The following is a 570379-nucleotide window of genomic DNA, read 5'->3' on the forward strand; positions in this document are numbered from 1 at the left end:
GGACTTAATCTCTCGTGATAAAGGTATTCCCACAGCATTCCATTACATTTCCATATACAAGTAAGCAAATCTCTCGTCATTTATATGACGTGCACACAGCATATGCCATTTTGAATATATCTACTCATGCCATATGATTCGTGTTATTAACCCTTTGTTGTGCAGCTCCCATTTACACACGCATGGAAGAGTCACCAAAGATTCTCAATATTTGAAGAACTCGTGCGATGATGACCTATTAAGGCTGACAAAGTCCGCCAGACAGCATCTTCAGTACCACGCATTAACAGCGCCACGTGCAATGCATACATAAACTAAAATGTGATCTTATTTTTTTCACGTAGGCTTTCGCGACCAATATTATTCATAATAGGGGTTTTTTTGGGTTAGATCACGTGAATATATGAACGCGAGCTATCCCAATATATATTATGGACAAATTGTAATGCGTTCCACACATAGACATACTTACACAGTGGCGGTGCAAGTGGTAGCGTGTGCTAATTCCAGCATTGAGCTAATTCAAGAGGCCCATTGGATACTTGTATAGCATTCGTTTGGTGGAGAACAAATGAGTGAAGTGCTGGCTTCCATTAGAACCACGACATTGGCAACAGCCACTGCACCCAAAGGCTCAACAATCCCGGGGAAAAAAAAAACATTTACCACAAAATAAAATCCTCCGCTAAAATAAGAAATTGGTTATCGCAGTGTCCTTGAGGTGTTTTTCGTGATAAAAAAAGACGTATAAGATAGTGAACAGCCCATCTTTTATCATGGTTAAACAATGGTACGGTAAAGTTTTCATCTGCCCTGACTTGTCAGAACGCAATAAAAAGTTACATACAGTTTTTATTACAGCGTAATGCAACCTGATGGACACGTGACATTTTTTATAACTGCATCATCCCTTTTACGAAATATTTTCACGCTCCAGCTGATAAGCTTTAAGTTTACAGCAGGGGATTGACGTCGACGAAATACGACATCCCGTTACATGCGGCACGCATATCTTTCCCAGCGCAACAGCAAATTCATAATTTATCAGCGGCGGTGAAGTCTGCGGAGTTTCGCACGCAATCCCCTCTCCCCGCTCGCGGGCAAAGAAGGCCGCCTTTTGTTATGACTCGCACAAAGTGTTGTGTACAGTCGGATTCGTTGAGTCGTTAAATGTTTGTTTTCAGTAATGCCCCCCTCCACCACCACCACCCCCCACAGGGGAGCAATGTGCTCGCGGACGCTGGCAGTGCTGTGCCCCAAAGCCAACCCAGCGTGGTGTCCCCCATGAGCTCGTTGAGAGAGTAGCGGGGGTGGGGGAGGGTGCTCAGTGAGACGGCCGACACCACACGCTGTGAGGCTGGCTGCCACACAGCAGCAACAGACGTTGTTAGGAGGAGGAGGAGAAGAAGAAGAAGCGAGGGAAAGAAAGAGGCCGATTCATTTGGGCGGCTATTCGCTTCAATGTGTTGCCAAATTTTAGCTGCTACTGACAGTGGGACAGCACTGGGAAGTTTTACGCGTTTGGCCGGGATCACAGATTTCACACCACCAGCACCCCCCACCCTCCTTTGGAGCTCTTCACACCGACCCTTCTGCGAGATTGAGCAATCTCTTGATTTAAGAGCAGCAGTGTCAAACGGTGAACCTTCTGATTATCCTTTCGGACACCTTGATGCCTTCTCTGTTCAAGAGGAGATACAGTTTTCAATTGGGCGAGCAATATTAATGTCCCCCCCCTCCTCCTCCATTACCAAGCAAGTCATGTTGCTTTTCCTTTTTGTGTGTGAGGACCAAAACAGGAACGTGATTGCTTAAGCACAAATGAAGGGTTGCGGAATCGTATTGTTTGCACCACTTTGATTGTAATCAGTGTAACCAGTAACTGAGTTCAGGAATTGGCTTGAGGGGCATTTATTAATGCATTTCTTGCTTGGCTCAGTGTAAGTGATGGGTCATTAAATGTAAGTATAATCATGATAAATATACAATAGCGTACATTTTTGGAACGTATATATCCTTTTCATATTTATTTTTGGTGAACAGTTGACACATCCTGCTAATGTTAAACAAAAAAAAACTCATCGTAGCAGAATCATCATTGTGGAGGTCAACAGTACATGTTTTCTCTGATTATTAAAACAGGAAGGCAATTAAGAGTGCTGCCATTAACAGTGGAGAAGGGTGAATGTTTTAATTACTTCATGTGCTCCACAGCGCTGACATTTCCAAGGACCGACTCCAAGTGCCAGGCCACACTTGAACCTGTCCACTGCCTCACAAGACGGATATGAAACAAGTACTTATGGGTACCCTTTCACTTGTGGTCCTTGACAACCCTAATTATAATTTATACTGTAGTTTCTTGGGAAAATGTAAGCCTTGAAATTATCGGTTGCAATGATTGCCTCGTACCTTGAAAATTATATTACACAGCACGGTATATATGAAGTGTGTATGAGTAGTGGAAATATTTGGAAAAAAAATGTCATGCCAAAATTCCACCGAGCTAATCATGGGTATATGGTGACATGTTTGTGGTAATGAAGCATGAAATTAAATTAAACTTAACAAAACATATTTATTCAAATGAATGAATTTTCTCCCATTGACCATCCAAACTATATACACCACTTGTCCAAATTCAGCCTCAAGACTTTCCTCTTATGTCTATTGCTCACCATCTATCCTCTTATTATATACACGACATGTATAAGCCTCTTTATTCCTACGACACACATCCCCCACTTTGTACTGCATCTTGAGGTGCAGTTGTAATTATATACTTTATAATACATGCACGTCTTTGCGTCGTACTACATTTTGAATTGGGCGTTTTTCATTGTCATTGATGCACCTGTGCGCATGATGGAAAGGTTGCATTAATATGCTACTGATCAGACTCTCCTTAAGAAAGCCACTGTTGACTTCCCAAGAAATGGTGCTCACTTGGTGGTACCCAGTTACTGTAAATGACTCTTGAAGAATTATAGGATCGGTTGACCCTGCCTGTGATACAAACTCACAATCTGATCAAATCCAACACAATTTGAATTTGCAAAGTGAACTCAACGCAGCCCACATCTCAAACCACAAATGCGGTAGGAGAAATTTGAGCATCACGAGTTTGAAGAAGATGAAGAAGGTGGGGGGTTTGACTCGAGAAGACATTTTGGTAAATGTGTGAATGCAGACATTTTACACAGACAGGCAACATTGAAGTAGAAAGTATCGAGCCTGGGCTTGAATTGGCGAAGGGTCTCAGCAGGGTGCATGGCCAGAGGAAGGAAATTCCAGGTAATGTGAGCAAAGATTGACTGAGGGTTTTGACAGATTGGAAGCCTGCTGCTCCATCAAACTGATTTTTTTATTGACCGGTATTTTTTTTTCAAATATAGAAATATGAGTCCACGCATTTAATATAGCCATTATGAAGACTTTAAGACTGCCATGTCAACATGTGTAAATGTGAAGAACATTCGTATTGTTTTCTTTGACGATGAAAGGTCAAAAAGTGTTTCGAGACAATTGAAAGTTTGTCAAATAAAGTGAAACTCTTGAGCCAGGGAAGGCTTTTGCATCGCCCCCATTCACTGGAAGCCGACACATTTAACGTGCACTCTGGGAGAAATGTGATCGATTTTGTTTGACAATATAACTGCAACCATTGTTCCCGGATGACATAAACTCATTGCGCTAATTAAATTAACAGTTCTCGAATGTCATCATTTCTAACACATATACGTCAAGTGTGTTTATATAAGAATGTATTTTTTTTTCATAAAATGCATTTGCATAGTAAATGTTTCACCATCTCGCTTCCCCCCTACCCCAGTCCCTTCACCCTGACCAGCGTGGTGAAGTATGGTTAAACAACCCCCAAAACCGACACAGCATGGAGGGGAGCCTTCATCCAGCACTGGGTTGACAAAGGGCTGTAAAACGTGAAGAAAATCCAATGCTTTTATGGGAAGGATCAATGGCTCTGTAAGCCTTAATTCTCATTATTATAAGCCTGGGTAGTTGCAAAGGATAAGCATCTCCAAATGTTTAGGTCAGTGCTCACTTACTAATTGAGGAGACAAAGGTTATAAATTAATTTGAAAAACAATGTGGATTGGAACATGGAATTAAATTACGATTTTGTTGAAGTATTATTGTTATTCCGACATTTTCCACAAGCACTTTTTCCATTCTCTATTAATCAATAAATTATATGAGGCTTAATGTGCTTATAATCTTGTGATTAATCGAGTGAATACAACTTAATGATCATTACAGCAATAACCGTTTAATTATTTACTCATTACACACGATATCATGATTTATGTAGTAAATGCAGTCTAATGTCGTATTAAAATTTCATGATTGATACCGAAATTGCAACACAATTATAAAAAAGCACAATTCTTCAACTAATGTGTTTGCAGATCAATGCAATGAACACAACCACATTTAATAAAATTCTTCAACTAATATATTTGCAGATCAATGCAATGAACACAACCACATTCAACACAATTATTCAATGATGGGGCGAGGAAAGGAAACCATACACATTCCGAGCACAAGTCTCAAATTCACTGTTCAGACACCATAAGAGGCTTGATGTTTCAAGCAATAAACGTTTTGCACCTGTGGGAAATACAAGCACATGAGTCAAACATTGGCAAATTCCTTTGGTTATTACATTTGAGTGCATATCAATGGGGGGGGCCCTCTCAGCCAGATTCGGAACCCCCCTGTCGAACTCACTCCCCCCACGACATCCTGTAATCTAAATCGCATCCAGTAAGAGGCTGCATCACACTGATGCGCGTGTAAGAATTAATTGCCTTTCCAACAGTGCCTCCTAGCGGCCATCGCCTAAGTATGCATCCCAGCCTGACGTGGCTTACGTGTTCACTGTTTTTGCTCGCTGGCTGCTGATAATATCAGCCATGCCTTTATGTCAGTTAATTAGAGTGTATTAGAGTGAATACTTTTCTCAGAAGAGTTAATCAGAAGTGTCCAATCAGAGAAAGGCACGTACACTTTGTACCCGTCGTGATTCATTATCAGCTGATTCATGAGATGTGTTGGTCTGATAACAGGTCGAGCAGCACTTTTTCAAGCAGGACAAACCGACCCTTGCCATCCTCATGGACACTGAGTGGTCTAACAATAGCAGCGATCACCATCTGCTCCAAATCATAATATACTTGCACAAATGCAATACGTCTATGTGGAAGCAACATCGTTAGATTCTCGTTGCATCCGCTTGTAATGTTCTGCGCTCCGTGTAATGCATGTGTTGGATTGTAATTACATCGCTTGTGTCGTACTGCTCGATGATCGATGAGGTGCTGTAAAAGTAAAGTGAAGCCACGCGCTCACAAGCTACTGCGGTGGCCAGAGATCAGTAAACTTTGGGTGGCCTGAAACGATTGTCTGTGGGCACCTTGATGGCCTCAAGGTGGCACAAAAAGACACCAGATTGAGCCCCATCTCTATTATCCCATTAGCCCTTCTGCACACTTTTTCAAGCCCTTAGAAAAATTCCCAAATTCGCTTGCAGCCACACATTTACGGGCACATGCACACTATTGCACTTCTTCAGGCGCACGGCAAACAAGAGTTTAGTGGGTAATTTACATTTCTGATGTCTCCTACACTAATCCCGCCTTTGACGTCTTACTTTCTCAGCCTGGGAATGGGGAGGAAAGAGGCTGTTTATTTTTCTGCCTTAGAAAATCGTTTAATCCCCGCGATTCGCTGCGAGAGCATATCCCTGCCAAATCCATAGTCTTTCAGGCTCCCGGCTCTCCATGGGCTTGTAAAGTTCTCGTTGGAGATATTTTTTTAAATACATGGCTTGTTCATTGAATGCACTAACGTCATAAACATAAATATCCATTGGTGAGTATACTTTTCAGCATATATGAACTGCTTTGCTCACATTAAGTGAACTTTTTAAAACATCGCTGGTTATGTTTTTAATCATTGTGGGAATAAATCATGTAAGCGCTGCCGAACTCTCGTTTGTTTGACTTGAATCACACAAGATTATCCTGAGTAAAGCATATTGGCTGAAACATTGTACGCTCACTTCTTCATTAACGTCTCAGTCATCCTAGTTGTCCCTTATGCATAATACATTGCTTGTGTTGTCCTATCTGTTGTCACCACAATAATGTTATTATGCTTGTTAAGTACACTCACTCACTGCTTGGTACGAAGAGAATACCCTGGGCGATATTTGAATCGATGAGTACCAAACATATCTGGCCTGCGTGGTGCCTCAAAAGAGGAATGCCTACAGAGTATTGGAATTGACCTAAAGCCTTCCCGTATCCATTCAATACTAGTACAATACTAGTACTACAGCAAAAGAAAAATCCAAGTCTTTTTTTTTGTAAATAAGAGTGTGCTTTGAAATGCGATATATGCAAACGTAATCTATTTAATCTATGCAAAAGGTATTTTTTTGTTCAATGATTTATTTTGTTACATTTTTCGCCCAGCTCGCACTTATGCTGTGGCTATGGGCCATCTTCTCTGTACCAGAACACGACGGTGTCTGCCATAGTCATAAAACCTCTTCTTTTTAGGTCAATGTTTGCTCACTTCTTCAATAGTGTATGCAGTAATAAAAAAACCACACATATTTGTACAAAGCAATTGCTATAAAACAAACAGTGTTCTCTCCCAACTCTTACTTGCGGTGTAACTCCTATTGATTTTCGTGTAAAGATGAGATGTGCGTGCCGTCAGCACCGTTCTTATGTTTTCATGGTGTTTCAGCGGCCTTTCTTTAATCACATACGTGCAGTGGACGTGAGCATGGATGCATCGCTACACAACCTATGGTTTGTGAAATATAGCCGAGCGTGCAACGCGTAGCCATCAGACACCTTGGGCCATGTGCCGTTGCCTGTGATGTCGGAGTGTCAGTGATGGGTTGATTTGGAGGGGCATGATAACTGACCTTCCTAGCAGGGATGATGGTTGATTGACGAGACCAGTGACGGAATGACAGAGAAAGGAGTGGGTACCCCCCCCCCCCCCCCCCCCCCCAAGAGAATGACCAGCGTGGCGATTGAGCGATTAGATCGTATCATGTGCAGAAGTGAGATGGATTGTGGAATCGCAAGACCGTGAGAGACGGCGTTTTTGCAGGCTTTCATTCAACATTGGGATAGACCGTGGCTGATGATCATTATTGATGGATATGTAACAAAAAATACTTTTAATTTTCAACTCACCACATTCCTTATGCACACTTTATTACAGCAAGTACGTTGTGCACTGCAGAGTTCGGCTAACGTGTTGGGAAATTGCTCTACTTCAGAGTACAGTAGTGAAAGGGCAGATATTAAAACTCAAACTCAGTCCTATAGTTTTGAATACACTGAATTAATCACCAACATTAATGCTCTATTTATTTTGTGTATACAATCACGCTTCAAAATAATAAGGGTAAAGTGACATTCTGTATCGCCTCACTTATATGTAGTTTAGAAATGCAGTATACAAATACACAGTATTTATTAACATATAGTGCACACATTTATAAGTGTCCTCTTATTTAAGTGAAAGATCGTTGATATAACTACGATTTGCACGGTTGGATACGTACAGTGCGAAATAAGTTCAACATACACACATTTAACATAAAAAAGAGAGTTTGTTTCATCTTTACGTTAATGTATTCGCGAGGTTTCTTTATTTATCACACGATGGCCTGAATGGCAAACTTGAGCCATTTATGATCCATGCCTTTGACCAAAAACACCCTAAACGCACCAATTTCCGTCAGATCTTTAACGTAAGTTGGCTTGAGCCTGGTTCGTGCGTGCATGGCATACTGCTTGGGAATAAACATGTTGTGTAGACTTGTGCTGCAAGGTGACCAGGAATTCGCAGTACAGCAGTGAATTGAATTTATCAATGCTAAGCTTTGACTGTTATCCACCCCCCCCCCCCCCCCATATGTATGGGTTTTCTCATGGTATTCTGGTTTTCTTCCACATGCTAAACACTCATTCTCACGGAATTGGAATTGAATAAACATCCAAATACGGACCTGCCTGAAAAAAAAATAGTCCAGAGACTTAGAATTGCCTGGGTAAAAAAGAGGATTATTATAATGATGAATGAAGGGTATTATTTTTATTTGTATTCCCCATTATCGAAAAAAAATTTAGAGCACCAGTTTGCTCCCACAGAGATGTAAGTGTTGATTTGTTTTAAAGTTTAAATGTGAGTGGCTGTGGCCGCTTTGGAGAAGTATGTTGAATTCTAGTCTTGAGAAATAATAATATTATGCTTTATATAACATTTCATGATGGTATCTGCCCACAGGATTCGGTGCATCAATCTTAAGTCTCTGTAAAACCGACCGAGTGCCAATCATTAAGCCACAAGTGTGGAAGGGATCTATTTCTTCTCTTCATGAATTCTACCAATAATGCAAGCAGCCTGAGCTCTTAAGCAGCTGAAGCATAGGATCTTTGAAGCAGAAAATACGTATTCACTTTTCAGGGCTCCAGTGAATGGCATCCCATGCCTGCCCTCCAGTGGACTGGCAAGGAAGTTGCATTGCTTTCATGTTCTTCCTGGCAGATTTCCCATAGTTGGGAGCGTAACAAACAGGGATCACAGACAGAGATGCCTGAAATACATCACAACTGTAGGTAAAGACACATTTTGCAATGGTGCATATAACAATGTACTTTATTATTCTGTTTAACCTCTGTCACTTTGCATCAAAATATTATTATCATCAGTAACTTTATTTGACTGAGACATCAAGTCTCTTTTAAAAGGGTGGCCTGGCTCAAACATATGAGAACAGTGCAGCTTAATTCTAACGTGCAAACCAAATGCAGGTCCAAAGAGAGAAACTCAATTAAGTAAAATATTCACAAATTCCAAAGCATGCAAAGCATATGGCACAGTATCAAGTATCAGTGATGCTTATATAAAGATGTGTCATACTTGTTTAACTTACTTAGAATATAATGCACTATATAATGAGATGGGTGGGTCATGGCAAGACATCGTTGCACCAATTTTTTGGATCAAATAAATAGAGGAATGACATTTTCGGATTAGTTCCATGTCTCTGACGTGATGTTTGGCTGTTATCATGAACACATTCGTTAATTAAACTGTACAAAGAAGACATAGGCTGTATTTTTTTTCTTGAAGATTTACATATTCCAAATGCGTTAAGTTATTTAAATCCTTTAAGAGTTTAGGTAATTACTATGAAACCCTGATTAGGAATCCACTGCATAAGTCTCTGTTGTGTTTTCAGATTATACCAGAATATACGTTACAACCCAAAAACTCATAGGGAAGATGGTTAGGAATCTGTTCCTTATCAGGACACTTTGAAAATAAAGTCACGTTGACTGAAAGCTTTTGTGACTGCAGGAATTCATATTCTTTGAGTCTTTCGGTAAAGTCAACTACGACGTTTCGATCGCAACACGACTGCTTGAGTTGCGATCGAAACGTCGTAGTTTTTTGTTATTTTTGTTATTTATTTGAACCTATATACATGACTTTACCGAAAGACCCCAAGAATATTGAGTCATGTTATTAACCAAATTGTTAAAATTGCTATAAAAAACATGCAATTGTTTTTGAAAACCGCTTCACAATTTTCACATTACCCCTTTGTGTCTTACATTAACATTATCCATAAAACTAATATCGTAGTTTCATGCATACCCACACTTTTGACATGGGGAACTTTATTTAAACAAGAGTGTTGTCGTTTTTATGTGGCCATGGCAGTTTAGCAGGTATGCTCACTTTGTAAATAGCCGATTGTTTTGACTTCCTGTTGAACATGATCGAACGGGTAAAATACTGGGTCAACCCAGGCTGTGCTGCTCTGAAAGCATTCGTTTCTGAGACAATTGTGTATTGCCACACCATTATATTTGAAGGTAACACTGACTTTTAAAACCACACAAATCTATATCTATGGTCTCATATGGTAGAAATAGAAAAGCCCTTGTAAGCTGAGGAATTAAACAGTAAAATATAATCGAATACTCTATATGAACTGTACTAAACTTATGAATAGACCAGCCAGTGCAACACCATTTTATGGCAACAAAATATTACTTTTTTTAAGTTCATCATCACCAGCCATTATAAATCCACTGCTACATGAAAGCCTCCCCACGCCATAGACATGCCTCACAAAACGGCAATGCCACAATCCATCTCACTGCTGCACACTCTTTCTCTGCAGTGGTCATCCTCTCAGATACATTATTGTTTATTGACTGAAATTCCATGACCGGACTTTTATATTGCCCATCATCCCTTCGAGAGATGTGTTCTACACAAGCCCATTTACTTACCTGAAACGTCAATGTGTCTCTAATGTGCATGTTCTTATTTCTGTATCTCATTGTATTTCCAAGCATCTTATCTCGCCATGCTCTATTGGGCAACGTCCAGATTTTCATACATTTTCTCTTTCAACATCCATGTTTCTGATCAATGTCAGTGGGTAATATGCACTGATAGAAAACGTTCACCTTCAGGCACATTGGTACTTTTATTTTCATTATCAAATTCAGTTTTCCAAAAGCACGTTATCCTCTGCTTATTTGCCTTTTTATATCAACATTTGTATTATATTGACATTAGTATTATCGAGCTTTGATAATTATTTCTCTCGGAAAAGGCCTACATGTGTTTTCCAGTCGAGTCCCTTCAACAATTATTGTACAGTATTTAGTTTAGCAAACACGTGCAAAAGTCAGTAGTAACAAATAAGTAAAATTCTCGATTTAAAGCTTTCGTGACTGCAAGGATTCATCTTCTTTGGTTCTTTCGGTAAAGTCACATAGAATGAGAATAAAATAATACATTAATAAAATAAAATAACACAATAAAATTCTCACGACGTTTTGGACACAACATCGTGATAATTTTATTGTAATTTTATTTTATTAATTTATTATTTTATTCTCATTCTACGTGACTTTACCGAAAGAACCAAAGAAGAAGTAAAATTCTCTGAAAATAAAAAAAAATATTTTCCAGAGCTTTAATTTCACGTTGAATATGTTCCAGGTCACTGAGAGACTTGACTAGACACGTGACGAGTAGCCACACCAACAGCAAAAGTTATACTGAATGTGGTGTCTCGGTTATCCATTGGGGGAAGACCATTGGGTAATGGATCACTATAAGGTGTAGGCGACCAGAGTTTGATTGCTGTGCACGGCTAACATTGGTGACGAGGGATATATGAACCCCCCCCCCGCACCGCCCACTTTACCAACCCACACTGACCAGCATGGTGATATATAAAACTCCACAATCAATGTGATGTGGGTGGGCCTTCATCCAGCAGTGGATTGACGAGCTGTAAAAAAAAATAGGCCAGTGAGGCGTAAGTCCCTTTAAAATAAGACACGAGTCAAAATGAATAGAGCCAAGAGAAAACAATGAAATATATCTTTGAGGTTTCTGGGGCCTTGAATAATACTTTAAAAATTAAAGACAAACTATTCAAATGTGTATATATGGATGAAAATTAGAGCAATACAAATTGAGAACATGAAAACATGAATTAGAAAACACAATCAAATCAGTTTCCAAGTGAAAAAATACAGAATCCAACACGAATTTTAAGATCTAGTAAAGCAACGGCAGTTTTTTTACGCGGTGAACCGTGGGCAGATTTAAATTTTCTGAGTCTCATCGGCAGAGCATGCCTTGAAGGTTTCCCATCCCTGGTTTAAGCTTACAAGCCATTTAAACAGCAGTGCTCAATCCGTGCGTCGCACCTTTTCAGGGGGTGGGTGACAGGCTGCGGCATGGATACCGTGCAGGGTAATTTTGCAATGTCCGCATGAAACGTCAGCGGCAATGCGACGACAAAACACGAATACGCAACACAAAACAAATGCCTTACTAACACCACCGCATTGACTAGAGGCGTGGACATGTGACCTCTGTGTATTGTAGCTTCGGTGACCTGGTAGGAGGTGCGGGGACCAGTGGTCTTGATTAGGGCCCGCCATTCCAAAATTATTGAGAACCACTGATTATCACGGTTGCTGAACACAGGCTGCATGGTCAAAAAAGCCACGTGAAAAGCAACAAACAGCACCAAATAAAACGTTGGAAGACTATGGCAGAGAATTTCAAAGTCTCGCAGTGCGAGGGAAGGAGAGAGAGAGAGAGACGTGTTTTGGCCGGCAGTGTAATGATTGAACACAGTATGAATGAGATGACAGCCTAGTGAGTAGGTGAGGGGGGTGGGTGAGTATGGCTAGGAGAGTATCAAACAGTCATCCTGGCAGACCGAGTCCTCAACGTGGGTGGATCATAATCAGAATCTTTATTTAGACTGGAGGAATCCAATGAGATATGAAGTCTCTTTTAAAGCAGATGTTCAGTATGGGCGGGTCAGCAAAATTACAACAGCACAAATATTATAAAAAAACTATGGGGGTGCAAAATAGATCAAATGAAAAGCAAGTCACGAAATATACGTACATCATTCATTATTACTTGTGTATATTTCGCGACTTACTTTATTTATGTATATTTCGTGACGTGGCTTACATTTGATCTATTTTACACTCCTATAAATAGTACATTATTTTCTAGATTTGAAGCTTTCGTGACTGCACGGATCCATACTCTTTGGTTCTATTCGGTAAAGTCACGTAGGTAAAAATAAATCACGACGTTTCGGCCACAACACAAGTAGCCTTCATCAGGTGAAGGGACCGGACTGTCCAGAGGACAGCGTTGGAGCGAAATCAGCCAAGCCCAGGTCGCGTCCTTTTTTTACCTACGTGACTTTACCGAATAGAACCAAAGAGTATGAATACATTATTTATGCAAACAACGAAACAGTCCCTGATCAATTCTAGATTTAAAGCTTTCGTGACTGCAAAGAGTATGGATCGTCTGCGGATGTATATACTTTAACTTAGCTATTTCAATGCTAAATTCTATGCTAATTCCTTAGTCAAGGGGTGCCTTTGCGGATGTGTATGCTTTAACTTTAACATAGCCATTTCTGTGACCAGTCACAAGCTAATCACTCAGCCATTTCAATGCTAAATTATATGCTAATTCCTTTGTCAAGGCGCTTTGTTTCTTCTCACACAGCTTAAAGGTCGTGATCTGAGCGTGGCTTTTTTCACTCCAGCGCTGTCCTCCAGACAGTCTCGTCCCTTCACCTGATGAAGGCCGCTTGTGTTGTGGCCGAAACGTGATTTTTTGTTATTTTATTTTTTACCTACGTGACTTTACCCAATAGAACCAAAGGGTAAGTCTCTGACCACACCAAGAAAACAACCACGCAGCAGTGGTCCCCTCAATACAACGGACGCATAACGTATGAGTGGCGTTCACGCAAGCAGCTTTCGTTGCAGTAGCGACAGAGGAGTGACAAGGAGACGACCGGCCACGTGTCAGCGCACGGCCGCGCGGTTGAAGGATCGGTGAGTTTGGTGCATCGGTCACCAATGGAACCACCCCCCATCCTCTCCATCCTAAAGGCAAAGACAAAGACCCACCACCACCCTCCCCCCACCGTATAGCCTTAACAGATTGTCGTGGCAAGTGCTGTAGCACCTGTGAAGGCCGGTAAGGTACACGAGGGGGTGGGTGGCCAGCACCACGCCCGACCGCCTTTGTCTCCCCCCCTCCCCCGCACGAGTCGACCTAGGGTGAGGCCCAGGGACCTGTTCAAGTCAATCGTCGAACGGTGTTGGTGGTCGTGAGCGGTGAATCGTGGCGCGCAGCGGCGCGCTAACCGCTGCGCCACCGCTCCCCCACCACACGCACACACAACGCCCTCTGTCGGCGGAGCGTCCCGGAAAGGGCTTCATTAAACAAGGCAACGTCACGACCACCAACGCCAACAAACAACCACCCACGAACACAACCACCACCACCACCAACACGATCGGCCAAGCCCTACAACCACAAACAACATCATCATCAACAACAATCAACCAACCACCAAACCCATCCACACCATCGCCACCCACTCAACTGAACCGGGCCAGACAGCCCGCCTAGCCACATCACCGCAGCCAAAATTAAAGCCGCGGGGTTCCCTCCATGGGCGGCGAGAACTCGCGCCTGTGGAGGAGCAGCTCCCGGGGCCCCAAGAGGCGCTCCGATGGCGGTGGGGACGCGGCGCCCCCCAACGGCACTCGCAAGGCGCAGCGCTGCCCCGGGGCCCGGGGCTGCTCGGGCTGCTCGGCCTGCGGGGCCGAGGCGGCGCAGAGTCCCGGGAGGAGCGTGGCCCAGGCCGGGGTCCGATGCTCGGCTAGGCCGCGCTTGGTGCTTACGAGGCGAAGGTGAGTGGAGGAGGTTGCTCCGTCTGTCCTGTATCTTACGTGATTGGGGTGAGGGGGGGTATGTGTGTATGTAAATGTTTGACGTCCCCTTAAAGGTGTTAGCGGTGAGGAACCGTGGGCAATTTACGGGCTGGTCGCGGGCGTGATGATGCAGCGAAAGGGATCTTTTTTTGCCCCGTTTCAACGCCTTTGTTACAATACCACAATGCCGTGGGGTTTTAGAGTATAGTTGCGAACGCAGAGTGAATTCGGTGGAAGGATGGGATGCATATAAGCGCCTTGGAGGTCGTTAAATGTGTGTAGGTGATGGTGGATGGTGCGAGTCTGGGGTTGAAGGGAATGGTAAACGACTTTGGACGTTTCTGAATTAAATGGTTACCACATTCTTGGTTCTTTCGGTAAAGTCACGTTGAAGGGAAACATTAAAATTATAAAATATATATATAACTATCTTTTATTTTATTGTTTCCCTTCAACGTGACTTGACCGAAAGAACCAAGAATACGGATCCACTGCATTCACGAAAGCTTTAAATCAAAATGTGAATGGTTACCGTCATTAAGTACGGGACTCGAGCGAATGACGGCTATGAGGTCTTGTTAGATTCTCTCTTATCGAGTTGTTGGCCTGCGGGCGCTTGGTTTACACAGGTGGTAGTGGAAGGTTGATGTGAGTTTGATCGAAGGATGGGGGGGGGACAAGCAACTTGGAGGTTAGGGGAGAGACGTGAGAGAGACTGTGACATGAAATCCTCAATGATGCGTGTTGACAGCGAATGTGCGAATTGCTAACGAGGGGTTGATGGTTTGTCTCGAAGCCTTCGTGTGCAGCGCCTGTGTCAATTTTATGACCAAAAATTGAGTAAAACAAAACTTGGAGGTTCAGAAAATCAGAATGTGACAAGTCACTACAGCCATATACATTGTCTCATCAAAGTATAAGAATTGTTTTTACCCTTTCTTGCAATAAAAACAGGTGTTAAAACGCCAAACGAACCTTTTGCAAGGAATCATGTCTGCATTAGCCACACATACTTGTGGTGAACATGCAGGCAAAAAGATGCTCTGGTAATAATCTGTGCATTGTCTTTGAAAGAAAGCTGTCTATCGTGTGGACAAATCAGTTTCAAAGACAATGCAAATATATTACCAGAACATGTTTTTATTTGCATGTTCACTACAAGTACGTGTGGTTAATGCAGACATGATACCTTGCAAAAGGGTTCTGTTTGGTGTTTTAACGTCTTAACACAAACTGTTTTATTGCCAGAAAGGGTCAAAGCAATTCTTATACATTGTCTCTGTTCTGAGTCCACAATGGCTTTTAACATATGAGGACTCCCATCTCCGCTGTGTGGATGTAATCACGAGAGAGGAAATTAAGTTGGTTGGGCATGCATAGAATGGAGGAGGACATGTTACAGGGACATGAATGCCAGATGGGAACACAGCCACATGTAGAATACAGTAAGGGGAGATCTTGGAGGTCGTGTTAACAACTGCAGGTTCTGGCATAAGGAAGAAAGTGATGGCAAGGTGTGGTGCCTTCAGAGGCATTGGCAATGATGACCTCTTGACCTCAACCTTGTCAGCATTAAGACCACCAATAGTACCGAATACATGCTGCTTAAGACAATAACTCTTCGTGGAAATGGCCCTGCTAAAGACAGCGACACAGTACTACAATGTACACGTGTAGTAGTATCACTACCACAATTTTGCCATGTGAAAGTAATGGTTACGTAAACAATATGATTTTAAAGATCGTTCATTAAAATCCGAGTCGGGTTTGGATTTGGGCCATTGTCATCCCTCTGGAATCAAGAACTCTCCAAATACACTGTATGAAAGAATATAACTTGTTGACAAGGAAATTATGCCTCTAGCTACAGTATTCAAGTCTGCTGTTAACGTCATTTGTAGGCTCAACACGTGGTTACAGCACACCCTCCGCGCCTCCGATTAACACAGTTGGCTACGTACTATACTAAAGAAGTTCAACATACACACACACAGTTCACCTCAGCTGTCGTTGCTATGGCCCAGCAATACCAACCTTACATCAGCTTTTGTTGCATTGCTTTTCACTTCCTGCTGTTTACACTTTTTCTAAGGAGGTCCTGTGATTCACTGCTTTGGAACTTAATCATTCCAGCCTCAAGAACCTTGCGAGGATGCGATCTTCTGTGTTGTGTTACTTCCACCATAAAATTGGCCCCTGAAGTGACAAGGTAGTTACTCTGCTACGTGTACAGTAATATAGCAGGTTAACCTAAAAGTAAAACCCATTTTTATACATATTTGTTCACCCATGCTTCACAGACACTAATTTACTTACTCACGAACCGAGCCATAACCCTGTTTTGGACTGTCTTCATTACACTCTTGTTAAAATGTATATCAGCATTCAAAACTCACACCAGACAGCAATGTAATGGAGCTTTAATGCCCATCTTAAAATTGTACTCATTTACCATTGACCACCGGTGTGCTGTTGTGTAACCACTCAGCTCGATGTACTTTGATGAGGATGGAGACCTGGCACATGAGTTTTACGAGGAGAAGTTGGTGAACAGCAATGGGAAGCGCAGAGCCAAGTTGCTCCGGCTGTGCCAAAATCTCATCCCGCAGGTGAGCAGAATGGCTGGCCCATCAAGTCAAGCTTATGCCTATAAATTCCTCGCAGGTGGACCCGGTTACTCGGAGGTCAAATCGTTGAGCTGTTACCACTGAAATCTTGGCTTTGAATCCAGGCAGCCGCCTGTGATTAAACCAGGATCTCGAGCAATAGTATCGTGTTGATGATCTCAACTCGGTCACCAATGATTGCAAAACGCAAATACCCATCCCGTAATATTTTGTTCTGCAAATAATTTGGCTAAGTTCCAGCTCTAAGAAATAAAATATTGGTCTGGCATACAACTCTCATATGCAGAGTGGGTGGGAAAGAACTGTCCTCTACTGTGTGAACCAGAAGTCACTTGAGATCTTTAATACATCTCATGACATGGATAAAATTGATTTTAAAAATGACAAGACATTTAATCCCCCACAATCGGATCACTACTCCCAACACTCTTCAAGGACCTGGGTAACCTCGTACACAATGCAACAGCCACTGAGCCAGCGTTCATAAGTTGAGTAGTTCAATTCCAGAATCTGGATAGTACTTTCAGCTGGCCTTCAATAGAATGCTGTCTTGTTGAAGTTGGACATTAAAGAAACAGCCAAGTTAGTAACAGAGTTTCAATTAAAAAGTAAAAGAAATAATTTAACGTATTTGAATGACAATTGTGTACATTTTTATTTGGTGAGTTACTTCCTGTTTTCCCAAGCAAAATTATTTCTCAACAGCCCACTACCGACACTGTCCTGTGATTTGTTTTTCATATAAGCATCCTGATTTGAGCAGTCTGTGTCTGGATGGAATTTGTCACGTGTAACTTATATCTCGTCATTCACTGCATAGTAAATACATTTTGGCAAAACTATGAAGAGCTAACAACTATTATTCAGTTTGTGAGTGGAATACTTTTTTTGGATGGCTGTATACATTCTTAATTGTTCTATTTATTTTTCTATATGATGTTACTATCAAAGCGCGCATAATTGAAGTAAGTGCATTGAAAATCGAGTAGGTGATAATTTGCAAGAATAGATCATTGTTATTGTTGTAAGTCCAACCCTTGACTTGGAAACTGTCTCTACATACCCTACAAAAATATAATAACCTTTATTGTTAAATGAGATCAATGATGGTTCTTTTGGAGAGGGATGATGAATGGGCTCTTGCCTTGATTAAACAAATGTAATTGCTATTACTAGCTCTTTCGGTAAAGTCACGTTGAAGGGAAACAAAATAATAAAATATATATAAAACAATACAAATTCTCACGACGTTTCGACCATAACACAAACGACCGTTTGTGTTATGGTCGAAACGTCGTATTGTTTCCCTTCAACGTGACTTTACCGAAAGAGCTAAGAATATGAATTACTGCAGTCACGAAAGCTTTAAATCAAAATGTAATTGCGTTTGGCAAAGTACTCTATGTTGGTCAAGCCTTTTCATAATGCAAGCTTTGCTGTGTGTGTGTCTGTGTGTGTCTGTGTGTGTTTGTGTGAACCACGTGCACTCTCTAACAGGGCATGGTGCGGTTGGATCACCCACGCATCCATGTGGACTTCCCAGTGGTGATTTGTGACGCCCGCCCCGATTGTAACCAAAGAGGAGACTAAAGGACGTGGCATTACAACATAAGCCATTCATCTGAGGCCACCATGCCTGGGATTCAGTTAACATGACATTTTAGGATATTCTATTTACAAAACGTCTAACTTTAGATTAATTTTCCAGTCATAACCATTATCACAACTAAACAAATACACTGTCCGTGCGGTCAAGAGCATGGATAAGTGGTCTTCAATACTTTGTTGCAAGGCACGTATAATCTTACTGGAAATTGCAATGTGCCACTTTCATAAGTCACATAGCAAATGTTTTCACAACTTTAAGGGAGCATGCCAATGCGTCCTTTTAACTGAAACCTACGGCTGTGGAGTGGCTTTTGCATCACGTTCCACGTGATGCAGCCACCTTGATGCCCTGCCGCCATACATCAGGACGTGCAGGGCATTTCATCATCGCGGAGCGAGTAAAAGGAAGTGAGTCCCAGCCACTTGGGGACGCATATAGCCTACCCTTTGTATCCCTTTCAGAAATTGAGAGAGGTCTACCCCAAGCAAACGCAGATGAACCAGAGAGTAGACACAACTTGCAGGTGTGAAGGCGAACTAGTATGCATTCATATATATCTGCCAAACGCGAAAGAAGTTCAACATACAGACGTATGGCAGGGGGTAAAGGTACTGGCCGCACCCACCTGAATTCTGGCAGTCATCTACTCCAGGGTGGTACTCGTGCCAACTTCTCGTGCAGATTCCCCAGATGGATTACAGGGACATCGGTGTTACTGTGTCGTCTTGCTTTACTTTGCGTGCACAGGTGGTAGAAAACATGCATTCACAAATGCTGTCTGTGGTGAAGCATAGTCGTGGTATATGTTATGGAAATGCTATGAAAGATTGCCCATGCGCTCATGTGATCAGTGCAGAATAGTTAATGCATTAGATTATGATGGTCGTGGCGAGCGTTGATAATGCACTATTTAGTGTTCCCGCCACTCGAATGTGTACGCCTGTGATGTCGGTGTGACATGCAGGTGTTTTGCAGGCAGAGGGCGCTGTTGTACCATTGTTTAAGTTCATAACATCGCAAGGTTAATGCATATACGTAGTAAGTGTTGATAAGCAGTGAAAATTGTGTCCACTCTGCAATATGGTGTACACTTTCTTATACTTTAAGCAGAGCATAAGAGTGAAGTAAGATACCTGGCACTAAGGAGATATGTGAAATGGTTTTAGCAGGTCGGTTAGCTTCGTGGTCGACAACACTCACCACTTAGGCAATTCGCAAGACGTCAACAAATTGGTTAATTTCCCGTTGCCCTGGCGTTAATATCAGTGGAATATTATCAAATCATGCCGCTGTCTTTGCATTGCACGTGAAAGATCTTGACATTCAGAATATTAATACGGGTATTGTAACTAAAATCCCAATTGTTTTTAATTGCTTGCAACTAAATTCAAAGCAGTTAAAAACGTTTCTAAGCGGATGGAAACCTTGAGTGAAAAAACATTTATTTATTGTAGGTTTGGAAGTTGCACTTACTTTAGACATTGTCTAAATTATTTATTTTCTCCGATAACTCGAAGTGTGGAATTCTGCCACTTTAATGTGGCCTACATTAAAGTGAGCTGTTTATTCCTGAACTAAGTGATGTTACCAGCTATTGGCAAAGCTTCATGTTTGAAAGTTTATGGGAAGGACTTTTCAAGCAAAGTCCCCCTGTTGTATGAATCCAACACAATTTGTTTTGGAATCACATGCAACGAATTAACTTTGCTTTAACAACATCCGACGTGTCAACAATGTTGAGGTATCTGTTTTTTTAACTATTGCTATTGGATTAAAGGGAGCCGCTCTGTGTTTTTGTATCTGTGAAAAGCTTTTCCGCCTTGCAAAATGTAACACTTGCAGACGGTGGGGCACTGGTGAGCCTTGATCAGTTTGATCGCTGCAGCTCCGGCGTCGTGAATATTTGAAGTAATTAGTCCATATTTTCGTCATTTTAGTTCTGTCACTTATGAACGGCAAGACTGCGATATTGAGTCGAGCAGGTAAAATGACCAATGCCTATTACCATTTGGTCCGGAAATGCACCCCATGTTGTCGCATCTCAGAAACGAAGGAGGGTTGAACCTGGATTGTGCTGGAATGCGAGACGCAACAACAAATTTCACTGGCCGCGAGGCTACATTGTGGGCAGCAAAATGTTTCAACAAAATCAATTGCTCTACCGTACCTCTATGCTCCCACTTCTGCACTCCTCGCCTTCGCCAACCCCCAATTACGAACGCGCTGAAGTATGGTCATATAACCCCTACGACCCACACGATCAATCCGGGAGTGGATTGCCACAATAGGCTTACACATACAAACCGACCAATATTTCAACTGGATTCCAGTGACGCCGAAGTAAAAAATAATACCATTCTGCAATTGTATAATTGGCGTTTTACTTTTCCAGATAGCCAATTTTAGTTTCTAAAATTATTTTCTTTTTTGAGATTTGTTAACTGCCGTGAATGTTAATTCAACCGCACCCAAGTTTGTCAAGCCGCACACTTTAAAAAGTCTCCCATCGTCGGCCAGTTTCACGGGAGGGTGTTGTGGAGCAAATGGCTTCCGCATGCTGTAGAGACAACGAAGCCTTCACACCAACACTTCAGCCAGATGCATCTCTTTTGAGCCTAACTGCATAAGCCTTAAAGATAAAAGTACAGTACAGAGGTATTATCTAGAAAATGTATTTGAGTATACTTGCAGAGTACGTTAAACCATATTTCAATCTTCGTCAGATAAATTTAAATTCCTTTGGGCTGTTTTACATTTGGCACATTTTATCAGAACGCAACAGTTTAGTCTAATTTCCATACAGAAACACTGGATTGGATACAAAAGGTTTTTGTAAGCCGGTTAACATTCTTCCCTGGGTGGGCACTGTTGGGGCAAACAGGTTGCCTTTTGGTGATGTAATGCTCCCCTTTCCCACTTAAACACAATGTGTATTAAACTCTTATCACACCTTCATGAGTGCTCTTTGTTGCTGGCTGCTAAACGTTTTGGCCGTGTGCTCAGCGACAGTGATTTTAACAAAGGCTCCCACGAAAATTATGTCACCCAATGTATATATATTTTTTGTGAGATATTTATAATTCAAGAGTTGTCTGCCTGAGACCTGGGCTGAGAATCCTTTAAATTGTACGGTGTGCAGGTTATTGTGGTAATGTATTTTTAATCTAGTGGCAAATTATTCACAAGACAATCCAGTCAACTTCAGCTGTACTATGCCTACTTTGCTGTGCCATATGGTAAAGCTCAGTTTTGTTCGACCATCTTGATTTAACGTGCGTTCGCTAAATAAAATCGTGCATATTGACCAAGCTAGTTTTAAGGGTTTCATAAGCTGCTGCATTCAAAGGCTAGCCAGTCGGTCAATCCTTCTGTTTTTTTTACAGTGGAGGCAATCCTTTTAGATTTGAAGTTTTCGTGACTGCAAGGATCCATGCTCTTTGGTTTTATCGGTAAAGTCACGTCCGTAAAAAACAAAATAAAATTAATTAAAATGAAAACAACTAAATTCAATTTAGTTTTCATTTTAATTTAGTTTTAATTTTTTTTGTTTACCTACGTGACTTTACCGAGGCAATCCTTATTTTGGCAACTCGAGCACTTCTGCTCATCTCATCAAAGACATTTCTAAATTGCAAAATGATTTCTCTAGAACTACCTTTTGTGTCTTGTTTATTTCTCCTTCCCCCCCCCCCGCACCATTCGATTAACACGGTTGGCTGCTTACGGTGTGAAGGAAGTTCAACATAGAGTAACAAAGCTTGCACAATCTAGGCGCCTGCATTTGTGCGTTGTATTTGTGCACGCGCGTGTTCATGCGCGTGCGTTTACATGCGGTATATGTGTGAAGTTTGTAACGTAAGCTGTCCCCCAATTGCGAGGGACCTTAACTCCTTGAGTCATATGTTTTATGTATGAACAGGGTGACTTGATGTACTTATTAAATTATCTAAACTTTAATTGTAATGGTAATAGCCGCAAACTGAGAAATACAAATAAAATTGTGTTACACTGCTTTATTCTTTGTGCTGTAGGTGGGGTAATGTATTAATTTTAAGAATAAACTGTTTTGTGTTCATTCTGTTGTAAATGTGATCGTTTACAATGACTGTTTTAGATTAAATGTATAAATTTCACATTTAACTACACTCCAGTGTATATTGCTGCTGCTAAATCGTACAATTGGAGCCTTGTTACAACAAACTCAATTCATAGAAATGAACGTGTGTATATTTAACCACACCCAGTGGCCAATGAACAAAATAGATTACGTTGGAACATAGTGGAGACCATCTGTAACGAATTATAAGGTTACGTTTCATTTTTTTGAATGCTAGAGTAGACAACAAAGAAAGTGCTTTTCTGATTCTACAGTTTATTGTATTATACATGTACCTTGAACATTTGAGAGCCCTAGATTAGTATTTAACTCTTTATCCCCGAGTTACCATCCAATTGTATACATAATTCCCATGTCTGACATCACATAGGGAGGCCTTCATCTACCAGTGGAATTACAAAGAGCTGTAGGAACAACAGCATACGTTTGTTTCATCTAGCAATTAGTCTTTAGGTGGCTGGATATTCAGATCGCCAGAATGTTCACCATTGAGCCGGCTTATTTGGAGCTGATGGGTCACTTCAATATTCCTCTCCTAAGGTCAGCGTTGAACTATTCACGAGAAATCGCACATTGACAGGACAGAAGCACAGTTCACAGACACGCACTCGCTATCAAATACAACAATTCAAAGCTTGTAAACAATTGGGTCGTTCTTGAATTGTGCATACATTGTACAATGTTCGACGCATGTACAGCAATGACCTTATCACTGCTGTAGCGTGCAAGAAACCTGTAAACTTTGCCCAAAGTGTTTTTGTTTGTTGGCTGTTCTCACTGTGCCCCTTTGCTTACAGAACAAAACAAACTTATATTTATAGTGGCAGGCTGTGCCTAATGTACGTCTCATCCTGCATTCCCATGCAAATGAAAACAAGCAGCAATTAAATCTGCCCCGGGGAAATAAAAATATGACGCCGGCCAGACGATTTTTTTTGGCATTGCTGGTACACTGATGAACAAAATCAAAACCATCTTCTTTGATTTTCAGTAAATTAGGAAATCCTGCTTGCGCACAAAACATTCTGTGGTGGAGTTGGTGTGGGGAAGAAGTTTGTCAAAACAAAACTCGAATGCCGATTGTATTTTACCAGGAAATTGTAATTAGCAGGACAGTGCGTTGTAATTTCGCTTATGTGACTCACTGTGGACTGGGCTATGAGCGGGTATGTGAACATCGACACGGTGACCCAGATGTCTTGCGACCCCCATTTAATTCTCTAAAACCTCATACTTTTGATTTAAAGCTTTCGTGACTGCAGGGATTCATATTCTTGGTTCTTTCGGTAAAGTCACGTAGAAGGGAAATAATAAAAATATAAAACAATAAAATTATCACGAATGCTTTTGTATAGCAACGGGTGTGAAGACAAATTAATAAGCAAAAGTAGAAATGTCAGGGGTCAATTATTTGGAGGGGTCACAAGACATCTGGTTCAACCCTGCAGAGTAAATAAGTTACACCAGTTTATCCCGTAGGCTTTCGCGACCAATATCCATAATAGAGGTTCTTTTGGGTTAGATTCACGTAAATATAAATGTGTCGTTAAACCCGCCACCACCTGACACAGCCGGTTCGTAAGGCTTTCCACGTAAACAAAACATGCCAATTCGTTACTAATTCAGCACACCGGTGTGTTGGAGAATAAACCCACAACATTTACAATTCGATTCATAGTAAAGACGTTTCGCTGGTAGTTATACCACCATGCACAAATATGTTACGGGACCAAAAAAAAGTGTGCAGCCTGTTTTAAACCACGTGAACGCGCCTCACTGTGCTATAGAAAGGGAGCGTACATGATATTAATAACGCACGTAACTGTGAAATGTTAACATCTACTGCATAAACATTGACGGCTACATCGAGCACAAATACTGCGCTTGGTCTGGGCCAAGGGCTCCAGAGCCCTGCATGCGGCTCTTTAAAAGAACTGGCTTCGTGGCGTTTTTAATTCAGGTTAAGGAGCACCGTCTCGGATTCACGACGTGTATTGCGGCTCTTTCAATATAGAGTGGGGTTTTTTTTTACCGAATTCAAAAATAAAAATGCCTGCTCTTGTTATTTTGGTTGTCAACCGCGCTAATTTGGGCGGTTAATTGGTTCGGGTGGATTAATGACGTCCGGATATTCGACGTCATTTATATAGGAAAGGTAATAATGGGGAGCTTTTAATTTGACACATTAAACCTCAGAAGTTGCGAAAAGTCATCTTGAGGAATCAACGCACTCGCTTAAATTGATTCCATCAGGGGTAACCCCAGTTTGAATTGCCTATCAGGCGTCCGTGACGTTTAATTACACGTAATCTGAACGCGCATACCATTTGCTGGCTGCTTGCATCCTCGTGCTAAAGTAGACGCTCGCTAATTTCCTGAACACCCTGCAATTGCAATGTTAACAGACTTCGCATCGCACATGGCCTCTAAGTTTAAACACGTGTTAAAACGTGTGCTCTCGCCATAACATAATCCCTTCCAAAGGGCATTCCCTCTTTAGAACGTCTATTCCACGCTCACCCCTATACTCCTTTTACAAATGTGGATGCTTGTCATTCAAGCAGAGCCTCTATTTTTCTCCATTGTCTCCACGCCGTTTAATGTTGTCTCAAAGGCTGAAAGAGATCCGGACATGAAAGCCCTTGGATGCACTTGTTCCACATTCCACCAATGGAAGATACCACGAACACCCTTTTGGGAAAACAGGTCTCTCATTCTACATTACTGAATGCCACAAAACACGCCGAACTGTGTACATGTTGCCTAATTGTTACTGCACTATCGCATGTACAATCGTTTGGTTGGCATGTCGGTGAAAGTAAAGCTGTAGCCCTGCAGTTAATTATTTGCTCGTGCCATCAGCTGACAGATGTCTTTACCAGGTTGGCTTTAGTGCTCCTTCAGATGGTATTTGGCCTACTCTTCCACGCCGGTAGAATCCCATTACTTTACCCCACCGCACGCGACCTGCCAATGAACTGACAGGGGCCACGGTGGCGAGAAGTTAACGACCTCGCCTGGTATACAGGATGTCGTAAATTCGATCCCTGCCCTGCCGCCGGCTGTATATTTTAGAGTTTGCATGTTCTCTCCGGGTGGTGGTGTGGATTTTTATCCGGGTCCTCCGGTTTTTCACTTCACATTTAAAATCAACGTGCGTTTAAAGTATTTAGTTGCTATAAATTCCCAGGCGATAAACCACTTGGTTGAGCTTTCACTTGTGGCCAGGTCGTTTCTGAAAACGAGCTCCATAGCTCAGTGGGCCTTAGCTGGTAAAATAAAAAAGTATTCCGTTTGGTAAAACTGTGCTGTACTCACACTGATTGGTAGGCAGAGGCAGTGGGAGAGATTTAAGAAACGCGCCGCTGTTTCAACTTCCAGAGCGGGAAGTGGAACGGGCAACCTCTAAATAGCAAGTCCAGCGTGCTAACCATTGCAGCAGTGGTCACAATGAAAGCGGACGGCGACGGAATCACCGATCTTGCTGATATTAGCCAATCAAATGAAGGGGGGGGGGGAGGTTGGCACATCATTTCTTAAGCCACCGATCGATTGGCAATGAATCGACACAGCGATTAGCCCGCAAATTACGATCAACTCGGTATTTTTGATGTTTGTTTTATTATGTGTCGACTGGAGCGGAATCCATACAATTTAATCGCGATTAACAATCCACAGTACCATACATGAACAAATCTCTGATGGGCGATTTTGTCGGGCGTACGGTTTTATCGTATTCCAAGCGCGTTCAGGCACACGCTAAACAAATACCGCAACGCTCGTTTTTCTTTGCAAAACATTTTTATTGCGTTTTATTAGAAACAGTGCAAAGGCCTGCTGCACGCTTTATTTTCACAGGTGGCACCGTTAAAAGTTTGTCCTTTAGTGCGCGTGCCGTACACTTCTCAACAACGCAAGTTCAATACAAAAAAACCGCACTTCCTTCGTTATAAATAGGCTTTGGTCAAGGTGGGGGGTGGGGGAGTCGCATTTGTGAGCAACAGAAAGAACAAGGGACAAACATAAACAAATACAGTAACTCATTACAAAATAATACCAATATAGAATTCCTTAGAAACAGCAATAACATTGTTCCCCAATTGCCTCTACGTTTAAAGAATGTTTTTTTATACATCTAGTACCATTTATATATATACTGTTCAACAGTAAGCATTACCTACGGGTATTATTTTAATCGCTCTATATGTTGACTTGGGTGCAGCAATGACAGATTCAATTAAGGGCATCGTAAAAAGCAAACCCTTGCGAGTGTAAAAGCGAGCCCGACGTGAATGCCAAACGATTAATGGTTGCGAAGGGTCACCTCTATAGTCGTCATTTATAATCTCAATGTATTCATTTAAATAATTCCAATTTAATGAGCAACACTCGCATGTAATTGGCCACACGCTCCTCCAATACGGCCACCACTTTATTTTGAAGTGGCGCCAACTGCGGAGTCACTTAAAGCCACAGTTAAAACAGTGCAACTCTTATTTACTTTGTTTACAACAACAACAACAAAAAAACACCATTGCAATCAGGAAATTGTAACTGGCAACAGCTGCAAGAAGACTGTGGTAGCCAAAATGTCATTTCGTGTACAGTGCTACGTTCAATGTTAGAAGAATGATCGCCCACCCGCAGTTTCACTTGAGTCTAAATAACAACAAAAAATCGTATGGCAGCGTTTGCTGGAGTGGGCCAAAGCAGGCCGGCGTCACGGTCACATGCGGAGAATCACCAAAAATTCGTGAAACACCAAATGGGCCCCTCCACCCACTGCTCAATGGGACATGGGCCCAGGGACCTGGGACCCCCCCATATAACGGAAATGAGACGGAGCCTGATAGCCCAAACGTAACGCCGTGGCATGCAGCACTCAACGTCGGGGATGATAATATGGTCGATCTTGGGACACACAGCACGCGCTGATGGGATGGTCGCGTGTCATTGCGTCGCGGCCATCAAATGCCTGCCACGGGGCAGATAAGTGCATTGCGCGCGGCCAAGCTGCCCAACACTGACTTTGCCCAAATAAGCCTTTGCCTTCCACGCGGTGACTTATTGCATGTACATATAAGGCACTGGAGTGGGGCTTCTTGCATGGCATGCCCCCCCCACTCACCGCCGTGCATTGCTGCCCAGCTGTCAAACCCCCCCCCTGCCCCGCCTCCACGTGCCCGCTCTCACAAGGGCCCCAAGCCAAAAACGACGTGAAAGCCGCCTCTGTACGGCTTGGGCAGCAGTGCAGGCCGTGGGGCCTCTCTTTAAGAGAGAATGCATTGAAATAGGGCACGGCATGCTGCTCAGAGTCCACTCCCCCCCAACCAACTATGTCATAACCGCACTTGCCTCCTGCTTCCGAGAACTGCGAACTAATGGACGCAACTTCGTTTGCAGATCGAATGAAAGGGTGTTGGCTCTTGACAGTTTGATTTAATTGGCCCTGGAGCTTTTAAACACCCAAGTGAACCGAACGCAGGCATATTTTACCGAAACAACACTTACTGATTTGTCAGAAAAATGATAATTTTACACAACTGTACGAGTTTAAATCGCGTTCCTCAGCATTGCAAAATTCAGGCAATGTGTTACCACATTCTTCCCCCACTTATTTTTTTCTGACGAGCTACTCTTTTATAAGTCATTCAATAGTCGTAGCCCTTTGTTTTCTGACAAAGGGCTACGACTATTGTGGATGTGGGTCTTCGTAAAACATTCGTGTAAATGTTTTTTTCTTTAAATATAATATGTGCTTAGAGACGCGGTCAATAGGAGAGCCAGAGAATTAAGGCATCACTTTTGATTGCAATTCTTTCTACAGCGGGGATGCGCCCATTTGCTACAATGTAACAAAAATCATTCTACGTTACTATAAACCAACACCCTATAAATAATATTCACCTATGTAACGCATTGCATACATTACTGGATATTTATGTATAGACTGTGCCGAACACATTATTCACACCCTGCATGCTACCACCCCCGATAAAGTTTGATTGGTCTCCTTGCAAAAATGAATCTCGATAATTTTGCTAAATATTAGCGTGGGTTAGCTGTCGCGAATTAGGCTTATAAACAATTATCAATCTCGATATTTTTGTAGGAATCGGCTATCAGAATGCCTACACAGAGACCGCACCTCCAATTAGTATGGTTGGCTACATATGGTACAAAAGAAGTTCAACATACTTGCATGCCTATAAGATCAAACAGGATTTTTTTGTGTTATTGTAACATGACCATACATTATCATGGGTGTCTGCACCAATGTAATGCCTAATGAATAAAGAACCTAAGGACGTTAGATGCGGATAATGTAATTTCCAGGCCAATTAAACACCAAGATCACAATTACCCCAAGTGTCGACCCCTCATTAACCCTCACATTATCACCAGCCACGACTCGTTCCCACCGTTCGCGGCTAATGCTGATAAATACATGTGCAATTAATCATCTGTAACCCTCCCCCCATGGAAGAGTCTACGAGAGAGCCTTCAATGCATCGCAGTATTGCCGCCTCGAATGAACCAAACGTCCAGACGATAACAAACAAAACCGCGTCCATCCTTTGAGTCACTCAAGTTTGTGAGAGACGCAAAACGACACGCGGGCGGCCGTCGCCGCCCACGAATTTTGTTTCTGCGAATTTTTTGTTCACTCGATTTTCTTCATAGGTTCCGTTTGTTAGAGAAGGAGGTGGCAACTGCTCGTCGGATGGGTGATCTCCATGCACATGGAGAGCAGGTTTGTGTGGGCCACAGGAGGCAGTGCAGCAAACGTGCATTGCCGTTCTGTACTCTGCCCACCTTCACATAACTGCACTGTCCGGCGTGGTGAAGTATGGTCAAACGATCCACACCGGTATGTGGGGGAAGCCATCATCTAGTAGTGGATGGATCGTGACCGATGGTCATAAGCATGACGATGAACAACAGTGGCACTGCCGCAGATTTCTAATCCCCTAGATTAATGACAAAACTGCTGCCGGCAACAGCTTCAATGGTCGCGTTTAAAACCTCATTCGCCGCATTGCCACGTGTCGAGGTTGGTCAGCTTGCAACGGGGCTCCGACGTAACATTAACCGCGGCGGCTGTCAGCGTGACAGGTGAACGCCCACGCTGCGTGTTCGTAAAGTAAAAAAAACATTATTCCATTCCCCAGAGCCTTTAACAACTGTACGTACATGGGGGGGGGGGGGGGCATTTCAGACATTCACCAGGCCACTCCCCGACAGCCGCCCGTCCACTTGCTCACTCGCCAACCTCAACGTGAACATACAAACATTGCTGCTCTCAACCCTTGCCATACGATACGAGAGGAGCACGAGACAGACAGAAGAGGCATTGACATTCACCGTGCACAGAGTATGTTCCACCTGTTCAGATTTTGGCAACGTTTACTCAAATTTGGGCAATCGTTGTCACGCACCGGTTAAGATTTCTTAGCGAATAATTTTTCAACAATTATTGTTTAGCCACTCAAAAGCTGAAAATGTGGAACACCCAACTGCACGGTCCTTGCCATTTCACGTGTGCTTCACCCAACACGGACATGCACATTTTCAGAACATTCCAAAAACTCGGTTACATTTTCAATTGATTGCAAGGTGGCTTGGCACTTAAAGCAGAATTAAATTCACTAACAGCCCAACAGTTGCTGCTTATAAAACAGCCTATTACCAAAGCTACTCGTATTTACTTCTCATTTACAGTTGTATTCGTTTATTTACTGAACTGTATTATTTATTTAAATACAATATTAACTTATATCGGGGAAGAAGAATTCCCCTCGCGCATGCAACATTCAGGTGTATAAACCTCCCGCCTACCGTGTGTGTGTGTGTGCGCGCGCTCGCTCGCCTATGGCAGAGACAACACTTGTTCCAACCCCAGTAATGTCGTCAATAGCCCTTGTGATCGAGCAGGCAGGTCACCCTCCCCAAGCCCTTCCACTCCTCGCTTCGTAAGACCTCATTTTTTCCTACCGACTGAATTTAAATCTAAGCAGTCTCGAAACCTGCCACGTAAATTAGTTCATCAGAACCAGCGTAGAACACTTGCCGTATTGCACATCCCTAACATTCCTTTCGTTTATATAATCTGTTCATATTTTTCTACAATCCCACTTATACCCATTTTTAGCACAAAACTATCTGCCGCGTGTCCTGGCCCACCGGCAGGCAGGAGGAGACCCACGAGAAGTTGGGTATCAAGCCGCACGGGAGTAATCTCGGGTGCCGTCAACATCGCGTTTGCACCCCCATGGAGTTCCATGGCTCCAGGACAAACAAGGGCAAGGAAACATTCGACCGATTACCACCCACCGTCCTCCCCTACGCTGATGAGAGTCACTGTTCCTCCATATTGCACATCACTTGGAGGAAGCACTAAGAGCAGCAAGAGCACAGAATGTACTCTGGGTGGGGGGACTTCAATGTCCTCCACCACCACCACCACTGACCAAGTCTTGAAGGACACAACTGCCAGACCGGGACTTGCGGCAGGCGGTTTGAGAACCAGCACGAGGGGAGTGACTAACCTGACCTTTGTCCTCGCGAATCTACCTGTCGCAGATGCATCTGCCCATCAGCATCGGTAGGCGTGACCACCGCACAGACCTTGTGGTGGAGACCAGGTCACGTTGTTGCACCGAGGACACGCAGCATCGTGTCTCGTGCGGCACCACCACCGTGCGAAGCGGGGACAAATTTCGAGCAGATCTAGTAGCTCGAGAGACTGGGGCATCCATGAGGCGATGTGGACCATTATCAGCGACAGGATCATACACCACCAAGATATTTAACCTCATAACCCAACATATTCCTCACTCCTCCATGACCATCTTGCCAGGTGACCAACCCTGGTTCAACGAGGTGCGTAGAGAAAGGCATGCCAACAGCAGCAACATACCTAAACATGAGACACCAACCTGGAGAAGCTTCAACACAATTTTACTTGCTTGCTCGACAACAAAAACAACATGCTATAGACAGAGATACGGGATCCCACAACCAACAAAGTCAAAGCTCTGCAATCCTACCACACCCAACCAAGAATGGTGGTGAACAATTTAGCAAATGACAGGGCCAGGTTAACATCCAGGCTTGGGCAGAAAAGCGGCAAATAACATTTGTGCTACACAAGTGCCAGACAATTACCATCTCCGACAAGACAGCCCAAGCACCTTCCCCTGACATTCAACGGAATTACTATCGCAGAGTCCCACGCCATCAACATTTTGGCGGTCACCATTGACAACAAAAAACTCAATTGGACCAGCTACATAAACACCATGGCCACAACAGCAGGTCAGAGGGCTGGCTATCTTGAAGCAAGTGGCCCCATCTCCTTTCTCCCCAAAGCCTCTCCGCTACTCTATAAGGGACAAGGCAGGGGTGTCATGGAGTACGCTACGCTTGCCTGGATGAGCGCAGCTCCAATGACACGTAAGAAGCTCGCCACCATCCAGGACAACGATCTGCTCTATTGGCACCTCACCAGTGTAGATATCTACCCCTGCCATCCCTGGGGGGCATCCTCCAGCTGCAGTGCGCACGGTCTCCAGAATGCACTGCACCAAAGCTGCTCCAGCAGCACCTCCCAAACCTGCGCGACCTGCGTGGTGGGAATTCCACCAACTTCAAATTCCCCTACAAGTCACGTCGCCCCCGACCCAGGAGATTTATTGCCGCCGCCCGTTCATCAACACCGGACCTGAATCCTGAAACTCCTATTGAACAGCGTTGGGGGGGAAGAGGGCATCCCCGCTGCTACGACTGCAGCAGGACACGGACAAATCCACGGCACTACCACCACCTCCTTGCGTATTGACTCGGGATGGGCAGTAAATGCTGGTATACCAGCAACGCCCACATCCCATAGATAATTGTTTTTTAATAAAACGTGAAGTATTGAATTTGTCTTTTTTTCTGTTTCTTAATGGAGTATTTAAATGTAATTTTCTAGAGAATGGGAGAGGGGGGGGGAGTTCATAAAATAAACAGTACAGCACACAGTTCACAGACATTTAAACATAAACATTCCCTGCAATTATACATTGACCTTTTTGTTTTGCTTTAAAACTCACTCAACTCCACACTGATTCTTAAGGAATCCACTTTACAAACTTTTTTGCGCATGAAAAATTTCCCAGCCTTGGCAATTTCATAGAAATAACTTTCATTCAGCTCAGTTTCCACAGCGCAGACGACTAGTTTTGCACCTCGCATCACCCCTAACCTCGGCCACCTAACCCCATCCCTCGACCTTTTGTGCTTCTCTTGATCTCACTTGCGGAGAGAGCAAATAGGCAGGGCAGGGCCCACAAAGGGTGCACCTACTCAATCAAGCGCTGGCTTGCTCGCACTCGCACTCCCGCCCTTCAGTGCATACCCACGCCACCCGCGTCTCACACCGACACTATTTGCACCTCCCATTAGCACGGTTGGCTACGTGCGGCGCGAAATAAGCTCAACATACATACATATTCCAAACACCGCACACCATTGATCTTCCGCGCTTCCTACGCACGCGTTACATCACATGACCTTACAGACCACAACACCTCCCCCCCGATGTTATATACATTCTCTCAAACCCCGCACCCAATCCCCCCACACACCACTACGTCACGTTAAAATTCAGAATCGGGTGCAGGTCGTCGTCGTCGTCGTCGTCGTGACTTTTCTTCCCAGCGGGTTTTCTCTTCACCGACGTTTTCCACCACTTTCCCGTGGCGACGCTGGCGAGACACCTCGCGAGGCTCCGCTGCGGTAGGGCGGAGCTCAGCCGGGCTTACGTGTGGCCAGAGCCTCCACCAGCTTCTGGCGATAGCTGTCGTACTTTTCCTGGACCTTGAGCACGTACGCATCCTCTTCCCGTTTCAAAATCCGCAGGAAATTCTGCAGCTCTGGGACGGTGAAGGCTTCCCACTGTAACAGGAGAGACACGGCACAGCGGGTCAAAGAGCCACTCAATGGGAACACTAGGGCACAGGGCCATTAATAACAAACTATATCAACAGCGCGAGTACGTACGCGTGCACGCACAACTGCGACAGTGGTGGGCGTAGGCATTACTAAACGGCTCTACCATTCTGATTTGCACCCAAGTTCGATCGAGTACAATGCAGATGTCAAATGGGACATGAACCCGAATTGTGGCTCCCCTAGGTCAAATCAGTCTCAAATGGGTAAAAGTGGCACGTCGACATCAGCGTGAGAGATACAAAGGCGGCTAGGCGTGGTGCTCACTCCAACATCCCCCCATGCACCATGCTAGCCTAACAAGACCATTTACAAATAAAAGATACAAGAATACATTGGAGAACTTTGTGCGCGGATAGGTGCTCGCCAACAGCACTGGGCCCTAACAGTCTGCATGACTATAGGGTCTTTGTGCTGATTTTGTGTGTGAAATTTGGTCATGTAATGGTGAGTGCAATCTCCTGCAAACCCGGTGACCCAAGTTCAAATTCCTAGCCGCAGCAAAAATAAGCAATGCCTGGGCCTGTCCTGGCCTCCCCGAGATTTTAAATAAATACCTGATGAAGCGTGTAAATACCGGCACCAGGGAGACAAAGGTGGCCGGCTGGTTACAGCGGCGTGGTTGTGCACGAGACATCCCCGCGTCCCATGTAATTTTTTTATTTGACCAACTAGGGCCCACTGATCTATGTAGCTCGTTTTCAGAAGCGACCTGGCCACAAGTGATAGCTCAACGAAGTGGCTTATCACGTGGAAATTTACAGCAGCCAAATCCTCTAAACGCACGTTAATTCTAAATGTGCAGGGCAAAACTGGAGGATCCGGAGAAATATCCACGCGACCACGGGCAGAACAAACTCCAAATATACAGCAGGCGCCAGGGTCGGGATCATAATCCCATGACCTCCTGCATACCAGGCGAGGTAATTTACATCTCGCCACGGCGTCCGATGACTTACAATGACCTCGCCGGTCTCGTTCTCCTGCATGACGAAGCGCATTGCAGTCTGGTCGGGTCCGTTCAGCAGGCGCAGGTGCAGGGGGTTTTCCTCATCGGTCAGCTTGCGCTTGGACACTGTGGCGGCACGGACAATGGAGGAAGAGACCACGTGAGACTGCCGCGCGCGTAGCCCCTAGTCGAACCGCGTGCAATCGACCGGCTCCCCAAACCCAGTGCCCCCCCCCCGCCACGCTTCACATCACAATCGTACCTCTTCTGCAAGGCAACACTTGTGTACCAACAGATACGTCTCGCAATATCTATCGAGATGAATCACCTAATTTTCTGAGGCGCGCACGTGCATCAACAAAAGAAGTCCTGTTGTACCCATTAAAAAGCATTGCTGTGGGACGTGTGCGAATACGCGTCCGCATCTTGTAAAGGAGATTCCCGTATTTTATTGGGTGTTGCAAGACCCATTTATCAACACATCATCTCCTTTCCAAGACGGAGATTGTGTATTAACAGGTTTGTGCAGTGCCCAATGCAAGATGGATGTGCATTTCCAAATGCATCTTGCAATCCCTATTTGGATACATTATTGTCTCCTTTGCAAGACATGTATTTACAAAACAGATCTTGGATATTTTTCAAAACCAGGAGCATTTACGTCTGCGAGTTGGTTATATATTTATCCCGCTTTTAACGCAGTGTGGGTAATGAGGTGATTACCTAGGATGGTATATACGGGGAGGGTGCAACATATTAATAACATGTGACTGCATGGGAGTCGGGGCCAGTGGTGGCTATGCACGTGGCCTGTAATCCTGCACTGTGGAGGTGGATCACCACACACGTGACAAAATGTTGCGAGACTCCCTTCCCGTGGACATTAAGGTGCAATACCCGGACTTACTGCCAGAATTCAGTACAACGAAGAGTGGGCTGATATCATCTGTATGGGATTGACTTTTGCCCCCTCGCACGTGTGGGTTTTCTCTGGGTGCTTCGGTTTACTCCCAGAGTATAAAACACTCACTAATTGGCTGAAAGCATCCGAACAGAGAGTTGGTGCCCGGCTCACTTAAATTTTTCATGAAAGACGTAAAAGTAATTGTCGACAGAACAGTTAGACTCGAGAAAATATCTGCAGAAATACTCGAGAACAGCCACCGAGATAAGGAGTAAGCCAAGAACCAGGCAATGCTCTCACCCAAGCACAAACAACAATGGGGAAATGATCACCGAGTGATCCAGCACCACAGTTAGAAATGTGCTTGAGACACGATGAACTAATTTTAGAAGCCGACATGTACACTAATCGTGCCCTTGCAAAATTCCTCTCCATGGTGCTGATTCGGTAGTAAGCTCAACGTCAGCCCCCTCCTAGAGACGTTACACAACCTGGCTGCAGTCACATGATGTCAATAACGGGCTTGGCTTCAACAGTTTGTGAATATTTGCAGGTTCTGTAACATTCACTGGCTGTGTAGTTTACCCAATGAAATGTTTTAAGTATATATTAAAATATATATAAGTATATCAAATGTCCTTGCAGCCTGTAAAATATAATTGCTTTTATAGCGCCCATGTTATTACTTGAAACGCCATTAGTAAATCAACCTGGTGGTCAAACCTTAATGATTTCTAACCATTTGATTACACAGGCCTTAAACAATGTACAGTGTTTTGCAATGCTGTTGCCGCTAGGTGACCCCTACACATTGATGTTTGGTTTAACTATGTATGGGTGCAGTGTTAGCACATGACGCGATGAGCTCCATGACATAAGTATTATTCCTGACCACAGCTTTAACATTATTGGCTCGAGATATCTGAATCTAACCTGGTCTCCTCCCCCCCCCATCTTCACAAGCTAGCACTGACCATCGTGGTAAAGTATCGTCAAACAACCCCCATTGCAGACATGGCCTGAAATTACTTTGCAATTATTGTGTGTTGTTACAATGTGACATAAATGACAGCCACAAGAGAGATATCATGGAGAATGTGGTTTAGAATTAGTATCCATCATTAGAATGATGGTGCCACGAGATAAGTGACAGCTAACAGTGAAGGCTGTGAATGCTGTGCTGTTGCCAGCTTTGTGTGACCCATCGCAATCTGTGTCTTAATATTAACTTGTTCAACCAATTTACGTTCAATCAACATCTATTCAACCAATCTTTACTTATTTACACAACTGGGGGTAGCAAACAGCACATTGCAGACACCCTGTAAAACAAATTCCATAAACTTTTTTTATTTTACCAGCTAAGGCCCACCGAGCCCATGTAGTAGTTATTTTTCAGAAGCAACCTGGTCACAAACGACAGCTCAACCAAGTGGCTTATCACGTGGAAATTTTAATCAACCAAACACTCGTTTCTATTAAATTCCCCTCACTTTCGACAAAACAAAGTCTCCCGACCGACCGACCGACCGACCACTTACCCTGCCCGTCTGGCCCCGAGTGCTGGAAGAGGGCGAACTTGCGTGGGTTGTCCATCACCTGGAACTTGCGGAGCAGCGCCTCGATCACCTCGCGCGCCGTGTTGGTGCTGCTCAGGTGCACCTGCTTCTCGGTGCCGCGTGGCAGGTAGAAGGTCGTGCGTCTCGCCGTGCTCTCGCACGTGCCGCCGCCACCCCCCGCCGGGCCGGGCGTCGCCACGGGCTGCAGCAGTGCATTGTGGGCCCGCCCGTCGTCCGCCACGGAGACGGGCCTCTGCAGGTTGAGCTGCACCTTGATGAAGCCCGTGAACGTCCCGTTCTCCTGCTGCGGGCGGGCGCAACGTGCCAACGGAGAGAAGGTCGGTAAGGCGATGATGAAACTAATATCGTGTTACAACCTTTAAAAAAAACAGTCAATTTATTGATGAAATATTGCATTTGACTACTTTGTCTTAAAAATATACACTTTTATTGTGATACTAAACTATGTTTTTCCCAGGTAAGGCCTCCTGAAATATTGGCTCTTTTACATAAGCGACCTGGCCACAAACGATAGCTCAACTAAGTAACTTACCATGTGGAAATGTATAGTAGCCAATTACTCTAAACGCACATTTATGCTAAATGTGAAAGGAAAAACCAGAGGACTTGGAAAAAAATCCACGTGACCATGGGGAGAACACGCAAACTCTAAGTATACAGGTGTCAGGGTCTGTATTGGCATTGACAGTAGTGCACAAAAGTATCAATAACACAAAACTCAACATGCCAATAAAACTGCAAAAGGGCCATTGCCAAAAATGTTCCCTATCATATTTTTGTTTCTCTATAGGGTTACCGTTACTGACGAATGTGTCGAGTTGTTTTGTTTGTACTTGTGTGTGGTCAATTACTCAGCTCACTTTAAAAAAAATAACGGTTCCAATAATATCCCGCCTCACGAAGGCTGGAAACTCCCTTCAATCCACATCCAGCGAGGCCTTGACAAAGGGCTGTTGTTTAACTATTCGAATGATTAGAAAATAGTAATTAACTATTCCAATTTATAGGGAAAGCAATTTAACATTTCAAGCAAACACTCCGATGAGATCACGTAATTACGTGATTATTGTTGGTTGTAGCTTGTAATGATGGTGCCGTGACTTCAAACGACGTTCGATGATCTTTTGTTAAAACCTTGCGCCTTTCTGCTTTAGCGTGCGTGGCATAATGTCACTGGCGAACATTTATTATGGCAATTATGAGCAGAGTTGCCGCTGATAGGATAACTATGAATATTTAATAAGTGTTCACGAAGCTTAAATATATTATTGCGCATATGGTCTTTTTTTTCGCGTCAACTTCGAGCCAGAGAAAATAACATGGAAAAATCTCATGAAATTATACGGCTTTTTGTGTATGTTCACATTGATGACCGGGTTAAGATCATACGTTGATGACTGTACTTTATTTCATCTCGGGAATCATAGGAAGGGATTTTGGATGCCAACTTAAGTCCTCACTCTGGTTGTTACCCTGGGTACGAGCTCACAAGGGACCCAAGCCTTGTGCCTCAACGCCAGAGTTCCTAAGTTCGCAGGTCGATAAAATACGAGTGCCCGAACAGTGGTCGGGAGATTGCTTAGTGGCAGCGTGAGACTGACGGATAAGTGGAGGTGGTAATGATACGCTGTGTTAATGTTTTCCTTGTGGTTGTATGTGCGCATTGATTTGGAGGAATCTTTGTGTTTTCAAAAAAAACACAATTGTATGAGAGCAGTATCTGGGAGGTCTTGCTGTGTCCTATAAAAGAAACAATTCTCATCGGATTCCTCCAGTATAAAGATTCTGATTCTCATTCTGAATCAGTACTTCTGATGTGAAACACACGGTGGATGACGTGCGATGCTTGGGAGACGACCCACATGTGAGACATAAACATAAAAAAACCCCACGGTGAAGTTATCGCCTTGTAACCATGCACCATGGCCGCGGGCCGTTCGCAAATAAACGCGGCGTGGTGCTTGGATCGCACGCACGCGTGGATGGGGTGGGGGGCGTGTCGGGACAGGTGCAGGGCCTCGTCTCACCTGCACCATGCTGGTCTTGCTGCTGCTGCGCAGGTTGTACAGCTTGATCTTCTGCTCGATCTCCTCCCGCGACAGCACCTGGCTCTGCACCTGCTCCACCTTGCCATCCTGCAGGGGGGAGGAGACGTGGCACTGTCATTGGTGCCCACACGCTCGCTGGCCACACGCTCGCTGGCCACACGCTCGCTGGCCACACGCTCGCTGGCCACACGCTCGCTGGCCACACGCTCGCTGGCCACACGCTCGCTGGCAGCCTTGGACGGGCTGGCACAAGGGGGGGTGGCGGTGGGGGCCGGGGGGGGGTGGCACAGTGTGGGCTCGATTCGTGGCTCGATTCGTGGCTCGGGTTCCATTTGCAAGTTGGCTTTCATTAATTGCGTATTTCATCACCGATGTCAAGGCCGATCATTTAAATCACGCTAATCGTGCAATTAGCTTTGGCAGAAGGAATGCTGCCATGGTGTTACGGTTTGCACATGGAACTTGCAATCCAGAGGTCGCCGGTTCGAGATCCCGGCATGGGAAAGTTTCTTAAAATGCCCGCACCTCTGTCCACTCAGCAGTATAAATGGGCGTACCACGCTTAAGTCTATCTGCAGGTCGCATCGCGTGTAGGTACTTCCACCTGTTCCTGCGTGGAAGTATGACAGAAACTCTTCAAGAGGGGCTCTCTCTAGAGCTCCTTCTAGTGGAGCCCCTTCCCACCAGCAGTGCATGAGCAAGATATTACAAGGCAGCACGTTTATCATCTTTCAGCACTCATAAGATATTGATACGGCAATTGTAAGTCATAACAGCGACACCTGTAACGTTATTATTATGCTCAATATCTAGCAAAAGCGATTGTTTTTGTTAGTATAATCGTTATTTATTTACGTTACATATTCCGGGCCCAGCCAAAAGCCAAACCGGGGAACAAAAGCAGGGAGGTGACTTCTGAACATGGAAATCAACGGCAGCACGCGCCGAGATATAACGGCCACCTTGAGGCAACACCAAAATGGTCGGCTCCCATCTGTGAGCAGGTCCACACAGGTATAGAAATGTGTGTGGCATGACAACCGAGTTTGCGGTTTTCATAGTTGAACCATTTCTGTAATGTTTGCCAAACCCACTGGGGCTTTTCAAAGGTTTGCAAAATCCCTCCTGGAGCATGAACGAAGCTCGTTTTAAACGCTTGATGTTTTGCGCCGCCCAAAATATGCACTGCACAAAAGGCGACCGGGATCGTGACATTAAAATACCAACAAATTACTCGCCTGTTTAAGGTTGACCGATTTACCACATTAAATGCTTTGTGCACTGAGCTAAATGTTAAATGCCATAGAGTTTCTACAAAACCGATCGCCCACTGACCCAATTTCTTATTTTTATTTCCTCTCTTCCGCCATTGGCACTGTCGCTCTTAGCCGCGTGGCCTGGAGGACATCAGACTTGGGGAATAGAGGTGCATTGTGCCGTGACTGTGAACACCCGTTGTTGAAACTTTCCGGAGAAACCAACACGGCCCACATACACGCCCCCTCCCCCCAAACCCCCAGTGCAATTTTAAGCCGTCTTAAACAAGGCTGGGGTTTTGAAGCCAGAAAATAAATTACAGAGCCCTGAGAGATCTATCGCACACGGTTGAGGATTGGGTGAGGCTCTGCGAGGGGTGAGGCTCCGGAGCACGTTGTGTTCTGTAAATCTGCTGGGAGGGGGTTCAGAGCGGTGCGTGATTGGCGTCCGCTGGCGACTGCGCGCACGCGGAACCGGTGAGGGCGACGCTCGGGGGAGCCGTTGACGTCAGCGCCGTGGCGGTGACACGCGACCGGATATCGGCGGGGCGGTGGCGGGGCCCTCGTTTTGAGTGGCACCGGCGAGGGCTCCGGTAACTGCCCACGACCGGTGGGGAGCGAGCGAGCGAGCACGCGCCAAAAAAAAAATGTTCGTGTTTTACCTGGAGACAAGGCGGGTCCCTCTGAAGACCTGAGAGCATGTTGTTATTATTATTGTATTGCCAATTGTTTGCATGCAGCTCTGATGAGAAATACCGATGGGGTTCTTTTTTTAAGTAGGCTTTCAAATGCCAACGTACGTACATTATTATTATTGGATATCGTAAATAGGGGTTGGAATATTTTCAAATGAGAAACGATCAAAAGTTGAAACACCGATGTGAATGCACCAAGGCTGGCACGGCCCGGTTTTATTCATTCGGGTTTTAATCGTTTTTTATATAAAACCTGAGCACCTGGATCCTGCCCAAATCCGTTTTTACTCGGTGTTATTAAAGTTAAGTCGGGATTTCAGTCGCACGCACCCCATTAGCGGCGTCCGGGCCGGGGCCCGGGCTCAGCCGCCATGCGCGCGAGCCACGCGGTGCGTTCGGCCCTCGCCCAGGCCTTGGTCAGTTCGTCACTCGTCGGAGGCGACTATCCCGCAGCTCCAGAAGATCGCCATCAAACTGTTCAGCGTGGCCACGTCGACCGCCGCTGCGTCTGAGCGAAACTTCTCGACGATGGGATTTATCCATTCCAAGTTGAGGAACAGCCTGGCGCCCAGCACAGTCGAGAAGCTCGTCTTCGTCAAGTCGAACCTCAACGCGTTCCACGACTACCCGACGCCCGAAGACGGCGACAACAACACCGAGTCCAGCGGCGAGAGCGACGACGAAGACGACGCGGCGGACGACGACGAGGAGCAGGATTGAAGTGTGCACGAGACGCCGATAATAAAACCAGGTTTTAATCGGCAAAATCGGGTTTAATTCCATTAAAACCAATAACCCGATTTGTCGGGCAAAAAAATCGGGTTTTCCCACCCCTGGAATGCACTCGTTTTGAAGGCACGCAGCAATCACTCGGCATATTTTCTGCACGTTTAATATAATACAAATTACTGATGTTCGTCAGGATTGCTTAGTTGCTAAAAAAAAACTTTAATGAAGAACTCAAATACATCACAACACGTACAGCCCTTCATTACCCCACTACTGAATGAGTGTTATCCCTTGTCGTGTGGATCACGGGATCAAATAACACCCACTCTTATTTGGTGTAATAATAAAGACATACATTGGCCTCTAATGTTAGTCAATACCCACTCGTAATACCCCACTGTAGTGTCCAGCATGTACGTGCAATATGTATGGAAAATCAATAGTGTGTTAGGTATTGCCTTTCATCAGTTTGGCTCAAAAATGTACTCTCTCCCTGCTTGGAACAACTTGTGTTAACTCCTGGAATCGTACATGAGATGAGCACTTGTAATTAACCTGTCATTAATAATGCACACACACACATACAACTTTTCCACAAGTATTGACTGAAATAAAAAAATACTTATGAAATGTATCCGATACACCATCCGAAATAAAAGTTGTGCGACTTAACTTTGTACACAGAGGTGAGTGCGTGTGTATTTTTTTTATTTAGTATTGAGAGAAATGTTGGTCAAAAAAGGTATAAAGTTTCATTCATTAAATATTCCGAGTGCTGTACTTATTAACTGCTCTCTGGGAGAAGTTGTAGCACAGTGGTTAGCACAGGAAGTAACGAACCCGGCTGGCCACCTGAGTTCTATTCCGGTCTGTGGTCAGCAGTGGCAAGCGATATATGAACTGGTCTTAGGCTCCCCTTTTCCAACAACTTGCACCGACTAACACAGTGAAGTATAGTAAAAAAAAACACATTTGCCGAGCTTCACTTCCAGCTGGAGATCGACTGACCCCTTCTTCAGGGTCAAAAAAATGAGCACTACTTTGTGGGACGTCAATGATGGTTGTCCCGTGGGTTATCTCAGCCCTGTCATGGGAATGTGGAATTTGCATCACTGTAAGCAGGGCAGGAGCCAACACCCATAAATGGGAAGCCACTTCAAATTCATTGTTGCTTCTGAGCGACACGTAGGACAGAACTGCTAAACAGTCAGCTATTTAACCACGTGCCCTCTAGCCCGTACCCTTACATGAGCACTGTACACGCATGCACCACTGAGAACAGCTGCCCTGCCTCAAAGTATACTTAAAGTTTGTTTCAGCTCTTAGTTCCTGCTTATTGTAATGCCGCAGACCAGACACGAGACATAAACACAAGAGATACACTTTATTTTTTTTTATTCCCCCACCTTGTCATTATTTTAGTCATGTAATATTAATGTGATTCTGGCTCTCTCCCAGACGTGAGCCATATGGCTGCGAGCATCTGGTTTCGGAACCCAATAACCCAGCTCCCAGCAGCCTCATATTTCGCTCTCATATCCTCCTGGAAGCGGGAAACAGATGCTTCCGTATGCCAGGCCCATTTGACAAAAGGAGGGCCCTTGCTCTGAAAACAATGAAGCGATCACTTTGTAATATACACCGCGACCGGCGGAAGGCTGTTCACAATTACAAACAACATGCTCAGCTCACACAGCCACAAATAAATATGTTCACCCAAGCACACAGCACGCGCAAGGAAAAAGGCTTATTGAGTATAAATGTTTCAATTGAAGAAATTTACAAGATCAGGGTCCCCAGTTTAGATTGTCAGAGTTCATCTTCAAAGTCAGTTATCTGGTTTAATAATTATAAAACAGTAATTATCATTTGCAGGACTTGATAAATCTATTACTCCCCATGCCCTATTGGTAATAGGGATTGCGTGACTATACTTCGCCACGTTTGTCAGTGCAGATCGGTGAAGTGGTGTTGGTGAGGTGGGGGGGCATCCCAAATAATATCCATGGCAGCTCCGAGGTTATTATTTGGACCGGTAGTTTCACAGTGCGTACAAACGTACGTTTTGTCATTTTGGGCTCAGACGATGGAAAACAATGATCTGCTTTAGAAGATTATGAAGAGTCCTTGTCGTAATTTATCGTTCACGGCGGGCGCGTAGGCTTTTATGAGACTGCCCTGAGGCAATTTACTGGGCGGCCGTGAGAAAGATCTGTCACCGCCACGATTCCGCCCGTCTAAAGGACGCAACAACACGACTTAAGAAACCATATAAACTTATCAGCACTGGCAGAAGTTTCATTGGCTTTTTTTTTATAGATAAATTCACACACATTGGGAGAAAGGATAATAAAGCAATGGTTAATAAGGGAACTTACTACTTAACAAGAATACATTTAAGTGCATGGTATTAAAGCTGCCCGTGATCTGGAAAGACACTTTATTTAGCCTGGGTAGTTACTCCACTGTTGGGATAAAACCAAATACGATCGCATAACGTTTACGTAGGATATGAAAAAAGATAGCGTTCCCTTAAGATGCCACGAGGTGGTTGTTGTTTTTTTTTTGCAAAACAAACCTGTTTCTGTGAATACTTCAATGAAAATAATAACAAGGATGATAATGAATTACAGCCCATCGTGGGGGTTGTCTGACCATACATCACCACGCTGGTCAAGTGCATGTTATGTGCAGGGGGGGGGGGGGTACTGGTTCAAATATCACTCACCACTGATGTTAGCCGTGGCCCAGAATCAAACTCAAATTGCCGGGCCCACAGCCAAGTGCACTAACCACTACGCCACTGTTATTCATTTTAGAACTTCTCTTAATTACAGACAAATACACACGCGCGTCAATTCCATTACATCAGCAAAGACTGTAAAAGAACGCGGCCAAAGGTGAATTTACCATTCGTCGCAACAAACCCAGCCCCGTCTCCGCAAGCTGGAAAGAGGCACAACGCGCACCACATTAAAGTGACTGCCGTCGGTTGTGTCCCCTCGCTTCTATAAATAGTCGCCTGGAACTTCTTGAAAGCACTGCCTTCCAAACAAGGCCGAGAGGCATGAGGTGCGCTCGAGCGTGATTGCGGGCGTGTGGGCGCCTGGGACCGGAGCTGTTTTTGGGAAGGAGTGGGTTGGGGGGGTATCGGGTGGTGGTGGCTTTGACCAAGTGGTGACAGAATGTGTCCCGGGGATGATGGCGGTGGTGGGTGACGATGGTGGGCAGTGGCCGGATAATGTAAACTTGGAGCCATTCTCCTTGGGTCGGCCACTGCCACCGATGGGTTGGGCGAGTTTTGACTTTTGAAGTCTTTCCATTTGAATTATGGAGAGGTATTCACTAAATGGCCATTACATTAAGGATTATTAAAGAGAGCAGGATTTCGTAGGGGGGGGGGGGGGGGGCTTAACAATGAGTCTCTCTTTTTTTAAATGTTACCTTTTCACTCATTCATGCTCAAGACAAATGTATTTTTGTTTTTCTACGTCGTCCAAAAGGGCCCTGCTTGGGATTATATGTGGTCAGTTTTTTTAATTGAGTATTTGTACATATGCGAATACCCTGGAGCGAGCCTACAAAGATACAAAGGGAAACACACCCAAACTCTGCCCCGTCATAAACCTACTTGGGTATACTGCCAAATTCAGACACCACCACCTTGTTTGCACTGCAAGCAAGTGTCTGTCACAGGCTACGCCCCTTTGTGAGCCACAAACACCACCTCCGATTTCAAGAACAAGATTTCAGGCAAGCACCACCACCACACCCTGCCAAATATAATCTGGGGCCTTTTGAGCCAAGATTCCAACGATGATAAGATCAACACCCAAATTAACCTTAAACAAAAAAAGCACAACTAATCCCTTTATCTGCCAGAAGAAGAAAAACGCACGGCTCAACTGAAAAAAACAACTTAAAATGTAACAAATTACACGTTAAATTTTGATTTAAAGCTAATAATATAAATTACACGTTGTGACACCCGCGGCTGAGTATGTAGTGATGCACAGGCCACAAATAACAATAACAAACTCAACACATTCGTCAATAACCTTTCTTCACGTTGCCCAAAACGTCGACTTTATTTCTTTTTTAAGGCCGCCTACATAAACGCAAACTTGGCTAGTCGCGGGCTCTTAGAAACCGATCTGTCTGTGTTGGCGGCATATGGCGGCGCACGTGCTGGAGCCAACACCCGACTCGACGTTTTATGCGGTCAAAGAGAGCACATCGTGAAATAAACCATGTCCCCCCGCGTATTTTACGATGACTCCACATCCGGTTAGGTGGCTTGCAATGATGGGGAAAGTGGTGCAATGTGCTGCATCGTTACTGAGCACAACCACCACCCCTCCCGTAAAGTGTCCGCCTGATGCTCCCTAAGGGTCCCCCCGCCACCTGCCCTGGTTTTCCCCGAGGATCATACTCTTTTGGGATAAACCTTTTGACGTGATACTGGGGTGGCAAGTGATGCATGAACACAAGTAACAAAACAACTAACATTCATCAATAACGCTGCCCTAAGACGAAAGGCAATGGCCCTACATCATGAGGTTATTGTCCTGGGAAATCTGAAAACCGTCTTGGGACATTAAAAGTCCCGGTTGTTGCCAATTGCATTCATAACTGCACCACTCAAGACAATGCATTGACACGTGGTTCTCCCCTGTTCTAGTGTTGTGGTATTCTTCCCCTGATGTTTCTGAGGTGGCAACACTAGGCCCTCCCTTGAATCGTGACCAAAATCAATGATTTTGATGAAAGTGCTAATTCAAGGCAAATCGTAACATCTGCGAACGCGCGCAGCGGCACGTGTGCGCGTGTATATTTCAATCCGCTGCTTCCTGAAAGCAATAACGCCGGTAACGCTTTCTACTCGTACATCATCGTCTTGTTTATTCACTCCGAGCCAATGACGACCTCGGTAAATTCACACCAATGTAAACAGTGCACGGCGCGTGATCGTGGCCAATGCAAGCCTACACCCAAATATCTGCCAAACGTGCAAACATATTAGCGACACGGTTACTGGCCTCTGGGGGAAAATAGAAGTTCAATTATTGATGGCGCCACACTCAATACAGCAGGACACATTAAAACAAATGTAAAAAACTTTATTCTGTCTCCATATACCACAGGCACCCATAAATAAAATATATAGATTTTAATCCATCGGCCTATTGGTTTTCCAGACCATTATCAAACACCATTTGTTTAAGCAAAGCAAAATAAGGACTGGTGTGAGCCTCATTGTGGGTCTAATCAGTAGTCAGGCTTGTTAAACAAATGCTGCTGGATTATCAGATGTCCCTGGCAAGAGCACTCCACGTTAAAAATGAAATGCCCTTCAATGCAAAAAGCAACACTCGGATACCAAAAATACATTATTCGTTAGCCGTGAAGCATTGTGGGTAGATGGAAGTCATCAGAAGAGCTGCATTCTCTCTGCACAAACAAACTAAAAAAACTCTTGTTTTACTCCACGTGGGACATGGACTGTACATACGTCCGTTGCATATCCCCAACTCTGTTCACACCTGAGTCACAGCCAGTGGGCAGCCTTTTGTTCGTCAAACGAAGGAGACAACATCTGAGATCATCCGGATGTCAGCCAATAACAGTTTGCATTGTGTCGCAGCCTTTAATCACATCGTGAAAGGGATGTCGGCGTTTCATTTACAACTTAAAGCTGGCAAGGGCCTCCAGTCTCATCAGGATGTTAAGGGCATCCAGTCGTTTTCCCACGGAAGCTTGGGAGTAAGCCTTTTTAATTAATTTCATTGATTTGTGTGTTGTTCGCTGGTGGATTTGTTTGCCTCGAATTTAACTTGGGACAGATTTTATTATCGCTCATTTGTTAACGCATATTTAATTTGGAAGAGAAACTGATTAATTCCTGCACAATGGAAATTAACACCCATGGTAAATAGACATGTGTACTCGGTGCCGTTTTCACTAAGGACTTTGAAAACTTGTTTAACATAGAGTTTAATTATTATTCTACTTTGTACAGCTAACTGAGAATGGATAAATCTGGACAATTGATTCTGCCATCAGCATATTGTTCAGTTTAGTGAGGATCAAGCGTAGGAAATGATTAATATCTGAAAAAATGCTATTTAACCACAGTAATTCAGGAGTCGCTATTTAAAATCCACACTGTGTAGTCACACAAGTTGGCACCACTGTAATTCTGGGTTCAAATCTGTGTTTCAGCCACCCGTGCTGACACCGGATTCTCAAGCGCAGTGAGTTGACGGAGCTGAGCTTGGTCGCCAATGACCGCGCTTAATGTGGCTAAATTCCAGCTTTGAGAATGTTTAAACATCGCTTTGACCGTCATGTTTCAAACACTCATTTGCAGAACGTGTAGCCCCCTACTATGTAGAGGATAACAGGGCCAATTGAAGGATGTCTGGGGAGAAATTCTGTGGAATAGCCCCCCCCCCCACCCCTTCCATGCGCTGCTCTGAGAAATTTCCGAATGGATTCTTCGGTGACATGATTCCAACAGCACAATTACAACTGGAGAAAAAGACGAGAAGAAAGGGAATCGCACAGACTGCAGTTCTATGAGGGGTGCCTTTTGCAGCCATTATTTGGACACGTGGAAGGATGCCGTTTTGTGAGATTTTCAAAAGGATGTTTTCATCTCATGGCAAAACTCTAAAGTACAATTCGAGTAAATCTGAAAAAGACCCATCAGCTACAACAGGACACATCAGAATGTTTCAAACTTATTGAATGTAATATTTCACCGTTGGGATATGGAATGAGACAAAACCCAATCAACGATACATTTTCACAAACGAAGTCGCAATGTCCACTTTGCGAACGCAGCGTGTGCATTATCAATTTCTTACAGACGCGCCTGTGGGCATGAAGCCATCAACTCCTTGGTGAGCGGACGTGCCAACGGGCTACCATCGAGCCAGCCGCTCCACGTTTAAATAAATGTGCTTATGGAATGCGTGACTCAAAAAATAGAACCCGGCTCAAGTACACACTCACTTGGCCTCCTGGGATACGGCGAAAAAACAGGAACATTGTGCCGTTATCAAAGAGGGGACCGGCCGCTTTTTGGGCATCTTTCGTGGAAAAGTTCAATCGAATCGAAAAAGAGGCACCACCATGGGTTTGCTGGGCACGATTTGTAAATTGTTGGCCAAAAAAGCCTGGGATCCTCGGCTAGCTGGACTGTACATGCCACACTTACACAAAAAGGAAAGAGTACAGATCGGGGAAAACTTCGCACCTCCCCCCACCAACCGCAGAGGGGTCTCTCGCTCTTCATGGAATGCTGCGCATGATTTAGGGGGACATGGCTGCTGGGTGCAACGACTCCTGATTTAAAGCTAAAACGAAACTACTTGATTTATTGTAGCAGGTAAGGCCCCACTGAGCTATGTAGCTCTTTTTCAGAAGCGACTTGGCTATCACAAATGAGAGCTCAGCGAAGCAGATCATCACGTGGACATGCATAGCAGCCAAATGCTCTAAACGCATGTTGATTCAAAATGTGGTGGGGAAAAACCGTATGACCCAGAGAAAAATCCATGCGACCACGGGGAGAACATGCACAAACTCCTGCATACCAGGCGAGGTAGTTAACATTATTTGCACGCTCATTCCCCAACATGTGTCTCATGCTATAAGCATGCTCCGATTAGCACTGCTGGCTACGGCGTACAATGCGAAAGAAGCTCAACATACACACATCCCGATTAGGTTAACTCCCTTTGGAAGAGTCCACTCATCGTTGTCTTGTGCGGTGTCCACATTATCAGAGGGGCTGGGGTAGGTTTTTTTTTTAGTTTAGTTTTGATGCTACAGCGTAACACGTACATCGTTGTGTGTATAAATATTGCCAGTTGCAAAATAATTGTTTACAATTTCTAGAGCACTGAACAGCTTGTTACACAATAACATGTTTGAATTATAATTTTGATTTACAGCTTTCGTGACTGCAGTAATTCATATTGTTAGTTTTTTCGGTAAAGTCACGTTGAAGGGAAACAACAAAATAATAAAATATATTGCTTTATATATTTTATTATTTTGTTGTTTCCCTTCAACGTGACTTTACCGAAAAAAACTAAGAATATGTTTGAATTACTTGTGTACTATTGAACAGTTACCATTTGCCCTGATACTTGTGGTTTACATCTGATCCCATTAAAAAAAAACCTTGAAAATGTTCCAATGCTAAGCAGTAATGATTCAGTGGTGTACTTTAACCAGTTGTAATTAAACTGGATTTTGCAATGTAGTGTTCATTTGCACAAAATTATCTAAGTGTCACTGTAATAACATTCGTGACATTGGCTGAAAAACAAAACTCCGTTAGTGATGTAGAGAGACCCAGCCCACCCGGCAAAACGATCCAAACGTAACCAAAATGACTAATGAGCGCATTCACAAATATTCTGAAGAGATTCACAATCGAGTAGACATGTGGTCACGATCGTCGCGATTGTTACACTCAATGGAAGCCAGAAGCGAAACATGCTGACACACTCCAGTGTTACAAAAACTGCGGTCAATTTAATGACATTTGTTGTATTTAAGAATGGTCACTGGTCTCACCACGTGAATCATCACACCAGACATCATCTATGCTCCTCGTTTTCCTTGTTCTCATTCTAACGTCTCTTTCCCTCCGAACCACCCCTCCCCATCGCTTGTAAACTTCTCTCCTAAATGCTTAGATCACAGCTGGGGAATGCAGTGAAGCATGTCCATATGCCTACCAATGTTCCATTAGCCTGTGTAAGTTGGTTCTGCGTCGTTCTTGAAAAGCGTAACAAAAATTAAAGGATCACTGCCATAAGCGGTATTTTATTGATGTACATTACACGACAGTAAACAGCGTGCTTCTTTATTACGACGGAAGTTAAGTACTCTCGAGTATGATAATTGTTTTTTTACCCTTTTATCCGGCAACAAAACTGACACCTTAAAAAAGGTGTCAGTTTTGTTGCCGGATAAAAGGGTAAAAAACCAATTATCAAAAGGTGTCAGTTTTGTTGCCGGATAAAAGGGTACAAAAACAATTATCATATTTTGTTACTAGCAAATGAGGTTTCCAATAACCTAGAGTATTTTCAGTGCCAATTGTGTGCGGCGTTTCTCATCGCCACAACTGCGAATGAATGGACGCGCACGACGTTCCATGCATCTGGGTGGTTGTTTTTCATTCGCAGCTGCGGCAGCGTTAATACAACATTGCTTCATGTGCCCCAGTGATACTCGCGCGGTTGTACACGACTCAATCTGTAAGGCTTTGTGTTAAACGTGTCACATCGCGATGGAGTGGGCAGGCGGTGCAACTGCGGCCAGCCCCCCCCCCCCCCCCCTCACAATGGGTTGGAAGGACTCAAGCGCCGCCGGGCTAAGAAAAGGGGGGGGGGGGGTTGGGCTATTGTGGGGGGCCCAATCCACTCATTGCACCGGGCCCCACGCCTACCACGCTACGCCCCCGTTATAATTACAGTTGATGAGCTACGTCACTGCTGATATCCCCACCAAGCTATAAAAAAACGTAAACTATGTTTTATTTTACCAATTAAGGCCCACTGAGCTATATAGCTCTTTCTCATTTGTGGCCTGGCCACAAATGATAGTTCAATTAAGTGGCTTATCATGTGGCAATATATAACAGCCAAATACTCTAAATGCATGTTTCTAAAAGCATTTTCATTCAAGACTAAACCCATGCCCGTTTCCGGTCACTTGAATATCCCAAACTCATCCACAGTTTAACAAGCACACAGGTATTCTGCTGCGTAAGAACCTTCATTTAATTCCGAGAAGGAACAAGCACTAACTTTTCTTGAGTAATGGTTTTCATAAAATATTAGAAGCATTGTAATACCCCTTCTGTTTAACCTTTTCATCGACATACAGGTAATATTTTATTCCACCATTTAAGCTCTTAAATCACAGATAGGGACATGACCCCGACTCAAATCCTGGTAGTACATTTTTTTAACAAGAACCAGAATTCATTAATTTTTTTTCCACCTGTAAGTCAAATGCCAAGAGTCTTTTGGCGGAAAAAATACATTTCATGAGCAGGAGAAAATTAGTTTGCGACCAAATTTGGTTACAGCAAAAAAAGATGTCCAATGGAGCATACGTCTATTGTGCTGAGAGATGATTGATCGACTTTGTTTTACTAAGTGAGAGACTTAGACTTCAATTCTCTACCAAGGGTAACACGGTCAACAAGTGCAGGAGACAATGCAAACCGAATGTACAAAGTTATAACTAAATAACAGATACATGAATCCCAATCGCACACAGTTCACACGTCTTAAACTTTCAGAATTTTTTTTTTTAAACACAGCCAAAACATTTTCACAAAACGCAGGTTGACCCATTTAAAACATAACACACGAATTCTTCTAAACTATTTTTATTTTACCAGGTAAGGCTCACTGAGCTACACAGCTCTCTTTTTTTAGAAGCGACCTGGTCACAAATGAAAGCTCAATGAAGTGGCTTATCACGTGGAAATGTATAGCAGCCAAATACTCGAAACGCATGTTTCTAAATGTGCATGGAAAAACCGGAGGAGACGGAGAAAAATCCATGCGACCATGCGGAGAACGTGCAAACTCCAAACATACAACTGGCGTCAGGGTTGGGATTGAACCCACAACCTCCTGTATACCTGGCGAGGTCGTTGACGTATCGCCACCGTGTAGCGGAGCACACTGTTGACCCCTGTACATCGAAAAGATCGCCAGACGAAGGCATTAAAAAAAAAGTGTCCGTCACGTACGAACGATAACGTGCCAGCGATAAACCCCGTGAATGGGCACAACTTCGTCCGGGGTCCTCTCCGCCTGCTCCCGACTTGGCTCCTAGGTCGTGACCCTCTCACCTTGTGCGGGTGAGGCTTGCGCTTGGGTTTCCAGAGGAACGAGGTGCGTGCCGTATAGAACTGCTCGAACTCCGAGTCCTCGTCGAGGCTGGAGTAGCCACTGCTCATGGTGCTGCTCCAAGACATGCCGGCTTTTTTGATTTCCTCCTCCAGCTCACGTTTAATTGTATACCTAGACGTTTGTGGTTTAAAAAAAAGAACTCCCAACTGTGTGTATTCACTCCTGCGAGACCACTGATAAAAGCCGCCTGTTTAGAGAGCCCACCTTGTGTGTGTGTGTGTCCCTTGCAATAATTGACGTCAATGCTTGAAAGCACCGTATAGAATTCTCTAAAACCGGTTTTTTTTTGTGTGGCGTTAAGGCCAAAGACAAAAAACGCGCACACACTTAGATGACAACCAACAAACTTTAAAATGCCTCTCTCGCTCACAACAATTATTCACACTGCGTCCAAACTGAAAGAACCGCGGTGAAGACGAGAACAAACCCAAATCTCCGGGAGACCCTCCCAAAAAACAGCGAAAATCTGTTTAAACGTTGCCCCGAACTCCTCTTGTCGTTTTCTGAACTTCCTGCCACGACTGCCACGCGTTGACTCAAAAGCCGGTGGGGGTAGACAGAGGGAGGAGGGGAAGCGAACAAACTCGTGGCTCTGTGGCCCCACGCCCGGGCAGACCAGAAAATAAATGAATAAAATCCTCAATGAGGTCACCTCCTTCTCGCATTTCGCCGCGGCCAATGGGATTGAAGGGAAACGACCAATGACGTTCATCCGCCCCCACTTTTCCCACCCCATGGCCTCTCCCTACACCCACTCACTCGCACATCTCCCCCCCACCCCCCATGCCTAAGCGTTGGCTTCGTGAGCCCGTGTGGATTGACGGAGTCACTGGCAGTTGTTGTTGTATATCCTGGGCGTGCAACGAGTTAAATTGTAATTGTCGAGACGACAGCCAACCCGCTAACTGCAGTAGTGCCGATGACCAAACGAATTTCGTATCCGTTCCCCCATCCTTACCCCACCCATGGCAATGCGACAAGAGATTGGACGACTTGTAATCATGTTTTTGAAAAATAACACGAGTCTGTTGGCGTAGCTTTGGTGCAAGTGATGCGGTTAACGTGATGGGCTGAGGTCTTTTTTTTTAGTTTTCATGAAAAAGGTCACGACAGATGCTACTGTTTTTATTATTATTATTACTGTATAACCCAGGTCGCACTTGCTAAGAAATATGCAATGTTTCACGTGACCCGATTGGATGAATTCATCTTCCCCGTTTACATTGAGTGAAGCTTTCTGTAAATCCACTCCTCAATCATAAAGGTCGCCGGGACGTACGAATGCCGTGCCGGCAGTGCACTTTGGTGAAAGTGGAGGCCAACAACCGGTTGGGATTTCACTTCACCAATGTGAGCTGTGGCCAGGAATAGACCGCTGCTGAGCTCACTACTGCACAACCACCCGCCCTCATGTAATGCCCATGCATCGTGCACTGGGGTATACACAATATCATTGTTCATGCATTTAGTTACTTTGTATACTCCCAGACAACATTTGCATGTTTAAACATACGAGTTTGACGTACGTAAAATGAGCAATGAAATGCGGTGCAGACAAAAGGGATTATGCCTCCTATCCTGTACGTACACTTCTCCATGTAGGAGCAGACAATCGGTTCCGGTCTACAGGACAGTATATCGTTTTACACAAACACCCAACACCGATTATACAATCAGTATTACTAAACTCTCCTTGACAAACTTTTTAAAATATACTGTGTATAATCTGCTCAGGTAGTCTATGACTGCAATGTGATATTGTATTTCACAACCAGTTATTAATATAAAACTGCGCTACCCGTTATGCGAACATCAGCGGAGAGTGACGTGACCCAATGGACCTCCCAGTTCACCAAACACCACTTACCAACGTAGTGAAGTATGGTCAAACAACTCCCTGACCAACATTTATGGGGGAGGGGGCCTTCATCCAGCAGTGGATTGACAAAGGACTGTAAACATTCTTACACCACACAGCTAGGTCATGCTTCCCCATGCTCACACAAACGCCCACATCCAGAGCCTGCCCATCACTCTTTACCCTGGCCCAGCCTGGGGCCATGAAGCCAGATTGTAACGCTCTCCCTGTGGCCCCGAGTGAACATTTGTCACATGGGTCTGAGTTTTGAGCTCAGAGCACTAAGCAACAATACGCTGCTCTGTTTTACTCTCCAACTGAAGCTTCTCAACGTTTGAGATTTTTTTTCTTTCTTCAAATGGAAGCCGCACGCGTCTCCGGCCAAGGCAGGAGAACAACGTCGCCAAACTCAACCGTGCTGCTGTTATTCGCGTAACAATGAGCGCCTGCCAAAGGGTCGTTCGTCAGAAGTTGAGGTTAATGAAAGTTAATTTGGGTGCCTGGATCACGGAGCAGCAGACTGTCGCTCCGCATCGAGTCTGTTTGCTCAGGGTCAATAGGTTCTTTTGACAGAGGCACACAGTCATCTTGGCAGAGTTCATAGACGTATGTGACAATATAAACATAAAAGAGCTTAAATTTTGATTTAAAGTTTTCGTGACTGCAGTAATTCATATTCTTAGTTTTTTCGGTAAAGTCACGTTATTTTGTTGTTTCTCTTCAACGTGACATTACCGAAAAAACTAAGAATATAAAAGAGCTTCTCGACATGAAATTGCGGACAAAAGCCACTTGCGTACCAATGCCGTGGTCATAAATGCAAAGGATAACTATAATTTACAGTGCTTTGTCAATCCACTGCTGGATGAAGGCCTCCACAAGCCTATTTGACCATACCTCACGCTGATCAGTAAGTGTTGTTAGCAAAGGCGTGGACCAGAACGCTTGGTTCAGCTATCACCTGCCACTGATGTTAGCCGTGCAACTACACTTGGGTCGCCAGGTTCTAAGCGCAATGCATTAAACAACCCAGACCACCACTCGAACCACCGGTTTTAAATTTACTAGGAAACATGAGCAGATTTTGCTTCTCGATTGAGCAGTTAGGTAATAGGGCCCTGTACCAAACAGGTAGATGTTACACCTTGGACAAAATGCAACAAGGCCATACTGTACTGTACTCAGCAAATGTTATAATTAAGGTCAAAAAGTCATTGTGGCCTAAAGCCGGTGTTGCGACCACACCTCACCAACGCTTTCTGCCCTCCACCAGACCCCGAAGCTGCTGCACAATAGACACAGCAATCTCCACGATCTGTTAGAAGAAGATTCCCGCCAACTGCTCTTAGGTCCAACCCTCGGTTGCCAGTGTGCTTTTGTAACCGACCCTCCTTCGTCCTGCTCAATGTAATTCAATGCATGTATACAGTACGTCACATCAATATAACATAAAAACGTTTTGTGTCCACTTTTATCTCAGTACACCACTTTAGTTCCACACATGCAGAATTTCCGTATTTTCTGTTGTTTAAATTTTGATAAGAAAACCTTCCACCGAGCCCAAAAAAAACATCTGTTCATCATCGATTCCTATATTTCCATGAATTATTAAAACTGGAACACAAAGCTGATTGCAAGAAAAACAGGAAACCCACCCGTATATTAATTAATTAATAACCAATGCAAATGCACGCAGAATGTACAGCTCCAGGATAAGCCTGTGTTCTTCTGGGACAAAGAGAGAGCCCTCCCCCAAGGGCTATAGTTTCCGGGCAGTGATTAGGCACATTAATAATTAATCTCCCTATCCAGTGCACAAGGCCAATGCAATGTTCGGCACGCGGGGACATTAATTGGTCACTGTGTTTTTCTAGAATGTGTAACTGATTATTAGCATTGTAACCTATAAGAAAAAGCTCTACTTTTGCCACACGTGATGGGCCCTTTTTTGTCGGATCTGACTGGTCGGCTCATTGTTCAGTTCCTGAAGAATTCGATTTCGTAAAGAAGCGTCCAGCACGTGAAGCAAAACGTCGGACATCGTGCCAAATAGCACACAGTACATACCCGAAAACACTTATCAGAGAGCTACACAGTGCAACCGTGATAATTTCCACAGTGGCACTGTTTTGTAAGCAATGTTTAACAAGCGATTTGCCGTGTAAATACGTGAGGCTTTATCCAGCATTGTATAGATCATGGCTCATTAACAATCACGACTTTAAATTAAAATGTGATTAAAATAAGTCACGTTATTATTAAACAACTAAAACTTTTTTTTTATTGATTTGAAGGGGGGAAAAAAAGCTCTTGAACCTCATGTGACTCAATTCTCTATGGTTGACCCCTGCTCACGAGGCTCGCTGCTAGGGGGGGGGGGCCTGGTGGGTGCAGGAGGTCACAAATGATGACACCGTAGGCCTCCTGACTGCAGTCGAGTGACAACCAAACCAATTATATCAATGTCTGTAAATGTTTTTATTTTTAGACATTGTTGTTTTACCGTCCACAAATCACCAGCCGCTCATGTTATTAGTCGTACATTTATTTCCATCCAGAAAGCAGATGCGAGCCGTCCCCACCGTTCAACCAATACTTTGGTGACACTGCCGTTGACAGCAGTGCACAAAGCATAAACAACACAAACATCACATTCGTCAATAGGACTGCCTTCAAAGCAAGACGCATATTATATATAAATATATACTACATATAAATATATAATATCATGAAATATATAGTAGGTGACGTTTTGGGCAATGGTCCTTCTTAATAGCACATAAATCATAATGTATAAACAAAAGCCCCATTGCCTGAAAAGTTGGCGATTATATAGTTTCCATTTTAAAATGCAGTGTTGTTCAATAATATTTTGAGGTTTTTTTTCGTCCACACAGTGATCAGGGAGGGCTTGTCCCGATACACCGTACTGATGATTCCAAACAAAGATGAACACGGTGTGCAGTCGTCTTAACTTTCCAAGCGCTATCTACAATAACATGGCCAAGACCTTGAAACATGGTCACCTAACACAAGGTTATGCGCTTTTGTATTTAGTTTCTTGCCCCCTGCCACACCTCCCATGAGCACGGCTGGTTACGTACGGTGCAAAAGAAGTTCAACATACATGCATGCATTATACACGCGGAGTGGTGCTGTCGCGTGGGAGGACTGACGGTGATAGTTGCTTGCAAGTGTTACGTTTGGGAAGGGAGCTCACTTAACGGTATCAATATAAAAAGTGTATCAATGTGTCTCTTTCACATAGCTATACCTTCACATACATTTATTTTATATCCCATCAGCCACACGGCCTTCTTGGAATGCATATTTTCAGAAAGCATCGGTTCAACACAAGTAATCTCTGGACCGCTTTCGATATGCAGTGTATCATCAGCAGAACCAGGCGTGCTCGATCATTGTGAACAACTAGATATTATTATAGGCAAGGACCTGTTAGATATGGGTCCTAGTTCGACACGTAAATTATATTATACAAAACACGAAATAATCATGAGCATCGCTGTGGAGAATAAAAGTAACAAATACATAAGCCAAATGTTTCCTTGCACGTAAAATATGAAAGTATATTTTACACATCCCATCAGCAGTTAGGAGGCCAACCCTCTTGGGTTTATGTGTAGGGTAGCATGCTACGCACAGTGATGGGTGTGTATGTGTGAACATGAGATAAACTGCAGTAGTTATTAATGATTGCCAATGATCAAAGCCCAATCTTGTCAGATGTCGCCAACGAAGCAGGGTTGAGCCACTTACAGTGCTTGGATCGGCAAACACCAAGCCCAATGCAGTGCAGCAAACTTAATCGTCGTACTGTACTTCTATGCTCCCACGTCTATGATCCCCATTTCCACCTCATTGATTAATGTGGTGAAATACGGTCAAGTATCCACAATGACATTAAACGTGGCGTGGGTTCACCTTCATTCAGGCAGTGGATTGAAAGAAGGGCTATAAATCATTATTATTACTGTACTCGGATATCATTAAAGGTTGTTTCTGTATCTTTAATCCAACATAAATCAAAGAAATATACTTCTAAAAGTAACTCCAATAATGTATCTATTAACACATCGTCCAAAAGTCATTGTTTTCAACGTTTTTTATAAGGTTCAGAGCGCCGAGTCTTGCCCTTGTAAAGGTCAGGGAAATGACGCCTGTGAATGACTTCATGGGTGAGTGAATGGGCGAGTCAGTGCACAGGTTATCGCGTTGACTGACGTGGTCCCAAAAAGACTGGAAACAACAACAAAAAACCTGCCCCGTGTCGAATTAAGCGTCAAAGACTTGCCACAAAACATAAGCAGGCAAGTTCAACAAACATGTTTTAAAAAAAAAATTTAAAAACGAGGTTGCAGTAGCCTTGCCCGGTGCTTTCCCCGCGGTTGCATCATTCTCTTTGCACTCGACTCGCGACTGCTCCGTGGAATGTGGCGAGCGATGATGATCTCATGACCACAATGAGCTGCCAAGTGGCAGCCCAGGAATGCGACTTGCCACCAGCGCGCCGTTGACTTCTGCAGTCTGTAACCGATTTGTCCTGCGAAAGGGTTTTTTTTCCATTTGCAGTCCCAAAACTCGTGCTCATTGTAGCACTTGACATTCTTTGACTTGATAAAAAATAGATATATATGGGTGATGCGGTGTAATGGGCGGCACATGCTGGACTTGCATGCCTGTCACCGATTCGATTTCCCGGCGCGGCAGTCGTAACAGCGGTGCACGTTTCTTAAATCCCCCAGCCTCTTGTCCACTCAGCAGCCGGGCTGAACGAGTTGGGGAAAATATCTAAGTGCGATTTTTCTGACAGATATTGCGATTGCCATTTTATTTGCGATTACATTGTTTTTAAGTCAAGCTTCAGTTCAATATTCACTGTGTAATAGATACCACATGATCCCATAAGAATATGAACTGCTCTACATATTCTAATGCAAGGATGAGAACTTAAACATATTAATTGCTTCCAACATATTTATTAAAATGTTTTCATTCGAAATAGAACAATCAAACGTAGAACAATTAAGTTAAATAAATAAAGTTGTAATTAACAAAAATTCCAACAAGTAATCGGACTTTCCAAATCGCCTTTGCGATTTGCTAATCGCATTGATTTGAAATCGATTAATCGTTCAGCCCGACTCGGCAGTATAAAGGGGCTCGCCACACAGTTCGCCGATCAGCAGGACGCCTGCGGTGGGGTCACGTGTGGGGTCACGTGTGGGGTAACGTGTGGGGTAATGTGTGGGGTAAGTGTGGGGTCATGTGTGGGGTAAAGTGTGGGGTCACGTGTGGGGTAAAGTGTGGGGTCACGTGTGGGGTAATCCCTGGAGAGCGTAGAAGAGTAGGCCAAAAGATACCCCCCCCCCTCTCCAGAGCTCCCTCGAGTGGAGGTCCTTCCGCCGACAGTGGCGTAAGTAAGGCATTTCAGGGCTGCGCCTTTAGCTCTTACCCAACAATGATCACCTTATGGTGACAATGAAAATGATCACCCCACGCATAGTAAAATGGAAAAACAAATGTAAATGGTTGCAGTGATTACAGGAACTGCCTTTCAATTTTTGTCACAACAAAAATATGAATACGTGCTGTAGCAAGGCACGCTGGGTAGTACAATAAATAAGATGAATTAATCAATCTCAATTCTGTATCTCAACACGTATTAGTCCATTGGCCGTTTCGAGTTACTGTACGTTAACAAGCTTGTCATTTGCAGCATTAATCCTGATAAGTCTCACCGTGTCCCCATGGACTTTTTAGATTCCCACCCCCATCATAATCTGGCACTGACAGCATAGTGAAGTATGGCCAAATAAAACCCGCGATCGACAAAGGTTTGTAAAGCACTATAATCAGTCATCATATACGTAGTATATTATACAATTATATACATTATATACCATATGTGTATATATAGCATACGTCACCACACTCGTCAACAAAGGTTGGCAAAATCAAGGAGGGGCAGGACGAGTTCAGATATGGCCGCTGATGTTAGCCAAGGCCGGGAAATGAACTCAGGTCACTGGATTTATAGGGCAGTGCGTCAACCACTACACCACAACTACCCTTCATGTTGTGTACATGACCAGCCCAACCGCTGGCCAGGTGGATCAGCTACAGAGCAAGGGGCCGTCCATAAATGACGTCACGCACCTAGAGGGGGGGGGGTCAGACATTTGTGACGATGTGTGACGAGGGGGGGGGGTTGAGAAATGTGACGTCACATCAAAATGCGCAACTTTAAATAAATATAGACTTGTTATAACAACACTAATTGTTATAACAACAATCCTACAACATCAGAGTGCAGCGCCACATTAAATACGCACTACAATGACAATAGTTTCAAGGCGATTTGAAGCATGTTTTATTTTCAAAATGAGGGGGGGTCTGACTCTTTGTGACGCCGTGTGACGAGGGGGGGGGTCAAAAATTGTCCAAAATCGCGTGACGTCATTTATGGACGGCCCCATAAGCGCAGCTTCTATGCTCATTTGATAAGGAACTCGGGACTATTTTTTGATACAGTGTACTGCTGTAGCATATTTTTAAATGTGTCATTGTATCGCATACATTTACAGTTCGTGCAAAACAATACCGGTCTATCTGGTTACATGTGTGTATGTGCTAATAACTTCATTATAGATACTGTTAATGGTTTGGGTGGATTTTCACACGGTGATATTTTTGCCATGATTAGTTATGGTAAAATTAAGAAGTTAGCTATAGCTTCCTATCATCCATGCCAAAACTGTAGCTGTGCTAGCCAGCATGCAAAAGTACAGAATGGGGCTCAGTGTTCCTTTGTTAAATAAATGAAGCACACTTTTTTTTATTCTGGCAGTGGAATTTATTTTGCTTAAACTTATGGGGAACTCTTATCAAGGTTCCCGTGTCAAAAACACAACAATCAATCTAAGCCCTATGTTAATGCCACGATTCCCACATTTTGTGTTTATTCCCCATAGTTATAAATAAATCGTTAAATGGCTCTTCAGACTTATAAATATAAGTGAAAAGAGACTTATCGTATTTCATCAGTGACACTAATAGAATATAATCTCAAATCAATATCAGCAATGATCTATGGACTGCTGAATGAAGGCCCCTGAAAGCTTTTTGTCATCTGCCTTGGTCTCGCGTTACAAAAATCCATACAACCCCTGGAAATTATCTGAATTCATCACCCCCATCTCCATGGTTTACACCCTCTTGGATTCGTTCCCTCCTTTGCCTGCCACTCCATCATTAGACTTGACCACGAGCACCGGTCACCATCACTGAGAGAAGCGTGTTGCCCAAGCCCACTAACTTTGCTCAACAGTCAACGTGATGTCGTCTTCAAGTCGCGTACGTGTTTTCGAATTCAGTCGTAAAAAAAAATAACCCCAGCCTTAAAAACCTGAGCAAAGTCAATTGTGCAACGCAGTTGATGCAATCCACTTTCAGAATACGTCACCGCTGAGCGCTATATTTGGCAGTACATTATTACGCCATAGCGGATGACATCATGCACAACAGGTGGCATGACAGATGTGGATATCGGGAACTCCTACACAACACTGCAACCGCATCAGCCAATGTTCGTCTCTTTCATTCGCGCAGATCAACTCGGACTCTGGTGAGAAGTTCCAGTGCTCACGCGGACACCGCGGTGGTTTCGGAGCCGTGCACAGCTGAACGTTTAAGCACCGTAGCTGGTGCGTGCGTCGTGAATGGTCACACCACCTTGGGGTAAGGTGGACATCACAGGAATGAATGAAGTTTCACTTACCTTGACACAACAACTTAACCAAATGCTTTCTCGCACGAGTGTAAGTGTGATTTTTTTCCCACCCCTATTTTCAGAACCTACCCTTTTAACAGAAAATAAATTGTATTATGAACACAGAGGTCTTTGCTTAACGGCATGCGAGAAGTAAACTAAGCTCATCTTGTGAAAACAATCTCCAAATAAACAATGTTTGTTTGACTCCGTTGCTACTGCAACCCATGGCTTGAACACAACTCCTCAAAAGTCATGACCCAATAGCTATGCAACAAAGCATGAATTGACAAAGGTGCAAAAACACCGACATTGACAGGAACGCTGTGGTCAACTCCAAACACAAATAAATGCAGAAACTACAATAAACCGTGCTTCTGCATATTTTATATATACGGCAGAATGCCGTGTCTTGTACCGTCACGTATGAATAAAATATTCGTGTAGTTAAATCTGCACCTTGGCTTTCCAGACCAATATTTCACTTTGAATATGAATCCGAATTGAAGCTCGGCTCATACATGTTTCCATGGGTGAGGATTCCGGCACGCACGAGTTTCAAGTACGCGATGGATGGGCAACACAAACAGCGATGAGTTTAACAAAGGACCACTCCCTTAGATCGTACGGAGAGCTCCTTTGCTGGGAATTTTTTTTCCTACTCAAACAAAATCTGGTTGCAGTAGCCGGGCTTGGCTTGCCCTGGGAGGTTTGGGGAAGGAAATGGAAAAAAGAGAGGTGTTCACACTGCGCGTAAAAAACAACGTCCATCCCTGCCTGAGAGCCCCATCCCTTTTTATCGCCCAGTGCTGCCCCCCCCCCTTATGGCGAGCCAGCCCCCCCTGGGGGTGACAAGGACCAGGAGGCGGGGGTCTTGCAAACGTAGCAGAAGCCGCAGCCTTGGGACGTCAATGGCATGGCATTAACACAGGAAGAGCGGAAACCTGCAGGTAGGTGTAGCCTTGAGAAAATATCCTGAAAATGTTTCGGTGTCGGAACATTGCTCTAAGGTGTCGCACGCATCCATACATTTTTTTTTAGGCCCTGACATTTTTTTGGCCAGTCTATGTTCGTTTCTGTCTCGTCCTTTTTTTTACGTCTTTTTTACGAGTAAAGTCACCTTACTCAACGTCATTACATTTGCGTTATTGAACCAGGTGGCAGCCCCGTTGAGACAACCGATCGCTTTTACGAGAGACACCTGTGCGGTTTTGGTTGTTGATTGATCGATGGCATTTATTTCCTCAGACGAAAGCACACTGAGATTCATTATCTATTTTACAATGGACACTGTCACGATACAGAATGATGATGGCCGATGGGAAAGAATTGTAACAGTGGCAGACAAAGAATGGAAATGCGTCCACTGGGGAGATGGAGCCATGAAATCAGTTCGTGTGCAGGTGCCAGGTGGATTATTACATCGCAGAATCGCGACAGGTGGCGGCGGCGGCTTGGGAGGCCTTCATGCAGCAGTGGATGGACCATGGCTGATGATGATGATGGTTAATGAAGAGCCAGATAACATTTATTTATTTCAACTAATAAATTATCTGTTGACGATGCTGCTGCTGCTGCTACCGACAGTGACAATGATGGTGATGCCATGGCTGCTGCTGCTGCTGCCACTGGCATTGATGATGCAATGAGTTGGCTGTAACTAAGACACACCATCACTCGTGGGCCTCTTCCTCTGTCTATCGCCTGCTGTGAAATTTGGAGTTCCTTGCTGAACTGTGGAGGAGGCCTCCACCACTCAGCACCGAGGCCTCTCCTCATCTGAAGTGACAGAATCGGCAAATCTGCAGCCAAGCACCACAAGCTATCTGCATCCTGTCCCGTGGATGCAAAATTTCCCACAATTATAACGCTGCGGCAGGAAAGCTGCTGGATGTTTGTTTTGTTAAATGTTTCAGATTTTTTTTTTTGCCCCCCTTCTCCCTCTTGATATCCCTCGGAGACTGCGGCGACAATTTTCACCGACACGTAGCATTAAGCGGCCGCACAATTCCTCGCGTGTAGTTTTAGTTTACCGCAAAACACTGGGACTGTGCCATAACAAAAAAATATTTATACTGTACATAATTTGACAGACATTTCACAGAAAGCCGGGTGGGTTAAACAACGTATTGCATTTGTTACGGAACAATAATATATAAATGTAAAAACATTTATTTCTTGACAAAATAACCTTTCCATTTGGTCGTGCTTTCCCACAGCCAAGTTTTGCAACGACCTGGGAAGTCTCAGCCCATAAAATCACCATTAAAATGAAAACCTGGGGCTTTGGATGGCTCGCAGCACTTTGTAATGTAATCCTTCTAAGGAGACCTGACCCTCTGTGATTCAAACACTGGCGTGCCTGGCCAAAGGCCATTACAAGTACCGTGTAGCTGTAAAATCTATAAACTGGCGAGGTGCCTCTTAACACCAAGAGCCAGCGCAGTGATCAGAGCAAAACAATGAAACACACGGTGGGTGGTGTGCAGGGCACTGCCTTGACAGTTCCCCTGAATTATTCAGCTCCTCCTTCCCATCCTTTCACCACGTCACAGTCTCTGTGGCCCCTGCCCTTTACAAGCTGCCCCCTGCCCACACAGCCACCACTCCCAGTGTGCCCTGCCCTTTCCGCCTCCTTTAAAAGTCGTCGCCACGAAAGTTACATTTTCATTGTTGTCCTTAACGCCTGTGATTGCTTTTGGCTGACCCACCAATGTTTGTGGGTGTACATTTGTTCAACTTCTTTCGCACGGTACATAGCCAACCATGGCAATCGTGTGCACACTTGTTACTTTTCTCCAGATTGATGATCGCACCCGCCCTTCACTGCACGCACCGTGTAGCTGTAATCAGTTTGAGTACGCAAACTGTAAATGTTGTGGATTCACTCTTCAACACACCGGTGGGCTAAAGTAGTGAACTATTTGTCTTTTGTGAACGTGACACTTTTTTGCTGATTGGCTGTGTCGGGTGGTGGAGGGTTACGACGCATTTATAAATAACGCGATCTAACCCAAAAACCTTTATTATGAATGATATTGGTCGCGAAAGCCTACGTGTTAAACTGATTATGTGTTCTAGTGTACGTTCAGAATATTTGATTGAAAATGTTCGTATGGATACTGAACCAATATAAGGAAACTATTAAGTAACCAATAACCAGCAGGAAGCCTTCGTGAGTAGGACACCCCCACCCCAACCTCCAGAGCGTGGCTGTGCCCCCACCACCAGCCCACTCCAGTGATGTCTGCCTCGGCATTTCTCACCGACCGGTTCTCCTACCTCAGTGCTCTTCATTACACGGCCGGGCCACTGTCGGCCCTTGGTGGTGGCCTTTAATGGAGCCCCTGACGTGCAGCATCTGACAATGCACAACATGTGACAATACCCCTCCCCCTTGCAAGCGGTGTGGCGGCCCTCACATCGATATCTTATCGGCGAAAGTGGGCCACCAAACCCCCACCCCCCACCCCCCCTCTGAAAACGAGTGAAGAACAATGATTTAGCTTGTTTTGATATGTATTACAGTATTTTTTAAGTGTTGGGGAAAGTGCTGTTAGCAAGTAGCACCCGTGAAGGCCAACACAGCACACGACATCCACCACTCCCCAATCACGCTGCCGCTTATAACAAATTGCTTTGTCCACAGTTGCCAAGTCTCAAAAAAGTGCTAAAAACTCGCCCAGGAAAGGTCCCATATTGTAGCCGCTCACCCCAAGCTATAAATGCCCCGATAGTGCATTGTCTTTGTGCTGTTCGCCTTTTGGCGTCCTCTGGTCTAACACTTTGAGACTCGGCTCTAAAGAAAGCTGTCTCTGGTGTGGACCAATCAGTTTCAAAGACAATGCCATATATAATTATCAGAGCATGTGTTTTTTGTTTGCATGTTAACCACAAGTACGTGTGGTTAATGCGGACAGGATTCCTTGAATAAGGATTCTGTTTGGTGTTTTAACATCTTGACACCTGTTTTATTGCCAGAAAGGGTAAAACCTATTGTTATAGCCTGTAGAGAAAGGGCCGTCGCATTAAGAGGAAGGGGTGGCCGGGTAGAACCACCCCGCGTGACCTCCAACCACCCCCTTGCTCCGGCGATGGCTTCTCAGCATTTCCCCCCACCGCCGGCTTCTCTCACCTCGTCGAGCTCCTGCTCGGAGGTACTGCCCAGCTGGGAGCGCTGCCTCTGGCAGTCCAGTCGGATGAGCTCGCGGCAGCGGTGGTGGCACGTGAACTTGCAGACTGCACTCGCGAGCGAGGGCGACAGCGCGCGCATTCACATTTAGTATAAGATGGCAGGTGTAGTCTCCGCGCATCAAATGTGAAAGTATCCTTTACACCACCCACCGGACCTACGGCCTTCTGAGAGTCAATAATTGCAGCAGTATTGATGCGGTACAAGCACGCAGTGTCTCATCATCAGCAGTCAGGCTGCCAGCCGTTGCAGGCAAGCACCCTTTCTCCTTAAGGGCACTTGTTCAATACAAAATTATATCACAATAATAATTACTGTGTAACAAAAAAAATTGTGTTCCTTGGTTGGAAGTGTTATTTCCTAATTGCTTATGCCTCAAACGTACAGAAAATTGCTATTATTCCCCACTACTATTGCCATTACATTCAGTGATATACGGGCATTACGATTTACGAGTAACATTAGTACAAAAAACATGACTAAGGATTCTGTAATGTCTGGTACGGGAGGAGGTCCATGGGGGTTGACACCATGAGTTACCATACTGGGTGACATAAACCCGAGTGACGCCACTATGTTGAACTTCTTTTGCACCGTACGTAGCCAACCGTTCTAATCGTAATTGATTGAATAAAAAAACCAGGACATGATGAGAAGAAGAATATCTCACAACCCCTGAAGAGGGGAGATCTACATGTGAGCGCACTGCCTTGAGTGGACTATTATACAAATGAAGTATTATGCCACAGACGAAAAGTGGGGCTTTTATTTCAGATGTTCTAGGACAGATACCCTAAACAGGGGACAATCAATTAAAAAACCAAGACAGATGGGAAAGCGAGGACACGTGGCAACTCTGCTCAGCAATTGCTAGGTAATTTAGAATGCAGAGAGGTTCCAGCATCATTGTAATCACCACACCAGTTTGCCCCTGTTAATGCTTGGTCAGTCATTTGACTCCCTCTTGTGGCCAAATTGTTATTACTCTGGTCAATGTGGTGGTCCATTGCTCCCTCTTGCCCGATCAACAATCCGCCGTTCTCTGGCTCAGCCGCATCTTGATTAAACTGGAGTCAGTGCCGGATTATCCTAGTAGCAAAAGTAGCTACATATGCTACAGGTCCTGCACTTTCAAGGGCCCCGCGCTAAATGCTTTCAAGCTATCAATTCCGGTTCAGTGATTCTGCACTTGCTCTATTACTATAGCACTATACCACCTTAAACTTTTATGAACGACTGGGTGTTTACGGTTAGCGATTTGAAGAATTATCTGGATGTATAGCAAATGAAAAAATACAATTACTTTACTATGCAAATAAAACATTTATGTGTTTTAATATTTATGTTTTTTTTTTTATTTAGGGCCCCTTTATAACATAATGCTACAGGCCCCGCACTAGCTTAATCCGGCACTGACTGGAGTCATTGACCAACCAGCTGTCCAACTATCGCAGTACTGTATTTTTTATCAATTCACATTCGAATAATCGTTTACGCAATAACATTAAAACACGATGTTGTACTATGATGGTAGGGCTTTTATTTTTTCTATTTAGCGCGGCAAATGTAAATATTTGCCTAAACTGAAAAAGCCAGAACATAATTACGTATTTTTTTATGTAAGCTGTAAGATATGATACATTTGCAAATGTATAACAGTCTTCACTGTAAGACTGCCAGTACCTTAAGGGCACCACGGTGGCAAGATGTTAACTACCTCGCCTGGTATACAAGAGGTCGTGGGTTAAATCCCGACCCTGACGCCATGATATTTGGAGTTTTCGTGTCTCTCTTCCCGTGGTCGTGTGGATTTTTTGTCCGGGTCCTCCGGTTTTTCCCTCTACATTTAGAATCAACGTCACGCGTTTAGAGTATTTGGCTGCTATACATTTCTACATGATAAGCCACTTCGTTGAGCTATCATTTGTGGCCAGGTCGCTTCTGAAAAACAATTACACATCTCAGTGGGCCTTACCTGATAAAATAACAAGCAAAAAAACTTTAGTTTAATATCTTAAGTGAAGTGTGACACCAAGCGGTTCACTATCGGGGCAATGATGTTATTCCACTAGGGGGCAATAACGGCATGCAGTGTTTCGTGGAAGGTCTGACTCTTAAAGTCGATGCACGTTCCCATGCCTCAAGTTATATTTTGAAAGCCACTTTATTATCATGACTGTATTATTAAAAGTGGTAATATCGTCGTCGTCATTAGCAACAGTAGCAGCAGTATCAGCAGCAGTAGCAGCAGCATAAATAGCAGTGATATCAGTCGCAGCAACAGCAGCAGTCGGGATGTAAAGAATTGCCCCCGGTGATTTGATGAATTATGTATCCCAATTCAGAAAAGCCAACTCGATTCAAGAACTCAATGTTTTAACAATGCAATGGTCGTAGTCTCGTGGTTGCAGGAGTCACATGAATCCATTACTCATTTGAATTAATAAAAAAACACGTTAATTCTTACACTCGCTACTCAATGCAGGTGTCCCTAGGTAAAGAATCAATACTAATTTAATTAATTGATGCAGCCTTCCACCTATAAATAGCAGCATCGCAAGACGCAGCGATCATTGACATTGTGACATCTTCCCCATGTTCAATCTACCACCTCCAGCCGTGTAATCTCGACTCCATCATATTCTAATCTATCATATTCTAACTCAAACCTCGGTTTATGATTTAATCAATCCACCTAAAATGTGATAGCCCTCGCCATTAATTTTCATACAGCAGATGTTTCATTAATCTACCATCATCCCCTCTAAAAGTAAATTATCTTGCCAATACAATCATGAACACAATACATCAGTGTGCATTCGAGTGTAGTTAAACCTGGCTAATGTCAACTATTATTGTGGTGTGTGTTTACGTGCCCACTTGTCCTCAAGTAAGTTTAAACAAGGCAAAGGTGCAGGACTGTAATGTCTTGCTCACGCCACTGCTGGCGAACAGGCTGCCACGACAGGGAGCCCTCGAGAGCCCCTCTCGAGGGATATTTGGTCTACTCTTCCACGCAGGCCAAACGTCTTAGAATATGTAGGAGTGCCTACCTCTCCACTTTACCCCACCCCACGTGACATGACGGTTGCCTTGACCTGTGGCTATCCTGACCCATTCACACTTTTGGGTGGACAGAGGATGTGTGGGATTTTTTTTTTTAAACATGCACCAGTGTTTCAATTGCCGCAGCAGGAGAATGAACCGGCGATCTCCGGATTGCCGGGTCCGGTATCCTCACCAGCTCACCATTATGCAGCGTCATTCAGAGGTATACCGTGTGGCATTGTAAAAGGGGGCTTCGTGCTCACTTGGTGTGACAGGGCTACAATCGTTTCAACAAGAGCCTGCACGGGCAAGAATGATGCCGCTGTTATCCTTTTCTCTGTCGAGAAACTAGAGGACACAGCCATTCTGCAGAAGACAAGGGCAACGAGTCGGACATGTGCCAACACGATCGTGTCGACGATGATGTTGTTCACACAGCAATGGATTATGTTTGTACTGTCATCTTGATAAACTAAGACAGAGGCGGAGAGGTGGTGCGGTAGTTAGCGCACTGCGCCATCAACTCGGTGGTGACTTCATTTCATTTCCATCCCCACGGCTAACATCGATGGTGAGTGATATTTAAACCGATTGTGAGTGATATTTAAACCGATGGCGAGTGAAATTTAAACCGATGGCGAGTGAAATTTAAACCGATGGCGAGTGATATTTAAACCGATTGTGAGTGATATTTAAACCGATGGTGAGTGATATTTAAACCGATGGCGAGTGATATTTAAACCGATTGTGAGTGATATTTAAACCTATGGCGAGTGATATTTAAACCGATGGCGAGTGATATTTAAACCGATGGTGAGTAATATTTAAACTGATGGAGAGTGATATTTAAACCGATGGAGAGTGATATTTAAATCGATGGTGAGTGATATTTAAATCGATTGTGAGTGATATTTATTTAAACCGATGGTGAGTGATATTTATTTAAACCGATAGTGAGTGATAGTTAAACCAATGGTGGGTAATATCTATTTAAACCGATGGTGAATGATATTTAAACCAATGGTGAATGATATTTAAACCGATGGAGAGTGATATTTAAACCGATGGTGAATGATATTTAAACCGATGGAGAGTGATATTTAAACCGATGATGAATGATATTTAAACCGATGGAGAGTGATATTTAAACCGATGGAGAGTGATATTTAAACCGATGGAGAGTGATATTTAAACCGATGGAGAGTGATATTTAAACCGGTGGTGAGTAATATTTAAACTGGTGCTGGTCGTTCGTCCCCCATTCGCCAAACCGCACTAACCCCCACAATCTGACACGGTACGTGGAGGAGGCCTCATCTAGCAGTGGATTCAAAACGGGCTGTAGAAAATCGTTATCTTAAGCCAATACCAGAGGACATGTTAAATTATGAGAATAATCGTGTAGAGAATACTGTAAATCTAAGTTAAACTTTAAAACGATCTTATTCACGGAATAACATTAAAATGCACGTCAATGGAAGTTGTGATTGGTGTGGATCTCTAATGTTAAAACAACAAACATTTGCAGATTAAGTCACGACGAAAGTGCTTTTTAAAGTTTGAAGTGAAGGATGCTGCAATCGTGATTCAGAGGACGTTTCGAAAATAAGAGGAACTTTCGACCTCGACATAGAAACTGGGAATTTCTCTTTTGTTTTTGGAAGAGATTTTTATCACGGTATTTGCGTATTTCAATGAGGGGGGGGGGGGGGGGGAACCGGCCAAACCAGCCCAGTGGCGCGCGCGCGTACACACACACACAAAGACAAATATCCCCCGTGTAGCCTACGTAGGCTGTTGGGGCAAGTGCTGTTTTGTTCGGCCAGCATGGCACTCGAGGGGTTGGTGAGGCCAGTACCACAACAGGCCGCAATTGTCTCTGCAGTTTTTTTGTATATTTACACCCTACCAGGTACTCTGACCGAGTCGACCTAGGGGAGGCCAATGACAATCGCCTACTGACGTAAGCCGTGGCTGAGAATCTAAGTCAAAGAGCCCCGAGTTTATCTGCGCCACGAAGCTCACCACCACAACACCGCTCCCCACAACAAAGACACACACGAACAAACACACACGCACACGCAGGTGTAAGCTTGTATGGTACACCTGCTTTTCCACCACGAGGTATTTGGGGGGTAGGGGGGGGGGTGCTACGAGGTTGGCTGCCGGCCAGCCCCTGCCCTTCACCCGGGTGCACTGCCAGGCCACCACACGGTGGGCACCGCCGGCAGTCCCACGGTCGATATCCCCCGAGCCGGCAGCAGGAGGCTAAATGGCGTGGAACCGCAGCGAAATCGCCCGCAAACACACCGTGTCAATTTTTTTTTATTGTTATTTTGGATTCCGTCGTTATACGAGCGGCTAACCTCGTGGTAATAACTCGTCGAGACCGTCATGCGTAGTAAGGGCAGCGAGTGATGGGCTAACGCAGCAGTACTTGCAGCAGGAAGCCTGCGGGCTGACAGCAGTGAGCCTGCGAGCTGACAGCAGTAAGCAGTGAGCCTGCTGGCTGACAGCAGTGAGCCTGCGGGCTGACAGCAGTAAGCCTGCTGGCTGACAGCAGTGAGCCTGCGAACTGACAGCAGTAAGCCTGCTGGCTGACAACAGCAGTAAGCCTGCTGGCTGACAGCAGTGAGCCTGCGAACTGACAGCAGTGAGCCCGCGAGCTGACAGCAGTGAGCCTGCGAGCTGACAGCAGTGAGCCTGCGAGCTGACAGCCAAGCGCAGTCGTTGTGCTTTACTGGCGGCAGCTGCCACTGGACTGGAGTCGTCTGGGATGATGACAGAAGCAGCCTCTCCCTCTCTGTTGCATGGATGCGCCTCTGCATTGCGAGTTGGCTTAAAGGGGCGGGGCGGTGTGGGGGAGGGGGGGTCGTGACACAGTCAATGATGAACAACATTTAAACCCTGAACAGAATTACCTACTATAATGAGCCAAGAATGTCTGTGTGTCCCGCGCGTGACGTCACTCCACGTCGGCCAGCCCCCCTCATTAATAATCATGAGCAGGTGACATCCTCCACATGGACCCCCCTCCCCCTCGTTAATAATCATTATAAGGTGACGTCCTACAAATGGACACCCCCTTCCACATGGGGGGGGCGAGGCGCCTCCTCTCCCCTCCTGGGCGTCAACTTACAACCCTCACTACAAAGGCAGAACCCTCACGTCACGTGATCTCCGTAACGCTGTTGAGACATCAAAGTAAAAAGGACGTCATTATGAACAAGGGATTATAACCTTAAAATGAAATAGGTCTGCGTCACCGCGCCCTTACAAACTGCACACGAATTGATGCAATGAATATCACGTCGCGCGCTGCTTTTCGCTTGCAAGTTTCAGATTTTACTGCAATACACCCGTGCTTGGACGGGCAAAAGGCGAGTGAGTAATGACAGAGCCTTCATTCATCTATCGTGCGTTCGGCTCTGGCTCTCGCCCAGTGTGCATGCGAGGAACAGCCACGACCCCCATCCCATGAAGTGTAATTTGGGATTCAATATCCCACGCGATATTTTTAGGAACACTCAGAGGATGGCTTCGAGCAGGGATTGTCTGCATAAGGCACCGTCACTAGAATTCCAAGGTATGCCTAACTAGAATAATCCTGTAGAGTGTCATTGTACCCTACATTCCTACAATCCAATTAACGGAGATGTACAAATGAAATTATCATATAATACGGGTCCATCCATTTAGTACGGAACGCAAAAATCTGTCGAAACTTGACTCCTCCCCCCCTCCCTGTACGCACGCGGACTTTTTACCCCCCCCCCGAATCCTATAGAACGGCCGATATTTAATCCACGCAGAAACAATCAAGGATTAATAATATTAACGTGTTTAAGCAAACAGTCCACCGCCGGCCGCATTAAAGAATTAAGTTGCGTACCTTAAAAACAGGCTTGTGCTTTCGCTACGTTGTCCCCACCTGAAGAAGGCCGCTTGAGTTGCGCCCGAAACGTCGTGATTTAATTTAGTATTCATTTATTTTATTTATTTTTTTACTTACGTGACTTTACCGAAAAAAAACACAGAGTATGAATCCTTGCAGTCACGAAAGCTTCAAATCTAGAATTAATACTTTTTAAAACGTTTGTCTGGTGTCCGCTCGGTTCAAACGGCGACTGAACCCAGTGGAACAGGTGACGACGCATTATAGGGGTTTCGTCAACAGACGCAGTGTCATGCTGAAGCACAGCAGCGTGATAGCTGCAGTCTGCTGGGCCACCGTCTCAAGATCCACAGCGTCGCTGGCGTCGTCATCATCATCATCGTACAGCTTTTGATTGTTATCAGTTGTCAGAAGACTCCTTAGCGTGAATGCGCTGGTGTCGTTTGACACTGGCCTGCGGCAGCTAAAACCTTGAGCCAGGGGCAGTCTGCAGTGAGGAGTCCAGATTGCAGGATGTGTGACCCATGGGGCAGGCCGCCAGACTATTGAGCTGCGTGATAGCTGCAGTCAGGGGCACGGTGGCACACAAGTGACACCTCTCCCACAGTCCCACTTCTCCCGGCAGTACTTGCTGTCCGACAGCTGAAGAAACTGAACTGTGGCTCATTTGAAGGCCAATGTAGACAAATTATTATCGAGGCTTCAACCCCCCCCCCCCCCCCCGTTTCCTATGCATTTGGGTTGGGTTAACCCCCCCCCCCCTCCCCCCTCCATGCGTACGTACTAAATGGATGGCCCCTAAGGCGAGACGAGTGTGTATTGTAGCATTATATTCGGGAATGGTGTTCTGGACTGCTCCGGACATGTACACTATATATAAACATAAGAAGCACACATGTTCTAATAAAGCTAAAGGTGGCAAAGGATGCAGCTCTGAAATTACTCGTTCAAGCCACTACTGGCAGAAGGGCCTACTCTTCCACACTGATCAGGCATCTTGGAAGATGTGGGAAGACCCCACACCTTAACCCCACCATAAGCGACTTGCTGATCGACTAACTGTGGTGTGCCCAGAGGTATGGGGTTTGGGGGGTGGGGGTTTTAAAAAAAAAAAACGCTTGCATCGTTGTTTCAATTACCACGCCGCCGGAAGATGGAACCGGAGGGCCCACTGGATTGCAAGCCCGGTGCGTTGACGGTTACGCGCCACGGCAGCATACATACATTTCCATTTATTTGGTATAGCCCTGTGAGCCATTCGGCTCTTGAAAATGACCCTCGCATTACACCCGGAACGTATTAAAACCTTGTTGAATGTCATCCCATTTGCAAACGTAGCGGTTAATTTTGGCGGAATTAATTAATCGCTGCAATTCCTTCAAGGAGAGCAGTTTCGGTGGTTTCCCTTTGCTGGAACGCGTTTTAACTTTTTTTTTAATTTATATATACATCGGGAGCCCAATTTGCCGCCGTCCGTTGAGCAGCCGTGAAAGCGTCCACAACGGTGCCCTTCGTGGCTTCAGGCGAATCCGCTGATCGCATCAAAACACAGCGCCCGGCAAATCGGCTGCTGCTGGTGCAGCAGGCGTCAAGGTCACCTTTCCGGTAAATAGGATAAGTAATGACAATGTACTTTAATTCACATTTTTTTTTTACAGCCTTCACACTGCGGAGGCATCCCTGATAGAGGTGATTTCCTTTTTTTTTACAATTTATACAACCACTTTAAAGCAAGGTACACACACGCCTGTAAATCACAATGGCCCGCAATTTCCATTAGAGAACCCCGTTAAAGTATGAATATTCCATTACAAAAACAGACAGGACATTTGCAAATTGACGGTGAGAGAAGTGGTAAATTTGAATCTGGAAACTGTAACTGCCAACAACTTAGATAGGGAGGTGACTGACTGCTGCATTAAAAAAAAAACAACTCCATAGTGTGATAACTCTGCAGCAATTTGAATGCCGAAATTGTCATGCAAATGAATCCCGTAGATTTTTTTTTACACCCGTAAGATGAGACAACTCGCAAATGTGTACCTGGGATGTTCCTTTGGCTTCAGGTTATCAGATAATCTTTAAATTTCGCCACTGAAATGAAAGTTCAAGGGGAAGCTCTGCAAATGTTTGCTCACACCACTGCTGGTGGAAAGTCGCCTGGTAGAGGGTGGGTATACCCACACTTTACCCGACCATGCGCGATCTTCTAATCGACTTGCCGTGCTGTGCCCAGTTACACTGCTGGCTGGACAAGAGGGGAGGTGGAAATGAAGGAACGTGCACCATTGATTCAACTGCCACGGCGGGAGATCAAACAGAACCAGCGATCTCTGGATTGCAAGTCCACTGTGCTAACCATCACACCACTGTGGCAACATCCCTCTCCTGCCAAGATATGAGGTGTAAAAAATTAGGAGTTCGAGTGGGTATGTGCAATTAGTAAAAAAAAAATCAAAATATATTTTATGTTTAAAAATACAACAGTTATATCATCGGACCTTTTTTTGCCAGTATCAAAGTATTAAAAATAATAATAGGTTTTACCCTTTTGGCGTTCTCTGGTATGACACTGGTGACACTAGGCAATAAGAAGGCTGCTGTCTCTGGTGTAGGCCAATCCGTTTCAAAGACAATGCGTTTATTATTATTATCAGTGAACGTTTTCTTGCATGCTCACCGCAAGTACGCGTGGCAAATGTCGACTTGATCCCTCGCAAAAGGTATCAATTTGGTGTTTGAACATCTTAACACCTGTTTTATTGCCATAAAGGGTAAAACTTATTTTTATTTTTCATACAACAGTTCTTACGTGTTTTGCAAGGACCATTTTCAAATGTAAACAATGCTGTATCTTGGTATTCAGAGCTGCCCTCTAGGGAAAGTGTGAAGCTTCCGCTGCTGGTGAAGGCCCCAATTAGGAGTAATGATCCTCCCGCTCATTCTCTCCCAACACCCGATATTTTTTGTGTTGCTTCGCTTTGTAACATGTTTTCTTGGGTTTTAAGAAATGGTGTCTCTTTGAATCAGAAAGCAGCGGATGGTTAGCGAGCTCCCCGCTGAGTCAACCTGCACACAGTTCACAATTCTTATAGCTGCCTCCGATTATTATTTGTACACGCACGTGCACTTTCCATTGTCGGGAGCATGTGAAGCAAGCTCGTGGATAAATCACACAACATGATCATTAACATCGTTGTGGAGAATAAGAATTAAAAAAACATACATAAGCGTCCAAAATACGTCGTCTCCGCGTACCAGTCTCTCCACAAAAATGTTTTACAACCTGAATGGATTTTTTTTTTCTGCTGAGACAATATGATAAAACAAGTCCAGAATTTGCTTGTACAGCTGTATCTAAATGAAGAGACCTATTATATCTCGCAGTTCACCAGCATTCATTGGTTCAATTCTGTTGAAATTATGCACTCCCAGAAGGTTGTGGGGCTGCTAGGTTGTGTTAAAAAAATGTTTTATGTGGGGAGACAGATATGTGAAGGAGACATTGTCTGCTTGTCTACTTTTGCAGATATATATGGGTCGTTTGAAATCTGCTTCCAGGACCCATTCACTCTACCACACACAGGAAATGTACTGCTCTGCGAGAGTTTCAAATTAATATTTTATCTCCTGATCCCAGGAGCACAAATAGAATAACGTAGAATAAAAGAGACAAAGCAATTTTTTTTAAATATAAAAAAAATGACATAGAGAGTGAGGAGGCACGATGGAGAGTGAGGAGGCAACTATGACTACACGTCAAAAACTGCTATTGTGTTAAGATTGGCAAGTCTGTGTGGCACCAAACCAGTGGACGGTTGGAGAGTCTGCTTATCATCAGCCCTGTGCCTTAATGACTGGTATTCCCGTTTGAACTGTCACGTGCGCCTGCTTGTTATGACGGCAGATGGTGGGACATGTACCGCAACCCTCGTCATGCTTAGGATTCTTGGGCACAATTAACATTTTTAAATCTATGGGAGCACAAGGCCACTTATTCAGCATCACTAGGCTGAAGCCCTGTTCCATGGCAGCGAACTGCGAGCCACTCTTGTAGTCCGAATTTAGTTTGATTTTTGAAGACATCAGCAGAAGGCTTCGCATGGATGACAATCTAGAATTTAGTGCTTGTCAGGCCAGTTAAGTATATGCATCTGCAGGGACATTTGAATAATTCGGTATCACAGAGCTTTTAGATATGGAGATACATAAATATATCACAGTATTTTTTTCTGAATGGAGATAAAAGAGACGAAACATTTCCCGTCGACCAATCTGACACTGTGATGTGGTTACATTTCACCGTATGATCCACGAGGACATCACAGCATTAAAGCATAATTTATGCTTGTCTGACTCTGGTGCACAATTTTCACATACAATCTGGCAAACAAAAAGCCTTCAGCATCAAAATGGAAATGACTCAATACATTCATAAATTACACTGTGGCCTTAAAAGGAAAACAATATACACGAGGCAACATTTTGGGCAATGGCCCTTCTTAATAACAAATACATGCACATTAGACAATTAGTGTGCATTGTGTGGCTCGCTGATGGCAGAATGAAACGAGACGAATTGGAGGAGCCCACTGGATGGAGGTGGCAAGAGACCGTGAAGAGTGGAAGACATCGAGAGACATCGTTGCCCGGGAATGGGATGTTAACGGTGAAGAATGAGAAAGTCTCCCCTGTACTGTCCCACTTTAGTCCGTGTAGGTGACACGCAGTGGACATGACACATCTCTTGACACTGTTCATCACAGCACGACCACAGCATCCGACCCTCTTGACACTCGCCAGACAGATGAAATTGTATCGTTTATTTGATTACACTTAAATTTTGACTTTCAGCTTTAGCGACTGCAGGAAATCATTTTCTTTGGGTCTTTCGGTAAAGTCACATACGCAGGTGCAAAAAAAATAACAACAAAAATATTTTTTTAAAAACTACAACGTTTCGATCGCAACACAAGCTTTCGTCATCAGGAAGAAAAAAGAGAGGGAGGGGGGGGAAGCTGCTGAGGCAGACTGTTTTAAAGGTTTAAAATTGGTGTAGCCCTAGGGTCATAGACGAAGTGGGCGGGGCTAGTTATGTTAATGTGATAAATTAGCATGTTAATGGTAGATCGGAGGACGACGTCCACGACGAGGGCACGGAGGTGGCTTTGTTAATGTGAGATATTAGCATCTCGTCCGTGGCTGATCATTGTTTTAATGCGGTGGGCTCACACGAAATTGATTTCTCTAAGACGAAGGTACTTTGCAAACCCACTGGCTATCAACAAAGATTCGTTCATGAAGCCATCCACATATACAGACACAGACACAACTTCAATCGAGAAGATGGGTACAAACTGAGCAATCATTGGAAGGACGTTATCAACCAGTTTAAGTCATAACTGGCTGTGACGTTCCCATTCTAACACCTTCCGATGTTAGTTGTTATTTTCGGCTCTCTGATTTTAAATTAACAGGTTAAATTTCCCACACTAACACAGCCACCTCGCTCGCCATTAACATGCAAATCTCTCACATTAACATGCAAATATCTCACATTAACATAATCACTTCCGCGCCCTCGTCGTGGATGTCGTCCTCCGATCTACCATTAACATGCTAATTTATCACATTAACATAACTAGCTCCGCCCACCTCGTTTATGACCCTAGGGCTACACCCATTTTAAACCTTTAAAACAGTCTGCCTCAGCAGCTTTCCAGCTATTTTTTTCTTCCTGATGACGAACGCTTGTGTTGCGATCGAAACGTCGTCGTTTTTATTATAATTTTTTTTGTAATTTTCTTTGAACCTATCTACCGTGACTTTAATTGCGCTTGTTTACCCGGGAAAGCCTCACTGAATCTCAAGATATTTTTTTCAGGAGGGTCCTGCCGAGTTTTCACAGTAGGGGCAGTTGTCGCTGTGTGTTATCCCAATTAAATAATTTGGAGGTAATTTTCAGCATTGATTTGTTTGACCAAAACCAGTTACATCGTGTGTGTGTGTATAGATTGTTTGAGCTATGGACGGAATCGAGAGGACCCAGAAGAAACCCATGCGTAACAAGGACAGAATATACAAACTCCATACAGAAGTGCATCCGAGTCGGGAATCGAACCCAGGCCGCTCTTTGCTGCGAGGCCCGAGTGTTACTACTGCGTCCACCACCTTGCCGCCCCACAGATGATGATGATGATGACGACGATAATGATGGCAATGGCACAGCTCCCTGAGAGTTGCCCTATTTTGGCCACAGGGGAATCCAAGAATCCCGCATGCACGCCCGCTATCGCAGATCGAACCTCCCTCCAGGAGGAGGCCGCCCCTTGGCAGTCAAAACAGCGCGGGCAGCGCACGGGAATGCTGGAGGGGGTGGTGGTGTGGTGGGGGGCTGCGTCTCCCTAAATAGCCGCACAGCAGCCAGGCCGTCTGTGACAGAGGCGGGCGGCACGCACACTGCCGCCACGCTTTTTGGCGCAGGGACCACAGGGGAAGAGATGAATGCGGGGCTGCCGTGCCGAGGTCCGCAAAGTCAGAATTCCTTACGCTAAATATTGCATCGGGTTCACGTTCTGTTGGGGATTATGTCTGTACGTATGGTGAACTTATTTCGCACCGTACGAAGTCAACCGTGTTCATCGGAGGTGGGAAAGTTGGTAGATAACTGATACCATGATTAATATTTAATACTGATTGCTATTATATTTGTGATATTGTTGCATCAGGGCCGTTTTTCTTGGGTAGGAGATATTTTATCTAAATGGAAATAAAATTAATAAATCCACCTCCGTTCTGTATTTCAACATTAAAAATAAAACATTTGTTTAGTCTATCAGACTATTTGCCTTCTCGACTTATGCTGACTGGCAACATTTGCCAAAGCAAGCAAGATCTGGACTAGTTTTGACCTCCTGGACCTCATCAGCAGTCTGGCTTGCTAAACAAATAGTGCCGCTTTACCAGATGTTGTTGCCAAGAGCATTCCCTCTAAACGTCAAGGCCCATGTCAGGACAACAAACAATATTCCACTCTGTGGCTCATTGGGTTCTTACCTGCTTTCACAGCATACGCTGCGTAAACTGCAATGGTATTTAACATTCCGTCATTCCACGATACATTCAAACACCCATCGACGTTGCGTAGCATAATACTGTAATTTTCAGTTTTGTTCCACAAACCTATTTAATTAAACTCGCAGCACACAGCTGTGTTGTGGCATCGGCTTAATTACTTCCATATGCTTATCGGCGCGTACACGGGGTCAATTGTATTACACGAGTTGCATTAAACACGATGTGACACACGTTATGTGGAATTAAACATATCCTTTTGAATGATTTACGTAAGAATGTGCAGCAATTCGCGCAGTGATTATTGCCCTGTGCTGCAACCCCAAAAACCTGAGATGGATTCCTGGGCCTAGCCACTGCCAGGGGCAAGTGATATCTCAACTGGCCCTGCGTTCCCCTTTCACCAATCCTCACTGAGCAGTGTGGTGAAGTATGGTCAAACGAACCCCATGAATGGCGTGGCTTAGGAAGGCCTTCATCCAACAGTGTATTGACAAAGGGCTGCAATTAATAATAATTATTATCATTATTTTCCATCCTGTGTGCATATATGTGCTTTCAATTGTGAAATTTGTTACGTGAAATCTTTCATTTTGCTTATTGTCCTACTTTACACTGAGAAACACAATTAACTTCCTATTCACAGCCAGTCAGTCACTCGCCGAAAAAAAAACACATCCAAAACAGTTTAATGATCACATGACCAGCAAAGATTTTCAAGTCCGGCACCGCTGTGTGCATTTCATTGTTGGCATTCCTCGAGAGAGAGAAAAAATCCATCAACGCTGCAGAAAAATCATCAAACGTGTCGAGAACGCGTAAATAATGAAGCACGTCACCTCGGTAAAACTTGAAGGCTGAAGAAGAGAGAGAGGGTAGCAAAAAATAGTGTGCGTGTGTGTGTGTGCACTCCGAAAACCCCGGGAGATGACCGATTGCCCACAACACCTCATGAGGTCACTGTGTGGGTTTGTAGCCAGTCGTATGTACTGTAGGTATGTTGGAACTTAGTATGTATGTTCAACTTCTTTCACACTTTGCGTAGCCACCCGTGCTAATCTAAGGTGCGGGGGAAGGACAGTGGCTTCCTCATATTGGGAGGAAGAGCGCTCCAGACGGCCACCATATGAAAGCACACGATGCAGTGACCGTCTTTGTTCGATGGCTATCCAAAAGCCACTGCTGCGAAGATGACCGGGTGAGTTCGTGTGATGGGTTATGCTCCTTGACGAGGTCCACAAGGTATTGTGGTTCATTTGTGACAAGCACAGTTGCGTGTAGCAGAGAAATGCAGTTTCTGCACTTTTACCTTTGTCTCAACCTTACAATCTTGTATACTGGACACTGCAATTGTCCACATTCACCGGGTTTTACTATACAGTAAAGTACATGCACAAATACGTATTCGCTGTGCTACTGATTGTGTTGGCAGGATAAGTTGCTATTAGAATGCACATGAATATATTACATTTGTTTATTCAGGGAAGCCTCACTGAGTCTCAAGACTCTTTTTCAGAAGGGTCCTGCCAAGTCTTCACAGTTGGGGGTGATGTTGCTGTGTGTCATCCCAATTGAGTAATCTGTAAGTTGTTTTCCAGCATTACGATTATTTGCCAATACCGGTTATATTGAAAAAAAACATTCAGATATGGAAGAAAAATTGGAAAACCCTGAGCAAACCCATGCAGAACAGGCGTAGAACATACAGAATTCACACAGAAAGGCACCCGAGTTGGGAATCGAACCCAGATAATTCTTGCTGTGAGGAAATCGAAACGTTCTTGCTGTGAGGCACAGGCGTTACCACTGTGCCAGCCTCCCGCCCTGATCTATCGATGCCGAGTCCCCATAATCGATGCTTCTGAGACCTCTACAAAGCCGGGTCAATAACCGTGAAATGAAAAGATGCGGGACTCACACGACTCGATATTTATTTTTTGAAGGCTGTGACATCGTTTGCTGCGAGCATTGTTTGGGATGCTTCAGTGCCTCCACACAAATATAAACCGTGTGCGCAAGTGTGCGTGCGTGTGTCTGTGTGCACGTGCGTGGAACATCAATTTACGGGTGAGAAGAGTGCCGGGGGATGTGAACAGAGACCCCACAAGAGCACGGGATCGTATCCCACACGTAGGGCTGTCCTTTTAAGCTCGTAAAGACGCCGGGAGTCGGAAGGTCGTGCGCGTCTGGTGTTGTATTCCTGTATGTACGTGCGTGCATTCATGTGTTATACGACTATGAAATGTTGCACACATGATTATCGCTGGTGCCATTCTCCTGTACATGGTGGCCTACCGGCACGAGACGCAGGAGGGCTGGTTGATACACGAGCGACGATTATAAACATGCGTTTAGACTATTCAGATTAGTTTGCTGCTATAAATGTCCAAATGATGCTGGGCCACTTTGTTGAGCTATCTCGTGTGACCAGGTCGCTTCTGAAGAATAAGTTGATACCTCAGTGGGCTTTGCCTGGTAGGATGGGAATGGTTTAGTGTTGTATTTGTTTGTGTTTGCGTGATTTGTTTACCTTTTTTTATACTTTGCACTACTGTCGTGTTTTCATATTGTTTGTTGCTATAACGGTCTTACCACCGTGCCCCCCCCCCTACTGAACATCTGCGACAAAGAGCTTTATAGCTCATCGGATTCCACCCGCAGTATAAATAAATAATCTGATCCTGACGGAAAGGCAGGCAAAGGAGAGAGCCTTGCCCCCAGACGACGATCCGAGATGAACGACATTTGGCCATCGCAGCGCCGAGCGTGACGGATGGCTACCGCGTGGGGAGGGCCTTCGTCCAGCGGTGGACTGACAACGCCCCACGACGAGACAGCGGCAGTGTACATCACCATTGTGTCGGCGAGACCCCGTCGAATAAATACCTTCCTGACCGGGTGTGAAATGTTGTCTCGCAGCGTTCGATTCACGCGCGGGGCACGGCCGGCGCGAGTATTTTGCTTGGAACGGGCGGCGTTTGGGGCGCAGCGCGGGCTGCGTCACGTGAGGGTTACCTTGTCACTCCAATAACACGGGGAGATTAAGGAAATTATGCGGGCACGCCAAGGCAAAATATTGTCTGCTGCTGCCGCGCAACAGACCATTTTGCTGAGAGCCGAATAATTTGAGCGACTTTTAATGACATTTGAGACAGTTGTATTGGGTTTTTCGCAGACCAAAACAAAACGTCGTGTTGAATGTTGGTTTTGCGAAGGTCAAACGCATGATTCAAAAATCATACGTTAAAACATATTTATTTTTGCTATTATTAAAATTAGCTGATGCTCCTGTGGTGGAGGAGTGCTGGTGCAGTGAGTGGTTCATGCACTGTGTTATGAACCTGGCGACCTGAGTTCAATTCGTGGCCGTGGCTCAGGTCAACACTGAGTGAGTGACGTCTCAGCCGGCCGCTGCTACCATCACGAACCCACGCTGACCGACGTGGTGAGGTATGGTTCAACACACGACATGGGGAGGCCTTCATCCAGCAGTGGATTGACAAAGAGGCTGTAGATCACGATTCACGAATACCGGACAGTTTGAGAGACTGGTCTTTTTTTATACAAAGTTGTCTTACATCTTATCCAAGTCGATTCCAAAAGTAGGCGTACGAACCCATTTCACTCCGGGCAAATGGAGCTGTGCAACTTGGGCACTCCCTCGGCCACGGTTTCTATTAAAAAAGAAATTATCACAGCTCCTACGCTCACTCCTCCAAACATTCACACTCCACATCTTGGCTGTGTACAGTGTGTGTGGCATGCACTGTTGGGGGTCAACTTCGCATTGTGTACACGTAACCAGGGTTCAGCGAGACGGATTTCGTTGGAAGGGGGAATGTATTTATTTTTAATTGGGGCCGGCATGGAAAACTAGAGCATCGTAGTTCTGTTTTGTCAATCACACCTTTGCTGTAAAACATTTCTTTAAACAAATCTTTAAAGAACCCCCCCCCCTCCGTTACGATTGCGCTAACTTCGCTGCGCGACGCGGAATTTAACTCCGAATTTCAGTCGTAACTACGCCAAAAGCGATGCAGACTTTTGCGCGTTGGTTGATTTCAGGCTTCCGCAGATTTCTGGCTTCCGCAGATTTCTGAACAGGCGTGGGTTTACCTGCAGGAAGTGCCTGGTGGTTGCACCGCGCCCTGCTCCGTGTGCAGGCTCGTCCAGGCGAGAGGCGCGGGTTTGTCTCAAATCCATCATTTTTGGTGGCTTTCGAATTTGTCATTGTCTATAGATTTTAAACGACCGGCTCTTAGCCGCCATAAACTGGTCTGGCGAAGCTCTGAAGCTTTCTAAATGCTGTTACGGTGGTTGCCAAACATAGTAGGTCATACTCCAAGCATATTAAAACGCTCTTAACGTGCGTGTCTTTTTGCGTGCGAAAGTAATAATACTGTACTTTCCTTTGGATCGCAATTGCTGCATTGCTATCATGTTTAATTTAGTATCCTACAAAATATGTGAAGTATATGTAGACACACTGCATTACGTATGACAGTTTGCAAATGCCTTGCAGATATACATTGAAAAACATCTGGACATTAAATACATTTATAAATTACAAAGCCCTTTGTGAATCCACTGCTGGATGAAGGACTCCTCCCCATGCCAAATTGGCCATGGGGGTTGTCTGCCCTTCTGTCACCACACTGGTCAGTGGGGACCACCATTGGTTCAGATGTCACCTGCCACTCATGTTAACCATAGCTGGGAATCGAACTGAGGTTGCCTGCTTTATAGAGCAGTTTGCTAACCACTGCGTCACCACTCCACTCCCTATGCACATTTAAAAGTACGCAATTATGTCTTCACTGCGATACATCCATCTTCGTTATTGCGACAAGGAGGTATTTTAGCCATGGGACACCACCTGATCTATCAGACAGACACAACACCTTTAATGTGCACAGGACAGCTTAGCTTGACGTCTCATCTAAAAGACATCGCCTTCTACGGCACAATGCCCACGAGAACTGCCGTGAGTCGCCTGCTTATTGATGGATCAGAGGGGAACAGAATCCTCTGCTCAACATCCAATGCCACCACCATCCCACAGTGGAATATTTAATCAGTGTAAGGTCACGGTGCAGCGCTGCAATTATTTGCTCACGCCACTGCTCCAGCGAAGGGACTCCACCAGAGAAGAGCTATCGAGAGCCCCTCTTGAGGGGTATTTGGCCTACTCTTCCACGCTGGCCAAACATCATGGAAGGGCTGGGAGTACCCACTCTTTACCCCACCACACACAACCTTGCCAATCGACTGCGGTGCTGACACTCATACTGCTGGGTAGATAGAGACATGGAGGGGGAGGGGGGAATCTAAGAAACTTGCACCATTGTTTCAACTGCCACGCCAAGAGATCGAACCAGCGACCACTGGATTTTACCATTGGTCTCCCATAATATTCACAGCCTCTTTTCGAGTCACTGCAGCATGAAGTATTATCCTGCCTCTTTTGATCTTGCGGACTTTTGACCGTAATTTATATCGCTGCCTCGTGCGGGTTAGTAGTGAAGGGGAGGCACCCAGGATGGGTTCAGATATCAACAGACACGGATTTTAGCCATAGCCTGGACTCAAATACAGGTCACAAGCTTTTAAAGCGCAGCGTGCCAACCACCTTGGCACCGCTTCACAACTTCCATACGCGGTAAATACTCCCAGAACGGACTCAACCAAGCGACCTGGCCACAAATGATAGCTCCACAAAGTGGCTTATCATGTGGACATTTATATTGCAGCCAAATGCTTGAATGTTGATGATAAATGTGGAGAGAAAACTCAGAAGACCCGAAGAAAAATCCACGTGACCACGTTGAGAATATGCAATCTCCAAATATACATGCGTCAGGGTCGGGATCGAACCGTGGCGCCTATATGTACCTCCTACCAAACGTTTTGATTTGCCTGCATAATTGAAGGTGCAATGTTATTCCTGCCAACTGTGTACACGCTATACGCTATTGCGCAACCATTGGCTGTAATGCAACGTCTTATTTTATCATCACCATTTCACAATCTCATCATTCGAAATGAATGTTTAGGTATCAACCACAAAATTGTATTTGCACAAAATCATAATGAAGCAGCATTGCACACGTAGGTCACATATACAACGTGTGGACTCACGTGCACACGCACTGCTCATACCGTGCTGTTGATAGCGGAGTGACTATGCACACATTTATCGATGATTACGATCAAGTCTTACGCTCACAATAGGTACTCATATCCAAGTACAATGTGTAAGAATCAATATTTTCTAATCACATGTGTTTCGTATGACGGGTGTTTACATGACCCCTGCAGTTACCTTAATATTAAAGAATAAACACATCTTTCTTGGATCGAATGATGACCCCACGCCACATTAATTAATCGAATCACCAGTGATAAATCACTAACACCCATAATATGCACACTACGTACACAATCTCACACATTTTATTCCATCGATGATATGTTTTTAACTGGGGTGTCGTGGTGGCGCAGTGGTTAGCACGTTCCCACTTTGACCAACTCGTTTTACCGAGCGTAGTGAAGTATGGGCAAACAACTCCCACGGTTATATAAGCAAGTCATTGCAGGGCTGTGTCTTTAATTTTGCCACCTTGGTATTATGTGACCAGTAACTCATTTGCTCACAGTATATGTCAATTCCATCTGTTTGGGGGGCACAATGGAACTTATTTTAAACTCACTCTCTGCTTGCTTCAAGTAGCTACGCACCGACTTTTATTTCAGAGTGTACCTGCACGTGGGTTAGGGTTTTTCCTTGCATCTGGTCTATGACCCATGGGACCGCACCACAATGGCCCACTTTTGGGACGTGCATCGCACTATCATTTAGTGACCTTGAGCAAGCAGATGTGTGCCCATGTACACTCAAGATGAGGTTTCAAAACGAGAACGCTGATACTGGCTTGCCGAGAGCTCGCTGGCCCTGGACCATCCAACAGAGCTAACGGAAGATAAATGGCCAATATAAATGAAGAGAGAGAGAGAGAGAGAAAAAAAAACATCTTTAAATTTACGTAGAGAAGGGGAAAATATGGAATTAGTTGCTTGGAATTACGTAGAGAGACGGACAGATGAACGTGTGGACTAGACAAGATGTGCAGGTAAAAAACATAAATCTACAAAATTCTCCAGATTACAAGACGCACCCCAAACTTTGTGCCCAGCGTCTTACAAATCTCGTCACACAGACGACTATATGATGCACCTTTGCTGTAAGCTAGCCTCATAATCCGAAGAGTACACTAACCGTTAATAAATAAATAGATCAAAAAAGTAAGTGGGCTAAGGCAGGACACACGCCGCTAGAAGAGACGACGGTCTATGGTCAAGAATAACAACGGAGTGGCAGCCAAGGGGATAGGACACGTCCGGGAAGGACGTCCACCTAGGAAGGTGCCGGGTGGACGGTGACATCGCAGGATTATGAGAGATGACGGCAACGTGGAGGAGGCCTTCATCCAGCAGTGTATGTATGTGTTTTGAACTTTTTTTGCGCCGTACGTAGCCAAACGTCCTCATCGGAGGTGCGGGGGAAGGACAACAAACTAAACACAAAAGGCCGTTGAAAGCAAATTCGTTTTCAAACTAGATTTAAAATTACACAGCTCAGTGGCTTCACAATATCGGAAGGAAGAGCGTTCCAGACGGCCGCGGAAGCGCATCTGACAGCGCGCGATACAGTGACCATCTTTGTTCGATGGTTAGCCAAGAGCCGCTGCTTGCGTGATGGTTTATGATGCTCCTTCAGGATATCAGCAAGGTACTGTGGTTCATTTGTGGCAAGCACTTTGTGCGTAATGAGTGCGACCTTACAATGTATTCGTTCGGCATCCAGAAGCCAATGCAGCTCAGCGACCACTGGATAGACATTGTCGGATGTTGCAGTACCCCGTCACGACGCATGTCAAAGAATGTTGTACACGCCGCAGCTTGGTAATTGGATTGAACGTGGCTGATTATGATGATGATGAATGCAACGATTTCGAGCTAAACTCATGATGTGCTGTCGTGGTGGATTGTGGGCAATGTAACAAAATACAGACGGGAGTGTTTCACCTCGGGAAAACAAAATAAAGAAACATTTTAAGTCTTGCTCTTGGGTCTCTGAAGTGTTTCCCAGCAGCATTTGTCGAAGCAGAAACACACTGGATCGGTTTAAACTTACGTATCAGCATGGTGCCCACCGATGAGAGTTTAGCTTCTTCAACAATTGATAGTTCACCTGCTTCAACAATTGAGAGTTTAGCTGCTTCAACAATTGAGAGTTCACCTGCTTCAACAATTGATAGTTCACCTGCTTCAACAATTGAGAGTTTAGCTGCTTCAACAATTGAGGGTTCACCTGCTTCAACAATTGAGAGTTCACCTGCTTCAACAATTGAGAGTTCACCTGCTTCAACAATTGAGAGTTCACCTGCTTCAACAATTGAGAGTTCACCTGCTTCAACAATTGAGAGTTCACCTGCTTCAACAATTGAGAGTTCACCTGCTTCAACAATTGAGAGTTCACCTGCTTCAACAAGTGAGAGTCCACCTGCTTCAACAATTGAGAGTTCACCTGCTTCAACAATTGAGAGTTTAGCTTCTTCAACAATTGATAGTTCACCTGCTTCAACAATTGAGAGTTCACCTGCTTCAACAATTGAGAGTTCACCTGCTTCAACAGTTGAGAGTTCACCTGCTTCAACAATTGAGAGTTCACCTGCTTCAACAATTGAGAGTTCACCTGCTTCAACAATTGAGAGTTCACCTGCTTCAATAATTGAAAGTTCACCTGCTTCAACAATTGAGAGTTCACCTGCTTCAACAATTGAGAGTTCACCTGCTTCAACAATTGAGAGTTCACCTGCTTCAACAATTGAGAGTTCACCTGCTTCAACAATTGAGAGTTCACCTGCTTCAACAATTGAGAGTTCACCTGCTTCAACAATTGAGAGTTCACCTGCTTCAACAATTGAGAGTTCACCTGCTTCAACAATTGAGAGTTCACCTGCTTCAACAATTGAGAGTTCACCTGCTTCAACAAGTGAGAGTTCACCTGCTTCAACAATTGAGAGTTCACCTGCTTCAACAATTGAGAGTTTAGCTTCTTCAACAATTGAGAGTTCACCTGCTTCAACAATTGAGAGTTCACCTGCTTCAACAATTGAGAGTTCACCTGCTTCAACAATTGAGAGTTCACCTGCTTCAACAATTGAGAGTTCACCTGCTTCAACAATTGAAAGTTCACCTGCTTCCACAAATGTTGCTGGGAAACGCGGGTCAAAAAGAAATGATGCAGGGTCAATGGAATGTTTTTGTTATTATTCTTGTTGAAAAATAGGTATTGTCCTGTTTATGATTTAATGCATGAACGTTTTACAAGGATGCTTTTGAGGTGTGATTGGTCAACAAACAAAAAAAGTCGGAAATAATTAGTTGTTAATGGCTCACCGTACTTGGCTCAGCACTCGCACGCTTTGTGAATCCAAATTTAATTCACGGCACTCTCCCGGGCCTCTTGGGACCCCCTCGGGTCGTTTTAAGTTGAGTAAATGGAGACAAACTCTTGCGGGAGACCTCCTTAAAGTCTCTAGCGCCAAACACAGCCGCGAGCCGCGGCGGAGACGGTCGCACAGACGCGGTATCCATCCAAATGTAGTCAGTGGTGCAATATTCCTTGAAGGCACGACTCTACTCGTTCTCTGCAATATTGATGTTGTTGTTGTTGTTTTTGTTGTGCTCACGCACCACGGATTCTCACCCCCCCCCCCACCCCTTATGTGTGACAAATCAAATAAACTCAACGCTCAAACTGCATTGTCTCGTCGGTTGAATGAAGAGGGCATTGTGTGACGTGGCGATGCAAACCCCACAGCAGCTACAGTCATAAACGCATTCCTGCTCTCATTGTGTAAAGACGAAGTTATTTGCATTGCAGTGATAAGCAAAGACAAAGGAGCGTGCGCCTTACAGCTCAACGGAATGTTGGCGTAAGCAAGGCCGACATTATTTACATTATTAAGGCCGACAGTGCATGAGCGAATGGTGTGACCAGCACTGAGCCCGGCCGCCTTTGTAGGCCCCGTGTCAGTGTTCACAGACTTCACCAGGCACCCTTTTAAGGTTAAGTAAACATAGGGGAGGTCCTGTCGACTGGTTCAGACACCACTTTTCACCAAGGTCAGCCGTGATCAGAACTTCAACTGGATCCACAACCGAATGCACAAACCGCTGCAGTGATAGACGTGCTCCCACATACACTCACTAATGTACCATCTACAGATAAAAATAACTCCTGCTTACCTGTGAAAATTGTTGGTACAAGTGCTAGCAGTGAACACCTATGTAACACACAGATCCATAAGCGCACAGTCTTATTAACTTATTAATTGATATATAAGAGCTCACAAAAATGCACAGATAACACTAGAAAGCACAGACGCACTGATTCGCACACGCACAGACAGATTAGAGTATGTATGAAGAGACATGAAAACATCAATGCAATGAAACTGGATTCACAGACAACGCAGACAAAAAACACATGCTGAGTATAGCCACGGACCGAGGAACGCACACACCGACCCACTTCCTAGAATACGCACAGACACGTGCCCACTCATCCATTCATATCTCACTGAAATTGGAAAATAATTTACTGCTTCAGCAGGCGGCCAATCTCATGCGAGCAGTATTTTTAGCTTCCATTCGTGAATGTCGCAGGGATAGCGGGATCCCAGTCATTTAAAGCTGTCGGAATCTAAGCGAATGCTCGCTGGAGACCTCATTAAAGTATCAGGCCATTCCAAAGCCCAGAGGAGACCAAGGGACACTTTATAAGTGGATGAATGAGGGCAGGTGGTTATTTAGACAGAGAGGCCAGCTGATGGTGTTTTGGCTATTTAGGATTGATTTGTTTTTATTTTACCAGGCAAGGCCCATTGAGCTCTTAGCCTCTTTTTCAGATGCGACCTGGTCACAAATGACAGCTCAACGAAGTGGCTTATCACGTGGAAATGTATAGCAGCCAAATACTCCAAACGCATGAAAACCGGAGTACCGGGATAAAAATCCACGCGACTCCAAATATACAGACGTCAACGTCGGGCTCGAACCCACGACCTCCTGCATACCAGGCGAGATAGTTGACATCTCGCCACCGCGCTGCAACTCCACCCCTGTTTGCAAGTGGCAAGCACCCCACACCTGCGTAGTCATGCAGAGGGCGTGTGAATGGTTGTGGTACCCGCAGCTCAATCGCAGCTAAATGCCCCCCACCCCCCCCCCCCCCCGCAGCAATTCGGAGATTCTATTTTTATTTTAGGAAAGCACCGTGTATACGAGTGCTTTCCAAACACAAGTTGAAACGAGTCCGTGAAGCTGGTTTGCGATGTGCGGATTGGTTGGACGCGTCACGATGCATCCGTCGAGACTGAAAGTCGGCGCTCGTGGTGCGTGCGTCGGATTGCGTTGTGGAAGAATTCATTGCTTACGATTTTTGCTAATTTTATGTTGATGACTCGTTGAGGCAAATGGAACAAACACAACTGTACAAAAATACGACGGAAGATAAATTAAAAACAATGTAAGACGAGACAAATAAGAAACAATTTATGAATTAAACGATGACCGTGAATATTTCACGGATTCGATGGTGGGGGGAGAGTTACCAAATCAGAAATTGGTACCACCTCATGTATCAGAGAGCTTTAGTCGTACCAATTCATTTATTTAGTGAATAAGAGTTATTTTTTGAACAATCCACTCATTCTCAACGGTTACCACATACATCGCTATTGGTGGACACATCAAGAAATTGTAACCACGAAAGATATACCACCTCAAGCGGTAATGACATTTTAAACGTCCGTCCTGGGCTCACGAACTCCACGCCCAGCGTTATTGATTTAAACATAGTCACATATCGACCGATCTCGGAAGCTAAGCAGGGTGTGGGCCTGGAGGGTGATCACCGTGCACAAACGACAGGTGGAGTGTGCGTTGTAGGCAGCGGAGGGCAGTTCAGCAAACTGCAGTGCTGCTCTGCACTCCCGCAACATTCAACAACCCGCAATGAACACTTTGGTTAAATATAGTCAAATATCCCTTAATGGCCCGCAAGACATTCGGATGTCCTCAGCTAGGAGTGGACTGACAAATCTGGGTTGCGCATGTAGAGTATGCTGGTACAATTGCATAATGTGTTTGCAGCATATACAGAAGACGGAGAGCGGATTAGGGAGGGGTAAGAAGAGAGATTGAGATGGGAAATGGAGAGATGGGAATTTGGAGAGTGAGGGTGAGAAAAGGGAAGAGAGTAGCAGGGTGAGATATAGAAGGGGGGGGGGGAGTGGAAGAGATAAAGCGGAGGCAGGAGAGGAATACAGATGTAGGGAGAGGTATCAGAGGGGACAGAGGAATAGATACACAGATAGAAACGGACAACGCCAGAAATTGTGAACATTTTGGATGTACAGCACAGAGAAGGTGAGAGAAAGGTGGAGTAAGATTAAAAGGTTTGCTGGATGGGTTGCTAGTTTTATTTAAAATAAAATAATACAGCATGTAGATGTGGCATAATACCGGATTATATAGCGTGTTTTAATGTGTTGAGCATAAGGCTATTATTGTAAAAGCAGCCAATATTTTTTTTTTACGTTAGGGCACATAATGCTCTGGCCAAATATATGTCGTAAGACCCTGCACCACCCGACATTGCCAAACAAATTAAACTGTCATGTGGCGTACAAGCATTTAAGCGAATTTACCAATTATAAAGATGACATTCCGCTTGAGAGTATGCCAAGCATTTTCAGGACGAAGATGCAGGAAGTCAGAGTAACATCCACGAAATCTGAATTACTTCCTCTACTTTTTTTTGGTATTAAACGCTTGTCACACGTGATAATATAACTCAATGGGCTGTGTGTCTGGTGGCAGAGGGTCTTACGAAATATGATTGGCCACATCAGAACACGGGCTAACCCTGAATTGCACTGCGAATGACAACATTGCCTGTGAAAATCTAAGCGTTAAGATAGGCCTACATATGCGTGTTAGCCGTACGTCTACTGATGTGACTCCATCGGTGATTGTGTAGCATCAACTTCAAGGGAATTTCCCAAGTGTCATGTGATGCTCTGTCGCCAGAGGTAGCTCCAGAATAATGTTGTTTTTTTCACCTCCTTACATGGCTCTGATAAGATAATTGGATTTATATTTAATCGGTGAAGAAATAAAAACAAATCACAAAAAACCATGCCCCGGCACTGGCTCACTAAATGTTAGAAACGTATTATTTTCAAAAAAGATGCACACTTTAATGTATGAATAGCCACAATAGTCTTAGGACCACTGCTCCCAACAACATGTACCGTGCAAGTAGAAAGACACTCATTACAAGAATGCTCGTGCACAGTATGTGCGGTGCTGGTCGGCAGTGACCCGAATCCAACACGCGTGCCGGTGAGGAATGCTCACCTGCATTAAAGTATGCCATCATTCCGGCTATTGTGAGACTAAAGCATTGTGCAAGCTTATGTTGACGCCTGTAGCCCAGCCAGCTTCAAAACTGAACCCAACAAAGTGGCTCTAAGACATAACATTCATCACCATCTTGATTTGAAGCTTTCGTGACTGCAGCAATCCATACTCTTTGGTTCTTTCGGTAAAGAAACGTAGAAAAATAATAATAATAATAAAAACAATAATAATAGATCACGACGTTTCGATCGCTACACAAGCGGTCGTCATCCCACCTGACCGCTTGTGTGGCGATCCAAACGTCGTGATCTATTATTATTATTATTATTTTTCTACGTGACTTTACCGAAAGAACCAATGAGTATTCGTCACCATCTCAGTCAGCCTATGTTTAAGCAAACCTGCAACAAATACCCAGCCCTTGCAGTGTGTACATGTAAAGTTGATTCTTCTAGACCATTGAACTGGAAATCTCCGCTGAAAATTGCCAATGGTACCTGTCGTATACATAGCTATCAACCCATACGGTTTACCCGTATTCTTGTACAGGGAAATTTAGTTTTCAGGTCCATACGGCATGCAGCCGTTTCAAATGAAGCAAAACAGTGTTTTTTTGTCTATTTGTTTGTGTTTTTCCCTTGTGATGGGACTTTGTAGGATGAACGTTGATATTTATAAGGGCACGAGGTAACCAATAAGGTCTGAATTGGTCCGTAAAAAGGTCGGCGTATATAAACGTGGGATCCTCAAAAAGTATATTTACAGTGAAATCAAAATCTCGACCAAGTTATTCAGGTTTAAATCATATGATGCCAAAACAATGATGGAACATTATCTGGGACATAAAGCCACCCCCACACAACAACACTGCAGCAGGTATAAAGTGTTTGGAATCGGCAGTAGAGAAAATTACTTTTCAAACATTGTTAAAATTATTCATTTTGAGCCACCAATATTTGCATGCAGAGGGATACCACAACGTCGCAGGGAAAACATTCTAGTTACAAGTTGGCCATTGTGGATTAATTTAAAGGTATCACGTTTCGACTACGTATACTAAAGCTTTTTCAGCATTGTGCTGTACAACTCTCAGATGTGTTTTAAGATTGTTCCGTGTGTTTTACTGGCAGATAAACATCAGACAACGTGCCGAACAACAAAGTGGCACGTCCCGAAAACACCCCCCAGAGCGACATTTAAACCATGGCATTGCCGGTGTGGATATTGACTAATTTAATTTGATCTTTATTGGCCACAATAGAGGGTTATATAGTGTTAATCATCGGTACAACTATTTCACATGCACACACACACACATCGTCTGCTCCTTTTATCGCCTGAAATTGCTTTAAACCACGACAAGTAAATTAGGCTCTTAAAGAAAGCAGTTAAAGTGGCATTAAGCCTTACTAGATATTTTATGTGAGGCCCCATGTCAATAGAAACACCTTAACCAGCCAAACTGCACTACTAATATGTATCCACACATACGGCGAGAGGAGGCTCTATCATTATCCAAATTGTCGTTAACTGTTTATCACATGAGGTCTCTTCTGACGTGCACGGCAGTAATGGGAACGCGCCAGTGTTATTCATCGTCTCCGCGTGAGCAATTGGGGAGCAGGCTTACGTGTGTACGCGTCTGTGAGGTCTATACCGAGAGCCACATATGTTCGAGGGGCTACAGTACAGGAATAAATAGGTGAATTACCTTTACGTTTAAGCCTCGGACACATTCACATGCTTATTTCAAACGACAGCGGCAATTGTGACAACGAAGGACACGGCTCGTTTATCGCAACGACGAGCTCTGAATCAGTGTGGCTCTTCTCATCGTGCAGTTATGCAGGGATATTTGATCATTTAACTTTTAGTCATATCTGTCAACTGCTTATCAGTGCCAACCTTATTACAGACCAATCCAGACCTCATTGGTCACCCCGTGCCCCTTATTAAATCTCAAAGTGCCATCACAATAAAACCCTTTCTGATAAAACCCCTTTCTGATCACAAGGGAGAAACACAAACAAAAAAGCAAAACAATATTTTCATTCCCCGTACGCCGTATGGGCCTGAAAACTCAGTTTTCCCTGTACAAGAATACGGGTAAACCGTACGTGTTGACAGGTATGTTAAATGTGCAGTAAATAAGTTCAGTAGTATATATTGTTGACTTCCGGGGGAAGTTTGCGTGACACTCAACACCTACCGCTCCAATGGGAAACTGTTCAAATCTCAAATCAAAAACTGAATCTATCTTAGAATATCTACGTTTTTCTTCAAGCCAGAGTGGTGTAAATAGCAATCTCCATCCATAAGTCAGTTCATCTCTCTACCCTCTCTATCATTATCCTGAATAAGGGAGAGCAATTGGCCAAAACGTTACTCTATTAAAAAGTATTAATGGTTCGCCAGTGCTCTGGATGAGATGTGATGGGGGGGGGGTATGCTTGTGCACCACTGCGTATAGTCCATTTTTTTCTTTGGCACGTTAAGAACGCACCCAACAGTTAAGCCTGTTGTTTTGATTTGTTAAAACATTGCAGCCAGGTAACTATGGCACCAGTTCTGAAACTTTTTGAGGCACTGCTAATGCAAGAGTCAACCTTCCTTGAAAAACCATTGGCAATGTATATGAGCATAGCAGGTGAACTGTGACCAAGACATTATGACCCAGATTGAATTACCTTGCTGCAGCAATGTGGGCAGAAATGCATTGCATATCCAGGCGTTTGCTTATGCAAAGCAAAACCTTGAATGGATGTACGCACGCTATTAACAGTTGCCTAGTCAAGCAGGTTAGTGCAGATTGCTCTTGACAGCAAAGATCTATGGCTGCAGTAGACACGTGGTATTTATTTTTGGAAGTTGGAAATCATGTACGTATTGGCATAACTATGTTCTGTCTCCACATATAAATAAATAAAAGCTTTAGCCCGTAGGCCTATTGGGATTTTCAAACCAATATTATCCAGCAGTATTTAAGCAGGAAATCTATTGGACCAGTTTTAACGTTCTGGGTCTCATCAGCAGAGTAAGATTTGCTAAACAAATGTTGCTGGGTTACTAGATTTTACAGTACAGTATTGGCAAAAGTACTCCATTGAAGCTATGGGGTCATGTTTAATGTTAAAAGTAATATTGTATACAAACTCAGTACCCGCTACTTTGAGCATTATAGGGAATAGCAATTATTAGCAGAACTTCGTTCTGCATCTCCAAATATAAGTAAAATGCCGCTGGATAATATCAGTGTGGAAAACCCAATAGGCGATGGACTCAAGCATATTTGAATATATAAAGTATGCAGAGACAAATCAGAGTTCTGCTTATATATGTAGATATAAACTAAGCGCATTCATTAGTAACACTGTGCCCTTAAAATAAATAAGATATAACAGGTGACATTTTGGGCAATTGGCCCTTCATCATAATACATAACTGACATTGCGTGAAACGTCACCAATTATACATATTTTTGTTTATTTAAAGGTACTGTCGTGTTATTGATGAATAGGTTGATTTTTATTCGTGGTGCTTATGCACCACTGCCAACTTCACAGCAGCAGCATCACCCGATCATTTGTTCTCGGCGTGTATGTGCTATTACCTTGTAAAGCACCACAGTAACAAGTCCATGAGCCGTGTACAATATTGAATTTGAAAGGACAAAGCTGCCAGCAGAGCCAATTAAGTATCTTGAGAAGGGGGGGGGGGGGTAGCACTGCATATAACATGCCCCCAATGTTGCAAAAATGCATGAGGAACACCCCCTTGAGTCTTCGGACCAATGAGGCTGCAGCAATTCAGAATTGTCACTGCACGAGTGTTCCTCAAAGTCCAGTCCCACGGATTACAACTCGAGTCCGGGTTTGCATTTTCACCGGCCGACAAAACCATACAAATCATGTTGTGTGTTGTTTTTTTCGGAACGCAATTACGGTAACTGTCGGCGAACGTGAATAGCCGGACTCTGGGTGAGCAGAGGGGATAATGTCGACAAATAAACTGGCATCACGACGCTCACAAAAGGCGCATGCTTTCCAGCAGCGACTGCTTCACGTTCATAGGAAGTGGATAATAAACATTTTTTTTGTTTTGGTTTATTGTTTCCGCCAAATATATGCTATTCACAATGTGTGCTTGTTGTGGGTCATTAGAAGTAATAACGCAAATTTACTACAGACTTCCATTTGTTTCTCCACGTATAAATAGTGCTTTTCGCACTTAACAGGGCTCCATCGTGAAGGCGGAGTGCTCTTGCCAAGCACATCTGGTTTGGTAGAGGAGAATGACTCTCACGATGGGACCCCAAAGGTCAAATAAATCTCGCTCGATACTTTTGGTCTGTAAGTCCAATATGTGGAGAGTTGAAAGGTAGGCAATGCATGCATATTCATTACAATGGATACATCTACCAAACTATATCATAAATGTTGATTAAAATCCATTTCCCATTGGGGAAAGCAGTTCTATTTTATCAATCTCTATAGTAACTGAAGGTAATCGCAGGATCATGAGAGATGGTGGTGGCTTGGCGAGGTCTTCATCCAGCAGTGGTTGGATGATGGTGAGGATGATGAACTAAAGGCACCGCGAGCTGTTAGATGCGCTTCTGTGGCCATCTGGAAAGCTCTTCCTTCCGGTGTTATGAAGCCACTGGAGCATTGCACTTTTACATATAAATTTAAAACTCAATTTTAAAAACTGTTTTTTGTTTAATTGTGTTGCCCTTCCCCCGGAAATCCAATTAGCATGGTTGACTACGTACGGTGCGAAATAAATTCAACATATAAACATACATTTCTGAATTTCGGACCACAACCCAAGAATGTCAGGCCGTCTGCAACGTCTGCTTTACATCAGATTGCAATTCGCTGCAACATAATGGGGATGCCGGGAGAAGTGAAGCTATTGACTGCATTGAAACTGATTCAGCAGCAGCAGCAGCAGACGTGCTGACCGTTACCCATACAGCTGATAGAGATGAATGAGGAAAACTGGACCAGCTTGAATGAGTGTGTGCTGCAGAACTAATTGCTGAAGTAAAGTGCATTTGACCCAGTGGTTTGCACACTGAACTGCAAGCTTGCCAAACAGTTTCATTCCCAGACAAAGCCAGTCGACAGTTCCCCTTTGTCAAATAACAACTTCTGGGAAATGTTGCTCGATATAAGGCGCGTTGATCAATAGACTTTTTAATTATATTACACATTATGGGAGTGGAGCGGTGGTGCAGTGGCGCAGTGGTTAGCTCACTACACTATGAACCCAGTGACCTAAGTTCAATTGCCTGTCACGGCTAACATCAACGGTGAACCGATCCCACGTCCCCTGCTGCACCAACCCTCACTGACCAACGTGGTTAAGTATGATAAAAACAAAACCTCCATGACCATTCTGCAATGGATTGACAAAGGCCCTACATTATTTACCATTATTCATAACAACGGCAGTGTAGGTTTTGTTCAGTGATCTGTAGAACAAACACGTAACCACAAGCTATGGCACGTCGTGGCATTGTTGGCAATATTGTCGTGGGCAATTATTGTCAACAAGAAAAAAAACTTATTCGACAAGCTCTATCAAATGTGCAGCAAAAGAAAATTGCTCCATGGTAGCAGGCAAGTTGGTAAACCAAGAGCCCTTAATCGGACGTCCCAAACTGGGAATTTTGAAGCCACAAAACAGTTGATCTTATCTCCGATGTGATTTCGGATTGTACCGCATGTTGTCGTGCGTATGGCCCTGATGTTTTGCTCGACACGCCGGGAGCCATCAGACCTTGCAACAAGCTACCACCAGCACGAAGGGGGGCGAAAACATCGAACATCGTGCTTAATAAATCACGCGGTACGATCCGAAAACACATGTGTACAGCACAGACGCCCGCGAACATCTACGCAGTGGTCCATCCGATCGCTTTTCATTTCAACGCTTTGTATTTTGTTAGCAGGAACGCAATGGAGAAATGACGGCCAAACGCCCCCCTTCTCCTCCACCTGCATTAACACCCGCTCCAGTGTGCATGGCCGCCTCTAATCCCTTCAATATGAAAGCCGTGGAAGTCAAGTGGACAAAACAATGATTCTTATTGGAGATGCATGGGCAATTAAGGTCCACCACGTGCAGCCTGGCACACTCAACGAGCACAGTGTGCATTGTACACTCGGTAAGCAGATATTACGTTTCGGTTCTGAGGCACGGCAGGTTTGCACTGGCTTTAGTTTCACGTGGGGAACTTTACGCAATGTATCTGCTTATTCTCAGCTATGTGCTGTGGCTTTACTATCCTGCAGTGCAAAACATATTGGGTTTGAGACGAACTGTGCGCATATCTAGGTATCTTTGAATGCGGGCTCCGAAACGTAGTTCAGGCATTTATACAGAAAGGATTATCTCAACTACGCTTGTCTTTTATGGGCTCGTCGTCTATACATGTTCTCAGCTATCGCTCGTTGCCTATCTGTGAGAGATCGTTTTGCACTATGGTTGAGCAGCATCCGGCTATTTTAAACAACCCATTTTGGATATCTTAGTCCTCTGTGCTGCGGTAGCGAGATGTTAACGACCTCGCCTGGTATGCCGGAGGTCGTGAGTTTCGATCCCGACCCTGACGTCTGCTGCTGTATACATGAAGTTTGCATGTCTCTCCCCGCGGCCGTGTGGATCTTTTTTCTGTGGGTCCTCCGGTTTTTCATCCACATTTATGATCAACATGCGTTTAGAGTAGTTCGCTGCTCTAAATTTCCACATGATACGCTACTTCATTGAGCTATGATTTATGGCTGGGTCGTTTTTGAAAAATAGCTATACAGCTCGGTGGGCCTTACACGGTAAAATAAAAATATATATGTTTTAGAAGTTTTAGTTTACATTCGTGGGTTATGTTTAAATGGTTCTAGATTTGAAGCTTCCGTGACTGCAAGGATCCATACTCTTTCGTTCTATTCGGTAAAGTTTTATTTTTTTACCTACGTGACTTTACCGAATACAACCAAAGAGTATGTTTAAATGGGTCAAACTGCGTTATGTTCGTACGAAAATTAGTTTGTGCAAAAAATAAGCGACAGTATTTTTATCTGAATGGTGTAGAATTAAGCCACCTCTCTGTTTCTACTCACACGAATAAAACATCCGATGAAACTGCACGGCTTACTTTCGCGGCAGCAGAAGTGGCAGCTTGATGCCCCGTATCGCCACCACTTTTGTGTACACAAGGGGGCAATTTTCTTGCCCTACTTTTGTTTCGCGAGTTAAAGAGCGGAATCACGGACCAGAGTCGTTAATAGTATATATATGATGGTGATGATGAATGAATGGTCATTTAATGATTTGAAAGGTATTGTCATGTTTTAGGTATTCCATCAAATCACAAACAACCTCGCACTTCGTTGAACATTTATTTTGTGCTCTGCAGGTCAGGTCACACCTGAATTTTTTGTTTTGCTTTTTGAAAAATCAAAATTTTTGGTGATATTTCTCATCTGTGTACTACCATACTATTACGTTTCGAGTTATCCTTGTTCTGCCATACTTCTGGCTTGTCAGCGAGAAGCGGAATGACAAATATTTTTTCAATAAATCAACACAGTAACGTTATGCTACTATGTACGTAGGTTTTGGCAGTTGTGCTGTATAACTCGGTCACGTGTATGCCGGTTGTACCGCATGTTGTTTTGCACGATGTCCGACGTTTCACGCCAGGTGCCGAGAGCTTCTTCGTCAGCTGAAAGCTCCCAGCACGGAGCAAAAACGCCAGGTATCGTGCCCATCAACATGCAGTACAGCCAGTAACAATCAGAAGCATGATTTGGAGTCGAGCTAATGTAAAGCATTGTCTTCCTGGTCAAACAAGCATTAGGTTAGCATACATGTCCATTGGAGCCTCCGAGTCCGTGGTGGACATTCCACATTCATATGGTCAGGGAGAGTCGCGTTATACAATAACCATTGTTGACTTTCCGGAAAGTTCAGCTGTCATACTGAAATTGACATTTGGCCATGTGTGTGTCTCTGTACAGTGCATGCTGGCTCGCGAGAGACACAGCCGTCTTGCCTCCAAATCTGTTCAACATTAACTTGTAAGCAAGACAGAAGGCAGTGGTGTCAAACAAGCAAACGGCCAAGGCCTTGTTTTGTTCATCAACGGCTTAAGAACGCACTATTTAATTAAGCTGCACAATCTGGTCCAGTGTTGTAACCCCATGCAGTTTTTATTCATAAATAATCAGATTTTAACGTGAACAATAATCTAAAAATATGAAATGTCTGGATTATAGATTGAAATTATAATGAATTCCAGCCATTCTCAATTCAATGGTGGGGTGATACCCTACCATACTTCACCAAACTTGTCAGCGCGGGTTGGTCAAGGGATTTGGCAGAAAGACAGAACTGGTTCTGATATCTCTCATCACCAATGAAATCCAACTCGCGTTTCGTGCCTGCTCCATAGCGCAGTGTGCTAACCATTCCACACCAATGTACTTACACTGGTATAGATTTTACATTCTATATGAAATGAAAAAGAGCATTATTTAATTGACAATTTACAAACCTGCACTGCAGGTTCTTATTCAGATTTAGGCTTGTGTAGACCGATTCCTATATGAATTTATAGGACATGGGTGAAATTACTTACTGTGTTTTTTTATGGATTTATTGCTTTGATATTCAATGACTGCAATCTTCATACATTTGCCCATCTTCTATTTACTGCTCAGAGTAAAACACAAAGGAAGGTAATCTCCCAATGTCACTTTGCTGCTTCAGAGATGTATGTCCCTTGCTTTAAGCAGTATATATATCCCATAATAGAATTCATATTTACCGTGTCAGCATTTCGTAATTGTAAAATAACACACATGGTATGACCGCTAGAATAATGCTGAGACAGGAAAATTCAAGCAATTGGCAAGCCTTTTTAAAAGCCTGTTTATCTAAAGTGTATACAGTAATTGTAATTTACAGCCATCCAAATCAACTGTTGGATGACGGTCTCCACACGCTGGGGTTGTTTGACCATACTTCTCGGCACTGGTCACTACGATTTGGTAAAGTGGGGGACCCATGATTATTTCAGATATCCCTCGTCACTGATGTTAGCCGTGGTTGGGTCCGCGGGTTCATATGGTAGTCCACTAACCACTGCGCCACCTCTCAGCTACGACGTTGATTACATTTGGCAAGGTGGTTTTATCATCAATGACCTTGCTTGCATGAATGTAAACTCGTGTTAAATCCACCACATTATACAGACAATCGTGCAGTACAGGGACAATGTCAGTGACTTGCTGATACACCAAATAATTGCATTTACACACTAGACTGTACGTTGTAAAATATCCTGTATTAATAATAATCAATGTCATGGAGTTGAAATACGCTTCAGTAGTATCCTGCATATTGATATTTGACCAATTGCTTAATGAGTGTTTTCATTGCCATACCAATTTGTCTGTGACTGAGAAAGTATGTTGAGTATGACAATCACGCTGTATGTCTGTACTGTACGGTATTGGCAAACAGTAAACCTGGGGTCTGAAGATGAGGAAGTTAATGTTTCTCAGGTAAAATATTAACTTCCAAAGCACAGGGGTTTTTTTTGCCTTAAGGAAAATGAACAAATGAATTGAGCGAAAGTTTAATTTCAGTGGGGAAAAAAAATTATTTGGTGCATTGAGTTTTCCCGCCAAGCAGATCTCTGCCCCCAGTGAACTCTAAGTCGAAATAAAACAACTCAAAGCCTCTCTCCGTTCGGAGGAAGATGAAAACTGACACGGCATTAAATTATTAACCATACAGAGAGACCAGTCTACAGTGTATGTTCCCTGCATTGAAATAAACATGCCTACAAATACACGCTGCATCGGGTGGAGAATGGGTACACACTCATTGGTCACCAAGGATGTCCCTTTCAACTCAGACTGTCACGAAAAATGTACACGCATGCATTATTTTTTTTAAACAGGCGCATATCGTTAACCAAGCCCTGAATTAATCCCTTAGTCTCTTAAGCCCTGTACTGACCAATAAAACCTGCACTGATTACAGAAGCATGTCTGGCGTGTCAATGTCGCTACCCTTTGTGTCGACGAATGAATGCTAATACTGTACTATACTGCACTACACGTATTTAACAGATACAGCGAACATCCACATCATGATGATACCTGGTTCAATATATTAACGCGTACAACCTGGCCTCTACAGGCCATGAAAATTAATACCGTGTATCAATAATTGAGTTTACGTCAGTCAACACCGCGGGAATAATGACACAATTATGAAAATAAATGGTTGACCCTTTTATAATAGATTACATTTGAATGCAGAGTATAACCGTTGCATGTAATGTTATATGCATCACTGTCTGTTCCACTGGATGTGTGGATCCAAGTGTTGGATTTGCAGAAAGCGTATTGTTAAACAGGAAGGATGACCTATAATTGTTTGGGGAGATGGAGAGCGTTGTCGGAAGGGAGGACCCGTATGATGAACCTATGATCATGCTGTGTTTATTTGGGCCATGTTCGATGTACCCAGGGAAGAAATAGGGGGTAGGACAGTCCTACACATACCTTCTTAGTACCCTAATGAGATGTTATTTGCCTCGCCTGGTATACAGGAGGTCGTGGGTTTGATCGCAACCCTGACGCCTGAATATTCCGGTTTTTCCCTTCACACTTAGAATCAACATGTATAGTATTTGGCCGCTATAAATTTACACGTGATAAGCCACTTAATTGATCTATAATTTATGGCCAGGTCGCTTCTGAAAAATAAATATATAGCTTAGTGGGCCTTACCTGCTAAAATAAAAAAAATACAAAATAGTTTAAACACAATATTATCATATGCCATATACACGTGGAGGTAGTGGTGCAGTAGTGGCACACTGTGGTATAAACCTTGTAACCCACGATCAATTCCCAGCCGTGGCTAACATCAGGTGCAAGGGATATCTGAACCGGTCTTGGGCCCCCAGCCTTCACCAACCCTACACTGGCCATCGGGGCGGGGTATATTCAAACAACCCCATATCCACAATGGCAGGAGAAGCCTTCATCCAGCAGTGGATTGACAAGGGACTGCAAATTTTAAAAAAAATTAAACACACAGTAAAAATATGGATAAATGCATTAGCTAATGACTTTGATGGGCCTGGGTATAATTGATGTTGATGGGAGGGCTTTTGCGAATACAGCCGTGGCCTGTACTTTTGAAAAATGAATCATAATATAAAACTAAATCATTCAATGGCTTAATAGATTATTCATGATTTTCTGTATTAATTTTAATCAATGATTGTGCATTATACAAGGTGGGGGTCTCACTGGAGAATTGCATTGAGACTTCATTTTGGGTCATTTATTTTTGTGTTGACAATGGGGCTGTTACACTGGTTAAAAAATGGCCTAAAGCTGCGAACAATGAATCAGAGTATTTAATGTCCACTGCCTAACCCAGAGGGAATGGGGAGGCCCTCATCCAGCAGTGGATCAACAAAAGGGGTGTACATATACATGAGTATACAGAAGGCAGGGGAGAGTGATGTTCAATGCACTAGCCTATGAACCCGGAAACCTGGGTTTGATTCCCAGCCATGACTCTGAATAGTCGTGAGTGATATCTGCATCGATCTCGCACCTTCCCATCACCGATCTACGCTCACCAGCAGTATGATGAAGTACTGTATATTCAAACAGCCCCCATAACTGATATAGCATGCGAAGGCCTTCATCCAAATTGACATAGGCCAGTAACTACAGAAAGCAGTCCAAACTGGTAATAGCTGTAATGCACCAAACACAAATACCAGGTGACTGTGGGAATTGAGCCACTGAACCATGTACAACTCTGCATGCAAGGTGAAAAATAAGGACCCTTGGGTACCATGCCACCCATTCACCAGCACAAAGCCTCTCCAGTGTAGGAAGCCTTGCTTCCATTCAGCAGTGGATAGAGAACGGTTCATGATTACGATGGGCTACATGTGCACACTGCATTTGGCCAATGATCCAATCACCCGAGCATGCCCAATCTCATCATATTTCGGAAGCTAAACGGCTTTCAGGCCGGTTATTAATCATACAGTAATTAATTCAACTTCTCACGTGCACAGTATTCGCTCCCTCTCTATGAGAGAGAGAGAGGGAGAGCGACTGATGTGTGAGGCGGAGCCAGCTATATCGGTGGGAGCGAGCCTGACCATACCAGGTGTAATAGCTTTGGTTTTTAAGGTGGCCAGTAGGTGACAGTATAACAATGGATTCTTGAATCTATCTTCTCTCCAGGTACTTTGGTTTATTCCCTTGTGTCAAACACTCATTAATGGAGTTTAACACGTGGGCTTTCGCGACCAATATCATCCAAAGAGGTTTTTTTGGGTTAGATCGCGTAAATATATAAATATGTCGTTAAAACCCGCCACCACTCGAATTGGCCATACATTCCAATGCAGGATTCTCATGCATACTCCTAAGGACTCTACGAGGTTTTTTTTCTGGGCAAAGGGTATTATTATAAGTGAGGGATCACCCTCTTCAGAATCATACGGACTGCCTTCCACGTGGCTTAAAGATCGAATGAGTGTGCTTCAAAGCAATTCATTGGTAGGACCGACAAAACAAACAAAGGAATGAAAAATACTCGCCTGCGTGTATTGACTTCACTGTGACATAGCTACCCACTGACTTCTTGCAGCTCAGCATTAACACTTCTTGGCCTTTTCATTTTCAGAAATGCCATCTGCAACTGACAGCCTTAAATTAAAGGGTACACGGTAGTGTTGGAATCGCCCAAGCGCCCACGGGGATTGCAAAACACGCCTCGCAAGTGAAGGGCCAGGCGCTGTGTGATGTGCAATTGCAACGAGGTTGATACTCCTCATTTCCGATGCCCTCTTATACGAGCGTCCCTATTTATCCACAGAGCCCGAGTGATCCACGTTCCTTCTTCCCGTCACCTCTGCGTCACACGCTTCGTATTAGCCAAGCCATCGCACGGAAAACAGGAGCATGTGCAATCAGCTATCGAGTGTGCAGGTGGTGCAACTGCACTCAGGCCCACGGGCCAGGAGGACCCAGGTGCTGGGTTATACAGAAGGGGGAGGGGGGGTTGGATAATTTAATAGAGGGGGCCCCACTACTCTCCTTGCACCTGGTCCCACGCCAACCACTCTTCGCCACGGACAGGAGTGAGTGGAATGTGGTGGTAAATGTAACCTATTATCTGCGTTGAGGATAAGCACATAGAGTAGGATTCAGCCCCCCCCCCATCCCCTTCCTATCACATTGGATACAACGAGTTTCCCCGTAATATACGGCAGGTTTTTATTGTACCGTATCAGCCATGTGCCCGTTGGTTGATTGTGTTATTGATAAAAAAAAACACAAGCGCCGTTTGCAATAACGGATGGAGTTAAATGGTGCAAAGAGCAAAGATCCAAATGTGATTTTAATTGGACACTGTGTATCAGGGACGTGCGGTCAGGGGAGGCAGGGGAGACAGAGCCTCACCTCTCATACTCCAATTAAAATAGCCGTTACGAAAAGTAAAAAGAAAAGAATAAGCAAATTAAATAAATATTAAGACATTTACACTGATCTGTGTTATAAATGTCGTTTCTGTACGATTCCAATCATTTTTATAGTCAAAATCGACAAATTTGCGGAGGTCCGTTGCAAATACAGGAAGAGACGATAGGTGAGGCAGCGACGCGCTCAGCCTCCCCTCTGATTGCGCAACCCCTCAGTAACTGGATGGAGCGCGGGCAATAAGCACGTGCCTGTTACTATCTCAGTATGTCACCAATGTAATGTTTGTAGACCCCTTAATTTAATGTACTCGCGTTCCATACTCCAGGTAACTTATTTCACGTATGTGTATAAACAATATTTAGGCTCACTGGTCTCGTAATGAAACTGCAACGAAAAAGCACCAGGGGAGGCAGCTATCACATCTGCCTCACTGAGGGAGACGTGTCTAACACGCCCCCTTCCGTGAGGCCACGCCCCCTCCGTGAGGCCACGCCCCCCTCAGTGTGTGAATCTGGCTCTGACACTAGCCAGTGCCTCCCCAGCCATTGACCTCACCGCACGTCACTGCTCTGTATAATTACAGCGATGAAGCAAGCACACGAGCAAGGGACTGCGAATCAGCGCCCGTGTCTGAGCAGGCATAATTCCACACACCTGTATTATTTATTGTAAATATTAAGTCAACATGCATTTACATATGCAGTTGAACACTTTGAGACGCATTCACAGGTACACCCATACAACACAACATGCTGCACTGCATATGTATGTACAAATGTGTAACACATAAACTAGACACACGACAATAAAGATCCCCCGTATATTATTAACAGACGGTTAGGGTAAGTGCTGCTAGAAAGCAAATATGAATTCACTCACACATAACTCACGCACCCTCACATTTGCTCACACACACTGGCTGATACGGAGTCCCACACGGACACTCACATTAATTCACTCACACGTCTACTCATTCATACACCAACAGATGCGTACATTCAAACATAAATTCACTTATACAGTTACACACATTCTATCACTCACACTCTTGGTCATACATACATACACACACTCACACACCGTCATTCACTCACTCACTCTCTAATTTATACTCAATCACATGTACACATTCACACACACACCCTCTCATTCACTCACTCTCATTTATACTCAATCACATGTACACATTAACACACACACCATCTCATTCACTCACACTCTCTCTCATTTATACTCAATCACATGTACACATTCGCACACACACACACACCATCTCATTCACTCACCCTCTCATTTACAATCAATTACATATACACTTTCACACACACACCCTCTCATTCACTCACTCTCTCATTTATACTTAATCACATGTACACATTCACACACACACACCATCTAATTCACTCTCTCTCTCATGTATACTCAATCACATGTACACATTCACACACACACCCTCTCATTCACTCACTCTCTCATTTATACTTAATCACATGTACACATTCACACACACACACCATCTAATTCACTCTCTCTCTCATGTATACTCAATCACATGTACACATTCACACACACACCATCTCATTCACTCACTCTCTCATTTATACTCAACCACATGTACACATTCACACACCATCTCATTCACTCTCTCATTTATACTCAATCACATGTACACATTCACACACACACACCATCTCATTCACTCACTCTCTCATTTATACTCAATCACATGTACACATTCACACACGCACCCTCTCATTCACTCGCACTCTCGCTCACACAAAAATCAACGCACACACTTTCTCACACGTTCTCTCTCTCTCACACACAGACACACACACACTCAATCACTACTCACTCCGGCAGCGTAGGGACTGCTTGTAGACCCCCCATATGAACTCGCCGCAGAGGTCGCAGAACTGCGGGTTGGTGTAGGGTCGGAACTCGTGTCCCTCTCCCTTCTCCTCCCGCAGCCTCGGGTCGCTGCCGGTGCTGTCGAAGATGGTCCTCACGTGTCGGTGCACCACCTTCTTGCGGCGGAAGGGCGAGAAGGCTCCCTTCATCCTCATGGCCGGGTAGAGCAGAGTCAGCTCCTGGTGATGCTCAATGTTCATCGCTCGAGCCTTGAGAGACCAGTGTGGTGATGCCGCTGTTGTTGTTGATGATGATGATTCGGCTGCTGCAGGTTGTGCTGTTGAATAACGCTTCCGATTCTGCCCTTCCTGGGCGATGTTGATATTGCTGCTGCTGATTATGATTATGGAGGCTGCGGATATCCTCCCACACCTGGACACAGCTGGAATTCTCAATCTGATACAACTCCAACTGCTGACCGACGCGTGTCTCTCGGCTGCATGAGTCTATAGCCTATCATTCATACATAAGGAGAAAGAAATACAATTACGTTGACAGTATTGTTATAGGTTGTTCGCAATCTTATTACTTGCTTGTTGATTGCTACCTAATTGATAAACCACTGAATATCAGTGCCGCCTTCATAAGACCGATCGCAGCAGCACCCTAAGCCTCTTCGCAGATCAGCAACCATTCATTCACTGATCGATCAATTCCTGCGATCAATTCATCCGCACCTTACGTTGTTGAATCACGCCATTGCCACCATCGTCACGACACCTAGCTGCATCACACGAGAAGCCCGCTGGGTAGAACACAGACCGGGTGGGAGGGGGTGGCTTCACAGGTGAGCCTCATCTACCCTACTACACCTGTTCTGAGTTGCGGCCAGGGGTTTAAATGTTGGATTCTTTTTCGTTTTAAAGGAGCGGCGCGCAAGAATGACCCCCCCCCCCCACCCCCCCTGCTCAAACCGCCTCGATCCTCCCAACGCGCCAGCCACAACACAGCAGGCAGCCACGTGAGCCGGGCTACACTGGTGTGGCCGGCTGGCTGGCTGGCTTGAGCGAGTGTGCGTGTGTGCCTGCGCTGCTGCCCTGGTGGATGTAGCGAGCAAGGCGAGTCTGGTTGTCATGATCAGATCTCTCAACACGCCCCCCCTACCCCTACCCCCCATTGATGCGGGAGAAGGCACCGCCTCTCTCTGGGCGGAGTAGAGATTGCCTTTTGTGATGCAGTTGGCGGCACGTTCTTTCACTTGGTGTGGCCACGAAGATTCACTCCTCCTCCCACCACGCGCCCCGTATAGCCTGAAAACAGACTGTTGGGGCAAGTGCTTATGAAGGCCGGCAGGGCATACGAACGAGGTGGGTGTGTGGCCCAACAACGCGCCCGACCGCCTTTGTCTCACCCGGTATGGCGATATTTACTCCACAACGCACCGGACACTTATTTTAGGTTGAGTCGACCTCGGGGGAGTGAACCCAGGACCGGTTCAGATAATCCTCAGTGGGTTCGTAGCACAGCAGCGCCTTAACCGCTATATTACCGCTCCCCACACATAGACACGGGCAATCGGTAGCACTTAGACATACACGAGCGAAGCTAAACACTTTGGGTCTCAAATAGCTCAAGGGGATGATGGGATTGATACCTAAACAATGGTGCACCACCAAATATCAGCCCTTAACTCTGATTCTAAAAATAAGTTCACGTCCTGTATATGTCTCATTATTCCAACGACGCTATAACACACACATACGTGTTATGGTATTTGCTAATATGGTGCGTTGCCTTTAATTCGTTCAAACAACTCTCGTATCATGCAGGAAAACTTAGGGTGTTCAGAATAGAATCTGTGACGGGTGACGCAGCATCCCAAGGTAAGTTCTGCATTCGGGACCCAGTGGCCTGTGCACCACCACTGCATACACATAGGGTGCGGGAGCACGTGTTATTAACGTGCACTTATGCAGCGAACGCTGCTGTAAATACATAGAGACGCACGTTGCGTGCAGATGGATGTGATGTGGGGAAACCCAATCATTGCTGACCGACGCACATTGCGACTGGTCTGCTAAAGTGGTGTAGTCAAGTAAGCACCCGCGTTCTTTGGTTCTATTCGGTAAAGTCACGTAGGTAAAAAATAAAACAACAAAAATCACGACGTTTCGGCCACAACACAAGTGGCCGAAACGTAAAAAAATAAAACAACAAAAATCACGACGTTTCGGCCACAACACAAGTCGCCGAAACATAAAAAATAAAACAACAAAAATCACGACGTTTCGGCCACAACACAAGTCGCCGAAACATAAAAAATTAAACAACAAAAATCACGACGTTTCGGCCACAACACAAACGTCGTGAACCAAAGAGTATGGATCCTTGCAGTCACGAAAGCTTTAAATCTAGAATTAAGCACCCGCGATTCGCACGCCGCGGGGAGGCCTCCATCCAGCAGTGGATCGACAACAGGGCCGTTAACATGTGTGGGTTACAGCACTCTAGTTGAAGGTGTATTTGTGTTGTGAAACGCATTTGCATGCACGCGGGCATACAGGCATGTCAAGGCTTTTAATGATACAATCTCAGCACTGTGTTTATATATAATTGCCTATAGCTTACAAAACATATCATTTGCAAATACCGAGGGACAAATGCTTCACTCGGTTTTTCTCTCTCTCCGCAAATAACATGCACACACCAAGTAAAACGACTGCGCCGTGATTTGCATCATTGCGAATAGTTGACTTTTGGAATAGATGTAGTGATAGATTACACATGAGGTCTACTGTGCATCGCAACCTGCTATGTAAAGTCAAATTATCCTTCTGGCGGTACCCCGGGGTACCAAAGAATACAGAATTGCCGAGGCAATTATTAAATGGTTTATTTCTGGGACACTATTTTTTTTCCCAGGGGTGTACTTCACTCCGCGACTGGGATAACCAATCAATCCGAAATCTTTGCTACTCCGCGATGTCGAAACGCAGCGAGGACGATTACGCCGAAACCCTGAACGCCCGTGGTACACACCGTGGTGGTGGTGGTGCATCGTGAGTACAGCTCGTCGAGATGAGTCGATTGCCGCATCGCCGACCGTCAACAGACGAAAAATGACCGCATCACGGACATTATGCGAGAGCCATAAGGTTCATATATATATGTGTGTGTCAACCTTGACTTTCCTTAATACAGTGGCGTATAGGAGGGGAGCAGTGGCGTAGTGGCTAGCGCACTGACCTATGAACTCAGCCAACCTGCGTTCAATTCTCGACCACGGCTATAACATCGAATAGCGAGTGATATCTGAACTGGGCCTGGGGCTCCCATCAACAACCCGCACTGACCCCCGTGGTGAAGTATGGTCAAATCCCCCATATAACTGCCTCGGCGTGTAGAAGACTTCATCCAACAGTGGATTGACAACGAGCGATCCATTATAACTGTATTGCCATAATCGTGTTTTATATAATTTAAATAATATTGTAATCCGTTACGTATTTAAAACATTGCGTTGCACTGTGCTTCTATGTTCCCACGTCTATGTGCTCCCCGCCTTCACCAACCCGCACTGACCAGCGTGGTGAAGTATGGTGAAACAACCTCGGCGCCCCCCCCCCCCACGGCATAAGGAGGCCCTCATCCAGAAGTGGATTAACATGGCTTTCCGTTCTCTATATTTGTTTATTGACACCCATGAACCTTGGCCAGAACAGGCTCAAGTTAACCTTTTCGATGTACGTCATGCAGGACCAAATTGTACATACATGAGGGTCAGAGGGGGTTGTAATGGCTCCACAAAGTCCACCTCGGATTTTCTGGTCTCAGGCGTGTATGTTGAACTTCTTTAACACCGTACGTAGACCACCGAGCTGATCGGAGGTGATAATGCGTTCAGGTGGATTCGCTGATAAAATGGAAATATGCTGAGGAGTGGCTCCATCAAGCTTGCTCGCACGTAGACACAAAGTCTCAGACACTCATCGATTCGCATAATATAGACCAGGGGTCGGAAACCAAAAATAACAAGAAGGCACCAGACTCACATCGAGACCCACAGAGAAACTGGAATGCGCTGCCAGTGGCTTTCATCATCATCATCATCATCAGAGCTCTCTCAAATAGACACCCTTAGACTCACATAGACAACCGCACACTCACAGATTCACATAGAGACTCATTCGAATTATGCACTGGCAGTGGCTTTGCCCGCGCAGGTTCCCAGGAGAAAGCTGGCTGCTGGGATCCCAGCACCGGTGCCTTCATCATTATAACAACAACGTTGTCTTTGTGTTCCAGTGATCAATTTACAGTAAGTACACACGCACGCCGTTGTCTGTCACCTGCGACTGGAAACCCCGAGGTGGACTCTGTTGCCTTCTCAACCTGGAGCCACGGACCGACACAGCTGAAGGATGGACCGCTTTCACCTTCCCGTAGATTCAATGAACTGTTACGATTCATGGCCGCGATTAGATGAAAAAAATATTCGATCATTGTTATCTCGTGTTGCCATCTCGTTTGTGTCACCTATTGAAGACGCGCTTCTGAACTCTTACCCAAAATAAACTGACTCGTTTTTTCTGTCGAGTTTTTATTAGCACTATGGAATGGAAATATAACAACATATCATTGGCAATAATTTAAAAACATTTACTCACGTGAGCTTTGAACATCAATGAGTCGATGCATCGTCATGCACCTATAATAGTGCTGTACACATGAATATTGTCCAATAGACGTGCTAGACTGCGTCTCTGTTTAAAATCTGTTCTGAGTCTATATTCAAAATCATAATCTTTATCCCGAAGATAAATATACCCCCATTCTACCTCCATATGGACATTGCATCGCTGACTAAATTTTTGCCGATTCAAAGTGGTATTTCAATTGGGTTTATAGCCAGTGGTCAAATAAATCCCCACGGCCATCACGGCGTGGGAGGCTCTCATCCAGTAATGGGATTGACAAATGGGTTATTGGTATGTCCTTGCAAAACAAGGCGTTGTTTTCAACCGCATGCTCGATGTTGTAAGCCCAAAAGCGGAGCATCATAAAACAAGCAAATTCCCTCTGGTATGCGCTTAAATTGAGGGAAATGGCCATTGCTCGTTAATGATCTTGAAACATGACCTCTGCTTCCCAATTCAGCAGCGTAACAACTGGTTCCAGATCTAAGGGTGGCGCCCATACCTGATTAAAGATTAACTGCTTTATGATGTAGGTATTGGTCTTTAGGTCACCGAAGTCTCAATTTTTTTTTAAATCTCTGCATGTCAGGCGTGAGACTTTTAAAGAACACACACACAATTTGTCAAAAGCACACAGCACCCGTGCATATGCAAACACCATTAGCATTTCCTAAATATATGAATCGTGGTCCTCCTTGTCTTAGGTCACCATCAATAATAGATGTGAGCAAACACGACCGACTAACAGCATCAGCGGTGCAGTGTTGAAATAACTTTACCAGGTCGCAAATAGTCCCCTCTCGTGCGGCTACCGTGTCTGCCGTCAATACGTATACGGCATCGTGTTCCGACTTACGAACAATTCGGCCAATGAACGGATCTCAGGAACGGAACTAATTGCGGTCGTAAGTCGGGGACTGTGCTTGATTTAAGGTCGTTTTGAAGTGGTCTCATATGGCCACGGGTCGTATGAAATGAAGTCGCATGTTCTCCACCACTTGTATTGAGAGTTTGTCGAATCAGATGCACATCCCTGACTGGGCGCACAAAACCAGACCTGAGGTCAACTGTAATTACAATTCCAGCCGCGTTGTTAGCTGAAATTACACTTACATTCGTGATTGCAGTTCATTACGAATGACACAATTACAACCGTACATGACCCCGGTTTTGTACTTGACTGCCAGGAAAAGAGAACGAATTAATTTAGTGCAACAATTTACTATCAAGTTGACACAAGTCGTTCATACGTCTTAGACGTGTCCCGTGCGCCCTCTATTGGATACATTACATACTGCTGCTGTACAAGTTATGCTTTCCGAGTAAGTACTGGGACATGTCTTCAACCCTCCTGCCAAGTGTGAAGCGTGCATTTTGTGTTTAGCTTGTCCTTCCCCCCCCACCACCTCCGATTAGCACGGCTGAGTACGCACGGTGCGAAAGATGTTCATCTTACATACGTGTGCTGGTGCACGCCTATAATTATCCAGCACTGTGACGAGAGAGGGTTGGTAGATCACCCGCGTTGTGAAACTTCCCTTCCCCTGGGCGAGCTGCTATACCCTGGCTCGCCAGAATGCAGTTTAGCGAACACGTGCGGTCCGCGAGTTCATTCTGTTTGGGATAGAGTGCTTCCCCCTTGCACGAGTGGGGTTTCTCCAGTTCAGTCTGTATGGGATAGAGTGCTTCGCCCTTGCACGAGTGGGGTTTCTCCAGTTCAGTCTATATGGGATAGAGTGCTTCGCCCTTGCACGAGTGGGGTTTCTCCAGTTCAGTCTGTATGGGATAGAGTGCTTCCCCCTTGCACGAGTGGGGTTTCTCCAGGTGCTCCGGTTTCTTCTCGCATGTAAACACTCATTCATCGACCGACAACACCTGCATGTATATAAAGCGGACCGCAGAGCTTGTGTTATTGTTGTTGTAATTATTATAGCTCAAGGCTCGCGAAAATAAAAAAAATGCAATTGTTTATGTACGCGAGCTTTGAGCTCGTGTAGATATAGATGGATAGGGATTCAACGTGATTTACACGAGGCTTGAACAGATTTCAATATACTATCCAGATAGCAGTGTAGAGTAAGTAAATATTTGACTTTAGGTTTACACAACACAGAACGTGCTGCGTCTACAGCAGTGTTTCACAACCGGTTTGACATGGTAAAATCACAGGTAGTGCCGCAGTAATTTGGGGATAAAGGCCAAGGAAAGAACCTCTCACTGTTCGCAAGCTGGGGCAGACGAGAACTTCCCGTGCCGTTCAGTGGCCGATCCACCACCCTCCCCACCTCATCTCTCCATTGGTTGCGTATTCGCGGTTGGAATGATTTGGTTCATCATGCCACGGAATGAACAAACTCGCATTTCGCACAAAAGCCTCAACGCGTTTTACACGACGCCTAAAGCGGTGGATGAAGCCTGTTAAAAACAAGTGACAGCTTCGTCCCCGTTTCTACTAAACCCGACGTGAGCAGACAGCTAAATGGGGGATGCGATGGACTATTGACAACACACTTTCTCTGTAAACATATTGGGCACCGTTGCTCCTGGGGATCTGTAAAAATGATAAACACACAGTCGCCGCGTGTATGTTATTTTATTTTCGGTTCTGTTTGGTTACATTCTACTCTCCCCTCTCCCTTATATATATAAAAAAAATGTTTATCTCCGATTGTTGCCCCAACGGGAGTAGACGCGGGCAGCGAGGCCAGGCAACCTTCGCCCTGTCTGTCGCTCGCCATTGACTTGTTCTTCCCTCCCCGACGTTCGCGTTCTCTATTGGGCTCTTGTGAATACTTAAATAAAAACACAGGTGACTTTTAAGACACGTGTAACAAAAAAACAGTAATATTTAAAAAAATATATTTTTTTAGAAACACGCTTTAATGAAATGTACCCTACTAGTAATCAACAACTCCAGGAAGTGGCCATAACTTAAGGGGGCCGTGGGCAATTACAGCCAACGTTAGTTGAGCGTGGACAACTAGACCCAAGCCGAAACATAACATGTAAAAGAGAATGTTTAAAAAATATATATTTTTATTTTTAATGATAGAAGATAGTATTGTCATCAGTATGACATAAGTATACCAAGTTTGCAGTCGATATCACATTGGGAAGTGGGATAAACTTTAGTTACAAGAGTTGAGGATACGACAACAACAGAGTGAGTTAATAAAAATCGTGTAATAATAAAAGGCACAAGTGTCACAAGACTCGGATTTCCGAATGACCCGAGGAAGGTAATTCCACAATAGCGGAACCTGACTGCGAAAAGCTTCGTCTCGCATAGAACAAAGTCCGATCTTTGGAATCGCAACGAGCGTGCCAGGATCAGCACGGTCTAAGTTGTCGCAGTGGAGTTATAAGGCGACAGCAGATGGACGAGTTGCCCAAATCACGAGCTTGCTTTGAGAGTCGCGCCGTCGTGTACAGTCAGGTACAGTGAGGAGCTGCGGGCACGGGAAGTGACGCGCCGCGTGCAGGACCCGGATGTAGCGGGGCGGGGGGAGGTGGGGGTGGGAGGGGAGTGGTGGAGGGGGGGGTGAGGATGGGGGTGGTTGAGGGTGGGGGGGGTTTGAGGGTGGAGGGGGTTGAGGGTGGGGGGTTGGAGGGTGGTTGAGGGTGGGGGGTTGGAGGGTGGTTGGAGGGTGGGGGGGTTGGAGGGTGGGGGGGTTGGAGGGTGGGGGGGTTGGAGGGTGGGGGGGGTTGAGGGTGGGGGGGTTGGAGGGTGGTTGAGGGTGGGGGGTTGGAGGGTGGTTGAGGGTGGGGGGTTGGAGGGTGGTTGAGGGTGGGGGGGTTGGAGGGTGGTTGAGGGTGGGGGGTTGGAGGGTGGTTGAGGGTGGGGGGTTGGAGGGTGGTTGAGGGTGGGGGGTTGGAGGGTGGTTGAGGGTGGGGGGTTGGAGGGTGGTTGAGGGTGGGGGGTTGGAGGGTGGTTGAGGGTGGGGGGGTTGAGGGCGGCTGAGGGCGGGGGGGTAGCTGATGGCGGGGGGGGGTAGTTGAGGGCGGGGGGGGTAGCTGAGGGTGGGGGGTAGCTGAGCATGGGGGGGGGTAGCTGAGGGCGGGGGGGGGTAGCTGATGGCGGGGGGTGGTAGCTGAGGGCGGGGGGTGGTAGCTGAGGGCGGGGGGGGTAGCTGAGGGCGGGGGGTGGTAGCTGAGGGCGGGGCGGGGTTTCCGGCCCTGGCTACACCACGTGGTGTCACAGCGCGCGCCGTGCGAGTGACCCGGCAGCAGAGGCTGACCACTCTCCTCCCCTGCCGCCTTTTGTTTATTCACTCCGCGCCCGCCTCGGGTCTCGCCGCCGTCGCCCGTCCCTCCTCGTCCGCCGGGCGCTGCTTTACGTCGTGCGACACCCCGTGAGCTGCGGCGTAAGCTACCCCTCAACCCGTGTTTTGCGCGTTACAAACGCGATCCGTTTCCCTTACGCTGGCTGTGTGCGGCTGTTGTGAAGAACGTCGAGTGTGTTTTGTGTTAGCACCGCCCTCCTTTTATGGGATTACTCAGCCAAGCTCGTTAACGCCACGTGTTGTTGATGCTCGGCCATATCACAAGTGCACAATGTGACACCGTAAGCACGGTGCGTATTCTTCGATTATGCATTGTTTATTAATGACGGATTTCAGTTGGTTTAGCCCGGAGGGCTTTAGATGGCCTATTTGGCACGTATGTACTACAACACAGTGTGCTGCTAAGTCGAGTCATGGCTATACGCAATGTTTTGCAGGGTGGTCCAGATGTTTTGTGACCCCTAATTAATTGACCCTATCACCCCCCCCCCCCCACGTTTTCACATGTTAATTTCTGTTCTAAATAAAACCTTTTTGATCATTACATTGATGGGGGCTGGAGGGGGGGGGGGAGGAGGGTGAAGTCACAAGACATATGGACCACCCTGTCCTGTGCTGAAACATCATCGAGGCAGGCTAAGGCACCCTCTGTTACTAAGCCGCACCACCCTGATGTGTCACGTTGACGTGGAGGTGTTGACACCCCACGCTGGGCTCTCCTTACACTTGGGCAGCATATTTCGGCTTGTAGCCAGAGGCCAAGGTACAGCCCTCTCGCAATGGGTTTCTCACACCACCCTCGGCCCAAGGGTTCCTCCCCACTCAAGAGAAATATCTCTTGAGTGGGGAGGAGGGATTTTTGGCCTACTCGTCCACGCTGGTGCAGACGTCGTCTTGGTAAAAGGGTGGGAGTACCCACATTTTACCCCACTACACGAGACCTGCCCATCGCGACCTGCGGCACGATTGAAGAATTTAAGACGATCTTGATTTGAAGCTTTCGTGTCTGTGCAGGAATCCATACTCGTTGGTTCTTACTTACGTGACTTTACCGAAAGAACGATGGAGAAGAAGACGATTGCAGACACTTGGCCAGGGTTTCAAAAGCCCCGCACCGTGACACGAAATAATGATTTCCTGGTGAAGGGCAGTGGGCCGAAACGTCACGATGTTTACTTCACTCATTGACAGTAACAGTATTATTTGTTTGCACTTGTTAATTTACCTGTTAATTCATGTACGTTATTTCGTGTATAGGCACCTTTGTACATTTGCAATGCGTGACATTGTGTACTGTTTGGGCGTGCATTATTGCCTTTAACCACGGACCAGCTCGTGATAATGATAGGCGTAACCTCCCTCATCTTGTTTTAAAATTTAAACACTCAGAGGTGTGTTCAGGTACAACACTGCATATTTACGCCCTGATCAATGAACCTACTACACCCAATGCAGGATCTGTGTATGTTGGGTGTAACCCGTCTTTCCCGTAGATGTGGGCATGTGTTGATTATAGGAGTTGATTGCATCTGACAGGTGAAAATTTGTTTTTTCAGTGGCAAAAGTATTAGTTGGGCAAAGCTTTGATTGATGAATGTAAATACACGTATGTAACGATAATGAAACGGATGGAAAGTTCAAATATTATATGTATTTAACCACTGTCAAACCGTGTGCACATACATATATTTTGTAATACGATTTGTTGTTCTTTCAGCAGTTTGATTGGTATCGAATGCCAAAGAAAGCACAAAAGTCCAATGACATAAAATGCCAGTTACAGCTGAAACGCATTAGGGTATTCCTGCCAAATGCCACATTGACATTTTTCATGTTGACCAGTACACTGTAGAAGAGTTGCTTCACCAACTTTGCACAGGCCAGCACGGTGAAGTATAGTGAAATCATGACCCACGTGGTGTGTGGGCGGGGGCCATCATCCAGCAGTGGATTGACAAAAGAGGGATGTAGAATTAGATAACTTACCCCCATCAAAACCACGTTTGTATACCATGTTTACCTATGTCCTATATTGAGATACAGGACTTCCAATGTACCTGCTATTGATACAGTACAACTTTGCATATCTTCCCCGCTGGAAACCGAAGTTCAGGCAGATATTTCAAAAGGTGGGATATGAGAACATCTATGGAAAATTTCAGTTACGCCACGTACAAATAGGTTACTGTTACTGGTAGGAAACGTAGTGGACTGGAAGGCCAACCGGGATTAATTCACAGGAAGCAGGGGATTAATTGTGTATGTCTGTGGATGTCTGTCCACGTGGGAGGGGTGGGGCTGGGTGGAGAGGGGAGGGTAGGGAGGGGCTGGGTGGGGAGGGTGGGGAGGGGCTGGGTGGGGAGGGTGGGGGTGGGAGGGGTGGGGCTGGGTGGGGTGGGGCTGAGTGGGGAGGGGCTGGTCACCCCGTGGTGCCCTTATATGGACTGGAAGCCCAACTGGGATTAATTCACAGGAGGCAGGGGATTAATTGTGTATGTCTGTGGATGTCTGTCCACGTGTATTTGGACACCCGGATATATTACAAATGCGCTCCTAGTGGGCATTACTGGTAGGAAACGTAGTGGACTGGAAGCCCAACCGGGATTAATTCTCACAGGAGGCAGGGGATTAATTGTGTGTGGGTGTCTGTCCACGTCTATCCGGACATTCGGATATAAAAAATGGGAGGGGTGGGGCTGGGTGGAGAGGGGAAGGTAGGGAGGGGCTGGGTGGGGAGGGGAGGGGCTGGGTGGGGAGGGTGGGGCTGGGTGGGGAGGACGGGGCTGGGTGGGGAGGACGGGGCTGGGTGGGGAGGGTGGGGCTGGGTGGGGGGTGGGAGGGGTGGGGGCTGGGTGGGGGCTGGGTGGGGGCTGGGTGGGGGCTGGGTGGGGCTGGGTGGGGCTGGGTGTGGAGGGGCTGGTCACCCCGTGGTGCCTTATAAAACTCAACGTTTAACCTACTCACGCCGGCTTGTGCCCGCCCTCACAGTCGGGCATATTTGCGGAATACACCACGCCGCCGTTGACCCTGGTCACTGACCGAGCAACCAACGTTCCTACCAGCCCCCTCCACAGGAATGTGTACAATATTGCGAAAACTGCTTTAAACATGGGGCAGTGCTCTATGCTTTGGCAGTCAGCGAATGCTTGCGTGGTTAACAATCCATTACTGTTGGCTACGTATGGTGTGAAAGAGCAATTTGAAGCATACATACATTCAAACTTTCTGTGAAAATCTTGATTTGAAGCTTGTGAAAAGGTTGGATTTTGTGAACGTCTGCAGAAAATGACAGTTACCCCACCCACATACTGCGCGAAGTGTGGGTGGCTACTTGGTCAGGGTGTATATGCGACAGTCGGATACGCGGTGCACATTATTGTAATGGAAAACGTACGTGCATTGCAGTATTAAAGTAACCGTAGCAGGCCTTGCCTGTTTTCTGTCAGACATAGTGTCACATTCCATGGAAGTTGAATTACTTTGTTCACTGAAGATGACGATTTGCATACATTTACGTATTTAGTGTGAGACTTCATTCAAATCAGAATATTAGACAATCCCAGGCCAGCGAGTGAAACCAATCAACCTCTGGACCATAAATTTAGAGGGCCCAAATTGGAAAATGTGGCCCTTCTTGAATATTATTCAACTTTACATCAGTTGCTCAATGGCGATCACCTATGGTTATAAGATAACAATGACAACAGTATTTTTTTTAAATTGCAGTTGAAGGAAGAGAATGGAGAAAAAAGATGGCCCTCATGCTGCTAAGTCAAAGGTGGTTAAGGAAGAGGTGAGTCAGTTTCTGAGTCAGTAATTCCACCATCACAATGTTTAATTTCACAAAGGATTGCAATAATTTTGAATGGCATCCAGAAACACCTTCCTCTAATCTCATCGTAGGCTCTCTGGACTGGAAAATGGCTTAAAGTGGAACAGACAACATACTTGGATCCAAAAGGACAAATAAGGTCTTTTTTCAAAGTCTTGTTTTTTTGTTCTTTTAAATTTATATTTTAAGAATTCCTTTGCATTACTGTTAAACAATATGGTTAATGCTGGAGGAGTATCCCAGCGGCTCGCGCACGGCACTACGAACCCAGCTACCTCGAGTTGGATTCCTGCCCATGGCTAACATAGTTGCTGTCTAAACTGGGTCTCTTTACCAATACCGTACTGACGAACGTGGTGAAGTATGGTCAAGCAACCCCCATGACTGACACATGCATGGAGAGGACGTTCATCCAGCAGTGGATTGACAGTGGGCCGTAGATTAAAAAAATGCAACATGAATATGTATAATCGTGGTATTATGCTCAGCATCGGTTGCTATAGTAAAAATACTATTAACCTATACAGTATCTCTTCCAAGGTTATTTCCCTCTGTAGGGGGCCCATTTTGGGATGAATACTTTTCTCTCTGCCTTAATGCCTATGTCAGCACTATTTGTGTTTCGTAAATGTGTGAAGATCCATCGATTAAAATCGATTCTTACGTTCACGATACTTACGTAGAATTGTGTGCGTAAGAATCTCTTAATACCCATCCATATACGTTGTATGTGATTGGTTGACGAAGTTGCGATTGGTTCACGTAAGACCCAAGCAGCTACTAGAAGTGCTGCATTCTCCACGGTGGCCAGTCGAGAAATTATTGTTGCATCGAAACTTGACCCGGCAACATTGACAATTTCATAATATTTCAATGGGGGGAGAGTAATTTTAAATATATATATGTGCACCTATTTCAGAGTCAGATGTGAAATTGTGCGGTGAATCTCATGAACGGCTTTCTCTGCAGGACCTGGGAGACCGTGAAAAGGACAACGAGGACGGCGAGCTGCGGCACTGACGGTGAGGACCGCCACTGGCGTCTCCCGTAGCGCAAAGCGTCGCCTCGTAATTAATCGTCGGCAAAAATGGCATGGGGAAAACTGACGTAGGAAAAAAATGGCACAGGAGGATATAGTGCAGGAAAAAATGGCACAGGTGTAAACTGAAAAAAAATGGTACTATCAAACAGGACTACTTATAACTGTTAGTACAGTGCTCACAGTTATATACAGATCTGAATTAAAGAGATGGTTAACCCTAAACCTCGATGATTATTTGTTTTCACTTGTGCCGTTTTTACTTTGTCATTTTTACTGTGCCGTTTTTACCTGTGCCATTTTCATGTGGTGTCTTTACTGTGCCGCTTTTACTCGTGCCGTCTTTGCCGGCCACCCCTTGCAATTACATCTCACGGGGCCCTTCCATCTTCAGCTTAATGACCTTTTCAAAGAAGAGCTGTCTGGTAATTTTAATTAATTTTGAGCAATTACCCAAATTTGTCCATCTAGTGGTGTTTTGTTCACTTTCAGCTCACTAATATTTCGTAACATTGTGTTATCAGCACAGAGTTGTCCTCAAACACGAGATAGCAAATGCTTTGTGCGGTAAACACACCGTCAGATTGCTAAATACAAATACATCATATTCTGTGTCAAAACAAATCATGAAACACAAACACTCTGCATAGATGCACACTGACAGTCTAATGTATCTCAGTTGGCATTTTCAGGGATCCTAAAACATGAAAACTTTATTTTGTCAAGCAAAGATAGGATTGCTTTCCATTTTGGTTTGGTCACTTATTAGAGCAGTGCGTTTTCATTGCACTGTAGACAATGATTTTGTTGGCTTAAACGGATTATAACCCAACAATAAAGCCAAATCCCTTACAACTGTTGCTCAGTATGCAGGGCTGGCTGTCGTGGATGCTCATTTGCACTATGCATGTTGTCCGACAAAAACAACAAGTGGGCACACAGCAAAAAGTCAACACCAGCACGCCCCGGGGAATTTAACGGGTTTTTGTAAAATAGGCAACGGTGAGTGCAGTTGAGCCTAAGGAAATATATATGTTTAGCTGTTACGTTGCAGCTCATTCCACACCACCCCCACACGCCCCCCCCCCCCACGTACAGGTGTAGCCATCATGGCCATCCTCAAGCGAACGCTACACCACGACTGCCTGCTGCTGGTGAAGCAATTCCGGCCGCCCATGGGCTGTTACACGATAGAGCTGCCCGCCGGTGAGTTAGTCGTTTGACCAGGAACACCACTAATTCTAACATTGCTTCTTGCTAATTTTTTAACAATTACCTGTAAATGACTTAATTGGGAAGAAAAAAAACACAGCAATATTGCCCTCCTTCTGGACGACACATGGTTTGCACATAGTGCACATTCCCATGTGCGCGTCGGCTATGCATACACCTTGAGCAGCATAGGGACAGCTGCCACCGGTGGTCCCTTTGGCAAGACTCCAGCAGAGCCTTGGAATGGTTGAGATGAAATTGAGTTGCTTCGGTATTTAAGAGCCATATAATTGCAAATCCTAAAATTCTGATCATCACCCTTTCTGTAAATGACGAGAAACCTGTTGAACAGAAGAGTGCATGTGAGCTGGAACTAAATGGGTGATCTTGATCATTGGCCCAGTCCTCCCATCAAGCATTGCACATCTCATGACATCACTACACTGCATGTGTAAGGCACTCAGGCTTGTTTAAACCACTAGTCCTAAAGAATCAACATTGCCTGGGACAGGGGGTGCAGGGAAGAAAAATACCGATTTTATTTTAAGCCTTCCCTTCCCATCCAAAAGACCTTTCCCACCCTCTCCTGTGCCATCACGGGGGAGGTGCTAGGGAGATGTGTATCTAAAGGCGGGTCACACAGCCGAGCAGTAACGCGTTCTCCACTTGTTGCAATCGTTTACGGTTCTAATCCAGCGACCGCCCTGATTATTATTATTACTAACCATGATCAAACATGCCGTCTGTTTCACATTGGACATTAGAGATCCCCTGCCATCATATGCAATATTAGGCTATTGTGTACTGTTTTTGGAGTAAAAATATGCCAAATTATAAAATGACCGCAAATTCCACAATTGGTGTTATACATAGTAATCATCCCTCCCTACTGGCAGACATATGCCCCAAGTCACTCTTGCAAAAAAAACTATCCTGATCTCTTGAAAATAAACTTGAAACTTTCCATCCCTTGCACCCTAGCTCTCGTTGTGTCGATGTATATCTTAATGTTCTGGGGCTTCATGAGGGTGTGCGTACGAGTGCTGTGCTCGCTCACGCAGGAAAGGAGAGTTCTGTGTTAAGACGCTGACTTGGTGTGTGCGGTGTGTATGGGGTGTGCGGTGCAGGCCTAGTTGACAGCGGGGAGACAGTGCAGGCAGCTGCTCTACGGGAGCTGCAGGAGGAGACCGGCTATCACGCTGAGATCACCGGCGTGTCTCCAGGTCTGCATATCCAACTGGCAGCTACTTCTAAAAAGTGATTTCATTTGCCTCCGTAAATACAGCAAGACGTTTCAAGCATGGCTGCACATTTTACTGGTGCAGCACTTCCACCTACAGTGAGGGAAAAAAAATATTTGATCCCCTGCTGATTTTGTACGTTTGCCCACTGACATAGAAATGATCAGTCTATAATTTTAATGGTAGGTTTATTTGAACAGTGAGAGACAGAATAACAACAACAAAATGCAGAAAAACGCATGTCAAAAATGTGATACATTGATTTGCATTTTAATGAGGGAAATAAGTATTTGACCCCCTCTCAATCAGAAAGATATCTAGCTCCCAGGTGTCTTTTATACAGGTAACGAGCTGAGTTTAGGAGCACCCTCTTAAAGGGAGTGCTCCTAATCTCAGCTTGTTACCTGTATAAAAGACTCCTGTCCACAGAAGCAATCAATCAGATTCTAAACTCTCCACCATGGCCAAGACCAAAGAGCTCTCCAAGGATGTCAGGAACAAGATTGTAGACCTACACAAGGCTGGAATGGGCTACAAGACCATTGCCAATCAGCTTGGTGAGAAGGTGACAACAGTTGGTGCGAGTATTCGCAAATGGAAGAAACACAAAAGAACTGTCATTCTCCCTCAGCCTGGGGCTCCATGCAAGATCTCACCTCGTGGAGTTGCAATGATCATGAGAACGGTGAGGAATCAGCCCAGAACTACACGGGAGGATCTTGTCAATGATCTCAAGGCAGCTGGGACCATAGTCACCAAGAAAACAATTGGTAACACACTACGCCGTGAAGGACTGAAATCCTGCAGCGCCCGCAAGGTCCCCCTGCTCAAGAAAGCACATATACATGCCCGTCTGAAGTTTGCCAATGAACATCTGAATGATTCAGAGGACAGCTGGGTGAAAGTGTTGTGGTCAGATGAGACCAAAATGGAGCTCTTTGGCATCAACTCAACTCGCCGTGTTTGGAGGAGGAGAAATGCTGCCTATGACCCCAAGAACACCATCCCCATCGTCAAACATGGAGGTGGAAACATTATGCTTTGGGGGGGGGTTTGCTAAGGGGACAGGACAATTTCACCGCATCAAAGGGACGATGGACGGGGCCATGTACCGTCAATCTTGAGTGAGAACCTTCCCTCAGCCAGGGCATTGAAAATGGGTCGTGGATGGGTATTCCAGCATGACAATGACCCAAAACACACGGCCAAGGCAACAAAGGAGTGGCTCAAGAAGAAGCACATTAATCTCCTGGAGTGGCCTAGCCTGTCTCCAGACCTTAATCCCATAGAAAATCTGTGGAGGGAGCTGAAGGTTCGAGTTGCCAAACGTCAGCCTCGAAACCTTAATGACTTGGAGAAGATCTGCAAAGAGGAGTGGGACAAATCCCTCCTGAGATGTGTGCAAACCTGGTGGCCAACTACAAGAAACGTCTGACCTCTGTGATTGCCAACAAGGGTTTTGCCACCAAGTACTAAGTCATGTTTTGCAGAGGGGTCAAATACTTATTTCCCTCATTAAAATGCAAATCAATTTATAACATTTTTGACATGCGTTTTTCTGGATTTTTTGGGTATTATTCTGTCTCTCACTGTTCAAATAAAGCTACCATAAAATTATAGACTGATCATTTCTTTGTCAGTGGGCAAACGTACAAAATCAGCAGGGGATCAAATACTTTTTTCCCTCACTGTACTTGTTGTGTGCAGGATCAAGACACTTGCATGTCCAATATCATTTTCAGTGGGCGACTCTCTGCATTGCAGGTCTTCAATTGAACTACTACACTTGGCGAAGAAAATGCCAAAACCATATTAAGAAATATTTTTTTCTGGCCAAGGTGAAAACCTTCTGTAATTATGGAATAGGATTTCTTCAATCAACTTGCAACTGAACAGTCGGTCAATGAATGAGTAGCGAAGCCACTCAGGAGGTTATTGTGAATGAAGCATTGCCATTGTCTTGCAATGCAGTTCTGTGCCTCGACCCGGGCATTTCCAACTGCACGGAGCTGCTCGTCTCTGCCGTCATCAACGGGGACGACCCTGAAAACCGGAGGCCTCAACAGGAGCTTGGTGAGTCGTCCCCACCGCTCGCTCCTTCACACGTACAGATATTATTTTTTTCACAAGCACGGTTAATCCGCAAGCTGGATAATCCATCCATGGATGATCGGGAGTTAACTGTAACTTGTTGTTGATGAATGTTAAGGTATAAATAAATAAATCGTTATATTGATTTACTCGGGAAAACAGTAGTTAACTGTATCTGAAGACTCATTCTTAGGAGAGTTCTGCTACATTGGGTTGTTTGGAAAATATGTAGTTCAGAAGTGTATTTCTTGAGGAAATTGGAGTATATAGAGAAAATCCACCAATGAGAGAGGATAATATTCAACGATCCGGAAGTATGGGTTCATGAACCCACTTGCTACACTGCAATCTTTTGGCCACCTTGCAGCCCAGCACATTTCACAAACCTGTGTGATTCACCAACCCTTGCGTCCAAAGTTCCGGATCACAGGCGTGTCCCACCACTGCCTGGTTGATTATTTTAATGACTGTGGTAGTGATGACGATGTTAACATGGATTCTGGTGGAACGATAGTGATGGCAGTCAGGGCAGTCAGGGCTGTCCATAGGTTACTGGAGGCCTGGCAGCTAGAGACCAAGGGCAGAATGCCACTTGAAGCCCCCTTATTCCTTTGCAACGAAAATACAGGTTTGTTGTGGCACCCTCTTTTCTGTTAGGCTCAGGGCGAATTGTCACTTTTGCTTTACCCTCTGGGCATCCTGGAGATGCTCATCATAATGTATCTTGGTCCGAGTAATGATAATGTTGTATTTTAATTTGGTGCCTTACCCTACATTTTAGTGAGAGCTCAATGAAATTGTTAATTTCTCACAAGGGAGACTTTGCTGACTGGTCAAGTAGAGATACTATTTTGTAAGATACATGGGGAAAACATTTCTTCATTTTTTTTTGCCCTGCAATTGTATCCTGATTGTGCTCTTGGCATCATGCCACGAGACGAAGAATCAATTTGGAACGCTCAGAGGGCAGCGCATCACCCCATATGAGAACACGGTCATGAAGATCTCACAACACACCCGTTATAAAATGTTACCTCTAAGCCATGATAGGGGGCAGCACTTTGCTATTCGTGTGCTATAGACAGAGTTGTTCAACGCATTGCAATCAGACCGATACTCTTTTAATTCTCAGAGCTGAAATATCGGCAAATTCAGTGCAAATCTAAAGAATGTTTTCGTTGTGCAGTCATTTGTGACTGGGTTGAGACAATCTCACTATCCCCATACAACATGGGTTGAATCTTGGGCAGCCGTCCATATTCAAATCCACGATCTCATCGGTGCCAGCTCAACTCTGACCTGAGCCACCTGGCTAAGTTGGGGCAATTTTAAAAGTATTGCATTTGAGATGTGACTTAAGTACACATCTGTCCACTCCTAACAATGAGAATGTCACAGGGTATTTTACATACGCTTTAAAGCAGATGGTGCACTTTGTTAACGAATATAGCTGGTGGGCAGTGACATTTTGACACTGAAAACTTACTCATGTTCACGGACTCTTGAACTGTACATGTACAACCATTTTGTCAATCCACTCCTGGATGAGCCCCCCAACCCCATGCCAAGTGAGTCATGGGGGTTATTTGACTATACTTCACCATGCTGGTCAGTGGCGCTTTCTGAAGGCAGGGAGCATGTGCAAGGAAGCATAGTATAGTACATGAATGGACTTTGCTGTTTTGCCCTTTAAACATCCTTTGTAATTTAACTTTCTTTCCTTATTTTTCAGATGAAGGAGGTATGTGTCCTTCATTATCCAATACCTATTGCAAGCCAAGCATTTGTATATTTCCACTAATTATATTTAACAGAGCCTAATAAAACTACAAATCTACCAGGCACAGACTTAGAAGCGTCGGAAAAATGATACAATCGAGTGTTGATAAACTTCATTGTTGTATAAAGCCCCGATATACACGGAGGTTTGCCAGACAAAACATTCAAACCGGAGTTAAGTTGAAAAGCTTGTGGTCGTAGGCTTGTTTTTATGAGGCTCCATTTCATACTCTTCATTATTTAGTGAAAACATATATAAAATGCAATAGCTCACACTCTGTATTGTTCAGGTATAATAAGGCAGCAGCTTCATCACTGACACTAGTCACCTTTTCTCACCAATTCGTTTATGCTACTGACGGTTAATTGGTAACAGTGAAACAATGCTACTGGTGTGTTCTTTATCCGTTTGTCCTTTCTGTTTTCCCAGAATTTATTGAGGTTCTGTTGGTGCCAGTCAATGAACTTCTGCAAAAGCTGACAGGTGAGTGTGTGTTTATGCTGGGAGTAATTATATGCTCGGAGCCTCAAAATATGCTTCCTCCCCTTTTTCAACTCATGTGTCTATCTGCCAGTGCAATAATGCCCTGTCTGCCAGTGCGTTACAAAATGTACCGTCATTCAGGAAGGAAGTAGAGGCATTGGCTTGGAGTTTTTTGCTGCTGCTTTATTAATGGCAAGTGCATGAGTTACTGGAGATTTTCACTGGCAGAGAGTGAACTATCCAATTCAGACTGTTGCCGCTTACATTTTTGAAGTAGATGTTTAGAGTGCTTTTAACCCTTTTTACGCTGTTCATAATAGAGTGTACCTACCGCCCATTGTTTAATTGACTTTTAGGTGACAGCCTCCTCATGCCGTGTTGGTCTTGGGGGTTGTTTTACCATACTTAACCATGCCAGGCAGTGTGGCTTGGTGAAGTGGGGGAAGGTGATCAGGACCGGTCCAGATAACGCTCGTCTGGCGTTAGTCGTGGATGGAAGCTGACTCGGGTTGCCAAATTCAAAGTGCTGTGGGCCAACTACCTCTCCCACAACACATCTCTAACGTGCACTGTTCTGCGACATTTCTGAATGGATTAATCCCATAACACTAGCACAATTGGAATAAATTGTGAGGGGGGTGGGGAGGGAAGTCTGGCACTTACCCAAACCTAGACAACAGTTAACGATCACACTGACCCAGCCCCAACATTAATTATAGCAATCCTCCACAGCAAAACATAATCCTGGTCAGTGAGAGACTGCTAACAATGTTCCTAAAGGTACAATGCCTGCCTCGTTCCTGGTTCCTCCATGCAGAGATGTCCAACAAGGGGATGGTGGTCGATGCCCGGGTCCATATCTACGCAATGGCTCTCGTCCAAGCCACGGCCAAGCCCAACCTGCTGCCACTGCTCAAGGCATAGGACATCGAAAACGGGGAATCCCATCTGACCGACCAGATGGGGATACCAAAAATACCATGCGGCGAACACCTACCAGATCGCGTGGGATTTTTGCACAATGCGACGCCATGCCAAGGCTGTCGTGAAAGTAGAGTGGGTGGGTGTGTGCGTGTGTATGTGTCTTTGTTTCGGGAGCGGGAGTGCAGTGGTTAGCGTACTGCACTACGAAATCCGGCAAACTAGGGGCCCTCTTCTAGGTCGACTCAGCCTGAAATGGGTACCTGGTGCAGTGTGTAAACATCACTGCTAGGAAGACAATGGTAACCGGACGTGATGCTAGCCTTGTTTGCCATTTCTGCATTCATAGATAGTCGTTCGCAGCACTTGCCCCAACAGCCTGTGAAGGCTATAGGGGGAATAGTTTCTTATTATGTGGTAGTATAGTGATTTGCGCATTGCGCTATGAATCTGGTAACCTTAGTTTGGTTTCCGGCAGCGACTAACATCAGTGGTGATTATCTGAACCGGTCCTGAGCCTCCCCAAAGTGGACGCAACTGTAAATGAGTACCACGTGCGACGTGTAAACATCAGCACTGGGGAGACAAAGGCAGCTGGGTGTGGTGCTGGCCACGCAACCACCCTCTCCTGTGCTGTGCCAGCCTTTATTAGGTGATAGCTAACAGTACTTGCCCCAACAGCCTGTGTGGGCTCTATAGGGGACCTTTGTATGTGTGCTTTGGTTGGTTGGTTCCTTTTAAGTGTGGTGATTGCAAATTGGGCATTGTCCTTTGGTCACCTTTACCTCACCTCTCCTTTTCCAGTAGACTGAGGTTTAGCTACGAATTCCCATGGTGCTTGCTTTCTTGGCTACATGACCTGGTGATGTCCTATTTATTGATCTGATCAAGAGGCACCAGACTCATGGTTGGATATTTGAGATCTTGTATAGCAGAGCATAGCTTTTATTTGGACATCTTAATGATGCCTTTGCCAAAAATAGTCTCATCTTGTCTTGAGCTAATTAGCAATACCCAGAGTGCAAATCCTCTTTTAATTTTCTTACATTCCATTTTAATTTTGTTTATTCCCTTACTGATTCTCAAGGTTTTCAGGGGGGTCCTGCATTGGGATGTTTGGCCGATTTTTTTATTAATAATTAATCAGTCTCACGTGGGAGGAAACCAGAGTATCTGTTGAAAACCCAGGGATACCAGGAGGTTACACTCCCAGCTTCTCAGCAATGGATTCAAGAATCAATGGATTCAAGAATCCATTGCTGACCTCCCATATTAAGACCTCACCGTGATCCATAACTTGTGGTGAAAATGTCACCATTGCTGTTGTAGGAGCCCCAATATCTGATTAATGCGTCCACTGTTGACTTACAAATGGTTCATCGGCCTGTCTATCATTTTGACGATGACATCGGTAAATGCTTGGTGTGCCAGTGCAAGGCTTTCTCCAAATTCGGGGAATAGAAAGCCTCTTCTATAGATTGACAGGTCATGGTGGAATGGTGATCATTGTTAGGGCCCATTACAACAAAAAATGCCAGTGGAATAACAGTGGCTGAGCAACATTGCAGGAACCTTGAGTGGGATTTTACTGGTAGGAACGAAGTTGTAAACTGAGTGTACCAGCCTGCAATAGATTAATGTGTCCGTCCGTCCGTCCCCTTTCAATACTTTAACGAAGTGAAATCTCGTGCTGTTGGGTGTAATAAAATTGCGCAAAATTCCAATGTTCCTACCAGCCCACCCTACAGGGACCTGTTAACTCGTGACCTTGTCACCTTGAATATTTTGTCTTGAGGTGGATTTTTTAACAGGCAACATTCGTCACTAACGCTGCCATTAAAGAAGGGACATTGCTCAAAAACGTCACCTATTATAATGTTCTTGTGGTCCATGGCGGTGTTATTGACAGACGTGTTGAGATTTTAAGACCAGTGCACTGTATTGATGTTGTCTTAGCTTGCACATCAAAATAAATGTCATCGTCTTCACTGTTACGGAACACAAAGCAAAGTGGTGTAGAATCGATTTTAGATTGAAATTACAGAAAACAATTGTTGTATAACTTGTTTTTTATTTGTATCATATTTACATTAGATACAAGAAAAACATCTGAAAGCAGTGTTGGAAACAGATACTTACATTACCTGTAGCCTAATGTGTGAGGTCGTGAATGTTTTTTCATTTGCCTCCACCCGCACTTTAGCGACTGCCGTGTGTAATGCAGTGCGGCAGCAGTGATGCTCCGATGAGGGTCAATTCACACCTTCAAGCAGCCGGCATTGCAGCCGTAGAATTTATACACTACAGTATTACAATAACGACCACGGAAACGAGCGAACATTCTCATGTGTTTTTGCGAGCTTAACAGCCAAATTAGAGCAGTTTCGCCAACACGGCGACATTGTTCATTTCGTAGGAGCACATCGTTAGCCGTTAGTGCAATTGTTTCTTGCAAATTGGTTCGGCCTGGTGTCAAACAAGGTTTCATTAAAACGCAGTGCAAAGGCACTTAAAGTGACAGTGAAACCGGTGACGACAACGACTAGTTTTGTATCGATATGCGCCCTCAGTCATCTGGATGTTGATGAGAATTGCACACCGAACGATGGATCGAATCCATTTTTACATTCGTATGATACCTGTCAAATCACCCGCGCGATAACTGATTATGTAAGTCATGAAAACTGCGATCATAGGCACATGCGTTACACAAAATTGCAAATGAGTAGTGAACTTGTAACAATGAGATTAAACCAATCTTTTGTCTTTTATTGCAACTCGAATAAAAATCTTAACGGTGATTACGATCCATCAAATCACTGTCGGGGGGGGGGGGGGGGCAGGGAGTGCATTGTGTCATGCATAACAAAACTCACGTTAGAAATGTTCTGTCAAGCTTTTACAAGGGGTAAGCACATAGCACCTTCTTAACACAGCTTCTCCGTTCAGAGAATGGCTCAAATACCAAACGTATTTGCCCGTAATGTAAAGCAAAATATCCCCGTTGATTTTAATAGGTGCATCATTCTGCAACAGAAAAACGTTTCGTAGAAGCAAACCGGCACATTGTGACTCCAGTTGAAGAAGGCAACCAGCCCTGCTTTCGATTCACAGTTGGGCAAGTGGCAGGCAGGTGGGTGAACAACTGGAATTCATTCGAATCCTAATTAGGTTTTTTTTTTAATTCCGCACTGATGCGACCCCACTGCCCGTCTGGAAAACCAGTCACGCAGATAATCTGCACATGTTGCATTGATTGACTTGAGGTGCACTGATGGGAGTCAATTACATTGCATTCCAAGTATTCCATCGTACCACTGCGTAGGTTTTTTGTGGTTGTGCCTGTGTTGTTCGGCATATCTAATTAAAAGTGCTGGGGGCTCCTTCCCTATGCCGAATGGGGTTCCACACATCAGGGAGCTAGCCATTCTATCATCACGCACCTTAAAAGAAACTCAAACCCCGAGTAACCAGCTGTCACTGCACACCTTCCAGTTTAATTCCAATGTAGCAAATAAAAACATGATCTTTCTTACCTTTGTTATCTTTCTCTTCCGAGCTGTTGTGGTCTCGGCATTGCTACACATCACTAGCCATGATTAATCCGCTGCTGGATGTAGGCCTCAAGCCGTTGCCACCTCATGGTTTCTGTGATGTAACAATCCATCTCGCGAACAACTGCACACAAGTGGATTTCATTGCTCCATCTCCTTTGTGGGTGGCCTCTGGAACGTTCCATTTCTTGGCTGCCTCTCCACAAACTAGATAGCGAAACATTTTGATGCAAAAAATTATGTAATTCGATTTTAAATATATATTGGATTACTTTGCAGGATCATGTGAGATGGCAGCAGCTGGAAGGAGGTCTTCATTCCAGTGAAATGAAGGGATTCCAATGTAATTGAAAAAAATGCCAATACATTCTCATTTATTTCCAAACACGTGAAATTTACTTTGCAAAATATTTTCATGTAATGGCAAAAAATGTTGACGTAAGTTTAATCATAGATGAAACATCGCTGTGCTTGTGTATTTGAAAAAAAAAGTTTATTGCACCATTAATACATCAGTAAAAATTTATGTTGCGCTAATTGCTTTCAGACATTGCAAGTCCATGCATCCGAGATATGACCCATACAGCAGTACAACTCCAGCACTTGCTCACCAACCAACAGTGCCGCAACCAAACAGGATTATAAAAATGCACCCGGCTACGAGCATTCCAACGTTCAAGGTCCGGTTGTTGATGAATTTCACAATTCCCGGCACAATTACATCTACCATTGTTGGCAGACGTTCCCGTAAAGCTTCTAAACACATTGTGCCACGCACAGCATAACTTAAAATATGCATACAAAAAAGTGGTACATATGGCATTCTTGTATACATTGCACAACTATAACATCTCCAAACAGTTACCGAGTGGATTAAAATAGGCCGAGTCTCTTCTGGTGGGATAGTGTGCATATTTCCGCCTCCAATACAGCTGGTCAGCAAGGGAAGTGGGTGGCCGAATCCCTGCCTCCTAGGCCGCTGCGTTACACCAAAGCCACATCGAACGCAAGCTCGTTATAAAAATTAAAGGCGCAGCCCTGCAAAGTCTTGCTCATGCCACTGCTGGTGGAAGGGTCTACACAAGAGGGAGCTCTCCAGAGGGCCCCCTATAGACAGCAATTGGCAGTCTCCCACGCTGGCCAGACATCACACCATCCCATGTGAATAACCAATCGACAGGTGTATCCAATAACATTACTGAATGTTTGACCAAATGTTTTTAGTGGCTGCAGCGGTTTTATTAACCAGGTACACAGACACATACGCATTTAAAAGCATCCATTACACGCGCTAGTCGTTGGCGGTATCGCGAGCTTAACAATCGCTCGCAGTCAATGCATTGATATACCCATTGTGATTGCCTTAAGCTGAAACTGCCTTAAGAGAAGGCTGCATTATCCACGTTTGTGTTCAAAAACATTAAGTGTAATTTCAAGCCAGTATGGGGCCATCCATCTAGTACGTACGCATGGAGGGTGGAGGGGGTTAACCCAAATGCGTACGCTTGCGTATGAGGGGTCTACTGACAATGTACGCATAGGAAACGGAGGGGGTTGAAGCCTCGATAAATAATTTGTCTACATTGGCCTTCAAATGAGCCACAGTTCAGTTTCTTCAGCCGTCGGACAACAAGTACTGCCGGGAGAAGTGGGACTGTGGGAGAGGTGTCACTTGTGTGCCACCGTGCCCCTGACTGCAGCTATCACGCAGCTCAATATTCTGGCGGCCTGCCCCATGGGTCACACATCCTGCAATCTGGACTCCTCACTGCAGACTGCCCCTGGCTCAAGGTTTTAGCTGCCGCAGGCCAGTGTCAAACGACACCAGCGCATTCACGCTAAGGAGTCTTCTGACAGTGATAACAATCAAAAGCTGTACGATGATGATGATGACGACGCCAGCGACGCTGTGGATCTTGAGACGGTGGCCCAGCAGACTGCAGCTATCACGCTGCTGTGCTTCAGCATGACACTGCGCCTGTTGACGAAACCCCTATAATGCGTCGTCACCTGTTCCACTGGGTTCAGTCGGCGTTTGAACCTAGCGGACGGCATTTTTATTATTTAACACAGCCGGCGGTGGACTATATGTTTGCTTAAGCACGTTAATCTTGATTTGAAGCTTTCGTGGGCTGCAGGAATCCACTCTTTGGTTCTTTCGATAAAGTCACGTAGGTAGACAAAATAATGAATCACGACGTTTCGATCGCAACACAAGCGACTGTCTTCAGGTGAGAGGTCGCTTGTGTTGCGATCGGTCGCTTGTGTTGCGATCGAAACGTCGTGATCTATTATTTTTTATACCTAAGTGACTTTACCGAAAGAACACGTTAATATTATTAATCCTTGATCGTTTCTGCGTCGATTAAATATCGAACGTTCTATAGGGGGTGCGCGCCAGGCGTACGTACGCAGGTTGGGGGGGGGGGTAAAAAGTCCGCGTGCGTACAGGTGACGGAATTTTGCGTACCTACTAAATGGATGGCCCCTATGCAAGAAAATGCTTTACAACAATAAAGATTTGCGTTTCAACAGTTATATATTTGCTGGATGTAGCACCAGCCAATACGGGAAGGCAACCTGCTTATTGTGCGTATCAACGATGTAATATCCTGCCTATGTATGCCTAAAGCACTACACAATCACCTCTTCAAATGGGTTTCATCTTCATAATGTTCACAGGATTTGTTAGGTCTTTATTTGGAGTTGTGTTTCTCCCAAAATAAATGTCAAGGAAAAGGTTTTCATTAATTTGTCATCACGGATTTTTTTTTTGCCAATTGTGGCTGTTTATAAATAACGTTATATCCTACATTCAGCTGTTTTGGTAAGTGGTTTAAAATGAAAATTAAAGACGTGGTAAGTTATTACAATAAATGCTACACTTAAGTTAGATTGAAACATAAAATTCACCACTTCACAAGTTTCTTGCAAGCCCAAGCTTCAAGAATTAAAATCCAATGTACCATCACATTTCCCTTCTCCGATTTCCCAATACTTTTTACCAACCCCTTAGATAAAAAAACTAAACCTCATTTCTACCAATGTTGTAATCTTGCACATGGATACGACTTGTACAATGGACACACATCAATTGAATCAATTTAGGGAATTGGTTTTCTTCGTGTGTTACAGCTGTTGGGGCCTAACAATACAAACTTGACAGTTTGCGAGACTTTCCAACCTAAGAAGAAATGATCTTATCCTGCAGTGGCAGATGTCCGTTCCGATCAAGACTCCTAACACAATTGGCAAGTATTTATCTTCATGTTATTGCTTCTTAGATTACAGAAGAGGTAGTTCGATTAAAATTCAACAACCAACCTCGACTTCCAACCAAGATGCCCACTACCGTCCGGGGATGACTTTTTATCCCAAATATCCAAATAAGCATTTCGCAAATAACTTTAGCTAAACAAACGAATTGCATCTCGCATACGATCACAGTGTGGCCTCAAAACGCACACCCCAACCCTGCAAGAAACAGGTTTTGGTTGCGGATTACGATGACAACAAGCAAGTTATATGTGCGAATGCAGCAGGCACTGTGAAGCTGATAAAAAAAAACCCTCACAAATACGCATGGGCACAAAGGTTTTCTGAAGGTAGCCCATGTGTGCAGGCTTCAATGTAATGTTTGGTTTGCCTGCGTCATTCTTACACAGACCGTCTCAAAAAGATTTGTAATGCAGTCAAATCGAAAGTCTTATTTTCTATTAAATGTTTGAGACAATTTACACCACTTACACCACAATTTCCTTTCCCAGCACTAATGATACGCATATTAACAGCTGATTTAAAGTCAAATCACATCACTTACACTCAATTTACAGACTCAATTATCACATTTTGTACACCAAACAAAGGCTATGCAATAGACAACTACAAATAACCCGCTCTATACTAACCTTAGCTAATATATATAAAAAAACATTCTGTTGCACAGAAACCCTGAAATTCAAACGTCATACATTATTTTATGTATAACCTGAGCCTGCCTTGATCAGCGTTGGGGATAGCGGCGTTTTATCACAAAATCGTAAGGTACAACAGCAATGTCATGGCTCAACGCCACAGTGACACTGCCCTTGTGAAAATGCCAATGAAATCTGACAGACGTTCTGTGTATTTTCACATTAAAGGAAAGAGTGAATAGTAACTATCAACTGTACCGATGTCGCCGATTTTTGTAAAAGTCAACAGGCGTATTTCGCATCAGATAATGTTAACTGTGTTTGCGCAGTGGTTTAGCCGCACTGCGTTCTGAAGCTGGCGACGCGCGTTCCATTCCCGGCTGCTACTAATGTGAGTGGCGACCGACATCTGAACTGGTCCTGGACCCACCCCCCACACACACCAACCCACACTGACCAGCAGCGTGGTCAGTGTGCAGAAGTATGGTCAAACAAAACGGCAATGAACCGATACGGCATGGGGAGGCCTTTCTCCAGCAGGCGATTGAGAAAGTCCTGTAGATTATTACAATTAACAGTTTAAATCTAGCATTATGGGACAACTGTAGTGGATTGAGAATGTCCACAGGTGATAATGGCCGCTCATACTCATATACATACATCCGTATATGTACATTGAAAATAATTTGTATACTGTGCAGTATAGCTCATTCAGCACATTGTATAAACACTATTTCACGCAAATTTGCAGATGTGTTTTTTTAGGGCATTGGTCATTTAATGACTTGTGTGCATAGATTAGTAGTTTTCAAGCAGAAATGAAATCTTATCTGGCTTCTGCCTCTATCCCCTGTCACAGCATACACTTCAGTGCAGCCAGCAGCACCAGAACATAAACCGCAGGATCTTTAAAAAAACAAAATTCTCATCGCTGTCAAATCACCATGCATGCAAGTACTCGTAATATTAAAGTTTTTTTAGATAAACAGTTGCCAGATTTAGGACCAACTCATGAGGCATAAACTCATTTTTCTGGTACAAGACCTAACCAATCCAACAAACTCAAATCTACTTAATCCGGAAGCCCTTCGGCTAAACGCAGTCACTGGAATTTTGAAGGGCCACTTGCAAAATCCTACACAGAGATAGAGACGTCATGACTAGGGAGCGTGGGCACACCAATCATGCCGACATATAAGAGCATTCATAAGAAACCTGAGTTCAATTCCCAGCCATGGCTAATACCAGTGACGAGTGATATCTGAACCGATCCTGAACACCCATCTTGACCAAATCCGCACTGACCAGCGTGAAGTACAGTCATAAAACAACCCCCATTCCTGCCGAATTGCATGGGGAGGCTTTTATTCCCCAATGGATTGATACAAGACTATGCATTATAGTATGTGTGAGTATGTATTAAATCTGACACAAATTTAGACTTGGCAGGAGACCCTGTACCAGCTTCAAGAATTAATGTCGAGGAATACGGTTCTAAAATGTCTTTATCTTCAGCACTAGCAACCACAAAACCCCATGATCAATGAAATGTCACGGGAGCAACACTAGATGAAATCCACACACCTCTCACACTTTTACCCTGGAAATGGCACAATCACATGTTCAATTTGGCTGTGAACATGTGGCCACACGTACTGACAAAGTAGTCTAAGACAATAGAAATAATTACCCACATAGACCCTATATACACTCAAAACATCTAATTTAATCTGTGCCATATTTCAATGCGGACCAAAACAAAAATTTGTTCTTAATCATGTGCAAAAGTAATTTCCTTCCAGTGGTATAAAAGTATTAATAAAAACACATAAGTGGCGTTTTAATGAAGAATCAAGAACCCTTTGTGAACGTTGTAAATTAAGTCCTCGCACGACGTTCAAATCTGGCTGCGACGCCCCATGGCTGCGGTCCAGCTGGACAAAAGAGAACTGCACTTTTGAGAAGGCGAAAGAGACGGCGGGCGAGATGGACAGCAGGGTCCAGCTGGCGGGAGGGGCGGCTGCTGCTGGGGAAGGGAGGGGAAGGGGTGGTGGCACAGTCCCTGGTGGCCGGCAGTGGGCCGCTCCCTCATTCGTGCGCCGGCACCGTCTTGAGAGCCTCGGATGACTTGCGCGAGACGCTCACGTTCTGCGCAATCGGTCGGGTGGGAGTGAATAAAATTCATTAAAATCGTGGGACGTTAAACGCACGGTTGGTCAACCGCTATGGCCTCTGGTGGACATATGACATGAGATGAAGGTCACTAAAAGCCAGCAATGGAGCTCTTAGAAAATACATTTTACATCTATACAGAGTACCTGTTGATGGTATTCTGCGATGTCCTATGAAGGTGACTGGTCTCCGGCCCAGTTTTGGTCATCTATACATTAACTTAAGACATCTACAAATTAAGGGTAGTGACATGGCCCAGCGGTGGCACGTTTACCACCTATTGGAGGCAGAGGTTCATGGTTCGAATCCAGGTGGCTGCCCTGATTTTTTTTATGCAGGTGTCATAACCATAACAAAATGCCGTCTGCTTTACAGTGGATGTTGAAGAGGCCCTGATGCTCTGTCGGCGTCAGGGTTCAAATTTACCAAATTCAAAAAATTACCCGCACATTACTGAACTTGGATTATACATATCAATCATCGCCACCGACTGGCAAACTAATGCCAAAGATCACTCTTGCAAATTTGACCATCCTGGTCTCTTGAGTTCTCACCTGTTTAAAATAAACTTGAAACTGGACCAAACACCTGCAATTTATACAAAATGAAATGTTTTATCCTACCGTATTACACATCATAAGAGTCAGTGTGAGGTCTCGAATTAAGATTGTTGTTTGACCGACAAATTCCACTACCATCTCCCAATATAGTTCTAAGCTTCCACTCCCCAATGCTTCTTTGCAGCACCTTTCAGCTTTTGTTTTATTTTCGTTGCCGACGTCCAAGTAATAAGCACGGAACGCTTACTTTATCAAACATTCTAAGTTGGCCTGGGCAGAATGCGCTTCTGGAAGGGCCGACGGCCGACGGTCAAGACTAACGATGGAACGGCAGCCCAACGGTGCCTGAAAAAGAGCACTGTGATGATGGAGCAATACGATCGGCTCCTGTGTAGAGGGCCCAAGTGGATTGCTGCATCGTGAGATCACGAGGGATGGCAACGGTGGAAAGCCTCCCCCCAAGTCGTTGCCATCCAGTAGTGGATAAATCATGGCTGATGATAAATAATAATCGTTTTGGGATTTTTACCCAAGCGGTGCGAGTATGTTGGATGACGATGGCCGATTGGAGAGGCTAGACCCCGGGCTCGGCAGTGTGGAAGGTGGGGATCTCACCTCTGGTTTTTCCCTGTGCGTGTTCACAGCCTCCACGTTGAGAAAAAACGACTCCACTCGACAACCTGACAATAGGGGAAACGCGCCAATATGCAGGCACAGATTCAATAAACAATGCCCTGTCGTTGAATAATCAGTTTGAGTGTTTATCGGAGTTACACGTTTAGAAAGAAAAAAACTGACAATAGAAAAGATGCTGTGATGTTTGGACGATTGATAATTTTCACTCCCACCTACAATTCCTGTTACATTTTCACAATTCAATAAATGTATCGGATCTGCTCTTGCCAGTATATAGCATTATGGGGGTATTAAAAACCTGAACATCCAAAACTTAAAACGTTTGGAAGTCTGAACTTTTAAATACCGTGCTGAGAGTGACCAGCAGGGGGCGAGTTAAATCGCTTGTGGGAGCATATCTTAACCATATTCTTTGGTTATTTCGGTCAAGTCACGTAGATAGAAAAATGAGAATAAAAATAAAGTGAATTAAAAAATAATTTAATAAAAACTACAAATAAAACACTAATGTAGACTATACCTTGGTTCTTAATCAGAGTGAGTGTACTGGCAGTCTATAATGTAGACTGTACATTATAGACTGCCAGTACACTCACCCGGTTTAATAACCATTGCTACAGTCTACATTAGACTTCCAATACACTCCAATTAAGAACCAGGCTAGTCTACATTAGTGTTTTTGTTATTTTTATTCATTTTATTATTATGATTTTTCTATCTACGTGACTTTACTGAAAGAACCAAAGAATATGAATTCCTGCAGTCACGAAAGTTAAGTCAAAATATCTTAACCATTCAAGATAACCCAGGGACCTGCAGTCCAATTCAACAATTTTTTCAGTTTCTATTGCATTATGAACTTATAGAAACTGCAATATTATAGACATCAAAAGGACATATAGGTGACCTTAAAACCACAATTTAATGCATTTGGTGAGCACAACCAATGCAAACGTTAAGTTTGGTGTGACCTACCATAGGCTATTGGCGTCAGCTTGAGCACAGTGTGGAGTGGACACTCCAGGTAAGGAAGCTCAGCTGTGGAGAAAAAGCGTGAAGATGTACTATTAAAATAACAAATTCCAATGCATTTAACACGCAATTTGCATTTAACACACATTGGCATGTATTTTTGTTTTGATTTTCAGTATACGCATACTTATGGAAAGATTGAGATACCCATTGTAGTTAGCGAAGACAGTATTGTTGGCAACCGTTATCTTTGGGAGGGACAATCTCCATAGGACAGCCAGTCTGGACATAGGACAGCCAGTCCCGTAAGTATGTATGTTGAACTTCTTTCGCACCGTACGTAGCCAACCGTGTTAATCGGAGGTACACATAGGAGAGCTAGTTCATACACGAAGGTGATCAACTGGCTAGCATCTCATGGTGGTGACAGTTAAACAGACTAAAGTATAGAAAGGTATACTCTTTGGTTTTTTCGGTAAAGTCACGTAGGTAAAATAAAATAAAACAACTAAATTAAATCACGACGTTTCGGGGGCAACACAAGCTTCCGTCTTCAGGTGGAACAGACACAGCAAAATTCGCTGTATCCTCAAATGAACAGCTCTGGAATACCCGAGATTATATACAGATTAAGGGGGGGGGGGGAGGAGCCAGGAAGGGACATGGGTGGGGAGGGGAGGGCTAAGTTAAGCCGCCTTTTGTTATGCTGTAGGGGGTTCGGGGGGAGCGGTGGTGCACTGCAAGAAAGCGGGTAAAACCCACCTTTCGTTATGATGCAGGGGGTTCGGAGGGAGCGGTGGTGCACTGCAAGAAAGCGAGTACAACACCCTTTTTGCTGCAGGGGGTTCGGGTGGAGGGCGATGGCGTGCTGTACGAGCGCAGGCACCATCCTGGTATAAACGGAAACGGCTGTACAATTATAACCCAGCTAACGTTTAACTTGGTTGATGACATCTTTCCAAAAGTTGCTCAATTTGAAACCATCCTCTCGGTTGAAGTTGTGTCTATGTTTGTATATTTTGATAGCTTCATGGACAAATCTTTGGTAATAACCGGGAGGTTTGCATAGTACTTTGGTATCAGAGAAAATAATGTCATGATAACCTGCTGTGTTGAAACAATGATCAGCCACGGCCGAAGAATTCGTTCTGCCGTGTTTCAAATCTGATTTGTGCTCGCGAATTCGGTCAGAAATATGTCGTTTTGTCTCCCCGATATAGCAGTCACCGTAGGTACAACTCAATTTGTAAACACCGGGGTACTTTAAGTCAGGAATGATATCCTTTACGGACGGGATCAGATCACGGATTTTGTGTACTGTATTGAACCGGACCTGGATCTTGTGTTTGTTTAGAATTTTGGAAATCTTTTTGGTAACGCCTGCTATGTATGGCAGTGTGATGGTTTTGATCGGAGTTATCAGGTGGTTGTTTCTGTATGGTGGGAGAAACAGCTTGGCGGATGGTACGGTCAGAGTATCCGTTCCTCTTGAGGGCCAGATGTACGTGTTTTAATTCACTGGTCAGGTGGTGTTGGTCAGAAATGCAATGAGCCCTATGGTATAATGTTTTGATGAGAGAGTTATTTTGAGCCAGGTGGTGGTGGGAATCAGGCTTCAAGTATGAATCTGTGTGGGTGGACTTTCTGTAAAGAAAGTCCACCCACACAGATTCATACTTTCTGTAAAGAAAGTCCACCCACACAGATTCATACTTGAAGCCTGATTCCCACCACCACCCGGCTCAAATGAACTCTCTCATCAAAACATTATATCATAGGACTCATTGCATTTCTGACCAACACCACCTGACCAGTGAATTAAAACACGTACATCTGGCCCTCAAGAGGAACGCATACTCTGACCGTACCATCCAGATATACAAACAGACAACTTCAACCGAGAGGATGGTTTCAAATTGAGCAACCATTGGAAAGATGTTATAAATCAAGTCAAACGTTAGCTGCCTTATAATTGTACAGCCATTGCCATTGCTCTCAGTGGGTTGCGTGTACTTGTGCATCTCTCCCCCTGAACCCCCTGCAGCATAACAAAAGGGTGTTTTACCCGTTTTCGTGCAGTGCACCACCGCTACCCCCGAACCCCCTGCAGCATAACAAAAGGCGACTTACCTCAGCCCTCCCCCCCACCCACGTCCCTTCTTGGCTCCTCCCTCCCCCTTAACCTGTATATAATCCCGGCTGTCTCAGAGCTGTCCACTTGACACAGATATTCTGCTGTGACTGTTCCACCTGAAGACGGAAGCTTGTGTTGCCTCCAAAACGTCGTGATTTAATTTAGTTGTTTTATTTTATTTTACCTACGTGACTTTACCGAAAAAAAACAAAGAGAATGCATATATTATCATAGCATGTTTTTTTCTTCTGGGTTATTTCGGTAAAGTCACGCAGAATGGAGATAAAATAATAAAAATAAAGACAATAACATTCTCACGACGTTTCGGCCACAACACGAGTAGCCTTCTTCAGGTGAAGAAACAGGACTGTCCGGAAGACAGCACTGTCTTCCGGACAGTCCTGTTTCTTCCCTGAGGAAGGCTACTTGTGTTGTGGCCGAAACGTCGTGAGAATTTTATTCTGTTATTATTTTTATTATTTTATCTCCATTCTACGTGACTTTACCGAAAGAACCCAGAAGATGAATCCCTGCAGTCACGAAAGCTTTAAATCGAAAGTATGTTTTTTGTTTGCATTTCGACTGCAGGTATTGTGGTTCATGCAGACATGAATCCTTGTAAAAAAGGTTTCAGTTTTGTTGCCAGAAAAAAGGGGGAAAAACCCCATTATTACCGGAGGATTTGTCGAGGAAGTACGCGAGCAGGCAGCGCATCACGGCCTGGTGGCACACGACCAGCACGTTCTCCTGCCGCTCCAGCTCCATGATGACCGGCTCCAGCCGGTGGACCACATCCTGATACGACTGTGGCACGAGCCCACGCACACACACGCACGCACGCACACACACACACACGAGCCCACACACACACACACACGCACACACACGCACACACACGCACACACGCATGACTGGATAAGTAAACGTACGTAAGCGACCCTGTCAGGTTGTGGTCTTGTACACACTGCGTTCAACCACCACACTGCGGGTCGAAACAATTCTCCGTCTGCTTCGTCCCTCGCATTACTTCACAATTCCATCCTACAGCCTCTCTTTCCATGCTCTCTTAACCCAGTTCAATTCAAGAAACGGATTAACTCTTATCGATTACAACTTTTATAGTGCTGTGTGTTGCTGGCCACATGTTTTGGGTCTTTGGGCATGTGATCATCAACTGTGTTTAAAAAAAAAAAACTCTTTTATTTATGTTTTAATTTTTATCAGATTTTTTGTCTTTTTCCTCAACCTTATGGCTGAGATATATCACTCGCCACTGATGTTAGCCTAGGTTGGGAATCAAACTCTTGTTGATTCCTGACCACAAAAATGCAATGTGCTCACCACTTCTGACGCTACCGTCACCGCCCACGCAAATATACCCACCTCCCCCTTGGGGTAGCGGTAGTGGAACTTGTCTTGGTCACGCATGGCGAATTCGTCGGGATACGATGACTGAATCTCCTCGTATGTCATCTCCTCGCACACTCCCTGCCCCACAAACCGCGTGGGAGGGAAAAGAAACAACAGCTGCTGCTAAACGTGAAGCAAGCGCCGCTGCGTATTCACAATCAAGGTTTTTTTTGTAAGATTGCGTAAGAATGTGTTGTTAAAAAACTGAGCCAACAAAAGTGTTAAACTGGAAGAGAGAACAAGCAACACAAACAAAATGTAAAAAAAAAACACATTTTCCCCAAAAAACCTTTATTATTAATAATATTGGTCGCGAAAGCGTACAAGTCAAACCACTACGTAAGTTTTCGCAGTTGTGCTCCATGGCTGGCCGATGAGCGTGCCTTTCATATGCGCTTCTGCGGCAGTCTGGAAGGATCTTCCCTTTCGATATTAGGAAGCCACTGGAGCTATGCACTTTCAAATCTTAGACTAAAAACTAATTTCTTTACAACTGCTTTTTGAGCTTAGTTTGTTGTCCTGCCTCCGCATCTCCCATGAGCACGACTGGCGACGTACGGTGCGAAAGAACTTCAACATACATGGATATGTACGGCGGCGCGTGTTGTTCAGCACGATGTCCGACGTTTCATCCCACGTGCTGGGAGCTTCCGTTCCAGAAGTTTCATTTCCAGAAGCTCCCAGCACGTGTTGGACGTCACGCGGTACAACCTGGAAATGCAAACATGTCTCCCCACCCCCCATTTCCAAATGGTTTTATCCGTGGAGAGCTTACGGCGTCAATCTCATTGAGAGCTTTCCACTGCTCATAGGTAGTGTTCAGAGCCTCGGCTGTCTGGATGGTCCTCTTCATTTGGCTCGTCCACACCTTCAAGTCCTTGATGTTTTGTTCCGAAAGGAAGGAGCTCAGCGCGTTGGCGAACTGTGGAGATGAGGAGACCAAGAGAGACGGGAGATTGTTTTCTGTCATTGTTTTACTTACAGTGCAATGCAATAGCAAAGGGCGGATTATAAAAATCACGAGTATGATGGCACCCAGGAAGACAACTGTAATGAGACAGTGAAGCTGACGACGACGACGACGGTGCAGATGAAGGCAGTCAAAGTGATGAAAATGGTGACGAAGATGATGGTGAGAATGACCACAATGATGAGTGACAAGCACAATTACAGTGAAATTGAAGATATATGAATTGGGATATCAAGTCTGGTGGTGTTGAGAATGATGCCTTTGCCTATGATGATGACAATTGGCATGACAAAGATAGTTTTGATTGGGGTAATAACAATGGCTATGATGAGGCTGCGAGCCCAATCTCCCGCCTTCTCTAAACTCAGGTGCACAGCGTTTCGGACTTATGTCGGACTTATGTCCGTGGAGTTTCTGTACCCCGCGCCCTACGTCGCATTTTGTGCTCCGTACCGAGCTCCAACTGAAATGAAACAACGACAAAAACAATGGCTATGGTGATAATGGCGGTGACGGTAAGCATTCCCACCCCATTATCATGATAAAACGATAGCGATGATATTCTGAGTGGCGACGGTGACAAAGTGATCGTCGTCGACGACGGTGCCCACCTGCTTGCCGCGATCGGCCAGTCCCAGGTCGCCCCCGATGCGGCCCTTGAGGTTGAGCTCTGACTCCCCGTGCCGGCACAGGTAGATGGAGCGCGGCTGCACGTGGATGTTCATCAGGTAGTAGACGATGCGGCTCTGCACGTGGTCCTGCACGTGGTTCACCAGGAAGCCTCGGCCCACGTTGAAGATCTTGATGTACGACATCTCCCTGAGGACACACGGCAGGGGCAACGTCAAGGAAAGTTTAACATCGCTACGATGCACACCCGCCCCCCCCCCCCCAGCACTGTGTTGGGTTGTCCGACAGGCAGAATATTTTACGAGTTTGAACTTCAGCATCCGCCGTCCTTCCTCAAGTCCCTCTACAAAACGTGGTTTTAAACAGTCTCTGGGTTTTGCAAGTTTCCGGGTTAATAAGTAATTTAACTGTTGGGGCTGAAGAGGCATAAAGCGATGTAGGCACATTGCCAATTGTATTTGGCGTTAAGTCGCTCTCTGTTCTTGAATGCGAGTGCCCGAAAAATTAGCTTCAATATATTGTCAGCGAATACTCAAATTGGTCGTGAAATTTTAAGCCCATATAACGTTGAAGTCAAAAGAATATCAGCCTTTATTGTTCAGTCATATGAGAATCCACCGATTATTGTGTGTAACGTTTCTAAACGCCCCTCATCACTATCACAATAAAAAAATAAAATCACAAAACAACCTGAACATAACACCAATGACATAATGGCATTACTGCTATTACTCTCCACGAGTCGGGCGACCAAGGGGAAGGACCTAAGTGTAGATGGTGGGAGACTGTCAGCAGCGCACACCTGGGAGGTCACGCGTCTCCTGTGCAGCAGCTGCCGAGACCTGGCCAAGGGTAGAAAGCGTTGGGCGACGAGGTGTGGAGGCATCGACGGCTTAGGCCATGGTCCATGAAGGATGACATAATGATATTTTACTATTATTAGGAGAGATTATTTATCCAGCTGCTGCGACAGAAGGCCAGTGTCTGGGTCAAGTGAGCCGCAAATCGCTGCCTGGCCAGACGAGTGATGCAGGAAGCTAGAGAGGGCATGGGGAGGGGGGAAGCTTGGAGCAGTGATGACCTACCTATCCCAGGTATCGTCCAGAGGCTGGTACGTCTCCTTGTAGCACTCGATACGCTTCAGGAAGTCCACAGTGGCGTCGTCCTTGTTGCAGTCCTTGTAGTCGGGGCTGCTCACCTTCACCTCCTGCAAGGAGGGTCTCGAGTCACAGGAAATATGGACTTCATTCATCCCTTTGTCTGCAGGTCAGACGAGTGTAGAGATGCTTGTGTGCAAGTCATAAACTATTGTCAGACTGCGTTCAATTTACTTCACGTACGGTAATGCTGGTGGCAATGACGTCAGGGTCGTCACATAGGGACTCCACGAAGAACACCTGAAATGTACAATCATACATGACAAAGCTAAAAAAAAATATACGTTTTTATACATGCAATACCATGGGTAATAATTATTACTACAATTATACTTATTTACCCAAGATAGCCTTCAGGAGGGTCCTACCAAGATTTTGCAGGAGGGAGCAATGATTGCTATATATTATTCCAAGTGAATAATTGTGGGTATTTTTTTTCAAATTCGGACCACGATGCCAGCACATAATGGCCTACTCTGGCGAATTACATCACTGAATTGTTTAACGTCAACTGCAACACAGAAGACACATTTTTTTTTGCCATTACACCCACAGTATTAACCAGGGCGGCCTCTGAATTCGAAACCGTGAACCTCTGAAATGTGCGGAGAACGTGCTACCACGAGACCAATATTAGGGTTTATGAGATTAGTGACAAAAACATTATTCAGCAAAGGGTTTGATTTGTATTTGTCAACAATGACTATGAGAGGATGGACATCAACCGAGCATGAAGACAAAGACGCCTTCACACCAACACCCAAACACGAGTGACTATGACGAGACAAATTTAATGAGTTTGAATGAAGACACAGACTGAGATAATTTAGTGAAGTTATTAGAGACCGCTGTGCACAGAGGAAGACCAAACATGGTAATTGGCTATATTTGTTTATATGCAAAGTTTGAGTTCACTTACTGGTTGACTTGATAATATTTGGTGGGAGGGGTAATATTTGTTTCACCATCACCCCAGCATTTAGTAAGTAAACGTGGACTACATGCTTTATTGCTTTAGGTCGCGTAGACTGTGAGAATTACTATAATAACAAATGCTGACTGAACTAGCACCGATTAATGCTCAACGCTCAGAAATAAATATTTTTTGTTATAATGCAATCGTACTGTACAAATCAGAGGCCTACAGTCAAAGCAAATTCTCAATGAACTAATTCAGATTAGCAACAATGGACTAAAACCGTAGAGGAAGGATTACGTTTAATGCAACCCAGATTAACCAGCCATGCCTGCTTGGAGTTTACAATTACGTCGCCACAACAAAGATGAACAATAACAAAAAATCCAATTTCGTCACACGTATTGTATTTTTGTTATGCAAGTGAGGCAATTATTTGAAGGAAACCACGACTCGACCTCTTGGGCTGTGGCCCCTGGTGCAAATGCAAATCCACACCGTCCTTAAAAGGACGGGAACACTGAAATGCAGAGCCGGCCAATTTGATTTGCGTTTAAAGCGTTCATGACTTAATTTTCACATAGTTAGGATTCCTGTAGTTTTCCCCTAGCCCGGGGCGATTTACAAAATCCTGGGATTTCCAGCTTCGGGTGGCAGAGTTGTTTAATGGCGAATTCTTGTTATTTTATCTAATCTTAATTAATTATGCGCTTCCCTGCCCGATGTCCCCAAGGGCCGGATCCTGCCAATCAACCAAAAAAAAACACCACCCAATGCGGTTTTCGAGCGATAAGACAAGCCGGGCAGGATTCTTGGCTGATTTTATCTCTTAAAAGTGGTGGCTGTAAAGAGGTTTATTTCTACCGTCATTACAAAATAATCATCCGCATAATAGATAAGCATTCGGTGCATTAAATGCATTGACACGTGTGATAATTTCACGCGATTTATTTTGGCGTAAAAAACAATACAATGCAATTGTAATACCGTTTTATTATGGAGACCATTGATGAGTTCTGTAGCGGAACATTTTGGGACGTGAGGCTAAAAAACTGTCACTGCATCTCCATGTAAATACATAACGTATTTCAGCCATCGACCCACTGGTCACCCGAACTTAAAGTTAACCAGCCGCATGCATTTAAATCACGCAAAACCCTGCCAATGAGCCCTGCAAGAGGTGTATTTGCAGCCAAGTAAAGTACAAAAGCAAACTTAACACGATTGGTTTTGTTCAGTCATTGGTGACAAGGCTGAGACCATCGACGTGCTGCACTTAATCACGGGCGGCTGAAACCTGGATTTGGAGCCAAGATCTCAGCAGGCACCAGTTCAGTTGCTCCTCAGCTCTGAGCCAACCAGCCTGCCTCAGCAATGCATTTGTGAATCCAACAGCAGGTGTTTGAGTATTACCTCCCTCGCATGCATGAGATCACTCTGCATCGGGACTCCTCAGTGATCAAATTAATTGACCAAACAGTTCAAATATTGGACCATCCTGAACATGAACCTTGAGACTCAGAAAGGCTTTTTACGGTAAAACTAGCAACCCACACGTCATCTGGACATGGCCATCCACCCATTCCTCCCTCCAGCCAGCCAGCACACCTAGCTTTACTACCCGGCTTCGCCCGGGACTTGGATTCACCACGCCCGGCCGCCTTTGTACCCCCAGCGGCGATGTTCACACACCACACGAGTTAAATTTTGATTTAAAGCTTTCGTGACTGCAGTAATTCATATTCTTAGCTCTTTCGGTAAAGTCACGTTGAAGGGAAACAACAAAATAATAAAATAAATATATATATAAAAAATAGAAATTCTCACGACGTTTCGACCATAACACAAACGGTCGTCATCAGGTGTGTCGATTTGCATTTATATATATTTTATTATTTTGTTGTTTCCCTTCAACGTGACTTTACCGAAAGAGCTAAGAATACCACACGAGTTATTCGTTTGAGGACAAGTCGAGCTAGGGGAGGCCCAGGACCGGTTCAAATAATCGTCACCGGTGGTGGCCGTAAGCGGGAATCGAACTCGGGTCGCCGGGTTCGTAGCGCCGCTCCCCCCACACACACACACACAGGCGCGTGCGTCCATAGGTACACATATACCCGCTTGCTGCAGACACAACTTTCAGGGTGCGTACGGCAGTAAACGACTCAATAAAGCAATGCTGCGTGAAAAACGCCTTAGACCTGCAACACATTTGTATGGCACTTTACTCGCGGAGGGTTGGATGCCTGACCTCAGCAGGCACACTGCGTAACGCTTCCGCATGCGGGTGACACGACCCACATGGCAAATGTCAAGTTTGTTGCATGTCGGGAAGTACGCTAAACATTTTGAACAGACACACATATTCACAAATTTCCCTTTTATATATATAGATAGATAAAAGCGTGTTGTTATCATTATCGTTAGCTTCCGCATTGGCGTGAGAATCTTGCAAGCACTGCCGAAGGGGCTCCGCCGTCTGGCCGTACCTTGTAGGAGTTCTCGTTGCAAAAGTTGGTGATGAGCTCCCTGCGCTCGCGTGTCGTATTTGTGGCATCGAACACCTGCGGGGCCAGAACACAAGGGATGCACGCGAGGCTCGCAATGCTTTTGCACTTTCATTACCCTCGTGTCATTTCAGATATTCATTAAATATATATATATTTTATTTCGATTTAAAGCTTTCGTGACTGCAAGGATTCATCTTCTTTGGTTCTTTCGGTAAAGTCACGTAAGAATGAGAATAAAATAATAAATTGATAAAATAAAATAACACAATAAAATTCTCACGACGTTTCGGCCACAGCACAAGCGGCCTTCATCAGGTGAAGGGATGAGACTGTCTGGAGGACAGCGCTGTGACTTTACTGAAAGAACCAAAGAAGATATATATTTTATTATTTTATTGTTTCCCTTCAACGTGACTTTACCGAAAGAGCTAAGAATATGAATTACTGCAGTCACGAAAGCTTTAAATCATTTCAGATACTTCATACCCGCACATTTGCTTTCTGTGACCAAAGCAGATCTTGGAAGCAAAGCAAGGTTTGGGCCCTAGCTGGGATAACCCTGCAATGAAGGACCTCGTGTTTACATGCTATGGGATTGTGGGCAGCAGAGGGATGGGCATTTTTGCAATGTACTTCCACGAACAGACGTCTATGCATCCTGCCCGCTTCACGGAACCAGCAGACAGACCAAGATGGTGAAGTATGGTTAAATAACCCCCATGACCTGCACTGCATAGGGAGGGGCCCCTAATCCAGCAACTTGGAAGTTCAGAATAGAAAATGGCAAGAGGGTACTGTAGATGTGATTATGGGTGGGCACCCGTTATCAGGAAGGGAGGACAGGTGGTCGACACAGGCAGTAAAGCGGCACCCAGCAATATTTTGGGCCTATGGTTTCACAATACAAGGAATTAACTACGGATGAAAAATTTGACAAACGGACTACACCGAGAATGTCAAAGAGTTAATGTGCGCTGGCGAATGATCCTTTGGGTTTGGCCACGAGATTGCATGCACTCACCGCAACTTGCCCGCCTTCGTCCTTCAGGTACTTGTGGAGGTCTTCCAAGGCAACTAGGGCACAATGTCTGTGCGAAGAAACACAACACTTCACTCAGAGAGGCCTCGCCAATTTGATCCAACGTCCTGCCTGATAAGACTGCTGGACAGGTGCTGTTAGCGAGATCCCATTAATGAAGGCAAACCGGTTGACAAGCATGGGGGATTTAGTGGCACTGTTTTCTCGGCCACCTGTCTCACCAGTGCTGATTTTCAACGCACAGTGCACCGTGGGCACAATGTGATTTATATTTTCTTCATTGCTGTACATTATTTTGTTTTGCTTTTCTCATTTTGGTGACCCAGGTTGCTCTTGCACATATTACGAACCTGGGTCTCTCGAGTTGTCACCTGGTCAAAACAAAGTAAACTTGATTTCATAGGCAGTCCTGAAATGACGAATTGCCTCAATTCAACCTGCCTATTTTATTGAAGAACAATCAATTGGGGTAAATTTAGCATCTCTAGTGGCTGTAGGGGTCACATGAACCCATTACCTACACCAAATATAACCCCAAAAAGTTGCCAAATTATTACATACACACAATTCGATGCATACGTCATGAGCATAACAATCAATGTTAACAAACTGGCCTTTAGGGTCAGATATCAATAACAACCGTCACTCACAAACATGGCTAATGTTACAGACGTGGCAGGCAATCAAACTCAGGTGCAAGGCGCAGTGCGATAACCACAGACCACGTCGCTGCTCCACCCTCGTTCATATTATCCAATCAAAAGCCACGTCTGTCAACGTAGAAAAATCAGTTAATATAGACACATTAACAACTGATATATTCTAGTGAACCGCAATTTTTTTTATGTAATACTACATAGATTGCCTGTTGGATTTTGACAGGATGTATGTTGAACTTCTTTAGCACCGTACGTAGCCAACCGTGCTCATCGGATAAAGCCACCAATGATGTAGTGACCCAAAATGAAACCACTAAATGTGACATTTTATAATAAATACACATGCCGTGTTAACCAGAAAACCCCATTCTCAAGAGCACTTCTGTTAATTTAAAGCACCAATATCATGTGCTTTTCGTAATAACCTCTGCCTGCGCCACAGAGCCAACATTTTTCCCATAAGGTTAAGGCCAAAAGGGTCACTTCTCCACCGTGACTCATAGCGAACAGTCTAGTCACTTACCTCCTGATCTTCATGGCTTCCTCATTGTCTGGCCGGAAGAACTGGTACGATTTGTAGAGCTGCGTGGCTTCTCTACGGTACTGCCCAACATTGAACGCTAAAAAACAAAGACGCGCACACACGCACATACTTAATGCTGCGAGTGTATTAACCAAAAACATGCACCCCGTGGGCTTCACAGTGGACGTTAGAGATCATGTGATGTCAATGTGTGCCTGCGTTGTAGTGAAAATTAGAAAATGTACCCGCAAATTACGACATTGAAAAAGATTCATGAGAGTCAGCGAGGCTTGCTTGGGTAAACAAGCATCCTAATATGCCCTGAATTGTGCATACGACACATGTTTGCACCTACGAAAGGTTTATTGGGCAAGTCACAGTTGTTTTTATTTTACAAATATCCAGTTTTCATTGTATGCAAAAAAACAAGTCAACATTAAAAGTTAATGAAATCTAACTTATTCATATTCTTGGTTATTTCAGTAAAGTCACTGAGAAGGGAAAAAATAAAATAATAAAAATATAAAACAATAAAATTCTCACGACGTTTCGACTGCAACACAAGCAATCATCATCAGGTGTGAAAACCACGGCAAGAAAATATGAACTTATTGCACTTGGCAGTGTGAATTGTCCAAGTCCAAAACAAATGCACGTGTGTTTTACTCATCATTAGAAAACATAACGGCAAAACATTGAGAATGGATTAGTATGTGCACATATACCTACATCAATTCCACATTTAATTTCAGTGTGATTGACCTTTAACCTAAAACCTCAATCTACATATTCCAATGTGTACATGTACATTCCTTTTGTCAATCTACTGTTGGATGAGGGTCTCCCCATGCCGTACGTTTTGTGAGGAGGTTATTTGACCAGACTTCACCACGTTGGTCAGTGCAGGTTGCTGCTGTATGCACGGTGGTCGCTCATCCAGGCACTATCCAGGCTCAAATACCTGCTTAGCTTTGCAATATTCCACTAGAATATGGAAATTACAAAAAATGTAATGTCATAAGCTAAACCTTTAAATTGATAAAATTCATGCATTCATTTAAAATAATTACACAAAAAAAACACTTTTCTAAATGACAAATTTTATTATTTGGGAGCGGTAATTGAATCTAAGTTTTGTTATCTTGCCGAGTATGCCTTTTTATTTAATTACACAGCATACTATGTTTTAGCCACAAAGCCCCTGTGTAGCACAGCCCAATGTCAATGTTCCCACGGCCTGTGTGGCAGATCTCAAGCCAAGAGGGCCTCAATCATACCTTTAGTGGGAATGCCAACCCAGTTGAGGTAGCGCGACAGCTTCTTGGACATGTAGGTCTTGCCACGGGCAGGCAGCCCAACCATGACTATCACAGTCGGGGAGTTTGTGAGGCGTGGAACGCACGCTGCCAAGCAAAGAGAGACAAAAAACACCGATTCAAACGCAGGTTTTCATTGGACACAAAGGCAAAGAGACGATTTTACTTTTACAGCCTCGAATACAGGGCAATAATATTGATGATGACGACGATGGTGCTGGTAACGCTGACAGTGATGGTGATGCTGATGATGGTAGTGGTGGTGATGATGATGGTGCTGATGATGATGGTGCCAAGCAAAGAGAGACAGCAAAACACAAAAGATTCAAACGCAAGTTTTCAACAGACACGGAATGGCACAGAGACCATTTTACTTTCACACCCCCGAAAACGGGGCGCCGTCTATTCCAACAGCTCTCGCTTCTGTCCCGGAAACTGCCAAGAAAACTGAAGCGTGTCGAAGAAAATGCTTAACAAATGTATTTAACCCTAAGAATGCAGGCTGGGGTCAGAAAGACCCAGGCACAACATCTTTGGTTTACATGTTGCAGTGCTCTCACACGACCTCACGCAAGACATTTGATACCATGATACATCAGAATCTTTATTTAGGCTGGAGGAATCCGATGAGCTATGAAGCTCTTTTTTTCACAGATGTCCAGTATAGCAGGTCAGCAAGTTACAACAGCACAAAAATACAAAGAAAAGTTACCAATAAGTATTTTTTCACGAGCAAGTAAAGAAAACTGTACGTCACCGATTATACTTGACTTTCACACGACACGACTGAAACGGTGCACAGTATTTAAGGGCTGCACCTTAAGATTAATGGATAAAGGCTGTGTTCAAAGTGCTGTGTATCAAGTTTCTGCTTACACAAAGTTAATTGTTAATTAAAAAAACAATAAGTTTGGTTTTTGGCAACAGATCATTGAACGTTGACAGCATAAAACTATTCGTAGCTGTTGTTACTGTCATTGTTCAAATGCGTGTTGTTCAGCAAGTCACAAAACTCTGCCCCACCAAAATACTTGAACGGCTAGTGCGTAAAGGGTTGGCAATTATGAAGACAATGATGATTATTAAGGATAAAACGAGATCTCGGTGTGCAGGTGAAAAAATACGGCGCCGGGGGAGTTCACTTAAGTTTAGTTTGAGGCTGCCCGTCGCTCGCGCTTGTAAACAGCCTGCAGATAGGGGGCACCGCCTTACTCGTGTCAGAACCCTTCGGAGAAACCCACAGCATGTCCTGGCCTCGTGATAGATGAAGACCGGACTGGACAGGTTTGGAGCGCACCAGGGCAGTCTCTGGTTTCTTTATTTGAACCCCTGTTGACGCCACAGTACCCTCCTCGAGAGCCCCCCTCCACCCAAGCCCATGACAATAATATTCACCACTGTTACGTTCGATGACATCACAGGTGCCGTTGGGATGATGCAGACCTTTTGGGCTTCACAATTTCACAGCAGCAGATCCTTCCATTTATGAAGACGATAATACATATCTACAGTCGTTTGGGAGGCCTACCCTATGCCATGTTTCATTAAAACAATGTTCAGTTTTAATTGTATATTTTTAGTGATTTGTTTAACTTTCCTATAATTTGCACTCCTATCATATTTTTGTTTAGCGTTTGTTGTTGTAATATTCTGACCGGCCCCTAATGGACATCTGTGAAAAACAGCTTCATAGCTCATCGATTCCTCCAGAATAAATAAATATTATGATTCTGGTGTCTTTTTGGACCACACCTCACCATGCTGGCCAGTAAGGGTTGGCAAAATTGAGGGGCGTCCTTGAAATAAAAAACCTGATAACCCACAAAATCTCACTGTCCATAAAAAAACAGTTCACTTTTTACATTCATCGCGTGGCCACCAGTGGGGAGATGATGCGCTACAAATTAACGGAGGTGGATTATATTATTGTGTTCCGATGAAGTCAGCAGGGGTTATTTTAAAAAAGGTACCTCCGGTATGTTTGATTTATCAGCTTTTTTTGAGGACATGAATAAATGAAAACAGGACATAAATACATGTGCAGCTATGGGGGGATTAAAAGACAAGGATATTCAGCCCGGTGTAGGATGAAGAGGGGACTGCACACTCCAAAATACACACAGCGCTGTGAGAAGCAACAATTTATAACAGCACTGGGGCTACCATCATACACTCAAGGACTTACATTTTCCCTCTTTCAATCATTGGACAAATTGCGCAAACCAGGGTCATGCAAAATACAATTTCCCAAGTAGCCGATTCTCATCACAACCATTAGCAATAGCGTGGGGAAACCAGTGGCTAATGTTAACACACACGTGTTAAGTTGGTCTTTTTGTCATAATCAGTGTAAAGGACATACACACAGTAGCCTGCACTGTCACACAGATGACTTAAGCAAGAAACAGCTGTCTAGATTATATAAAACAATAGTGATGATCAGCAAGATCAGACTTTTGAAGATATCTTCAACTACGCTTGAATGAAAGTCAAGATGTCTTATCATTGCGTCTCTAATCTTGCTCAACTTACCTCGGTCGGCTACAAAACAAAAACTCGTTCCAACAGGTCTATCGGACATTCCATTCAGTTGCGATCTTGGCCAAATTGCTTTTGGGCGCATAGCGAGATGCCGGGACGTCATTGAGACATTGGGCCAACGTCAGATAACTAATTACAGTGAGGGAAAAAGTATTTGATCCCCTGCTGATTTTGTACGTTTGCCCACTGACAAAGAAATGATCAGTCTATAATTTTAATGGTAGGTTTATTTGAACAGTGAGAGACAGATTAACAATAAGAAAATCCAGAAAAACGCATGTCAAAAATGTTATAAATTGATTTGCATTTTAATGAGGGAAATAAGTATTTGACCCCCTCTCAATCAGAAAGATTTCTGGCTCCCAGGTGTCTTTCATACAGGTAACGAGCTGATTTTAGGAGCACACTCTTAAAGGGAGTGCTCCTAATCTCAGCTTGTTACCTGTATAAAAGACACCTGTCCACAGAAGCAATCAATCAATCAGATTCCAAACTCTCCACCATGGCCAAGACCAAAGAGCTCTCCAAGGATGTCAGGGACAAGATTGTAGACCTACACAAGGCTGGAATGGGCTACAAGACCATTGTGCCAAGCAGTTTGGTGAGAAGGTGACAACAGTTGGTGCGATTATTCGCAAATGGAAGAAACACAAAAAAACTGTCAATCTCCCTCGGCCTGGGGCTCCATGCAAGTTCTCACCTCGTGGAGTTGCAATGATCATAAGAACGGTGAGGAATCAGCCCAGAACTAAACGGGAGGATCTTGTCAATGATCTCAAGGCAGTTGGGACCATAGTCACCAAGAAAACAATTGGTAACACACTACGCCGTGAAGGACTGAAATCCTGCAGCGCCCGCAAGATCCCCCTGCTCAAGAAAGCACATATACATGCCCGTCTGAAGTTTGCCAATTAACATCTGAATGATTCAGAGGACAACTGGGTGAAAGTGTTGTGGTCAGATGAGACCAAAATGGAGCTCTTTGGCATCAACTTAACTCGCCGTGTTTGGAGGAGGAATGCTGCCTATGACCCCAAGAACACCATCCCCACCGTCAAACATGGAGGTGGAAACATTATGCTTTGGGGGTGTTTTTCTGCGAAGGGGACAGGACAACTTCACCGCATCAAAGGGACGATGGACAGGGCCATGTACCGTAAAATCTTGGTTGAGAACTTCCTTCCCTCAGCCAGGGCATTGAAAATGGGTCGTGGATGGGTATTCCAGCATGACAATGACCCAAAACACACGGCCAAGGCAACAAAGGAGTGGCTCAAGAAGAAGCACATTAAGGTCCTGGAGTGGCCCAGCCAGTCTCCAGACCTTAATCCCATAGAAAATCTGTGGAGGGAGCTGAAGGTTCGAGTTGCCAAATGTCAGCCTCGAAACCTTAATGACTTTGAGAAGATCTGCAAAGAGGAGTGGGACAAAATCCCTCGAGATGTGTGCAAACCTGGTGGCCACCTACAAGAAACGTCTGACCTCTGTGATTGCCAACAAGGGTTTTGCCACCAAGTACTAAGTCATGTTTTGCAGAGGGGTCAAATACTTATTTCCCTCATTAAAATGCAAATCAATTTATAACATTTTTGACATGCGTTTTTCTGGATTTTTGTTGTTATTCTGTCTCTCACTGTTCAAATAAACCTACCATTAAAATTATAGACTGATCATTTCTTTGTCAGTGGGCAAACGTACAAAATCAGCAGGGGATCAAATACTTTTTTCCCTCATTGTAGCTTCATGCCGTTTTAATCACGCGTAATAATAAGCAGTGTTTGCTTAATGTACTCAAACCTGGTGTACACAGTTCTGTATACTCTGGCACACATACAATTGGAAATAATAAAATGGGACGCAGACAACGTGCATGCATTATCATTTATGGCACCGATTGAACTTCATGCTCATTATGCCATTCAGATTACTGAAGAGTTGGCACATTCACGCTCAAGTTGCATAACATCTATTCATGCCAGCCACGTAGCCATCAGGTATACAGGTGGTGCAATTGCTCCAGGCCTCAAGGGTACAGCGGGGTCGAGGCACCAGACTACGAAGAGCAAGGGAAGGGGAGGTGGGTGGGGAAATTGGATACAGCCCCCCCCCCCACCCCCCCTGTATTCCTTGTACCCACCCACGTCCATGCCAACCAGACGTCCATGCCAACCAGACGATGCCGCTAATCTCCTGTACTGGCACTCATCACCGACCAATAGGACGCTGAATGACTCCTCACTGTTCAGCAGTTGGAAAAATAAAAGAAGATTTTTTTTATTTTATGCGTGAACGATGACGACAATGCAATACTGTGCCTGCTTAACCACCGTCCATACAAAAAACGAGTGTGCAAAGGAATCAATGTGGTCGCTCAGTTAAGAAAAAAAACTTTCCAGAGCGATTTAACCCATTTTATTAAGAAAGTCCGTGACCAAATCGCGCAGAATGCATCCGATTTTAGCATATCTCGTAAACTAATCAGCGCTGAGCCTGGATACTAACACCTACTATGCATTGCGGTGAGGTGTCCACTGTTGTGGGTAGCACAGGGCAGTGCAGCAATACCAATTGTTGTACTGTACTGCAATGCTCCCACGTGTCAGTCCCCGGCGTCCACCCACCCTCACTGACCAGCATGGTGAACTACGGTCAAAATAATCCACAAACCGCACGGCGTGGGATAGGCCCTCATTCTGCAGCGGATTGACAAAAGGCTTTACAGGCACATTCATGAAGAATTTCTGACACTCAAAACCACAGCAGGACAATTCATATTCCCGGCAGTGTCTGGTCTCAGCTATAAAGAAATGCTGCTGTTTGAATAATAAAAACACATTCACATGTTCACCGAGATGTGAAATCCGTCAAATATACTGCAGTTAATGAACAGTATAAACACATTGATATTATCTGGAAATCAGATGCAGTGAGCAATGTATAAAGGGAAGACACGTCTGCTTATCTATTTTGTTACTTAAAACAAATTACTTGGCGATACTGTTTGGCAGTGGTGCACAAGCACAGATAACAATAACAAACCAATTCGTCAATCACACTGCATTAAACAGAAAGAATAGGCAACGTTTTGAGCAGTGGTCCTTCTTCACAGCGCAGGTATCCATCTCTCTCTGCTGTGCGTTAATAAGGACCACTAGGCCATTGCCTAAAACGCTTGTCATTGACACTGTACTCATTTTATCAGCCCTGGAGAGAAGAAGGTGGAGTTGACCTCTGGTCAGGATTTGAACTTGCGACCTTCGGAATGCGAGCCACAGGCTGTAACTGGTAATGCCACCTAGCAAGACGGACGTTCCCTTCATTACCTAAGGGGACACTGCAACCCGATCACAGGCACATAGCAGGTCGTTTTACCAAAGGGCTGTTCTATAAACGCCCACTGGCCATGCGACGAACCCCCCAAGGGCACGGACGAGTCTGAGTAAAAACAGGAAACCAGAGAGGGGCTTGTAGAATCTGGATCCATCCGACCGTCTTCTGCTGGGGCCAGGCGCAGCTGAACGGCAAATTCAAGTGCGAGCGACGCAACGTCTAACGGAACAGTGCATATTGTCCTCCACAGCTGGGCATCTCAAACTCTGTACAAATTACGTGGTCCGATGAGCCTAATGGTTACTCAACATCCATAACAGGCGCTTTTGGTCGTAAATATGAATGTCATTACACCAGCCACCACCCGACACAGCCAATTAGTAAAGTTTGTTACGTAAACAAAACATGCCAATTCATTACTAGTGTAGTGGGTTCAAACGCACTCATGGAGGCAATACATTTATTAGTAGCAACACACACTAACACGAAGGGGTAACTGCCCCTTCACCAGATAACAACCTATGGTGGTGGTCCACCAGGCTAACTACACTAATTACACTCGGAGTAGCTACAATGGACGGGACCCCAGCTTGGGTCCAGGTCCACGTGTTGAGGACTCTTCTTGGACGTCGGGCGCGGAACGTCGATTCTTCAGGATGACAGCAGCAGCCGGTGCCGCTCAGGGCTCAGGGTTATAACCTGTGTGGCGGGGCTCACTCCGCCCCTAGCCACAACCACCTTCTCCAAACCCTCGAGAAGGATCTCCACCTGGACACGTGATCACCCCAGCCCCCCTTTGGGGGTCCCTGGGTAGATACCCCCGATCACATGTCCCCCAGGTTCAACCAGAGTGCCATGGCCCCCCTTCTAACCCCGTACCGTGCTGGGAACTCTCGCCCTCTGTCCTGTAAGGGCTGGCACCGCACGCAGAGCGTGGTGCCATCCATCACCGTCAGTCAGTACTCACCGAGCCCCGTTAGGGCCGGTACTGCATCCACCTTCAGTGGTGTCTGCGATGTCAATACATGGTGCGCCGTGCCTCTCCCAGGCCGGCTTCACACAGTGACATCCAACGATGTCACTACACTAGTACAGCACACCGGTGTGTTGGAGAGTAAACGCACAACATTTGCAATTCGAGTACGAGGTTTTCGCCGGTAATTACAACCAGCCTCATCAGGCGACAGCTAGAGACGCCTACATGTTAAATTGGTTAATAAACATGTCCCGTGCGACAGAGGATTGTTTAAATTAAGACAGAATGTGTGGTGTGTGTGTGTGTCCCATGGTAACAAAGGACACACACGTAGAAGAAGTGGCAGCGTAGTGGTTAGCGCACTGCACTACGAACCTGATGTCCAAAGTTGAATTGGTGATAATGGATAAAATCAGGACCGATTATCTGACCAGCCCTAGCCCCCCCACCCCCCGCCAAGGTCAATTCAACGATAAACTAGGAACATGGCACAGTGTGTAAACATCAGCACTGGGGAGACAAAGGAGGCCGGACGTGTTCCTGGTCACACCACGCCTTTGGAGGTGCTCACTAACAGCAGTTTGTGAAGCTCTGAAATGCCAAGTACTAAGTGCGTAAAATTTGACCCAGTTACTCCCTAATCGATCACACAAATCAATTGCTGCACACGTCAGTGGAGCAAGTGTCAATCGAGTTCAAGGCACTCAATTTGATCGTCTTCTGTACCCGCTGGCCGAGCTCAAACACAATCAATCTGCAGTGCACGTTGTAAGCGGAGACTGGAAACAAACGGAAGGGCTATACAAAGAGCTGAATCAGCTCAGTGGAGTCAACAGGCCCGGGGTGCTGGGAGGTTAGGTGGTGAGCTAATAAGAGTCCGATTGAATAATGCTGAGTTACACAAGGCTGTCCAAAAATAGGACACTTGGGAGAATGATACAGCACATGCTGAACTATGAACATATTGGTAATGTCATTTACTCGTAGTAATGTGCAGTATTTACTAAGGAAAGCCTTACCGAGTCAAAACTCATTTTACAGAGAGGACTGCGTAGTGCCGCTGTGGTTGGGCATTGCGACATGAACTCTGCAACCCAAGTTCGATTCCCGGCCATGGCTAACATCAGGGAAGAGTGAAATCTCAACCGATCTTGGGCCATCTCTTCAAGTTTATTTGTTTAACCAGCTAAGAACTCAAGAAAACAGGATCATATTAAATTTAGATTTAAAGCTTTCGTGACTGCAGTAATTATTATTTTATTGTTTCCCTTCAACGTGACTTTACCGAAAGAGCTAAGAATAGGATCATATTAATTGCAAGAGTGACCTGGGTCGCCAAATTGATAAAAAATGAATCAAATATAAATCAGCATTGTACAGCAATTTGACCAAACCGCAGCACACACTGTGAACCACTGCCAGCATTCAGTCTCACCTGGAGCCATCACGTGGATTTCAAACCGGGGATAGAGATCTTTGAGTTACTATTCACCAAGTCATACCCAAGAATAAGTACAGTATTACAATGATGCAAAGAGAAACTGAACCTGCACTGAACAGCATGGTGACCGACATGGCATGGGAAGGCCCTCATCCAGCAGTGGATTAACAGAGTGCTGTGCACTGAATGGGCACTCTGCGGACGTTGGCACCTTTCCAGTCACTCGTCAAGACCCTGTGACGTTGCACGAGCACTGGGGCATAGGCGACAGGGTACAGATAATACAGCGATCTCGGTCAATTTAGGACATTCCCCAAATCTTACCTGTCGCTATCTAAATCGGCCTTTGATAACACTGTATTGTATCATCTTGTGCCGATTATTTAAACGATGCGTTAATATTGTGGTGCCTAAGCCTGGTACTCTGAGCTCTTAAAAATCTACATATGCCGAAGGTCACAGTTAACCGATATCTTCGGTTTTTTTTTACATTTTTTATCATCTCAGTTGAACACAAACCGAAAGGCCCAAATGCCAAGTGGCCAGCAACAATAAAGCACATCTGAAGGTGTAAAAGTTAATGTTTTTGAGTTAAGAAACGTTGTTGCAAGAACTTGGGAAAAAATATGATGGGAAGGGAACTATAAAGTTGAGCAGTGTGAGAGAATAAGCAGAAAGAAGTGTTGTAACCAGGAGTGTGATAGTTATACACAATGTGTGCGGTGAAACATTCAGCCTGGAAGTATTATGCAGAACTTCTTGTGCACCGTTCGTAGCCAACTATGCCGACGCAGCTGCGTAGACCAAGTCCTCAACAGGGGGAAGAGGAATCAATAAATTAAGTTGATGTGAACTGTAACCATCTTCTTCAAAAACCCGTTTCCTTTCCTCGCTTAAAACCCACATCTTCTCCCGACCATGCTCCCGCTCCTCCTTGCCCCTGCCACCCAGCTATGACCAGGCCTACCACAAGACCTCCTTAACCTCTCCCCAACTATTCCCCATCACAATAACTACACCATCAGATTTGAATAACCTCCACTCTTTATTTTAACCACTATCATCTTACATACCATTTTATAATTGTTGTCAAGCGCCTTGGAATGAGGCGCTATGTAAATCTGTATTAAGAAGGTAGTAGCGATAGAAGAGTGATACAGAGACAACTAACCACCGGTGGGGCAAGCGAGTGCTGGCTCATCAATCCACTCGACGTTGAACGCTATCTTTATCGACGAAACCGACAAACACAGGCAAGAATTGGTGCCGAATTACAGGCGGGGAAACTTTGTAACAAGAGAGTCCCTCCCAGGTGAAATGTGGTGAGGAAGGAACGCCGTTATGGGGTACACAGTGTACAATGTAAAACATTTTAAACGGTCCACGAGGCATTAAATCAATGCCAAGGCAAGTGACCGAAACACACTGTGACGGGTTCCCAATTGGGCAATTGATATCGAGCAAACCTGCTCTAATTAGTAACATCGGAATATTACTAGCCCACCTATTAAAATAGATGTGTGCGCTTATAACACACCTATCACCTCGTGCCGACGATCGAATCCACCTTGAATGTGCCCGACTATGCTGAAACACAGAAGCTAAGGAAGGCTGGGCCCTGGTTCATGGTTAGTGCTTGGATGGGTGACCACCAATGCATACCCTGCATTGTAGGTGAATTTCTGAGGTTTGTCCATGTGCACAGGTTTGAGTGTTATGTTTTTGCACACACTGGCCTTCTCCATTTGCCCTGGGTTTTCTACCACATGCCAAACACTAGCAATGGAATTTGCCAAACATCCCTATGCTGGACACTCACAATAAATAATATAATCGTACGACTCCGTGAGGACTTGCTGTGAACATATAATTGGTATTTGTTGACATTATGAACTCATACGTGTTATGCTACCACACATTCTTCGTGCACCATAATGGCAAAGAGAGAATCAATCTGTGAATCCAACCCCGGTTAACGTCCCCAGTAAACACAATCACGCTCACACACGAAGAATATATTTGTGGACGGTGCTGCCATCCCTATACAGCACATTGGTGCCACGCGTATTCTTCTGCATTGTGGCTCGGCTCTATAAATACTGTACTGTAAACTCAATGGACTTGAGACTTCATATGGAGAGACTTCAGGATGACATTGATGAGTGGGGCACAGAAAGCGATCTCCAGAAACCGAGAGTTCAGCGTGGTGTTTAGTCACACAGCCCACGATGCGCGTTTTGTGTTGTTGTTTTTACTCTGAACGTCTCGGCGGATGCTCTTGCGTGCTACTTCAGGACACCGTACACCTCGAGACCTCAGCAGCACCAAGTAAAGACCTAAGGGACGCTCCGAGCAGAAACGCGCGCCTCTGGTCGTCCCCGAACACAAGTAGCTTGTTGGCATGATGAACCTCATTTATAGCCAGGTGAGAGTACATAGGTGTGTTACATATTTTTGTAACAATTTAACTGCGGACGAGCTCAAATACCGTAATAATATGGTAATGTATATAGTTTACAATGCTCAGCCCTTGTCAATGTACTGCTAGATGATGAAGGATTGCTTAACCGTTACTTCACCAAACTAGTCAGTGCAGCTTCAAGGGAGAGCACAACAAAGATTCCTGATATCACTCGCCACTGATGTTAGCCACGGCTGGGAATTTCACTCATGGCACAGCGTACCAACCGCTACACCACGCACTCTAGTGGGGGAGCAATACAAATTTAATCTCTGCGATTTCCCAGACAAAACTGGCTTGGGCATCTGGACAATGGTTCTTTCCAGCCTGTGTCACGGGATCTGTTACGTCCACAGACGTCAGCAGATGGACCACGAACCCCTATGAAGGATGGTGTGCATGTCTTATGTTGCTCTAGAGCATTGCCAGCTGGATTTTATAAAACTTGCGCATTTGTTTTGGCTGCCACGACGGGAGATCAAACCAGCAACTGGTGCATCGCGTGTTAAGCCCAGTGCAGAATTCCGAGCCAATTTAATTTGCCAAGGGCGATGAACGGCACCTGCGCAGAGACCAAATCATTTTCACGTCCAAATTCAATAAAATGAAAGTGCTCCCCGTTGGCAGTGATTCACAAGCACACACTAAAAATACATTGAGGATGGCAGTCAAGTATTTTAAAACTGTACTGAAACATTGAGGTATGGTAGGGGTGGTGTTAACCCAGCTTTTGAACACTCTGCACCAAACTTTGTGGAGGTCCTGCAATCATTGCGCTTCTCACATTTATGTAGTTACCCGCACCTCCGATTAGCACGGTTGGCTACGTACGCCGCAAAATAAGTTCAACACACATGCATAAATGTACAGCTCTTTTGCAATCCATTGCTAGACGAACACCTCCCAACACTCTGTCATTTATTGGACGTTTTTTGACAATACTTCAACCAAGCTGCGCTGGTCAGTGCGGTTTGATGGAAGCAGGCGCCCAGGAACGGTTCAGGTGACACTTCACCACTGATTCATCTTCTTTGGTTCTTTCGGTAAAGTCACGTAGAATGAGAATAAAATAAAAAATGAAATTCTCACGACGTTTCATTATTTTTATTCTCATTCTACGTGACTTTACCGAAAGAACCAAAGAAGATGAATCCTTGTAGTCACGAAAGCTTTAAATCGAAATTTAAATGGAAATTCACCACTGATGTTAGCCATGGCTAGGAATCTAACTTAGGCTGCCAGGTTCGTAACGCAGTGCGCGCTTACATCTGCACGCCGCCGCTTCTTCTTCCCGTAATTTCTGCGCCGTGGTGAGAATGAAAACATTCGCTCAGCCCACTGCAGACACATGGACGGCTTCACCCTGCGTCAAGGCTCATTGAAGGACACATCAAGAGAGCATTACTGTACATCCCGTTCTATCCAAAGCAGCAGGGCTGTGTTGCCCTCAAAGGTAGTGTCGCTTGCAGACCTGTAAAGCAGTACTAATGTACTGGCTAAAGAGAACCATGGTGGAAATTCATCAGCTACATCGCGAATGAGCTGATGGAAGGGGCAGATGCTGATTAAAAGTTCTGAAATAAGAGACAAGGGGCTGGATGGGTAATTAAAGGCATATGTCATAGGTGGGTGCAGAAGGCATGGGCAGTGATCATTTCTCAAACCTTGTTTTCAAAAGACTTTCCTCAATGGACTGTTCAAATAAACCTGGTACACGTGTACTGTATATATACACATACAGGAGATTGCACATGAATACACACTGCGGTATTGCTTACGGTATTAAGTGACGTGGCCTTAAGTTGATTTCAGCAGCACTGCGGGGAAGAGGTGGCTGGCTGGTGGTGGAGCATGGGATGACTTTTATCTGGCAGTGGATTAATGGCTAAAGATGATGCCATTTGTGACAAGGATGATGATATACAGCCACATTAGGCAAAGTATTCTCAATACTGTGATTAAAAGCCCATTGCCACGATGCCATTTTCCCGAAAGTGTGTCTGGATCAATGTAAACCCTTGCAGGGAAAACTGCGAATGATGAAATCATGGCCATTGTGTAAGCAGATGGGAGCCTAGTGATGTGGAACATACATGTTAAAATGCAGGTCTTGAAATCGCTCTCGAGTACAGATGGCCACTACATTTATTTTACAATTCATTGATGGTGGGTGAAGTGTGTAGCGTGTATGAAAGGAATCTTTTTCGAGCCAAATATACCACTTATCCCGTGCATAAAGTACTGTACGTTATCCTTTCGCCGATGATGGTCTGGGACGATTAACAAGTGGCGCATGTATAACGATAACATGCTTAATTGTGTCACGATGGATAAAATAACAATAATTCAGGATCCGATATACTGTCGGGCTTATGCATGATTAATCGGTAGGACAATATGGAATGGATCACATGACACGTGCATAACAATGATGACGATCATGATTGACGTCGCTTATTAATTCATCCACAAGAGAATAATCGTTGACTGGATCGTGGTGGCCACACGGGATGGGTGATCATGAGGACGAGACTCTACTTTGCGCATTCAGCATATCATTAATTGAATAATGCATGTATATAACATGTGGGGTTAAGACGGACACATAACTTTGGAACGAACACACGATCCGAGTTAGACGACGGATCGTTACGAGAACATGAACACGAGGGATACATTACGCGTTCTGAAGATGGCACACAGGGTGAACCGAGCTACGATACGCGTGGACAATGTTTATGACGCGCGACTTACGAACACGACTGCACGCTGGAAACGATCGCAATAGAACACACGGCCAGATCGAACCGTGGACGTGGACGCGGCACGCATCTACGAACGTACGGCAAACACCCACCGGAATATCACGGCGCGTTATACGATGGGCACACGGGCCTATTAATGAATCACGCGGCACATGGAACAAGTGGATCGTGATGGACACGTGGAACAGATGGTGGATGATACAAAGATCGCCCGCCCTATAGCCTTTTAACAGACTGCGAGGGAGCGCCTAATGACACGTGCGGGTAATGTGTGGGCTCGCTCGCCCCGCCTAACTCACCGCTCTTGCCTCGGCGTATGGGCTCCTTAGCCGGCGCGTCGCTGCCGCAAGGCACCCAAATCTTCTGTAGCCTCGTCTGCGTCAACTCGCGCGGCATTATCAAGGTAAGAGGGAAAACGCGCTCTCGAACCCTTCCGACAAAACAATATTGCCGTCTGTGTACGTCCTTCCTTACAGCCTCGACGACTCGAAATTAATTCAGTTCACACACCAAGCCCGGTTGTCAAGAGCGCACAAAAAGAGAGAGAGAGCCAGGCCTACGTGGCCACCACCACCCCCACCTCCCCGCAACAAAAAGAAATGCGTGCTCGCGTATTTAAGACGCACGCACGCGCGCGCTCAGTTTGCCGTTCGAGTTACGGTGGCATTGACCACTGCTGTCGCCCCTTGTGCTGGGTGGACAATTTATAGGGCGAGCGAACGAGCGACCCAATGATGTGGGAGTGGAAGGGGCATGGCCCAAGGCCCCTTTAGGTTGTGCGGACGCCCGGCCCCACGTGGAGGCGACGGGGTGGGGCTGGGCAACGTTGCACGTGCACGGCTCCTGCTCTCGGTACCGTAACGCACGGGCACGCGGCGCACACGTGTGCGCATTTACCGTACTCAACCCCGCCGCCTGCCGGTCACGTTGAACTGCGGTCAAACGCGACCGGCTTAAAGCAAACATAGGCAAAAAAATAAAGTTTAAAAAAAAATCGAACGCTAACTCATTTTGTTCGGATGAATTAGCAAAAAAAAACATTTGGAAGCACTTAAAAAAATATTATTTTGTGAGATATATTTAAAGTGGTACGCGCCGAACGCGAGCCGTTTTTGTTTGTTTGTTATTATCGCAACACCGCCACCAACCACCAACTCCCCCCCCCCTCTCGCGTGCTCGATGTGGTACGGTCCGCGTGCCGGGCGTGTGCTCGGGTGACGTCACGCATTGGGAGAAGCGGGAGGCCACGCCCACCGCGTGACGTCACGGCTCCTGCACGGGGTCTGCTCGACGACCTCCCGACTCCACGTGGCCACGTGGGCTGCTCGTGCTTTGCCTTGGCACCGCAGCGCACGATGTGTTTGCCGCCGTTCGTTGCGGCTTGAGTTGTTTGGCTCGCGTGTTGCTTTTACGGCTTTGTTGACGGTTAAAAATCATGACTCAGCACAGGTGTGTGTGTGTTTTGTATTTTGGTCATGTGCATAGCTTCAACTATTGAAACATAAGCCAATAAAGTGCCAGTTGAGACAAGGCTGTTTTGTAAAAAGACATTTGACAAAGAAATTGTATAAAATGTTCGATATTTTTTTATGTATCATTTAAACTGGCAGTATAACTGTAGTCTTAAGAGCCCAATGATGTATCATTGAGATGGTATTTGATTCACATTGGACGAATAATCCATTACCAGTTCATTGGTAAACAAGATGTAAAAACAATTACGATGCTCAATGAAAATGCATGGTCATTCAAATTTCGCTTGGCTTAGCATCTAAATGCAATCACATTTTAAGGCACTACAAAATCGTGAGCATATTTGATATTTGGCAGTCACAGGTTAAATTTACCAAAAAATAACAAACTGCCCTCTAATTGTCTTAGTGTGGTGGCAGTAATGCACAAATTACAAACATTTGTCAATAACACTGCCTTAAATATATAATAGGCGACGTTTCGGGCTATGGTCCTTCACAGCATATTGGTAAACAAGTGTAAGTGTTTGTTGTTTTCCTCCTAATGGGATCATATAGTAAACAACTCGTCTCCGCTCCTTGAGTGGAGGGATAGCTGAACTGCAAGAACTCTCGTGAAGCCCTCTCGTGGCGAGCAGACCACTCGACATTGGAATTTAACTCCTGAACATCTTTCATTACTCAAGAACAAAACTATATTCTTGGTTCTTTCGGTAAAGTCACGTAGATAGAAAACAGTATAATGCAATAAAAGTAATCAATTGAAAATAAAAAAACACGATAAATTGTAAAATAGTAAAATAAAATTAAAACTGCTGAAAGTAACACAACAAAATAGCTAAATTCTGTCCTCTAGCGGTCAAATTCTAATGCATTGCATAAAGCTCCAGCAAACAATACAATAAGAGCCTTTAAAATGCAATTAAGCAGGCTTGCCATCACCATTTGTTACTTTCACATCGCAAGACCGCGTGATGATGGCTTCATCCAGCAGTGGATAGACCACGGCCGATGACGAATAGCTATCAACAGGGAATTCCCACCCACTACTTAACAAAGGGGGTTATAGCATTTAAATGTGGGATATTTGCATCTAAAGCGTCTAGTATTTTATTACAGGGATGTTTTTATTCAAAGTGAACATACATCCATTGAATTAAACATGTCAACTGGTTTGTCTAAAACGTCAGAGAAACATCGGGTTAGTGTGTTGCTTTGGTCTATATTGAAACTTTTGATTCCTGTCGTTAGATAAAAAAAACAATACATTCATTCAAAATTATTCGCTAATTCGAATTATAAAAACGTGGCTTTGTGGAAAAAAACCCATCTCCAAGTGCCCAACCGCGCGTTGAGAATCGATTATATTATAAACCAAACATGAATCGATTCCACTACACAACTTGACACTCCATAGACCCTTCGTGGGCAGCATTGGTATCGATTCCATTGCCGTTCTAAATCGTGGAATCGATTCCTTCACCAACACGTCACCCTTAGCGGGGTCGGCGACAATGGCTGAGATGCGGCAAGAGGAGTCAGCGGCGGAGGTGGTGGAGGAGGTGGTGGAGGTGGGAAGAGACCAAGTGGCTACAGAGCAGCAGACGCGTCACCTGGACCTGGTGTCTGTCTCGGGCCTCACGATGCCCGCTCACGTCGCCGCGTTTGTGGAGAGCGAGTTCGGCGCCGACACCAAGCAGCTGAAGCGCCTGGGCGAGCTGCTGGGCGGCCTGAGCTCGCAGAGGGCCCGGCTCACGGAGCAGGTTGGCAGAACAACGACAAACCCCCAACACCACCATCATACCATCATCACCACACCCCCTTGCGTTTTCGGTGGCCCATCGTTATTAGTAACCCGCCGTAGTCTGCAGAACTACACCGACTCACTCTCGCTTGTCCCTGATGCCCTCACCGTCGCGGCTAGCAGCAGATCTCGACATTTGGCAACTTGTGCCACTGAACTTTATTTATTCGCCATCGTACCCCACGAATAGAATAGCGGGCCCAGAGTGCTTATTGTATCGTAATTCCAAAATACTGCCCTGTATTACACGGTGAGGTAAACAGGACAGTGTCCGGTGTGAGTTAGACGTTTTATTGATGATAGAAAAGACGGTAAAGTTAGGGTCACCTGTGACGTTATAGCGTTTTGGAGACTTCACTGTCGTACATTTAAATACATTGACACTGCTTAGACAGCACGAGTGCTTTGACGGCTGACCATGGCCTATTTTTTTTCTCTCAGTCCCAAAAAATTCAAATTCGGGTCAAACAGCCCAGGAAGCATTCATATCGATGAATGCTTCCCGGGCTGTTTGATGATCGGACACGTGTGAATGTATGTTGAACTTTCTTTCGCACCGTACGTAGCCAACCGTGCCATGTGGAGGCGCGGGGCATGGGTTGGGCAACTGTCGACCACAATAAGTGTTGTGTCCCACCCGTGGGATGCTTCTACAGGTGGCGGCTGCGGCGGCGGCGGCTTTTGGCAGGTCTTTACGCAGCAGTGACAAACGATCGTGGCTGATGATGATGACAATGACCACGACGACGACTGCACACGGTAGGCCCACCGTCGACCAATGAATAACGTGTGCGGGATGTTGGCGCAGGTGGCGACGGCGCGCTTGGAGGTGCCACGCCGTTTGGAGCGGGCCCTGCACGAGGCCGAGGCGGCGGTGGGAGAGTTGGAGGCCCTCCGGGAACGGAGGGAGCGGCTGGCCCATGAAGTGGAGCGACACGTGGAGGAGACTGCGCCGTGTGCCGAGCCAATCGCACGGCTCATCGGGCAGGTGGACGAGTTGGAGGGTTACCTGTCCTACCTCAAGTGGATCTCGCAGATCGAGGAGCTTAGGTGATGAGCCGCTGATGTGTTGTCACTCAATAAACCACACTAGATCACGTACTATAGTGATAAGAATGTTTCGATTTAAAGCTTTCATGACCGCAAGGATTCATCTTCTTGGTTCTTTCGGTGAAGTCACATAGAAGGGAACTAATAAAAAGAAAACAATACAATTTTATTTTATCTTTTATTTTTACTATATTATACCCTTCTACGTGACTTTACCGAAAGAACCAAGAAGATAAGAATATTGTTTTGTCTGGTCCTTGTCAATCCATTACTGGATGAATATTCTCCCCATGGCATCTTTGACATGGGTTTTGTAACCATACATATCGTACGACGTTCGTGTAGAGAGCCAACTATCAGTTCAATTATCCATTCACAACTGATGTTAGCCACAGTCATTGATTTTCATGAACTTTACCCCTTAATGCCTTTACCATTGTGCAGAACTTCTACCAGAATGACGGTTTCCTCTCATCCTTACTTTTCTCACAGTGCTTGAAATTGGACCCCTCTCCGATCATATTTTTCTGAGTTACTATAAGCTTGCTCGATTAAAAAAAGGTTAATATCTGATGTACAATCATATATGCTCTTAGTTGCTGGCTGCTCTGCTTGAATTGAACTATGAGGCCTCTGTTCAGGAACTATAGCTACAAAAATATCTTGCTAATACTGAAATCGTTCTATTAATGACTTGTTCATATGTGTGTGTGTGTGTGCTTGTGGATTTTTACACTGACTGTTGCCAATGGCATTGTGGCCAACACGCACAGTGACTCGATACAGCAGCACCTGATGACCAACAGCATTGGGGAGGCGCTGGAGAAGCTGGTGTCTATGTCTGAACTGGACCGGGTGCTGCAGCCTTCGTCCTGCACTCACCTGCGCCGCTTCGTGCGATCCACGCTCGTCTTTTGGCATAAGATCCTCCGCGAGAAGCTCACCAAGTGAGGGGCAGAGCTATTACATAATTGAATTAATGTCATGGTTCACTTGGCTGCATAATATAACCCACCAGCCTATGTATATAATGAAAACCTACATAGTCAATACCTGTGTAGGTCACTTCGACTGCCGTACATACATTCGACTATGTAGATGTTCTTTGGTATGATACTGTTCTCACTTTTTATCAGGATATCTTCTTCACCAAGGATCCTTGATTAGGATATTGTCATTTTTTGCAGTTCTGTATGTGTAATAAAGTCGTACCCAGATAATTGCCATGCATATGGAAAGGATAATTCTAAAATATTGACACAGATAAATACTTGCTGTCCTGCCATCTTTTGGGCACCTCGGGTTTGAGAAGTTCAGAAATCTGGGTGATCCATCAACGCTTACCTACAGAATGCTGGATCGCAGGCCTACGCCAAAATACCGTTTGCTAAAAGAGATGGTCAAATGACATTGTATTATATTATTTTTCCCTGAAATTGTATTGCACCAGCCCAGTGATTGTGAGACATGATACAACTAAGGGGTTTTAATGATAATGTATTCTAGGAGTGTAACAATATTACCTTCCTCACCCAGGAATTGTATCATTCAAGGCCTCGATTCCATACAAGCCTTAGTTTTGCATTTGGCTAATTTTATTGTCCCTCATTTCTTGGTTACCGCATTAGCCTAAATGTAACTACATATAATTTCCATAAATTATGTGTCGGTGTGTAATTCAGTGCAAGTATCGTGAGCCTTAATAGAGGATGTCAATCTGCATTGTTGTACCCATAACTTATACGAGCGTTTCTCAATGCGCTTTGCACAGTGACTTTGAGGAGGTGCTAAAGCAGCTGCAGTGGCCCTTCATAAGCACGCACCAAGGACTCGTGACCCCGCTCACGCCCGGCGCCAACACACAGGAGCTGCACACTAACCTCGAGACGTTCTTCTGTCACCTTCTGCAGCTGCACATCCCGTAATTATAGCGTCGCCACATTAAATTTCAAGTGTCCTGCATCACAGAAGAAAATTCCCTTGGCATATTATGTATACGTCTGTATGCCTTTCATATTCTCTTTTTATTTACATTTGCAATTGCTTATTTCTAAAAGTAAGGCTCCAATTTTATGTATACCAATGGCCATGACTGCATTCACACATGCCTTAACTTCTATGGGTGCATGATCTTATGCCTAACCAACTGGTTCGCTTTACTGCTTAAATATCTATGGGCGTAGATACCTGTTATTTTTTTGCCTTTTTGGTTTCTCCATGTCTGCCAGCTAATAAGTCTATGCCTGATTTTATGTTGACCTGCCAGCTGGTGTGATCACCAGTATAAGTAATACAAAAACTAAACACCTCTAATTTGTAGTTATGTACCTAGGTTATGGCCTGTACTGTCAGACATGGGTTTTAAGCTTCAGTAATAAGATATTACAGTTGCGGTTGGGTGAGCGACTCGAAAACCCTCGTGGCTTTATGCCTATAAATTGAATACGTCAATGCAGTATGTTATGGCAGCATGATTCAGAGTTATTTAAAAATCTTGTTTTCCCTCAACTTCGCTTCAAACTGGTCTTGGATAAACCAGGGATGCACGCGCTAGGTGAAGTCTCTTGTGGTTCGGATCGTATATTCATTCAATCGTTGTCGACCTTTCGACTGATACTACTGTGCATGTTCCTGACACAGGGACGAGGTTATATCGAGGCCAAGGCGCCTGCCAGAAGAGTACGCCCTCCCAGAGATACCACCCATCGCCCTGCCTTTCCAGCTCATGCTCACTCCCTTGGAGAAGCGTTTTCGATACCATTTCCAAGGCAACAAGCAGACCAATGACTTGAGCAAGGTAAATTACTTTGCACGCCTTCACACATATATATATGAACACGAATGAACAGACAAAATGTTTTTGAAAGGAAATGTTTTAGTTTGTATTATTGGAAGATAATCACACCATGCTGTTGCAATCGAAAGGTTTCATATTTTACCTTGTCAAAACATTTACGCGATTGTTTAGCTTTCGCAGAATGCATTGTAAACAACGCTTGTGCTTATGTCATACCAAATTGGTATGTGGAAACGTCTTAACAGTTGTCACCATTGCCACAGAAGAGGCGATTAATATGATTCAGAAATGTTGTCAACTGGTAAATGGTAATACAGCTTGGTGTTCTAAAAATATGCTGTTTGCTGTCATTTGAACATTTAAACCCAATCCTGTTCGTAAATTTTTTGTCATGTATTTGCCAGTGTTAAGGGCAGAATGGTGGTTTCCAGATGGCAGTGCAGCAAAATCCACTTGTACTGTATTTCTATGCTCCCACATCTATTCTCCCTGCCTTCAGCAACTTCCTCTGACGAGCAAGTTCACAGATAAGCAGACAATGACTTATTTATAGATGTCTGTTCACATAAAAAATATAGAAGTAATTTTAACACAACCCATCGGTCCCACGGCCTTCTTTGAGTGCATAATTTCAACAGTTAGTTTGGTTCGCTTTACTCTAGACTGATTTCAATATAACAATTCTAATGATTATTGTGTAAAGCATGGAGATATATGAAAAATAACTCCAATGACCCACACAGCATGGGGAGACCTTCATCCAGCAGCGGATTTATAATAGGGCTGTACATTTACATAGCATAAGTTGAATGTTACATAATTTAACTAAATTAAGACAGATTAATAGTATTTTTTTCTTTATCAAACTTTATTTAATATTGTACGCTTCACAAGTAAACATTACATCAATAAAGTTTGAGTTACACAAAACAATAAAATGTATACTCAGTTCAAAATATTCAACAGATTATAAAATACATATTTAGCCTGATTTAAAAAATCACAAAACACTTTCCTTATCAGATGCTGTTCATGGTCCACTCCACGTGAACACAACGTCGATCAGCACGCTGCACCATGAACCAGATTTGGGATCCTCTTGGACTAGAACCCACAAACCAAGGCTATGAACCAATAAACTGGGACTACGAACCCACAAACCTGAACTGGCAACCCAATAAAACCAGTGCATTGCATGTCACCAGACGGCCACAATACAATTAACATGTCTACAATTACAAGCTGAGACTGCATTACTTCATACCATATAATAATCAGGCAGTAATCAGAGAGTCATTATTTGATCCCAATGCCATTTTGTTTTCTTCCTGCGGTTGTCCTGTCTTTGTGGGCGACGTAGCCCGAGTGGTACCTCACTCAGGTGCTGACGTGGATATCGCACCACAGCGACTTCCTGGAGACCACCATCCAGGACATCCTCTTCAAGGCAAACTCCCCTCTCGATGCAAAGGTGCACATGCTCATGTGTTTGTATTTCAATGGTGGCCAGGTTAAACCAGCTACACTGATTAAATATCGTGCTGATGACATATTTCACATGGCGAGGCTTTCAAAGCATTTTAATTAAATCACGGCAATGTTATAAAAATCACCTCATTTGCTATTAACACTTATTAACAATTCGTTATCAACTCCTCATTTGAGACCAAAACATCGCTCCTTCTGGCTTTGACATTCCTTGGAGACACTGGTCTGCCATCAACTGCATCGGAACATCAATGAACAGACCAATGTGCCACATCCCCTTCATGAGACAAGCCACATTGTGGCCGTGCCCATGCAACTCGAATTATGGACCGTATAGTAAACCATTGTAGTCTGCGCTCCGTCAATGGAGGAATAGCAAAACTACACAAACTCTCTCCTGAAGCCCTCTTGTGGCTATCAGACCTCGACATTGGCATTTAGCTCCTGAACATATTACCACATTCAAGAATAGAATAGAACTTACTTGTAATGGAAATATATATAATAGGCTAACTTTTCTGGCAGTGACCCTTGAAAATGGTACTTAATTTTCTCATTGTCATCTCTCCATTAACTGCTATGGTCAGTGGGGAAACACTTGATGGCTCAGCTGTTAACTCCTTCCACTTTTTCCTGTCCTTTACAATATTTGTCACGCATTGTGCAGGCTTATTAGGCCACATCACATTTGTTATCACAATGTTCTGGGGTCGTACTCTCCTTTAAAAAAATATACTTATGTATGTGTTGTTGTTTACTCCTTTTGCTTAGTGCCTCTTTTAATGTGTATTGCACTGCCCTTATCCTGGTCACAGCACAGCCACTGCAGGTTTCACAGTGTTGTGTGATTCACTAACCCCTTTCCAAAGCACTAGATTAAAGATGTGCACCACCACGCCCTGAAATATGTATCTGCACCTCTCTTCTGCTAGGTTATGCTGTCAACAATTATGTTTTTGTAGTTTGCCGACCTGTTTTAATTTTCTTTTTTAAAAAAACATGGACCAGAAATTGATACCATTGAGCATATGTGTCTTCCACGTTGACCCCATGATGTCATGACTAGTTCCGGGGTCAGCCCTGCCAAAAACGTTTAGTTCCATTTGCAAAGCATGCCACATGTCTCGTTAAAAGTAGGTCACATGCCCCTGTTGTTGCTGGTTTAGCCCAGTCATGGGGCATGTAGGTCACATGCCCCTGTTGGTGCTGGTTTAGCCCAGTCATGTCGGTGAAGGAATCCATGCTGAACCTACTTACCTTGAGCATGATGTCATGACTAGTTCCGGGGTCAGCCCTGCCAAAAACGTTTAGTTCCATTTGCAAAGCATGCCACATGTCTCGTTAAAAGTAGGTCACATGCCCCTGTTGGTGCTGGTTTAGCCCAGTCATGGGGCATGTAGGTCACATGCCCCTGTTGGTTCTGGTTTAGCCCAGTCATGTCGCTGAAGGAATCCATGCCGAACCTACTTACCTAGTTTGTGAACCAGGTGGTTATGGGAACTCCACAACGTTCCTCATTTTTATACTTTAAAAAATGGTCCCATACACAAACTCCAGTGGCGAGGCTTTCAAAGTATTTTATTGCAATCACGCCAATGTTATAAAAAAATCACCTCATTTGCTATTAACACTTTGTTATCAACAGAGTCCTTGTTTATTCTCCATCCGACAACAGTGCAGTTTCTCTGAATAAAATATTTATCATTAATATACAGATGAAGCGGCTACACATTGTTTGCACCTGATGGCAATATTATAAAGCTACACTGTGCGTTGGGGCGCAACAACTCCAATTTAAGAAACGCCGTGCTAGAGAAAGCAAACGTTGGAAGTCGTCAGAATTGCATTCCAATCATTTAATCTATCGCGAGTTGCCTGAGGTTAGGGAAACCTGGCGCAGAGTTTGTAATTATCTCCAAACTGGAACCACGAGCCGTTCAATATCACCCTCCTCTCCCTTACGCAGCTGGAGTTCATCCGCGGGCTCATGCTGCTGGTAATGGAGAAGGCGGCGCACGACGTGCCTCGCCTGCTGTTCGACGACACCCTCTTCTGCCACCTGGTGGACGAGCTGCTGCTGTTTGAGCGGGAGGTGCGCGCCGCGCACGGCTACCCGGCCGCGCTGCCCGGCGTGCTGCACGTGCTCTCGCAGGAGGCCTGCTTCCAGAAGTGGCTCGCCGTTGAGCGCAAATGTAACGCAGACACGAACGTGCCATCGTCGCGTGGCAAACACCCGCATCGTTATTACATGCAGATAGCATTGCCGTGTGGTGTAGATGCACAATTTCAGCCAAACAATTGGAAATAATTATAATTTCGAACATTTGGTAATCACGCCATTCTTATATCGCAAGGCTATCGCGAAAGCGCTATGTTTCACAGACAGTCTGCAGTACTTTTTTGCAGTAGGGGTGATATTATTACATGGGTCATTCCAATTGAGTAATTTGTGGATGATTTAGAAACATTTTCAGATTTGGGCAATAATGCCAGCACACAATGGCCTACTCATTTTGAATGATATCGGATGATCTTTAATATTTACTGTGAAACAGATGGTGTGTTTTTATGGTTAACACACCCACAGTAATAACCAGGTCAGTCTGCCCGATTCGAACCGAGAACCTTTGCGTTTAAGTGGTGAACGTGCTCCCACTGGGCAATGTCACCGCCCCAGTAAGTTAATGATGGTGCCAAGATGTGGCATTGAAATGTTTGGGGGGGAGCGCACTGCACTGGAAATATCTCGGTGAGTTTTATATGTAGTGAGTTTCATACCGTGCATGTAATTTGTATTTGCGATTGTGTTACACCTAGCATTGATTTAGACTAGGGAAGTCTTCAAAATAATAATTCCTGGTTCTGTTTTATATCAATAAAAGTAAATTGTAGAATAGAATGATGAAAGTTAAGCTAATGTAAAAAGTCATCTTAATAATATACTCAAAGATAGTTTCAGTATTGCTTTTTTAACCATTGGTTAAATAGTTGAAATTGACGAGCAATGTAAGATAATACGAGTAATGTCCACAAAATGGTATACCCCAAATGAAACGCTGCTCACTACTCCCAACTACTTGTAGGATATGGAACGTACCACTTTAACATGGGTGATTGTTGTCCCGTGTGCCGGCAGTCTCGTTGGAGAAGGTGGACTCCATGCTGTCGTCGGAGGCGGCGTGGAGCTGCCAGTACCAGGACGTGGGGGAGCTGGAGGAGGCGCATGTGCCCGACTGTGCCGAGATGTTCATGACCTTGCTGCAGGTGATCACGGGTGAGTGCCAACCGGTGGGACGGGGCTCAGGGTCACCACCTGCAACGTTTCTCCTAGATCTCACTCCCGACTCACCCACTTGTATCGGTCGGAAAGACCTGAATTAAGGAGTTTTAGTTGTGTGAAACAGTGATTAACCCCCTTCCCCCAAATCCACTGCAATTCGATGAATCGTCACAATTCAGGGATGCACTCAGATTCAAGTATTGGTTCTTTAAACTTGATTTGGAGCTTTCGTGACTGCAGGAATTACTTTTTGGTTCTTTCGGTAAAGTCATGTAGAAAGAAAATAAATTAAATAATAGAATACGACATCAGGTACATGATGATGATTGCTTGTGTTGCAATCGAAAAGTCGTATTCTATTTAATTTTTTCTCTACGTTACTTTACCATGTACCTAAAGATGATTGCTTGTGTTGCAATCGAAACGTTGTATTCTATTATTTAATTTATTGGTTCTTTATCTAATTTTCCTGTCTCATTTCGTTTTTCTGTCTGCTTTTTTATCCCTTGTGCCATCTAAATTAAACCTGCGCATATTTTAGCTTATAATTTGCATGCAATGTAAATAATCGATCATAATTGCACAACTCTATCTGTGCACCTTGTTGAGTTCAATTCTAACTAATTGTTACACGCTTTGTTACATGCTTCATCAAATTTAATAGCATTTGCAGCACATTTTGGATTTTTCTATCAGAATCAGAGCCAGTAGGTGTAGCGAATTTCTAGATGGCAGCAAATGATAATCGCTACACCTGTTTTCCTAAACCACTGTGTCCTCTTCCACCCCATTGGGAACCATGTGGTGCACATTGTCCCCTGCAGACCGCTACAAGTGGCTGCCCCAGATGTGGCACAAGCTCAAGTTTCTCGAGCTGCAGATGGACCTCCTGGACGACTTCCGCATCCGCCTGACCCAGGTCATGAAGGAAGAAGCGCACTCTCCGCTGGGCACGCGCTACTGCGCCGTGCTAAACGCCGCCGCCTACGTCACCAGCGTGCTCTCCGACTGGTGCGACAACGTGGTGCGTCCCATCGTCTGCTCCTCTTTCAGCATTAACCATAATGCCACCGCCAGTACCGAGCCCAAGAGTGCCGTTTTTAGCGTCGGGATATACATTCACTAGTTGCTGCCACTCCTCCGAGCAATGAATGATGTGTTTCACAGCACTGAGCTAATGCCACTAAGATGTTGGGTTTATATCCCGGTGACCGCTTAGTGTGAAACGATGAAGTGACAGAAGGTTCGTTTCTCCACGTGAAATACTTTTTTTTGTTCCACCATAGCACTTACTGAGTTTACATATTAAGGTTCTGAAGTGTCGTTCAATGATCTCTGTCTGGTCACCAATGCCTAGATGAGTAAAAAAAATATATATTCTTTATTGAATATATTTTTTTCCTGACTTAATATGGCCATTCCCAACTAGGAGGGCTTTAATCGAGCGATAGATGCATAGAAACATTTCTATGCATCTATCACTCGATTAAAACATTACGTAAAGAGTGTTTTATGAGGTCTATTTTGTTTTATAAGGTCTATTTTGGAACAAGTTTGATTCTCTCAACTACTGTCATTCTACGGGATCATCTGTTTTTAAGATTTTGCTCTACTGCCAATAATATGTGGGGGGGGGGGGGGGGGGGTGGAATTCAATAAAATTAGGAAATAGCAGTAATTGCGATTTTAAGATCAAAACAACACTTTCAGTAGATTACATCTTACCGATAGACTGTCCCCGCTTCCCACCATGGGAATGTGGAATTTCTAGCACCGGCACAGGGGGGCTGCCTGTGAAGGTGGGTGCTGCACATTTGCGTGCTGAAGCAGGGAGAAGACACTTTGTCGTTGACCCTATGCCGCTTTTGCGTGTGTCCGTGGCTTTTTGGTTCTGGTTTCCCCCCGGGGATGCGGGGGGGGGGGGGCGTTCAGTTTTTCCTACAGATGCAGCAGGCCTACCTGGAGGAGGCAGACGACAGGGCGACGGTGGGGGGACGCATGTCGGAGCTGCAGCTGGGACAGCTGGCGTCGCTGGAGGCGTCCGTGTTCGACGACACGGTGCGCCTGCTGCACCGACTGCAGCAGGAGATGCTGTCCAAGGTGGGCGACTGCGTGTTCAAGGAAGTCAAGGAGAAAGCCCAGCTGTACAAGAGGGAGAGGTGAGTGCCGAAGGTTGGTTTAAACGTATTTTATTTAATGCTGCACTGGATTTAAACCGATTTGCCTCTTCAGTGTTGTTTTCACACTCGACTAACAATAAAAGCTGATTAAAATACAGAAAAGCATAAGAAAGTGCATTTAAATCCATCTGCTTAGTGATATTGCCATTGATTTTTATACACATTCTTCATCATGCACCGACACATTTGTTGACTAGTGTGTACATAAACACTTGGTCATTCACACTATTCACTGCTTATTGTACATGGAAACCTGTGTGTGCCTTCACCATATTGTCTCCTCGCATACATGCCTTGCTGTACACGAATTGTATTGGCCTCTCACTAAACGCACAACATATACCCTATCCAGTCTTTAATGATATTTTTTGCTTACTGTTTAATATACACACCCAATCATGCTCTCACGATTATGTTTGACATGCCATTGACCATGCATTTTCACCATGGTTCACTTTGTTTTATACATACACCTGGCCATATACAACCTATCATTCACTCACTCCTGTATAAATTAAATTGTCCATATGCCCTATTGTTCACTCACTGTTGTATAGATTAACTTGGCAATATACACTATCATTCAGTCATGGTTGAATCTGTTAACCTGGCCATATACCCTATCATTCCCTCAGTTGTATATATTAACCTGGGCATGCATACTATCATTCACTCACGGTTGTACAAGTCCCACTTGCTGTATCACCAATCCTGCAGGTGGCTGAGCCTACCGGCCCAGGTGGAGCAGGTGACCATGTCGCTGTCGAGCACAGCGTGCCCCTTTGTGGTCGCCCTGCGCGACCGCCTGCTGCAGATGGAGCGCCAGCTGTCTGCGGAACTCTTCTCCACCCTCTGGGTCACTGTGGCCGAAAAGCTCGACATCTTCTTGTACGAGGAGGTCCGCACAGCCCACGACGAACATCTTGCCTTGCTGTGCTCGTTTAAACGCCGGTCACTTGGTCTCAATAGAATAATAGTGCCTTAATATGAAGGGGACTGCAGAGCTTGGGAAATTGTTGGTGCTGGCTCACCGCCTGGCTGCCTTTTCCAGCTTGTCTGTTGTAGTTCCTCAACAAATGTGAGATACAGTTTGCATGAAGGACTTTATGTAAAGCAAAACCATAATAATTAATAATCATAAGGATAATGGGTTACTTAAAAAGTCTACTGTAATAGTGCATTTTAGAATGCTTGGCCTCTAAGGTGGCCAGGTGGCTCAGCACTAAGCTGGCACTACTGAGATTTTGGGATCACATCCAGGTTTCAACCACATTTGATTAATTTGGTTTCTTAAGTGTAGCCAGTTGGTTTCAGCCGGTCATTAATGACCACGCAAAAAAACCATGAAGTTTGGTTTTGGACTTAAGCTGGTTAAATAATTTAAACTATCGGTTTAGTTGTTATGCAACGGTCTTATAGGTAAACTAATGGTAAAGTGTGACCTCCAACTGTCTACAGGATACAGGGTCAAATGAAGTATATTTTAAGTAAAGTCTTGTGAAATATGTATTATGCACCTCTTTCACACATTGGGTGTCTCAGGACATGCCTATAAATAGCACAATTGGAATCAATCAGGAAAATACCGAAATAAATCAATGAAACATTCACATGGCCCCTTAATTTTCAAGAACATGAATGGCTGTCTTATACACAGGCTAATAGTGTAATTAGCCAACCTGTGGTAAAGCACTTGAAAACCATGATGGGTAGATCCTCATAAAATATGTTAAGCCTTCAGCCTGAAGGGAGAAACGATGGCTAGAATATGAGCATGGCAAGTAGGTTCCTGACCTTTTGTGGGATTTTAGTTTGGTCTTACATACAAATAAGTAAACAAACCTCTCACAAGGCAAGAGCCCTCCTGAAGGGGTCTCTCAAAATTCAGCGAAGCCTTGTGGGATTTTAGTTTGGTCTTACATACAGATAAGTAAACAAACCTCTCACAAGGCAAGAGCCCTCCTGAAGGGGTCTCAATTCAGCGAAGCCTGCCTTGAGGACTTCATTACTATTTATTTTTACGTAACATTTACCCGCAGGTGATTTTAGCGAACCATTTCAACGAAGGTGGAGCAGCCCAGCTGCAATTCGACATGATGCGGAACCTCTTCCCACTGTTCGCCCAGTACTGCAAGCGGCCAGAGAACTACTTCAAGCAGTGAGTGACACGTGAACCTTACTGGTTCCCATGGTTGTGACATACACGTGATTTTACACTAGATGTGACAATTCACCACCCTCACCGATTAAATTGTCACCATACCATTCAAACATGTGTTTTGACCATATTATTTGTACAGTTTTGTTCAGTTATCCTAAATGTAACATATCATTTGCATAAATTGCACATCAATTATAACATTCCCACTTTTGGATATGTATTATGAGCTGTAAGTATTGCTTATAGTCGAAGAATAAATGCCGTGTAACATGCTTAGCCATCACCCTTCTCCTCGGGCATCAGCTCACCTTACCGTCGTTCACAAGATCCCATAGAAATGTAAGCGAGGTAATAACATCTCTCATGCTTGTCACTTGAACATATATAAATACGTTATGGAGATGAGCATCAGAGCCTAACAGAGCACTCGACTCACAAATGGAAGGTTGAGTAGATCCACACTGTGCCAGCCAGCCCATCACAGAAAATCCGTCTGTGAGGAATCGTATCTATTCTGCCGTATGCCAACTTTGTTCCCCATCCGTGCTGCTTGGGGCCATCAGCGTGAAGGAGGCGTGCCTGGTGCTGACCCTGGGCGTGGGACCCGCGCTGCTGCTTCGCGAGGTGCTGAACTCGTGGGCGAACGAGTGCGGCAAGGACGACGACCCCAGCGACGGCGAGCAGACCCAGCACACGGCGTTCACGTCGCTCAACGAGATGGGCATCTACAAGCTGTCGCCCCGCACCGTCAAGATTCTGCTGGGCCTGAGGACAAACCTTCCCGCCAGCGCCTAGTGGCTCGCGAAGGATGGACTGCCTTGTGAGTGCACTGCCATGCAAGATACTGTGGCGCCTTGCTTTCGTGTTGTTTCGTTGGTGAACCCCGAGTGGTGAATGCTGAACAGGACTAATGTGTTGCACTCATTCTTAAGTGGAACATGTTTGTGTGAATTTCACACTACACCTAAGGGTAATTCATTTATTTAAATTATTTAAAGTTAGGACCCTGGTTATGGGATGAGTAATACATAATGGAAAGCAATGATTCCTCCGATGAGCCTTTTAATGCGTGTATGATCGACTATTATAGTTATGGCTTTTAAGCTCGATCATCATCAGTCATATCAAGCTGTTGTTGGATAAAGATCTCACAATCCAGCAATAATCTATTTAGAACCTGGACAAGCTGTACTCATTACTCCAGCTCCTTGGTAGATGTACTCTGATGCGTTCCATCCTTTTGCTACCACTCAGTCTTTATTAGTCATCTAAGTACAATTGTCTCAATGCTGTTGATACAACCTTGCAGTAAAGAGTATAATTTGTGAGAAATTAAAGTTAACTTGTATTTAATTACCTTAAAAGTCATATTTTAACTGACAAATCTGCACCATATTCCAGGAGGTTCCTATCAGCATCCTGGGAATGCACAAGTAATGAAGAATTACAGCAGGAATATTTCAATCTCAGCATTTCTATTTTTCGGATAAACTAAGGACCTCACAATACCTCTTAGCAGCAGGCATGTATCCTTAATTGCTTTCATTTAATTAGTTTACTCTATGGAAATTGTTTTAAACATTGGCATTGAGGTTCAACAATGTTAAGTGCTTAAAACTCTAGACCACTTGATACAATCTTCGAATGAAAGATGCAGATTTTGAAAAGCAGTAAAACATCACACGGTAACAATTTCAGAATTGCCGCAAAATGTGTTTATTGGACACTTTGGATTTGTGTGTTCACAAAGCTCATAAAACGTTTTTATTTATCTGGATCTATTCTCTCTGTACAAATCATTATATATAAAAACAAAACAATTTCTATTTACTTTAAATACAAAATATATGTACAAAAATATTTCGGAGATGAAAATGACTGCATTCAGCATTGCTAATAAACACCGTATGCAAAAGAAAAAAATAATGGAACTTAATATTGTTTATTATATTGGAAACATCCTGGTTTAAAAAAGAAAACATAAGGGACTCGCCAACATATTGCTAGCCTAGGCTTTCTTGCCTGAATAGGTATTCTTACCTGAATTTTGCGTAGGGAAAGGTTAACTTCGCTATAAATCCCTTTCTTGGTTTCTTCAACCAAGTTGGCGGCATAAATATAGGGAGACTGCAACACGTACACAAACCTAGTGCTTTAATTGGTCACTTAGGGCAGTACCACAGGGCTGTGTAAAGGGGCTGCTCATACGCAAGGTTACATCACCGTAGCCCTCCATTAACGCTTTAATATGAGAACCTGCATGTGTTTAATTTTCCGCACTAGCCCCCCTTTCCAAACAGTCTCCAGCCACCTCGGCAGTGGCACGGGTCGAGTGTACAGGACTGTACGTTGCGTACACCACAACACGGAAAAATAAACGTGAATATATGTATTGGAAGCAACGTTTTTACTTTAAGCTACAACACACCACAAGCTAGGGGTAATATTACGTTGGTACCCGATAGGCAGACAACGGATTGCGACTCGACGATCAGCGTGACCACAATCACATTCCCAGTGGGCCCCAACTCCAATGTGTGCTGCCCCCCCCCCACCCCTCTTCGGGTTTCACCGAAGGAAATGTGCTGATCCTGCCATGTAGTTTCCTTCAGGTCATCGTACACAGCAGTTGCAGGAAGACATCGCCGTGTTCCCGGCATTTTTCCTAAATAGTCGAGTCTAAAAGGGGGTAAATGTGAAAGGTGCAGCCCTGCAATTCTTTGCTCACACCACGACTTGCAGAAGGTCCTCCACCAGAGGATGCTCCAGAGCTCCACGCCAATGGGTAGTTTTGGCCGACTCTTATATACTCGACATGCATCTTGGAAGAGGTGGGGGTACCCACAACAGACTCCACCACATGCGGTCTGCTTATTTGACCAAACTGGCATATCCACTTCTACTGTTGGTTGGACAGGTAAACGCATGCAATTAATGCTCCAAGCAACGTGATTTTTTTTTCTCTCATGAAACTGACTATTGCAGAATTAACTTTGCCTAACCAGCCCTGAAAAAGAATCCACCAGCGAAGGCACTTGGATAAGTGGTAGTGTTTTACCAAAAGAAGAAAACAATTCCTGAAAACCCAATATTACCAATCTTTTTATAGAGTTTTGAGGTCTCAACGTTGCAGGGCTGAAATATGAATAATCTTTACCTGAATGCCCATTAAAATGTATCTTTTACACAGGAGACAGGGATACCACGGCATCATCTACAGGAGTGTTTGTAATTAAGATATCGGTAATTTTCAAATTTAACCTTTATGCTATGATAATCTTCTACGAATTAATGCTCAAGGTCTTTAAAGTTCTGTTTTAGGACAGAGTTTTTCCTGAAATCCCTTTAAAAATCACCAGGAGATGGCAAACACGTTGGCCAAATTTGCCCAGTCGCAAGCATGACCACTGGGCTAGAGATTCTCTTAAATGAATCAGAAAATTATCAAAATCGAGCCTAGATATAAAAGTTCTGATGATCTAAATTATTGTTTTTAAATCCAAAATGTAAAATTACATAATTTTCCACCAAAGTGGTGTTACGTAGCATTAGGTAACATCACCTTTGCATGAAGATACATTAAATTATTACTGAAATACAAATGATCAACTAGGAATACCATTTTGTTTAAATCCAAAACTTAACCCTATACTTGGCTATCTAAAATAAATGAGCTTTTGAGTTCTCATCTGTTTAGACAGAGTCCCTGTAAAGGGTTGTGCTTATTTTTTAAATTAGTCATTGCCAGCCGTTCCCATTTACTGCTGGGTGTTTAAACCTCCTTAAGTTCTGCACACCTACAATCCCCACTCCATTATAATTGCTTTCATAACTCGATACTGTCGTCCCACACTTTTAAACATTTATTAAATCCCATAAAAAGAAAATTAAAATCATACAACAAAAATAAGGCAATTTAGTCAGCATTGCATCTCCGTTTAGTTCCTCCCTGCAAGCTTTGATTTTGCTTTAAGATTCTTCATCGGTGCCTACAACTGCATTGCGCAATCAACACATGAGCAACAACACAAGCTCGGATTCTTGCGAGAAAGCATCTTAAACCGAGGAAGCGCCCAGGTACCCAGTTTTGATTTACCACTTGTACCCCTTTTACACTGGCAAATCTGAGCCGAGCCAGTGCAGGGCCCTCACAGGTGGCAGTGCTAATGACATGTGCAATGCATATAACATCACCACTTAAAGAAAATCAATAAAATACCATCCAGCAGTCCAGAGCCTTGGAGCATTGAACAGTGTGCGAGTATGTATATCTGCGCGCAAGTCAACTCAAACACGGCGTCGGCGTGTCACCCGTCTCGATGTTACACGCTGCGTGCCATGTCAGCGGCATGGCTCGGCTTCTGCAGTGGAAAGCCTGCCTCCTGACCCGTGCTCGGCTGGCTCTGTATGGCGCGGTCTCGGATGTGCCAGTGGAAAAAGGAATATTCCTGTAGTTCAACAACATGGAATGTATTATACTGAACAATCATAGATCTAACTTACGATATTTCTGCCAGGACCTTACATTATGTGGAAGCACAGCCTTAAGTGACGTTTGTATTTGGTGAAGGGAAGGGTGTGTTTGCAGCACTATGCCTTACTGTTTTGGAGGACATATGTACATAAATGCATTAAGTTTCAGTGTCACACACACACACACGCACATTTATTGCTAAAGTAATTGGAAGTGTATATAGAATGTTCGTACTGTATATACTTAAATATGTATATATAATGCATGTGGTACACATACACTAAGTACACAATATATAACCCCATCGGTGCTAAATATATATACACACAAACTAGGTGTCCCCCATTTAGCCTTTTAGACTGTTGGGGCAAGTGCTGTTAGCGAGCACATTAAGGACAGCAAAGCTAGCAGCACTTCCAGCCTCAATTGCTCCCCTAGTGCTATTGATTACACTGCTCCAGGTACTCATTTTAGGCTGAGCTAACCTAGGGGAGGACAAATCCAGGTTCAATTCCCACTTCCAACTTGTGTTGTTCATAGCTTGAAATTGAACCTGGAACACTGGAAATGCTGCAGTGTGCTAATCACTACGATACCACTTCCTAATCACGCCACACACGTGGGCCCACACACACAATATAAACTAATGAACTGCTCTGTAAACTAAGACATCATCTACACAGCATTACACACACACGATACACACTTCACACTTGGACAATCACAGTACTGTACTTGTACACAGCTTCCCTCCGCTCCACAGAAAAGTTTTTTTCCACGGCCGACAGAGCTCTTGCGCACGGGTCGACGGCAAGACCGCCGATTTCATCGACGATCTTGGGATGTGTAGAACACGAGCGACAACGGTGGTCCAGGTCCACTTGTCGTGGCGAGGGTTAGCAACGCTGAGCCCCAGAGACCCCGGGTCAAGGGTCGCAGCCTAAACGATTGCCGCGGGGCTCACAGATCTGTGACCTTGTTCTCCAGGGCAGCTGCCACCTGCTGCAGACGGTAGGACAGCTGCATCTTCTGCGCGACGGGATCCTCCTCCAGCGCCGTGATGAGCTGGGTGCGGCAGGGGGGCGGCTCGTTAAGTCGCGCGATATATTACAACGAGGCAATGCAATAGAAATGCGGCGACGCATCGATTAACTCGCATGGCATAGAAAATGAGTGTACAGGCGGTGCAACAGCACTGGGGTCCACAAGCCAGAGGGCTAAGACGACTGGGTTACGAAGAGGGGAAAGGCAGGGGCGAGCACTGGCCATAGGCATTGGCCTAGGAAGGTGGCAAATTGTTGGGACAGGCGGAGCGGCCATGTCAAGTTCTGCAACCGAGTGGCTGCCAAGCGCGTGAACCGCTCATGGGACAGGCATTTGTACCCGTGGATGTCGGCCGCAGCTCACCTGGTCGTAGTACTTGATGATGTACTTGTACAGCTCGTGCAAGGCCACCATTGTGTTCAGCTCTCCTCCGTTGTTCTACACAAGTCCGGGTTGGCGTAAAAAAAAAACCGATTAAACCAGAAGGCCTTGTTTGTGGCCGATGGAAAGTGTGAACGCGACTATTATTTTTAGTGCAGAAGGACGAATGTGTGAAGATGTACTGTCTGCATGTTTACTTTATTATATAACGCTAGTCGATAAATACACTGTCCCTGTAGAGGCCTAATTGAAATAAGAGTTCAGTTTGGCAATCGCGAAAGGGAATTGTCTAAAAAAACATTTAATTTCACTGAAAATATGCTTGAAAAGCAGCAAACATAATAAATCATCCAAGCTTTAACACATTCATGTCTACATGTATGCAGGTGCATGGACGTACATGTGTATAATCTAGCTCAAATGCAATGTACACACCGAGTGCTTTATATACATGCGTTATCAGCACGTGGTGAACACAAACATTCATGGGTGTAGACCACAGAACAAGCATCTTCGCAGTCGTTCCTTATCGCTATGAATAACTAATCTGATGTCATAAGACAGGGCATTTCCAGCAGTGCACCATGCAGCTTTAATATTTAACCGGCACTGAGAATTTGATTTGGCAATTATAAAGAAACGCAGAAGAACAAAGACGGACAAAATCGGTATTGAAGGAAACGTACCCTCGACTCCTCGGCGAGGAAAGCGTTCATTTCCTGATCGCTGACGGGGGACATCTGCCGCACGTCGGCATAGTACCTGTGTGCCAGAGACAAGGGGGCCCCAAGGGGCCTCGTCATGGGTGCCTGGGCCAGACACCGCTCCCTCGTGAGCCTCGCTCGCAACCTCCGGCGTCGTCATCACGCCCTGCAGCGCAACCGCTCCCAAACCCAGGCGCCCCACACCTCCCCATGGTCCATCTGTCCACCCTTCCACAGCGTTTCTCCATTCGAATGTAAATGAGATGTTTATGCTTTACATATCTCCATTATTTATGCATATACGAGTGATGTATGCACCGATAAGAGTGGATGGATCCTTATGTCCAGTATGAATGTGTTGATTCATACGAGTGAGAATCCATTATAATGCTAATTATTAATTTTGGGTGATTAAAGCGTAAAAAGAAATGTAACAACTTGAACATTGTACAAATATTAAAGATAAAACAAGAAACGATACGAATACATCAAAAAAATAATAGATTATTGAATCAAATCCCAACCATGAATTGTAACAATCCATCAAATTTCATGGAAGGGAAGGAGGGGGTCCGTGAGACATTACATGCCTACTTGCTACACTGCATATACCAGCACGAGCCCAGATAGACCATTCGAGTTTTCACCATTCGTATAGCGCGCACCAACTGTCAGCATGATGAACAGTCATGTTATTCAGCGGAACAATCGTGTTTTATTCCTAGAAACATTGCGCTGTACAACTCGAAAACACCTTCCATAAACAATTACATTTTAATCTCTTGTTTACCCCTATAGACTGCCAGGGAAAATATTGTTGGAGAGAATCTATTAAGAATGGCATTTGTATACAAAGGAGTGGGGAGGGGGCAGCAGGCATAGAGCCACAACGCTTTTTGTTTCTAAAGCCAGATTTTCCGCACAGCATGCAACCCATCGTGACACATGCTCCCTTAACACAAAGACAACAACAAAATATCCCCCCACGTAGCAAATACAAGCTGTTGGGGCAAGTTCTGTTTAGCGAGCGCCTATTAGTGCCGGCACAGAACATGAGGAGGGGGTGGTGTGGCCGGTGCCTGTGCCGGGGACGCCTTTATCTCCCCGAGTGCTGATGTTTACACATCACAACAGGTACTCTATTTAAGGATGAAACAACCGAGGGGAGGCTTAAGATCGAGTCATAATCAACACGGATGTCAGCCATGGCCAGGTGTCAAACTCGGGCCACCTTGTTCGTAGCACGACACGCTTACCAATATAACAGTACAACTATTCCCCTCCCCAGAGCACACACATCATACACACGTACGCACACATGCTAATACACACTTACTTTTCCACCATCTTCTTGTACCGTGGGATTTCCCTTGCGTACAGCAGCTTGTTGATTGGCGAATCCTGGAGACAGGGTCACACATCAGCATTCGCATAACCTTAACCAATACCAGCAACTGCAAACACAAAACAAATTACATTCGAACACTGCCCATTCACATTCTCTTTTCACCAGGGGCGGAGCCAGGATTTTGACTTTGGAGGGGCTGACTTCAATATTCTGAGATATCCAGTTTAGTGGATGTTTTCCAATGGGCGCCACAAATGTATAAAACAAATTTTATTGGATTTGAACGCAGAGTTTACTAATAGGTCAGAGCCACTGATATGGCTAATAAGTTCAGCAGGATATCCGGTTATCCCGATTACCGACTTTCCCAAAATTTCAGGGGGGGCTGAGCCCCCCCCCAGCCCCCCCTGTGGCTCCGCCCCTGCTTCTCACACAGCAACACACATCCTCCCTCCTGAAATATAACATCTGCACTAATTCAGGATAACTTGCTAACATGCTGGTTTTAAAGAGCAAAAGGAACTCCAATAAAAATTGTATTAAACCTCAGAGGCGTTTCGGAGTTGAGTGTTATCGAATGGTCAGCACCTGTTTTCATCAGTCTGGGATTCTGAAAAAAATATCTAATTTTACAGGCGTAAAATCCTCATCTAAAACCACTACTGGCTGTTCCATCAGCATGTCTGCCATCCATTAATGTCATGGGAAAACAAGTCTTTGAGCTGAAGCGTAAAAATAATTTAAGCAAGGGAAATTGACTTCTGGTCCCCTCTTGTTGTCAACCACACAATCCGAGTCCTTTCTCCACTTTGTTCGCTTTGCTGGACATCAATCTCCTTTTCCTCTTTCCTCCTGGCTTCTTCCCTGCTCCCCACACACACTCCTGCTTAGCTGCTGAGCTCCCCTTCTAGTTTCCTACATCACGATTGGGTGGAATCACGGGAAAATGTCCTTATATTCTAACCCTAATTTGCTGTATATATGTTTAACCTAAAAAGCATGCCAAAGAAATTATACGACTAACACTGCACCCACCTAAAAACTTTTGACAAGAGCATGAGGATTTCTTGATCTTTCATTCTGCCGATTTTACCACAATATCTTCTGGAAGCATTTGGACAATAGAAATTACCACAGCAGCTTGCCCTTGGCATCGCCAACCAATAAATAAATCAAACTGGCACACTTATGATTGCCCGTCGGCTCCCTGGGTCACACGAGTCATTGGCACAAAGGCACAGCGGTCATCAGCTGTCTCCGATTTTTTTCCACGTTGGCTCCGAGTGCCTCGGGCTGAGCTATATGGTAACTTCCCCCCGACGCGCTCTGCCCACTGCCCCCCACCCTGCCCCCCCCCCTCCCCACATCCCTCACCCTTCCAAGCTTCTGCTCGACGGTCGTGCACGAATCCATGAAGGTCTGGGCGATCACGGTGAGCGCCGAGTCTGTGATGTCCGACACGTGCACGTCGAACACGAACTGAGGGTTCTTCAGGATGTTCACCCAGAACCTCAGCGGGAGGCTGGGGTCACAGAGACAAGAGTCACAACCAACTCGCGCAGAGAGAAGACACGGTCACAACCAACTCGCGCAAAGAGAAGACACGGTGACTACCAACTTACGCAGAGGAGACACGATCAGAAGGGGATAAATATCACAGCAACATCAAGCCTTACTGACAACATCTGTGAAACAGCTCCTTCGCGACAGCTTTTGCACGATAAGAACGGCGCGCAAATCGAACGCAACTCAATTATTATAGGGAGAGAAAGATGTACGGAGGGCGGCTCTCGCACCTGTTCGTCTTCCAGATGTGCAGGGTCTCGGCGTCGGTGATGCCGTGCCTCTCCGCCTGCTCGTCGAGGAAGTCGAAGAAGTACTTGACGGCGACAGGGACGGCGCCCCGTGCACTCAGCACCACCGTGAAGAGGTCGTCCACGAAGTTCTGCAGGATGCTCTGCGCACGCGCGCGCGCACACACACACACACGAGCGGCCGAGACCGGACGCGGCGTGAGCCTTGTGTCGGAGATGGCGGCTCCCCGGCGTGCTTTTTTGGGGTTGTACCGCGCGCACCGTTCGACGTGACGTGTTCGCTTCTGTGCTCCCAAGTGTTAGACTTAATCCGAGGCGAGAGAGGGATTTATAAATGTGCAATTCGTTTCGAGTGCCACGCCGAAGGACCGAACCGGTGGCATCCCTGATTTGATGAACACAAAGATCCCCCCCGTATAGCGTTAACAGACTGTTGGGGCAAGTGCTGTTAGCGAGCACCTATGAAGGCCGGCACGGCACACGAGAGGGTGGGTGGCCAACACCACGCTCGGCCGCCTTTGTCTCCCTCGTGGCGATGTTTACACATTGCACCAGCGCAGCGCGCTAACCTTTGTGCTACCACTCCCCACCGTTGCAATACACCAAAACACACACAAAGATCTCCTGTATAACCATACAGATTTTTGAGAAAATTGAACTGTACCACTTTGCCAATTAAAAATAACATATATATACACACACACATATATAAAAATGTGAAGTATCTTCCATGCACAGGGCAACACTCGGGGATGAGACATACCTTCATGGAGAGAAGCCGCATCAGGTAGATCTCTGGGATGACCTTGGTCTGCGCGCGGTCACGGATGCTACCCTTGCGTCGCCCGGCATGGATCTCGGGCTCCTCTGTGGCCTTGACGAGGTGCCACCTCCTCACGCCGTCCTCGTCGTCTCGATCCGACGGGCAGCTCGAGCCTGCACGCGGACGCACGCATGCACACAGGGACATACAAACGCGCACGCACGCACACGCAGGGATAGAACACACGAGGAAACGGGTACACGCACACAAACGCCAGCACGCACACACAGGGGACACGCACGCTCATTCGTATGATCTCTTTTGCAGGTCATACAACGTGGGTGGGGCCATTATTAATTTAATGAACCTCGAATCCTTCATAAATGGAAAATGAAAGACGAGCCACATTAGTGCGATTGTGGCCATGCAACCCAAACCATGGACAGTACAGTACACCACTGGAGTCTGTGCTCTTTCAACTGAGGAGGAATAGCAAAACCACACAAAACTCTCTCCTTGTGGCTAGCAGACCTCGACAGTGGCATTTAGCTCCTGAATATATTTCCATACGCATGAATAAAATACTGCATAACCTCATATCTTGCTTTACATTATTAGACGTACATATTTTACATTTAGAAATGCAATGCAAATACAATACAACACAATACTGCATAAGCTGTTACCAGGTAAGTACACCTGGAAAACTGCATGGATTTTACAAAGCTGTTGTGCAATAAAGGAGGCTCTGATGAAGCCACTGCCATCGCTTTCCAAGTATCCGCCCGCCCTGCGATTGGTTTCCAGCTGCGGATGACATAAGTGGTGATAACCTGAATCAGCCCTGGGCCTGTCCTAGGTCAACTTCGGCGTTAATTAAGTAGCTGGTGCGGTGTGTAAACAGCACTAGAATAACAAAGGTGGCCTAGCATGGTGCTAGCCACACCACACCCCAGCGTGCACTTTGCTACATGTAATAGGTACTCGCTAGCCTGTGTAAAAGCTGCTTGGGGGATCTCTGTCAAACCCGGTGACCCAAGTTCAAATCTTACGGTCAACACCAGTGACAATCATCCGAACCGGTCTTGGGACTCCCCTAAGTTGACTCGCTCTCAAATGAATACCCAGTGCGATGTGTAAACATCGCCACTCAGAAGACAAAGGCGGGCGGACGTGGTGCTGGCCACCCACCCCCTCGTACCGTGCTGGCCTTTCTAGGTACTCGCAAACAGAACTTGCCCTAAAAGTCTGTTAAGGCTACAAGGGGGCTCTATGTCCGGTCTTATTGTGCGTGCAAGTGAGGCTCACGTGCGCCGGCTGTGAGGTCGCGGTGAGGCTGTGGGCAAGCCCGGTTTTCCAGCGAGCGTGGGACGAGGAACATGCGCGCTCCCTCCTGGATCTGGAGGCGAGGATCAGGGGAGAGGGAGCACCGTGAGAGTTGAGATGCAGCGACACTCGGAGTGAGATAATCAATATACTCGTCCCTTTGTGGCGAGGTTGGCAGAGCGGTTAGTGCCCCGTGCCATGAACCCGGACGTACGAGTTTGATCCAAACCAAGGCTAACATGAGCGGCGGGGTGGGATAACAGCCAATCCTCGTTGACTCCACAACCTCCACCTTCAGCGTGCACTAACCAGCCCTGGTTCAACGAGGGGAGGTCTCCAATCAGCAGTGAGAAGGACTGTGACCTGAAGTTATAAATATCCGGCATAACCGGTGATGGAAGCACAAATATGTACACTGGAGACATTGAAACCCTAAGGCTATATACACACACACGTGTTGGTTCTCTGAAAAAAAAATTCGCTCCATCCACTTTGGCAGTGTTCTGAGCAGAATATTCAAACTCCACACTCTAGATAATTGTGCAATGATGCAACAATGCAGCAATTTAAATTGTTAACACTCATGATGCACGCTTCGAACCTGGAGGGCCAGAGTCAAGTACCCTTAACTCGTGCAAATTATTTGCAATTTATATGTGGCATTGTAACACTTCTTCGAATCTCTTGGGGTGTGGTGGCAGCAGGCTGTGGAAGTGATTCAGTCCACGCCTACCAATAAACCTACTTGTTGTACTGTATCTCAGTTACCCTGTTTCCCAGCAGGTGGACAACTCGCAAAAATCACAGCTCCATGTCCGTGTGAGCCACCAGCCTTTCCTCCCCCCCCCCCCATCCCCGATTAGCATGCACTACAGGCACTAAAAACCACCACACACCGGCTGCATTAGGTGATCGTTTTCAAAACGTGAAGCGGACCGCCCCGGAAACCCCAGGATCGGGAGCAGGACCCCCCCCCCCCGATTAGTCGGTTGCGTCTGTCGGAGCGAGCGGTGGGGGAGGTCGGGGAGGGGGGGGGGAATACCCTGACTGTGGCCGCTCACCCGGTAGTGCCGCAGGGTGTTGATGCGCAGCCAGCGTCCCTGCACCACCGATGTCAGGTCCTCATCCGACAGCGTGAACTGCCCGGCGAACGTGCTCCGCCACTCTGCCGACGGCACGCGCATCCGTGAAGAGTCGCTTAGCATGCACAAGGCCAAGGCGAAGCCCTGCAATTGCTTGCTCACGCCACTGCTGGCAGAAGGGCCTCCCTCAAGGGGCCTCTACTGTACAGACTTGTGCCGGCGGTGGTGGCGGCAGCGGTGACGGTGATAGTGGCGACGTACCGAGCTCCACGGTGTCGACGCTGGGCCGCTGCGAGTACGGCACGTTGCGGTACACCTGGTCCAGGATCTTGTCCTTCACCTGGCCGATGGAGTCGCAGTCCAGAACCCGCACGATGACGGGACCCTCCTCCCCCGAGTTCTCCACCGTCGCGTTAATCACCTGCCAGTCGGTCAGCAATGGACACACCGGCTCAATCCCAGACTAAACTCAACCTCGCCATTGAGCCATGATAACGACCTCCCCCAAGATGTCGCCAACTCTCATAGTCCTGCGCTTTAACAATCAAACCGGGACCTGTGCATAAGCCGATTTGATCGCTTAATCCCGGGCAGTGGACATTCACTAGTTTTGATCACCAGCTGCGAATTCCATCCAGGGACACATGTTGCCCGAGCCCACTTACTTCTATGAAGTTAATAAAACGTCTCAAACCCATGCACCATCAGTTGCAGAGATAATGATTCCGACAGGCTGAAGAGACAATGATTAATTATCAACGTGTATGAAATGGAATTGCAATCAAAAGTTTCCGTGACTGGAAAATCGCTTTGTTCGAATCTACAGTGGTGTGGATCTGGGCAAGTGGCACGATGGCTATAGTTCACGAATTTCAATTAGCGTTGAAAAAACATTAAAGATTTGACTTCTAGCATGCTTGTTGCAGGTTAATATGAACTTTGTATTCTCACCCAAACCTGCAGTCCTACTATAGCTGCAGATTTCCGAATGAAAACATTTAATCAATAAACACAGAGTCAACACGTTATCACGGTGGTATAATCGTACGATAATCTACGTGAAATGCAGTCAACCCTTCGGCAAGGAGAAAGGACTACACAACGCAACATCAATATCCTACAAACGTGGAATAGCACGAGAAATGTCGCTTGATAGTTTATACCAGCCAGTGCGAGACAATAAAATGCCGCGCTCTGGAGCACGACATCCACGATATCACCCAGAGCATGGATTCAATTCACTGCGTCCCTGTAATTGGACGTGGGAGATAGCGTCGAGACAATCGTGACAGCGGCGGCTTCATCCCCGCCCACGCGTCTCCTATGGGCCCACCAGACTCTGGTAGTCGACGTCCTCGCCGAGTAGGCGGGTGTCATTCAGCGAGTACTTGGCCTTGCGCAGGACGCCATCCACGGGGCCCTTCTCCACCTGCTGCTTGATGGCGCGGAACAGCATGAACAGGGGCTCGCCCGCCGTGTCCTGTGGTGGCATGCGTGCGGACCAAAACACAGCCGAGGCCACAAAATGGTCAACGGTGACGCGCGGGCCAGCGGCGCGGGGGCGTCAATGGAAAGTTTAATGGAGGGGGGGTTCCTTCCGGAAGGGTGGGGAAAAGTACAAAAATTGTTACAAATACGCCGATGATCCATGGTGGGATAATCCGGATTGCAGATTAATCCTGCGCACGATAGAATGAATTCAATAGCTGTTTGAACAAGATAACTCTCGGTATATTGCAAGCGTGAGCTTGCTGCTAGAGAGCTATTTTGGCTCTTTTTTTTGGCCCTATTATTTTGTCTCCCCCCCCCGCCCCCCCCCCCTAGAATGTTGTTGCCTCATTGTGGTGCCAATGACATGGAAACCGCATGTCTTGATTTTTTTCCATCTAAAGTAGACCTCGGACGGACGATAACGCCGGTTTAATTTTCAGTTGCGTTGCACGCAAGGGCAAGCGGCCCAGCTCCCAAGGGACCACAAACATGGTCGGAAAATAAACCGCCTTCTCTAAGAGAAACAAAAAATAAACCGATGATGCGGCACATTCTACGCCTTTACCCCATTCTGTATAAGTTAAATGATGTGTGCTTATAGCCTCGCTTGTGTACACTTTGCAATATCTGTGTTTTTCATAATAAACGTTTTTGGGTTAGATCGCATTATTTATAAATGTGTCGTAACCCTCCACCACCCGACACGGCCAATCAGCAAAAAAAGTGTCACGTTGACAAAAGACAATTAGTTCACTACTTTAGCCCACCGGTGTGTTGAAGAGTGAATCCACAACATTTACAGTTTGAGTACGACGTTTTGCTGGTAATTACATCCAGCATCATCGGGCAATTCGCCAGAATGGTAAAGCCTTCACTTGCTCCCGGTCTTAAATAGAGCAGCAGGGTGACGTCATCTTTTAACTCATTCATCTGTGTTTTTGTTTCATCTAAGCCATGCCCCCCCCCCCCCATCGCCACCCCTTGCCATTACCCCAGACAACTGAGAGTTTGCTGTATGGCGACTAATGCTAATTTGTAGGGGTTGTTCCGGAAGGGCTAAAGGAATTAAATTTGCATGTATATTTATATAAAGGACCAAAGGGTATTTATATAAAAGTCAAATGAACATTGAGACAGTGCTCACCTCCTGTTCACAGCCCTGAGCCAGTCACATTTGCAAATGTGATTTGTAATTATAATCATTAACCGTGTATCGATAGTTCAATGTGAACGTGCCATTTTATTGAAGGGCTGTTGCTGCTGTGTGACATTATCTTGGTTTGGTGTGGTGCTGTTTTGTTGTTGTTTTTGCTGCCTTGCCCAACCTTAATAAATCGGACTTAAATCATTAATTGATTTATTACTTATTTTTATGAAGTGACTTTGCTTACCATTTTCTCTATTTTGCACTCCGTTCATTTTTTTTATTGTTTGCTGTTGTTAACTTGTTGAGCTGCCCATGCTGGACATCTGTGAACAAAGAGCTTTATCGCTCATCGGATTCCTCCAGCCTATATAAGGATTTTTATTCTACGGCGCCAAGAACCCTATGAGGACTTCAGCAAAGTGGGTTGACATTGGGCTTGTGCATCATTAGTTAAATTACTATCCAAGTATTATTTCTAGGATCACTGCACCGTGGGGACCTTTTAGAAGCGCCTCACCTTGAGGAATTTGTAGAGGCACACAGACATCCAGTTTGTCAACATCTTCTCTGCCACCGTCTCCGTCCTGCCACACGGCACAGGGGGGTGCACACACGCACGTTTGAACGTGTGGAATTCACCAATGGGCAGATGAACTGCATGATGAGTGCGGAAACGGTTGTGTGAATTAATGATTTGACTCATGGGCAAGTGGGACGAGTGGGTAAATGAACAAATTTGGGGGCAAAATTAAAGGAAGGCTTCAATTCGACGGCTGCACGCATGATGAATAGCGACAAGTTAATCAACAGGTGTGAAAACGAATGAGCAGTCTAATAAATGGATGGGTGGTTAAATAAACGATTGCTTAAGTTGCAAATTAAGCGCTGATTAAATGAATGGCTGGGCTCACTGAGAAATTGTAAGAGATGGAAATTAATTAACCGCCAAAAAAAACCCCTCCTCGGTTCGTGAATTCATGAGCAGACTGATGGGCTCGCGTTACTGGCAGGCGACTGGGGAGCGGGGCTGATGAACGATGGGGAAGGAGGGGGGGGGGGCTGATGAACGATCGGGCAAGGGGGCCGTCCGAACCGCGAAGCGCTCACCTGCGCAGCATGAGCTTGGGGTTCTTGGCCACATACTGCCCCACCAGGTCTCCCAGCAGCGTCTTGAGGATGTCCGTGTAGTACTCCAGCTTGTCCTGCAGCGCTACCGTGAGCAGCGATGCCACGCAGCCACGGTCCCGCGCCGAGAACTTGGGTTGTCCCTCCAGCGTGTGGATCATCTGCAGCGATGACGACCGAGTCCGAAAGGGAACCCCCCCCCCCGGGGGAGTGGGGTGGTCCCGATTACGGTTGCCGCGATGTCAAATTTCACACTATGGGGGGCAGTGACAATGCCCAGCGGGAGTGCGTCCGCCGCTCGTTGCAAAGGTTTACGGTTCGAATCCGGCAGGCCGCCCGCGGTTACTAATGCGGGAGGAGTAATTAGCCGAAGAAATACACGCCACAAATTACTCAGTTGGGATTAAACAGAGCAACGTTGTGCAACTGCTGCAGATCGTGTCTGTGAAGCTGCAGAACGTGTCTGAGGCGTAGCGCTTTCTTTCGTGATAGCCTTGCACTATAAGCATGGAGCAAATACAGTATCAAACATAATAAACTGTCTATACTTGATTTGGAGCTTTTGTGACTCCAGAAATTACTCTTAGGTTCTTCCTGTAAAATCACGTATAAAGAAAAATAAATTAGAGAATTTATTTTTCTTTCTATGTAAACTATTTAATTTATTTTTCTTTCTACGTGACTTTACCGACAGAACCAAAGAGTAAACTGTCTATATTTAAAATACCAATAAAATTTTATGATGTGAGGAATGTCATGATATCAGCTTCCCATAACTCTGTAGTTGAATTTATGGATTTGCTTTTGTGCTTTGCTGTGCATCCAGTAAGATTGAAGGCAATTTCATTTATTCAAACGCATAACCTTGTCAGAATTGATGAAAAAATAAGAATCACCAATTGGCCAAAAAGGTCCCATAGATATCCTGGAATAATTATGAGCGCAATTGCAACTTCTGAATGACTAATGCACATGCTGTCCAGTAAAGAATAATTAAACAACTCAATGACCTCCGAGAAAGAGACGGTGTCAAATAGTCGCCATGCCGTCAATCACTCGTTTTAAACAACGGACAATCACAATTTATTTACAACTTTAATTACGGACCTCGCATTGAGTTTCTTATGCCATAAATATTCAGGCAGGAATTAATTTATTCAAAGACAATCACAATAACGATGTTTTGAAAAACGGACGGTACGATCATTGTGGACCTCGCATCGCGTGTCAAACCGGAATATCGCCACGTCAGGGCGGGCTGACTTCTCAGCGAGAAGGAAATACGGGATAAGGGTTTTTTAGAGGTCCGAGTGGCAACCACTAACTCAGCCCCAAGCCTCCAAGTATTAAATGTAATTTAGTGATGCGCTTTTAAATGAAAAACTGTAAATCTGTAAATTAATTTCTCTTTTTATGCCTGCCATCAAATCACTATAAATATGCAAGCTCGGCAGACCTCAGAAGCCAAGCAGATGTAAAAGCCTGGTCAGTTAGTAATTGAATGAGAGGATTACTTGGTAATACTAGGTGTTTTTAGCATGGGCTTCAAAAGGTGGACAGGTAATGGGAGTACAGCAATGTATTGAATCTAACTGTGCAGAGTTTAAAGTGTTATCTCCATATGTGTATGGGCTTCCGGCCAAATGCCACCCACTTATTGATGGAACTGGCCAAACATCCCAGTGCATGATCCTCCTAAAAATATGAGTCTTCTATACTCAGTGAGGCATATCCGGATATATTGAAGGAATTTTTTTGTATTCTTATTTGTTGTTAATTTATGTCAGCGAATCTCTCTGAGAGCCTTTTCTCATGAGACCTGCCTCTGGGTGGTTTGTTCGTGGGACATTCACATGAGAATGCAGTCGGAAAACTTAAAATATATTTCAAGGAGAACATCAACAGGGGAATAGGAACACTGGCTAAAAATACTCCACCAGCATTATCATAAACAAACGGCGCATAAATAGCAATCACACATCCAAGCCATGCATTTCAGGCAATGGTGAAAATCAGTGCACACCAAATTGTTAAATTCTGTCACCATCTACACCACAATTTTGCAGCTGCCCCATTACTGCCCTGAAGAAGGACCTTCACCTAAAACGTTGGCTCAACATCTGTTACAAAGCAGTGTTCATGATAGATGGCAGTGAATGGCTTCATGAACTAGATCCGTTTAGAAAAATATTATTATATCCTGATTGTGATTGCTCATAGTACTTTTCTTAAGTATTGTGTACTTCACGTTTGAAAAATAACACATGCAAAGATTTAAGTTGTCAATTATTGGCCGTCATAAATCAAACTAACGGTTTGTTAATTATTTTCCGCAGTGGTTGAGAGCACAGCACTGATACTACATCATCATTTACAATGTAAATGTTATTAATGTTGTTGTCCTCTCCCCGCACCACTGATTAACACCGTTGGCTACATACTGTGCGAAATAAATTCAACATACATAAATTAAATTAATTAGTTGTCTTACCGACAGTAAATGCATTATCGATTGCAATAATTAGGAGCCTTATGGCAGATTTTTGTAGAGGCAAATGCAGCTGAATAACTTTTAAGGAATCTTAATTTGTATTGGGAGTACAGCAAAGCACAATAACAATACAATTACAAATACATGGGACACTGATATTGCGGTCAGTCACACGGTGAAAGTTGATATCGTATTGAAATGTGAAAAATTATGTCATGGCAACCTGTCTACACCGCCAGTGGCCAAGACATTCCCACGTAGGGCAATTTACATTGCGCCCAGTAAAATCGAACAGAACCACGTTAACTAGTTCAGAAGAAAACCGTGATGTCCATTGGGTGAGCTACACACTTTATAATCACTGATCGTTCCATGTACATTAGAGATACGCGGTCTCTATTAGCCTGGTGTGTGTACAGCTGGCCTATGACCAGATGTTAACTACCTCGCTTGGTGTACAAGAGGTCGTGGGGTTCGATTCAGACCCTGACGCCTGTGACATTTGGTGTTTACATGTTCTCCCCGCGTTTGCGTGGATTTTTCTCCTGGTCCTCCAGTTTTTCCCTCCACAATTAAAAACAAGCGTTTAGAGTAATTGGCTGCTACAATTTTCCACGTGACGATAAGCCACTTCATTGAGCTATCATTTGTGATAGCTCAGTCACTTCTGAAAAAGGGCTACATAGAACTCAGTGGACCTTACCTGGTAAAATAAGAAAATAGTTCGGTTAAGTATTTGGCAGCTATACATTTCCACGTGATAAGAAGCCACTTCGTTGAGCTATCATTTGTGATAGCAAAAGTCACTTGTGAAAAAAAGAATGAAATTGCTCAGTGGGCCTTACCTGGAAAGGTAAAAAAAATAAAGTAAATCACCTGGAATGTGACCGATCTCGGCAAAGCACTGCCACCCCCGCTTGCGTGAGCAGCTCCGTGCTGGGGCCACTAACCGTGGTGAGGAAGAGCTTGCTGTTGAGGAGGTTCGAGAGGTGGAAGAGGCCCTGCTCCATGGTGGCTCGGCGCGAATCCGCCACAGACAGACTCTTTGCCAGGGGCGCCTCCTGGCCCGGGAAGAAGATGCGCTCGCGATAGGTGCGGTACTCGAGGAAGGGGATGCCTGTCACCACCAGGTCGCTCGACATGTCTTCCATGTCCGTCATCAGGTCTGGGGGAGGGGGGGGGGGGGAGGCAGCGGGGCATCGTGGGTAAGAGAGTACAGGTGAGGAGGGTTGCAGTGCAACTGCAGCAATGCGTGGAGAGATTAATATTTGCCGATTTCCCCCCCTAAATTGTATTAGAATTGCCGTGTAACGAGAAAGCAATTTCATTTTGGAACACTTGCAGGTAAGCCGTGTCTCCAATCTGTCACGGAACTACTTAAGCATCTACTTAAATCGGCCCCTTTATCTACAAGGGGGTCACGGTGTTTTTTTTTTTCCCTCAAGATCTAATCATTACATCTTGTAACACAGTGGTCAAGTTGGTGCACGCAAACGTAACCAACGTGGTGTGCGAGCCTTGAGAATAAGTGTGGGCCATACCGGAGAACTGCTTCTTGCACTGATCGCGCACACTGATCTCCAGGTCCTCCAGCTGGTTCTGCACCTTCCTGTAGTCACGCAGGGCCTTTTTGCTCTTCCTCCTGATGGGACCACGGAAGGGGCACAGCGGATGCATCTCAGGGGACTGTGACCAATCAAGCAGAGCCAACCCACGTGCAAGAAAGAGGATCCAACGCCAACTCATCCAATACCCACCTTGTGCCTCTCACCGAGGCATCCGGCCACCCCTGAAGAGTTTGCTCAGATCAGGAGTCGGCTCTGGATCCGCGCGCGGCTCTTTAAAGACCGCCTCGTGACACGTCATGTATTGAGGCTCGTCTCGTATTCACATGCATTGCGGCTCTTGAAAGAGTGAGTTGTTGTTTTTTTTTTACAGAATTTGAAAGGAAATGGCTCCCTCTTGTTATTTTGCTTGCCGACCCCTGGCTTAGACGCACATCATTTAGATGCTGACAACTATGAGTACATTCATTTGGCTGGGAGGAGAAAATGGAACAGCTATGCCACACGTAGTGGTGGATATTGAAGGAAGGAGGAGAGCAATCAGGGTGGCCACAGAAGGCGATCAGAGGTCATCCCGGTCTCCTTCACCTGTAGACGACAATGACGATGATGACGAGAAGAGCCACGACCCCCGAGCCAGCGCCCGCCGCGATCTGCGCCTCGAGTGGGAAGACGACGCCCGAGTCTGTCTCGTACTCCACGGCACCCAGGTGGTACTCGCGGTTTCCCATCACCACCTGCGGCAAGGTCGGGCCACAGGGCAGGGGCAGGGTTCACATATTTGGCGAATTTGATTGTCATTTAAACGCATCACAGAACTCGTATGACGTGGGTCTTGGGTGACCTCTGGAAGCAAAGGAAAAACAAAGAGGGCTTAAAAAACTGTTGAATAAAAGGCGTAGAAGCAAAAAAAAAGACAGAACGTGTTGGGGTCGGTGTCTCGCCAGCTCACCCGGAACTGAGCGGGCTCCTGTCCGTCCGGTGGCTGAGCTGGCGGCTGGCAGTAGAGGTGCTGCATAGACAGGGTCTTGATGACGCACTCGGCCGAACCGAGGAAGGCCCTCACCTCGCCCTGGCCTAACGCCCGGTCCAGTTCATGTCCCTGCTCGCCGTAAATGCGTGCACGGTGGGGGTGGGGGTGATTCGTGTGGACATTCGCAATTCGTGATGATCACGATACATTTTAGGGCATGTTTGTTTCACAATATTTATCAGGTGGTCAGGTGGCCATGTGTAATAGAATAGGATTAAGATCCTGAATTGCATTTCTACTCACACCCAATTTTACACGAGGTTTTTCATCTGGATTGAGTTGAGGCCTTCAGCATAGTAACCAATGATTGCACGGGAGTGCAAGTAAGGGGGCCACAAGGCCTGGGATTCATGGTGTCACTGTGGCACAGCACGATGCCAGCACCGCTGAGAACCTCAGTGCAAACCCCACGCTCTCTGCAGAGATAAAAAAAAGATGTTGTTTGGCGAGTTTAAAGGTCTGGGCTCAGTCACAAATTGTCCACGGACAGATTGTTTGCCAATCCACTTCGGGAAATGGGCCTCATCATGGCGTGCATATCATGGGAATTGTTTAACCATACTTCACCACACTGGTCAGTGCAGGTTAGTGAAGGCAGGGCGCGCACACATTGGAGCACAGTATAATGCATCAATGGCATTGCTGCACTGCCCTCTGACGACAACCATAACTTCAACCCTCTGTTTTTCTGCCCCGAACCCTGACCTAAGGTTTATAAAATACCAAACTGACTGTGTTTGATGACAACACACTTCCTCTCAGCCACCATTAGTGGAGTTGGTGGGGGGAGGAGGAGGTGGGGGGGGGGGGGGGTGGTGACAACGGAGCTCGGCCGTGCGATAGCGACGACGGCGATCGGCGCGAAAGACCACCGTTCGCGACGACGTCCGCGCGGCGTGGTCACCTCCACGGTGATGAGGCTGCCCGGCTTGTGGCGGAACGGCGAGTCGGGGCTGTCTCGGTTCAGCGGGAAGATCTCGGCGTCGGGGAAGTAACGGAAGGGCTTCCCGTCGCGCGGGGACAGCACCAGCCCGTCCATGCGGATGAGCACGTCGGCCTGCAGCTTTGCGGGCGTGGAGGTCGCGCGGCCCGCGTTGCCGCCGCCGTCGCCGCCGTCGCCGCCGCCGCCGCCGGCGGTCAGGGCGGCCCGGACGTCCGGGGAGAGGCACAGCATGCGGTTCTCCGCCTGCACCGTGCAGCGGCCGTACGGGGGCTCCTGCGATCGTCACCGATGCTCAGGTAAGCTGCGAGCGTCCGCGAACGAAACGCCGTCGGGCGCGAGATGGAGTCGCGCTTCTCCAAAGCGCACAGCTTAAAGGGTTCGCCCTGCAACTGCTTTTGTTGGCGTTATGAGCGGAGTGGTTGCGCAAACGACGCTGCGGTCCGCAGAGAGCGGATCGAGTGACGTAGAGTCTGTCTCCACCGTGAGCAACTGGTTGAGCAAATGCTCGCAACCGATTGCAGATACGTCCAGATATAAGCGACTCAGATGCATGCAACCAAAGTTGCACGAGTTCTCATCCAAGCCCCACGGTGTAAAGTGCAGTCTCTAACTCTCATCCACTATCTCTCTAGCCTCTTTATTAATTTATACAAAGAAGGGCCGTTGCCCGAAACGTCACGTGCTATACATGTTCGTTTAAAGGCCTCTGTGTTATTGCCGAACGTATTGAATTTCACGTTGCACAGCCGATCGCTCGGGTGTAAGCCCAACTTTAACACTCCGTTAGGGTCCGCGTTAGGCAGCAGGACTGGTCAGCAGCAAAGTGGCTTGAGACTTGTCGCCAGGTAAGTTTGCCACCTCTGAGGTACAAAAAAATATCACGGAAAGGAGAAGAACATCTCACGATACCAGGAGAGGGGAGAAAGAATAAGCATCGTCTAGAGTGGTATGCTGTTTTACGTAACGGACAAAAAACGAGACTTTCAACGTCGCGGGTAGACTCACAGATGTCCCGGGACGGCTACCTAAAGAAGGAGAACGATCCTGGGAAAACCGGGAGAGGGTGGCAAAGTGCCGGGAGCCGTGGCATACAAGTGAAGCAATCGTGCTGCTATCCCAGCCAATCAGAAACGAGCAATTTAACACACTATGGGCGCAATGATGCATCGAATGCTGCGGGCATTTTGCGTCTCGACCAACGCATCCGTGGGCGCAGACATGAAACGTGAGAATAACGAAAGTAAAAATCGACATTACGCGTGGTTTTAGAGAGTTGATAAAAAACAGATAAGCAAGCACTCTGTGGGGACAACGCAAGTCCTGTTAAACTTCACGTTCGATTCACTGGTCAATGGCCAAAAAAGGCTGCAAAGTTGCTTAACAAAAATCATTGGGACTGTTTATAGTCCAACCGATGACTATTTTTAATACTACTAACAATGTTTTATAGTGTATACAGTGAGGAAAAAAAAGTATTTGATCCCCTGCTGATTTTGTACGTTTGCCCACTGACAAAGAAATGATCAGTCTATAATTTTAATGGTAGGTTTATTTGAACAGTGAGAGACAGATAAACAAAAACAATCCAGAAAAACGCATGTCAAAATGTTATAAATTGATTTGCATTTTAATGAGGGAAATAAGTATTTGACCCCCTCTCAATCAGAAAGATTTCTGGCTCCCAGGTGTCTTTTATACAGGTAACGGAGCTGAGATTAGGAGCACACTCTTAAAGGGAGTGCTCCGAATCTCAGCTTGTTACCTGTATAAAAGACACCTGTCCACAGAAGCAATCAATCAATCAGATTCCAAACTCTCCACCATGGCCAAGACCAAAGAGCTCTCCAAGAATGTCAGGGACAAGATTGTAGACCAACACAAGGCTGGAATGGGCTACAAGACCATTGCCAAGCAGCTTGGTGAGAAGGTGACAACAGTTGGTGCGATAATTCGCAAATGGAAGAAACACAAAAGAACTGTCAATCTCCCTCGGCCTGGGGCTCCATGCAAGATCTCACCTCGTGGAGTTGCAATGATCATGAGAACGGTGAGGAATCAGCCCAGAACTACACGGGAGGATCTTGGCAATGATCTCAAGGCAGCTGGGACCATAGTCACCAAGAAAACAATTGGTAACACACTACGCCGTGAAGGACTGAAATCCTGCAGCGCCCGCAAGGTCCCCCTACTCAAGAAAGCACATATACATGCCCGTCTGAAGTTTGCCAATGAACATCCGAATGATTCGGAGGACAACTGGGTGAAAGTGTTGTGGTCAGATGAGACCAAAATGGAGCTCTTCGGCATCAACTCAACTCGCCGTGTTTGGAGGAGGAGAAATGCTGCCTATGACACCAAGAACACCATCCCCACCGTCAAACATGGAGGTGGAAACATTATGCTTTGGGGGTGTTTTTCTGCTAAGGGGACAGGACAACTTCACCGCATCAAAGGGACGATGGACGGGGCCATGTACCGTCAAATCTTGGGCGAGAACCTCCTTCCCTCAGCCAAGGCATTGAAAATGGGTCGTGGATTGGTATTCCAGCATGACAATGACCCAAAACACACGGCCAAGGCAACAAAGGAGTGGCTCAAGAAGAAGCACATTAAGGTCCTGGAGTGGCCTAGCCAGTCTCCAGTAATTAATCCCATAGAAAATCTGTGGAGGGAGCTGAAGGTTCGAGTTGCCAAACGTCAGCCTCGAAACCTTCATGACTTGGAGAAGATCAGCAAAGAGGAGTGGGACAAAATCCCTCCTGAGATGTGTGCAAACCTGGTGGCCAACTACAAGAAACGTCTGACCTCTGTGATTGCCAACAAGGGTTTTGCAGAGGGGTCAAATACTTATTTCCCTCATTAAAATGCAAATCAATTTATAACATTTTTGACATGCGTTTTTCTGGATTTTGTTGTTATTCTCTCTCACTGTTCAAATAAACCTACCATTAAAATTATAGACTTATCATTTCTTTGTCAGTGGGAAAACGTACAAAATCAGCAGGGGATCAAATACTTTTTTCCCTCACTGTATATATATGTGAACTGCTTAATGCCTGTAAAACATGCCAATTGTCAGCAACTACCTATACAATAACACAACGGATTAAAAGTGTTGGATTTCAACTTGCCTGTCCAGTCAAATTAACACGGCGGTACATAAATGAACATCCATCAAATTGTCTTGAATGGAAAGTTAATGCATGCCGAAGGACTTAAGTAGTTTACCCTAGCAGAGCCGTGTTTAAACATGGATGTGTGGAAAGTTACAACGTGGGAGTCTTGTATGAAATAAATTCACAAATGTTGCTCGAACACATTTGTTGAATTATTCATGACAGTGCCTCCCTCTGACTTTCTCCAACTATTTTCCCATCTTAAGTTCCCCCCCCCCCCACCAACTTATTTTTGCAAGTCCTAACATCCGATACATAACCGATGTTTTGACGTGCAGAGGAATACAAATTCACTCGCTCAGCAGAAGAAAATTAATCGTTGTTGTTTCATTTTGCTTATCACTACAATCCAACAATTTCTTTGCTATTTATTTTGTCCCATAAGAACAACGCATCTGCCTTTCATTAGCGGCAAACCCCCCAAAAAAAATCTTTAACCCGCCGGATGTTGGAGCCACGGGGTGGCTGGGTTGAACATTTTTCAATTTTGGCCACGGTCCAGTGTGAGTGAGAGTTCTCGCTAATTGTGTTCTGCCAGGTACAGGGCGGAAGTTAGGGGGGAGGAGGAATGGAGAGAAACCTGTAAAACCCAAAGGCTAACATTACATGTGGCTTCATACACTCATCTAACAAAGAGGATTGAGAACCTGGAAGGTGATCAATAATTGATCCACAGCCGCAACATACCCCCATATGCATCAACTTAGAGGTTTCAGAATCTGCATGCGAAACGTTCCTCAGAAGCAAACAGACAGACGGCAGAATCAACAATATACCCTGGACTTGGCAATAAAAGATCTCCTGCTATCCAGTTGTCGAAATGTAAATATCCACCATCGTCTCCCCTCTGCGGAAACCTTGTAGTACAGGAACAGGAACTGTTCTGAAAGGTGCTGGTTTACAAATTTGACGTTCTGAAAAGTGCCGGGATGGCTAGACTGTCATATACCGGCCCCATTTCAACCGCTGCTGTTGCTACCCTAATGTAAACGTAAAAAAAAATGATTTAAAGCTTTCGTGACTGAAGTCATTCATATTCTTAGCTCTTTCGGTAAAGTCACGTTGAAGGGAAACACTTCTTTCAAATGTTTCTTGCTGTTGGTTTTTCACACCTGATGATGACCGTTTGTGTTATGGTCGAAACGTCGTGAGAATTTTTGTTTTATATATATTATTATTTTATTGTTTCCCTTCAACGTGACTTTACCGAAAGAGCTAAGAATATAACGTAAACAATAATAACATTATGTTCTACAACGCAATTGCTTCGAACGTTGTACAATATTTTGTACAACGTTTAATCCAGGTGTCCCAAGAGAGTGATATTTTTGTTTCAGGGAGGGCTCTCACTTGCTTCTAAAAATAAATAAATGCCAAGAGCTTACTGCCCGCGAGAAGCACCGGTTGTATGTACCCCTCTATCACCACAAGGACGTGTACGGTACCCTCGACAGCCCACTGAGGCACGTGATCAGTTTTGCATGAGAGATGTAGAGGAGACCCTCCTGGAACATGTATATGCTTACATCATAGGTGCGGGGGGGGAAAAAAAAAAACTTCTTAATATCGGATGAGTTAGACGTTACACGTACAACAAAAAAACCCTAAAAGCAAATGAGCTTGGGCAGGACCCGTCGCCGAGGTGGGTTTGACGACCAGCGGTCGAGGCTAACCCTGGGGTGGCAGCCAAAGGAGGGATCGTCTCCCTGGAGGATGTCCACCGTGGAACTGGAGCGGTAAAATCAGCTTGTGCGCGCGCAGGCACTGGACGGACCGTTTGATCCCGAGATCGTGAGTTGTCGATGGCTTGAGGAACCTCCAGTGGATTGACCATGGCTGATGACGATAATGATGAAGAATGGTAAACCACCGTTTACTCTTGCAGACAATAATGCGGCAGAAAATATGACGTCCACCTCGTAGTGAAGAGCACTTTGCTAATTCCCCTCTGATACAAACCCTGACTTAAAATTGTGGGGGACCACATGCAACATTGGTTGAGTAGCGGGCATGCTCTAACAACTAACATATTTAATTACCAATTTAAATTTCACTCAGAAGTCACTCGGAGGAAAATAAATCAGGCAGGGGGCCCAGGTGCACGTTAGGCACCACCTGCAGCCATGCCAATAGTGGCAGGACTTGCACCGACGTCTTGGTGATCCAGCACCGGCGAGACCATGAGTTCATCGGCATCAAATGAATGTCAATCATTTGCCCAGAAATGCCTCACCAAGTCCCAAGACACATTTCGGGAGTGTATTGCATCGGCAGCGATTAAATCAGCTCCTGTGCACGTGCTAGGTGGATCATTACATCGTGGAATTTGTGACAGGTGGTTGGTGGCTGCTTGGAGAGGCCTTCATCTAGCAGTGGATTGAACACGGATGGCGATGATGATGATGACAAGATGTGGCCACGCAAGGTGCTCTGTGACGCCGGGGTATTTAAGCGGCCAACGAATACAAAATCCTCATCCGCGAGAATTCGAGATGTCAACCGAAGTCGCCATGTTGGCGAAGCTGCGCCAGAGCGCTGAAGAAGGTGGCGGCGGGGGTTCTCACGCTGCTCGTGGCGGGCTGGGCTCGTGGCACGCGGGCCGCGGGGACGCCGGAGGCCGAGGAGGCACCGGACCCACGCACGCGCACGAACATACGGGCGCTCTGCACCGAGTCCAGCCGCTCCCCCAACACCGTGATATTGCGGCCACCACTGTCGGCACAACAACAAACATAACGGGAGGTGAGTGCAAGTGCGTGTGTGTGCGAGTGTGGTGACAGCAAGTGCTCGCTAGCAGCGCTTGCCCCAAAAGTCTGGTAAGGCGGTATATGGAAGATCTTTGTTTTTGTGGTGACAGTTGTGACAGTGGTCATTATGTCCAATGACGACTGTGATAATCGACGATGATTTATCAGGTTGTCACTAATAACAATACAAAAGTAACATGATGATGCCATCGCCAATACCGATGATTGTGGTGCTGATTTTAGTTGTAATGGTGGTGGTGCTGATCATGCTTATATTGCTGGCGGTAGTGCCGATGACGCCCGATGGTTGTGGGAACGGCACTCATGATGCTGGTGGTTGTTGTGGCAGTGATGGTGGTTGCTGTGCTGCTGCCGGCATCGTGGCGATGGCTAAACTGCTTCTGCCAACATTGGTGGTGGCGGTCTCGGTAACGGTGAAGCTGAAGCTGGCAGCTGTGTTTGCGTTTGCGGGCGTTCTATGCCGGGACCTGTAGAAGCTCTCCAGCGGAGACAAAGACACGACCACGGGGTCCGGCCAGTACTGAAACGGCTCCAGCAGCGTCCTCTCCGCCCTGGGACCAAACTCAACGCGCACCGTCACCCGACCCGGATCCAGGGCTGCACCCGTCACGCACACGAGCTGCCCGCCCTGCCACCTCTCCAGCCTGCAACAGACAGGAACGCACAATCCATGTGGGGGTAAGGGGCCAGCGGTTGGGTTATCACGTGTGCGAGCGCGTCATAAATCGCAGAGATTTAGCAAATTTCCACTCACGCCGTGGTAAATCTCACATCGTTCACGGCCACGGCACGAGTTGTAAGGGGTAAAAAAAAAAAGCCAGTTCTCCATAAAGTTGACAACCGAATCAATTTCCATGGGGAATTTCCAAAAGTGTGCCATCTCCTTTGAAGTGGATGTTAAAGAAGGTGCAACGTCAAAAGCAAGAAGATATTTTTGTGTTGGTATAATTATCAGGAACGTCATGATGCATCGATTCCAATATTATTTTACGGACAACAAACATCTATCAAACCGTGTCCCCAAGAACCAGTAATTTAACATAAGTGCAAATCAGAAGGGGAATTAAATGCATTTAGAATTATCGGCATGTGGAGGAAACGAGAATGTACAAACTTCACACAACCATTACAAACAAATAATTCATGGAATCGCAGTGGCGGGTGAGGAACCATGACAATGCCCCTTACAACGATACAGACGCAGATTTAAACAGCTAAACAACACAACATTGTTGCAAATATGCAAAATGCTTTCTAAATATAAGTGGCCTACAAACAGTCCCTTGCAAACATGATAACGAATCCCAGCGGATTTTCGCCTGGTTAAATAAATAAAGAATCTGAATTAAATGTTGCACTTATATTTCTGTCCGTTTGTTGTCCGACTGCTCACCAACTAAACTGATAATTGATTTGGTCAAAGGTGTCCCTCACAGTGTAATTATGTTCATTGTATCAATGATATACTAATTTTATACGTAAACCAATTAATTCGCCTATAATATACAAAGCACATCACATGATTATGAAACTGAAAAAAATAAGATACGAGAATTCGTCCCCGACTCTACACCTCCAAATCCCAATATAACAGCAAAATACACTACACTCAATTGTGCCACAGCATGGGATCCAATTGTTGCAGAAATAGCTGCACTCGAAAACCAATCGCGCAACAAAAGTGCTCAGCGATCAGGGAGGGTTAGTCCACACAGAGCCCCCTTGCAGCCACACAAGGCAGCAGGAGGCAACGATGGTTATTATTGCACCGACGATTCCCAAGAGGAATAAAAACCACCATACAACCGTCCCGTTGTCCCGCAGCAGTCACAAATTCTACTGGCCGCAACTTTAGCTTTTTGAGTTGGTGGTGGTCTAAAATAGACGCTCTGACAGCATTGCACACGAGGTGAGCGCAGCATGGCCGGTGATGTCACTCGGAGCGCTCGGCAAGGTGGGAGGGGACCAAGCCATTGTTCGCACGATTGTACCTTACTTCCGTTTGCTAATTAACGTTTATGAGTATTTTTACTCTTAAAAAAGGCACCTCGGCATCATCATCTCCGGCAGTTCCAGACACCCAGTCACCTCGCTGGTTGCCTCTAGAAAGTGCTCACTACCCCCTGCCCCCCCACCCGCTCCCTGCCCGTGTACACATGTGGCGTTTGGGTCGAGCTTTCAAAAGCAACTCTCCTCTGGGCGCTCTCTCCTCCCCAACATGTGTTTCACATTCGCTTCAGCATCCTGCTGCCTGACCCCTCCCCCACCATCCCCCACGCTCCCCCACTCTAAAGCTCCCCTCCCCCCGCCACTCTCCCTAGCTACGTCCGACGGATGAGTCGAGGCAGAGCTGGAACTGGAAGCCTCGTCTCCGCCGAATCTGTGTTGCACGTTTCCCCGCAGCATATTCTGGAATTTTAACAATGCACCCCCCCCCCCCGCCTCTCCACACACCCCCACAGCTAAACCACCACCACCTGCCCCCCCCCCTGCTCTCGCCATTCCACCATGCTTCTAGTGAGGTGTCAAAAAAAATGTTGAACTCTAAATCTGTAGAATGTACTTTATGTTTGAAAATAAAATACTATTTGTTCCTTGGTGGGGGGGGGGGGGAAATACTTGCGCACATTTCCCATTGAAAAGAGTTTGCAAGCCTCGTCCACATTTCCTGATGCTTACAACTGTGGCCTCAACGTAGTTACAGAACCCAGGGGGATAGCAGTCTACACTGGTGCAGGTGTTGAGCGGGAAATTTGTAAGAAGTTGAGCTCGTGTCCCAGAGGATACAAATTCGCACGTGCATGCAATCGTGCGCACGTTTGCACGCGCTCAGCCGTGTGCGCAAAAAGACAAATATCCCCCGTATAGCCTTTAACAGATTGTTGGGGCAAGTGCTGTTGGCATGCACCTACCAAGGCCAACATGGCACACGAGGGGTTTGTGTGGCCAGCTTCACGCTCGGCCGCATTTGTTTACTCAGTGCCGATTTTTTTACAGACCGCACCAGGCACTTATTTAAGGCTTATTCGACCTCGGCGAGGCCCACGACCATTTCAGATACTGTATTCGTCACCGACGTTGGCTATGAGCGGGAATCAAACTCAGGTCACTGGGTTCGTACCGCAGTACGCCAAACACCGCGCTACCACTCCCCCCAGCACAAAACGCGTGCAACCACACATTTTTTGGAAAAGTAACAGGCATTTATTCCTATTGTTTACAATTGGATTCCGGTTGTGTTATTTGTAACCATTTAATGAGGTTCACAAGAATTAAACTCAATAACGGTCACAGTCAGCAGTGTACCAACATGTGTCGGGGGAACGACCCTGCAAATGAAGTATTACAACTCTTTCTGAAGTAACTTCAATTACTACCTTATCCACACTCGGGACCCACTACTTTAACATGGCCTTGAATTCTCAGTGCTGGAATAAACCCCTTTTGTGCAACCATTGTTGATCGGATTGAGAGTAACAATTTTTTCAATACTTGAGAACCGGCATTTAAACGGCACTGACTCAGCACTCTAGACATCTGCAAAAATAGTTTCATAGCTCATCGGGTTTCTCCAGGATAAATAAAGATTCCGATTCCAGAGTGCTTGAACATAGCAAAAGCCCTCTGAACGACCAGCCAATCCAGTAATTAGGAATCCTGGGTACTTGAGACAAGACACATCCTGGTGCTAAGCTGAGAACCGATGGATCCAGGCCAAACTGCCACCGGGGTAACATATGGCACCGGGGATGACGTCTGTCTGACGATTCTTGCCATCACCTGCAGGGAGCGGTTCCCAGAAACACATCGACTTCGTGGCCGGTGTCCAAGTGCTGCCCGTGAATGGTGACTCTCGTTCCTCCAGACACGGGGCCCCATGCAGGGCTCATTTCGCTCAGCTGTGGGTCCTGAAAATACGCAAAGGAAATTCAACGAGCGCGCAAATAAAATAAACACTCGGCGATAACAAAAAGGAAACAATTCGGCGTCCCCACGCTCCTTTTTCAGCATTTGGCAGAGCCCCATCTGTGGCCAGTTGTGAGCTAGTGGTATAAACGCAATGGTAGGAAGCCATCTATGTGCTTAATGCTACTAATGCAAGCCTCCGTCACAGACCGGTTCTCACATTAATTATCGGCCACAGAGGGATGATTGGCTAAGTTGACCGTTGCCACAATTTGAATTAATAATCTTAGGATTTTGAGTCCCACGGTTCTACTGACTGCACTGCCCTGTCATTGCCTTTTGAGGGAATGGGTGACGAATTAAATCCCATCACGTACAAACCTCACACAAATGATACACTTTTTGTCACTGTTAGTATGCTGACATACAGGCAGCCAGTGAGACAGACAGGATAATAGACAGACAAGACACACACGAACACATGGATGGATAGACGTGCACATGAACAGATGGGTCGCTGTTCTGGCCGGTATAGCCGGCCAGTCAAATGGAGAGACTCACAAACAATTATAGAGGCAGACACCACACACCTTTCATCCTCGCAGAGGCTTTTGGCTGGCCATCGAACAAAGATGTTCACTGTACCGTGTGCTTTCAAATGCGCTTAAGCGGCCATCTGGAATGCCCTTCCTTCCGATATTAGGAGCTATGCATTTTGAAATCTAGAAAATAATTTCTATAAAACTGCTTTTTGTGTTTTGTGTGTTGTCCTTCCCCCGCACCTCCAATTGTCAAGGTTAGCTATGTACGGCGCAAAAAGAATATCAACGTACATACATACAGATGAACGGACGGACAGATGGACAGACAGGCCGCGGTGCGCACCGTGTACGTGAAGGCCTGTGGGAGTGACGCGGCCTCCTTGCCCTTCACCGTCACCCCAACGTCAACGGGCCCCAAGTCCGGCAGAGGGCCCGTTTCGCACACGATCCTGCACAACCCCACGGTACACAAGAGTGAGGTCTCTCTCGCAGTGAACACGCAGTGCACAGGAGAAGCCTCGTAACATTTCACCCGTGGAAACATTGGCCGAACGTGTGCTGCAGTGCGATTTCCAGTAATTTAAGAATGAGGTTTGATTAATCTGCAGCGATGTCTTTTGGTTGAAATACATTTTATATCGCCACTTTATTTTTGCAAAATTATCAAACTATATGGTTTGACAATTTACATGTTGACCTGTGTACGATAAGCAAGTATGTTAACCGACAGTAATGGAGTCACAAATGAATAAATTAAATGCTTCAGTTAATACAGTTATCGAGTGTCAATATTTGGCTGCATGACAAGATTTTACACGCACTGTGCCACCAGTGGCTTTAATGAGAATGCCGCCTCATAATTGTAAGGCCATCAAGCACGGCGCAGCATGCATTGACACAAAGCTTCATAATTAAAGGATAAATCTCATTAAAACCAATAATTAAAAACGTTAATTAAAAACGAATTGGCCGAACATCGCTTTCGCTGAGAGAAAAGAAGTGCATTGAGAATCAATGAGGCTGTCAGATGAATACCAACGCGGTTACAAATCTCAGGCAGCTGGCAGGGCGGATTAGGCGACAGCGGCACCTTTACCTGACGGACACCTGGTAGAACTGGGGCAGGATGGTGCAGGCAGCGCCACCGACGCTCACAGCCTCCACGTCGGAGACGTCCTTTCCCAGGTTGACCCCGGAGATTGTCACCCGCGTCCCTCCTTCACGTGGGCCCGAGGTTGGCTCCACCTGGGTCCAGGGTAACAAACCCAACGCGCCATCGGAGAGGGTCATCAAGCTACTGTGCATAAAGCGCGAGCAATCACCGTTCGCCCGTGGTGAATAGTGCAGCGTGTCCTCAATGGGAGGAGCGGATCTGTGATGCGGGTTTTTTTTTTTTAGATCCCTAAAATGTTCAGATTTGTATTAAAATCTCCTGCCAGCGGGCCTTCGACACTTCACGTGGACTCAAAGTGCACCTAGCATGGCACAGGCGCCGTGGGGACTTCACAGCCACTTCGTGGTGTCATATCATGCATGTAGAGGTGGCTACGGATGCGGCACTGGAGGCTGCAGGAGTGGTGGAGGTGTGGGGGGGGGGGCCTCACCCGTGTGATGGTGGGGGCCGGGCACACATCCTGCGAGGGAGCGCCGCAGTCATCCTTGAAGGTGCAGGCGGCCGGCTCCCCGCACCACACGCACGCGCGTTCCTGCGCCACCGCCTGGCACAGGCTGCAGTCGCTCCTGCCAACCCCGCACTTGTACAGCGTCACTACGGGGCCAGGCGAATGGCAGGGAACGGTTGTGAGAAGAGAGAGTGAGAAAGAGGAGGTTTAGTCACTGCGCGATGATTACTTTTACCCCTCTTCATTTCGGATTATGCCGCAAGTATATATTAAATAAATCTGCATTTTTATCCCCTTCATCTGCTTGGGTTAGGTTTGACCAGTTGGGTGGTGGCAGTGGTTAGAGCGAGCACAGTACTCACAGTCAGAAATCTTCCAGTTCAAATCCCTCTTGGGGATTGACTCAGCGCATCATATTTCCGGGAAAATAGAACAAGTGCCACTTTTGTGGGAACTCAACAGCGGTTGTTGTTCCCCTATATGACAGACTCATTCTCACTACTGGAATGTGGAATTTACATCACTGGCTCAGGGCTGTAAATAGGATACATGCACCTTCCCAATGCTTGGTCGCAACAGAAACAAAACACATTCGTGGGCAGAATCACAACTTGACAAGACAGCCAAAAACTCACCCCTTGATGTGTTACCAAAAGGCTAGTGATGGAGACATTAATATCTTATCGACAAACAATGGATTAAATTAAACATTCAGCATCACGTGAATCTGGCACGTGTAGCTTTACTAAGTTTACTTAATCGCAAGCGCCATGCTTACGGTTGGCGAGGGCATCGATGGACTTCTGCGGGTCGCTTGACCAGCGTACAGAGATGGGTGCCTCCAGCTCCTCGGAATCACTGCCATAGTCGAACTGAAAGGCAGATTTGTCTTGGCATAAGTCCACGCAAAAGCATTAGCCAATACAGGCATGCACACATTCAAATTCTGGATTAGTTTCCGATAGTGGTGTTTTGGAAATTAGATGTTCAGATTCTATTCCGTATTTTAGTATTTTCAGACTTTAAAATATTACATGTTAAGAGCGTTCACGGTTTGTGCACTGAATTTAATGACTTTGGTCATTTTAAATATTAATCACTTAAATATATATTTTTTGTTACAGAAAGTTCCATTAGAAAAACATAAAAATTAACGTAAAGATTCTAATGTTTTTTTAAGCAAATGCAACATCACAAGACATCAATATGGTATCCCGTGATGGCACCCTTGGTAGGATAGGCATCGAAATGATGTTTCTAGGTCCAATTTTGCAGGTTTAAAACCCACATCGAATGCACAACGGATCAAACCTACGTGACTACAGTGAGCCTGATGTCCGTGACAAGAGAGGCAGTACATCTCAATCAGCCCTCAACTGGCTGAGCGAAGAGCATTGACTCAATTATTGATTTGATTGTTTTAGCGCCATTATCCTTAGCAGTTAGTTGTGCAACGTGATTCTTGTCGCTGCGGGACACATTCGATCAGTTCGGAAGAGCCTGGGAGTGAGCGAGCACGACGAGATGCAATTTGGCGCGTGGACAACCCCCAAAAGCCACTGCTGATGAAGCAACGGCTTTTGTTCCGGCATCAGCAGTATTTGGCTGTGTGGCCAGCCAGCACAGCGTACACGTTTGTCAGAAGACGCATGGGTCTTCTCTCGAGGGACACAGATAGAGGAATTATTCCCCGTCCTCGCCTCTTTGTGTCCTCAGGGCACCCACAAGCACGCGCCCACAAGCGTGCGTGCACAAGCACGTACGCGCGCACATCTGTGGTAGATTTACGCACAGCTCTTCGTCTTGGCTTGTCAGGACCATTGTGTTTGTATTTTTCACGTCATTTTACAGAGCTTGCAAATAGTGTGGGAAGCTTGCACGGCAAATGCCTTGCGATGTATTATTTTACCCCCCCCCGCCCCTCGAACACATCCTGATGCCAAGATATATCATGGTTGACCCCAGAGCGTTAATGCATTTCAGCGCTGCCTTGTCTTCAGTTAATTTTTAAAGTAAACCGCATCACGTCCGGGTCCAGTGCAACTTATACTCCTGAAAGTTTTTCCTACATTAGACTTTGATGTGCCGGGGAATTAGCAGAACCGTGGTTGCTGGCGGAGCAGTGAAGAGTGCTGCAAATAGGTGCATTATTGCACTACTCGATTTAAAGCTTTTGTGACTGCAGAGATTCATCTTCTTGGTTCTTTCGGTAAAGTCACGTAGAAGGGAAATAATAAAAATACAACAATAATGTTATAAAATAATACAAATAAAACGTAATATTATTGTTTTATTTTTATTATTTTATTATTTCCCTTCTACGTGACTTTACCGAAAGAACCAAGAAGATATTGCAATACTCGATTTAAAGGATGAAGACATGGATGTGGCTTGGTTGAATCCAAGTCCATTATAATCCTGATGCCAATTGCTCATGTACATGTACAGCCCGTTTTGTCAGTACACCGCTGACCAAGGGCCTCTCAACGTCTTGTGAGCCCGTGCGGGATATATGACCATACTTCACCACGCTGCTCAGCGTGGGCTGTTGAAGGTGACCAGAAGTGCAGAACAATCGATTTTGCCGCACTGCCCTCTATTGCCCAAAACGTTTACCGAACCTGTCTTTTGCACATGGAGGTTACCACCCATCCACGCACTATCCAGGCTCAAACTTGCTTAACTTCGAAGGTCTGATTATATTTGGTGCATTCTAGGTGATTTCATCAGAAGCACAAACTGCTCACGGATGATGACATTAGTTTCCCTGTATTTAACTTGGTAAGCCACATGTGAGACTCTCTCTTGGGAAAATCGTAAGGCTAAAAAAAATATTTACACGAGGAAAATAATTTATACGTATTTCTGACAATTAAATAATGGGACTCGTGCAATGGTACAAGAACACAATCAACATGCCCTTCCGACTGATAATTCTACGGGGCCGTTTTAATTTATGGCGCCGCCACTCTTTCGTAATTCTCTACAGAAATCACCGGGGCAGCTGTTGGGGTCGAACTATTGACACCGCGCAAATTGACCCAGCGGCGGAGCACATTGCCCGCCAGGCTCTTTAACTTTTTTTTATTGCAGTTGCTAAGCAGAAGCCCTAGACTTTGTAACCTCAAGCAACCAGCAGGAGAGCCGACTCTCGTGAAATTGGTGGCAAGGGTTGACGAGCCTCTTCAATCGAGTACGGCTAGAGACAGATGGAAAGACAGATGTAAGGAGCAAGCTCCAGAGGGCCAAGCTGTGCGAGTTAGAGAACTGGAAGACAAATGCTTCGTCCTGCGGTGAGGCAGCTGGACAACGGTGCGGGACGAGGGGGAGAATCGGTGCGCAGAGACCGCATCCAGGACGCTGATGGATGGGGCCGATCTCTGACTGAACAGCGGGCTTGGGCGTGCGCATGCCGGTGAAAGTCTGTCGCTGGCTCTCCGGCCAGGCCTCACCGTTCCCGAGCAGCTCAAAGCCCACGTGTCCTTTTCCACCTTCTCCACTACGGCCGGCGAGACGACGACTCCCAGGTCGGTGGCGACAGCGCACTCGAAGGTCGCCACCTGCGGGGCAGACACAAGCGGCAGTAAATGGCGATCGTATTCATTAGCTCTCACGGTGTGTTTTGTTGTTGGGTTGTATACCACGTGCTATTCAGCATGATGTCTGGACGTTTTCACTGCACAAGGCTGGGAGCTTCTTCGGGATATGAAGTTCAGCTCATCGAGAGAAATGTCGGATATACCGCCGAGCAACATAACCTGTATACACGTGGGAGACCGAGACGGCACAATGGAAATGGACCTATGCAGTAGATTGTGTCCATTGTTTGCCCTATATGGAGTACTCGTCATACTGCAGACAGACCATCAAGCTCTTGAACAGTGCTGAGGAATACACGACACAAAATCAAATGCAGTAGATTTGCAAAGGATTGGCCAACAAGAGAAGTGTGGATTAGAGGCATCTTACTGTTTCAGCAATTTGCTTTTAAATGTTTTACAGTGTGGTGACTATTGTTTCTTTAGTGGCTACAGAGGGTCGCATTAACCCTATAAATAAAACATGCAAATCAAAAATAACCGAGAAGAATTCACATACCGCCACACCCACTCAATCCCTACTCATGCCCACAGTGAATGGCTTAATCTTTTCTGAAACTGCCACTGCCTAGTGCTGATAGGCTGCACCTACTCCCCGTTTCAACCCCACCCACTATTTAACTAGCCCCGCAAACTACTTTGCTAGCCCCAACACACGACTCCACTGGCCCCACCCACTACTCGGTTAGCCCCACCTATTACCCGGCTAGCCCCGCCCACTACTCAGCTAGCCCTGCCCACTACTCGGCTAGCCCCGCCCACTACTCGGTTAGCCACGCCCACTACTCGGCTAGCCCCGCCCACTGCTCGGTTAGCCCCGCCCACTACTCGGCTAGCCCCGCCCACCACTCGGCTGGCTCCACCCACTACTCAGCTGGCTCCACCTTTTCCCCCATATGTAGCCGCTGGAGGTCATGACGAGTATTTTCATTGTTGTTGTTCTATACTCCTGTGCGGTTCCTGTTCTGTTGTAATGTGCACCGATGCAATTTTATTTAGGGCAATATTGCCGCGTTTAGATTGACCGATTGATCAATGTGGCCACAACACATCTAAAAACCCGGAATAAAATGATTTTCACGAAAGCTTCAGGGCACCAGGGCCAGCCCTTTTCAGAAACCACTGGACTGTCCTGGCCATCGTTACCTTGAGGAGGCCCAGTCGCTTGGCGAGGAGAGACAACTTCCACGGCCGCCCTGCCAGGACCAGGGAAGGCTTCACCAGCGCCTCAAGGCGAGGGCAGGCTTGCGGGCCTTTCATGTCGAGATCAGAATCACTGCTCTCACGTTGCTGGTTATGCAACAGTAAAGGCATAAAAAAAAATGCAGTCTTAATGGGGTTTTTACATTGCTTAATGGATAAATATGTACATTTCAGGTGACTTCCAGAGTACAGAAAAACCCGCATGTGGTTCTAACCACAAGTGCGCAGATATGGATGTTGTCATAATAACTTGGATCTGAAACGAATCCCAGTTTCCAAAAACTGGATTTTCTGGTTTCGGAGAAACCTAATAATATATTTTTCTATCATTTCTATTTTTAATTTGTTTTCTCAGGATTATGTTTCATTGCTCTGTTCAAATTGGTGCCATCCCAGCTTCTGGTGAGAACAGGAGACTTTTGTCCTGGCTACAGTCTCATGCCACCGCATGATAATCTCATAATGCACGGGCAGGTGATGCGTGACTCACAGAGGGAGATGCTGGCACGCTTCCCAGCTCATGACAAAAGGACATCGCGCGACACAGCAACCCACCACCTCTAACCAGCCACTGCAGTTACGCTCCACGTCGCATGGCAAACACAAATACAATACTTGGTGCGTCATCATCATCATCCAAGCCTGTAGCGGGGTGGAGGGGGCTGAGAAGACTGAGTCCCCCCCCCCTGCCAAAAGTTCAGCTACCCCCCTTTATAAAAGCTTAGGGTCAGGTCAAAAATGTTGGTACAATACAGTATTTACATAGGCGGGGAGAAGAGCTAAGCGCAGAATGCACGACAGGCAAAGGGGAAATTGCATCGTTACTCACTCTGTTTAGCGGCTAGCATTTGTTGAAAGTTTGTTTACATTAACAGTGTCGTGTCCTCCCACAATCTTAAGTTTTTATATCCCCCCCCCGCCACCCCCACCTCCTTTAAACAAGGTCATGCTACGAGGCGTAATCAAATACCAACAACCACTGCAGCAGGCATTGCCTGTAACACCTGGATTTGTCTGGTGATCTCCTGCCTGCAAGCCTTCAATCAATCAATGCATCACACGATGGTCTGGTGTGGTCGAGCAAAATGAGAAACTTTCTGAACATCGCAAGCGTTGCAGAATTGATGCTGCACCTTCAAGCCACTGGCTGAAGGACTGAGGCGAGGGTGGTAGTCTCTGAGCGATAACCCCACATAGGGTTTTTTTTTTAGAAAAGAGAGAAAGTTGAAGAATAAAAACAAAAAGTAACACACACCAGAGATTAAAAAAAACAATAAAGATCAAAAGGCAGAATTGAGTTTTAAAAAGTGGTGGTAGATTAAAAAAAAAAGAATTGTAAAAGGTTAAACAAATAAAAAAAAACAAAGCAAAATAAAGACTTCCTTAATGTTACGCACTAAATATTAAGTGGGTTGCATGCTTACATTGCGGATGATGTCTCCTTGGCTGCAAGCTCCGCTGGTACACGTCTGTTCCTCCACACACCAGTTGCATGGCCAGGGGCTCCCAGAACACGCAGCACAACTGCACAAGGACACAGCGATCCCCGCTCATCAGTCTCTGCGGGGTTACTCGAACGAAAATCTTGGTTCCAGGGCAACAGAGCACAGAGTGGGACACAAACACAGTGTGCACAGTACAGTGCTCCTGCAAATGATACTTTCACGGAAGGGCCCAGGGTATTGAACATCCCCAATGTCCAAGCTCTGACCATAACCAACAAATGAAAACAAAATAATTTTACATCGCGAACAGCACCGCTAGCAATGTTTTTTTTCTATTCACATTTAAATGAAAAAATAGCGCCATTGGTGTCACACGTCTCAAGACAAAGTAACCATCGGATTCTCACACAGTCGTGCGTACAACATCTTAGAGAATGGCCCCGTCAAAGGCGAGAACCGATAGCCACTTCACAGATCCCTTCAAGTAACATTTTTTTGCATCCACATGCGAGGCAGTCCACTTTCCCACACACTGCCACAGTGAAATGTTTATCGCACGAAAGTAAAAGTAACATTTCATAATTTCCCAAACATGTAATTTGACCAACTTAAACAAAAAATTAGTTTTATTCAATGTGACAGGGGTTTGTTGGTGCAGCGACCACGGATTGGGTTAAGACCTTCAACTCGCTGCACTTCAGAACCCAGTGCATCCACAGACCTCAGCAGTACCGGCTCGCTGCCCTGATACCCAAGGAGTCACCTGTGGATTAGCCTTCGTTTGTATAGCAGAAGGCTTCTCCCAATTGTGCAGTGCAGGGTCAAACCTACAGTGAGGGAAAAAAGTATTTGATCCCCTGCTGATTTTGTACGTTTTCCCACTGACAAAGAAATGATCAGTCTATAATTTTAATGGTAGGTTTATTTGAACAGTGAGAGACAAAATGACAACAACAAAAATCCAGAAAAACGCATGTCAAAAATGTTATAAATTTATTTGCATTTTAATGAGGGAAATAAGTATTTGACCCCCTCTCAATCAGAAAGATTTCTGGCTCCCAGGTGTCTTTTATACAGGTAACGAGCTGAGATTAGGAGCACTCTTAAAGGGAGTGCTCCTAATCTCAGCTTGTTACCTGTATAAAAGACACCTGTCCACAGAAGCAATCAATCAATCAGATTCCAAACTCTCCACCATGGCCAAGACAAAAGAGCTCTCCAAGGATGTCAACTCAACTCGCCGTGTTTGGAGGAGGAATGCTGCCTATGACCCCAAGAAAACCATCCCCACCGTCAAACATGGAGGTGGAAACATTATGCTTTGGGGGTGTTTTTCTGCTAAGGACAACTTCACCGCATCAAAGGGACGATGGACGGGGCCATGTGCCGTTAAATCTTGGGTGAGAACCTCCTTCCCTCAGCCAGGGCATTGAAAATGGGTTGTCGATGGGTATTCCTGCATGACAATGACCCAAAACACACGGCCAAGGCAACAAAGGAGTGGCTCAAGAAGAAGCACATTAAGGTCCTGGAGTGGCCTAGCCAGTCTCCAGACCTTAATCCCATAGAAAAATCTGTGGAGGGAGCTGAAGGTTCGAGTTGCCAAACGTCAGCCTCGAAACCTTAATGACTTGGAGAAGATCTGCAAAGAGGAGTGGGACAAAATCCATCCTGAGATGTGTGCAAACCTGGTGGCCAACTACAAGAAACGTCTGACCCCTGTGATTGCCAACAAGGGTTTTTCCACCAAGTACTAAGTCATGTTTTGCAGAGGGGTCAAATACTTATTTCCCTCATTAGAATGCAAATCAATTTATAACATTTTTGACATGCGTTTTTCCGGATTTTTTTGTTGTTATTCTGTCTCTCATGGTTCAAATAAACCTACCATTAAAATTATAGACTGATCATTTCTTGGTCAGTGGGCAAACGTACAAAATCAGCAGGGGATCAAATACTTTTTTCCCTCACTGTATCACATCATCTTCCAGGGATGGTAGGGTAAGAATATCCAGAGGTTTATCTTCATGAGTTCGGTCCCTTGCTTTATTTATTTATCTATTAAAAAAAGCCACACTGAGTCACGGGGACTCTATTGTCAGAAGGATCATGCATTGGGTTTTGCTTTAATGTTTTCAGCTAATTAATAAATTATTGTACATGTGGGAAGAAACCGGAGAAAATCCACACGTGCAAAGGGGGCAGCAATCTATCCCCATACAGATGGAAAACAGATGGTGATTATTCAACTTACTGTCCTGCCTTCGCGTGGCGAGCCAGGGTATGGCGCCTCTCCGACGTCCACGGGAATGGAGTTTTACAACATTTGTGTGACCCACAAACCCTCGCTCGTCTCCACAGCGCTGGATTACAGGCGCGTGCGCGCCATCGCTGCCAGGTTCCGTGCCATTTGACTGGGAATTTCCCTCCACTGGCTCAGGACCATTGTTTGCATGCTGGCGGCGGGGGGGGGGGGGCACACCGCCCAATTCACAAACCAGTCTCAATTTTTACGGCGTGGTTCTCCATCTGGCCACCGGACAAGCGGTAAAGCTGTCGTCGCATCAAAAACACGGCCGCCGCGGGTTTGTTCGAGTTCAAGGAGGAATATTCTTTGGGTCAACTTACTGTCCTGCCTGTTATTTTCTTTGAACCTATCTACGCGACTTTACCAAAAGACCCTAAGAATATGAATTCCTGCAGTCACGAAAGCTTTAAGTCAAGATTCAAGGAGGAACTGATATGTCTCTCAATTGGAAGCTCAGAACGCAAACCGTTTCAATGTGCAGAGAGAACACGCGACCCAAAATTAATGCGCTCTCACCACCGCATCTAAAAAAAATTCACAGTGGCTTAATTGACCAGAAAATTACTCATCACAAGGAATTGCAAATAATCTTGATTCAGTAAAATAAACATTCGTGAAAAACCTCATCCATTCTACTCATCAAAATCGTTCACATACAATTGATAATCAAGGGGTAGTGACCTAAATAACGTAAACGTAGGGTTCAAATGGCATTCAAATGAGACATTCATGTCCAGTGCAGGTACCCAGCCAGCACCTGTAGCACTGTATACAACGACATGCTCCATATAATTGCACTCCCATGCTGGCTATTACTATAGGAAAATCTGAGAACTGTATTTGGTTGGCAGTATTTACGCGACGTTTTTCCAACGTCTGAACAGAAACCCAGACTCTCTTGCTCTCAAGATGACCTGTACCGTGCAAGCCAATCAGGGCTCCCACGTGCGTGTGTTGCGAGGAGCGTTTCCTCAACCTCGTCCCCCTAAAACCACTTCTCTTTCCACTTCGTCCCTCACACCGCACCACTTCAGAATTCTCTCCCGCAGCAAGTTTTCCCAAGTCCACGCAACCTCGCTCAATTCAAAATAAGCGTACCAATTCTAACTTATTAACGCCTCTCAATACCGCCTTTTGTTGCTGGTCGTTTGAGAATGTTGGGCCCAGGACTCCCTCCGCAACCGTGATTAAAAAACTCTTTTTTTAAATAATCTGCTAATAAATTCTGGTCACCAATGTTCCATGGCGTCTGGCAGTCAACGGCCCCTTGGGCTCCGTTGGGTGTGGGTCTCTGGGGCAGTGAGAGCTCGGCACACAACGCGTGCGCGCACGCGCATTCTTCCCATACAAGCCCAGACAGCGGCCGAGTGCTCCAAGACAAATTTCCATGAACTCATCATCGCCGCGCCAAGGTAAGTACGCAGTTTGTGAGCGTGTACGGCCGGCCACAGCTTCCTCACACCGCCACCGGGGGAGAAGGGTGAGTGCGGGTGCCGGGTGGGTGGGAAGGATTGAAGGCGAGCAGTCTATATATCCGTCCAAATACAGTGAACAAATATGAACACTCTCCAGCAACGTGTGCCCAAAGACGAAAGTGCACAACTGCGTAGGGTTTTGCGACGTGCTGTAAAGCGGCGATCAGATGGGCTTTTGGGGTCGTAGTGTGCGTTGGTCGGCACGATGCCCCCACGTTTCTCTCCGCGTGCTAGGAGCTTCTCCTGCAACTAAATATTCGGTTGGTTCTTAAATCAGCTATTCATACTAGGCGAAGCCAGTTTTTTTTCAGTCAGTGCATTATTCCTGCTATGGGCATCGAGGTCAGAAACGTGGACGATAACAATGAAAATGGAAAAGATGAAAAGTGCAAACAAAAAAATGCACCCATAGAACACAGGGAGAGGAACGCTTGGACTAAAGGACATGTGCAAGTTCGAGACATCGTATTCATTGCGATGAAAGGGCTTCGGCAGAGGACATCTGGCTGGACAGGATGATGGCCTGTGGTCGAGACTAATGACAGCGGCAACCGATGGAGAGAAAAGGCTGAGAGTACGTCCACCATGGAGATGAAGTGATCGGGTTGTGTGCACGACCGAGATGGACTGTTGCACCATGAGACCGTAAAATATGGTGGCGACCTGCTGAGGTATTCATCCAGCAGTGAATGGATCATGGCAGACAATGAAAGTGAGATAAAGTCAAAATGTCTCCCAGGAACAAAGAAGCAACCGTGTGACTAGCAGTAGAGGCATTTGTGTTTCAGTGAACTCCTCTCTGCGGTAGCAGAGCAGTTATTGTCCTGTGTAAACAGCGCCACTGGGGAGATAAAGGCGGTCGGGGGTGGTGCTGGTCACCCCCCCCCCCCCGTGTGCCGTGCCTTCCTTCATAGGCGCTCGCGAACAGCACTTGACCCAACAGTCTGTTAAAGGCTACGCGGGGGGGGGGGGATCATTGTCTTTGCCTTCTCTGCAGCGGCAGTCGTTACTGCAGGGAATATGCGATGAGTAATGAGTATCGGCTGACTCGCACGCTAACACCGACAAAGAACAAGGTCAGTGTGTCCGTCTCCTTGCCTAAACAACAAAGGGGTGGGTTGCTCATCACCACCGGAACACCATCTCTGGATATTCCACCTTTCCCTTGGAGGTGGCCAGTCCATACGTAACACAACCCCCACTGTCGATTTCCCATGAAGGGGTCCTCGATTTTTGTTTTATTCCCCGAACAAAATGATTGGTTGGAGCAACCGCGCCCGCCCAAATTTGAAAACGGAAACTTACGATTGTGTGTTGTACGCATGTTGTATGTATGTATGTGTACGATGAATTTATTTCGCGCGGTATTAGCCAACCATGCCAATCGGAGGTGCAGGCTTAATTTCAAGGGGCTTAACTGTGCGTCAAGAGTCGAGAACTCGCACCATATTGTCATCTCACCGGATAAATACAAGCACGACGTACAGTAAGTGGAAGGGCAGGGTGTTTACGAAGACAAAGACGATTGTCCTCTCATGAGGAAACCAACCACAATTAGGGAACCAACTTTTATATTTTGACGAGAGCGGTCACTCCAATGGGGGGGGGGGGGGGGGGGGCGGGGGGTAGAGGCGGTGAGGCTACGGACAGCTGGGCTGGCCTCACGGACTCCCAACTTACGGCGCTCGGGGGTTGAGCCGTGCCAGGGCCGAGCAGTCAAACACGAGCAGCCGAGCCGTCACCAACGTGATGTCTCCATGCCTCACGGCAACCTCCACCTCCACGTGGTCTGCGCACGAAACAAAGACGAAGATCGCTCGTATAGCTTGTAGCAGACTGTTGGGGCAAGTGCTGTTAGCGAGCACCTAGGAAGGCCAACAAGCGGGGCTGGGTGGCCAATACCACGCCGGGCCATTTACATCACCCCTGTGGGGCGATGTTTACACACTGCATCAGGTGCTCATTTGAGGCCAAATCGACCTAGGGGAGGCCCATGACCGGTTAAGATAACTGTCAATGGTGTTGGCCGTGAGCAGGAATCGAACTCGGGTTGCCTGATTCATAGCACAGCCACAAGCACCAACAACCACGGGCATTGGCATCAGCAGTATTTACTCTCTCCTCAACTTTCCATTGGCACATATGAGCCGCAATAGCACTGGGTCCTCGCAATACCGGTGGCTTTTCCCACTGGCAATTTGCCGGGGCCGAGCCAGAACCAAACCGTGAAATTCCGGCCTCGCAATAAACGTCTCAATCTGGCTCGGGGCCAAGCAGGGCCAGGGGGCTCGGAGAATGACTCTCGTCATGCTTGTTCGTGGTGTGCGAAGTCAGCAGTACAGCTCGGGTTTTTAAAAATGTTTTTATTATATGTCAGTAGGAGCACAGTAAAGTCCACAACAAGCCGCGTCGTGGGGGTGAGGGGGGGAGCACAGAAACTCCACGGACATAAGTCCCGAAACACTGTGCTCCTGGATTCAGAGGAGGGAGGAGATTGGGCTCTTTGCCCCACCGAGTGGGGACCGCGAGCAACGTATTTGTGTTTTCATGTGGGGAGGGGAAGGCGAGGGAAGAACAACTTATGTAAGGGAGTAGAGGGAGCAGGGGGGTACTTAAATGAGAAAAAAACCTGGCATGGCTCGGTTGTACACAGTGGGGAAGAGATAGAGAGGTCCTCCGTTTAAAGTGACGGGCTACTGCTTGTGGCCAATCAACCTGAATGCGCCAGATCTCGTCAAGGCTTGGAATGCCAAGCAAAGATTTGAGCCTGGTTGGTACTTGGATGGGTGACAGGGAATACTCGGTGGTCTAGGCTTGCGCTGTGAAGTAGTAAGGAGATGGTAGTACGGCATTGGACTATTCAATCTCCCCATTGTGGAGCTTTAAGCGATACACCCTATGTGCACATGTTCTCTGATATTCCTCTCACATGCCACTCATTATGAATGGAATTGGCCAAACATTCCAAATTCAGGACCCTCCTAAAAAAGGATCTTGAGATTCAATGAGGCTTTCCTGTGTAAACAGAGAGTATATATTACAATTAGTGTTGCATTGCAATGTGCCAAATAAGGCTGGCACAGTTGGTGGGCCAGCAGAAAGCACACCTGGTCACTTTCGTTTCCCCAACGTCCGTGGGCCAACAAAGGAAATGGGTGCCACGTGTGGTGTCATCATTTTACCAGTACACATTTCTTAATATGGCATATATGTCTAAATTAACAAGCGATAGCGCATTTTCAAAGTGCTTTATTGTATTTATAAGTTAATTTAGGGGGGGGGGGGGTCCATCCATCTTTTCTCCAATATTATTCCAATTGTGCTGTCCGCATTGTGCTATGAGACAGCGTCCATGCCGAACTCTGGCCAGGCATCACTCGAGGATGGAAATCTCGCAAGTACTGCAAAGATCACTTCAGGTGACCTCTCATCCAACATTAGTCGCACTAACTTTCCCACACTCCCTGCTATACAGACATACTTGTCACATGGTAATGAAACCAAAATTGTATTAAATGTTTTGCCTAGTTAAGTGGAAAACCACACTTAAATGTGCGTGTGCAGTCATCGGTGCGACCACTAACCCACTACGTTATAGAACCGGATGTGTTCACAGCTGGCTTCTGGGTTCAAAGCCAGGCTATCTCAGTGGCGGGACATACAATTCCTAAGCCATCCACTCCAGTAAACTAGATTTTTTTTTTTTACAAACACAACCAAGCGACTGACAAGTTATATATCAAGTAAAGACTGCCAGTGCTGGTATTGATGGAACCACACCACAAGAGATAACATAAAAGGATACACGAAACTAAACTTTTTTATTTTACCAGGTAAGGCCCACTGAGCTATTAATCTCTTATTCAGAAGCGACCTCACCACAAATGATTGCTCAACGAAGTAACTTATCACGTGGCAATTTATAGCAGCCAAATACTCTAATCGGATAGATAGGTGTGGCTGGGTGGCTCATTGGTTAGTGCCGAGCCAGCACGACTGAGATAATGGGTTCAAATCTGGGTTTTAGCCGACCGTGATTAACCTGGTTGCCAGTTGTGTGCAAGTTCACGTCCGAGCGAAATCATCGTTGATACATGAAAAACCCACCACGTGCAATTTGGTTCGGACCCAACTTGAATACATTCGAACTCTTGTGTTTAGATATGGTCTTTATGTTATGCCACAATCTCACGGCAGAGCGTTGAGGGAAGTGCGACACCTGCTATGTAAAGAATAAAGGCCGCTTTTGCAGGGCTGTTAGGAGAAATTCTGTGAAAAAAAACTTCTGCAGACGCTCCCCGACACTTATCGATGATTTGCCATCTCATTACACGACGCCGACAGCATAAAGGTGGCACAATTTTAATAAGTTGGGTTGTAAAAAGAGAATAAACCGACATGGGGAAGTCTCAGGCCAGGTTCAAATACCAACCGTTGCCGTGACCCACAAGTTCTGGCATTGCATACGAGTCACTTGGGATCGTAACCACATTTTACGAGCCATGGCAATAACCGCCGACTGCTGGATCATCCAGCCAACTCTTTCCAAGACAAGATAAACATTTCCCTTCTTAATTTATTTCTCTGAGATTTTGCCGACGCGGCGGAAAGTTTTCCGAGATATTTCAACCGCGCTATAGTGGGGACCCAATGGGGAGAGATAGGGAGAGAGCGGAATATTTGTGGCTGCGCTCCCCCACCATCCCCCTTCGGCCCGCGGGGGCCACAGGACAGTAGTGCCACCACCCGCACACTCGAAAGCGTTGCGCGCTACTGTCCCGTGGGCTTGAAGAACGATACCTTTCCCGTTCCACGGCAGGAGGTCGGGAGACGGACTCTGGCAGCGCACAAGATTCCCGGCGATCGTGGCTGGGGTGGAGTGGCCCTCGGCTTGGCAGCGCAGAGATTCGGAGTTGGTCACCTCCACCAGGTGGGCGACCGTCAGCGTCACCTGGGCACAGCGGCAACCGACAGCGAACGAACGGCTCCAAACCAACCGGAAGAAGAAAACGCTCGTGGCAGACATCTCCACAGTACTTTATAAGATAATTCCATTCTCATTCAAACACACGCCAATGACCAACTCACACGGAATGAGCCCGATGATCTCTTTAAATCTTGTTAGATGTTGAAAGCGAAGCAGTTTTAAGCCCAGATATTGCTAGGATGGGTGACCACAGGTTATTATAGGCCGAGGGGCATATGTGGTTGGCAGCAGAGGGAACTAAAGCAAACACATCCACTGTTGTACTTTACATCTAAGTCTACATTGCCTGTCTTCACCAAACCACACTGGCCAGCATGGTGAAGTTAAATGGTCCCTGTAACCCGCACCTCCAATTAGCACGGTTGGCTACAACATACACACAAGTGGATAAGTAAATGACTCTACATATACAAACAAGACAAAGACCCCAATATAGCCTTAACAGCCTGTTGGGGCAAGTGCTGTTAGTGAGCCCCTATGAAGGCCGGCATGGCACTGCACACGAGGAGGTGGGTGGCCAGCATCAATTTCGGCCGCCTTCGTCTCCCCAGTGGAGATGTTTACACACCGCACCAGGTACTCATGAAAGGCCGAGTTCACCTAAGGGAGGCCCAGGACCGGTTCAGATAATCATCACCGATGCTGGCCGTGAGCGGGTATCGAACTTGAATAGCCGGGTTCGTAGCGCAGCGCGCTAACTGCGTATATGCATACATAGACATAGACAAATACAAAGATTTGCACATCTGTGCATGCACACAAACACAAAGACTTCCTCACTTTGACAGTGCATCCTCACAACCTGTTCCAAGCAAGAGGCAAACGGGCTGTTATCGAGCACCAGGTAAGCCCAGCACAGCACACTCCGGAATTGCTGTGGTCAACACCATGCCCAGGCCACCCTTTGTTTCCCCATCGCTGATGCCGACCACAGGCAGCACCAGGTGCTCATTATAGACCGAGTCCACCCAAGGGGAAGCTTACAGCGGGTGCGCTCGTTAATTACCACTGGTGCCACTCGTGGGCAGCAATCGAACCTGGGTCAATGCGACTGTGCAAACTCTACCATCATGCACCTGCTCCCCCGCCCCGTCACCACACACAAACGTATACCTGACAGACAATACATTACAGAGACGTGTATGTATGTTCCAACTTCTTTCGCACCGTACGTAGCCAACCGTGCTAATAGTCGGTGCTACAGCTCCGCAGCAGTACAGGATCTGCACACGGCACAGTGTGGGTGGATACCGGTGGTGGCGGAACTGTCGAGTGTCCAGGCGGGGCCAAGTGCAGCGGGGCCCACAGGCCAGAAGGGGCCTAGACGTCAGACTACGCAGAGGGGTGGAGGGAATCGGACTGGGGGCCAAACTTAATTCCTTATATCAGGGTCCATGTGAATTGATGCTGCGCCTCCGCTCTATACAAATGAAGACAAAGATCCCCCGTGTAGCCTTAACGGCACTTGCCAGGGGGAAAGTGCTGAAAGCGAGCACCTATGAAGGCTGGAATGGCACACGAGGGGGTGGGGTGGCCAGTACTATTCCTAGCCACCTTTGTATGTTTCTTGAATTTCTTTCGCACCGTACATAGCCAACCGTGGTAATCCCTAGTGGCGATCTTTATACATAGCACCAGGTACTCATTTGAGGCCGAGTTGACCTAGGGGATGCCCAGGACCGGTGCGGATATGTATCGTTGATGTTGGCAATGAGCAGGGACCGACCTTGGGTCTCCGGGTTCACAGCGCAGCACGCTAACCCCCACACAGTGCCATAATGCCATCGGTGGTCAGCGCACGCACACGCATACATACACGTCAGTTTACACACCACACTGCACACACACACACACCGCACGTACACACACACCGCACGAACCTGCTGGGGATGCTGGCGGCTCACGCTGTGCGGCGACACGCCGCTCACGGCCGGGCACTCCCCGCGGGGGCTCCACAGCCACGCCTCCTGCACGTCCGCGTCGGGGCACTCCGCACGCCCGGCGCACCTGGCGCGCGGCCCGCCCGGCGGGAACGAGTTATCAGGGCACCGGCGGAGCGCGGAGGGCGACGGCGCGGCTTTGGCTCGCAGCTCGGTCTCTTGCGAGGGCCGACGGCGTGCGGGTTTCGCGGGCACACGGCTGGCGCTGCCGGTTTTTCGGGGTTTTTCGGTCGCCCGGCTGACGCGTGCTCCCCACCCCCCACCTCGCCTTAGGCGATTGCGCGGGGGGGGGGAGATTTTGCTGCGCGCGCGACGATTGTGTCGCTCGCCACCGGTGACGTGCCAGCCACTTTAGAGTGGAAAACATTGAAAACGTGTCTATCTTTCATTACATACCAATTTACAACCCTGCAAAAATTGTGTCATACGAAAAAAAAATGAATGCTAACAGCCGTGCACTCCACACTCAGTGAAGTCTCACTTCCATGATTAACTTCGGTTTTAAATTATAATCTTTATTATAATTACAATCGGCAACAACTCAAGATAACTCTCGTCAAGACCTACAGCTCTCAAATGTGCTTTGCGATAAATGGTTTCTTTATCTTCTCCTGCTCCGGCTCCGCCTTCATTTTAGGCGCCATGCGGAATGAAACGCACAGTTCTAACGTCTTTCACGGGCAGTGATAATTGGAAATTCCATGGCCTTAAATGCCCCCGTCGGCTGCCTACAGCTTGGGCTCGCGCAAGGTGACGTGTCGGATTTGTAGAAATGTTTGGATTCAAGTGGAATGCCCAGGGCTCAGAGAGGAATTTATGCGGAATCTTAGGCTCAACATTCAAACTGGCTCGATTTTACGGAGCATGCCGAATCTAATGTGGAATTTTCGCCCTTAAGGGAAAGAGAGTCGCAGTCCACTGTGCAATAAAGATTTTTATTTTATAACTCAAAAGTGAAGTTCTCTCTACAGGCAGCTGCTCTTTCCTGGGAATACAGCCAAGAAATAGTACCATCAGTGATGGTTAAAGCAGGTGCCAACATGATGTATATTGCTCTAAAATAAAATCGAGGGCAACAGTGGTGCAGTGATTAGTGCACTGTGCTATAAACCCAGTAAGTTTGATTCCTAACCATTTGCCAATATCAGTGTAGGGCGATACATGAACTGATTATGGGCCCCCACTACACCAACCCACACTAACCAGTGCGGTGAGGTATGGTCAAAAATAAACCACAACGACCAACAGTGTGGGGAGGCCTTCACCTAGAAGTGGATTGGTAAATTATAAAATTATAATTATTAAAGGTAACAATCAATGCCTTAATGAAGCACATTAACTGTAATGAATTAATCACTCGTGGAAATAAGAACACTTAGGCTGCACAAACCTTTTAACACCGCACTCCCATCTCCGACAGGCAATCACAGCGTGCGTTTTTTAAGCGTCCTTCGCAGACACGCTCTGCATCATACGGCCCGAGCTGCACAACCCCCAATGTCACGGCTCGACGTCTTATCATGAGATGCGGCAGAGGAGAGGTGGGGGGGGGCAGGGTTGGGTGGGAGGGGGGCACACGCGCCACAAATATAAAACGATGACCTTGGTGACCCCCCCCCCGCCCCCCCCCCCACCGCGAGACTCACTTCCCGTGCAGCACGCACCACCCGCAGTACGGATCTCCGGTAGCGACGCACCCGGCGCACGATCTGTGGCGGCCGCAGTCCGAGACCGGGACCCTGGCCACCTGCGGCACGAAGACGGCAACAAGCGCGGAAGGTCACCCCGCGCTGCCCCACTCGCCAGTCGGTAACCCCGGTGAGCTGCCGGTCCCGGGTTAATGCTGCGGCGAGGAGCGCGCTTGCTCGCTCGTGCGAAGACGCTCGCCCCAAGGGGGCCGCGGGCGAACCCGCGGCTCCGGGAGGCCGCACGCGGCTCTTTTATAAAAGGGCCGCTTCGCGACGTGTTTTTTTTTTTTTAATCGAGGACCACCGTCTTTGTAGTCACGCGCATTGGCGCCTCTTGAAGTGGTGGGTTTTTTTTTGTTATATATACCGAATTCGAAAAAAATTGGCTCCCCTTGTTATTTTGGTTTCGTCGGCTCCTGTTCTAGCTGAACATTACGACGGCTCTTATCCTGCACACGAAGCGGCGGGGGGGGGGGGGGGGGGGAACAAGCGGATTGGCGAATGCAAAGAAATAATTTGAGATCAGATGGAAGGAACTACAATGGGCTGGCGAATAAAAGAAAATATTACACTTCAGATGGTCAGAATGAAGAATCGACAATGGACTGGCCATGCAGCCAGAATGGTTACGGTTCGATGATAAAATTAAGCACGGCACGGTGAGCAATACGGGAAAAAATTTAAGCAGTCAGACCATCAACAAAGATGGTCAGATAAGATCCAAGCTGGACAGATCAGATTCAAACAATACAGGAAAATATCGTAAGACGAAACAGCGGAAACACCGATGGAGGAAGGCATATCCGGTGAAGTCGTGCCCAACAGTTGACGAGACCGCGGGAATGAAGAAAATCCTGAAGACACGTGCCTAGTCAGTGCCCTGGGCTCCGACGCACCTTTTACGCTCCATGAACGAGGAGGCCGCAACGACACTAGCACACGCGAATGAAATGAGCATCACCGCGACACTGCTCCAATGCAACGTTCGTGAAATAACACGACAATGGGGTGGTCACTTGAGACCTCCTGCGCACGGCGGCTTCAACGTATGAAACGCACTACGGCAGCACGCGGGCAACCGTGATTTTAAAGCCTCGCCTCTCATAACCGAAGCTTCACAAGTGTATGGGGGGCGCTTGGCGGCACACGACCCCCGATTGCATTGGCACGAGATGCGAGTAGTTTGGTTTTTTTCGGGTTACGTGTTGCTTTAATCCATTTCGGAATTTACCACCACGGAGGAAGAACGGTTTAAAACCCAGGGTCCTCCACACACCGCCATGCGCAAGGTTTCCACTCTCGCCGATCACCAGGGGATGGGGTTATTGTGCGACACGTTAATTTGGACGTTGTTGAAGATTGGTCAACGTGTAAAGGCAGATCGTGGTCGTGGTGCATGGGGGGGACTGGGGGGGTGTTAGGGAAGACAACGTCCTTGGCAAGAGAATTCGCAGAAATCCTTGAGTAAACCTACACGTACTTCCATCACAACGTGCTCATCAACTGTGTAAACAGATCGCCGTTAAATCTCTTGGTTTTTTTATAAAATGTTCCAGTGTTTGGCTGGGCTGAATCAAACAGGATTACTGTGTTTCACTTAAACATTTATTTTGCATGGCTATTTGTTACTGTGAAGAGATTCAAGGGAGGCTGATTTTATTGATTTCACGTTATTTATGCGTTGAGTTTTTAATTTAAACCTGCTATTGTTACCGTTGCAATGGCCACTCGCAATTATCTGCTGGAATTTATAGCCGCATGTAAAGCTTGCTGTCAATCCCGTTTTTACGCGGAACATTAGCGTATCGATTTAAAATTTGATAGCTGAAACAGCCGCGCAAATGCACTAAACGATCGCGCAAAACAACTGCATATTGTTATGATCGGGTTTTCAGACATTTAAGCGAAGGGAATTTATCTGAATTGAATACCGATACACATACGGGCAAGCATTTCAAATTTGCAAGCAGGAGTGAAGGTAATAATAATGCTGTGCAACAAACAAGAGATAAATACCAACCACGAATTTTTTAAACCAACTAAATTGTATCGAAACTTCTAACCAACCGTGCTCAATGCAAGAAACGTTTGAATTCTTGTCCACTACACCTGCAACAGTGCTGCTGGATGGTTTGCATACCGAGCCTTCGGGCCTGTGGTCACCAAATTCAATACGAAGAGGACCATGGCCAAACGGAAGTCCCAAAGCCAGAGGTGATTTCAATGATGAGACTGCAAGAGCAGACCCTGGGTGAGCAGCTGGCTGTCGACAGAGCAACCACCGCTGGATCTGTCAGAAGGTAGGACGAGATTTACGACGCGTGGGCTGCATCGATATCATTGGGCACGACTGCCTCTCGTCCTCGAGCACTTATCGAGAACGTGTGGAGCTTCTCTGCAGCCGCGGGGGGGGGGGGGGGTGGAGTTGTCACCTGGCTCTCAGACATGACGTAGAGGTTTTCTTGTGTACCATCGAACACCAGGTCTCTGTTAATGGCCGACTCGGCCTGGTGAAGAGTCCAGTTGCCAAGGGGTTTGTCGGCTCCGCGTAGAAATGCCTGCAAAATAGAGACAAAGACCACCCCATGTAGCCTTAACAGACTGTTGGAGCAAGTGCTGTTAGTGAGCACCTATGAAGGCCGGAACGGCACCTGAGGAGGTGGGTGGCCAGCACCACGCCCTGCCGCCTTTATCTTTCAAGTGGCAATGTTTACACACCGCACCAGGTACACATTTGAGGCCGAGTTGATCTAGGGGAGGCCCAGGACCGGTTCAGATAATCGTCACTGGTATTGGCCGTAAGCGGGAATCGAACTCTGGATGCTGAGTTCGTAGCGCAGTGCGCTAACCACCGTGCCACCAATCCCCACAAGAAACGCCTGAACACACACACAGAAAGGTCCCTGTTTAGTAGCCGTATAGGCCAAGTGAGTAAGTGCTGTTGATGAGCGTAGATCTGCCAAGGCTGGATTAGAATGCGCGAGGGTGCTATGGGCCAGCAGCACAACTCCAAGCCACATTTGGCATTTTCCATGCCCTTGCCCAAACACCACACCTAGTACACACACACATATATAATATGCTAAACACATTTTACAAATATACACATTTTACGCTCGTGATGAGATAAATACAAGGGACAGTCCAAAAGCAATAAGAATGTATTCGCAAATGCACACGCACCTCTATCACGTATATCTTTATTTTCAACAGAATATTGACTTTGAACCAAGATCCCTACTCTTGCTGGACGAGGGCCTCCCTACACCGTCCAGGCTGTGGAGGTTGTTTGACGACACTAAACCAGGCTGGTCAGTGCAGGTTGGTGAAGGCGGGGCAGGGGGGTGTATAGGTGTAGGTGCATGGAAGTACAGTACAACAAAACATTTTGCTGTACTGCACTGCTGATGATCCACCACCCAAGCACTGTCCACTAGGGTCAACCGAGCTTGGGTTCTGAAATCCGACACAATTTGACGCATTCCGAGATTTGGTCACAGGCGCCTCGCCGAGCCTGCACCACTCATCTTAGGCAGAGACACACGAGGAGAGCTCCAGAATCCAAGCTCAATGACTACATGCCAATGTTGTTGTTCATGGCTGCGAATCAAACCCAGGTTTATGGTGCAGTCGGTAATTAATCTATCACTGCTCCCCACACACACACACATAGACATGCACAGAAATGAAAGTGCCCGCATACCCACATCCACACACGCACGCATTCACATGTGCACGATTTGCAAGTAAAAATATAAACACAAGGACAAAGATTTCCTTGTTTAGCCTATATAGGATACTGTGCAGGGCATGTGTTGTTACCAAATACATATTACAGTCAGCGAGGCAAATATAAAATGGAGTAGTGTGGCCAGGAATACATATGCCCAGAAGTTTGTCTTCCCACAACTACATATGCATTGGAAGATGCAGTGGTGGCCCATTCCGTACAAAAATCAGATGCTATGGATGTGCATACAGTTTAACAACTATTGTTCTATTGCTGGTTCCATGTGATTAACGCACAACATCAAGGGGAGACGAAACAAGTACACACACAAATCCACAAAGACACACAGACGTGTTACCGAGGGCACGAAAAATGACTGTTTCCACCGACATGGCAAAATAACCTCTACTTGTACCTTTCAGGTAAACACGCCGGTGGCTCGAACAGCTTTTAATAAAATGCTACTTAAAAAAATCAAACAGTGTTGAATCAGAAGGGGTCATCGTCAAGTAAGAGGAACAGGACTCTCGGCCTGGGACACGAGCAGCCGGCTTTGTCTCGAGTGCCTGAACTCTGGGTCGCTCGCGATCCAAGTGTTGCCTCCGAGCCACCCACACCAACCCATAGCCTTGGGAACGTCCGTCACAACGCTGACGTCGTTGGCCCAACGGAGCGGTGGCGGCGTGCGTGCGTGCGCACGAACGCAAGCCGCCACCCGGCAACGCGCGTTCACCGTGCCACCAGCGGCGGCGGCGATGGTAAAAAAAAATCGCCTCTGCTCGCTCATTCTGGGACGGTGGGGTCCCGTTACCCTCGCCACCGTTCCCCTCTTCCCCTGCCGAGGAGTAAATCATGGGCGGCGGCGGCGGCGGCGGTGGTGGTGGGGCGGTGGCAGAAAGCCCCACGCCGTGTTAGGCCCCGTGTCTGGCATTGACGCCGGATCCAGACGGCAATGGCCACAAAGACACGCCGGCCACACGGCACGGCGTTCCATTTGAAAAGATCCTTACGTGTCGCGCATTGTCAGATTAAGACAAAAAAGTCAGCGAAGGAAGGATGTTTATTTGGCTTTGGTTAATGGGGCGGGTGTTGCTGAAAGACAGACGGACTGTAATTATGGCCGGATAGTTTTTTTCGCTGTTACCGTAGCGACACGTTCACAGCCACTGCTAGGCACAAAACGGGCGAATGTTTATTTCAGGAATGGCACCCTGCCAGCGGGCAGTGGCGAGTCTTGCGCTCTTTTCCACTTTTCGTTTCGGTTTCCAATGTTTTTGGTTTTGCTTTAGCAAGTTGACTGTGTAGAGCAGTTTAAAATGTCATTGTTAACTGCAGCCAAATCTTTAAAAAAGTAAAAAAAAATTATTGTACTAAATAAAAAGAAAACAAAGATTCGCACCTGGTTCCTCAGGCTGCCAATGCATCAAATTAATCTTCCTTTGGTTAAATTCCACACTTGAGCACTCTGATTCAAATATGTACACTAAAATAGCATTTTCATCATCAGTCACATTCTTATTGTGCTCTTGAGATTGAGACAATTCATTACTTTAGCTTTTCAGAATTTGACCAGTTATACAGCCGTAGCTGATCAAAGCTGTGTGATGACCCAGAAATTCCGAAAGGCCTTTGCCTTTTAGTATCCATCTTGCACCGTCACAAGACTGCAGCCTCAGTCGCTGGTGTTCGACTCTGCCTACGCATCACCATCGCGAACATAACCCTCAGGGGAATGCAACGCTTTCGGCCAAATAAGGAAACAAATAATAAGAAGTCCCGAGAGTTTGTACTTGCAAAATTCTTATATTGCAGGGTTATCACACAGGTCCTGCTGTGTTCCACAGACGGGTATAGAGGTCGGCCAGGGTGTGACACCAGCACACGTGGCCAACCCGTTTTCAAATAGCACCACGGGATCTTTAACGTGCACTGTGAAAGCAGACGGCGCGCGCATTTATGGCTAAAATTTAAAATTGTATCAGGTAAGGCCCACTCAGCTATATATCTCTGATCTGAACAAACTAGGCCTGGTCCCCACGCACTTCAACCCGCGCTGACCAGAGCGGTGATGTCCGGTTTAAGAACCTCCATAATGAACAATGTGGATAGGCCTTCATCCTATGAACTATTACAAATTAAACCATTACATTTTTTTACCAGGTGAAGCCCACCTGAACGACACAGCTCTTATTCAGAAGCAACCTTGGCCACAAATGATAGCTCAACGAAGTGGCTTATCACGTGGAATTTTATAGAAGCCAATACTTTTACTGTAGCCGTGCACCTTTTTGGTTGTCAATCGTAAAAAAAATGTATTGCATCAATATATACACAGGTTTGATGAACTTAAGTAGTTGTACTTACGTGCCCGTGCTTAATTTGCGTTGATGATTTACCTTCTAAAAATATCTAGCATGTCTCGCACCCCCAGAAAAGGGCATCTCGCACCCTCCAGGGGCTGCGTGCACCCCAGGTTGAGAACCACTGCTCTAAACGCACGTTTCTAAAGCCACCCGCAGTATTGACCAGGGTGGCCGCTGGGCTCGAACCATAGACCTCTGCAGCACGCAGCAAACGGGCTACCGCACACAGCCACATCACCCCACCCGCCCCACAAAAATAAATTACGTCACAAATGTGTGGACAGTTTCAAGCACAATTAATCCGTTTCAGTGTTTCCGGGGAGTTGGCCTCCACGCCGTGCCAAGCGAGCGGGCGGGCAGGCAGGGGGGTTAGTCTCCACCGGGAGCCCCGCGATCGCACGTGGGTGGGGGGGGGGGCTGCTCGTACCTTCACGAGCCGCCCCGTGGAGTCTCCCACGAAGGCGATCGTCCACCGCTGCTCGACGAGGGTGGTGGCGACGGCCGTGAGGTGGACGTCAGGGAACACGGCCAGCGCCGGCGACACCAGCGTCTGGCGGCCCACGATGGGGTTGGGCAGGTGGTCGACGCCGCACTCCGCCGCTTGCCCACTCTGGCGACGAGCGACGGGAGAAACCAAAATGCTCAGCGGTCGCAGTGCGGCACGTGCCGTGTGAAATTTCATGAACGCAAAAAATGTGATTCCGTGAATCGAAAAGTGTCCATAATTTATTTGTCAATTGCGTAAATGCTAAATTTCGTAAATCGAGGGATACCTGTATTACGCTTTTTTTAATAAAAATCCTGACATCCAGTCGGCTGTGACACCGATATCAAAAGGTCCTGTCATTTTAACGAAGGCCACATTAATTCCATTTACAGCATGGAATATAAATGAGATTGCTCTTTGTGTTCCAATTACACATTGTTAAAATGTGAAAGGCTATAAAAAAAGGTTAAAATAACAAGACCGAACTCGCAGAGAGTTTCAAGCCGTTTCTCGAACACGAGATGACAGGAGACAAAAAAGCGATACAGGGGACGACAAAAGAGATGCAGACAATCAGGCGCAAGTGCAGTGACATGAGAGAACAAAGACAAGAAACCGAGAAGTACTGCGATGACAACAAGAGACACAGACAAGAGGCTGAAATGCAGCAATAGAAAGATGTGTGGACGAGGAACATAGACGTAGGAGAGTAGAGAACATACAGATGAGAGATAGAGATGCAGTGGGGATGTGGAGAAGAGACGCAGATGACAGATGTAGCAACAGAAAACAATGAGATCACACCGCCAAATTTCCCGCACCTCCGATTAGCATGGTTGGCTACGTGCGTAGACTTACAAAGCCGAGGTCAAAGAAAGCGACGACAGGAGGGAGATGTAATTCAGAAGAGCGAGATGGCATGGAGACACGATGCAAAGCTGACATTCTCACCACCCCCACCAGACCCCTAAACTGCGCCGACCACCCCACCTCTGCTGCACGTCGAGCAGCGACTACAAAGTGGGGGATTGCCGAGTTGGCCAGTCGAGTTCATCACGTTACACATTTGTTTGTATTAATGACGTGAGCTCAATTAATTATATTTCAAAGCAGTGCAGGGTTGTTTGTAGCGGGGAAGGGTCAGGTCAAGGGCAATCTTAAAGAGCTCGGGGGGGGGGGGGGGTGATCAGATTTGGACCTGCTGGCAACAATTCGATCAGCCCTGGTAGAAGAGGATCATACTGGCAGAAACACAAATAGATCACGTAGGCAGACAAAGAGACAGGCAGACAGAGAGCCAGCCTGGTTGCCAAGGAGCTGGCAACAGCTGCGTCAAATCCAGGACAGCATCGTTAGCTTCTGGGCTCCAGTCTGGGTGTCAGCCGCCTCTGATCAAACCAGGTTCTTAAGTGCTGTGAATTGGTCTCCTTCGAGTTACCAATGGACTGCACAAAAAGACAACTCGATGCACTGTATGCAAAATAGGGTTATTTTCACGTAGCGACCTTTGGCATCTTTAGCGAAGATCACTACAGTGAGGGAAAAAAGTATTTGATCCCCTGCTAATTTTCTACGTTTGCCCACTGACAAAGAAATGATCAGTCTATAATTTTAATGGTAGGTTTATTTGAACAGTGAGAGACAGAATAACAACAACAAAATCCAGAAAAACGCATGTCAAAAATGTTATAAATTGATTTGCAATTTAATGAGGGAAATAAGTATTTGACCCCCTCTCAATCAGAAAGATTTCTGGCTCGCAGGTGTCTTTTATACAGGTAACGAGCTGAGATTAGGAGCACATTCTTAAAGGGAGTGCTCGTAATCTCAGCTTGTTACCTGTATAAAAGGCACCTGTCCATAGAAACAATCAATCAATCAGATTCCAAACTCTCCACCATGGCCAAGACCAAAGAGCTCTCCAAGGATGTCAGGGACAAGATTGTAGACCTACACAAGGCTGGAATGGGCTACAAGACCATTGCCAAGCAGCTTGGTGAGAAGATGACAACAGTTGGTGCGTTTATTCGCAAATGGTAGAAACACAAAAGAACTGTCAATCTGCCTTGGCCTGGGGCTCCATGCAAGATCTCACCTCGTGGAGTTGCAATGATCATGAGAACGGTGAGGAATCAGCCCAGGACTACACGGGAGGATCTTGTCAATGATCTCAAGGCAGCTGGGACCATAGTCACCAAGAAAACAATTGGTAACACACTACGCCGTGAAGGACTGAAATTCTGCAGCGCCCGCAAGGTCCCCCTGCTCAAGAAAGCACATATACATGCCCGTCTGAAGTTTGCCAATGAACATCTGAATGATTCAGAGGACAACTGGTTGAAAGTGTTGTGGTCAGATGAGACCAAAATGGAGCTCTTTGGCATCAACCTCAACTCGCCGTGTTGGGAGGAGGAATGCTGACTATGACCCCAAGAACACCATCCCCACCGTCAAACATGGAGGTGGCAACATTATGCTTTGGGGGTGTTTTTCTGCTAAGGGGACAGGACAACTTCACCGCATCAAAGGGACGATGGACGGGGCCATGTACCGTCAAATCTTGGGTGAGAACCTCCTTACCTCAGCCAGGGCATTAAAAATGGGTCGTGGATGGATATTCCAGCATGACAATGACCCAAAACACACGGCCAAGGCAACAAAGGAGTGGCTCAAGAAGAAGCACATTAAGGTCCTGGAGTGGCCTAGCAAGTCTCCAGACCTTAATCCCATAGAAAATCTGTGGAGGGAGCTGAAGGTTCGAGTTGCCAAACGTCAGCCTCGAAACCTTAATGACTTGGAGAAGATTTGCAAAGAGGGGTGGGACAAATCCCTCTTGAGATGTGTGCAAACCTGGTGGCCAACTACAAGAAACGTCTGACCTCTGTGATTGCCAACAAGGGTCTTTCCACCAAGTACTAAGTCATGTTTTGCAGAGGGGTCAAATACTTATTTCCCTCATTAAAATGCAAATCAATTTATAACATTTTGACATGCGTTTTTCTGGATGTTTTTGTTGTTATTCTGTCTCTCACTGTTCAAATAAACCTACCATTAAAATTATAGACTGAAAATGTCTTTGTCAGTGAGCAAACGTACAAAATCAGCATGCACATAATCCTAAAGATAAATACAAAATAAGTATGTTATGATACTGTAGTTATGTTTGGAGCAAGGCAAAGAGATCGGTTAAGGAATGAAGGAGTAGGGAAAAGATCAGGTGCCACCAATGCTGCTATCAAAACAAAAAAGCTATCAGGGGTTAACGGGCAGGACAAGTCATGAGAACAACTGACGAGTAACTGGCCGAATCAACTACAGAATGGAGTCCGAGAGAAGAAGGTGAAAGAAGCAAAATAAAAGACAGAAAAAGAGACGGCGAGGTGAAACCAAAGAGTTTGGAGGCCGCCGCTGGATAGCAACTCGGGAGGGGAAGCAATGGCACGGGAGAACCAGGGAGGACGAGACTTGTTGCCCAACAGCGCGAAGACAATAACAGCCGAGAGCGAGGCGTAACCGGCGACAAGAACGAAACGGCTACGCACGGAGACGTGACTGTTGGTGCACACGAGCGAGCTGACGTATTCCACGTAGGCGGAGGCGTCCTCCCCGCGGTAGCACGCCTCGCGCGCCTTCTCCACGGCCTCGTTGATGCGCGGCACGGCGAACGCGCACAGCGACGACGCCGTCGCGGCGCCCGGCGACGCCGCCTCGTCGGCGAAGGCCACGAACAGCGCCTGCTCGCCGGCCGCCCCGGACGCCCCGGACGCGATCTCCGAGCCCAGGCGGCCGAGCGACGCCGCGCGAGCGAGCACGTGCTGCCGCCCGGAGCCCGGCTCGCCGGGCGGGCCGGAGGCGTCGCACGCGAGCGGCACCTCTACGTACGACAGGAAGTTGAGGTCCCGCTTGCAGAAGCGGCCCACGAAGGTGCGCGGGTCACCGCGCGCGAACCGCGGCTCCTTGCGCTGGAACACGAAGTAGGCGAAGTGGCCGGCCTCGAACGCCGCCACGAAGCTGTGGTCGAACTGCGAGTACTCCCCGCGCAGGTAGTACTCGTCGTCGTGGGTGAACGGGTCGCCCACGCCGGGGCCCGCGCCACCCGCCGGCGGCAGGAAGCGGATGGAGAGCGGCTTCAGCTTCTGCCGGCCGCCCGCGGTGCCCACGAAGAGCATGTCGCGCTCGCCGGCGCGCGCCACGAAGCCCACCGCGGCCTCGGCGCCCGACACGACGGCCTGCAGCGAGGTGGGCGCGTCGGCGCGGTACAGCACGCGGCTGACGTTGGCCGCGTCGCGCTCCGAGCAGGTGCCGTGGTGCACGCTGCCGCACGCCACCACGCGGCCCCGCGCCGCGTCCAGCGCCAGCAGAGCGACGGCGTCGTCCGCCTCGCGCACCTCGCACACGTCCGGGAAGGGCGGCAGGCACTCGAGACTGTCGGGCACGGGCCCGGTCACCGCCTCCGCCTTGTCGGCGAGCAGCGCCGTCAGCTGCAGCAGGCGGTTGGTGCCGCCCACGTAGACGTCGCCCGTGTCGGGGCTGTACACGAGGTGAGTGAGCGGGCTGGCCTCGGGGAAGGAGCGCGGCAGCGGCGAGTGCGACGGACGCGCCAGAGCCGCCGGCGGCGGCGGCAGCAGCAGCAGCAGCAGCAGCAGCCGCAGCAGCAGCGCTGACAGCTGCATGGCCCTACGCCTGCAAGGCGGCACACGGAAATGCACGCTCCAATTATGACCGTCGCGCTTCATCACTACGGTAGGACGGTGGCAGTGGTTAACGCACCGATTTCCAGCAACAGCCGGCATCGGTGGCGAGTGATGTGACCTGGCACCCCTCAACTATACCAACCTGCACTGCCCGGGGTGGTGAGAGTCAAACAACCCTACATAACTTTCACGGAATGGGGAGGCCACATCCGGCGGTGGATTGACAAAGCGGGCGTCGTATTTTTGTTGTTATCATCGCCGCTGCTATGGCGTTACTTCTACACGCAGTCAAAAGTCAAAGCGTTGGTTTCCTCCTTGAACAACTGGGGGCAGTTGTTCAAGGATCTGAATAATCCTCAGCCACGGTTGGAAACTCCACATTGCTCTCTGCTGGGGAAGAGTCGATGAATGTGACTCCTGCAGTGGCGACTTCTCACAAAGCAGTTACACATCTTATGGACTCCAGAGCGATGAATGGCAGAGTTGACTTTCAACCAGAATGTGAACTTGCAAGCCTTCGAAATGCACCACCCATTGTGACAGTGGGTATCGCGTGCTTATTCGTCCGCGCGAAACATTTACCTGTTAAGTTTGTCTCAGAGGCTAACGGCACAGCCTATCCAGATGCTGAACATGTTTTATACTCTGTTGGAATGCTGAAGTGCTATATATAAAAACAAGGCCGTCTACGCAAACATTCCATTATGCAACTGTTACTAATTACACACGTTGAAAATGAATGAATGTTGAACGGGCAACAGCACAAGAGCTGCTGCGGCCAGGAAGTGGCTGGCATACATTGACCATCAACCTCCGAACCTGCAGCCGACACTGATGGATGGACGTTGTACAAGTCTAGAGACGTCAGACTCTTTGCAAGCATCTGGGCGCGTTCGATGTCCCCAGCTCGAGTCGCGAGTGGGTATACGCCCCCCCCCCCTCCCGCCTTTGTGTGTGTGTCAGTACGTCTGTGCGTGCGTGTACACGGCTGGCGCATGAGCGCGTGCCCGAAGGGAAAGTGGTGGTGCAATGGTCAGTGCACAAACGCACTGCGAATCCGGCAACCTGCATTTGATTTACAACCACGGCAAACATCAGTGGCGAGTGACATCTGAACCTTTCCTGGGCCTCCCCCAGCTCGAGTTAATACGAGCCCCTTGTGCTCTGTGTGGATAGCGGCACGTGGGAGACCGAATCAGAATATTTATTCATCCTGGAGGAATCCAATGAGCGACAAAGCTCTTTTTCACAGATGTCCAGTGGGAGACGAGGACGGGCACACCGTGGCGATTCGGTCACACCGCCCTCGCGTGGACCGTGCCAACTTTAATAGGCGCTCGCTTACAGCACACACACGCTCCAACAGTTCTGTTTAGGCGACAACGGGGATCTCCGTACGTGGCCCGTGCCTGGAGGACGTGGTACGTGCCTGCGCTTGTGCGTGCGCGCGTCTCCCCGTGCGAGTTGTGTGCGTGCGATCCCCCGCGTCTCTGCGCACCGGGGAGGCTGCACCGGGGGGCTGCATCGCGGGCGGGGGGGGGGGGCTGCTCGAGCTCTGCTCGCCGAGATATAAACACGGGGGGCGATTGTTCTGTGGAGAGAAGGCTTCCGGCCGCGTCTGCACAACGCTTCCTGTGACCCCCCCCCCCCCAACTACTCCCCACTCCTCTGGCCCAAACTCACTCACGACGGGACAGCACAGCACAGCAAACCGCGAGCCAGGGACACAGTCTCCTGGCTCCCACTGGATCCAGACCTCCCCACCCCCCACCGCCTCAACCGCGAGCACATGCATACAAAGACGCCCCGTGTAGCCTTAACAGACTGTTGGAGCAAGTGGGGATAGCGAGCAGGACATATGAAGGCCGGCATTGCGCACGAGGGTGGTGTGGCCGTGACCACGCACGGCCGCCTTTGTCTCCCCAGTGGTGATGCTTACGCACCACACCAAGTACCCATTTGAGGCCGAGTAGACCCACCAAGAAGCCCATAAACCGTTTAAATACTCACCACGGATGTTAGTCGCGGCCAGGATTCGAACTCGGACGACTGGGTTCGTAGTGCAGCGCAATAACATCTCACACTTACGCCTCACCAAACACAGACACACGTACGCAGCCCCATTGAGTGCTATCAGCAAGCACCTCCCACAGCTAAACGACCACATCTGGCCCCCATCGCGATGACAAGATGGACATTGGCGGCTGGGGGCCCCGGTGGAATTCGCTCATTACTCGAGCGATAGTTGTGCATGCCGTGTGTGTGTGTGTTTGTGTGTTCGTGCCTTTCAGAGTGCGGGCTTGCGGGAGGCATGCGGGCGTGTTATGCTGCACATGTGCGCTGTATCTACTATACAAACAAACGTGTATGTTATATTCGCCGGAGACATCAGAGAGTTGTGTGTAAAATGTGAGCAGGCTCAAAATAAAATGTTCAACTTGTTTGCCCTCCAACCACCAAATATAGAACTTCAAATAGACAATCATGATAATTATGATTATATCTTAAACCTACACAATACCTGTAAAGATAATGCACCAGATCTCATCAGATCTTGCAAGCAGGTGGGGTGAGCCTCGATAGTTCCTGGATGGGAGACCACGTGCGTAACAGGTGTTATAGGTTACGTGGCTGTATTTTGGACGGCTGAGGGCAGTGTAGCAAAAAATCCATTGTTGTACCGTACTTCTATGGTCCCACACAACCATCCTCCCCCCCCCCACCGTCACCAATCCGTTGCGACCAGCTTAGTGACGCATAGTCAAACAGCCCCAGTGACTCGCGCAGCATGGTGAGCGCTCATCCAGCACCGGCTCGACTCCGGACAGTGTTCACACGCACGTGGACAAATCTTGCATGTTCAACCGTTAAAAACCACCACTCCGGCTGAAAGTGCTCATTGAATAAACGAACGCCCCAGCAAATTAAGAGGTTTGTCATCTCGCCGCCGGGAAGATTAAAAGGAAAGCCCTGAGGCCGGGCACGGACGGAAGTGAGACGGGGGGGGGGGTGGCGACCGTGGGTCTCCCAGGGTCGCCGTCTGCCGCCCATTGTGTGCCCGAGGAAAGCACGAGGCGATAACCCTGGCGTGTGCTCCCAGGTCGTGGGAAACCTGGCGACCACTCTCCGCCCCCCGCCCCTCCACAGCCCTCCCTGGCTTCTTCCTGCAACCCAAACCCGCCAACCTTGCCAAACCCACCAACGACGCCATTCCCACAAAACATCACCAAATCCTGCCAATGGAGTCAATCCCACCAACCACCCGGCCTCAGCAAACTGCCTGCTGGAAGCAAACACTCGAGCCTAGCTTATTCCACTGCGTCGCTTGTAACCATGACCCCTGGGTCAGGTAAATGTCTCTGTTCAAAATCATTGACAGCAGAGGTGGCTTTATTTTGCAAATGGCCATGATAATAATTCTCACACGTCGTTTATTGCGATATATTGTACTTAAATTATTATTGTGTGGTTTTAGTGCTTTTCTGTAATGTCAGTATGGACAAAGATTACTTATACATTTTTGAACTGCAGTTCACTCAACAAGCTTTCTAATTATGCAACTTCCAATCACTAAGTTGTCAGTTACACAAGAAAAAAAATCATTAAATGAACAGTACTACAAAAATCGAGGCTTACTTTATGTTGAGATGCAGCAAAGCAAGCGTGTTTCATGGGTAATGTGTATATAGCCATCTTTTAGAACTGTAATCATTGTGTGCGATTCCACAACTACAGTAATACGTCAAGTTATACAAAAAAAATATATATAGGAACGATGCAACGTGATACAGTATGCATTCGTGTTGAACTTCTTTGCGCACCATCCATAGCCAACCGTGCCAATCGGAGGGGCGAATGGCGTGGTATAAACGGCGTGGTATAGCCATATCCACGGCAACCCGAGCGGGAACCAGCACCAAAACCCGGGCATCCCCACCCGCCACTGCGATGTTCCGCAGACCCATCGAATTGAGCGCTCACGTGACGTCCAACGACTGCGACGACAAGCCGGCGGGTTTTTTTTCGCTCTCCATCCAAAGTTGTGTATACGTTATCCTACTCCGCTCTACCGAAATTAACCGCCAATAACACCCAACTAGGTCAACCAGTTCCGTTATGTAATGTGTAAAAAAAATCGCTTGTCCATAGTCCGTCTACGCGCTGCAACTTCTCCGTCCAGGCACGAGCCGGTTATTCTTTTTGTTTTAAAAACCCTTACCACCTTGACGAAGATGCCGAGTTAACGTTCTCAAACTGAAAGATTGAAAGCCTTTATGCCGTCTGTTCGTTCGTTCAGCAGTCATTAACGACAGGGCGATGGGGAGGACACTATATAAAGATGCTCCAATATTAACGAACCCACAGTATATAAATGTCTTGCTATTCAGAATTATAAAAAATCAGCCAATTTGATCAAAGCGTTGCCCGAAATGCTTTGACACAAACCATATCAAGAATAATGATATGGAAATGTACAAACAGATTCATGCACGGACAGCTGCCCGTCAGCTTCAGACTTCTAATTAAATGTTTCCAATGGCAAACACGTTGGAAAAGCGATACTTGATCCACATGCGTGCGTATGATTTTTCTAACTTTATTTGATCGTGCTTGCACATGAATACCAACGTGGTCACGTACACTTTTTTTATCTTAACAAGAGAATTGTTATGCAACCGTGTGTGTGTGTTAAGTTCATGCGTGAATGTCTTGCATCAGGCATGGGTTTGTATGCGTGCAAATCCTGGCAGTTACACCAACACGCTCTCCACCTACGAGTCTATAGGATGTCATAAATATAACTGTTAACGACGCATTGCCTGCTGGGTGGCAAGCAGTCCCCATTGGCACCTCTTTAGTTTAAAAATGGGACAATATGAAATATTTAAACAGATGGACGGCTGCTGCGCGTACACGCGCACTCATTCATACACACACGCACGCGTCCGTACCAACGTGCACGCGCTAGTGTGCGCACGCCATCTGGAAGATTACCATCCTTAAAAGCCCTTCTTGTACGATTCAGGGCACGTAATAATAACAGAGATTAGTAAAAAAAAAAGCTCTCCTCTGAAAACGATCACTTATTAAAACATTTTGGGGGGTGGGAGAGAAATAGTTGACTAAAAGCCACAGGAAACGTACGAGCAGATAAAGAGTTCAACTACAACGCAGACAGACCCGTCGGCATTCTTGCGGGCGATCCCTGCAGCCTCTCTGTGAAAGGCAAAATTGTGCGCAGCCCTGCACTTGCTTGCTCACGCCACTGCTGGCAGATGGGGCCTCCCACTGCTATTGGAAATGGGGCCTCGACTGGAGGGGCCCTCTAAGAGAAGGCCCTCCCATTAGGAGATGCTGGGCTCCTCTTCCACGCTGGCGAGACGCCTCGCAAGAAGTAGAAATACCCACACACCTTTATGCAACCACACGTGACCCATCGACCAACTGGTGAAAGGGGCCTCTGCTAAGAGGGAGCTCTAAGAGAACGCCGGCCGCCAGCCTCCTGTCTTGGAAGGAGGTGATAGTGCCTCTACATTTTACCCAACCACACTTGACCTGCCAATCGACTAACTGTGGTAAAGCCATTTAAACTGCTGGGTGGACAAATGTGGCGGCGGGCAGTGTGTGTGTGGGGGGGGGGGATTTAATAAATTTGCACCACTGCTTTGGCTGCCACAAGTGCAGCTCGTTAAAAATAGGTAAGCAAATACTGCATACGCGTTATCTTACACGCAAAGGAACAGCCAGAGTGCATCTGCCAGATCAACCACGTGTACATGGTTAAGTAAGTTAACTTCCTTCTCAGCTGATAAAGAATCTCATCAGACGGAAAGAATGTGCGCGGGTCAACATCAATTATTAATACAAAGCAATATTTCACAGCCGTGTGCCGTATATAACTGTACTTGACAGGGGCATATATGCGAGAATGAATCTCCAGCTGCGCTCAAGCCAAATCATATATTCCACGCCACCTGCATATTACTAGCTGTGCACAATTACTCGCACGAGCCCAATACGGACCAGCAGGATACAACATTATTCAGCCCCCCCGTAACAAAGATTCCCTACCCTGAGCCACACAGACAGGAGAGACGAGTGCTGTTCAGCGAGAAACTATTACAGCTGTCAGGACACACGGTGGGGGGGTGGGGGGAGCGTGGGGCTAGCTGATGTCTTGACCCAATGCCTTTCGATTTCCTCCTCAGTCCTCATGTTTACACACGCAGAGGACATCCATTGCTTTTAGAGGGTTCAGATATTGTACCGCTTACCGCTCGCTGATCTTGCCCGTGGGCCAGGAATGTGCCCCAGACCATCAGGATTTGCAGCACACGCACATTAATAGTCAAGGCTGTCTATTCAATAAGCCCAACCGTGCCGACAATGCGATCCTAGTTGTTTGGAGGGTGCAGCGCCCACCCCCCCCACCCCCCCATAAGTTGGGATGACCAATGCAATTGATCGGTAAGAATGAACATCAGGCGTCTGTGCGATAGCATTCGCATGACGGAATCATTGCGCAACAGGGCAGAAATACATGAGGCCTAAGTAAACTCTGGGCTGCATCATTTTACCGGGTTTTTTTTTTTAAAGAGGCAATTCAAGCCAATTCGTCCCACGTTCGTGCACTTTTGCGGAAAGTATTTCCCTCGTGGGGTGAAATGGTAGTGCTTGAGTTGGCGCGCCGCGCTGTCAGCTCAAGTGACCCGAGTTGAATTCCTGAACCCAGTCTAACATTGGTGGCCAATGATATCCGAACAAGCCCTACCCAACCCCTTCACTGAAAGCTCACAAACAAGCGAGGTGAAGTATAGTTATTTAATAAAAACTGTCAAGGTGTGGGGGGGTGGGTGTGACAGTGGATGGTTTTTCTCTGAAATTAACCAGTCGTGAGTTGTGTATAATGTTGTTTCTAGAATAATAACCACAAATTATTCAGAGGTAAGACAAGCGCTTCATTAAATTCAAAGCCACGAGCGTGATTTGGGTGGGAGTATGTTGTTGTTTTTTTGCAGCGTCCCCCTTGTGAAATGCCCACAAAGAGTTGTTTGTTACATTTCGGGAATGTCATTTCTAAGTTCCTGGCTCTTTAAACAAGCGAATGAACCCACAACCGCCTACCCAACACAGGAAGTCTGTTCAATGTCCAGCTCGTATGAATGTGCAAGTGCACTCGGTAATTAATTTTGATGGAACGAAGCCACCCCCGGTGCCACCGCCGAGTTTCCTCCGTCCCTCTTGCAGACACCCTCACATACCCCCCCGCCCCTGCCGCCCATCCCCCGCCCCACTCTGCCCTCTCTCAAACTGACCCTGCAGATTTAGCAACATTCCCTGGGCGAGTAAAAATCAAATTAACAACTTTCCCACGAAGTTCACGTAACCCAGCCTGGCCCAGCTGTGCACACGTGCGAGAAGACGCTCGCGCACGCGCACACACACACAGAGGCGCAGAGACGCACGCACCCACGCGCTGGCATTTTCAAGGATATTCACACACGTTGCGCATTCGCGCAATACACATAACATGCGGGCATGCATTACCAGCCGCAGAGCGATACCCAAGAGACTCCTTAACCAAGCCTGCAACGGCTTAAGTTGTCTCGCCAGCCTTAGCGGCACGTCGGCGCATATTGTGGGCACGTCGTTACGGCCTCGTGAAATACCGCGACATGAAGCCACGTCGACAGCAGCTGCATTTGTAGGCAGAGGTTGATCGTTTGTAGGGATGAATACCTCGCCGCGTATACCGCACGAAAATCACATTAGGTTTAAGAGAGGGATTCTTTTTTGTTAAGATTGATGGGGGTTTTTTTTGCAGCGCTGTTCCGCAGCAGAAGTGCGGAGCTTCTCAAGCCGGGACGGCAAAAATTCTCCGCTTCAGAGCGTGGAAATTGCGAGTAAGCACCGCACGTAAAGCCGACCACACGGAGCTCGATTATAACATGCATTTCATTTCCTTTCGCCGCCCATTCATCGGCTTCCGCGCGATGAAAGCGGCGCTAAATTGGATCGATGAGGACCGACAGGACGGACAATGCAGATACATGCCCGGGAGGAGACGAATTTGTCAATAAAATCAATGTCCGTCAGCAATCAACCAAGCGGTGTTAGATTTCACATCACTCTACTTAGCTTTAGGCACCACGTGTGAACCGGGTCAAAGCCTCGCAGACAGCGTGCATTTCAATGCAATAATACCACCGTGCCGACCTCTGATGACTTAAAAGTTTATCCGTGCTTGTGTTAATAAAATAAAGTGCCGACTGTTTTTTTTTCAAAATCTGCCGATTAAGCGCACGGGTTCCCATTGTGTTTGGCAGTATGGATTCTTTCAAAACATTTTGTCGGGGGGCCCAGAATTTATATTTCCTTTTCTTGCACCGCTAATAAGTCTGGAGAGTGGTGGCCGATTGCCAAGGGACACCAGGCTGTCTACACACGCCACGTTTCACGCTGCGCTGACCCAAGCTCTGAAATCATTGACGGCTCAATACATTCACGGGTGGTGCACAGCAACGTCCTTACACAATTACCGTTACGAGGTCATCACGACTGATGCCACGACACTTCATCACTGGTTCCATTCTTCCGAGGATCGAAAAGGAATTTTGCGGAACGAAAAAAATACATCGCAGCGTCTCCAATTCCAAGTCTCCCCAACCTGTTCCTCCATGCCCCCCACACCCATTGCAACGTCCTCCTCCGGAATTAGAAAACATGCTGAAGTCAAGGGTATTGCATCTCGTCATTTAAAAACAGAAAATGTGGGAAAGGGGGTTAAGTTCATGATCCAGACGACTGAAATTCTTGTGAACGCCGTAAAAGTTCCGTGACAGGTTTAACAACACCGAGTAAGACAAACTATTTAAACTCAACTAAATGTAGAGTCCCAGCCAGATTAATACAACAATCAGGCAACAACAAAGAGATACCCGACATGGTAAAACCTTCGTGAGCAAAATTGAACAGCAGTTAACTCAACATGAAAATGCGCAACCAACAACACTCGTCGGGAAACTGAGCTCTTCACGTGAAACTTATCAGCAAGAATGAGATATCAAGGCTGCAGACTGTTTAAGTTTCCAAGGACAATTTTAAAGGGAAGGAGAGAGGGAGAAACATTTATTTGTACAAGGGGTGGTATATTAATAGACCAGCGTTCCTAAAACGTATAAAGTTGCTGCCGCAGAGCGCTTATGCAATAAAAGGTTCATTTACACCAACACAGATTATATATATTTTGTTTTTCCCAATCAACAAAAGGAGAAAACAACTTGACAATTTGGCCTTCTCAAGGAGGTGTAGGTGCACGGCAAGATGGCCTTAAATTCTTCAGCCTTGAACATTAAAGATAATAATGCGGTTTGTTTTTAGCCGACACCAAGGGGAGAGAAATATCAACATATTTCAGCTAATTGGCCTTAAATATCGTTTTTAAAGCTTAATCATTGAATTCTCTCGCTTTCACTCAATATTCCATAAATGGCCATTAAACTGAAATATCGATAACCCTTCTTTCCTCTCAGTAACAGTAAAAATAAAGCCTGTTGTTATTTTTAATTACCCTGTTCATCATTCCTGAAAATGTTTTTTTTATGGATGTAGAAAAACCTTGAATGGAAGAATGTCTCGGCTGTCAGTGCGCACGCCCCTGAGGCAGTGTGCATGCAAGCGAAGGTTCGATTCCCACTAACGCCGCTTTTGCTATTTCCTGTGGGGAATTTCCCAAAGTGCCCATCCGCTACGAAGTGACTGTCAAACCCCATGACACAATTTAAAAAAAACCAGTCCATTATGTGCCTTCTTAGTAAAAAAAATATATAAATTGGCTTAGCCAGTTGCCCTTTTCATGACCCATAAACGTTTGTTTACATTTACCAACAGAACAGAAGGTAGAGCCCAGCTATCGCTTTCTCACGCCACTGCTGGCAGAAGGGCTTCTTCTCGAGGGAGATTCAGAGGGTCCACTCCCCAGCACACGTGACCTGCCAATCGACGGACTGTGGGTGCACCCAAGAGCTATACTGGCCTCCACAGTGATGAGATGTTAAAGACCTCTCCTGGTATACAAGAGATCATGAGTCCTATCCTGACCCTGACGCCTGTATATTTGGAGTTTGCGTGTTCTCCCCGTGGTCGTGTGGATTTTTCTCCGGGTCCTCCACATTTAGCATCAACATGCATTGAGAGTATTTGTGTGCAATCAACTTTCTTATTACAAGCCACTTCGTTCACCTATCATTTGTGGCCAGGTCGTTTCTGATAAAAGAGCTATACACAGCTCAGTGGGCCTTACCTGGTCAAATAATTGATAGTTTAGTTTATACTGCTTCATGGACAGAGACAGAGGGATTCAAGAAACTTGACCATGGTTTCAACTGCCGTGCCAAGAGATGGAACCGAAAACAGCCTCGGGATTGCAAGCACTGTGCTCACCGTTCCACAACGGTAAGCATCTTGTCTCATATAAAAGGGCTACACACACAGAGGTTAAAGTCACGCCAGGGTTGGTTAGTCTTAGTTTTCATTGGATATATCGTTCAGTGCGAAGCGTGTAACCTCAAAGCAAAAGGAATGTGCATCACTGTTGACAAAAGAGGAAGTGATTGCGCGTGACTCGGACATCACAGTGGTGAATATTTAAACATATAATTTCAGAGTGGGGACTCAAAATTCCCACGACAAAATAAAAAAGGCAAAACCTTAAAGAGAACCAAAAACAATCTCAGGGGCAGTTTAAAACATTTAAACTAAACATTTTATATTCTTGGTTCTTTCGGTAAAGTCACGTAGAAGGGAAACAATAAAATAATAAAAAATATAAAACAATAAAATAAAAGTGAGAATTTATTGTTTTATATTTTTATTATTTATTGTTTCCCTTCTACGTGACTTTACTGAAAGAACCAAGAATATGAATCCCTGCAGTCACGAAAGCTTTAAATCAAAATTTAAACATTTTATTCTACTAGGTAAGGCCCACTGAGGTTTACATCTCTTTTAGACGAGTGACCTGGCCACGAATGACAGCTCAACGAAGTGGCTAATTGTGTGGAAATTTATAGTGGCCAAATACTCTAAACGCATGTTTTTAAATGTAGAGATAAAGAACGGAGGACCCGGATACACGCGACCACAGAGAGAACATGCAAATTCCAAATATACTGGCGTCAGGGTTGGGATAGAACCTATGGCCTCCTGTATACCAGGCGAGGTAGTTAACATCTCGTCACCGCTGCACCCCAGAAAAATAAAAAGACATACCACGCCCAATGTTCATTTCGTTTTGAATTTCCACCGCTGTGTCATTCATGCTGATGACCGGATAACACTGAATGTACCCGATATCCCGTCAGTTCTCAGAAAATGAGCGTGTCGAGAATGGACAGTGCTTCTTGGATGGGCACCCACCATGTACATCAGGTTCCTGCGAAGCTGTGGTCTGCAGCAAAGGGCAGAGTAGCACAGGACATATATTGTTGTACTTGACTCTCTATGGTCCCACATCTATGCTACCCGCCTTTGCGAACCTGCAGCGACCAGCGTGGTGAACTGTAGTCACCGCTCGATGCGCACAGCACGAAGAGGCCCTCATTCAGCAGTGTATTGACACAACAGCTGTGCGCATGTGTTATTCACACAGCGATGTATTAAACCACAACAATAACGCGATCACCCGGGAAGGCTACAGAGTCTCAAAGACACTTTTTTTTAAGATGGTCCTGCTTTGGGATAAGGAGGGCTTTAAATTATTTGTACTTTTGTAAGTTCTGAGAAAAATGTCCAGAATTCGGAGAAATAATGTGCACAGCTGAAAGCAAATCTGTACTCCAAATCTAAATACAACTTGCTGTACTGACTTCCTACAGGCATATCAACAGATGAGTGTCTCACGTAGGTTGCATCTCAGTGTAATCCACAGGTGCGGAGCCACAGGGGGGGGCTTGGGGGGGGGCTTAGCCCCCCCTGAAATTTTGGGAAAGTCGGTAATCGGGATAACCGGATATCCGGCTGCTGCAAAATGCTGCAGGCTGCCACCTTGTGCTGCCCTGCAGGCTGCCACCTTGTGCTGCCCTGCAGGCTGCCACCTTGTGCTGCCCTGCAGGCTGCCACCTTGTGCTGCCTTGCAGGCTGCCACCTTGTGCTGCCACCTTGTGCTGCCCTGCAGGCTGCCACCTCGTGCTGCCCTGCAGGCTGCCACCTTGTGCTGCCCTGCAAGCTGCTTCAGCGGCAGCCTTTAGAACTTATGGAACTTATTAGCCACATCAGCGGCTCCGACCTATTAATAAACTCCGCGTTCAAATCCAATAAAATGTGTTTTATACATTTGTGGCGCCCATTGGACAACATACACTGGACTGGATATCTCAGAATATTGAAGTCAGCCCCCCCAAAGTCAAAATCCTGGCTCCGCCCCTGGTAATCCAGCAACCTGGCCTCCAAGTTTCTAGATTACAAGTAAATGGACGTTACGTAAAAAAACATAGCAACTGTTTAGTTGTACTATTTTTTTAAATATAACAATTTAATAAACTAATCTCAAAGCTTTTCATCCGCCACTCGTTACCGAGTACAGTAAGAGTATACTGAACAAATTCCTTTTTGTTTAGTTAAAAAAATAAATGTACGATAATTTTATTTTAATGTGAAAAAGAAGCAATTTCATCGAATGTAAATAACTTCCGCGGTATTTGTGTAAACAGAGCACGTTCGCGCGAAGATAACGCAAAGGGGGACCCCCCCCCCCCCCTTGGGTGCGGCTCCCTGGGCCGTGAGTGCTGGGGGGGGGGGGCTCGCGAAGTGCCAGGCCCTGGGAGCAGCGCCGACATCCATTCGCCTTTCCGGCGACGGTCACAGAGCCACGTGTTTGTGGCAGCAACGCAGCCCGTCGGACACAACACACTCGCATCGCGCACAGTCCATATGGGCGCGCAAGGCGGTCCCACCCCCCCGGGTTGGTTAGGTAACACCTGGGGTGGAAAAAAAGCCACCAGGGTCCACCATAGGCAGTGTCCACCGCGGGCAGAAGACTTTGCGAAAATACTTTGTCTGTTTTATGGGACACGTGTTATTTATTTTCACATTCCCTAGATGTTTTATATCACGTTCGTTTTTAAATAAAATGATATTCACTGTCAACACTTCTATGAATACCCTTCTTTAATGACTTTTTTTCCCCAAAGAAGCTACCCTAGTGACCTTGCTATTATACATCGAGAGATAAAATGCTCCAAGAAAACAATGGTTATAATTTACCACCCCCACGTTGCTGTGAATGTTAGTACCAAGGAGCCCTTTTAGGGCCAGTGGCTCAAGAACCAACAGGCAGCTTCACAGGGGGGCCCTGCCACAAGCAGCAGTCAAGCAGTGCTCATTTAGTCAGCAATTTAGTCTATTTAGTCCGAGTTTAGTCAACGACAAACTGGAATTTTAGTCAGGACAGTCAGAATTAAAACAGAAGACGTACAATGACTAAGCCTTTACAGATTCCAAAGGTTATTTTTTTTAACAAGACCTAAGACTCTTGGAAATGTTGGCTAAATTAATTCTGCAGCTGCCTCCAGCGCAGTTCATTGCACAATTTAAACTTCCCCCGTTCGCTGAAAACTAACGCCACGGGACACGGGGGCACGCTGTATAAAACAAGGCTGGGCTCACATGACTCATAATGGATTAACTGTTATGAATTGAATGGAACTGGTTAACAATCCATGAGTAAAGCTAATGTGCCCCGACTCAGCAGGGATGATGCGTCAGCTGAGCTGCTATTGTCATCACTGAGTAGTGTAGTGTGGCTCGGTAGTGCACGTCACCTTAGCTGCTGACTGCATTGTCAATTACAATGCACACACGGGGCTAAATCTCTCGTTGAATATGTTTCAGCACGCCACCCCACCCCCCAAAGCCTTCCCAAACCCCCTCCCCCCCAACATTGACGGAGTGTGGGCAGGAATAGATTTGCCAGAGCTGAGACCAGGACAGCTTCAGCTGCATTAAACCCTGAAAATGTACGAGTCAGAGACAGTTCATAGAGTCATTTTGTTTACGTTACCGAGCACATTCTGTACTTCTAAACATAGGAAAATCTGCGGCCGAAGATCTCCCATTAACCCTCGCACACACCACAGGGGCAAGGGTCGTTAGCGAGCACCCACCAAGGTGGACACGGCACACACGGGAGCCATGGCATCATGTCCGACCACCTTTGTCTCCCCAAGACAGTCAACTAAGGCTGAGCAAACCGAAGGTGAGGCTCAAGACAGGTTGGGATGCCGTTTGCCACCGATGCCGTGCATCACCGGGAATTAAGCCCACGGGGATTTTAGCGCACCTCACAAAACACGAAAAGATCCCCCCCCGTATAGCCTCGGCACACTTTTGGGGCAAGTGCCGTTAGCGAGCACCTGCGAAAGCCAACAACGACACAAGTGGGGTGGGGTGTGACCAGAACCGCGCTCGGCCACATTTATCTCCCGAGTGGCGATGTTTGCCCGCTGTACCAGGTACTCATTTGAGAGCGAGCCGACCTAGGGGAGGCACAGGACCATTTCAGATCATCCTCAATGGTTTGGCTGTGAGCGGGAATCGAACTCAGGTCGCCGGGTTCGTAGCGCAGCACACTAACCGTTACACTACTGCTCTCCACATAAACACAATACACACACTCAGATACCCCAGTGTAGACTATTCAGACAGTTGGGGCAAACGCTGTTGGCAAGCACCTAAAACGGCAGACACACACACACCTCCGTGAACATACAGTTGCCCAGGAAGAATGAAAAACATTTTTAAAATCTTTAAAACCCAGCCCTGCGTGAAGCCAGCCTCATATGAACGTTGATCTGCCAAAGATGCCATTCCCAAAAACTGACAACGCTAAATAAACGCTGATTTGCTGCGTCGGTGCTCGCCAACTAAAAAAAAACCCCGCCAAACAAAGCGCCACAATGCCGAGCGCGAACCAAACGCACAACGCGATCTCCACACCGGCGCTGAGAAAGCCACCCCGTCCCAGTGTTCGGAGGGGCCTCTCCCATGGCCAAAAACATTTTAGCTTACCTGCACTTCCTTGTATTAAGGTCACTTCAAATCCCATCCCCTCCCCCCCACCTTAGCCGCGGTCATGTTTTATGCACGTGCAGCTCTGCTTTCTGTGTACATAATTCATGTCGAGAAAGCTGGCGGTGGGTTTAATACAACTAGGCGATTGGTGCACGCACTGTGAAGAAAGGCGGCTATTCGAATACAGTGCATGTACCAGCCACCACCTCCACGGAGCCACACTTCAAAGGAGTGTTTTTATTTTGGCACGAAGCCTTGTTATTGCTCTGCAGCCGGTACAAATAAGCAGTCCTTCTTTTGTGTGGCATTGGAAAAGCAATGGACGGGTTTATAAGCGTTATGTCACTTTGGGACAGCCATTCGATTGTTATCTGGAGTTGCAAGGGGGCATTCCATTTGTACCGCCTGGAAAAGTGTGCAAGATTGGGCAATGATCGGTGATGTGAGCGATGGGGTTGCGCATTTCACCGCAGTCACGATTGGACACACGTAGACTCGTATCGAGAACCACGGACTCGCACAGAGAGACCCACAGGCCCATGCGCAGGAACATACGTGATACGAGATGGAATGCACGACACGACAGTCACGATTGTCACCTCCCAATTCCCCACTTGTGGAGGAGGTGGCCGCACCACCCATGTGATGTTCTAACCCGGTTAACCGCCACCCAGCGTCAAGACGGAGAAGATAGGTGAGGATCTCCAAGAGGTGTCTTGTTTAGGGACATCACACGGATGACCACATATAAAATGGGTGATTCGAATAGTCTGGATGAAGTTAACTCTTTAGTTAAAAAAAAGCTTAAATATTTCCTTCGAAAATAAGCAAAAGTAACTTTCCCAGCTCATGTGACACTCAGGCCAGTTGCACCAGGTAACACAATATGCTAATTAACAAGGTCCTGGGTGGTCGAGTGGATCAGGAGGCAATTGCCTGTGTAGGAGGCCAGAGCCAACACCACAGCGGTTCAGAGTTCAAGCACCAGGCGGTCACTCGAGATAAACCAGGTTCTTCTCATGTGCTTTGAGTTTTATGGTCTAAGCCTGGTCACCAATAGGCTGCACAATCAAAGCCATCTACTCCGTCTCTGCTTTTGTACTTACAGCCGTTTGGCTTATCACTACAAAAAGCCCAATAACAACATGAATAGACATTAATATGGGGGGGAGGGGAGGACGGGGAGACTATTCCATGCAGTTGTTGTCACAGAGGCGTAGTATTCCGTGAAACGATTCTCCTCCATTTTAAGTTTCAATAATTTTCTGAATTCGGGCATAACAGTTCATTTAAAAAAATAGATTATTTGTTTTCTTTTGCCAATGTATGGAATGTTGGGCCTCTATTCACACGAGGGTTTACGTGAATTAATTAAATTCACTACGGTATGTTACTCAATCAAATGCCATAGTTAATTTACATTGTTATTAGACTGACTCTTTCGTCAGCCGATCAGGACATGACTCTAGAAGAGACGATGGCTGGTGGTTGTATGCATGCTAAACTTCTTTCGCACCGTACGTCGCCAAACTGTGGTAATGGGGGGTGCGTGGTTGAGACTTAACAGCCGAGTGGCAGCCACACCCGAGACCACGTCCACCGTAGAGATGGAGCACAGGAGCTCTGTGGACTGCGGCATCGCAAGGCAACAAGAGATGGCGACGGCTTGGCGAGAGCCTTCATTCAGCAGCGAATAGTCCATGGCCGATGATGGTGATGATGGTGGTGGTTTAAAATAGAACAGAGCAGCTCTGACACACAACAAAGACAAAGATCCCCCATGTAGCCTTAACAGACTGTAGGGGCAAGTGCTGTTAGCGAGCACCTATAAAGGCCGGCACGGCACACGAAGGGGTGGGTGGCCAACATCACGCCCGGCCGCCTTTGTCTCCCCAGTGGCGGTGTTGACACATCGCACCAGGTACTCATTTGAGGCTGAGTCGACCTAGGGGAGGCCCAGGCCCAGTTCAGATAATCGTCACCTGGTGTTGGCCGTGAACGGGAATCGAACCCGGGTCGCCAGGTTTCTTAGCAAAGCGCGTTAACCGCTACACTACCGCTCCCCACACACACACACACACGATTCGATGCATGCATCAAAAGCATAAGAATGCATTTCAACCGATGAATCAATGCGCTGTTACCCAACTCGCAGTGCTGTCGCGCGACGTGGCCTCCTTCCCGAGCGCGACACAATGCTTCATGTGGGGGAGGCGGGGGACGGGAGTGGGGAATGTGTGCGATAGAAACCATTTTGCGTCACGTTGATCCTGATAAGGCAAATATGTATACACCAGGCGTTATTGGGCTGAGGAGGGGAAAAAAAATCTCACGAAAACTTTCCTAAACAGCACGGAGCTCTCTCAATATCGACATAATGGAGGGTTTTAACCTGGCATTCGATAAGGGTTCCATCTACACGTTGTTGCGACTGCTCCGACAAATTGCTTTTGATAAAAACGCACCCTTGATGGACACCATGCCACTCAAGTCAATAACCAACAAAACACACAATAATGAAAAACCGCAAGCCAACTAGCCCCGTGATCGTTCACAGATAAACATACCCCCCCCCACCACCCCCCAGATGAGATCTGAACTTTGTGCTCACGGAAAGAAAGTCCCCTCCCAAAGTCATTCCATAATTACCACAATATTTATAATAGCGAGCCCAGACTTTATTTCACATTTGAGAGACTACCGTGCGCAGGCCTACGGGGGAAGTGGGACAACATTGTGCAAGCATTAACCAGTGAAGCCCTTCCTGCAACTATTGCTGGAGTTGCATAACAAAGTCTGAACCATAAGAGCAGTGGGACGAATGTAAAATGACAGCCTATGTATGCAGTAAATGAAAACGTTGTTGCACGATCTATGGAAGAAAACCCCATGCCGACTAATGTGGATCGCGTGTATCCATTAGCTTCGTCAGTCTAGAATGTGGAGAGAGCGCATGACTCTCGAGCACGTGATCCCATTGAACACAACTTCTGTTCGAAAGTTGTGTTGCTTTTTGAGATAATCCCATGGAAAATGCGGCCGGAATCGATTACAAGGTTGCCATAAGCATGGAGACAAAAACCAGGGCAGAGGGGGGGGGGGTTTAAACCTGTCTTGGCATTGTTGGTCCTTGCCAGCCGAGTTGGGCACACGCCCTGCAAGGCGACAGAGCCACCATCAAGAAGCCCTGCACTGTTGTCCCATTGTGGCCTACGGGCAATGATTCTCGTGAAGATACGAACAAAAACACCTCCGAGGACAAAACGCATGCTTGAAAGAGTTTACGGGATCAATGCACACGCAAGATTGTTCTTGCTTGCATTTCATTAACGGGTGATGATATATATAAAATGGGAAGCGATGGCACAGCGGTTAAATCCAGTGAGTCGAGTTCAAGTCAGCAGTGAGCGAGATTTGAACCCGGTCCTGTTGTCTCCCCCTTCCCCAACCCGCACTGACCAGCTTGGTGAAGTATGGCCAAACAACCCCCATGACCGACAAGGTGCGAAGAGGCCTTTCGTCACCAGTAGATTGCCAAAAGCCTGTAAAATATTAATACAGCTAAACTCTTCTTATCTGTAGTGATGTGGGGGCGATATTGACATTCTATATATCCGCCTTTCGTTCATGGAAATTACTTCTGTTATCCAAGTGGATATCAGTGTGTATGGGGTATAAAATGCAGAAAATTTAATGGCATTGGCACTTCTGGGAGACCACTTCTGGTGACTACTTATGCATGGATTAGTGTGGATAGGAGGATGAATTTTAGTGATTTCCACAAATCAATTAAGGGATGTAGATAAACAGACAGAGCAGATGACAGGAGGCAGAGATGATTGAGGTGATAGCTCGCAGTCTCGCTGAGCCTCAGGGCATTTTCAGGAGGGAGGCCCCATGGAGATATTTAGCCAAGGAGTGTTTGCATGCAGGACAAAAATCAGACCACAGTGGGGGGGATAACATCAAAAGCGGCAGATGGGTTTCACGCACCTACTTACTGTACTGCCACCGCCTTCCCATCCTGGTTGTCTAACAACAAGTGAAGCTCTCACTTATGAAGACTTCGCCTCATAAGGTGTCATATCAAGATGAATTCACTTTGAAATGGGTGGCTGTATAAGGCTGCTCCTTGAAAATTGATCAGACCAAAAAGCAACAACGCAGCAGCAGCAGCTTTTGTTCCTTCGCCTTTCAGAACTGTAATTTGCCAGTCCTTTACACATTTGCATTCTGGATTGTTTTAAACGTATGCTTCTGGTACCCCTCTCACTCGCGAAATTCAAGGTTCATGTATTGCTTAGTGTGGTGGTGGGTTAGTGGTAGAATGGTTAGCAAGCTGCGCAGTGAACCCAGTGACCCAAGTAGAATTCCGAGCCATGGCGAACATCAGTGGCAAATCATTTCAGAACGGGTGTTGCACTCCCTCCCTCCACCAACCCACACTGACCAGCGTGGTGAAGTATGGTAAAATAAAACCCCACATCGCTGGACTCGGTGGGGGGGGGGGGGGAGGCCTTCATCCAATGGTGGATTGAGAATGGCTGGACATTACTTTAATGCGTAAATACACAACGCCAAAAAGAGCACTTCTACCGGAAAGAAAATGGTTCCCGTTACCGGTATTGTAGTATTATATATTCATAGAGTTGCTTCAAGGAGGCAAGCTGACAGAGGCATGGATCAAAAGAGCCCTGAAGAATGTGAACAACTAATGCGGCACAGTAATCTATTGACGGAGAGACGGGCACGGAAGGACACGAGCGGAGGACCAAAGGGAGAGCTGGAACAATTAAATAAGCGTGCACTTGGAAGCTGCCACAAAGAAACAGATGTACGGCGGCAGACATATGGAAGCCTTCACAATCCAGCAGTGGACCGAAAACCTGAACACAGCCGACGACAAGCCAAGTCGCTCCGCCTCGTACTCATGGGATTAGATCACGTGCCTGGGTTTTTTTTCAACCGCAAGTGTTTTGTTTGTGCACTTTCCTGTCAAGGGTCAAAACTTAAAATGTATCCCCATTGCCACATCACCCCTTGCCCCCCTCCCCATCGCCGCTATATATCACCACCACCAAGCTTCCAGACTGTGGAAGTGACTCATATAGCCTTTGGTCAAAAAAACATGCATGCAGTGTTGCAGCAAAACAAAAAACTGGGGACGTTAAAAAAAACCCCAACACGATTCAGTTGAAGTGCAGAGACGGAGTGGCAGCGCTTCTGCTTTAGCTTCTCACAACGACGCCGCACCTTGCGGGCGAGACATCTGAAGCAATCGGATCAGTCCCCTTCATTCATCGTCACGAACTCCGTGCCAACAGGGGGCCCCTTCTCGGCGTGTCCGATGGCACAATAACGAAGCAACACCCGGGAAATACACCCGCCCCGGGGGTTTAAGAGAATCAGAAAAAGAACAGCACGTATTGTACTTCAGTTACAATGCCCATTGTTGCGAGGAGGCAACATCAAGACGATTTCAAAACGGAAGTACTTTGGTGCGAGAACAAAATAAACCGACGATCTCCTTTACAGGGGGCTGGCAGCTCATGTCAGTAGGCTTTTGTGTCATCATCTGGGTCAGTGAAAGCAGAGCAGAGCCCCCCCAATGTTGTGAATGATCTGAGCTAGAGACCAAATTATTTGGCGATACAGTACAGCATTGGCACAGTGGTGCACTAGCCCAAATAACATACAAATTCACGTTTATCAAGAACCCTCGTGGCCTTAAAAGGAAGAACACACGAGGCAACATTTTGGGCCATGACTCTCTTTCACAGCAGACAGAGGAGACGACCACCTCTCTACAACAATCTCCATGCGCTGTAAGGAAGGGCCATTTCCATACAAAAGTATTTAAAATTTCGTTTTCTTTTCAACGTCAGTGTTATTGGCAAATATGCGGAGCTAAAGAAGTGTTGTTTGGACACACGTATCGCATAGACTTAGATTACAGTCACAATCCAGGAAGCAAAGTGCTGCTTGATGCGTCTGCCACAACGATTCAGTGTTAATTGGGCGCACGTGCTAATTGTTCGTGACATTCAGCTGCTGCAAAGTCAACCGTGCGTGTTAAACCCGAGAATTAGTCCGAGTAATATTGGTCATCTGCCATCTTGCAATCAAGATATCATTCCCGAGGCCTCGAGCCTGATCGGACTCAAGAGTTAGCCGACGCAGCTATGTCACAAAGCCTCCATGTGCATCAGCGGTTTACAAAACATGTAAACATCTGTCAACATACAGATTAGCTGTAAACAAAATACATAGCGATGTTCACCCCCGCCGCATTCGTTAGCATTCCCAGTTGAAACTAAAATTGTTTGGGTTCGAGACTTTAACTTTGACTCCTATCTTATCTGCCCCCCCCCCCCCCCAAATGTGAGCGGTGCCCTTCCTCGCTTCTCTTTTTTGTTTAAATACCACAGAGCGAAGAATCTCACAGCAGACAAATGTCGTGACACCTTCTCCTATATCCCCTTACAATAAACAATGTTGCCCGGGTTATTCGTTACCTCAAACAATGGTTTTGTTTTAACAACCGTTGTGTTAAGGTGCGTTCATCTGCATGGAGGTGCTTGGCAACACCTACAGTACCTATATACACTGGGGACTTTAACAGACCTTAATGGTCAAGGTGCTCTGCATGACATACTGTATATAGCTGGCCGTAACAGCTGTAAGGCACACAGGGTCAGCCTTAAAACTGCGTCCAGGCATTTAGAAAAAAAATAAGAACCCACTGTGTATATAAATTTGACTTGAGGCAATTGCAAAAAGTGGGCTATGCAAACGAATACACACCTCGTGGTGTCAAATGATAAACAGCCGCGTCCTTTCCCCACCAAAAGCGTGGCATCAAAATTAACGGTCCGCAAATAAAAGTCATGGCACAACCCGCACGGACGACGGCGGCGTGCACGCGTGGCACGTGTCTGTCTTTCGGGGAGGCAAGCCAGGTAATCACTCCTCCACATTTGCCACCAAGGCACGGACGCACGTCCCCGCGATCGACGACACGTGAACGACGTCAAAAAAAACCAGCCGCGCGCAGAATCCGCTACAAAACAACAACAAGAACAGCACACGGTGGGCGAGTGCGATAATTCGATCGGGCTTAAACTAAAAAGTGCCAAGGTGCGCGGGATGGAGCCAGCTCGCGCCGCTTACCGTGACGGAGGTTCACTCTCACTGAAGGCAACCCCCACCCCACCCCACCAGCCTCATGGCCGGTTTTTGTGGCACAAAATCCCGTGGGTTGGGATGATGCTGCGCGGAATGGTGCGGGGGACACGGGGCAGGCTAGTGCTGCACACGCGAGACTCACCATCAGCATGGACGCAGGCACGATAATTAAAGATTGATTGCATCCGTGATGAGGATACCCGTCACAAGGTTAGACGTTGCTCGTGTAAGATGTATAAACGTGGGAAGTCGACAATCTTATATTAATAAACGCTGCCCCCCCCCGCTCCCACCGCCAGAGAAATGTTGAATTTCCAACATTGGCAAATTCCTGGAAGTGCAGGTGTATACTACACAACATTTAATCGAATACGAGGATACTTTGCATACATGGTAGAAGTGTAACAATGCAGCGATTCATATAGATTGTTAAGACTCAAGATATATATACGTCATCGTGTGTGTGTAAGAATCAATATATGTTGTATGAAAGCAGCCTTAAGTGACACCTGTAGCCACTATATGCTGCTACATTCACCGCAATGTAAACTAAAATTGCTCAATCGATTCGCGACAATTAAATAGTTTGTCCGATGCGGCGTGGGGGGGGGGGGAATGAATCGTCATACATGTAATTATTAACGTTGTCACCAAGTGGCTGATATTAACCAAACACTACACACTCCAATACACGATGTGCCACCCACCGATTGTCCCATTTAAAGCCACCAAGTTTCCAACAAGTACGAAAGGAATTGAATTCTGCACAAGAAACATACATTTGCTGCGTTCGGCGCCTGAACTTTGCGCTTCACAGCTCACAATTACAAAAGGTCACGGGGCAGGTCACAGTCTCCCTTCGAACGTCACAATGGAAAAGAAGCGGCGAAAAATGGCAGACGAGATGGCGAGCCGACGTCAAAGAGCCCGGAGAGGCAGACCGGTGGACAGCAGCGACAGACAAAAGGAGGAAACTTTGCCCAACAGTGGCAAACTAGAGACTGACACCAGCAGGAGCAGCAATGACTACGATGAGAAATGTCGCTGGCCAGCCAGTGACGGTGTCTGGCTGGTGGGAATGGCGAGTGTGTGTGGGGGGGGGCATGCTATTCAACACCGGGTTAATGGCGGAGTCATAATTGCCCGCCGAGAGTCACTCAACACCGCACCAAACGTAAATTCTTGCCCCTGCCACACACCGTGCTACCAGGAGGAGGTCACCTGATTTATTAAGGCCGGGCTTCAAAGGGAACACGGCTGGACCAACTGAAACGCAGTCACATGGTCGGCTGAGAATGTTGCCGAGGTGTGAACATCTGGGGCGGTGAGATTCAGTCGAACACAATAAGTGCTTCCAGCTGCCACGTGCATTCACTGCCTCTGCCAACGAGGAAGTTACCGAATATGGGAAGCCAATCGGAAAGGAGCTTGAACATCCAATTGGAGTGTTGCATGTACACAAAAAAAACACTCTTTTATAAGTTATAACGTGCAAGTTATAACTTCAGATTGTAATTTAAAATCGTTAACTGTGTATGCTAGTGTGCTTTAAAAACGGATTTGTGTTTGACATAGCGCTGCCCTATACGCTGGGGCGTCTGAAAAGCGCATTACATCGTATCCCGTGTCAAACATTTGAAAGGGTACCCCCGGTGGCAGCTGTCCCTATTACGCAAATCAGTGCGGTGTGCCTGTTAATAAATACAGGACTACTTGTGTACAGAAAACGAATCAGAGCATGCATTTAAGTCAGATAATATATATTTAAATGTAAAGTCTATGTGACAAGTCCTTAGCTGAACAGCACATGTGCATAACATTCATACACAGCATACCGTGCTGTTCATATAAAAGTATCCAATATGCATTTTCCACGATTCTCCTTGCAAAGAGAGATCCTTTGTCAATGGCTTTGCTTATTTTCTCTCCAAAGGAAAAACAAGCAACGCTGGGCTCCTAAACCCTTTACGCTATAAGCACCGCACTGTCTTTCATTGAACAAGCCAACTGTGGTTTAGAGTTGGCAAATATGGGACATTTTTAGGACAGTGTGTCTGTTAGCGTTTCTGCACAGTTGGGAAGGCCAACATTAATAAATGGACAAATACTGTACTGTTAATGAATCACTGAGAATAAAAGGGCGGCGATTAATGGTGGTGGTACCAAACTGATAAGAGTGCGCAGGGCGGCGGCATGGTGGTTAGCGCGCTGCGCTGAGAACCTGGCAATCTGAATTTGATGCCAGGCCACGGCTAACATCAGTGGCAAGTGAGATCTCAACGAACTAGGCCTGGTCCCCACGCACTCAAACTCGCGCTGACCAGAGTGTTGATGTCCGGTTAAACTACCCCCATGATGAACTACATGGATAGGTCTTCATCCTATAAACTATTAAAACTAAACTACAGTATTTTATTTTACCAGGTAAAGCCCACTGAACGATACGGCTCTTTTTCAGAAGCGACCTGGCCACAAATTATAGATCAACGAAGTGGTATATCATGTGGAAATGTATAGCAGCCAAATACTCTAAATGCGCGTCTCTAAATGTGAAGGGACAAACAGAGGACCGGGATAAAAATCCATACGACCATGGGGAGAACACGCAAACTCCAAATATACAGGCGTCAGGGTCGGGATCAAACCCACGACCTCCTGTATACCATGCGAGGGCGTGAACATCTCACCACCGTGGCACCCCAGCAGCGAGGGGATGTATATTACAATATTTATGATACATGGATTATATTTCAACTCTACACTTGAAACTCGGCACAAGACACTCAACAGATGTTCAGTCGCAGCGATGATTTCTTCAAGGGAAGCTTTAGGTTACTTATTTGAGGCTGAGCAGAGGCCAACGGAGGCCCCTAAACGAATGTTGACTTGAGCGGTGTGCATTTTGGACAACTCACACGCGCACCAGCGTCTCATCTCTGCCACTCGATATGCATGGGTAGCAGCAGCAAAACAGCCGCAACATTCCACACAAAAGTTTTTAAAAAGCTGCATAAAGCGATGCCAGTCACGAGATGGGTACGGGGGGACCTTTTTCGAGCGGAAGCAAAATAAACGAAAATAGCCACGTTAAGCATTCAAAATTCAGAGAACATTAAAACATCTCGGGGAGTGGAAAGACTCCCACGGAACCGAGCCAGGGACATCTGGGCCGAATTCCACACTCCCAGGGTCAGACGCCACAGTGATGAAGTCGGGAATTTTAGGCCGTTCAATTCAGCTCAACAAGTACAACAATTAACCAAGAAAAAATTTAATTACGTGAACCCACGTGAAAACAATCCAATTATTTAACCCATTGGTACTCAGTGCTGCATTGCATAAATGTACAATGGTACTGTATACAGCATTATTTTGCCGCAGTTTAACCGTTAGTACAGCTGTATTGGACATCTGTGAAAAAGAGCTTCATGGCTCATCGGATTCCTCCAGTAATTCTCATTCTGTATAAGTGGTTGCACTACAGTGAGTCGAACAGCAGCAGCCTGTGTGTGGTGGGGTAAAGTGTGGGTACTCCCACCTCTACCCAAGGTCAAAATGCCCCCTTCTAGAGGAGCTCTCCAGAGCTCACTCACGTGGAGGCCCTTCAGTCTGCAGTGCCGTGAGTGAGAAATTGCAGGGCTGCACACCTTTACCGTTACCATGTACGGTGTGAAAGAAGTTCAACATACATACATTATACATCCTAGGATTAGAGTTAAACTCTGAGGACTATCCTGGTGTCTCTTGAATTTCTCCCCTAGTTAAACAAATAAACTTGATTTAACAAGGAAAACCAGATCGAAGTGTGGCCTACACAGTGCTCGTTGACACAAATCCACATTGTCTCCCCAATGCTAATGTTTACACTCTTTATCGGGCGCTCATCAATTTTAAGCGGAGTTGATCTAAGGGAGGACCAGAGGCCAAGTGTGAGATTTAAATTGGCTTTCGAGTTGTGGAGTTGGATGGCCCGCAGATTAAGTAAAAGACACAGCACGCATTAGCTATGTAACAATTCACTTCACCTACGATTATTTGATGAACTGTCAGACATTAAGGGTCGCAATTCAATTCCATTTTTTTTCCAATGTTGCCACATTTTCACAATTTCATTCGTAACGTTTGCCTCTTTTTTGTTTCTTCTGTCTCAGTTTTATTAGTGGCACTCACCTCAACAAAACATGACTGTCATTTTTTTATGCAAATGACCTTTGGCCACATTGACATCAACAATAGGCGCTCGCAGCAGACGGTAAATCCCCAACAATCTAACTCCGAGTCGATGCATCGTTACGTAACGTATATAATACGAGTAAACCATATCATAAAGCGTGGTAACTTTTGTTGTCCAAAACCAGGTAAAGCCACTTGTGAGAATACAGTCAACACCCTAATATGGTACTCAGTCATTGTCAGGAAGGGAAAAAAAAATTGTCATCAGATTCCACTTAATTTTCTATTTCAGTTGGCGCTGCACCACCACCGTGTGACCTTGGCGTCGAAGCGCGGCTCACGCAATGGATCAAGATGAATTCGCCAGTGCTCAATCTGCCACCGCGGAAATTAACCACAGAGAGGCCAGACACAATTCCCAACCACTACCGAGACCGTCGGGTCAGCTTCCACGCAACGTGCCAACACAGCGACCCGGTTCTTTAAGTAACAAATCAAAAACCATATTTGAAAATCACCAGTCTCCACTTCTACAGTTTCATAAAATTAAATAGGTAAATGTTCGCGACTAAGATGAGAATTCAAGCGGCCCACCTACCTCGTCGACAGCTACAGCGCGGCAGACCCTTAAACAACCTGGCGCGTTCGGGAGACGACACGCCGACGTAGAAGGGCCCCCCCCCGCGTTTCTTGGCCGGAGATCTTTAAGCTGCCGCGCACCGCATCGAGCACGGCACACGCCGCCTTTGTTGTTGTGGCGTCGTGGCATTTCAAATGTGAGCTACGATGCCACCCCCCCCCCCCCGCCCTATTTACACATTCGCTCAGCCACGGACGAGCATACACGGGGAGCGAAAGCGGCGAGCCGGCAGCCCCCACGGCAGCTGTAGACAAAATCTAAAGGCCAAACGAGCAAGCGGGGAGGGGGGCCTGCGTGCAGTGGGGGTGGGGTGGTTGTTAGTGGTGGTGGTGGTGGTTAGTGCAGAACTGTGTGGCTCAGAAAACTGATGGAAGGGGTGGGGGGGGGGAGAGGAATGGATGGGGAAGAGGTCCCTTTTCCTGCCCTTGACTGGGAGCACCGTCACAAATTTCCTGTCCGCATTGTAAAGTATTTAGCTGAAGGTATGCTTCAAGCCGATGGAAAATCTGACGAGGATCGCATCTTGTTTGAACGCACCTCCTCGCGCAGCCAATGTCACGGCTCTCGCACATTACACCTCAGCAGGAATTCAAACGCACGCAATGTTGCAGTGTGTATGCGTGGAGAAACACAAACGATTAACAGGCAAACGTGAAAAGAGTAAAGTAATGTACTCATCCCCCATATATATAAAAACTCGCTCTTGTTTTAAAAAGTTATTTTTTACCTCCAAGCTCCGGTGCTCATCTCCAGTGATGTGCCTCTGCCAGTGGTGTCAATTCCACATTTCTATGGTGTGGCCAGTCTCTCCGTGTAACAATCACCAATAGCGTTCCCTAAGAAGTGGTGTTTAGCAAGTGGTACTCATTTAAAAAAAAAACACCACAGATATGATGGGTGAGGTCAGCCCTGGCCCAGATTTGAATTAACTTTCTCATAACTGGGAACACGCTAATGGTCTACCAGGTGAGCTGTTTTCAAGCCAATCCCACTGGTAAGACACCAACGTAACCAGGGCATGCAATGGACGCATCTATTCATGGGTTAATATGGATTTTTTTTAGGTTCATGATACATCCATCAAATTTACGCAAGAAGTGACGTTTTTCGATACGTATATGCTGTCATGGGTTCATGTCACCCCTGCGGCCACGAGAGGCCGCTACACTAACCAGTGTGTTAAAAACATGTACATTCTCGAATCAAATCACATTCCCAAATCGCAAAAAAATATCCAATCGCCGGATGTGGGGGGGGGGGGTGAATTAATAACACCCCTCCTGTAACTGTACAGTACCTGGAGGCAGATGCAACTGGAAGGGACGCTGTCCGAGGTGTAAACTATAACTGTGGCAGCAAAATAAGGGAACACGCCTCAGAGGATGTCCAACCACTGAGAGGAAGCAATCAAAACCAGCTCACGTGCTGGTGCCGGGCCGATTCTTATATCGCAGCACCGTGAAAGGTGGCGGTTGCTGAAAGAGGGCTTCATCCAGCAGTGGATTGATCATGGCTAATGATGATGGTGAGACGTGCACACAAATCATTGTAGGGCTTTACAAGTGAATGTATTTGGGAGCTGCCCAATACCCATTCAGGTTCCCATCACCCTCTGGTTACGCTCTCAACAATAATGCAATATCAATATACTGTGTGTCACTCTGTCACTTTAACTCATTTCAGTGTCACCACCCTTTCTTGCTGGGAGACGTTGAAAACAGGACGTTTAACGAATTCACAACGCGAAACTGACACGGCCTGGCCGCTAAATGTATGGCGAGCTGCATGGCACACAGTACAGATTGCCAGGTTATATCAGCAGCCGGATGAGTTGCTTTTTTTACGGCAGCGACGCATTCCTCGAATCTGACACAATGCACGCCCCAAGCATCCGCTTGCAAATGTTGGTGCTCACTGCCTCGATGGGTAAATACGTTTGCCGCGATTTTCAAGATTTTATTTTGGTCTATTCAGAAACACCACAATTCACCGATTCTCAGAAGCTATTCAAAGCCAGACGTGCTCGGTAACAAAAGGCAGCTGCCAATCGTGAAAGCAGCGGAGACCCCCTTCCATCAACGCTGTGCTTTTTACAAACGCTTAGACGGAGCGCTGGCATGTCAGTGCAGTTTGCTCACGAATGTATATAATGACAGTTGTAAATGAAAAATACTTAATGGCTTCCAATAATTTGACACGTACGATTTCTACGTCAGCCAGCGCAGCTCGAGTTTGATTCCATTTGCCACCTTCCTTAGTTGGCTCATGACAAGTGCTGGAATATGATTTTTAGATAAGTCCCACGCAAAGTGTCACAAGCACATCCTTAAGTTAACCAATTACTGTATGTACCGCACAACTGCAAACGAGCGACTCTAAAAAAAAAACGGGTAAGAGATTTTTCGGTTCTCATTAAATAACCCTACTCGCGACCGATTTTATACTTGATTTAAACTCTGGTGACTTGTTTCAGATCGCAAGAACCACCCTTACGTAGAGTTAACACACACAGTGCCACTCCCGTGCACACTGGTTGGCTACGTACGGCGCGAAAAAAGTTCTACGTACATACGCACAACCGTCAGTGTCCCAGGCTCGAGGGATAAATGTACCGTTTTTGTTTTTCTTTTGCGCCCTCAACCAGGGCAGCAAGATATGTAAACAATGCTGGGTTTCACGACGCGATTATCATCGGCGACGATAAACGCCGGGGCACGATCGTAAGACAAAAATGTTGTTCCCTTGCCTTTGACATTGCTGGCTTATCGTATATCGGCGCATTCACCCACATCCTGCCAAGACAACCGCGTTCACTTCGGCTTAGAGACAAAATAATAAGAATTAATGGAGGGACACATTACCAAGCTTCCCGGCCAGGCGAAACGAGCACGTGACCGAGGGGAGACGCACAAATGTCCGTCCCGCTGTGACACTTGCGCGTGCATTTAATTGTGGCGTCACAATTAATGACACCACGTGATACAAAACGTCGGCTTTGCAACTGGGCCCGTAGCGCGTTCCTTTTAAGTCGTAGCAACTCGCGAGAAGTGTGTGTGTGGGGGGTCACCGCTTGCGCCGAGTGCTCTGAGGAGTTGAGAGGAAGGAGTGGCATGGGAGTGGGTGGCCGGCTGTCTGCGGTGGTCAGAGAGCTCAGAAAAAGTGGAGCTCTCCCGAAAACCAGGTTTTTCCGGTCCGCGGTGCGGTTTGGACTCGCATTTTAAGAGCTAAGAAGCAACTTGCGTAGGTTTTCACGGTTGTGCCGTATCGCTTTCCCCCCCCCCCCCCCCATGTGCTTTCCAGTTATGACATCCGACGTTTCGCTCCACATGCTGGAAGCTTCTTCAGGAACTGTGGGACACGCATGTCGAAGAGCACGCAGAACAAGTCAAGAACATCTTCTTTGGTTCTTTCGGTAAAGTCACGTAGAATGAGAAAATAATAAATTGATAAAATAAAATAACACAATAATATTCTCACGACGTTTCGGCCACAACACAAGCGGCCTTCATCAGGTGAAGGGACGAGACTGTCTTGCAGTCACGAAAGCTTTAAATCGAAAGTCAAAAACATATCGAAGGGCTTCACTGTACACAGCTCTTTGCCGATTGTGTACAACGATTAAAAATGTTGTCGGACGAACCGTGGTCACAAAGAGGCCAGCAAGCTTCTTGGCAAGCGTAGGCCACCACGTTTTAAACTTGCGATGAAATGTGCACGAGAATATTTATTTTTTACCCGGGTCGTGAAACGTAGAGGTTCCGGTAGCCTCACTTTTGCGTACGAGCAGCGCTTAGCTCGGCAAAGTTCGGTCCCGTTAAAACGATACCGTGAAAAAAAGTACCTTTTTAAACGTGCGTGAAGCAATGGCGCTAAGCAACGTTGAAACCTCATGGGTTAATCCTTAAATTGCCTTTAAGTAGCATGGCCATGTAGCATCACGAGCTTCACTCCTCCTCCTCCTCCTCGATCGGTACTCACTAATTTAAGACTTTCCCACGCGTGCGAAAGACATCATTACTGTAGTTACTCAACCCTAATTAGCTTCCTCCACCTTGTCTCGCCGCGAGCCGTTTCAGAAGCTCCCTCGAAGCCAATTCTCCCATTGCTTTGCTCACTGATGACAGAATCAAGAAAGCGGGTTGTGCGTGGTGCCGCCAATTCCTTTCCTCATCTCCGCCGCTGCAATATCACTCTCTCCGCTAATCTATAGCGCTGTTCCACTCTAATTGCACACCCTTGTCACAAGTCTGCATGGCGTAATGGAAGTTCCATATTACCATCGATCGTACCCGCTCTACCCACTGATAATTAACACCCTAATGATTATAATCATTAGGGTGTTTTTTTTTTGGGGGGGGGGTCCCCCTTTTCCCGCCCCCCATGCTCTACAAACATCACTCGTCATCTGAGGAGAGGCTCTTCGTGCGCAGGACTGACCTCATCCTTTGTCCTAAGCAGAGAGATTTGCTAAGATTTCCTAACTTGAAGGAACGGTGTTCTCCTGCTCATCTTTTTTTTTTAAATCGGACACAAAGCAGGCGGTGTCCTTTTTATCGTACCTCGTGACTTCCTAACTCAAAGCCAAACTTCAAAGATGACTCGGGAGTCAAACGAGCAATGCGGTCGCGTTTATATCTCCGATTGCTCCCCCCACCCCCCCAAGCCAGTAATGGAAATTAACCATGAGAATGAGAATCTTTATTAATCCTGGAAGAATCCGATGAGCTATGATGCTATTTTTCACGGTTGTCCGGACGGTAGGGGCGAGTCAGCCAGTTACAGAGGCAAAACAAAAGACGATACACGAGTGCAAGACGGGGAAAAGGGAAGCAAGTGACTATACATAAATATAAAGTAAAGATGTACAAATTGCACAAGTACATGAATCCCTGACGATTTATCAACGCCAAATGCAAGCTTGGGCAAAGGTAGAAAAACACCAGCAACAAAAAACAGTTCCAGACCACACCAAGGCAACACACACACACACAGTCCCTCAATTATATTGCACATATAAAATGTACCTAACGATAACCAGGTTAGGTTAAAAGTGACAAAATCACATTTCCATCGTAGGAGCTCAGTTGCCGCATAGGATGAAAGGCGTTCAACGTTACCCTATGCTAGCTTGCACACTGGAAAAAGTTGACCGTGTCACACTCAGGAGTATTGCTCTCTGTGTGTGTGTTCACAGCAGCTTGTGGCTCTCATTCACCAAAGAATGCTCATCGACTCAAAGACACCGTCTGCTATCAAGCCGACGCCCATAGATCGGTGTTGCAAGCATTCTTCAGGGTAGAACATCGTGTGACACTGCCTCGGTCCAACTAAAATAGTTCAAAATCAACAAACATAATGAACAAAACGTTACCTCTTCCTACATTTAAAAACCAACGGTGTTCAAAAAGCAAACTAAATGGGGCTAAGCACGGGAATCGCTGTATCATACTTTTAATTCACAGACTTATGAAGGACCTTAATTATTCTACAAGATAATTAATCACATATGCTTTTATCAAACCGCTGCTAGATGAAGGCCGCCCTATACAGTGTCCATTATTTGGGGGCTATTTAACAATGCTTCACCTCACAAGTCAGTGTTGGGTGGGGGTGCAGAAGGGGGGGGGGGTACCCCCAGGATCGGTTCATTCATGTGTATATATATACACATATATCGCTCACCACCGATGCTAGCCACGGCCAGCAAACTCAGGTCACTGGCTTCATAGCGCAGTGCGCTAACCACTGCACCACTGCTCAACAACACCCCCAGCCGCGTGCACTCGACATTCAGCTCCGTTGGTTGCCTCCGCCGTCATTTAAGCGGGGGGGGGGGGGGGGGCGGGATGCCCGCTCGAGACGAACCGTCTTCTCTGGCAGTGCGAGGATTCGGGGCCGTTTCACTTGAACTTATGCACGAGGCCTCAAAGTGAAAAGCTCCGCCCGCGGTTGAGCCACCGGGTGCACGTGTCTGCAAATGTGCCCTCGGCGGGGGGGAAATGTCACCGACATTGAACGTCGTTAACCCCGAGTGCACGGCACCACCCGACGAGCACATCACGTTAAACCGTGCCGAGAGTTTGACTTGAAACTTACGCCCGAAACCTGTTGCAGGCTTCTCCACAGATTAATAAAAGTACAAGGAAGGGGGGGGGGGGGAATGCCTTCTCAGTCGGACGAGGGCGGTGAAATGATTTTACGCATTTGTTCGTGGAATAATGCCACGAATAATGTTGACGGCAGAAGTTTGCAAGTAATTCGTGGCCGATAAGAGTTGACAGAAAAGCAAACTTACTTTTGAAACGAGACTTAAACGAGGCGGCGAATGGAGGCAATGAAATGCGTGCAAGGATTCACAACCCCACGTTCCCCCTCACACCCCGAGTGATCATGTTTTAAAATGCATAATTATGAAAACCATACAAGCCTCGTTCACAGCATACGCCTCCGTCCGTCCCTCTCCCATTTTGTCATCTATCCGGCGCGCGGAACAGCCCGAAAAACACATCGCAGAGCTCGACAGCTCGACCACGAAAACCTACGCAGTGATAGCACCTTACGGCTCTCCACTCCGAGGCAACCATCCGTCAGTGCACATCCACCCGCGGTACCTCGTGCGCGCTGGACGCCAGCGATACATAACGGGGCGTCTCGAACGCACCCGACACGGCCTGACGTGCTCCGCTCTCGCGCAGGCCGTGCGTGCGTACGCCCCCGCTGCTTAGGCCCCGTCGCGTACGTCCTGTCCCGTACACCTCGCCGCATGGCCCATGTTTACATCGGTGCCCCAGTGCCGAGTGACCAGGCCTGCACTTGTCCCTCCTGATCAGTCACTGCGCTGCCGCTGGCAATGGCTCAATGCTGCGTAAAGCGTGCGTGCGTGCGCGCATTAAAGTAATCATTGTCATTACCGCCATCCACGTTGCCAAGTCTTGCCTTAGAGGCAGTTTGGCCTACAGATTTCATTAGCGTAGCTAAGCGCAGTCCGAACAGGACAGGAATTCGGTGCAAGTACCTCGTATGTGTTTGTCCCCATTGCGCACACATACATACATGGTATGCAAACGGCGTCATCAGCCATGAAAATAAACCGGCAGCTCTAAATACCGACGGCTTCAAATATGCTTCCTACTATGAGCCCGACAAAAATTAGTTTGTCATCATCACCGGCTGTGATGAATCCACTGATAAAGGCCCCTCCCCCACCAAAGCCATCACCAACTCTCATGGTGTCTCAACGATGCAACATTCCACCTCAGACTTGCACGCGAGCGTATTTCATCGCTCCATCTCCGCGGTGGCCATCCTCCTCAGGCATGATCTCACCTTTGGCTGCCACTGCATCATTAGTCTTGACCACCAGCCATCATCCCTTCACAGCAACATGTCTGGCCCAAGCCAACTTATTTTACTTGGCGGTCTTTATAATAATGTCTCCAACTTGCGCAGATTTTCTGATCCATGTGTCCCTCTGTCAAATTTTATTTCAAGCATGCAACACTGAATGCTTATATCCTCAGCACACACTGCAGCTGCTTAACGATATATGTAAAAACATGCATTACAGCATCCACAGTACACCATGCATAAATCAGACGCCAACTACTTTATACGGAACATAAACTACACCCAACGTACTGCATTCGCTTCTATGCACGTCAAAGATTCATACAAACAATTAAAGTTACAAAAATTCAGTGTCCTAAACCAGAAGTAAATTCCACATTCCTATCTGAACCAAAACAACTACTGTCCACTCCTTCCCATGCTGCATCCTTCCAATGTAGTGCTAATTTTACTGACCCAGCAGAGATGATGACACCCTAGACCGGGCTTGAACTCACAACTTTATTATCACAAATCCTATGGTGTACGAACTGGGCCATCCAGCAAAGGAAAAAAGCATTTCTCACACGCGCTTAACTATAAATACCCCCAAGTGGAATTTTAAATGAACCGTATTAATCACAGCATTATGCTGCATCGTGCATAACAAAAGCTGTAATGAGGGTAGCCGGTGACAGCTTTCAAAAGCTGAGCCCAATGCACTGCTGATGAGCCAACGCACACCCCCCCCCGCCCCGCATACATACACAAAAGACAAATATCCCCTGTATAGCCTTAACAGATTGTTGGGGCAAGTGCTGTTAGGGAGCACCTACACATGCCGGTAGAGCACACAAGGGGATATGTGGCCAGCACCATGCCCAGAAGCCTGTGTCTCCCCAGTGGCGATGTTTACACACCACACCAGGTACTCAACCTAAACGGAGGCCCAGGACCGGTTCAGATAATCATAATTGGTATTGGCCGTGAGCGGGAAACGAACTCGGGTCGCCGGGTTCATAGCGTACCGTGCTAACCACTACATTCACACTTCCTACGCCATGTACGTACGCATGCAAACACACGAGTAACAGAGCAGCAAACTATCATTTATATAAAAAAAACTATCAACTATTTTTCATTTTACAAGGTAAGACTCACCGAGCTATGGAGCTATTTTTAAAAAGCGACCTAGCCACAAATGATCGCTCAACGAAGTGGCTTATCACGTAGAAATGCATAGCAGCCAAATACTCTAAAACACGTGATGTTGATTCTAAATGGATGTTCGCGCAGCAGCAGTTGGTGTGCGGGCAGTCGCAGCTGCGGAGGAGTTTGCGAGAGGGATGGAGCAGCAGGAGGAAGGTGGTGTGGGCCAACGGTGGTGCCACCGCAGCGGTGATGATTTTTTTTTTTTGCCCCCAGAAACCGGCCGGCCTGGGCCGAGCCGAGCCGGCGTTTAACCGTGAGAAATCGGCACGGCGTTCCACGCATGCTTCGTCTTAGTCTGCGCAACGTCCTCCCTCCCCCCCCCCACTCCGACCCCCAACACGCGGGCAAGTGGCCACCTCAAGAGCGTGCGTGCCCATATCTGAAGATGTTTCCAAATGGGGCGACCGAAAAAAAAACGGCACCGCAGTCAGTGGGCGCGCGCGTGTGTGTGTGGGGCTGACGGAACGGGTGGCAATTGTTTTGTAAAGTTATGAAGTTATGGGCAGCCACATGCGAACGTGTTACAAATATCGTGTTTCCAATGAAGAACGCACGGGGAGCCTTGCTTGTTCGTGGTGGAATGCCTTTTATTTGCCCGATGATAGCATAAAGAAGAAAAAAATTCACTTAAAATTTTGTAAAAGGCAACTTTATGCGCTCGAATTTTGACAAAACAAGCATGTGTCTGAAATAATTTCTCCTCGATTCCTCAAATTCCGTACAACGTGCAATTTTTTCTTTTTTACACAGGACGTTTTAATAGTCTCACAGCGACAGATGAGCGCAATTTGCTTCATACCGGACGTCAAAAAAACCACCCCAAAAATAATTTTACACGGTTACATTAATAACTCGTGCTTTGCGTCATTTGGAGACATTTTATCCTGCGTACGGAAAAAAATACGTCAGTCGCCTCTACGTCGTCCCTTGTTTGAGTTAACGTCAACTCCGCATTCCAGCACGACCCTCTGCACTCCACACAACAGGGGGCAGCGAGAGGCCAAACCTCTGCCCGTCGAGTTCAATTGCCCTGCGCCACGAGCCCCTCTGCCCGCGCCACTTGGCCTCTGTGCAGCGGCCGTTGGGCACGAAGACAAAGGCAGCAGAGTCGTGACCAGATTTGATGTTCGTTGCCCGTGCGGCGCCGCATGCAAAAAACTGTTGAAGCGAGTGGCCCATTTACAATGCAACCCCACCGCGTGCATGGTTATGAGCATTTCTCACTCAAGAAATTCCTAAATTCAGCATGGGCTGGCTTGGGAGTGGAATTAGTGGCATAAGGCACTGTCACTAGAGTACAAAATACTGTATGCCTATCCATAATAATACTAAATACAGTATATCAACAGAGAATGCACCTCCTTCACATATCCGTCTGTCCACATTAATGAATAAAATCACTTGCGCAATCCATCAGCTGCACGGCCTTCTGGGAGTGCATGTCAGCAGCAGTGTTTCAAGACAAGCAAACTCTGGGCTGGTTTCTCACCACAAGGGTGAGGCTTGCTTGAATCAACGCTGGTGAACTGGCGATCTTACAGACAAGGACCCACTATTTCACAATATGGGGACCTAGCATTCACAATAATCCTCGTGGTGCCCGTGAAGACATCTGGTATTCCCGAGCACTATCCAACGTGCATGTTTTGCATACCACCGCACAGACCACCGCAATAACACGAGGACAAAATAAGACGAGATGGACGTGGCTGAAATTAACTCCCGCTGTTTGTTGTCAAAGCCCCCAAAAAAGATCACTGTGGGTAACTTCACCAACACACAGCAAGGACCTAAGATAGAGGAGAGACACGCAGACTCATCCGCCGTTGTTTCTTTCAAACTCTTGCGAGCAACTACTCGCGCGTGTTCCCCCACGGTCGCCGTCTTCTCTGCATCACAAGCAGACATTTCCTTCCAGAGTGACATCATTATTAAGGGCACCAGGACATGCCAGCAGTGCCTCGCACAATGAGCCGTTATTGTGTAATTAGGGAAAGGCACGTGGGGAGATAAGCACGGGATGATGACCCCTCAGCCATAGTTGAGGCATCGGTCGACAGGGAAAGAAGAGCCGGCGGTTTACAGTCGCGTTTGAGTTCAACAGAGCCACTGGAGTGCACCGCATGCCAAATATTTCACTCGGAATTATGAAGTCGTGATGCGACAGCCATTTTTCGGTCAAATAATCCCTACCACTCGCGAGGTAACGGGAGGAACTCATCCAGCAGTAGAGAGACACGAGTTATGAAAAATGATGGCAAAGCCAGGTTTAATTGTGACTCAATCAATTTTTGTGTTAATCAAATAAATAAAATCACAGGGAGTCTTGACTCATTTCCAGGAGAGTTCTGCTTCGGAATGTTCGAATAAAATATTTGTATTATCGTGGGAGAAAACTTACAGCCTGTTCAAAACCCACTTACTGTACTGCCTCACGCTGGCCCTGCAGATAGGGTGTCTCAGGGGTTACGTCTCTGCATAATCCACCAACCCTACCTCCAACTCACTTGACTGTGTGGACACGTTATCACCACGCGCAGTAACCATGATAAATGTCTTTAAGAAATACGTTTTCAGATGAGCAGCAGGTGGATGCGTAAGTTGAGAGAGGCAGTGTCTGGATTCAGAGTGCTGAGCCAGCACCTCTGAGAGATCCCGGTATTCACATGTTAGGGTGGTAGGACCGACCCCAAAACCATCTCCAGCCCCCTTTTCTCCCCGACCCACTTTTTTTAAATTAGTGGACTTTTTTCCCACGAATTTTTATTCCAATTTTGCCATCATTCCACGGGACAGTGTCCCACATCTATAATACGTTTTTTTTTCCCAGTATCAAAATGATGAAACAAAAACAATCGGCTTTACCCTTTCTGGCAGAACACGGGAGGTGTGAAGATCTTCAAACAACAAATCGACAGCTACTTGAGGAGTTATAAAATGTATAACATTTATAACTGTTCAAACAGAGTTCTGAATGCTTTGATATTTGCATTGCCTTTGTACTGTTTCGCCTTTTGGCGTTCTCTGGTCTAACACTGGTAGTGAGACAAGGACATAAAGAAGGCCATCTCTGGTGTCGGCCAATCGGTTTCAAAGACGATGCTTATATAATATCAGAGCACGTGTGTTTGCACGTTTCCCCCACAAGTATGTGTGGTCAATGCAGACTTGATGACGGCTTGCAATAGGTGTGTTTATTTGGTGTTTGAACATCTTGAGACAGTGTCCGTTCGCGTGTGACTGCAGCACCCTGTGCTGCTCTGCAGCACCCTGTGCTGCAGAGCAGCCAGTCGAAGGGGACCCATTACGGAGCTACTTTTGAGATTCCTTCAAAAGTGACCTCCTTAAATGACACTGGTGCCAATGCATTTTCGCACATGCCCTGCCATGCACATTATTATTGCGTAGGGCATTAAAATCGAGACACGTACTCTTCAGAGAAATATTTTTTCCAATTCAAGCGAAAAATGGAAGCGTAATATTGCGCTTGTCGTCGGTAACTGGGCTGCGAACTATAAACTGGCGACACTTTAAGAACCCGGTTCAATCACAAGCGGCTGTCTGGATTCGAACCCAGTAACCCAGTTGGTGCCACAGCTCAGCGCTTTCGACCTACAAGCCACCAGGTCCCCCCCCCGCCCCTTCAATGATTTATCACTTTGAGAGCCAACGATGACCCTTGCTTCCAACTTCACGGACGCTGAAACAAAACTCTTCGGTTCTGGTTGTCATTTTCGTGTCCGCGTGCTGTCTTAAATGAACTTAGAATGTCTCTTAACCGCAGTTCCATTTTTACCATTGCTTACAAATATTTTTTTTTTGCAATCGACAATGTTTTACACATTTAGGCGCTCCACTGGCAGCTACGTAAACAGATCTGAAGCACTGAATGCGACTGCGATGAAGGCGAACATTTGTGCGGGGTCTGGCGAGCGACTGGCTCCGAGCACAACGCCACATTTGTAAGGCTCTGCCTGAACAGGAACAAAAAAACTAAACCCACCGGAGAACAGCAAAATGAGAGTTGCTTGCGTCCGATCGCCAATGATACAAATGAGCACAACATGAGCCTCTATTAATGCATTCCGGCTCCTAAAATGTATAAATAAATATGCAGCCCAGAGAGGGAGGAAATAATAGTCCACGCGTGTACATGATTACATGCTCATCATCATCAGCCATGGGTCAAATCCACTGCTGGATGCAGGCCTCCCACCCCCCCCAAGCCGCCACCACATCTACGCTGTATAATCCACCTAGCACCTGCACACGAGCTGATCTCGTTGCTCCGTCTCCTTGATGGACGTCCTGCTGGACGTGTCCCATTCCTCCGGTGGCACTCCGGTAGTATCGGCGTGACCATCGTCCCGCATCCCGCTTTGTCACGTGTCCTGCCCAAATCCCATTGTACTTCTCCAAGCAGTTTGGATGATGCCGTCGGCTTGCGTATGCTCTCTCATCCATGTGTTCCTCTGTCCGTCGCTCCATGCATTTCGTCTCTCAATATACACAATTACACGTACAACTGTTTGCCCGTTTAAACAACGAAAGCCACGGCAACGAATTACGTTCATTGCAATATTTCCGGTCCAATGAGCTGCACCGGTTTTTTCCAAATCCCCAACACAATGTCAGGAGTGGCTGTCAGGCTCAATGTCAAATGCATTGGAATTTACGTGGATTCTCACAACACGTGGCCACACCCAAGCAAGCAAGGCTCGTCACAAATCCTGGCATGGAACATATGGATCCGGAATGGCAAGTTTACATCATTAATTCTAGCGGTTATTATAACACTGGTTCATTCATTATCCTAAAGACAGATTGTGCCTTTGGGAAGTATGAAAATAGCTGCATACTAAAGCTTCAATGGTTCTTCCCCCCCCCCCATACCCCACTAAAATCTCACTACATTTTGATGGTTCATCTAAAGAGTACGACCGTATCGTAATAATAAAAGCAGAACTCACCGAGCATGCACCGACGCATCCATCCCGCACCTCAAATTAGCACGGTTGGCTATGTGCGGTGCGAAAGAAGTTCAACAATACATACATCAATAGACAATTGTTACGCTCACAATACATGCATTGTGATGATATTAATACTACATACACGACGGAAGTACTGTATGGTAACGGACTGATGTCACCCATGCTGCTGTAACCCAAGCAGACACAGGGCGTGTTTAATTCACCCCAACACATTTTGAGCTAATTAATTCTTAAAATGAAGTATGATCGAGTCCATGAGTGGGGGGGGGGGGTGAAAAATACTGATACAGTTTACAATTGTGTACCATATTGTACTTGAGTAATAACCTGAGTCACAGAAATTACCATCACCATCAATGTCATTACAGCCCGGGCTGGACTATTGGTCAATTAAGTCGATCAAAGACTAAAAAATATAATCAACGACTTTCTTGTGGTACGTCCACTCGCCAACCCTTTAAAGGTGGCGAAGTCCCCAACACCCTGCCTCCCGAAAGCAGGAAACCCCCGACAAACGCCCATGACCTCCCGTCCAGCGGCACATGGTGGAACTTTGTTTTGACACTATATCCACGCAAACAATCAAACCAATTATAATCGGTAGAGTAATCGATTACTTGAAGACCGTAAATCGGACAGGCCAGCCTTAATAACAAGCATAGCCACCATCGTTAACATCATCTCCGGCACTGTGGCATGGACAGACTGATTGACAAAGCATGGTCTGCAGTTCCGTTTGAAAACAATGGTTTTATAAGCGAGCCCTGATTCGCGCGCGCGCACACAGCTCCTGTTACCACTGCGTCGTCTGGAGCCCAGCTGCTAAGCCGCAATATGTTGGGGGATTTTTTTTAATACTTCCTTTTTTTTCTCTGAAAACTACCCGGAACGAGGCATCTCTAAGGACTGCACACAGCTTCCCAGAAAGCCATCACGTGGTCCCGCTCTCTCTCGAACGGCTCCCACACGTGTCACGCGTGGGTTCACGGAGAGCATTTCTCCACTGCAATTGTGACGCAGCACGACCAGCGGTTTTAGCCGCGCTGGAGATGCGAACCAGCGATGGCCGGTTCACTTTTGATATCCCGCCAAACACGGCGATTAAAACAACAGGCAGGTTTTCTAAAATAACCCCCCAACCTCCACCCTCGGCCACCCCCTCCGCCTCTGTCGCACCTACCAATTACCCCCATCACCCCATGTGATGGGGGTAAATTGTGAGTAGTTTATCTCTGCTGCCTGGCTTCGAACCGCGGTACTCAGCGGTGCCAGCTCAGCGATCTGACCTCTGAGCCACTCTGTTTGTCCTTAGGGCAAGATTATTTTAAAGTGGTGAACTTTAGTGAGTCTCTCTGAGCAAACAAGGGTAGCAACAATGCCTTGTTTTGCATGGCTGACTGTAGCCTCATCGGTCTTTTCATAGTCCATCCCAATGCTTCACGTGTCTTTGTCAATCCACTGCTGGATTAAGGCTTCGGACACGCCGCGTCAGTCATGGGGTTTGCTTGACCATACTTCACCATGCTGGTCAATGCTTGCTCGCGAAATGCAGACATTTCTATATAATGGTCTCAAAAGTTTTTTTTTATCTCCCAGATCTGCCAACAATGCATTGCATTCACTCGGCAGCTGCTCCCACTGAGACTGGGGTCGTAACCATCACAATGACTCGGGGCAGAGCCCCTCCTACTGAGACCGTTATCATGACAGCAGCGTTGGGGGTAGTAATTGCCGTGTTATTATTACTATTAACGTTGTGCGGACGCCAAGTATAGATTGCGAATCGCTTTGCTAGCTTAGTATTAAAACGGCTGTTTGGCTCGGCAAGCATTCAGGAAGCAGCAACCTGGCAATTTAGTCAACGGCACGTAATTGCCCAATTTCATCCAAAATGCCAGCACCTACCACCCTCTCCTTATCGATCGCAAATTTACATTTTGAGAACACACACACACAACATATGCGTGGAACTGTCCTTCAATAGACTGTCGGGGTCGAGGGCTATTAAGAGAGGACACTATGAAGATCGGCCGATGACCAAATCGTCCGGAACGAGCCAGAACCCATCAGCGCTGGGAAGCCAAGCGGGGCCTGGATAGTGCTTGGATGTGCGGCCATCATGCGCATCAGGTTGTCTTATAGGCCATGGAGATACTTGGTGGACAGCCAGAATGGTGGTGGTGGTGCAGCATCATCCACTGTGATGCTACACGGTACTTCCACGCTCTCAAGTCTGTGGTATATGCGTCTTCACCAGCTCGCACGGACCCGCGTGGTTCAGTGCGGGTCAAACGACACCCGCAACCCACACAGGGTGGGAGGCCCACAACCAGCAGTGGATCGACACAAGGGCTGTGCATGCACATTCAAGTATAAGCACGAGTCAATTAAAGTTGGCACGGCACACGAGGGTGCTTGGTTGGGTCTTCGCCGTAGAAGTGGAGATGCCTCGGTCTCTCGAGTGTCGACGGTGACAGTGCACTGGGTTAGCGTGAGGCTGTGCGAGGCTCTCGTGTCAGATTGAACTCGTAAATGCCATTAGCTCTGTGCAAGGCCAGAAACTGGGTCTGAAGCAAAACCCTCCGAAAGAAGAGTTGAGAGCCAGTGAGACGTTCACGAATAAACGGAATACAGTTTAACAAACGGAATACAGTTATTGCTTACAGTTTAAGCGATAGAAAAACGCAACTTAAATGATCGATTGACCGAAACTAAAAAGATCTAAAAAAAATAAAACAGTCAAGAGCTTTTTAAAAACCAGTTTGAATTTTGTTTTTAATGCACCAAACTCGGAAAACATTAAACTATCAATAACATTTCATGACCCGGAATAAATTGGTTTGCAGGCACTTGTCAAACTGGTGTACACAGCAGTGAGTTTACTTGCAATCTACTGCAGGTAACGGAGATTTTCAGAGGCCGCCTTGGACCAAACGCAGAGTGGATCCTGTGTTCCCCACAAGCACAGCCACTTGGGCTTTTCTATTCCCATATTCACACTCAAAGCGACCTCACACGCTCACTCTCTCACTTGCCGTGGCATGTACTGACGACCCATCTCTCTCTTCCAGGATGAAGGGGCTAGCATGGAAGAGTAAGCTGAAACACCCTGCTAGAGAGAGCCTCCATGCAAGGGTATATTGGCCGACTCGTCCATGCTCTCTACAGCTGCCTCCAGTGAAGGCCCTTCTGTCAGTAATGGCATCAAAAAGCAATTGCAGGACTGTACCTTTACCGATGACCACCTTTTACATGTCAAACAATAAAGATTATGTTGTGCCTTTCACAGAAAAGTTATCCCGAGACAAACTACAAAAATATTATTAATAAAACCGCAAATGCTAAATTGTTCATTAACAGCAGTACAGCCCATTGTATGTGCACATTTTCTTGAGGGACTTTGGCTTTGATCCACATTAAAAAAAATATCAAATAAAGAAACATGGCAAGCATCCCAAGTACGACCTTCGACTTGGGTCGTGAGACTCATTGTATCTCCGCACGGTAAACAAAGAAACAATAAAACCAAGGGAAAATATCCCCCGTATAAACCTTTTAAGGCTACTGGGGAAAGTTCGACTAGCAGGCGCCTATAAAAGCCAGCGCGGTGCACAGGGCGACGTGGCCAGCACCACGATCGGCCGCCTTCGACTCCCCAGAGCCGATGTTGACACACCGCGCCGGGGTAACTCAATCAAGGCTCGTCGGCTTTGGAAAAGCCTGGTGTAGAAAATCACCACCGCTGTGGCTCGGCGGCAGAGTGAGTGGCTCGCAATAGCAAGTTCAAATCCTGGGTTGGGGGGGGTGACTCAGCCCATCATCCCTACGGAAAACGCGTGCCACTCTGTGAGACAGTCAGTTGGTTGTCCTAAGGATAGAGTGAATGTTAAAATATCCACCATTTATTCAGGGCTGTAAATGGAAATTGAGCACTGCCTCGATGCGCCATTCGAGAAGCAAAATCAATTTGACTTGCCTGAGTGATGTTAGCCGTGGCCGAGAATGGAACTCAGGGTGCCGGGTTCAGAACGTAGTCACAGCTAACCCCCCAACCGCTCCCTATGATTACAGCAAAACAAAAATCAAGATCCCCCGTAGAGGCTTAAGACTGTTGGGGCAAGGTGCTGTTTGCGAGTGCCTCTGAATGCCGGCACGGTGCATGAGGAGGTGGGTGGCCAACACCACGCCCGCCAGGTACTAATTTGAGGCTGAGTCGACCCAGGGGAAGCCCAGAACCAGTTAAGATAATCGTCACTGGTGTTGGCCGTGAGCGGGAATCTAACCCCGGGTTGCTGGGTTCGTAGCGCAGCGTGCCAACCGCTAGCCCGAACAGTCTGTCAAGGCCATACTGGGGACCTCTGTCTTATGATTAAAGCACGTACACACGCACGCGCGCGCGTGTTTCGAACACCGAGAACATCCACTGCGGGCTCGGACGAGACAGAAAAACACTCGAACGTTTCAAAACAAACCCTGTAAAACAGTTTCTTCCCAAGAGCAGGGCGCCATCGCGAGCGCCGGCGCGAGGTGCGTGCGCCGCACGATAACACAAGCCGCTGGCACGGCGCGCGGGCGTGGAAAAACAACGATTTGAAAACGCAGCGGCGTTCAGCTCCTCGCCTCCGACCCAGAGCGCATGATGGGAGAGCCGCGGCCGATCAGTGGGGGCCACACGTCGGCAGCCTTTGTTCCTCGGCACGATCGCGCGCCGATGTTCGCCCGAAACGATGCCGAGTCGGCGGGTTTTATTCACTCCGCTTTGCGCGCACAACTCGCCGGAGGCGGCGGTGAATCGCAGGCCGTGCCGCACATTCCGAGTACTTGCGTGGCGGTGATATAGACACCTCGTAAGAGAGACCTCGTGGTCACGGAGGACTATTTACCTGGTTATAAATAAGGTGAAGTCAAAGCGATGATTCTGCTCAAATGAGCACCGAGGCTGGCTACGGTCAGCTCCGGTTTACCAACCCCGAGCCGGTGGTGTAATGTCCACATTCCTTTGTCAGGGGCGAGTCTATGAAATAGAGCGACCACCGTTGACTTCGTCACAAAGCGGGGTGCTAATTTTGTCGACCGCCAAGGGGCAATGGACCGATTCAAACCTCAACCAGAATTTGAACTCGTAACACTCTAACACAATTGTTGTTCCCGAGGACGAAGTGTTGTTTTTTTAATTGCTTATGCCTAAAAAGTATAGAAAATGGATATTATATTATTCCCCACAAACTTTGCTTTTTGTGACCAGGACTTTATGTGAACGAAAGAAACAAATGCACACCACGTTTTCTCATTGAAAATAAGTCAATTTCAAAATATCACTGTCCTACACACAAAAGCAAAGTTGTGGGGAATAATAGCTATTTTTTGTACTTTTGAGGCATAAGCAATTCGGACGTAACACTTACTACCCAGGAATCCTCTCCTGCGATCCGCTTGCCCCACCCCCCAACTGGCACGGTTTGAATGTTGTAATTAGAGGCCTTCTTCTATCCGTCTGTCTTCTCTTGGCGTGTTTCAGCAATGTCTCGTGTGTATTTGGAAGCCGACAGTATTGTATTATTCTTTTTTTAATCAGACTGTACTTTAATTAAATAAGTCCGCTAGCTTATTTAACGAGGTAAGATCCCACCGAGATTCATTATCCCCTTCACAGCAAAAAAAAACAGTTACCAGGGCAATCGCAGTTACAAGGAGGCAATTTCTTTTAATTGCAATGTATTTCTGAGAAATGTTCCACTCTGGGGTTTGGGTTACGACGCTCGAGTATGGATGGCCTACATCATCGAAGGGTGATATCACGGAGACATTAACGTCCGAGTTATAACGGATGAAGTTCCTCGGCAATTCCCAGCAGGAATAAGTGGGGTGGCTGTTGCCTCTGTGGAATTAATTGACCTGTCGGCTCTGTGGAAACTGGCTCAGTGATTCGCATGCTGACCAACACCAGCCTCTTCATCCGTAAAAAATAAATCAGAGGCCACCTTGTATAACCTTGGTAAGTATCGTCGTCGACGAGTCGTCCGTTACTTTACATCTCCGCGGTATTTAGCATCTATGACACCTCATTTGAGGTGGGGGGGGGGCGGTGGCACAGTGGTTAGCACACTCTGCTATAAGCATGGCGACCCTGAGTTTGATTCCAAGATCGGTCGCCGATGAGTCCTGCCCTCACCCTTACCACCCACTTCATCACCCCGTACTGACCCAGTGTCGGACAGTGTGGTCAAACAACCCCCGTGACCGACACGGCATCATCCAGCGGTGGATTGCCAATAGGGTGAAAATAATGTTTCAATATATAATTTTATATTTCCTTCAGCCAAGCATGGATGCAAATTCTGAAGTTAAAATGAAATGCACATTTTGCCCTTTACTTTTTGCATGCTATTAGATCCGAATTTCATTGGAATTTTCCAATGGTGTTTGTGTGTGTATGCATATATAGATTTCGAATTCGCTATTTCAATATTCTGCACTTGCTTTCACCTTGGTCACCCTTAAAAACAAATTATTTCCTGGTCCCAATTGGCTCAATACAGTAATAATGTAAGGTCCCTTTGGCAATCCACTGCTGGATGGAGGCCTCCCCGATCATGTGGGTTATGGGGGGGTTTGACCGCACTTCACCAAGCTAGTCACAGCGTGTCGGAGAGACCAAGAAGCATTTCGGTTATCACTTACCATGGATATTAGCCATAGGCCAGAATCAAACTCAGGTCGCTTGGTTCATAGTGCAGTGAGTATCCATTTCACCAGCACTCCACCTCCTCCAATGGACTTTGAAATAATAACGATCATTTACAGCCCCTTGCCAATCTACTGTTGGATGAAACCTTCACAAAGCTCTTATCCAGTGATATAATCGATGGTCTAATATTTCTACTACAGGACTACAAAGGCGGATCAAGTTGTGTGCTGGCGCAGTGATCAATGCAAGCATGGATTCAGAGTGGCAAAGGAGCAATTAACTTCAATGGAAAGATTATATCGTTAATGGATCGGCCCGTTTGAGATGGGTCACTTGGGATCATGGTATTGAGACTTGCGCTCTGGCCCCAAGTGCTCTAAAAGCCTGCATGGCACCCCAGCGCCCGTGAATGGAGACCCGCTCTGCAGATAAACACGACAGCGGAACCGAGCCATCGACACAATCGGGAGTTGGGGCCCGAGAGGCACAAACGTAAGAAATGTTTGCGGATGCCACACGCTGGCAGTGGTGCATACGCACAAAGAACAAAAATGCAACACCGGCTGCCTCTCAACGCAATCACGCCGATCCATCTGGGTGGGAATGCCTCCACCATAGATCCATCTATGCACTAAAAAACAGGGCCATTGCCCCGATATGTCAATGCTTACTATTTTTATTTTTCCTTTCATGACAGCGTTATTGACGAATGTGTTAAGTTTTTACACAATGAGCGGAAGTCACATAATAGCGCCGCAGCTCTTACTTTATTCACGGCCTTTTTGTCAATTCACTGCTGAATTAAGAATGCTTCACACCTCGGCTTTTGAAGTAGATTTGAGCAAGAATGGCGTACGTGGAAAAGTTTCGACTCGTGAATGTCTGTAGAAAACGACCGTTATGCCAGGCACGAATACTGCACTGGGTGTGGGCGGTTAATTGGTCAGGGCGGATACACGACGGGCGGATATGCGACGCTGTACTGTACAGTACTGAGACCGCTCCCAGCGTAGGTCGATGCCGTTACGATGCATTCGCTCGACGCACGCACAGCGCCAAGTTAGAACGGGCGGTGCACATTCGACAGAGACCGATAGCCTGCAGTAGACTCACGGACGGAAAACGGAGCCATGCCAAGGAGAGTTTTACGATTAAGTCATGGAAAGTGGCAAGCAGCACTCGGGATGACCTTCCAGGAAATCCTGCGTGAAACACGTGGGCAGCTCTATCCCCATGTCAGAATGTTTTTCTCCGTCAGCCGGGGCCTCCTCTGCTCAGTTAATATCAAGAATCAAAACTAAATATTTCAATGGAGTGCTCTGCCAATAACATATTGTAATCCCAGCGGTATTTGTTTAACAAGCCCGATTTTGCCGACGAAACCCAGAAGGTCAAAACCGGTCCAGCGTTTGCTTGCTTAAACAAATGCTGCTTGATAATCTTGGAGTCTGGAAAGCCAATCAGGCTCGTGGACGAAGCAATTTGTGCTTGTGCTGAGACCGAATGGAGTCTCGACTCTACTGCATGTGCGTTTAACTAAACATAGTATTAACTCGCCTCTCTCATCAAAAATAAACGCTCAAAGATCACGAGCGGTGAAGTTTTTTTCGTTAAAAGATGGGAAGATCCCACTCGCATTTCGCACCTGATAACGTCTCACTCTGTGAACCATAAGAATAGTCGCAAGGTTCATTGCGATAGTTGCAAATGGACGTTATTCATCTGGTCACACAAATGGCACAAATGGGAACATTTTTACTTAACAAAAATTGCCAAGTCACTGCAAACCTAAATCGAGTTTGATATTATGCCATTGATTTCACAACGTCTGCAAATATATTAGTTTACTGGGAAACAACCTGTTGAGTACAAAAATACAGGACTGTGATTCATGTGCTATGGAGAAGGGCCCTTGCCTGAAATGTCGCCTATTCTATATATATATTTAAGGCCAGAGCGTTATTGACTAATGTTTTGATTTGTTGTACAATATCTTCTTCTCAATGCCATAAAAAAAACTTTATTTTTGTATATGACATGGCATCTTAGCCCTTGCAAATGTGGGAGGAAATATGGGTGTCCAAAGATAACTCGCGCACAAAGAGCAGCAGCATTTACACTCGCTTCATATCTAACAAGCGGGTAATAGATTATATATATTGTACCGTGTACATAGCGCTGCATTTGTGTGTACTATACATTCATTCAGGGGGAGTAGTGGTTTGCACCCTGTACTACAGACAAGGAAACCCGTCCAAAGCCAGCGTCGGTGACAATGGAGTGAGACATTTTCGTGGGCCTCCCTTGGTCCGACTCCAGCCTTTAAAAGGTGCAGCACCTGGTGCAGTCAACTCTGGCAATGGAGATAGAAAGGTGGCTGGGTGTGGTTTTGACGACCCCACCCCTTTTGTGCGCCATGCAGGCCGCTCGTTAGGTGCCGACACAGCCTTTTATGGCTACGGGGGTGTACGGTGGGCACGCTTCGTCTTTGTATGTTCACAAACAATAATACGATTTATAACAGGATATCTGCGGAACAAAATTGTGGCCTGCTCCCAAGCGAATGCACAAAAGGAGATTATGTTCTTTAGAAATGCCAAGTAAAAAAAATAACACGGTAAGTAACACACTCCCACAGACACCGCTGATCCAAGGGCCCCCATTTAACCCTGGGTGAAAATCATGACTCTAATTAAGTAGCGCTTGCTGGAGCCAAATAAGACAAGATAAAAATTGGCGCATCGCCCTTGTTTCAACACCACGGTCCGTCTCGTGAGAGAAGCCCTGCGAAAACGAAGTTCAAAGGAGAGAACGCGAAAAAGCCTTGCTTCACATCAGGGCGGTCCACACTTCGTGCGCCTGGATTACTTTGATGAGCAGGCTCTCGGTGATTGGCAACGCTGCCGTGTCATTAGAACGACGAGGCTTTTGCCATCCCTTCAAGCGTGGGGGGGGGGGGCTGCCTTATGAACCAGTCCATCGACTTTCCTTCACCACAGCCCACAGCAGTCTCTTTCCAGCCCCCACAATGGAGCCCCGGGGACTGACAAGCCAAGGCACGTCTGTATTAAAAAAAAAACATTACAAAAATACGAACATCTGCACTGTGAGAACAAAATCGAAAATCCCCGATCGTCTGCCAGAGGCAGCAAAGCACTGCTCACTCCCATTCCTCATTCTTTCGCCATCTCTCCTCAACTGCAGTCCCCCTTGAATTGTGTTTTCCTCTCTGGATCCATGATTTGCCTACCATGTGGCTTGTTCCACCTCCTCTTGCCTTCATCTTTCAAGCAACTGATCCAATAAGCAGCTACCTCGGTTGCCGTTTGACCTCCCCCTACACGCTCCCAAACTATAAACATTCCCCCTCTCGCCCGCTCTCTCTAACCTTGGTCTCTGTGTCTCGTATTATCTCTCTAACCTTGGTCTCTGTGTCTCGTATTATCTCTCTAACCTTAGTCTCTGTGTCTCGTATTCTCTCTAACCTTGGTCTCTGTGTCTCGTATTATCCCAAGACTGCCTTAAAACATATGTAGGGCCCCCCACTCGAGCTAACAAAATGTTCCGGCTGCCTCTTGAAGAGTTTGTGTCGATGCGACCAGTGGACACAAGTCCCAGGGAGCGTAAACCATAAGTTTGACTACGGGGGTCAAATGCAGAAAGAAAACCACGTTCATAAATTTTGCGACAGCAAAAAAACAACGCTGGTAAATAACTGGCAAGCAAAAAAAGTCGTAATTTTCGGCAAGCAAAAAAAGTCGTAATTTTCGGCAACAAAACTTTTCGAATGCCAAATCCGGTATCGTTTTTTTGGCTTCTCTACATCCCCCGGGTCCCCTAAGGGAATGGTATTTGCTGCAGCGCTGCTACGACTCGATATCCCCCTCCGCGTGCCGGAACTGACACCAATTCCATTGCTCCATTCCATTTCCGCTCTCTCTCGATCTCTTGGCTTCTCGCCTTCTCTCCGCGTCTTTCACCGTCCTACTCCTGCTTTCTCCACTCCTTTCCATCCCCCACTCTCCTTCCTTATGCTCCCCCTCCCCCCACGCCATTTCCTGCCATCGTGATGTTCAGCCGGAGCCAGGACGTTATTTTCCCTCTCAGCAGACGCGCAAAACAGCACAGCGTGCCCATAGCACATTCTCATGCGCGGACTCCGCGCAGTGCAGACGCAACATAAACAAGCGTGACAGCAAACAGCTGCACGCGCCGTGCACGCAAAGCTCCGATAACTCATGTGGATTTCTTTCTTTTTTTCACCGAAGCAAACGCCGAAAAAAAATGTCTCTCGAAAACATGTGTTTTCCTTTGTTGTGTCATCATCTCATATCAATCTTTCGACGGGGTTATTTTTTTTGTGCGAACCGTTTTATCACGGAAGGAAAATGGCCCAACACCAAATCTGTCGAACACCAAACGAACGGATATTCAAATTCCTCAAATTCCTCAAATTTTGGTTACGGAAGCACTCCACTTGTCCATAAACCATGTGGGGTATCAATACCGCAAATCCTATCATCCACGAGGTTAGCTGCAAAGGTCACTCCACTTATCCGCAGGGGGGGGGGGGGGAATGTGCGGATGGTAAAGCTAAATTTGCCACACAACTCGTCTTTATCCAGAAAGATGTTGTGGATAATTAGGAAGCTCCACAATGCAGGATGAGGGACAAAAAAATGCAGTTGACAGGAATAAGGCCGCAAATAATAGGTGTTGTTTGCACGGGCCTTGCTGGTGGGAGGCATTGTGGGTAAATTGTGGGTAAATTTGAGGATAAGAGCAGTTCTCCTCTACAATGTTTCCTCGGTTTTTTTCCCCCTCCTCTTCAGTTTTCGTCTCTCGAGAGTCACCCCGACACCAATTTAAGTGTCACAGCCACGGGTTTAGGGGTCGTGAGCCGGGGCCCTTTACAACGAGCACCACATGGCTCGCTCTAGCAGGAATGCGCTCCCATCAGCCCTCGCAAGAGTCCAAAAGCTGTAGATGTTTGCGCTCGCCACATGGGCTACACACAGAGAGACGAGCAGCACTCTCTCGAATTGAGGTCAGGGTTCAATGCATAAAAAGCCACCATGTGGGGAGAAACTGTTAAATTAACACGCATTCACACAGTCCTCTCACACACGCACACATTTGCGTTATTATTAACCAGGTGAGTGCACTCCGAGATTCGCCGTCGCCTTTGTGAGGAGACACTCGTATAGCTACCCAGAGCTATTGTTGCAGGGGAGCGGCGGTGCAGTGGCTAGTGCACTGAACTATGAGCCGTTTGGCCTGGTGGTTTGGTTTCCGTCAACGGTTAACACCAGTGGCGGAGTGATATCTGAGCCAGTTCTGGGCCCCCCTCCCTCATGCCAACCTGCACAGTGAAAAAGAGCTGTATAGCTCAGTGGATTCCCCCAGTATAAATAAATATTCTGACTCTGAAATATCATCAAACAACCCCCATGATCGACACAGTGTGGGGAGGTCTTCTATTCAGTGGTGGATTGGCAAAGAGTTGCCAAATATTATCTCTATATCCTGCTACAATTGTACACTTTCAAACAACATGCGAGAATGTGTAAAAATCGCACAGACTTTGCGTGCATTTTGCAAAAACCATCAGAATTTTCTGAAAAAGTGCATTGTGGATTTTTTTGTCATCGGTCATCATCAAAATTTTTTGGGTGAAAATGAAACCAACTGATGAGCAGCAGTGATGCAGTGATAGACAACTGTGGACCGGTCTTGTCCTCAACAATAATTATCAGCACAGTGGCCCGTCACCGATGCTCACTGCCCTAAAGTCTGCCTCTGGGAACCGTGCGTGCGCGCGTGTGTGTGGAGTGCCCTCATCCACACTAAGGGAACCAATTAGGTTGGCTAATGCCCGCAATTACAGAGTCGATAATTACACAATTTACTTGTGGGCAATTTTCAAATACTGCACGAGGTTTCACCTACGCTCATCCCAATACAGCGCATTACATCAGAGCGCTCCATGCCAACGTTCGAGCCAATGCACTTTGATAAACGCCAGCAGAAACCCGAGGCATTTGCAAGAACAGAATCGTCAAGATCGACTTCGAATGAACACAGCGCGTGGTCCGGCTTTGGGCCGCGCCTCGTTCGACGCGACGTCAGACGTTTCACTCCCGGGCGCTGGGAGCTTCTTCAGCACCTGGAAGCGAAAAGTCGGACGCGATTGCCGAACCACGCGGAGGGACGACCAGACGGGCACGTCGGAGAGCTTCGTGGCGACAACAACCACCGCAAAAAAAAAACCTACCCAGTCACTTGTGAACACGCGCAATGTGTGCACAGAGATTACCCATCTTCTTTTACGTCAAACAATACAGCCGCGGACGGAACAAAATGCGCCCATCATCATTAGTTAGGGTCCAAAACGCCAGTGGTTACACACATTAGTGTCATTTACCTTTGTGATTAATTGACAAAGGAATAAAAAGCACAATAATGTCGCGTGATTATGGGTGGAGCTTTGAAACCAGCCTCTTGGGTTCGGTTCCCAGCCATCGCTAACAACAGCGATGAGTGACGTCTAAACCAACCCTTGGGATATAACAACCGCTCCTGCACCCAAACCACATTCAAAAACGTGATCAATTATGGTCAAACCCTCACCCCACCCAACCGCTGCCCTCCAACGATGATCGAGACGACATGGGAAGGCCCTCATCCCGCAGTGGGCTCGAGAAAGGGCTGCACATTATTTATAAACACGTTCATATCCAGTACTGTGGTGTAAAAACAGTTACAGGTGTACGCACAGCCCCCAAAACAACGGTTTTGTGCAAGGTGGTCACCCACCAAGCAGGCCCCATACACCCTGCTTGGCCTCCTTGGATCCGATTCAATCAGCAGGCACATTCCTCGTGGTTTCGTCACAGGCTGAATGAGACGTAACGGATGTTAAACGTGGCCACGGAGGAGGTACCGATGCGTCTCACAACTCGCATAGACTACGGTACACGCCCTGAGCCAGGAAGGAGGTTCACATCCAGGGTGGCTTCACAAACGCACGAACAGGCTTGGCGGTCGCGGCATGGCACTTCACCGAGCCGGTCGCCACACGGCCGCGATATTAATTCGGAGCGATACCTTGGCAAAGTGCCCGCTGGAATTAAACAAGCGGTGACGAGATCCCTACAGCAGCAATGCGCGGGCACAGTAAATCACCAGCAACTGCTGGTGCACTTTTGCACAGGTGAGCTCATGGATGAGACGGAGCCACAACCCCTTTCCCCCCCGCAGCCCATCCCATGTGTTGAGGAATCATCCACAGCGATTCCACTCCATGCCCCCAAGGGCGGACGTTCAAACGTAAATAAAAACAGGAGCTGCCACCTCGCTGCCGTAAAGATACCCACGCGTCCCCCACACGTCCCCCACGCGTCCCAGCGGCTCCAGAAAAAACTGTGCTGTCGTCCCAAAGCACGAGAGAAAAAAATCAGGCTTTTGTCCTGCACTGAAAATGGTCCGACCAATATGCTCGGCTCACGATATGTGCACAGCGCAGGGCTACCACAGTAGTGGCCACAGCTTGCAGAGGGACAAGCTGTAGGCGGGGTCAAAGTCAGATAGACCCAAGGGCACTTGTTGAGTGGACGTACTAGCGAGTGAATGGGCGTGGCTATGTCTAGTTGGGCGTGGCTGGAGGGGGCTGACCGCTCATCGCGTGTCCAGGTTGTAGAGCCTCCCGGAAATTCGCTACCTTTGGCGGGTGTGAGCGGACCCTCCTGAAGACGTGGTGCGATGGCACAATGCATACATAACAACAAAAGGGATAACCCCATGTAGCCCTCAGCGAGCACCTATTAAGGACGACAGTGCACAAGGAGCAGGACAGGTATTATGGCCAGCACCATACGCTGCCGTCTTTGTCTTCCCGGTGCCGATGTTTGCACACAGAACGAAGTACTTGCTTAAGGTTTAAGTCAGTGTTGGAGAAGGCCTGGAAAGTTTCAGATACAACCTCGTCACCAATAGCTGTGGCCAGGAATTCCACTCAAGTCACAGGGTTCGCAACAGAATGTGCTAACCACTGCACCATCAACACCCCCCCCCCCCAACACACACATCCCTGCTCTTACATCAGAACAAATGTGTATATTTCAACCCTTTGTACAAAGCTTGTTTGAAATGTAATTGGAGTATGACCACTATGGTTATGCAAATGAACAAAGTGTGTACATGTATACAAATGGATTAACAAGCACATTTTCACATCACACACTGAATACATACAGTGTGTATATATACACACACACAAACCAAAACAGAGGTCCCACACAAACCCTACATACACAGACTAACAGTCTCTTTTCGACTGCTAGTCTGTGTATATGTGATAGCATATATGGAATCACACACGGCCACCTTTGGCTCCCAAGTGGTTATGCTTACACATCGCAACCAGGTAATAATTTAAGGCCAAGTCGAAAGAGAGGAAACCTAGGACCGGTTCCGATATTCATCGTTGATGTTGGCCATGGGCGAGACCCAAACTCGGGTCGCTGGGTTTGTAGCGCAATGGACTCCTCACTGCTCCACCACACAGAGACACACAGAGACAGGTTCCGCAGATATTCTAAATAGGCTGTTGGGCTGAGTGACATCAGCGAATGCCCCTTCCTCTTCAGGCTGTGAGACCACATGGGAGGGTGGTGGGGCCAGTATCAGTCACGCCAGCTGCCTTCATCTCCCCAATATTGATGTGGATCGTATTGCATGGTGCTGTGTATAATCGCCTGATCAAAACATATTCCCTGCTCAAATGAGCATCGATAATGTTTACATCGCTGAACCAGTGGAGGATATTCCACATTCCCATGGCAGGGGATAGTACAGGATAACTATCGTTGCCTTCTCTATAAAATGGTACCTATTTTAATGACCCCGGAGGGATGATAGGTCAAGTCAAGCCCCCCAACCAAGATTTCAACTCGTAACCTTCCGATCGCGAGCCGCTCGCTCGACCGCTGAGCCACTAGGCTGGACATCTCAGAGGAATGCAGATTATAGACATCAACATCCAATAAACGTTTTGACTTAACGGATTACAATATAGTGCTGTAGCCTACCAATTACAATTGGGATGTATACAGCATCTAAATCAGCAGTTCCCAACACGGATTTTCTTTTTTCACAACACATCTGCACAACTATTAAGAAGACTTTATAAAATGCCAGTAAATGGTTTGTGCCTTTATAATGATGATTTCACAGCACTTAGAGAGGTAGCTTTAATTTATAAAATTTTGTTATTCGTGTATGGTGGCCTGCAACGTTTTTTTGGAGGGTTGACAGTGACGCGAGCGGTTCCAGAAGGTTGAAAAGCGCTGGTCTACATGTAGCCGCGTCTCAAGACACGGAACAGTAAAAGCGGGCAGACTTTTTTTTAGAAAAAAGCAGTTAGTTGCGGTCAGTTAGGCCGTCGCGGTGGCGAGATGTTAACTCCCTCGCCTGGTATGCAGGAGGTCATGGGTTCGAGCTAGACCCGGAATGTCTGTTTATTTGTAGTTTGCATGTTCTCCCCGTGGTCGTGGATTTTTCTCCAGGTCCAACACTATTTCACGCTCCACATTTGGAATCAACATGCGTTTAGATTAGAGTATTTGGCTGCTATACATTTCCACGAAATAGGCCACTTCGTTGAGCTATCAATTGTGGCCTGGTCGCTTCTGAAAAAGTCCCAATAGCCCAGTGGGGGCTTTGCCTGGTAAAATTAAAATAATGAAAAGTCATAGGCAGAGAAACAAAGGAAGGTCCTGGGCCTTGACTTGGAACAGGGGACAAGCATCATTAGACCTCCTTTGCCAGTACCAAAATATAATAATAGGGGTTTTCCACTGTTTTCTGGCAACAAAACTGAAACTTTTTTACAAGGATTCATGTCTGCATTAACCACAATACCTGTAGTCAAAAGGCAAACAAAAAACATACTATGATAATATATGCATTGTCCTTGAAACTGATTGGTCCACACCAAGGGACGGGGGTAAGCAGTCAACAGCACAGATGTCTGGTAGGAGCTCCAGACAATGAGGGTATTGCAGGAAAATAAGCAACCACAAACTGAGCGAAGGGTGACTGAGGGCCACCCTTGCCAGCCTGGGGCTGGAGGACAGATCAACAAATAGATTTTTACAAAAGCAAAGGTGGTCACAACTGTAGCCTCCCATTCTGATTTGTGAAAAACCGACTCCTTTAAAATACAGACGGCGGGGAGATAACCACGCAGTGTAGGCGTCGTGTGTCGACCACAAGGGAACAAAACGAACGGCACGCGGCCTTACAAGCGCAGGACGCGCCGATTGCGACGCTTCGGAACAACAAATAAAACACTCGCGATGTGCGTGCGTTTAAGCAGTATCGGCCAACAACGAACTGCCGTTCAATTAATGTCACGCACATTTTTATGTGATCGCACCGTAAAGTAAATACGTAAACTCGCACGACCCGCTCTTGGGAAAGTGTTCAGTAATGAGCGTTTATGGCCGAATACTGATAGCACAGACACCTCCTCCGCACGGCATAAGAAAAAACCCCAAGCACGCTCCGAAAATCGTTTCCTGGCTTGCATTAAATAGAACTCCGCATGCCGTCTTAAAATTAACGTATTACACATTCACTCAACCAATTCAGACTCGGACTCTTATTATTACAGCTGGTGATTAAGGCGCTCGGAGCTCAGCAGCTCCGTTACAAGCACGACAACAGCCAAAGACCGTCAGCAGGGGTGGCAGCTGCAGCACGTGGCAATGCCGTAGAGTTACAGAGTTAAATAGAGACTCCTAAACACAGACTTTATTTCAGCTGGTAAGCCCAATTGAGCTCATCGGCTCTTACAAGGAGGACCTCAACCCCAAGACCACTGGCAGTGGGCAGCAGGGTGGGAAGCGTGCAAACTAACGAGAGCTAAAAACAAAATGTATTGGCAGTAAACAGACGTCGGAACTTACTGCAAACAGGATCAATAATAAACAGATCAAAAAGAGGGTAAAAAATCCCATTTCAGACATATGTAGATAAACAATATAAAGAGCCTCAGACGTAATGTAGCTTTTATAATTGTCACAATTAAGCAAACCTTCCCACGCAAACTTGAGTCTCGGCCAAAGTTAAAACGTAGGCTGTCATGTGGAAATAAGTGCCTGGGATAGGCTAGTAACCTTTTCTGTATTCTAGCAATAGATTACATCTTTATAGAATTGTTAACAGCATATAAGTCAATATTGATGTTTGTATGGATATATTGGCTCCTGCCACAGGAATGTGAAATTTAATCAATGGCTTGAGAGCATCAATGCTTGGGACTTGCTATTGAGCTAATTAATGTTGGCGAAAGCCATTCATACGGTAATTTTTACAAGGAAAAATACGTTCTGTATTTCCATGTACGGTTTCACTGAAAAAAAATTGCATTATTAATTTTGGGTCAACAAACCAAGTGTGCTTGCTAAGGTGTCAGAGCAGTCGTACACAGCAACGTGTTATTTACCTACCAACAAGGAAAGACAAAGACAGATCCCCCCCCCCCCCTTCGGGCTACAGAGGCTGCTGGGGTAAGGGATGTTAGCGAGCACCTGCGAGAGTCTGCACGGCACATCGTCGAGGGTGTTGTCACTCACACCACTCCCTGCCACCTTTGTCTCCCCAGTGGGGATATTTAAGCACCGCATAAAGTCAACTATGCTAACTATTTTTTTTTATTTTACCAGGTAAGGCTCGCCGAGGTAGATAGCTATTTTTCAGAAGCGACCTGGCCACAAATGGTAACTGAACGAAGTGGCTTACCAGGTGGAAATGTATAGCAGCCAAGCACAATAAACGCATGTTTCTAAATGTGGAGGGGAAAAACGGAGAAATCAGAGGACCCAGAGAAAAATCCACACGACCACGGGGAGAGACATACAAGCTCCAAAAATACAGGCGTCAAGGGTTGGGATCGAACCCACGATATCCTGTATAGCAGACGAGGTATTTAACATCTCGCCATTGGGGAACCTTCTTCATTGAAAGCCTCTCTGGGAAATCTTGGACCACTTCAGACATTCGCCAACGATGTTGGCCATGAGCAGAAATCAAATCTCAGGTGTCTGCCGTGTTCACCAGTGTCATAACCACTGCACTCGATCCATACAACAAAAGATAAAGATCCCCCGTATAGCCTTAACAGACTTTTGGGGCAAGTGATGTTAGCGAGCACCTATAAAGGCCGGCACGGTACACGAGGGGGTGGGTGGCCAGCACAACGCCCGACCGCCTTTGTCTCCCCAGTGGCGATGTTTACACACCACGCCAGGTACTCATTTGAGGCCGAGTCGACCTAGAGGACCAGTTCATATATTTGTCACCGATGTTGGCCATGAGCAGGAATAGAGTTCCGTTCACCGGGTTCATAGCGTAGCGTGCTAACCACTAGACTACCGCTCCCCACGCACACACAGACTCGCATATTAATGAATTCGCAGATGCTGTAATAGACTAAACACTTGCGCTTAAGGGCTTATTGCTTGGGCAGGAAGCTGTTCATAACGTGCCGACATTGTAAACAGTGTGTCCTGTTGGCATAAATTGTTTTTTGTGACATTTAGTGGGCTCGTGAATGGAGCACGCACAATGAGCACAGATCGGCCCCAAGGTACACGTAGGAGCGTATGGGATTCAGCGTTGAATCATTCAATTACCGTTCGCTTTAGTTCACGGCGTCGCGCTCAACGACGTACATCGTCATGCCCAGCGGGTACGAGAACCCAAAATTAAAATTAAAGCGGGGGAAAAAAAAAAAATTTGTTGAAAAACAGACGGAATCTTACTCATTCTTATCTTTGCCGAGGACATGCAAATTACTGTGCCAAGTGTCATTGTTACCGCGTGTGTATATATATACTGTCAAAACAGAGGTATATTTTAAATGTTTCTACAAAGCGGATAATGTATTGTCATAAATATATTTTGGCATTTTAACTCCAGAACGATATCAACCAGAAGTTCAAACAGACCCGTCTGTCAGCATAGACTTAACAATTGCATTCATTCGTTAAACACGTGTCTATGGGACCCTTCTTGTTCGACCCGAGCTATAAGTGCTCCGAAACTTTCATTGTCTTTGTGCTATTCGCCCTTTGGCGTTCCTCTGGTCCCACACTGGGTGAGACAAAGCCATAAAGAAGGTCGTCTCTGGTGTAGGGCAATCGGTTTCAAAGAAAATGCTTATATATATAATTATATCAGAGCTATTGTTTGTTTGCATGTTTTGCCACGAGTGCGCGTGGTTCATGCAGACTTGATGCCTTGCAAAAGGTTTATCTATTGTGTGTTCGAAAATCTATAGCGCCCGTTTTACTGCCCGGAAGGGTATACACCCTATTCTTATCGTTATTCAGTCGATAGCAAGACGGTTAACGAAACCTATGGATTCAAGATGCATTGAATGGCTTCATCAACTCGCAGTGACACGGTGAAAAAACCTCCGACGACCCAGCAGTTGATGAACAAAAGGGCTGCATGTGTACGCTCAACTGTCCGCAGCCGAGGTGTGGAATATATTTCCATGAGAAATTAAGCCCTGCAATGTGCATATACTTAAGACGAACTCGTCAAGGGCAGAAGGGCTGCCCGATTAATCACACACACAAAGGCATCCCACGCCACCCACCACTTAACCCACCACACCACTTAACCACATCCGCGATAGCCACAACACCAGCATAGCGCCCAGTCACTCACTGTACCATGTCCTGACGGTTTATTTATCAAATTCCATTCGCATGCTGCAGCGTCTCCGTGCTCACCATAATTCGAAGTGACTCACATGTATAAAAATGAGCTCTTTTGTCATGCCCATATTGCGTAGGCAAATTAACAAAAATTTTCACCAAGGGGACCTGCTGCTGTTTTGATTTTTGAAACAGCAAGTTTGCTTATTCAGAACTATATTTAAAAAAAAAACTTTAAAGAGTAGGCAGCGTTGAGCACCCTAGTGGAACCGTTCATAGCACTTGTGCTCTACTTGCCAACTTTGATGTTCTATGAAGAAAGTAAATGCAGTAAAAGACCTACACATGCATAGTCCTGTACGGTAAATAAAAAAAATGTGGTAATAACATTTATAAGTGACTATACCATTACAGATAACACAAATAATAATAACAGCAATTATTTGTTTTAGATGTTTCGCCCTTTACACCGTGGCATCTAAAGAGTGCTCCACATTACGTCTCAAACATGTTAAAGGGCACCCCGAGTGGCAGCTGTCCCTGTGGGCACAGCAGGCCTTGAAACGGGGGGGGCGATGATTGCTGCTGTGTATAAACCCAATCGAGTTATTTGCAGATCATAAAACAGGCTTTACCCTTTCTGGCATAAACACAGGTGGTGTTAAGATGCCCAAAACACCAAACAGACAACTATTGCAAGGCATCAATTCAGCATGAAACACGACACATGCTTGGCGGTAAAATATGCAAACAAAATATTATTTTATAATGCATGCATTGTCCTTGAAACTGAATGGCCTTTTATAGCGTTGTCTCATCAGTGCTCGAAACCAAAGGCCAACCAAAAGGTGAGCATCTTGCTACAGTATTTGGGAAAAAAAGGGTCCCTTTAGAAATTTGCCGATCGTTTTCTGAATTTGGGACATTTTGACCCCCGACGCTTGCACACAAAGGCCCACTCGATTTGAATGACGACAGGGAATGTTTAATCTCCACTGTGAAGCAGACGGCGCGAATTTTAGGTTCATTACACCCGCGGCATTAACCAGATAGGTGCAATATCATCAGGTATGTTCAAACCACTGCCGGATGAAGACCTTTCCCCACGCCGTCACCAATCCTTTCGGACTCTGCGATGCCAAAACCGATCTCGCTCTCCTCTTTCATACGAACAGATCTCGTCGCCCCATTTGCGATGGGCATCCTCCCCTCCTCTCAGGAGCGTTCCCCTCCTTGGACCACCATTCCATCACCAGTCTCGTCTATCTGCCATCATTCCTTCTGGCGCAGGTTGGTCGGCAACCTGCAGCCTAGCAGCCGCACGCGGCTCTTCACGGACCGCATCGAGACGTAATGCACGTCTGTGTATACATTCACATGCATTGCAGCTCTTGAAATATTGAGTTCTGTACCGAATTCGAAAAAAAATGGGCTAGTCTTGTTATTTTGATTGGAGACCCCCGTTCTAGCAGATGCATCATTCTCCAAGCCCACTTTACTTTCTTTAACAGTTAACGCGATGTCTCCGACTTGCATTTGTTCGACGATCCGCGCGTTTCTCTTCCCCGTCAATGTAATTCCAAGCAAGCACCTCCCTTGGGTGCTTAATTCGCACCTCGCAGTTTTTCTCGATTTTCTTTTTAATCGAACGTGAATCGAAAAAGCGATGCGACACCGACGCCCGTACAAGGTTGCTCAAATTACCCACGCCACAGCAGGCCCCCGCCCCCCCCCCGTATTGTTACACACACATACACACGCGCCACATTTGGATTATACGGAACCTTATTGAACGGAACAAAGTGGTCTTCAAAGTCCAGCTCGTTGCTCATTGCTCAAATAAATAGGTGCGGAAAGCCAGCATTATCTAAGCAATGCATCACCCGGTGATAAATACGTGCCACAGCAATGTCAACAGTGACAGGGGGTGGCAGAGGCAGGTCAGCCAAAGACCACTTTGCAAACAGCTTAAGCCATTCAGTCATCATGCAGCCATAAATACGAGTGTCTGCAAAAAAACACAAAAGATGTCATTTTCTCACTCTCCGTCATTGTCGTCTGACACCAAAGCATGGGCGAAAATGAGCGGATGCCGAATGTTTCACGTGCGTGGCCCTAAATTTAGGGCGGCAGTAACCCAAGGCGGTGTGGTTAGCAGAGGTCACCGGTTAGATTCGATCTCCCGGCACGGCAGCTAAAACTATTGAGCATGTTTCTTAAATGCTCACCCCCACCCTCTCCCTCCCCCAACTCCGATCGCCCCTATGTCCACCCAGAAGAATAAATGAGTACACCACTGCAAAGTTTATCGGCAGGTCGTTATGTGGTGGGGGTAGAGTGTGAGTACTCCCATCTATCCTAAGTACGTCTAACCAGCGTGGAAGAGTAAGGCAGAAGCTATCCTCTGCAGGAGGGCTCTCTGGACCTCTGCCTGTAGTGGACGCCCCTCCTGTAGCAGGGGCTTGAGGCAAGCAATTTGCAGGGCTGCACCATTACCCATAACGAATGGTCAACGCTGACCTTGCTGTGTGTGGATTGCGTTCCCAGCTTCTCACACTTCCCACTTTCGGAAGCCCCTGAATTTTATTTTAGAAGACGTCTTTTCACACACCACACGCAGCAGGTACTACCGTGTGTGCGTGCCGTCTGTGGGGAGCGGTAGTGTAGCGGTCCGCGTGCTGCACTACCAACCTGGCCACCCGAGTTTCATTCCCGCTCACGGCCAACAGTGACGATTATCTGAACCGGTCCTGGACCTCCCCTAGGTCGACTCAGCCTCAAATGAGTACCTGGTGCGGTGTGTAAACTTCGCCACTAGGGAGACAAAAGCGGCCGGGCGTGGTGCTTGCCACCCACCCTCTCGTGTGCCGTTCCGGCCTTCATAGGTGCTCGCTAACAGCACTTGCCCCAACAGTCTGTTAAGGCCATACGGGGGATCTTTGTCTGCCACCTACTAATGGGAAAGCATTTCAGGAAATTGCATACATCTAGTACAGCCAAAGTATGTATGTTTTTTTTTTACTGCCACAACATATGTACGGTGCAGAATTACACACACGATTCCGTGCGTGTTATGTTGTCCACAGTTCATGAATCCAGCAGAAAACATTAATTTTTGAACAGGGGCAGCTGGCCAACAAAACACACCGTGTCGTCGCAAATAATTGACAATTAAATGTCCAGCCTTTTTTTTCTCTAGAAAAAAATCAGACACACGCGCACACACACACAAACTCGCTCACGGGTGTATCTATGACGCTTCGAGCTGCTTATTTGTGCCGGACTGACGCCACGCGTTTAAATCAAAAAGAACATTGACTCGACTAATACCGATGTCTTTCAAGTTCACCTCGTACACACAAACCACACGTGTAACAAGCCCTTCGTCAATGCGCTGCTGGATGTAGGTTCCCCCACGCAATGCTGTGTCGCGGGAGGTGGGTTGTTTGACCATACTTCACCAAGCTGCTCAGTGCTGGTTTGGGGGTGCAACGGACAACATTCGCCACTGACGTTAGCCGTGACCGCGAATCAAACTCAGGTGTGGCCGGGTTCAGTGCGCCGACAGCCGAGCCACCCCGTGTCCCCAATACCCTGTGTAACGACTCTCCCAAGCGGTTGTTACACGGACATACTGGTCCTCGGCATGGGAACGTGGAACTTCCCACCACCGTTTTATTGGCTGTAAACGGGAAATTTGCTTTGCCCAAATTACTTTCCGACACAGGTAATTGTTTTAACAGCCGAAAATAACGTGCGTATGTGTGTGTGTGTACATATTTACTCAGCTAGGTCTGTACGTCTCAATAACGTCCGATGAGAATCATTCACATTCGATAAAGTGGCTTTCCCTGCTTGCTACCAAACACAGAATTTATTTAGGGTCCTGCTCATGTGAATGAAAATTAACAATTGATACAATACTATTGATGTTCATTAAAAAAACACAAGTCAGTATGAAGGGCATTACGGTATTTCTTGTACAGGTACTACCGGAACATATACGGTCTATACATAACACAGTCCACACACAACATAGTATTATTGTAGTCCACACGTGATAAACATTATCTCTATGAAACAATGGAGATCACGAATGCCGTGTACACCGAATGCACTCTAAGCAAAAGAAGAACGCATCAAGGGTATATCTATACAGCGATGTGAAACTACGATCTCGTGTGCCCGTATACCGTATTGAACGTGCCATTGTTCCCAGTTGTCTAACACAATGGAAGCATCGAGGAGGACTTACATTCGAAGAGATGGAGCAACGAAATCAGCTAAAGTCGTTGTGCAGGTGGCACGGTGGATAACGATTAACATCGTGGGATTGTGAGAGACGGCTACTTGGTGGGGAGGGAGGAAAAGGATGGCCACTTGGTCCAGCAGTGGATGAAGCATGGCTGATGAAAATGATGACGAGCGTGACGGATGTGTATTAAACTTCTTTCGCACCGTACGCACGGCCAAACCCAACGACACAAACACAAAAAACAAAATAACCTACCCGCTGTAAATATTCATCGACCGCATCGAACGTCCGCCAATTCGCGTTAAGTTGTTGCTGAATGCTGCGGTCTAAAAACATTGCGGGCGGACGCGCGAACGTCCGCTAAAAGTTCACGTGGAACGATGAACGCCACCAGAGAGAGAGAGAGGGCAAAGGGGCGCTTTGCTGCGATTCTCCTCCGCTGCCTCGGTTGTTGTGCGCCGAGCCTGGCCATCTGGCAGTCTCGAAGTGCAACAATGGGCACAGTTCCAGCGGCATCATCGGGAGCACCAACGCGCGCACACACACACACAGAGAGAGGTGTCCCGCGCACACTCAACGGCACGCCGCTCCTTAAAGCCGACGCAATTGTTTTAGAGCCGAGCCGGGTGTAAGTAACATCATCGCATCATCCTTAACGTACCGGCCGGATGGAATGCAGCGCAGTGTCGCGAATGTTTGAACCACTTTGTGTGCCGAATAGCTAAGCCCGAAAAACCATCCGTCGCTGCTGGCTTATGGGTCACAACACGCGCACAAGTCCACGGGACGGCAGACACGCACGCACACGATCCACGGGACAATACCTCTCCATGCGAGCGCAGTTTAAGTGGAGCTGTCGAATTCCCTCTTCATGTGTACATCTCAGAGAAAGTGAGCAGAAGATCCCCCAACTGATGATTTATTTGCTGCCCGTCTCCGCGGTGGTTGATGGTGGTGGCGGCGATATTGTTGTTGTTGGTGGTGTCGGTAGTGATTTTCTTGTCTGCTCTGGCTCGCTCCTGCCTGCTCTGCCCCTCTCTGTTTCTCCACTGAACCTCCTCCCTTCCCTATTCATCCCTTTCACACAGATGATCATTTTACCCACAATGCATCAGATCAGCACGGGCAGACCTTGCCTGCCCCCACGTGGCAATGCGTTATTTGGTGGTGATGCTGCTGCTTGCTGAGCCTGCGTGGGCAACGGTGCACGGACAAGACTCAACACACTGGTCAATAACACTCCTTTAAAATATTTAATGGGCGACGTTTCGGCCAATGGCCCTTCTTCACAGCACATAAAGCTGCTATTTTTTACCCCTATATGGTAGCAGTTTGGAGGACAGTGCTGAACACAAAAAGTATATGTTTGGTGTAAGACTTCTTCGCAATGTGCCTTTTATTTTGTGCATGTACCGTATAACCAACACATAGCTGGATGAAGGCCTCCCATCGCTAATGCGGGTCACGGATGTTATATTCGCTGGGTTGGGGGAACACACACCTGTGAGAAAAACAGCACTACAATATAGTTTACAGCACTGCCCTCTGCTGCCCACGACGGAATATCGCAACCTGTGTGGGTATGGTGGGTCACCCATCCAAGCACCTATCGAGGCTCAAACCTGGTTGGCTTCCCAGATTTGTTGAGGTCATGCAAATTCTCGTTGATGTGGTCAAAGGCAGATTTATTTTGACAATGTCACATTTGTGTAAACCACAATCAAATATAGGTAATGTATCAGTACAGTACGTTTACTCATTAAATCCTCCCTGAATATAAAGGCCATTTAGTTAATTCCTGCTTTAGAATGCCTGGAAATACATTTCTATAGTTTTTTCGTGGAACGTCTCGCAGATCAGAAAACGACTTTGCTGTACTACCATCTACAGCAACCCCGTTGGCTTGCCGGACTGTATCGCAACTCATTACCTCCATCTGTCAGCGATCCAGCAATCTCAACTAAAATACGCATGACTTCAGGCATGCATTGTCAACCCCATCCAATCAATTTCACAAGTCTCAACTTGTAAATTAGAACGTGATTTCGATAGCTCCTGACCTGGTTGAGAAATTTACATTTTAATATTTCATAAGGCCTTACCATTTTGCAGACACAACCCGAGCAGCGATGGAATGAAAACATCACACCAACGTGTGCTGTATTCATGCAGCAGTTAAGTGTAACCATGTAAGCAGCATTCGAGGCTGTGCTCCTAACGTGGGGAGCCACGACCTAACGGTGGACAGATAATGGTATATGAAAAATAAATACATTACGTACAGAAATGTCATACTTATATTTCAGTTCTACTATGTGGTAATGCACTCAGCCACACCACTCATATGTAATACCAATACCATTTATCCAAGAAGGGAGTTGTAGTTTAACGGTTAACACGATGAAATTGCAATGCATAGCTTGCTGGTTCGATTTGATCTACCGGAGGTCCGGAGCTGCGGTTTAAACAATGAGCAAGCATCCTAAGTATCCACACTTCTGTCCACCCAGAAGTATAAATTGATACACCACAGAGAGTCAATCAGCGGTCGAGTGAAAGAAGTGTGTCTACTCCAACATCTTCAAACGTCTGGCCAGCGTGTAAGAGTAGGCAAAATAGCCTCTAGATAGGCTTCTCTAGAGCTCTCTCGAGTGGAGGCCCTTCCACCAGCAGTGGCGTGAGCAAGGAATTGCAGGGCTGCGCCTTTGCCTTCTATTTTATATCGAGTAAAATACCACCAAGTCTCAATATATTGTTTTCAGAGGAGCCTTACAGCACAATGAGAATTTTTTTTGGGAAGTGTTCTGCAAGTGGAAAAAAACAAAGCGCCGAGAGAAAACCCACACTTAGCAGGGGTTAACACTTCAACATCTGCTGATGCAATCAAGAACCCATTTTCTGTACTACCATCAGGACTTCATCATTAGTAATGCACTTATTTATCCTACAAGTGGAAAAAAACTGAAGCAACACTCAAATCTTCTGTAAAGATGGAAGCAGATGGCGATTAGTCCACTTGTTGTGCTTCTTTCTCCTGGTGAGCCAGCGTATGGCATCCCCCTCGACACCCACGGGAATGAATTTTGCGATCCACCAACTCTTGCTGCCTTCACAGTGCCGGATTACAGGTCACGTGCATAGCCGCCATTCCAGCTTTCTCACTCGAATGTTCCGGAACGCTGCTGGGCATAAGGCACTACCACTAGCGGGCAAATACGCTTATCCATAATGACACTATATGTTTGTACCCGATGTTCGCATTGTCCTAATTAAGCCGAACATGGATGTGGTGTGCCAAAATGTATTCCTGGAACAGTGTTCCAGACTGTTCAGGCTAATTATGAAGCACTGGCACCATGTTATGAGCGCTGCCCCGTGCTCTCACAGATCGAACACTGGACTTGCAATTGCAGAGGCTGCCGGTCCTATTCGAACTGCGCGGCAGTTAGAACAATGCGAGATTTTAAAATCCCACCCAAAAAATATAAATGGGTACACCACAGCGCAATTTAGTCTACTGTGGGTAATCACAGTAGACTAAATACCCTCGAGTACTTTCCAGTTGAGGTCCTTCCACCAGCAGTGACGAGATGGTGGAGATATTATTTCCCTTACTTGGTATGCAGGAAGTCGTAAGTTCGATCTTGACCCTGACGCCTGTACATTTGGAGCCCATGTGTTGGCTCTCCCCATAGTGGCGTGTTTTGTTTTGTCCGGGCACCCCAGCTTTGCCCTCCATATTTAGAAACATGCGTTTAGAGTATTTGGCGATTAGAAAATCCCACATGATATAAGCCATTTCGATGAGCTTTCGTGTGTGGCCAGGTCACCTCTGAAAAAAAGAGCGAGTCGCTTGGGATTTACCTGGGACCGTAAATAATTAATTTATCTAGTTCAGCAGTGGAGTAAGCAAGTTATTTCAGGGCCGTATCGTTTCACGTCATGATCATCTTGCAGCTCAGTGGGTTTTGGAGCTTCGCAGATCAGTATGATCTACCAACCCTTGCCTTCAGAGTTTTGAATTTTAGTTTATGGGCCAGGGCATAAATTATTGCCTATGGCAACAAAACTGTAGTACTGATGTGCTAATGTATTTATATGGCAAAAAGAGGGATTTACTGAATTTCATGACCCATTCATTGCAAACGGTGATCACGCACTTCACTGTTATTGGCCACAAAAGGAAATTGGATCCATCAAAGCGATGCCACCGCATGTGGCACTGACAAGTGAAATATCTGGCGTATTGCGGGTGTGCGAAACAACTCCCGGCTCACCCTGTGTGCGATTCAAAGAAGAAAAGCTTCAAACCAGTAGCACACTTTCCTTTGTCCTTCGAATTCCCCTGTCAGTTTCTCTATTTTCGTTTAACTTCCCCCCCCCCACACACACACAGTGTTGTGTAAATACCACTCAACCTGGTCTTTTGTTACTTTAAAAATAAGCAGTGGCTCCCAAGAGGTTGCGAGACTATTATGCCAGACTACGGTTTATGGCCTCTGTCGTTTCTCTCAATTTCTCGTTAAGTAATCCCCCTTGCACTGGATGGCCATTCCAAATCATCTTGATAAATCTGTCACGAGCACGGCAGAGTAGAGAGAGAGCCCCCTCAAGGGCACCACCAGACCCACCTAGCAAAGAAATATGCCCGTCTCTCGTGGTCGTGTCTGCTATCGATGTTATGGGCATAACTCAGCCGCAAATAGCACACGCGAGACTCCGTAAAAACACAGCAGTCCTTGTATCGCAATGGCTCAATGACCTTGGAGTGGTAGCCAGTAAGTTATGGTTTTATTAATGCACGGCATGTGACACCTTTAATATATGAATGCATTTTTATATCCAGAACTCTGCTTGGAAATATTTTCTCCGTGAACTTTTGCTCATTCTCATTCCTGCCTATGTCAGCACAGGTAGCTTCTCATCCGATAAATATGGCACCCAGAAAGGACAAAACGATATTTTGTGAAGGGGAAAAAAATGCATTCATCATCGTCAGCCTTGATCGATCCACTGCTGGATGAAGGCCCCCCGCAAGCTGCCACCATCTCTCACGATCCACCTTGGGCCTGCACACAAGCTGGTTTTCGTCGCTCCATCAACACTCCGTGTTTTGGGTACAATAATATCAAGACTTTTTCAGTTGCTCAGACAAAATAAGAAAGTGGCTTTAACTTCAATGCAACGAACACGATTCGATACATCCGCTCAACACCCATAACGGAAAAAAACAATTCATAGAGAACAATTAATTAAAGAGTTTCACGTTTTATTTTGTTTTACAAAATGGCGTCACGTATCATTAAAAAGTAATGAAACGTCAGTGTACACGACATGGAGACGTACAAATGGGAAACGGCGCTTGGGAGATAACGGCAATGCAATCTCTTGTGTTCGGCATCGGCCTCATCAATATTAGATGCATCACCCTCCGAGCTCACGCGTTAAATTGTCACCGTGCGGACCACGGTGTGTATGCTGGGGGCACAGGTGATGGAGGGCGAAGATGGCAAGCCGAGATTCGAACTGGTTTGATGTAGAACAAAAGAGGTCCTGTTACGTTTTAAATAAAGGGATGATTCATTGGAGACCGCATCGGAATTTTCTTTAACACGGGATACGATTAAATTCCAACAAGGTCTATCGTGAGTTTTAAGCGTTGATGACCCTGTTTGACGTGATGGTGTTTCCACCCTTTCCACCACCCTACTCGAGTAAGAAACAATGACCGACGCTCATAGGGATATTAAACCTGTCCAGGAGAAACAGTGCACAGCTCCTCTTTGTAAATAATAACTACTTCATTTGTTCACTCAAATTACCCCCGCGAAATTAAAACAATACACCGAGAGCTAAGGTGTTCTGCAGAACACCACAGGAATGCTGGGCCAGGTCACGATGCAATAGTCTACTTTATTATTTATACGGGGTTATGCCGTACATATAAAACCCCTCACCCTGCAGATTAACAAAACGGCAGACTGTGCTCTTTTGTCCAATTGGAACGTTCAAAGGGAGTGTTGGAGACATCTGCAGAGGCAATAATCGACCAGAATGCAATGACAAACAACTAAATTGCTAAATCTTGACTTGAAGCTTTCGTGACTGCAGGAATTCATCTTCTTTGGGTCTTTCGGTAAAGTCACGAAGATAGGTTCAAAATAAAAATGTAAAAAACTACGACGTTTCTATCGCAACACAAACGACCGTCCACCTGATGACGGTCACTTGTGTTGCGATCAAAACGTCGTAGTTTTTTTGTTAATTTGTATTATTTTTGAACCTATCAACGTGACTTTACCGAAAGACCCAAAGAATATTTAAAAAAAAATCGAAATTGCTGCCGGCTCCACGAGACAAAGCCTAATTTCCAATTCACAGTCAACAGAGAGAGAGGGTATGCAAGACATGGCTTTCCAATGATACTGTGTAGTGTAAATGTATTGTAACGATAGGGCAGGCCATCCTACAGGCAGGGTGGATAGCTCACCACTCAGTGTAAGGACAGCTACCTCTGAGGTACAAGAAACGGAGACATATCATGGAAAGATGAACATCTCACAATCACCAGATGGGAGGACCATATGTAAATGCATAGTCTTGAGTGATGCATCTCTATGCAACTGATAACAAAAACAAACGGAACTTTTATTTTACCCGGGAAGACGTACAGATTTCCCAGGGCAGTAGCTACCTCGAAGAGAGGACGATCCTGGAAAAGACTAGCAAAGGTGGCAACCCTTACTCACCGCTTATCTGACACGCTCACCACTAACCAGTCACTCACCAATTGCACTCATTAGACACTCACCAGTCGCTTATGACAAGTAAAGTGTCATATAGTACCGTATAGATGACAAGACTATTGCAATAGCACGCTTTGTCCAGTAGAAAGCACACCACTCATTGCAATTAGCATGCATTTCTTTCACCCGGGTCAACGGTCACGGGTCAAACATAGGTGACGTTCAGTACCATAGGTTCCTGGTTTCTTACAGTCAGAATGTATCCTTCCCGACTCATGTAAGAAGATAATAACACAAGAAAATGCTGCGACAGACAAATATGCGAACAGACTGACAAACGAAGTTGCATATAAGTGTGTGTGTGTAGATATATGTATGATGCATATTTGCCTGCAACTGTTGATATGGTATTCTGTGTTGTACACCACACATGTGAACTGTAATTCAATTGGAGAGAATGTCAAATGTCATTAAAAACCTGGCGTGCCGATGAGGCCAAGGAAATCAGTTCTTGCGAGAGCTCGAAGCTGTTACATTCTACGCTGCACGTGAAGTATAATCGTTTAATCAACAAAATGTTTGTGTGTGTGCGAAACTGACAATCACAAAGCGTCTGCTGTGTCGATGAACCCCGGGGGTTTGCTGGTGGGTGGCCGCGAGTGGACGTTTGAGGGTGAACGCTCGTGCCGGGCCAGGCCAGGCTCTATGTGGCCAGCTGGTGCGGGTTTTTTGGATCAAAGGTCGTTATCTCGACATGGATCAGACCTGCACACACGCACACACACACACAATGAACCCCCATATAGTCTTTCACAGATTGTTGGGGCAAGTGCTGTCAGCGAGCACCTATGAAGGCTGGCACGGCACACAAAAGGGGTGGGTGGCCAACACTACACCCGTCCACCTTTGTCTCCCTAGTGACGATGTTTACTACACAGCACACCTGGTACTCATTCGAGGCCGAGTCGACCTACAGGAGGCCCAGGACTGGTTCAGATATTCGTCACTGTTATTGTTTGTGAATGGGAATGGAACTCGAGTCGCTGGGTTCGTAGTGCAGTGTGCTAACCACTGCACTCCCACTCTCCCTCTGGTCTATTTTGTTGGTTTTCAGAATGGAGGCCTGGGGGCGTTCGTTTTGTGCCGTTCAAGGTGAAATTGTTGATCGGCGCCAAACGAATGAAAGGAAGAGCACCAATTATCACACCAAATGTAAAATATTGCAATTTAGTAATAAATAATCACTCTTTATTTACCCACGGAAGTGTCAGCGAGTCTCAAGACTTTGGGATATTATTTGGTCAGAAGCTCCATGAATGAGCGCTTGGGTTCATGTGGGAGGATGCCGGGATATGCTGAAAACGATGCACGCTTAGATTTAAGTCTCTTGTTGTACTGCCATACCTTCGCCACCTTGTGGCCCTCATTTGAGGGCTCGCTAACCAGGCGCAGAAATACCTATCTTGTGAAATCTGTTGAGGTCGGGTACATTCAGGGTCATTTGGTCTTTTAACAACGTAAAAAAATAACATTTTTGTTCTCAGAATGGGTCCCACGGCCCAGCAGAAGCACGTTTTCCACTTGTTGCAGAGGTTCACGGTTCGAATCCAGCGGCCGCCCCGGTTAATACTGCGGGTGTAAATATTGGAGTAGCAATAATGATAATTATACAAGTTATGCGCTTCACAGTGGACGTTAATGATCCACTGACATAATTCACAAGAATGAGCCATTGAGTGCCGGTGTCAGGTTTCAAATATGTCAAACTGGAAAATGACCCGCAAACGACTCAATTGGGATTCTACATTAGCAATCATCGCTCCCTACTGGCACACTAATACCCCGGGTGACTCTTGTAAATGAGACTCATCCTGGTCTCCTGCATTCTCGCCTGGTTAAACAACAGGAGCTTGAACTACCGCCTGCACATGGCTGTGCTCACACCGAGCTCAACTGTTCTAAGCCCAAGCGTTGCGCCACGACGCAAGGTCAGGAGAAGCGGTGGTTTTTTGGGGGAGCAGAGACAAACTCGGAGGGGGGGGGGGGTCAGGGAGGAGCCGGAGCTGGAGCAGAGAGGAGCAGGGAGCGGAGGAGACGCAAACGGGAGGAGCGGAGAGAGAGAGAAGGGGACGAGGGAGAAGTCGTTACTTTTCCATTCGCTCGTCTCCAGCTCGACGCCCTCGAACGTCTGGTCGTACGGCTCGGCCTCGGTCTCTTCGAGCGGCTCGCGAGTCTCCGAGAAGAAGGGGTGCTGCAGAGCCTCCGAGGCCGTGGGCCGCTGCTCGGGGTCCAGCGCCAGCATCTTCTCCAGCAGGTCGATGGCTGCACAGGAGACGGGAAAGTGGAGAGGCAACTGGTGGTGTCAATTGAACCGTCAATTTATTATTATTGCTCTGGTTTAACACGTTGGGCTTTCACGACCAATATCACCCATGAAAGGTTTTTTTGGGGCTATATCGCGTAAATATATAAATGTGTCATTAAACCCGCCACCACCCGACACAGCCAATTAGTAAGGTTTGTCACGTAAACAGAACGTGCCAATTCGTTACTAGTACCTCACACCGGTGTTTTGGAGAGCAAAGCCACAACATTTACAATCTGAGCAAATGTTGTGGCTGTCGCCTGACGATGCTCAGATCGTAAATGTTTTTAAATACGATGTATGAGTCGAGCAGCTAACTCAAAGTTAAAACGAACTAAACTATTCAAATGGTGGCATATAACTGGCAGCAATGTACACATGTGACACTACAGCTGAAAATTACCAACTTCCACCACAGGATGTAGCAGAGTGCTGCAGAAGTGCATTCCAAATATTCTAACGCTGTGTGTATATATATTTGTGTGGATGGCTTCTGAAAGTCAGAGGCCCCCAAGCAGCAGCCCATAGAGGGCCCTGCGTTAATCTGGCCCTAATTGTGGCAACCCTAGAAGGAAGAACACAAGGGAGAATGTATTCATACATCCATCCATCTGTATGAAGTTCATTGGTATTGAGTCTAGCGAAGCACACCAGGAAGCAGCTCATTACAGCGGTAACCTAGTCCTGTAATTTTAATCCGATCGAAAAATCAGTTGACAAAACAGTGACCCCCCCTCAGAAACGAAGGCGATCCGACCACATGTCCTGCCAAGCAAGCCCAGGTGGTTGCTACCCATAAATGAAACTTAAGAGTTAACAAAAAAATACGTCGATTTTTCACCACGTGTTTAAACAACAGCTACACAAGGTAATCATAAAGACAACAGTATGCAACACAGAAACATGCTTGCAGTCACAAACGTGGACAGTATGTGTCACAAGCCTCCTCACCTGAGCAGGCAGCCCTGAAATGCAGAACACTCTTACAAGACATCTGGCCAGTTGGGGAAGAGTAGACCAAATACCCTCTAGGGGAGCTCTCAAAAGCTCCCTCGAGTAGAGGCCCTTCCACCAACAGTGACATGAGAAAGCATCTACGGGTCTTCCCGTATATGTAACAATGTGTTATGAAAGAGCCTGTAACAAGTATACCAAAGACATAATATTTGAGGCTGCATCCTAGGGTGAACAATGTTTTTTTTATTATTTTGGTCATATCCTGAAATATTGCATGCAGCTCCTGGGAATTACACCACAACAATGCAACTCACCTCAATTCGCCAACCACGTGGCTGTTGTACAAATTGTCTCAAGTAAACAGCGACTACGTTCAGTGCAGCAACCGACCTATTGGATTGGCGTTTGGGAACACGGTGGAAATCCGTCTCTTCTCCATCTTGGGCAGCGTCTTTATGTACTTGGCTGCCTGCAACAACAACAACAACAAAACCAACAAGAAAGTGACAACAGCATTAAGCACTCGGGGTTACAATGACGAAAAGGCATTCGTGTAAAACAGACAGGAACACTTCCACCGTCACGTCACGAGCCACTTCTACCACAAACACGAGCGACAGTTCCATCGAATCCGTGCAGCACTAATCGCCCACTTAGAATCGGCGTTTAGAGCCAACTGCTCGCTCTCGACGCACAGGATGTTAGCACACTTCGGCATTTGTGTACATATTCTTGGTTCTTTCGGTAAAGTGACTTTACCGAAATAATATTATTTCCCTTCTACGTGACTTTACCGAAAGAACAAAGAATATGAATCCCTGCAGTCCCGAAAGCTTTAAATCGAAACATTTGAATACAATTAAAATTCGACATATCAATGGTTTTACATACAAATCAAACACGTGAAATCAATGGCTTTGTGCTACGAATAATTTGTCATTGCCCAAATCTTCACCGACTCTATATCTTTTCTCTTTTAAGGCCACCGTGTTATTGCCAAATGCATTGAGATGGTCTTCTTCTTAATTGTCCCTGTGCACCACTGCCAACGCAGCAGCAGTGTCACCACCAAATAATTTGTTCTGCATTTGTAGACAAATTTTTCTAGGGACCAAGATGTAAGTTTAATTTGGGATGCCCATGCCTGCCTATAAATCACGCAAAACATTAGCATACTAGTGCTGATGGTTATCGCATTGAAAAGTTACTTGAGTTTGTGTATAATTGTCATTTCCTGTTTTCAACCCTGAGTGATGCACCTTCTCGGGTATTTATTAGAGCTGGGACAGAGTCAATTAAGTCCATGAATCAACTCATCATTGTTTTCAACTACTTTTTTGGGGGGTTAATTACTCGAGCCCATTTAAAAACGAATGCTACCCCAACATCCTGCCTCCCGAAGGCAGAAAACCCCCCACAAGTCATGCCCAGTGCGATTCAACAGCTAACAATGGTGATGGCATCACAAAACTTCGCCCATCACCTCCCTTCCAGCGGCACATATGTAAACAGAAGTGAGACTTATGTATGTTAAACATCTTTCGCAATGTACGTAGTCAACCGTGCGAATCGGAGGTGCGGGGGAAGGCCAACAATTAATTATTAATTAATTGATTTTTATTTACTATTCAGATTTAAAAGTGCAGTGGCTTTCTAATATCAGAAGCAAGAGCATTTTAGACGGCCGCAGAAGCGCAACTGAAAGTGTGCGATGCAGTGACCATCTTTGGTAATCCAATTGTGTCGAGAAATCGAACCGATAACCTGTGCACTAATCGACGATGAATAATTGATTAGCCCAGCTCCAGTACCGCATTAATAATTATTGGACCTGGAGGCTTTGCTCAATACACCCGCAGCACCGTAGAACGTGAACTGGAGCCAGTGGCGAGTGCCAGGACCCCGGGTAATGAAGTGCAAGAGGCAGCTCACATTCTCGTCCATTCTGTCGACGAGGTACTGTGGAGGTGTTCCCGTCAGCTTCAGGATCAGCATCAGCTGGTCCATGTCTGGTTGAACTTCGTCAAGGCCGTTGTCATTGACAAAGAACTACCACTCGGTGTGTACACTTTTGTTGACACGCTGGGTTGCTAACCGTCCCGGATTGGCCGGGAGTTTCTACTGGAAAAAGGCATCGATCTCTTTGGTGACTATTGAACGCAATGCAGGAGATTATAACAATAATGGGGTATTTTAAGAAAATAAATTTAATTTAAAAATCTCCGGGAATAGCTTCAGCCAGAGTTGGTAACCATATTCACAGGAGATCAATACCAAATATTCAATAATACATTTTACAAATGTCCCAAGCCAAATGCAGTAGAATGGACCTTACTGATTAATACTTTTGGGAATCATTTGAGGATTGTGAGGCCTATAACTAAATCACCTGTCAGATCTTAAAAGCTTAAAAAAGATTAAAAGAGTTAAGCCTGGATTGAGTCTGGATGGGTGACCATATATCCTCAACGGGTTTCTAGAGGCTTCTGCGGGGCTACGTAGTGAGCAGCAGAGGGCAGTGCAATAACATTAATTATTGTACTGTACTAAACTCCCGCATCTATGCTCCATAGCTTCACTAATCCGCACTGACCAGCATGGTGAAGTGTTGTCAAATAAACCCCTGCAGCCTGCACAGCAAGAGGAGACCCCACCCAGCGGTGGACCAACCAAGGGCTCAACGTCGGCATATTCATGAGACAGAAGAGACGTTGTACAAAAGAATCGGATTATACACAGGGTAAAAATAAATACTCCTGAAAACCTTTAGAGGAGAGACTTGATTAGACATCACATAGTATGTGATTAAGACATTCTAAAAAAAAAAATACACACACGTCTACTGTGTTGTACGTTGTAAGTAAAATATGTAAAACATGATATATGTACACTTATGTAAAAATAATGTAAAAATCCGAGACTAATGTTTTGAGACGTCAACCGAGGGGGTATCGTACGTGCAGACAGTAAAGCGGATTACCAATTTAGACAGCAGGAACAGCAGGAGGGAGAAGGAGTAAACTATAATCACGGTCTGATTGGCAGGCAGCTGAGAGAGGGGGGAGGTTTTGGGAGGTGTGTAAGAGAGAGAGAGAGACAGAAATAGTGTGGGCATGAGAATAGAGAGGGCAGCAGGAGCTATGAGAGATTTCCGAAAATAATGAGATATACAGCACTGTAATTGAGACATCATTCCACGAATGAGGTATTTCATGTCCGTGTAAACATTGTATTCACCATTGCGTAGGCTTTCGCGGTTGTGCTGCGTAGCCATCCGAAGTGCTTTTGAGTTGTACGGGCGGCAACGACGCAAAACACACACGAGGCAGAGACACAGCCAGTTGGTCAGATGAAAATATTTTCAAACGACCGGTCCCATTTCTTTGATGAAGTCCACAATTTTCCATTTTTGGGTAAGCATTCATCCAGCAGTGGATAGATTACGTGTTTCAGGTGAACGTGTGGCTAAATTACCCCAATAATTGTTAAATGTCTGAATTGATTCGATAAAAACTGTGACCGTTACAAAACTGACACTGATTAAAAGCAGAGGGGGTCAATCAGTACAATTTGAATATGAACAGAAACTACAGCAGACATGAATGGTTCTTGCAACAAATTTTCGGGTAAAATGAAACTATAGTCTAATATGAAAACAACGCTTGTTAGCAAAATGTCCCGGAATGTTCCTGATCTAAATCAGATCTCGGAAGCTAAGCAGGGCTGGAGCCTGGATATTGCTTGGATAAGTGACTGCCACCTTGCGCAAAGCAGAGATGGAATGGGCCATTGCGGGCAGCAGAGGGCAGTGCAGAAAATCCATTGTAGTTCTGCCCTCCCCCACCGTCACCAAGTGGCATTGGACCAGTGTGGTGAAGTATGGTAAAAAAAAAACCCCGCATGACATTGAGACAACCTCATCCGGTAGTAGATTAACAAACAAAAAAACACGTGCTGTACATGTACAGGTTGGACAAAACTCTCTCCTCCCAACCGCTGTCCCACCACTCTCCACCGCTCGGTAAAGGTCGCCAAAGGATACGGTCATTCCCAGGAAACAGAGGCTTTCCGGTGATCATCTCCGCCATGATGCAGCCCACCGACCAGATGTCCACTGCAGAGCAGAGGGGACAGGCTCAACACAGCACTCACGCCGCAAGACACTTCGACCAAATCACCCGGCACGTGTCCGGCGACGTTCCATCTCCAGCGCTAAGCAGGGAGAGCCCCGCATGAAGCTCGGACGGGCAAGCCCCATGCACAACAAGTCGCAGGCGGTGGCGAGATGTTAACTGCCTTGCCTGGTATATAGGAAGTCTTGGGTTCGATCCCAGTCCTGACGCCCATATATTTGGCGTTTGCATATTCTTCCCGTGGTCGCATGGATTTTTCTTCGGCTCCTCCAGTTTTCCCTCCACATTGAGAATTAACATACTTTAGAGTATTCGGCTGATATATACGTTTCCACTTGATAAGCCACTTCGTTGACCTATAATTTGTGGGCAAGGTTGCTTCTGAAAAAGACCTATATAGTTCAGTGGGCCTTACTTGGTAAGGTTAAAAATAGTTTAATCGTAGTTGATAGGTTTTTACCCTTTTATCTGGCACCAAAACTAATATAAAGTTTAATCGTAGTTTATAGGTTTTTACCCTTTTATCTGGCACCAATAAAAAGTTTATATGTTGTGGTGATATGTGGTGGTCAGCAGAGGAAGACAAAATCAATTTCTGCACTGTACTTCTATGCACTGTACACCATCACCAACCCACGGTGAGCCAGTGTGGGTGAAGTATGGCCAAATAACCCCCACGTCAGCACGGAGTGGAAGCAAGGCTCTGGATCGACAAAGGGTTGTTCATTTACACGGCACTGCAATTAATCTGGCTTTTACGATCCAGGTCTCAAGAGGCAGGCGTCGGAAGGCACTCAACAGAGTTTGAAGCGGGGACACAAGTAGCATCGGTGGGATGCGGGGAGAGCGGCGTACAATTCATTTGACGGTTTAGCTGAGCTTGGGCGTGAAACAATCTCAAAAGGTGTGGTGGTGCAGCGACGCATTTAATGAGCGTGGACAATGCGCGTGTGCGTGAGTGGTGCAGTGAGAGCCATGGGAATCGGCAGAGGGGGAGTTGCATCCATGATACAGTTCGGTAACCATAATGATTAAAAATAATAGTGTCATCCTATTGTAATTAAAACATTAATTCGGTTAGTGGAGGAAAATGTGTGGATTTTTGCATTCCAGTATTTCCTTACCGAGCTACGAATTCACCGAAATACATGCCCACAGATTTGGCTGTTTTATGAATAAAGCATGTGACCTTGTTGTCTGTGTTATTGATATATAAGTGGTTGATTTGCTATATTTATTTTAATATGTATACTTGCCCAGATAACTAGAACAGATAACTCTTCCTAAACTTATTATTAGTTCTTTCGGTAAAGTCACGTTGAGGGAAACAACAAAATAATAAAATATATAACAATATTTATTTTTTTTTATTTTATTATTTTGTTGTTTCCCTTCAACGTGACTTTACCGAAAGAACTAAGATATTTATTTTTATATATTTTATTATTTTGTTGTTTCCCTTCAACGTGACTTTACCGAAAGAACTAAGAATATGAATTACTGCAGTCACGAAAGCTTTAAATCAAAATTTCTCCCTAAACTGTTGCACCAATTTCAGCCAATCAGGTATACTGATTTGAAAGCCGATGACATTTCGTTTATGCAAACGAGACTGAAAATGAGAAAATAGTTTTACCTATGGCCCGGTAATTTCATCATATTGACCCTTGGCGTTGTTTTATCTTATCTACGATTTACAATAGCCTGGCAAATCATGCAAGCCTCACAACCGCGTTTCAAAATCATACCACAGATAGACAGACGTGCGATCGAGCTGTGTGCGGGGCCAGGGGGAGACATCCAATCACATCAGGCTTACCGGGAATCACATAAACTGGTGGGTGGTGAGGGTCACACAGTGGGTGACTAGGGTCGCGTGCTGTGTGGTGAGGGTTACGTGGTGGGTGGTGAGGGTCACGTGGTGGGTGGTGAGGGTCACGTGGTGGGTGGCGAGGGTCACACAGAGGGTGACTAGGGTCGCGTGATGTGTGGTGAGGGTCACGTGGTGGGTGGTGAGGGTCACGTGGTGGGTGGTGAGGGTCACACAGTGGGTGGCGAGGTTCACATAAATGAGGGTGAGATGAGGGCTATGTGAGCGTCACGTCAAGTCCATAATCTGGGCTGCCCACTCGTTATAATTCAACCTACCAGGGAACGACAGCGACACAAGAGACATTCCCTGCTTATTTTCCCTTACCTATGCTATTATTGTTTTGCTTGTTTGCCTAGGAAAGCCTCACTGAATCTCAGTCGGGGGCGAAGTTGCTACGCGTAATCCCAATGGAGTCATTTGCAGGGGAGTGGAGGAGGGGTTCGGCATTGAAATGTTTGGTCAATGCCAATCACATGGTATGTTTTTATCAACTTTGGGGGAAATTGGAGAACCCAGATTTTAAAAAACCCATGCAGAAGGAGGGGAGGCATACAAACTCCACACAGAACGGCACACGATTAGGGAATTGAACCCTGACACTTCTTGCAGTGAGGCACAAGTGATAACACTGGACCACCATTACGCCTTATACGAATGCTATAAATGCCGCCAACATGATGGATGTGCCCGGGTCCCAGATGTTGAGTGGTTGTGAGTGGTTGCGAGTGGTTGCGGAGTGTCCCCCGCTGACCCTACCGGTTTGCGTGTAGTGCATCCAGTTGAGGATGACCTCGGGAGCGCGGTACCAGCGTGTCACCACGTAGCCCGTCATCTCCTGGTCGGCGTGGCGAGCCAGCCCGAAGTCCAGGATCTGAGACGGGTGCAACAACGATGACAACAAACAGCAGCTGTCGTTTACCACCAAGTGTTGGTGATGTCGCCACGAAGCCCGAGCGAGGCTAGGTGCACTTTGAGGAGCATGCACATGTAGTGAGACAAATATCCCCCGTGTAGCCTTAACAGACTCTTGGGGCAAGTACTGTTAGCGAGCACCTATGAAGGCCGGCACGGCACACGAGGGGGTGGGTGGCCAGCACCACACCCGGCCACCTTCTTCTCCCTAGTGGCAATATTTACACACTGCACCAGGTACTCATTTGAGGCTGAGTAAACCTAGGGGAGGCCCAGAACCGATTAGATAATTGTCACTGGTGTTGGCCGTGAGTGGGAATTTAACTCGAGTAGCTGGGTTCGTAGCGCAGCACGCTAACCGCTACCCTGCCACTCCACACACACACATTAATTACTGTACAGGGCCTGATGTAGCCAGCAGTCCCTACAATGAACTCGCAAGTATCAAAAAAACCGAATTATTTCAGCAGCCAATACACATGAGTGGAACCTGCAGTGCATCGCCGGTTTTTCCTAAAACAGTGAAACTCTGCCACATGTAACGGCGGTGTGACACTGACACCACGCACCCCCCCATGCCCAGTGATGATGGTGACACACTTCCCCGGACAACCATTTTTAGGGTCAGTGGACCAATTGGAGACTCACACCAAATAACATTCAGGGTTCTGGATTGGTACTCAGATATCTGGCATTCGTGTGTGTTTGTAGCACACTGAACTACGAACGCGGCAGGCCGAGTGTGGTTCCTAGTCTTGATTAACAGTCTTGGCCATAAAGTGCCACAGTACCTTGAGCTCACAGTCTTCATTTACAGCGAGATTCCCTGGTTTGAGATCCTAGGGTACACACAGGGAGACACGGTGCAGCAAGGCAAATTAGTAAATATTTCCCACCGACACATTTTGATGACGTAGCTAAACCACGCCAATAGCAACCTCAGCGTCCGTTCGGCAATTCATAAATGCTGCATTTGTTCACTACTTCATAAGTCAAGTTTCAAAGTGGGCCAAATTTTGGACCCTGATGCCAGAACACAATGGCCAACTCCTGTAAGTGAAATTACAGCAGCCCCGTAGCACTGTGGTGGTGGGGGAGGTGAAAGAAGCCATGCACCGCTTCAGCAGGACATCCCTGCCCATTCTAGATTTGAAGCTTCTGTGACTGCAAGGATCCATACTCTTTGGTTCTATTCGGTAAAGTCACGTAGGTAAAAAATAAATAAAAATCACAACGTTTCACAGGGCTAATTGCATTTCGGACCAACACCACTTGACCAGTGAATTCAAACATGTACATCTGACCCTCAAAAGGAATGGATACTCTGACCGTACCATCCGCCAAGCTGTTTCTCCCTCCATACAGAAACAACCACTTGATACTCCGATCAAAACCATCACACTACCATATATAGCAGGCGTTACTAAAAAGATCTCCAAAATTCTAAACAAACACAAGATCCTGGTCCGGTTCAATACAGCACACAAAATCCGTGACCTGATCCCTTCCGTGAAGGATGTCATTCCTGACGTACAGTACCCCGGAGTTTACAAATTGATCTGCACCTGTGGTGACTGCTATATCGGGGAGACGAAACGACATGTCTCTGACCGAATTCGCGATCACAAATCAGATTTGAAACATGGCAGAACGAATTCTTCTGCCGTGGCTGATCACTGTTACAACGTTGTGGGTGATCACGATATAGTCTTCTCCGATACCAAGGTTCTATGTAAACCCACGGGTTTCTATCAGAGATTTCTTCACGAGGCAATTCAGATTTACAAACACAGACACAATTTCAACCGAGAAGATGTCTTCAAATTAAGCAACCATTGGAAAGATGTTCTAAATCGAACCAAACGTTAAAGGAATTTTTAATGGTACAGTATGTTCATTCAATTAGTGGCATCCCAAACTCTCACGGTGGTGCTAATGTATTTTTGATGCTATTTGCGAGCTTGCACAGCTTTACATTTTATGCTAATTCCTTTGTCAAGGCGTCTTTTCTGTTTACCCACTCACAGCTTAAAGGAGGCGACCTGCGCTTGACTTTTTTTCACTCCAACGCTGTCCTCCGGACAGGTTGGTCCCGTCACCTGATGACGACCACTTGTGTTGTGGCCGAAACGTCGCGATTTTTGTTTATTTTTTTATCTACGTGACTTTACCGAATAGAACCAAAGAGTATCCCTGCCCATATCGGCAGGAAATTACTTGTTTCATTCGTATTTAAGACTGAAGAAACAGGAAGACTTCTTCACAATTCTGGCTAATCGCCTGATGAAGCTGGTTGTAATCACCATTGAAACGTCATACTCAAATTGTAAATGTTGTGGGTTTACTCTCCAACACACCGGTGTGCTGATGTAGTAACTAATTGGCATGTTTTGTTGACGTGACAAACCTCACTAATTGGCCGTGTCGGGTGATGGCGGGTTTGATGACACATTTATATTCACACGATCTAATCCCAAAAAAACCCCGTTATTATAGATAATATTGGTCGCGAAAATCTACGTGTTAAACAAATAACTTTAACTTTGACGATCAATTTGGACTCGCCCGGCAGGCATCGTGGTTTTTGATGTAACGGGAATCATCAGATTCCCATGGATTCAGCACCAAGTTGTTATTTTTTTCGTAAACGCATTTCCACATGAAAGCGGCAGTTTATATGCGCCACTTACCCGATGGATGATCCCAGAAGAATGAATGTACTATATGTAAAAAAACAGAAAAAACGTGATGTATCAATAAAAAAACCCATACGTTTAGATACACTCTGCATCAAGTTTACAGTACTGTGTATATATACTAATTATATGGTAAGAAATGTGCACATTGTGTATGCTTGTTTAATTTATCTTTTCAAGAATGATGCACTAAAAATATCGCATGGTACATTTGTAAAAGTCACCTATGGATGTTTATTATTAAATACCAAAAGCATTCACAAAGTTACGTATGATTTGTTAGGTATTAATGTACACGGCACATCAAAAAAGCAAGCCACGGTCACTCATATTTACAGTGAACTCCCTATTACCTGTGAGCAGATGATTCTTTGCTACAAATTAACTGTGCTTGTGAACAAAAAACATCTTTGATTCATGATTGATGTTTGGGTTAGGCCACATCATGATCTGACCAAACATCTGCAATCAAGACCTATCCACCACCCAGCACAGCCAAACGAATTCAATTGTGATGTGGTGTGCAAGCATCTGACAACACGCCAAATTATTATCTTTCCAGCTCACTGATAAGTCGATAAATTCTCCAAACCAAATGACTAGTTCCAAAAGTATATCATTGCTAACTTTGGATGTAAGAATGCCGTGTTGTTAAACGCTTGCTGCACGCGACGATTTTTTTTATTTGGCCACGTCGAGTGCTGGAGGGGTCTTAACAACACAAATTTAGTTAGATCGCTCTGTGGCCTTATCCAAACGTCTATCGTGAATCACAACACTGGCTGCGAAAACCGAGTACGTGTTTAAAAAAAAACAATATATCTAAGCGCATGCTGGTTTAATTACGAGTTGTCCCACAATCGTTGTCTGAGAGCCGGTGACTGTCGACGGGACTGTGAACGCGTTGGCAAGGGAGCGGTTTACCTTAACAAACAGTAAACGTATATTAGACATCCTGCCTTCAACCCCCTCCATCATGCCAGGTGGGTAAACAATAAGTACGTTTGTATTGCTTAATGTGGATATGATTTGTTGATATCCACGTTTCCGTTTTATACGGGCACTCCCTCCCCCCTCCACCACGCATTATCCTGGATAATTGTAAGTTGACTCGATTATTTAAACAAGGGGGAAAAAATCTTGCATACACTTTACCAGACAGGTATTTATCCAAAGGATGTAATTAGCAATAACAATGATTATCAATAATAATTATCAATAACGATAATAATGCCAGAGTTCGTGCCAGGTGCTCAGGAAGCGGCACGGAATCTGTAGGCCGTGATTTGTTGTCCATCCCCGGCAACTCCGATTAGCACGGTTGGCTACGTACGGTGCAAAAGAAGTTCAACATACATACAACGGGGGCTCCGGTATCGGCTCTGCCAGGGAGGGCATGGGCCACGCTTTGCTCAATGTGGCCAGTTGTCTTCAGTGTCAGTCCATAATATGAACACAGCTGTTCACAACAGTTGGGTTCATATTCAATCATCCTCATGAGAGTTATTGTACTCCCCCCCCCCTTTTAAATTACAGACAGAGGCGCGGACAGACGGAGGGAAGGTCGGACGGATGGCGCTAATGCGCCAATGCTTTCAACCTTCGTTTGGAAAGCGATTAAAAGAATTCCGGATTAAAAATCTAAAGGTTCCCCATCTACCTTGGACACATTAAAGGTCCCGTGGTGACCGGTGCTAATAGAAACAGTTGTAACCTCGCAGCGTTCCTCCTAAAAGCCGATCATAAATTAATAATGGGATCCCTGACCTGGCCCATTTTATGTGATATGACTAATTCATGCAATAGACGGCCCCTGCTTTGTAGAGGGGTTGGCACTGTCTATACATGAGATGCAAGCACCTTACATCTATTATGCAGCATCATTATGCATTGAAAATGCAGTTATAAATTATGAGGCCAGGTCATTTTGGATAGCTGTGTAATTGCCCTTTCTGGCAGATAACTAGGGTGCGTGTGATACAGACAATCCCTTGACAGGAAATTCCTTAATATTCAAAGGCTGGCCCTTTTGTAAATGCACTGCTTGAATGTATGAAGCTGATAAACATTTCTTTATGCTTGTCTTCATGGGGTTTCAACTCGGATGACCTGCGAAGTGTTGAAACATGTACAGTATTTTTTTTAATTATATCAGTAAAGAAAAAGTGAAAGCGATAAACCTAGCAGTTTGGACTCTCAGGAATGCCATACCAGTCAATTATAACAAAATCAAATCACTTGAGGACCCTTGTAACACCAGAATTGCTATCTGTGCTAAAAGTAGCATTTGCTAATTATCACCAATTGAACCCTAGTTACACAAGTTTAATTAATATCTAATGAATGATCACCGATCTGTGAAATTCACAGGTTTCAAAGAGCTGCTATCCCAATTAATAAGGCTGGAGGGAACGTAATGTAGCGCAAACATTTTCCAGACGAAAGCAAATAACTAAAGCCAGACGATTGATATCCCATGGCGGGTGATTGTGTGTGGGCATGAGACGTTGTCAAACACTCACAAAGGCTGCCCCGTTGCCTAGCAAGGAAGCCTGTCGGTGAAGGTGTTCTATTGACATTTCAGTTTCAATCCGAACGTGCCTGCTAAGGGAAACCACTTCAAACCCCGTGCAGTGCCAGGCGATTGCTCGCTATGCGGTTCCGTCCCCCGGCTTTTGTTCTCGCTGTGGCAGCTCGACGGCCAAAAAGTCGACATTGCACGAATGTCGACTTGGCAACCCCGCCGCTCCTGCCGGCCAGAAAAGAACACTCTAATATTTGTAGGGGCAGGTGGCAGCGCGGCCGGAATGTTGCTGCCAAGTTCACACTGGTGCGATACTTTGTCTCTTTTAAAAAGTTCACGAGTGTTTTCATGACCTTTCGAGTGCTGGATGGTAGCCATCTCTTTGGGCAGTCCTAAGCCAGGGGCGTAATATCGTAATTTGTGTGTTATGGGACAAGCTTCTCGCACGACAACCATCGTCAACTTCCCACCAAAGTGATTCAGCTTCATAAGGTGGCGTTTCTTGTAACTGTACTACTGACACCCAGGGTAACGATAAAGGTGCAGCAGCTGAAATTGCTTGCTTACGTCACTACTGGCCAAAGGGGCCTCCGCTGGAGGGAGCTCTCTAGAAGTCATAGTTCATAGTTCCATTTATTTGGTAAAGCCCCTGTGAGCCATTCGGCTCTTGAATCGGGTGCAACCGCAACAAACAAAAAACAAAAACATGAACAAGAAAACATCTTAAAGTGATTATGTGACTGTGCAAACGGAAAATCCAGGACAAAAACATCAAAATATTCCTGAAATAGCACCGTACACCAACGTTGTGAGCACACCTCTAAATGGCATTTGACCTACTCTTCCACAATGGCCAGTCGTCTGGAGAAGATTGACCCCAACAAAGGCACCCTGAACCCATTTACACTGCTGGGTCGACAGAGGTGAGGGGATTTTAAGAAACTTCCAACCTTCGTTTCAACTGCCCCGCCAGGAGATCGAAGTCCAGAGTACAAACCATTGCACGACGGCAGAATCCCTGACACCCAGGGGAATAACAACCATTTGAACTGAACCCACAATTCCGGGACTATGGCCCCATTGCCAGCTGCTGTGGTCATAGAGCTATCTCGTTGGCTTTAATAACACACCACTTAATCTGGTTGGCTGCGGTGAATCAACCATGCTTTCACAATGTGGCTGTCAGGTCAGGGGGGATTTGTGGTGTGCATTGTCTCACCTTAAGTCCCTTGAGAATCTGATAGATCAGGTACTGAACCTTGTCGTCTGACTGCTTCCCATGCTTCATGATCTTGCTCAGGTCCGTTCCCATGAAGGGCATGACCAGGTAGCTGTGGGAACAATTCGTTTACAATGAGTTGTCGTTAATGCATTGCAGTCTTGGCTCTTGAGACACCAGTCCTTGGCCAGGAGGCCGGCGCTAGTCCTTCACCTTGGCATCGGGACTGTTGACTAGCCTCAATATTGGCCTCGACCTGAAAGGCATTGGCCTCAACTGGGCCTTGTGGCTCTCAGCTTCAACCTCATGGGCCCAGGCCTTGAATTCCAGACTAATACATTTCCACATGGGTGGCCTTGATACTGCAATGCCTCAGCCGGTGACGTGGCCCAACGGTAGAGCATTTGCCGCTGGTTGCAGAGGCTCATGGATCGACTCCAGCGGCCGCCATAATTAATACTGCAGATGTATATGTAAAAATACGCGGCGTCTGTTTCACAGTGGGCGTTAAAGATCCTGTGACATATTTTGCAAGAGTAGGCCATTGTGCGCTCGCGTACGGGTTCAAATGTGACAATATTTAAAAATTCCCCGCAAATTACTCAATTGTGTGTCCTCCCCCTACTGGAAGATCACTGAGCTTGGCCAATTGTCGGCAGCGGTTTCTGGCTGTCATCCCTCTTATTTAGTGTCCTGCCCAAACAAACAAAAATAGATTTTATACAGTGCCATTAACAGACCTGTACATAAAATAACCCAGCCCTTATACAAATAACACTGAAAAGGACAAAAACAATCCAAAAGGCACACAACCTTACACAGACAGGTAATGAGCTAAATGAATGGCCCCCTCACGTTAGCGACCATTCTGATGTTATTATTTCAAGGTTATTGCATTTGCTTGAGTCGTACAAAAACACGGTACAATTGGATGTATTGCTGCGGTCTTCATTTGTGTGGAGCACTGACAGAATGGTTAGCATTAGCGACCCAGGTAATATTCGTGCCTATGCTCATCAGTGACAAGTGATATTTAGCCGTGGCCTGAATCTCCGCCAGGGTAAACTGGTTACATAACATCTTTGAGCCTTCGCTTGTCCTTGGGCACCACTACCTTGCCTGGTGGTTGTGAGTTCGATCTCGACCATGACACCTGCATATTTGGAGTTTTCATTGTTCTCCCGTGGTCGCGTGGATTTTCCTCCAGGTCCTCCGGCTTTAGTACAAAAAATAGTAACAGTCTATGCAACCAATCATCCCTATGCTTTATATTATATCGATTGTTTGTTTACGGTGCCATTGTTTCCACTAAAGTGGCTGGCAAGGCTGCTATAGAATAGAAGAAATTAGGGGGGGAAACCATGGATTCTGCAACAAGCGTTTGTTCTTGGAAGTATTTAATTCGCAGTATGGAAGCTGATGGGTAGCTGTCAAAAATTGGTTTGTGTTATATGTTTTTGAGCAACCCTTTGATCAATTTTGCCAGTTTTCAATAGGGTGAGTCCGTAATAACAACGCAACAATATACTGAAGCTTCATTTATATTGGATCATGTTCACAAACTATAGTGCCACCCCCCGCCGTCATTACGAACAGACGGAGAGAGCTCATGCATAAATTATTTCAACCGGAGCTTATGAAGACAACCTTATAATCATTTTGCAGTGTGCACAAAAGGGGGATGATGATGTAGGGAGTGTGTTTATTCATGCTGCACTTTGATTTTCTTTGCGTTGCTGCATGAACGCTCTCATTTGCTAAATATTCGGTCTTTTAGTCCACAGGGGGCCTTGCGCGGAATTTGAGGTCACATTCCAAATTCTGCCGAAGGGAATTTTCTGACAATAACAGTGAGCACAAGACTCGCCTATTAAAGTACACTTTTGTGACTTCTGCACGCAAAAAAGTATCATACGCACTCATTATGTCAATGAGTCACATGCCACATGCTGTGTACAATTAAGATAACAGTGAAGAAGTTTACTTACCTCAAGGATTGCTTTATCAGTGGCGATACATCTTCTCAATAAAACAAGTTATACACTCTACTGGCTCACACGTATGAAGTTACAGCTTAATACTAGGTTGGAAAGCTATGGCTGGGTGGCTCAGATGTTAGGATCACAGCTGGCATCGCTGTGATCCTGTGTTGATATTGGAACAGCAGCCCATGATTAAACTGGGTTCTCAAGTGCAGTGATCAATGTTTTATACTATGCACAGCTCTGAGAATTAATTCGGTTTGACTGTCATGCTCAACGATCACAAACATCACTCATGTGGACGAGTGGGTGGGAAAGTGCTTTCCTCTACTGTGTGGACCAGGTCACTCAAAGGGATTTCAGATGTAGCTCTGTGATAACCACTTCTGTGGGCCGTTCTCTGATACGAAAGGTTTGCACTGCTCTGCGAGAGATCTGAATGGAGAATTTTTTTTTCATGACGTGATGCAGATGGCACAATTGGAATAAAATTGGGGTAAAAAAATGCGTACAAAAAAGGAGTGACAAATTCCTGTATTACAGATCCTTGTGACCTCCAGGTCAAATGCGCTTCAGAAAGTGTAAATTATTATTACCATTGTTATTAATTTAAAAAAAACATAGGCCAGACACAATCTACCCTTCGACATCAACAAGTCTCCCACGTTCGCCAGTCGAGAAACTGGACAATTAATAACATTGTAATGCAACACATGTTGGTCTACATTGAAAGGTGTTCTGCCCCAGATGTGTGAAGTGCAGAGCCTGAGCACTACAACTGCCCATCACCTTTTGAAAAATTGGCAGGAATGTATGTACTTCTGCCATTTACACTTACACACTTCAAACAAAGTATATATTTACAGTGACGTGCTTGCCTTTCCTCTACTTTGCACTCCTACCGTTTTTTGTATTGTTGTTGTAACCTGCAGACCCGCCCCTACTTGACCATCTCTGTAAAAGAGCTTCATAGCTCATCGGATTCTTCCAGGATAAATACAAAATTCCGATTCTGAATTACAGCACATCGTTAGCCTGGTGCCTTAATCCACATCACCTGGAACGGCGCCCAATCTAGTCAGAAGCTAAGCGGGGATGAGCCTCAATAAAGTCTGGATGGGTGACCACCATGGGTGAAGACAGGCGTTGTAGGGCTGTGACACTGCATTGTCAGCGGGGGACAGTGCAGAAAATCCCATTGTACCTGTGCTACGCTCCAAAGTCTATGGTTCTCGCCTTCACCAGCCCGCACTGATCAGCGTGGCACAGTAATAAAGAAACCCCGTGGCCCGCACAGCATTGGGATTCGCTCATCGACCAGCGGACTGACAAAATAACTTTACACGTACAGTACATGTTTAGAGTAAAAGGGCAGGGACTTGGGGGGGGCGATGGAATGTCGGGGGAGGTGAGAGATGTGATGCCGGTAGGGCTGGAGAACAGCTAACACCGCGTCCGCTCTGACGGCGATAAGACGCTTGCTTTTTGCCAGTGCCGAGAGACTTCCTTGGGGCAGAGTTGACCTCCCCACCCTTTGTAGTCTGACCCCAGCCCTCCCCCACTCTTGCACACTCCGCACACACTACCCCACTGTCCTCCCGCTATGCTGAAGTACAGCATGTGCCGTTGACAGGCAAACGCAAGTGCCCCGGCTCGACTGACCTGCGCTTCACGTGGGATTATCGCACGGACTCTTTAGAAGCAGGATTGCGTGCTTGCGTGGGTAGAGTTATACAGAGCAGTGAATCGTATCCGTGCCCCTTTTATGGATGGAAAATCCTATAACCCACGGATTGATTCTTACTGTTACCCACACTTATCCGTGGATAAGAGGAGTAACCCAGAGTTGGTGGATAACTCTTCCCAATATCTATACTTATCCATGGATGAGTCACCCAAATGTGCTCTCCCGGAAGCGCTAAGTTCCTCCTCTTATCTGCCATTATTTGTGAATAAAAGGAGTCGCCTGAGTTGGAAGGCAAATTAATCCTATTACACAGCTTCATCTGTTGACAGCCCTGCAGATAACAGGAGTAACCTCGCACAGGTCAACCTGCAATAGCGCCCCCAACATCACATCACCATTCACAAGAGGGGTTTGTGATTATTTACAGTCATATATTTTTATATGGTTGCTGATCACAGACCCCAAGGCCCAAAACGCCAAGTGCCCAGCAACTTACAGCACTAATGAAGGTGTACAAATCAGAACAATTATTACTGTGACTACACAACGCACAATTGAAGCCGAGGGCGACACACTGTCGTCATATCTGGGGTGGGGTTACCCCAGTCCCTAACTCACTGCACACAGTCCGAGAGAGAGAATTCAACGTTAAAGCAACACTCGGTCACCTATTCACTCCTGCCACACGCTCACTGGTGTTCACAGTCGCCTCCTTGTCACTACTCATCTGTTGCTGCTCCCGAGGTAATCCATCACGTGAACTCACAGAGTAACATCACTGTGCATTACGGGGAAATTGCTGGCAATTCGGTGTCTGAAACTGGTATGTTGCCTCCCTTAGGTCAACATGTCCTGAAATTTCGATTTAAAGCTTTCGTGACTGCAGGGATTCATCTTCTTGGTTCTTTCGGTAAAGTCACGTAGAAGGGAAATAATAAAAAATAATGATGTCTTATTTTTATTATTTTATTATTTTATTATGTTTATTTTAGTATTTCCCTTTTACGTGACTTTACCGAAAGAACCAATAAGATGTCCTGAAATTATTACATGGTGTACTCTACACCGCACATGCACTTTATTAGTCTTAAATACATATATGTGTGTATATATAGGACTTATGAACATGTAATTTTAAATATACATTGTTGAGAGGTTACATTGCACAATTAATGTGTGGTCTCAACTCACAAGTCTTGAAATTGGTCCAGTGTGTCATTCGGAGTAAACACATCCACCAGACCTATCACCTGCAATAAAACAAAAACACGAAGACAGAAGTCCCCTTTCAGCTCCAGTGTTCAAGCTGAAGTGGTGTTAAGTCGGCAACACGTGAGCAATACATTACTCATAATGGGACAAAAACATTAAAACATCCAATGCCAATATCCATCAGAAAATGCACAATAGAACCGTCAAGTTAAACGTGCCTGAGAAGTTGGGTGGTGATCATTTATATTTGTAGCCTAACCATGACAATAGTAATGGCTGGCCACGGATAACTTCAGTGGCGAGTGATTTGTGAACCGGTTCTGGGTCCCCTCTGTACCAAATCGCACTGACCAGTGTGGTGAGGTACGATTCAACATGCCCCCAAGACCGAAAGACTCTGGGAGTCCTTCATTCAGCAGTTTATTGACAAAGGGCTGTAAATTGCTATCAGCACAGAATTATGACAACACTGTAATCAAACTCTTGGCTAGGGAACGACAAATCTCAGTAGTAACTGTTTCTCCACATGGACCAATCGCTATCATTCATTGTTTAAAATAAAAACTGAATTCGCCCTTGGTCGGTATGAAATCACCAAGTCTTTCCTCAATTATCCATGCCACCTCCCGGATTTACACTTAAATCTGCATGGTGGCTTTGTGTTCCCATCAGTGGCGAAGCTTTTGCGCTTCTGCAGCCGTCTGGAACGCTCTTCTATCCGATGTTAGGAAGCCACTGGAGTTATGCACTTTCACATCTAAACTGAAAACGAATTTCTTTAGAACTGCTTTTTGTGTTTAGTTTGTTGTCCTTCCCCCGTACCTTCGATTAGCGTCGTTGACTACTTACGGTGCGAAAGAAGTTCTATGTGCATACAACATACAACAACGCTAAAGAGTCTGCAGTCAGTGCAATTGCACCGGGGCCCGTTGGTAGTCGGAGGGGCCCAGGCGCTGGGCTATGAAGAGGGAGTGAAGACCGACAAGGGGGGGAGGGGCAATTTCATTCCTCACACCAGGGGCTTTGCCAACCATGCCATACCACCGGTTGTCAAAGCCGTAGTCAAACTGAACATCTCAAAAAAACGTGAGTGTTCAGCACAGCCACCTGACATGGCCATATGCACCGAGTTTAACCCAAAGCATCAAGCAGTTGTCATTCATGTTCCAAAATACTGCACATTGTAAAATCAAATTACTTGAGTGATGTAATGTAGGGTTCCAATAAGCTGGGACTCGGGTAATTTCGGTACAAATGACCAATCACTTTGTTAGACAGATAATTATTTGGTGATGCTGCGTTGGCAGCGGTGCACAAGCACAATTAACAAAAAAAACGCACTTTTGTAAATAACACTGCTTTGAAAGGATTCAATAACGTCTGGAGAAGCAAGAAAATCAGCTACAATACCATACTGAACATTTTTCGATTTAAAGCTTTCGTGACTGCAATGATTCATCTTCTTTGGTTCTTTCGGTAAAGTCACGTAGAATGATAATAAAAGAATAAATTGATTTTTTAATCATTTTATTATCATTCTACGTGACTTTACCGAAAGAACCAAAGAACATACTGAACATCTTAAGAAAACGTGAGTGTTCAGCACAGCTTTGTATGTCTGTGAGACTCGGACATTGAAAAGACTGACAGAGAAAATATATTGGCATTCGCAATGTATTCCTCCAGAAGGATACTGCATCTAAACTGGACCCAAAATATGACCAATGTAGTCGTAATAAAAGGGTTGCACATAAAGGAAGACCTCATGATGCAGGCATTGATGAGACGTAACCTGGAACTATTTGGACAGACATGTAGGTTGGTCATCAGCAGGAAAATTAAAATTGTGTTGTTTGGAAAAATGTAAGGAACCAGAAAGAGAGGAATGGCTTGATGACGACATCAGAGATTGGTGCCAGAAAGATGAGGCACCACTTGAGCATATTGGTACGAGATAGAGGCACCACTTGAACATATTGGTACGAGATAGAGGAAGGTGGAAACAAATGACATAAATGTGCAGTGGACACCTACTATGGTCTATCTGCACATGGATTGTGATGATGATAAAAGGAAAAATATATAATAGGTGACGTTTCACTTTGTTAATTACGTTGAGGTATGTAATGTAGATATCCAATTATTATTTACAAATTACAAAGCGTAATGAATAGAGTAATTTAGATGTAGCCCAAAATAATAATAATTCCCGAGGCTGCGTTTTTGCTCGGCCGATTCTGTGAACAATGCCTTTACACACGAACGATACCTCCACCCATGCTATCGCTCTCCAGCTCAAACGCGTGACCCCACGCAGCTGACACTCACGTTCTCATGCTTCATGTGCTTGAGCAGCCGCAACTCGCGGTAGGCCCGCTTGGCGAACACGCGCGACTGGAAGGGCCGGTACAGCTTCTTCACGGCCACCTTGCTGCCGGTCACCAAGTCCATGGACGAACTGCACGCGCGCGCGCAAAACGAAAATGCGGTCTTATAAGCGGACGGACCGCTGGGACAAGCGAGTGGTGTTCGCGAGCGCGGTGGCATCGCGTGGTTAGCGTGGGCCTTGGTGCACGGCGTCCAACGGGGTAAACGATGCCCGATGTTCCTCCTCTTCGGAGGCCGGAGCCCTGGGCTACTCCGGCCCGTAGGCCCGGTGCAGTTGCACCACCTGCGCACACTCGATAGCCATGCCACTGAACGAGGAACTATTACGGCGGTATAGAGCACACACAGGGGTGGTGGTGTGAGCTGCACAGTGCCCGGCCACATTTGTCTCCCCAATACTCGTGTTCGCACGCTGCAACAGGTATTCATTAAAGACCAAGTCAACGAAAGAGAGACCCATCACAATGGTCTGATGCGACTTGTCACTTGATGTTAGCCGTAGCCAGGAATCGAACACAGGTAGCCAGATTGATATCACACCATGTTAGCCATGGGCGCTACTCCTCCCGTCAACTACAAATCGATTTACAGGCTGCATTCTAGAGTACAAATAACGTTTCAGGATTGTGTTAATCCACTGCTGTATGATACACACGTGAAAACCCATTCTTCAAGTCTTGAGAACCTGGGTTAGAAAGTCAGATACATGAAAAAGATAATCACAACTTGTAATGGAACTTAAAAGTTTAATAATATAGTGTCTCTAAAAAGTCACACCATTGCCATCCGTGTGCTTTTACAATATGTGCATGTAAAAGTGGACCTTAGTGACTGACATTTATGACAGCAGGTCAATATGTGGCGATTGAAAACATATTACCCAGCAATATGGTACTAAATTTACAGCAAAATAATAATGCTGTCTGTCCATTACTGATTTCGTGAGTTATAAGTCTCCTGTGCGGCGAGGGCTCTTCATTGGTCAAACTGCTCCACAGTAAATATTTTGAAAAAATAAAGATTACGACACAAACCGCACAATGTAATAAATACAATAGATGTTTAACAACTGTACTCTAGTGCAAGTCACGTGCTACAACGGTCAACATAGATGGCTAGAAAACAGCAGAGGCCACTTGCACTGTGCAGTATACGTGCAAAGGCCTGGTGCTACAGACCAAACCACTCATCACACGGTCTACGTATGTACAATACTAGCTTTGTTCACACAATGCCCTACACCTCGGCTGCACATATTGGAATGTGTAGATGCTTTCAATGGAAAACGTTCCATTGGCTCTACAAGGCTTTTCCAAACTCCAGTCCTCATGACCCACGTGGATGATACATTTTTCATGCTTACTAATTCATTTCGCCGTTCAAATACTATACGCCCTGCTGGGATAACACAGTGTGATATACAATTGCAGGGTCTATGCATGCACGTATCCACAGTGAGAAAGTTTCCAATCATCGCTCACAAACCTATTCTACCTACGACATGTGCGTTCATAAGCAAGGTCCTTCGGAACACTTAAAGGTGTGCAAAGAAGCAGTGGGGGGTAATTCACGCTTGGAATTAAACTGCGAGACAGAAAGCGGAAGACGTGGAGAAGATAGCAAACACACGTTCATGACATCATTCAAACTTAAGCCAAGCGGACACATCGAGATGACGGTCGGTTCTTTTGGTATCCTCGCAGAAGCGGCTTTCGACTCGCCATTGAACATTGACGGTCACCGCATCGCGCGCTTTCAGATGCGCCTCTGCGGCCGTCTGGAACGCTCTTACTCCCCCCGTATTAGGAAGCCACTGGGGTCTATGCCCTTTGAAAAATAGATTGAAAACTCACTTCTTTCGAGCTGCTTTGTGTGTTCAGTTTGTTGTCCTTCCCCCCGCACCTCCGATGACCACGGTTGGCTTAGGTGTGCACAATAATGATGGAGTGGCAACCGAGGGATGGAACGTGCTTGAGATTACGTCTGCCAAGCATGATGGGGCAAGGAGATCAGCCTCATGTGCAGGTGCTAGGCAGATGACCACATCACAGAAGGCCTTCGCAAGCTGCCACCATCTCTCATGATCCTGCCCCCATCCATACCAAAACCATGCCCATCTGATTTCATCGCTCCATCTTCTCGGTGGATATCCTTTGCCTCGTGAGTTTTAATTACAGAACTTTCTAAACAGCCGTTTAATCCACAATACTATTTGTGTAACCCCAGTGGGGGGGGGGAAAGCATTCATGCAGCGGTGGAATGACCATTGCTGGTGTTTGAAACACGGTTCCGTTGATTATTTTGGCACGCCACATCCATCTTGCCTCATTTTGTCCGAATTCTATTTATTTCGATCTCAAAGGACAATAGGAACACAGAGGGGACATTCTTATAAGATTATCGGGAATATGCATACCTTATGCCAATAGTCCCTATTCTGGGCCGGCCTAGAAGCATTCCGGAAAATGTTGAATGAAAAATGAAGGCCTGTTGATTCACAACTACCGAAAATCGGCATGGCTCACTGGATGTTTGTAATTTAAACATTAATGTACACTAAACTATTAGAAGAACAAAAACCTTGACGTTTTCCCTCCGTTCGATATTTTTCATAGTCGTTTGAACTTAACTATTTTCAGGAAAGAGCAAAGTAAATATTCTAAATCAATGTTAATTATTTAAGAAAATAATTAATAATTTGCAGATAAATAGCAAAACAAATGTGGTCAGGCTGTCGCTGCAGTCTCACCATACATCATTTTACAGGACATATCACAAAAAAGATTACTCATAATTTTATAGACATACAAAATAAATCGATAAATGGAATGATTCATAATAATGTTATATTAAACATATACAATGGCACAAGCCTATTGGTATTAACACTCAACAAAGAGCAAGCTTGTGTCTCCTTTCCACAATCTGAACTCTAAACCCCATCTACAGAATACACACCTGTCAACAACGTACAGACAGTCCAGTTTGTATCTGTATCAGTGCTTTAAAAAAAAGTTGTGGCGGTAAAAAAAAAACTCCAAATGGGAAGCAAAAGGCAGGTGAATATTAAAACAACGATGTATCGGAACAAAAGCAATCGCTGCTACCGATGCACCAATGTTCTTTGCCCATCCACACCTAGGATCATTTTTTTGTTATGTATAGGAGTCCTTGCCTATTAACATTTGGCAGGTCACCTGCATTGGTTATCGAAAGCCCGACTATGCTGATGAAACAATGAATGTCAAAACAGGTCCACACACAGGTGGCATTTGTGTCTGTGCTTTAAAAGCGTTGTGGCATGGAAAAACACAACATCGAAAGCAAAACACAGGTGAATAAAAACATCAATGTGTTGGAACGAAAGCAATTGCTGCTACCGATGTACCAATTAGCTTTGTCAATCCCACACCTAGGACCCATTTTGTATTATTTGCGAATAAACATATGGCAGGTCACCTGCATTGGTTATCGCAAGCCCGACTGCTGCTGATGAGACGATGAATGTCAAAACAGGTCCACACACAGCTTGCTTGTACTGCCGTGTATTGAAGCACTCCCCTGCTGAAGAGTCAGTGTGTGCTGCTGCCTAGTTAGTGCTGCTGCCTAGTCAGTGCTGCTGTCTAGTCAGTGCTGCTGTCTAGTCAGTGCTGCTGTCTAGTCAGTGCTGCTGTCTAGTCAGTGCGTGCTGCTGTCTAGTCAGTGCTGCTGACTAGTCAGTGTTGCCGACGAGTCAGTGCTCGCTCACCACACAGTCCCGTAGGCTCCCGAGCCGACAGCGAAGAGTTGGCTGTATCGCTTGGGCACCTCCCACACCATCTTGTTGATCTCGATGCGGTAGAAGCCCTTGCGGGACGAGGCATGTGCCATCTCTCTGTCTCACGGACCAAGCTGGGTCACCCTGTACCTGCAGGCACAGGTAGGATGATGATGATGGTGATGATGATGGTGACGAAGACGAAGACACCCTCCTGTGTCGTCAGTGTTTACAGGAGCGGCGGTGTCGCAGTGGTTATCGCGTTGGGTAAACACGAGCAGGGTGGACGTGTGGGTTGAGTTGGACGTGTGGGTTGAGTTGGACGTGTGGGGTGAGTTGGACGAGTGGGGTGGACGAGTGAGTGAGTGTACAAGGTGGTCGTGTGTCTTGACCGAGAATGCGTGCGATCGGTGCAATAGTTGGAGCGACACTTCACACCCCACCCGCACCCCTACCGCATGCGCCGAGACTTAAATTATTCAACAGGTGAAGACGGCATGTAACAGCCAATGGAAGAGAGGCACAGGTGGTGGTGGTGGTGGGGACGGTGTGTGGCTCTGTACCTGTGTGGATAGAGGTGGGGTCGGGGAGTGGTGGCGCAGTGGTTAGCGCGCTGAGCTACGAACCCGGCGACCGGCGAGTTCGACTCCCTAACGACGATCTGAACCGGTCCTGGGTCTCCCCATAGGTCGACTCGGCCTCAAATGAGAGTATATGTGGTGGTGGTGGTCGAGTACGTGGTGCAGGTGTGTAAATATTGCCACGAGGCAGGCGGACGTGGTGCCCGCCTGCCTCCATCGTTACCCCGAAGAGCACTTGCCCCAAAGGTCTGTCGAGGCTGTGAGATATTTTGTCTTTGTGTATAGGTGTGGTCGTGTGAGCTATATTTGTTGTGTGCCGTGCGTACACGTCTGTGACGAATGGAGTTATTTTTGTTGCCATAGGTTTAATTTTAGGTTTGTATGCTGTATTGATTTGTCTTTTATGCCAACGTCTGTGTATATCACCGTTGTTCCAATTAAAATAAGGACAACACAAGTATTCAATTACTACAAACATTTTTTATTTAAAGCTTTCGTGACTGCAGTAATTCATATTCTTAGCTCTTTCGGTAAAGTCACGTCGAAGGGAAACAATAAAATAATGAAATATGATGAACGTTTGTGTTATGGTCGAAACGTCGTGAGAATTTTATTGTTTTATATATATATTTTATTGTTTCCCTTCAACGTGACTTTACCGAAAGAGCTAATACTACAAACATGTCTATTCGTTCACTGCGTTCCCCAATGCATTAATTCGAGAATGATTCCCGCGTGGATGTCATGGTTATGTATTTTAGTGTTTGTGTGCAATGTGCGTTGGTGGAGGTGTACGAACAGATCTCTCGTAGTGAATGAATAATGAACGTGCGGCATCAATACCGTATTGTGTACAAACAGGAGGATGTATCCACAACTCTGGCCGTCGCCTGATGGGGCTGGATGCAATTACCGGCGAAACGTCGCAGTAACTCGAATGGTCAAAATGCTGTGGCTTTACTCTCCCAACACACCGGTGTGCTGGACTTGTATCTTATTGCCACGTTTTGTTAACGAAACAACCCCCTACCAATTGGCCGCTTCGGGTTTAGCGACGCGTTATATTTACGCGCAATCGAACCCAAAAACAAAACTCTTATTTACAAACACTGCCCCGAAACCGGTCCGCTCTTACCGTAAATACGTGTTCGCTTAACCCGTGCCGTTAGCCGCGGCTGTTCGGGCGAGTGGAATAATTTGCCAAATGACCAAATTCCTTTTTCGCTTTTACTCCAAACTTACGCCACAGGGGGGGGGGGGAGGGGGAAACGCTGGATTTCTCGACTGTTTAAATATACTTCTGCATTTGTCCGCGACCGCGGTTCGTTGCAGCAAGGAGCGAGTTATGTGCAGCTTTTAAAAAAATAAAATCACCGTAAATCTGAAACGACCTTAAACACCCCGTAGTCCACTTCCCTCGTTCTCTTTAAACTCCGTTACCTCTAGAACATTTTGTCAATCCACCGCTGGATACGAGGGCCACCAAACTCCTAACGGGTTGACCAAACATCACCATGCTGGTCAGTGTGGGGTTGGGGAAGGCGAGAGGCATAGATGTGGCAGTCTAGAACTACAGTACAACGGATTGTTGCTGCACTGCCCTCTGCTACTACTAACATAGCTCCGCAAGTTCTAGAATAATCATCTGTCAATAACACTGTGGCCTTACAAGGAACCATATAAAAATAGGGAACGTTTTGAGCAATGGCCCCTTCACATCACATCTATAAGCTTATGACCATTGGGCCACAGTGTTATTGACCAATGTGTTGGGGAGTTTTGGTTCATTGTGGTTCGGGCATCACTGCAGCATCGTCAAATAATTTCCGTAATAATCTGTGCGTGGTGGCCAACGATCCAAGCACGATCTGGACTTCAAACCTTGATGATTAAAAAAAATAAGTATCTGATTTAACCATTTAGCTGTTACATATCGATACGTTATTGTTTGTAACGTCACCCTCATGTATCGATGCGACAGAAAAAACACAATTTAGAATGTCGGCACCCTTACAGAAAACGAGTCAAAAACACAACAGTAAGACTGCGCAACATAAAAGCACCAGCCACTTTATTCGTTAATCACACGCAAAGATGAACCTCTGCTATGAAATAAAAAATATACATCACAGAGTGAAACTTTTTTTAACGTAATGGCTGATCAACTAAACAATATAGAAGCGTGGATATGACATTGGGAGGGGAGGGGGGGAACAAATCTTTAAATAAAATTCACACAGATTATATATAAACGGAATCCAGGAGACGGCGATATTATTGCATATAAATACAGTACTCTCTCTTCGTATACTGGCAGACACTCAATAACGCAGTGCAAGACTCAGTATTGGCAAGCAATGAACGGAGGGGATTTTCAATGAACATCAGCAAAACGCATGCAATAAGTTGTCCGCGTGTTGTTGCTGGTGGCGCTAACGCCTGAACACACAAAATATACGAGTACTTCGCATGTGCTCTGCGACGACGTATACGCTGCCGACGAGCACATTTGTTAAATGGATTCAACGGGGGAAGTGAATATGCCTTGTGGTAACGTTTCGAGCCGATAGCTAGCAATAGTGGAAAATACATGTGTGCGTTTTGAATGGGAAAGAACTCCACAATATAGTTTTTTTTTGGGGCTATATCGCGTAAATATATAAATGTGTCGTTAAACCCGCCACCACCCGACACAGCCAACTAGTAAGGGTTGTCACGTAAAACAGAACATGCCAATTCGTCACTGTGTTGGAGAGCAAAGCCACAACATTTACAATCCGAGTACATTTCGCCAGTAATTAAAACTAGCTAGATGAAGCTAGTTGTAATTACTCGCGAAACTATTCACGAATTGGCACGTTCTATGTACGTGACAACCCTTACTAGTTGGCTGCGTCGGGTGGTGGCGGGTTTAACGACACATTTATATTTTTACACGATCTAACCCAAAAAAAAACCTCTATGATGGATATTGGTCGCGAAAGCCTGCCACGTGTTAAACTCAACAAGTGGCTCACTGGAGGCAGCACTGAAGGGCACCACCTTCGGACTAAACCAATGGGCAAGCAAAACAAAATGCAAATGTTGTACTCCGTAGTCATTGTTTCAGTTGATAGGGGGGGGGGGTTCCCCTTTCCCTGGAGATCAGAGATGATGTGAGCTTTGCTTACTTCTTCTTTCGGGTTTTGGGGCTGCAGTGACACGTCCCCCAAAAAAAATCTGCTCGTGGCGATACTCGTAAGCAGTGGCGTATAAAAGTGGCGAACGGCCAAACATCCGGAGCATATAAATGACGCATTTAAACCGAAACCAAAGAAGGCAAATAGATCACTAAAAAGAAACGTTAAACGTACGTGTGTATATGTACAAACGCATTTTGCATACTGTATAGCGAGACTGATGCTTGGCGCAGTTTATACATACGCAAGACATCTGAGCGCACTAGACGTGGAAACTTCGTTCTAACAGGGGCAACAGACTTTCAGCACATCATACAAGTTTTGACTCTTCATGTTCATGATGTTCACAATTCCACAAAAATGCAGTGCGTTTCATTTTAAAAACAAATTAATAGTTTGTGGATTTTCCGAAACCTATGTGACACACGCGTTATTATAAACTGCGTAACATTACGAGTCTGATTAACGTGTTGATTGAACGGCCCAAACACTGCCATGGTATTTTCCCCTATTGTTAGTTAAAGGGGACATTGGCGATGTAAACCCCCCCCTCCAATAAAACCACTGAAAGGAATCTGTCAACATAGATCAGACCCGGTGTGTATACAGTGCAGTGTATGCATATAGTATTACACTTGATAGGTCTTTGACGCAAAAGCGGAAAAAATAAAACCAACAGAGGGGGTCAGAACAAAAGCCCATCCATTAATCATTTGCATTAAGAATTTTATCCTGACAATTCTGTGGTTTATTTTTCGTACTTGTGTATATGTACACTTGAACAGCTTCTGCAACTACACACACACACTTATATAGCCTGAATAATAAATGGCCAATACATTTCCAGAAATGTAATTGCTGCCCGTTGTGTCACAGAGCGCACACTTTCTTGCTCGGATGCAACACAACTGAAGACTGCTGCAGTGAGATGTGAGGTCGACAAGACGATGCTCCTTCACTGCAAGCTATGAAGTACACAACACTTGATTGTAACATGCTGCACGAAAAGGAATTAACTTCACATTCAAAATAGAAAACCCACACGTATCCATGAGCTACTGATCAAACAATAAACCCCTTTTTGCACGAGTATGCATTAACGTCTACCCCAAAGTAGCAAAGTGTTATACACTTTAAGGGTGAAGACCATTTTGAAACATAAATAATTCTGCATGCGACAGCTTTTACTTTTTGCCTGCCTTTCCATTGAATGGAAGGCCAGGAGTGAATAGATAGCAGGCTGCAAACTGGAGATGGCCCAATACATGCTGTGATATATGGCCTATTGGTAAGACATAGCAGTGTTACCCACTGCTTGGAAGTCAAATAAATACACAAAAAAGCCGAAGACGGGTGACAAATGCTGAGTGATGGCATATTGCTGTGGCGCATTGGGCTAGAAACTAGCAATATTATGTAAACTGAAGCAACACTGCTTTGTGATGAAATAGGACGAAACATGGCTCATCAAAGTGGCAACACACTGGCCGTGACACTGTCTACAGGAAAGAGAGGCACTTGTGATGTGGTATATAAAGCAAAGCATCCTGGGATAATAGGTGGGTGTTTTTGACAGCTGTCCCTGTAAGCTCGTCAAAGGCATGGAACAAGCATGCTCATTACTCCCACGAAAAAAGGACACAAGAGTTTTTCATAAATTGAGGGTGCAGTAGAATTCTGACACCCCATTTCCAGAAAATTGAACACGTTCTTGTCTGGCAACCTGCAAGCCTGCCGCATGGTGATCTGCATTCCTTATTGCGACTTTGTTGCTTTTTCCAAGGAGGCAACAGGGGGAGAACTACAAGACAACTTGAATGTTCGATACAATTGAGGAATGGTGTTTGTACAACCGCACCTCCGATTAGCACGATTGGCTAAGTACGGTGCAAAAGGAGTTCAACATATATACCCTGGTGTCAAGGAACATGCAGAGTTTGAACAAACCCCAACCGCTTTTACCAGTCGACTGGAAATTATACACCAGTTGTGTTTTCGTTTTAACATTTTTCGCAATTACCTGAAGTTTCACACACATGAGCAATTGTCAAAACTTTCAAAAAGACAGAAGTCACACAATCCTATTGCTCGGCTTACTTTTAAAGCCCATCTCCAAATACTAATGTCATAAAAATATGCACTGGTGTTCGAGGATACCATTCATATATTGCGATACATGTAAGCAGGTGTACACATGTTCAGTGGCATGTTATTACAACATCTCGGTTTTAACATATATGTGAAATTCAGGATGATTCGAGGTTAATTGCAGCCTGCGGAAACGGTTTTGTGATTGTCTGTAACTTTGACACGAGTAATATACCAGTGAGAACACTGTGTGTGCGTATGTGTGTACTTGCGTTCGAGCATACTTTCTGCTGCAGCCACGGCTTATCGCGTGCAAGTGCATGCCCATTTTGGTACAGGTAGCGCAGCGCTCAATGGCAAACATATGGATGATGCACTTTATGCAGTACTCTCTGTGCATGTCTTGTAGCACGGGGGTGGGGGGGGGGGTGGTTAGGCCAAGGTGGTTACCGCAGCGAGTCAATCCCTGCCGGTAAGGCAACACTCATCACGGCTGTAAACTAAGGGCAAACTCTTAGTTTTTGATGCACCCCCGTAAAGCCGAACTGGGCGCTTCTATTAAGGATACTGAAACTTGCACGTTCAAAAAAATGTCCTTTATTCTGAATGCAATTGCCAGCAGCAAAGGGTGAAGGTAGCACGAATTACCACTGCGCTGGCCTACAAATGGACTGCACAGGACATGTCCCTTTAAATCTCGGACACGAGACATTACCGTGCCACGTGGTCTCTTTACTTTCCCAAACGGAAGTCTGCTCCATGGTTAAATTTTAACTGTCAGAGCATGCTTAAAACTACCACACACCATACCCTGTAATCCTTTTCGCTGCGTATGTGCATCCGGACTTTGAGGGAGCCTATTCTTAAAGAGACACCGTTGTGATGATGCCACCCAACTGCTGCGGGATGATGGACCGTTTTGATAGAATGCTGTGCATGCTTACGAGCGCGCGTGAGTGTGCACGAGCGTGTGTGTGCATGTTTGCGGATTTGCCGTCACGCATCCATCATGTCGAGGTCTTCAAGGTCTGGTGGCACGAAGCTGATGACCTCCTCGTAGGTAAGTCCTGCATGAAGCAGACAAGAGCGAGAATCTAGACATGACAGGCATGCATAAGACACGGCTAATGAGTAACCACTGAGATTATGGCCAAGATGCCCTTTGGTAAAGTCTCTCCCTTTCCAATGGGGTTACCACCTTCCTCACGCTCTTATCAAATATGCTGTGCACAACCTAAAACACACAAAAGGCAACCGTAATAAATAAGTGGGTCTCAAAGCTATGAGTATGCTGAGCCAGTGGTCAATTACCACCTCTATTGTGTACTGTCTTGTGGGCGGCAGATGATCAAAGGTAACCTGTGGTCATTTATACTATTTGCAACGCACACACACAGTACAACTAGAGTGTCATGCATTAATACGTCAATTATTTTGTAGTTAAGAATAAAGTTTAGCATATAAATGGTATCTGAACTATTAACCCACACTATACATGTGGCTAAAGCAGCTAATCTGACAATGTTGCATTCAGATGCCTTATTTTCTCTTTACACCAGCTAACTTCACTGCAACATAAAAAAACCTACAAATCATAAAGGGGCACAAATTGTACATCATACAACACCAGTATTGGCAAAAAAATCAGTTCACTTACAATGACCCAACTTTAACAAGTTATTGCTTATTTTTAGAAAATATAAACTATCCAAGTAAGAATCTGAAACTGTGTGTAGTCACCAAAAGTTAAAGATTATTGCCGAGTGAACATAAAAGAATGAGACGAATTTATTTAGATGATATTCGTGGTTTAAACAAAACTATTGGTCTAAAACCCACAGGGCTAGAGACAATACACACTCTACAAGAACCTGCCCCACTTTCACACAATCCTACTTATTACTTCAAAATACATGATAAAAGTTGTGTTATCTTTTTTAGCTACTCTATTACAGGGGCTCTTAAAGTTGTGTTTATTTTAACGACAAAGTTTTCTGTGGTGCCCTGCTTGTTCAATCTTGTCCTGGTGTCCAGGAGTAGGCTTTTCCTTTTTCACTAAGGTGAGTAGTTTATCCCCAGAAGTTTAGTAAAATATTTGTAATGCTCTTAGAATCGCCCGGAAAAAGGGCACAAAGCTAAATTCAAATCCCTTATTTAGTAATCCTTAGTGGGTCACTTGCAAGAGGATTAAGGTTGAATTGTGCTTATATGTGATCCTTCTCTTACTGGCTAAATAGACATAATAATAATAAAAAAACACCACTTGCAGGGCCATGGGCTAAATGAATTCCGTAAAAAAACTGGTCAGGCTGCATACTTTGCCCCCTTCTCAGATACAATCTCTCCTGACCTGAGTGCAGTATTCCAAACCAAACCGTTTTCTCGTGGTTAAAGTAGAAAGTAAAACAGTTCATCTAAGGGAGAGCCATTCCATAATACTTTCCTCCCCAAGTCCATCTCCCCTCCAAAAAAAGTCAAGACGGTAGAAAGAGGAAAGTACATGTAACCGACCAGACTCATTTAGGCTGCTGTGAAATGCACGTGAGGGACTGTGTAATCAATGGAAAGTTGTCTATTCAGTACAGTTGTAATACCCCAAATATTATTTTAAATTGCCTGTTATTAAGTTACATGAACAATAACAATTAGTACATTACAGATATTTAAAAGCGGTAAAGTCGATTAACTGTTCCAGGATAATCATCAGCCGTTGTGAATTGTCTTTTGGATGAAGACCTCTGCATATCAGTCATCCCTCACAGCCTTGACAATGTTACATTCCATATAATTGCTGCAAGAGCCGATTTTATTGCTCCATCTCTGCGTTAAAACCTCTCAGGCACGCAAATTTTTCAGCCATTCCGTTACCAATCTCGAATGCTAAATTGCATCTAGTGATTTGTTCTGGCCAAACCTTCTTTAAGTCACTACGAGGTCTCAAATTTGCATATACTCTCTAAACCATGTTCCTCTTTACATCTGTGTGATTTCCAGTATTCACCTCTGCATGCTTATTTGCATAACGTTCAGACTTTGTTGCATTCTGTCAATTGCTGTGCTTCTGATCCACGTCACGACGGGTGACATACATGGTATAGCCTGAGATGGATAAAACTATTTATTTATGATCATGCCTTTAGTTATCCTATAGTCTTTGAAACATACATTATTGTTACAAAGTCTGTCTTCTTGCTTGACTTTTTTTCTGATTTATACTTTTTAATCATCTTTGGTTCTTTCGGTAAAGTCACGTAGAATGAGAATAAAATAATAAATTGATAAAATAACACAATAATATTCTCACGACGTTTCGGCCACAACACAAGCGGCCTTCATCAGGTGAAGGGACGAGACTGTCTGGTAGGACAGCGCTGGAGTGAAAGAGCCACGTTCAGATCACGGCCTTTAAGCCTCAACTTTAACTTAAAGGCCGTGATCTGAACGTGGCTCTTTCACTCCAGCGCTGTCCTACCAGACAGTCTCGTCCCTTCACCTGATGAAGGCCGCTTGTGTTGTGGCCGAAACGTCGTGAGAATATTATTGTGTTATTTTATTTTATCAATTTATTATTTTATTCTCATTCTACGTGACTTTACCGAAAGAACCAAAGAAGATGAATCATTGCAGTCACGAAAGCTTTAAATCGAAACTTTGAAATCACTTACAGTAGTACTCAAATTCCACGGTAACATGTTGACGGGTTTCCGTGGATCCTGTAATCTGGAATGCACTGCAAATTTGCTGCAAAATTCTGCGCAAATCGCATATTTTGAATAGGTTCATTTATTTATTTTGCCACTGTCCATTACATTATTATTGTAGTCATATTCATTTTCTTCCATAGCGGATTTTAATCTGTTGGTTATAATCAGTCTATAAATTGACTTAAAACTTTCGTGACTGCAGGAATTAATATGCCAAGGCTCTTTCGGTAAAGTCACGTAGATAGAAAAAAGAATAATAAAATAACAATTATAAAGTGAATAAAAACAATAAAAATATCACGTTTCAACCACAACACAAGCGGTCGTCATCAGGAACAGGGAGGTGAGCCTGAGGGCAAGCTGTTATTATAAAGGTTTAGAGATGGGCGGGGCAGCTAATGTTAATGTAGGAGAGGGCTCCGACACTGGCAGTAGGTCTACACCAATCAAAGAGCTGTTTATAAAGGTTTAGAGATGGGCGGGGCAGCTGTTAATGTGGGTACTGCCGGTGTCAGAGCCTTCTCCAACATTAACATTAGCTGCCCCGCCCATCTCTAAACCTTTATAAACAGCTCTTTGATTGGTGTAGACCTATTTCCAGTGTCAGAGCCCTCTTGTACATTAACATTAGCTGCCCCGCCCATCTCTAAACCTTTATAAACAGGTTACCCTCAGAGGCTAACCTCCCTGTTCCTGATGACGACCGCTTGTGTTGCGATCGAAACGTCGTGATGTTTTTATTTTTTATTCACTTTATTTTTAATTTTATTGTTATTATTTTTTCTATTTACGTCACTTTACCGAAAGAACCATAGAATAATCAGTCCATAATTATCTTACCTCATTAACTGGATTTTTTTTACATTAACAATCTTACTTTTGAGAATAGGTTTTTCCCTTTTTTTCTGGCAACAAAAAAAACACCTTTTACAAGAAATCATGTCTGCATTAACCACAATACTTGTGGTCAGACTGCAAAAAAACACTGATAATATATGCATTGTCTTTGAAACCGATTGGTCCACACCAGAGACAGTTTTCTTTTGAGCCTCGTCTCAAACGGTGTTAGACCAGAGAACGCCAAAAGGCGTACAGCACAAAGACAATGCCACTATCAGAGTAATGAGAGCTCTCGCTGAGCATCTACATCATGGGACCTCCTTTACCAGTACCAAAATATGAGAATAGGGTTTTTCCCCTTTTTTCTGGCAACAAAAAAACACCTTTTACAAGGAATCATGTCTGCATTAACTGCAATACTTGTGGTCAGAATGCATCTTACTTTAGCTGATAAGATTTATGCTCTCACTGGCTATGTTGAAATCTAACTTGCATTGCACAAGCCTGTGACTTCATGTGTTGAATATTCTGAAGACAGATACATCTTTGGCATTGTGGCTTTCCCCATGTGAATCAAGGCAATCAATTTCTAATTCGGTCTCTTGCATCTGAATCTCAAACTCATTTTTGAAAAATGTGTTCATTATATTCATGTCCCTGTTGGCTTCAAACGATTAGATGTTTTTCATTCCTCTCTCCAAAACAAAGTTTGACAATCATTTTCTCATCTCTGCTCCTTTGCATCGAATGGTTAAATAAAGGACAACATTCAAGTGAATTGAATCCAGCAAGTGTCACACAAAATTAAAATGTCTTCAGAATGGTCTCAAAATGCAGCTTTCCCTTGCTTTATGCGGTTTCAGTTTGTGCGATTTTGCATTTATTCGGCGAACCAATTTCTCCTCAATATATGCTACATGCGGTGGGAATTCACTCATATGCGGTTGGACGCATGACATCGTTTGTACTGTATGTGCTACTCGGCAGGCAGCCGTCTCGTGCGGTTTCGCTTCGTGGCGGAGATGCGAAGGCACCGCGGTGGCGAAGATGGTAACTATCTCGCCTGGTATACAGGAAGTTGTGCGTTTGATCCCAACCCTGGATGCCTGTATATGGAGTTTGCATGTTCTCCCTGTAGTCATGTGGATTTTTCTCCGGGTCCTCCAGTTTTTTCCCTCCACATTTAGTTTAGAGTATTTGGCTGCTATACATTTCCACAAGATAAGCCACTTCATTGAGCTACCATTTGTGGCCAGGTCGCCTTACCTGGTAAAATTAAAAGTTAAAATAGTAGCCGCTTTGTGCGCCCTTTTTCGTAACACATTTACGGCTTAAAGTGAGGGAAACCTGTAAAAGCACTCAAGCCATAACCGCCTCCCTTCGATGGATGAAAACTTTCAAATCTTAACTGAATTTGACTGCCACAGGCTACACAGCTGTCTGTGCTGACAAGTGGTGTTTTGTAATTATACTCATTAGTGGCCAGTCAGATATGCACCCGCATTTCTATTTTTGATGTTGTGCCCTTAAACATGGTGACTCACTTTAACATTTTCTTCCCCATTTTTGGCCCCCCATTCAAAGTCATGGTCAATCCGGAGGAAATCCCAGAGGGGGCAAAAAAAGGAACATTTTGCTTATAGAACTGTGTCCTATCAATTCAGTGGCAAAGTTAAGAAAACTCCAATTGGGGGCATTTCTGTGCAGACTATTTTTTGCACATCTGGTAAAAAGTAAAAAAAATAACTAAATCGATCTTACCTGAGATGTTGCTTTAAACGCCATGGACAAACACAAAATGGGCTAATAGCCTTTACAAACCGTCATCAACAAAATGAGTTTTCACCATAATTTTGAAAATTATTAGGTCAAGATGTTCCTCTCATGTCTAAATGCCAATTTATTAGTATTACGTTTCTCTGCACATGTAGTTCTGCATAATGAAGAAAGCTGCAAGGCAGTACAAGTGCACGCAAAAATAGGCAAGTAAGCAAACCGACTGCACCATTAAACCACTGCGCTTACATTTTGATTTAAAGCTTTCGTGACTGCAGGGATTCATATTATTGGTTCTTTCGGTAAAGTCACGTAGAAGGGAAACAATAAAATAATAAAAAAAATATATAAAACAATAAAATTATCACATTTCGACTGCAACACAAGCAATCATCACGCTTACGGTGGCTTTCAGACCGCATCCATTATTTTCGTCTCCCCCCTCCTCTTTTCCGAACATAGATGGACTCGTCCATCTGAACAAACTGTCAAATCGCTCTCCGTGGTGCTAACGTTAAAAAAATGCCACTTTTTGCAAATTTTCTTGCTGTGGTTTTCACACCTGATGATGATGATTGCTTGTGTTGCAGTCGAAACGTCGTGAGAATTTTATTGTTTTATATTTTTTATTATTTTGTTTCCCTTCTACGTGACTTCAACGAAAGAACCAAGAATACTGCTTACATGGCAAGGATTCTTGATTAACAGCACTGTTTGGCGTTTTACGCACAAGCTGGTATGTACTGCCCTCTTGTGGGCTGTGTTAGCTTCTAGTCACGCACGTCCAGGCACACATGCGCACCATTGCAAAATGTGCGTCACTTGATTATGAACACAACAGTCCTCAACAAAACCTAAGTCTGCACTCCCAGACTCTTTAGGAGTGCATGCTCAATGGCACCTCCGATTAGCACGGTTGGCTATGTACGGTGCGAAAGAGGTTCAACATACAAACATCATATATACTGCGCTAAGATTTATTGCTGGGGCTCGTTTATGAACATTCTTGATGAAACTCTTTACACGTGTTGTTCTCAATCCACCTTTTCAATAAAACTTCATAATGCAGCTTCATTTAGAAATGTCCCGATATAAACATTGTACGAGGCTGCCTTTAATTAGGATTTCCATTAAGGCCCCTCTGTTAGGTTTCGTAATTATTTGCAAAATGTATCAACCTCCTCTTCCAGTCTTCTACGAAGTCCCACCGAGCCTCCTCATTGACGCTTCCCAGCTAAAAACCGAAAATCCCCAGCACCACTAAGATAAAAATTCTCAAGTGTAGCAAGTTGATGGTGTCTGCTCAGACACCAATGCCGACATAATAGATATTGACTCATATGTTTCACTTGATTTGGCTTATTCCTAATTCTGAGAATTAAAAAGTAAACGATGTTTAATTCACCTGCAGGGCATATTAGATGTGTACCCCAAGTGTCGCTAAAGAAGTCGATTAAAAAGGGACTTGAGAAGTTGTTATTTGACAAAATTCTGGAGGCTGTTCTTTGACAGCGGCTGATACACCGATAGCTGTGTCGAATTAATGTATTTGTCGCACATCAGGACACCAATCGTACAGCTGTAATATAATTGGAGGGAAAAACAAAAAAAACTAAATCTGTAAACAAAAGAATACGCTGGGAGAGAGGTACAACAGGGGTGCAGTAGTTGCGGGGGGGGGGGGGGGGGGGGGGGCGATCACTTACTCCGCCACTCCTCTACGGGAAACTCCTGGTTCTCGAAGGACTGGTCGTAGGGCTCGGCCTCGGGCTCGTCGTCGGGGTCGTGGTACTGAGCAAAGTACTGGTGCACGAGGGCCTCCGCCGCCGTGATGCGCTGGTCCGTGTCCAGCACCAGCATACGCTCCAGCAGGTCCACCACTGCAGGGGCCACGTGAGAGAAACGAGGTAAGAGAAGCCCCAATCGCAGCGTGCTTTGTGCTGCACGATCATTGACATCACCTCCGATGAGCGCGGTTGGCTACGTACGGTAAGAAAGAAGTTCAACATACGTACATGGTCAATTTCACGAATTTCACTTACATCATGGGCCATTAAAGAATGCATCCGTTCCAAGGTTCAGAGTGGTGCTTCGATTCGTAGATGAACGAGTTGTTTTTTCTCCCCACTAAGCGATGCACCTTCAGTGGATGGATCATTTAGCCAGCATCCACTTAGGACTTGGTTTAATAAGCATGTAAATGCTGTATCGATTTATTGTTGAAGTGTAATGCTCATGATACTTGCATCTATCTGATTGTGTGACGAATTGATCGTTTAGTATTTATGCAAATTGTAATGTTACATTTATGATAATTAAGTGAACAAAACTGTACAATGGAGAAGGTAATACAAACATTGTAAAAAGTATTGATAATGAAATGGAGACAAACTGAACGCTTATTGAATCAAAGGGGGTGAATCTCTGTGAATACATGCAGAGATTAACTCCCCCCAATAGTCACAGTTTGGGGGCACAATATGATTAATATTTGTTTTGCCATTGTGGGGAATTTACTGCCTCTAGTGGCTGCAGGGTTTAGATTAATCGAATCATGAATTGATTTCCATATGCTTGGCAAGTATCGAGTCCAAGAATACATTTAAATCCATTAAGCGATGCGCATTTACATGCCCAATGCCTTCAATTTACTGCTCTGGATCAACTGTTTAATTGTCCCTTCCGGACTCCGTCAGCACCAGCACTCAACGGATTACTCCTGGGTGATCCCCAACTCCTGGCGCCTGCTTTGGACTCAACTCGGGGCAACGCAGTGATGCAGGCCACTCTCCTTTTACCCTGGCTCAGCTGCACCGTATTTCAACGTTTATCTCAAATCAGCATCTTAATGAATGGTTGTATTTAGATGCTTCATAAATAAAATTGTCGTAATGCTGTTATGAATCTACGTAATGTATCGTGGTATAATTTGGAAAACCAAAATATGAATCGGAAAGCATTCATATTTGCACACTAACTTTGATGCATGCATTGTAGAAATACATCCTACAATGCATGTCATGTTACTCCAATTTTAGCCCTATTAGTCCTAATGTCATTATGTCAGAGAAAGTATCAATTCGGATCTCTTGCAGGGGAGTGCAAACGTTTGCATTTGGGAAGGTCCACAGAAGCAGATTTCAAAGGTGACCTGTTCAACAGTAAAGGGCGGCATTTCACCACGTGCTCTGCCATATGACTTCGATGTTTATTGCAAGATAAACCGATATAGTTGTTCATGTTATCATGGGTGACTGGGGCGAAACCATAAACTTGCAACACTTTAGAACCCATTTAAATCGCGGGCGGCTATCTCAATTCTAACTCAGGACCTTAGCAGTCCCAACTCGGCGCTGTGATATAACGCTACCTCAAGAATCATGTAATTACATTCGCAAAGTCTTGAACTTCATCAGCAGTTAGTAGCAATAACATTACCACCATTAACACTATCAATATGTGTGAGACGAAGGAGAGACCTACAAGAGACATGAGACCTGGAGACGAGAGTTCAAGATTAGTGAGCTCACACAGATGTTATACAACTATAAACTATTTATTATTTTACCAAGGACACACTCAGCTATATAGCTCTTTTTCAGAAGTGACCTGGCCACAAATGATAGTTCATTAAAGTGGCTTGTCACGTGGAAATGTATAGCAACCAAATACTCTAAACACATGTTTCTGACGGAAGAACGTCACATGGTCCTCACAGCACAACATTCCAATTTTACAACGTAACCTGCCAGACAATGCAGTTGATGAACCCTTGCTCTAGTAGCTGAATAAGCCAATTACTGAAGAACATGTGGTCTCCTTAATTAAGTTTGCTTCCCCAGGATTATTGGTGAATACCCACCGAGTGGGTTGGCTCCCAGGAACACATCCTTGAAGTCTCTTTTTTGCGTGTAAGGCAAAGACTGGATGTAGTTTCTGGCCTGAAACAAGAAAAAGACAAATGGCTCCCTCAAGCAGAAATTCACATCAAGAGGGGGGGGGGCAAACGAAAGAGCAAGGAATGGGAATATGCATATGTTAGTTGTCATGCAAGTGCAAGGCATGTTAATCTTAAGTAATGATTTTAGCGCTTTGATTTGTGTCATCAACCACAATATTTTGATTCCATGAGAGCAAGCTGTAAATTAAGACTTATGGCTACATCAACATCCGTTTTAATATAATTGGCAAAGAGCATGAGAGTAAAACATGGGAGAAATATTTAATCCTAAGTAAAACACCACTTGCCACTAATGCTAAAAGCTAGCTCTGCTCAGAACGGAAGCGTGTAGCAGGTATTACATACATAGATATGTTCTCAGTCCACTGCTGGATGAGGGCCTCACGCAATGCCGGTCGATGGGGTTAATTGATCAGTACTTCATCCCGCTGTCAGTACGGGTTAGTGAAGGTGGGCAGCATAAATGTGGATGTTTAGTACAGGATAATGGGTTTTGCCGAACTGCCCTATGCTGCCCACAATGTAGCCCTGCCGACTGTTGTGCACTGGAGTCACAAATCCAAAGCACGATCTGGCCCTCTACCCGAGCTTCCGAAATCTGACAAGAGATTAGCTCTCTGGGAGATATGGCCATTGGTGGTAGCCAGCATATCAATAATTCATCAAATGAAAGGTTTAAATGACATGGACAGCATAGCACTTCACCTGCTTGTCTAGACGCAGATGAGAGCGTCAAAACAGCCACTGCCATATTATTATTCTTCCCGAAGGCGCCGGTGCTCATGTTGGACAGTAGGGGGACATCCTCACCTCTTTGCTCTGCATGCGGTCAATCAGATACTGGGGTGGGGTGCCCGTGAGCTGCAGGATTTTTACCAGCTGGTTAATGTCTAGGCCACGCGTGGAGGGGAAGGGGGGGGGAGTGTTAAGGAGCCATAAAAGCAAGTGACACACACGGCAGCATCGGTGGAGATTATGAACGATTCGATGCGTAGTGGTTTAAATTACAGATTAATTAAACCACGTGGTAAAAAAAGAGCCAGACGCACAGGTGCTGCTCTAAAATATGTAAGTCAGTCACAATACCGAGGATGCACAGGTGCCTGGCCTATTCAGTGCACTCTCCAACTCGGCAGAAGTTATGGATCTTCCGTTTCAACGCAGATATATGGAACAAAAGGAGCCAGGCAGGGTGTTCTATACAAAAAAAAAACAGTCTAGTTAAAATGCCTTTAAAAGCATCTTTGACTGGAAATCATTATAGCAGCGAACGTTTGGAAAAACTGGATGCTGGGGTCATTGTTTCTAAATGTAGCACTGTGATATGAAATGAGTGGCAGTCAAAATGGATTGATCATTGTGCGAGAGAACATAAAATGGGATTGGTTGAAGAAACAAATAGTAACATCCAGTAAACATCATTGATCATTTTCAGAGTGAAAATTAGCTATGCAAAATGTGCACACTCTCAACACGGCAAGAATGCGTAGGTCCAACACAGCCATTCTGTTAAGCTTGCACACAAGGATTTTTCACATGCAAATCAGCATCTTCTCGGAATCAACATCGAACGGACAAGAACCAGAAACCATAACTTAAGTGTTTGATTGAATGGCATATATACGTATATATGTACAGGATATAGCTCAAATACATATCTTTATCAAATTATACACTACCTCTGTAGGTGTCAGCAAGTACGAGTGCTTGTATTATATCAATGATTAGGACTTTACGACAAGCGATCTTATATTTGCAAGCATCTGCATACATGTGTCTGCAATATTTTTATTTTTATCCAGCTTTCTTCGTGAATATCGCATCTCAAAACGGTGTAGAATTTGTGACGTGTACAGATTTCACTATGGAACACATTTTTTGTTCTTGGGTAGTATTATTTCCCAATTGCTTATGCCGAAAAAGTATAGAAAATTGCTATTCACCACAAACTTTGCTTTTGTGACCAAGACAGTGATATTTTGAAATTTACCTATTTTCAATGAGAAAACGGGCAAATGTACGTCTTTTCGTTCACATAAAGTCAGAAAAAACACATGAATCAAAATTTACATGTATTTATACTAAAGTAATACAAAAATTACTACAATAGATTTAGAAGCGAGTCGTTTTTCGAGATTTACAATTATACTGTAAATAACTTTCACGAATCAGCCCCCAAATGTAGTTTCCCATCATGTTCTCTTTATACTGTCCTTGATAGCAGCGTTCAAAGTCCAGCATATCCTGGTGGAAGCGCTCGCCTTGCTCCGAGTACGCTCCTATGTTCTCCTTGAATTGATCATGATGAGCATCAAGGATATGGACTTTGAGGGACATCCTCCAGCCCATTGTGCCGTAGTTCTTCACCAGTCTGAACCAGCTCTACATAGTTTGACCTTGTGATTGCCCAGGAAGCCACGAACCACTGCGACAAAACTGTTCCAAGCCGTTTTCTCCTTACTAGTGAGCTTCTTGGGGAATTCATTGCACTCCAGGATCTTCTTTATCTGTGGTCCGACAAAGAAGTCTTGAAGGTACTTGAAGGCTGCTGACTTCCTTATCGACAGCTCTGACAAATTTTTCATAAGGCCCAATTTGATGTGCAGTGGTGGCATCAACACCTTCCGGGGGTCCACTAGTGGCTCCTACTTGACGTTGTTCCTCCCCACAGAGAACTCGGTCCGCTGTGGCCAGTCCCACCTGTGGTAGTGCGCCTTGGTGTCCCTGCTGTCCCAAAGGCTAAGATAGCAGGGAAACTTGGTAAAACCCCCTTGGAGACCCATCAGTAATGCCACCATTCTGAAGTCTCGGATGACCTCCCAGCCGTACTCATCATACTTCAAGGCGTCCAGCAATGTCTTGATGGTGTTGTAATCCTCTTTGAGGTGCACCGAGTGAGCCAGGGGAAGAGACGAGCAGCACGGCTTTGAGGCTCCTGGATGAGCTGTCAATGAAGAGGCACCACTCATTCTGGTTACAGGTGATTCCGATTGCCTCGAACAGACTGGTCACATTGTGGCACAAGCAGAGCCCATCTTGACGGGTGAAGAAGCTGCAAAAAGGTTGGTGACGCTTCCTCTGATCTGTGACTTGCACACTTTCATCCAACAAGTTCCACTGCTTGAGCCTAGACGTCAAAAGCTCGGCATTGGACTTGGTGAGACCAAGTTCTCTGATCAAGTCGTTGAAGTCTTTTTGGTTGGGGTAGTATGGGTTTCTCTTCTCAGCTCCATCTCTGAAATTGTCATCTAGATTTACGTCTTCCTCGCTCTCTGACTTGCTGCTCTCTTCTAGAGACAGCTGCTCTTTCTCCGGAGGAGTGGGTGCGGGGAGCTCATGGCAGTGTGGCACCGGGGCGATGGATGAAGGTCCGGATACGTGATAGCAGGTGCATTCTTGCCAGTCCGAGGTTTGGAAGGGCCCACCATGTAGAAGTAGCAGTTGCCTGAGTGGTCAGTGGGTTCCTGAAAATTCTTGGGATAGCGAACTTCATGGCTTTTTTCCCCTCTGTACCATCCTAAAAAATACATTTATTTCACCCATGACTAATGTGTAAGAGATTCTCGCAACATTTTTCATATATGATATTTTTTCAATAACATTGAAAATTCTAAAACATTTTTTTTATTAAAAACTTTTACAATTTTTTTAATTTTTACAAATTTTAGAACATAAAATTCCAAGCAACAATTGTCCATCTTACCTTCCAGAGTTATTTTGCATTGCTCGCAGGTGAAATGAGGTGCCCAGGGTTTGTCTTGATCCCTGACAGGCATGCTGAAATATGCCTTGTACACCTCATACATCTTAGCAGATGCTTCCACAGAGTACTTTTTCGCTCGTCTTGATAAATTGGCCGCAGACATAGCAAAATGTGTCTGCCGGATGCTTGCAGCCTCTTGATGCCATCTCAGAAAAATGCAGGTATGTATCCACTTAGGCAGCTGGAACTAAACTAGTGGACTTAAGGCCCCTGTATTTATATTACTGGAAAGTTCTAGAATGTTCTGGAAGTTACTCCAATTTAACACGTAGGCTTTCGCGACCAATATTATTCATAATACAGGTTTTTGGGTTAGATCGCGTTATTTATAAACGTGTCGAAACCCTCCACCACCCGACACGGCCAATCAGCAAAATAAAGTGTCACGTTGACAAAAGACAATTAGTTCACTACTTTAGCCCACCGGTGTGGTGAAGAGTGAATCCACAACATTTACAGTTTGAATACGACGTTTCGCTGGTAATTACATACAGCATCATCAGGCAATTCGCCAGAATGGTAAAGCCCTCCTTGCTCTCGGTCTTAAATAGAGCAGCAGGGTGACGTCATCATTTAACTCAATTTAGGTGCAGTGAATTGAGGCGGAGGAGGGGTATTGTAATTATATAATCGATTGGCAATCAGTCAATGGTTATGATTAGTAACGAGTTGTAGATTGGAAATTATTTGTAAGGTGTGTTATTGTGATTATATGCTACATTAGTAATCCGTTAATTAATGTTTCCCCTATAAGGAATTGTAATATGTATTATTTAATAATACGCTTCCAAGCCGCACTAAGCCTATAGCTATCAGAACGATTAAAGTTATTTCTGTTTCTCTCAATTTCAATGGATTCTCGAATTAGTCAGTAATAATTAGTTTTACACAACACTTCAACGGTATCAAAATCAATTGAGTGTCCTTGTTGACAAGCATGTTCTGCCACTGCCGACAGCTGTGTTTGAGATAATTTAATATTTCTTTGGTGTTCTTTTAGTCTCATGCTGATGTTACGTCCCGTCTGTCCAATATAGCATCTGCCACATAAACAATTAATCCGATATACACCTTCTGTATATATCGGATTAACGAATCGCTTAAATTACTTGATACACTAGTAAAGAATACAGGTTTACCAAAAGATATTCCGAAACTTGCTGACCATTGTTTAAATAACACTTACTTCTTATGGCGAGGGGATTTCTATAAACAAAAGGAAGGAGCAGCAATGGGCTCTCCTTTATCTCCTGCTATAGCAAATCTGTACATGGAAAACTTTGAAATAAGAGCACTTGCCTTGAGCACATTAAAGCCATCTTTTTGGTTTAGATATGTGGATGACATTTTGGTTGTCTGGCCACACGGTAAAGATACACTTAATGATTTTCTAAATCATCTCAATACACAAAACCCGGCCATCCAGTTCACCATGGAAATGGAGGCGAATAACACACTCCCGTTCCTAGATATTTTGCTTGGACATGGCATAAACGGTAAAATAACACACAGCGTTTACAGAAAGCAAACGCACACTGATGCCTATCTGAATGCAGATTCGCATCATCATCCAGCTCAGAAATCCTCTCTTATCAAGACGCTCATGCATCGGGCTAAAACAGTGTCAGATGGTGAACGTCTAGTGAGAGAGATCAAACACGTTAAAGAAGCATTACGACAGAATGGCTACAATACTCAAATTAACAGAGCACTGAATGCCAAATCACGATCGCAAAGCAACACTGCTGAAAGCGATCAGATTCTTAAAACAATTAAAATTCCATATATCTCGGGAGTAACTGACAAATGAGCCCGTGTTTTGCAAAAGCAAAACATTACAGTACGATTTGGTACAGTACACAAAATTCAAAAACTAGTATCTTGCACGAAAGACGAATTACCTAAATTATCAACAGGTGTATATCAGATTAATTGTTTATGTGGCAGATGCTATATTGGACAGACGGGACGTAACATCAGCATAAGACTAAAAGAACACCAAAGAAATGTTAAATTATCTCAAACACAGCTGTCGGCAGTGGCAGAACATGCTTGTCAACAAGGACACTCAATTGATTTTGATAACGTTGAAGTGTTGTGTAAAACTAATTATTACTGGCAAAGCCTAATTAGAGAATCCACTGAAATTGAGAGAAACAAAAATAACTTTAATCGTTCTGATAGCTATAGGCTTAGTGCTGCTTGGAAGCATATTATTAAATACATATTACAATTCCTTATATGGGAAACACATATTAATTAACGGATTACTAATGTAGCATATAATCACAATAACACACCTTACAAATAATTACCAATCTACAACTCATTACTAATCATAACCATTGACTGATTGCCAATCGATTATATAATTACAATACCCCCCTCCACCTCAATTCACTGCACCTGAAATTAGTTAAATGATGACGTCACCCTGCTGCTCTATTTAAGACCGAGAGCAAGTGAGAATTTTACCATTCTGGCGAATTGCCCGATGATGCTGGATGTAATTACCAGCGAAACGTCGTATTCAAACTGTAAATGTTGTGGATTCACTCTTCACCACACCGGTGGGCTAAAGTAGTGAACTAATTGTCTTTTGTCAAAGTGACACTTTATTTTGCTGATTGGCCGTGTCGGGTGGTGGAGGGTTTCGACACATTTATAAATAACGCGATCTAACCCAAAAACCTTTATTATGAAGTTACTCCAAGTTTACTTAGCACTGGATCTATCTGGAATGTTCTGGAAAATAGGTAAATTTCAAAATATCACTGTCCTGGTCACAAAAGCAAAGTTTGTGGGGAATAATAGCCATTTTCTGTACTTTTCAGGCATAAGCAATTAGGAAATAACACTTACTACTCAGGAACAAAAAAAATTGTTGCACAGTGTTTTCACACCGCGACACGGGAAACCACAGACAAGCGGGAAGGCGGCCAGACCCGGTGCCATTCATTGCCCAACCACGGTGGGCCTCTGTTGGCATGTTTGCCTATCCACTTGTATTGTCTAGATACAAGCAGGTCAAAGGTATTTGCATTTTAGCACAAGTCGTGTTGTACCTGTGGACACCTATACTTAAGTGTATCTGCAAGAATAAGACTGCTTGTATTATAAGGCGACAAGCAGCGTTATTCTAACAGACACATGTACTCAGGGCTGCTTGCTTAACATAACAAGCTTACCAAAAAGCAGCTAGCAAATGCTAATAGACCAGGAAACGTGACACCCTGGATTGATTTTTTGTTCTCAACATCAATACATCCGCAGCAAGAAACTATTCAAACGGATGCCCGATGCTACCAGAAAAGGCCCACTCACAGACTCGGACGAGATTTTCTGCATCAGCTCCGGGGATGGAGTGCCGACCAGCTGCATAATGAGCTTGAGCTGATCGATGTCTAGTGTGGGTTGAGCAGCGTGAAGGAAGACTCGGGAGAGAGCCCTGCCTGGAGTCTTCCTCCAGCTGCTACGAATCCTCCAGTTGTTTTGTTCTTTTGCCACTTACACGTGTCAAATCGCACGAGTGATTCCCATTGCAGAACAATATGCGCTCCGCCACCAGAGGTCACTCAGCTGACAGCAGCGCACTTTTACCTCTTTACATTTAAAATGTTTTAATCCAGGAACTCCATGCTAAATATTAAGACTCTGTCAAGAGGGTCGTGCATTGGGATGTTTTGTGAAGTTTTTTTTTTAAGATTGTGCTTTTCACGCTGGAGGAAACTGGAGTGCTTGGAGAAACAAATAATAGAGAACAACACCCAACCCCTTGTTGTACCATTATTTATGTGATCTACAAACCCTTCATAATTATTTCCAACTAAGGTTAAACGCTTTATGAGTTAGCCCCGTTTGTCCATCTGCAAAAGGGGTCGGGGGGGTGGGGCACGATAACTCTTAAAGATAATCCAAAATAAACAAAATGTAAGTAGAATGTAGTGTCATTATTAAGAATTTGCCCTCTATAAAAATTGCCAAATTGATCCAAGAGTTGCCTAAAACTTGGAAACACCAACAAAATCATCAGCTTTGTACTGCTTTTTAAATATGATAACAAACGCACATTGGAAAGCAACATAATCCACAAGTATGCATGATTTTAGTTTCCCCCCCCCCCCCCAACTTGTTTTCCTCCAAAGTTCTAGATTAAAGATGTGTGCCACTGTAACCCGGCTTGACTGACGATGATGCAACTCCCAACAAAGACACGACAAGGATTTTACTTGTCGTCTAAGTTGCTCTTTTTAGCACACTTACAAGGAACACCACTCCACAGGCTAAGGTTTGAACACAGATGAAGCAATTCACGTGCCCCAGAGGTCAGCATTTTCATAGCTGCACATTTTTTTACAGCACAGGTTGATTCCTGGTAATTTTTACGAACGTTTACCAAAGCACATGGTCTTTTCTAAAGTAAGCAAAGTAGAGATTTACAATATATTGAAGGCAGACTGATATAGAGATAATAAAATAAAGAGGCCAGCGAGATCAGGATCGAGTGCTTTTGAAAAAAAATATGTTATAATGAAAAGCAATATGCCAATGTGGTTAAAGAAAACGTTTTTTCCATCAATGAATATTATCTGCGAATAGAAACGTCGAGTCTGAACATAGGACAAAACCTGAAAAGTGTATGAAGTAGCATGGAGAGATGCATGCTGGAAATTACACCAAGAGACATAACAAGAAACACGTAGCTCGTAGATCAAAAACGCAAATTAGACAGATCATATTGACTGTTATGAAAATGGAGTTTGATAAGAATATATTGCTAAGTGGGATGACAGCAGATGGACAAAACTGGTGAATGAATGGCAGCCTAACGAAGGAATGCTCAAGAGGATTACCACCGTGGAGATGAATCGATAAGATCAGCTAAATAGATTGTGGCATCGCAGAACCATGAAGGAAGGGCAATAACCTCGGTAGACCTTCATCCAGCAGTGGTTGAATCATGGATGATGTAATCTCATATGAAAAAGATAATTATTTTTTAATAACGATTCCTGTAGCTACTAAATGCTCTCCCTCTGGCGAACACAATACAGCAGGGCATGGAACGCCGTGAAAAATTGGGTCACAATGACATTGCACATTGGAGACACCAACCTCACAAATTCAAACCCATTCATGCAATAAAACACATCAACACAGCATTCCGGCACTATGCGGCATGTCAAGCATCATCACCCCTCGATCCGTTCTAGCTCTTCATAACGAGATGAAATTGAAAATGACCGGTGACCTACATAGAATTCAGCCGCATTATTTCCACCACCAACTCACACTTGCAATGACTTATATGCTATTATTACACACTGGTATTATTGTTACAATTTTTTTTTTTACTTTTTGTTTAAACACGAACTGCTCAGGAGGTTTCAAGATTATTTTTAAAAGGTGTGGTAAACTCCCTGTTGGGGATTTTGTTGCTTGTGGAAGTAAACAGCAGCAGCACATATTCCACACGTGCAAAGAGATAACACTCAAATATTCACAGGTCTATAAATTGCAATAATAAATCATCAAGAATTAATTCACGAATATAACTTTTGCCATTTTCTACAATGTGTTGTTGATAAATCCCTTAAATTTACAAGACTGTTTTAATTTCCATCACCAGCATTCATGTACTGTAAACTATGAAGGTTCCCAGTGAAATACAATCATAAACATTCACGCAGGGAAATACACGCACAAGTAAAAACCACTACTGTTTAGGTTGGTAATAAAATATTGGCTCTTTCCAGTGGGGAAAGTTAAATGAAAAACTGTTAATCATTCAGTATAGAAAGAAAAAAACAAGACAGCATCATCTTTCTCGAATAGTGTTCTCTGTTCATTTTCTGTTCAATGAATGCCTCCCGGTCACATTTTGCAACATGACCTACGCCCAAGCCTCACCACCCTCCACCCTCGCTTGCTTTTTTTCCATCACAACCACAAATATGAAATAAATGCCGAAAGAAATTTGATTGGTTACACATTTCTAACCTCAACTGGGCAAGGCATACTGCTGGAAAGTTATGACTGTTACAAAACCTTTCATCAAGCACGTGTCTCACAAGACTAATGGATGAATGTGCACTATGTTAAGAGGAATAGTTAACAACAAAAACCAATGCCGGACATCACTCGTGACCTTCCCAGACAAGTTGTGCTCAAAAAGTAAGGCTACCCAAAGAATTCCAAAAGTTTCATATTCACTTTTTCAAGACTGTCCAATGACCCCCGTCTCCACAGTGGCTCAGTAGGATGACTATGTGAGTCATGTTCAGTTATTCCCCTCCAAGACATAGGGATGAGTCATGGTGCCAATTGCAAAGGGTTTAAGGGTAATTTTCTCCCTTGGCAATAGTTCCACCCGTTTGAATTAGAATCCAAAAAAAGAGTGAGCCACAGGAAGTTATGTGGAAAGTAAGCACAATGACAATGCCTATGGCTCAAAAACAAACGATACGACCAGTGCTACATAGCTGCATATTCTGTGGTTCAATGCTTACAACTAGCCAGATATGTTCTTGGAAATCACCATAACGATGCCATCTGCTTTAACGTGCTGCATAAATTGCACGTGGTGTCATCACCATTCACAAGAATATGCTAGCATGCGTATCACAGCCCAAAATACAATAATGAAAATTACACAAGAATAAAACATGTAAAACAGTTGCTATGTTAGCAACGCTCTCAAGGTTGTACATGTAAAAATCAAGTTCACAACATACCAAAGAACGTAAAAAAAACGTTTCAATGCTGTTAGAATTTCAGTAATAACTGAAATCCTTATTTTACGTAATAAATGTCCATTTCAGTTACCTTCAGTAGAAATTTCCTATTGAAAAGCTCTACCGACATAAAACACCCATACCTTACCAGCGTAGATGAATGTGTTTAAAATTTAAGCCGTCACCAATCACCAGAAAGGATACGATCTGTGCCAGGGAACAGCGTCCTTCCCGTCAATAATTCAGCCATGATGCAGCCCACAGACCAAATGTCGACTGGAACAGAGCAAATATAAGCATTTAACAACCGTTGGCATGTTGGATGAGGATAACATGTTCATAAACTTAATTCATAATATTCTGATAGTCCTGTACAGTGAGGGAAAAACGTATTTGATCCCCTGCTGATTTTGTACATTTGCCCACTGACAAAGAAATGATCAGTCTATAATTTCAATGGTAGGTTTATTTGAACAATGAAAGACAGAATAACAACAAAAACATCCAGAAAAACGCATGTCAAAAATGTTATAAATTGATTTGCATTTAATGAGGGAAATAAGTATTTGACCCCTCTGCAAAACATGACTTAGTACTTGGTGGAAAAACCCTTGTTGGCAATCAGAGGTCAGACGTTTCTTGTAGTTGGCCACCAGGTTTGCACACATCTCAGGAGGGATTTTGTCTCACTCCTCTTTGCAGATCTTCTCCAAGTCATTAAGGTTTCGAGGGTGATGTTTGGCAACTCGAACCTTCAGCTCCCTCCACAGATTTTCTATGGGATTAAGGTCTGGAGACTGGCTAGGCCACTCCAGGATCTTAATGTGCTTCTTCTTGAGCCACTCCTTTGTTGCCTTGGCCGTGTGTTTTGGGTCATTGTCATGCTGGAAGGAGGTTCTCATGAGGGAAGGAGGTTCTCACCCAAGATTTCACGGTACATGGCCCCGTCCATCGTCCCTTTGATGCGGTGAAGTTGTCCTGTCCCCTTAGCAGAAAAACACCCCCAAAGCATGTTTCCACCTCCATGTTTGACGGTGGGGATGGTGTTCTTGGGGTCATAGGCAGCATTCCTCTTCCTCCAAACACGGCGAGTTGAGTTGATGCCAAAGAGCTCCATTTTGGTCTCATCTGACCACAACACTTTCACCCAGTTGTCCTCTGAATCATTCAGATGTTCATTGGCAAACTTCAGACGGGCATGTATATGTGCTTTCTTGAGCAGGGGAACCTTGCGGGCGCTGCAGGATTTCAGTCCTTCACGGTGTAGTGTGTTACCAATTGTTTTCTTGGTGACTATGGTCCCAGCTGCCTTGAGATCATTGACAAGATCCTCCCGTGTAGTTCTGGGCTGATTCCTCACCGTTCTCATGATCATTGCAACTCCACGAGGTGAGATCTTGCATGGAGGCCGAGGGAGATTGATAGTTCTTTTGTGTTTCTTCCATTTGTGAATAATCGCACCAACTGTTGTCACCTTCTCACCAAGCTGCTTGGCAATGGTCTTGTATCCCATTCCAGCCTTGTGTAGGTCTACAATCTTGTCCCTAACATCCTTGGAGAGCTCTTTGGTCTTGGCCATGGTGGAGAGTTTGGAATCTGATTGATTGATTGCTTCTGTGGACAGGTGTCTTTTATACAGGTAACAAGATGAGATTAGGAGCACTCCCTTTAAGAGTGTGCTCCTAATCTCAGCTCATTACCGACACCTGGGAGCCAGAAATCTCTGATTGAGAGGGGGTCAAGTACTTATTTCCCTTATTAAAATGCAACTCAACTTATAACATTTTTGACATGCGTTTTTCTGGATTTTTTTTGTTGTTATTCTGTCTCTCACTGTTCAAATAAACCTACCATTAAAATTATAGACTGATCATTTCTATGTCAGTGGGCAAACCTACAAAATCAGGAGATCAAATACTTTTTTTCCGTCACTGTATGTCCCAAACACAACACAGGCAGTAACAAAAGAGACATGTTTAATAATAGTTTGGAGCGTGAAATTCAATTATAGGATGCGTGAGATTCAAGTACAGGATCCCCAGCGGTGCTGGTTCAGTACTCGATCAGGAAGAAAATTTAGCTTCTTAAGCTCCCAACCACACCTAGCATGAGTATAAACTTCATCTTCTTTAAAGCACAACTGTAAGTTTGCCATTGGGTCACACGGACGTTAATTATTATGCCATCAGAAATGTACCACATTAGTAACATCAAGATCGTCAAATATACTTACAAATGAAAGCATGCATGAATTTGTTTGTAAATAATGCAGTTACAAATTAACCATATTTCCCCCAAAACTGCATTGTGAAACAATACATTGAACAGATTATAGTGTGATTTTAAATGCCAAATTATAAAACAATTTTCAAACAGGAAGAAAGCCCATTGTGAAATTACTGGTATTTCGAGGCAAGTGAGCTGCATGTTCACAAAGAGCGTGGGTGTCCGAGCTATCTCATCGTTCACCTGTCTGGTTGTAGTGCATCCAATTGAGCATGATCTCGGGTGCACGGTACCAGCGGGTAGCGACGTAGCCCGTCATTTCGTCGTCCGCGTGCCGCGCCAGCCCAAAGTCAAGGATCTGTTAAGGGTACGGAGTGGAGGGTGAAAATGGTGTGCAGACATTGAGCCCTTGCAACGGTTTAAGGGGTTATTGACCTGTAAATTCCGCAAAATGCAGAATTACTGCAATCTCAAACGGAAACGTGGCACATGCGCTTTAGCAATGCGAAGCTGTAAAAATAATTTTATATTTGTCATGAGTTCAACCTTGAGAACAGCAGTAAAGTATAGACTGTTTTTTTTACACGTATCTAATTTTCATGATAGGGTTTGGGGCTTTTATAATGAGACATGTGCGTGTATTTTCTGCAAATCCGCAACGTTTGAATGGATATATAATTAAGTGCAGTTACAGTTTGGCTGGCTGAGTATGATTAGGTTGTTTGCGGTGAGCTTTTGTATAGTCTACTTCACACTAATTGCTCATTAACAGCTACATACATTAATGCACAGGCTGTTTATACAGCCATGAGCATGTTTCCATGTCTCAGCATAATTATTCTAGTTTTAAAGACATGCATGTTAATAAATAAAAAACAGAGATATACACTGCAGCCTTCATTGTGACAAGAAAAGAGACTAATTGGTTGTGGTATTTCTATATTATATGGTTGGGGGGAAAAAAAACACATTTGTCTATATATGCATAAGGTTGCTGTAGTAAGGTTGAGGCCTTCAAAAACACAAGCCTTCCACCTACTCTGCAGGACTATGTGCATCAGAAGTAATCATACTTTTAGCTCGCAGTCTTCATTCACTGCCAAATTGCTGGGTTTCAGGTCCTGAAAAATAATAAATTGAGAATACTGCGCATCAGCAAGACTAACCCACAAAAAGTTCAATACAATCATCTTTTAAAATACAATCATATAAAAAATTACAAAGAGGCAATAAATAAAAGATTTACCCTGTGAATGATCCCAGCTGAGTGAATGTACTGCACAGGGGATTACAAGAGAACAATACAAATGTTATTAAAACAATAGCCACAACAATAATGGGAAATAAATTACAATGTTAAGTTCCTTAATGTTTTCAAGATCCTTATGCATTGTTACAATCTCACCGAGGCAGTTAGCCTATGGAACCCTTTCTGTCGAGAGTACTAGTCCAGTGTTGTAACTTTAGAGCGATTCTTTTGCACTGCGCCCGAACATGTGAATCTCAACTGATGCACGTGAGATAACGTGCAATGAGCTTCACAGCCGACTGCACTCTGAAAGCATGCATTTTAACAGTGGCACGTGGAGAACAGCTTTGTATTGGAACGAGCATGAGCATTAACAAACTCCAAGCGTGCAGCTTATCTCAAACACATTTTCCAAAACATGATCTTTGCGTCTACTTAATGTGTGCAGCCTATAATGTGCTCGTGTGTTTAACAAAAAAAGTGCTTACACATCGTGGGGGGTTTCTGGTAGATAAATGAAGTTTTGGCACATCCAGGGGTATCAACATTTAATCAGACGCATATCCTTTAAATGAGCCGATCAAAAGATAAATGTCAAAGATAAAAATGTGGCATGGTCTGCGAAGTGCAATACAATCAGGAGAAATCTGAAACTGCCATGAAAGAGACATCATAACATTGACAGCATTAAGAGTAAACCTTCCTGAGTGGGGCTAGATCATCAGGACAAGCTGTTAAGTAACAGCGTAATGGCATTTTAAACTGAGGAGCCTGTGAGTAATTGCAAACGCACCTTGAGCCCACGAAGGATCTGATAAACCAGGAACTGCACGTGGTCATCTGTAAGTTTCTGACATTTCACGATGTTGTTGAGGTCAGCGCCCATCAGATCTGTCACAAGATACCTACATAATGCACGCATAAAAGAAGCAATTATCCCCCAAGCTTTTTAATCGATGACTGCTAACCGTAAATACTGTAAAAGCCAGCACCTGTTCAGGCTGGAATGTTACAAGACAAGAGTGGCGTGGTGCTGACCACGCCAGACCACTTTATTCCCACCAGTGCCGGTGTTTACACACCACATTTGATATTATTTAAAAGCGTGAGGCTTAAAAGTTATGTTATTCAATTTAACCGTTTTTATAATTTAAATTGATGTAAAGTTGGAAATTTCATCTTTCCATTTGAATGCACTGTCAGTTTCCAGTTTCTGATCTAGACAATTTTTTTAGCAGCAGTTTTGACGCTGATATCATATTGACACATGTGCTGCCATTCACATCATGTTTATCTCTACCGAGTGTTCTGACCAACTTGCACATTCTTAGAGGTTGTAAAATTCTTGGACAGCTGCACCGATCCTGTTTTTTGGGTTTGTTTAGTATGACAGCACAACAAATACCATGTTTGTGATAAATTTGCTACAGTTTTGCTGTGCTGAATGTCTTAAAATGGGACCAACTGAGCATCTGCGATGGGGACAAAAGGGTCATAGATTGAGACCTAACGTAAATAACATGCAGAAAGTGGCTGAAGGCTGACTGACAGAGATGCGCAAGTAAGTAATGATCAGCGGGCCATTTGAACAGGGGCTTGGAAAGACTTCGGTAATTTCGTTGACTGGAACACACTTATAGACGCACGCTGTTAACCGAGACGGGCAAAGTAGAGCCCTCACAGGACGGAACGTGCCATGAAGCCACGTTACGGATTCTGGCACACAGTGCGTCCCCTATCATTAAATGGGACGTGCCAACACGCATGCTGGCCAGGGATGGCACACACCCACTTCCAGCGAAAAACTGGGACAGGTGCTGCATGCGTGAATAAGCAACTGATTATGTGGGGCAGACAAAAACAAGGTTTGAAGTACTAAGCTAGACAAAACATTTGAGAATTACTGATTAAGAATAGGTGGCCTGGGAAACAAAATAAGTAAAACGAAGATAAAATTACCCAGTTAATGTAAAGAACTCGGGAGATATTACATTTATCTACGGATGATGATGATGGCAGTGCTGGATTGAATGTGATACAAATTAGATTTGTCAAGTGAACGTTAATATGACCTGGACCGTCCAAAGACTGAAGATCATTATGTTGCAGTTGATTCAACGTGATAGAAGCTAATTCATGCAATTTACTAAAATCTCATTCTGAAAATGCCTAAATAAAACAAATCAAATGCAGGTGAATATTACCAAGTCGAACATCCTCAGAACATACATTTGTGCAAAGGTCTGAATCTCAGCATGGAAGACAGCGGGCTGCTTACAGTAAGCACCAGAGCTCATTACTCATATCCGCTCATTTAAACAAACAGTTGTGGTCTGGAGCAGCCTGCTCAAGCATAGCTGCAATCTAGCTACGCAAGAATGAGCTGCTTATAATTTCTTCTACATGACCGCACGTTAAAAGTAGCTTACAAACCTACAGATTCTTAGGATAACAATCTTTCAGGAAGGAATATAGAGCAACACATATAAACATATACTATGGCCAATATTATTTATGTTGCAAAACATCATGGAAAATAAGCACTATATCTTTGAGTTTCAAACATCTCCAGAGCAGATATACAGGGAAATCATCATGAACTGTAGCTCAGAAGCCAAAACACAGCTGTCTGTAGCAAAAAAAGCGAACGTCCACGGGTAAACAATGCTTTCTAATTTTTTATTTAAAGCTTTCGTGACTGCAGTATTTCATATTCTTAGCTCTTTCGGTAAAGTCACGTTGAAGGGAAACAATAAAATAATAAAATATATATAAAACAATAAAAATTATCACGATGTTTCGACCATAACACAAACGGTCGTCATCAGGTGTGTCGGTTTGCATTAATGCAAACCGACACACCTAATGACGACCGAAAAATGCTTTCTAATGTTTTCAGGCTCCAACGGTGTGACGTCAAGGTGGGACAATTGATCAGCGATGAGTTTATTGCATGTCAGCAGGGGCGACATTCACGCAACGCCTTGTTACAATCGTCACGGCCCTCGCTCTCGCATCCACTTACAGATCGTCAAATTCCTCCAGCGACGAGTTTGGGGTGAACACATCCATTAGACCAATGACCTGCAGGAAAATAAAAAAGCAGCATCACTACTGCCACACGAGCACAACTCCAAATGGCAGACAGGCAAGGCACGGTTCTTTCATCCGCAACATAAACACGTTTTTACCACCGCCGCCGCACCCTTACCCTTTGACATGAGCACCAGGGAACCTTCATCAAGCACCAGAGCATCCAAGGATATATATTCTAATCGTGCATTGCATATCCATGCAAACCAGCACGGAAGTGCTGTTACGCGACGCATTCTACAGCGAAGCCCAGAGCGAAGGCGTTTTGTTTTGATAGGGCACACATGCATATCCCGCACTACACGTCCCTTGTGCAACGCAATCCTCGAGGAGCGTCTGGCTGTAGAATAACAATAACGGACAGGGTAGATAAGCCGTCTCTAGATTGACGCTTGGATAATTGACACGCCTGAGCGCTAAATGTCAAATCAAGGTGCCCTGAGGACATCTCATAGCAATGCAGCATTACTTGTGGTTTGCTTGCAAGGAAACTGCACTTTGTGTGAATATAAAAGCAAAGCATAGCAGACCGATATTGATGAAATCTAGCAGTTACATAATATGATGAACGCAATATTTTTTTTCCAAAAATATAACGAACGCAATATAATTTTGTCAAAAAGCAATGAGTGAAAGTGTGTATATTTTGTAACCATTACATTCTTTAAATGTTTGCACAGAATCTCATGTAAAAAGCAAGCTTTTTACCGAAACCCTGCATTCCCATCTGCAAAGAAATAAAACGTGCAATATATATATACAAAGCAATCACCAACGAATGTATTATAGAAATAAATATATTATCTAAAGCCTTTCAAAGTAACACAATTTAAGGCACAGTATAATGGAATCCAAATATCCAATGGAAGGGCTGGGTCACTCTGGACATATTATACCTGACTTGGGCACGCCACACCCAAGGGGACCTGGTAACAACAATAATCTGGACATATTATACCTGACTTGGGCACACCCAAGGGGACCTGGAAACAACGAACCGGCAAAATCCATAGCATTGAGTCATTTGGAAATAGTAATATTAATAAATACAACTTTCACTGAGGTCCGCGCCACTATTTGGCGTGCTCCTCGTACGCCCCCCTCGACGTTAACGCCATCACCACTTGGCTGCCGCGTCGACTCTCGGGCAAGCAAGGCTCACGTTCTCATGCTTCATGTGCTTGAGCAGTCGCAGCTCGCGGTACGTCCGCTTGGCGTGGATGACAGACTGGAAAGGCCGCGAGAGCTTCTTCACGGCCACCTTCATGCCCGTCTTGGTGTCGAGCGATGAGCTGCCACGGCAAAGCAACCACAGCAGGCTCGGTCGTCACGCGCGCCCCCAATGGCACCGGAGAAAACACTTTTTTCACTTGCATCCTTCCTGTCCTCCAGCTTGTTCAATACAATTAAAACATGTTGCCACGATTGAGTAACCAAGTTGTGATATTTGTATTAAACAAGGGCACAAACTCTAGTTAAGTGGCTTAAGCTCTGGAGCAAGTTAACTTGAACATTTGCACCACCCAGCACTTATCTCATCTCGGCAAGCTCTGTCAGCTGCATGGCTAAGTTGTCTGCGTTGTGATGTCAATGACAAATTAGCAGTGTTTTATATATCACGCTCTCAATACTGTATACACCTTGCTGTATATCTATACACAAGAGGTGCTGCAACGACTAATTTAATGAGAGTGGTAGAAAACAATTGACGTGAGCTGGGGAATTTACTAATTCTAGGGAAACTTTCAAGTCATTAGTCTAAGAGCATCTCCAACCATTTAATTGATTTTGGAATTAAAATAAAAACCACGAGCAATGAGAAAATCAATCGCCAAGCAAAAATCTCTTCAGACAGCTTAACAGAAGCCAATATTAAGGAACAAATAAGCGTATGATTAATCGTACTCAAAATGTCAGTGTACATGTAAGACTATTAATATCGGTGCCCCTTGCTGCACTGAAAAATGTATAACATGATAAATGTGGTAAAGTGTGGCAGCAGTTTAGAAAGATTTCAACGAAGTTCACTCGCAACAAAATGACAAGGGGTGTTTGGATTCTATGGTTATGGCAACGAGCTAACAGTCACAACGTGGATTGGAGGACAAGCCTTTCATTTAAAAAAAAATATAGCCTTTGGCAGTGTAAGATTCTGGAAAGCATGGCAACTTATGAACAAAACCAGTGGACACACCAGCAGCCTTGCGAGGTAACGTGCGCAAAAGGGATGTGGAATGTGGGCGAGAAGCACTGATGAAATCGGAGTGCACGTGGAAGTGAAAACTGCAGCTACAAAAGGCAAGAGCAGGTGGTTTCCAACAAAGGAAGAATTACTCCAGCAGATGAGAATTTACAAAAAAAAGGATGTTAGAATGTTGAGTTTGCGCGAAGTTGGTCAAGTTTCCTGTTAAATGCAGTTGATGCTGATGAGCTCTTTCCAAATATGGCTCAATTATTTAACATTTGAAACTCTTCAGATTACTAAATAACAAAGGTGGTGGGATATTTTTTTCTGAAACCTCTAGGTGCACTCTAAGAGTTGACTTGATAAATATCGTGAAACGCTTTACAAATACAAGCCGAGGAAGGTCAATAATTGTACTGTATTACATCACGAGCTAGCTGTGCTACTCATTATGCAAACAATGCTAAAGAGAGGTCGAGGCAACGCTCTGCTTTAAGCCACTTAGGGCAAATTTGATAAGATAGTTACACTTTGATGCCAAGTCAAGAGGGACCTGTGTATTAAGTCAATAAAGGTCCGATGCAGGTTCATGCATCTTGATCCACAAATGCGTAAAATCAATGTGCACTTGAAGTGTTCCCGGCAAGCACAAAAGGACATTGAGAATGGCCGCGACATAAATATTCCGTCACTGCTTTGCACAGAATGCAACATACACTCTTAATTAGTAACAGCAGCAACCAAGTACCACTGTACTGTACAACAAAGTTGTAGCCTTGTGCAACTCTCAAGCATGCACAACAGTAAAGCGCTGTTTTAAATAAAAACATTTTTTTTTTTAAAACCCAAGCTCTTTAGGAAATGGTGCAGAGGGATTGCAGTTCTCTGCAGTTTCTAAATTATGACAGGACACGTTGTGCAAACGATTTCACGGAACAGAACTAAAATAAGACACAAAAAAAGAGTGGACAACGTCGTTTGCATGGAGGACCCACATCACGCGCCTTCTAACACAACAGAGCGCGGCTTGCAACTCCGAAACGTCACAAAAATGGGACAACTTAAAAAAACCACACACACAAAGCATCGGTGCAATAACCAACGAATGCATTTTCCTGAGGGCCACTTGTGCAGCCCCATCAAGGTTATTTCAGTCTAAACGAGCTGGGGGGAGGAGGAGGACGTGCGGCACGGGGGAGGAGGGGGCACAGACAGCACAGGACAGTGTGTTCCTGTTGCTAGCGTTCACTCCACGAGCTCGGCACATTTAGATAACACTGGAGGGCGCACGCTCTGCGATGTGGGGGCATATGCTACAACAACTACGTCGTTTGTCCTTTTAAGATTGCTCTCCCGTTTGCTGTTGACGAGACGCGCGACAAAAGTGCATTCCTCATAGCCCATATGCTTAATGAATCATTGCAAAGCGGTGGCCACGAAGTGAATAAATTACTCACTCCTCCCAAAGCTCCTAAACCCCATGTGGCCTAAATTAAATGCTCCCATTTTGCTCAAAAAGGCACAAACGCGCACGTGATGCACACTCCTCGCTGATTGGAAACAAGTTGCAGAATTAAACTGCAATGTGTTTACAAACAAACACCCAATACTGTACTCGCCTTACCAAATAAGCAAGTATCATACAATGGAAGCAAAAATACACTCAAGACAATGGACATGTGCGGACTAAATGTTAACAATGCACTTTACTAAAGCGCATTGCTCAGCAGTAAGAGACGTGTTTGTTTTTTTACAGCTGGCAATCTCAATTGAAGTGTTGCAGTAACGATCTCAATTATAGTATTGACTACGTTCATTCACAGCAATGCTGAAACCAAAGTCACAGTATAAAGCCTTGCTTTGGCACGATAACATTTCTCACTTTTATCTTCGGGCGATTAGATTACATAGAGCACCGAATTATGTTCGATGCAAGGCATACTTCACTTGCATCATCGTCAATGTTTTATGTACCAATCACTCGTGCATGTACCCGAATTATTTTGGACACACGGCGACATGCGCGTTCTTTCATTTTACGATCGTCACTATTGTAGTGTACTGCATGTGCCTTTCATTTTTGTGGACATCCCTCGGAACAAAAGGCGTTCTGTTACAATGTGCTTAGTTGTGTTAACGTAACCAGTGATGCAAGCATCTCGTTTTCAGGGGTAGCTCGGCTTCCACCAAGTTCATGGGCACGAGGGTTGGACTGCCAAGCTTCATCAAAATATAAGTTTACCCAAAGCAGAGCTCTTATTAAAATGTCCCGAGTGCACGCAGGGGGGAGATGTTTAAATCCGTCCCCGTGTCTTGCACGTGCATCTGCTGACTGATGTGCAAAGATGGCCAGAATCAGAACCCCCTGCCCCTGATTTGCCTATCCCTGCCGTTTAAAAATGGAAACGACAATGGGCAACTTTTACGCGTGCAAGGACACAAAAAAGTGGCAACAATGCCACTGTATATGAACAAAGAGTCTCGAAAATACCAAACAATGGCTTTCATGCAGTTTGATGGGATACGTCTGTGGCTGCCTAGCAATGAGACAGTCTACTGAATGTCGGCAAAGAGACAACCGCCCCAGAAATGAGTTACGTAATGCAAATCTATTACCCATTATAAAAGAATGAAATCCAATCCTGTGTCATTCCACTGCTTGACGACGGCCGATTGACCCCAACTTCGTCACGGCTGGTCAGTGTGGGTTGGGTGAGGAGGGGGTAGATGCTTGAGAAGCTTTATGAAAAGTCAGAAACAATAATAGCTCGCTAGAGTGTTTATACAGGCGCGAGGACAGCAGGAAGTATAAAAACACAAAGCACCGCATTAAGCACAAAGCTTGGTGCGACTCCCAAACACCTCAAGTTGATGGAACCGGACGCCAACCAATGACACAGTAATACAACAGTAATTAATGTAATAGGGTAAGCCATATGATGTATTCCCAGGTCACCCTTGTATATGAGACTACCCTGGCCACATGCGTTCTCGCCTGGTTAAATAAACTCGACAATTCGATAAACAAGGGCATCATGGGCAATGCCGAACATTGGCTTCCTCTAGTTTGATGCAATTACTTATTTGGCAACGTAACTATGCGGGTGTTTCAATTAGCACAGAATAAAAATAACCACATAAAACATGATTAATTATCTACATACGAATAGTCGTGGAACCTCAATTGCACAAATTCGAAATATTTGCTTGCAGAAGTTTGGCCAAAGATTTGTGGCAGCATAACCATTGGGAACGCGCCAGAACGGTTTGATAACTGTATTAGCAATCGTAGTGCAATGATACAACACCGGTAAGACTAATGAAAGATAATGCAAGTTGATGATAATAAGTTTGGCCCGTGAATTATGTGATCGGCAAGCATTTGGGACTACTGTACAGCTGATCAAGATAGTAATACCAGTACTGTATTGCAATACTGCAACGCGTTAATAACAGGTAATGACACCGACTCGCAACAATTTGTTCTACGAATACTTCAACGATTACGCGTCTCTTTGCAAGCTAAACTTTGCATAAGATTATGTTAATCGTGCAACAACACTCCAGTAAAATTAAACATTGACTCAAGAGCCCAAACGGGGCGTGTGGGAGCGATTGCTCATCTTCAGCCAGCAAAACAAGTCGGTGGCATATTCTGGCATATTCTTGGTTCTGGCATATTCTTGGTTCTTTCGAAAGAACCATGAATATGAATCCCTGCAGTCACGAAAGCTTTAAATCAAAATTTAAGTTGGTGGCAATTGTCCACATTTTCATGGCAGGGCCCGGTCCAAAAAGAAAAACCCACAGTACTCGCACAAACACAACGGCACATTAACTAACACTTCACTTCGATTTCACGAAAACAGCATAAAATGCACCGAGTGAGTGCCAATTTTGCAGACAAACTTGCATGGCTTTAAAAGTCTCCTCCACGTGCTGTGCAGCAATGACATGTACCACCACCACCACCGCGTACAGTGCATTTTGCAACGCGTATGCAGCATAACGGTGGTGGTGGTGTTGACCACAATAGCCACGCGTCAACTAGAGCCGTGCATTAGGGCCGCCGCCGCTAACACGTCCATCGGAATGAAATCTGACGATGATGACGATGATGATGTTGATTAATAATAATAATAAGAGCGATGCTCAACTCACCACACCGATCCGTAAGCCCCGGAGCCCACCGAAGTGAGGTTCACGTATCTGCGCGGCACCTCCCACACGGTCTTGTTCAACTCCTGCCGACAGAAGCCTTCCTTCACGTCCGAAGACATTGTCGTGGGCGTGTGGGGATGGACTTCTTCAATTTTTTTTAATAAAAAAAGACGGGAAAAGGAAAAAAATAAGGATGCCAACCCCCCCACCACCCCCCAACACATGCACACGCAGCCGACAACGCGTTGCAAATTAATGTTCGCCACAAGGCGGTTGTGTTGCGGCGTGGCTGGGTCGGAACCGTAACCCTCACCACCCCCCACACACACACGGCCACCCGAAACCCGCAGCAATATAAACTTAACCACCGCACTTGGCAAACAAGAAATTAGCCCAGGCCGAGAAGACGCGCGCTAATTTCCCGCCTCTTTATTTACGTTGCCCCGGCAACTTGCTCGCCACTGCTTCTGTTTTTTTTATCTCGATCAATCGATGGTTGCGTGAGCTGCTCCGTCCTCCGCAAGCTCACCCACCCACCACCACCACCACACGCTCCCTCGCAGCCAATTTAAAGTTTTTTTTTTGGTTATATGGGGTGCGCCTTTTAGATTTCCCAACGCGGATGCGCCGATAACTCAGCGGGCACTCGCAAGCCCATTGGCTGGAGAGCGCGTGACAGGCGGTGGCGTTGGGTGGGGGAGGGCGGTCGGCGACGGCGGCGGAAGCGAGCGCGGCTGTGATTGGTTCGCCGGGACGCGGTGCGCCTATCCGCGGTAAGGAATGCAATCGGGCCAAATTTGGTGACACCCGGCGTGGCGTGACGTCACTATGCGTGACGTCAGCGGGGTGACTCATGCGGTGGTCAGAAGTCACCCCTACGCTTGCTTAAGTCAGAGGAAGGAGGCGTACTTGTGACGCCTGTAAATTATAAGATACAGCTCCATCCAGCGTCTTGACATCGGGTGTGTGGGACAAAAATGTCATTCCTTCAGCCAAGCCCAATGGTTTTCCAAAAATACCACCGTATAAATGTTAAATTAAAAGACAAGCCCACAGTGTTGAATGTGGCCGTGCAAATCAAAGTATTGACCGAAAAGTAGACCCACTAGAGACTAATCATAGGATAGATTAACACTGACCTGAAAAAAATATCGAATATGTGACGTTTTTTTGGCAGTGACCCTTCTTCATGACACATAGAGATGCATAGGATAACCCTTGGGTATACATTGAAGACAAACCACACAGCAAGTACGATTGTAGCCACGTAACCCAGACGATGCACCACGTAGTCCACCACTCACATGTGCCACAACGAACGGAGAACGAGCAAAAATCACACGAACTCTTTTCCTGAAGCCCGCTCGTGGCTTGCAAATCTCGCGGCTCTGGCTTTAATCCCTGACCTTTTTAAACTTCGCCCTTTGATTTAAGATCTCCCTTTTTTCTTGCCACGTGTGTTTCCCGTGTTACCTGCTGGTGTTACTTGAATGGTGCATGCACTACTTGAATGTTGTTGTGTTTGCTACTCAGTGTCTGCAACGTGATGTTAAGGGCTGAATGTTACTTAACCGGGATGAAAGCCTCGCTCGATGCTCCAGGAAACATTGCTGTGCTGCTATCTTGTGGTAAATGTTCCATCTTCCAAAATCTGCGTGATCAACCAACTCTTGACTTCAACGTTCAACAAGTAACCGTGTTTCCACTTATTAACTATGATATTTTAAAACAAGTTTAACAGACGCGTTAGCTGGGTCTCACGACCGATTTTTTTAAATCATGCCTTATAGTCGCCCTCTGCTGGACACTATTAAATAAAGGCTAAGTCTTGTGAACCAACGCTTTCTAAAGCCCCAGTGATTCAGAACCAACCGTACGAATACATCATAAACGATATCGTTACCACGGATACCACTTTGAAAATAACGCGTGTAATCGTCTGTGACATTATAAAGGTCCCACATTTGATCAGAGGTCTTGACATGTTGTGTGGATGTGCGTTGAGTCGAGGAGGGAGGTCTTGTGTAGGGTGACATTGACAGACTCGTGTGTATGTTGAACTTCTTTAGCACCGTACGTAGTCAACCGTGCTCATCGGAGGCACGGGGGAGGACGACAAACTAAACAGAAAAGGCCATTCTAAACAAATTAGTTTTCAATCTAGGCCCTAAACTAAACTATTTTTTATTTTATTTTACCAGGTAAGGCTCACTGAGCTACATCGCTCTTTTTCAGAAGCGACATGGCCACAAATGATAGCTCAACGAAGTGACGTATCTCGATTTGAAGCTTTCGTGACTGCAAGGATCCATACTCTTTGGTTCTATTCGGTAAAGTCACGTAGGTGACTTTTTGTTGTTTTATTTTTTACCTACGTGACTTTACCGAACAGAACCAAAGAGTAAGTGACGTATCGTCTGGAAATGTATAGCAGCCAAATACTCTAAATGTAAGTTTCTAAACGTGGAGGGAAAACTTGGAGGACCCGGAGAATAATCCACACGACTAGGGGGAGAACATGCAAACTACAAATATACAGCAGGCGTCAGGGTTGGGCTCGAACCTACGACCTCCTGTATACCTGGAGAGGTATTTAACATCTCGTCACTGTGCCGCCCTGACCTGCATGATTCAAGCCTACCCTATATGATTCAAGCCTACCCTATATGACTCAAGCCTATCCTGTATGATTCAAGCCTACCCTGTATGACTCAAGCCTACCCTATATGATTCAAGCCTACCCTATATGACTCAAGCCTACCCTATATGACTCAAGCCTACCCTGTATGATTCAAGCCTACCCTGTATGACTCAAGCCTACCCTATATGACTCAAGCCTACCCTATATGACTCAAGCCTACCCTATATGACTCAAGCCTACCCTGAATGCCACACACGTGTCCAACCCTCCCCACACGCAGCTGTGCACTTTTCAAGATCTCGGTGTTTATGTAATCTCTCTAAGTAGAATTTTCTACAGACGCACTCTCCATCCCTCTCGCTACTCTCCTCTCAATTAATCCTCCCACATGCATTTATCCCTCGACTTTAAGAACCAACGTCTCACAACAAAACCTCGATTATTTTCACTCCGCTGTCCCACGACAGCTCACAAAGATCACAATCTGCCGTACTGCGCAGACAAATCACTCAAACCAATCATTTCAAACAAATAATAATGTGACATGAGGAAAACTATGTACAATGGCATTCGATCAACAACCATGCACCTTGTATATGAACATCTACATCCATTTTTTTTATTTAAAGCTTTCGTGACTGCATGGATTCATATTCTTGGTTCTTTCGGTAAAGTCACGTAGAAGGGAAACAATAAAATAATACAAATATAAAACAATAAAATTCTCTCGACGTTTCGACTCCAACACAAGCAATCATCATCACCTGATGATGATATAGGGTAGGCTTGAGTCAAACCACAGCAATAATTTTCTTGCTGTGGTTTTCACACCTGATGATGATTGTAATTTTTACACACAGCGTTTTATTAAGTCTCTTTTTTGTGTGGAATATTTGCTGGTATATTCCAGGATGTTTCTATTGCGCGACGTCGCTTTGGGATGTTCTGTGTTCAAATTTTGTTTGTTGCGGGTGCACCCGACTTAAGAGCCGCATGGCTCACAGGGCTCTACCTAATAAATGAAACTTGAAAACTTGAAACTTGTGTTGCAGTCGAAACGTCGTGAGAATTTTATTGCTTTATATTTTTATTATTTTATTGTTTCCCTTCTACGTGACTTTACCGAAAGAACCAAGAACATCTACAGCCATGTTTGTCAATCCACTGGTCAGTGCGGGTGGGAAATGCAGGGAGCTGAAACATGGGAGCATAGAAGTACAATACAAAACTGGATTTTGCTGCTCTGCCCTCTGCTGTCCACCATATAGCCCGACACACTAAAACAGCTTATGGTGCAAGGTGGCCACTCATCCAAATACTATGCAGGCTCAACCCTGCTTAGTTTCCGAGATATAAATAACACCTAAATATGTGCTGCTTACAAACAGCAGGAAGGCACGACTCTCATAATTCCTTATGGTGCATGTCATGGCCAACACATGTCCAATAAGGGGCCGTCCATAAATGACGTCACGCACCTATACGGGGTGGGTTAGACATTTGTGACCATGTGTGACGAAGGGGAGGGGGGTAAAAAATCGTCCAAAATCGCGTGACGTCATTTATGGACGGCCCCTAAATGCGCTCAGCCTTGCATAGAGCACACAACGAGGTGAACACTTGGCCATATTGTTGAGACCACCAATTCAAAAAAGTTAAAAGTGTGGCCGTCCCTTCTTCCTGCGTCGCTAAAACAGAGTACTGTTATTCTGTGTATGTTGAATGTTGAACTTCTTTCGCAACTTCATTACCTAACAATGCGTATTTTTGCCAACGTTGGCTGGCTCAATGTTGGCATAATTATCAACGATGGTTCCATATCATTCCAACGTTGGCTCAACGTTATGACAACGTTGGCATTGAACCGTTGGACCAAGGTTGCCCCCAACTTTCCATGCTAACTGCGATAACGTTGCCCTCATACGTCGACCCTCATCTGTGTCTGTTGGGAATCTTCAAGCACATGGTACCTAAATTTTGTTTTAAAGCTTTCGTGACTGCAGTAATTCATATTCTTAGCTCTTTCGGTAAAGTCACGTTGAAAATATATATATTTTATTATTTTGTTGTTTCCCTTCAACGTGACTTCACATGGTACCTGTACATTAAACAAATAAAAATTCGCGCAACAGCCACGATAGCGACTAATTTTTCGAGCAAACGAAATTTTCGCTCAACTACAATAAAAAAAGGTTCATGTAAGTGTGTTTGCTCTATATATTGTATCTTACATACAAACATTAAAACTCCACTCCCTTACTAAGATGGCGCCGGTTATATTGCGCGGCCGCCATTTTGTTTCCCCCCCCCCCACCCTCCTTTGTGAGTCACGTCAGCTCAATCACGCGATTGGTCGATGCGCGGTACGTGGCTAACGCGCCGGGACCAATCGGCGGGGAGCGTAACATGGTGGGTGGGTAGGGGAAGACGAGCTGTGAACGAGCAGAGCGATGGCCGCTGCGAGTGCCCGGCTGCTGGTTCACCTGGGGCACCTGAGGGGACGTCCACCGTCAACGCTGCCCCTCGTATCCTTCACGCGACGACGAACTAGGAACCCATTGCTCGCGACGTCTCCTCGTGGTTACCGCTGTGTGTGTGTGTGCTACTACATGGCGCTGTTGCGGGAGAGTAAAGTTCGCGTCTCTTGTCGTTGTTGTTACACGTGGGTCATATGGAGTCGTGTGGAATGCGGTTGATGTTGCGGATGACTCTTGTTGTTATTATTGCCGGGATTGCATTTGTTGGGGAAACAGCTGCGGGAGAAGCGACACTGCAATGAACAAGTGTTTTAATTCAGGAACGCTTTAATGCCACATTATTTGACGCCTGTAAATAAGCTTGTCATTGCAACCGCACTTAGTGATGCTTTATTACTTGGCATATCGACTGTAAAAAAAATGTACCGTTATGTTTAAACATACTTTTACAGTGCGTAGAGATCGTAATTGCTGTGTGTGGATGCTGTCTCAATTTTATAACGAGTTATTATCACCAAATTACCCGTAATGCGACAGATGTCATGAGCACACCTCCAAAGCTAAGCAGGTTTGAGCCTGGATAGTGTTTAAATGAGCGACCGCTACGCACGCACGGATTGTTAAAGAGTCTGCATGGTTGGCAGCAGAGATGAGGAAAATCCATTGTTGTACTGAGCTTCTATGCGCCCTGGTCTAATAAGCCCCACTACCTGCATTGCGTGGGGAGGCCTTCACCCAGGAGTCGATTAACAAAGTGCTGTGCATGCATTAAATATCAGGAGGCCCGGTACCTGGTTAAATTCAACCTTTGGAAAGAATGTGGTTATTTTAAGAAGACCATGCAACAACATCAGTTGTATGCAAATAGTGTTTAGTTATTAACCAAAGTACTGTACTCTTAATTGCGACTGATGTCATCTTGTCTCGGACGCTATGCAGGGTTGAACCTGGTTTGTACTTGGATGGGTTGTTTCCGAGGCTTGCCAGGTGTTGTAGGCATTATTAGACGACGAGGTGGCCAGGATATTGAATGTTACCTTTGCGTTTGTGGGTTTTCCCTGGGTTCTCTGGTTTCCCCGTCATATGCCAAATACTCATTTATGGAATTGGTCAAATATCCCTGTGCAGGACCCTCCCGAACAAGAGCTTTGAGGGTCAGTGAGACTTTTCTGGGTAATTAATTATTAGCATTAGTATTATGGTTACATGGTATGGGTAAAACGTAAAAATAGTAGATGCAAAACCTTTCTCATTTTAAATGTGTGCTTAATTTGACCACATTACTTGGTGTTTTATCCAGGTATGTATATAATTGCATAATTTAACTTCCATTGTTTTCAATAAAAGTAATAAAACATTTCAAAAGCCGCATGCAGAGCACAGTGCATTGCAAGACATCATGGGGCCAAAGGCTGACAGATTATAAACTAGTGGCGCTCTCAGTGCCTATCCACCTACAGAACTTTGGTCGTTCTTTCATAAGGTCATCATAGGTCATGTAGACCCTTGAAAAACATTGTCCTAAATATAGGTAATTTTTTGGCATGTCATGAAACATTGGTTAGCACACACGTGACTTGTGATCCAGAGATCGCTGGTTCGTTTTCCTGGCGCAGCAGTTTAAACAATGCAAGGTTCTTAAATCCCACCGCCTCTGTCCCCACCCAGCAGTATAAATGGATACACCACAGTCGACCGGCAGATCATGTGTGGTGGGGCTAAACGTCGGTACTATCACCTCTTCAAAGACATGAGCTCATGGAAGGGTATGCCAAATGCCATCAAGGGAACTCTCTAGAGCTCCCTCTAACGGTGACCCCTTTCTCCAGTATTGGCGTGACCATGCAGTTACAGGGCTGTATCTTTATCTTTTACTATTCTTGCCACTTTGTTATCAGTACTTCTTGTAGGGTTAGTCACATGCAGCAGTGCACAGCCCTGCTTCAAAACACCACGGGCAACAAAACTTGCATCAGTGTCATTTGCCTGAAATTATCTGATCTGCAGTGTCAATAATTTCAGTTTTTCTATGATGCCATTGGACCTTCAAAGATGTATGTAGCTATGTTTTGTGGCAGTACAAATTAAGTGGTTTTTTTGTGTGCATTTATCAGTGACTGGGCTGTTATCAGGAATCTCGGTTGGTATGAACACCTTATTCTGAGAGACAACATAGTGTCTTAAGACAGAATCTTGACACACTTAATGACTTAAGAGCAGAGTAATACCACATACTCTATATGAACAGCATGCTTAATACAAGCACAGATGCGAATATATAGTCATAGTCCATTAAGTGTAGTTTAATATTTATTAATGTGGATTTTCCTTAAGTTGGTTATGAGAGCCCCAATCATGTCGGAGCTGCTCAGGCAATGCACCAACCCAACATCCCACTCAAATTCAGGTGCGTATTAAAAGTACAACTCATGAAACTTGTTTTAATTTCAAGCAATAACACTGCGTGCAATTGTTAAGGCAAGACAAATTAAATCGGAGCTTGTCGATGTAATAATAATCACCTTTACCCTCCTTCCCAGATACTCTTTGGATAATGGGATTCTGACACCGAAACAGAGAGAATTCTACGAAGAGAATGGCTTTATCGTCATCAAAGGGCTGGTTCCTAAGACGGATCTGGATAAATACAGGTTATTAATTTAAACAAATGATGTGCTTTTATACATTTTGGCTTGCATACATGAAACTTTCACCACATGCAGCTTGGTCTTTATCACTCCTGCATTACCCACAACACTCCAGACACCATTTGTTACCATCCAAGCAGCACAAGCAGTCTCTGAACATTACTGAATCTCAGCTTGCTTTGTTTTGTAAAAATGTCCTAAGAAGTGCTCTTTCAGTGTTGTGCATCCATTTTAAGCTGCACTTATTTTAAAAGGCTTCTTGTTCACTTGCCCTACTAAAGCAGTGCCCTCTATACACACACAGGAACCAGTTTGAAAAGATTTGCCGTCTGGAGATGACCGTACCGGGCATGGTGGTCATGCGAGACATTGCCATAGCCAAATCCGAGTTTGTCCCTGACCAAAAAGCCATCACCAAGATCCAGGATTTCCAGAATGATCCTGTTCTGTTCGAGTACTGCGAGCATCCAAAGGCACGTGCCTGCCTCTTGTTGACACAGCGCAGATACAAAAAAACACCGCTGCAAACACAATGCTGGCTCAATGGAGCTCATATTATCCAGCTTTTACATCTAATTTATTGAGTGGGGGTTTTCTGCTACCGGGTCAAGCTGTGCTTACCAGAGAATGCCATAAGACTTTTTTTAAACCGCTCACATTTGTTACCACTCATTGTGCATTGCCTTGACTTGAAAACGTAGCCTGGCATGAATTAATCATTAAGACACTTGTGAAAAGTCAGCAAGAGTTCTGTTCCAAGTGAAACCACTTCACTCTTCATTTTCAGACGGCTAATTATGAATAATGAAATAGATGTTTACTTTAAAACGTGTGTAAAGTGTTTATTTCGTGACTAAAGTTTAATGTTTATTCACTGGCAGGTCATCCAGTATGTGGAAGCTTTCACAGGATCCAACATTATGGCCATGCACACGATGCTCATCAACAAACCTCCTGACCCTGGTAATAATTCATCCTGCCTTCATTTGCTCACATTTTAGGACTGCTTTTAATTTGCATGTGTTCAAATTGTTGGATCATATGTTAAGACCCTTTGGACATTTTAAAGATGTCAGTTCATGATTTATAAATAAACCTATTCCAGTTCTGAAACTGCACTTCACAAAAATAACAAACTTGTGCAATAGGTGGAATGAAATATTGCACTATTTATGTCAATAAATGTCACTGCTGCATTGCAAGGGTATAAATGTAATACTTTGAAGTGTTAAATTGCAATAAACGCCAGATAAACTCACCTCTGATATACAAATGTCCGTGGACTTATAAATATACAAATTACCACCAACATTTTTTAATGTTTAATCGACTACAGGAGGCCTTGACCAGCTTGCATACAACAATAATTACCATTCGTGCCCGTGGCCTGGAATCCAAACTAGATCACTGAGATTGTATCGGAGCACATGAACGGTGATGCTACCGGCCTCTTTATATTCCATAGAATGTAATTTGGCATTAATACAGTGGAGTCCATGCTTAAAACTAAAAGCTATTCCAATCGCCAATATTTTAATATTTTATTAACTCAATATTTTTGGACAAAGAAGTTTTAACCCAAACTCTACAAAAGTTTGTTGATACAGGTTTTGACTGAATTTTTATTTAAAGCTTTCGTGACTGCAGTAATTCATATTCTTGGTTCTTTCGGTAAAGTCACGTTGAAGGGAAACAATAAAATAAGGAAGGATTTGATAAACCATTTCGGGTCTTAATTGATTGTTCACGCTTACGGTGGCTTTCAGAGAGCATACATTAATTTTTCGTCTCCCCCCTCCTCTTTTCCGAACATAGATGGACTCGTCCTTATAAACAAACTGCCAAATCGCTGTCCGTGGTTCTAACGGCGAAAAATAAATAAATAGATAAATACAAACCGCCACTTCTTTCAAATGTTTCTTGCCGTTGGTTTTTCACACCTGATGATAACTGTTTGTGTTACAGTCGAAACGTCGTGAGAATTTTATTGTTTAATATAGATTTTGTTATTTTATTGTTTTCCTTCAACGTGACTTTACCGAAAGAACAAAAATATAGGTTTTGACTGGTACTAAATCCAAATCTGCAATTATACTTTCGATAGAATATATGATCCCGATCATTACTGAACCATGTAATTTGGCTCATGTGGAGTGTGACACTTAAGCCGATAGAAAGCAAAACCCTTCATTGGTTACTACTTACTATGTTGCGTTCAAAGAGACAGTTTTAATAGTAAAGTTGCTACGCATTCATACAAGTGATACAGATTGGAAGAATGCGACGTGACCCTTGAAAAGAACTGTGTAGACCCCAATGGGTTATTTACTCGGGTTATAAACTTCTGAGAATGTTTACCTCCTAATCCACCCATCCATACAACCCACCCAGGCTCCAAGACGTCACGCCACCCGATGCACCAAGACTTGCACTACTTCCCATTTCGTCCGGCCGACCGCATTGTGTGCTCGTGGACCGCCATGCAGACCATCAACCGGCAGAACGGCTGCCTGGTTGTGTTGCCCGGCACTCACAAGGGGGAGCTCAAGCAGCACGACTACCCTGAGTGGGAGGTGAGTGCGGCAAGGGGCAAGCAGCCTTCCCGCCAATAAGTGGCAACACTCGCGGTAGTCACACAAAGCACCACCTCCCGTTCCCTTGTGCATTCGCTCGTGTGTCACCGCTAAGTAACTGTGTATCCATTCATGGATTCAAATCGATTTTTTCACTTGTAATACACGCATCAAAGTGCGTGTTTGACAATAATGGAGCAGATTTCATTCGCGAGCTTAACCAATGAGTCTATCTCCCGCATGAGGCATGTAACGATTTATCCACAGCAACAATTTGAAAAATTATGGTGGTTCAGGGTCACATTTCAATAAAAAAAGCCTCTTTCTCATTTTTACCATATTATTTGTATTGGGTTTTTTTGTTCATTTTCACTTCATTACCCCTCATCAGCAAATTGTTATGTTCGTAAATTGTTTATTCTCATATCGCTGGTTTGGTGGACTCATGCAGCCAGTCAGATGACTTGTGCACACAGCAAATGGGCATCCTCATCCATGTGTGTGGGAGTGGAAGTGCAGCGTGCTGCACTACGAACCTAGTGACTTGAGTAAGGTTCCCGCTCAAGGCCAACATCACTGACGATTATTATCTGAACTGGTCCGAGGCCTCCCCGAGGTCAAATCCGCCTCAAATGAGTAGTATCTGGTGCAATGTGTGAATATCGCCATGAGGCAGAAAGCCAGCCAGGTGTGGTGCCGGCCTGCATAGATGCTCGCTAACAGGACTTGCCCCAAAAGTCTGTTGAGGCGATACAGGGGATCTTTGTCGTGGTTCGTGCACTGAACTATGAACTCAGCAGCCTGAATTCAGTTCCTGCTTATGGCCAACAGTGGCGACAAATATCTGAACCGGTCCTGGTCCTCCCCTAGGTCAACTCAGCTTTAAATTAGTATTTGGTGTTGTGTGTAAACATCAGCACCCACCCCGTTTTGCCGTGCCGGCCTTCATAGGTGCTTACTAACAGCGCTTGCCCCAGCAGTGAGTTGAAGGATCTTTGTGTGCGTGCACGCAGGGCGGCGTGAACAAGATGTATCACGGCGTGCGGGACTATGACCCGACGATGCCGCGCGTTCACCTGGACATGGAGGAGGGTGACACCGTGTTCTTCCATCCCCTACTCATCCACGGATCCGGCATGAACAACACTGATGGTTTCCGCAAGGTGGGGCCACTTACACCACTACCGTCATCTGCACCGAAACAGGTTTTTGTTTTATATTATTTGGGTCTTTCGGTAAAGTCACGTAGATAGGTTGAAAGAAAATGACAAAAAAAACTACGATGTTTCGATCACAACACAAGCGATCGTCATCAGGAGGATCAGATGAACCTATCTACGTGACTTTACTGAAAGACCCAAAGAATATGAATTGCTGCAGTCATAAAAGGCTGAAGGAAATTTATTTATTTATTTATTCTCACCCCAATTTGCCAGCTGCACTCTATTTATGTCTCAAGTCAAGTTGTCTCCTTGCCCGTACGAGTGTTGGCCGTTGCTCATCGCCATTGGTGGCCATGGTCCAGTGGAGGAAATTAGACAGCCTTCATAAAAGGGCCAGGGTTTCCCAAGGCAAACCACTGTAAACGGCTGAGTTAATTGCCAATGGATGACATTTTTATTTCACGCTTGAATAAAACTGATGACAGTTGGTGTGGGCAGGTAGTAGGATGGTGGTGTGTTGGCAGAACATTTTTTGGGGTGCTAAAAACATATGGATTGGTTAATCACGTATATAATCGTGTTTGAGACTTCGGCAGAGCTGGAAGGTGAATATTAAATGTAAATACAAAAAATATGTGGCTGACCTATCAGTAGGGATTTTTTAACGTCACATTATCCCCTCATTTCGTGTTTTCTCTCGTTAATATTTCAACTACCCATTCAGAAATCGGTCAAGCATCACAATGCAGGATCATCTATAAGATAGTCTCGTGAGACTCAGATACAACTTTCTTGGATAAATAAATAACATCCTTTTTGTTTCCTCAATCTGCGCAGTCTATCTCCTGCCACTACGCCAGCAGCGAGTGCAACTACATCGAGGTGAAGGGCACGAGCCAGGAGAACATTGAGAATGAGGTGAAGGACATTGTTCGAAAACGCCACGGCATCACGGAGCTCGACTTCTCGGTACGCAACTCTGTTTTGAACGCTTTTCTGAGCATTGGTGTCGTAGTTATGGCCCTGCACTACAAACCCGGCCACCTAATGTCAGTGGGGAGTGATATCTGAACCTCTACTGATCCTCCACTAGGTTGACCCAGCCTTCAATAAGTACCTGGTGCTGATGTGTAAATATCAGCACTGGGGGAGACAAAGGCGGCCGGGTGTGGTTCTTGCCACAACACCCCCTCGTGTGCCGTGCCAACCTTTATAGGCGCTCACTAACTAACAGCACTTACCCACACAGTTTGTAAAGCTACATGGGGAATATTTGTCTTCGAAGTCAACAGACTGCACTATGACCCTAATAACCCATGTTTTATTCCTCGGTGTGGTAGGTAACACCATTGCTGATTGCTCTCTGAACCTGGACGTAGTCGCCCTTAGGTTAATGCAGTTTAAAATAGAACCTCGGTGCAATGTGTCAACATTAGCACTAGGAATAAGGACAAAGATTCTCCATGTACCTGCATTGTGCTGAGACCTGCAGTTAGTATGGATCATTTGGTCAGGCGACATGCACATGGCTGCATTTGTCTCCCCTATTGCTGATGCTGGCATCCTGCACCAAAGCCTCTCTTTAGGAGTTGATCTAGGGGAGACCAGCTTCATATTCAAGTGTTTTGAGGCTTTTATGCTGGGTCATGATTAGTGCACAAGCACTATGTCAAACTTGTGCGGCCCATTGAGGTGAAGGGCTGCTCATGTGGCTCACTAACTAGTCTAGGATTGCCCATCACTGCAATATACCAAAATAATAACGATACGCGAAAACATGAATGTATTTCACAGTTGTTCAGTGCGTAATAACTGCCTGTGCACTATTTAATACATTTGGTTGGGGAGTTGTGAGATTGACGGTGCCCGCGTTGGCTGCACGCAGGACGTGTGGCGCATCAAGGGACGACTCGTGAATGGAGAGAGGCTGCAGCTGTGAGGGGGCTCCGCCACGCGCCTTCACGCCACTGATGGTTCCCTTAGAATCCCTGCCACCCAATCATGTGTCCCCTTTAATATGCCTTAAATGTATCTTCTATTTCAGACCCAATAGTCATAAAGCAGCAGTTATTAAAGCCATTGGCCGCACCATCCTGGTCAATATATGGGGTCATTCACGGATTACATGCACACTGGATATCCCATCTTCAAGCAGAACAGAAGTACTTGAAAGTAATGCATACCTCACATGAGTAGTGGTGAAAATTCTATGCAAGTGCTGGTGAACCACGTCTCCTCATATGACGTCACGTGGCGTCCTCAAAACGTCTGTACATGTAACAACTAATCTGGACCTCTTTTCTCCAGGTCTCGCTTCTACCTCGCTACTCTCGCTATAATCTCACTCATCTTTATCTCTTGTCTGCAGCTATATTATCTCGTGCATCTCTCAGATCCGTGTTTCTCTGTCTTGGCGAGCCATATCTCTCAGCGGGCCATATGGGTCGACAGATGAAGAACTCTTTCGTAGAGCCACTACATAAGCTGATATTCTGATCTGCAATGCCTTTGTGTTCTGAAATGTTTTCACATGTTTTAAGTAATTCGTTAATGCTTCCATGAGTTTCTGATTCTGTTGGCTGTTGTGACTCGCACATTTCACATTAGATGTTTTAGCAAGCAAAAAAAATAACCATTTTAACTTAGGAAGAGCATTTTGATTTTATTTGACATTTGAAGTACCTAATTTCTGTGGTAAAACCATAAATGAGTTTCATCTCGAGTGTTTATCTTGTTGAACGATGATGGGGACTGTTCCAGCACTTTTGAGGAAGGTTTCCTCTGGACAATATGGGGTTAAAACTTGGCACTTTCTTGGTTTTGATTTTGCAATGATAACAGTTTTCTGCATATAAAGCAAATGCTGTTAATTGTAAAACGTAAATGTAGAGGTGAGTCCTAAAAGATGTAATACCTCACTATAAATGAGTTTGAAATTATTTTTAATAAAGTGTTTAAATTCATCACTAGTTCGTGCTCATTATTTTAGTATCTGCTCTTGAATGGACTTTTTGTTTTGTTTTAGTGACCGAGTATCCCTATTCATCAAATGGACACGTAACATTGTTAAAATTGAGTTGCAAATCATTAACACAACGTGAGATTTGAGTTATGACATTGAAAGATGTTGACCCAGGATATTTAAGTAATGTTACTGATGGTAGTGTGCTGTGCTCATTCCTCATTGAAATGTGCTAGATCACACAGCAAAGTGATTAAATTGTGAATAATCTGATCATTGGGCTCTTCGGCACATGTATACATCTTAGAATTTCTTCATAAAAGGTGAAGATGTGAGCTTCTTGTATGAAAAAGATTGATTGTCTGAAACTTGAGCAAAACTTTCAGCGGCAACTACTGGGATCATGGCCAATCTGTGCGTCTCACTGCTTGGCCAATCGTCACCATATAATCTGCATGCCAGACACACACAGACACGCACACACACACACACGCACCTTGAGGCGTGTAGCCCAGATGATCACACATTCGGCTGGTTTGGAGGGACCAGCAGGAGCCATGACTCGCACAGCGCTCTCTCTGCTCGTCCTTGTGCTCTTCTCCTGTAAGTCGTCCCCTCACGGAGGCCCAGCACCACTCACCCCTGCAGCTCAAGTGCCACATTGGGGTGCCACGTTGGCGAGACGTTTACTGCCTTGCGTGGTATACAGGAGTTGGTGGGTTCGATCCAGATCCTGACGCCTGTATATTTGTAGTTTGCATGTCTCTCCGTTGTCGTGTGGTGGATTTATCCGGATCCTCCGGTTTTTCCATCCACATTTTAGAAACGTGCGTTTTAGAGTATTTGGCTGCTATAAATTCCCACATGATAAGCCACTTCGTTGATATGTCACTTGTGGCTCGGAAGCTTATGAAAAGGAGCTTCATAGCTCAGTGGGCCTTATCTGGTAAACTAAAAATACAGTAGTTTAGTTTTACATTGTCTGTTTATTGGTGAACTTAATAGGAATGTGAGCTACGCATGCCGACAGGTCTGAGTTGAGCTATAGATGAAGGAAAAGCTTCTAAGGAAAGTCTATGGGTTTTGTGTTACAATGAGTACAGTTCAATAGTACATTTACGTATATAATGAGCATTTGCTTATGGTTATCAATGATGCAATTGCAAATTAACATGCATTTTTGCTTATGCATATTTTTTCAGGCCTCGGCTTGTAATATTTTAAATGCGCGAAATGTTTATAATAAGATACATATTTACAATATAGTGTTGCAATAACATGGGTCATGTTTATTTTGAATTGTATTCAAATGAATAAAATAGTGCTGTATATAGTTTGTATAATTTGTGGTAGCGTTATCACACTGTGTAGTCATACATTGACGATTCAATTAAATTCAATAGTTTGTATTTCTCACCAATCACAGTCAAAAATGTTACGTAGTGTTCATCAAAATATGCAAATTTTAACAAAAGCTGGAACTACCCTAAACTCAATATTTGGATAAAACTCAATTACCAGTTGTGTATAGTGATTTTCTTTGTTACTGACAATATACTTTACATATTATTTGTGTTTAGATATTAGAATATTTAGACTGGAGGAATCCGATGAGCTATAAAGCTCTTTTTCACAGATATCGAGGAGATACATTTGCTTTATTTAGAATTTGTAATTCATGATTGAACTCAATGCACCAGATGACACTCAGTTATACTAACTTTAAGGCTCCCTAACATGGGTTCTGTATCGGATGGGGCACAGTAGCCACCTCCAACAGAGCCAATGGTTTGATGACAAGTTCACTGTAAACTGTCATCTGGACAAATTGGCATGCGATTTTAAAGAAAAAATCGTCTTAAACTTAACTAAAATGTCATTACTGCTACATTACTGTCTAAATGCGAAAATGGGCGAAACAATGGATAACTAATATCCTGTCTTCCTGTGGGAAAGCACGTCACCTTGTCGTTTCATACTTATGTTGGTACTTTGTGTATTCTTAGTTAGTGTATGTACAGCAACACAAGATGTTTTCGTAAATTGTATCTGAGAAACAAAGGCGCGCATTTATATATGCCGGTGAGTCGGTACAACATCCAATGGGAATTAACTGCAGAAATTGTTAAGAGGAGCTGAATAAAGAAGGCTGAAAAGTTGGGCTCAAAGTAAATGAGTTGCAGTCACGAAAGATTTAAATCGAAATTTAAATGAGTTGCGTTCATCAAGTGTGATCAACAACTCTCAGACGGAGACAGCTGCTAAACGCAGGTCAGTTATTCAAAGTGGACAGAGATGAAACTGATTTCATAATCAGGTGGACAACCGTGGGCTGGAGTGCTTTGTAAAGCTTGATGATGAAAAGCAATGTGCCTAAGGAATACAATTATAATATATTATCAGCGAATATTAGCCGCTCTGACACGTGCCTCGTAAACGTGGACATGGACAAAGAAAATGGAACAGCGCACAAATCAAGAGATGCATTCTTAGAATTGTATTGGGAGTGGAACCCATACATTGGAAGACATATACTGCATGCTAGAGACTTCATATTGACTCTTGAGAAAAGTGGGCTAGAGCAGGTTATCATCGCAAGACAGGATGATGGTCGGTGGTTGAGAATAACAATGGGGTGGCAGACAAGAGGGGAATGCTGTCTCAGAGGACGCTTGCCATGATGGAGGGATGACATCGGCTCGTGTGCACACGTCCCGGGTGGATTGCCACATCGCAGAACCCCATGTGGGATGATGGCAGCGCCTTGGGGAGACCTCAATCCAGCAGTGAATGAATCATGGTTGATGACGATTATCCAACGGGGTGGAGTGGCGCTTAGATTGCTTCGTTCACTGCACTACGAACTCGGCAACCTCAAAATGTGATTCCTGACCAGGTCATTGGCACTCCTCCATTTCACCAATGTGCAATGACCACTGTGGCGATTTATCACTCATCAAACACTCAAGAGTGACACTTTGTCGATGGACAAAGGCTGTAATTCAAATCAATGTCCTATGCTATAGTGAAAGGGTTTGCTTAGGCGTATGTGTGTGTTCACAATTCCTTGTTTTTGAGCGAATCCACTCCGGTTATTGTTGCATTGACCCGACACTGCCTGAAATGGTATGCCACGGTTTTGCTTAACAGGCATCCAGGAGGGCAGAGCAGCTACACTCATGAAGACAATTCAAGGTAACGCAACTTGCAGCATCACCACCACCGCAACCTTAACACCAGACACTTACGAAAACCCTCACAGCCGAGGTAGCAACTCCGTGACTTTCTGTATCCGTATTAAGGGATGCTCCGGAAAGACGGACCCCCAAATGTCATGGGGTCGGAAATGGATCACATCACCCACACACGGGCGCGTCTCCACGACTTAAGCTTGAAACACAAGAGCAAATGTCATGGTGTCGCGTTGCAGGGCTGTTCCCTGCAAGTCACAGCTCTCCCGTAATAATGAATTATGGAAACCAACAGGAATGCTTCATTCTTTAAAAACACGCGAGTGAAACTCGTGAACACAATAAAAAAAATCGGGTAAAAGATGTAACCATTAGAGGGGAAAGTTTCATAGTTCATAGTTCCATTTATTTGGTATAGCCCTGTGAGCCATTCGGCTCTTGAATCGGGTGCAACCGCAACAAACAAAAAACATGAACAAGAAAACATCTTTAAGTGATTATGTGACAGTGCAAACAGAAAATCCAGGAAAAAAACATCAAAATATTCCTGAAATAGCACTGTACACCAATGCTGTCTGCAAAAATCCCAGTGGGATGCAAGTCAGACAACAACAACAACAACCACAAGACAACTAAGATTAAGGCCATCAGTCTAACTCCGTACTACAATAAACAAAAAGATGGCCAAACCAAAAAACTTTTCGAAATCACCAAAATAAAGCCATAAATGCAATGTAACAGTGATAATAGGGACTGTGACCGAATTTTTAACAATAACTATATATTCTTAGCTCTTTCGGTAAAGTCACGTTGAAGGGAAACAATAAAATAATAAAATATATAAAACAATAAAAATTCTCACGCCTTTTCGACCATAATGCAAACGGTCGTCATCAGGTGTGAAAAACCAACGGCAAGAAACATTTGAAAGAAGTGTCGGTTTGCATTTATTTATTTTTAAACGGTGTATTTATTTATTTTTTAAAAAAGCTTTCAATCAAAATAACTACATAAATAACATGTAACACCAAACCCTAGAGCCATAGCTGGCTGCATGAGTCACTCAACAACAGGAGCATCAGCCGGAGTATCACATTTTTCAATGCACCTTTAAGATCAGCACACTAAATCAAAATACAGTTAATACTTTGCAGCGGTCATCCGGAGCGAAACATTTGATTTTATGTGCACTGGAAGAGAACAGGTTTAGACTGAGCATATGCCGTGGGTATGGACACATAGGGATGCACTGATTTGATTGTAGTCAATGGTCCCAATATCTATCATTTGCTGACAAATGGCTATGACAAACCATTACATCAATGCTAATAGTAAGTTACTGTGTGCCAGACTCAAACATCGGACATGAAGGTTAACCACAACACTGCTATCAATATTTAGGTATCCTTTATGCAAGAGAAAATGCATACTTTATTAGGCTCTCGCCTGAATATGGGCACATACTTAATTTATAATGCAATGACATTAAAATAAAAGCTCCTTAATGGAACTGGTCAAACATCCCAATTCAGTACTCTCCAGAAAATGTATTTACTCAACGAGATAGTCCTGAAAAATAAATTGCGTTATGACTATTCAAGCAGTCCTCGACTAAAGAACGGGTTACGTTCCTTAGGCCCTTTCGCAAGTCGATTTGTTCCTATCTCGGAACTCAATATGTATTTGTTCAGTTAGCGTTATAAAATGTGATACGGTTCAACAAAAAAATGGAAGCATTGTTAAATTAATAAACAATAAATATACATTTGCATGTGATACTATAATACTGTATTATAAATCCAGTAAAACATCAAATAAACACGAAAATAAAATATAAATGCTATTTTCACTTACCTCGAGTCGAACGGTTAACTGTTGTTGTGCATCACATGGGATGCTGGGACTCTCGACAACTCACGGAAGATCGCTCCGTCGAACAAAATAGTCCCGCGGTTCAATTCAAAAGTACAACCAAACGCTCGCAACTCGGATGGTTAAAATATCTTACGGCAGTTTGTTCGAAAGTGCGGATGTTCGTAAGTCATGCGTTCGTATCTCGGGGACTGCCTGCACTATGTTTTTTATCCACCTGCTTGCAGATCCGAATGCGGTGTTTGTGCGAGAGGAGACAGCAGCCAGCTTCCTCCGTCCCCGCCGCTCGGTCAAGCTGCCGCGTGAAACCATCGGTGAGTGAGCGAGCCTTGCGATCCATCATAACCCTCGCTCTAACAGCAGCCTACAATGTGTATCGGCGGAGGTCCAGGGCTTCGCGACCGTTCGGTTCGAGGTCACATTGATAATGCGCACGCGTGTGGGACAGCGGAGCAGACGCAGAGCCTCTTGGCAGACAAGCGCCGCACGGAATACCGCGAGGAGCAGATCAAGGCACGGGAGAACTTTGCTGAGGAAGAGCGATCTGGTAAGGAGCGGCCAGTCACAATCCACAGACATATCTTCATCTGGATCACATTGCTCTCATATTTCAAAACTGCAGAAATATGGTAGCTTATTGGACAGGATTATTAATGGTGTTTTCAAGTTATCAAAGTACCATGGCCTGATTGATTTTATATATTTGAAATGCCGTTATTTGTGCTTCTAGAGTTGAGACAATCGTCATCCTGATCTATTCACTGCTAGACGAAGTTTTCTCCGTGGAAATGCCATTCCTCGTCTTGTGATGTCATAATCCATCCTGTGCATGAGCCGACCTCATTGCTCCATCCTTGTGGTAGTCATACTCTGGTGTTTTTTGCTTTGGAGCAAAGATGGTATCATTGCCACCATCCAATCCAATTAAACGTTAACTTGTAGCTGTTAAAGGGGTAAAGCAAGTGCAAAATCAAACTGTGGAGTCAACGGTGGCCACGAGTTTAGTTTGTTAACTTGAAAGCTCGCATTTTGCTTGAAGCATCAAATGGCAAAAAGTATTACTGCTGTAAGCCATGTTTTTTTTAGTTTTATCTTAATGCCGTGGCAGTTAGGGTTATAGTCCGTCGCTCAGTTGTGTGCGATCAACGCTGTTTGTCCTCCGCAGAGACGTACGAGCAGACCCGGGAGGCGACCGAGTCGTGGAGAGAATACCACTACGACGGACTCTACCCCTCCTACCGCTTAAACCGCCACATTCCCTACTGAGCCACACAAAGAGGACTCAAGAGCCAGCAGAAATCCATTGAGGCACTCGACAACAATGTGCTATGCACATCACCACCAGAACCCAAGATATGCTGCCAACTGCTGAGCCTAAACAGATTATTAATATCAATAAACCGTGCGCAAAGTAATAAACGCATGAGCAGGCAATATTAATGTTCAGTGGACGCATTATTTGTAGTTTAACAATCAACAAAACCTGCATACTTGTGGTAGGATACACATGGCCATTTCTGGTTGGATGATAGCTTTTAAATAAGCTACTTCCCATCAAAATCAGTCCAGTTATGAAGTTTAATTTTGGGATTATTAAATCGTGGCCTAGCGTGTACCCACTATATTGGATTTTATATATTGGGTCAAATCCAAAAGTGATCAAACATAATACGCAACCGTTATCCTATTTAAACTCACAGATGAGTGATGGTGCAAATGGCTCGTACTGGATGTGAAATATTTTGGTCTCCTAAAATAGCCACACCTAGAGACCCAAGAGCTTGCAGCAATGTCCCTTCAAGTGCACCTTTTACACAAATTGATATCGATAGCTTTACAAACACGTTTATGTTGTAATGTTCATAACTAAATGACCACAATTATCCATCCAGAACTACCAATACTAGTTTTTTGTCTACATGGTATACATTTTTGCAACAAATATCAGCAAGCCTATTTGCTTGTATGTTAAATTCAGATTTTCTTTTAAAAGCTTGTCTTAGCATAAAATGTTGCAAAGTCCATTTTCATATTTGAATTGCTTCCTGCTTTAGTGTAATACTTTAGTTACAAAACGCGAATAAATCTTTTGTTGGAACGTTAAAATACTAGTATTTTTTAAACATTTCACCAGTTTTTACTGTGCCCATACACATGAGTTGAGCAGATTTGATCCTTAAAATTCCACACACTACATTGGCAAATTCTACACCACAGTGGCACACGAAACACCGTGTGCTCAACATGTGAAGGTGATAAAAAAGTCCCTTGTCAAGTGATAAAGAGGTCCCTTGTCAAGTCTGCTTAAACTGATGGGGCAATGCTAGTGGCGAGCAGCTATTACAACTGGCACGGCCAGTTGAGGCAGTGGGGCTGCCACTGTCTGGATGTATGCATCTCAAACACGAACGTGTGACACTGCGCAAGGTCACTTAAGGCTGAGTAAATCTTAAACCCAGACTAGTTCATATAGCCAATGGTCTGTAGTTAGATAAGAGACAATATAATTACGTTAACTTACGAAAATGTATTTCTGGAAATGTTAGCCCTGCAAGAAATACCTGCATTTAACAGCTAAAGTATGATAAAAAAACTATGAAATATTTATTGGTTAACTTTAGAACATTTATTCATTAAAGTACAAACACCAACAGTGACCTGCACTCAATAAAAATGTTGACTTACACCGCATGCCTAAAACCTGGAAATCAGGGTCAAAGACATCTTAAAAGTAACTTTCAATGCTTTAGCAATTAAATGCTGACTTCAACGATAAAAAAAACCCAAGCTCCAATATTTGCTACATGCCAACCAAAATATAAAGCGGCTTGATCCACAGAAATTGCATTAAAGCACACACTAGAATGTACCAATAAAACGCATTGCAATTATTAATCAATTAGAAGTACAACCAGCATGATGTATAATAAGATGGTGACCAATACATGGTTTAAGAGAGCAATGATTTAATTAATCAGTAGCCATGCAAACATTTTTAGAATGTATACATACAAAAATACTAATATAAAAGTCAATGGGAAAGTTATTTGGGGAGTTTTATAATTTTTCACATTTTCAAATCCAAATAAATGTTAAGGGTTTTCCTACATTAAAAATCCTAATTGTTTTAAATTACAGTACTTAAGACACTACATAAACACATGTTACTTCAAAGAATAGTAAAGCTATTATTTACAATTACAATGCTCCCGCCAAGTACTTTATAACTTTTTTACTGGGCCTTCATACAGCGGAAGGCAGACGGTTTGAGATTATGCAAAAAGGCCTTTGCATACGCTTCACATGCTACACTTTTGGTAAAATGATGGCTTACATCATAAAAAAGAGTAACAGATACACATTGTTAGCTTCATAGCACGGTGGAATTTCTATGAAAAGTGTCATGATTGTGCACCTACTTGGGCAAGCACAACACACCAGATGGGACGGTGGGACCAGCACCCGCACTCAGCTGCTTTTCACTCCCGATGGCAGATGTCAAAACAGTGTAGTATGGAAATGCATCCAACCAGTGGTTGACAGTGACCCTGATAAAAGGAATTAAATGGGGGCCGCCCCTGTTCAATCGTTACCATCTTTGTAGCCCAGCACCTGATCCCCCTTCAACCCTTGGTGCTCATTACAGAAGCACTGTCTCCACACTCGATAGCCACACCAAACTAAAAGTACAACGGTATTGAACACTTGCAGGGAAAACATCATAGATGTCAAATTGTATTATCCCATCTTGGAAAGTTTCCTTGCAAACACTCAGGCCAGGCTGTTGAGAAACTTTGCCTGCTCTTCGCCACGTGGCAACAAAGTCTCGGCTCCGATCTTTGGCCCCTTCCTCTCCTGTGCGGCAGACACACGAAATCACAGTCACTGTCTGGTACATGCCCACAGAGACCAATATAGCAAGCAAGAATTGCCGGGAGGAATAATGCTAATTGATGGATTACATGAGAACCAAACATTCAGATAGGATGAACCACCACCATCAAGTACTGATTTGCGGCAGGTATTCAATCCTTCAAATGTTGTTGCTAACCTTTCATTCGAAATCCTATTACCGTAAATTGCCAGATGAGAAAAAACAGTACACACTTGAGGTTCAAAAATTACTGGGAGGCGATATGAACAAAATCAATGATCATCTGAAAATTTTCATTCACCTACGATTTTCATCAAATGGAGGTAAGAGTTTACTTAATAAACCAGCAATACTCTCTAAACACTAAAAACGAGTTGTTTATTTTTATATAAAGCAGGGCAATCAACCTGTCAAATCAAAGAGAAGATTTAATTGTGTGGGTGTCTCACGTATTCTCATTCACAAACCTTCAACATTGAGTCCCTTTCCCACTTGAACTGCCCACAGTTTCTGCAAGATGACAGCACATTTTTACTTGATGAATATTTGAACTAAAATGTTCGTACAAGTATTATAAAACAATAAATCTGGCATAAAAGCCACAGCAGACACACAGTGATTAAAGTACCCACAGTAAACACTTGTAGCACTGCAAAAAACCACAGCACAAACACTGCAGAGAGCATCCAGTACATAAACACATAGGGAATGGAAAGACACTGAAGTGCACACAGAACACTGGAATAAACCACAATCGACACAACCACATACTATATCAAGTTACAGCGTATGCAGAACTGGAACAAGCCATAGTACACACAGCACCAGGAAAAAAAAAAGCTAAAGCAAACAGCACTGGAACAGTAAAGCGCTCACACACAGCACAAGCGCACACACACAGCACAGGAAGGGTGAGCACACACACACACACACCGGCAGTGGCATAGCGTTCGCAGAGCACTGGGGGAAGTCACAGCGAGCACACAGGCCACCAGTCACGTACTTGCAGTGTTTCTGTGGCAGCCTGTCGAGCGAAACGGTGCGGTGGCTGCACTGGCCACAGCGGAAGAATCGCTTGACGCCGTCGTGCCATGACAGCGCGTGCATCTGCTGCACGCACGTATCCAGCGCCTTGTAGTGCGTGTACTTGCACTGTGGCGAGAGGGGACAGGGACGACAGGGGGACACAAGGAAAATTAGGTTTAAATACAGCTTGCGGAGCTCATAAATACGTCATTCAATTGAAGTGAGCTGGTCGGTTCAGGTGGCTAACACAGTGGCAAATAACTGAGTTGGCAGCAAGGACATCCTGGGTTCAAATACAGTTGCCAGTAATTCATATACATTTTCAAGTGTAGTGAGTTGGTAGCCTAAGCTGTAACACAATGCTCAATTAGAATGCAATTGTAATTAAAAAGCAAAAACTTGTTAAAAAAATTGACGATTCTACACCTGCTTGCAGCTCACAACACGGCACTTTTGTTCCTTCAAGTTCTTCATCTTCTCTTCCATCTGCTCCTTCTTCTCGCGAACGTTGAAGTACTGCTCTTGTAGGTCATCCTCTGCCTATGGGTGTGGATAAACATACCGCCAAATAGGCAAAACACCGTGGAAGACGCTTTATTCAAACGAGGACGATGGCAATTATCATGACAGGCAAGCAGATACGGTGACAATGACAAATAGGGCTACAGCAATACACGGAAAGGATATGCAGGTTGCTTCAAAAAAAATGTTAACACTTCCGAGAATTTGTAACAACAAGGAATGTGCTTCCGGGCTCTGGAGACCACCTGAAGAAGATTCTAGGAATGTGTTGACAATGATGGTGAACAAGTGGAGACTCTTTTGACTTTTTGAAGCGATTAATATACATTTGTTATCATGTTACAGTGCATTATCCGTACTTTTTACATTAAAAACGATAGTCCTATAATAAGTGTTATAAAATATTTTAAGCACCCTGGACTTATATTCAGGTGAAAAGGTATCAAGGGACTTCCACAAAACTACACGGCTATGCTAATTAACAGGCATATAGACACATACACAAGTACAGGAGAGATATTGAGGCAAAAGGGCACATGGATTTATTTTGCATGGATATCATTGGCAAGTGACTACACAGATGATCTATGGGATAAACAAATTATATTCTCTATTAATTTGCAATAACGTTTACAGCAATATGGTGGCCTGTGCCATGAACTGGCAGGCTGCCTTGTTAAATAACTTAATTACTATAAATTAAGATGCACCTCCAATTAGCACGGTTGGCTATGTACGGTGCGAAAGAAGTTTGACATACATATAAACTTTTTACAGCATCCTATTTAAGGCAACCACAACAAATGAGACACCAACAGCCGCCCACACACCCATGGGTCATCATGAAAAACTCAAAGACAACCGAGTCCGTAGCGGCATCGCGTGCGCACCGATCACGCAGCGATGGCGACCGGCGGCGTCGCAGCCACCCCACGCACCTGCCGCACTTTATCCGAGTGCTTGGACCGCGCCGCCAGCAACTGCTGGAACTCGGGTGAGTTAAAGAGCTCCGAGTTCCGCCGTGCTCGCTTGGAAGCCGGTTCCTGACCGCCTTGCTCTTCTGAGAATTAACAGCCACGGGGGAAAAAGAGAGACTTGAGTTGAGCCAAGCGGCGGCACAAATGGTTGAAGCTAAGTGGATTTGACGTGCGCACGAGTTAATTTTTCCATCAGCTGTCCAAAACACCCCATTCATGTGGGTCTCAAAGTCCAGGTGGGGTTATACCATATTCTTCAGATAAGCAAGTTCTGGAAAGTAAGTCGCACCTAAAACTTTCGGGACATTTTGAAAAAAAATAATAATTATTAATCGAAAGATTATGGGTGCTATGGGAGAGGCGATGCCTGGAAGATTACGCACGCACGGCTTTAAAATGGGGAGAGAGATGTCTTCTGGAAGATTATGCTGGCCAACAAGATTAAAACCCATCTTCCGGAAGACAACATATACCACCCCCCAACCTGCCCCAACTTTAGCCTTAAAATACAGGGGGGGAAATTGCATATTATTATTATTTGGAGAATCTTTCACACGGTTACTCTTCAGTACCTGGGGAGGAGGCGGTGTCCTCCTCCGTGCGCTGCAGGACGGCTCGCACCGTCTCCCCAGCCACCTTCCGCTTCACAGCGTTGGGGTTCTGCTTTTCCAGTTGCTTGCCATTGGCACGCAGCTTATGCACAGCAGCCAGCTGCGACCAGCACGTGTGCTCATTATTCATCTTAACTGATAAAACCAATCCAGAAGCAGCTGTGAACACATGAGACCACATCTCCACCATTTCTAATAAGAGATTTGGGCCATTTGAGGTTGAATTGATACCCGATGCAATTGTTGGAAGAATTGAGTCGTTTCTTCCATTTATTGGTGAGAAAATCACCACTTACTTGTCAATTGAATTCCCTTTATAAATTCAGTATTGCCTCAAATAATCTCAGGACACTGTTTTGAAAAAGGTTTTGCATGAGGACATTTGCCAAATTCCTTCAAAAACATTGTTTGCCTGAAGTAGAGAACTAAACATTGTTGTAATGAAGGCAACCAACACCAAAAAGTCTAGGGAGATATGTTATCTATACTGACCACCCCATAGCCTTGCAAGTTGGAAATATCACAGCACAAGATAACATTTCCCCGATGCACAAACCACGCCCGCAATAAGCCGCAAAACTGGTGTGTGGCACCATCCGGCGTTTTCCACTGGAACTGACGGCGAGTAAGTTTTTTTTTAAAAAATGCATGACCAGTGCCGTCAAGAGTTTGGCGGGGGGTCCTCACCTTTTTCCTATCGGCGTTTGACGCTTGCTTGTTCGGTTGTGGAGGCGAGTCAAACAAGAAAACCTCGTCCCCATCTCGGAGTCCGCTGCCGATGCGCGGAGTCCTGACCGAGGCCGAGGTGGATGGCGAGGGGATCGGTGAAGAAGACATGCTGCCACCTGGCTCGGGTCTCACTGGCCTCTCCGTCGTGCCCGTCGGAGTCGATGGGTTTGCTTCGTGGCACGAAGCAGAAGGGGCATCTGCGATCTGAAGAAGCCTGTACACGTAAGCAAAAAATATATATTTTGTGAATAATTAATAAATGTAGTGATTGTTAGCCAGTTTAATAAGCTTTATAATGACTGTGTCAAAGTGCCAAACTGGTACCATTGCGATCCTGCATTCAAACCTTGAGTCTCCCTCTCAGGGCTATAAGCCAGTTGCATAGACTTTGAAGGTTGAAGCCCTGATGCTGGGTACAGTGAGAGAAAAAAGTATTTGATCCCCTGCTGGTTTTGTACGTTTGCCCACTGACAAATAAATGATCAGTCTATAATTTTAATGGTAGGTTTATATGAACAGTGAGAGACAGAATAACAACAAAAAAATCCAGAAAAACGCATGTCAAAAATGTTATAAATTGATTTGCATTTTAATGAGGGAAATAAGTATTTGACCCCCTCCGAATCAGAAAGATTTCTGGCTCCCAGGTGTCTTTTATACAGGTAACGAGCAGAGATTAGGAGCACACTCTTAAAGGTAGTGCTCCTAATCTCAGCTTGTTACCTGTATAAAAGACACCTGTCCACAGAAGCAATCAATCAGATTGCAAACTCTCCACCATGGCCAAGACCAAAGAGCTCTCCAAGAATGTCAGGGACAAGATTGTAGACCTACACAAGGCTGGAATGGGCTACAAGACCATTGCCAAGCAGCTTGGTGAGAAGGTGACAACAGTTGGTGCGATTATTCGCAAATGGAAGAAACACAAAATAACTGTTAATCTCCCTCGGCCTGGGGCTCCATGCAAGTCCTCTTGGAGTTGCAATGATCATGAGAACGGTGAGGAATCAGCCCAGAACTACACGGGAGGATCTTGTCAATGATCTCAAGGCAGCTGGGACCATAGTCACCAAGAAAACAATTGGTAACACACTACGCCGTGAAGGACTGAAATCCTGCAGCGCCCGCAAGGTCCCCCTGCTCAAGAAAGCACATATACATGCCCGTCTGAAGTTTGCCAATGAACATCTGAATGATTCAGAGGACAACTGGGTGAAAGTGTTGTGGTCAGATGAGACCAAAATGGAGCTCTTTGGCATCAACTCAACTCGCCGTGTTTGGAGGAGGAGGAATGCTGCCTATGACCCCAAGAACACCATACCCACCGTCAAACATGGAGGTGGAAACATTATGCTTTGGGGGTGTTTTTCTGCTGAGGGGACAGGACAACTTCACCGCATCAAAGGGACGATGAACGGGGCCATGTACCGTCAAATCTTTGGTGGGAACCTCCTTCCCTCAGCCAGGGCATTGAAAATGGGTCGTGGATGGGTATTCCAGCATGACAATGACCCAAAACACACGGCCAAGGCAACAAAGGAGTGGCTCAAGAAGAAGCACATTAAAGTCCTGGAGTGGCCTAGCCAGTCTCCAGACCTTAATCCCATAGAAAATCTGTGGAGGGAGCTGAAGGTTCGAGTTGCCAAACGTCAGCCTCGAAACCTCAATGACTTGGAGAAGATCTGCAGAGGAGTGGGACAAAATCCCTCCTGAGATGTGTGCAAACCTGATGGCCAACTACAAGAAACGTCGGACCTCTGTGATTGCCAACAAGGGTTTTGCCACCAAGTACTAAGTCATGTTTTGCAGAGGGGTCAAATACTTATTCCCCTCGTAAAAATGCAAATCAATTAATAACATTTTCGACATGCGTTTTTCTGGATTTTTTTGTTGTTATTCTGTCTCACTGTTCAAATAAACCTACCATTAAAATTGTAGACTGATAAATTCTTTGTCAGTGGGCAAACGTACAAAATCAGCAGGGGATCAAATACTTTTTTTCCCTCACTGTATGCGTCTCCGTCACTTTCACTGGGCTCAATGTTCATGCAGCAATAATTCTGCTTTATGTGAGCGTTCTCGATAGTTCTTTACCATACAATTCCTTATACATATTTCAAAATCCATTTAATAAATGTCTACTTAAAATAGTATATATAGGTAGGCTTAAATAATATAAAAAAAGTTTTCTACAGCTGTCGGTTTTTTTGTGAACCTATACTACAATTTTATCCAAAAACATTCATAGAGGGAAAAGGCCCAACATACCAATACAGCATCCACCTTTTTAACTCTTGATGCTCACCGAGGCTTTCCTGGACAAATAAAAAAGCTTATATTTCTGCTGTCTAGCTAAATCCCACTTGCAAATGTGCGGTTAACCTCAAGGAAAAGTTTTGTTTTAAAGCAATTACTTTTTAGAAAAGCGATTTTATTTAAAATAATTGCGCACTTCAGTTTGGTGGTTCATGCTCGAAGTGGACCGTGACCCTCAAGAGGAATGGCACCGCTCCCGTGGTCGCCCCAGGTGATACGTAGATCAAACAAATCACTCGAGACCACAGCGTATGGCAGCGAGAGCAGTTCATGCGATTTCTGTCGCAAGAGGTCATGTGCTGACTATGCGCGAGGAATGAATGCATTGTTAGGAATAGAGAAAACATGGCTGTGTGGCTTGGACGCACTTGGCTTCTCGGTCTTCGCTGCGCTTGCGACGGGCATCCTGCAGTCCCCTCTTCTGCTGCCTAATCAGCTCGGCTGCAGATATTGACTGCATGTTGGCTCTTGGCTTCCCGTCAGCACCTTGTTCCGCACATACGACGAGCACATGTGTGTGTGAACGCACGTTGCCACAGCTGCAAACGGCCGAACATTAAATGATACTGTATGGCATATGTGTATAAAATGTGCACGTATTATGCAAGAGAAAATGTACAGATATAACAAAAATGTAATTTAAAAAATATCATACACAGTATTACATTTTTCTAGTAACCCTTGCTCGCGACTGAATTCAAATATTTGTCTTTTTCCCGAAATGTATTCCGATTGTGTGATTGGCTTCATGTTATGAGTCGCAGTATCAATTCCGACATCTTGAGCAGAGCAAACCTTTGTGAGAGAATTGCCCACTAAAGTAAATATCACAGAGCTGAAATATTTTCAGACCTTTGGTTCCACCAATAGAGGGCAGCATTTTCCCACTTGTCCTGCCACCGACAGCAATGTTTGATGCGTGACAGTCAAACTGATACGTTTTTAAATCTCATAGCTGATATTTAGCCAAATTATGTACACTCAAACTTCATGTGATTATTTGTTTGTGCAGTCACTGATGACTGGGTGGAGACCCATCAACTCACAACATTTTGAGAACCCAGATTAATGGCAGGCAGCTGTCTGGATTCACACCCAGGAACTCAGCAGTTCCAGCTCAGCGGTCTGACCTCTAACCCACCAAGGTTGCGGCTCCAACATTAACATAATCTTAGGTTAGTACACTTTCCTGCATCTCACTGTCAAAAGTGTTTTGACCATCCTTTGCGTTTCAGTGTGTATGCAATATACATTTTAATACAAATATATGCCTGCAGAGACCTTTGAAAGCAAGCATAGTTAAACTGAGAGGGCATGTACTGTGAGACATCACGTGTTTCTTTTTTGTTTAAACATTACAGTATGGGCTGCGTTTTGTTCACCTGTGGTGGAGATCTGTACCAGATGCTTCTTAAGATTGAGTGCCCCAGGTGTGGGAGCCTTCAATAGGCCCTGAAAATCTTCTGAACAACCAGTCACGCTGCCACTGGAAGGACCCATACCTGAATGCCCAGTCAAAAACACACGCAATACGTGCCACAAATGAGCCACAATAACTTGCTCATCTCGTCAAAGAGCACAAACCATCACGCGAACTCAGGTCATCATCGCAGCCTGATTTTTGCTAACCATCGACCAAAGACCATTACTGCATCGCATGCTTTTAGATCCGCTTCTGCGACCATCTGGAAGATGCTTCCTTCTGATATTAGGAAGCCAATGCAGCTATGCGCTTTTAAATCTAAATTTAAAACTAATTTCCTTAGAATTGCTTTTCGCGTTTAGTTTGCTGTCCTTCCCCCGCACCTCCGATTAGCACGGTTGCCTACGTACGGTGCGAAAGAAGTTTAAGATACATATAATACTATATCATAAAATCACTCAAGTGAGACACAAAATAAAGAGTCATGCAACTCTCAAAAATATATTACAGGCAGCGAGTAGCTAAGTAATGAACAATGTTATTTGAAGCAAATGGCTTCTCTTTGACCTGTCAATTTATATTTTTTTGTAAAGTTTGTCTTTTAAAGTGAACATTGAAATGCTGTGATATGATCTGCAAAACAAAACCACTGCCATATAAAAAAAAATATTTGAAATGTCAGCAAATACATTTCAATAACTTACCATCTTGTTCTATTCTTTATTGGAAGAGGTCATGAATAGCAATGGTGTCTCACTTGTTTAAACGAAGATAATGAAGTGTAATTAAATTAATACTTAGGAAACAATTTACAGGAATACAAATAAGGACAATAAATGGTCTGGAAGCATGAACACAAGCCTCGTTAAATTTAAGGTGTCAAATATATGTTCAAAATTAATAGAATGGTGTAGAACAGAAAATATTGCGAGGATAGTTTTTTATCTGTAAGCAGAAGGGAAACTGCTAAATTAACTGTAAGTCTACAACATCAGCATTTCTAACAACACAGAATAAAAAGTAAAAAAGCTTTGCAATTCACTATTTTTAACTTTCAAGTACCCAAAACAAATGTATTTTTTCAACTGAGTTTTTCCCCCAATTGCAGCACAATCCATGAATAGCACTGATAAGTGTCTGTTTTAGTATGTGTTATGGAAGTTAAATAACCTACAGAGCGAGCAGTTACTATCCATGCGTGAAAGATACTAACCCAAGTTCTGCTTTGCCTGCAGCAGCACAGCATCTGCGCCTCGTACCACGAACCCAGACAGTGACATCTGTGTGCTTTTGCTGCCTTTGGAAGGTGTGGAAGATGCACTGCAGAAGGTAAATACACAAACAGAATACTTATTTAGCCTGGAGAAAACCGATGAGCTATAAAGCTCTTCTTCAATGATGTCCACTCGGCACGTGTCAGAACATTACAAAAACAAATAATACAAAAACAAGATAAGAGTAGAACATATAGGGAAGTAAAGGCACCATAAAGTTGGCTCCATAGAGTGCGAAAGTTCAACATATATACGTACAAATCACAAATGGGAGCTCAACGAAGTGACTATCATATGGAAATGTATAGCAGCCAAATAATCTAAACGCATGTTTCTCAATGTGCAAGGTCGGGATCGAACCCCCGACCTCCTGCATAACAGACGAGGAAGACAACATCACACCAGAAGGTAATTACATTTATGTAGCGTTTACAAGGGCGACTTAAAATTGATAAACTTTACTTAACCTAAACTTCTACGACTATTTAGTGAGTATTAGAATATAGGGAAGATTTTAATTAAATTAACAATATTGTGTGTCCTTACACCTTCAAGTCTATCTTTGCGCCAGAATAATTTTTAGAAAACACACACATGCCTTGTCAATTTGAGTACATAAAGTTTTTATTTGGTTTTACGTTAAACTGGCCTGGTCGCTCAGCAGTAATCAGAAGCTTGCAAGCTCATATGGCCGAGGGGCGATTTAGGCCATAATCTTTCTGGAGTTGATATCATGAGTACAAATTGTGGGGATGTCAGTTTTGGTTTTCCTAGATACCAAGATAGGTTGAACGTTCAACCTATCTACATGACTTTACCGAAAAACCCAAAGAATATGAATTCCTGCAGTCACGAAAGCTTTAAGTCAAGATTCAGTATTGGTTGTCTAATGGAGAAAATTGCTCCACAATAGATATGTAAGCCAACACTGGCTCCCAGATGTAAACAAAATGAGCGCTGCTTCAATGCTTATTTGTTCCGGAAATCACTTTGGATTCCGCACTATGGTTAGAGTGCAACCCACAATCTGAAGGATGCAAGTTAAAATCCTCTTCAAGGGACAATTCAACAGATCAACCCTCTATGCTCGATAAAATAAATGACTGTGAAAATGAAAGTGGTCATTCAATCGCAAAAATGGCTCTAATCATGGGAATGTAGAATGCGTACCACTGACATCGGGCGACCAACACAGATGAGCAACAACCTACGTGTTCCGTGCTTATGAGTGTTATAGTCTGAGCATTGTACTGTGATCTCAAAAACCTGGGTTCAATCCGCATCAATGGACAAGATCCTATTCTGAAACTCACCCAGATTTAAACAACCTCAGATGAGTATCTATTGCCATGTGCAAACATCAGCACTGGGGAGACACAGGAGGTATGGTGTGGTGCTGGCCATACCATCTCTTAGTTTCCATTATAGATGTTTAATAACATCCTATAAGAATAAAGAACGGATACTGATTTGTGTCTGTGTATATACAGATGGACTTTGACCAATTCACCTGCAAAGTACCCGATTTCATCATGACTCAGCACCGAAGCAGAACTGAGGCTGGATATTGCTTGAATCATTGGCCAACAATGCACAAAGCAGCGGTCATAGGCTGCTGCGGGGCAACGTTGTCCATGGGCGGTTCAGAAAAAAAAATTGCTGGCATTGTATACATCCCACCTTCACCAACTCGCAATGACCAGGGTGGCGAAGTATTGTCAAATAATCTCCACAACTCGCAAAGCATGATGGGAACCCCTCATGCCGTAAGTGGAGTGACAAAACGGCTGTACAGGTGCACGTTTTGTGCGCGCGTGTACAAACTGAGGGTGGGACGAGACGTGTCCTCGCCCGCTGCTACTCACACGCTGGCCGCGTAAGCGGGGGACGAGACCCCTCCGTAGTGGAACCCCTGCTGGCAGATCCTCTCCTTCAGCCCCAGGGCCCCGCGCCCTCGGCCCCGCAGCATCGTGGGCTCCCGGCCCGTGAAGCCTGCCTGCAGCTCGGAGCGACGCGAGCTCATTTTGCGGTACTGCGACTGCACGTGGAACTGGCAGAACTCGCCCTCCATCTGCAGGCAGGGGATACGGCGGTTAATGCCCGTACACATGTGAACTTGCGTATGAATAGGCAATGGAGGTTAACAGCACTTTGTTATAGCGAGCTGCTATAAAATGTAGTGACCCAAGTTCGATTCCTGCTTGTGATGCACATCCAGAAATCAAGATGTACTGCATGGGTAGGGGTCACAGTATAAATACTAAACGATGACAAATTAAGGTAAGATTTTAATTTTTTAAAGATTTCAAATGGTTCACCTGCAAATCAATGTGGCTCAAAGCCCAATGTTAATTTAATGGAAGGTGACGAGTGTGAGGGTCCGCACCAGGTTAATGAGCTGAGTGCAGGGGTCCCCGTTGCGTTTGGCTGCGCGACATGTGCCCAAGTCCTTCGCCTCCCCCATGAGCATCACCTTCTGGGGATGGTCCACAGAGATGGACAGCTACACACACATAAGACATGTTCATTTCAAACGTTAATTTGCAAAGGGAAAATTTACAACATTATCACAAGAAGGAAAGAAAGCTCCAGCAGAATATCCGGAGCTCAAAACGGCGGAATATGCTTGCAGCAGTGACAGGAAAAAAAACATAATAAAGACTAAATGTTGCCAGCATAAAGACAACATTGTAACTAGGCTCGTAGTGATGCATTGATTTCCCGAGTAAAATCAATTGTTATGCTCATGATATATGCATCCAATCATGTGTATTGTATCATTATTTTAAATTCATATACTATGTAGAAAGTAACTATTTTTTTGTGACCGAGAGCCAACTAGAGGTAATACATTCACAAAAATGGTGAAAAGAGACTAAATTATTCAATGAAACTGTGACAATCCATCTATTTGTTGGGTTGGTAAAATGCTTACATGACCATCTACACTCCCAAAAACAAAAGGAGAGTTATTTATAACCAAATACTTATTAACTATCAAAATACCACAAATGTGATCGTTATACTGCCTAGAAGTTTGACATTTTTATCGATCAATAAGATCATATCAGTACATTCCTACACCACTCCTCCCTACTGCATGTAATGCTAAAAATGCTCCGAGTCTAGATTAAATGTTGGCATAAGTTCCATTAACAGGAGCATAAATTAAGGTCTGGGTGTGGTGGGTCCACTAACATGCGTGGACTGGTCATTACCTTTTACAAACCATTCCAACATTATTTGTTTACAAATTCCCATTTCATGTAACATGTAAAGTACGTAGTTGGCTCTCGGTCACAAAAACGTACCAATACTTGCCGTTTATAACACAGCCTATGTAACCGTGATTGTACCGAAGAACTGTAATGTAAAACATCTGTACCCTCACAGGACACCTATGAAATAGAGCCTAACAGAATATCGGGCCCTACCTGCTGAAATAAATAACATCTATGGAAATCATGTGTTCTTTTTGTCTGCATGAATTTCGTAGAATTTTTTATCTTCCAATTTCCCCTGGAAATAAAAAGTTTTAAACAATGACCCCTGTGGTTATAACAGTCATGTAGGCAAGTATACAAGTAATTCTGCATCCAATAAAATCATATATGTAGGAATAGAAGCCAATAGACACATAAACATCACGTGAATCTTAGCTTTACATTGTACAAAAATAAAATATACGTTAGCCACACACCTCATTGTATCCTTCCTTGGGCTTCATGAGGGTGGGGTTCAGGAGGCCCACAACAAAACCCTGGTCCGTTTTCCAGTGCTGCTTGTGGACTTCTCCAAAAAGCAGCAGTGACACAGACACCTCCATGTTCTTCAGGTCCATCAGACGCCACACGCTGAATGTCTTGCCCTGCGCATCATCAACGAGGAGTCAAATTCACTCCCTTCAAGGCCAGGCAAAAAAACAGCTGGAGTCTGTTATTTTAAACCAAGTGAGAGTTCACCAAGTGCTACATAGCCATTAATGTGTGTGTAGGCCGAGATGCAGGTAGCCCTTTTCATCTGTAAACTGGGTGCAACAATATATGGCATATTTTTTAACATGTAAGAATGCTGCTATGGTGCGATGTGGTTAGCACACATGACTTGCAATCCAGCAATTGCTGATTCGATTTGATCTCCTGGCAAGAGGAAACAATAGGAAAATGTGTTTAAATCCTTCCGCCTTGTTAGTGTAGGGGCCAAGCTTAGGGAGCCTTGCGGGTCAAGAGCATGGAGGCTACTTCTGGGCTGACAGAGCCCAGTTTGTAGTGTTCATGTACATTCATCATCAGTGCTCTGACGTGGGCATCAGCATCAGCCCCACGCAAGCCATCCCATTCGTATGTTCTCTCGAGCCGTGCATGTGGTGGCGTGGACTCACGCTGCTAACGCTCTGCGGAGTGTGCTTGTGTACGATCACGCCGATGGTCACCCAGTCAATGTTATCCAAGCTATCGCGCGTGATTTTGTCTGGCAGCTGAGAGAGGCGAATCATACGCCGGCCGGCCATCCTCCTCTCCATGTCCACAGACGAGATAAGAGGCCTCCTAAAATACAACAGTGAAACTGCTTTAACTTTCAAATCATCATAATAATCATCACAGCAATGGCACCACAAAGTTTCAGGAAATGAATCCAGCCAGCCTGGAGATATGAAATTAGGTTTTCAAATACTGAAATGTGAATTGTAAGATAACGTGATAAGTATGTTGCATCATTAAGTTTAAGTAAGCAAGTACATAATTTTAAGTCAACCATACTACAGATTGTATCACAGTTGGTACACTGTGCCATGCCAGACTAGGGTTGTTAAAAAAGAATGGCCAGGGTAAAGGAGCTCCAAACTACAAGAGCAGAAAGTTCACAAGACGTTCATCAAATCACACAATAAACGATATATCTTTATTCTTAAATCTTGTATGTAATGGTTGACACAACCTCTACAGCCACGAGAGGCTTCTGGTGCAGCAATGTAAAAAAACACTTCTAGAATTGAATCACAACAACTGAAATGGGAGGGTGGAGAATCATTAAGCCTCTGCCACCACGTATTACAAAACATAACTTCATATTGTGTCTCTTCTGAGTAAAATAGGAGGAAAATAGATGAGTAAACCACTGGAACTGGATTCAGAGCTGTATGAATCAGTCAATCGACCAACAGATCCTGCTGACACCACGCTACCAATCTTGAGTGCTGGCCATTGTACCAGCACTCAAGATTCTTCAACTAAATCTCAAAACTGGCAGCCAGAAAGCATCATATCAGCATTCTCTCTCAGCAGCACCTGGTTATTGTCAAATGTCTGAAAGAAATCTATACGTTTGTTACCCAGCGTTGGTATCCACAGTTAACACTCACCTAATCCGGAACCCGGAGTATTTCTCCACCTCCGTATTTTCCTGCATCCCACTGCTGCTGCTGGCAGTGGTAGGCGTACTCAGGGTGGTCGGGGCCTTCCGTTTCCCTGCAGTCGCACCACCTGCAGCGCTGGTGCTGGCGGTCACTGACATCGGGCTCTGCGAACAAGCGCCTGCTTGACTTGCAGTTGGTATCTTTGTACGGTCCTTGAAGGCAGTAGAGCTCTCTGGCCATCACATCATAGGTATTAGGCAACAGCGACCTCATTGGAATGCAGAACCCACGTTAAATCCATCACGTCAGAATAAATACAACATGATGGTACAGTATGACTGCACACACTGCTTATTTATAACAAAAAACATATACAGCCCTTTACTAATCGACTGCTAATGTGAAGGCCTCTGAACGCTGTGTTGGTCATGGGGGTTGTTTCACTACTTCATTGTGCTGCAGTCCTGGTTGGTGAAGGTGGAAGGGACAAAACCTGTCTGAATAACACTTGCCATGAATGTCAGATAGACATTTTTTTATATAAAGCAATAATTTTGAACAGGTAATTTCTATGCATTGAGAAGTATAATTGGCACCTTGGAAAATTATTAAAGGTTCTTATTAAGTGCAAATTATTAGTTTATTTCATAAATATTGTCAGGATATATTTCCAAAACAAACGACTAAGCTTAATTACAATATAATACTTTGCAATATCGGACAATCATATTATCGTGAACCTTATATTGTACAACAGATCGTAGTATCGCCATACCATGCAAACACTTGCGAATAGACTTTTGTATGCTGGTGTCACAGTACAATTAACGACATTCCAAAGTTCTCAACTATATTTACAATAAATGAAACCTGCTCTTATTGACAATTTTTAACAAGGTCTTTCCTTGCAAAAGAAAAAGCATTGCAACAGGTGACCAACATTACAATTATGATGATTGTATTTAACTTTTAGTACTGGTGTGGTCAGGTTGACCCGTCTCTTGTGAGTGAACAGTGTCATATCCCATGCTGACCTCCGCTCTTAGGTTGATGTGCGAGCCGGGACTTAGTTTTGACATAAGCAGTCGTGGCAGCTTCTGTTTTTTTGACACCAACTTTCCGCTGGGATGAAACTCCACTTGATGCCGCTACGATAAAAGACACGAGTATATTTCATCACAAAAAAACATGTAGTAGGCAACATCAGCAATTGAACTCGTTCACATTGATGAGCCGATTATATTCCCCTAGCCACATACCCATAGAAATATTGCGGAGAATTACCAAAGTGCACCATCTAATGTTAACATGGATGTTAAAGACTGAAATTATTGGCTATAGTAGGCAATGTTGCATTTGTGTGAAATAACACAAAGTTACTTATAACTAAATTACAGGTCCAAAATTAATAATGGCTTATGTTTATAAAGTTTCCATAATTGCTATCTTTGCTTAACCTCAAATACCACAACTGGATTACAGATATAAAAGCAAACATGTTTAAAAAAAAGTATTAATTTTGACATGAATGTGCATCAGTCATAAATAAGAGCCGTTTGGAAGCACCTTGTGGGGATGTCTCCTGCAGTTGCTGCTGAAGTCTCAGAACTTTCTCCTGCATCAAACGCAGCTCCTCTACCGAAAAAAAACACATGGGAATAAAGGTGCAGTTGACACAGCATCATCGCTACTTAGTGTAAAAATCCGCACTCACAGCTGTACCCTTTTTTAAAAAAAATTTCTCCCAACATTTCTTGGAAAATATTTAATATGCTCACATTTTGGAGTTCGTAAGTGACCGTTGTAGATTATTTTGATGTAAATTATGAGAATTAGAACAATGCACGTACCTGCCAACTCTTCCTTGCTCTTCTCCTCCAGCCGCACGTTCTCTTTGCCGTCATCACAGCGCGGAGTTGAAACCGCAGACCGGCGTGGAGCAGGAACATCACCATCAGCTTTACGGATTTCGTCTCCACACCCCTCGGGTTCACCAATGTCAATGACCAAAGCATCGCTGTCCTCCGCATCATCGTCTTCGGCGTCAAACAGGGCGCTCAGTTCAGCCTCGGTGCCATTTTTGTTACTGCATGATGGGTGGGGCCCTCCGCTGTGCTGAGCGGCATCTCCATCATCGTGGAGATCGTCTCCGTTGACCCGGGTGTCACCTCCATCCTCGTCATTGGAAAGCGGAGACCCCTCTTCCAGCAGCGAAGTCAGGACATCCAGATCCCCCTCGTTGTCTGCGAGGACACCCGCTGTCAGAGGAGGCTTGGCCATGGATTCACATGACGTTTAAATATTGTGCTTATGTATACAGAAAGGTAATTAGCGAGGGTGCAGCCCTGCAATTGCTTGCTTACGGCACTCCTAGCGAAAGGGCTTCCATTAGAGAGTCCCTCTAGAAAGTATATGGTCTACTTCCACGGGTGGACGGAGGTGAGGTGATTTAAGACACCTGTCCATTGTTACACTATAGCAGCTCTGCTCTTACGTATATGTTTTAAGGTTACTTCGGTAAAATTATTGCGTTGACATGCATGCACCTTATTTAGAATGAAATTACTTTATTTATTGAGAAGGGTGTGTTTAATTAAAACTGGTCTGTCGGTACACACTGCTGCATTTCCCTTAACCTTCTGACCAACTGGACCTTGATTACCAAGTAGAAATTCGTTTATTAACTTGTACCTGAAAGAATACAGTTCTCATGCTAAACGTCTGTGCAGTGCATGGTATACAAGAAACATTCTTCATTTAAGAGCAAGACGTAAACAAATATATCACATTTATCGTTTATATTGAATTCCAACATCAAATATAGAGGGCTGACGTTTTGTGCAATGGCCCTTCTTTAGTGTGGCCCTGAGAAAGATGGGACATTTTAAGAGAGTTTAATAAAAGCGTGTAATTAAAAATACTTTCTTTTAAACACGCTTTAATGAAATGTACCGTACTAGTAATGGCAGAACTCCACGACTCCAGGAAGTGGCCCAAAAGCTTGCCATAACGCAAAGGACCGTGGTCATTTACAGCCAACGTCAGTTGAGCATGGACAATTAGACCCAAGCCGAAACATAACATATAAAAAAGATGGTTTAATTTTTTATGATAGAATATAGTATTGTCATCAGTATTACATAAATATACCAAGTTTGCAGTCGATACCACATTGGGAAGAGAGTTAAAATTTAGTTATATTTGAGGATACGACAACAACAACATACAGAGTGAGTTAAATTTAAAAAAGCGTGTAAAAACGAACAATAGTTGAGGACTACATAGGAATTAAACATACCTTCCATGCTTATGGCAGTCAACGCTGCTCGTCCAGTTCACTCCACAATGCATCAACTGCACTTAAGCACTGCGTGTTGGAAATAAATTAAGTGTAAGGAAATTAAACATTGCATCTTTCATTTGCGAAGCTTTACAACAAACGTGCAAATTAACTATATGAATTTATGATTACTTCGACACGGCACCTTTGGAGTGCACAATTCATACTTGACTGAGGCTGATGAAGGCCGCTTGTGTTGTGGCCGAAACGTCGTGAGAATATTGTGTTATTTTATTTTATCAAGTTATTATTTTATTCTCATTCTACGTGACTTTACCGAGAGAACCAAATAAGTTGACTGAGGCTGCTTATAAATTAAAAGGTGCATAAATATCCAACATATATTGTAATATACCGTGAATGTGTGAATTGTATGTATACTTGCAGCAGTGTACTGTACACAGTAGTCCATGACGCCACACCTTTAGACGAATTATAACTTATATTATGTCTATGGCCAAACTTTCCGGGTATTTTGTGTATATTATAAAATGAGCATCACTGCCAATGACTGCATTACTCTAAATCACACTGTATAAATAGTATGCAGTACTGTTCTTTCAGGTATATTTTAACAGGATGAGAACTGACCAAGATGAGTCCTCATTTGCGAGTGACCCAGGTCACAAGAATTAACTTCTACTCCTGAAGCAGCATATACAACATTATGTATGTAATGTACGAAGTAGCGATTAGCTACTTAATTAAACTGTATTGCAATTCGTTGCTTACAACTCTAACACGTTAAAACAGTTACAGTTCTTTATAATCCAACACAGCATCACATCTACCACGACTATCCCACCCAGTTACAATTCTCAAACCAGGGTAAAGAAAAAAAAGCAACAAAACATTTAAACAAAATTACTTACAAATAACAGCAGTCACTGATACTTTGACCCCAATACAATGTACCGCGCGAACCACTGTACACAAACCACAATGTTAAAACAACACACTCACGCGTATGAACTTAATCAAATGCTGCACTGGCAATTACCATCTTTACACTGGCGCGTTAACTAATAGTACGTTTGAAACTTGATACTTTTTTAGGTTAAAAAAACAACCACCAAACTTAAAGCGCGAATCGTTACAGCCACCCGAAGCAGCGCCAAACCTTTGACGCGCGGAGCCCTGCAACATTTACCAGTCCGCACAAGCGCGGCGCCACGATTCGGAGCCTCACCATTGGCTGGCGCTCACCACTCCAACCAATGGGCGCGCGAAGTGAAGGCAGCGCGCGCGCACCGTAGCCAATGTGGAGCGAGGAGAAGCTCGGGCGCGCCTATCCGCGCTGGGGAATTAGAGAGCCATCGGAGAATGGCATCATGCGGAGTTTCGCGCCAAAAAGAGGACCTCCCCACACACACACCCCCCCACTACCCCCCACCACCCCCCACCGCCACACCCCCCCACTACCCCCCACCACCCCCCACCGCCACACACCCCCCCCACCCCCCCCACCACCCCCCTCCCACCACCCCCCACTACCCCCCACCACCACTTCCACCACCCCCCCCACCAGCCTCCCACCAGCCTCCCACCCCCCCACTACCCCCCACCACCACACCCCCCCCACTACCCCACCCCCCCACCACCCCCCCCACCACCACTACCCCCCACCCCCCCTCCCACCACCCCCCACTACCCCCCCCCACTACTCCCCACTACCCCCACCACCCCCCCCCACCACCATCCCACCATCCCCTCCACCGCCCCCCCCCCACCACCACCCCCTTCACTACCAAATTTAGTTATCGTTTGTTATTTAGTTTCATTGTAGTGCTTGATTTTAGATTTCATTTATTAAATATTTCAAGATAATACAATTTCGTTCATTCATTTATCGTCGTTTTACTTTCAATTATTATTAACAATGCGACCTCCAGATGTCACTGCTCTGCTTGGATAAGATTTCACCTTTCCTCCATCGTCGACACATGCCCCACCTATCACTACAACTACTACACTATCATTGCCCCATCTATCACTACAACTACTACACTATCATTGCCCCACCTATCACTACTATTACTACATTATCATTGCCCTCACCTATCACTACAACTACTACACTATCATTGCCCCACCTATCACTACAACTACTACACTATCATTGCCCCACCTATCACTACAACTACTACATTATCATTGCCCCACCTATCACTACTATTACTACATTATCATTGCCCCATCTATCACTACAACTACTACACTATAATTGCCCCACCTATCACTACTATTACTACATTATCATTGCCCCACCTATCACTACAACTATACACTATCATTGCCCCACCTATCACTACTATTATTACATTATCATTGCCCCACCTATCACTACAACTACTACATTATCATTGCCCCACCTATCACTACAACTACTACACTATCATTGTCCCACCTATCACTACAACTATTACACTATCATTGCCCCACCTATCACTACTATTACTACATTATCATTGCCCCACCTATCACTACAACTACTACACTATCATTGCCCCACCTATCACTACTATTACTACATTATCATTGCCCCACCTATCACTACAACTACTACACTATCATTGCCCTCACCTATCACTACAACTCCTACACTATAATTGCCCCAACTATCACTACTATTACTACATTATCATTGCCCCACCTATCACTACAACTACTACACTATCATTGCCCCACCTATCACTACTATTACTACATTATCATTGCCCCACCTATCACTACAACTACTACACTATCATTGCCCCACCTACTACTACAATTACTACATTATCATTGCCCCACCTATCACTACAACTATTACTACATTATCATTGCCCCACCTATCACTACTATTACTACATTATCATTGCCCTCACCTATCACTACTATTACTACATTATCATTGCCCCACCTATCACTACAACTATTACACTATCATTGTCCCACCTATCACTACAACTACTACATTATCATTGCCCCACCTATCACTACAACTACTACATTATCATTGCCCCACCTATCACTACTATTACTACATTATCATTGCCCCATCTATCACTACAACTACTAAATTATCATTGCCCCACCTATCACTACTATTACTACATTATCATTGCCCCACCTATCACTACAACTCCTACACTATCATTGCCCCAACTATCACTACTATTACTACATTATCATTGCCCTCGCCTATCACTACTATTACTACATTATCATTGCCCCACCTATCACTACTATTACTACATTATCATTGCCCCACCTATCAATACTACTACACTATCATTGCCCCACCTATCACTACAACTACTACACTATCATTGCCCCACCTATCACTACTATTACTACATTATCATTGCCCCACCTATCACTACTATTACTACACTATCATTGCCTCACCTATCACTACTATTACTACATTATCATTGCCCCACCTATCACTACTATTACTACATTATCATTGCCCCACCTATCACTACAACTACTACACTATCATTGCCCCACCTATCACTACAACTACTACACTATCATTGCCCCACCTATCACTACTATTACTACATTATCATTGCCCCACCTATCACTACTATTACTACATTATCATTGCCCCACCTATCACTACTATTACTACATTATCATTGCCCCACCTATCACTACTATTACTACATTATCATTGCCCCACCTATCACTATTATTACTACATTATCATTGCCCCACCTATCACTACTATTACTACATTATCATTGCCCCACCTATCACTACTATTACTACATTATCATTGCCCCACCTATCACTACTATTACTACATTATCATTGCCCCACCTATCACTACTATTACTACATTATCATTGCCCCACCTATCACTACTACTACTACATTATCATTGTCCCACCTATCACTACAACTACTACATTATCATTGACCCACCTATCACTACAACTATTACTACATTATCAGTGCCCCACCTATCACTACAACTACTACACTATCATTGCCCTCACCTATCACTACTATTACTACATTATCATTGCCCCACCTATCACTACAACTATTACTACATTATCATTGCCCCACCTATCACTACAACTATTACACTATCATTGTCCCACCTATCACTACAACTACATTATCATTGCCCCACCTATCACTACAACTATTACTACATTATCATTGCCCCACCTATCACTACTATTACTACATTATCATTGCCCCACCTATCACTACTATTACTACATTATCATTGCCCCACCTATCACTACAACTACTACACTATCATTGCCCTCACCTATCACTACAACTCCTACACTATCATTGCCCCAACTATCACTACTATTACTACATTATCATTGCCCCACCTATCACTACTATTACTACATTCTCATTGCCCCACTTATCACTACTATTACTACATTATCATTAACCCAGCTATCACTACAACTACTACATTATCATTGCCCCACCTATCAATACAACTACACTATCTTTGCCCCACCTATCACTACAACTACTACATTATCATTGCCCCACCTATCACTACCATTACTACATTATCATTATCCCACCTATCACTACAACTACTACAACATTATCATTAACCCACCTATCACTACAATTTCTACGTTATCATTGACCCACCTATCACTACTACTGCTATGTTACTATTACCACGCCTATATGCTGATACACTTATACACAGCCAGGGACAGAGGTCGCTCTTATAAATGAGACTACCGTGGTCTCAGAATCAGAATACAGTATTTATACTAGCGGTATCATATGAGCTACCAAGCTCTTTTTATACGTGTCCAATAGTTCTCACCTCGTTAAATAAAATAAAATAAACTCGAAAGGTGCATGCATAAAATCCAGAATATTATAGACAAGGGCTGGTGGAACACGCTGATTTGTGAAACTTACAAATTCGCTGGCCTGTGAGGTGGTCAGGAGATGGCATGCAAAACATGGATTCTTGAATCAATGTGTGTTGAGCTGTTCACTGCTATCCCCTTGTATGCGGGGTAAGGTATGGGAGGGGAGTTACAGCTACTTTGCATGCAAACCCTCATGAATATAATTACCAGAATCTTAATTTATACCGGAGGAATCCGATTAGCTATAAAGCTCTTTATCACAGATGTCTAGTAGGGGCAGGTCAGAAAGTTACAACAACAAACAATACAAAAGCACGATAGAAGTGCAAAGTATAAGAAAGGTAAGAAAATCAATAAAGACAACCTTTATATTTTACCAGGTAAAACTCACTGAGCAATTAGCTTTTTTTTCCGAAGCGACCTGGCCACAAATGATAGCTCAGCAAAGTGGCAGGGTCCTCTTGACAAAGTCTTGAGACATAGGTGATGCTGTTCTGGATCAACTGTATCACAGTATTTTTTGCTTAATGCCAATAATTGTCTGTGATAATACGTTGCGACACTTATTAATATTCCGAGTCCCTAAATCCAATGTCATAACTTCATCGCGAAAGATAGGAAAATTAATGAGTACGTTCAAGTCATCTCAAAGTGGCCGCGAAAGGCCCTCTCCTAGACACATGTGGCGTTGTACAATATTAAATGTAAAGGAGTCACTGAGAGGCCAATGGCAGCCATAACAAACCGTGGGTAATAATAATCGCATTTATAAACGGAGATGAGCCTCCGGTAGGTTTAGTAACAGCCACAAACCACATCGAGAGCAGCGGCGATCACTCAGTTGGTTCTATAAGCCACTAATCACCGTACCACAGTGTACGAGATACGTAAATATACCGCCCGGTATATCAAATTTTTCACATACAGTGAGGGAAAAAAGTATTTGATCCCCTGATGATTTTGTACGTTTGCCCACTGACAAAGAAATGATCAGTCTATAATTTTAATGGTAGGTTTATTTGAACAGTGAGAGACAGAATAACAACAAAAATCCAGAAAAACTCATGTCAAAATGTTATAAATTGATTTGCATTTTATTGAGGGAAATAAGTATTTGACCCCCTCTCAATCAGAAAGATTGCTGGCTCCCAGGTGTCTTTTATACAGGTAACAAGCTGGGATTAAGAGCACACTCTTAAAGGGAGTCCTCCTAATCTCAGCTTGTTACCTGTATAAAAGGCACCTGTCCACAGCAGCAATCAGTCAATCAGATTCCAAACTCTCCACCATGGCCAAGACCAAAGAGCTCTCCAAGGATGTCAGGGACAAGATTGCAGACCTACACAAGGCTGGAATGGGCTACAAGACCATTGCCAAGCAGCTTGGTGAGAAGGTGACAACAGTTGGTGCGATTATTCGCAAATGGAAGAAATACAAAAGAACTGTCAATCTCTCTCGGCCTGGAGCTCCATGCAAGATCTCACCTCGTGGAGTTGCAATGATCATGAGAACGGTGAGGAATCAGCCCAGAACTACACGGGAGGATCTTGTCCATGATCTCAAGGCAGCTGGGATCATAGTCACCAAGAAAACAATTGGTAACACACTATGCCGTGAAGGACTGAAATCCTGCAGCGCCCGCAAGGTCCCCCTGCTCAAGAAAGCACATATACATGCCCGTCTGAAGGTTGCCAATGAACATCTGAATGATTCAGAGGACAACTGGGTGAAAGTGTTGTGGTCAGATGAGACCAAAATGGAGCTCTTTGGCATCGACTCAACTCGCCGTGTTTGGAGGAGGAGGAATGCTGCCTATGACCCCAAGAACACCATCCCCACCGTCAAACATGGAGGTGGAAACATTATGCTTTGGGGGTGTTTTTCTGCTAAGGGGACAGGACAACTTCACCGCATCAAAGGGACGATGGACGGGGCCATGTACCGTCAAATCTTGGGTGAGAACCTCCTTCCCTCAGTCAGGGCATTGAAAATGGGTGGTGGATGGGTATTCCAGCATGACAATGACCCAAAACACACGGCCAAGGCAACAAAGGAGTGGCTCAAGAAGGAGCACATGAAGGTCCTGGAGTGGCCTAGCCAGTCTCCAGACCTTAATCCCATAGAAAATCTGTGGAGGGAGCTGAAGGTTCGAGTTGCCAAACGTCAGCCTCGATACCTCAATGACTTGGAGAAGATCTGCAAAGAGGAGTGGGACAAAATCCCTCCTGAGATGTGTGCAAACCTGGTGGCCAACTACAAGAAACGTCTGACCTCTGTGATTGCCAACAAGGGTTTTGCCACCAAGTACTAAGTCATGTTTTGCAGAGGGGTCAAATACTTATTTCCCTCATAAAAATGCAAATCAATTTATAACATTTTTGAAGTGCGTTTTTCTGGATTTTGTTGTTGTTATTCTGTCTCTCACTGTTCAAATAAACCTACCATTAAAATTATAGACTGATCATTTCTTTGTCAGTGGGCAAACGTACAAAATCATCAGGGGATCAAATACTTTTTTTCCCTCACTGTATGGTGGAAAGCAGAACTGTGTTTGCTGCTGCTGCTGCTGCCGGTTTCATATAGTCGCTAAATATTTAAAGATGAGCGCCGCTATAATCTCGCCCCGCATGTGTCCACGCAAAGAGCAGGTAACACACACAAAGGAGGTGAATGTGCAGTGAAAGCATTTTTTCCCGAAGGGGCATAGCACATCAACACCACCCCTCCCCCCTTCCCACAACCTCCCTGCCACACCGCGAATTATAACTGGACGCTGGTGTATAGTGTCAGCCACAAGATTGCCCTGACTCCATCATGAAATATTAAGGTGTGCACCAACATGGGTTAGTTTCAGGTAGGCGTATGCTCATGGGCAAGCCCGAGAGGTCTGATGCTGGTTTGTGTGTGCGCGTGTGCGAGTCGGTGGGGTTGGTGAGGAGGCAGGAAGCTTGCCCAGAGTGTTTGTCAGGGTGGAATTGTTGTGGGAAGCGGGCACGCACAAGGATGTGAGGCAATGACCACCGGACAGGTGTGAAGACCGCACCGACAAACAGTGCAAGGGACGAGACACCGACCGTGAAGCAAGTAAGTGTGCGTCTTCCAATGCGGTACTCGGGGCGTGGGTAATGCCTGCCCTGGAAATGTGGGAGTCTGTCTAACAAACGAAATGCCTCATGAAAATCTCTTAATAGTGTGTTGCTTCAAGTCTCGAACTGCAGGAAGAGCCTCGTGTTTAAAACGAGATGCTTTAAACGAGTACGAAGTACCCACATTTTCCCAATACATTTTAAGAATCTTTATTTCGACTGGAGGATTCCGATGAGGGATCAAGCTCTTTTTCACAGACGTCCAGTATTTATTTTGCCAGCTTCGTGAAGTGTGGGTGTCCAGCATTGCTGCTGTAATTTGTTGTTTTCGAAGCAGCGTGCCTTGTATCAGCTGGGTTTATTTCATAGGTGCTCGATAACAGCACTTGCCCCTACATTCTGTTAAGGCTATTCAGCGATATTTGCCTTTGTTTATTCCAGCAACTTGTCGTCAATGTTTTGCAATTTAGCGCTTCCAAGCCTCATACAATTCAACAATTATGTATCTAATACTTTACAGCCTGTGTTATGTATTTAAGAGAATGCCAGTTAAAATATGATGGATTATTTAGTGTGATGATTTTTTTAGATTCACTATCTAATCTATTTTACTGAGGTAAATTGCAAACGGCATCAAGGTACGTACAACGGGATCATTTTGTTTATAAATGTTGAAAACTCTTTTTTGAAAAATCGGCAAGTGAGACCGTCGTAGAGAAATAAGACGGGTGATGAAATATAATGCCAGATTGTTATCCAGCAAAGGTCATCATGCAAATGTGGAAAATAACAGCAACGTAGACATACAATATCTGGATACATATCAATGCATTCAAAGCAAATCATACTTTATGAGATGCAAACATCAGCAAGTAGATGTGATGCATTGCTCTCCAACATAAGGGTGTCCTGAAGCTGTCACAAATTGCCACGTTTGTTCACGTGGCAACTTTATTAACTGTCGGGTGGAGGAGGATGTACAACACAGATTTGACTTACACGATCTGACTCAAAAGTAAATTATGAAGTACACAGTCAGGTAAAATATAGATTTGTGGTATTTCTAAGTGTAAGGGCGTTAATGAAACATCATGGCACAGCCTAATTTTGTGTTTGTACTTTTAACTGTGCAAGCAGCATGTGGATTTAAAATCTACAAATACATTCAAAACATTTATTATATAAAATCCTGTTAAAGTGATTACTTGATATGAACCTCACACATGTTGTTAATAACGTATGTGGTACTACGTATGTTTTCCGTATTCGGGCTGATTTAGCACATTTCCATCAACAAAATACGCACAGGAGAATCACATTGTTGAGGTGTTCAGTATACATTACTTTAGTTTAATTAATATCATTCGATAGCGTTGAACTCTGAAATGTATCCCTAGAATTAATTTCCGGTTGGCGTGATATTTATCCTTAATAGTTTAAATTTCGATTTAAAGCTTTCGTGACTGCAAGGAATCATCTTCTTTGGTTCTTTCGGTAAAGTCACATAGAATGAGAACAAAATAATAATTTGATAAAATAAAATAACACAATAAAATTCTCACGACGTTTCGGCCACAACACAAGCGGCCAAAACGTCGTGAGAATCTCTTAATAGTTTAGTTTTAAGGGATGCTACTTTGGTGTCGTGGATCAGTGCACTGGACTTGCAACCCAGAGGTCACGAGTTCAATTTGTTATTCCGGCATGCACACAGTGGGGCAAGTTTCTTAAATCCCTCTTCTTCTGTCCACCCAGCAGTATAAAGGAGCCGTCCATAAATGACGTCACGCACCAGGGGGGGGGGGGGTCAGACATTTGTGACGATGTGTGACGAGGGGGGGGGGGGGGGTGAGAAATGTGACGTCACTTTAAGATGTTTTCTTGTTCATGTTTTTGTTTTTTGTTTGTTGCGGTTGCACCCGATTCGAGAGCCGAATGGCTCACAGGGCTATACCAAATAAATGAAACTGAATAAATAAACTGAATAAAACATCAAAATGCGCAACTTTAAGTAAATATAGACAACACGTTCTACTTAATTAAATATACTTTTTAATGAATGTTTTCTCCTACAACATCAGCGTGCAGCGCCGCATTAAATACGCACTACAATGACAATAGTTTAAAGCGATTTGAAGCATGTTTTATATTTTTTTTGGAGGGGGTAGGGGGCAGAGCTTTGTGACGTCATATTTTAGGGGAGGTCTGACTTTTTGTGACGCCGTGTGACAAGGGGGGGGGTCAAAATTCGTCCAAACTCGCGTGACGTCATTTATGGACGGCCCCAAATGGGTACAACACAGTTGATTAGTCGGTCGGGTGTGGTGTACAGTGGGGGTACTAGCACCTATCCAAAGAGGTTTTGTCCAGCATGAGTACGGTGGCCAAATATCCATGACTAGATGGCTCTCTAGAGCTCCCTCTAAGTAGTGGAGATCTATCCTCTAGCAGTGGGATGGGCAAGTAATTGCAGGGCTGAACTTGACCTCTTTACATTAACTTGAGTGCTATAGACGCATATTTGTGACTACACCTGGTAAACAATATTTGTAAATGTCGAATACAAACAAATCCTCACATAAAGCTGCAGGGGGATCAGCTGGGCGGGTTGACGTATTAATCGAATTGAGTGCACCACGTGGCGGGATTTGGGTTGGATTATACACGGCGCACGTTCAATACGTCGTCGCTTGTTGCACGCAGGGATTAATCAACAGGGGGCTTTTGACGAGAGCGATTATATATGCAGAGGTCCCGTATTTGATCCAGAAACATTCTGCTATTGAGTTCCACTCCATGGATGAAAATCCCATGCTCATGCCCAGTCTACTCTGTAGGCATTCGATGGCATGACTGCTGCCTGCTTAAGCGTTTGCACTTGTGCGGGTTGGCTCCAAACACGTGGGGTCCAACGTCACACGTCGTGCTGAGCAGCTCGTGGTACAACCCGAAAACACATCAAAGAGCTCTTCCATCAGGGCAGGGAGGAATTCAACCCTATCAAAAATAAAAACAGCAGAATGTGGACATAAGCACACCCCTTGGGAGAAAGGCCACGTGTGCTTGTATCAGAAGCTGTCAATTGCCTTCTCCGCACCAGTGCATTGTAAGGGTGTGATGCTTATGAGAAATGTATTTATAAGGTGTGCTTATATCCAGCGTAGAATGCACGATTTTCTGATGTCTTTTGGCTGTCCTATGGAGATAATGGCGCATTGTATTTCCTCCGTTGGATCAATACTGTCAATAGTCGTGATCACGGTCCTCTTGTTGTTATTGTTTGAGCAAGTGGATACAATTCTTGACTTAAAGCTTTCGTGACTGGAGGAATTCATATTCTTTGGGTCTTTCGGTAAAGTCACGTAGACTTTACTGACGAGAAATTCCAGTTCGCAGAGCAATAAGACCTGTGATCTGGTCAAGGTGTCCCGAAATAGCACTGTATATACAGCACTCTATATGTAAAGCCCAATTTTAACATCAAGACATCTCTGCAAATGAAAATGCTAGACACTGAGTGCATCCTTTGCAGCCACCATTGAGACGCTTTTCAAATTACTACATAAATAAATATATGGAAGTTCTGGAGCTACTTGTGAGGACCAGAAGATGTACTCTGGCATTGAAATCAATATGGATTTAATTTCAATTTGTGTTTACATTCAGAATACAGTATTACTCTTGGGTAGAGTCCAATCATAGATAATTCTGGTGCAGAGCTACTAAATGTGACCTGTTTTTTTAATACCCATATTAATAATACCCTGGAGTAATCCATGGGTGCAGCTTTAAGAGCCAAGGTTATCACACTCCACTGTGAACCCGGGGATCAAAAGTACAAAGCCTGGCCATCGCGAACATTAGTGATGAGTGATATTTGAATCAGTCCTTGACCTTCCTTCATCAAACCACTCTGACCAGCATGAAATATGGTAAAACAACCCCATGAATGAAAGGCGTAGATTCACGAAGGGCAGTGGATTGCATTTGAAAATGTGCCTAAATTCCATCTGTGAGAGTTTGGCATGTGCCAGCACCTGGACAAAAAAAAACCGATGAAGCTTTAAAAACATCTGGCCTAAATTCCCAAATAGACGTCGATGCACAACATTCTGTTGGCAAAACCAACTGCGTGAGAACTGAGAAGACTGGGGAGACGTGGAAAGTCACATCACCACAATTGGACCTAAAAAGCTCCAGAGGAGAGAACCCGTAGTCTTGGCTTCACGCCAAACTGGCCCAGCATTTCATAGAGCGCATTGAAAGGGGGGCGACTCGCATTAGTGTTGACGGGAGGGTGTTTTTTTTTTCGGGGGGGGGGAGCTGAGAGTTGCTCGTGTTGGCTTGTGGGATTAACTACGTTGCCTGTGTGTGCGCGCTCGTGCGTGTCGTCGTTGTCTTTGTGCGCACACTGACACCGACCACTGCCAGGAACAGGCGTCGCAAGCACCACACACGAGAAAGGAGAGGAAGACGCGCACCGGGACACAGCTCCAAGTGTCACCTCGACACCGAATTATGTTGCGAACAGGTGAGACAAACACTCGCACGCACGTTTTCGTTGTTGTATGCGTTAGCGTATGTATAAATATCCGTGAATATCCATTATATGCGTGATGTACATAGGTATGCATGTGTTGTTTGCTACTGTATGTCATGTTTGCATGAATGCATGCACAAGTGGCATTTGTGTTTCAGCTCCAGTAGAAAGTAGTAAAATTACATTCGCAAGGCTGCACTTTGTAAAATTATGCTCCCAGCTGTCATTGTAAGGCATTCGCTCGATTTGATTTGCAAACTTTATATTATTTTAAAGTAGCGTTTGCAATCGGTGACAGTGATCTGATATAACCAAATTCCCACCGAAATCTTGTCTCACATTTCGAATGCAAAAAAAGAGTGACACTCTCACTAGCTCGTTGCCGGCTTGTAAGCGAAACCGCTCAACGTGAGCGGCCGCTGTCCTTCATCGTTTTCTCCCACCGCCAGATTTTTCCACGACGATCGTGGCTCTCGTAGCCCTGTGCTCCAACGCGTTGCCGGCCTCGCCGTGCCCCAAGGGCTGCACGTGCCCATCACCGGGCACCCTCGCCTGCAGCGGGCACGTCAACTCGAGCGCACTGCCGCCAGGTACCCGAGCCCTGCTCTTGCTGGGCCACCTCCCTGCCCCGCTGGTGCTCGCTGCCCTCCGCCTGCGCTCGCTGCAAGCCCTGGACGTGTCCCATGCCGGCATCTCCATCCTCCCGCCGGACGCTTTCTCCGGCTGCCCGGCGTTGCTCTCGCTCAACCTGAGCCACAACGCGCTGCGCGGCGTGCGGGAGCACGCGTTCCACCGCCTGCCCTCCCTCCGCCTCCTCGACCTGTCCCACAATCGAATCCGTGGGTCCAGTCTCCTCGGCCTGCTGCAGCGCCTGAGCTCCCTCTCGACGCTCAACGTGAGTCACAATGCCCTCCGCGAGCTGGACGGGTTCCGCGCCGGGCGCGCGAACCCCCCACAGCCGCTCCCGCACCTGCGTCACCTGGACGTGTCCTACAATCGCATCGTGGAGATGTCCCCTGTCGTGCTCTCAGCGTTTCCGGGCCTGGTGACGCTGCGGGCATCGCACAACCGCCTGGAGGAGCTGAGCGAAGAGCTGTTCCAACGCTTGCGGGAGCTGCGCTCTCTCGACCTCGCCTGGAATCACCTCTCCCGGCTGCCCGAGGGTTTGTTCGGAGGCACCACCGCCCTCGAGAGGCTCGACCTGCGCGCCAATCGTCTGGCGAGCATCCCCAGCGGATTGCTGGGACCGCTGGGACGTCTGGCGTGGCTGCGGCTCGAGTACAACCCCTGGGAGTGCGACTGTTCCCTGTGGGGGCTGAGACTGTGGCTGGAATGGCTCACGTTTCGAGGTTTGCATCGCATGACCACCCAGGGCGTGTGAGATGTTTCTTTTTTTCAACAGACCACCGTCTCACATTTGCAGAAGAGGGCACAGCGGTGATGATACCCAGAAAATCGGAGCCCATCCAGAGTTTCACTTATTAAATGCATGTTGCTGGCTAATAGAGCAAAATGGTTTCCTTCACCAACAAAACATAATTTAATTCATGGTGAAATAAACCAACTGTTTTATTTATCATTACCCACAACGTGCATAGTTTTGCACAACTTAGCTGCACCCCACTGAACGGGCTCCAAATTGTTCACAGAAAGCTCCTGCCTACAACATCGGGTAGCCCAGCAAGCATCGTTAAACTGGTCACAAACTTGTTGATGAGGCATATTAAGTTGAAGCCAGTCGACAGTTTGTCCGATTTAACAAATGCTGCCATATGCTGATGGACTTAAAAAGTTGTATTTTATTGGTGGTGAACACGGGGAAGATTGATATTCTATCAACCTCCGTCACAAGCCACTCTGTTCCATGCAACACAGTACAAGGACGTCTCTCGTTTGGGTGCCTTCGTTTGACTTATCATGTATTGTCAAATAAGTTCAACTTTATTCATAAGGTTTTTTGGGTTCCGGTTGATGCTGGTTGTAATCGCCAGCTAAACGCCCTACTTAATTGTAAATGTTGTGGATTTTCTCTCTAACACACTGTGCTAATGCAGTAACAAATTGGCACGTTTTGTTCACGTGGCAAACCTAATTGACTGTCCGGTGGAGGTGGGTATAAGACACATTCGCATATACGTGATCTCACCCAAAAAACGTTATCATGAATATTGGTTGTGAAAGCCTACGTGTTAAAGCTAACATTACTTAACACTAAATCTTGACTTAAAGCTTTCGTGACTGCAGGAATTCATATTCTTGGGTCTTTCGGTAAAGTCACGTAGATAGGTTCAAAGAAAATAACAAAAAACTACGACGTTTCGATCGCAACACAAACGTCGTAGTTGTTTTGTTATTTTCTTTGAACCTATCTACGTGACTTTACCGAAAGACCCAAGAATATTACTTAACACTGCATGATCTAAGCACACAAGTCACACAATGCACCGTCTCCTAATATACCATCACCGAGCGTTAATTCGGCGATGGTAGATGTTTTACACATTCAACAAATCAAGACCAAAGCGAAAATTACGTTTGTCTTCATTTTTGACGAATAAATCTACCTTGGTTAACACGATTAAGTGTTAAACAAGGCTTAATCGCTTGTCTTGTGTGCGTGGTTGTGCAGGCGGGGAGGTGGACAGACTGTCGTGCTCCGCACCGAGGGAGCTCAGGAACAGGCCACTCCAGCAACTGTCCTCCGATATGTTCTCCTGGTGCCAAACATCTGTGCGCGAAACCCACAGCAACAAATCCGACTGGGCACGGAGGATCTCCGAGCCTTTGCTTTTGGAGGCAGAGGTGCTGCAGAACGATCACGGTGAAGGACACCCTTTCATGTCCTCTGAACACAAACCCCCACCACCTTCAGCAAAAGAGACCGTGTCGTCCACGGCACAACGCTCACTGCCGCCACCTTCAGAGGAGCAACACCCGCCCTTCTCGGCAAGGGAGCCGCAACCTCTGTTCTTGCCGGCGAAGATGCCCCCGTCTTTGTCCGCCAAAGAACCCTTGGCCTTATCGCTGCAAGAGTTGCTGCCTCCGGCGCAGCGCCGTGCTCCGGCCCAGCTGGCTGCGGGGGGCCCCATGGCACTCACGGTGGAGCAGCCCGGCACGCTGTCCCCACGCTCGGTGCAGCGCGGCATCAACGACGCGTGCATGTTCCACCACCGCGTACGCGCACGCCAGCCCAGCGTGCGCTACGCCCTAACCACTGTGGTGGTGGCGGGAGTCGTGTGCGGCCTCCTGTGCGTCATGATGGCCGCGGCGGCGGGCTACGGCTGTGTGTACGCGGCCATGGCCGCGCACCGCGCCGTCGAGAGCCGCCGGTTGGGCGGCGACGGTGGGACGGAGGCCGACGGCACCATTCCGCTAGCGGCCACCGAAGGAATGGCCGACAGCAGCGATGGGGGCGACGTTGGCGCGGCCGGTGGGAAGGAACCGCTCGTGTCTTGTCCTGGAAACGGTGCCAAACTCAAGCCAGACAGCCGCGTGTGAACGACCCGCCGCACCAGCAAGAGCGATGTTCCACACCGTCCGGTCTTACCAAGACGTAGCGCCGCGTCAAAAGCACCTGGGTTGCAGGGGCTGGAGGCTGGCGTGGATTTAGCACTGGAGGCTCTGGTCATAAAATAATTGTGGGTTAATCATCGTCGGTTATCGCGATCTACCGCTGGGTGAAGGCCTCCCCGTGTCGCTGCCGTCCCTCCGTTTTGGGATGCCACAATCCATGCGACTCCTGCACATGGCCATCTTAAAAAAAAAATATCATTCTGATTTCATGGCATTGATGATGAACATAAACCAAACTTCCACAAAGCAATAGTTGGCATATGAAAAATAACTATTTTTAATTATTGTTTTGCATTGCATTACTTTCTTCAAAATCCTACTTGTTGCTGTGACGGTGCTTACTATAGTAGGAAGCATATAACAGTGTTTTTTTAAATTAAGGGCTCAACATAAGCCTTTGATATATATTTACTGTGGGACAACTGGTCTTGTGGTTCCCATGCCAGCACTGTGCTTGTGTGTACGTGTGTATAGAAGTTTGAGGTCTTCCTATCAGAAAGTATTCTCTGTAAAGTATAATGTACAGCCCCTTTTTCAATCCGCTAGTGGAGGAAAGCTTTCCCATGCTATGTCAGTCATGGGGGTGGTGTGACCATTCCTTACCGCGTTGGCGGGCGCGGGTCAATGAAATGGGAGGTGGGGGGCGCAGGACTGGGTCAGATGTTCAGACAGCGCTCGTCACTGATGTGTGTCGTGGCCAAATGGTCACTGTTGTTGCGAATAATTGAAGGCTTGCACCAAGTCAGGCTCATTTCTGCGATTATAATTATGTAACGAATCAAAATTTGTTTTGAGGCATCCATTAAGACACATGCAGAATAATACACAGGCTTTTTAATACTATATATTTATAGTATATGGATTGTGTTTGCACAGAACAATGGCAGATTACGTGACATGGTCTGTGAAACGTAAACCCAGTGCAGATCAAATTTGAGCCCGTGCAGTTTTCCACGTAATCGCCCACGTTTTGCCAGTGACGCATCTGTAATACAAATCTCTGTATCAGCATAACACAATACAACACCGCCACCTCGAAGAGCTGCTGACCAAATGGAACCTGCATGGTGATATATATAGCCCTACTTTACATATCACCCGAGCCTGGTGGTCATTGACCACAGCCCTCCCGGTAATTAAGTTCCAGCCACTATCCTTGTCCGGTTTTAATAATCGCGACATTAATTTACAGCCCTTTGTCAATCCACTGCTGGATGAAGGCCTTCCTGACGCCTTGTCCGTCGTTGGGAGATGTTTGACCACACTTCCATCATGTTGGTCGGTGTGGGTTGGTGGGTAGAGAGATGCCCAGGACCGGTTCAGATATCACTCGCCACTGATGTTAGCCACGGTCAGGAATTGTACGAAGAAAACCGGCTGCATAGTATGCAGTTTTATAACCACTGTGCCAGGGCTCTACCCCTGAGTTTCATAATCCAGAAGTTTCTTGTATTTTTTTGCATAATTTTACTGAAGTCAGGTTCACATTAATCCACCGACCCTGCAGGCAACGCATGCCTGTGCTGGTATTTATTAGGGGTGGTGAGATTCATCACCACCACCTGGAGATTCAGAGTTGAGATTTGTTTCGATAGTCATTGAATAGCAGTGCTTACAGTGAGGGAAAAAACGTATTTGATCCCCTGCTGATTTTGTGCGTTTGCCCACTGACAAAGAAATGATCAGTCTATAATTTTAATGGTAGGTTTATTTTAGCAGTGAGAGACAGAATAACAACAAAATTCAGAAAAACGCATGTCAAAAATTTTATAAATTGATTGGCATTTTTATGAGGGAAATAAGTATTTGACACCTCTGCAAAACATGACTTAGTACTTGGTGGCAAAACCCTTGTTTGCAATCAGAGGTCAGACGTTTCTTGTAGTTGGCCACCAGGTTTGCACACATCTCAGGAGGGATTTTGTCCCACTCCTCTTTGCAGATCTTCTCCAAGTCATGAAGGTTTCGAGGCTGACGTTTGGCAACTCGAACCTTCAGCTCCCTCCACAGATTTTCTATGGGATTAAGGTCTGGAGACTAGCTAGGCCACTCCAGGACCTTAATTTGCTTCTTCTTGAGCCACTCCTTTGTTGCCTTGGCCGTGTGTTTTTGGGTCATTGTCATGCTGGAATACCCATCCACGACCCATTTTCAATTCCCTGGCTGAGGGAAGGTTCTCACCCAAGATTTGACGGTACATGGCCCCGTCCATCGTCCCTTTGATGCGGTGAAGTTGTCCTGTCCCCTTAGCAGAAAAACACCCCCAAAGCATGTTTCTACCTCCATGTTTGACGGTGGGGATGGTGTTCTTGGGGTCATAGGCAGCATTCCTCCTCCTCCAAACACGGCGAGTTGAGTTGATGCCAAAGAGCTCCATTTTGGTCTCATCTGACCATAATACTTTCACCCAGTTGTCCTCTGAATCATTCAGATGTTCATTGCCAAACTTCAGATGGGCATGTATATGTGCTTTCTTGAGCAGGGGGACCTTGCGGGCGCTGCAGGATTTCAGTCCTTCACGGCGTAGTGTGTTACCAATTGTTTTCTTGGTGCTATGGTCCCAGCTGCCTTGAGATTATTGACAAAATCCTCCCGTGTAGTTCTGGGCTGATTCCTCACCGTTCTCATGATCATTGTAACTCCACGAGGTGAGATCTTCCATTTGCGAATAATCGCGCCAACTGTTGTCACCTTCTCACCAAGCTGCTTGGCAATGGTCTTGTAGCCCATTCCAGCCTTGTGTAGGTCCACAATCTTGTCCCTGACATCCTTGGAGAGCTCTTTGGTCTTGGCCATGGTGGAGAGTTTGGAATCTGATTGATTGCTTATGTGGACAGGTGTCTTTTATACAGGTAACAAGCTGAGATTAGGAGCACACTCTTAAAGGGACACCTGGGAGCCAGAAATCTTTCTGTTTGAGAGGGGGTCAAATACTTATTTCCCTCCTTAAAATGCAAATAAATTTTAACATTTTTGACATCCGTTTTTCTGGATTTAGTTATTGTCTCTCACTGTTCAAATAAACCTACCATTAAAATTATAGACTGATCATTTCTTTGTCAGTGGGCAAACGTACAAAATCAGCAGGGGATCAAATACTTTTTTTCCCTCACTGTATAACGGCTGTAGAAGTGACGAACCCATTGCACACAACGTATAACGAATAAAAATACGTCAACTTTTACGCACGTGATTTAATGCGTATATTGGGTTCTTCAGAATCAATGTTAATGACTCCAACGCATGTTTCCACCTTCAGTAATTGAAGCAGCGGCAGAAAATGCCACATTGGCCACATTACTGTGGTGGGCACCGGCCTCTTTGCATGAAATGGTGCACCCACCACCAGGCTGCGTCAGCTGGGTACTAGGATTTTAGATAAAGGTTATGAATAATAAAAGCTTACCAGGTATACAGAGCTGTTCATCCTGATTAGTACAGTCTACATTGGTATTACATAACTCAAAGTAATCGTTAGTGCCATCGTGGGGAATATTAATAACAAAATAAATGTACTTTTATACATTGGAAGTTTTTACCACCAAATCATCTATTATACAGTCATCTAGGCTTAAAAACCTGCATTTAAACTACAATGGTTATTTGCATTTACAGCCGAATAGCTACAAAAATGACTCAATTATGCCCGTTTAATTAAATCTTAAGTATCTTATTGATTAACTTTTCACCTTTACAGCGTTTAACCTAAGACTGCTTTTGCTTCAGTTTACAAGCTTACACAGTCGTTTGCATTGTCTGAGCCAGCAGATTGCATTGTTTTTAGTCATGGCCTATTCTGTTTCAATTAATTTTTGACAAACTATAATATAACATGACACCAACCCCATCTTACCTGGGCTGCCGTCGGTTTTCTACCCCACTCCAAACATACCACACCATTGTAATCTTGTGATCTGGTTGGTGGGTTCCTGTAAATGGGCTGTAAATAGCTTGGCTTAAGCATTCAATAAATATATTTTTACGTGTATAATTTATAGTCTGATGGGAAAAGTGCTGCTGGCGAACAGCTGTTATACGGCTGCCACAGTAAAAGGCATTCGCCCCGCCACCTTTGTCTCTCCAATGCTGATACCGACACGATGTTTGAAATGCATATTTTATGTTGAGCGGACCTAAAGGCACATACGACAGGTTCAGAGTGCCGATGGTGCAGCCAGGAATAAATCTTGCTCACAGTAACCATAAGTTCAGTCCTCTAACCACAATCGCGTCGTTCTCCTGGTATACTAGATACAACGCCGACACAACGCCTAGGTGTGTAACAGTACAGCCTATGCGGCAAGGCCTACTGGCGTACATTTCCTACACAAACGTTATGAAAGCTTATAACAATCGATGTAAACATATAAATATTATAGATTTTTTAAAGAAACCATCTGTCAACAAAGCTCACACTACAGCTTGCCAATCATTTTGCGGAAAACAATTCCACCCCAACTGAAATAAGATTTTCGAGTTGTTCAATATTTATTTTCAGAAATTGTATTCCAACTGCGTTATCTACACCATGACATAAAGGAATGTCCATTCGGAAATTTCACGCGGCAGTGTATCACCCTATTACAGACAGGATAGCCCGTGGAGAAGTTTATATCACAGAACTACTTCTGAGATTCCTTCAAAAAACTTCACACGAGGGGTGCTGTACTCCCCCTCGCACCCTGCTATAGAGAGATGTCCATCGCATTGCAGAGTTGAATTTTGCCAAATCAAGTAGTCGTTTCTGGATATGCCAAGGCCATTTACTCACTTCAGCCGAGAAGTGCGTTTAATCATGGGTGACTGCGTCGATTTGAACTCTGACCACAAAGCCACTTGGCCACGATTTTCTTTTCATGCTATTTTTATTTCATGACAAATATTTAATACAAATAGATTTATCAAATAAATGTAAGGTGTATACATTTAATTATTCGATATCAAAAGGGGGAATATCAAGACCTGCACTCGCCAAACAATCCAGCAAGCACCCAATGCACCATCAAGCAGCTCTACGCACTCCCATAATCAATCGCTACTCACCAAACTATTTTCACACAACTGTACATATATTTGCTTTATTCAGCGCAGGTGAGAGCCCAATGAGACAACATATTTCTTGCAAAGGAGACTTTGGAATAATGGAGGGTGTGTTGTACAGCAAAACCAGAACAAGGTGTAAACACATGAAAAACGAATAAAACCTTAGTACGTTTTTAAATAAATCAACGTTTGCTTCCTCAACCATGATTGCAAATGGGCACTTTAATGGAGGGGGTGAAAACAGTATGGCGTTTATTTTGTGTGCACGTGATGTAAGGTGCATTTTAATGCGCTGGCGCAAAATATTCTCTCGATTTGCATTTTGAAGACGCCGGTGACAACAGATGAAAGTGTTTGGTGTTATTATTCTACGTCATCACTTTACACGCCCCTCCACCTTGGCTTCCCTGCGTGTGTGTGTATAAACTGGGACGTCGTGAGTAACTGCGGCTCCCACCGCAAACAAATAAAACATCACAATAAACAAAACAAAATGCCGATTGAAAGCTGTGAATTAATCATTGTGGAATGAATTTGACTTGTTTAAATATGTGAATTAATCAAAAGTATTTTGATTTAAAGCTTTCGTGACTGCAGTAATTCATATTCTTAGCTCTTTCGGTAAAGTCACGTTGAAGGGAAACAATAAAATAATAAAATATATATAAAACAATAAAAATTCTCACGACGTTTCGACCATAACACAAACGGTCGTCATCAGGTGTGAAAAAACCGCCACTTCTTTCAAATGTTTCTTGCCGTTGGTTTTTTCACACCTGATGACGACCGTTTGTGTTATGGTCGAAACGTGAGAATTTTTATTGTTTTATATATATTTTATTATTTTATTGTTTCCCTTCAACGTGACTTTACCGGAAGAGCTAAGAATATAATCAAAAGTAGTACTGCAAAGATTAGATCATTGTGTAGCACGCACAAACACAGCAAAATAACCAAACAAATTCTAGCACTTTTTGTCCATGACAAGAAACGTATTAGACATAAAAGTGTTTGGAGGCGGGAAAATACAAGAGTATTCATGCAAAAGGTAATTTAGTCAGTAAATAGCTCAACTGGACCATAGGATGAATCGTACTCTTTGGTTCTATTCGGTAAAGTCACGTAGGTAAAAAATAAAACAACAAAAATCACGACGTTTCGTTTCGGCCACACAACTTGTGTTGTGTGGCCGAAACGTCGTGATTTTTGTTGTTTTATTTTTTACCTACGTGACTTTACCGAATAGAACCAAAGAGTATGGATCCTTGCAGTCACGAAAGCTTCAAATCTAGGATGAATCGTGCCTTGCATTACAGGTGGCATTAACAAAAGTTGTGTGTGTAAAGCACACAGCATTGTTTTAAACCACCAATTTACACAAATGTTAGAACTGTGGCCATAGTTAGGCTGTACTGCATTATGGGAAAGCCCCCAACAATGCCTTGTGAGCTCACTAGAGAACACTGCTACTAGTGCACAGCAGTCCAACCTAGCCGGTGGACATCAGTGGTAGAAAATTTTGGTCTTTAAAATTCTGGTGGCACCTAAGTAACACGGCATCTGCAAAACGGTTTCACCCTTTTTAGGGATCTTCAGTACAGTATAGCCTTGCTACTCTAACGCCACACTTGTACCCAGAGCTGTTTTTATAAACAGTCTATCCCATGCGTTTGAATGCCTCTTTAGATTGGGTTGTTAAACGAAAGCCAGTAAGAACTAAATAGATTAGCGGTTCTGAAAGTTGGCAAATGGTAACCGCTTCCAAAATAATGTGAGGAGCGAATGCACTGACTGGCACACAATGTACAAATGGCATCGTGGCCGAAGCCACAATTGCGATTGCTCTCGCTTGTGCACGCCACTGCTGGTGGAAGGGCATCCACTCGAGAGCCCTAGAGGGGTATGTGGTCTCATCTTACATGCTAACCACACATCTTGGAAGAGTTGGGTGTACCTACACTTTACCCCCACCACACGTGACCTGCCAATCAACTGTGGTGAATCCATTTATACTGTTGGATGGACAGAGGCAGCGGGGGGGAGGGGTTACTCAATTGTTACAACTACTCTGGCAGCTCCTTACATTTCTCAGTTAAAAAGGTGGACACGTTTAGTTTATTTGCGAGGCATTTTTATTTGTGCAGCGCAAACAGGTAACCGTATTTTTTGTTCATACGGTTACCGGTCGTGCAACAAAAAAACGGATTTTAACAACCCCACTCGATAGGCGTACGAATTGACACTGCCTAAATGCGTTCATAATGCAGACCCCACACCCTCACCTGCCATGAGCTGGTAAAATGTGTGCAGAGCATCGCAAAAATAATGCACACAGCAATAATGCCATCACAGCCTGAAAGTATTCTAACAGAAAGCTTACATTACAAAAGGCAGCCTGTTCTGGCGACCAGTTTTTATAATGTTAACATTCGGAAAAAAAATACGTGGCAGTAAAGTAACACGGCAACTGCAAACCGAGTTCACTACGTCAGCAGCAGTGGATGGCTTGCACAGTAACTGGGTCTTTAAAGAGGTCACAAGAACATGCTGCAATAGGCCATGGTGTGCCAGTGGCCAAGGGTGAATCTGAATAAAAAGAAAAAAACCCAAAAACCCCATCATATTTAACCAGTGTCACAATGGTCTCACTTGTAAAAGCAATGGCGAATCTCAATGACGTCTCACCTTTGACATTGTAAACGCTGTTGCTTCTCTTGGATTCAACTGTGTTTCCCCCCAGTTGCTAAACTGGAGCTAACATTTTAGCTACTGAGTGTGCAGCCAGAGCAACAAGAACTGGGGAGCACAGGCACAAAGAGGTCCAGGGCATCAAGTTACAAAATAGATGGGAATAGAAAAGGGAAACCCATTTAATTTCTTGTAACCGGGCCCTGAGGACCAAAGTGGGAGGCTAACTATTAACTATTTTTATTTTACCAGGTAAGGCCTACTTTGCTATGTAGCTCTTTTTCAGAAGCATCCTGGCCACAAATGATAGCTCAATGAAGTGGCTTAGCACATGGAAATGTATAGCAGCCAAATACTCTAAACGCATGTTGATTCCAAATGTGGAGGGAAACAATGGAGGATCCGGAGAAAAAGCCACACGACCATGGTGAGAGAGCCAAGCAAACTCCAAATATAAAACTCCATATATATGCGAGAGAGATGGTGGCTGAGAGTCAGCTCTGCTTTGTTTGGAAAAACGTGGGTAGGAACTGTTGCCATACAAACGAGACGAGCTCGCGTTCGGTGCGGGCAGTCATGATGACGACGGCCAACAGGCACGCGGCTCCCAGGGCGACATGAAGCAGGCGTGGAACCACGCCGTGGTCACAGCACAGCACCGACTGCAGAGAGAAGAGACGCGACGAGACCAAGATGATGAGCACGAGCGTCCCCGCAACATTCCTGCTCACACAAACTCATCTCCATTGGTGACCCTGAGCCAGTGGTATAAACGTCAAATTGATATGGCAGGGCCAGTCTTTGCATGTGATGATCACTTAACGGTCGTGAAATTTAAGGATGTCAAGTGGTAAATGTCAGTTGGCAGACTTTTGGAAGATTTACAAAAGGCATTATTCAACCCTGGAAAGGTACGATCAAACAAACTTGAAAAAAAAATCCGTAAATTTACAAAACGTTAACTAATCCTGTATCCAGTGCGTTGTGCGGCTTCGGTTAACAAAGCAATATTAAAGTGGATCTGTGACTATTACCAAACTCAGTGACGATGATAGTGGTGATCATTATGACAAAGAAACTGTAATTGCAATGGATATAACAATGAAGATCTGCAAACCTACTGGCTACCTTCAGAGATTTGTCCATGAAGCCATCCAGATATATAAACACAGACACAACTTCAACCGAGAAGATGGATACAAACTGAGCAATCATTGTTATTAATCAGGTAAAGTCTTAACTGACTGTGATGTTTCCATCCTACCTGCCTAGGTCAGCTGTTATTTCCGACTCTCTGTGTGTCTCTCTCTATGCCTCTCTCTTAGATCTCTCATGCTCACATGTCCTTTGGATTGCACTCTCATGCTCACATGTCCTTTGGATTGCACTCACATGTCCTTTGGATTGCACTCTCATGCTCACATGTCCTTTGGATTGCACACACATGCCTTTGGATTGCACTCTCATGCTCACATGTCCTTTGGATTGCGCCATCATGCCTTTGGATTGCACCACTCTTTGATCTTACATTAACATGCTAATTTCTCACATTAACATCACTAGCCCCACCCACTTCTTTATGACCCTTGGGCTACACCCATTTCAAACCTTTTAAATCAGTCTGCATCAGCAGCAGATCATGCTTTCCCACCTGATGACGGACGCTTGGGTTGCGCCCGAAACGTCGTGATTTATTTTATTTTATACCTACGTGACTTTACCGAAAGAACCAAACAGTAATGAAGATCTCTGAGGCGTTCTCGGGTTGCACCTCGTAATTTCCAGTTCCTGGAGAAGCTCCTCACACATGGAGCGAAACATCGAACATCATGCAAAGAACACGCAGTACAACCAGAAACTACATAAGACTCTATGCAGCACAACTGGGGAAAGCATGGTTTTACCCACAATGCTCCACGGAAACTCATAATGCGTTTGTGAGTACGGTATTACTTTTGAGTTCAACAGGGTCCTACAGATTATATGTCATGCGCTTGCTAATAATATCTGATAATCCAACAGTATTTGTTAAACAAGCCCGACTGCTGATGAGACCTAGAAGGTCGAAACCAGTGGAGAGTTTACTTGCTTAAACAAATGCTATTGGATAATATTGGTCTGAAAAGGCTGATGGCCTAAAAAGTATTTTAGTTACCGTATTGTCTGGACTATAATACGCTCCGAAGAGGCAAACACACTCCCAAAATGTACTCTGGGGAGTACGTTATTTGTGTAGATACAACGTGATTCTGTTATACGCCGTTTGAATTCATTCACACATGTGCTATCGCTGGACCAGGTCACAGCCCTTTGATGGCATTGACGATGATGACGATGACGGCGATGGTGAAGCCGTGCTACCTCTGAGTAGGCGGTGATGGCCCAACTGCAGAGGAACGTGAACGCGAGGGCGAGGTTGGGGCGCAGCGCGGCGAGCGGCTCGTGCGGCGTGTCGCGGAAGTAGGCGGCGATGAACTTCAGGCTGGAGGCCAGGCGCAGGGCCATGTTGAGGCAGTTAGCGAGCACGAAGCCCACGGAGCCGAATGCTCGCGTCAGCGCGTACGACAGCACCAGGAACACCACCGAGAGGAACAGGAGTCTCATGTTGTACCTGCGTGTGTGCGCGTGTACGTGTGTGCGAACATGAACACGCGTGGAAACGGTACCACAATGTTATTTGCTGCGGAGTAACCTTGCTGCGTAGTTGACCGCATCAGTATTAACATTTAAGGGCCAAGCGGAACGAAGCCACTAGCAACACAAGGTCAGAACAACACGACTGGACGTGTGTGAAAAAGAGCTTCATAGCTCATCGGATTCCTCCAGCATAAACAGATATTCTGATTCAGATTTTTTTTTTAAGAACTGTAGTGGCTGGACAGTCTTCTGGTCACTCCTAAAGGTTGAATTGAGAGCGATTTTGTTTGGAATTTGTCAAGAGAAAAACATTTCAGTAAATATAAAAAATTTTACACACATGCCTCCTCATAAAAATTTCAATAATATTACACTTTGAAGTGGCCAGGTAGTTTAGAGGGGGTTATTATCTTATCACAGCACTGAGCCCCCATCTATAATCCTTGAGTCAGAGCAGTAATTGGTACAACCTAAGATAGCAAATCTTGAGAACAGATTTATTTATATGACCAGGAAGATTAAATGATTTGACAACACGCACAGTAGTTTGATCAATTAAATCATTGATTGCACATGTCAAAGGCGAAATATTACGTGTAAGGTAGAGGTACTCTAATCACAATAAATCACAGTTGTAATATAACTGGAATTTCAACTATAAAAACGCTTCTGTATCGTAATTATAATTAACTTTACGACTGGTTAGGTGGCTACGTAGTTGCAGCTATGGGACGGAGCAGAAGGAAGCAAGCGATGGCGAGGTGTGTTGCTTGCCGCCAAGAGCACTCGCCATGAGTACTTGACCTTGGCCAAGCACAACCAAGTCCAGCAGGGCTCTCACCTGTCCACTTCGCTCTGCTCCATGGCAGCAAACACGAAGCACTCTGTGATGCCATTCAGCGCCAAGAACAGCACGTAAGCGGAGTACCAGCGCAGCAACATCGGCCCTGCTCAAGAGAATTCACCACCCGGGTCAGAATGTACAACATTACACGACACCATACAGCTACTGCATGGCTCAGCCGCGTGGTCATTGCCACTCATGACCGGCTGATGAGTTTTTACATGAAAGAAACGCAATCCTATCTCCCATGCTGTGGACTGCGCCGATGATGTCTTTCTTAATGGGACTACTGTACATGAGAATATTTTTTTAATATCTCAGTGGATGGCCGTTTCACTTTTTAAACCATCCCGTGCTTTTGTGTAATTATTTTGTTTGTTTACGCAGGAATATCTCGCCGAGTCTCACAACTTTTTCAGGAGGGTTATGCAGTAGGGGTGACAATTGCTGTGTATATATTTCAATCTAGTAATTTGTGGGCATTTTTTTTTATTTCGACCATGATGCCAGCACACAATGCGACTGACATTAGCGTCTAATGTAAAGGTGACGGCGTGTTTTTTCACGGTTCATACACCCATAAGCAGATTCAAACTATGAACCTCTGCAACAATGTATCTTGAACTTCTTTTGCACCCTAAGTAGCTAACCGTGCTAATCGGAGGCACTAATCAGAGGTGCAAAGTGGTGAATGCGCCTCCGATTGCACCAAAAAGCAGCAAATGAGCTAGCGAGGGCTTGTTAACGCCCCAAAAATGCTGCGATATTGCCATGATGGCCACATGACCCTGTTCACAAAATTTCAAGTTTATTTTTTCACCACAAAGAGACCAGGAGAGTTTAATTTGCAAGAGTTACTAGGGGCATTCGTCTGCCACCACAGCACCCTTTAATTAAGTAAAGCCGAATGACAGATCGGAAACACGCCAAGGATGTTGCTGGTTACCGCCGCTGGAGCTGAGCAGCGATCCCCCGTACAGGTCGAGCGCCAGGTACGAGTACGAGAAGCCGAACGTGAGGACGGTGACGCCGATGAGCAGCACCAGCTTGAGCAGTGACTGCAGCACCTTGGCCATGATGGCGATGTCATCCTGCCAGCAAAGCCGCACGGGGGAGGGTGCTGTTAGTGAGCACCTATTGAGGGCAGTGGAGGCACGCACGCCGGCTGAGGGGCCAGCACCACCACCAGCAGTGTCTCCCCAGTGCTGCTGTTCACACACTACAGCAGTTACTTTTATTTGTTATGCTGAATTGACCTGGAGGTTTAGGCCACGTTTCAGATTACAATTGTCCCTGGTGTTGGGTATAAGGAATACAGAAAAAAGGGTGTACAACACAGCATGTCAATCACCAAAAAAACAAAACAGTTTCCCATGTATCTATATTTGACTGTTGGTGCAAGTGCTGTGAGTAAGAGCTTATCAAGTCCTACATAGCACGTGAAGGGGTCAATAGTTCAGCAACACACATGTACGATTGCCTTTGTTACCCCCTGGAACTGATGTTGACCGGGCCACTACACCGGATACTCAATTTAGGCCAATTGTACGTAGGCTACATAAAAATATCAATTACCACTGGTGCTGTGCATGTCCTAAATTCAAATCCGTTTCACTGGGGCCATAATTTAGTCACTACATTAGCAGCCAAAGAACAATCCACCAACCCCACCACCCCAAACCTATTGAATTGTGACAATTGAGGGTCACAACTTGATTCCAAGTAAACGTGTCTCATTGGTACCTTCTCGATTTTGAGATCTGTTTTGGTATCATGTTTGTCCCCACTTCTTCTGCTCCACCATGGCCTACAGGCACCATTTCCCAAAAAAATTGCATTCATTGCCAATGACTTATTCTTCCTCGTGCAAATCTACACGTGAAATCATAAACGATTGAAACAGAAAATCATTACAAGCCTACAAAGACAGAGATCCCCAGTATAGCCTTAACAGACTGCTGGGGCAAGTGCTGTTAGCGAGCACCTATGAAGGCCGGCACACTACGCGAGGGAGTGGGTGGCCAGCACCACGTCTAACCGCCGTCTCCCCAGTGGCGATGCTTTTTAGACACCGCACCAGGCAATCATTTGAGGCTGAGCCGACCTCGGGGAGGCCCAGGACCAATGCAGATAATCATCACCGGTGAGCGGGGATGTCGGCTTCATCGCGCAGTGTGCTAACCACTACACTACCGCTCCCCACACCCACATCGCGCGCAGTATCGCGCGTACACGAACTCGGGAGGCGAAATGCGCAGTCCGATCCACACCTCGTTCTGGTGCATGGCAATCTTTCCACGGATGAGCGAGCGAGCGAAGAAGACGTAGAAGCTGTCCTCAATGGGCAGGAAGACAAAGCGCGGCACCATGGAGCCCAGGTTGTTCACCACGTCGTAGATGCCTGCACAGACCGCCGCCTCATCTCAGCACGAGCCGGCAACTCTCACAGCCTCGCGGCGCTTTGGAGCGCTCCACAGCGCATCACGTATTGTTGTAAATGTGATGGTGGCGCTTTGAGTGGTTAGGTTTGTGGCAAAAAGGTGCAACACATATGTAAATGAAAATAAAAATAAACTATTTTTTTTATTTTTCCAGGTTAGGCCCAACTGAGCTGCTTTGCTTCTTTTCAGAAGTGACCTGGCCACAGATGATCGCTCAACAAAGTGGCTTATCAAGTGGAAATTTACAGCAGCCAAATACTCTAAACGCAGCTCCGCAATTGCTCCCTCGCACCAGTTCCTCTCGCAGAAGCGCGTCCAAGAGAGAGAGCTCTACAGAGCCCCGCAAAAGGGTGCTTGGCCTACTCTTCATTGCTGGCCAGACACAGTGGGAGTACCTACACTTTACCCCACCCATGCCGATCGTTTAACTGTGGCGTGCCCATTAATATTTCTGCAGGGACGGACAGAGGCAGGGGATTGAATAAATGTCAACTATTGAATGAACGACCACGCCAGGCGATTTAACTGGACCTGTGGCCTCTGCTCATGATTACACCACAGCATCATCCCTATTGTGTTTTTTTATATTTGATGACAAATATAACATCTGGTTTAATTCATGATTAGATTTTTAACAATTCGGAATTTAATGTACAATTTCACATTCGTTGCTAGTTTTGCTGTTCAGATGTGTTATTTATGCTTTGTTTAACCTGTATAATTTTGACGTAAAAATTATAATTTAACCTTGGGCACCACAGCAGATCAGAGTTTGTTTCATGTCATCTTAACATATTCATTTCCATCTCCTAGTGAAATAATAGTTCACTTGCACTGCTACTACGATGCTTAATAACGTATCTCAATGCACCTCGAGACCTCACAACAACGTGCAGCGTCTTTCAACATGTCACAACTTCCCAAAACAACCCGCAGTGGACCGCAGCACACCGTAACATTACAACATGCCCCAAACACTCACAGTACGTTACATATAAGTAAAAACAAATCAGTATTCAACCTTGATCTCCAAAGTTGAGGACATTGAAGAAAGTCATGATGTATTTCTCCCCTAGCAGAGAAACAAGGCAAACACACACACTTGGTCATGTGACTTGGTGGTTAAGGAGGCAAATGCTTATGGACATTCTAATGAGCCAGCAATGATGAGACCCTCATGCTGAATCCTGCGATTAAACCAGGTTCTTTTGAGGAGTGAAGCTAAGTGTCTTAGTCTGGCCATACATAATTGAACAAAACACAACATTGTACGCATATGGCATTTCAGTTCCCAGGGATTAATGAACAGGCATCACAATCATTCACAGCGAGCAGTACATCAACGCACTTCCAGAAGATGATATTACAGAACTGTGTCTGCGCAGTTGCTTCTTTTGGGCTCTATTATCAGACAACTGACATTGACTGCATTTTACTCGGTGTGGTGACACACGCCTGTAAGCCTTCGTGTTTGATGCAAGGGTTCGTGGACCACTCACTGCTGTGGTGAAGTATGGTCATATAATTCCCATGACCTATAAGGTGTGTGGAGGCCCTCATATGGCAATGCATTGACACAAGGGCTGTATGTGTAATCCATCAATCTCACTTTTTTCACACTTCACATCAATAAAGGCTTCTCAGGTTGCTTTATATGAAATAAAATATACACAAAAAGGCCCCACACTTTAAAACATGTAAAACGTACTCTATTATTGAATACATATGTAGGGATAGTTTTGTGCGAGAGGATAAACACAGGCTAGGTACCTTCAGTGAGAAGTTGCTTCAGGAAGGATTGCATCATGAAGCTCCTAGTCAAAGTGACGAGTGCCCATTCAAATGGCTGCATTGCACAAACACGCAGTTATAGTAGGCCCATCACACGGGCCATTCACACAGGCCAGTCACACAGGCTACGCGGGTGAGACAGGAAAAGGTTCCCCATTGTAATAATGGAGAGAATGATGATGAAGATAGAGCTGGGGTGGGCAACCTGAGGCTCCGGAGTCGCGTGCGGCTCTTTAAGGACTGCTTTGTGGCATTATTTTCGTGTGTGATGACAATAGAGCCTGCACGCGGTGTGAGGGGACTAGTGGCCACGGGAGAAAATGACAGAGAAGTCAGCCGACAGTGCGAATACACTCGTGGACATGGGAGGTAATGACAGGGGTATCAGTTGTGAGTGAGAAGGGACTGGTAGCTACAGGAATGTTATAGAAGGGAGAATGATCAGGTGACGGAAGATGACGGTAGAGTCTGCCGGATGAGCGAGCGTCCAGTCAGCGAGAATGATCGAGAAAGGGGGGCATGGCCTCAGTTGCTATATAAGGGGAAGATGCGCGGGAAACTCGAGGCTGTTGCAGTGGGGGTCTCCGCCTGATGTCAAGTGAACGTGTCTTCAATAAAGTTCCATCTCAAGAGAAGTGTGTCAAGTCGTCATTACACATGCATTGCGGCTCTTGGAACATTGAGGGGGTTTTTTAACTAAATAAACAAACAAAAATGGCTATTAATTTTATGTTGGTTGCCAACCCCTGAGATAGAGCATATGTAAAGGTGATCTGCCAGTCAAATAGAATGGTCATCATGTTTTCCATTTGGCTAGCTTGCACAGATTCAACACATCGATTATCACGGTCTCCCAGTAACTTCTGGAGACTTAATAAAGTGCACAGGCGAACATAAATTCACCACGATTGGTGATTAACGACACTGGCTTATATGTAAATATAGTGCTGATAAACTAACGCTTGGGGCAATGGGCCATGTTTTCAACAGACTGAACAGAGTCAGAAGGTAAATGAACCTTGGTCTGTGTGCGAAGCTTCACTTGTGGTAACCCAGCAAAAAAACTGCCGATAGCTAAAGGCAAAACAAGCATCCCCATTCACAGGCACAAAACCCCAACTTTGAAAAATACCCACAATCATTATAAACGCACGCATAACTGATCATTATTGCTGCAGGGCCTCAAATGCTTGGTCCGAGGCTGTGCTGCTGTGTTACTCTCTCCCCTCTCTCATTCATTTCCCATCCTATTCCATCCTCATGTAGTATATTTGTTGAATTTTTCTAGTGTCTTGAGATTAAATTGCAATTTTCAAAAGGATCCACACCTGGGGAATCAGTTGTGCCACTTGGCTGCGTGCACCCAAATCGTTTACATGTGGACATCCTCTGCAACCAATTGCAATCAGTTGCGCAACCGATTGTTTAACATAGACAGGCCATAACGCTGAGTGAACGGCTCAGTGATTTTGATGTGGACCTCCGATTAGCGAGGTTGGCTACGTACTGTGCAAAAGAGGTTCAACACACGTAAGTACATCGTGAACCGCTGTTATCATTGGCTGCTTAACGTATGATGCACGTGGGTGCAAGCAGTGCAGAGTGTGGCCTCACCTGAGTGCCCCAAGTGAAGAACATCTGGCGGACAGAGCTGATGGGAAAGTGGCTATCCTTGGCGGCTGTAGAGCCGATGTAGAGGGTGAAGTAGACGTAGTAGCAGATGGACAGGACAACTGCATACATCAGCTGCACACAGCACGGGGTTCCACAGTGAATATGCAATGCTGCAGGCTACACAGATGGTCTGTCACGGGGTTGCTCAACTGCTAGCTGGTGGGCAAGAAGTGACAAACGAAGACTCTTGGAAGGTCTTGCAGAGTTACGGCCCTCCGAGAGATATGCAACGAGACAAAGAAATGCGGATAACTGAGATGAAGGAGAAACAAAGATAAGAGCTACAAATGGGAGCACTGTCGACAAGAGATACATATTAATGAGATGCACTGCTGCACCCAAGTATATCATAGTCTCTTCCCTCTTTTCCATAGGGATTTTCAGTGGGGAAACTAATGTCTACGGTTCATCCCTGGGTCCACCGGAGTGGTGATGGAGCGATGACAATAATCACATGTAGGTGCCGAATGGATTGTTGCGCATCGCAGGATCTTGGTAGGTGACAGCAGCTTGGGGTGGCCTGCGTCTGTGGATTGATCGTGGCTGATGATGATTAGCTTGGTGCAGTGACATGTCCTAGCGATGGCGTGTTCGCCGCTTGTTACAAGGCAACATGGTTTGAAACCAGCAGGTGCACTGTTTTTTTTAGTCAGGTGTGTGTCAACCGTAAGAACGGTCGTCGTTGCTGCACTGCGGCTGTTAAAGATCCCTTGACGTAGGCCAATGTGCGACGGCGTCAGGGTCAAAATTTGAAAACTTTCCTACAAAATAACTCAATCGGGATGATACGTGGCAATCATCGCGCCCGGCTCCAAAAAACCTGGAAGGAGCCCCATGTGAAAGAGTCACGAGACTCGGCGAGGCTTTCTAAGGTAAACAAGCATAATAATTATTAATAGCAATTAAGGAACTAATCTACAAGCATAAACTCGACAATCTTAAATCAAATTAAGAATGTCAGTGGTGCTGGCCCCGTGACTCTCATAAGGGCTGTTATACATTAGCATCACGATTCAGGCCAGCCAGGCTCCTTCTGGTGCATCTCTAATACCTTTAAAGTGGCCTTATCATATCATGCTGAATTTGCCAGCGTTGTAAGGTGTCCTGTATTGTGCCTGATGTGGGCACCTGTGCCAAAGCGAAAACCCAGAGGCCCCAGTGCGGCACGAGGAACACCAACACCACGGTGAGGATGCTCCTGCTGCCCAACGCCAGGCTCTCCGCACACACCTGAGACTCACAAGGTACAGGGAGAGGGGAAGGTGTTTCACGTCAAGGCCCATTTGCGGCTTGGGAGGGATTCTTTAAAGTAAGAGGTCTGGGGGCTGCTGCAAATAAGGAGCTTTGTTGAATCTGAAAAAAAAAGACCAAGGGTTTCTCTTGTTAAGTTTGTTGTCCGTCCCCCGCACCTCTGATTACCATGGTTGGCTACGTACGGTGCGAAAGCAGTTCAACATACATACATACATAAAGGGCTTGGATTGCTCTGTATGTAAAAATGTATTGGGGCATTTTACATGCTGGGCTTTTGATAGTTCTTAAAACAGCAGACTTTGCAGGTTCGTCAAATAATAAGGTTGGCAGGTTTTTCCATACACATCTCAATTTTATCATGGCAATGGTGTTTCAGGGAATCTTGAGGACACTGTAACAAACTACTAAGATGACAACTGTTCGCCAACGTGCTACTTTCACTGAAAACCTCTCCTCGAAGCGAAGGCATCAAGGAACAAAACCGCTCCCGAGCCTGGGTCAGAGCAGCTAGTCACGGACCCGCAGTTGCATGAGTGTGTGCGCCTGGCTCGGAGCGGCTAGGCACTGACTCGTAGTCACACGAGCATGTGTGACTGGGTCGCAGTGGTTAGGCACTGACTCATAGTCACACGAGCATGTGTGTCTGGGTCGGAGTGGCTAGGCACTGACTCATAGTCACACGAGCATGTGTGTCTGGGTCGGAGTGGCTAGGCACTGACTCATAGTCACACGAGCATGTGTGTCTGGGTCGGAGTGGCTAGGCACTGACTCGTAGTCACACAAGCATGTGTGTCTGGGTCGGAGTGGCTAGGCACTGACTCATAGTCACACGAGCATGTGTGTCTGGGTCGGAGTGGCTAGGCACTGACTCGTAGTCACACAGGCATGTGTGTCTGGGTCGGAGTGGCTAGGCACTGACTCGTAGTCACACAGGCATGTGTGTCTGGGTCGGAGCGGCTAGGCACTGACTCGTAGTCACACAAGCATGTGTGTCTGGGTCGGAGTGGTTAGGCACTGACCCGTAGTCGCACGAACATGTGCGCCTGAGCGAGCACCCAGAGCGGCTCTGACAGCAGCTCCACAACAGCCGAGACCGCAAACGCCCACACTGCGGCCGGGTAGGCGGGCACGTGCTTCGCGTCCGGGGCCTCAAGCCATCTGGCCCACACGTAGCCCAGCGCTCCGGCGCATGCTGCCCCCAGCGGCACCCTGACCACACCGGACGGGGAACCCTCCGTGCGGTTAGTCAGCACGCAAGCGACGACGATCAAACACACACACACACGTGTGGCGCATCTGTCGGCGTGCCTCTGATTAGCACGGTGGGCTACGTACGGTGCGAAAGAAGTTTAACATATGGTGCGATTTTTTAAAAGGCGCAAAATAACAAGTGGCTATGTAATGGATAAGAGCAGAGCATGTTCTTTGAATTGAGCAAAATTATTAGAAGAACTTGGGTGAAAGAGACCATGGGAGGAAATTTCCAAAGTGTGAGAGAAGAAGCAGAAAAAGTGTTGTGACCTGCAGTGTGCTGGTTGAACACAGTCTGGATGAGATTAAACAGTCAGTTTTAGCACTTGGGTGAGGAAATAGGTAGGTGGGTGGGTGTGTTGGTAAATGTTATGGTGGTTGGACACAGTACGGACGAGACGAAACAGTCAGTCTGGCAGAACATGGTTGGAACAATCAATGAGTGAAGTTCACAGAAAGTAACCATGGTAGTTATTTTAGTGATAAGGATGTGACTGACCACCAGTCAGACAGTGGTTGTAGTGAATCAGTGAGTGCTGGATCATCAATCAGCCAGACTGCTTTATATTGAATTATATTTAATACAGCGAGGTAGGTAAGAACTGAGTGCATCACCGCAGACATGGCATCAGTATTCCAACGTGTGCTTTGTACATTAGTAGCGACAATTGTTTGGAATTAAAGAAGGCTTTGGCACAGCAAAGAAAACCAAGATTCTTCTAATCGAGAGCCGTGCCCAGCCAGCCCAGTGTGGCTCAATAGGCCACAGGTTTTTTTTAATTGCAGAAGCCAAGCCATGCCGGTGACATCACACTCAATTAACGAGTCGAGACGCGCACAGATGATGCAGTGACGCTGCCTAGCCACGTTCCTGGCCCTGCTTGGATTCAAATGTCTTGTGAGGCCGGCGTATCATGCTTTGGTTCTGGCATAGCACGACAAATGGCGACTTTAAATCAACCCGTACAGTGAAAGCACCACACTGGCTTGAATGTGCCAATGGAAGAAGGGTGTGTGCGGAATGGGAGCCATGGTGTCTTGGCAAAGGGAACTCACGCCATCCACAGGAGGTTGATGACGCGACGCCAGTCGGCGGAAGATCCCCGGCTCAGGCAGGCTCGCCGGAACGCCTCCCTCGCCAGGAACACGGTGGTGGAGTAGAGCAGGGTGAGCCTGCGTAGGCAACCGCAGGAGCAGCACACGCGGGCGCAAGCCCATCTCTATGGTACTCGCCAAACAAGGGCGAAAGTCGATTTTAGATTGACGACCTGCTGCTTTGCCAATCCATCAACACATACGCTTGTCTTGAACTGCAACGAGATACTTCTTGCATTGATGACTCAAGATCATATACCGCACCTGCGATGAGCACGTTTGCCTACGTACGGTGCGTTAGGACACTGCGCTGTGAACCTGGCAACTTGAGTTCGATTCCCGATCACAGCTAACATGGGTGGAGATAGCTGAATAAGTCTTGGGCCCCCTCTACAGTGAGCTACTGTGACTAGTATAGTGAAGTATGATCAAACAACCCCTGCGACCCATATGGCGCGGGGAGGCCCTCATCCAGCGGTAGATGGACAAAGAACCGTGAATTTTATTTAACAGCATAGGTTTATTATGATTTTAATTCATTTATCAAGAATATCCCAAATGGAGAAACCTCCTGAAAATATTTTCAAGTTTGAAGTATTTTTGGTTAAGTTTTTCATGAACGGTTGGATCTTATCATCCAGCAGAATAGACCAACACCCCACGAGCCAATCAAAAGCAGTTGAATTATCCATGGGTTCTGTATTCGCAGAGTGGCGACCATCGCATGAGGCAGCATACGTCCAGGCACCATTTCACCATCACGAAACATTTTTGTGAAATATTCCAGCAACTTGCACGTCCTTTAGACATTACCATCTGTCGGTCCCTCACAGCTAGAAAGCCAGCTAGCAAAACGTTTGTATCTTATATAGAGCCCTGTATCTCTCTACCTTTCTCTTGCCTACTCTCTATAGTATATTCCAATGTATCTCGATTTCTCTCTCGTCTGTTTCTATTTCTCTCTATTTCTGTCCCCTCTTCTACCTCTCCTATCCTCTAATATTCCTCTCCTCCCTCCACCGTATCTCACACACTCCCCCCTCCCATCTCTCACCCTGTTTCTCTCTCTCATCCTTGATCTCCTTATTCCCACCTCTCCATTTCCAATCTCAATCTCTCTTGCCTCTCCATAATCCTTCCTCCCACTGCTTGTCGCTTTCCCTCGCTCGCCTCTTTCCGTTTTGCTCTCCCTTTCCTCTCCATTTCACACCCTTTCATTCTCTCCCCCCCGGTCTCTCCTCAACATTCCTTTCCGTCTCATACTCGCTCCTATATGTGCCTCCTATCTCCCTATCTCCCTCACCTCCCTCCTCTATATCTCTCCCTCAACTCACAGCGAGCAATTGGCTACAGGCCAGCCAGGAATCCAGGCAGAAATTCAGCCAGCCAACTTTTTTTTCTAATATAGTATGATTTCAGCGGACTGACACTGCAAGTTTAAGGACTGAAGTTAAATATGCAGCAAGGCACGCTGACACAGCACACATGTTGACGTGGCTCAAAATATGTTTACGTGAATGGATTGAACAAAACCATCTGTGCCATAAATCTTTTGATTATTCTCAGTGCATGGCTTCTCAGAAAAGAGAGCACGTGCCAATAAAAAGCCCTCACTTGTTGACTGTTAAAAGGGGTGTAAAAGCAAGTGTTGAAACCAATGGCACTCCAGTTTCAGCCAGGGCTCAAACACACATCAGCCAAACACAATAACTGCTGCGCTAAGTTATTCTGAGCAGCCACCATGACCAATTCAAACAGACCTCTAAATTGTCAGCCGATCACCTGCCAGGTAGTCCACTTTGGTAGGAGGTAACCACCTCTTTGGCGCACGCATATTCGCACTCTGACCAAGCAGCATCGTGTGCGAAACCCAATAAAGCATCGCAGTAGATCTCTTTTACGTGCGTCGCTGCAAAGCCAGAATGAGTAAGTGAGCAAGGTCACCTGACATTGACGACCCCCAGCACCTCCTTGGAGAGGTGTCGCAAGATGAAGGCGTTAAGCACGAATGTGACGACACGGAAGGACACCTGCAAAAGACAAAAGTCCCCCGTATAGCCTTTAACAGACTGCTGGGGCAAGTGCCGTGAGTAAGCGCCTCTGCATAGACAAAGACACACACGCACAAGCCTCGTTGAGACTTTCAACATACTACTTCATGCTTTTTTGTCCGTTTTCCCAATTTTATCATAAATGTTCTACATGTGTCACGTGATGAGAAGAAGTCATTTGTATATCCGTTGCAGAGGAGAGCGACTCTTTGTGTTAGGAAACCGCTCACGAAAGCGGACACCACAGAACTACCTCTGAAATCTCTTCAAGTGAAACTCCGCTCCACAAAGTAGAGGTCAGAACATTCCCACTTTCTTTGCAACAAACAGTAATGTCTGCTACCACCCAACCATCTGTACATTTTGTTAAGGAACCAAGATGATACTTAATGCCATGACTGGGAAATGTTATTCATTCATTGAGGATACTTCACAGGTGTTATAATTTCTACAAAAAACCCTAAACTAATTGACCCGAAACATACACCACAGCTTACTATGTTCCCTGCATTAAATAGATTTTGGACCAGATTGCCAACAAAATAATTTCCTGATAGGGTATTGCTCTGGGGTTGTTGAGCAACTGTCGATGACCACAATAAGAGCCAGGTACCATCAAACGTTATTTTATTTGGATTCTTTTTACCTGCAGTGGTCACTCAGTACTGCAGCAAGCGCATCGGGCATCTAAACCATTCAGCCATCGCAATACGCCATATTTTTTATATCGTTTCGATTATTGTTGCGAATGCGATGCTCGGCAATGTCAGAAGAATAAAGAATCCGTTCAGAATTACCACTGAGCAATGCAGCCCCGAGAGTCAGAGAACGGCTATGCAAGAGATTTTCCCAGAACTTATTCTGAAAAACCCACCCAAGCAGCCGTTTCATCTATACACACTACTGCTATGAGATTGGTGTTTGTTGAATAATAGTCAAACAGGTACGGTATTTTTATTTCTCGAAGCTGGAAGTTATCCCAATTTAGTCTCAACCTGGTAACCAATGCTGTCATTGGCAACGAGGCTGAGACTATCAAACTCGCTATACTTCAGAGCCTGGTTTAACCACAGGCGGTTGAAATCCAGATTAGAACTCTGAATGACAGCAAAAGGTTACTCAGTGATCTGAATAAAAGACTCATCTTGTAGGCACTCTCCAAATACCTATGTCAATAGTTTTAACACTCATACGAGTACAACACCACCCCACCACGAGTGGTATTAGTTATGAGATGTATTCTTTAATAGTTAAACCACAGGATATTTGTTTTACTTTTAACAGCACACGATGGAATTATACTAACAGGGGCTTTCATAGAATCGTGCCGACAGATATGGTTTCTAATTTCCATGTGTGCAATCATTCCCTAATAAAATCACAGATATCTTACCCATTAACGTGCCAGTGTGAACAAAGGAATAACAGTCCCTCAACGTATAATAAGAAGCAGTCATTACTCAAGACCTATACAGATCGTCCAAAAGACAGACAGAGAGAGACAGACAAACACACAGACATAAACACGAACAGAAACAGAGACAAAGAAAGAAGCACAGAGACAGAGAGTGACAAAGTGAAACAGCGACACGAGATGAAGAGGAGAGAGATATAGAGACCAATATAGACAGATAATAAGGTTTTCCCCTTTTTTCTGGCAACAAAACTGAAACCTTTTAACGAGGATTCATGTCTGCATTAACCACAATACCTGCAGTAAAAATGTAAACAAAAAACATACTGATAATATATGCATTGTCCTTGAAACTGATTGGTCCACACCAAGGGACGGGTATCTTTTGAGCCTCGACCCAATTGGTGCTCGACCAGATGACGCCAGAAGGCGTGTGGACCAACCAGTTTCAAGGACAATGCATATATTATCATAGTATGTTTTTTGTTTGCATTTTTACTGCACGTATTGTGGTTAATGCAGACATGAATCCTTGTAAAAAGGTTTCAGTTTTGTTGCCAGAAAAAAGGGGAAAAACCCTATTATTATATTTTGGTACTGGCAAAGGAGGTCTAATGATGTAGACAGATAATGTTGGGGTTCCTCTTTCATGAAATGGGGGTCCTACGCACATGTTGCACATTCATAAAGCCAGCACTGCTCGTACCCTGTAGATATTTCCAAATAATTTGAGATTGGCGGTGATAAATTAGCACTGTGCATCATGATTTAGGTATTGTGAAATATCCAACTGGGAAAGGGGCACAACTGTTCCCGTCACGGTGCCTGACGTTTCCTGTTCTAACGCTTATGTCAATGCGAGCAGCCACCGCTAACGCGGAGCAGCGTCATGCCACGACTTGTTTGCCCTTTAGGCAAGAGCACGTGGCTCTAATATCTGCCAATTCACCTCCCATAACAGAATTTGACACACTGATAAATCTACAGATAAAGCAAAACGGGGGTGGCTGCAAAGTTTGAACTTGCTCACCCTTCTGTCCAAAGAACAGCAGCCACGATCTCAGACAGCATCAGGCCTGCTTACTCGCTTTCTGATAGGCCAACAGTGAGCTTGCAATTGACTAGAAGTGACATCCAGGACAAATTATAACTTCAAATTTAATCACTGGCAGGTTTTGCTCAATTTATGTTGCGTCATTTCACTCACGGTGTCTGCTGCGAACAGGGTGTTTGTATAAAGCACCGCATTGTGCACACATACATTTTGCCTATTCCCTCAAACACAGCATCAGAATGAGACTTGTGTAGTCTCACTGACCTAGATACTTGTGTGTTAGAAAATATTAAATTAGCCACCTTTCAAATTACTACCTCTAAAACATGCCTGACAATAACTATGCAATGACCACTAATACAATGGCAACGTGTGCACAGCACAATGGAAACATTTGTAATGTTTGTTATTGGATTTCCAGTCTTTTATTTTGGTGATTTCGAAAAGTTTTTTGGTTTTGGCCATGTTTTTGTTTATTGTAGTACGGAGTTAGACCGATGGCCTAAATCTTAGTTGTCTTGTGGTTGTTGTTGTTGTTATTTGACTTGCATCCCACTGGGATTTTTGCACACAGCGTTGGTGTACGGTGCTATTTCAGGAATATTTTGTATTGTTTTTTTCCTGGATTTTCTGTTTGCACAGTCACATAATCACTTAAAGATGTTTTCTTGTTCATGTTTTTTGTTTGTTGAGGTTGCACCCGATTCAAGAGCCGAATGACTCACAGGGCTATACCAAATAAATAAACTATGAATTGTAGGATCCTTGTTGGGTCGACTAAGATGCATACCACTGAGACACAAGTAACAACCAATGTTTAATCTTTCAAATTACTCTTCCATCTAAATGACAATGTGGATTTGTTATAACTTCAATTGAATTGTATATATATATCCTTGTCTGTTTATACATAAGTACAATATTTACCCTCTATATCTTAATGTTTTTGTAACTTAATTTAAATTGTATGACGATTAGTCTAAAAAGCATCTGTACTATTTAATAATTATTAATGTCTGTGCAATATTACAATTTCTCTTACGACAAAGTTTTATTTGCGCTGATTTCGAAAATAATAAACGATTAACTAATTTTATTTTACCAGGTAAGGCCCACTGAGCTAGATAGCTCTTTTTAAGCTATAATTTGTGACCTGCCCACAAATTATAGCTTAACGAAGTGGCTTATCACATGGAAACGTACAGCAGCCAAATACTCTATTTGCTTAATGCCTGTACATTTTTTATTTGTTTGGTTTTGTTACTTTGGAGACCAAGGTCACTCATGCAAATGACACTATCATGGTCTCTTGAGTTCTCACCTGGTTAAGAAAATAAACTTTACTCGGACCCGTTAGAGAAACAAAATACATTTTTAGAAAAATGATAATGCTGGGTTTTGATGCGACTGTCATCTTTGAAGATTATCACGAGGTATTTAATGTTCACAGGGAACTCATTTATTCAGCTGCATTCGGAAAAGACAGCAAGCACTGCTGAACCTAGCGAGCGGAAGCTTCCACAATTATGATCTTCACTATTTATTACCGGACATCGCACCTCCGGACAAGCATAACAGTGAGCCCTGAAGGGCCAACAGAAATAAGAAGCAGAATTGTACAGAGCACAGCACATAGGCAGTGGCACACATGAACCCAGAATAACAGGTTTTCAACACAACCAGCCACACCGTTTAGTAATCTAACACATACAACTCGCGTACTGTATAGTGAAATCATTAAGCTCCGAGATAAAAAAAAAATACTTTCTTGCAAGTGGATGGTATCGCTCTGTTACAATGAACTGGTGTTTCTTACCGTAATATAGTCACCCACACAAGCACTGATGAGACCTGATCGCTGGCGTAGCTACTGAAACTGCTGCAGATCAACACCAGAGGGCATGGAAGCTCAAGGGGACAACGCTGCATTGATTTGTTCAACCATTCGCCACATTTCGATTTAAAGCTTTCGTGACTGCAAGGATTCATCTTCTCGGTTCTTTCGGTACGTGGCTTTACCCAAAGAACCAAGAAGATCATTCGCCACATGTTCGCGTGAAATGATACAATTTGCACAAATCGAACAAATCTACATGCAAGATTTTATGCATGTATCGGGAGCATAAAATAGGTTTTTATCGATTAATCAATGCATCGTTGCATGCCTATCAACAAAGCGGCATTTCAGCTGCTTCGTCAAGATGGGAATCTACCCTAGAACACGTGAACAATGTGAGGCAGAAGCCTATGTCTACCAACATTCTCTAGAACGGTGGTAGTGAACCTTGTCCATACTGATGGCCGAATATATTTACAGGCCACATGTTATCCAATAATGACAAATATAACGCATGTATCGACTGATGTTAAAAAGGCCCTTGCATTGGCAGAGGTGACCGAGTGCTAAAAAATGTGAAACTCCGGTGTGTGAAATATTCATCTTTAGCAACTGAATAGTCCAGCCGATATGCTAGCAGTGTCGACTATGATTGTTGGGCCGTTTCTAAGTGATAAGCATCATATAGCCCATTCGATATGTTCACGCAGGGTCGTATCCTGTGCGTAGGCCATATATATTCCCCCACTGCTCTACAACATCACTTCTGTATGGTGTCAAAGCAAGAACTGCAGCAGCCACCGTTCGTGGATGCATTTAAGATGGAGGAACAAAAAACTCACGTTCTGTGCCTCGAGACGTACCGCACATTTGGGAAGCACAGCCAACAACAAACGCAAACACATCGGTTAATAACCGCAACGACAGCGCGCCACCCGCACCTGTAAGAGGACATTGTAGATGGCAAGAGTTGAGGCTCCCTGCAGGGCTTTCGTGGTGTCTGAGGCCATGGCCGTGGCTCTGTGTCCATGTGCCCACCAACTCCTCCTCCAGCCCGGGCTGCTCTCTGCTGCATGAAGTGACTCCGAGCTGTTGGGGTTCGGTGTGGGAGATGAATTGAGAGAGCTAGGGGGGAAGAAAAAACACATTCCAAAGCACCTGAATGAAAGTGACTTGCAATGGGAAAGAATGATGATTTACTGGCCAAGCCTTTGGGGAAAGGAAGATGCTGAATATAATGTGTTCTATTACATATGGGCTCGTACGTAGTGTATCTATAGTTCATGAATGAATATACCTCAAGTAAAATCAAGAGGTCATCATGGCAAATGCTGTTGATGCCACGACATATTGCCTCCTCCTGCTGCTAGATCCCGTAATTGTTTCAGTTCAACCTCCGAGATTGTATTCTTGTATTCTGCCATTTCGCCTGAATTCTTTCGTCCCAGAGTTGCCGACCTTTTAAGTGCTACTCCAATACCCGCCTCGGTAACAACTGCCTTTCCACGTGCTAATCCAAACTTACCAAGCGGCGTATGCCATCCTTACATTAAATTCCAAGCATCATCCACGTAGTAGTGTACGAGGAACGGTACTTTCAGTACATTTCGCATGAAGGCATTTTGACGTAGATTCACAGCTGCATTACCCACAGAAACTGTCAATAATCTCCGCGAAGTTCTTGAAACTGCTGAAATTCTAATTTATTTTCGTTGAATTGTCGTCGAAAATTCAGGTCACAACACAAAACATAAACGAGGAAAAAAATATTCCTCTTGCAAATGATGCCACAGTGATTGTAACTCATCATCATCCATGATCAATCCACTGCTGGACAAAGGCGAACTTTATCTCCTGTCGTGCGGCAATCCATTATCGATACAAATAAACATCCAATCAATACAACCTAATGACTAAAAATGAAAAAAAACCTAAGCGCATTCGTCAATGCCAGGCGAACCGATGCTCTTCAGATCATTCAGGGGTCATTTCCCGAAACGTCAGCTGCAATTTGTATTGTTATTTTAAGGCCAGTGTTATTGGCACCGAATGTATTGAGTTCGTGTGAATTGCGCTTACTCTTTGGTTCTATTCGGTAAAGTCACGTAGGTAAAAAATAAAACGACAAAAAAATCACGTTTCGGCCACAACACAAGCGGCCGAAACGTCGTGATTTTTTTGTCGTTTTATTGATTGATTTTTACCTACGTGACTTTACCGAATAGAACCAAAGAGTATGGGATCCTTGCAGTCACGCAAGCTATCAAATCTAGAATTATTGAATTGCGCTTCTTGCACCGATGCCAGGACAGAGCAGCGGCATCACCAAACAATTTCACCCAAGACGGATCACAACGACTGCTGGCTGGGGGCAAGTGCCTGTTCGCGTGTGCCGGGCGCCTACGAAGCCCGGCACGGCACACGGAGCGGGTGGGATGGCCAACACACACACAACACACACACAACAACGCCTGTCGTCTCCCTAGTGGCGATGGCTACGCATCGGCGTTGCGTGTTGCCCGCCCGCCGCCGGCCTTCGTCGATCGCTCGACTCGCCGACGGCGCTTTGCCACAGCGGCCTGCTACAGACGACGCGAAGGCGAGGGTAGGAGGTTGGTGTTGGGGGGATCTCTGTACGGTTGCCAGCACAGCACTGTTACCTGCAACGGCGATTTAGAGCGGCCAAGCTAGGCGGCTTTTGGTAGTGTCCAGACGGTTAAAAACGACGCCCAAAAAGGGACTCGAAAGCGACTCCCAAAACGACGGAGAACGGACGAGCGGCGCCCCCCCTTTGGAACGCGCCGCTGACGGTCGGGCCGGGAAGTCGCCGCGACGCGGAAACTTGGCGGCTCGTTCGCCCTGCGCGCTGATTCTTGCTCATCGCAGGCCGAAGTTCGCGTCGTTATAATTGTCCGTGCAGTGGTGGTGGTGAGGTTTGTGTGGTGTCCCGTTCCAAGGGTAGACGAGCGGGTTTTTTTAAAAATTGAAAACGTAACGGGAAGCCGCCTGGAATGAGAATCTCGTATTTGGCGAATCCGCCAACTTCAGCGTCGTTGTTCAGTGTTGGGCGGGCTGCGGCTGCTTTCGGGTTGAGCCGCGGCGTCAAAAGACAGACGACGCGGTGCCAATGGGAGCGGTCCCCGACTTACGAACCAAGTTCGTAAGTTGAGGACCGCTCCACTCCGGCACCCGTTCGTAAGTCGATGACCGCCCACTCCGGCACCCGTTCGTAAGTCGATGACCGCTCCACTCCGGCACCCGTTCGTAAGTCGATGACCGCTCCACTCTGGCACCCGTTCGTAAGTCGATGACCGCTCCACTCCGGCACCCGTTCGTAAGTCGATGACCGCTCCACTCCGGCACCCGTTCGTAAGTCGGAAATGTTCGTAGGCCGAGGGTCGATCGTAAGTCGGAACGGTTCGTAAGTCGGAACTGTTCGTAAGTCGGAACGCAACAATGCACTGCATTTAAATGCCCATACGGTCAGTGTTGTGAATTGTGTGACTGTTCAACAAAAACATTTAAGCATTGACTTTACCGAAAGAACCAAAGAGTATGGATTCCTGCAGTCACGAAAGCTTCAAATCAAGATTGTTAAACTTATATTCTTAGTTTTTTCGGTAAAGTCACGTTGAAGAGAAACAACAAAATAACAAAATATATATAAAACAATAAAAAATTCTCACGACGTTTCGACCATAACTCAAACGGTCATCATCAGGTGTGTCGGTTTGCATAAATTTATGCAAACCGACACACCTGATGATGACCGTTTGAGTCATCATCACACACCTGATGATGACCGTTTGAGTCATCATCAGGTGTGTCGGTTTGCATAAATCTATGCAAACCGACACACCTGATGATGACCGTTTGAGTTATGGTCGAAACGTCGTGAGAATTTTTTATTGTTTTATATATATTTTGTTATTTTGTTGTTTCTCTTCAACGTGACTTTACCGAAAAAACTAAGAATATGAATTACTGCAGTCACGAAAGCTTTAAATCAAAATTGTTAAACTTATTAGAATAAATATTATACATATGCATGTAACACTGTAAAAAAACATACCGTATAGTAAATAAAACAAAATAAAGTACAGTAATATTATTGGTTCTTTCGGTAAAGTCACGTAGAAGGGAAACAAAGTAATAAAAAAATATGAATCCCTACAGTCACGAAAGCTTTAAATCAAAATTTAAAGTACAGTAATATTTTTCATTCAGATAATTGCCACTGTGGTTGGTCGTGAGCGGGTACCAAACTCGCATTGCCAGGTTGGTAGCGCAGCTCGCTAAACATTGCACTACCGCTCCCCACACACACTCACTTTCACACACAATGGCAAAGATCCCCCAATAGCCTTGAACCGACTATTGTGCCAAGTGCTGTTATCGAGCACCTACGAAGGCCGACATGGTGCCAGTGCCGGATGAAGCTCGTGCGGGGCCTGTAGCACATGTTATAAAGGGGATAAAAATAAAAAAAACACGTAAATATCAAAAACACAATGTTTTTACTTGCACAATAAAGTAATTGTATTTTTTCATTTGCTATACAGCCAGATAATACGACAAATCGTTAACATTAAACACCCCGTCGTTCATAAAAGTCGAAGGTGGTATAGTACTATAGTAATAGAGCAAGTGCAGAATCACTGAACCTGAATTGATAGCTTGAAAGCATTTAGCGCGGGGCCCTTGAAAGTGCGAGGCCCGTAGCATATGTAGCTACTTTTGCTACTAGAAGAATACAGCACTGCATGATGCATTTCATTTCACATTCTTTGAAACTCCTCTTATCCGCGACTCCGTTATCTGTGGATCATGTTACATGCAGCCTCAAACACGATAGGTATAAGGGTTATTAATCCAGGAGGTTGATCATACCTCATAATAATCTTCCCTCTGGTAATCCATTGCTTGTTAATCCATGTTAATCATGGGGGTTTCTTGACCATACTTCACCCATGCTACTTAGTGCGGGTGGCGAAAGGTGGGCCCAGCACCGTATGGACATCGCTCGCCGCTGATGCCAGCCGTGGCCAGGAATGAAGCTTATAGGTAGTGCACTAACTTCTGCTACTCTGCGCCACCACTTCCTATTCGTGTTTTTTTGGTTCATCACAAGCAACGTTTTACCCGTGACACACCACGGGATGGGGAGTAGAGTCAAGGATATGATGTATGGCAAAATTAAAATGGAAGAGAAGAGAAAAAAATCGGAATTAAGAGAAAAATTATGGTAAAGGAACAGAGGAAGGGGAGCAAATGGTCAGGAAGATGATAGACAATGTAAGTGCCTCTAGGCTCTCACGGAGCAGTGTGTGTTTTCACAGTGGGTGGGGAGAGCAGAGGGATTGGGGGGATTGGCCACACAGATGTCACGTAATTTACAGAAGGCTTGAGCCGACTTAGAGATGAAGATGAGTTATCCAGAGGTGGTTGTGGCGAGCACTAAAGTTATCCATGCTCGCGGGTACTAAAATTAATAGGATAGAGACAATTACACAGAAACGTAATTTTAAAACCCAAGGAAAGGAGATTGTTGGGGGTGAGAAACCATAGAAACAGGAGTTAAAACATGCCAAATAATTTAAAAGCAGGAGACATGACCAGAGAAATTGAAACATGAATCAAACAGGGATTTGGGATTGAAAATATGCAGAATATGGGCCAAAATAAATGAAAATATTACTAACTAAACGGTTGAAAGCGAATAAGTTTAAAGTACAAACATCAATAACACAACGTACTCATACCAAGTCAATGGACTCAACACAAAAACGTTAAACCTTTATTGAAATTAGATGTATTCAGAAACAAATAAATGGTACTTACTGTCCATAATATCGGGAGGGGAGGGGGGTTTGGGGTTAGACCGTGATCTAACAAAAAAACTATATTATGGATGATATTGGTCGTGAAAGCCTATGTGTTAAACTGGTACTTAGTTTTTAATGATTAAAAAATATAAACATGACTTTAATATCTGTGTTATTGTATCTTGCTTGCAAATAACTTTAATTTGAAAGTATCCACGATTTTGCTCTCTTTTGTGTCACGGTACCTTATTGGCATTCCCCAAAATGCATAAAACGATGATTTGCAAATCATATGAAGAATGTAATGCGCATAAAACATTTCCATGGTGAAGAGGATAAATAAACTTACGTACGAACAGCGGGAGATTTCCCCGATCGTATTGGAGCTGCGGATAATAGTCGCAGGCAATAGTCATGGATAAGAGGATCTTTCACTGTAGGTGATTAATGGAGATGTGAATTTAGGGGATTTAAAATCGAATCCGTCACTTAATCTGTTTGCACCCCCTTATCCCCCTGAGAAAATGGTTTTATTGCTACATATGGCCTTGCGAGCCCAAGGACCATTTATGGCTTCGTTTTTTTAATACTTAATCATTTTAAAGTCGCTGAAACACATTTTGGCAGCAGATCAGCTTGGGCGAATTAAATCTTTATAGGACATTCCCTCGGTTAGACTGCTGTGTGTAAATATATTTCTCCAATTGTCACGTGCCAACTCGTGTGGAAAAAAAAAATCAAACTTGTTTGTAAGTATACGCTGTCCCACGGTCAAATCAAGAGAGGGTTGTGCTGGAGCAAATGTTCCAAGGTTAGTCACGCCACCACCCGCTCAATGTGTGGCTGTTTGAACTTTTATGGATGCTGTCTACACCACTTCGCAAAAATGAAAATGCGAGCAGCTATGGCAATCCGCTGCTGATTAAAGGCCATGTTAATTGTGGGGGATGTTTAAACAAAACTTCACAAGTGGAGCTTGGTGATGGTTAGGGAGAGAGCCCACGGCTAGTTAAGAAATCTCTCCATCGATGTTTTCTGCCGGCCGGCAACCAAACTCGCTGGGTTCTGCACTACTTATTTCCATTAATTTGTCCTTTAGAACAAATTATAATTCTGAATGAATATATATGCACGTTCGGATTTGTTTTACATAGCTTTTCTATCTGTGTGGGTTTAACCTGGAGAGTACAGCAAATATTCGTGAAGATGGGAATGAGACCCATGGTGTTTATCGGTGCCTGCTACCAAACTAGTTGAATCTCGCTGATGCGAATCAAGTAAGTTGAAATTTGTCTCGCCATGTAAAAACAAGTTAGCTACACGACAAACTGATCTAAAAAGTCCATGCAAACCTCGTTTGTGAATCGATTGCTGGATGAGGACCTATTACCTACGCCGTGCGGGTCGTGGGCGTTATTTTGATGATAGGTAACCATTCTGGAGGGTGTGAGTTGGTGACGAAGCACACCATATATGAAGAGAGATAGTACACTAAAACCATCATGATTTGCTATTCTGCCCTCTGCGGGCAACAAAGTAGCCCCATCCACGTATTAATTTTATTTTAACATTTATACAAATGACTTTCGCTTCGAATTGTCCAAAATTAAATATCATTACATATTTTATTGTAAATTTCAGCCTCATACTCAGGATTGTACCATCCATGTGTTAATCGTATGGCGTGAATTCATTAAAATACTGTTTACAAAGTATTGTCGATGCTTCGTGTAATCAGTGCAGTCATTGCCAGTAATAGACGATTCAGTGCATAGCATGGTATAACCCATTCATACCTCGTGTTATAATGTTGTTACTTCATGGTCTGCATTCACCATGGGAATTTTCCACTTTATCAGAAGTTGCCACAGCGTTAAAATACCTTTAAGTTTAATTGGCTGCATTTAAATGACGATCAAACTACTACTGTCATTATAAAGACGTTTCCCCCCTTTTCGTAAATATATAATCATACAAATCACTTTGAATACGTCCGATTCCTTCAGATCTTGGAAGCTAAGCAAAGTTCTAGCCTGAATTGTGCTTGAATGGGTGGCCACCATGCACAACGAGTGTTATAGCCTGTGGGACTACATTATGGGCAGAGAAGCAGAACCCACTGTTGTACTGTACCACCTCTATGCTTCACACCTTCACCAAGCCGCATCGACCAGCGTGATGAAGTATGGTCAAACAGCCGCCATGACCCCCCACGTAGCAATGCGGCGTACCTGTCAACCCCTTATCAGTGCCCGACCTTATTACGGAACAATTCCAGACCCTATTGGTCACCATGTGCCCTTATACATCTCAACGTTCACCTTACAAAGTCCCATCACAAGGGAGAAACACAACAAATTTGATTTTGTTTTGCCCGTTCTTGAAACGCCTGTACACCGTATGTACCTGCAAACTAAATTTCCCTGTATAATAATACGGCTAAACCGTATGGGTTGACAGGTATGATGTGGAGACCTTCATCCAGCAGTGGATTGAAAGTAGGGTTGTACTGGCACTACGGCGCAGCTGTGGTTGGATTTTCTGGTTTACCAGATGGCAAGTTTAATTTCTCGGTTTACAATGGACAGTCTCCAATATCAACAGTAATTTATGTCGTGTCAGTTGGAAGCTGCGAAATGCATTACATTCCAAAAATAAGTTCCCAAGGTCAAATGCTGCGTAAGTAATATGTTGTGTGCGGTGCATGCTTTTAAAGAGATCCACATGCATCCAACCAGATTCACGTCCTTGCCCGCGAAATATTCGCTGAGTGCATGAAGGCCGGCTCACCATCACTGTGACAAGTAGTGGTCAATCCACTGGCGGATGAAGGTCGTCAACCACCTCTCATATGATCCTGGGATGTGAGAGTCAGTGCCGGATTACGCTAGTGCGGGACCTGTAGTATATGTTATAAAGGGGCCCTAAATAAAAAAAAAACACATAAATATGAAAACACATAAAAAATTACTTGCATATTAAAGTAATTGCATTTTTGTATTTTCTATACAGCCAGATAATACGACAAATCGCTAACCTTAAACACCCAGTCGTTCAAAAAAGTTGAAGGCAGTATAGTACTATAGTAATAGAGCAAGTGCAGAATCACTGAACCGGAATCGATAGCTTGAAAGGATTTAGCGCGGGGCCCTTGAAAGTGCGGGGCCCGTAGCTACTACATTCGTAGTAGCTACTTATGTAGTAGGAGAATCCGGCACCGGTGAGAGTACACGCATGACGACTGCAAACCAGGCGTCGCATGAGAGAGCCCGAGGACGACTTGGGTGAGGCGTTGAACGCTGCCAGCTGGTGGCACTGTTGCATGAGGCCTGCAGGGGGTTTCCATTTACCGTAAACGCCTTGAGTGGACGCCACACACTTGGCTCTTGAGAGAAGCCACCAAGCGGCACACAGGGAGGCGGCGTGCTGCTCACACGCGGCAGGGATAAGAGACTCGACTCCCATTCAGACTTTTGCGTGCTTTGTCACGTGCCCACCACATCCGCACGTGCAGCACAATGCGCTCGACCTTGTTCTAGACCACCTTAACTCAGAAGAGGGCTGAAAACCTGGCCGTGTTTTCGTTGAGACCACCAACTCAAAAAAAGAGTTTAAAGTGTGGCCGTCCGCTTCAGGCAGCAGTGATACAAAGACACAACTGTAGATGGTGGAGGGAGAGGTGGAGGGGTGTGACTCCTGACTGTTTGTGAGCAGCACCTCTTTGTGTGTTGTTGTTGTTATTGTGCATAAACCATCACATGAACTCCGGTCATCCTCCCAGCAGCGGTTTTTGGCTCGCGATCGAACAAAGGGGGTCACTGCGTCGCGCGCCTTCAGATGCGCTTCTGCGGCCGTCTGGAACGCTCTTCCTTCCGATATTAGGAAACCACTGGAGCTACGCACTTTAAAATTTAGATTGAAAACTCATTTATTTAGAACTGCTTTTTGTGTTTAGTTTGTTGTTGTCGTCCCCCCCCCCACCCTAGCACAGTTGGCTACGTACGGTGCGGAATAAGTTCAACATACATATTGACGTTCTTACGGGGGATTTCATAATTAATATTTTTTTAAATGTTGGATTTGAGCTTACTCTCATGTACGTAATATTACCAAACTCTAGTTTATTCATGTACGCAACATAGCTCGACTAAGACTTTTGCTATCGCTTCCCAATGCCGGGAGGCTGGTGCATGCCTTTATTTAATCTAAGTTAGATTCATCTTAATGCCTTGCCTGCTGGCATTTCTAAAAGCTTTACCACCTGATGATGGACGCTTGTGTTGTGCCCGAAACGTCGTGATTTATTTTATTTTATACCTACGTGATTTTACCGAAAGAACCAAAGAGTATGGATTCCTGCAGTCACGACAACTTTAAATCAAGATTGTTTTAAATAGATTACAATATTTTAAAAACTCAGCTGCTCGGATTTGAACCAGATCTACATCGTATGGTTATATCACTCCTACTCTTTCGTCCCTGCACTGGCTTCCTGTAAAATACAGAGTTGACCTCCAAATTCAAATGATCACGTTAAATGCCTTGAATGGGCTGGCTCCCTAAATATCTCGCCGATCTGCTCAAGTTTGATATACCACTACGAAAACTTACATCAGCTGACTCTGGTCTACTCATCATTCCAAAAACGAGATTGCGGTGATGTTCAATGGGAGACGGAGCCTTCTATAGCCAGGGCTCCGCGATTGTGGAATCCACTTCCTCGGTCGATTGGGGATTCGGAGTCTTTCACTTTTTAAATAACGTCTTAAAACTCACCTATTTGTACAGGCTTACCCTGTAACCTAAGATTTAAAAACAATCTATTTTGTTGTATGATTGGATTACTCTGAAATTATTCTTTGCTTTTATCATAGTTCTCCATTTTATTGGAATTTCGAGAGTCGATATTATCAGGTTTCTATTTTGCTTAGAATTGTATCTATACTCGTGAGTGTAGTTATCTTTTTTATGTACAGCGATTTGATATGCTTCAATATGAAAGGAACTTTATAAAGTAGAGAATCATATCATGAATATAAAGTTGGGGCAACACCGGCCTATATTGTGGTCTTCATCAGTTTCTCTCTTCGTCGGCCGGCCACGTGGCCGATCTTCTGCAAGGCTGTCATCGTCGCCGTCGCTGCGCTCGTCAGACCGCTGTGTAGTTGAACGCCGACGATGGGGTTGTGTAGAAGGGTCGGCTATGTGTAGCTACGTATGGAACGTTACATCGATGTATCGCCCAGTGTTGTGCTTAAAGTGTGAGAATAAATAAGACGCGTATCGGAAGTCGCTCGCTACACGTGTATAGGTTTGTTGGCATGAGTAGTCAGATTCCCAACAGTCTCAATTGCGACCTCAGTTAAAGTCGATGGTTTTAAGGACATGCGTGATTCATCAGAAATAGAGGAGGGATGATGAGATGTGGTGGCATCACTTTCACGAGTCACTATGACCTCGCTCATAATCACAGTAAAGCTGTTGCCGTTGAGCAAAGATCGCCTCCTATTAACTGAGATCAGAACTGATCTTATTCTGCGAAATTAATTCAGGATGACAGGATGAATTTGTCATGCGACTCCTCTTATCCGCACACGTACGTGGATACAAGGAAGGTGCAGAGTAGTATCGTGTGATTTAGCATGGTTGGCTACGTACGGCGCAAAAGAAGTTGAACATACAAACGTATGGCAAGTGTAGCGTAACTCGCAGCTGCAGCAGCATCCTGACCATCAGCAATTATAATAATCACCCTCATTAGCCACGATATATCCACTGCTGGATGAAGGCCTCTCTGTGGCATGGTCATTTTTCACCATCCTGCAGACTCCGCACACACGAACTCATCTCGTCTCTCCATCTTCACGGTGGTTCACCGTCTTCTCAATGGTGTTCACCCCTTTTGGGCTGCCAATCCATCGCCAGACTCATCCGCGCACCGCGGAACAAGTGACCGAGCGTGTGGGCGACAGAGAGAACGGCAGTGTATTACGGAGCAGCAGAATGACAAGGCCTGTGAGGAGGACACTTCACCAACAGCTTCAGGGTTACAGATAGTAGAGGTCGCGCATAAAAGTGAGCTTGTACGGTGAATTTGAGTATTTAAAGTTCTTGCTCACGCGCAGTGGTGGCTAGTTGAATTGTTGAATCATAAGACGCTGATGACGATGGCTTGGGGAGAATTGATTTTAGTATGGCTGATGAAGTTTATCATTAATTTCAGATCAACACTGTTTACTATACCTCATCTGATGTTTCCAAATGGTTGAAGGTTGAAGTTGGTTAAATATTGGCTGCAAGCTATTTTCTGTTTGTGGCACGCTTATTTCAACATGGTCAAATATTCCCTGGGCTAACCGATTATTAAAGTAATCTATTACTCCACCGATTATTGTGTTTTTAAAAATATAATTCAGCTGATCGTTTTACAATTTCACCTGTGTTCCTACGTGTGCTGCTGGACGGGAGGTGTTGGGCGGGGCTTGGTGACATCATCGACATCGTCTGCCGCGTCACGCTGGGCATGGTGTTTCGGGGGTTTCCTGCCTTCGGGAGGCAGGATGGAATTGCCCACCATGTTTAAAGGTGCCCGAGTAATTGACCACGCAAGTCGTTGGTTATAATAGTTGGCCGACAAATCGTGCCAGTTCTAGTTTCTCGTTATGTCACAGGTTTCACTGATAAGTCACATCACGGTTTCTGGTTTGTCTCAACCAACATGATGATGACAATTCATGGGGATATCTACATATGCACTTGACGCTAACACAAGCGAAGTCTGTTGCTTTCGAGTACAGTTGACCCCTGCTACTGAATGCATCACGATGAGCCTTGGTCTACCCACTGCTGGATGAAGACCCCCACAAGCCGTTGACCATATCTCACGAATCTTGCGATGTAACAATCCACCAAATACCTAAACGCGAGCTGTGGGCATTCTCTCAGACTCGCTCCTTGCCTTGGCTGTCACTCCGTCTTTATACTCGACCGTCGGTCATCGTCCCTTCTATCCGTGACACGTCCTACCCGTGACACGTCCTACCCGAGCTCACGTATGTTTCCTAGCTGTTTGAATTACAAACAACTGCAACCTGCATATGTTCTCAAATCCACGTGTTCCTCATCAGCAGCAATGGTTAATCCACTGCTGTATACAGCACCAGTAAATTCCCCACAACCGCGAGTGCCCTATAACAGCTGGCGCCAAGCGTTTGCACACATTTGGGTACGTTGCATCATAAAGTGGTTCGAGATGAAGCGCCCGCAGCTTTGTGCGTGTGACAACATCTATTCGGCTTTTATAGTTTCCAAACAGCAAGGTTTCAGAGGGACTCTGGCCAACAGAGCTGGTACGCACACTACAGTCGCGTGCCATTGATAACCAGGCTAGGTCCGACCGTCTTTCGAGGTGGCATACATGAGATCGACCACGGTCACAAAAATTGTACGGTCAAGGTAGACTTTTTATATATATAAAAAAACAATTTTCCAACATTTTATTTGGTAACAATTTACAGTGTACTTTACAAATGTACATGCCCCATACAGAAGAAGACAGCAACCCAAGCACAGTCAGTAACAAATCAAGACGCCACCTTGTGCCTATCTCTCAGCCACTTCCTACGACCGTAAAATAAAACACACGAGGCACACGCACGCGTGCAGCCACTGCAAAGCTGTACGGCAGCACGCTGAATCGTTCTGCTGATCAAATGGACGCTAAAATCATAAAACACACTTTGTAAATCGTGGCGGTTGTCAATGTGACAATGGAATCACATTTTGACTTCAGGAATCCATCGAAATCGTTTCCGAGACTGTCTCTTGAAATCACCTCCCGGGGGGAGATAACTGAACAAGCACCTCGTGGCTATTACTGCTCATAGCCAGTGTACATCGAGAGCAAATCCGGGCACTTTGTAACGAAAGTGGCGATGAAAAATCATGTGTTGCGAAAAATTAAAGTTTATCAGGGGGGCTGGGTTGGGTAGGGCGGAATTCCATCCGAAAGTGGAGACGTGGTTGTTGAAATTTAAGAGGGGATTTGTTTCCTCCGCTCTCCATTGTGTTGGCCGATTGCACAGTCAGTCACCTTGATGCGCGGCGCCTCTCATCAGCCACCTGCTCCTTGTGTAGACCATTGGAAGTCGTTCCCTTTTAACTAAAAATAAACATTCCCTAAAAACATTACGACATCAGTCCTCTGAGTCACCAAAGCTGTACTCTTAAAATACCTTTTTTACCATTGGACACAAAGTCACGGTACCACTGCAAAAGGCCAGCATGAAGTAATTTCATTTTAAAAAGTACTGTTTTGTGGATGCCGAGTGTTTTGCATTAAAAAAGAAATACAACTAAACTGTTTAATAATTCCGCTGTGTTTTGTAATGGTGGTAAAGCTTTGCCTCTTGACACGCGCGTGTCAATTGGCAAAAAAATAAATAAATGCAGACCTGAAGCAGTGTTTCCGTTCATTTGTTTTGTCCTATTCATCCCTTTTCCAATACCTTCATTTACGACAAACCTTACCATTACACGATACAGCGGTACACGTACATACATGATCGGTGGTCTTAGTATTTTTGAAAAGGAAGATCTCCTCTATTTAAAGCGCTGCCACGACCAGTAGTACTGGGAGGCAGATATTATACTCACACGAGCGTATGGTGACTGGGTTTTCTGGAGCTCAGCCCTAGACAGCCCCAGGCTGAAAGTAAGCCACGTTGTGAGTTACAACTGGAGTATAATGTGCAGTCACGTACGATTCTGGCGAATTGCCCGATGATGCTGGATGCAATTACCAGCGAAACGTCGTATTCAAACTGTAAATGTTGTGGATTCACTCTTCAACACACCGGTGGGCTAAAGTAGTGAACTAATTGTCTTTTGTCAACGTGACACTTTATTTAGCTGATTGGCCGTGTCGGGTGGTGGAGGGTTTCGACACATTTATAAATAACGCGATCTAACCCAAAAACCTTTATTATGAGTCACGTACGAGTCTGCACACTTTTCATTTGCGATGTAGGACTTGAGACCACCTGCCATATATAGTGTACAGTGCATTCCTTTCCGACCAACGGTGCTTCAAGCACCCCCATATTACATCCGCAGACCACCTTAACACGTTCTCTTACTGTGCAGCCAACTTTCCAAGTCTTTCTCGGCGAATTGCATTTCAAGGCAATGCCTTATTTTGTGACGCAAACTTCGTTGCAACTGAGCCACGCCGCCTTAATTCACGTCTTCCAACAATCCAATTTACGACATCGATTCACCACACCATGGGAAAAACGCAACGAAAACTGCCAAACCTCTTTGTCAAGTTTTAAACCAAGCTAACATTTACACATGTTACCCTGCATGCAGTGGTGCTGCTTAAGAGGTGGGAAGCAGACATTATAAACGTCAAATATCCGAACCGTCACATATTCTCCCTGACCAATTCACTGCCCACATCCCAGTGCAGTATATATGCATGGTGTCGCTGTCATTCTCCATGGACGTTCACATATATGACCTTGCCATGTGTCCGCCTGTACGTTAGTGCCTGGCGGACCAGATCTATGTTGTACCGTATGTAAAAATGAGATGTGAAATCCATTGGAAGCCCTTCAAACATTATAATCACTCAACACAGACTTGTTCTTGTCAGTTTCTATCAGTCTTACAATTCATTGTTCATTTTTCTCTCAACATCGTCTTAAGTATGGTTGAAAATTGTCACCAAAAAAACCCTCACGTATTCATTTTATATATAGTACTTTTACTATATATAGTGAAAATAACTTACGAGCTAATTTTAAACTGCAGGTATCTGCATGCTTGATTAAATATACCATCAGAAATCAATAAAAAATTAAATATGTATTTAAGAGCTAACAACCTAATTACCTTTGTAGTACTGTATATTAAAAGAAATTAAAATAAAATTTCATTAAAAAGAACTCTATCAATGATAAGACAAATTAACCAGGCGTGATGTTTAGTTTGAGCCAACGCCAAATTATACAACTTATAATAAAAAAATATAATAGTCTTGTTCAATCGACCTTAACACATGAACCACGATTTGGTACCGCATGGCAGAAGAGTATTTCGACACGGTTTTGCAATGTCAGGTGAGATTATGCCATGAAACAAAAATGCCATTGTAATTTTTTCATTTAAAAAAACATCTTCTGGAGAAACAACAAAGGGGTAGAGAATGGAATTTCATTTTAATCAATCTTACCTTGGCTCTTAACTCATGCAGCTGAAAACCTGGCAACGAATACACCCCATACCATAATACTCCTTTTCTCCAAGTCTCATTCTTTTTTGTTAAGGGAATACTAATTTGGCAAAGATGCTGCAGTGGTGTAAGGGTTAGTTAGCAGTGGGGTGGGCCAGCAATCCAGAGGTCACTGGTTCAATTCGATCTCCTGGCGTGGAAGCTGAAACAATGGTGGCAAGTTTATTAAATGCCCCGTGCCTCTGCCTATCCATCATTAGACGTGTCGATCGACAAGTCGTATATTTGGTGGGGTAAAGTGTGGGTAGTCTCGCTTCATCCAAAACCTCAAGCCAGAGTGGAAAAGTAGGCCACACTACCTTCTAGAGGAGCTCTCTAGAGCTCTCTGCAGTGAAGGCCCTTCTGCAAAGTAGTAGCACGGCAAGGTATATATCATACCTATTTGGCACGTTTTTCAAATTGCGGGATAGAGTTCTTATTAATCCGTGAATGCTACAGAAACCCTACACAAACAACCCCCAGATGCCAAATGATACTATATACACTTGTAGCTTAAAATCTACTTTAAGGCTCAAATCTTGACTAGATTAATATATTTCAAGGCAAGATTTCGAAAAAAATCTCTGCTACAGTAGATTTTGTCTGTCGCCGGTACACAACGCTAATATTACTGGAGTGCAGTACTTGAGGACCAATTGTTTTCAGGTTTCTACTTCAACCAATGCTTTCTTAGTGTACGCAGATACTGCGTCAATAATACAATGATTTCGATTTAAAACTGCTTATTGATTGAATTACCTTGTAAATTAGGATTGCCATTTGAACGTAAAGTAGGCACAATACGCTAACATAATCGATAAACATGTAAAATGTACCAGTGGTGGTCTCAACGGTTTTGAGTTCTCAGTGATGGGCCATATCTGGTTCTGGTGGTCATACCCAGTCCATATCTGCACATTAATCAGCCCTCTTAAATTGCATCAATGAGCAGTGAAATCATTTACGGCTCCTGTACATATGCCAACTGCTTTATCGTCATATGATTGCGTATTTGTACACAGGCCGGTTTGCACTTAATTAATCACCGAATACTCTACATCAACCAAGATTAATCCTTTGGCTCAATTTCCCTTCCAAGAAAGTGGAATCTTAATAAGCACAAACAAGCTTAAAAAACGCACACACGTACGTACATACATATGGAACCCAATGCCCCGAACGAACAATTCTTGACTCTCAATGCCAAAGATACATTTTCAAAGCTATTCACGACGCTGGCATGCCACAAAGACGCTGCTCGCTCAGATGCGTTGTTGGTGCTCACTCCATCACCTCCACATTCAGCGGCCCACGCGGGGAATAGAGGTAAAATTTTATTTACCCCACTTTTTTCTCTGATCGACCGTTTAGCAGAGCAATCGAACTAACGATCGATTGCTTAGATTATCGGATTTGCTAACTCCACTCTTCCGGGGTGACCAAGCAGAACTTTTATCGTTACTTCATTTGGTATGGATTACTCGATCGGAGCTCAGTGCCCTGCAGAGAGAAGCCTTCACCTTCACACCACCATCGTGGTTTCCACTTCCCTTAAGGAATCTCTGACATTCTCTATTCCAATGTAACTCGTGGCAATGCAGTTGGCAAATGCTGACAATGCCACTGCGGAGGCAAACCACATTACATGATATTCCATACCATGTATGGAGAAAGTAGGGTGCCACTCGATACGCAAACGGAAAAGTCATGTTTTAGTTGTGACTTTTCGTGTAAAAGTCAGCAGCTGAGAATCTCATTCTACTCGGTTCATATCCAGAGTTTGCTCAGGATCCCCTCCTCCTCCTCCTCTTTGCGTCTATGCCCCCTGCACGATGCCACGGTGGGTGACGACCGGAACGAATTTAGCACCGCTGTTGAGCAACCAGGAAATATTGAGGGATTGCCTTTACACTCTCAACACTTCAGATTAACAGGCAAAAGAATAAGAGCAGGAGGTGCGACCTTGAGTGGCACCATAAATGACAAACACTGGCATCACATGTCACGTGGCTGAATGTCGTCCCACAACACAATAGTTTTCATTACAAAAAATAAATAAAATAAAGCCCACTGTGCCCGTACAGCATTTGTCAACAACGCGGAGATAAATAAAATAAAAAAACACACACGTACGCACTTCGCATTCGAGTGAGCACCGGCGCCAGATGTTTGGCATCAATAATAATGTGGAATAAAAGTCTCCTGATTGTCTGCAGATATCCACTGAGATCGGACTGCGTAGCCTCATCTTGGCTCTGCCTGCTAGCGCGGCGGAATGCGTTCGGTCTGTGCTAAAGTCTGATTGGCTTGTTTTGCATTTCGTTAGGCTCCTGGTCTTGGCACAGGCATGTGTGGCACTATTAGACTTATATTTCCATGGCTTAATGTGTTTGGAGAAATGCCCAAGTTTTGACAAGCCTTTGTTCGAGAAGGTTAAAGTCTACGAAACCGTGAGGTTATACGTCCCTGGTGGCTCGTGCACTAAAAAAACGAATGCCTACGAGCCGAGCCTCGTGTCACACGCGAGGTGTGACGCCGTCGGTGACAGACATTCGCATTCTGACCCGCCCCCATAGCGCTGCGTTCAACGAGCAGATGAGAAACAGCACTCAAACTAGCACAGTGGAAGGGTGAAATTCATTGACAAAAACCTGCCGTGACACAACAGCGTTGGGATTTGCGGTGGCGTTACGAATTATTCACAACGTCTAGAGGAGTAGGCGATCTGCATCAATTGTACGCCGCCGCCACAATTTAACGGCGATTCCAATTAGCCGATGTCTACACGAACCCCTCTCTCCCCTCCACCCTCATTAAAATGTGGGTAGCGAAACATGCGAAAAGGCTGTCGCAGCACAAAATAATGAGTGCAACACCTACGGAAGATTGAACTCGCTCACGGCAATCCATAGAGTTAGGCTGGCAAATTAAACCAGAGAGGTAATTGGTCACTGAAACAGAACCTCTTCATGACTGCGAGCAACTGTTTTAAGGGAGATTAAGATTAAAACAAAAAAAGTAATTCACGACAATTACAGAGATGGCATTCCATCTCACAGTCCCTTGTTAAAAACCCAACCAAAGATGTTGTCATTTAAAACACCAGCTGCCCGTTTGGAAGTTTTGATGAACTGGCGTTTTAAAAGATCTTTGTATTTAACACTCACAGCAATACGGTACCCAACATCCAACATTTAAAATATTACAAAGAAACATGAATATGAATGCGTAGATCAGCATTTTACTAACAACCCCAAGAGCAGTTGGCGGGGCGCTTCGAGCCTCTTTGTTAATATCATTGAAGGCACTTCAGGTGTGGCAATACCTTCTGCCAACACCGCACAGCAAACACCTAATTTCCACTGGGCAACTCACAGTAGCTGCGCCAGACCTTGCCAGCTGGACACGGCCGAGAAGGAGCCAGGTTGTTTTTCCACTGCAGTAGCCGAGCCGTGCCTCTGATGTCGCTAACGCAATGAACTAGTCGAGGCGCACGCAGATGCCGCGGTGACGCTGTGTTGGAATTGCACCGATTGACGTTGCACGCAATGCATGTGTGATTAACCCCGCCCCTGGCCCTGCTTGGCCTCCCGGAGCTAGATTTACAGTGGGCCACGGTTTGGTTCTAGCTCGGCATGGCCAATTGCCAGTGGGAGGAAGCCACCCGTAGTACCGTGAGGGCTCCGCGCTGGCTCGGCTCGGCTGTGCCAGTGGAAAAGGGGTATTATAGGAGCCAGAAAAAAAGGACCCATACCGTCCGTCGGTCTCTTTTTCTATTGTCATACAACGTTGATCAACAACGGCAATGTTGTCAATGCTGGTCATTCGTCTCTGTGTGTGGAAAGTCGTCGGTTGATGATTCAATGGGAGGATGTCACGTGAAGAGGGGGGAGTGATGGAGCCCCCTTGACAGGACGTTTCCCTTCAGTCTTCCTGCCCGCTGGAGACCTCCTCGTGGTCGGATAAACAGTCCCTGGACATCTCGTCCAGAAACCCGGGGCCCTCGCGGCCTCGCCAGGAGGTCATGTGGAGAACTTCACTCGTGTCCATGACGGAGGATACTTCGGACCGCTGAAACGACACGATAAAAAAAATATTGAACTATTTGTGTTTTACCATGTAAGACCCACTGAGCTATACAGCTTTTTTAATGAACCACCTGGCCACAAATGATCGCTCAACGAAGTGGCTTATCATCTGGCGGCGCACCCTCATCAGTTCTCTGTCCCGCCATGGTATGACTGCAGGCTGATTTCACAGTGCGAGGAATCACAGTACGGCAATTCGTCGCTGAACGCGGTTTTCACTAAACGCGGCGCTTTTTGGGGAACGGGAACGCGCGCCTACTGCCGCGTCACAACGAGGGGCGGCCGCGATCGCCTCCACCTCCGGCTCCCGCGTCCCTCACCTCGGACTCCGAGTCGGAGAATCCGCCCAGGGACAGCTCCATGTCGGAGCGCACCGATCCGGGTGCCTCCTCCGCGTCGCTGTACGCTTCACCGGGCGTCGGGGGGCCGCTGTCGTCGGCGGGGATCTCGGGGGGGCTTGGCGGGGGACCCTTGCCCTGGGTGTGTCCGTGCAGGGCGGTCCCCAGGCACGCGAGCCAGCGCCGCTTGTTGTAGGCGCTGTCGGCCTGCAGGGTGTGGCCTCGGCCCATGGGCCCCACGCCCACGCGGAACGCGTTCTTGCCTGGGGGTCGGCGTCACCATGAAGAGTTGTCAAACTCGCGGTAGCGGCGTCATCGTCAAATTACTCGATCATCGAGATTAGACGAAGCGATTGTCACCCCCCCACCACCACCCTCCCTGACTGCCAGACTAATTCTCGCTTGCAGGCATGGTGCTGAGGTCACAGAGACATCTGCCACCGGGGGTGCCCCTTTCAAATGTTTGAGATGAGATGGCGCTCTTTCAAAAAACAAATGATTATTGTTTATTATTACTACTATGGCTACAAGTGTCATCATGCCTGCCAGTGCCACCACGAGCGTTAACTCACCATGGAAGCGTCTCCGTCATCATTACCAAAAAGCGGGAATAAAAGGCAACGACAGAAAACGACGTCTGAATTCTCACCACGATCGTTTGGCCCAAAGGGCCCACGGAAGGAGCCTCTTCCCCCTGGCTCCGTGATATCCTCCAGGCGGAGCTCCGCTGTGGGGACCGGCTGCCGGAACACCTGTGCGATGATCAAAGACACGGATCAAGGTGGGCATTCACGCACCGAGGCACCGAGTGGAGCCCTGCCCCCATCCTGGCTCAAGACCCATCTGTTTTCCTCTGCTAATGGCCAACTGCGCCCACTGTTTCTGTAAGTTCTTAAAATGCGGTTGCATTTAGAGCAGGGGTCGGCAACCAGCGGCTCCTGAGCTGTATGCCCCTCTTTAAGGACTGCTTCGTGACATTATAGACACGCATTGTGCCTCTTGAAATATAAAAAAAATTTTACCGAACTGGAAAAAAAAAATGCTCTTCCTGTTAATTTGGGTGCCGACCACTGATTTAGATGCTTGACGAATCCAAACGGTAATCGAACTGTATCATCGTTATCGGTAGTAGTCGCAGATTTATTATGAGCGACATTCTCAAAGCCAGCTGGGGCTGCATGGGTCAGGAATGGCAAACGTCGGTGTTGAAGTGCTCGAAGTCGAAGATCATTATAAAATTCGGACCATCACACCGTCACCTGATCGTCTGATATTGCAAATGACGACAATGATGTGAGTGTCATTAACAGCCAAAATTATTGGGGGGTTGCAGACCTTAATTGAATCATCAAACTTGAGGCCAACCGGCTCGATGGCTCGTTTCTGCACTGCTAAACCTTGATAAATAAATACACTATCGATCGTGTGCCGGGTAGGAAGTTTGCTTGGCCAGGCCATGGCGTCTCTCACCTGGTAGAAACTTCTCTCTCCGCGTGCGCCAGGCCGAGTGAGCACCAGCACCTCGTCAAACAGAAACACGTGCAGCTTCTGTTGGGTCGCCACACACACGCGCACGGACGCACACGTGTACATGCGTAAATAAAGTGTGTTTTAGTCCGGTGAGATTCGTGCATTTCGGTGCCGTAGCTTGTGTTTTCGGCTAGTACCCAATCAATATCAATACAAATGATGTATATATTGTTGGTAATCATGCCAGAGTAAAAACCTGGAATGTATTTTCAGGTCTAAGTGGCTCCATGCTCAACTGAGCATTATTTGCATTACCGTTTGAAAAATGGGGGCACTTAGCTTTTTTATTGAATGCACATGTACAGCCCTTTGTCAATCCACTACTGGATGAGTGCCTCCCCATGCCATGTGCAGGGGCGGAGCCAGGATTTTCAGCCCGGGGTGACATTCAACAAATTTTAATTTCAAGAATGATTAGAGAGTCAGGCTGTTGAACTAGACGCCATCGGTTAGCGACATACTCTGACAATGCAGTTGCACTGAGTCCACCAGACCGAGTGTCGTACACTTATACGCAGAATGTTTCAGATTTTCGATTTTTAATTTTTTTTCGGGGGTGACAATTGTCTACCCTGTCACCCCTCTGGCTCTGCCCCTGGCCATGTGGATAGTGGGGTGTTATTTGACCAATGCTTTATGCTGGCCAGTGCGTTTTCCTTAAAAGGTGGAGTGTAGAAGTGGGAGCACAGAAGCACAACAATTGATGTTGCTGTACTGCCCTTCCGATGGCCAAAACCTAGCCCCACAGCCTATAGCACCTGTTATGCATGGTCGTCATCCATCCATGCACCCCTGCCGAGCTTCCGGTATATTATGGGATCGGGCACATCCCGGGTCATGTGGTCATGGGTTTTTGACACGGATGTGCGATGTAAATCAATTAAACGAGTGACCAGGATGAATGGATGTCAAACATTATGCATCGAAAGACGCCGCGGTGGGCAGAGAAAAGTGAAAAGGAGATAACAGTTAAGAGGACATTCCCATTAAATAAGTTGCAGGTACATTTTTTCTAATTTGGCAAATTTGGACAATGATGCCTGCGCACATGACCTAGTCATTTTCAAATAACATCACGGGATCTTCAATTGTTCACCGTGAAGCAGGCACCGAGTGTATTACTTCGGTGAACACACCCGCAGCATTACCTAGGGCGGGCCGCAGGGCTTTAAGCGCAAATCCTCTGCTACAACGAGCGGCAAATGCGCTAGCGCCCGGCCAACACCGCCGAGCCGTGCACTGTGCGGGCACTCACGGTGCCCCGTTGGTTGCGCAGCTCCCCGTGGCAGTGCAGGAGACGCGCCGAGGCGATGCGCGGGTCCCGGTGCCGCGCGTCCACAAACTCGAGCCGCTCGCGGTAGAAGCAGCACTCGGACTCGCCCGTGCGCAAGTTGATCTCCGAGAGGATGCCCCGGACGATCTCCGTCTGAGTGGGGAAGGGAGGGGGGGGACAAAGAAGCGGCATCAGCTCGGCGGTCATGGGAAGGCAAGCGCGTCATCACGGGCGACGGGGGAGGCCAAATGCTTGATACGCTCGCCGAGAGGTTCTATTCCTTGACCTGTGGTCAGATGGAGCAATGTTCGTTGGGGGGGTGGAGAGGGGCAGGCGTAATAAGGGGAAGGATTGTGCGAGAGGGTGGTGATTGTTTAGCTTAGGGGTAGGGCTGGTGTTTGGTTGGCGAGTGTGCTTAGCCTCCTACCAGTTTGCCGCTTCTCCCCGATGCCAAGAATGGCCTTTCACGTTTTGTTTGCCTTTCACTGATCCTACTCAGCCACCTCAGGGGTGATGACCTGACAACAGGGGTTGAGGAGCTCTCTCCTCACTGAGGGCCGCATTGGGTTTCACAAGTAATACGGCTACAAATAACGTGCGTCTTGGCTGTGCACAAAGTGACAAGGAGTGACCGAGCGCGCTGATATTAGAAACGGGAGTGCCAATACCGGATTGAAAATATTTCCCTTCAGTACCTGATTAGCGCGGCGAAGATGCTCGCAGTGGGTGGCTAAATATCGATGGCAGGACGCTTCCAACTGCTTTCTTATTTTTAGTTTGTTGTCCTTCCCCCGCACCTCCGATTAGCACGGTCGGTTACTTACGGTGCGAAAGAAGTTCAACTTACACACATTCACCCCCTGTCATGTAGCTCCACCTCCTGTCATGTAGCTCCACCCCCCATCATGTAGCTCCACCCCCATCCCGTAGCTCCACCCCCTGTCGTGTAGCTCCACCCTCCATCATGTAGCTCCACCTCCCGTCATGTAGCTCCACCCCCCATCATGTAGCTCCACCTCCTATCATGTAGCTCCACCCCCATCGTGTAGCTCCACCCCCTCATCATGGAGCTCCACACCCTGTAATGTAGCTCCATCCCCTATCATGTAGGTCCACCTCCCATCATGTAGCTCCACCCCCATCGTGTAGCTCCACCCCCTCATCATGTAGTTCCACCCCTGTCATGTAGCTCCACCCCCTATCATGTAGCTCCACCTCCTGTAATGTAGCTCCACCCCCCATCATGTAGCTCCACCCCCCCGTTATGTAGCTTCACCTCCCGTCATGTAGTTCCACCCCCTGTCATTCAGAGTGACTGCGGCAGGGCCCTCACCGCGTGGCGCAGCAGGTCGACGTCGGGGTGCTCCGCGGGCGTGTGGCGCTCGATTTCACGCAGCAGCAGCGGGTACTTGACAAGGCGCGAGCGCGGCACATCCAGGAAGCTCCACAGCTCCAGCTTGCGGCTGAACGGCGACTCGATGCAGCGCTGCAGGAAGTCCTGCACGCGCGGGTCGCGTTTCTTCTGGTCCAGCAGCGCCTTGGCCGCCACCTGGTTGCCGCAGTAGCTGGTGTACGCGTTGAGGCACGGCAGCTGCAACGTCGGGAACGGTGGCGAGATGTTAACTACCTCGCCTGGTATGCAGGAGGCTGTGGGTCCGATCCCGACCCTGAAGCCTGTATATTTGGAGTTTGCATGTCTCTCTTCCAGCAGTCGCGTGGATTTTTCTCCGGGTCCTCTGGTTTTTCCCTCTACATTTAGAATCAACGTCACGCGTTTAGAGTATTTGGCTGCTGATATTAATTTCAACATGGTAAGCCACTTCATTAAGCTATGATTTGTGGCCAGGTCACTTCTGAAAAAGAGCTATATAGCTCAATGGGCCTTAAATGGTAAAATAAAAATAGTTTGGTTTAGGATGGTTTTCCAGCCGCTCTCTAAGCCATGAGGATTTGCGCGCAGTGGCCGCTTCCGATGCGCCTCTGGCAATTTGTAGCACCGTCACAATTATGTCTCGTCCCAACCACGCTAATAAGCTGACATTGTCCAGCCAAGAGGACCCCCCCTACGGCAGCTGTCCCCGTGTGGGGCAAGGTCAAAGCAGCACTCGCCAGCGGGCATCAGGCTTGCCGGTATGGGAAGCGATGATGCTACGTGGCGTATTCCAATTGAGTGATGTAAGAGTGATTATCAAATTTGTCGGAACGTGTCCGCAGCTGTGCAGGCGGGTGGCCTCGTCTCTTAACACTCACCCACGTGACGAGGGTTTGTCCCACTTCCTTCACGGTGCCGTCGGGACCACGAGCCTCTTCCAGACGTCTGACCAGGTCTGCGGGAGGAGACGGCATCGGCGGTAAAGCGATCAGATCCGGCAACACCATCAGCAGTAGCAGTCAACGCTATAAAATTTAAGGGATATTGGCGAATGGCTCAATTCAGTTCCTGAAGATGCTGCAAACCCGTGGTGCGAAATGTCGGACATAACGCTGAACAACACGGGGTATCACACAAAAACACATCCGAGTGCAACCATGTGTATTCCTGACACTGTAGAAGGTCTAAAACGAAGCTGCTGCATCGTGTTAATTATCATTAACATCCAAAGAGTTAAACTGTGTAACCCTGAGCCATGAGTGGTAATCGCAGTCCCTCCATCAGAACAACCGCTCTTGCTTCCCCCCGAAATGGTACAAATTTGATTGATCATCATGAAATTACGAGCCAAGAATGTTCTATCCTGAAGAGGATTTAAACTCACAACCCTGTGACTGTGCCACGCAGTTAGGCTGCTTTTACATCGTCATGTCTTATGTCTTCCCAGTAAACGTGCAACGTTGGGCCAACTTTAGCACGTGGTTGGAACTGTCCGACCAACGTTGGCCCAACGTTCCAAGCTTGTTCGGTTCTTGTAATGTTTATTATTACCTTGGTGCAATGGAATAAACGAGTCGAGGTCTCCAAATATCTTTGTTAATTCTTCCTCGTTCATGATGCCCAACTTCAGCATGGGGTCGTGGTAAGCCTGCGTGATTCAGAACACAAATAGGCCACGGTGACTCTTATGAATGTGGTAAAGGGAAGCATAAACTGCCCACAGCATGACATACTCCCCAACGTAAGTTAAATAAAGTGCTTGACCTTCACGAGTCATACATTCAACATACTGTGGTTTAGTTTAACAATTTACGTGGAACCACCAGCCATCCGTGCTGTTGACTCCCCACCTCTATTGAAGTCTGGCTCTAGAACTTCCTTGATTCCTCTGCCCACGACCGACTCTTTCTCTACGTAACAAATATGCCCCCCTGTGCTGCACGATGTCTTCTTAAGATGTATTTGCATTCAGACACTACATACAGTACATTCAAATTGCATTGTTGCATTTTATTGGGGCGATTGGTTATATGACCATGTAAACTTCAACACACTTCAAAACATTATTAACAAATGTGAAATGTAAATGGGGTTCTTACGGAGAAGTTAGTTATGTTTCTCTTTGACCCACCCATCTTCAACTTGTTGCCTATACATCCACGCCTCTATCCATCAGGTAATTATACATGGGTTCACAAAGTCTTACTTAGTCAATCGGCAGGTCGTATGTGAATGGGCAAAGTGTGGGTACTCCCACCTCTTCCAAAATGTCTGACCAGCGTGGAAGAGTAGGCCAAATACCCCCCTAAAGAAGCTCTCTAGACCTCCCTCTAGTGGAGGCGTCACCGCCAGCAGTGGCATCAATTGGATATTACAGGACTACACCTTTATGGTTTTAGCTAAATGGCAATGATTGACTGTGGAGATTTGGTATTCAAATCAGCTCATGCTGCATGCAGCCTTAAATGGTCTAAATCCGATCTCCCGCTTCATCTCTGATAACAGCGTCTCTGCGCGTCCTTGAGAGCTACATGGCGTTACCGGTTATCTCCCACTGTCGATAAGAAGACGACTGAATTGCTCACACGTTATTTGTGTTAAGGGGTTGTTTTTTTGTGTAAAACGGTGCCTGCAATCCCTTGCTGCTTTGTTTCAACCACAGGCAAACACGAGAAACCTAAGCAGAGCCTCTACATTCCAGTGTCACATTCCAAACCGGAACACAAAGTAGAGTAAATCCTTCCTTTGCATGCGACGGTCCAACTACATGGAACGCAATTGTCTCTATTACATTAAGAAACGAAATCAACCGAGTGAGAAATGGTAAAACCTGTAGGGGGTTCCCATTTATATCAGAGAATTCGGTTTGATGACCATCTAAACTTTAAACACGCTTCCAAAATATTACTTTGAAACAGAAAGTAAAAGCTGGATCGTTCTGTAGAAATGAATAACGTTTCCCTTTGCCCAACAATCTTCAACTTGATAGCCACAGCATTAAGCCGGCGATTGGCCCTGGTGATTTGGTACGAAAATCATCTTGTGCTGGAGCCTTACACGGGCCAGATCGTTTTTTCCGCACATCCTTGCGCTTCGTGTCTCAAGTTATAGCTTCTCCGCACGTCATCGAGGGCTCTCCGATGTGACGGGTTATCTCCCACCGTCGATAACACGAACACAAACTCGCTCGACCTTTGTCTTGGAGATTGTTTCGGACGCGGTAGATTTCCTCCTTGCCGCACTTTTAACGCCACAGGCAAAGACTAGAAACCTAAGATGAGCTTCTTCTAAATTCCTTTAGTACATTCCAAAAAGGCACAAATTTTGGTCAATATTATTTTTGCATACGATCCTTCTCATAAATGGAACAATGTTGTTTACGTTCCACTTTGGAAACAATATCAACAACGTCAGATTTCAATAAACTTCCAGAAACTATTTGTACAAATTGGTGTATTCCACTTGGAGTATTAATGTCTCCTTATTACCATGCTAGTGATTGCTTTAAAATTGCGCCAAGCCTAATTGTTGAACATGTTCACATTTATTTTACAATTGTTTCGCTTCTGCATCCAAGATATATACTTCAAAATATTTTTTAAAATTTTTGCTATACCATGCTTTAATGTGTATGTTATTAATTTGCTGTAATTTACCCCCTCTATTCAGGATCGAAATTCGAGGATTTCTCCACAACTCTGGCTATCGCCTGATGAGGCTGGTTGTAATTACCGGCGAAACGTCTCGGTACTCGAATTATAAATGTTGTGGGTTTACTCTCCAACACACCAGTGTGCTGAACTAGTAACGAATTGGCACGTTTTGTTTTCCTGACAAACCTTACTCATTGGCCGTGTCGTCAGATGGTGGCGGGTTTAACAACACATCTATATTTACGCGATCTAACCCAAAAAAAACCCCTCTATCATGGACGATGTTTCGGGTTGTACCATGTGCTGTTCGGCATGATGTCTACGGCGTTTAGCCCCACGTGCCGGGAGCTTTGTCCGGAACAGAGTTCCAGTTCCTGGCACGTGGGGTGAAGCGTTGTACACAAAGTGGAATAAACACGCGATACAACCCGAAAACACACCGGAGAGCCGTACCACACGACCACCACGAACACCTACAGAGCATATTCTTAGCTCTTTCGGTAAAGTCACGTTGAAGGGAAACAATAAAATAATAAAATATATAAAACAATAAAAATTCTCACGACGTAATGTCGTGAGAATTTTTATTGTTTTATATATATTTTTATTGTTTTATATATTTTTTTATTATTTTATTGTTTCCCTTCAACGTGACTTTACCGAAAGAGCTAAGAATATGAATTACTGCAGTCACGAAAGCTTTAAATCAAAATTTAACCTACAGAGCAGCCGTGAGTTACGTTTAATTGTTTTTACACGGCTCACACCTTACGCGGCAACTTTCAGTCTCAATGGGCTCACATAGAGTGTATATACGTGTGCAGGCGTGTATGTATGAATGGTGCTGTATTGATTACCGTATTAATCCTTCGATGAGCGTAATTTTCTATTGTGCGATATTCCCTTACACTAACACACAATGACCTTCTCTAGGGAACAACGCCACTCGTTCTTTGATACCCCAGATTATTGCCATGCCTCCCAGAAATTATTAGCGGTTGACTCCTGACTTTGCCTGGCTCGCAGAGCCTGGCAATAACAAAAAATACCAATTTTTATTATACCAGGTAAAGCCCACTGAGCCATATAGCTATTTTTTAAGAAGCGAACTGGCCACAAATTATAGCTTAACAAAGCGGCATAGCATGTGGAAATTTATAGCAACCAAATTATCGCATTATTTAAAATGCGGACGGAAAAACCGGAGGACCCGGAGAAAAATCTACACGACCACGGGGAGAACTTGCAACTCCACATATACAGCAGGTGTCCGGGTCGGGATCGAAACCCACGACCCTCATGTACCCTAGGTCATTAACATCTCGCCACCGTGGCGCCCCAAAGACGCGCGGCTGTGAGTTCAGCATCCACACTCAGGGAACGGCTGGACGAGGGATTGTTCGGGTGAAGTTGCGATACCTTCTTGGCGAGCTGCAGGTCCTCGATGAGGGCTTGTTCACCTTGGAAAAGCTCGAAAATGGTCTGTGGAAGGGAACAGGGGGTTCACGCGGCGATCAGGGGGCAGAGAGAAGGGGAACACAAAACAGAGTGCTCAGACGAGGTGACACAGCAGGGAGCAACGTAGAAGGACAGAGTTGTCATGATTGTGGCATTAAAATAGCAAATGTAAAACGGTGGCTCTCGGTGGCTCAGAGGGGCTGTTGTTCTCATCATCAGCACAGGGATCCTGGAGCCCAAACTGATGTGAAACGAGGTGCTGCAGCTGTGTGGGGTCGCCGTCGCGGCTTAACGGGTAGCACCCTGGACTTGTGATCCAGAGGTCGACAGTTTCGTCTCTCCGCTCTGAATCTGAAGCATTTGGCCAAGTGTCTTGCTGCATTGCCACCCCGCCACCACCCCACCTCTGTCAACACGGGCGGGGACATGGCGTAACACCAACGGTTGGGGTAAAGCGTGGGCACCACCACCTCTTCCAAGACGTCTGCCCAGCATGGAAGAGTAGGCCAAATATCCTCTGAGGAAGCTCTCCAGGGCTCCGGCTAGTGGAGGACCTTCCACCAGCCGCGGGCGAGAGCAAGATATTGGAGGGCTGCGCCTTTACCTCGTTGGCCGCTGTCGAATGAATTTATTCATTACAGCATGGTAAGATTAAAAATGTGTTTTTGTTTTGTACTTCGCTGAAGCACAGCTCCAAGGGCTTAAGCCACAGCAAGTCAGAGTCAGTCAGTCATTCATGGGGACAGCTTAAGCCCGTAAAGATTAGAAAACACTCTTTCAGGATTCTGGTCGTTTTGAGTGATGTGGATGTAATCCAGGAGGATACATGGGATATCTGTGCTGGATAATAACACTTTGTTCTATGCGGAAATACTCATTAACAAAAATATCATAAAGGAGTTCAACGTGAAAATGTAACACGTTTACAGAACTTTGTCAATCCCAACACCGTGTCGGTTTGGTGGGTTGTCTGACCATACTTCACCACGCTGGTCAGTGCGGGTTAGCGCAGGGGGTGGGGGGGGAGCACACAACCACTGCGCATGCTAAGCCCGAATAAAATTGGTGAAACTTAAGAAGAAGAATAAAAACGAAGCCGGCTCGCTGCGGCCAGAAGCACCTCGAGCCGCGCCTCACAAACGATTTGGCGGCAGTTGCCTAGCAACCAAAGCACTCTTTATTTATTTACGTTGCGCCTCGCGTTCCCTCAGAGCCCTGTCGTGGCGGCGGGGGCGGGGCGGCGGGGGGGGGGCGGGGCCTGTTTACCTCCGAGGTGCGGATGACGACACCACGGTGTTTGCGTGTGTCTGAGTGGTGGACTGGATGGGAAGGGGCGGGGCACGTGAGCGCGTGGGCAGGAGGGGGTCAATAACGACGCGCTATTGAGTCACTGCCATTGAAGTCACTGCTACGGAGACGTTTCGGTGCAGGAACCCCGTCACTCGCCCCCCCCCCTCCTCATTCCCTCGCCCCCTCCCCCGTCCTCAAGAGTTCACCGTGAAGCGGGTGTAGCTCAAGCCCTCGTAGCGCGATGCCCGGCCACGCGGCGACCACAAGAGTATTTGCCTGGCCGGCCCTTGGCAAACGTCAGGTCAACAATTATGCAAGGGGAGAGAAATGACATCGGCTCGTGGCGATACGCCAGGCGGAAGCTCACCGAGATGCTATGAATCGAATGCGCTGCCGGACGAAGGCCTCCCTAAGCCGTCGCGATCTCTCGGCTCGAGGCCTTCGACGGGTGCGGTTGGCTACGTACGGTGCCAAAGCGGCTCGACACACATTGCCACACAGTTCCGTGATGCCAGCTCCGTGCAGGTCGTTCTCCTCGGGGTTTATTTCACCCCGTTTGGCTGCCGCTCCGTCGCTAGTCTCGACCGCCGGTCATCGTCCCCCCTGAGCCATGACGTGTCCCGCCCGAGCCCACCACTTACTTCTCTGAACCGGCAGTACGATGCCTCTAACTCTGCGTACGTTCTCTAATCCGCGTGTTCCCCTCCATCCTATTCGTGCCCTTTTCAGATTCCGTTGCCTTTTATTCGTGAATAACTTTTTGACGAAAAAATATTGTTACACCGATGTGTGTTGGACTTTCATTCGCACCGTACGTAGACAACCGTGCTATAATCGGAGGTACGTCACCTGCTCTGACACAGCGACAGTTAATAATTTCACGTGCTATTATTTACTCAAAGATACGCTTTGAAGATGACAAGTTTTGAACATAAAACGATATACAAAGGACCTGACAGACTTCACATGGTCTTCAACATCGACTTCAAAGCAACAGTAGCAGCTGTGCTTTGGTAATTGCCACTCAAGACCAGCAGGTGTGAATAATGGCTCAGTGGTCAGCAAAGTGGCCAAAGGGCCATGCAGCTGCCCAATGACCACAGTAGATTTTTATAAATATCCAGGAAAGCCTCCATGAGTCTACATATTATCCATAATATAAGGGGGGGGGGGGAGGGAGTTTGGGTGAGATCGCGTAATGTAATAAAAAAACCCCATCTATTCTGGATAATATTGTTCGCGTGTTAAAGTCTCCATACTGTTTCAGGTGAGCTGTCAAATTGGCAAGTTTGGCCAGACGTTTCTGGCCAAACGAGTATTTTGAGCACGGGAGGAGTGCGCTTGAAAACCCAAAAATGTTGGGGATTAACATTCAAAACACTCACAGAGATTGGTCATAAACCACGACTTGCTGTACCGCCACCTACACACAAGGGTGTTGTGACATTCACAAAACCCTCCTCCACCCAACCCAGCATTGCAGGTGCCCAGCACCACCACGATGGGAGATTAAACCATCACCCCTCCCCGCCTCTTTCCAGCCAGCAGTGCAACTGGGTAGACCGCGGTTAGTCAATCGGCAAGTCGCGCATGGTGGGGTAAAGCGTGGCTATTCCCACCTTTTCCAAAATGTCTGGCCAGCGTGGAAGAGTAGGCCAAATGTCGTGGGTTCGATCCCGATCCTGATGCCTGTATATTTGGAGTTTACCTGTTCTATATCTCTGTGGTCGTGTGGATTTTTCTCCGGGTCCTCCAGTTTTTGCCTCCACATTTAGAAGCCTACATTTAGAATATCTGGCTGCTATAAATTTCCACATGTCAAGCCACTCCGTCGGGCTTATCATTTGCGGCCGGGTCGCGTCTGAAAAAGAGCTGCATAGCTCGGTGGGCCTTACCTTGTAACATCAAAATGAGTAAATAGTTTAGTTTTACAGAGGCCGATCCCTCCATCAGCGTGCGGCCGAGCGGGCCGGCGAGCCAGCCGGACAGACGCTCACCTCTTGCCGCTTGATCTCGGAGGAGGGCAGCGCGTCGCCGTCGCGCACCGTGAACGTCTCGCTCCACAGGCGGCTGTTGGAGCGGCGAGGCGGGGGGCCCGCCTGGGGCGGCGTCACCGGGGCCGGGGGGCTCTTTCCCGGCGGGGTCTTCTGCTGAGCGGGGGGCTGCTCCACCGAGCGCACGCTCGTTGTGCGCTGCAGCGCGGAAGGGGAACGGACACAGCCGGGCAAGAGACAAGGCCGGGTGTTAGGCCAGCGGGGTAGCGTGGTGCGTGTCACCGCCCCCCCCTCCTGAACCCCCCGCCCCTCTTTGCAGGCCGGTGCCTGGGTCTCCTCTGGACCGTGGGTCCCCAGTGCAGTTGCACCGCCTACAGACACCCGATAGCTCGGTACCTCTGTGAACGCTTGTAAGGTTGTGAGCCCCTCTCTCAGAGATGAAGTGTGATTTTAGTACATGGGCATATTAGGTGTTTTGTTTTGTTTAAATTACCGTGGACTCCTGGCCTATGCACTGCCTAAGCCGAGGGCCTTCCTAAAGTGAACCAGCCAAAAGCTGCTGTGGCAACGCATAATGAACTGCTGCTCATTTGCATTGAATGGGGTCCCATAGTTTGTTTTATGGAGTGCTCTTGCAAATAACAGCTGGTTATCCATGAGCATTTGCTTAACAAGCTTGATTCTGCTAATGAGACCCAGAAGGTTGGTGATAATATTTCGTCTTTAATACATATAGCGTCATTCATGCCAATTGCATCTCACAACACTGTACAATAATTATGTCCATAATCACAATAAGGGCTACATCCTATTTATAACAATTATTAAGTCAATTAAAACCCTCAGAAATGTTTTAATGAATAAACCAAACCGGTTTAGAGTTTGCAGCTTGCTTAAACATATGCTGATTGACACTATTGGTCTGGAAAACCAACAGGCACATGCGCTGAACACATATTTTTATATTCTTGGTTCTTCCGGTAAAGTCACGTAGAAGGGAAACAATAAAATAATAAAAATATAAAACAATATAATTCTCATATACAAAAAAATATTGTTGTGGTTTTCACACCTGATGATGATTGCTTGTGTTGCAGTCGAAACGTCGTAAGAATTTTATTGTTTTATATTTTCATTATTTTATTGTTTCCCTTCTACGTGACTTTACCGAAAAGAACCAAGAATATGAATCCCTGCAGTCACGAAAGCTTTAAATCAAAACATATTTTTTATGTTCATGTGGAGTCAGAGAACGGAGTTCTGCTTATATTGCTCATTCGGGGAGCTCACATCTATTCTTCCTCTGTTGCTCCAGCTGTCTGCAACTCAGTCTCCCCACTGTCTGCACCGCGACCTCCCTCCTCCCTCAGTCGTAACCCTGGTTAAAACCCCTCCCCTCGTTATCCTTAACGCATGAATGACCACCTCTGTCCATCGTACCATAATAACCATCCCTTTCCACTATCTCCCGCTAACGACGATTCATCACCTCTCTCCCCCTTCCCAGCCTAATAATATATATGCCGTTGTACTTAGCTGATTTAGAAGCTCAAATATTAATGTCGGATAAAACCTGTGACACGATGGCCTACTTTTATGAATGAGATCACAGGGGTTTTTTTTTTTTACCATTAACTGTACAGCCGACTGCGCTCGTTGGCAATTCCACTCGAAAAATCATTGGGGTGTGGTGGGGATTCAAATCATGGAACCAATCCAATCCTCGCTCAAGTTTGGACGTCTCGGAGACCTTTCCCTTGCCAACGTCCCCTCTAATCTCACTCTACTCCCCACCACGCACTCTCCTACCTCTCATCTCACTCTACACCCCACCACGCACTCTCCTACATCTCCCCTCTCCTCTCACTCTACTCCCCTCCACGCACTCTCCTACCTCTCATCTCACTCTACTCCCCTCCACGCACTCTCCTACTTCTCCCCTCTCATCTCACTCTCCTCCCCTCCACGCACTCTCTTACCGCTAACCCTCTCATCCCTCTCAACTCCATTATCGATGCACTATCTGTATAAGCAAGTCGCATAGCCCCTATTGCAACCATAGCTCAATGGGAGGTCACTCATTCTGCTTTGGTAGCCTCATTGCCTGGGGCTCTCTTCCCTCAGCCCCCCACGCTGTCAAGACCGTTTTACCTCTGCCTATGGCTGGGGATTGTCTCCGTATCAAATAAACAAGCCCACCGTATGTGTTCTGCACCTTGAGGTGCGGTCACATTTTGACACTATATAAATCCACATTGTAAGCTGTCTAAGATGGGCCGACGACAAAGTTGCTTACCTAGACACCGTTTAGCCAGCAGTGGATAAGTAACAGGCTGTGGAGCGGAAGGCGCGAATGCGAAGAAGGGTTTGTGTCGATGCTGCCATGGGGTGGAGGAAGGCTGAATGTTTGTCCTGCGTATTTGCACTCGAGGGCTTAGAGCGCACGCACTCACGCACAGAGGGGGGCTTCACACATTCGAGTGACTCGGCAGAATTGTGCCTTGCCGCGTTTCCTGACTCGATTGTGCGGCTCTGTGTGTTTAGTCTGACCCGCGCGCGAGATCAAAGGCAAGCTCACACGAGGCCCGGCGGAATTCCTGAATCTGGAAAAGGAGTCCTGAACAAATCGGCTGGACATGCACCGTTTGCGTACAAACGCCACCCTTTCAGAAGGCACTGCCTGTTTAATGCACAGGCGCAGAGGTCAGCAGAGGTCACCCTGTTTTATGTGCCGCACTCACGGAACTTCTGTTTGCAGTCCTTGGGGCCCACTGAAGCAGAGCTATATACACATCACACCCAAACCGTACACACATCGCATCCAAACATGAAACAAAAGCCGGCACGAACATCTCACTGAAATTTAAGGTGTCCGACGGTCGAGAACACTTTGAGTGGCGGGCCAGAGAATGAAACGGATTCACGGAGGAGATGGAGCGACGGCATCAGCTCGTGCGCAGGTCTAGGTGGACTATCGCATCGCAGGGTGGCGTGGCGACGGCTTTGGGGAGAAATTAATCCAACAGTGGATTGACCGTGGCCGATTAGGATGATGATGATGATGAAACAAAATGCTGTAAGAAAAGCCAGACCATGGCCGTGTTTTTGTATTTTGTTTTGACTGCGATGTGTTTTTTTTTTGCGAATGTCTCTATGTTTTTTTGATAGTCGCCTGTCTGAACAATGATTGAGAACAATGCAAGGAAGTGCACGATGTTTTGGCCAGCGTGCTGTGTGTGATGTGTGCGAGTGTTGCTATGCGTGTGTGTGCGTGGCGAGCGGTAGTGTAGCGGTGAGCGCTACGCTGCGCTACGAGGCTAGCCACCCGGGTTTGATTCCCGCTCACGGCCAACACCAGTGACGATTATCTGAACCAGCACTGGGCCTCCCCTAGGTCGACTCGGCCTAAAATGAGTACCTGGTGCGATGTGTAAACGTCGCCACTAGGGAGACAAAGGCGGCCGGGCGTAGTGCTGGCCACCCGCCCCCTCGTATGCCTTGACGGCCTTCACAGGTGCTCGTGAACAGCACTTGCCCCAACAGTCTGTTAAGGCTATATGGGGGATCTTTGTATTTCTGTACGTGCTAGTGTGCCTTTGTGAAAGTGTGTCGACAAACGTGGGCCCTCAGTAGATCAGTGTTAATTTAGTCAGCATTTTGTTAAGTTAGTCATAGTCTTCGTTTGCGAATTGCATTCAGTAGTTATCTTAGCCGAGTCAACCGAAGCAGTGAAAAATGTAGACCACTCAATTATTATTAATAACGACGGTGTGCGAGACGCAAGGTTGTCACCCATTTTCATAATCTGCATCGAGCCAATTCCCGTCGTTCGTTTGTCCTGCCCAGTGCTCTGGCTGTCTCGAATAACACTGCAGAATGATCGTATTCTTCATCACTATTCAAGTTGGTTAATCTCATATCAGCATAGGCAGTCATCGTCACGGTGTCCACTCAAAGTCATCGCTGACTAAAATATTAAATAATGCTAATAATAAACATGAAATTGAGGGACATTTTTGGCACTAAATTTGTTAACAAATTGAACACCTATCCCTCCCAGTTTCCCGTGTCTTCCCCCTGCACTGCCAATGTCGACTCTCCCCCTGCTCCTCTGCTCGGCTAACCACAGGCACACCTGCTCGCATACTTTGGCTCACGATTTCAAAAGGAAAAAAAGAGAGAGATATGAAATAAAGATGCCTTCTGACTTTGGGCCTTCTTCAACATTCTCCGAATTCTTCTGGTTAAGCTGGCTATTTAGAAAACGGATTAAAGAACCGCGCCTTAATACAACTACGGGCGACGATAACTTACGATATATATTGTTATGAATTTGTCACCTGAAAGAAGTGAAACTTGAAAGAGAAAAATGTACACTTGCCAACCAAGTAAGTTTAAAAGAAAATTGTAATTTAACATGTGTACACATGCATAACAAAATGACTTCATGTTTTCTTTTTCTAATATACTGTATATATAAACATTTAATTCAAGAAAATTCCCCTTTGTGACCGAGAGTATTGCGGTTAGGAGTGTGTGTCTCATAGCGAGACGGTGGACAGTTCCGAACCTAGTCAGGGGGTGACGCAGCCCTCCTTTCATGCCTCTGGGGGGCTGGGGGGGCAACTAAAATGAGCACCACTCGATAGGAAGTCGGCAGTAATTAGTCATAAGATTACGCCGGAGCGCAGGATAGAATATTGGAATTTCCACCGCCGGCTTTCAGGCTTGTAAACAGGAGCTGAAGCTAACCCCGGCGTACGAAGCGAAACGTCGCAACACCGGTGACAACTCGGAGAGCCGCACGGCGAGACCGCGAAAAACCTGAGCAGAGCACGCGAAAGCACCTCTGCATGCTCGTCTGAGCAGGGAACTCGAACTTTGCGACGCGGTTGAGACGCACGCGTGTACGTATGTATGTTGAACTTCTTTGAACTACGTAGGCAACCGCGCTAACGGGAAGATGGGAGTGAGCGAATCGACACGCACAGAAAGAAGTAAAACATTCGACACGTGCACCATGTCACGCGCGATTGTGGGCCATGGTTCAGATGTCACTTAAGAGCGATCAGCACTTCCTCTCGGCCACGATACTGCACACGTAAGGAAGTTTACAAAAAAAACTATACTTTAGAATAATAATTTTAAAAACCACCACAACATCCTCCATTATGATGAAGTTTTGGCAGCGCCAACTCTCTGAGTTATCAACCTTCCCCTGCCCATGGATAACGGTATCAATCGTGTACTTCAAAGGATGGTGTGTATCAGGGGCCTCTTATGTGTAATCTGAAGGAATTCAATAAAAACACCCTGCTCACACACCCACTCCTTACTTCACGGTCTAGAGACGTATTCATGACTTTCGCCTCGTGGAATCGTGGGCTCTTTGTGTGAGAAGGTAGCCACTGTCATTACGGCCCAGCCCACAGAAGGAATTCAGCATTCCACCATTACAAAACGTGCAATTATCCCACCTACACACACCTCAATTATGCCACCTTTTACCTACATTTATTTATTTATTTATTACAGATGCATGGGAGCGGCCGCGCCGTCTAGACTTTAGACCGAGCGTCCTCAACGTGATGTCCTAATCTATGAGTACACAGAGCCGTTAGTACCAGGAGACCAGGTTTTCAAGCGGACAAGGGATTAGCATATGGCAGAAGGCTATATAAATTCATATCATATAATCGGAGGTCAAAGCGGTTTATTTGTGATGTTTGAAAATGAGTGGATTGTTTGAAAATGAGTGGACGAAGTGGGACAACGTCAAACAGCGAATGAAGAGTCAATTGAAACCTATCATCTTTTGTGTATTTGAGCTCTTTAGCAAACTGTACAGAGCTCTGCGGTATAGCTCCACCCCCTGCCACCCACAGTTATGTCATCGCGTGTTTTATATATATTTTTAAAAGCCCAAGTAAAACCGCATGGTCAACATCTCTGTGTGGATTCCTTATTCACCAGAAAACTCAGAGATTAGATTCCACACGGTGATGAAATGCGCAAATCTTTTGAGTGACATAAAAAAGCCACCCAGTGGGAAGGGCATTCCTTCACCTCTGCCGAACGGACTTCACGAATAGAACACCACAGATATTAAAAAATATCCACAAATGTAGCTATGTTTTCTTCACAACAATTCAATGGAGAGTTTCAATACATCCATCAGTTCGCACGGACAGCTGGGGTCCAATGCCTTGAACCGCAACGACCTCCGTGTGTGGCCTCATCCCAAGTCTCACTGACAGCAGCAGGTGAGTTGTCGACGATTCGTCACCATCAGCAGGGACGATGCGAAACCCCCATTAATGATTCCAGACAAGAGCCATCGTCAGCCTTGGTCAATCTGTTGCTGGATGAAGGCCTCTGCAAGCTGCCACCACCGCGACCTCTCACAACCCCGTGATGCGGGGAATCCTGGTCGTACTCGGCGATTCTTGGCACCTCCCTGCTCCTTCACCATCCCAGCCGATGCCATAGTTGGCAGATCCACAGCTGTTGGGGACTTGATGTCATGATGTAGGTGTGTTGGTGATCGGGGTGGTGGGGGGGAGGGCGGGAGGGTTTGACCATACTTCACTACGCTGGTTAGCACAGGATGGTGCCGGACCCTATCGTCATCTCGCTGAGTACCCGACACAACTAAGCGGGACGATGAGAGTAAGGACGCCGCGCTGGCGGCTTTGAGCGCCGCACCTGCATCTCGGGCCTCACCTGTAAGGATCGGCCAAAGTGTTTGGCAGCGGCGGTCTTGACGGGGAAGATGAGGTTCACGAGCGAAGACTTGGAGCGAACTCTTTTGTGGCTCGGCTCCTGGTGAGAGAGAGAGACACACACGGACATGGATACGCGCACTTTCAGAGGGAGGACACGGCGGCGCATGGCACTACTGATGACGACAGTCAAAGTGGTGGTGGAAATTCCACGTTCCTATGGCGTGGGGGAGGGGTAGTCACTTAATAGGACAACCACTGTTGACTTCCCCACAAAGTGGTACTTATTTTTTATCGACCCCAGAATGATGATGGTCAGAGGCAACCTCCAACCAGGATTTGAATTCGCAACCTTTTGATTGGAAGTTGCTCGCTCCACTACCGAGCCACCAGGCCGGATACTGATGACCATATTTGGTTTCATTTGGTGGGTTTAACGTGCAACTAAAGTTCCGCAAGTTATAAATAAATACACTTCAATAACAAGACTGAAAAACCACAATCTCCAGATAACGAGACACGCTTATTTCCCTTTAAATTTAAAGCAAGCAAGAGTTGGGGGTAAATTCTAAAATCTGGTAGGTGTCTGTGTGCGTGACCAGGGAGACAAAGGCAGCCTGGCATGCTGCTGGCCCCCCACCCCCTTGTGTGACTGTGCCGGCCTTCATAGGTGCTCACTAACAGCACTTACCCCAACATGTTGAAGGCTATACCGGAGATCTTTGTCTTTATGCTTGCGACCAGATTTTATTTTCACTTTATTGACACGGTGCACACGTTTGGGGTTCTTCTTTGTTTCTGGAGCCTCATAAAATCTGGAGAATACGGTGATACAATGCCATGGGATGGAGCGGGAGGTGAATTCACAATTAATCTGTCTATCACGACTTGTTTTAGGCAGGGTACGTGGGGAGGTGATTAGAGCACTTGGGGATAACTTAATTCACGAACATTCACAGGGATGAGTTGAGCGCCATATGTTTAAGTGCAAAAGTATAAATAAATACTGTGACTGTGTATTTGTGTTTGTGAGCCTTAACTAAAGGTTACAACTACAAATAGAACTGTAGTGTGTGCAACTCAATGGAGATTTATGGCATAAACAGTGCAATAAAAATAGGTCCAATTTGTAAACAGGAAGAGGCAGTTAGCTGTGGAGACGGTAAAAGGATTGGCTTTTCAGGCCACATGGCCAACATGGAAGAAAGGGGTGACCCTCCCATTATATAAAGATTGGTGGGATGGCGAATGAAGAGATAGGAAACTTGGGAGGCTGATAATGGTGATGGCGTCAGGTCGGATTAAGGGCACAGGGAGAGGAAAGGCAGCAATTTTCTTAGATATTGCTTAGTGGATCGGAAGGTCTGATGGCCACATAAAGTTTTGAACCAGCCAGCGTCGGAACACTGACCTCAACCTGACTCCGGAGTGTGTGCGGTGTCCACCACGCGCCATCTCATTCACACAGGAGTGAGGCCAATGTGGAAGCGTGAACTGGACTCTGGTCCCAAGGCATTGGGATTAGGGAGGGCAATGAGCAGTCGGACAAAGGCTGCCCTTGCAGCCAACTCGCTCATGGAGAGACGTCAAACAGCTGACGGCTCAGCCGTCAAGCCGCAGTGTGTGTCGCCCTGGTAGCCAGAGTGCGCAATTACAGCTGGGACAAAAAAACAAATGTCACTCAAAACGGCACGCGGATCGCACCGCAATCAAAGCACAAGCCGGCATTTTACGTTCCCGGAAAATACGTTAAACGTAAAATAATAATACTACTTTAAAAAGCGTCCCACCGGTCCAGCCTGGTCAGTGCAGGTTGGACCGGTTCAAGTATCGCTCGCTACTGATGTTGGCAGTGTCCGGGAATCGGTCGCTGGGTTCGTAGCGCAACGTGCGGCCCTCTGCACCACCGCTCGTTCCCATCAAAGGTTACCGAGCACAACAATATTCCTGGCACAGTACTGTCACTATATCATCATCATCGTCAGCAGCAGCAAAAGCAGCTATAGTCAATCCATTGCTGGTTCAAGACCTACCCAAGCCACCGCCATCTAATACTATTTTTTATTTTACCAGATAAGACCCACTGAGCTATATAGCTCTTTTTTCAGAAGCGACCTGCCCACAAATGACGTGCTAATTTATAGCAACCAAATACTCTAAAAGAATGTTTCTAAATGTGGAGGGAAAAACCGGAGGACCCTTAGAAAAATCCACACAACCACGAGGAGAGACATAAAAACTCCAAATATGCAGGCATCAGGGTCGGGATTGAACCCACGACCTCCTGTACACCAGGCAAGGTAGTTAACATCTCACCACCGTGGTGCACAATCCTCCAATGTAATAATCCACCAAGCACCAGCACACTTCATCTCCTCTTGTACAGGCCCACTTTCCTTCCTTATCAGTTTGACTCTGTCTCTCTATAAGTTAATCGTTTCACAAGACGTTGTAGGTAATGCGCCATGGGGAGCGAGAAAAAATCCCCCCTTTTGTGACAACTCTACGAATTGAAAGAACCCCCCCAGGAAAGGAAAGATTAAAAAAAAACTTCATTTCTAGACATTTACTGTATTCTTTGATGCTATCGCTAAATCTGTTTGTTGATGCTACGGTTGAGTTGAGTGAATTGTAGACTAAACATCCAGTAAATGATCCACACTTACAATGTCAGTGCAACATCCAACTCGCTGGGGACTGAGGTATTGGTGGGATAAGGGAAGAGGTCAGATGTGTGAACATCTCTAGACGATGACGGTTCGACCGTGCACAAAGACTAAGTGGTTAATTGGTCAAGGGCGGATAATTGTGTTTCGTTCAAAAATTGCGATGCTGGACATTTGCAACAGCGGAAAAAGAAAAAAAATACTTTCCGGCTCAGCATTTATTTTTCTGACAAAATGATTTTCAAACATGACACAAAGCAGTCAAAAGGCCTCTTGCGCATTTTCACGCGGTTTTTGCGACACGTCTTTGTTCGCCAGCACCTATTAGGGCTGGCCTGACATAAGGTGGGACGGCAAGGCTTGGCACACGGTTGCCCGATGATGTTCGCGTCTTCCCGGTGCTGCTATGTGACACGCTGCAGTCGGTACTGATTTTAAAAGGGCTGGGCAGACCCAGTGGAGGTCTGTACCAAGTCTAGCTACGAATCGTCATTCTTGGGTGTGTGTGTGTGTGGCCGGGGAATGGAGCCTGTTGAATCTGGGATCGTTGTACCGTACTGTGTGCACGGTTAAACCCAGGGACAGTCAGTGACTGCACATATACACATACAAAGTTCCCCCGTATAGCTTTAACAGACTATTGGGGCAAGTGCTGTTAACGAGCACCTACGTATGATCTGTCGTGTACATATATATGCCACATTGTACACACACATATATTTAGAGTGCAGTATTCATAATTTAGTGGGGTCAGCAGTTAGCACACTGCAACCATGCTTCCGGTTACCTGAGTTTGATTCCTAATCAAGGTTACCATCAGTGGAAAGTGGTGTTACCCCTCCCCCCTTCACCAACCTGCACAGATCCGTGTGGTGAAGTATGGTCAAACAACTGCCCACGGCATGGGAAGGCTAAAAGCCATGGACTTACAAAGTGTCGTGCATTATTATCCTACTGTCTTAGAGCATTGAAACATTTTATCTCAGTGTTTGGCACAACATTAATATACACACACAAGGAGGGCATTGTATTACACATTGTGTTGATGCCTTGCGCATGTTATATCTCACTGAATAAAAAAAAACATGGATATAACATAACGAAAAAAAACAATCGGGCACAGGTGTTGCAGTGCAGGTGTGTGCATGCCCTTGTGTGCGTGCATGTGTGTGTGCGTGCATGCGTGCATGCGTGCATGCGTGTATGCGTGTCTGTGTGAGTGAGGAGCTGTGGTGTAGTGGTTAGCGAGCCACGCAACGAATCTGGCGACCCGAGTTCGATTCCCGCTCATGGCAAACACGAGTGACGATTATTTGAACAGGTCCTGTGTCTCGCCTAGGTCGTCTCAGCCTCAAATGAGTACCCGGTGCGGTGTGTAAACATCGCCACTGGGGGAGACAAAGGCGGCCGGGTGTTGGCCACCCACCCCCTCGTGTGCCATGCCGGCCTTCATAGGTGCTCGCTAACAGCACTTGCCACAACAGGCTGTTACAGGTTATACGGTGGATCTTTGTCTTTGTATGTGGGCGGGGGAGAGATGTGGGGCGGATGGAGAGATGGGGAAATGCCACGCAACTTCTTGGAAACGTATCGCACGTGTTGGTGACAACAACTAAAAAAACACCCGCGGGTGATCCACTGTTCCCCCCATATTCAAGAGACATCAGCAGTTCGAACCAGTCCGGTCAGAGCCAGGACACCCACATGGACGCGAGGGTCAGATGAGTTTAATCACGGGGGCCCGTTTACGCAGAACACGAACGTTGGACTCTAACTGAGGGGGGGGGGGGGGGTCTGATGGAATGACGCTGATAACGTGGGATCTGGTGTTTGAGGATGTGCATTCGAAGTACTCTTGTGGGACAGAGCGTAAGACTTACGCAGTTCTTCTCGCGTGTGGCCGGATGAACAGTGAGATGCTGGACGGAAGGAGGTGTAACGTGGAAAGACGTCGGAGCGATGTGTCCCCACCTCGCTCAAACAGGCAATGGTGTGGCCCTCAATTCCCCACTGGTGTCCCCGACCCAGTGGTGGATTTCTACATTACTGTGGTGGGAACCGGTCACCCCACGTGACAGCCACCGGTGTGTGAGTCTCACAAAGTTGGTAGTCGTTTTATTGACTTGGCAAGGATGATGGGTTGAGTGAATCCCCAGTTGGGATTTGAACTCAACTAAAAAGCACCGCAGGATTCATCCAATCGGTCGCTTCAGGGTTTGCTAACTCGACTTTTGATCGACGTTCATCCTCCGCACTTTGACCCCGAGTGTCTATTATTCCGATTACTCATCTCCCTCACTCACTCCCTCCCTCCGTCCCTCCCTCATCATTGCCCCATGGCTGACTACAGTACAATGTCACGTACCCGACGATCACAAACAGCCCTCGCACCCAGTGCTGTGTTTTGTCCACGGTGACGTAACTGTTCTTTTTAATAGTTGATCACAAATCTGACCTTTTCACAGTCACGCGTTCTTAATCGCACGCAGATTCGCTCGCTTCGCAAGCACAGTCGAGCACCGCCTCACGCGTACAGAAGTTTTCTCTTCATTTGTGTCCGGTAGCCCATTAGCGCCGTGGTGCTGTAACTGTGATTTTTCCAGCGACGTTCACATATCTGACCTTTTTCACAAATCCGCCTATACACCTCAGTCCACAATAAGTCGGATATGTGACGTAGTGCCCTACCTATGAGTTTGGTATTTAAGGGCTGCAGCGTAATGACGATTGCCAATCAGGGTGGGATTGGCGCATGGTTACCTTGTTTCTTCACTACCCACGCAACTTGCAAAAAGGGTAACATTTCACCACGCGATGGGCTGGTGGCTAAGCAAGTGGCTGCTGTGTTTAAAACACCGAAGGGATGAGGGCACGGCGAGGGTTTTGTGTGCAACGCCCATGGGTGCAGCAACATAAGCACAAACCCAGGCCGCCTATGAGTAGGCCATTGTGTGCCAGAGTCAGGGTCCAAATTCGAAGAGTACAGGTAAAACCCCCTGAGCTACGTAGCTCTTTTTCAGAAGCGACCCGGCCACAAATGATGGCTCAACGAAAAGTGTGCTAATGACGTGGAAATGTACAGCAGCCAAACACTCTAAACGCGTGTTTATAAATGTGGAGGGGAAAATCCATTGGGATTATAAAGTACAAAGCTGCAATCACTTTTGCAAAACAGACTTATCCTGGTCTCTTGAGCTCTCTCAGCTAGTTAAACAAAATAACCCTTGAAACTTTCTCCAGTGTTCCAGTGTGTTCTCTTTCCGAAAAGCCATCAACTGACCGACCACCGGAACGTTGATTACTTTATCAACAGTTCATACTTTGATCAGCTGTCCTTTATCACAAACACGTCATACCCTTTGTAGGTGAAACTATGTGGTCAAGGTCAAGAGGTTACCACCGCCACACAAACTTCACCTCGCCACGGTTTCCTTGTGCTACAGTCATCTCCGGATTATAAGAAGCAATTTGAACTCTGTACGGGCTTTTAAAACAAAAGTTTGGGGCGTGTATTATTTTGCGAATTTTTTTTCAACTCAGGTAATACGGTAATGGTTGTAGTGAAACCGACATCATCTGACTTCATGTTTTCCCTTTGGTGGCTGAGCTCCAAGTCCCAATACTGTGCTATAGCACATCACAGTTAACAAAAAAAGACATTTAATAATCCTCATAAAGAGTGAAATGGCTGGTCCCTGCCAGAGGAATGTGGAATTTCAACGACTGCCTCAGAACTTCCAATGCGGACGAGCATTACCAGATTCTTACTTGATTACAGCGACACACTTTGACAATTCGTTTTTCTTTATACAGGGACAACTCCGCTTACCTGGTGTGACCCTATTATGCACAACTCTATCCTCCCCGTTATCACGCGATTATTTCCCACGGGTAAGTGGAGCAAAATATCGAAAAATCGCGAATAATTAACGAGATCCACAACAATGGCAACCCCACATCTCCGCAGATAAACAGAAGTAACTTCCGTGCAAGTGTAAAATGGTGTTCGTACGCTCTCGCCTTGGATGAAATCGCACTGTTATTCCGTCTCGCTTATATTTTGTAAAAAAAAATGTACAAACTCCCCCACCGTAGGCGTGGATCAATAAATCCGAAAGCCACCCCCGGAGACCTCGTCACTTTGAGAAGCCCGTCGCACGGTTCGACAACTCGCACTTTAACCCGGCTCGCTTAGGCGACGTCTGTTACCACCATCGTGTCCGTCCGGTATGTGTCTGTATCGTTTTGCGGGATAAAAAAAAAGGAAAGAGGTTTTTAAAAGCAACAAAACTTACCTGCACCCGCATAGCCCAGAGGCACGCCTATAGGTGCACGCTTGTCTCTAATTTACAGTGGAATGTGCCACAGTTTAATTTATTTTGGGGGGGGGGGGGGCATATTGGTGTGTACAAACACTTTGATCTCGTCCAGTTACCGGTGCAGTGGGGTAAAGTGTGGGCACTCTCACCTGTTTCCCCAAGACTCACTCGAGCTCGCACTCTATAGCTCCCACTCTAGAGTGGGGGCTCTGTAGAGTGGGGGCTCTGTAGAGTGAGGGCTCTCTAGGACTCCCACTCTAGAGTGGGGGGGCTATAGAGAGGGGGCTCTGTAGAGTGGGGGCTCTGTAGAGTGGGGGCTTTCTATAGCTCCCACTCTAGAGTGGGGGCTCTCTAGAGTGGGGGCTCTCTATAGCTCCCACTCTAGAGTGGGAGCTATAGAGAGCCCCCACTCTAGAGTGGGAGTCCTAGAGAGCCCCACTCTAGAGAGCCCGCACTCTGGAGTGGGGAATCTCTAGAGTGGGGAATCTCTAGAGTGGGGGCTGTCTAGAGCTCTCTCTAGTGCAGGGGTCAGCAACCAAAGTCACAACAAGAGCCATCTCTATCAAATTCGGTATATATATAAAAAAACAATATTTCAAGAGCCTCAATTTAAAGTGAATACGAGACGGCCCTGAATAAACAAACATCACGAAAGAGTTCCTTCGTGAGTCGCATGGGGCTGCCGAGCCGCAGGTTGCCGACCCCTGCCCATGGCAAAATGAACTTCCACGGTGAAGTGGACTTCCATAGTCAGGGCTCTGAGACCCGTGGCTGCGGAGCTGCAGGTTGCCGACCCCTGCTCTAGTGCAGGCCCTTCGGTCAGCAGTGACATTATTCGGAGATTTCAGGCCTGCATCTCTGTATTAAAAAAAAAAGTTTCCAATATTTAATTGTCCTTAAACCCGATTCAACTTTGAGCAGCAGAATGACTATTTGCATACGCGTATATACTGCAGCGAGAGTAACTCCCATCCCCATCTATTGGTCGTAACTTGTTGACACAGGGTCAACCCGTGACAAAGAGAGGCTTGTCTCAATGAGTTTCTAACCTGGTTAAGTAAACTCAATCAAACAATAATTCACTCCAATGTGCTTCAGCAAATACCAGCGCGAACAATGTGTTTTTTTTCTAATCTACAGTTAGGCCCATCCTTCTCTGGTTTGTGAACGTTGAGCCGAATGAGCTGGAAAATAATATGGGGACCGTCATGCAGCACTGCACAGTCGGGGCATGCGTTTAAAAAATGACAAAGTCTAAGCTCGTAAAAAAATAATATTGTCGAAAGCCCACAAAAAAGGACGGCTATGATAAAAATCATTAACTTGAATAATTTGCAGCCTTTTGCTCGTCCGCTTACTGGACGAAGGTCCCCACGTGCGGTATATGCGTGTACATATATACGTCTCACCGTTCTTTATTTAAGCAGGCGAGAGGTAGTTTATCGCGAGCAAAGCAATGTATTTCGGAAGGGCTTTCTCGCACCTCCTGTCCCCTCTCGTGACCAAATACGCTCATCCAGAGTGCACCCACGTATCTCGCGGCGCACCCAGCGCCCGCGACTCTCATCGTCAGCCTTGGTCGACTCCTTATCGCGCCATCGAACCCGCATCGGCTCTCCTCCCCCAGCGGTATCGAGTAACTCGTCGTCACAAGCAGAGTGAAAACACCTGGCTCGCGTGCTGCCATGCGTGAGCTTTCACGGCCCGCACAAGCCCGCCTTTGTTTGGGTGGAGGAGATGGCCGGGACTGCGCAGGAGGTGGATTTGGGTGGTGTGCTGTGGTGTGGTGTGCCGGTGCGCATGAGAGATGTGTGAGATTGGTGGGTGGGTGGTAAGCCAGGCGGATGAGAGGTGTGTGAAATGGGTGGGTGGGTGCTTTGTGCCGGGGCGGATGAGAGGTGTGTGAGATGGGTGGGTGGCTGGGAAGGGTGAGGCATGTCTGGCCCTGCCAAAAAAACAGATGGGATCCCTTCGCCATAATTTTTCTTTTGTGTCTCGCTGCCTCCGAATCTTTGCGGCCAGCCGCAGACGAGACGTGGATTCGACATGCGGTACCTGCCCCACGCACGCCAGCCTCTGGGTCAGAGTCGGTACGTTATTCTCACATTAGGAACATGATACCACACGGTGACTCACCGCTGTCACTATTGTGATAATACAATACCTGTAAATGAACAAGCATGCTCTGTCAATCCACTGTTGGATCACGGCCTCCCCATAACCTGCGGGCTGTGAGAGAGATACATTTACCATACTTCACCACGCTGGTCAGTGCGGGATTCTGAAGGTGGCGGGAAGTGCGGAACGATCGATTTTGCTGTCCTGCCCTCTACTGCCCACAAAGCCTACTGCACCTGCCTTTTGCGCGTAATGGTCACCCGTCCAAGCACTATCCAGGCTCAACCTTGCTTAGCTCCCGAGCTATGATGATTTTGGTCACTGTCCGGGCGATTTGGTCAAAATAAACGCCTCTATGGCTTTATTAATGTGTTTCCTGTTTGGCCTCCAGCATTATGCTCCAAATTCTCATCTCTCCAGCTGGTGCTCATTCCATCACAACAGCAGCTACCAAGTAACCTGAGCCTCACATGCTCTACAATATTTATAACCAGGTAAGAGCTCTTCACCAACCCACACCGCATAATGCGTTGAAGTATGGTAAAATAAAACAAACGACAAAAAAAAACCCCTTGACAGGGACGGCGGCGTGAGGAGGAAGCCCTTGACAAAAGGCTGTAAAGTACTGTATTATATAATTCAAGCAGTCGTTTTGAGGCCAGAAGTCTGTTTTCTTCCAAGGGAGAGCCTGGGTGCCCGGGCGTAGTGCATAAACATCGGCACGCCAAGGGGTGGGGTCAAAGGACAATGGTCACGAGATCTCAAGAGTCATCACGTCAATCAGACAAGTGACACCTGAAATTGTCCTGTTGGTTTCCCTTGGCCCACCCAGCCTAGTCTGAAGAACTGGCGTGGCCTGCGAGCATAGGAGGCACCGGGGCGATAAAGGCGAACAAATGGAGCCCTGCGTTAATACAACGACGACAAAAAAAACATTAAATGAGTTTTACCTGGTTAAGGCAATTAACAACATGCAACATGTGGGGTCCCAATTAGGGCGATTGCCACCCACCCCAGCTGGTGCTCTGTAACAGAATTTACATCTCAACTGTCTACAAAGGCTGTGCGGCGGGGGGAGGGGAAACTTCGTCTTTGTCTCCATCACCCTAAAGGCTGCAGGGGCAAGTGCTGTTCGTGGCACAAATTATAAGGCCCGTCAATTCAGCTGTAAATGAGTGCGCGGCCCTGTTTATTCGCTGGACAGACAAAGGCAGCTTGGCTGGGTGTGGTGCGTGTCACACCCACCCCCTTGTGTGCCAGCCCCAAGTAGGTACTCGGCAAATGCATATCCTCGAAGTCTAAGGTCTATAGAGGGGATACACAGGGAGCCTTTGTCTCCGTGTATACGTACGGACGCGAATACGTAGCCTTGAGGAGAGCAGAGGGCCCTCTGTCACCAATAGCGGATGTTCATAAACCCGACTCTAACCCTGCCAGCACGCACGCACGCAAGGGTTTGGCAAAATAAAATATTTCACCACCGCGGTTCATCCGGACCCGGGGTAATCGTAACCACGCTCACAGCACACGGCTCTCGTCCCGGTGTGGTTTCAAACGGGCTGGGACTGATCCGTCGATGAATCGACTGAAGATCACGCGATGGCTTTGTACGTGGGCCGATTGACTCGGGCTCCTTTAAAAAATAAACTCGCGGCTGTCCCCACATGCTTTCCTCCTGAAGGTGGGAAACCCCGCCACCCACCCATCAAGCCACAGGCAGTACGACTGATGATGTCGGTGACATCAACAAACCCCGCTCCATCCAGAAACAGAGGTTACTTGCGTGCTGTCCGATTAGTCGAGCAATCGAACCGATCATTGGTAGAGTAATCGATTTACTTCAGTCATTCGATAAGCCAGCTCTAGTCTCAAACGTTAACCCACAACTCTTAGAGCATTTCAAATTCTAGTTGAAGGTGGGGGGGGGGAGGTTACTTAGCCGATCATCCCTCCAGGGGGTCAATGAAAACAAACGCGTGCCACTCTATGGGGAAGTTAACAAAAAGGTGGTTGTTCATCGGCAAACTGCGCCCGCCAGAGGAATGTGGAATTTCCACCACTGGATCGGGGCTGTCAAAAGTAGATGAGCACCACTTTGATGCTCGTGCTGAGCAAAACAATATATCTTTTTAAAGAAGCAGCACTTGAGTGAGAGGAGGGGGGGAGGGGGGCACGCACCAGGGTGGGATGGGCCCGACTATGCAAGCAGACCTGAAGGAATGGCAAAGTGACTTTATGCGTGCAGACAGTAATATAAGTCTGCACGCGATGCCTGCCGCCCTGACGTTCACGTGAGCAGCGCGCGTTCCGTCTCGCGTGACACCGACAACGCGGCCCAGTTGCGCGTCCAAAAATATTTCCGAATTAAATGAAAATGTTCCACGCGCGCACATGGGGTGGATCGCGCGCGTGCGCACGCACGCACAGATGCAACATCTTTCAGCACGTAGCCTGACAACAAGGATTGGTGCCCGTGCGGTGGACACCTATTGAGGTCGACGCGGCTTACGACGCAGGGGTGGTGTGGTCAGAACCACACCGGAGCCACCTTTGTCTCTCCAGCTACAATGTTGACACACCCCTCTATGTGCCGAGTCCGTTTTCAAAGGTGTCCGTGGTCATGGCCTTCTTTCCGTTTAGCTTCTCTGTCCGTGATATTGAATCAAGAACTCTGCATGCTCCCGGTCGCATCCATCTTTTTTTTTTTCCACACTGGCTACTCGTTTCGTGGACGAGCTGGTCACGTTGGCCGTGTGACCATACTTCGTCAATACTTCGTCAATACTCGCCGTTGCAGCACGCTAAATAAAATAAGGGACACCGAGCTGCGTCAGTTAAAATAATCACTCGCCGCTGAATGTATCCATCGAAAACCAGGGAATTCGAACCCATTTTTGCCGGGTTTGTAGAGGCAGCGGGCGCAAATCAACAGCACCGTTCTGGCGCATAGTTCGCAGGCAAACGGAGGGGAAAAAGTCGGCAATCACCAGTTTCAGTCTTTGCGCAGATATTTTCTCAAGTTGTGCAAACAAACGGCTGGCAGCTTGGAGTTTGTTTTTAAGCAAATGCACTTTAGCGGCAGCCAGGGCAGTCTTGCCTAGAAACAAGTGTACACTGTTGTGCGTGCGTCTCAGCACGTGTGTGTGTGCTCGCTAACAGCACTCGCCCCAACAATCTGTTAAGGCTATATGGGGGATCTTTGTCTTGGTGTGCGCGAGGAGTGGCTGCACAGCGGTTAGCGCTACGAACTCGGTGATCGGAATTCGATTCCCGCTCATGGCCAACACCAGTGACGAATGAACCGGTACTGGGCCCTCCCCTACGTCTTCTGAGCCTCGTGTGCCGTTCTGGCCTTCATAGGTGTCTTGTGAAGGGGGTGTGCGCAATCTGTAATGTGTGCGCATGATTTTGCCAGCCAAACACTGATACCATTAGCAGCCACCATGACACACAGACGAGCCATGATATGTGGGTCTATCAAGGTAGAGTGTGAAATCATCATGCACCTCCGGTTAGTACAGTTGGCTGCGTACGGTGCGAAAGAAGTTCAACCTACATGGGTGTAATATTTTTTTGGTTCAAATGATAGTCACAAAATAAAAGGGAACAAAAGCTGAAAAGGGCACAAATAAGGATAGAGAGAGGTGCACGCTGGAAAATACACGCCGAGACAGAATAGGAAGATGTGGGCTAGAGAACGCACGCAGGGTAGAGGCATCGTACTGTAAAAGAAGTTCAACATAAATTTTGATTTAAAGCTTTCGTGACTGCAGTAATTCATGTTCTTAGTTCTTTCGGTAAAGTCACGTTTATTATTTTATTGTTTCCCTTCAACGTGACTTTACCGAAAGAACTAAGAAGAAGTTCAACATACATACAGCCATGATCCACCCACAGCTGGATGCTTTCTCAAGCCATCACCATCCCTCACCATCACAATTCACCTATCTCCTGCAAATGGGATTATCTCATCGCTGTGTTGCCTTGATGGATGGTCCTTTGCAGTAAAACAAGATGTGTAAATTCCACATACCACTAACAGGTACAAATTGTACCGACCCCTGATGGATGAATTGGCTGCGTTGACTCACAATCCTTCCCAGTTCCCAGCACGAATTTCTAACTCGCAGCTAGACGGCGGCTGAACCGACTTATTATTTATATTTTACGACCTGGGCTTCTGCAACAGCATTCACTAGATGTATTGCCGATCTGTGAGTCGCTGCACCTTCAATGCACTTCACAGTTTATCCCGTGTCTCCCTTCTCCCAAGTAACAAGCTGGAATTTTCTTGGCAGCCCGAAGCTGGGTTATCGCTTGCTGGCGAGTCCTTTATGAGGGCGAAAGTCATCTGTTTCCCATGCCGTGGGCTGCCAATTTGTATTTCTCTGCTGTGGCACGGCTCCTCCTGTCAGGAGCCTTGACACCCAAGCAGGAATCCAGCAAAAAAAAAGGGATGACAATGCGAGTGAAAGGTAATAGATGAAGAGGCAGAGAACGACTGTGAAAAACGATGGACTTGAGTGGAGGAGGCACGAGGTCAGCGAGGATCAACATGGAAACATCGGCAATAAATGGGATACGATGATGATGATGATGGACTGCTACTGCTGCTGCCATAAGTTGATGGACCCAGCGGCCTCAGTAATGGGGCTCCACGGGAGAAGCAAATAAGACACCGTATACACGTGGCACGCGTGTGATTCTGGAAGTCATTATCGATAAACAAATGAGGTTAATGAGTGATTAGTGAGATTAATAACAACAAATGTTTTGGTTTGGAGGGGGGGGGGGGGTCTCAGTAACCATTAAGAGTTTATTGGACCTCAGAACAAACACTCCGAATAATTATCCGTGTAAAAATAAACATTGCTCTGGTGCAGGAGAACTATGAACTAAAGCGCTCATAAATTACAACAAAAAGCAGTGTTTACGGGCGTAACCACAGAAACCGCACTAGCGGCGCCACAAATTGCTAGTGCCCTAGCACAGAGCGCGCAGGTATTTGAATTGAAGTGCCCCCTGTTTAGAACGCAGCTGATGCTTGCCAGCCAGAGTTCGGTGTTGTTCCAGATAGTGGGCGTGACGTTACGGATGCTTGCCTGGAATCCAGTCCCACTCGTGTCTGCTCGCGACCGCGCGCTGGACACGTTATTTGGCCCGCCTGGTCTCGCGATCCAGAGCCCCGCCGGACCCGCTTCGCGCTCCCGGCGGGGCAGTTTCAACAAAGTTATTTTTTTTTAAACTCCCCTCGCCTGTGTCCACCCGGTAGTATAGGTGGGGGGTCCACCACCACCAGAGAGCAGCAACAACCACGGTTGGCCAATCAGCTGCTCGCGTGTGGTGGGGTCCAGTGTAGGTATTCGCACCTTTTCCACGACATTTGGCCAAGTAGGCCAAATACACCCTCTTGGAGGGGGCAATCTAGAGCTCCCTCTAGCGGAGGCTCTGCCCACCAGCAGTGGAATGACATAATCAGGTCGTGTGCGGGAGCTCGATGGATTATTGCTGGGCGAGACCGCGAGATGATTGTGACCTGCAAGTTCAGAGCTTAATTTGTTTTTATCCACGCGCAGCAGCAGATAGAGCATGGTGCTGATGACGCTGCTAAAAAAAAAGCTCGGAGAGACGCTTGCTCGGAAAGACACCGAGGAACGCAACGATCAGGCGACAAACACCGCGCGGACCAACGAGATTGTCTTTTTGTTTCGATCCAGCGGCGGATAGACCATGACCTCTGAGGGTTGTTGGGGATTGACCGCTCACTGCCCGTCCTTAGTCTTGTTTGTCTCCGACTCCCATCGAGGTGAGTGCTGGAGGGGATTGTCGTCCAGCACAAACAGAGCCGTGTGCAGACAGGTTTTTACCGCTGGCACCCTCCCCAGCACCGGCCCCAGTCGCAGCCCCCAGCCCAACAAGGAGTGAACGCTTATCCTGGCACGGAGCTCAGGAAGGGCTGAGAGCGGGGGGGGGGGGGTAATTAGTGGCGAGCCACAAGAACACGGACACACTTACAGAAAGCACACGCAGCCAATGCGAGCGCGCGCGTGCGCGTGCACGCAACATACACACGCATCATCGACGCGAAAGGAAAACACATGGACGACTATTTGCCAACGTGTGTGCGCGTGCATGCCCATGCAACAACAAAAAACGCACAAGTTTATAAAAGTGCACGAACGTTTAGAATGCAGTCGCAGCTTTTTACAGACCGCTGCCGCTCGTGCTGTTAGTGAAGCACCTATTGAGGCCGGCGGGGTGCATGAGGGGGTTTGTGTGGCTCGCCGCCTTTGTCTGCCCAGTTCTGATGGCGACACACTGAACCAGGTGCTCAGTTAAGGCTCAGTCGACCTGGGTGGAGGCTCAAATATTCACCACAGTTATTGGCCCTGAGCGGGAATCGAATTCAGGTCGCCGGGTTTGTAGACGCAGTGCGCTAATCATTAAAGAACCACTTCCCACTGCTCTCCACGCACACAAAATGATCCCCCGTTGAGCGCATAGAGACTGTTATGGCAAGCGTTGTTAGTAAGCACCTCCAATGAGACACCAGCATACAAAGATAATGGGTGGAGTAGCACTACTCTCAGACACATTGTTTCCCCAATATACATGTCCAAAACACAATCGACTTATTTTGGGCTGAGTTGACCTTGTGGAAACCCAAGCCAGGTGTAGATACTTAATTCTCAATGGTAACACACTAACACCTGTACATATGAATGATATATCTATTTTTTTCAAAGGATTCCATTGCCATTCATGGTAACAATTCAAATGTCATTACAGAAGATAAGCTGGGTTGACTCTGGATGATGCTTGGATGGGTTACCACCAACCATGCTGCCAAATGACTTGCAGGGGACCCACACGGTGGGTACCAGAAGGCAGTGCAACAAAATCCATTGTTGTGCAGTACCTCTATGCTTCCACAGCTACACTCCCCCTATTCACCATCCCGCACTGGTCAAAAAAACGCTCCCCCCGTGACCCACACTGACGTGGGGAAGCCTTCATCCAGCAGTGGATGAAGGCTTCCAGCAATGTGTTTGCCATTAAACCAAATGGCCTTTCCAGAACACGTCAAGGGGGGGGGGGGGGGGGGGCAAGTCCGCCTTCACTGACCGGCTGGCCGGCCAAGGGAGCGAGCCGCGTGACAATGCCAATTGTGGATGGGTTTTTTTTTTACGGCCTCAGCTGTTTGCGCAATCATCGAGAAGCAACAAACCCGGGGCGAGGACCGTTGCCAGTTTTGGGAATCCGCGAATTGTGGCCCTGCTCCTCGCGTCCCCACGTCGCGTCTTCGCCTGCATGCGCGGGCAAGAGCCGCGGAAGCCTGGGTTCGATGCCCTGCCCCGTGCCGCATGCCACAAGTCACTTCTGGTCCGGCTGGGCCTCCCTTAGGTCAACTCAGCCTCAAGTGGATAAGCAAGCGCTGGGGGTCAGCACCAGCTCCGAGGATGCAAAGGTTTGGTCGGATACGATGCAAACCGGCCCCGTAAAATTGCATTGGCAGATAATCGCAAACTCTGCTTGGCCCGATAGTCCAGGTGGGGAGAAGGCTGCCCTCGACTTGTTTGTAATAAACACGCAGATACGGATCTGACTCGGGGGGGGGCGGAGGGGGAGATGCGTGTGGGTGTACGGTCACGAGCGTGATTGTTTGCGACTGTGACTATGAATACGTCTGTGTCAATGTCTGCGCGAGTGCTTGTGTGGTTGGCTGATGTCGGTTTTAGTCACGTGTGCGTGAGTGTGTCTATGACTGTGTGTGTCTGAGTGTTGCATGTGGCCGTGCGTGTGTCAGCCTGGGTGTGCGGGGAGCGGTGGTGCAGCGGTTAGCGCTGCGATGCACTACGAACCCGGCGACCCGGGTTCGATTCCCACTCACGGCCACCAACACCTGCCACGATTTTTATTAACCGGTCCCTCCCCTAGGTTGACTCGGCCTCAAATGAGTACCTGGTGCGGTGTGTAGTAAACATCGACCACTGGGGAGACAAAGGCGGCCGGGCGTGGTGTTGGCCACCCACCCCCTCGTGTGCCGTGCCGGCCTTCATAGACGCTCGTTAACAGCACTTGCCCCGACAGTCTGTTACAGGCTACACGGGGGATCTTTGTATTTGTTGTGCGTGTAAGAGCGAGTCTGTATTATATGTCCTAGGGGAGTCGGGCCATGGCCAAGAACACCCTTTTATTTCTGTAAATGTACAGCCCCACTGCTAGATGAGGCAGTTAGTTGACCAAACTTTACCACTTCTGGATGAGGGAGTTAGTTGATCAAACTTTACCACTGCTGGATGAGGGAGTTAGTTGACCAAACTTTACCACTGCTGGATGAGGGAGTTAGTTGACCAAACTTTACCACTGCTAGTTGAGGGAGTTAGTTGATCAAACTTTACCAATTTTGGATGAGGGAGTTAGTTGACCAAACTTTACCACTGCTAGTTGAGGGAGTTAGTTGACCAAACTTTACCACTTCTGGATGAGGGAGTTAGTGACCAAACTTTACCCATTCTGGATGAGGGAGTTAGTTGACCAAACTTTACCACTGCTAGTTGAGGGAGTTAGTTGACCAAACTTTACCAATTCTGGATGAGGGAGTTAGTTGATCAAACTTTACCACTGCTGGATGAGGGAGTTAGTTGACCAAATTTTACCACTGCTGGATGAGGGAGTTAGTTGACCAAACTTTACCACTGCTGGATGAGGGAGTTAGTTGACCAAACTTTACCACTGCTAGTTGAGGGAGTTAGTTGACCAAACTTTACCACTGCTGGATGAGGGAGTTAGTTGACCAAACTTTACCACTGCTGGATGAGGGAGTTAGTTGACCAAACTTTACCACTGCTGGTCAGCGTGAGTTGAAGGCAGAGAGTATATCCGTTAGAGCATAGTACACAGTACAAGGGATTTTAATGCACATCCCTCTGCTTTCCAAGCACACAGCACCTGCAACCCATAACACCTGTTATGCACGGTGCTATGCCCTCCAAGCGATATCCAACCTTAAACCTGCTTGGCTGCTCAAAATGTAGATGAGGCCGTGTGCATTCCGGGTGATTTTGTCATCGGCATTTCTAAACACTCGTAGCAATATAGGAAATGGCCCCTCTCATGGGAATGTGGAATTTCCATCACTGGCTCTGGGGCCACCAACGGAGCCGAGGGCCACCCCATTGCTTGTATGAGCAAGGTCACGACACATTGATTTGAATTCTTTCCGAGTACACCTCCTGCGGTCCAGTATCTCACAGTTTGACTTTGCAAGTTGCTTTCCATCCGGCCACAGACAACAACTGCACCACAACTGTTAATTCTTTCTCAGTCCTTTTTAATGTTCCACCACAGCAGTGCTTTAAGTGTACAACTCCAACACCAGGTCGAGCGTTAGCACCATCCAGATCTGGAATGGAGGAGACCCAACACAAACCGCCTAAAACTGCCACGGCCTGAGACAATTGTCACTCCACTTCTCTCTACTTTTAGCAGCAGCTCTGTTTGTGTTTCCCGTGTGTGTGTGTGCGTGAGACAGAGAGGCTGTGGCCATCTGTCAAAAGTGTGTGCTCGCAACGTTTGGCAAGACTAACGCTGAGCAAATGAAACCCCCCCCCGCCGGCGTTTCTTTGTAACACAATATTTTGTCTGACAGCTGCAAACATGAGACCGTCTACTATGGGAAGGAGAGACGTGTGATCGCGTGTGTGTGTGTGGGCATGGGGAGCGGTGGTGGAACGGTTAGCGCTACGCTGCGCTACGAAACTCGGCGACCCGAGTTCGATACCCGCTCACGGCCAACACCAGTGACGATTATTGGTTCTGGGCCTCTCCTAAGTCGACTTAGCCTCAAATGAGTACCTGGTGTGGTGTTCATAATAACGGTTTTTGGGTTAGATCGCGTTTATTTATAAATGTGTCGTAACCCTCCACCACCCGACACGGCCAATCAGAAAAAAAACTGTCACGATGACAAAAGACAAATAATTCACTACTTTAGCCCACCGGTGTGTTGAAGAGTGAATCCACATTTACAGTTTGAGTACGACGTTTCGCTGGTAAATACATCCAGCATCATCGGGCAATTCGCCCGTCGTACTCAAACTGTAAATGTGGATTCACTCTTCAACACACCGGTGGGCTAAAGTAGTGAATTATTTGTCTTTTGTCAACGTGACACTTTTTTTGCTGATTGGCCGTGTCGGGTGGTGGAGGGTTACGACACATTTATAAATAAACGCGATCTAACCCAAAAACCTTTATTATGAATAATATTGGTCGCGAAAGCCTACGTGTTAAACTGGTGTGGTGTGTAAACATCGTCACTGGGGAGACAAAGGCGGTCGGGCGTGGTGCTGGCCACGCACCCCCTCGTGTGCCGTGCCGGTCTTCATAGGTGCTCGATAACAACACTTGCCCCAATAGTCTGTAAAGGCTACACGGGGGATATATGTCTTTGTGTGTGGGGCAGGGGGAAATCTTCAAACAAGCGCCCTTTCTGGTCTCATATTACTCAACCCTGCGTGCTCTCCTTAAGGTTACAGCTTCTTTCTCAAGTACTTTGTTTTACAAACGGGAGTTTTTGTAGGGGTGGTTTTGCTCGACTGTTGTACATACGCTCCGATTTATAACGTGGAAGAAGAAGAAAAAGAAGAAAATAAATGAAGTGTTGCCCAGTAATAATGTATGCAGGAAACATTTTTCGAAAGCAGTTTTAATTTGCTGCATGCAAGCAGCCAATATATTCCCACTAATGCGCACTGCAGATATCTGGATGGCAGTTCTCCTCTGGTAGCTCACCCAACGTGGATGTGTCCGTGCAGAGCAGTGCGCAGAAACGTGCAGGCACAATAATAATTGTACGACATCGCATATCCGCCCCATACCAATTAACCGCCCACACCCAGATGCAGCATTTGCAGACCGTGTAATGTAATTTCATACCGAACACATTACTTGGCGATGCTGCTTATATGCTTCTGCGTTGGCAGCGGTGCACTCACATTCACCAATAGCGCCGCCTTAAAATAAATTAACATATAATATGCGACGCTTTGAGCAATGGTCCTTCTTCAGAGCACATTTTCTACAGAGGTTCAACTATGCGCCTACACCACAGTCCCTGGCTAGTCGGATATGCGACGTTGTACGGTGTCGTCATTTCGGTAAAAATGTAAGGTCCAAACACGAAGCACCCTAACGTAACTTCACTTAACACAGTGATGAGTTTTGTCCCTTCCGTTGACAAACGCGTTGGCAGGAATATTTAAAGTAAACAATGCAAAGCAATTGTCTATACAAAGTTCACATTGCAGACGCATCAACTTTCGTGTCAATTTTTTACGGGACCCATGCGCTGACTAACACGTGACTGGAGCGTAGGTCTCGTACATACAAAGGCCACATTATAGATCGGATCCACGAAAGTTGATATACCACAGCTGAGACTGGTTAGGCAGCGCGCACGGCAGACTGATGCCAGCAGGTTTGGCAAATGTGTGCGAGGGGTTTATGCAGTGTTATACCGTGCAAGAGTAAGCTTTTTCACTTGATTTTTTTTTTACCTTTAAGACCAGGTGCCGGAGCCCTGATGCCGAGGGTAGAGAGTTAAGTGTCTGGCATTTGCGTTTGACATGGCACATGCTGTCGACTGCATTTGATGTAGAACCAAAAGCACTGCTGGCCAACTTTGGCCAGACATGCGTTCAACACAGATCATTGTAAATTGTAGCGTCGTAATCATATCCATCAATGCTATCGTGTATGTTGTTACTGCAGTGCATCTCGATGAGTTTATTTTAATGGTCCGTGTGTTTGCATCCCATAAACACGTACGTCTTTCAAACTCATTAAAAAGGTGATGGGTTTGTGTTTTTTTTCCATCACTCTCATTCATTTTTTTTGTGAGAAAAAAGTGATTCAAATTTGTTTCTTATTTATTTCTCTCTGGTCTCCGTTCTACCTGCCATAGTCATGGAGAGGTCTCAACACCGGCTCGAGAACAATCAAGGGAGATGTACAAGCATCATTGCATTCTCCCCGTCGCAGTAACCACTGGCTGACCAGAGAGGAGTTCGTTGTTTTATGCGAGTTGAGTATACCCAGAGGAGGCGGAGTGGTTCAGGTGGGAGGCGAGGTGTGCGTTTGGCAAAGCCAATGAAGGAGGGGGGCATTCTGAACACCTTGTGGCCCTCTCGTCAATTCTCAACCATGGTGGGAAAAAAAAAACCTCTGGTTGGCACTTGTCCATGGTGTGATACAATGCAGTACTGTCGAGTAGTACTGTATTACCTTTTTGCTCATAAACATTTTTTAGGATCAATTTGATCTGCAGATTTTTCCCCCCCTCCCTTGGCTACGGTGACACAATTTTATTGCAGAAACAAATGAAAAGTGCTGCGCCCCGCCGCAATGCAAACACACGAGCTGTGAAATTTAACGTGAGGAAGAAGAATAACCCCCCCTCCCCGCCGCCCCCTACACCACGCAAAGCCAGGCAGCCACAACAGAGAGCTCAGGAAAAAGGCCGAGCCACCACCCTTTCCTGAATGTCGGCCAGTCTGACCCCCAGCAGCGACACGGGGGCTGCTGAAATTAAAGTTGAAAAAAAATCTGACAATCCCAAGGGACACTGTGTTACTACTGTATTAAGGTTTTAAAAAAAATAAAAAAAGTTATTTTCAGTTCTTCTTTAGAAACCAGTCCACCGGACTTTAACAAACACGTATTTTGGAAAACAATGGCGCAGTTCTTGAAAAATGAAATGAACAATATGTAGTCCAGAGTGGTTTACGGGAAGCTGTATTGTTTATTCTTTTGAACAAAAGTAAAGAATAAATCCACCAACAAAGGAATAATGGTGGAATGTGTTTTTGTATATAGTGTAGTGTGTGTGTATATATACATGCCTTTTTATAGCCAGTCAAACTCCATTTGACTTTCAAAATGTTGCTAACAAAAGTGATTTAACCATAATGAGAAAGGTTGTATTTGATTTGGAATGTTTAAGCAGCGCCAAAGGAACGGCCCTGCAACCCCTTGCTCACACCACTGCTGGCAGTAGAGGTCTCCACAAGCGTCAGCTCTAGGGAGGGCATTTGATTTGGCCCTACTCTCCCACGCTACCCAGATGACTTGGGACAATGAACGCACTTGTACTGTATGAAAAATAAGAATAGGTTTTACCCTTTCTGGCAATAAAACAGCGGGTGTTAAGATGGTTAAACACCAAATAGAAACCTTTTTGCAAGGAATCAAGTCTGCATTAACCGCACGGACTTGTGGTGAACATGTAAACAAACATGCTCTGATAATAAATGCAGTTTTCTCTGTGTGCCTATGTGTGTGTCTCTCTTTGTGTGCCTCTGTGTTATCTATCTCTGCTTATGTGTCTGTCTGTGTGCCTATGTGTGTGTGTCTCTCTCTGTGTGTCCCTGTGTTATCTCTCTCTGCTGATGTGCCTGTCTGTGTGCCTATGTGTGTCTCTCTCTGTGTGTCTCTGTGTTATCTCTCTCTGCTTATGTGTCTGTCTGTATGCCTATGTGTGTGTGTCTCTCTCTGTGTGTCTCTGTGTTATCAATCTCTGCTTATGTGTCTGTCTGTGTGCATATGTGTGTCTCTCTCTGTGTGTCTCTGTGTTATCTCTCTCTGCTTATGCGTCTGTCTGTGTGCCTATGTGTGTGTCTCTCTCTGTGTGTCTCTGTGTTATCTCTCTCTCTGCTTATGTGTCTGTCTGTGTGTCTCCATGTCTGTGTTTTGTCTCTCTCCCAAATTTAGCAATCTTTGGAAGAACGTTAATCAACCAGGTATGGTGTTGACTGTTATGTTAGCCGACTCTCTGTGTTGTATTGCATTATATTTATAAGTTTACCAGGTTTGTTTTCTCTTTCATTTGTACCTGATGATGATTGCTTATGTTGCAATCGAAACGTCGTATGCTATTATTTAATTTATTTTTCTTTCTACGTGACTTTACCGAGTAATACATGCATTGTATTTGAAACTGATTGGCCCTCACCAGAGACAGCCTTCTTTATCACCTAGCCTCATCAGTGCCAGACCAGAGAACGCCAAGACGCGAGCAGTACAGAGACAATGCACGTACTGCATCTGTCCGAGCTATAAATCAGAGCATTTATAGCACGGACAGATGCAGGGATTTAAGAAATTGGCACCGTTGGTTCATCCGCCACGCCGAGAGATGGCATCGAACCGGCGACCTCTGGATTGCAAGTCCAGTGCGTTGACCATTACGCAGCGGCAAGATATTCCCTGTAATTTATAGACGACTGTAATATTTGCCGTCTTCTTTCCCTTCGTGAGCGTCAAGGAGAATACAAAATCGGTTTAAAAGATGTTGACTGATTTGTTGAAATATGTATTGCACCATAAATGCGTGTTCATGTAAATTGTATTGCTCAGTGTATTGAAGGCTTCGCACCTTCACACTGCGTTTGCAATCTTCAACTGTACTCCAGGTTTCAATGGGCTCTTGCCTGGCTTCGGTTAATTCGAGAAACATGAACCAATTACATGGAACATATGTGAAACTAAAAACAGCAATGTTTTGGATTTTATACTAATCGATGAATCAATGCATCGTTGCTGCAGGACAGTGCAATACACCTCTCATCCGCGGTGATGAGGGAATGGACATCGTGGATCCTGTTATCCGCGATATTATCTGCAAATTTACCCCACTTATCGATGAAAATCAATATTGTTTTTTGCAGAAAAAAGGATTAATTTGCTTATGAAGTCCACTTATTCGTTAACAATTTTAGGGATAATAGGACTAATGATGTAATTTCCAGAAGTGCATACCAGGAAAGGGAGCAGGTCAAGACCCACGCGGATAATCGTATGAATCTGCCTCTTCAACTTCACTTATCCACAAATATTTCCGCGAATAACAGGAAGACGTTGAACGTAATTCTGTGTTTGAAAAAAAAAATGCGGACAATCGCGAATAATTTAAGAATGGGGTCGTGGATAATATGCACGTATGTATGTTGAACTTCATTCACACCGTACGTAGCCAACCGTGCTAATCGGAGGTGCGGAATAGGAGCTGTCGCGGGCCCTCCCGGATAATAAGAATCACACGTGATAGGGCTGTGAGGAAGTGAAGTTAGGCGAGTTCACGGATAAGTGGAGTTGCACGGGGTAGGAGTGGCAGGGGGGTGAAAGAAAACAGATGAACAGCATCATGAAACTCAACACTGGTGCCCCTGCATTCACGCCATAGGCGTGTATTGTTGGGAGATCTCGTTTTAATAACAATAATAATATGGCTCAGGGCTAATGAAATGAGACACCCTCGTATGCATGGCACACGTTACGCATCCACTCACGCGATGGTGACGTCGTGTGGCCGGGCTTAGCGTAAACAGAAGGAATACAAAAAAACATCTCGCATTCTGCCAATAACAGGGGGTCTTAAACTAAAATGTACAATAGGCGACAGTTTCGGGAAACGGCCCTCCTTAAACAAATTACTCTTCAACATCGGTGGCATTTAACAAAATATTAATAGTTTACACCTTTGGCCAATGTATCGAGCCGCGTCACGGCCATGGGAGTTATTTGAGCGGTCAGTGCGGGTCGGTGAAGGAGGGACAGCCCGGCATCCATTCACATATCAGATTTATAACTCGCCGCTCATGTCAGCCGTGGCCACGAAATCAAAACTCGGATGGGGGTGGGGGTGGGGGGGAGGCCCGGTTTTACATCGCATAGCGCAGTGCGATGAGCATTGCGCCACAGCTCCGGCCGATATATTTGCCAACATTATTTTGTTTTAATACTCTTACAAAAGCGCGCAACTTTATCTATCTGTGATGAACGCTGCACTTTCCGTCGTTTTCATGCAGGAGGCGCTGTAAACCTCTTCGCGCCCCCTGCATGAACGACGGAGGCGCAGGGACAAGACGTTTGATTACGTTGGAATCGATCTGCAGACGGCGGTCTTCTCGCACGGCCAGCAGCTCTATGTCGCCTTATCTCGATCCCGCAATCCCAAACAGGTGAAAAATCCGCATCGAACCGAACCCCCAGCAAGGCCATCTACTTACCGACGAGAGAAAATTCACACGAAATGTCGTTTTAAATTAAGTCGACCGAATGTAAAATGATATAAGATTTTAATGAAGAAATACAATTGTCTAATTCAAAACATAATACAATTCAAAAATGTTTCATTTTAAAACTTCTAAACGGAGCGTCGGGTGATTGCGTGAATGCGCCGTTCGTGTGCAATTGTTTTCGTGACTTTAAAACATTAACTCAATCTAAAATAAAATACGTGGCGGTATCACAGCTTACCACGAAGCCTGACACAAAGCGTGCTGCTGTTAATGAAGATACGTCCTACGGATTGCGTGTGACAGCACGGGGTCCCGTCACTCGATCAGACACCGGCACTTGCACCGACACCTGCATTGTTACCCACGCCATTGTGTCGTCACAGGCGTGAGCTGGTGCACGTGTGGGGTAGGTGGGGGCGGTGGTTTGCGCAACCGAACCACCTGGGTTCCATTCACCCCGGCCACGGCTAACGTCGGTGGCGAATATCTGAAACGGGTCCTGGGTCTCCCGCAGGTCGACTCAGCATCAAAACGAGCAGCTGATGCCAGTGCCGGATTAAGCTAGTGCGGGGCCTGTAGCACATGTTATAGAGGGGCCCTAAATAAATAAATAAAACACGTACATATTAAAACACGTAAATGTTTAACTTACATAGTAAAGTAATTGTATTTTTTTCATTTGCTATACAGCCAGATAATAAACACCCAGTCGTTCGTAAAAATTGAAGGCGGTATAGTACTATAGTAATAGAGCAAGTGCAGAATCACTGAACAGGAATTGATAGCTTGAAAGCATTTAGCGTGGGTGCCTTCGAAAGTGCGGGGCCCGTAGCTACATGGAACTACTTTTGCTATGAAGAGAATCCGGCACTGCCTGATGTGTGAACGATAAACAACCACCCCCCTCCCCCCCCATCAGAAGTGGAGAGACAAAGACGGCCGAGTGTGGTTGCGCCGTGTCGGTCACAATAGGTTATCGCTAACAGTACTTGCCGCAACGGTCTGGAATCGGAACATGTATTTATACTGGAGGAATCCGATGAGCTATAAAGCTCTTTTTCGCAGTTGGCTATGTAGGTTAGGGGATTTTTGTTAGAATATTTAACACCGGTGGCGAGGAATATTCAAAGTTTCCCAAACACACAGTGGGAACCCCTCCCGGGTGAGAGCAGCTAGAGCAGATACCCTTAACTACACGACAGACAACAAAAACAATCTCAACTACTCAACTTTTGTATTCTTGGTTCTTTCGGTAAAGTCACGTAGAAGGGAAACAATTAAATAATAAAAATATAAAACAATAAAATTCTCACGACGTTTCGTCTGCAACACAAGCAATCATCATCAGGTGTGAAAACCACAGCAAGAAAAAAAATGTCTTGCTGTGGTTTTATATATTTTTTATTTTATTATTTCCCTTCTACGTGACTTTACCGAAAGAACCAAGAATATTAATTCCTGCAGTCACGAAAGCTTTACATCAATATTCAACTTTTGTTATTTTACAAGGTAAGCTCTTTTTTAGAAGCGACTTGCCCACAAATGTTAACTCAAGCAAGTGGCTTACCATCACGTGGAAATGAAAAGCGGCCAAATAACTCCTAAACGCATGTCGATTCTCAACGTGGAGTGAAAAACCGGAGGATCCGGAGAAAAATCCACGCCACCACGGACAGAGAGAGGGGCACGCAAACTCCAAATATACAGCAGCAGGCCGTCAGGTTCGAGGATCAAACCGACGGACCTCCTGCGTACCAGGCGAGGTGGTTAACATCTCGCCGCAAAAGCAGGTTGCGCCGTTTACCCGTTCCGCAATTGTTTGTTGTCGCCGTGCCCCTCGCCACCGCACTTTGTGTATTCACCCCCCAAACACCGGCCCGTCCGCTGGTCCCGTTGACCAGAGCTGGCGCGCGCGTCCGTGCGTGCGCGTGCGTGTCCGTGCGTGCGCGTGCGTGTCCGTCAGTGCGCGCGACATACCTCTGGCGTTTCCCTGAGTGGGCAGCTGTGCTCTCTCTCCAGCAGCCCGATGCCCCGCTTGCCTCCCGTGTAGTGGGGGCAGTCCTTGGCCACCATGGTTGAGAATTGACGAGAGGGCGACGAGGGGATTGAGAATGGCCTCCTCCTCCTTTATTGGCTTTGCCAAACGCAAACCTAGCCCCCCACCCCTCAACTCAACCACTCAGCCTTCTCTTGGCGTACTCACATAGACCTAACTCCTCTCCCACCTTAGAGATGTCCCCTATTGTTCGTCCTTCGTGTCGCACTCATCCCCGATTGCCAGTTGGCACAAGCTAAGCACAACAAAGTCCAATAGGCTCAATGCCCTCTAACTAACCACGTGCCAAAATCTCACCCCACCCGCTTGGCCACCGTGCTGACGATACGGACTCGACGTCCTTGCGAACGTTGCTCGCTTGCTTGCCCCCCGCTGTTAGAGGCTTCTCAGCCCGTTGCGAGCACGCCACCTCCGTCCCACGCGCACTGCCTCTCGCCGAATGTCTGGCTCTTTTTAAGTTTTGATCTGTTTGACTCTTCGGGGTTTGGAGGAGCTTGCGTGGGCGTCCTATGTGGGAGGGGCTTTCTGGCTGGATTGGTGAATTGCCCGTTGTGAAACACGCCCTGTCAGGTCAGGCAACCAATTGGGGCTTCATCCACACACACAGAGAGAGACAGAGACGGCTGCACGTCGATCCTGTCATTCTAAGGAAAAACCAGGGGGGTGGTTAAATGGTGGCTTGAGACGTTGGATGTGGTGAAATCCTGGCCCTCATGCCATCATTATGCATCTTTGCCTATAAGGACTTCGTTGTTCTGTGCGTAGAAGTTATCTTAGACGTGAAGTTGGTGTCGTCTCGTTTATCAAGTTCAGATGCCATTGATATTAAATGTATATATCAGTTGCTTAGCATGCAAATGCTGTGTTGGTAAAACTAAAATTTTTGCGCCTTTTTTTTCGCAAGATAATTTCAGTTTGGGGGAGAAACGTCGATGCAGTGTTTGGCACACTGAGCTGGCGATCTGAACTTGCTATTATTATTATTATCAAATTAAATGTTCTAAAATATATTGCTTGTAGTTGCATCGGTGTTTTTTTGTATTGATTGTTCAAAGCGTTGGATGACAAAACAGCTCCAGGGACAGGTAATTGTTTCAGAATTTTTTTTATAGGATAGGCATCAGCTGCTTGACCACGCCGAGACTGATTACAATCCGTAACGGTGTGCTGTACGCTCTATGCAAAGCATTTCACGTCGCCCTTGAAAAAAAAACACAGCGCAATGAGCTTTACGTGGGGAAAATAAACTTTTATATTTCTGAACAATAAAATATCTAAAAGCTAAATTTTGATTTAAAGTTTTCGTGACTGCGGGGATTCATATTCTTGGTTCTTTCGGTAAAGTCACGTAGAAGGGAAACAATAAAATAATAAAAGCTTTTGCCCAATAAATCCAATTCAAAAAGGTAACGCAAGCAATTGTTTTTTACATTCGATTGAAAATATTCATTTGCGCCAACAGCATTCGTGGCGTCACTTCTAAAAGAGTCCCAGAGGCGCGGAAAATGAAAGCTCAAGGCCTTTGACCCTCCTGATTTTACAGGACTTCTAGGACCTACCAATTGTTCAGTATTCGCTGATTCCTTGAGGCAGTGGTTCTTAACCAGGGGTGCACGCACCCACTGGGGGCGCGAGGCGTAGACAGATTTTTTTTCTAAGGTAAATCATCGAAACACAAATTAAGCAAGGGCACGTTAAGTTACAACTTACTTTGTTTAATCAAACCCCGACGTATTTATGAACATGTTTTTCAAAAAAAATTACGATTAAGAAGCAAAGGGGTGCAAGGCTGCAATAACGGTTATTAAGAACCACTGCCCTGAGGCATACCTTGGTGTGGTATGCTGCGAAGGTCGAGCGAACTCGGGAGTAAGTGCCGTAAGGTGAGAGACCGGGTGAGAAGCGCCGCTCTCAAAGAAGCCACAAAACTCCAACCAGAGCAGCGTTCACGCGCTAACTGAGCAACGCTCGGTAGGGCAAGGTGCACGCCTTGCATAGGACGTTTGAGATGTGGTTACGAAGATGAGGAAACGCAGGAAAATTCGTCAATAACACTGGCCGAAGGAGAAAACGTATTTAATAGGCGACGTCTCAGACTTTGGTGAAGAAGGGTCGTCGCCCAAAACGTCGCCTATATTTATTTTCTCTCCGCTTGATGACGATCGCTTGTGTTGCGATCGAAACGTCGTGGGTTTTTTCAATTTATTTAAAATTTTATTTTACTATTTTTATTGTTTTTTGCTTTTATTATTTTCAATTTATTATTATTGTTTTTTATTTTGAATTGTATTTTTTTTCTATCTACGTGACTTTACCGAAAGAACCAAGAATACAAGGCAGTGTTATTGACGAATGTGTTTTTTTTGCTATTGTTAATTGTGCACCGCTGCCAACGCAGCTGTAGCAGCAGCATGACCACCAACTTATTTTCTTAAAACGAACAAGTGTGCTCAATGACCATTGTAAATTAGTAATCTATGTGCGGTTGCAATTTTAGATCTACAGACAGCATGTACTTATCTGTTGTATGGAATTCCGTTAAACCCGTGCTCTTGTTCGCCACAATCATCCACGTGATTTGCTGGGCCTCCAGCTGCCTTTTGCAATCATTATTTATTTATTTTACAAAAACACAAACTTTTCAAACCCATGAGAATCATCCTCCGTTTCTCAGATTTTAAGAATCAGACTTCTACCTCTGCTTCACGATTGTGACATAGTTTAACATTTGCCAGTGCATGTGTTTTTTGTTTTAAGTGTTTAAAGAAATTCATAGAAGTACATTTTTAATTATTAACAAGTTTTGATTAAACGTATTACATGTTAAGTTAATGTAATGAAACGTAAATATTTAGGAAGTATTTTTTAGAATGAAGGACATTCCCCTGTGACTAGGACGGCTTCAGGAGCTTTTGCTGAATTCAGAACAGGGGTTTGCATTACAACAATTTAATTCGGCTTTGCGTTTTTAAACGTTTTAGGCCCAATAAAATGTTTTACCTTTTCGGATTAAGACATTTAAATCCAGTTATTTTCTTCATTTATAGCCATTGTAATGTTACAAAAAAATGCCATCTTTATAAATTCACATTTTATTCACTTTGATCATTTTGCATTTCCATAATAAACATTTTTAAAAATCAATTTAAATGTACATTAACTTTAATCTCTCGGAAGTAATTTTACATTCATACGTAATTTTTGCTGATATACCATTTAACAATATTTTAAGTAATTTTGACAAAATTCTAATAACTTAAAATAATTTTACAACAATTATTATTACGACGACCTTCATCTACAAAGACATTTCATTGCTGCACGCCTTTTCAGCAGTGCCCTGCATCGCAAATTCCATGTCCAAATCGTTTTTTCTTTCGATCCCTGCTCTTGCGGAGCCGCCGCTCACACCTGACGAAGCTGGGTGTAACCCCCCAGCGAAATGTCTGCGTGCGGCGGACGGTGGAGCAGGCCCATGTCCGCCGTCATCGGCGAGACCGAGGAAGAGGAAGAGGCGGGGGAGTTGCGGAGGCGACGTAGCTCTGCCCGCCCCAGAATCTCCCGCACGATGAAGCGCTCGTGACGTGCGCAGGCGTGCACGTGGGATGGCGTGCCCGGGATGACGTGGGCGATGAAGGCCTTTGTGAAGAATATCAGGTGCTGCGAATGCATCCACGGCGCAAGCAAAGGATTTTCAGTTTCAGGATTTGCATGCGCTGTATAGAGGCGCTTGCTTCAATGCCTCAGCAACTGAAAGCGACTTATACGTCACTACTCATCTCAGCCACTCAAATTCCCTGCTGCAGTCTAGCCAAGGTGACCCCCAATGACAGCTGTCTCTGCATGATACAAGGTGTATGCAGGACCCGCCTCCAAATGAGCATTAGTCTGCCAGTAGGAGTCGCACCTCCGATTTGCACGGTTGGCTACGTATGGTACGAAAGAAGTACAATTTTACATATACAGGAATCGATGTTGCTTTGTGTTTTTTTTCTACAATTAACTACTGTGTGAAAAAGTTATTAAACTTGGCAAATTTAGACCGCATTCCCAACAGGATCCTTGCGAAAGAGTTCCGGAGACTCACGGTGACTTTTTTGGATTAGATAAATACATTGTATCGTATTACCACAATTATCTGTGATCTTGGAAAACATGATGCAATGGCGAGATGTGAAAGCATCAGTGACATTTTCTGTGATGACCTCATGACACTGATAATAAGTTGCTCTGCTGACCTTAAGAAGTGCTCACGATGAAGCCTGCAGGATGCTGCCGTGGTGCAATGCTTTTACACACTGGACTTACAATACAGAGGTCACCGGGTCAATTTGCTCTCTTGGCGAATCAGTGGAAACGATGAGCAAGCTTCTTAAATCCCCCCAGCCTCTGTCCAGTCCCCCCACCGCCAGCAAGTATAGATGGGTGCACCCTAAGCCAGGGGTGGATAACCTGCGGTTCCAGAGGCGTATGCAGCTCTTTAAGCACTGCATAGCGGCTCTTGAAATATTGATTTTTGTTTTATCGAATGAACAAAAAATGGCTCTTTTGGTTATTTTGGTTGCCGACCCCTGCCCTGGGCAGTCGATCAGGAGGAGGGTGTGGTACATCGTGGGCACTCCCACATGACGTCAAATACAATTGGGAGGGTCTCTCTCGCGCGCCCTCTCATGGAGGGGGCGGTGCAGTGGCGAGATGTTAACTCCCTCGCCTGGTATGCAGGTGGTTGTGGGTGCGATCCCGACCCTGACGCCTGCTGCCTATTTGGAGTTCGCATGTTCTCGCTGTGGTCACAAGGATTTGTCTCCTTATCCTCCGGTGTTTCCCTCCACGTTTAGCAACGTTCGTTTAGAGTATTTGGCTGCTCTAAATTTCCACGTGATTAGCCACTTCGTTGTGCCATCGTTTGTGGCCAGGTCGCTTCTGAAAAACAGCTATATAGCTCAGTGGGCCTTACCTGGTAAAATAAACATAGTTAATGGTTAAGAGTGGCATGAGCAAGGAATTCCATGGCTACACCTTTGCCTTGTGATGTACATATGAATGTGTACGAATATGTGAGTGCATGCAGATACGTACCTCCACAACGATGACAAAGGCCAGCTTTGCCGCCAGTATATGCCAGTACAGCGTGGTGACGGAGTACACATGGGGATGATCTGGCGGGTAGCGATATCCTCTGTATCTGCGCACGTGTAATGACACCACAAGCACGCACGGCCTGTCCTGAGCAACGTGCATAGCAAGTAGAATTGGCACTAAATTCAATAAGTATGGTTACGTACATATGTCCGTTCACAGCCTGTTTGTCAGTCTGCTTCTGGATGACTGCCTTCCTACACTATAGAGGTTGAGGGGGTTATTCTGATCATGCTTCACGTTGGTCAGTGCGGGCTGATGAAGGCAAGGACTATAGATGATGGAACATAGTCGAGTACAACAACTGATTTTGCTGCAATACCCTCTGCCGACAATGCAGCCACCTGCAACACCTGTGGTCACCAATCCAGGCACGATCCACACTCAATAAGCTTGCTCAGCTTCTGAAATCTGTGGCAATCAGGTGCATTTTGAGTGCTACGGTTATGTGTGAGCATGGCTATATTATACATTGAGCGAATATGGTTATATTGGGTATACTGATTTAAAAAATACATATTTTTTTGCAATCGGCAAAATTTCCCAATGCAGGACCTTCCTGAAAAAAGCATATTTGGACTCAAAGAGGCCCTCCTGGATAAATAAATAAAATCACACAGCAAGGTGTCATTCTGCTAGAATTCATTTTATAGGAATATGGTCAGAGAGTCATTGTTACGCACGTCACAAATAAGACAGCATCACTGAGCTGGCTGTCATATGGAGGATGGTGTTACATTGAGCAATTACATCAAATCAACCATATCACACACAACAAGCAAAAGATCACACCCAGGAGGACGACACGCCCAGAAGGAAAGATGTCACATCAACTAGGACACCACACCCAGAATGATGTCACATCCACTCAGAAGAAGAATCTGTATTTATACTGGAGGAATCCGATGAGCTATAAAGCTCTTTTTTTTACAGATGTTCAGTATCCACTCAGACACCACACCCAGAATGATGTCACATCTACTACAACACCACACCCATAAGGATCGCACATCTGTTAGGCAGCATACCCAGAAATCTGGGAATCACATCCACGAGGACAGCACCACCCCCCCCCCCCCCCCCGAAATGAGATCATTGCATTCAGCTGCACAAACCTGTACACTGTGTGGATTTCCGGGTCAAACCAGGATGGCAGGTTGTCGGGACGACTCCGCTCCTGGAAGTTGCTGATATTGAATATGGACAGGCTGTTCTCAGTGTACCGGTGCACGGTAGGCGAACCTTCGCCATGCCCTGCTGAGTAGTCGTAGTGGTGCAACAGCCGTGGGATGATGTCCGACGTGAAGGCCACGATGCATGCCTATGGCATTCGCCCACAGACACGAAGCGGTAGCGGTCAATAAGCATGCACAGTGATTACACCACCGGTTCCCAACATCCACTCACTCCCCAAACTGTCCTGAGTAATTGCAAGAATTGTCACAAGTTCAATTTTGGGGGATGCTGTCATGGCATAATGCTTAGCGCAATGACTGGCAATCCAACAGTCATCATAATAAAGGTTTTTGGGTTAGATCGCGTTATTTATAGACGTGTTGTAACCCTCCACCACACGACACAGCCAATCAGTAAAAAAGTGTCACGTTGACAAAAGACAAATACTGTCTTCTGCTGCCAGGCCACCAAGATTATACGGCTTACCAAAAATACATAAAGTAGATACACCCCTTCGTCCCATCGTCTCTACTATCAACTCCCCCATCGTCCCATCGTCTCTACTATCAACTCCCCCACCTACAAACTGGCTCGTTTTTTGTCTGAAATTCTGCGTCCTTTCACTGGAAAAACCACCTCTGCGGTACAATATTCTACTCACCAGGTATCGACAATCAAGGGTATTTCCCTGTCCCCAGACGACCTGCTTGTCAGTTTTTATGTAGTTTCCTTATTCACCAAAGTTCCTGTACCTGACACCATCGCAATCATTGAAGACTTGGTTCATCAAGGACTAAACACTGAGGTACCCCCCCTGGTGGGACACTGTTTAACCAATACATACTTCACTTGGAATGGAATTTTCTACAAACAAACTGAGGGCACCCCAATGGGCTCCCCCCTATCTCCGGTTATAGCTAACATTTTCATGGAGAAATTTGAGACTGAAGCCATCCAGACTGCCACTCTGCGCCCAACCTTATGGAAGAGGTACGTGGATGACACTTTTGTCATCTGGCCACATGGCTGGCCTGCTCTAGACCAATTCCTCGGCCACATCAATTCCATACACCCAGCCATCAGATTTACCATGGAAGTCGAAAAAGATGGCAAGCTACGTTTTTTGGATGTCCTAATAAAAAAGAGACCTGATGGTTCAATGAGCCACTCTGTCTACAGGAAAGCTACCCATACGGATGCTTATCTGAAACCGGATTCCCACCACCATCCATCACAGAAGAATTCTCTCATCAAGACTCTGTACCATAGAGCCCAATGCATATCCGACCAGGAACACATAGCCAGTGAACTCAAGCACGTACACCAAGCTCTTAAGGCTAATGGTTACTCCGACTATACAATCCGCAAAGCTATCACTCAAACCATGAAGAAGGACCCTCTTGAGGAGCCTTTGAAAACCATCACTTTACCCTACATTGCGGGGATCACAAAAAAGATCTCCAAAATCTTGAATAAACACAAGATCCAGGTCCGTTTCAACACATTACATAAAATCCGTGATCTGGTTCCGTCTGTAAAAGATGTGATTCCGGACATACAGTACCCTGGTGTCTACAAACTAAGTTGCCTCTGTGGTAGTAGTTATATTGGAGAAACCAAACGCCATGTCTTGGACCGCATTCGTGAACACAAAGCAGACCTTAAACACGGTAGGATCAACACCTCGGCCGTGGCAGATCATTGTTATAATTCAGTAGGCTCACATGACATTGACTTCTCCAAGACAGAGGTTCTTTGTAAGCCATCTGGCTACCATGAGAGATTGGTTCATGAGGCTATCCACATATACAAGCACAGAGACAATTTCAACCGAGAAGATGGATTCTGGCTTGGCAATCATTGGAAGGATTTGATAAACCATTTCAGGTCTTAATTGATTGTTCACGCTTACGGTGGCTTTCAGACAGCATACATTAATTTTCCGTCTCCCCCCTCCTCTTTTCAGAACATAGATGGACTCGTCCTTCTAAACAAACTGTCAAATCGCTGCCCGTGGTGCTAACGGCAAAAAAACACCGTTTAAAAATAAATAAATGCAAACCGCCACTTCTTTCAAATGTTTCTTGGCGTTGGTTTTTTCACACCTGATGATGACCGTTTGTGTTATGGTCGAAACGTCGTGAGACTTTTTATTGTTTTATATATATTTTATTATTTTATTGTTTACCTTCAACGTGACTTTACCGAAAGAGCTAAGAATACAAATACTGTAGTTCACTACTTTAGCCCACCGGTGTGCTGAAGAGTGAATCCACAACATTTACAATTTTTGACTACGACGTTTCGCTGGTAATTACATACAGCATCATCGGGCAATTTGCCAGAATAGTGAAGCCCTCACTTGCTCCCGTTCTTAAATAGAGCAGCAGGGTGACCGGGAGCAAGTGAGGGCTTCACTATTCTGGCAAATTGCCCGATGATGCTGGATGTAATTACCAGCGAAACGTCGTAGTCAAAAATTGTAAATGTTGTGGTTTCACTCTTCAACACACCGGTGGGCTAAAGTAGTGAACTATTTGTCTTTTGTCAACGTTACACTTTTTTAGTGATTGGTCGTGTCGGGTGGTGGAGGGTTACGACACATTTAGAAATAACGCGATCTAACCCAAAAACGTTTATTATGAACAATATTGGTTGTGAAAGCCTACGTGTTAAACCAACAGTCGTCAGTTCGATCTCATGCAGCAGTTGAAGCGATGGGTCGTTTTGTTAAACCAACCCCAGGCTTTGGCCCCCCGATAGTACAAATGGGCTAGTTATAGTCTGGGTACTCCCACGTTTTACAACACATCTGGCAGAGCGTGGAATAGTAGGCCAATTATCTTGTTGAGGGGCTCTCTAGCGCTACCTCTATTTGTGACCCTCCAGCCAACAGTGGCATGAGCAAGCAATCACAGGGCTGAAACTTTACCTGTCACAACGTTTGGGGTGGGGTGCGTGGGATGGGTTGGGGGGAGTGGTGGTGCAGTGATTCACACACTGTGCTTTGAACTCAGCCGCCTGCGTTGAATTTCCAGCTACGGCTAACGCCAGTGGAGGGTGATATCTTAGCCAGTCCTGGTCCCCATTCCAGCCCTTCGCCAACCCGTATTAACATCTGGCCACGGTGCCGAGATGTTAACTGCCTCGCCTGGTATACAGGAGGTCGCGGATTTGATCCTGACCCTAATACCTGCTGTATATTTGGAGTGTGTGTGTTCTCCCCGTGGTCGCGTGGAGTTTTCCTCTGGGTTTTCTCCGGTTTTTCCTTCCACATTTAGATTCAAGTGGAACTGCTGAACCAGCGAGAGAGTTGTTACAACAAGGTTATTTATGTGGCGATGGGCAAGCAAGCGGGGTCTGAGTTGGAAAGGAATTTCATCCCCGGACGCAAGCACGTCAGTTGTGTTAATGGGGGAGAATAAGGAGAGAGAGATTAGGGAGAGAGATTAGCATGGAATGAGCTTCCGTCGCCGCATAAGAGTATCATCCCGCATATGCACACAACAGCAGTGTTAATGGGAGATTAGCACTATGTTGATGGGAGAGATTAGGCAGGGAAATTAGGGGGATTAGCAAGTTAATGTCATGTCTATGTGTAGCACAAGCTGCGGCGCTGCCAACTGCGCTGTGAGGCAAGCGCGTCCACGCAAGGGAACCACCGCAACGGTGGTCGCATCAGTGAGACACACAGCCCATCACACAGCCAGAACCATCGATACATCGAGGCTAAGGGAGCAGAGGTGGCCATGCTAGTGAGACTCCAGCCCGTTAATGCAGAGGCACCTAACAGGGCAATGCAACTCAGAGAGTCGGAGAGAACAGCCAAACGGCAGGGAAGAATGGAAGCACCACAGCAAGTTACGACTTTGCTTGGTCAATAACGTCCTTCCAATGATTGCTCAGCTTATACCCATCTTCTTGGTTGAAATTGTCTCTGTGTTTATATATATCTGGATGGCTTCATGGACAAATCTTTGAAGGTAGCCCGAAGGTTTTCAGAGTACCTTGGTCTCGGAAAAAACAATATCGTGCGAGCCCACTGCGTTATAACAATGATCAGACACTGCAGAGGTATTGGTTCTGCCGTGTTTCAAATCTTGCCTTGTGTTCGCGAACACGGTCCGAGACATGTCGTTTCGTTTCCCCAATGTAACTGCTGCCGCAGACACAACTTAGTTTGTAGACACCAGGGTATTGCATTTCAAGAATGACATCCTTCACAGATGGGATCAAATCACGGATTTCGTGTACTGTATTGAATCGGACCTGAATCTTTTGTTTGTTTAAGATTTTGGAAATCTTTTTGGTAACACCTGCTATGTATGGCAAGGTGATGGTTTTGATTGGGTCCTCAGATGGTTGTCTCCCCACGGTTGGGGATACAGCTTTGCGGATTGTGCGGTCTGAGTATCCATTCATCTTGAGGGCTTGGTGTACGTGCTCCAGTTCACTGGCTAGGTGGCACTGATCGGAGATGCAGCGGGCCCTATGGTGTAGTGTTTTGATGAGGGAGTTCTTCTGGACCAGATGGTCGTGGGAGTCAGGCTTTAGATAGGAATACGCGTTAAGTGGCTTTCCTGTAGACAGCATGTCCCAACGAGCCATCAGGCCTCTTCTCAATCAAAACATCCAGGAATGGTAGCTTGCCATCGTTTTCCACTTCCATGGTGAATTTGATGGATGGGTGTATGGAATTGATGTGGTTGAAAAACTGGTTTCATACTTGTTGTAGGCTGCAGCATTGTGGACAACAGAGGTCAGTGCAGCAAAATTCGTTGTTGTATTGTGCATACAGCATAGTATTCTTTCACATCTGTGCTCCCTGCCTTTACCAACCAGAAACACGGGTCAAATGACTCAAACCCGCACAGCAGATTGACAAAGAGCTGCACGCATACTGTCCAATAAAATTACGCCCAATTGTTTTGTGTTTAATACCAAAAAAAATAACAATGCACCGCTGACGGAGCAATGCAGATCCCTCCGAGTCGGTCATACCCATCTCGAGGTACTCGTCGAAGAGTCCGAGCGAACTCTGCGGCTGCAGGCCCATGTCCTGCTCACAGCGCGTATGGACATTCTGAGGCCGTTTCTTGGCCCGACACTGAGCCAACCAACTGCTGAATCACCTGGGGATTGGCGGAAAGGAGGGGGGGGGGCACGCAGACATGCAGATGAATGCCCGTAGTAGGCACGGACACATTTAATCATCAACTTGGGGTTGTCTGTTTAACCCTTTCTCGTTCCGATGACGTACGTGTATGTCGTCAAAACGAAACCGGAATAAAAAACCGAAAGATAATAACTTTATTGGTACCGAGGCTCTCGCAAGGCCATGCGGGAGGGTGTGCAGCACGTTCCGGCGCCAGCTATCATAGAGCGTGGTCGTGTCGCTACTGTTCTCTGCGGTGAGTTCAATGTCTTTAAAAACAACGGCACCACGCCTCTCTAAATCAAATTAACACGGAGCCGCTTGTGCGCTCTGAGATTCAGAAGTGAACGGGACACCACACCGCAACTTGTAGACGTCTCGAAATGAGAAAGGGTTAAGAGCTCTCGAATGTGTTTTCGGGGTTGAACCACAGGAAGCTTCCCAGCATGTCGAGCGAAACATCAGACACCGTGCTGGACAACATTGCGGTGCAACACGAAAAAACACGCCAGAGCGTGAGACAGAACAACGCTTAAACCTACTGCCAGTCATGGACGTTGCTTGCCTAAAATTATGGAACTGCCCGGATGAAACTTGATGCAGCAATAGCCCAAGGTGAACTTTGTAGGAACAGTTGACTGCGGGTGTTAACTGCTAACCTCGTATGGAGCAGTGCCACAGTTTGAATGCATGAGGCTGACAGAGAAAGCGCTGCTAGTGAGACCCATTAATGTGGGCTAACGAGGCATCCTTTGTCTACCCAACACTGGTTAAGCATTGCAATGATGCAAGGTGGTCGGGTGGTTCAGAGGTCTGAGCGCTGAGTTGGCAGCACTGAGATTCTGCATTAGACTCCAGGCAGCTGCCTCTAATTGAACAGATTTCTCAAGTGTAGTAAGATGATCAGCTTGGTCAGTATTGAAGAAATAAAAATAAACTCCTGTAATATTAGATTAGTTTCTGTGCTTAAATTGGCCAAATGTCAGCTTTTTACATAAATAAATTAATTAAACATATTGGTTTGACCATCACGAACATTTCTTCTGAGCAGAGTGGATGGGAATGCATAGGAAAATGCTGCCCCCTATTGTGGTCCCTTGAAGGGGTCAATAATTGTTTCTGTGGACCTCTCTCTAACATGTGGTGATGCGCCGCTCTGCGAAAGTTCATCATGAATTCTTCTGTGCACGACACGGCGGCAACAGCACAATCGCGATGGAAATTCGGCGAAAACGCCAGCAACTGTCATGAAAGAAAACAGTACAAGTTACTTATCCAACGGGACAACATAGAGGCGTGTGTGATGAGGTAGTCGTCGTGGGGATGACAGAAAGCTTTACCATGGTGATGATGTTGAGCTTATTGCTTGTGCAGCGAGCCTCATACTCAGGTCGGATCGGATCGCCCTCCTCCTCCGTCAGGTCCCAGCGGAGAGCGAGCGACGTCTGGTAGCGCTTCCAAATCTCCAGGAACACCGTGGCTGCATCACACGCCACACGGCAACTTTCAAAAGTAATCCGACTCCCGAATACTCCAGGTTTAGACGTTACATAATGCCGTCTTTTATATGATATTTTCACAGTAACTGAAAATGAGTACTTTGTTTTACTTTCATAAATACCTAAAAAAATGTGCCATGGGTGTCATGTCACGTGATGGAGTATGCATCTTTTGCAGAGCCATGCCACCCTTTTATTATTATTATTACTACACGCTTTCTTTTAACTCACTCTGTCTGTTGTCGTTGTCGTTGTTGTATCCCAATGTGGTATCGACTGCAAACTTGGTATACTTGCGTCATACTGATGACAATACTATATTCTATCATTAAACAAGAAACATTTATTTTTTTAACATTATTTTTTTATATGTTATGTTTCGGCTTGGGTCTAATTGTCCACGCTCAACTGACGTTGGCTGTAAATCACCACGGTCCCCTTACGTTGTGGCAAGCTTCGGGGCCACTTCCTGGAGTCGTGGAGTTCTGCCATTATTAGTACATTTCATAAAAGCGTGTTTTTAAAAACAGGTTTTTTTAAAAATATTACTTATTTAGTTAGACAATGGCACAAGGAAGTGGCTACCAAAGAGCTACCTCTCAAATCCCTTCAAATGCCATCTGATCCACACATCTGGGGGCAGCACTATACCAACTGCTCTGTAACCAAAATGTATGCTTGTCGCAGGGCAAATGGATATTTACCCTTTTTATTCTCAGAATTGGGATTTAGTTTAAGTGCAGAACCAAATATAATGTGCTGAGGGGTTTTTCATTTGACATTGGTAATTCAGTTGTGTCCATGTAGTCATTGCAAATGAGAAACTGGTTGAATTAGAGGCGGCTGCCTGGATTAGAACCATGAATCTCAGCGGTGCCAACTCAGCCCTCTGGACTCTGAGCCGCCTAGCTATCATGTTGGAGAGGTTCACACCCTCCAAATGCAGTGGCCGCCCTGATTAATACTGCCGGTGTATCTGAATTACAGTGGACGTTGAACATCCCGCAACACCATTTGCAAGCGTATGCCATTGTGTGCCGGCATCATGTCCACAGGTTTCCAATTTGAAAATAACCGGCAAAATAGTCAATTGGAAAATACAGAGCCATTATCGCCCCCTCCTGGAAAGTTAGCAGGACTCTCCTGAATAAGGGTCGTGATACTCAAAGAGGTGTTTCTTGGTAAACAAGCGTGATACAAAACGAGTTGTAAACAATATAAACACTTGCAAAGTGCATCTGGAAAATGTTTACGTCGCACAAAAACCACTGGAACGTTAACATATCAACGATGGGCATCAAACTCACACATTGTTCACATGTTTGGAGGGCATCCCCAATACATTATTGCCTTCTGCCGCAATGGGAGAAGGAATAAGGCAATAATGATGCCCTTCCCGTCATAGGTTTATTCATTACACCGTCATAGGTCGGTCCAAAATATATTGGTCACCATCACGATTACAAGACTGTCTCGTTGCATGTTCCATCAAAGTGAGTTTTTATCTTACTATCCTGGGCACATAACTGACATGATGTGCACCATCAAAGAAACAGGCCATCATATGCACCGGGACGAAGATGCCACAAACCCATTCACGAATCACCAGGGAACACGACAACTCCGAGCTTTAGACTGAAATAATTAATTCACCCAGAATATGCTTGATCTCGTTGTATCTAGGATGCTCAGCGTGCTCGAGCCCTGGATAGTGCTGGGATTGGGTGACTGCTGTGCATGCTAAGTAAGTCATAGGCATCTGTGGGCTGAGCTCAGTGGGTGGGCACCAGAGGGCCACGTGGGAAAAAGGTGTTGTTGTCCTCGACTATGTGCACACATCTATACTCCGCGCCTTCATCAACCCGTGCTGGCCAACGTGAAGTATGGTCAAATAGCCCCCAAGATCAGCTTGTTGTGGGGAAGCCCTCATTGGGCAGTGGATTGACAAAAGGGATATGTGAATACACATCGTCGTTAAATAGGGGCATTGCTAGACATAGTCGTGCGTGTGTCAATCACCATCATTATCGTCATCATCATCGCAATAACGTTGAAGCTTGTCGTTGGGAAATGTGCGCCAATGTTCAGCATCACTTACCCCAAAGTCCCATGAAGATTGTGAAGAATACGGTGTCCGGGTTTTCATAAATAGACGAACTCTGCACCGACACGAGCGGAGGTGCTGGTCACAATTAAACCTGGGTACAGTACCAACTGAGCATCCACATCTGTTCAATATTAACAGCAGCAGCAGCAGCAGCAAAATAACGATGCAATGACCTGATTAAAATATATTCATCGCCTGCGGTATTTTGCAGGTGGGGAATCGATCGTGCACGATTCACGTACGCTTTTATGGTTCGACTAATGCATAAAATAAAACGGTACAAATGTGACAGGAGAAAGAAGATGCATTGGGTAGTTCCTTGATGGCAGACAACCATTTCGGACACGTTCAAGCGGTAGTAAATAATTACTTGGTCGTGATATGTTCACCAATTAGGACCCCCAATACAGTTTAAAATAATTTGTCGACTTGTCTTGATAGTGAAGAAATGCTCACAAAATACCATAGCATCGGATTAATTCACGCTGGGATGTGATGGTGCATTCAGCTTCACGCACGTGTGTGTCCAAGCATTGACTTATTCCATTAATAAGCCATATTTGCTTAAACTAAACACAGTCTACCTATACGTGCGTGCTCGTGTGTTTAAAACACCCAGTGGTCAACAGTGGCGTAGTGATTAGTGCACTGCAACTACAAAACCAATATCAGCAGCAATTGCCTGACCCGGGTCCTACGCCTCCCCTCGGTCGACTGAGCACCTGGTGCGGTGTGTAAAGAACCAGCACTGGTGCTGTCCACACCACGCATTCGTGCACCGTGCCAGCCTGAATAGGTGCCGACTAACAGCACTTGCCCCAACAGTCTCTATACATATTCTTGGTTATTTCGGTAAAGTCACGTAGAAGGGAAACAATAAAATAATAATAAAAATATATATAAAACAATAAAATTCTCACGACGTTTCGGCTGCAACACAAAGCAATTGGGTAGTTCCTGATAATGATTGCTTGTGTTGCAGTCGAAACGTCGTGAGAATTTTATTGTTTTATATATATATTTATTATTTTATTGTTTCCCTTCTACGTGACTTTACCGAACGAACCAAGAATATGAATCCCTGCAGTCACGAAAGCTTTAAATCAAAAGTCTCTATACAACTATAGGGGGATCTCTGTCTTTTTAACAGCCACACAAATGGCAGCGTAGTATTTAGCATCATATGCTTCGATCATGGTTAATGATCCTACAATCTCAGCAACATGGTGCTTGCGTTCTGACCATGATGGACAACTCCAATGACCGATACTTATCCTAATCGCAAGGGGAGCATCGATGTTGTGTTTGTGCGATACCTTAGCAGAGTCGCAGGTTTCATTTAACCTCCAGAAGGTGCATCGTTTGTCACACTGGGGGCACATGACCAGGATTTCACTGAAGCTGTTGCAGATTTCTTCACTGCACACGCAGACACGCGCACACGCGTGCACGCACGCACGCATGCGCCAATGGTCATATTACGCTTGAATGAGAAGTACAATTTGGCTCAAGTCAGTGCTTACCATTGTGTTGTGCACCCCCTGCGTTTGGCATTGCCCCACTCGAAACAAGGTTGCAATAAAAGGTGGGTGCCAACTTTTAGCATTAGCCAAAGTAAAACTCACATCCAGGAAAGACTTTGCAGTAGTGTCCTGTACGAGAGTGCGGGACGCTACGGCCATGGTTAGCTAGGAGATGTTAACGACCTCGCCCGGTACACAGGGGGACGTGGGTTCGATCCCGACCCTGATGCCTGCTGCTGTATATTTGGAGTTTGCTCGTCTCTCTCCCTGTGGCCGTGTGGATTTTTGTCCGGCTCCTCCGGTTTTTCCCCTCCGCATTTAGAATCAACGTCACGCGTTTAGAGTATTTGGCTGCGATGAATGTCCACGTGATGATGAGCCACTTCGTTAAGCTGTAATTTCTGGCCAGGTCACTTCTGAAAACGAGCTATGTAGCTCAGTGGGCCTTACCTGGTAAAATAAAAATAATGTAGTTTAGTAGTATAGGTGTCGCACATGGGCCTCTCGTGTAGGTGTCCATGTGCACTCCACCGCATTCCTCCCCTCCATCCCCCCCCCCCTCAACCTACATCATGCAGTGGGTAAGCAGCCGTGTAGCAACCATTGGAGATCATCCGGTTGAGGTTGAAAGTCGTTTAACTGTCCTGTGACACGTGGCAATAAAGCAGCATGTGGTGGACCTGCAAGAGCATGTATCACACACAACACACACACAATACACACATGCAACACATCACACGCATGGTTGGGTGAGCTATGGTTGACTGACTTAACTGTGCAAACGCGACCTCCCTCCCGCCTCTCCAACTGCCACCAGCCCAGAAATTCGGTCTTGAACCGACCCGTAAACCAACCCTAATCCAAGGCAATCTCAAAGCAGACGTACGATCTGGCTGCGTACGGCCGGCGGGATGAGGGCGTCGCGATCGGTGATGGGATAGACGTCCTGCTGCGACCGCCGGAAGGCCCCCTGTGAAGTCGTCGGGCTGCTTTGGCACGCACGGCTCCCGGCTTCAGGCGGAAGAGCTTGCCCAGGCAACCGGGCGGCCCGCGATCCGAACGCGACACCTGGCCGAGGTCGCTCTCCCCGAGTGGCACCTGTTTGATTTATTTGAACGGGTGAAACACTTTGCCACGGGCACGTGATATGATACTGCGTCTTTGATACATTTCATCATCATAAAGCAACATCATCAGCCATGATCAGTCATCTGATGGATGAAGATCTCCCACGAGTTATCATCGCTCACCGTTCCTATCATGCAACAATCCGTCTGCCAAATGCCAATGTCTCTGCCTATCCCGCCCACTAATTACAAGGCCCCAACTATTGTCCATATCATGAGCACCTGCACCCGAGCCACTCTCATCTCTACATTGGACATCCTCTTGGGCACATTCCCTCCTTTGGCTGCCACTCTATCGTTGGTCTCGATCAGCAACCATCATCATCATCATCATCGCTTCTCGTGACATGTTCTGCTCAAGGCCATTTATCTTAACAGTAAATGTTCGAATCTATTTTTTTATCATGTATGTTTTTTTAAATCTGTCTGTATATTTCCGTTTCTCAATGTCTGTAAAAGTCTGCGACATTTATTATCTTTTAAAATTCGTAAATTATTGTCAAAATCATGATCAATATGGTCATCATGAAAAGATTATCATCGCAATAATCACCATCATCACAATCATTACAATCGTCGCCATCATCACAATCATTATGACCATCATCACGGTCATCAACAATTATCACAACATTCCATCACAATGATCATCATCATCATCACAATGATCAACACAATCATAATCACCCATAGGAATCATCATCACCATCACCACCAGCGTCATCTTTGCAATGACCGTCAAGTGAGCCCCTTGCCTGGACGTGCAGGATCTCAGCATAGGTGCTGAGAGGCTCTCACGGCGCGTGCACCTTCACGAAGGCGGTGCGTCCGCTCACCGACTCCTGGTCAACGGCACCGAGTTTTGGTTTCCTTCTCTTTTGTTGAACCAGGTGGGGGGACTCAAGGGGACAACAACCGCCGTCTCCTTTGCGAGAGTGGGCCATGATCACGTGTGGTTTTTTTTCTCGTCGTTTTGCGGCACAGCAGCTCCCGTGCGCCTCCAGGTCGTGGCCGCGTGTTGGTGGGGGACGTCAAGCCGAACGGTTTAGAACCCTCCCCAAAAAAACACACGGGAGAGGCAGAACACCTCTTTGTACGTCACCAACAGCCGGAATGGCACACACGCAGGAGAACAAATACACGCCCAGCCGACCACTACTGGACATCTGTGAAAAGAGAGCTTTATAGCTCATCGGATTCCTCCAGTAATAAATAAAGATTCCGCTTTTGATTCAGAATTGAGAAGCTCATTGCCACCGAGTGGGCAAGGTCAGGAATCATATCGGTCAGGGCAAGTGCTGCTTGTGAGCATCTATGAAGGCGCGCGAGAGAACGGTATGGCTGGCAGCATCACACAGGCGGCCACTTTTGTCTCACCGGAACGAATGTTTACACACCGCACCGATAGAGGACCCAAGAACGAAGTGGCTGCAATGACAGCTAAAATAATTAGCGCACTAATTATTATTGACGCACCACCATCATCTTATTCGCAACCTCCGACCCACCACTCCCCTCCCCCACCAGCCCCCCACACCCCCCACTCCCCCTGCACCCACACACGAAACCCTTTATATTGCGAATCACGGTGTCTGCGTTATTTCGCGGACACGCCGCGTCTGTGCTAACGGGTGGCATCACGGAACTGGCAAACCACGGACTGTTTCTTAGATATCCCCCCCCCCCAAACCACCTCTGTTCATTCACCAATTTAAAAAAATGGCTAAACCACTGTTAATCGGCGGATTTTGCGTGGCGGTGTAAAGTGTAGTTATTCCCATCTCTTCCGAGACATCTGACGAGCATGTAAGGGTAGGCTGAATGCCCTCCGGAGGGAGTTCCCTAGCGCTCACATCTAGCGGAGCACCTTCTGCCAGCAGTGACGTGAACAAGAAATCACACTCCTCCCACCTTCACCTCGTTCTACTGTGTGATCCACAGCTAAAGAGACACGCAGACAACTTACCTCCTTGGGCTCCGTCTCGAGCTCCAGCCACCGTCTTCAGCAGCCTTGCCCGATACTCGGACCTCTTCGTCTGCCAAACAAAATCGAGCACAGATGTAATTTTGCTCTCATTTCGCGTTAGGGGCCGTCCACAAATGACGTCACGCGACTTTGGACGATTTTTTACCCCCCCCACCCCCGTCACACGGCGTCACAAAAATAAGTCAGACCCCCCCCCTCAAATATGACGTCACAAAGCTCTGCCCCCCCCCCCAAATAGAACATGCTTCAAATCGCTTTAAACTATTGTCATTGCAGTGCGTATTTAATGTGGCGCTGCACTCTGATGTTGTAGGAGTAAACATTTATTTTAAAAAGTCTATTCAATTAAGTAGAACGTGTTGTCTATATTTAAATTTGCGCATTTTGATGTGACATCACATTTTCTCAACCCCCCCCCCGTCACACATCGTCACAAATGTCTGACCCCCCCCCCCCCAGGTGCGTGACGTCATTTATAGACGGCCCCTTACTTTGGGGTCCAAAAGGTGAAGTAACTTCACCAGAGCCTCACACGGATATGCCCTGGAAGGTAGCGTCACTGAACTTCAGTAGGCCTTCTGAATAATTACTTGAAGTTGAAATATCTTGAACTTGATGCTTTTTTAACAATACAATAATTAACATAACCCTCTGTCAATCAATTTCCGGATGGTGGCCTCCCCCATGCTGCATTGGTTATAGGGGGTTATCTGACCATATTTCAGCACGCTTGTCAGTGCGGATTGGTTAAGTAGGGGCCCAGGACTGTTTCGGATATAGCTCACTCCTGGTTAGCCTTGACCAGGAATCAATCTCAGGTCGCAAGCTTCATCGGACAGTGCGCTAACCAGTGTGCCACCGCCCCACCCCAGGCCTTATACAGCACGAGACAGTGCTGCTGTTAGACCAATTCACACTAAAAAAATGTAAAATCATATCTCAGAAGCTAAACACGATAGAACCTGATTAATAATTAGATACGTCACCACCAACGCTTGCTCAACATTGTAGACTTGAGGGTGGCCAGGAGATGTCAGTGTTGAATGTCACGAATGGCACGAAGCGGTGAGTTTCCTTCCACACAAACCCAAAAACAATCCTGATTAAATGGTATTTGCCAAGCATCTTAATGCAGGGCCCTCTATTCTAAGACTAGTTTTCCACATGCCAATTTGCAATGTAGCTTAACATCGAAATTTAACACACTGCAGGTTATCTGGGTATGAGTGTGTGCAATGTGGAGGTGATCCATTCATGGTGGAGTTGAGTGATGGAGTGAGAGATGTAAAGATCATTGGTTGTTCTTCTTGGTTCTTTCGGTAAAGTCACGTAGAATGGAAATAAAATAATAAAAATAAAACACAATAAAAAATATAATTATTTTATTTTCCTGCTCCCTCAATCTCCACGTCCACGATGGTCGGTCTGGATGATGCGGGATCTGCGCAGGCGATGTGAGTGAGGGCAGAGGGGGTAGGTGGTTCTGGAAAGGGGGGTTGGCAGGCACAGGAACGAAGTTCGGTAAAGCATGCACGTGGTCAGAAGAATCCGGATGTTTATACTGGATGATTCCGATGAGCTATGAAGCTCTTTTTTGGGGCGGGCCTGAACGTTACGATAACAAGCAATACAAAAACACGACACAGACACACGTGGTATACTCACTCATATGCTGCACGTGGTACTGAAGCTTCCTAACGTTGGTTGAAAGCGTCATTGTATTAGCCCTTGGCGCTACAGCTCTCGTAAAGATTATCCAGAATGAAAGAACATGTAATCTAACGTTTAGTTTACCTTATTTAACGCCGGACAAACACGTCAAAGTGTTGATAAACATTTTCAGACACACACCATAGGCAAAGCAGACTATTTTAATTACACAAAAATACGTTTTCACAGCTTTACTCATCGGCTGCCATACAGCTGATGAATTATTAAATCTATTTCATAAGACAGGCACATGTTGGGAAGCGTTACGTAAATCATGCATATGCATGATTTCTCAAAACTTGTTTTTCGTCTCAATACAGTACTGTATACTGAAGTGCCTTTGACTAAATTACACTGATCTCGAGAGCCAAGTGTGATTGAGCAAGGTTGTTGCGGGGCCGTAAAACTGGGGAGACAAAGGCGGCCTGCAATGGCATGGCACGTGTGGTGGTGGTGGTCCACAGTAAGTTGTGGGCAGAAGTAGGAAGAGCAGCAGCAGCAGCCTATCTCAGAATCTGTATATATACCGGAGAAATCTGATGAGCTATAAAGCTCTTTCTCACAGATGACCAGTAAGGGCGGATCAGAAAGTTACAACAAACAATAATACAAGCAGCACGCCACGCTTATATGCAGGATTCTGAGTCAGCGGGTGTTATAGTTAAGGACTGGTTTGGGTTTGATGATACGAAGTCATTTTATGTCGGGAAAATCTTACAGAGTCTCTAAAAGACAGGGTTATCCGCAGAGTCCAGTACTATGAGGGTTTGGCCAATTTCAAAATGTCATTATTGTTTCACACCGACAGAGCGCGGTAGTTTTAAGGGAATGCTCTTACCCAATAACATCTGGTAAACCGGTAGCGGTTTAGCAGGCCTGATGACTGCTGATGAGACCCAGCAAGTTGAAACCGGCTTACGAGGCACATAGACCAGTTGGACTAAAATGTCACGTTGAGGTGCTGATACTGATCCGCCCATACTGGACATCTGTGCAAAAGGGCTTCAGAGACTATGTAGATGATTGTACTGCTATAAATGTCCAAATGATGATGGGCCACTTTGTTGAGCTATCATTTGTGGCCAGGTCGCTTCTGAAAAATAAGTTAAAACCTCAGTGGGCGTTGCCTGCTAAGGATGGGGATTGTTTCGTTTTATCTGTATGTGTTTGGGTGATTTGTTGAACTTTTTGTGTGTTTTGCACTCCTATCACGTGGTTTTTGAAGTTTGTTGTTGTAACGTTCGTACCAGCCCCGACCGGACATCTGTGAAAAAAGAGCTTTATAGCTCATCGGATTCCTCCTCCAGAATGCCTACTATAATTACCCGGGAATGTCTGTCCTTAACGCTCGTGACCTCACTCCACATCGACCAGCGCCTCTCATTAATATTAATGAGCAGGTGACGTCCTCCAAATGAACACCCCCCCACCCCTCATTAATAATCATGAGGGGGTGACGTCACTCAATATGGAGTACTCCCCCCCCCCCCCGCCACTAATAATTATGCGCAAGTGACATCACTCCACATCGGACAGCCCCCCTCATGAATAATCATGAGCAGGTGACGTCACTCCACATTGAACAGCCCCCCTCATTAATAATCATGAGCAGGTGACGTCACTCCAAATGGACACCCCCTGCCATTCATAATAATTAGAGGCTGACGTCACTCCACACGGGGGGGGCCGAGGCGCCTCCTCCCCCCTCCTCGGAGTCAACTCACAACCCTCACTACAAAGGCAGAACCCTCACGTCACGTGATCTCCGTAACTCTATTAAGACATCAAAGTAAAAAGGACGTCATGATGAACAAGGGATTATAACTTTTACATGAAATAGGTCTGTGTCACCGCGCCCTTACAAACTGCACACGCATTAATGCAATGAATGTCACGTCGCCCTCTGCTTTTCGCTTGCAAGTTTCAGATTTACTGCAAAAAACCCGTCCTTGGACGGGCAAAAGGCTAATAAATAAATATTCTGCATTCTGGATTCCTCCTCCATTCTCAAGAAAAGATTCTGCTTCAAACGAGATTCGAAGCTTTCGTGACTGCAGGAATTACTCTTTGGTTCTTTCGGTAAAGTCACGCAGACATAAATTAGATAACCCCAGCCAAAATGAGTAAAAAACAAACGTTGCTGGAGAGCTTCTTAGAAAAGGGGGAAAGACCCAATGATGACCCCCCCCCCCCGTCCGTGAAAAATGTTGCAGTACTTGATTCCTTGCAAAATGTTTCTATTTGGTGTTTGAACATCTTAACACCTATATTCTTGGTTCTTTCGGTAAAGTCACGTAGAAGGGATACAATAAAATAATAAAAAATCTAAAACAATAAAATTCTCACGACGTTTCGACTGCAACACAAGCAATCACCATAGGAACTTGGGCTAATTTTTCACCTTTTGTTGGCCATGAGACGTGGCAACTCTGGGCTCAAGCAAGTTGATTTGGGTGGGAGACAGCTTTAGTGGGGAGTGGTGCATATCGTGTGCCATGTGTTGGCCTTCGTAGGTGCTACTTGCTAACAGCACTTGCCCCAACACTTAAAAAATATATTTCCTATATAGTATATATAAACACAGGGTAAACAGAGGCGCCAGCTATGGGTTCCATGGCCCAGCCCCATGTGAGCAAGGTGCTGAGGGATGGCTGCCGGTAACCACAAGGATATTTGTCAATCATGCCTAAGGCGCCATCTGCTGCACAATATTATTATGTACTAGGAGGAACTTTCGTGGTAAAAAGATGGCGAATACAGAAATGCAGACTGATTTCATAAACTGATTTCGTACGAAAATATTTGTCACATATGTGCCAAAAATGCATTACACTTACTCACGATTGTATCTAAATTGCAATACATTATATCGATACAAGTATACACCAGAACAAAACAATCTACCCAATTTTTTGCAGTAAACACTGGGAAAGAGCCACAACAATAATTTTTTGTGGTTTTCACACCTGATGATGATTGCTTGTGTTTGCAGTCGAAACGTCGCGATAATTTTATTGTTTTATATTTTTATTATTTTATTGGTTCCCTTCTACGTGACTTTACCGAAAGAACCAATAATATGAATCCCTGCAGTCACGAAAGCTTTAAATCAAAATCTTAACACCTGTTTTATTGCCAGAAAGGGTAAATACTTATTTTTTCATACAATACTTTGATACTGGCAAAAAGGTCCCATTTTTAAAGTAAACAAGTAACACGTTTAGTCCTGTTCCGACAAACAGAAAGAAAGGTCGTGCGTTCATTCAGCTCAGTCGCAGTTGGTAGGTCGTGCAGCCTCGGTGTGGTTTTTGAAGTTTTGTATCATCCTCCTGGAGAGGAGTCTTGTTCGTGTGGCTCTTTCCCAGTGTTTACTGCACAACAATTGGGTAGATTGTTTTGTTCTGGTGTAAACTTGTATCGATATAATGTATTGCAATTTAGATACAATCGTGAGTAAGTGTAATGCATTTTTGGCAGATATGTGACAAATATTTTCGTACGAAATCCGTTTATGAAATCAGTCTGCATTTCTGTATTCACCATCCTTTTACCACGAAAGTTCCTCCTAGTACATAATAATATTGTGCAGCAGATGGCGCCTTAGGCATGATTGACAAACATCATTGTACTCATTGGGCTTTTTTTCGGTAAAGTCACGTATGTAGAAATACAATAAAATTATATTAAAACAAAACAATCACGACGTTTCGATCACAACACAAGCGATCCTCATCAGGTATCAAGAACAAATCATGGAGGTAAATACAACAAAAAAGATGAGAGACGAGCATTCAACAAACCTGAAAAACATGTGAAGCACAGCCAGTCAGGCCAACAACACAGCAGCCATCCCTCAGCACCTTGCTCACATGGCGCTGGGCCATGGGACCCATAGCTGGCGCCTCTGTTTACCCTGTGTTTATATATACTATATAGAAAACATTTTTTTAAAAGTGTTGGGGCAAGTGCTGTTAGCAAGTAGCACCTACGAAGGCCAACACATAGCACACGATACGCACCACTCCCCACTAAAGCTGTCTCCCACCCAAATCAACTTGCTTGAGCCCAGAGTTGCCACGTCTCATGGCCAACAAAAGGTGAAAAATTAGCCTAAGTTCCTATCCAGAGGCCGAAGTAGAAAGGGCTGGGGCATTAAAGATGAGGGGTGGTAGGGGAGAACCACATTATGTAAAGTCGATAGAAAAGTGCTTCAACCATGATAATCCTTGCTTATATTCTTAGCTCTTTCGGTAAAGTCACGTTGAAGGGAAACAATAAAATAATAAAATATATAAAACTCAAGGAAGTGAAAGCAAATAATAAAACACTGTACTATTAAGTGCAGTAGGTAGCCCAAATGGTAGATGCGACCACAGGCCAACTGGTACAATTTGATTACATTACCTATACTGTACACTCAATATATTCCGTGAGAGTTAATGATTGGTGACCACCATGCCTGGATGCACGAGAATGTGGTGTGGCAGCCAGAGGGCATTGCAGAAAAAACCCATTCTGCAGTCTAGATACCCGCCTTCACCAAGCCATGCAGTATTGACCGGTATTGTGAAGTATGGCTAAAACAGCCCCACGATTTGCATGGCGTGGTGCAGCCCTCTGGCAGTGCCCTGTGTATGATTTACATTGAGACAATAAAACGCGACGTGCAGTTAAACTTGCCCTACACACAATAATTAGCCCATGGTCAAGCCACTTTTGGATGTAGGCCTCGCCAAGCTAACACGATCTCACAATTCTGCGATGCAATAATCCACCGAGCCCCTGCACACGAGCCAAATTAATAATTCCATCTCCGCATTGGATGTATTTTTGTCCACATTCCACTCCATGGCTGCAGCTCCGTCATTCTCAACCACAGACCATTACATCCCTTGTAGCCGTGTGTCTTGCCAAGCCAACTTTTCTTGACGGTCAACATTCGTGGGGGAAACATCAACCATTACCCATCTCAGAATTACAGCATCCAGTGGGAACACACATTCAAGAAACCACTTTTGTTTCAGATGGAATGTTAATGTTAGGCGCCTTTGAGCTGCCAAGGCATTTACTGTGCTATACAGTACAAATGCAAACGTTAGTATGAGAGCATACGGAAATACAGTGCACATGTTTAATCACGTTATGAATCCAGATTATTTTGCGTTCAATCACGTTAATAGAAGAGGTACACATACATATGGAGACAAATTTCAATTAAGTACTGCATCCCTTGAAAGTATTCTAATACATCTACCATCATTCACTTGACCAAACGAAAATAATTGTTGGCTGGCCCATCCCTGGCGATTTGGCTGACTATGCCGATGAGGCAAAAGTCGCAAGTTAGGGCGAAGGTGAAAACAGTGGACGGTATTCGTAGCTCATGGCACCTCCGATTAGCATGGTTGGCTACACATGGTGCGAAAGAAGTTCAACATAAATGGCAGCACTGACCGGTGGGGGTGTGTGCACCTCAAACCGACTGTGGCTTGTAGCTACCGGAGTGTTTCCTATAATAGCAATACTGTATACAATCATTAAAGCACGTGTAACCCAGTAAACATGCAACGATGAGGCCAATCTAGAAATCTAGAAATGCAACGATGGGCCAACGTTGTTGGCATGTTGAAATTATTGGACCAACGCTCACAATGATACCACAGCCAGAGTGTGATGGACTTGCTATCTTGAGGTTGCCTGTTTGGTGTCTCGGCGTGGCAGTTCAAAGAATGCCCACGTTTTTCTTATGGGGCTGTCCATAAATGACGTCACGCGATTTTGGACGATTTTTGACCCTCCCCCCTCGTCACACGGCGTCACAAAAAGTCAGACCCCCCCTCAAATATGACGTCACAAAGCTCTGCCCCCCCCCCACAAATAAAACATGCTTAAAATCGATTTTTAAACTATTGTCATTGTAGTGCGTATTTAATGTGGCGCTGCACTCTGATGTTGTAGGATAAAACATTTATTAAAAAGTCTATTTAATAAAGTAGAACGTGTTGTCTATATTTATTTAATGTTGCGCATTATGATGTGACGTCACATTTCTCAACCCCCCCCCTCTTCGTCACACATCGTCACAAATGTCTGACCCCCCCCCCCATAGGTGCGTGACGTCATTTACGGACGGCCCCTATATCCCTCTGCTCACCCATCAGTGTACAATACACGACATGGACCACAGTCGATGGGCAGGTCTGGCCAGTGTGGAAGAGTAGGCCAAAACACCCTCCAGAGGAGTTCACCACTCGAACGCACTCTTGTGGAAGCCCTTCCACCAGCTGTGGTGTGACCGCGCAATTGCAGGGTTGCACCTTTGCCATATTTAATAAAACGCACACCTGCCCGGGGTTTTAACATGAAAATGAAATAAAAAGTCACATTTCACACGCACACACGCACCACATATCCGCCGCGATATTATTAATAAAAATCCATCTTTATCCACCCATGTGTAATGAGAGAGCGCCATCTAATGGGCGGAAAGAGGTCACCGCACGGCCACCACCGGGTCGCGGCTATCCAATCCCAAGCGGGGATATTTTTGGGCCAAAGTTCATGGGCGGAGTCAAAGGGGAACGTGCGGGAACCATCGGGAAGGCTTCACGAGGGGGCGTGGCTAGAGGCGAAGCTTAGCTCCGCCGAGAGGGGTATAAGCAGGGGCAGGGGAGGACTCGGGGGTCGGTGTGTGAAGCCTCGAGTCCTGACCACGTCACTGCACAAGCCTCTCCTCGCCATTGACCACGTGGCGGCACGCCGCCAGTCAGCGGCGGGATCGGGGAGTGGGAGAGAGGCGGACCTCAACGGCGGAACAGAGGGAATGGCTCGTCGTCGGCCGTAGAGAGAAGGGAAACGTACGGGGGTTAGCGGGAGTGAGCTGTGCAAGAATTCTATCAATAAAAGACGCCAGTCAAGATCGTCGTGGAAGTCGTTTATCACACATGTACAGTCACTGAGTGAAAGCCACACAGCTGATTTTGAAATAAAATAAAGCAGACGTCACCTTCATATAACTTAGAATTGCTGTGTTATGTATAATATACACTTCTATCGATCTAGGACCCATAATCTTTCGGAGAGGGACCTTGGCTATTACATCTGGCAGCCCACCAGCATTGATTCAAGCGAGCCTGATTGCTAATGAGACACTGGATGTCGAAACCGGTCCAGAGTTTGCTTGTACTGAATCGCGGCTGATGAGATTTTACTGGTAAGAACCTCCTGGTTACACCAGCCCACAGGGGATGATTGTGTCCGTCCGTCCGTTGTGCATCCAAAAATGGGAGGGGTGGGGCTGGGTGGAGAGGGGAGGGTGGGGAGGAGCTGGGTGGGGAGGGAGGGGCTGGGTGGGGAAGGGAGGGTGGGGAGGGTGGGGAGGATGGGGTTGGGTGGGGGGATAGGAGGGGTGGGGCTGGGTGGGGAGGGGCTGGTCACCCCGTGGTGCCCTTATAAAACTCACCATTTAACCTACTCACGCCGGCTTGTGCCCGCCCTCACAGTCGGGCATATTTGCGGAATACACCACGCCGCCGTTGACCCTGGCCATTGACCGAGCAACCCAACGTTCCTACCAGCTCCCTCCGCAGAAATGTGTTTCACTCTCAGAAGGGCACATGGGGCCGAAGGGTTGTGTAATAAATACCTTTCTTTTTTATGTGGAGAGACAGATATATAGAGAGAATGTAGCCTAATTATCTGTAACAACTCCAGGAGACACTGTTCTTGTGATGATCTTTATTGAAGACACGTAAACTTGACAGGCGAAGACCCCGACTCTAACAGCAGCCCCGAGCTTCTCCTCTCGACCCCTTTAATCCCCAGCATGGCCATCCCCTGACCCGTGGCCACGCCCCTTCTCTAGAACCTTCTCGATGGCTCTCGGTCCCTGATCCA

General features: G+C 45.6%; 14 protein-coding genes and 1 long non-coding RNA gene across 31 annotated transcripts; 5 read left to right on the forward strand and 10 right to left on the reverse strand.

The window, feature by feature from the left end:
* The first annotated feature begins 13822 nt into the window (after nucleotides 1–13822).
* TUSC2 (tumor suppressor 2, mitochondrial calcium regulator) lies at nucleotides 13823–22674 on the forward strand. The gene is made up of 3 exons (XM_032954145.2): nucleotides 13823–14342; nucleotides 16852–16972; nucleotides 18488–22674. Exons 1-3 carry the CDS (start codon nucleotides 14101–14103, stop codon nucleotides 18578–18580), a joined length of 456 nt encoding a protein of 151 aa, XP_032810036.1. The 5' UTR covers nucleotides 13823–14100; the 3' UTR covers nucleotides 18581–22674.
* Nucleotides 22675–26498: 3824 nt separating this feature from the next.
* On the reverse strand, nucleotides 26499–110705 carry LOC116942353 (ras association domain-containing protein 3-like). Of its 2 annotated transcripts, XM_032954143.2 has the most exons (6): nucleotides 109577–110705; nucleotides 66610–66713; nucleotides 39172–39279; nucleotides 37106–37427; nucleotides 34671–34786; nucleotides 26499–33657 (listed from the first exon to the last, which is right to left on the reverse strand). In XM_032954143.2, exons 1-6 carry the CDS (start codon nucleotides 109830–109832, stop codon nucleotides 33511–33513), a joined length of 1053 nt encoding a protein of 350 aa, XP_032810034.2. In that variant the 5' UTR covers nucleotides 109833–110705; the 3' UTR covers nucleotides 26499–33510. The 2 variants fall into 2 exon arrangements, with proteins under 2 accessions (XP_032810034.2, XP_032810035.2); XM_032954144.2 differs by lacking the exons at nucleotides 66610–66713; nucleotides 109577–110705 and adding an exon at nucleotides 52767–53518.
* A 7734-nt stretch (nucleotides 110706–118439) lies between these two features.
* Nucleotides 118440–134686, forward strand: NUDT5 (nudix hydrolase 5). Of its 2 annotated transcripts, XM_032954141.2 has the most exons (9): nucleotides 118444–118633; nucleotides 122279–122345; nucleotides 122456–122523; nucleotides 123354–123406; nucleotides 124522–124629; nucleotides 125763–125858; nucleotides 127848–127949; nucleotides 130177–130230; nucleotides 131048–134686. In XM_032954141.2, exons 2-9 carry the CDS (start codon nucleotides 122292–122294, stop codon nucleotides 131152–131154), a joined length of 642 nt encoding a protein of 213 aa, XP_032810032.1. In that variant the 5' UTR covers nucleotides 118444–118633; nucleotides 122279–122291; the 3' UTR covers nucleotides 131155–134686. The 2 variants fall into 2 exon arrangements, with proteins under 2 accessions (XP_075923179.1, XP_032810032.1); XM_076067064.1 differs by lacking the exon at nucleotides 122456–122523 and having other exon boundaries at nucleotides 118440–118633.
* A 490-nt stretch (nucleotides 134687–135176) lies between these two features.
* On the reverse strand, nucleotides 135177–170646 carry LOC116942350 (6-phosphofructo-2-kinase/fructose-2,6-bisphosphatase 4-like). 2 transcript variants are annotated; one of them, XM_032954138.2, is made up of 14 exons: nucleotides 170037–170646; nucleotides 156185–156310; nucleotides 154908–155004; nucleotides 153708–153774; nucleotides 152666–152740; nucleotides 149444–149500; nucleotides 149189–149310; nucleotides 148085–148292; nucleotides 147279–147425; nucleotides 146477–146581; nucleotides 145768–145897; nucleotides 142963–143025; nucleotides 141967–142031; nucleotides 135177–140767 (listed from the first exon to the last, which is right to left on the reverse strand). In XM_032954138.2, exons 1-14 carry the CDS (start codon nucleotides 170131–170133, stop codon nucleotides 140708–140710), a joined length of 1419 nt encoding a protein of 472 aa, XP_032810029.2. In that variant the 5' UTR covers nucleotides 170134–170646; the 3' UTR covers nucleotides 135177–140707. The 2 variants fall into 2 exon arrangements, with proteins under 2 accessions (XP_032810029.2, XP_032810030.2); XM_032954139.2 differs by lacking the exon at nucleotides 170037–170646 and adding an exon at nucleotides 168239–170002.
* On the reverse strand, nucleotides 157138–168232 carry LOC142924580 (uncharacterized). The gene is made up of 2 exons (XR_012941693.1): nucleotides 159220–168232; nucleotides 157138–159153 (listed from the first exon to the last, which is right to left on the reverse strand). It is a non-coding gene; the product is annotated as an uncharacterized LOC142924580 (long non-coding RNA).
* Nucleotides 170647–172635: 1989 nt separating the features above from the next.
* On the forward strand, nucleotides 172636–187746 carry RINT1 (RAD50 interactor 1). The gene is made up of 13 exons (XM_032954137.2): nucleotides 172636–172972; nucleotides 173822–174063; nucleotides 174837–175010; nucleotides 175835–175984; nucleotides 176704–176860; nucleotides 178221–178331; nucleotides 180315–180540; nucleotides 181485–181622; nucleotides 182453–182652; nucleotides 183561–183787; nucleotides 184526–184706; nucleotides 185848–185966; nucleotides 186533–187746. The coding sequence occupies exons 1-13, from the start codon at nucleotides 172724–172726 to the stop codon at nucleotides 186762–186764; spliced, it is 2406 nt and encodes an 801-aa protein (XP_032810028.2). The 5' UTR covers nucleotides 172636–172723; the 3' UTR covers nucleotides 186765–187746.
* LOC116942347 (plexin-B1-like) lies at nucleotides 187670–317011 on the reverse strand. 2 transcript variants are annotated; one of them, XM_032954136.2, is made up of 36 exons: nucleotides 316730–317011; nucleotides 249482–250622; nucleotides 245880–246062; nucleotides 241792–241917; nucleotides 239318–239418; nucleotides 237612–237738; nucleotides 235545–235695; nucleotides 232425–232533; nucleotides 226941–227040; nucleotides 225460–225603; nucleotides 224167–224274; nucleotides 221493–221586; nucleotides 220697–220860; nucleotides 220189–220337; nucleotides 219436–219541; nucleotides 218425–218552; nucleotides 215112–215288; nucleotides 214441–214588; nucleotides 208662–208973; nucleotides 207677–207826; nucleotides 207313–207461; nucleotides 206701–206801; nucleotides 206110–206324; nucleotides 202651–202829; nucleotides 202061–202127; nucleotides 200239–200385; nucleotides 199167–199326; nucleotides 198885–198988; nucleotides 197806–197896; nucleotides 196498–196670; nucleotides 195717–195877; nucleotides 195295–195442; nucleotides 193909–193973; nucleotides 192555–192630; nucleotides 191851–191925; nucleotides 187670–191508 (listed from the first exon to the last, which is right to left on the reverse strand). In XM_032954136.2, exons 1-36 carry the CDS (start codon nucleotides 316735–316737, stop codon nucleotides 191404–191406), a joined length of 5742 nt encoding a protein of 1913 aa, XP_032810027.2. In that variant the 5' UTR covers nucleotides 316738–317011; the 3' UTR covers nucleotides 187670–191403. The 2 variants fall into 2 exon arrangements, with proteins under 2 accessions (XP_032810027.2, XP_032810026.2); XM_032954135.2 differs by lacking the exon at nucleotides 316730–317011 and adding an exon at nucleotides 316161–316716.
* Nucleotides 317012–321153: 4142 nt separating this feature from the next.
* On the reverse strand, nucleotides 321154–352170 carry LOC116942346 (mitogen-activated protein kinase 12-like). Of its 5 annotated transcripts, none has more exons than XM_032954131.2 (13): nucleotides 352073–352170; nucleotides 350348–350506; nucleotides 346540–346669; nucleotides 344191–344249; nucleotides 339331–339442; nucleotides 335582–335611; nucleotides 333683–333730; nucleotides 332736–332850; nucleotides 330016–330087; nucleotides 327906–327982; nucleotides 326364–326442; nucleotides 324800–324973; nucleotides 321154–323416 (listed from the first exon to the last, which is right to left on the reverse strand). In XM_032954131.2, exons 2-13 carry the CDS (start codon nucleotides 350467–350469, stop codon nucleotides 323355–323357), a joined length of 1080 nt encoding a protein of 359 aa, XP_032810022.1. In that variant the 5' UTR covers nucleotides 350470–350506; nucleotides 352073–352170; the 3' UTR covers nucleotides 321154–323354. The 5 variants fall into 5 exon arrangements, with proteins under 5 accessions (XP_032810022.1, XP_032810023.1, XP_032810025.1 ...); XM_032954132.2 differs by lacking the exon at nucleotides 352073–352170 and adding an exon at nucleotides 351781–352017; XM_032954134.2 differs by lacking the exon at nucleotides 352073–352170 and adding an exon at nucleotides 350920–351740.
* An 806-nt stretch (nucleotides 352171–352976) lies between these two features.
* LOC116942345 (mitogen-activated protein kinase 14-like) lies at nucleotides 352977–390472 on the reverse strand. Of its 2 annotated transcripts, none has more exons than XM_032954130.2 (12): nucleotides 389897–390472; nucleotides 384713–384842; nucleotides 383483–383541; nucleotides 381251–381362; nucleotides 380455–380484; nucleotides 380282–380329; nucleotides 379452–379566; nucleotides 377187–377258; nucleotides 373573–373652; nucleotides 366387–366465; nucleotides 364231–364404; nucleotides 352977–357271 (listed from the first exon to the last, which is right to left on the reverse strand). In XM_032954130.2, the coding sequence occupies exons 1-12, from the start codon at nucleotides 390118–390120 to the stop codon at nucleotides 357201–357203; spliced, it is 1194 nt and encodes a 397-aa protein (XP_032810021.1). In that variant the 5' UTR covers nucleotides 390121–390472; the 3' UTR covers nucleotides 352977–357200. The 2 variants fall into 2 exon arrangements, with proteins under 2 accessions (XP_032810021.1, XP_032810020.1); XM_032954129.2 differs by lacking the exon at nucleotides 373573–373652 and adding an exon at nucleotides 367296–367375 and having other exon boundaries at nucleotides 389897–390469.
* A 4448-nt stretch (nucleotides 390473–394920) lies between these two features.
* PHYH (phytanoyl-CoA 2-hydroxylase) lies at nucleotides 394921–404361 on the forward strand. Its single transcript, XM_032954128.2, has 9 exons — nucleotides 394921–395062; nucleotides 397360–397421; nucleotides 397555–397665; nucleotides 397967–398135; nucleotides 398544–398625; nucleotides 400054–400235; nucleotides 401249–401398; nucleotides 402236–402367; nucleotides 403284–404361. Exons 1-9 carry the CDS (start codon nucleotides 394988–394990, stop codon nucleotides 403335–403337), a joined length of 1017 nt encoding a protein of 338 aa, XP_032810019.1. The 5' UTR covers nucleotides 394921–394987; the 3' UTR covers nucleotides 403338–404361.
* Nucleotides 404362–404507: 146 nt separating this feature from the next.
* UCMA (upper zone of growth plate and cartilage matrix associated) lies at nucleotides 404508–412109 on the forward strand. Of its 2 annotated transcripts, XM_032953956.2 has the most exons (5): nucleotides 404508–404963; nucleotides 407511–407555; nucleotides 409651–409737; nucleotides 409872–409970; nucleotides 410589–412109. In XM_032953956.2, the coding sequence occupies exons 1-5, from the start codon at nucleotides 404705–404707 to the stop codon at nucleotides 410687–410689; spliced, it is 591 nt and encodes a 196-aa protein (XP_032809847.2). In that variant the 5' UTR covers nucleotides 404508–404704; the 3' UTR covers nucleotides 410690–412109. The 2 variants fall into 2 exon arrangements, with proteins under 2 accessions (XP_032809847.2, XP_075923182.1); XM_076067067.1 differs by lacking the exons at nucleotides 404508–404963; nucleotides 407511–407555 and adding an exon at nucleotides 408195–409516.
* A 263-nt stretch (nucleotides 412110–412372) lies between these two features.
* On the reverse strand, nucleotides 412373–432095 carry MCM10 (minichromosome maintenance 10 replication initiation factor). 5 transcript variants are annotated; one of them, XM_032954127.2, is made up of 20 exons: nucleotides 432022–432095; nucleotides 430830–430898; nucleotides 429382–429774; nucleotides 429098–429166; nucleotides 428566–428679; nucleotides 427538–427763; nucleotides 426557–426722; nucleotides 425876–426043; nucleotides 424562–424678; nucleotides 424041–424246; nucleotides 422115–422221; nucleotides 420861–420980; nucleotides 419847–419964; nucleotides 417121–417376; nucleotides 416395–416533; nucleotides 415784–415905; nucleotides 414750–414863; nucleotides 414301–414449; nucleotides 413765–413807; nucleotides 412373–413278 (listed from the first exon to the last, which is right to left on the reverse strand). In XM_032954127.2, exons 2-20 carry the CDS (start codon nucleotides 430834–430836, stop codon nucleotides 413195–413197), a joined length of 2718 nt encoding a protein of 905 aa, XP_032810018.2. In that variant the 5' UTR covers nucleotides 430837–430898; nucleotides 432022–432095; the 3' UTR covers nucleotides 412373–413194. The 5 variants fall into 5 exon arrangements, with proteins under 5 accessions (XP_032810018.2, XP_032810016.2, XP_032810017.2 ...); XM_032954125.2 differs by having other exon boundaries at nucleotides 431992–432064; XM_032954126.2 differs by lacking the exon at nucleotides 432022–432095 and adding an exon at nucleotides 431872–432015.
* Nucleotides 432096–451398: 19303 nt separating this feature from the next.
* RFT1 (RFT1 glycolipid translocator homolog) lies at nucleotides 451399–477104 on the reverse strand. Of its 2 annotated transcripts, none has more exons than XM_032954120.2 (14): nucleotides 476664–477104; nucleotides 474945–475092; nucleotides 469592–469677; nucleotides 467609–467725; nucleotides 466321–466510; nucleotides 465176–465277; nucleotides 463988–464119; nucleotides 462353–462428; nucleotides 461604–461654; nucleotides 460412–460542; nucleotides 459088–459232; nucleotides 458139–458244; nucleotides 457022–457271; nucleotides 451399–455322 (listed from the first exon to the last, which is right to left on the reverse strand). In XM_032954120.2, the coding sequence occupies exons 2-14, from the start codon at nucleotides 475011–475013 to the stop codon at nucleotides 455155–455157; spliced, it is 1623 nt and encodes a 540-aa protein (XP_032810011.2). In that variant the 5' UTR covers nucleotides 475014–475092; nucleotides 476664–477104; the 3' UTR covers nucleotides 451399–455154. The 2 variants fall into 2 exon arrangements, with proteins under 2 accessions (XP_032810011.2, XP_032810012.2); XM_032954121.2 differs by having other exon boundaries at nucleotides 474945–475128.
* A 10195-nt stretch (nucleotides 477105–487299) lies between these two features.
* On the reverse strand, nucleotides 487300–541514 carry LOC116942340 (rho guanine nucleotide exchange factor 3-like). The gene is made up of 12 exons (XM_032954118.2): nucleotides 540982–541514; nucleotides 513821–513919; nucleotides 507101–507295; nucleotides 503775–503837; nucleotides 500254–500350; nucleotides 499581–499657; nucleotides 498664–498921; nucleotides 497313–497483; nucleotides 495998–496075; nucleotides 495177–495279; nucleotides 494510–494790; nucleotides 487300–494172 (listed from the first exon to the last, which is right to left on the reverse strand). Exons 1-12 carry the CDS (start codon nucleotides 541075–541077, stop codon nucleotides 494026–494028), a joined length of 1665 nt encoding a protein of 554 aa, XP_032810009.1. The 5' UTR covers nucleotides 541078–541514; the 3' UTR covers nucleotides 487300–494025.
* Nucleotides 541515–541628: 114 nt separating this feature from the next.
* Nucleotides 541629–560886, reverse strand: LOC116942339 (anoctamin-6-like). 2 transcript variants are annotated; one of them, XM_076067068.1, is made up of 10 exons: nucleotides 560753–560886; nucleotides 558546–558757; nucleotides 558229–558339; nucleotides 557453–557555; nucleotides 556128–556188; nucleotides 553871–554010; nucleotides 552377–552507; nucleotides 547315–547520; nucleotides 546140–546245; nucleotides 541629–544720 (listed from the first exon to the last, which is right to left on the reverse strand). In XM_076067068.1, exons 3-7 carry the CDS (start codon nucleotides 558261–558263, stop codon nucleotides 552439–552441), a joined length of 408 nt encoding a protein of 135 aa, XP_075923183.1. In that variant the 5' UTR covers nucleotides 558264–558339; nucleotides 558546–558757; nucleotides 560753–560886; the 3' UTR covers nucleotides 541629–544720; nucleotides 546140–546245; nucleotides 547315–547520; nucleotides 552377–552438. The 2 variants fall into 2 exon arrangements, with proteins under 2 accessions (XP_075923183.1, XP_032810007.2); XM_032954116.2 differs by lacking the exons at nucleotides 558229–558339; nucleotides 558546–558757; nucleotides 560753–560886 and having other exon boundaries at nucleotides 557453–558213.
* Nucleotides 560887–570379: the final 9493 nt, after the last annotated feature.

The sequence above is a fragment of the Petromyzon marinus genome, chromosome 14, assembly GCF_048934315.1.
Source record: "Petromyzon marinus isolate PM22_M1 ecotype Great Lakes invasive population chromosome 14, UKy_Petmar_22M1.pri1.0, whole genome shotgun sequence".
NCBI lineage: Eukaryota > Metazoa > Chordata > Hyperoartia > Petromyzontiformes > Petromyzontidae > Petromyzon > Petromyzon marinus.

Coding starts and splice junctions, on each gene's coding strand:
- TUSC2 (XM_032954145.2), top strand. CDS start 14,101: ATGGGCGGCGAGAACTCGCGCCTGTGGAGGAGCAGCTCCCGGGGCCCC. Junction 14,343..16,851: donor TTGGTGCTTACGAGGCGAAG/GTGAGTGGAGGA, acceptor GTAACCACTCAG/CTCGATGTACTTTGATGAGG. Junction 16,973..18,487: donor GCCAAAATCTCATCCCGCAG/GTGAGCAGAATG, acceptor ACTCTCTAACAG/GGCATGGTGCGGTTGGATCA.
- LOC116942353 (XM_032954143.2), bottom strand. CDS start 109,832: ATGAACATTGAGCATCACCAGGAGCTGACTCTGCTCTACCCGGCCATG. Junction 66,714..109,576: donor GCAGTCCCTACGCTGCCGGA/GTGAGTAGTGAT, acceptor TCGCGAGTGCAG/TCTGCAAGTTCACGTGCCAC. Junction 33,658..34,670: donor ACGAGACCGGCGAGGTCATT/GTAAGTCATCGG, acceptor CTCCTGTTACAG/TGGGAAGCCTTCACCGTCCC.
- NUDT5 (XM_032954141.2), top strand. CDS start 122,292: ATGGAGAAAAAAGATGGCCCTCATGCTGCTAAGTCAAAGGTGGTTAAG. Junction 122,524..123,353: donor GATCCAAAAGGACAAATAAG/GTCTTTTTTCAA, acceptor CTTTCTCTGCAG/GACCTGGGAGACCGTGAAAA. Junction 123,407..124,521: donor GGCGAGCTGCGGCACTGACG/GTGAGGACCGCC, acceptor CCCCACGTACAG/GTGTAGCCATCATGGCCATC.
- LOC116942350 (XM_032954138.2), bottom strand. CDS start 170,133: ATGCCGCGCGAGTTGACGCAGACGAGGCTACAGAAGATTTGGGTGCCT. Junction 143,026..145,767: donor CTTCCTCGACAAATCCTCCG/GTAATAATGGGG, acceptor TTTTCTCCACAG/CTGAGCTTCCTTACCTGGAG. Junction 142,032..142,962: donor GCTGACGCCAATAGCCTATG/GTAGGTCACACC, acceptor CCCTATTGTCAG/GTTGTCGAGTGGAGTCGTTT.
- RINT1 (XM_032954137.2), top strand. CDS start 172,724: ATGGCTGAGATGCGGCAAGAGGAGTCAGCGGCGGAGGTGGTGGAGGAG. Junction 181,623..182,452: donor CTTGCTGCAGGTGATCACGG/GTGAGTGCCAAC, acceptor TGTCCCCTGCAG/ACCGCTACAAGTGGCTGCCC. Junction 185,967..186,532: donor CCAGAGAACTACTTCAAGCA/GTGAGTGACACG, acceptor TGGGGCCATCAG/CGTGAAGGAGGCGTGCCTGG.
- LOC116942347 (XM_032954135.2), bottom strand. CDS start 316,186: ATGCGGTCGATGAATATTTACAGCGG. Junction 220,338..220,696: donor CGGCCCCCACCATCACACGG/GTGAGGCCCCCC, acceptor CCCTGGACCCAG/GTGGAGCCAACCTCGGGCCC. Junction 195,443..195,716: donor CACATCTGGAAGACGAACAG/GTGCGAGAGCCG, acceptor CTGTGACCCCAG/CCTCCCGCTGAGGTTCTGGG.
- LOC116942346 (XM_032954131.2), bottom strand. CDS start 350,469: ATGGCACATGCCTCGTCCCGCAAGGGCTTCTACCGCATCGAGATCAAC. Junction 346,670..350,347: donor GGAGCCTACGGGACTGTGTG/GTGAGCGAGCAC, acceptor GCGCGCGTGCAG/TTCGTCCATGGACTTGGTGA. Junction 333,731..335,581: donor CTTCTGGGATCATCCATCGG/GTAAGTGGCGCA, acceptor TGTGTACCCTAG/GATCTCAAACCAGGGAATCT.
- LOC116942345 (XM_032954130.2), bottom strand. CDS start 390,120: ATGTGTTGGGGGGTGGTGGGGGGGTTGGCATCCTTATTTTTTTCCTTT. Junction 380,485..381,250: donor AGATCCTTCGTGGGCTCAAG/GTGCGTTTGCAA, acceptor TCCCCTGTGCAG/TACATTCACTCAGCTGGGAT. Junction 366,466..373,572: donor AGAAAATCTCGTCCGAGTCT/GTGAGTGGGCCT, acceptor TTCTTGTTTCAG/GCCAGAAACTACATCCAGTC.
- PHYH (XM_032954128.2), top strand. CDS start 394,988: ATGGCCGCTGCGAGTGCCCGGCTGCTGGTTCACCTGGGGCACCTGAGG. Junction 398,136..398,543: donor AGTACTGCGAGCATCCAAAG/GCACGTGCCTGC, acceptor ATTCACTGGCAG/GTCATCCAGTATGTGGAAGC. Junction 402,368..403,283: donor TCACGGAGCTCGACTTCTCG/GTACGCAACTCT, acceptor GGCTGCACGCAG/GACGTGTGGCGCATCAAGGG.
- UCMA (XM_032953956.2), top strand. CDS start 404,705: ATGAAAAAGATTGATTGTCTGAAACTTGAGCAAAACTTTCAGCGGCAA. Junction 407,556..409,650: donor ACTCATGAAGACAATTCAAG/GTAACGCAACTT, acceptor ACCTGCTTGCAG/ATCCGAATGCGGTGTTTGTG. Junction 409,738..409,871: donor GCTGCCGCGTGAAACCATCG/GTGAGTGAGCGA, acceptor CGTGTGGGACAG/CGGAGCAGACGCAGAGCCTC.
- MCM10 (XM_032954127.2), bottom strand. Junction 426,044..426,556: donor CTCCGCAGAGCGTTAGCAGC/GTGAGTCCACGC, acceptor GATGATGCGCAG/GGCAAGACATTCAGCGTGTG. Junction 424,247..424,561: donor GCACTCAGCTCATTAACCTG/GTGCGGACCCTC, acceptor CCCTGCCTGCAG/ATGGAGGGCGAGTTCTGCCA.
- RFT1 (XM_032954120.2), bottom strand. CDS start 475,013: ATGGCCTCAGACACCACGAAAGCCCTGCAGGGAGCCTCAACTCTTGCC. Junction 469,678..474,944: donor TCTACAATGTCCTCTTACAG/GTGCGGGTGGCG, acceptor TGTCTTTTGCAG/GTGTCCTTCCGTGTCGTCAC. Junction 467,726..469,591: donor CTGGGGGTCGTCAATGTCAG/GTGACCTTGCTC, acceptor TTGCCTACGCAG/GCTCACCCTGCTCTACTCCA.
- LOC116942340 (XM_032954118.2), bottom strand. CDS start 541,077: ATGGTGGCCAAGGACTGCCCCCACTACACGGGAGGCAAGCGGGGCATC. Junction 503,838..507,100: donor CCGAGATCAAGCGGCAAGAG/GTGAGCGTCTGT, acceptor TCCCTTCCACAG/ACCATTTTCGAGCTTTTCCA. Junction 495,280..495,997: donor GAGAGAGAAGTTTCTACCAG/GTGAGAGACGCC, acceptor ATCATCGCACAG/GTGTTCCGGCAGCCGGTCCC.
- LOC116942339 (XM_032954116.2), bottom strand. CDS start 557,599: ATGCGTGCGTGCGTGCACGCGTGTGCGCGTGTCTGCGTGTGCAGTGAA. Junction 556,189..557,452: donor AAACCTGCGACTCTGCTAAG/GTATCGCACAAA, acceptor GTGTCGGTGCAG/AGTTCGTCTATTTATGAAAA. Junction 552,508..553,870: donor AGCTCAACATCATCACCATG/GTAAAGCTTTCT, acceptor GCCAATCCCCAG/GTGATTCAGCAGTTGGTTGG.